Source organism: Equus caballus, chromosome 14 (genome assembly GCF_041296265.1).
Source record: "Equus caballus isolate H_3958 breed thoroughbred chromosome 14, TB-T2T, whole genome shotgun sequence".
NCBI lineage: Eukaryota > Metazoa > Chordata > Mammalia > Perissodactyla > Equidae > Equus > Equus caballus.
This window is the reverse complement of record NC_091697.1, coordinates 101,644,268-102,167,500: the sequence shown is the minus strand read 5'-3', so window position 1 is coordinate 102,167,500 and position 523,233 is coordinate 101,644,268. Positions and strand designations below refer to the sequence as shown.

The 523,233-nt window shown below is 39.3% G+C and overlaps 6 protein-coding genes and 1 long non-coding RNA gene across 12 annotated transcripts in view; 5 read left to right on the top strand and 2 right to left on the bottom strand.

Moving 5' to 3' along the window:
• Positions 1-22,715, bottom strand: part of DMGDH (dimethylglycine dehydrogenase) — a 61,544-nt gene extending 38,829 nt beyond the window's left edge. The window contains exons 1-7 of one of the 2 annotated variants that reach the window (XM_023618113.2): positions 22,480-22,715; positions 21,455-21,629; positions 15,064-15,162; positions 13,625-13,789; positions 12,077-12,281; positions 5,710-5,958; positions 3,263-3,461 (exon numbers count right to left, since the gene is read on the bottom strand). In XM_023618113.2, coding sequence (XP_023473881.2) covers positions 3,263-3,461; positions 5,710-5,958; positions 12,077-12,281; positions 13,625-13,789; positions 15,064-15,162; positions 21,455-21,629; positions 22,480-22,577 — 1,190 coding nt within the window. In that variant the 5' untranslated portion in view covers positions 22,578-22,715. Of the gene's footprint in view, positions 1-3,262; positions 3,462-5,709; positions 5,959-12,076; positions 12,282-13,624; positions 13,790-15,063; positions 15,163-20,777; positions 21,630-22,479 lie in introns of both variants that reach the window. The other variant, XM_070234634.1, reaches the window with a different exon arrangement.
• Positions 22,614-36,583, top strand: BHMT2 (betaine--homocysteine S-methyltransferase 2). Its single transcript, XM_023618114.2, has 8 exons — positions 22,614-22,746; positions 26,106-26,238; positions 28,389-28,480; positions 29,443-29,634; positions 31,214-31,361; positions 31,601-31,783; positions 32,041-32,269; positions 35,585-36,583. The coding sequence occupies exons 1-8, from the start codon at positions 22,714-22,716 to the stop codon at positions 35,664-35,666; spliced, it is 1,092 nt and encodes a 363-aa protein (XP_023473882.2). The 5' UTR covers positions 22,614-22,713; the 3' UTR covers positions 35,667-36,583.
• A 19,965-nt stretch (positions 36,584-56,548) lies between these two features.
• Positions 56,549-75,002, top strand: BHMT (betaine--homocysteine S-methyltransferase). Of its 2 annotated transcripts, none has more exons than XM_001504652.5 (9): positions 56,549-56,721; positions 56,915-57,161; positions 60,858-60,990; positions 66,301-66,419; positions 67,401-67,592; positions 67,970-68,117; positions 70,844-71,026; positions 72,474-72,702; positions 74,302-75,002. In XM_001504652.5, exons 2-9 carry the CDS (start codon positions 57,129-57,131, stop codon positions 74,486-74,488), a joined length of 1,224 nt encoding a protein of 407 aa, XP_001504702.1. In that variant the 5' UTR covers positions 56,549-56,721; positions 56,915-57,128; the 3' UTR covers positions 74,489-75,002. The 2 variants fall into 2 exon arrangements, with proteins under 2 accessions (XP_001504702.1, XP_070090734.1); XM_070234633.1 differs by having other exon boundaries at positions 56,686-56,752.
• Positions 75,003-152,589: 77,587 nt separating this feature from the next.
• On the top strand, positions 152,590-153,356 carry LOC111767906 (uncharacterized). Its single transcript, XR_002799841.2, has 2 exons — positions 152,590-152,876; positions 153,207-153,356. It is a non-coding gene; the product is annotated as an uncharacterized lncRNA (long non-coding RNA).
• Positions 153,357-155,442: 2,086 nt separating this feature from the next.
• On the top strand, positions 155,443-259,701 carry JMY (junction mediating and regulatory protein, p53 cofactor). 2 transcript variants are annotated; one of them, XM_070234630.1, is made up of 12 exons: positions 155,666-156,085; positions 156,238-156,976; positions 195,143-195,316; positions 209,999-210,149; positions 224,989-225,158; positions 235,189-235,354; positions 236,061-236,248; positions 238,651-238,737; positions 246,783-246,878; positions 248,087-248,687; positions 249,768-250,078; positions 254,112-259,701. In XM_070234630.1, exons 2-11 carry the CDS (start codon positions 156,527-156,529, stop codon positions 250,073-250,075), a joined length of 2,391 nt encoding a protein of 796 aa, XP_070090731.1. In that variant the 5' UTR covers positions 155,666-156,085; positions 156,238-156,526; the 3' UTR covers positions 250,076-250,078; positions 254,112-259,701. The 2 variants fall into 2 exon arrangements, with proteins under 2 accessions (XP_023473876.1, XP_070090731.1); XM_023618108.2 differs by having other exon boundaries at positions 155,443-156,976.
• A 20,429-nt stretch (positions 259,702-280,130) lies between these two features.
• Positions 280,131-401,197, bottom strand: HOMER1 (homer scaffold protein 1). Of its 2 annotated transcripts, none has more exons than XM_070234631.1 (9): positions 399,550-401,197; positions 356,140-356,296; positions 351,828-351,959; positions 348,176-348,268; positions 340,064-340,203; positions 306,348-306,504; positions 302,462-302,572; positions 301,737-301,817; positions 280,131-288,394 (listed from the first exon to the last, which is right to left on the bottom strand). In XM_070234631.1, the coding sequence occupies exons 1-9, from the start codon at positions 399,552-399,554 to the stop codon at positions 288,206-288,208; spliced, it is 1,065 nt and encodes a 354-aa protein (XP_070090732.1). In that variant the 5' UTR covers positions 399,555-401,197; the 3' UTR covers positions 280,131-288,205. The 2 variants fall into 2 exon arrangements, with proteins under 2 accessions (XP_070090732.1, XP_023473875.2); XM_023618107.2 differs by having other exon boundaries at positions 340,034-340,203; positions 399,550-400,818.
• Positions 401,198-459,405: 58,208 nt separating this feature from the next.
• TENT2 (terminal nucleotidyltransferase 2) lies at positions 459,406-521,009 on the top strand. 2 transcript variants are annotated; one of them, XM_070234628.1, is made up of 16 exons: positions 459,406-459,722; positions 459,953-460,016; positions 465,615-465,788; positions 465,998-466,087; positions 468,747-468,984; positions 486,423-486,537; positions 486,630-486,721; positions 488,175-488,241; positions 489,998-490,067; positions 493,821-493,897; positions 494,279-494,407; positions 499,087-499,130; positions 506,929-507,065; positions 515,496-515,587; positions 517,661-517,740; positions 519,545-521,009. In XM_070234628.1, the coding sequence occupies exons 3-16, from the start codon at positions 465,652-465,654 to the stop codon at positions 519,617-519,619; spliced, it is 1,443 nt and encodes a 480-aa protein (XP_070090729.1). In that variant the 5' UTR covers positions 459,406-459,722; positions 459,953-460,016; positions 465,615-465,651; the 3' UTR covers positions 519,620-521,009. The 2 variants fall into 2 exon arrangements, with proteins under 2 accessions (XP_070090729.1, XP_070090728.1); XM_070234627.1 differs by having other exon boundaries at positions 488,163-488,241.
• The last annotated feature ends 2,224 nt before the right edge of the window (positions 521,010-523,233 follow it).

Below are 523,233 nucleotides of genomic sequence, written 5' to 3'. Positions count from 1 at the left end.
ACTCTGGTGCTCAGCCAGGTATGGGAGCCACTGGCCTTCAGAACCATGCAATGGATCACTGTTACAAGCCGGGAGGGGCAGCCAATGTGAGCATTCCATCAACTTACATAAGAAGTATTTTAGCAATCTCAACTTTTAGATAACAAGAAGGCCTTTTCGGTCAAAGGGAGTGAGGCACTTTGCCCACCCCCACACCTGTCATCTTCCCCATTCCCCTTCCAATGTCTACAACCTGGGAAAATTACCCAGAGCGATCAGAGCAGAAGTCCGATATCAGCCCTGTGCAAATAGATACAATTTCTAGGTAATAAATAATTGGTGTTCTAAAGAAAGCAGCTTCCTAATTTCCTCAGCAATTAGTAACAGGTGTTCCATTAAAGTATAAATATCATGAGGCCAGGGATACTGTCTGCTTGTTCACAGGTCAGAACATGGCTTACGGTCAATGATTCACAAATCTTTGTTTACTAAGTCAATAATTCTGTGATTAAGTCAATTGCAGAATCAAAAATAAAATCCTTAGAAATAAATTTAGCAAGAGAAGCACAAAACTTATACTCTGAAAATTACAAATCATTGTTGAAAGAAATTTTAAAAGACCTAAATAAATGGAAAGACATCCCATGTTCATGAATTGGAAGACTTAATATTGTTAAGATGGCAATAATCCCCAAGTTGATCTACAGATTCAATGCAATCCCTGTTAAAATCCCAGCTGGCTTCTTTGCAGAAATTGACAAATTGGTCCTAAAATTTACATGAAAATTTAAGGGACCCAGAATAGCAAAAACAATCTTGAAAAAGAACAAAGTTAGAGAATTCACACTCCCCAATTTCAGAACTTAACATAAAGCTATAGTAATCAAGGCAGTGTGGTGCTGGCATAAGGATAGACTAATAGATCAATGGAATAGAATTGTGAGTCCAGAAATAAACCCATAAACACATAGTGAATTGATTTTTGACAAGGATGCTGTGGTATAATAAAAATAAATAAATATTTGGTGTCTGTCCTCAGTTCCTAGCACAGAGCTCCTAAAACTTTTGGAATTTATAGTCTTTTGTATGCTAATGAGATGGCTCAATGGGAGAGGAATGGAGGGGGGCTAGCTAGCTTCAGAATGGGGGCTGGTCACCAGAAGTCCAATCACCAATGGTCAATGATTTAATCAATTGTGCCTATGTAATGAAACCTCCATAAAAACTCCTGAACAACAGGGTTCAAAGAGCTTTTAGGTTGGTGAACCCATTGATATGCTAGGAAGGTAGTGTGCCAGAGAGGGCACAGAAGCTCTGCACCACAACCCTCCGCCACACGTTGGCTTATGCGTCTCTTCCATTTGGCTGTTCTTGAGTTGTATCCTTTATAATAAACCAGGAAACATAAGTAGTGTTTTCCTGAGTTCCATTCTACTGAATTAGCAAATCTCAGGAGGAGGTTGTAGGAACCCCCAAACTTACAGCTGGTCAGTTAGAAGTACAGGTGATCCCTGGAAGTTGCAACTGGTGTCCAAAGTTGGGGCAGTTTGTGGGACTGAGTCCTTAACCAGTGGAGTCTGCACTAACTCTGGGAGTTAGTATCAGAATTGAATTGAATTGAATTGTTGGACACTCAGGTGGTGTCAGAGAATTGGAGAATTGGATGTTGGTATCAGAAGCGGTGCCAGAAAAAAAATCACAGATGTCAACACAATTCAATGAGGAAAGAATAGTCTTCAACAAATGGTGCCGGGACAACCGAATAAAGTTGAACACCTACCTCACACCATATACAAAGATTAATTCACAACTGATCAAAGACCTAAATGTAAGAGTTAAAACTATAAAACTCTTAGAGGAAAACATAGGTGGAAATCTTCATGAACTTGTATTAGGCAATGGTTTCTTATATAGGACACCAAAACTACATAAAAAAAGAAAAAATACACATTCTACACTTCATCAAAATTTAAAACTTTTTTGCTTCAATGGACACCATCAAGAAAGTGAAAAAACCAACAAAATGGGAGGAAAATTTTGCAAATCGTGTATCTGATAAGGATCTTTTATCTAGAAAATATAAAAAACTCCTAAACGTAACAATAAAAAGACAAATAATCCAATTTTTAACATGGACAAAGGATACAAATAGACACTATTCAAAGAAGATATACAAGTGATGTACAAGACAAACACTCCCACGTGCACATGATGACATGTGGACTCTGTAGGTGATTACGTAAGCCCTCAGTTACATTATACCTTCCAGCCCCTTGTCTCCATCTGGTTTTCTCCCTCCAGATGTCCTACAGACCTAAACTCAACACTTCAAACCCAACCTGTCATAAATGGAACTCATTATTTTCCTGGTTCTTTCTCCCCATGGCCCCAGCATCCAACCAGGGGTCAAGTTAGAAAGGTTGCCATCTTTTGCCATTTTTGTCTCTCCCTCAAGACCTAATGCAATCGATCACCAAATCTAAATAATTTTACCTCCTTCTCTCAGTCCCCACTGCTGCTTCCTTAGTTCAGACCCTAGCCTCTCTACTGTTTCGGCAGAAGAACACCCCAACCAGCCTTGCACCTCCAGTCAGACCTCACTGCCTTATTCCCAGCTGTAGCCCAGTGCCTACCACTAGACCTGCCACAGAGCTGGCAATCATTAAACATGAGCTGAATAAATGGCCAAATAAAGTGTGGAACAAAAATAGAATATTAGAAGCTGTGACATGATAGTAAAGTGGGCTTGATATTAATATTCACCAAGTTAATGGCACAAATATTAGAGATGAAACATCAAATGGGTAATGAAATCATAAATAGTAAGCAACCCAAGGAATCACAAAGAAGCAAATCATGTTAGACAAACATAAATTATGGTGAAAACTGCATCAGATATGTTACACATTTGATATTTTGAATTATCTTTGTCACATTGTGTTATGAAAACATCCTTGTAAAATTGCAGCAAATTGACCTGTCTGAACATACAGAGCATGAAAAGAGACACAAATAATGAAATGGCAAGAAATATGCAAAGAGAGTTTCAGGACATCATTGCCCTTCTTTGTGTGACTCATTAAAACCTATACAAGTGATTAAAGCACTATATAGCCTGGGTTGTAAGACTGAAATTTTTCATTCCGCCAATTTCATGGGTCATGAAAGGGAGAACAGTTTCTCCCCCCCCCCCCATTTTCCATTTTTGGTCTGAAAAATGGGACAATACTTATCTAAAATATGTGACTCTTCAACAAATGTTGAATTACATGGAAATACTCACCCAAAGCCTACAGCCACCCAGTAGTTTCTGACCCCCTGATGGGGCCCCACCATAGGCAGAATGTCAGGAGAGTAGGTGATAGGACCATTAACAATAGTGATGATGTCCGCCTTTTTCAAGACTGGAACCAATTCCATAGCAGCTTCAACGTGTTCCGTGATTCGGTCCAGATCAGACTCAAAGAGTTCCTTTCCAAAACCTGAAAAGACACACCCTTCTGGTCAGGACGCCACATCTGCACTGACAAGTACTCTGAAGTGACTTAAACCTCTGAATCAGCATACATTTAAAGATGGCCTTTAAAGATGGACGTTATAAAGGTACTTCCTTTTGTCTTTTTTAAGTTCAAACTTAATATTCACCATCAATAGATGTGTACCCATTATATTAGTGACAGCAGTGCTATCTCTTGAAAGAATAAAATCATGAAAGTTAACCTTTTTAATTAATAGAACATTTAAATTTATGCATATTAACAGTTCCCAATATTTAACCCAATCGCAATTTTAAAAAACAAACAACAATAATTTGGTTTGTCAAGAGAGATCTTTTGTCCTTCAATTAATTGTACCAGTCTGCTTCATCCTCCCAGGCGTGGGCAAATGGCAGTTTACAAAGTCATGTCAGGACATTGGGAATAAATGGAAAACTCCTCTAGGATCTAGGATGATGGATTCCAGACACCTCTTAATTCTCGGCAGAGAAGGAATGGCACAGAGGCATCCTTCCTCAAGACTGCTCCCACACATATCGGAGGGCTAGAATTCTGTGAAAAGATTCGGGGTCTTGCCGTGGAACCAGCCTACATGCCCAGAAACTGATGATTGGATAAAGAAGATGTGGTATATATACACAATGGAATACTACTCAGCCATAAAAAAAGACAAAATTGGCCCATTCACAACAACGTGGATGGACCTCGAGGGTATTATGTTAAGCGAAATAAGCCAGTCAGAGAAAGACGAACTCTATATGACTCCACTCATAGGTGGAAGTTAGTATATTGATAAGGAGATCTGATCGGTGGTTACCAGGGAAAAGGGGGGGTGGGGAGAGGGCACAGAGGGGGAAGTGGTGTACCCACAACATGACTAACAAAAATGTACAACTGAAATCTCACAAGGTTGTAATCTATCATAACATTAATAAAAAAATAAATAAAAAAAAAAAGATTCGGGGTCTTGGAGTACAACCATCTTCTCAGTCCTAAAAGGCACCATGATTGAAGGCAGGGCCACAGATGAGCTTCTAGAAGAATGTCTCTGCCTATACAGGTGATTTTCCCACCCAGCAGCCAGCCAGCTGCTTCTTGTTCCTCCTGTGGCCTGCGCACTGGGTCAGTGGCACGGAAGCCTGCAGATCAGCAGGGTTGGACGAGGACATATGGGCGCCCAAGGCCAGCCAACCATCTGGCTCTCCCTCCAACTGGAATCATTTAAATATTGGCTCAACATTTATTTGGAGGAAAGGCTGCCAGCAAAGGGGAAGAGCAGAGAGGGAGGCTCTGAGGTGGCAGATCAGCCCTCCCTCTGGCATCAGGAGCTGTTTCGCTCAGGCCCAAATGTGCAGAGTCCACTCAGCAGAACTAAAGCCCTCAGCTGGCCGACGCAGCTTCCGTGGAAGGCACTTGAGTGATCATCTGTTGTGACGTGGGCAGAGATGTTCCTTGAGGGGAAGGACGGAGGGATTCCGTCCCTATCCCAAGTAGCTCATCAAAGAATAATTCTGGAAAGTACAATTTCCTACTTTTCTTTATATCCTCTATAATATTTCAGTGTCCCAAGGACATTTCAGCTCCTTTTATAGATTAAAACCTGAGGTACCTCCTTATGTGACCCAATCTTTAATCTGGCTCTGCGGAAATGTTTCATGAAAAACAGAAACAGGTCCTTCTCCCTTACAGAACTTGGAAGAGAAACGATAGTACCTCCTGCTTTAGCAGAGAGGCCTACGCCCTTTCCACATCCATTTATGTAGTGGGGGAGGGCTTCCGTTTGCAGCGCCAACCTACCCTGCCCTGTGATAGACCCTCAGGCTTGCCTTCTTAGCAGGCTGGATATCCTGTCCTGTTTCCAACTGCCAAAGCACAACAGCAGCTCTACCCAAATCTGGAAACCAGACCAAGCAGGTGGGGAGTGAGGAAACGGGGAGGAGGCAGGAGGTTGGTGTGGGCAGGTAAACATTACCTGGAAACTTCCAAAGCGGGGGGAATATGTTTCTTCAGCTTCTCCACCACCAACTGCCTCTTCTCTCTTTTCTCTTACTCCCTGCTGTCATTGTTCAAAGGGACGTGAGAACAGAGCTTCCCTCAAACCCCTTGCCTCCAATGTCCCAGGCTTCTGCTGGTCAGTATTATGGTGCCATCTTATCCTGTAGCCAGCCCCCAGCCACAGGGAGGATAAAATGCCTATATGTGACATGCACGCACTTCCATTTCCTGAACCTACCTGGAGGGACTCCACTGGTGACCCAGGAGTCCTGAACTTTCATTTTCTCCTGACTTTCATATGGACCAAACAAAAGCCCATCCCTTTCCTGTCGGAGGTAAAAAGATCCTTCCAGGTCACGGAGCACAGGGAGTTCTCGTTTCAAAGCTTTCACTTCAGGTATAGTGGATGTGACAAGATATTGATGCTGGACCGGGATGAGAGGATGTTCTAGTCCGATCATCTTACCAACTTCACGGGCCCAAAATCCTTAAATATAAAATCATTTAAAAATGTCACCACATATATAAACACACCACATCTGACACTGATAAAGCAACTTATGTTACAATAAAATATTGAGAAGACTTCAGTACCCATGGCAAAGTCTAAAGAATGTCATAACAACTTTAAATTTTTTGTCATTGCAAAATTGAATGGGGGAAGAGAAGACAAGACAATATTTTACGTCGTCCCAGAGTTTTGAAGATATCTATAATCTAAGGGAACTCCATTCCTGGGAGAGTATTTTGCCCATAAGCAAAGGTGGGCAGGAAAAAACCCAAACAATTTATTTGAAGGAAAAAAGAAATAATTCAAATATGTAAAATATACAAGTGTTGGTAAGAAAGACAATAACAGGCTGGCTCTACTTGCGGAACAGGGATGATCGGGCAGTGGAAGCGGCCCCATGTAGACGTGATTCACGTAGCACAGAACAGCCATCCATTGCGAAGCCCTATGAGTCAGTCCCTCCGTCCCCAGGCCCTCCTCCCCACAAACTGTCAATGTTGAAAATTCCACAAATACGGAATGGTTCTGTTAACTTGAAAATTGAAAATGTATATACTTTTGGAGAGAGAACACATTAAGTTTTCCCTGTTATTTAAAAAGTTTAGCTTGAATATGTTTGTAAGATGCTTTCTTGCGAAGGGCGTGAGGCACCAAGAGTCCAGAGCAGGAGGGAAGAGCTGCCACAGCGAAGGGGAGGGGACCGTAAATAGGTGTGGGGGTTCCCATGACCAGTGCTGTCACTTCACGGTGTGCATGGGCACTGTCTGATTGGTGGGAATGAACGTTATTTTCTCCTTTGCAAAGATGGAACCAGATAACTTGGGTTGAAAGGACCCTTGATTCTCCACCAGGAGACTCTTTGGCCTACAGACGTGGAGTTAAAGTCCAGAGAGGGAAAGAAACGTGCCCAAGGGCACATTGGAGATGCTGGAATCGTCACATCTTATTGGTTTTCTTGCTGCAGAAAGACTTTATTTTAAAAATCTAAGGCTCATTCACTTGTAGAGAGATATATTAGAACCCAAAATGATTAAAATGATTATTTGGCAGGGATGTGGTATGGCCCGCCCCGCTAATGGATTATTCGGGGGGAAGGGATGCTATTTGCTTGCTTGTCTCACAATAATTTTGAGCAATCATTCAAATGATTAGAGAATCTTATTTAAGTTATTTCTTTAGAGGTTGTGTTCTCCAAATTTTTCACCATATCTGTTTCTGCATTTCTCAGAATCTAACAAGGAGTCCAGAAGTCTCTGTCAGAGCTGGACACAGAATCATTAAGTAGTCAGTCCTCAGACCCAGATTGCGTGCGCCTGCGTGCCAAAGTTTATTTCTATTTTAACCATCTACACATCACTCTTGTGTTTGTTGTTTTGTTTTGACCTAAAGGCTAAGTTAGTCACACTAGTACAATAGCCCCAGAAATTGGTGCTCATTTGCAAACCCAAAATCTTACCTGTGGGCACTAGAGCCGTCTGTTGGTCCTTTAATAATTTAGAGAATTTATTCTTTCTGGTAGGAAGATGTGAATTACCAATGTCGGGACTTTGTAGGAAAATATAGAAACACTACTTTTTCTAATTATATGCACTAGAGCAGTCTTAAAATTTAAAAAGCCCAAATATTTAGCCTAGCAATTCAAACCACTGCAGTATCCTCAATATACTTGTTTCAATTAAAAACATAAATTGAAGAAAATAAATTCTGTCCTATTCAAACATATTTATGCATTTCTGAGTCTAATTGTTTTCTTATTAATGCACTTCATCATTAAAATAAAGTGGAAACATATACATAAGGATCATGTAACTAAATTACTCCAAACCCCAAAGCAAGCTCTATACCATTTTACCCTATGGTGGTGGTGTTTGTGGGCATTCTCTTCCTCTAAGTGTCAATCAAGTCAACCTAAAGCTAGCCAGGATTACACTTCAACCCCTGCTAGATCACCCACCCACCAAGTTCAAAGGGAAGAGAGACAAATGTGGAGAAATCATCTACAATCTACCACTGTTAGCTGAAAAACACTGAAGAGAAGAGTCAATAAAAATGATCATTGGAAATGTCTTCCATTTTTTTAAAACAGAAAATGGGGTAATTAATAGAAATGGAGTTAAAATGAAGGATGCAGGTTTGTGGACAAGTTTACTTCTACTAGATGGTTTATACTGTGACAATGATGGTTTACACAGTGACATTCTCTGACCCAGAGTATCAGGCAAAATTAAGCAATTCTTTTTGGCTGAACACTGGGCTTCATGTTGGCATGATCCGATCACATTTCTGATTTACCATATTAGGAAAATTCTCAAGTGAAGTTTACAAAGTTATCTCAGGCTTAATGAGTCAATTGGAAATGAGGTCAAGAGAAACATTCATCACCATGCAAAGAAAAAGCTTGGATCGTGATAAACAGCCCCTGCCCGAGTCCCTGCGGGGCACCTGAGGGGAGGGGAGAAGGAGGGTACAATGAAGCAGCACTGAAAGCACGCCAGCCCCCTGCCCACCAAGAGCCAGGAGGGTCAGGAACACTCCTCTGCTCCGCTGGCTCAAGAATAAGGCTACTATGTTCTCTCTCCTGTAGGAACACCTACACAGGAGCGTTTCTCAAAAGACATTTTGCAGACCATCTGGTACAGACAGTATAGTACCTGGAGTACTTGTTTAAAATACAGCTCCCACCCAGACCACCAGAATGAGAATCTTTTTGAAGTCTGGGAAACTTCCCATGATGACTCTATGCACACTAGCTTGAGAACCAAGCTCTTTAAGAAGTCAATTTACCAGCCGAACAGGTGCTGGATGACTATAGAGCAATTGAAAGGAGTTGGGTAATCTTAAGGCTGGTACCAAGATGCTGTGGTAACCCGATGCTAGTGTTTCCAAGACCGGGGCATAGACTTTCAAGGAAATAATTTATAATAATCATAATAATTATTATTATCATTAAACTTAATTTTTTTAGTGCTTTCTGTGGTATTAGCCCTGTTTTGGGTACTTTATATTATTAGAGCATTTACTGATCATAACAACTTTTTAAAAATTTATTTATTTTTATGGTGAGGAAGATTGGCCCTGAGCTAACATCTGTGCCAATCTTCCTCTATTTTATGCATGGGATGCCACCACAGCATGGCTTGATGAGTGGTGTGTAGGTCCTCACCAGGGATCAGAACCCACAAACTCTAGGCCACTGAAGCAAAGCATGCAAACTTAATCATTATGCCACTGGACAAGCCCCCTTAATAACTTTTTGAGATGGGCACTATTATCTCCATGTTACAAATGAGTAATTTGCCCAGGTAATGAGGTTGGCAATACATGTGTGTCTGGTAGGAGAGCCCCACTGCCCTGCACAACCCCTGAGACACATCAGCAGACTGACAAGTTTCTACTTTCAGACTTTCCTTTTCACGGATATCCGGAAAACTCAGCAGCCTTCTGTTATGGCTCCGCATAAGGAACTCCTAGCAGGTTATGGTACAGCTGAGTAGATAATAGTGGCCTTGACGTCTTTTACATTTTGGTGATATGTCCAAGTCTATATCCTGGTTACTTTAAGTGGATTTCAGAGCTGGTCTGAGGGCCTTGCCTGAATTTGTGAGACGTCGGGTCTCACTGAGTCACCCTGGGAAACATCCCATCAGACACACATTCCCAAAGCATGTTAGCCTGACGCCTTCTGCAGAGGTTGCTTTTATTCATAAAACTGATCTTTGTTAGCTTTAATTCTAGAAGGGGGCATATCCAAAACTTTGCCCCCAGTTACTGAAGCTTATTTTTGGAGGAGCGCCTACACTTTAAATGAGGTTTTTTAGAAAACAGACTTACAAATAATTCACCACACAGCCCTCCACACCTTCCACGGAGTACTAATATGTAATCAGTTAGGTTTTTCTCTAGTAACTTTTGCCCAGTGGAAGAGAAGAGATAGAGGAGGAGAAGAAAGAAAAAGATATGGGCCAGAGATCTGATCTGAGGGAGATAAAGAACTGAGGGCTGAGAGAGCATAGTTCTTCACACAACTTTCAACAAGGAGCTGCCTGCAGCTACCAAGCGCTGAGGGTGGGAAAGGGAGTCCCTCTGGCTGGGGAAAAGGCCTAGGAACAAAGGACGTAGAAGGACATCCTGGAGAGCAGTTTGCCTGGTGCTGGCCTGGGCCAACAAATCCCAGGAATTCCGTTAAATTAGGATTCGTTTTCCCAGGCCAGCACCAGGAAACCTGTTGCCCTGGGCCTCCTGCCCCTGGCCTCCCCGGCCCCATCACCCGGCAAGACTTCACAGCTGCAGAGAATATTTCTCTGGTAACCAATGTCCTGGGTTTAGGTCAGAGCTCCTCGGAAATTATTCTTTCTCTTCAGTGATTCCTTATACCTCACAGTTTGTGGTTTAGGAAAAAAATTATGATAACGGCAATAAATTATGCAAATAAAAGTTTATCCATTTTAGGAAAACGATAGACAAATGTGTTAAATTAAGGTCGTCTATGTTATTTCTCAAAATACCAGTTGGGAGTGTGTGGCTGCCTGAAGCACGGTGTTGAGAAAAATGGCGTTCCTGCAAGCCCCTCTGCAATGAGGGCAGCGGTTGACTGGCAATGTCTGCCCCCAGCACTGGATACGGAAGCCAGAGATGTTTACTTGGTCATCACTATCACTGTGAAAACAGTCAAATGTTTTTACAGGCGGAATTCATGAGATTGGAAAGAAATTTGAAAGATTACAAAGAATCCTTGCTACTTGGAAAAAAAGGCTGAACAATATCATTTCTTTAGACCTAACAAAATTTAGACCAGGGGTACCCCAAGACAGCGAGGGGTGAGGGGAATCAGATGGGGAGGTGGGGGGGCCAGTGAAGTTCAAAAACTAAGCCATGTTTTATGCCTTTGCTTTTATTTTTTAGGAAAGTCATTTTACATTATTTTAAATTTTAAATGATATCAAAGAAGATATGACGTATCTATGCTTTTGAAATGTAAAGCATGGGTGAGAAAGATTCAGAAATACTAATTTAAATTCTTAAATACTGAAGACATGACTTTTTCCGGGACCACTAAACAATATTTTGTTAAAAAATAACATCAATCAGAAGTCACAATTTGGAGGAAAGAATCTTAAGAGTACATGTTTCTGGTATGTCCTTACGGCATGCGATTTAATCTAATAAATAATAAAGATTGTTTTCATTTTATAATTTAAGCAATGCCTCAAAGAACAGACCCCAAGAAAATCAGTTACTGCTTCATGCTTATTTTAGGGTTTAAATTAACCATTACAAACTATAGGTAAAAATTAATTATTAGCCCAGTTTAGACTGCACAAGCATTTTCATTTGCACAAGAATTTATTTTTGTGTGTGTGACAGTTGAAAACAACTTCACAGGCAAATGACCTGTTAGAAAGCGTATTGACCCAAGAATCAAGAGACCCAGGTCCAAGTCCTGGCTCTGGCATAACGATGTCACTTTGCCAAGAACCACGACCTTTCTGGACATTGGTCCACAATCGGAAAATGAGTGGCTCATTGGATTATCTCCAATATCCCTTTTGGCTTCATTACTCTGAGTCTAAATTGTAGCAGAGCAAACTAAAGAAAAGACTATGAAACAGGTTTAATAATGTTCTGAAAGGAAAAGGGCTAAAAGTGTTTTGACTAGAGTCAAGTAATCAGAAATGGATGAGAGAGAACCCAAATGATCAAATCTGCTCTAAAAAGCAAATTGAGAACAAAGAGGATGCTCATGAATTTGAACACTAGAATTTGGTTATTAGAATAAAGAAAGAATGAACATAGGAAGGAAAAAGAAGCATAATTTGGCAAAACATGGTCTGGAGTAGATCATGAGAAGAAACAGCATGGAGAAAAATACCACCTTTCTACAGATAACCAAGGACGGAGTGGAATGTCACACTCAGAGCAGAGTAATGGAGGGAGGACTCTGTAGCTTAGAAACAGATAAAATATCCTCCTTGGGAGCATCACAGTGTTTCACAACATTGTTCATAGTGTATAACATTACTTCATGGCTAAATACCTTATTTCTTTGCCACTTAAGAAAAGCTCACTAATTTAAAAAAAAAGACGTGATGCTTACCTGCAGCATTCACAACTCGATTTGCTCTCATAGATCCCTGTGGTGTTTCAACATCCCATGTTCCATCTGACCTGGGTTTCAGAGAAGTCACCGGTGCAGGATATTTTAAAAGGGCACCATATTTCCTAGCCCCAGCAGCTAGGGCCATGGTTAGAGAGTAAGGATCAATGTGACCATCTCCAGGATTATACAGTCCAGCTAAAACCTAAATCCATCATAAGAGAGTCAGCATTCAAAAGAGTATATACTCAATACAGAGTATAACTGCATCCTACCAGCAGATGTTTAATAAAATTGGCCATTAAAAGCGCATCCCGGCATCAGATTGATCAGTCTGCACTTATTTTTCCTGTATCAAAGCTCAAACTTAGGCAGGACTCACACTGAGAGTTAAGTGGACAGACTATTTGATAGAGGCTTCCAACTGCCTCCAACATCCATTCTCCCCTCCCCTGCAGAGCAATGGAAACCGAATGTTAATTTAGACACATGGCCACTAAGAACAAAGAGTTTCCAGTACTTGGCAGCTATTAGTTCCAGCTGGTAGCTAAAACTATTACTTAGTTCTAGTCAATGAAATTCAAATGAAAGTGTCATGTGGCAGCTTCCATGAATCATTTTAAAAAGATAACTGGCATATGCCCTTTGTCCCTTCATCTTTGTCCCTTCCTCCATCCTGCTGTCTGGAATGCAGACATGATGGTTGGACTCTAGCTGCCATCTTGGAATAAGAATACAAGACTCACACTCTAGAAACAACAGAGCAATGATCTAGAAGGTGACTGGATTTCTGAAGTCTTCCTGGAAATGAGCCACCACCCAAGACCTGGACTGCCTAAATGAAAGAGAAAGAAACTTCTATCTTATTTAAGCGTTATTATTTTGGTTTCTGACATTTGCAGTCAGAAATCTAATACTAACTGATCAATTGTTTATATTTAATTGTTTAATACTGTTAACAAATTCATATGTGAAATATATATCTGGTGTCAGGAAAATGTGTACGTACTTGATTTAGTCATTCAACAACTAATTCTTGAATAGTATCTGCTTTGTGCTAGGGATTGAGGCTAGGTCCTGGGGGGAAGAGAGAAGGATGGGACTCAGATGAGACAAGGAGAGAGCAATAGGAAGGAGTCTAGTTAGGCGTCACCCATTCAACAAAAATCTACTGAGCACCATTCAATAACACAGTCTTTCTATACACATATTTATTGTATAGGTTATTGTTTTCTCTGCAGTTCTCATACAAAGGTTTATGTATGGGAATCCCTAATTCTGGGGGCACAGCAACAGAAAGGTATTGATAATGTTTCCTCATTGGTCATAAGTGGAAAACTAATCAGATTTTTAATCAGCTTTTCATATTTCATTTAGCATACACAAAAGCCCACCTTGTAATTTACCCAAATTCCAGCATTAATCATCTGATTTTGCCATTCGAAATGTGTGCACAAAATTTTTCTATTTTTAATTAACTTTTTAAAATAACTTTTTCTAATCTTAATTCAAGTTAGCACATGGTGGAAATGCCCTTAAGATAAATACCTTACTCGTGTTGAGTAAAGGGAACATCTCTTGAATTTTTTCAGGCTCAATAATATACTGTTCCGTGGCATGCCAGCCCGTCCGAGTCATCTGATATTTAAATTCATCGACCCTTACAGGAGTTGTAGCAATTCTGATACTACCTGGCTGATGGAATCCCACCACCTGTGACAATAATGTCAATAAAAACACATAAACAAATCATTATTTGGCACTCAAACATGGTTCTTCTCCAGCACAACGAAAATGCAGGTGTACAAGAAAAGAGATTTACTATGCAGTGAAAGAGATAACTAAATAACGTATTTGCATCTTATGAAAACACATTCATTCAGCAACTGTCTACTAAGTGTTTCCTCTGTGCCCAGGGATGCTAAGCCCCAGGGATGCTGTTGTGAAAGAGAGGCAAAGCCCCTGCCTGCATGGAGCGCACAGCCTACAGTGAAGGCAGACAGTTAAACGCATCATTACAATAACATGCAATAGTGTTAATGTACAGAGGGAAATAAAATTATGTGAAAAAGAGAAGGACAAAGAATTTGAGGAGGGAATAGGAAGAATCAGAATGCTGCAGTGATGAGACTAAGCGTGAATTGAAATAAACATGCATTTGACATGTATTGAAGGCCTTCAGTTGGCCAAGCCCTCAGGTCAGCCCTGGGTTACAGAGATCCAGCAGGCAGCCTTTGCCCTCAGATTGCTCACAGTACACTTCAGTCTTAGCCTATGGATACTCTTTGCCTGCCACTCTATTTTGAAAGTACTAATAAATATGAGAAGAGATAAAAATAAAAGTGAGGGGCTTTGAGTGAAGTACTTTTCCAAGCCATGTGACAATATGGCACGCACATTATCAGATCCTTTGCAACCCAGTGGCTGAAAGCCTCTGATTTCCTGGTTTCTAGATATAATAACTGACAAAAAAGATATTTTTTTTAAAGATTTTATTTTATTTCCTTTTTCTCCCCAAAGCACCCCCGTACATGGTTGTATATTCCTCATCGTGGGTCCCTCTAGCTGTGGCATGTGGGACGCTGCCCCAGCGTGGCTCGACGAGCAGTGCCATGTCCGTGCCCAGGACTCGAACCAACGAAACACTGGGCCACCTGCAGCGGAGGCGCGAACCCAACCACTCGGCTACGGGGCCAGCCCCCAAAAAAGATATTTTTAAAGTTGCTATTTATTCTTTTTTCGTTTAAAAAATCAAGAAGAGCAGGTGATTACATGGGTGATACACTTCAAGAAATTAAATTGATTATAAAGCAAACTCTGGGGGTTCTTTCCTTAAACTCTCATCAGATTTCTCTACCACATTAAACAGTTCACAAGTGACGGATGTCTCTACACATAGCTGTACACGATGATATCAAAATCCTGGGGAAACCTTACATATTTCTGAGAAACTGACCAAAAGATAATTTCAAATTAAACACATTTACCTGTCCAGTTTCTTCCTCCAGTTTCTCATAAAGTTTGATGCTATAATAATGTATTTTCTTCAAGTTTATTCCAGGATGAAAGTAAGTTGTTAAACCTGCCTTAAAAGTGGGGAGGAGAGAAAATATTAAGAAAAGTTAACATTCTCAAAATATTGCCAGTTTATCTGTTAAGCTCTAATTTACTGCTGGCAGGAAACAGAGAAGCAGCGGCCAGTCCTTTGGGATGAGAACACATCAGCACCAGCCTGAGCATAAGTTATAGGAACCAATTTGAACCATACAAGTAATGAGAGAGCCGGCCAACGAATATACACATCAAGTCCCTAAAAGTTATTAGGGAAAGGGTTGTTTGCAGATTCAGAAATGGGAATATTTAGATGGAAAGTTTAAGAAAATATGCTAGTAATAGCAAGACTATGTAGGTATGGCTTATGTGGACTCAAACCAGCAAATCAGGTGTGTTTCCTTAAGCAGGGGTATGGACTAGCAAAGAGTTTTCCTTGACCCAATCCCCACCATTCCCTTCAGGGGAGCAGCCCTCCATTCCCCTTTCCTAAAACTTCCAAAATTCAGGAATTGGAAAATACCTGGGAATTAGAGCCTGACGAATTGGTGAACAGACTTCTGTGGTAGCTTAACCTGTGTGATGAGCACATAAATTGTACCCCACAAATATCTACTGTGTAAATATTGAATAATTACTCTCAGGAAAAATATCTAAATATTAGCATGCCCAAACCCCTTTTATCAACTCTGAAAGATGCAATGTAGTATCCAGATAAAGAATTCTAGGCAAGTACATGAAGCAGGTTCTCTCAATGAAGCGTCTGAGGACCCATTTTGCAGCTAATTTATCCTGGAAAGCTCATCAGAACACAACATGTTCAAAATAAAATCTGTTTAGGAGGATTTATAAGGTTCTTCTATGGTAGTAGTGGGTATTTGATTCTCCTGAACTCAAACAACTCCATTTAAAGTTCATCAATCATCCTTTATGGACTGGAATCCTCGGATTTCCATCAACTATGTGGTCAAGCGGTTGGACACATACCAGAAAAATCCTGGCCCAGCTTTTAGGTCCTCTCATAGTGCAGCCCCATTACAACAGAACTGCAAGTCAGGCTCCCTAACTTTCAAGCAAACATCCCATTCTTCTTTACATGCTTGGTATCTCGTGTGCATGGGAACTTTTCTAGAGAATCCCTGGCCTTCAGGTATCTGACAGGGAACTCAATTGATCTTCCACATATCTCCTGTCAGATGATATTGATTGAGAGCCACGAGCACTGGCCTAGGCTTCTGTTCACCATTCACTCCACAAGATCCCCTAAGCTTAACCTAGGCTGAACCAGACCACCAGAAAGTTATAAACACACACTGCATCAACCCCTTCCTCCCTACCCCAGAAAGCTGTTTTCATAGAATGAGTTAATGGTCTTTCATCTGAAAGAGTCACATGGTTCATTTTTGTAAAACTGTTATTCAAAACATTTAGCCCAATGTCCTTTGTTTAGGGAAGAAACTCTTCTAGGAATTCCTGGTTAGGGAAAAGCTAGCCTCCCTTCCTGAAAGAGTACACTTATTTCCACAGACCGATTCATACTACCCTAGATTCCTTGCTGCTAGGACAGTCAGAAGTGAGGTACAAAATTATGCTATTTATTTTTTTTGTATCATATGTATTTTTTATCAACTAGTTTTCATCTTTTAATTTGTGTTTAAAAGTTGAGGTCAACCATATCTGTGCTTCTGTTGTACTATCTGGCATGGTATTTATTGTTACAAGCCAGTCTTGTGGTGTGGGATGTAGGAAGGTTACCATGTTTTTCTGCCCTGGGCTTCAGGAGGTATATATTAAATGGGAAGTTTGAAGAAGGAGAAAACACTGTTCCTACCTTTCAAGATTTTATAGTCTGACCAAGGTCATGAAACTTTCATACATGAAACAATGAAATCAAGAGGCTACTATTAAGTGCCAGAGCATATAGAGAAAGACAAGCACTAAGGGAACGGAGAGAAGAGAAGATGCTTGGAGGGTCACAGACATCTTCAAGGAGGATCAGGAAGGGGCTCACCTTTGCTTTGAAGAAAGAAAATGATTATAGTTGGCGGAGAAGATAAAAGAGGGAAGATGAAACAGGACATGAATCATCATTAAGAATTATAACCCTTTGAATAAAATAAGAATTTATGAATCCTTGCTGATATAAATAAATAAATAGGGAGAAGGGAAAGCTCTTCCTTAAAGCAGATTGACAATTAATAAGTATGAAAGGAACGATGGAGTTAGAAAAGTCATCAATTGATGCTGAAGTTAGTGATGCTCTCCCTCTCTCCCCAATAATCATTCTTCCTCTTTCATGAGCCTCTACAGCTTCAAAAAGCCCAGTGACTGACCTCCAGCCATCCTATGTCCCAGTGGCTCCATGCACTCATATCCAATAAAGATGTGTGAGCATATCCACTAAAATACGTGTATTTTTTTATTTTCACGATATATAAATATGCATTAGTATATTAACAGAGATAAAATATACAAAAATGACTTGAAATGAATTAAATACTTTAAATAATTTTTATTTATTGTGTAGAAAAGCTTTTGAATATTAAGCTAATTAATATTTTAGCAAGGGCTATGAGATTAATATACTTTCTTGCTACAATATATATATTGGATTAACCTTGGTAAAACAGCAGTTTGAAGGCCTGACTCTAGGTTTGTCTTATTTTGAGAGCGGTTGGAGTGGCTGTGACAGCTGAAGAAGCTGCCTGTCACTGACACAAAGATCTAGGTGGGAGCAGTGTGGTCTCATGGCTGCACTCTCTGTGTCTTGACACCCTTGCCTCCAGCCCAGTCACCACCTGCGGAAAGGGTTCTGCTGAAATTTGCCTATTAACGTTTCCTGTTCTATTGTCCATCAGTTATTGTTACAAGACAATTGAAAGATACTGCATTTTTATATTTTAAATAAATACGTACAAATCCCACCAAAAATCCTCATTTGGAAAAATTTTAAATGAGTTAAAAAATTTCTCTCTTGCATATATGAGAGTTTTTCTACATACATATCATTTTGGCCAGAAAAATCTAATAATGATACCGACATATCTAAACATCCCTTTTCAAAACGCTCTCTTCCCAACAGGACTATTTTGCAAAAAAACAATTACTTCTCACTTATTCTAAGCATCACCTTTACTTTGAAGAGATAGGTTGCATCTATTTTTTTATTTGTATTTGCCATTTGGAAATGACTTGTAGCCATTTCCACCACTACAAAGGTCACCAAATTTCGGACACTTGTCTTTTTGCAAAGGAAAAACTTTTCACAACTCTTTTAATTATTGTTACGAGATAACCAACAAACTTCCTTGTAGCACAACACTCTCTAGGCCATTCCCTCTCCCTTTCATCACAAGTTATATTATTTAAAGCCCCGGTTCTATAAAGTCAGTCACAACAATGATATCCTCCAACATGTGATCTGCAACATGTCATGATAGACGACTGAAGACAAGGAAAGAACGAGGACTCACCCCTTGGAGAACGCCACCTGCCCCTTACTCAACCCTGGAGTCCTGCCCACTACGTCACCCACATCAAAGGGGAAGGCTATTTATCAAGATTAGGAAAGCTTAATCTCTGTCTCATGTTTTCAGGTAAAAACAAATTAAAAGTTCTAATATTGTCTTCCTACACCTCAAATGGATCATCTTGCATCTTTAGTCCTCAGCCCTCCAAAACATCCACTTTGCACCATCCCCAGGGGCAGCATCCCCTGGGGACCTCATGCTCCCAAACTGCTTCTCACTCCACCCTCTCCCCTATTCCTCCATCCTGCATGACGTGTTCTATTATCAGCAGTAGTGTCGAGTGCTGACAAAGGAGTCTCGTTAAAATACAGCAAAATCTCAAGATTTAGGGATTAGTGACTCCATTTTGAATATTCACTTTGCAAGCAGTGCCTTCCTCCCCAAGCACTTGATTCCCGCCCTCTCCTGACACATTGAACCTTGAGCACGTGTTATACTCCAGTGAGACTGCCTTTGTTTTTGCAGTCTGCTCCTTCAACTGGCTCCCCAACCTTCCACATTCTCACATCTGCTCCAAAAATTTCTCTGTGTTAAAAATTCCTCATATGTGGAATTTCTTCACGTTGCTCCTCAGAGGGAGGCCTCCTTGACTTGCAAAAAGTCCTAGAATCAGCTTCCTAGGGCAACCTTCTTTTCTTTTCCTTTATTCCTAGGAGGCCAAATAACCCAGCTTCTGCCGCCTGAGTCCATCTTGGGCTCCCCCTGCGTGGATCTCATCTAAAAGTTTCATACCTTGTGCATAGAGCAGGAGAATGCCTTTTCCACTCCCTTTGGTATCTTTGCTTAAGGGAAAATTACTGTGCACCTTTAACAAAGAGCTATCATCTTAAGAACTTTGCCCATTTTTCTTAAAAGAACTTGGGTTAAGGGTATGATGCTTTTTTTTTTTTAATTCATGGGATGTCTAAGCAGTAATATTGCAGAGAATCCAGTAATTATTCTAACATGCAGACCACATCAAATCAATCAAACATAAATGAGCAAAAAAGTCGTTAAAATGTTAAAGTGTATACCCTCCTCAACAGCCTGGAAGTGTTGAAAGGATATAAGGCCTCCCTCTCGGGATTGTCCCACTTGCCTAAACTGCCCTCTGCCTCCAGGCTCTGACCTGGACAGCCTCATGGCCCCCTTGCTCCCTCACCTCTGCCCAGTCTCCGCTCATGTGTGACCTCTTTAAAACAGCCCCCTGACTCCTCCTTCCCCCTCATTCTTCATCTCTTTACCCCGCCTGGCTCTTCTTCAGGGCACTGACGACTCTGGCATTGTTTGTGTGTTTTCTGGCATTGTTTGTGTTCGCATTCTGTCAGAATGCAGCTTCATGAGGGCAGGGACATCATTTTGTTCACTGCAATGTGCTCACCTCTTAGAATGGTGCTGGCCGGACACAAAATAGGGCCCTAGTAAGTATTTGCTGACAGTGTGCCTGAGTGTCCACTAAGGAGAAGCTATAGGAGACAGGCAGGCTTTGTTTGACAGGATAATGGGAAACCTGCGTAGAAAATCTAGTTCAGGGAGGGGAGAAGAGCCAGGAGTGTTGGTGGCTTCTCTCACTGCTCTCTCCAGGTAGGAGGAAGCAAGCTGAGAGAGAACTGGTGAAACAAGAGGCAAGTGTGCCTGCAAAGACTCTGAAATTACACCCAGGGAGGACCAGGGACCCTGGCCTCCCTCCCAGGCTGAGGGGTGAGGAGGTTGGAGGGAGAGGAAAGAGGCAAGAGGAGCTGGGCTTGGTGCAACTCTCCTAGGAGCCTCCATCCACCCAATCGGTGTGTGTGGTCTGACTACTTGACCACTGGGACTCTGGAGCCAACTGGGCTTAAGTCTGGGCCACACTCCCCCCCACACTCAGCTGGAGGCAGGCAGCCCTTTTAGCGCTCGACCCTCCGCCCCATACCTTGAGCAGGTTCTGGATGTCCAAAGGCCCCTAACAGCGGGGTTTCCTCTTGTCCCAATAGAGGAAAGCTAATGAAGGAAACGGATGATGAGCCATGGCTAACGATGCCCAACTCTTCCTCCAAGAGAAATGTGTACCGACAGTCATGAAAATTTCCTCTCCCGTCCTTAGCAGACTTCAGGGATAACTGGCTTGGCAGTATGAAAGCAGTGTCAATCACCTCATTTACCTGAGCAGCCTTCCACTGAAGTCCAATCATTGTGCAGCACTGGAACAATTACATATACCATTAAATATGCGAGATTGACTTGGTGGTGTGTTTTATTTTACACAAGATGCAGGCTGTGTCACATGTTCTCAGTTCTCATAGTTAAGTCTTCACGAAGCCAAGCTGTTGTCTCACAGCACAAAATTAAAATCAGAAATAAATAAATGTAAAAGGACCACTAAAAGCAGATGGGAGAGTACAGGCGACGGTCTCGGGCAGCATCAGGATCACCCAGCCACTATCCTTCCAACAGAGCTAACAGACCAAATACTTACCATTTGTTTAACAACTTTACACATATTAACTCAATTTTCATCACAACCCTAGCAGGTAGGTGCTATTAATATTCTCATTTGATACATCAGGAAATGGAAACTTAAGTAACTTGCCAGAAGTCACACAGACAGAAAATGGCAGAGGAAGGATCTGAATCCAGAAGCCATAGGCTCAAGATAAAGACATCATAAATGTTGATCACGGTGAAGAAGTCACTAACCAAGGGGGAATGGCACTTTCCAACACTATTCAAAGGGAACTCAACCTAAAGAGCTCACAGTGTGGAGTTGCGAATGGGAAGGAAACTGATGGTGCTCCTGCACCAGTCAGTGCATCTGACAGTTCTGAGGTGCTTTTCTTACTGCATGCCAGGTGGATCCAGCGGTGAGCTCCAATTTCTCCAGGAGGACCACATCCTTCATCCCTGCTTTGGCCAGGTGATAAGCCAGACTCACACCAACGCAGCCACCTCCAATGATCACTGTTTCCGCTCTGTCTTTCCATCTTGTTTCTGCAGATAAGGGTGGGTTTTCCTCTCTGGAAGACAATTTTTTTTAAAACGGTAGCTTTACTAGGCTATAGCAGTCATAGTTTTTTTTCTGACTAATGTGCTTGTCCTTGTTTCTCTCATACTTAACACGCAGTGCCTGTGGGATGTGCATGAGGCTGATGCAATCATTTGGGGCTTCTAAACCTTGACTTAGGCAACCTGGTCCCAGGAAGAAGGAGGAGGCCTGGGAGTCCCCTTCCATGAATTCTGCTCCATTGTTGATAACTAACATAGCTAAAGAACTGAACAGGTGACTTCTTTTTTCAAAGAATCTAGAGAATAATTTTTCTCAATCTACTTAAAGAACACCACCTGAAAAACCATAATCATCCTCAAGTTTAGTATCTATAAATCTTGGATCATCTCCTCCCTCCAACGTTTTCCAGGCTGAAGAGAGCCAGATGGAGTAACCTGTTCTTCCTCTCACGGTGGAGATGCTTCTCTGATTATAATTATTACACAGCGGTTGAATATATTACTTGCATGGCTGTCTTCCCAGCTGGACCGTGAGCTTCTCCAAGACATATTGTAAAGAGCAACGTGTAAGTCAGGCAAAAAAGAACACACACACACCCCTGTGTTTGCCTACACACAGGCCATCTCTGGATAGATACAGAAGACAGTAGCGACAGGTGCAGGGAAGGGATTGGGGCGGGAAAGACTGCACCGGGAACCCCTTGACACTGGTTCATTTTGTACGGTTGTGCATGGAAAAGAAAACACAGATAATCAAGAAGAAATCCGAGCGCCCATTTCTCGGAGGCCGCAGCGCCCCTCACCCCGAGACCCTCCGGCCCTGGCTCGCAGCCCCGCAGCCACAGGCCGGGCCCCACTCACCCTCGGCTGCAGGCGGAGCGCGGGCGCCCGAGGAGGCCGGGCAGCGGGAGACGGGGCAGCGGGAGGCCCCGCAGCCGCTGCGCGCCGGCGCGGAGCATGGCGAGGCGCAGCCGAGGGCGCAGTCCCCGCGCGGGGCCACCGACGGCGCGGGCCGGGGCACTGGGCCCTCCCCCGGCGAGGGGCGGGCTCCTGGCCGGCGCGCCCCCGGGTCGGCGTCCTCACACCCGCGGCGCGATGGCAGCGGCAGGAGGCCCCGGGGCCAAGAAGGTGAGTGTGCGGGGCGCGCGGGTCCCCAGGCAGCCGGCCCGGCCCTGGGCTCCCCGCGCCGGCGTCCGGATCCCGCCTCAGTCCCGAGGAGCTCTGGGCTTCCGTTTACCCGAGGGCGAGGAGCCGGGAGGACGACACTACCTCGCTGGGAGGATCAGATAATCTTGCGTCCCGTTTGCTGAGCCCTGACTCGGTGCCCAGCACTGCGCGAGGGCTTTACGCAAATTCTCTCCTCTTCACAGTTATCCCCATTTCACAGATGGGGAAACTGAGGCTCAGAGAGTCTGGCGAGTGGCTCAGAGTCACCGATCTAGTCCGGGGGAGCTGGGATTTGAAGTCTAGCCTTCGGACTCAGAGGCTGCGCTCACACTTTGCACCCTCACCGACGCGCACCCACAGCCCTCCGGCTCATCCCGCCCCGCCGCTCGGTTCTCTCGTGTTTTGGGAAGGGCCGCAGTCTGACCCGAAACCAGTCCCCGGCGCGGACACTGCGGGTCCCGCAGCGGAGGGTGGACGGTGCGCGGGGACCCCTCTGCCTCATTCCACTTGGCAGTCCCCGTGACCTGGCTCCTTCTCTGGGCTCCTTTCCCCATTTGGTCGCCAGCAGTCGGCTTCGTCCCCCATTTCTACGCCGGGTGCGTGCGTGGTGGGGAGAAGAAGTGACGAAACAAAATCAGGAAGGGCATGAACTTGGACGTGGGACTCCTCCCGGACCCCTTAGAGCAACCCACCTGCGTCCCAGAATTCAGAAGAGAGGGCTGGGAAGGAAGGGGCGGTAGAGACATGGAAATGAGCACCACCGATTTATCAGTAGTAAAAAGGACCGACCAAGATGGCCACAATAGTGGGATCCCTGAATAAGTTAAGGTTCATCCGCTTAATAAGTTATTAGGAAGCTAAGTATGGGAACAGGCAAAGTGCTTTGGCCATGTTCAGTTAGAAAAGGAGATAGAGTACATCACAGACTGATCCCAACCATATGACAATATTTATATACACGCTGTAAGGGAGGACACAATAATGGTAGTAGTTACATAAGATAGGAAAATGGATTCAAAAACAAGAAAAAATACTTTGGGACATGTTTTTCTGACCATAAAAGTAAAATATAGACGTTGAAGAAAATGAGTGTAATAAAAAGATAAAGAACATTGTGCTGATTTCTTTCTCTAACTTTCTCTAATACTGTGTTCACTGTTACAAGTTCATTTTTTTTAAAAGGCCTTTAAAATTTGCTGCCCCTGTTCAGCTTCTTCACTCTCTCTCCTCTTGCCACACGGAGATCATCGTCCACTAGCCCTGTTACTGTGCACCTGGGAGGGTAAACGTCAGCGGCAAGGAGCCGATCTGCCTCCCTTCTCAGCTACGCTACATTTTAAGAATTCCTTTAATTGCCGCAGACAACACCTCTAATTGCTTCTTGAATCCAGAGAGCAGTCCAGGCGGCAATTCCAGGCAGGTGGGGAGAGACTGTAGGCAGCCTGGATGTCGGGCTGCCTCCTGCCATGCCTGCAGTCATTCTCCCCTCCGTGTGGATAGAGGTGCCCTGAAGCCAGATCTTAAATCTAGAGATCTGATTACTGGGATCTGCAAAAGGGGGGCACAAATGCCTCCTAGAGCTCACTGCCAGATCCTAGGCGGACTCACTGGCAGACCAAAAGGGAGGATGGGATGGAAATATAAAGGTACTGCAAATTAGCTTGCAGCACCCTTTACCTTACACAGTCCTCTGTCGTTCTGGAATGGTCTTTAGATCACCTGGGGTAGCCCTTAATGCAGGTGGTAAGTATAGCAGTGAAGGAGGGGCTAAAACATGCTCTGAATTCAAAGCTTGATAACAGATATGTTGCCAATGGCTGTTTAGAAAATTGGCAAATTTAAAATGTTGGACAAGCATCTAGAGAACAGATGAAAATGTCCCTCGCCAGGAAAATGGAGATGCTGCACCTGTGGTGGCCCGGTACTTAGCCTCCAGTGCAACCCCTTCTTGTGCACCTTCCGGGACTGCGGATACGACTGGTTAGAGGGGGCTGCTGGAGGCTTTCTCCCCCGTTTGTGCATTGCTCTGTGTCCAGCTGTACACAGGGCTGGACTGAACTGGCTTTGTATTTTCAATAAAAGCTTGTATCTTCAACGAATGCAGTCTATCCAAGAGAGACAGGGATTGCCATGGGGTGTGTGCAGTTTTTTATGAGGTCATCAGGGAAGGCCTCTGAAAAGATGACACTTGACCAGAGACCTGAAGGAAGTGAGAGGGTGTGCCATGCAGGGACCCGTGGGAGGCCCGTTTTAGACGACGGGGGACGGAAACCGTAGCCCTTGGGTAACTGCTCTGGATACAACGTTTATTGAAGTTATGGTTGGGCTGAATAGAAAGGTGGTAAAATAGAAAGAGACTTGGAATTTAGAAGATCTGAACCCTGCTTTTTTACCACTTAGCTCTGTGATCTTGGTCAAGTCACTTGGCCTCTCTGAACCTCAGTTTTCTCACTTATAAAATGGGAATAAAATCTCTCTGTCCTGCCTAGCTCACAGAGTTGTTGAGAGTGCCAAATGATAACTTGTACATGAACATGCTGGAAAGTGTAGGGCATAATTATGAAACGTTGTGGCCATTATGTTCAATGGTTTATGCAAAGATGAGGTTTATTTTTCTCTCCTAGCAAGAGGTCTAGCGGTCCATGGCTGCTGCAGCCACTCAAGGATGTCATTAAGACACCAGGCTGCTGTTATCAGTCAGCTTCCCCAACCTTAGCATGTGGCTTTCAATGGCATGGCTGCAGGATGACTGCTAAACCTCCAGGGCTTATGTTGACATTCCAGTCGTGGAAGGAGAAAGAGTGCCAAGATGGAAGGGAATGAGCATCTGTATCAGGAAAGCAAAACTCTTCCAGAAATCTTCAGCAGACTTCCACCTATGTGTCATTGGCCAGCACTGTGTCGCATGGCCACCTCCAGCTGCAAGAGAGCCTGAGAAATTTTTTTGTAAGCTGAGGACGTCTTTTCCCCAAACAAAATCCACTAGCAAAGAAGAAGAGAGAAACTCCTTATTAGTTAGGCAACTAGCAGTGTCTGCCACAAACATGTGGAAAAACCAAAATAACTATCATAGAATCAGCACTTTCTCTCTAATTTGATTCAGATTAAATGTTGTTAAAACAGTCACAGCACTTTGCACAAAACAAGTACCTGGATTGTGCAAGAAACACATGTACTCAATCTTGCTCAAACGCTGTTAGATGCTGACGATTTTGACAGAACTGGAGCTGTAAGAACATAGCCCCCCTTTCCTAAAATTACAAACTGCTTTTAGGAAAAGAAAAGAGGGGTCTTAGGTGGTTGTTCTTTCGTTTCTCCAGGGTATTCTGGAACGTCTGGAGAGTGGGGAGGTTGTGGTTGGAGACGGCAGCTTTCTCATAACTCTGGAGAAGAGGGGCTGCGTGAAAGCTGGACTCTGGACTCCAGAAGCCGTCGCTGAGCACCCGGATGCCGGTTGGTGCCCGCATCCCGCGAGGGTTTGTCTGGGTGATGGTTTGCTTAAATCTGAGAGAAGATAAAAAAAAAAATAATAGCAAGTGTTTTCTTTTTCTTCAAGATTGGCTCTGAGCTAGCATCTGTTACCAATCTTTTTTTTTTTTTCTTCTTTTTCTCCCCAAAGTCCCCCAGTACATACTAGTGTATTCTATTTGTAGGTCTGTCTAGTTCTGCTGTGTGGGACGCCGCCTCAGCATGGCTTGACGAGCGGCGCTAGAGCCGCGCCCAGGATCTGAACCAGCAAAACTGGTGCCACCAAAGCGGAGTGTGCAAACTTAACCACTCGGCTATAGGGCTGGCCCCTAGTGAGTGTTTTCTAAGGACTATCACTTGCCAAAATGTGGTGACAGTGACTGTACATGGGCTGAAGCGAATAGAAGAAAATGGCCTATCTCCCCCTGCCTACACACACACACACACACACACACAGACACTTGCATCTTCATACTCAGGGAGTGCTAAAATATACATCCTAATACTTGTTCCATGAATATTTCCCTTGTGGATATTGAAGAGTTTCCTTAACATAGTAAAACTGTAATTGCTTCAGATTCATCCTTCTGGCTAATTTGCGTATTCTTTTATAACAGTGTGTTTGGTAGGGGGACTAATGGGAACCACCAGCTTAACGGAGCATAGATGATAGACTATGTTCTGTTGCCAGAAGGGGAGGGATGAAGAACTAAACATGGTTTCACCTCATCCTTCTGGCTGAAAAAAAAAGGAGTTGGAGGCAGAAACTGTGATGGGATTGGTTAGTAACATCAAATTGGAACTTTAACTCTGTTTTTACTCTTTCTTGTGTGTGTTCTCCTAAGTTAAAGTGGGAAAGACAGCCAAGAACGAAGTGGATGAAACAGGGTACAAGACATGGATGGAACTTTTGATTCACTCAGATTTTATTCGTGTATGCACAGTGTACCCCAGAAGCCTGGGATCCTGTCTCGGTTTTGCACTGACCGGCAGTGTGACCCTGGACAAGTCGTTTGACTTCTCCGAGGGTCAGTTTCTCCATCTGTCACATGGGGCGTGACCCAGGCGTGTTGTGAGGATGCATGAGTTAACCCACATGAAATGCCCACATTGCAGAAGTCCCCGATGGCTGGTGCTATTGTTGCATCAGACTCCCACAGTTACGTGGTAGGGACAAAGTTCTGTCTCTCTGGTGCTTAGCAGGAAGTTTTCTTCCGGCCTGAGAAGAACTTGTTGTTAATTTGAGAAGACCTTTTGGCTAAACCGGGAAGAAAGTGTTGAAACAGCAAGGCTAAGGGTTGGGGTCGGGGAGAGAGGGGAGAGAAAAGAAGGATTTTCTGATAGGCCAGGGAAGCCCACTGACTGTCTCCCAGCTGCTTGCTGTTGAATCCGTCTGCTGGGGGGTACCACCCCTGTACATTCTGCCCGCGAGGAGAATTTCCTCCTTCTGCTCTGAGGGCTCCCCGTGCTGACTGCATGCAGACCCGGTACATCCTTCACTACACTGGCAAGTGAATAAACCCTCTAGACCAAGAGACCAAAGGACAGTTGGCCAGCCAGGCCTTAATCTCTGCATGTGACTGCACCAGGCCATGAGGCCCGTCAGCGGGATGATATGAGGCAACTCTAAACAGTCCCAATTTGGTGTGGACTCTGCCGTGTCCTGTCCTTGAACGCTAAAGACCTTAATCTGCAATTTTTTTTAAGTACTAGGTTTGAAATTGTGTATGAGGGGCCGGCCCCATGGCCAAGAGGTTAAGTTCACGCACTCCCCTTCGGCAGCCCGGGGTTTGCTGGTTTGGATCCTGGGTGCGAACCTACACACTGCTCATCAAGCCATGCTGTGGCAGCACCCCACATAGAAGATCCAGAATGATTTACAACTAGGATATACACTATGTACTGGGGCTTTGGGGAGAAAATAGAAAAAAAAATAGGAAGGTTGGCAACAGATGTTAGCTCAGGGCCAATCTTCTTCACCAAAAAAAAAAAAAAGCATACCTTCAAAAAACAAAAAAAGAAATTGTGTATGACTGAAAGAGATGTGAGTGAGTGAGCTGCTGCTGCTGCTGAAAATGATAGCTTCTGTGGTTTTTAATTTTTTAATTTCAATTAAAAAAACAACTACTTTGTAGTCCGTCAGCTTCACATGGAATTCTTGAGAGCAGGATCAAATGTCATGCAGACTTTCACCTTTTCTGCGAGTGAGGAAAATATGGAAAGCAAGGTAAGCTGTAATGGCGGTCTGGTGGGGGGTCTTGAGGGTGGGCAAGGATCATCTACAAGAAAAACAACCTCCTGATGGGAAGCTATGCTATTGACCTGATGTGTGACTACACTCTATTACAAACTCCACATAAAATATCTGTTAAGTAGTTAATGATTATGTAAATGTGTATATACTAAATAAATGAGCTTTTTCTGTCTTTTTAGCTAGGGGAGGGGGCGGGGATAGAACGAGGAAAGAACAGGCTGTTGGAAGTGCACAGCCATCCTGTACTATTTTTTCGTAGAGAAAGAACACTTTATAGATGCGTTTTTTACTTTCTCATTTCGCGTTCTTCTTTTCTGACTTGCCCATCTGGAGACAGAGTGGTCCTAGGGAACACAGCACTGGCCTAGGAATGAGAAGAATTGGGTCTGATACCCAACCTTGCAGCCTATTAGCTGTGTGACTTTGTGCAAGACACGTACCTGCATGGACCATTGGTCTTCTCTGCAAAATGGAGACAACTTATGCTTGAGACACATAGGGGTGTTGAGAAAAGTAGTAAAGGTGAAGGATGTGGAAGTATTGTGAGATATTCTGCAAATGTAAAGCATTAATACTCGTGAATATTAATGCCCATTTGTTCATTCAACCAACCAACCTTTACCGAGTACCAGTTATAGTCCGTTCTCTGTGCTGGATACAAAGGGGACACAAAGGCATTGACCCTATTCTGAAGTGGGTCATGGTCAAGTGTGGGGGGCCAACAAATAAACCTTTACTAAAACCCAGTGGTGAGTACAATAATGGAAATAGAAGCTCACAGGTAGTAGGGGAGATGGCACCCAGCTCTGCTGGTCTCCTCAAATTGCAGTTTAAACCAGTGACTTGTACTCATCTTACTTGCTCACTGCTCCCTGTTTTCTCTCATATTTTACCTTTAAAATGCCACCATCTGAACTCTTGCTCTCTAACCCCAGTGGGAAGAGGTAAACGCCGCTGCCTGTGACCTCGCCAGGGAAGTGGCTGGCAAAGGTGATGCTTTGGTAGCAGGGGGAATCTGCCAGACATCAATGTACAAACACCTCAAGGATGAAGCTAGAATTAAAAAACTTTTTCGACAACAATTAGAGGTCTTTGCCAGGAAAAATGTGGACTTCTTGATTGCAGAGGTAAGCGTAGTACCATAGGGAAAGGAATAAACTTACTTTGACAAGTCTAACTGCATAGTTTTTAGCTTTCGCGACAGTGTTGGACTGCCTTATGCCCTTGTTCCTCCACGTAGATGGTCAGAGGTTTATTTGAATGCACTCTAGTCAAGGCCAACATCCTCTCACTTGTACGCAAGGTTCTCTGTGAAGCCAAAGGACAGACCCAGGAGAGACCCGACTGTTGCCTGTGGGTTTCTAAGGTCTGGGTGGGTGCAGACTCTGGGGCCCCCTACAATGTGGGGTGGGAGGAAAGGGACAATGATTCAGGGAGCATCCTTTCCTATGGGAGGGTCAGGCTAGAAGGAGCTGCTTGTCTGGGTTAGAGACTTGAGGGAGCAAAGCCTAGGACACAGGTGGCTGCTCAGGCCCATCCAGGCCCCACCAATATACTCAGTCCTGAGTCGTTCCTTGCTCTCTTCCGTGCATGCCTTGCTCACTCCTGCCACTGTGCTTTCGCTCAAGCTGTAACATGTGAGTGATATTTTGAAGAGTCAGTAAGAATTGGTCGCTGATTGGAAATGAAGGCCCAGAACATTCTCTTCCTTCCACTTTCAAGAATTAAAAAGCCCTCATTCCCCTTTTCCCATCACAATTGCTGCCACCTGGAGTTGAGCCCTCAACCCAAGTCTTTACCCTGAACAAGTACAAGCCTTGCAACTGCCGTTTCCCCAGTCATTCCACTGAACCTGTTGAAAAGCTTGCTCCATCCACCCTCCTGAGACTGAGGGCCACCCGAGCCTGGCTAGCTCACCGGGGGACACTCACCTGCAGAAATGAGCACAGACGCCACCCTATGTGTCCTCCAGATGGACGAGAACACAAGTCTGTTTTTTAAGAACCTCTCTTTTGACTCCGTCGTCATTTCTCACACACTGCTTCTGCAGAATCTAAGTCAAGAAGGAAAGAAACAGGGAGATTTCTGCTGACTTTTCTCTACTTCCTTAAGTTCTGCTTTTAATTGTGGTACTTAAGGGGGTTCCTGGGAAGCACCCCTGCAAACAGCACGGGTTTACCAGACAAGGGTCCTGGCCGCGATCAGCAAAGAAGCTGAGTAGCTCTCCCTTCCACCCTGGGCGTCAGTGTTCTCATCTGGGGAAATAATCATATTTCTTCCTACTTTATGAGCCCTTATGAATACCAACTAGAAGTGGATATAAAGGAACTCTGAAGTATAAAGCATGATAAACTACTCCTTATTTTTCAGAGGTTACCCAGGCCTATAAAAGATGAGGCCAAAATTTATTAGCAAAACTTCTGTTCCTTCAAAATTATGATTTTAAATACTCAATTACTTTTTAACAGCCATAGTCTCACCGAATTGATGATCTCTGAGTGAAAATCTATGTATTATTGTTAAAGGAACTAAAATAGTTACTCAGAATGGTCCTCTGTGGTCAGACGGATAGAGACACATTCCTCAGCAAGTTCTACCACATATTATATATTCAGTTATTTTTATAACTGTTTCACAACATGTGCGTTCTACCACTTAAAATCTGCTTTATATTTGGGCCAATAAGAAAAATGAAATTTCTCTTAGTATTTTGAGCACGCTGAGGAAGCTGTGTGGGCTGTGGAAGTCTTAAAAGAATCTGGCAAACCCGTGGCAGCTACCATGTGCATAGGCCCGGAGGGAGACATGCGTGATGTGCCCCCTGGAGAGTGCGCTGCGAAGCTGGTGAGAGCAGGTGATTGGCACCCATAATGTGATAAGTACTTCCGTTACTTTTTATGAAATTTAGCAACGTTTGCTTAATATCGTGAGAGCAGTTTAGAAATAAAAGAATGAACTGGAATCAGTTTCGTTATTCCTAAAACTAGGGAGGTAGAGGGGGACAGCTAACCTCTAAGGCACCTTCCAACTATTAAAAAATAAAATAAACAAGTAAGTGAATAAAATGTAAGCATTCTTGATTTCTCTGTGTAGGGGCTGCAATCGTCGGCGTGAACTGCCGGTTTGGGCCCAGGACCAGCTTGAAGACGATGACGCTCATGAAGGAGGGCCTGCAGGCGGCCGGGTTGACGGCGCACCTGATGGTGCAGTCCCTGGGGTTCCACACGCCCGACTGCGGCAAAGGAGGGTTTGTGGATCTCCCGGAATATCCCTTTGGTAAGATCCGGCGTGTATCCAAGGTCCTTGTGATTTCTGGTTGTGACAAAATGGAAACGCCTGTCGTGAACAATTATGGTCCAGTCTTCCAATAGGAGACTGCATAAGACAAAAACGTTCAAGGTTAACCAAAACTGAGCTATCCGAAGAACACTTAATCTAAAGTTCATTGTTTTTAAATTTTAAAAAATGCCCATCAGAGCACCTCTCATTTGAAAATGGGGATGGTAACAGAAACGTCGTAATTGCTGTTACAGCACTGGAGCCCAGACTTGCAACGAGATGGGACATTCAAAACTACGCCAGAGAGGCCTACAACCTGGGAGTCAGGTACATTGGTGGGTGCTGTGGATTTGAGCCCTACCACATCAGGGCGATTGCAGAGGAGCTGGCCCCAGAAAGGGGCTTTTGGCCTCCGGCTTCGGACAAACATGGCAGCTGGGGAAGTGGCCTCAATATGCACACCAAACCCTGGATTCGAGCCAGGTAGGAATTTTTAATTCACATGACTGTTTTCCTCTAATCTCAGTTTACTTATTTTTTATAAACACTGTGCGTGGACATGGCAATAAAAACTCAAACAGTAGAAAAGTGTGTAAAATGAAGCATGCAACTTGCCCCTCCTGACACCCGTCCCATTCCCAGAGGGAATTATCTGTTTGCTTTTGTGTTTTGAAGTCTCGTTCCTCCATTTCTTGTTTATCAATTTTAAGCAGGAATTATTGATAATCCTTTATGAAAGCTGACGGATTTAAATCACGTAATCTTCCCCTTTTCCCCCTGTTCTCCTTCTCCCAATTTTATTACATTTTTATTTCTTCTGTTGGTTATTTTTCTAAGTTTGAATTTCACGTGTAACCACTGTTTCTTAATCCATCGATATGAGGCAGTATCTCTTCATTCGACTCTTTAATATAAAAGCTGACTCCCTCTGCTTTTCCTCCCCCATCTGCCTCTCGGCGTCTTTAAGTTATACCATTACTTTTCCATCATCAAGGTTTATAACCATTGTGTTCTGCTCTGTAATTATAATTCGATCTTCCAAGCTTGTCTGTAGGTTTGCTATAAAAATGTAAAGCTAGTAAATAACATTTACAATATTATTTTAATTGTCGTACTAAACAAGCAAGACTCGTGAAGTATAATCGGAATGCAACTTTATTTTTGTCTCCTCTGTCTGTTTAAACCTGCCCAATGGGTGAATCCTTTCCTCTGTCCTTGTTTGAAAATGCTGACATGCCCCAGAACTTCTTTGGGTACTCTTAGGCAATAGAAAGCCCCGTGAACAGTTGACTTAGCAAACACAGTCTTAATTCAGTAGTTAAAAGTGTTCAGTTCCATGTGAAATCAAAACTTAGAACGTTTCCCACTTAAATCTTCTCCTGTTTTCCAGTAGATTCCTTTCATGGTGGGAAGGCCAGCCTGATCCTTTTCTTTCTCTGTCTGATGCTTCCAGCCCTCCCTTCCCTTCTTGCTAACCGTGGTTTCTTACCCCTTCAGATTCAGGGTGAGAGGAGAGAAGATGGAAAAGGGAGTAAAATGTTATTACTTGACAGGCTCCCTAATAGGAAGATGGCACTCTCTAGGCCTGGCAGGTCTTAACAGGGACTGTCATGGTTCTTCAGAGGTTGCCACTGAAAACTTTTGTCCATACTTCTCATGTCACAGGCATTGCATTTTTCTCTGACTGCTGCTTCCACCTCAGATCCTGGCTTTTTCAGCAGATCACTCCAGATATCCCCTATTTGGGGGGTCCCATTGTCCTTCCTGGTGATTCTAAATACCCTCCAGATTTTGAATACCTCCAGGCTGGCGCTCTCTCTCTTATTAGGCTGAAAACTGGCTAGAGGACCTTTCTCCCTTCCTTCATGCAGACAAACTCTGAGAGTGTGCTCTGACCCCAGTTTAACTGCACCCTCTTCACTCACAAGCAAAGTAGCTGGCCCATTGGTCTCTGGGGTCTAGATTTTCCAGTGTACATTCAGCTGAGTTGTCTGACCAGCTCTTGCCCACCTACTTTGAAACTGCAGTGTCGTCCTGCTTTGATACCTGATATCTATCATATCTTGGCGCCTTCGATAAAATTTCCAATGTAATATCCTGGTACCTGGTAAGGATTTTCTAAACATTATTCACTGCAGAACCAAGTGGTAAGCATGGAACTATGGAGAAAGAGAAATAATCCTATTTTTAAAAACTTGAGCTACTTATAGGAGAATGTTCCAAGCAATAAGGTCAAATTGATTCTCTTTTCTTACATTTCATCCTTAGTCCAAACTCATGCCATATTTTAATTTGCCTCATACTTGACTGTGACTTTCTTTGTACAACGTTTGGTTTTCTAGGAATTTCTAATTAATTTCTTTTTACATTGTTGAAAGAAGAACAGGCCTACTCTAAAGTCTCCCAGTATCTACATTATACTGCAGTCATGAGTCGCATAACGGCATTTCCATCAACGAGGGACCACATATACTTTGGTGGTCACATAAGATTAGTACCATGTAGCCTGGGTGTGTGGTGGGCTATCCCATCTAGGTTTGTGTAAGTGCACTCTATGACATTCCCACAATGACGAAATCACCTAATGACACATTTCTCAGAAAGTATGCCTGTCGTTCTGCAACGTGTGACTGTATTTGTTATGATCAATCACTTTATTGTTGAAGACATTTTTCTGGGAGCCTCTTAAATGACTGTTCTGTTTTGAATCATTGCCTCTCTTTCTCTCTCTCTCTCATCTGTCAATACAATGCCATCTCTTTTCCATCTTCTAGAAACCAGTTCCAGCCTCTGCTTTCTCCTCGTCTCTGTTCAGTGCTGTTATCTGTTATGTATTTAACCCATTTTATAGAGAACAGGCTTCATTCTGGAACTGGAACAACTTTCCTAATGTAAATTTATTTAGACTGTGAAAGTAGGCAAGAAATCATTTAGCCAAACATTTCTTCCGAGACATATGGATATTTATCAGAGAAGATGGTTTTTATGGGTGTCATGCTTAGAAAGAAGGTATTAAAAATAAATATAATAATTAAAAGGTAAGGAAAGTATACTTTGGTGGTGATTAAAATGGTTCAAATAAGTGAGAAATGGCTTATTTTAATTATCATTTTTTAGAGATCCTTAAAATGCATCAGCAATTAAAGATAGAACATTGTTTTGTACAACAAAACCAAACATCCCTTCCTCTCTGGGCTCCCAAACACACTGATGTTCACAAAAATTTGTGATTACACAGAAACCTGTAGACAGACACCCCAGATTTCTGACATTTTCATCATCCAAAAATATTGGTTTATTCATTTTCATAGTAAAGTGGAAGAAACTGTAAAAATATATTTAACGCAAAAGTCTGTGACCAGAAACTTTTGTAGTCTCCTTTGTCTATAAACAAGGAACAAACACTTACGAAGTAATTTGTATTCTGTTTATAGTTAGGTTTTTGGTCTCATTCCATCTCCCTTCATATACTTGTCCTTATGTTAAAATATTGAGGATAGCTAGAAATTGCAGAATGAATGTAATTCACAAAAACATGTAAGATTCAAACACGTTGTGTTTTTCTGAAAGGTGGTGTGAAACCCAGTGATTGTCATGGAGGATAGGAATGTGAGAAAGACCCCTGGCATTAATAGATACGGACGTAGTTTTTCTGTCCATATGTTGAAACTCAAGTTCTACTTTAGCCTGATTTTCCACCAAAATTATGTATATTTTAGCAAATATATATATAATGTATTGGACTTATAAGATAGGTGTGTCTTTTAATTAATTGACTATATATTTTTTTAAATGCAGGGCTAGAAGGGAGTATTGGGAGAACCTGCTGCCAGCTTCGGGCAGACCTTTCTGTCCTCCACTGTCAAAGCCAGACGCCTAAGAAGTCGTGAAAGAAAACCCTAGAATAATAGAACAGGAAGAAATCCCCCTCGAGCCCTTCTGGAACTCTTCCTCTCCTTTGTCCTCTGCCCACCCTGAGATCTCCAGCTGCTGGACAGCTACCGTGCTGCTGGCCCTTCAGTTCAGTGAGCACATGGCACAGGGCACAGCCCTCCTGCTGCGGTTGAGCACCGAGAGCGGAGGCTGCGGGAGGAGCAAAGATGATGAGAAAGGCCCCTTGTTCTGGATACTCACTGTCCGGTAATGCTGCAGTACATTCTTTTGAAGTCATTAAGAACAGCAAACTTTGTCTTTTAGGGTGCATCTGAGATTTTAAAACAACCAGCAGTCACTGAGCACCGGGTGACTTAATTCGGGTAACTAACCTATGTGCTTAAGACGGAACAGCGTTCTAAACCAAAAGGAGTCCGCTTTCCTTAAGTGATTTTTGTAATGACTCCAAAGCAATCCCAAAGGAAACGATGCAAAGAATGTTTTGAGCAATGGCAGGATTATTGAAATAAGGGTATAACTTTCCAAAGTGATTACTTCAAAAGTGATTTTACATAAAGGTGTTAGGTCCTAGAATTTTTTAAATGTGTCTTTATAATCACAACTAGATTATAAGCTATTTAAGGACAAGGACCATGCAATGTGCTGCTTATATTTTTCTTTAAAGTATTTAGTATTGTGCTAGGTATAATAATAGATGCTCAATGAAATACTTATTGTTGATTGTTTAAAATAAATAAAAATAGATAAACAGTTTTAGAAGACCATTATCCAGGTCAGAGTTCAAATCTATCTTGGCCTAATAATTTCTTAACCTGTGTTTATGTTATTTGCTAGAGCTGATTTCTCTGTCTTTTCAAAACAATGTATCAATTTGTGACAATTAATAAAATTAAAAGTAATTTACCTTTTATAGTGTTTGAATATTTAAAATTTCAAGGAAATTCTTTGGAATAACAAATATTTATTACTTATGTTCCAGGCTCTTTCTTCTCTCTTAATTTCCTCGAGAGAGAGACACACACACACACATTTGATCCTCACAGGGATTAAAAATGAGATAGTTTTTAACATAGTAGGTTACATATGAGGGAACTGAGGTATGATGAAGCTAAGTCAGTCGCCTGAGGTCACACAATTAGTAAATGGTAGAACTGGGATTTGAACCCACATGGTCTGGCTCTGGAATCCGTGTTCACAACCTCTATACTGCGTGACCTCTATTATGTACACAGCTGCTGCTTCTATCAGAGTCTATCCAGATTTTTCTGTTGCAGGGTTTAAGGTATTTTTATCAACTTTGCTTTATATAAATCAACCCTTCAATCCTGATATGTTTGTTTCTTAATGTAGACAACCTGGAATTCATTAAATGTTGCCACTTTACCCATAATACACAATTCCACACTGCTGGCAATTAGAGTAAATCATTTACCATCATCTCAAGGCCTTAGGGGTCCTGAGAATGATTAATGCAAACCACTAAGTAAATGCCTGAATATGTTTGCCAGCATCTCCAACCAGGGCCATCCAGTCTCTGTTTAGACTTTTCCAATAGTAACTCCCTACCTCTGAAGATCACTTATTCTTTTTTTAAGATACATCTCATTCTTTGAAAGTTATTCTATATATTAACCAGAAATCTTATCAATAACTTTCACCTATTGATCCAAATAGTACACTCCAAGCATCTGTAGAACAAATTTATCATTTCTTCCATATGACAGCTCTTCAGAAATTTAAAGATGGGTGTTATGGCTTCCCTGTACTTTCTCTTCGTCATTTCCTCCAGCTGAAGGCATAGGCTTTTAAGATGTGCTTGGCCATATACTAGCTGTGTGACATTAGACAGTTAATTTTCATCTTAATTTCCTCATCTGTAAAATGAAGCCATAACAGAACCATCCTCACTGGGGCACTCTGAGGATTAAATGAGATAACGAGGTGCTTGGGAATAGTGCCTGGCATATAGGAGGCACTGAGACTTGGTTTTCAATCCCCTCACCCTCACGGTGATGCTCTTCTGGCCACACTCCAGCATCAAATCCTCTGTTGAAGTTTAGTGCCTGGTCCTGGATGCCCCACTCCAGGAGTGGATGCTTGTATAATAACAGCTTGCTTAGTAGATTAAGATTATGTGAAAAGAGCAGTGCATGGCATTGGGCAAAGAGCAAGAGCTAAGAGGCTGCAGTGGAGAGAGAGCTGTCCTTCACTCTGAATCCTTTTCTTGGGTCTGCACGAGCACGAACCGAAACCCCCATCCTGTTTCATACCATACAGTTTAGAAGTGGTGTAACAAACATGAATTACACATGGTAGGTATAAAGAAGTGTTTTTAAATCTAGATCCCTTGGCCCATAAAAACTGAAAATCACTTGAGGTCCACATTAGCTAAGAGCAGCTCTTTTAGACTTTTAGAAAGAGGAAAGGTATTCATCTTTTCAGATTACCAGTTGTGACACCCAAGAAAAAATTAAAATATGTTCTTCAGATTTTGTTAGGCGCAGGAGTGAGATGGATTGAAAGATGTGATAAGGAAAATAACACGGAAAAATGAATCTGAAGACAATACGCAGACTGAGAGCAGGAAGAGAAGATGAGACGGCTTAAAGACTGGCCTGAGCAATGGAGGGCACGTCCACGTAGTGAAGCAGTGCGCAGCCGCTGAAGGTTTTGTGCAAGAAGAGTGTTTAATAGCTTCATCGTATGTGCTGCTTTGCTTTGATGACTTGTGTTCTGAGCACTATTGATAAGACAAAAGTCGCCTTAGATTTGTTAAACACACAGGTTTCACTTTGTGTGTCATAAGTGCAATGCCTGGAATAGAATGTTCATGAGATGGAAGCTGGTAAAACTTTCAGGAGACAAGCAGGTAACCAATAAAGGAAAGTCTTTAAGAGAAAGATTTCCTGCATTGAAAGACTCCAAAATTCACGTAGAGATTGGATCTCATTTTAGATAATAATAAAAACAAATTGGGGGAAAGTATTTCAAATCATGTAGTTGTAACTCCAGTTTAATTAATTGTGTCCCAAAATAAAGTCAGGAAAGTACGCTCAGTACCCCCAATCTTACTTACCTTGGTCTGACAATACTAGAAAATACAGTTAGATAAATGAAAAATTGGAAAAGCAATGATAAAATTATCATTTTATGCAGATGAAATGGTTATGTAGCTGGAAATCCCAAGAAGATATTCTGGAAAGCTATCACAGACAATAGGGGTATTCAGTAAAGTGGCTGGTTCAAATTGTTACACACAAAAGTCGTTGCTTTTCTATAAGCACTCGACAACTATTTTGAAAGTATGATGGAAGAAAAGCTCTATTTTACATTTTCAGCAAAATGATTAAATATCTAGAAATAAAATGAACAAGAAATGCATGAGAGCTGTTGAAGGAAATTTGAAGATGCTATTGTAGGATGCAGAATAAGACAAATCTACACATGTGTTTATAGAGAAAAAGACAATATTTTAAGATGCAAAGTTGCTCTAAATTGATTAATAAATGTAATATAATCCCAATGAAAAATATCATCAGGATCGAGGGAAAATAGACATGCAAACCCTTAAATTTGGGAATATGAGGGAAAAAACTGTAGGGCTTATGGGAAAACTAGAAAGAGGGCTAGTGAGGAAAGTATGACTTCACCAGAGAGAATGAATAGATATATACATGAAGTTAAAGTATGATAAAGGGGCAGTTCAGGTCCGTGAGGAGAAGCTGGATTGTTTAATTGTGATGGACATTTGGTCAATCCTCTAGCAAGAAAAAGTTGGATCTCTTAGGATAAGTTCAAAGTTGATCAAAGTTTTAAACGTAAATCCATAAAAGAAAAGCCATAAAAGAAAAAACTGATAAATTTTACCATATAAAAAATTTTAATACATGCACAAAACCCAAAATACTCTGAACAGAGGTTAGGTAAAACAGCAGTGATGTGTAATGAGGGTTAGTAACCACTATTCCGGCAAAGGAATCTGGATCTGTTTTAGTTCAACCCTCCTCCCACCTGTGCAGATGTTGTGAGGGGAGCTCATGTATGTGCCTGGCATTCAGAATTCCACTATACCCCGTTTTCTTGTGCTTACAGGAGTTGCGAGAGAGACATATACTCAGCTGGGGACCAAGCAAAGTCTTGGGGTGAGCACTAGCATCATCACCCCTGCTTGACAGTCACTAATCCACTGTAGGATGTGATGCTGTGAATCAGTGCTCCAGGAAGCACAGTGCACCTGGTAGAGATGACGTGAGGTGCTGGGTAGCAGGTCTGCAGGCACTGACAGAGAGTTCAGGCAGCTTCTGGGGCACATTACCCCTTAATGTGGTACCTGCCAGGCCCAATTTGATTTTTCCCTTTCCAGGCAGCGGGTCCTCTCCCTTCTTGGGTGACTTCTGGGTCCCCTACATGCACCTCATACTGCCTCCTCCCTCACTTCCCCCAATGCCCACAACCTTTTAAGACTTTCTGAAAAACCCTCTTTTCCTCTTGCTCTGTTGTTGTAGCAGGACTTTAGGCCAAAGCAATGAAAAAATGAGATCCACTTTCCTAAAAGGCACCTTTATTGGAAGTGGGGAAAATATTTGCTTTTTATCTTTCCAGTGCGGAAAAAAGAGAGGGAAAGAATAATAAATTTACAGATTAAAGTAATCTGAATGCTAATATCCTGCCACAAAATTTACATACCTTTGATAAACTAAAGGAGACTTTCCTCACCTATAAATTAGGAAATAGATTTCCTTAATCTATTAAATATAGGAAAAGATAAGCAACACATTTAGAATTAGGTAAATGCATATCAAACCAACGAGATACCTTTTTTCACCTATCATTGACGAAAACCAAAAAATTGATAATACTTTATATGATGAGGGTGTAGGGAAAAGATAGCATCGTACATATTCTTTTTGTAGGGGTGTAAATGAGCACAAGCTGTTTGGAAAGCAATTTGGCTGTAACTACCAAATTTAAAAATTACACACCCTTCAACAAGCAATGTCATTTCTAGAGATGTAACCTACAAGTATTTTCTTTGTTTTTTAAAGCTAAGCAATCCTTTTTTTTTCTTAAAGATTAGCACCTGAGCTAACAACTGTTGCCAATCTTCTTTTTTTTTTCTGCTTTTCCCCCCCCAAATTCCCCCAGTACATAGTTGTATATTTTAGTTGTGGGTCCTTCTAGTCATGTGGGACGCCACCTCAGTGTGGCCTGGCGAGGGATGCCATGTCCATGCCCAGGATCCGAACTGGAGAAACCCTGGGCCGCCAAAGCAGAGCATGCAAACTTAACCACTTGGCCATGGGTCCGGCCCCAAGTATTTTGTTATTTGTGCAAAAGTACATGTCTGGAAGCCAGCAAAATATCCATCAATGAAAGATTAGTTAAGTGAATTATGGAATGTCTACAGGATGATAAACCATGGAGCCACTAAAAAAATAGATCAACATGTACTGAAACAGAAGGACCTCCTACACATGTTGTTAAATGAAAGTATGCTCCCTTTGTGTGTGCATAGAGTATTTCCAGGAGGAATGCCTCCCTCCTTTGAAATGGAGACGAGTGATTGAAAGTTTGGTATGGAAGACTTCCTTTTCTCTGATATCTTTTTTGGCATGTAAATGTATTAATATGCATAGTTATTACTTTTTCAATGAAATAAATTAGTTTTAAATTTTACATCAAGATTTCTGATTGCAAGAGGGAAAATCAGATATTATGATTTTCCCGTGGTGATACACAATGACAAACACTGCATCACCAATGGTACAGACCAGCCAAAAGTGCTTGAGTGGAATCTAATCAAGCCTTTAGATTTCACTTCCAATTTAGAGGAAATACAAGTGACATAGGAACCAGGTACACATTGATACCGACCCTGATATCAGTTTCCCCACATTAAACCCAGCATATATGGGGTTAAAACCAAAACACTCATTTCCTGCTTACTCTCTGGCTTCCTGGCCCCAGAATCCACTACCCTCCATGGAGACAGACACCGTCAAGGACAAGCACCTGGATCATCTCCACCCTGCAAAGAGATACAGGCTGGTGGGAAAGCTGCTGACCAGCAAGGTCACGGGCTCCCTCCTCTCTGCAAGTAGTCTCAAGGCCAAACACAGGCTGGTGGGAAAGCTCCGACCAGCAAGGCCATATGCTCCCCCTCCCCTACCTAAAACCAAATAAAAACCCTTCCTTTTAGTTTTTCGGGGAGTTTGGGATCTCATTGTTAGCTGCCCTCTCTCCTTGCTCAGCGCTGTGCAAAAATAAAATTCCTACTTTCTTCCACCACCCCCGGTGTCAGAGATTGGCTTGCTGTGCAACGGGTGAGCGAACTCACTTCAGGTTCGGTATTAACATCACCACAAGGAAGCAATCAAGAGAATCACATATTCTACAGGACAGCTGGCCTGGTCCATTCCACAGGTCAGCGACTTCAGATTGCTCATCTGTGTATAACAAACTGATGCAATGAATGGTCCTGGATCAGATCCTAGTTTTGACAAACCTGCCAAAAATACCATTAAAAAAAAACCTTTTTGGGTACAAATTGGAAGAATTTGAATATAGACTGGGTATTAAGGAATCAGAATTAATTTTGGATATGTAGGAAAACGTCCTTTCTTTTTAGAGATGTATACAAATTTTCTATATGCATACTAAAATGTTAAATTGCTATTTATAATTTACTTTAAATATTTTAACATATAAAAATGAGGATTTTCTTAAAAAGCAAAATTTCTACAGGTCCTGATTTGGTAGGGGAAAATTGAGAAAAAGGTGATTGTAAAAAGTTAGGAATGATCAGTGAAACTAAGAAAAACTAGTTTGAACCAGCTCTTTCCAGTTCCACAGCGGGTGTTTACTGTACTAGGGAGGTATCAACAGTAGATGGCCCTCTGATAAACTCTGCTGTGCTGTGTGCAGAATCAGCAATGCCGACCAGCAAATAGCTGGCATGGAAACCAGCGAAAGGGATCGAAGAGCCATGCTGAAACTAAAGGGCGAAGTTCAGGTGGAAAAACAATTCTGGCTCTGCAGTGAACACAGCCATGATTTGATACCTTATGCAAAATCATAAGCAAAGTTAAGCAACCCATTTTGGCTGTGTAGTCAGCTGCCTTGAAGACGAGCACATGTTTTGTTTAACCAATAACAAAACTGCTGAGAAGAGTTTCAGCAGGGTGCGATTTTGCCTGACGTCAGAGTCATTTTATTAAAGAATCTTGAGCAAAGTGGATGGGGCATGCTGACCGCGGCATTGCTGGTACTCTGGCAGTCACACTTCATTTCATTCTGTTGGTTGGCCAAAGCAGAAAGGAGAAAAGTGGCAATGAAAGTTGTATTTCTCATGATATGGATCCAGATGAGCTGGCCTCTTCAAAATCGTGAAATTGGAGAAGATCGAACAGGGTTGCCCCAAGGACATCACAGGCCTACGGCATCCCAGCTGTCAGCAAAGCCGGGAAAGTGAGTTTGGGGACTTCTACGTTGGGAAGGCAAGACTCCTAGAATGGGAAATTGTCCCAAAACATAAGAAGGACACTCAAAGATTACGAGGCAGCCAGAGAACCTGACCACATTAACAAACAGAAATAAAATATTCAATTGACTAGAAATACCCCTACGGTGCCATCATATTAGAATCTAATCATATGAATGAGATAAACATGATACTTAATGCATAATTGAGGTTATAAGTTGAGATTTCAAGTTAGAGATAATAATTGAAATGAAAACTACAAAGAGGGGAAAAAATCTATTTAAGTTTTTCAGGAACTTTAATGACCGTGAAGTTTTAAAATAGAGTATTCATATTAACTCTTAGACCCGCTCAATTTATTTCTCCAGATTTTCTTTCAAATTGAATACTAACATAGAAATATAGCATTTTCAAGCCCAAGGAGAAGAACTCTTCTGGTTCAATTCTATTGTTATTGATGAGAGGAAATGGAGGCTCAGGAAAGTTCAGTGACTTACTCAAGGGGTCACTGTTGAAAAGAAGTCACGCTGAAAGGCCAAATAGTTTCATTGTTTTTCCAAGAGTCTTTTTCAGAGCCTCCCACAGTACAGTGGGGGAGCAGCGCGCTTTGATCAAAAGGACCCAAGTCTTGACTCCCTTCAACATCCAGCCAGAAAGCGTACTTCAGCTTGCTGCCTTCTTCCAGAGAGATTTATTCCTGCCCTCTCCCTGGTATGCTGTGTCCCGAAGCCTCAGACATGAAGAACGAGACAAATAAAACCAATTTCCACAGAGGTCATGATGTAGAAACACCGTTCCTTTTTCCCTGCTAAATCAAACCACTGAGCCGGCTCTCCCTACAAATCCTCTGCCTTCGTTGTGGCATCACAGCATTCATTTGATGAATATTCCTTGAGGCCTGCTCTGTGTCAGGCATTACACCAGGGAGTGGCTTGCACCCATTAGCATCAGCGCTTTAGGACAAATGTGGAGAGCAAGGAAGCTTGCTCCATCTAACAAGAGTCTCTTCTTTAAAACATGGTAGAAAAACCCATCAGCTCTCATCACCATAAAATAGCGAGCAGTTGTTGAAGTAAACAGATAGCCTTTGGAAAACACGTTCTGATTCTTAAAGACATTTCGAGGAACAGAACAGAACATTTTAAGGAGGATATGATGGAGAAAATTAATTAAATAAATAAGTTAGCTAATTAATGTAACTGAAGGCACCCAGGTGCTTCTTGTGTCTCTGTAAGCGTCAGCACTGGATGATGGCAGAGGAGAGCTAAGAGCGGAAAGCAGCGAGGGCCCGGGCCATCCAAAGGACCAGGTACAATTCCATTACCTGGTACCCTGCCTTTTCAGCATCAGTTGCTGTAGGACAAACTACCTTTTATGTTGATGTGACCAGACGTTAAGGAGTACGATGAGATAGTGAAAAAAAAAGAGACTGGGTACAGAGCAGGAGACCAGTATTCAAGTCGCAGAGGCCCCAGTTAAGATATTTGTGATATTCACAAGTCACTAAATCACTCCAACCCCCACATCTTAAAAGCAAACAAAGAGTCAAGAAAAAAGGCAAACTACGGAATGGGAGAAAATATCTGTATATCATATATCTGATTAGGGTTAATATTCAGAATATATAAAGAACTCCTACAACTCAACAACAAAAAAACAAAACATAAAATGGGCAAAGGACTTGAATAGACATTTATCCAGAGAAGATATACAAATAGTCAACAAGCATATGAAAAGATGCTCAACATCACTAATCACCAGGGAAACAAATCAAAATCATAATGAGATAACTCACACACATTACAAATAAGTGTCGGTGAGGATGTAGTGAAATTGATACCCTGGTCACTCGATGGGAATGTAAAATGGTATAGGCCCTGCAGAAAACAATATAGTGGTTCCTTACAAAAATAAAAATAGAATTATCATATGATTTCACTTCTTATACCCCAAAAGAATTGAAAGCAGTCTCTCGAACGGATATTTGTACTCCCATATTCATAGCAACATTATTCACATCAGACAAAAAGTAGAGGTAACCCAAGGGTAAGTCAACAGATGGATGGATGAACAAAAGGTGGTATATACGTACAATGGAATATTATTAGCCTTAAAAGGGAAGGAAATTCTGACATATGCTACAATATGAATGAACCTTGAAGACATTATGCTAACGGAAATAAGCCAGTCATAAAAGGACAGGTACTGTATGGATTCCATTTGTACAAGGTACCCACAGTAGTCAAAGTCACGGAGGCAGAAAGTAGAATGGTGGTTTCCAGGAAAGGGAAGAAGGGCAGAATGGGCAGTCAGTGTTTAACAGGTACTGAGTTTCAGTTTGGGAAGTTAAAAAAAGTTCTAGAAATGGATGGTGATGATGGTTACACAATAATGTGAACGCATTTAATGCCACTGAACTGTGCACGTGGAAATGGCTAAAAGTGTTACCAACATAAAAGAAAAAAAAGAGTCAGGAGAATCCAGTAGGCCCCCTGGGTCCCTGGTTCTGCATCCTCAGATTCGACCAACCACGGATTCAAAGGCCTATGAGGGTTGAATCTGTACTGAACGTGTACAGACTTTTTTTTTCATGCCGTTATTCCCTAAGCAATATAGTATAACCACTATTTACATAGCATTTCCATTGTATTAGGTATTATAAGTAATCCAGAGATGACAAAGTATGTGGGAGGATGTGCGTAGGTTACATGCAAATACTGCACCATTTTACATAAGGGACTTGAGCATCCATGGATTTTGGTACCTGCAGACATCCTGGAACCAACCCCCTTGGTTACCAGATACGGAGGCACGACTGTAATATCTGCCTGGACTATCTCACGGAGTTGTTATGCAATCAAATTTGAGGCCTTGTACAAATAAGTCAATAGTAATAAGCACCCAGAACTAGTTCCCCTATTTGATTTTATAAGAAGCTCCAGACCAGAATTTCACACCACAGCAGTGCCCACCGTTTTATCTACTCAATTCATCGTATAACTAGAGCAGAGAGCTCAGGTGCCCCGTGTCCCATTCCCTCCACAGCTCTGACGGCAATTCACCCATGGCTGCAGAGGCCAGTTCCCTGCGGCTCAGACTCACCTGGCACCAACAGCGCCCTCCTCTAGTGCCACCCGAGTCACCCTGCTTGCTGACCCAGGGCCCTCTCCTGTGCAGCTGCAGACCTCTCTCCCCACAGGCAAACAACAGAAAGTGTGAGGGAGTTAACGTCCTCAGGGCAGCCCTGTCCAATGGAGGACAGAGCCGGTGGATTAATGCTCCAGCATCCTGTCCTTCCAAGTAGACAATTCCAGTAGACATTCTGGATAATCCTCACAGGGTCCCACAGCAGAGGCAATGCAACCTCATTGCCTACAGCTAGCACCCTCTCTAGGGCACCACCTGTGGACTTCACCCCTTCCCTGTCTTACTCTATCCACTTCTTCACTCTAGCTTCCTGGAGCCACGTCCCAGATGATCTACCTGTAACCAAACCCAGATCTCTGGAAACCCAGTTAAAGACGTTATGATCCTGAATTTTATATTAATTTCTTTCATATTGTATAGCTTAAATTTTTTCTTTAGACATAAGCAGTTCAGAGTTGTGTTCTCAAGTATGTTTACACTTTTGTAAATGTTTTGAGACTCGAAACACGTTTTCCTACTTTGGAAGGTGATTGGGTTCCCAAGCCAGCACAAAGTTCCTCCTCTGGGGTGAAGTGGGAAAGGGTAGTTAGAGAAGGATTCACCAGGGAAAACTCTGACCTGAATCTGAAAGAATAACCAAGAACGCAAGGACAAGAAGCACACTGCAGGTGGAAGGAACAGCATAGTCTCAGCTTCTCACATCTTTCAGAAGAAATAAGACTGGCTGGGGGAAGCTGTATGGAGGTTTAACTTCTCCAGGGCTTTTTGCTTTCTGTGGCTGAACAAGCTGACCTGCATGGGGCGAAGGTGAGGGGAAGGGATGGCCCCAGAAAGCAGCTATTGGAAGGAGAAAGAGAAGGAAGATGGGGGGCTGGCCCCATGGCCCAGTGGGTAAGTTCATGCGCTCTGATTGGGCAGCCAGGCTTTCACAGATTCAGATCCTGGGCACGGATCTACGCACCGCTTATCAAGCCATGCTGTGACAGCACCCCACACACAAAATAGAGGAGGCTTGGCACAGCTCAGGGACAATCTTCCTCACAAAAGACAAAAAACAAAAAAAAGAGAAGGAAGAGGGGAAATTCCAAGTGATGGCCAGGAGAGGGGTAGAAAACCAGCTCTCATGGTCCCCTAGGGTCACTAGGTGGGCATGGCCATTCTTTTGTAACTCACTTGCTGCCTAGTTTCTTCTGGCTAATTCAACAAGTAATTACTGAGAGCCAGACACTGTGCTATGTTTTCCTCTAAGAATTGTTATTTACTTACATCTAAAAATAGATAATAGACTCAATTCATAATTGTTGCACAACAAATGAAAACTAGTAACAATTACAAAAGTAACCCGTATTTAGAACTTCTATACCCCTGCACTTTATATAAATTGTCTAATTTAGTGAGTAAACCAAACTTCCCCTCTTTTCATCTACAGCCAAAACCTTCCTCAGGTAACTTGCAAAGAGAAGGAAATAAAACCCCAAGCCCAGCCCCGAGGGGCAAGGATGAAGTGATTTCACGCGGTCTGTTGCTACGTCCATGTTTATCCCACATCCCTGCAGAATTGGCTCAGGCTCCCCAGCTTGGAAGTTGGAAACGGAAACCAGCTTTTCTCATCACCTCCTTTGTGGCTACACTGTTCCAGCCTCCATCGACTCACCTGGCTTATTGCTTTTGCTCTCGTCCTCCTATGATCTCATCTCAACCCAACAGGCAGAGGACAGCTTCTAAAATGTGTCAGTTGAATGTGGGCTGGACTTGGTGACTGCCTTCCAAAGAATGGAGAACCGAAAGGGGATATATTAACTTTAGAGTGGAGAGGCCTGGCAGATCCACCTGAACCAAGTGCTCAGGTTAACGTCACCTTCTCAGGTGGATGTCATACGGCCCTGATATGATGTAACGAGATGGCACTTCACTTCTGTAATATTCTTCCCAAAAATCCATCTCTCCACTCTAACCGTAAGGAAAATGTCAGACAAATCTAGACTGAGGAACATGGTACCAAATACCTGATCAGTACTCCTCAAGACTGTCAAGGCCATGAAAAAACAAGGAAATACAGAGAAACTGTCACAGATGAGAAGAGACTAAGGAGACATAAGAAATAAGTGCCATCTGGTAGACTGGATTGGATTCTGGAACAGAAAAAGGACATTAATGGAAAAACTGGCGAAAACTTTTTAAAGTCTGGAGTTTAGTTAATAGGAGTATACCAATGTTGGTTTCCTAGTTTTGAGAGCTGTACCACAGTCATGTCAGAAGGCCACATCAAGGAAGCAAACGGGGTGAGGCCAACAACTTCTAGAAGTCCTCATCGTCAGGTTATAAAGAGCTGTGTGCTCATGCTAGGACCTATATCGGGTGAGAAACTGAATGATGTGTGCTATCTTTGCAACTTTTCTATAAACCTGAAACTATTTCAAATAAAAATGTTATTTTTAAAAGAAAGGAAAAGAAAACACAATGGAGGGAAAACTCTCCATAGCCCCAGCTCATGCGGGATCATTGCCAAATCCTTACAGCTGCCCGTGGCCCTATTTAAAGTTGCAACACTCTTCCTGGAACGACGTGTCCCCCACCCCTGCTTTACATTCCTCCAGACCATTTAATCTTTCCTAACACGTATACAATTTACATATTTACTTTGTGTATTGTCTGTCTTCTCTCCTCACCCCACCACCCCACCCCACCAGAATGTAAAAACATGAGAGCAGGGAATTTTGTCTCTTTTGTTCACTGCGGGGAGCAAGCTGGGGCTCAGCAAGTATTTGCTAAAGGAATAAATGAATGCACAGATCACTCACTCTCTTCCACCTGAAAATCTTTATGACTTGTAACTCTGAAACTCACTTCGATTGTTCCAAGTTCAAAACTAAAATGACCCAGTGGAGAAGCAAATGAATGTCTAACACAAAGTTAACTAGTCTTCCACATTTACCAGACAGATATCTATCTAAATGTACAAAATAACGTGTGTGGAAAGCTATTCATTTCAGCCTTATTGAAGTGGCAAAGCATGGAAATAATATTACTGTCCATTAGCAGGGACAGGCTAAATAAATCCTGGCATATTATACAATGAAATATTATTAAGCCATTCAAAAAAATGAGGCATCTTGGGCCAGCCCCATGGCCTAGTGGTTAAGCTTGGTGCACTCTGCTTCGGCAGCCCGGGCTCAGTTCCCAGGTGTGGACCTACACCACTTGGCAGCAACCATGTTGTGGTGGTGACCCACATACAAAATAGAGGAAGACTGGCACAGATTAAGATCAGATTCAGGGCGAATCTTCTTCAGAAAAGAAAAAAAAAGAGGAAGCTCCTTGTCTGTTAATATGAAATGACTGCAAAGATGTATTATTAAGTTAAAAAACAAGATAGAGACAGTGTCCACGGTGCACTACTACTTGGTTAAATGAGGGGCAAAGAATGTTCATACATATTTGTTGTATGTGCATGAAATATTTCTGAAGGGACACAAAATAACTGGAATGTTGGTTGACTGGAGGAATTGGGTGCCTGAGAGACAGGATACTCTTTCAACTTTTGAATTTTGAACCAAATGAATGTCTTACCTATTTTAATTAATTATTAACTAATTTAAATGACAGTAATTAACTTTAAAAAAAATGGATCTTCCACACATTGTGCAATGCTGATCTAACAGTCAATTTTCTTTTTAAAGGAAATTTTTTTTCTGCTTTATCTCCCCAATCTTGCCCCTGTACATAGTTGCATATCTTAGCTGCAGGTCCTTCTAGTTGTGGGATGTGGGACACCGCCTCAACGTCCTGACGAGCAGTGCCATGTCCGCGCCCAGGATCCGAACCCTGGGCTGCCGCAGCAGAGCCCGCGAACTTAACCACTCAGCCATGGAGCTGGCCCCGGTCTAACAGTCATTTAAAATTAAATTGCAACTGATATCCTGAAATAGAGTTTTAATTTTTCATTTTTATTGCTTATTCTAGATCACGATTTTACAGTTAATCTCATTAACAATTCACGACCTTTTGAATTTTGAGTACCTTATGTATAAGTTAAGTATGGAATTTATTTTTCAAAATGGATTACTTTTATAACAAGGAAGCTATTAGAGTTAACACTGTCTGCCTAAATCATTCCTTACGACCAGTGAAAGGACTGTATCCAAAATCTAGACTGGCTTATTTCAGTTTTTTTACTTTAATTCATTGGAAGAAGCTGTTTTATGTTATTTTTATTTTTGTTTTTAATTTTTTATTTGAGTATAAGATATATACAAAAAAATACATGCATTGTAAATGGGAAGCTTGGTGGACATTCATACACTGAATACATGCATGCACACAGCTCTAAGAAATAGAACATTCGAGGCACCCCTCAAGCCCCCCATTCCTTTCTTGTCACTCCCTCCTCCCCCTAGGGTAATCAATGTTGTGACTTCTAAGAGCATAGCTTAGTTTGCGTGTTTTTGTACGTTATAGAAATGAAATCTTAGTGTTGCCCTTTCGTGTCTGGCTGCTTTGACTCAACACTGTGAGATTCATCCATAGTGTTACATGCAGTCAAATGTCAATCATTCGCATTGTGCACAGCATTCCATTGTGTAAATATGTCACAGTGCATTTATCCATTCTCTTGTTGATGGGCATTTGGGTAGTTTCCAGTTTGGGCCATTTATGAATGGGCTGCTGTGAACATCCTTGTATATGTCTCTTGAGGAACACGTTTCCACCCGCAAGCGGAATTGCTTCAGACAGATATGTGCAACTCTAGAAGATACTGCCAAATAGTTTTTTCCAAACAGTTGCACTAATTTACGCTCCTGCCAGCAGCAAGGGAGTTCCAGTTGCTCCCCAACCTCCCCAACATTTCATATTTTTCCTCTTAGTTATCCTGGGGGACATGTAGCGTATCACTGGCAGCTGGTTTCTGAAAGTACAACTTCTTTCAGAAATTCTATAAGCTGAGTAGATTCTAAATACCAAAAAGTTGAAACTGGGGAAGTGGAAGTTAGAGAGAACCTTATTTTTTTTTTCTGCTTTTTCTCCCCAAATCTCCCTAGTACATAGTCATATATTTTAGTTGTGGGTCCCTCTAGTTGTGGCACAGGGGCTGCCGCCTCAGCATGGCTTGATGAGCGGCACCATGTCCATGCCCAGGATCTGGACCGGCGAAACCCTGGGCCACCGAAGCAGAGCACGCGAACTTAACCAGTCGGCCACAGGGCCGGCCTCAAGAGAGAACCTTATTTTTTATGTATCCCTTTTTTACTCTTTCGGGTTCTTATTATATGCACATATTAACTTGAAAAATATAAATGTTCCTATATTCTTGAGGTTTAGAAGCTGGTGGATGTTGCCAGTTTTGCTGCTTATAAACGTGTTATTACTTTTCTAAGTCACTGAGGGCTGTGCACTGGTAATAATCTTAAAGTACTAAAGTCATATACCAGCCCACCCCCAGGAAATGCTTCACATGGACAAAGGTTTCTACCATCATCAAAAAACTAAAAGCCCTCCATAAACACTCCTCAGATGCAGCTGACTGGGAAAACAGTTATGTGCAGACCAACAGGAAACAGAAATGAGAAAACAGCAAGTTTTTTGTGAGAAAGAAAAAGAGGAGGAGGAATCTTTAGTTCCAGCCTAATAGTGAGTTTCCCATCACATGTACGCTTCTCGATGTAGCGCTCGTGTCTGACGTTCCCTGGCTGGAAACCACACCTCACCCAGCATAACCAGGTGCTCCTCAGCTGCCATTGGTCGGTTCTTTATGTCTCCACCTCCCCCATCTCACACCACACACCCACCAACACGGTGTGTATTTCCCCTGCAGGTAGGTTCCAGACCAGGACACGGGGTTGTCTGTGGGGTATGACTCCCCATATCAGGAGCTACACACCAGAGCTGATGGATCCCATGGACATCATGTGCTGGCCCCATGGGAAAAAGGGGATCTTTAGCCTCTACTCCACCTTTTCCCATTCAAAGAAGCAACAGCTGTCTTGGTTCATCTATCAGCAGCTCACAAAGATAAGGGAAAGCAAGGTTTGATTGGCTATCCCAGAAATTGATGGCTTTTCTTTTCCAATACCCATTTAAAACAACTACAGAGTTTCAGAATGACTGGACAACCCGGGGGTTACACACAACACAACAGTCCCGGCACGTGTGGTGGGCGATGACTTGGAAGGGGGAAGACCGTGTCCTGTTAGTAAACAATTGTATGTCCAGTGAATCTGAACTTCTCCTGACCAGGAGAAGGGACCTCTGTGTTGGGCCAGGTGAGTGGGAGGGGCCATGAGTTGGATAAGGTTATAATGAGTTTGGGAAGTTTTCTTAGAAAAATGGTAGACTGAAAATGAATTATCAAGTAGCTCTAAAGAGCGTGCTCTCCGGTTTCACTCAGGCTGGGATGAATTCCTATGCTCAGCTCTGTTCTTCCTATAGAAGTGATCTTAGGAAAGTTCTCATTTAATCTGTGTGCCTCAGTACTGTCATCCTTGCAATGGGGACGGCAAAGTCCCTACCTCCAGGGTTACTGTGAGGATTACATAATGTCAATGAAGCCCTTAGCAAACTCCACATGCTCTGTTCATAAAGTTAGAGTTATCTGATGTTTTTTAAAGAAAAGAAGCAAAAGGACCCAGGACTGCAGCAGACAGGCTAATTATCCTGTTAGAGAGCATTAAAGGAAAGGCTGAAGGAGGAGAGAAAATTTCAGAGCTGGAAAGAGAACTTGAGATGCAGTTACCATGCTGGGAAACCGGAGGCGTCCAGAATTCACAGGAACATTGGCTAGAGGACTTTCCTGTGGGATCCAGGAGACTGCACAGCTGGCAGATGTGAGAGCTCTGATGGAAGCATTTTTACCTGTGGTGGAAGGAAGCTCAGATGCTGTTTCTCCAGGAACTAGGAGTGAGCAGAAGTTAGAGGCACAAACAGGAGCCAGAGGTACTCTCCAAGCCAGCCTAAGGAAGAGCTTGCTGACACAAGGAGAAGACAAAGAGAGCACCCTGGGAAAAGGCTATTTTATGGTCTGAGTTTATCCCAAACCAACTGCAAAAAAATCTGAAAAGTCACCTAGCTTCAACTTGAATTTTACTTCTGAGGAAACCAAGGCCCTTAAAAGGGGAGTAATTGTGTGATGTGGCTTGATGTGCCTGGGGTGTTGGGATAAATGTGGGGTGTGGCCACTGTAATGGCCAGAGGGGATAAAGGACTACCAGAAAAGATAAACTGAGGATAGGCTGCACAGCCAGAGAAGAGGGTTTAAGATGAAAAGTCCATCTCCGCCATCCCTTTATTATGATCCCGGGCAGTGGCAACAAAAAATAACTGGGATTAGAGACAATGGGAAAATACAAGGAGAGTGAAACCTTCATTCTGGGGGCTATTTGGGAGAACTCAGAGCAAAGTACATCCCACAGGCATCTGATACCCCCAAACATGCCTTCTACGTAAGGCAGAAGGTGACCACTCAAATGCCTGCAGGGTAAGGTGGAGATGTGAACCAGAAGAGTGCAGGATAGCTGGCGGGGGGCAGGGGGTAGACTGGCAAACAGGAAGGCGCCACAGAAGGAGTTCACAGTCAACTTGTAAAAAACACTGGCCTTGCCAAAGGAAACACATGCCACCAGTTTGCAAACACTGTACTACATGGTGTTAAAGCAAAATATTTTCAGTGGTTTAAAGGCTAAATGAAACTATTAGTCTAAAAACATCTAGGAAATGCCAGTTTCGTTTTAAAGATGATCTCAATTGAATAGAAAATGAAAAGTCCTGGTATTTTCCCATCTACATATTGATAAAGAGGATGTTTTAATTCCGTGACACAGTGTCTCTCTCTCCTTTGGAAAAAGGGAGGAGATATCCTTTACCTCCAGCAACAAGCATGGTGTTTGAAACATTGGATGAATGGTAATTAATAAATGTTTGTTGACTGAATAAAGGAGATTATGAGTAGACCAAAGCACTAGCTGGAGGCAGAATGATAACCTCTCTTTTTGAGGGTATAAAACCGAGGCGGGGGGGGGGGGGCAGTCCCATGGCCGAGGGGTTAAGTTAGCACTCTCCGCTTCGGTGGCCCAGGGTTTTGCTGGTTCAGATCTTGGGCACGGACATGGCACCACTTGTGAGGCCATGTTGAGGTGGCATCCCACATGCCACAACTAGAAGGACCCACAACTAAAATATACAACTACGTACTGGGGGGTTTGGGGAGAAGAAGCGGGGAAAAAAAAGAAGATTGGCAACAGTTGTTAGCTCAGGTGCCAATCTTTAAAAAAAAAACAAACTGAGGGGCTGGATCTCCAGCTCTAACCTCCTCTTCCCCTTCAGGGTTTACTTTTAACTCCAAACATCTTCGTAGGAGGCCAAGGCCTTCAGTGTTCTGACCTTCCTCACCTCACTGCTCCAGCAGAGGACAGGGAACACGGGCAGCAGCCCAAGGACAGTTATTACAGAACTCACTCTGCAGGCAGCATCCAAGCGGACTTGGTCCTTTGGGAAGGAGGCAAAGGAACTTCAGTGCTCAAGCTGATAACTCTCCTAATTTCTGAGTTCATGGCTCTTTTTTTTTTTTTTTTTTTTTTTGAGGAAGATTGGCATTGAGCTAACATCTGTGCCAATCTTCCTCTATTTTGTATGTGGGACACCACTACAGCATGGCTTGGTGACCAGTGCTAGGTTGGCACAGGGATCTGAACCTGAGAACCCCTAGCCACCAAAGCAGAGCACGGGAATTTAACCACTACAGCAACAGGTTGGCCCTGACTTCATGGTTCTTGAGTACAAAGTGGGGGCACCTACCTCACAGAGCTGTGAAGAGTCAGTAATATCATGTATGTAGACAGCCTGGCACATAGTAAGCATCCACTGAACTGTGGATACTATTATCTATTATGGAAATAGTTGGAGAATGAATTTTTTTGCATGGACCTAATGTTGAGGGGGATAGGACAACATACTGAGAGGCTGGGGAAAACAAAATTATTTCAACAGCTGCTTATAAAACTATCTTGGAAAAGGTAGAAGCAGATAAGTGTTTAAATAACTAAAACTCCCTACATTTAAACACAAATCCTTCTCTGTACTTGTATACCCCTAGGTATTGTATCGAGCTCTTCTGGAGGAAGAGGTAACAGGTAACAGTGTTTACCTCCAGGCAGGACTTGAACTGGGAGCAGCAGCTGGGAAAGACTTTGTAAAATGTTGCTGCGTCTATATTATCTTTTAGAAATTCACAATTCATTTTTAAATTAAATGCTGCTAGTTTAAGATTTCTCCTAGGCTTGCTAAATTTGGAAGAACTATGAAATTGAGACGGTCTGCTTTCAGCTTTTACTGTCAGAGCCCTGGTACCGCCCCCTACTGCCTGGTACCCATCACTGCAGCTGCTCCCTGCAGCCACAGCGGGGCTGGCTCAGGACCTGTTCAACGTGGGCCACGTTAATACTATAAGCAATGAATGCATAACCGTTGCCTCCTCAGATACCCCATTGCTTCAATGGCCGCAAGGCTAGGTACTGTGAAGGATGACATTACCTCATGCCTCATTCTTGCTGGGCAGGTGAAATAATAGATTATTTCAATTATGATATATGCATCCATCATCCATTTTTTTCCCACTTTAAACTTGACCATTACCAGAAGCAAAAGGACTTTTCTACTTTCCCAGTTGTATCTGAAGTGCCCATCATTTTAGCAATTAAATTTTTATTAACTTATCATTTGCTACGGTAATTTCCTTCTTTGCATATTTGAAATGGAGGCTATCATCTCACATACAAAATTTCCACCCGTACTTTGAGTGAAAGGTTCTGAACTCTGATTCAGACTTTTCAGTTGTTCTCTAGGCTCTTTACCGCCATGTTGTATGTTTTTTAAAGTAATATTTTTATTATTTTAAAATCAATATGTTCTTATTATAAAGATATTTCGAGAAATTCAGTAAAACATAACGAATAAAAGCAAGCCCTAACTCCACCAACAGATAATACTAACATTTTTACTTCCTTCCAGTTCTTCTGATGCCTATACGTTTTTATACAGTTTTCATGCTGAATTTCGAAGTCTGTAAAGTACATTTCCACTGTCATACATAAATGTGAAAAGTTTGTCCTTGTTAAATATTGCAAAGATATTCTTATTAGAAACGGTCGTAGTACTAGAAACTGCCAGGCATGTTTGGATATAAGGGGCGAAGGCACTTTGAACAGACCCTCCAATTCAAGGTTAGTATCCGCGGACGCCCTGTAAATGCCATATTTGCGTTCCCTTACACAACCTCTGGCCGTATATCACACAAAAGATCACTTTAGGCTGAAGTTCTTCCAGGGCACCGCCTCCTCGCTCCATAACCTTGTGTCCCTGGCCTTTGACAAATATTTGGGCATTGAATGGAATTCTTAGGGGCCTGGTCGGGCGACTTAAGTAGGTAATGGTGCATGATCCCAGGCAAGGGAGAGGTAAACCAGGGTCGGGGACCCGCGAGGGGCGTAGCGGGACCGTGCACAAGTAGCTTTGAAACCTGAGCGGGTGGCAACCTCTTTTTTTTTTCTTTTAATTTACTTTTGCTTCTCGGTGTTTTCACTCGCTTGGGAAAACAATCTGGATCTCCTCCTCCACAGGGCAGTTTCCCAAAGTGCGGCCGGCCCCGGTGCAAGGCCGGGGGGCGTGTTCCGCGCCCGGGCCCGGTTGGGCCGCGCCGAGGCCAGGAAACCCACCCCGCGCCGAGCTGCGGGCATAAGAGAGCGGCGGCGCGGGGCAGCTACGGGCTTCGCAGGGGCGACGCTCGCCTAGCCGGTCCGCATCCTCGCCCGGGACCCGCCCGACACCACGAAGATGGCACCCGTCGGGGGCAAAAAGGCCAAGAGGGTGAGTCTTCTGGTGACCCGAGGGCGCTCTCCATCCCGGCGGGCTCTGGGCCCCGCACCCAGCCCCGGGGAGTGCAGGGGGCCCTCGGAGCCCGGCTGTGACCAGAAGGTGCTCCCAGAACTTCTCCCGAAGGACCCCAGGGCGCCTCTGAGCCCCTCACTCCTGCCCCACGTCTAGAGAGCGCCCCAGATCTCTGTGACCCCTGACTCGAGGGCGCCCCCAGAGCTCCGAGAGTCCCAGCGTCTTCGGCGTCCCGCACCCTAACGCCAGAGCGCTCCCCGAGAAGCGTGGCTCCTGGACCCACTGGCGCGACGCCCCCCGCCTCCCCCGCCCCCGGCGGTGAGACTAGGGGTCCCCGCGGCGCGCCCCGGCTCCTCGGTGCCTGTGACCGCGCCGCCGCCCCCTGCGCCCTGCGCCCGCCCGGCCAGGAGGCGCGCGGCGCGGGTCCGACCGTTTCCCGCGGGCTGTCCCTGCGCGCAGCCGCCGCGCCGCAGCCCCACGGCAGGGCGTTGGTTGGGCGATGGTAACTCCTCACCCGCAGTTGGTTTCAGCGATCACAACAAAATGCACCACGCGGGCCTCGAAAAAAAGGGCACAGAGGCCATAAGATATGGAGGAAGGGCTGTTGATAAGGTTTAAAAACAAAAAGCCAGCGGCTTCTGCACGTGATTGACAAGCAGCAGATTACTTCCCTTGTTGGGACTAGTGTTCCAGTCCAGACTCTTGGCCTTAGTCTAGTTTGGGGGATGGATGGATGGATGGGTCGACTGACCGCGGGACTGTGGTCGGGCGGGTGGGATGGGTTGCAGGACCTCCGGCAGATACCAAAATCCGCGGTGTTTAAGTCCCCTAGTCAGCGCTCGGTATCCGCCGGTTCCGCAGCCGCGGATTCAACCGACCACGGAGAGGGTAGTACTATGTTTACGATCCTCGGATCCAGGATGCGGCGGGCCAACTGTATATACTACTTGACCCTTGGGTGCGAAAGCGCCCAGCCCCAGGTCCGGCTGGCAAGGGCCCCGGGGATTGGGAGGGAGGCAGATGGGGCCAGGCCGACTGTACCCCCTTGGCTGTAAGGACCGTGAGGGTAGTTCCACCTCCCATCTTCAGTGCCAGCCATCGCTTTAGGAATGGGCTATGGCCAGTTTCCAAAGGGCTGAGCCACAAATCGAAAAGACCTCCCCACCAAGAAAAAAGCTAATTCAGTTAAATTTTTAAAATACCATGCAGCATTAATAGAGGCATGTCCATAGTGCGAGGAAGATGTGGGGATGGCAGACGATTATAGGCTGTCACCAGTTCAATCAGGTTGAGAATTTTTGCCAATCCATAAGTCTACTAAATGAATGGTCAGCATAGACTGAAAACGATGATTCCTATAGAAATTTAAATTTGGGGGGGGGGGGTTGACCCCATTCGCATAGCCATGGATTCTAACCCACTCCCCAAACTCAAATTCAGAAAATGAAACATTTTAAAGGATTATCTTTAAAGGATGATATAAACTACAGATGGAGTAAGATGGAAAAAAAATGTTTGGTAACCTTGTTTCCATGTGTATGTGAGTGTTAAAACATGGACAATAACATGTCCATACTCTTGAGTTTAAAATTAAAACATATGTTACAAAGCTAACACATCTTCATTGTAAAAGCACTCTGAACCGCGCCTGCTACATTTTGGTGCATATTCTGCTAGTTTGTTGTCTAGGCAAATATGTACTTTTTACAGAAATGGTCTGATATTACACTTACTGTTTTGTAATACTTTTTCACAAAATAATATCTTGAACATTTTTTTCATAGCATGTTTCACTTTTTTTAACAAAAAGCTATTTAGCTTAGGAACAGAAAAGTTTACAATCCAGGTAATTAAAAAATGCACTAGAATCTGAGAGACTTTTTCCAGACGCAGTTGCTCAACGAGTTTATGAACAGTGTGGTAATGGAATCACCACTGGCCACTCCACCACCAACATCAGATTCTTAGCTACACTCTGCATTTAAATGTCTGCGGTACTAGAGTCTGAACACACACACGTTCAAGGAGAGTTGCTAACTGACTGAACAAAATGTCATGAGTTATTTTACCCAAATGAAAGTTAGAAGCAAGTCATCTCTCATTTATTCTACTCTTATTCGTGTTTTTGCTATAACTGCACTGACTAGCAGTGTATATATTTCTCTCGTTAATTGGGTCATAATGATCAAAGTTGTAGTTTTAAGATGTGGCATTTAGACACATTGCAATCATGACAGATATGTGAATTTCAAAATTACATGAGATAATTCTATATTTTTGTAGTTGTTATCTCATGGACTTCCATGCTTGAAAATTTTTCTATCTGGAAGGATATTCAGGAACATATAGCAGAATCCTCCAATTTTACTGCTTTAAAGTGAAAATGTCCATTGTTTCTTCTCTCTGGGCACTAGCTGACCAAATGGCATAGGAGGGGAAGAGGTTTAACACAAGCGAGGCTCTAAGCAGGTGGCGAGGACGTTAGGATGCACAGTCCTATGACCTCCTCTCACAGATGTATGTAACCTTGCTATTATATCAGTGCTTGTTGTATCAACCATTACTGGTAATCAATGGAACCCAGTAGGTAAGTAAGTTCCAAGTTATTCCTTTACACAGTCTTTTCAGGGCTGTACCACCCTGCAACCCCCATTTATAATCAAATCTAGATACCATTCGAGGGTAAAAGAGTCTGGAGGCCCTATACTGCCCACCTGGGAGACTTTGTGTAAATTACTCAGAGATCCCAGGCCTTAATTCTTTCTTTGTAAAATCAGAGAGTGACCTAAATTGAATATAGGGTACCTTTTATTTTTAAATTCTACAATTGTTTTAAATTAAAAAAAAAATGGTTCCACTAGAAAATCACTTTCTAATTCAAAAAGCCCTTTAAAAATACCAAATTCAAAATGTATCTGTTGAACGTTAACACCAGGGTAATTATTGCATAGCACTGTAAATGGAAAAGGTATGGAGATTGGGCTGGAAATTAGTTACAAATACTTTATTTACCTGTCTCTTCCCTGAGTTCTTGTCGTCTCAAACTTGTAGAGTGCAAGCGTGTGTACCCATAACCCCCTGGACAGTGTAACGTAGCTGCTGTGAGGAAGCTGAATTTTAACACCAAAGGTAGAAGACGTTAAGTGCCTTGGCCACCTTTGTGCAAGCGTCTTCCTCCTCCTCTCTTTACCAAGCGTCTTCACCGAGTGAAGTGTCTTCAGTCTTCAAGGGCCTTAATAGCATTATATGCCACTTCAACTTCTTTATCAATTTTAATCTCTTTCGTTTATTGATAGAATAAGAAGCAAGGCTACCCTTCGCCCATTTAAGAGTGTATGCTTAAGTATTCATTTGAGGCTTTACAGTAAACATTTTCACTTAATCCCACTGCAAATCTCTCTTCAAACATAACATCCACCATATTCTTCAAAACCCTTGAATGTTTTCTGAAAGACCCTACCCGTGGCACATGTATTACACATATTTTCATTATATCAGCATTCTGGTTGTTTGCCTTATAGATAGTCATAAATTTATAAAATATACATGTACTTTCTGAGAATTCTAAAGAATCATCCTTCTCAGAGAAGAACATGATAGCAAAAGTGCTACAAACAGAAAATTGCCTTGAAAACTCAAGTAACTCCTTTTCTCCCCCCTTATCTGTAATTGTAGGGCATCCTAGAACGTTTAAACTCGGGAGAGGTTGTCATTGGCGATGGAGGGTTTGTCTTTGCCCTGGAGAAGAGGGGCTATGTTAAGGCAGGTCCCTGGACCCCAGAGGCTGCCGTGGAGCACCCGGAAGCAGGTTGGTGCCTCGCTCTGTTCTAAGTGCTCGTAAAAGAGCTTGTGTTGACCCAAGTCTAGGAGCATGCCATCAAACAGATGCATTCACGCCACGTTTTCCAAATATTTATTATTGCCCGCTGGCAACTGTGCAAGTATATAAGTGCAAATTCACATGTTGGAAAAGCACAATGGCCCTTCTGGTTGCTGTCATCTGTATTTACCACTTGGTCCCTGCCCCTCACTCTAGATGAGTCTAAAACCTGGCTCTCTGCCTTTCTCTCTGCCCCTTCCTCCCTCACCTCTCTAGGTGACTTCAACATCCATACAGGTGATGCATCCAGCACTCTGCCTGTTAGTGCCTTGATCTCCTCCGTGTCTCCAGTTGAACTCCTCCTCCGCCTCCACCTCCACAACCCTTCCCTGGACCTTGCCCTCCCCATGGCTGTCCACCTCCTCAATATCACAAGTACCCTGCTCTCTGATCACCACCTCCTACCTTTTCTGCTCACTGTCTCTCATACTCCCAGTCCTCAACCTCATCAAGACTCTCAGTCCTCCGTCCCTTCCATTTTAGTGCTTATTTTCCATTATCACCCATATGTCCCCCTCCGTTCCTTACCTACTTTAAGTTCATGGTACAGCATCACCACTGTCCTGCAGATAAGCCCCCCTCCATTGCATATTTGCCAACTAGTTAAATTCATTCTATTGTACTAGCCCCACCCGATTTAAATTCACCTATCTACCTATCCAGCACCTGCACCCACACACTTTATTCTCACTTTACTTTTTTGACCGCAGATCTTTCATGGCCGGGTGGGAAGGTGGGATGGAACCTGAGGGAGATAATGCTGTCTTGCAAGGCCTCTGCATCCTCCTCAAGCAAGAGGGAAGCACTCATCTTTAAGAGGGAGGAAGAGGCCACTTCTTCAGGCCCAGAGAGGTCAGCAGCCATCTGGGTTTTCAAGGTTCATGGGTGAATCCACCCATCTGTCTTCCTCCCAAATCTCAGTGTCCCATTTCTTCCTAATAAGGCCCTGACTTTGGCAATTGAAGATTTCCCTGGTTGAGAATTCAACCTCGCTGGAGCTCTGCTCCTGGTATAATTTAGTCCTGGGCCAGATCCTCAGCTTTTTCTGCTCTCTAACTGCAGGAGTTGAGTCTCTCTATATGCTACCCAGGAGAGCCGCAGACTTTCCCCCTTTGCCTTAAAGAGGTGATGAATTACTCTTAGCCTTTCATGGTCTTTCTCCAGTGCATTGGTGGTACCCAACAATAGCCATATGATTCCATACTCTTTATAATCACTACTTCCCCTGAACCTTTCAAACATCTGAGATGCTGCACCTGCTGGTGAGAGGTTTAACAGGTGTGCCCCTAGAGCATGCTAGGAGCTCTGTCACCAGTGGTGGGCTGGGTGCTCATTACCAGCAGTCCAAAAGGAGATCCAGCGCCAAAAGCAATGCTTTCGATTTGTTTCCTAGGACTTGTCCTGGCTCCGCCTGTTGCAGGTCAGATCACTCAGTGGTAAATATAGTATAGTAAATATTTAAAGCAGATGTACAGTGCATGCTCAACAGGCCATGTCAGGCCCTTTGGGAAAAACAGGGTCAGGCCAAGTTAATTTTAAACCAAATGCCTTCCTCATATACTCCAATATATCCTATTGCTTTTCATTTACTTATCACCAGTGGGGTTTGTTAAATATTACAGATTTCCAGCCTCCACTTACAGAGATTTGTGTTCCTTAGGTCTGTGAGGGAGTCCAGGGACCCGCACGCTTATAATTGTCCCCAGGCGATAGCCAGGTGAACCGCACTTTGACCAACATTGCAATAAAAGGCTTTAAGAAACACAAAGGAATAATTCAGATCCAACAGTGGGGATTTCAGTGTATCTCTGGTCTGTTTCTTAAGATCTGCTTGCTAGGTTCAACTCAGAATGAAATATTTCTTAGGCCAGACTGAAAAAAGCTTCAATTTTGTCACTTAAAAAAATGTTATGCATTGAAGGAGCTCAAGAGAAAGTGCTCTGATTGATTTGATTTGCTTTGATTTTATTAATGCAGAAACAGCGCATTTTCTCTCTTGGCCATCTGTGTCTTGAGTATTTTTAGCTCATTTAAGTTTGTTGAGTATCTGCTCCACTTTTTCTTCTGGGTGTTCCATGCTTTTCAAGAATTAATGAGAAAACTCCATGATACTGAGTCATTAGAGTTAATCCTTTCTGGTACCGACTGAAATCCCGTATATTTGACTCTGCCAGTGCCTAGCTGGAATTCTGTCAACTGCAGTGGACTAGAGGATGCATCAGAAAAGACACATCCGTAATGCATCTTCAAGGCCTATCCTCACAGCACAGCTGATGGAGTGAGCCTTGGGGGTGTGGGGAGGGGTGAAGGGTATTTGGAACAGTCATGCTCTGAGAGAAGTGGTCAGTTTTGATGCTCTTTTATGCAAATGAATTTGTGTGTCTGCAGGTGCTTTTCTAATTAGACTGGGTGAGAGCTAGAATTGACGTAGGCCCTCAAGATCCCCTGCGAGCTGGACTGCACCTGGCACACTTTTGTAGGACCCGGGCCTGGGCTTGACTTTTTAGCACTGGAAACGATGAGAAAGGGAAGGTTATGCTACAGGTCCACAATCCCTTATCAAAGCCATTTTGGGGCCGAATGTGGAATCCAGACTCCTAGAGAATTTTAGAAAGTTAATATAACATATATACTATATATGATGTAAGACTCTCATTAAGGTCTGAAGCCCCTCCATCGCATTAATACTTTTTTTGCATCAAAATATGTAACGACCCACATTGAATGGGATACAATTGTAAATATCCTCACATTAGTTCAGGTCACATTTTGCCCCCAAATGATTTTGCTGCAAATATATTATCCCACTAAAGAAATACTGCAAAATTTTATTTGGTCTTTTAGAGTTCACTGTGGAATTCCAAAGCTTTGCATTTCTCAACTAAACTTACAAGGGTAATACCTAACTATGCTCTATGCTTGTATAACTGTACATATATAACTGCACATATATTACATAACTAGGTAACATTTAGCTCTGTGATGCTAAAACAAAACTAATATAATGAAGAGTTTAAGGCCATAAAATGAAAGTAATTAGTACAGGTTGTGTCATTGTCATAGGGGTCAGTCACAATCTGTTATTGGTTAGAGGATGAAGACCCTAGGAGACTCTAGGAGTCCGAGAGAAAAGAGAAAATAGAAGTTGAAACAGAAGATGGAAATTGAAAATGAAATTACCAGTCTCTAATTCTCCTGCTAACTTTATGCCAAAAGCTACGGTTCTTACACCCAGGGGCATCAGCATTGAGTTCGGCAAGGAATCCAGGTTTGCCAGATCAAGGGGGATTTGGGGAGCCTGAGTTTATAATAATTGGCCCCCCCCCCCCGGTGAGTCTAAGCTGGGTCACGCTTTGAGAAACATTGCAGTTTTAAAAAGCATGCTGGACTAATCGAATCAATTAAGAGCAAGGAGCTGAGTCACTGCCCTCTGGAAAAATCTGATAAAAGGGTACAGACCCTCCGCAGTGTAAAATGTACATATGTATGCACAAACAATTTGTACACCATTCCAGGGTTTTTTTTTTTTTTACGTCTTCTCTGGAAATCCACCCCAGGACCACCTGGGTCGACTTCCTGCTTGTGAACCATTTCATCCTGGTGTACAGGAACCTAGTCTGTAGGCCCTTCACCCCTGGTCCAACCACAGCAGCTCAGTGTTTATCTGATCCATATATGGGGACTCTCCATATAAGGTGTGTTTAATCGGTTCTGATGCTAATTAAAACAAGTTTGAAGTCCCCTAATTTAGGCATGCTTTTAAGTTCCCATGAGAACAAAAGTTCTCATGATTTTAAAAACAAAGATTTGGCTTCAAGCTTAGAAACCCATTTTCTGAAATTCAAAAGATTTTTTACCTTGCTTATTTGTCCATTTAAAAACAAAAACCGAGCTTCCAATGTTGTCAGCGCTCTACTAGGCACCTGGGATACACAAGTGCCAGACTCTTCTCCCTGGGGGGCTAAGAACTCCAGTGTCCTAATAATTTCCTAGCCTCTAATGCAGGTGCCCCTAGACCTTTGGATTTTATAGGCCTCTGAAATTTCAATATAAATTTTAGGGGCTGATATAGGATTACTTTGCCCAGTTAATTCTCCTGACACAAACAAACACCATCTGGGTCTCACTATCATTTTATAAAATGAACATTTTTCCACTGTCTTTTTTTGTGTGTGTGAGGAAGATTGGCCCTGAGCTAACATCCATGCCAATCTTCCTCTACTTTGTATATGGGACACCACCACAGCATGGCTTGATGAGCGGTGTGTAGGTCTGCGCCTGGGATCCGAACCTGCCAACCCTGGGCCACCAAAGCAGAATGTATGAACTTAACCATTACACCAGAGGGCCAGCCCCTTTTCTGCTGTCTTAGAATGGCGATTCTCAACAAGGCGGAAAATAGGAATCAGTTGGGGAAGCTTTAAAAAAAATGCCTGTGCCCTGCCCCAAACAAGTTAAATTAGAATAACTGTGGGTTTGACTTTTGCATCCATAATTTTTTAAAAGTTTGTGGGGTATCTAGTGGGCAACCAGGGTTTAGGACCACTATTTTAGAGCAAAGGATAATTCTTTAAATTGAATATGTTTGGCTTTATGGAAAAGAAATCCCACCATATTTCCTCCGGCCAGTGAAAGCTTTGCCACTTGGCATTCATCCGTGGACCTATGCTTGGGAACCTTGTTCCAATTCTTATTCCACTCTGCTGCCAGAATTAGCTTTCAAAAACATAGAGTTAATCACATCACTCCATTGCTTACAAACTTGATGTTCCCCCAGTACCTGTGGTCTGGAGCCTTGACTCCTTGGGATGACATCCTGGGCCACCGGTACTCTGTCTGCCAGTCCACCTTTCCAGCTGCATCTCCCACCACTTCTCCAACATTTCCTATTTGCTGTTCCCCAAAATGCCACACCTGTTCCTGCCTCCTGGTCTTTGCTCAGGCTGTTCCCTCTGTAGGGAATGCCCTTTCCACCTCTCTGCCGGGCAAAAATGCTGACATGATTCTTCCTCTGTGGGACCGCCCTCTTCTCTTTGCCCCCACATGTGTGGTAGAAATAATCTCTTCTTCCTGGCAAGAGACCTCGGATCCACCTCTCATTGGCCCCCAGGATGCACAAATGGCAAGCAACCAGGAATTTATGCAAGTTATTTTCATATTTTATGTGAGAGCCTTTTGAAAACACCATGGGTGAATAAGCTGACAGCAACTTCTACCTCTCCTCGTTCCATCTCCCAGTTCGCCAGCTTCATCGAGAGTTCCTCAGAGCTGGATCGAATGTCATGCAGGCCTTTACCTTTTATGCGAGTGAGGACAAGCTGGAGAACAGGGGAAACTACGTTGCCGAGAAAATATCCGTGAGTAAAATCGCACGCGGAACTTAGAGGAGCGTGGCGGACGCCTGTCAGCACCAAAGCTCTCAGAGAGCAAGATATTAAGCCTCTTCAGAATTCTGTTGTAAATAATACAGGAATGAGACGTGCATGAATAATGCTCGGTTTTTAGCTGGAGTTCCCCATAATTAACAGAAAGACGTTTAATGAAGCAGATCAAAGAAGAGGTGTTGAACAATTAATGATCTTCCCAGTCTCTTGACTAAGTTGCTGAGTGGATATCATTATAAGTTCTTACATCCTTACAGTTTTTTAATGTGGCACGGTGTAGGGGAAAGGCCATAGGCACAAGGAGTCAGCCAGGCTGGAATCTTCCTGACTCACTACAAGCAACTGTTTGATGTTGGACAAACCACTTACCTACTCCCTCAAGGCAGCACTGTCTTCATCTCTAAAATGAAAAGGGAGTTCTAAAATTCCATGAGTCTACGTGACTTACAGTACTGGGTTTTTTTGAGGACAACTGTCAATTTTTAAGGTCTGATTTGAAAAGACCTTGTTATACATTTACCTGTTAATTGAGAAAATACATACTGACAAAAAGTCATGAATTCTATAGTCATTACAATTGAATTTTATGGCTCATCATAAAAGCAAATCATAACCATCATCGTCACCACTATTTGCTAGATATTCTTCTAAGTGCAGCTTGGGCGTTAGAAGGTACCAGATCCTTTTATGTAAAGACCTTACCCTCTCACAGATCTTTGGTGTAATATAGTACCCTAGATACCACCGTCAGATTGGGTTTTATCATCACTGTTATTGGTGCTGATGTTACTGCAAATTGCTCAACTTGGTAAAGCACTGAACGGTTCCATCACCGTCATTTTCCGGAATAAAATCCCTCTTGTGAACGTACAACTGAGATGTGGGTATTTGAATAATAATTTTGTTTCATTTTCACATGAAAATGTAGCTGTGTCATATATTCACCCATTTTAGGGGAAGAAAGTCAACGAAGCAGCTTGCGACATTGCCCGGCAAGTGGCTGATGAGGGAGACGCGTTGGTGGCAGGAGGAGTGAGCCAGACGCCTTCGTACCTTAGCTGCAAGAGCGAGACTGAAGTGAAAAAAGTCTTTGAGCAGCAGCTGGAGGTCTTTCTAAAGAAGAACGTGGACTTCCTGATTGCAGAGGTAAACAACGACGTGAGCAACGATGAGACAAGTACCCTTAGTCCGTTTCCTCTGCCTTTTGCTTTCATGAGGACCATATGAGGTTAGGTGCCAATCGTGACTAGTAATAGTAATGTTTAGCTTTGAAATGTTTTTCTGATTAGGGCTTCTACTAAATTTGATTCTGTTAATCTGATATAGTGTTCTTCAAACCTGTTGACTGCAATTCACAGTAAGAAATCACCATTCTATTCCATCTGAAAAATCCTAATGGGTCATAACTCAGAGTTTGAAAATCACTCATCTAGTGATAATTAAATTATTAAGCAATAGAATAAGTTTTTAAATTATGTGGGGAGAAACAAGATTAAGAGTACCTTAACTTTATCTTATTTCAGTATTTTGAACACGTTGAAGAGGCTGTGTGGGCAGTTGAAGCCTTGAAAGCATCTGGGAAACCAGTGGCAGCGACCATGTGCATCGGCCCGGAGGGCGATTTGCACGGCGTGAGCCCTGGCGAGTGCGCCGTGCGCCTGGTTAAAGCAGGTGATGACGGATTTTGATTGGTTTGCAATTAGCGAGTCTTTTAAAATATCACATAAATCCATGCCCATCTGTGAATCAGTATATACTACTTTGGGTAACAGGAAAACCATTAATTTATTTTCTCAGGAATATTGATAATATCATTGAGTCCCAAAGAGAAAAATGTTAAAAAAAATTTTTTTAAAGATACACACACCAGCCTTTTGAAAGGGGCAACTAGACCTATGCTGGAGGTTTAGCACCTAGAAATGAGAAGAATTTTCCTAAATCATAAGAAGCATTAGGAAAAATTGTGTTCTATTTTAAACTTATCTCAAGTTGAGGTCTTTAAACATTAACAACTTTTAAGTCACTTGCTCTCTTTGCCAAAGTGTTTCATTCTCATAAATTACTGGCATGCTTTGCTTTTTGTAATGGGTATAATAAATCAAAAAAAGTTTGATATGAAATACTGACCACGTAATTTATCTTTTTATATAATTTCCATTCCTATTAATGGGTTCCATTTCAATTAGGGAAAACTCACAGACTGTTTTCAAAGCTGCCATTTTAAACCCAAGGAACAGCTCAGTGTCAGTGGAAGAGTCCGAATCACTCTGTGGAACAGAGAGATTTTGATTGGCTATTTGTTAATTTCTGATTCTTATCCAACTCTTGATATTTCATGAAAGTCACTTCCTACTGGTCATTAACAATGACAATTACTTAGATTTAGTAATGAAATTGGATAATCCTAATTTTTTATTGGAAATATATAAATGGGGGGGCGGGAAGCAAGTTAACTTGTTTTGAAAAGATCAGAGGAGGCCTCATCATCCCCATGGTTAATTGGCAAGGATTCTTGGCCTGCGTCTAATCCTTCCCTCGCTGTTCTGTTCAGAGCAGGTGGCCACCGTGTTTATCACTGTAAACAGTTATAGCCTTTGTAGCACTTCCCATGTATCTCATTCATTCACCTCTTTAGTGTCTGACTCTCCCTCTAGTTTGTAGGATCCAAGAGAGCAGAAACTGTGTCCGCTTGGCTCAGCATTGAGTACCCTGTGCTCAGTGCCTAGCACATAACAGGTCCTTGATAACTATCTGTCTAATAAATCTCATCCATCTCCCAATGTTAGTTCAAATTCTACCTCCACGCACCCTTACATAATCACCCCTACCCCAAGAGATCACTCTCCTCTCAGCAGCTGTAACGCTTTCCATTACACCACTCATTTGGAATATCCTCAGTCGATGTATTCCAGTCTGTGAGAATGTTAATAGCATTCTCTAGTCAAATACTTTTAGAAAATGCTGTGTTAAACCAAGGCAAGCGGGTCTCTTTACTACAGAGTTTTTCAGACCTTTGATATGTTTGTGTGTATTGGTAGTCTCCAAGAAGAAGATATAGTAAATAGCTACCGCCTAACTTAATTGATCCTAGAACCTTATTTTCATGGAGCAAACCTTGGGAAGCCCTGTGCTAAGTTATAAATCCTTGGTGTCAGACTCTGTCCTATGTTTATATTTCTCTATGAGCCCTTAGAAGGACCCTTATACCTAACAGACATCCAATAAATAGCCAACTTATGATTAAGTCATTAGTATAATGAAGTCAAACAAGGAAAGAGAAACTTTGGCAGCAGAACATCCAAAAAAAAAAAAAAAAGGAAAAAGGTAGTCAAATGAAGATGGTAAGCTTTTGAATATACAAGTCTGGAACCCAGTGGAAAGATCAGGGTTAGAGAGAAATTTGAAAGAGTTCTGGACACAAATGTTATTGAAAACCCTGGGACTGAGAAGGAAGCGTAGGTGAAGAAAAGAAGAGAGTTCAGTGAGATCCTGGGACACTACAGGATTGAAGGTTCAGCCTTCAGGAGAGGTCAGCACGTAACACCCAGGGAGGAAGGAGCGACACACAGTGTGGAACATTCTCAGAAGCCAAGGGAAGGGGAGTGTTAGTGGAGGAGGAAATAGTCCACTGGGCTGAATGCTGCTAAGACGTTGAGTGAGGTGAGAACAGAGGAGCAGTACTGATGGAGGGAGTGGCCCACCAGATTGAACACGGCTGAGACAATGAGTAAGATGAGAACGGACGAGTAACTACTGGATTTGACAAGATTGAGGTCATCAGTGCCCTTGACAAAAGCTGATTCAGAGGAATGATGGGAAATGAGCCTGACTGGAAGAAGAATGAAGAGCCAACTGCAGACCCAGCCCAGTGAGAATCACTGAGATGTCTGCCACTGAATACTGGATGCCACGGCTTATGGCATCAGCTCTGCTGCTCATGGAATCTGCATTAGTGTTGTTATTAAATTAGCTTGATGAAAGGGAACATTGATTTTCTCCTCAAATGAATGGTATGGTAACCACAGGTGCAATCTAGCAGCTAGGAGTGTTGAAAAATTATTGTGCTTCCAATATAATGTCAAAGATTGAAAAATTGACTACTAAAATTTGAAGTTAAAAACAAGCCTGATTTTTCTTTTAAAAAAAAAAGATGGACAGCCAAGTGTGCATAAATGACACTTCAGTTATACCAGACTCTTCAAGCACTTTCACAGAAAGCATTTGCTGCCTATTTGTAATCATTCTTGCCCAAAGATAAGACAGGTTTCCAGGGAGCAAGGACCAAACACTGTACTTCAAATTCACCATTGCAAATAAAAGCTCCCTGGTTGAGAGAGGAGTTGGGCCTACGAGTATTATGTGAATACCTAAAGCTAAAATATTCTTCCCACTTGCAGGGGCGTCCATCGTTGGCGTGAACTGCCATTTTGACCCCACAATTAGTTTACAAACAGTGAAGCTCATGAAAGAAGGCTTGGAGGCTGCCCGACTGAAAGCCCACCTGATGAGTCAGCCTTTGGCCTACCACACTCCCGACTGCAACAAACAGGGGTTTATCGATCTGCCAGAATTCCCCTTCGGTAAGACAGACATTTTATAAATCATCTCAATGACAATTTCCAAATCAATGGTCATAGAGCTTTATCAGAGTAAGTAAATGGCTGCCTATCTCCTCTTCTCTCCCCCCCAGCTTCTCTCCCTGCACCCCCAAACTCTTTGATATTAGACAGTAGTAGAAGGAAAAGATGGGACCAGCAAGCAAAAAAGACCTCTGAACTTACATGTAAAATCAAAGGTGACCCAACACCTAGAGAGACGACCAATTAGTCATCTTGTATGTTGGTGAAAAGGATGCCCTTCTGGGTGGGATCCGTGAAGGCTTGGCTCCTGGTTCCAGCTCTGTCGCTGAGTTGTGTGACCTCAGCAGACTGCCTTAGTGCTTCCACATCTCAATTTTCTCATCAGAAAAATATGCAGTTTAGACCAGGTTACCTCCAAGATACTTTTCTCCTGTTGTGAAGGTTGCTCAGATACTCTAGCGTTGGGGGGCAGGGGAAGATACTGGGTTACTGTACAACAAATCTGGATGAAGAGACCAAGCAGATGAAGTGAGGGAATCTGTACAGTCTAGGAAGAGGGATGGAGCATGTTTGGGAAGCGGGGGCGAGTCCACCTGGAAAATCAAGCCAGAGAGGTCAGCACAGCCAGAGCATGGCCAGCCACCTATTCCATTCTAAGGTCCTTATACCATATCCTATGTTCTATAGGGACCCTCAGAGAAGTAAGACATTATAAAACAATCAGCCTAGAAGAACCATGGAAGAAGAGTGGAAAGGAATTTGTGTAATTTATTGCTGTAGAACAAATTATTGCAAAACTTAGTGTTTTTAAACAACAAACATTATATCTCATAGTTGCTGTGGGTCATGAATTCAGGAGCAACTTAGCTAGGTAATTTTTGCTCAGGACCTCTTAAGAGGTTGCAGTCCAGACATTGGCCAGGCTACAGTCATCTGAAGGCCTGATGGGAGCTGGGAAGTCTGCTTGCAAGCTCTTATGGGCTGTCGGGAGTAGTGTCAGCTTCTTGCTGTCTGTTGACTGGAGGCCTCAGTTCCTTGGCTCGTAGGTCTTTCCATCGTGATGTTTGAGTGTTCTCATAGCATGGCTGCTGGCCACCCCCAGGGTGAGTGTTCTGAGAGAGACTGTCATTTATCAACTAGGCTCAGAAGTCAGAGACCATTCCTTCTGCTACATTCTATTGGTCTTGCAGGCTGACCTGATATAGTGTGGGAGGGAGCTACGTGAGGGTGAGACTTCAGGCCAGGGATGTTCGGGAGCCATCTTGAAGGCTGGCTACGACAGCATTTAAAGCTGGATATACAAACACAAAGTAGCTAATAGTTTTTAGAAGTTAAGAATTGAATATTGACAACTTAATTTGTTTATTGACAATTACATATTTTTCATAGCTGTTTATTTTGAATATTTTTTTTAAAAAGAGATGGGGCATAATGCCATTTGTTACAGGACTGGAGCCCAGAGTCACAACGAGATGGGATATTCAAAAATATGCCAGAGAGGCCTACAACCTGGGGGTCAGGTACATTGGCGGGTGCTGTGGATTTGAACCCTACCACATCAGGGCGATTGCAGAGGAGCTGGCCCCAGAAAGGGGCTTTTTGCCACCAGCTTCAGAAAAGCATGGCAGCTGGGGAAGCGGTTTGGACATGCACACCAAACCGTGGATTCGAGCCAGGTAAGAACCTTATAGCATATTTGCCAAACCAAACTCATTTAGATTATGAATATGTCCAAGCGAGATCATTACAAAGAGTGCAGCTAATTTGCTGTGTGATGATAAAGAATCAGTTATCCTCAAATTCTCTCACAGAGATGTTTATAAAATAGCCTTATGGAGTGATTTCTGGAGAAGGCTTTCAGAACATAGAATACAAATAATGTAAGTTGCAATGAAATGTGATTTCACGCTCTAGGAAAGCACCATCCACGTGGGGGACACTAACATTTAATCGGTTAAGATTTAAGTGTAACAAACACTAATTAGGTGCCTGTGCTGAGCACGATTCTTGGAGCCAGGAATTCAGTGGTGAATAAGACAGGACAGGTCTTTGCCCTTAGAGCTTACGTGCCAGGGGGATGAACAGTAAACAGAGTCTGCATCGGGCAACGTGCAGGGCACCAGGACTCTAGAAATGCAAAGCTGTGGTCCTGGCTGAGAGACAGTCTACTGGGGGAAATGGCAGAGAAAGCCACCGTGTTACACTGTGGTAACGGCTTTACGAGAGGCACGGATAAAAAAGTAACAACGAAGAGAAAAGAATGAGTATCTGCCTAACAGAAAGGTGTTTTAGGAGAAGGGGTTTTTTGGCTGGATTTTGAGGGGCTGAGTAGGCTTCCACGAGCTAGAGCAGAGGGTGGAGGGAGCACTTCCTCCAGTAACTGAGCACAGCTGTGTCACACACTGTTTGGACACTGAGGTAGCCAGCTGGAGTGAGCAGTCTAGTCGGCAGAGAGAGACACAGGGAAGTCCCAAGTGGTAGAGAAGTTCAAGGCTGAAGATTGCACAGGTGCTGTGGGGCCTGAGCTGACAGCCCAGGGGCTGAAGGCAGAGGGAGCTAATGAAGGATTCCTAAGAGAGCTGGTGCCCCAGCTGAATCTTGAAGGATGAACTACATTGCCAGACAAGGGAACAGCCTCCAGGAAAGCTCTGAGAGGTGGGAAGAGAACAGGGTATTGGGAAACCAGAAGTCTGAGAATACAGAGGCAGCATTTGATAGAAGACACGCTGGGAACAGGAGGCGGCCTTTGATTTGTGCTCCTGAGCTTGTCCGACCTCATCCCAAAGGCAATGCGGAGCCCCAAGGACCTCAAGCAAGTTAGCGAGATTTAATAGCCTTGAGACGGGGAAACATGAGAGGCACTTCTATAGAACAGAGGCCAGACATGATACGGCCTGAACTAGGAGACAATGGAAACAGAAAGGAGAAGGATCCAGGATCCGCAGAGAGAGAGGTGCAAAAGTAACGCGGGGTTTGGGGAACAGCAGAAAATGTGGGCTCCGCTGGCTGTTGATGAAGAGTGCCCGAATGTGTAGATGGGGAAGTGGGAGAGATTGGATAGAAAACATCCCTATTGTAAATCCTTAGCTTTTCATGTCCATGCATGTATTAAAAGAAGACATTCAAAGTAATTTTAGACCTACGGATTCAGATTAATAAATGTGTGTCAATGGACACACTCTCAGGAGTCCGAAGACGGCTCCATGGAGGTGTTTTAGCTCAATGACAAAGACCGACACTCGGGGAGGAGCCTAATGTGTGTTCTGTTCACCCAGGGCCAGGAAGGAATACTGGGAAAATCTCCGGATAGCCTCCGGCAGGCCATACAACCCTTCACTGTCAAAGCCTGACGCCTGGGGAATGACCAAGGGAACATCCGAGCTGATGCAGCAGAAAGAAGCCACAACTGAGCAGCAGCTCAGAGAGCTTTTCGAAAAACAGAAATTCAAATCTGCACAGTAGCCTTCGTGGAAGCTGTTTTGGGTGACTTCCTTTACGGTTGGGCCACAGCTCCTAGAAATACAGAAAAAGATAGTTAAAAAGCAATGCTTGTGCTAACGCCAGCCTACACATAAAGCTGGTACTAGCTGAACAAAATAGAATTACAAATAGCGCTTGACAATTTTAAAAGTATGTTTTAGAAGTTTACTTAGAAGCAAAATCAGTAAGGAGCGAACCTTAAGTAGGTTTACTGATTACTCACCGTGTGTAAGGTATTAAGGGAATCTCTGCGGCCAAGGAAAAGTAATTGGACATTAATCCGCCTTCAGGAAGTTCGCCTGGTAGTAAGGAGGAGGAGGAGGCGTGAGCTGTCATAAGTGGCTCAGGGCCAGACAGGGACAGATAGAGTGCTACAGGGAAGTGACTTCCAAGCTCTCTTGAACACGACCCTCAGCAAGAAACACAATTTATATAATGACCCAGTAAAACATATAATATACAACCACTGAAATAAAATGTGTGATCGATTCTGGTATTTTCTATTCCATTCCTTTCCGTCCTGTTTCATTAACAAAACATGCTGGCTGAGACCCTTGGAACTGACCTTATGACCCATCGATGAGTTTTGACCCATAGTTTGAAAAACACTGCTATGGGACACTTCGGATATAGGCACTTTGGTATTTCTTCAAGTTTATTCTTAGAAGATCAGTCGTATGGAACATAAAGTCCAGAGTCCTGCTCTCAGAGTTCCAGAGGTGTTCTCTCTCCTCGCTGACCCATTCCTACTGCTAAGAAACACACAGACTCATCTAGGTGTCCTGCTCAAAACTGGATCCACCCAAAGGCCTCCAAAGGGTAAGGCTGAGGAGCAGTGAGCCTGTGTTACTTTGGTAGCTTAAAAATAGTATAATAAAGGAAAAATAGAGTTCTCCAAACTCTATGCAGGTTTCTTAGATTGAGAGCTATGATATTTTCACATAATGTCTACTCTCCTATGAGAGCTCAAGGCTGAAGATGCAAGACCATTAGAATAAACATGGCTAGCCACTCTTACTGTACTAGAAAAGGGTTCATGCTGCTTTCTAAACATCCTTGGATGGGTTTAGCTGTTTTGAAACTAATTTTTTTCAGCTATTAAAAGAGAGGAGCTATTGGTTGTATTTGATTCTTAATTTTGTTCCATAATTAAAGTCCTATGTGAAATCTCTATACTTCAGTTTATTCATCTATTTAAAAAATACTACTACCTTCCTACTTCACGAATATGCTGGAGTTTTAAAAGAGGAAGTAGTAGTATTTAAACGGAAAAGAAATTTCCAGAATCTTCATACTAAAAATTAGTAATCAACCCCTCATCCTCCAACACATAGAAATAGACGAAGCAGCACATCTCTCAGAGGCTGCAGATGGCTGAGGTGAAATAGGAGAGTGAGCTCCACATTGTTTTCTTTTTTTTACAAAGTTGCTATGTACCAGTTTCTCACTCTCAAATCAGGTTCAATATTTAATTCTCGTTCATAGCGATAGAAACTTCCATTCCACTTACTGTCCTATTACTGTGTAAGATGCATGCCCCTTTAATATTCTCTTCAGAACTTTATTGCCACACAAGACATTGTAACCTCTAATCATTCTTCTATCCTTTGATGTAAATATTTCCCTCAAAAGAACATCATTGAAGATAGGCTTGAATGAAACTATGTGTCAACACTGCCGCCTAGTGGCATGTTGCATATTTTGAAAATGTTTTTGGAAATTTCAGCGCCTCCTCCAAGCACATTTATTTTATTTCCAGAAATCTTGTTCATTAAAAAGAAGGCTCGTTTGATACCTAAGAGCTTTTTTCATGTTAAATAGACATTTCTCACTGGTAAACATATTTTTATGGAATTAGAACCAGAGGGCCTTAGAGATCAAGAGTCTAAACTCTCCCTTTTAAGGTTAAGATTCTTAAGGCAGGGTGCCAAGTCAGCAAGGACCTCTCGCTAGTCCAAAGCTGCCAAGAAAGACGACTGTGGCTTGGATTCTTGGTAGAAGGGGAGAGGAACCAGAACAGATGCTTCGCAAAACTGAGGAATTCATTCTCTGGCCAGGAAATAAAGATCCTTGCGTTGCTCAGAGTCAATGTAAACTCACTGAATCAACTATTTGCAGTTTATGGCCTGACCCTTCTTTACACTGTAGCAAAGCACCTTTGGATAAGGGAGCCATGCCAATGCAGACCCACGATAGAGACCCAACTGGACGGGAAGGGATCAAAAGCGTCAGTTCCCAACTTCTCCAGAGGGGGGCAGCAGGTCACCAGCAGGGAATGCCAAAGAAGCTTACTTTGCTTTGAACTTAAGCTCTTTCAGCAGAATAAACCACCATTGAACGGCAGAAATATCTGCAGCCATCTTTTTAGTTTTGGTCAGTTTTTATCTAATTACGTCCAGGACGACTCACTCAGCACAGTAATCCTTACATGTCTCCAACTGGGTCCCCATTCTCCCCGCAGATCCTCATTTTTCCCAGCTTCAGGCACACTGGTTGACTGAAAGCTTTACACAGACTGTTTTCCCAAATAGCCTCCCTGTTAGTCAATAATATCCCGTTGGCCAGTCTGGAACTTTCCATGTGTTACCTGCCAGGAAGACAACCCTAATTAAATAAAGGAGGAAGAAGTCCATTTGAAGAGAGAAAAATAGAGGAGCCCTAGGAATGGCTTCAAGATTGTGTCTGACAGCGTGTTGAACAACAGAGATAACAAGGTCCAATATTTCTAAACATCTTCAGGAACAAACGAGAGGTTAGTGTTTGAACAGAAGATGATGGAAAGGCAGCCAAATACAGAGACTTCTCACGGATGGTGACAGGAAGGGCGGGGTCATTTGGCGAGAATTAGTGGGAGCGTGGTGAGGAAAAGGAATCGCCAGAAAATGCTTCCAGTTTCCAAGCCGCTGGAGGCATTCTGCGGGCCTGGGGCGATGAAAAATTAAGAGAACGGAGAGTGAGAGAGACAGACGACATCGCTGGTGCTGCTGTGAGCTGCAGAAATAAAGCCAGACCACTTGAGCACCGCAAAACAAACAGGTTAATTTATATGCCACTCAGTCAAACCCACGATACTTTTAGCACATGGTTTGACTGACATATTTGTGAAAGTTCCCTATGCAAATTTTTACATGAAGTGAGTTTTCAAAAGAAACATTTAGCTTCCTTTGAAGTAAAATTTATTTCCCCAAATGCCTAAAATATTTTTAGCAGTCATCACTTATATGCAAACTGTTAATGTACCGTTTATAAATTATTCCTATTTGTTCCCTCCAGCAGGTTCAGTGAGCCTCTACGTGGCCCCATTTTGTGGTTATTTGTTCCAATTTACTACATGGCCTTGAGAGGAAAAAGCTGAATATCTTTGAAAATAGTTCAAACTCTTCCCCCAATTCAGCCTGGCCATTCTTCCAATTATTTTGACTTAATGAGATGTTACTGTTCTCTGGAACATTCAATGTCTCAACATATGAACTGGCTCAGTGGAATCCAGCCATTTCCCAAAAACGCTAGTGCAATGCACTAGAAAAAGCAATGAATGCATTTCAACTCAGGAACTTGGGGTGCCAGTCCTCGCTTGGCGCCTACCTCCCTGGGCAACGCTGGATGAGCCACCTCGCTTCTCTGACCTTCAATTTTCTCATCTGTAGGAGGAAAAGTCTCTAACACCTTGCTGGAAAAGCCCCACACTTTCATGTTTCTGTTTTGATGGTATAGAGACACAAGGGCCTCATCATTGTCAACAAACGTCCTGAGTGCCACTCAGTGGTGTGTTTCCAGCAGACTAATTGTTAATTAATTATTCCCCCGGCTAAACAGATGGCAGACTAAAACAACACTGTTATGAGGGCAGGGAAAATGTCATCAGCCTCGACTCGCCCGGCACTGGGAAATGAGACGTCTTTCCTCCCCACGGGTACTGCTTCCTCGGGAGATTTGGGTCTGGGGTTCTTCATATGATGAAGTGTTTCTACTTTCAGCACTCAGAGTTCTTTGTAGGTTTGCATAAGGTATGGAAGTTCTAGAAACCTTCAAGTGGGTAATTCTTGTTTAGAGTTCTTCTTCTCCCTAGGAAGGGAGGGGAGGGTCCTCTCACATTTTATAGTGAGCTGGTGGAGTTTGGGAGCTAGAAGCCTCAGACCTTTTTCCTTCCATAAAGCCATTCTCAGAAGCTTGATGACTCCCAGATTTTTATCTCCAGCCTGGACCGCTCCCAAGAACATGCTCTAGACATCAGCCAGTCCCTGCCCTTGGCCTCAGGCCCTGCGCCCTGTCCCCTGGTTGTCCAGGCAGATGCCCACATCTGGACCTGATCCTGCATGGCTTCTGGTCACCAGAGGTGCCTTCCTCAAGATTTTCTAAGTCCCTCTCTAGTGGCTAGGACTAGTCAGAGCCGGTTGTGCCTTCTGGGAGGGGAGCCCAGCGCATGGACAGGTCACAGTTGACCAAGTGCCCAAGGAGCCCTAGGACTCTTGTTGGCCCCGGTTCCAGGAGGGGCAGCTGGTGACAGGATGGCTCCCAGTGACAGATGTAGCGTTTCTGTCCTGGAATCACATGAGATTGGGCTGCCCCAGCGTAGTGCTGACCCTCTGATTCCGTATGGCTCATGTCAGACACAGGACAAGTTGAGGACTCTGGGCCACCGAAGGTCCCCTGCCAGTCCTTGCCTTGAGCCGTCTACGGGCAACCCACATTGGCCCTCACCCATGGGGGTTCTGACCTCAGTGTTGCCCGCAGTCCACAGCACTCGAGGGCAGCAGGGGTGGCAACAGGTGTCCTCGCCTTGTGTGTCCCTCCCCAGACATCACCACTCCCTACAGCCCATCCCTCCGCAGGCTCTGCCATAGGTGTCAGGCCTCTCTGGGGTAGCCACACCTCGTCCTCTGAGGGTTTTTCAGACATTGCTCCACAATGTCAACAGGCTATTCTCATTAGTGTCCTCCGGCCTCTTATGGATACGGTGCTGTGCTGGTCTCAGGCTGGTTTGAAGTCATGCCAGATGAGAGATGGACATTCCTTAAGGGAAGAGAACTTCTCTTCTAGCATTTCCTGCTGATGGCGTGTGTGGAAGGCAGGAGCACAGTGAACATTCAAAGAAATCACATTCTACGAAGGCATCGTTTATGGCTGAACAACGTGGTTGGACATCCTCTACACTTACACTATGAAATCCCCAACAGTAAATTTATCAGAAAATGAATTATCATTCACATGTTCCCACATACTCTGGATAAGACGTGCACTTGTGGTCATCACCCACAGAACACAGGAGTCTCCTCTGAGAGTCACGGAAGCCAGTGTCTCAGACCGCATATGGACAACGTAGCATCAGGAGTAGCGGGCTAACCAGCATTAAATAAATGGTATTAGAGAGCTGTGGGAACAAGATCTATATCATTTCAATACAAACAGTTTCCAAAGAACCATGGCATGGAGAGTAATAATAGCATTGCTATCTTTTTCTCTCGGTGGAAGATACGAAAGCAGCACATTTGACAATAAGGAGCGAGAGGAGATGCTTCCTGTTCCTCAACAGGGAGAGACGGTAATCTCCACGTGCCGAAGAGCAATTGGCCAAGAAGCAAATGTACAAGGCCCTCTTTCCAACCCTCTGTTCTAAATCACACGGCAGATCACCACACCTCACATGGGCCCATGAATTTTTAAACACATTTTTAATCAAATATGTCTTTTAAAACAAATTGCTTATATAGACATATGTCCCAGAAAAATATTTCCCAGAGCCCTCTACACTCTAGGGACAGCCCAACTTGACTCTGAAGACAAAGTCCTGATCTTCCCTTGCCCACCTAAATTTGCCCTTCCCACAGTAGCTTCCATTTAGAATATGGCGGCTCCAATCTTCCAGTTGCTCAAGCCAAAACCTTGGAATCCTCACTGATTCCTCTCTTTCTCTCACACCCACTTTCAATCCATCAACAAAGCCTGTCAGATCTACCTTCAAAATATACCCAAGGGGGCTGGCTCTGTGGCCAAGTGGTTAAGTTTGCGTGCTCCACTGTGGCGGCCTAGGGTTCGGATCCTGGGCGCGGACATGGCACCGCTCGTCAGGCCACGTTGAGGCAGCGTCCCACATCCCACAACTAGAAGGACCTGTAACTAAGATATATAACTATGTACGGGGGGGGGGGGTTGGGGAGGCAAAGCAGAAAAAAAAAAAGATTGGCAACCGTTGTTAACCCAGGTGCCAGTCTTTAAAAATATATATATATACACCCAAAATTTGACCACTTCTCACTTCCTTCCTACCATTATCTCCATGGACCAAACCACCGTCATCTCTTACCTAGATGATCACACGGTAAGTTAGTCTACCAGCCTCCCTGCTTCCTCTGATCTCCCTCAGATCTTTTCTCCATAGAGTATCCCGCATGATTCTTTTAAAAACTAAGTATGGGCCAGCCTGCTGGTGTAGTGGTTAAGTTCACACACTCTGCTTCAGTGGCCCGGGGTTCACAGATTGGGATCCTGGATGTGGGCATAGCACCATTCATCAAGCCATGCTGTGGTGGCATCCCACATAAAATAGAGGGAGATTGGCATAGATGTTAGCTCAACGACAATCTTCCTCAAGCAAAAAGAGGAAGATTGAGAACAGACGTTGGCTCAGGGCCAATCTTCCTCACCCAAAAAATAAAAATAAAAAAATAAAAACTAAGTAGACCATGTCACTCCTCAATTCAAAACCTTCTACTTGCTTCCTGTCACAGGCACTGAGTTATGCCACCCAGATGCCCCTTCACAGGACAGCCTGCCCAGCTGTGGATTATGTTACCACAGCATCCAGCTCCTTCAAGGTCAAAGCTGCAGAGGACCTCTTTGTTCAAGGTCACACCTTTCCTGGGGCAGCTGCACCTGAGGCCTGAGCAAAGCGAGAGTAGAGAAGCCTGGCATTCTGGCCTGACAAAGGACGACTTTAACAGGCAGTGTTCTCTCCAGAATTCACCACCCGGTTGGCCAAGACATTTCAACCTCTGCGCAGCCCCATCTCCTCCTCCTCTCCTTTCTCAGCCATCAGACCTGCCCTGCAGTCTGAAGGCTCCCCTGCCTCTCTGCCTCCCTCTCCACTTTTACTTCCACAAGGATTTCTGCCCGCCTCAGCCCCCAATCTCATGTTTCTATGTCCTTCTTGGCATCGGACTCCCAGAGGACCCAGAAATGACTGTTTCCCCTCTCCACCCCACGTGAAACAGCCCTGCGGCTCCTTGGCACTCTCTAACCCCATTCCTCTGCTTATTTTTCTCCACAGCAATTGGCACCATTTGCCAGGCATTTTTTGTCATAGAATATTTGTTTTCTCATCATCTCCCCACGAACCAGAACCTCAGCTGCTCCAGAGCAGGGACTTGGCCCTAATCTCTCCATATCCACATGCCTAGAGCAAAGCCCTGGATGTGGTAAGAACTCAGCAAATACTTGATGAATGAAAAGCGAATGCACATTTGGGAGACCCCCGAGAAAGAAGCAAACTTGAGCAGCCACAAAAATACTTCCTTGTCTCCCCTCAGACACATAAAGAAAATTTTAGGAGCCAAATATGTTGTGGTTTGCTTGTTACTTCCAGATTTAAGTCTAGAACCCAGCGTTCAGCTTCCCCTCTTCTTTTTTCCCACATGCACACATTTATGTTTCATAGTTTGATTGAGCATCTCCTATGAGCCAGACACTGGGCTAAGGGCTGGGAGATACAAAGATGAAAATTACCCTGCCCTGCCTTTGGTCCGCCCCTGGACCGGTGAGGGACACAGACAAGTCCTCACGAAAGGACTTAAGTGCTATAATAGATGTCACAGATGGTGCTGTGGAGGCACAGAGAAAAGTGGCTTAACCCAGCTGTAGGAGGGCTAAGGTGTCCTAAGGAAGCCCTGAGGGACATCTCCCTCCTGCTCACCTCTTTCTCTTCTTCAAACTGCCCCTAAGCTCATTCCTGCCTCAGGACATTTGCACTGGCCGTTCCCTCTGCCTGGAATGTGGTACCCTCCAGATTTTCACATGGTGGTACCTTCTTGTCATTTGTGTCTCAGATCAAAGGTCACCCTTTCAGGGAGGCCCTTGTGAATACTAAAGTGCTCCACGCACCCCTATCCTCCCATCCCTTACACCTGGACTAGACACGCTGTCAAATGGCCTTGCTTCAGTCCTCAGAGCACTTCATGTGACCTGTTTATTTACTGTGTACCATTTGTCTCTCACCCTGGGCTCTAAGTCCTCTGAGGACAGGGACCTTGTGTGCTTTGCTCTCTGCTCTAACTCCAGTGCCTATGAGGGGGCCTAGCACACGGAAGGGGCTCAACAAATAGGTAATGAATGATTATGTGGTAAAGTGTATAAAAAGATGATGCTTCTGTAGAGACACAAACAACAACGAGCAAGTGAGGGTGGGGTGAGCGTGGAGCCCGCCACACCAGGGGAAGAGCTTGTGCCAAGAAACGGATTGTACTGCTCTTTGTGTCTCCCCAGGGGTCTCAACATCGGAAATCTGGGTGAGGGGATATGGGGATTCATTATAGCACTCTCTTTGCTTTTGTATACTGGAATTTTTCATAATAAAACAAAATTAAGGAAACAAAAGTCTTGGGGCCAAGTAGGTAATATAAATGTATGAAGCAACTTCATTTTAAGCCCAAAGGTGGGACCTGGGGTAAACTGGGGACAGCAGGCTCTGCACAAAGACATTCAAATTCAATTTCCCCTCAAATTATGCTGTGATCTAAACAAAACAAGCCTGAATTCAGCCAGTTTGTGACTCCTGCGCGGCATAGGCTAAGTCATGGATCCAGAACAATCTATTCATTCAATTCTAAAAAATTTTACACAGAAATCCTCAGCCATCTGGAGACCAAACCTCCACAATATTGAAGAATCAGGCTCTTTTCCAGGACCTCACTTCTGCCACAGCTGTGTTATGGCAACTGCTCATTTCCCTACCATGAGGTAAGAGAAAATTTATGTTGGTCTCTGCTCCCGGTTCCTGGCACAGAGCTCCTGAGATCCTTGTAAATTCCTAAGTGATAAGAGCACTAGGAGCATCGTGTGTTCTGCTGAGATGACTCTGCGTGGGCTCCTGGGTGGGGGCTGCTCACCAGAAAGAACAAGCCATGAAGGGAAGCTTGGGATTTTCAGCCCCCCCGACCCCTTATTCTCCAGAGAGGGGAGAAGGGCTGGAAATGGACTTAGTAATTGATCGTGCCTACGTGAGGAAGCCTCCATAAAACCCCAACGGCACAGGTTCGAGGAGCTTCCAGCTTGGTGAACACATCACCCTGGGAAGGTGGTGCTACCCCACTCCACCAGGACAGAGGCTCCTATACTTGGGACCCTTCCAGACCGCACGCCTCTGTATCTGTTCATCTGGCTGTTCATCTGTATCCCTTACCATGTCCTTTAATAAACTGGGAAAACTAAGGAAGTGTTTCCCTGAGTTCTGTGAGCTGCTCTAGCAAATTTATTGAACCTGTGGAGGGGGTCATGGGAACCTCCAATTTATAGGTGATTGATCAGAGGCACAGGTGACAACCCGGACTTGCGATTGGCATCGGAGGCATCTGAAGCTGGGAGGACAGCCTTGTAGGACTGAGCTCTTAATCTCAACCTGTGGGATCTGACACTCTCTCCAAGTAGATCGTGTTAGGACTGAGTTAAATTGTAGGACACCCAGCTGGTGGCGTAGAGAATTGCTTGGTGTGGGGAACCACCACCCCACCCCCCTGGACACCCGGTGACCAGAGTAAAGGGTTTTGTGTGAGTAGTAAAGCAGACACAGGAAAGAAAGACTCACAGGTGGAAACCTGAGTTTTCCTGTACAGCTACCTTCTCCAAAGCTCCCTGCAGGCGAAGGGGCAGTTCCAGCTCATGTCATCTAAACACGCTCCTTCTTCCTGTCCTCGTTCTTTCAATCTTCTACCCCAGGGCCCTCCGCCAATGTCAGCAAGGACTTCAGCACCTCCTTATAGGCTTTCTTTGCAACCTCAGCCTCCAGTCGGTATCCCAGAAAGTGACAACCATCCACAAAGGTGAGCCAGCCTGAAGTCTGGCCTAACCAACGACTTCACCTCCCACACAGTCCACTTCAGCAGAAGCCACCCTGAAACTCGTTACCACCTTCTCTCCTGCCATCCTGCTCTCTTGGCAGCCTCCCTTCTGAACGCAGCCCTATCACGTCTGGGATCTCCAGCATCTTGACCTTTCAATCCCTTTTCAATCTATCAGCGCCTATCTAATTTCACGCCCTTCCCTTACGTACAACAATGTTTTGCAACCTTAGCTAAATATTAGAATCATCTGGGGAGCCTTTGAGGCTCAGGATGACTAAACTGCCTTAATCAGTGACATCAGAAGCTCTGGGGGATGGACTCAACCATCAATATTTTGAAAGGCTCCCCAGCCAATTCCAATGATCAGCCAAGGTGGAGAGCCACTCGGGGCTCCATAACCTGAGCCTCACAGTTTGTCACTTTAACCACCTTCCCACCAGCACCTCACTTCCTCATTCTCTTCTTCTCTGCCACGTGCTCCCTGAAAAGCCCAGCCTTGGAGCAACCCTACTGCACACTTTCTCCATTCCTACACGGAAGCTGCTGAGCTCTGCTGGAGGAAAATCACCAAACTGTCAGCCGTCTCTGGAGGGCAAGTCCCACTAACGCAGCAGAACTTGAAAAATACCAGGAAGAGTCATTCCTTTGGGACACACTGACTTCTTTAAGCAATAATCTTACCAAATCCATGTCATTGGGAAAAGTTATAAATATATGAATAAGAACTGGTTTGATGGCATAATAGCTAGGACTCGGTCTGCAAGCATCAGAGACTCTTTGACCTATAGTAGGCAGGTGGTGTGGGTTTCTGATTGAGAGCTAGTCCTGCCCCTCATGTTAGCAGAATAATGCACAGATCACAGCAGTGTTAGTGCTGTATTGAAAGAACTTAAGAAATTCTCGGAGCTGGAAAAGGAGGGACCAGCTGCTAACCAGAAACTCCTGTCCTTCCAGGGGCTGGAGAGCCTAGACTGGTTTGCCAGGTTCTGTCGTGAGAGGGTCTAAGAGGAGGACTGTTCCTTTGGCGGGGAAAGACAAGGTTTGATACGAGACTCTGGTCTCTGGACTGGCCTCCTCTCCAAAGCTGAGGGAGGGGAACTCAACAGAACCACTCCAAGCCGGTAGGCGTCTGGGGGGAAGAGAAGCCATACATCTCAGTCCTTGGTTGCATGTCTGGTGAGCACGGTCTTGCTGATCCATCTCAAGCTACCACCGGGGGAATGAGCATTGAGGCCAAAGGTGCGGTGGTGCGATCAGAAGGAGAGGGGCCAGTGAACACCCCTCAAACTCCCACTTCCTCAGAGGCAAAGAGCACAACGCTGCTCACCTCCTCCTACACCCCAGAGTTGGGACCATGGAAGGTGTGCAAGATTGAAGACTGCAGGTTTATCAAGGACCATTGCAGCATGAGGCAAAGAGGCACTGGCCACAGAGGAATATGGCGGGAGGCTTCAGGTTTGGAGTCATCGGATCCCTCAAAAGTTTCCCCCAGGTATTGTTTGGCTTGACTCCCTTAAGAGCCTCACCCATGTCTCCCAGAGTGCAGAAGAGTGCATTGGGAGTGCAGACTACAACTTTGCCTCAGGAGACATCTTTCCCTTTTCCTTCCTCCCTCTTCCCATGCTGGAGGGGTACATCATGGAGGAAGGTGGGCTCTTGTGAGAGAACACTGCATACCCCTCCATCACTCACATGCACAAATACACAAAATCACACGCAAGTCATTGGGGCCATGGGCCACGTGTGTGCTGAGAGGAGAAGGGGAGCTTTAGATCAAACTTGAACTTGAAGTTTTAAAACGAATCAGGATTTGTGGAGAACAAATCTGATTGGCAGTTTGGATTAGATGTTCTCTCCAGGTCCAATCAACTATGGCTGGGGGTGAGTCATCTCATATAATAATGACTAACATGTAGCCACCCTGTGACTGACGGAGTCAGGTTTAAAAGACAGGCAGAGACAGGGCAAGCACAGCACACACCCCAAAGGTCGTCCTCCATGGGCTGCTTCTCTTCCTGATTAGAAACTGGGAGACATGAAAATACCGAGCTGAGAAGCTGAGGGATGCTGCTGGTAGGGAGGAAGGGATGCTAAAAGACACACTCCCCTATCTAAACATAGCCAGTCCGAAACCCAGCCTTTGGCCAGCTTATTCCTGCTTGGTTAAAATTTTCTTCCTGGAACTTCCATATTTTTAACTGCAGGTTTCACAGTTCATTATTTACCTTATTTATATGGCCCCATAGAAATCATCTTTGACTAATATACTATCAGAACAACATATTACTATGTTACAAACTAGAAGAGGAAACAAAACCCACAGGAGCAATAAAATATCTAGAGGAACATCGAGAAGTTTAGAAAAACTAAAAATGATTGCTAAGACACACATAAAAAGAAACATGGAAAAAAAGTACAAATATCTAAGGACACAGGACAAGAAACTGGAATTCTGTCACATCTCATGCCTGGAAAATGAGGGTGATACATACCACCATCATGAAACATGCGTATTATTACAGAAAAGTGTCTCCAGGTGACCGCCTGGAGGTGTTCACCTGTTGGAAGCAGATGACAGTCAAGATGAATCAGGGCTGTGTAAATTAACAGTGGGTACACTGTAGGCAGAAACAGGTTTTAGAAAGAAAGACTGTAGCCCTGGATTTGTAGGCAGGAGTAGGCGTGTGGGGAATGAAAAACAGAGCTAGGAAAGAGAACAAAACAAATTCCTAATTCTTCTCTTCAAGTGCTTGTACAATCAGTAGCTGGGCTTCTATTTTCCAACAGGACAAGAGATGGGGAGTACCAAAATCAGCTAAAGAACTAACCTCACCTAAAGACCAGCTTAAAAATTTTTTTGCGTGTGAAAGGAAGTATAATTAGAAAAAATGATATTTATTTTAAAGAAGACTTTAAAATATATTTCCTCAAGCACACACAGGACTGGATTAATGGAACCAGATAGAGTGCTTAATTAGCATACTCTCCAGTTCCTAGGCTTTATTTAAGTTTCCAATTTTTAATAACCCAATACCCTATTTAATGATTAAGAGAAAGTAATAGGATCCAGGTGAATGTAAAGAATGTCAAAACAACCAAAGCTTAAGCAATGCGAGTACACAGGATGTGGGGCTCCAGCAATGCTGTTTTACGCTAAGGCACACGTTCCCAGACGCCATGTCTTCTCTTACCTCCAACATTCCCACCAAGGCGCTGGAGGTGTCGTCCCTGGAGGAAATAATCAGAGCAGGGAAAGTAGAGGCAGGGAGAAGGGAGCAAACAGAAGAGGATGCTAGGAAAGACCCTGGAGGCCTGGAACGTGTACTATTCACCCCACAGCAGGGAGAACTGCCCCAGTATCAAGCTGGCACAAGAAAAATGCTCTACAATAATATAACCTCAACGGTCCTTTAAACTCTCTTCTCAACAAGACACTACGGCATTGGTTTCCCACTTCCACCTGTGAATTCTCAAAGATGTGACATGTTTTTCCCACTAGATCCATGTATTTCTAGGAAACTTTTGGGTTTCCTGGAACTATATTGTATAATTTTTAAAACCCTACAATAGTTCTTATCCCATAGACTCTGCTAAAAAAAAATTGATGGAAAAATGTTTGAATATACAGAAAGCTGTCTAAAAGTGAGATCTATGACTTCACTGAATAGTAGAAAGGAGAAAGAAATATTTTAAAAGATATTTAGCTTTAGAATGGACTAAATACTGTAAATAAAACTGGACTTTTGAGAATAACCTGTTCTGCCTACAATGTAATTCCTTTGTGATGGAGTAGTGTATTAAAACCTTTATTTTTCCAATTATTTGTTGACAATAGCATTTATCAAGTGTCTACCCCTATGCGCAGACACCATGCCAGCTGCTGGAGTAGAAAGAGGCATAAAAATAATGATAGTAACTACCATTTCCTGAGTGTTTATTACATGGCTATCTCCTTGAGCCCCACAACACTATGAGCTACATACTATTATTTCCATTTTCCAGAAGAGGAAACTGAGCTTGCCTAAAGCCACCTAACCAAAAGGATGGAGCAGGGGTTAAGCCAGAGGTGCCCCAGCGTCTGCTGCTCTTAATCACCACGTGCCTGCCTTCCTGTAGTAGGCTAATTAGTTTAGGATTAATTTCAAAATCTCTAGCAGCCAGTGTATTGTCGGCACATGGTGGACTCAATAAATATTTGCTAAATTGAGACTGAATCACTGAATTTGTATTTTAATTTTAGCTTATTTTGATAAAAGAGCGTGTTACCTACTTTTTCTGCTTGGTGGATGTGACTGTAAATAGTCGTAACCTTGCAATTGCTGGTAGACATCGTGTTGGTCACCCTTGGTCCTCTTACTACAGTTGTTCCATGTGAAGCTCCTAAATGAAGAGATCTCAAGAACAAACTGCAGATTGCAGAAGTTCACGTGGTGTCATTCCAGAGCCAAAGGCTCCTTTCCCTCTACAGATTACTCACGAGTTGATCTTGACTGAAGTTGCTGGAGCTTTACGAGCTAATTTAAATTGAGTGTTTTATTTGTTTATTTTTAAAGAAAAACACCAATTGCTGTAAGAGGGGAGCAGTGGGGAAGGTGCGTGGTGGGGGCACGCCTGGCACCATCCCAGGTCTGCTATGGGCTAGCAGTGTGACCATTACAAAGTACACCTCGGAACCTGATTCTGAAATAGGTTCCGAATGGATGGCCTTCCAACTGGGATGTGACTCCTAGACTTTCCTCTTCGTACACAGAGGTCCCTTAAAGGAAGTCAATTTCAGACCCTCAACTTGATTTGGAAGGACTGTTTCCTACAACTAATCTGCCTGAAGCTCACCTACGTCCAGCTGTCTGTGGGTTCTCCTTCCCACCTCTCCTTTAACAATCACACCCCACCATCGAAATTTTTAAAAAGCACACTTTTCACTCATCCCAAATCTTTCTACACTGCGTTGTGAAACATGAGATTGTCCTGAGATGTAAGAACCTCTGAGGCCCAAACGCAGGGAGATTCCTAATCAAGGGTGTTGAGAAAGTGACTGACTTTAATGATTGATTAATCCGCTTGCAAGGAGGAAGTTCTTAGTTCTTTGCTATCAATATAATTGAGGCAGGGCACGTCAGCTAACAGTGCATTAACAGGAATTCCCGATGATACATCATTATACAATTTCTCATATAAAACTTGGAAGGAGTTCAGACAGCTGAGAGATACTGCTGTAACAAAACAGTCTTCTGAGGGGATGGACTATAATTAGTTTCATGGGTGGTGAACATGATGTAATCTACACAGAATTCAAAATATATTATGATGTACATCTGAAAGCTATATAATGCTACAATCCAATGTTACTGCAACTAAAAAAAAATAATAAATAAAATTGAAAAAAGAATTATAATAAAGCTACAATAATCAAAAACAAAAACCCAGAAAATAGTCTTCTTTCCCATCTGCTTATTTATGTGAGTAAAGTTTCTCGGAGTTTTGATTTATAAAACAAAAGATAGACATAGAATTGATGCTAAACTCTGTCTCATTCTAGCAATAAATAAGATGCAAACGTAGATACATAACCTAATTGAAAAAATAGTTCCATTCATCTAATTGAGAAATGCATTTCTAATAAAATTTCACTTTTCATAATTACAGGTCAAAATCTGTCAAACATTTATGTTCTTGATGATCTGTATATTAATAATGATTATATTAACTCAATCCAGAAGAAATTTTTAATACTTTGAGCCTGTGATCACAAAAAACTTCTAAAATTTAAATTTAAATATATATACATATTTTGTTGTAGAAAAGTTTGAGCGGTCTATCCATAGAAGACTTTCAGGCATAAAAATAAATGACATTGAGAGGAGAAGAAGTGGAATGAGAATACAGATTTAAGGGAGAAAAATAAACACTATAATATTTTCCACTGTTAAAGAAGAGCTCATTGATTTTTTTTCAATTTTTTTGTGCTTGTGTGAGGAAGATTGGCCCTGAACTAACATCGGTTGCCAATCTTCCTCTTTTTGTTTGAGGAAGATGTCACTGATGTAACATTTGTGTCAGTTTTCCTCTATTTTATGTGGATGCTGCCACAGTGTGGCTTGACAGCAGTGTGTAGGTCTGTGCCTGGGATCTGAGCTTGTGAACCCTGTGCTATCTAAGCAGAGTGTGAGAACTTTACCACTACGCCATGGGGCCGGCCTCTCATTAATGTACTTTTAAAAGGGATGAAGAGGGGCCGGCCCCGTGGCCTAGTGGCTAAGTTTGCAAGCTCTGCTTGGCAGCCCAGGGTTCAGATCCTGGGCACGGACATGGCACTGCTCATCAGGCCATGTTGAGGTGGCATCCCACATGCCACAACTAGAAGGACCCACAACAACAACAAAAAAATACAACTATGTACTGGGGGGATTTGGGGAGAAAAAAAAGCAGGGGAAACAAAACGATTGGGAACAGTTGTTAGCTCAGGTGCCAATCTTTAGAAAAAATAAATAAATAAATAAAAGCAATGAAGGCAGGAATCAAATTGATTTGGTATTTTGCTTCCAATTAATACAGTTTACACCAAGTTAGAAATTACATCCTTTGCAAATATTTAAATTTATGATTTAAAGAAATTAATAACTTGAAAATGTATGAGGGTGCCAATTGTTTCATTTTATTTTGTTTTAAAATTAATTTGGGAGCTAATGGAGCATGAAAGTTTGAAAGCTGCTGTGTCAAAGATGTGAGGTCCATACAAACTCTAAAGACTGTGGTGTTACCGTTTCAAAACTTCTAGTCAAAGAAATAAACACACTGTGATATCAGGTAAAAACTGCCACTTTAGAAGATTATCCTATTAGCACAATTAGTGCTCATAACACTGAATGTGAAAATTTAATTTAAATGGCTCTTATGAAAAATCGACATTCATAAGTTCCAGGAACAAATTCTAGAGACTGACATTAAATCCCATTTAGCATTCATTCATCAAATTATTGAGCCCCACTCCTCGGCCAGGCCTGTAAGAGGCTCTGGGGACACAGCCTGCACAAAACAGTCAGGGACCCTCATCCTTGCTGGTTCACACTGCAGTGGGGGAAGGCAGGCTGCAAAGAGGAAAGGGCTTGATTAAGACGCTGTCAGATTATGTTAAGTGCCGAGGAAAATAGAAACCAAGTGAAGTGATAACTAGTAACTGGGGAGTAGAGACAGGGGGGCAATGACTGTGAGGCTAATGAGACTTCAGTTTCAGAGCTCTTCAGGCTCCGTCCGAGACCCCTGAGGGACGGGAGCATGCTGGTGTGGAGGCCCACATGCACACATGCACACACACGTGCACACACTGGCACACCACACACCCCATAAAAAAAACAAAACACTTGAAATGCCCTAAAGTCTTAGAGCTCATATATTTAAAAAAACCTAATAGAAATTTCTCAAATTTTGACAACAATCCTAAAAATTTACTTGACATTACCCATAATGAGTAGTGAAACTTTTCAAAGAAACTTTTGTAAACTGCCAATCATAAAAAGACATATCAATCAATGATACTATGGCGAAGACTGCATTATCTTTTTATTCACTGTATAGAAAATATCACACTATCATTGTCACAGGAAGAGGTGATCAAAGAGTATGTAGCCAAAATTGTAGGGTAAAAAATTATTATCTCAGGCAGTTGATTGATAAAAACATATGTTCTTTTTCTAATGGTTGGGGCATGTGTCAGCTCTTTAATTTTGTCCTTTGTTGTCATTTCTTATTTTAAATAAGTGTTTACTTTTGTATGAATTTTTATATTCATAATTTTGTATTCTTTTCCTCAAATTATATAAGCTTCAGGCCTCATAAAACCTGTCTGGTCCCCCATACTTCAGATGGAAGTTTCTGGAAAGCCCTTCCTGAGTTGCTGACATTGGAGCAGAGACCTGAATGAAGACAGCATTCCTGGAAGAGGTAAAAAGTGACCAGGCTTTGAGGGAAGATGATCCTGGCTTGAGAAGACCAGCGTGGTTGGAGCAGAAAGATGGGCAGCAACCAGCTCCTTCTGGACCTTGGAGGCTGGGGAAGAAGCTTGATTTCATTCTAAGTACAACCCAGTGACCATCTGATTCATATTAAACATAGCAGCATCAATGTAAAAATGTGTAGAATAATTAAAATCGCCTAAACTCCTAACATGGATGTATTGAAATATTTTCCCACCCATAAAAGATAGAAATTATTACCTTCTGTTTGAAGAGCCACTGCCCCTCAAGGGTAAAACAAGAAATATTCAGAATAACATGATTTCTAGGCTAAATTAACACAAAAACACATTGGCAGTGATAAATTTTTTTCACTAAACTATAAACCCAAATCCCCAATTTTTATGAAGTATAAATTCTAAGGCCATGGAGTTAACAATATAATTTTCAAATAAATCTGAGAATACCAAGCCTACAAACTAACCACTGACAAAGAACACACATAGGGATAGCCTACAAAGAGCTTTAACGTCTGTTTTTACTCCCTTTCTTCCTTCTCTCCTCTCTCCCTTACCTGCTACCTTCCCTACTTCCTCCTTCCCACCTTCATTCCTTCCATCCTGCTCTCCTTCCTTCCACAAGTGTTTACGAGTGCCTGCTTTGAGCTAGGCGTGTGTGGAAAGGTAACCAAGACAGACATCGGCTTGTGGCTTAGCGAGGAAAACAGACATCAGGCCAATAACTTATTAATTGCAATTGTAAGGGTTTGCCACAGAAAAAGAAGTTTGGGGTGCCATGGGAGCATCTATCAGGGGGCTATACAAGTCTGAGGAGGTAGCAAAGGTCACTCTGATGAAGTGGCCTCAAGCCGATGCCTCAAGGACCACTAGGAGTTAGGCAGGTGAGGATGAAGGGAAAGTATTCTGGGCAGAGGAACAGCATCTGCAAAGACCTCAAAATGGAATAGAAAATGGTGTTTGAGGAACTGAAAGGAGACCAAGCAGAGAGGAAGGGAGAGGGGCTGAGGATGAGGCAGGGGAGGGAGGGTGGGGTTCCTGTCGTGAAGCACCTTGCTGGCCATAGGAAGGATTTTGGACTTTTAATTCTAAAAGCAAAGGCAAAATGGTAAGGGGTTAAACAAGAAGGTCAATAGGACTTTCTTTGATGCCAGTGACAGAAACCATAGCTCTCTGTGACCTATGGACCCAGTTCTCTGAACCGGAGGCAGCCAATATTACTAGGGTTTTATAAGTCCATTCAGAGATAGCTATGCATATACATGCAAACATGTCATTTGTCTTATCATCACTTAAATAACACATGGTAGCATACTGTACACACTGTCTTTTTTTTAAAAAAAGATTGGCACCTGAGCTAACAACTGTGGCCAATCTTTTTTTTTTTTTTTCTGCTTTATCTCCCCTAATCCCCCCTGGTACATAGTTGTATATCTTAGTTGCAGGTCCTTCTAGTTGTGGCATGTGGGACACAACCTCAGTGTGGCCTGACGAGCGGTGCCATGTCCACGCCCAGGATCCAAACCAGGGACCCCCTGGGCCGCTGCAGTGGAGCACGCGAACTTAACCACTCATCCATGGGGCCGGCCCCTACACACCATCTTGAATGTTGTTTTTTTAACATTATCCCATATCAGTAGATACAGAGCTATCTTATTCTTTTTTTCCCCTGGACTAGACTGTCTACAGTATGCATATGTCATTATTTATTTAACTAGTCCCCCACTGGTGGACGTTTAGGTCAGTGCCAGGCTTTTGCTACTGGGAACAGCACCACAGTACTGTTCTTACATGTATCATTGTCACCTGTGGGAGAACATCTATCAGACAAATTTCTAGATGTGGAATTCCTGGGTCACAGAGTATGTTCATTTGGAATTTTGGTACATGTTGCCAAAATGCCTTCCCTAGAAGTAACACTAGTGTATACCACTAACAAAATGTTGACACTGTGTGCACAATGTATACAAGGACATGACTGAGGAAAAAGTGGCGTCTCAGTAGAGTTTTAATTCATATTTATTTTATTAAAAGGGAGCTGGAGCATCTTTTGATCTGATTAAGAGCTAGTGCTTGTTATGAATTTAAAAGTATCTAATTAGGCTGAGAGCCAAACAAAAGCCTGATACTGGCCCTGATATCTGTTGCCCTACGTTAAACTTAGCACATAAGGGGTTAAAACCAAAGCACTCATCCCCTTTCCCTGCTTACTCCTCCGCTTCCTGGCACCAGAATCCGCCGTCCGCCACAGAGGCAGAAAACCAAGGACAGCCACCTGCAGATTCCCTTATCCCACCATCCTCCTCTCTGCAAACAGCCTCACAAGGCCAAACGAAGCACCAGCCAGCAAGCCCACAGGCTCCTCCTCCCTACAAGCAGCCACATTCCTCACAACCTTCAAAACCCCTGGCCTCCCATCTTTTGGGGAAACAAGACGAATCTGAGGGCTCACTTTCATCTCCCAGCTGATGTCACCTGAAATAAAAACCTTTCCTTGTCATAAGTCTGGCGTTCCAGTTTTTATGTGGCCCCTCTTGTGTGGCAGGTAAAGTACCTATGATTGCAACAAGCCTACCGCTAAAAATGATGTTTATTCATTCAACAAATAGTTTTTGAAAAACAACTCTGCACTAGGCACACTCATATCATAGTGATGTGATGATGAATCCAAGCTGGGTGAGACTCGGTTCTGTCCCAGATAAGCTCAAGTCCAATGAGGGAGATGGATGTGGAAACATGCAGTTAAATACGAAATGCTATTAAAAGAAAAAACAAGAAGGAGCACAGAAATAGGAGAGCGCAGAGAAGAGCAACGAATGCTCATATGCCAGCCACTCACATATCTTTTCTTAGAATACTAAATTTTTAAAAGGCGGGCACTTGGGCTAAGCAGGTAATTAATTCCTTTTAATTTTTTTAAGGTCTACTTGGGTTTCTTTTAAAACTTGGCTCTGTGCATCAGCAAAAATATCCATAATTGTTTTGATAGAACTGGGATTTTTAAAAAGTGTCTGAAGTAAAAATATGTCTGAAATGATGCTAAGATCCCCTTCATGGGAGGGCAGTATGGATAGCACAAAGGGGGCAGGTACCCCTGCACACCATGACTTAATTTTAAATTCTGAGGCCACGATTGGTTTTACATAGAGGCCCCCAGTTCAACCCAACGTCCCCACCCACTGTGCCCCCAGGTTCAATCCAGATGTGTTCTCATGGATGGCTTTTGTCTTCTAGGAACTCTTGGATGAAAACCAACATCCTGTCATTGGTTTCATCCTTAGAAAAAGCACTTTGGCACTTAAATACTCTTAAATGTTTTAAAATCTGTTTCTCCCTCTAGTCTTTGCTTAATAGGTAGTAAATTAGGTACTCAGTGACACAGTGCAAAATAGGGCTGGAGACAAAACAGACCCTCGGCTTCCAAAAGGCACTGCAGAATAGCAAAGGATAAAGACTGCGGGCAGAAAGAGGGGTCACACATGTTTACTCCACCCGATGCTTCTCTAAGTTGCAGATGCAGGAGTTGAGGAGTTGAAGGCACCAGAGCAAGGCAGCACCTGTCAGGACCCAACACTCCAGTGCTCAGGTGACGATTGGCCCTTCAGGGTGCTGGGCTGGGGTCTCGGGTTCACACGGGAAAGGGAAGGCACAGATGGGCGCTGTACACGGCTCTGGCCATCTTGGCCCAACACCTGATCTAGCTGTGGGGTCAGGGCCTCCCCGAGTGTGTTCTTCTCTTGCTTAGGGGCTTTGTGGATCCATCCCTAGCGGACGCAGTATGAGGCCTTCCTGCCAGGATCAACCAAACCTCTAAAAAGCCAGGCATGCTCACCTAAGGACTTCTCCCTCTTTTTCTGTGAACTCTATCTCAACCCTACTTCCATCAGGACACCTTCTTCCCAAGTCATCCTGAAAATTCTAGAAATGTGAAGGTTTCTTATAGACAAGTTTCAGGTAAAACTGTTACTTAGATCAGGATGCATCCTTGTCTGTGGAAGAAGCCCTTTCCCCATACTTTAGGAATGATGGGTTTTGTTTATACTATACTTACAACTTCCCAAGAGATTTCATTCCATGATCTCAATCTTCCCCACAAATGGAGTGAGGTTGGTACTGTCATCCCCATTTTACAGATATGAAACCATTTTTCTTTCCCAGTGAGCCACTGTGTATGGAAAAATAGAAATGTGGAATTAAAGAGTCTCCTGTATCTGCTACTCCATTCATTCATTCATTCATTCAACAAAAATTTACTGACTGCAACTATGTGTCAGGCACTACTCTAGATTCTGAAGCTATAGAAGTGACATTCCTGATCTCAGCTTTCCTTTAAGAGGTTGCTATCTAGGAAAAGGAGATGAATATTAAATCAGTGCAATAAAATGTCAGTCTTGCCAGGGTACAATGGAACCCACAGGAGGGAGGAGTCAATGCTCTGTATGGAGTAGGGAGGGAAAGTTTCGTAGAGGAAAGGATTCCAACTGTTTTGAAAAATGAATAGTGAATGGGGCCGTCCCCATGATGTAGTGGTTAAGTCCAACACACTCCGCTTCAGTGGGCTGGGTTCGCAAGTTTGGATCCTGGGCATGGACCTACACCACTTGTCAAGCCGCTGTGGCAACCCACATAGAAAATAGAGGAAGATTGGCACAGATGTTAGCTCAGGGCTAATCATCAAGCAAAAAAAAGAGGAAGATTGGCAACAAATGTTAGCTCAGAGCAAATCTTCCTCACCAAAAAAACCCCCCAAAACAAAAACAAACAAACAAAACTGAATAGTGAAGATAGAATGGGAGAGAGCATTTCAGGAAAAGAAAACATAGAAGTAAAATAATAAAAACAAATAAGTAAAGTCATAAAAATAAAATATACAAAGCACCTCTGCTATACAAGACTTTGTAAAGGTAAAATAATGATTCATCTATTCATCAGCAAATATTCATCCTGCCCTTAATGTATGCCAGACCCTATACAGGTGCTGAGAATAGAAAGGCAGACAAGGCAAAATTTTCTTCCCTCTAACTTGAAAGAATTAGAAAGACATAAAGGCTATAATTTCATACATCTGATGAAGAGCAAAAACCAGAATACAGAGGTGAATGGTGGTGGTATATCTGAAGAGGTGGCACAAAAACAGAGACCTGCAGGAAGACATGAGGAGAGCTGAGGAAAGAGCATTCCCAGCAGTAGAAGCAGCAAGTGCAAAGGCCCTGAGGCAGAAATTAACTTGGTGAGTCTGAGGAACAGCTAGAGAGCCAATGTGGCTGGCAGGGTAAATGAGGACATAAAGATAAGCAGGTGCAGGTAGAGGTTCATGTACCTAGGTAAGGAGTTTAGCTTTTATTCTAGGTACAATGGAAAGCCACTGGGAGGTTTTAAGCAGGGAATGATATGATCTATTTGGCTTTTTAAAAAATTACTCTGACCAGTTTTGTGAAAAAAGGACTAGAGGGAGAAAGCATGAAGGCCATTATAGCACAATAGGAACCTCATATCAAACTAAGAAACAGATTGAAAATGGAATTATCTTCCTTTTCTACCTTAATCTTCTGCACTGCCCAACTCTTAACCATTACCTCTCTCAGCCAGGGTCCGTCAGAAAAATAGAACCTATGCTAGGGAGTTCAACTGAAGGAATTTAACCTGCGGAAGTGGTTAAAAAGATATCAGAGAAGCTGAGGGAGAAAACAGAGGAAGGTGAGGCCTCCCAGAGATTAGCAATGGCAGGAAGACATTCTCACCCCCGGGGCTGAAGAAACACAGAAGAGATGGTGTTACGGTGCCCAAGAGCCAAGGCCATCAGGTGGGAGCTGGAACCCTGGACCACAGCAGGAGCTCGATGTACAAAGGAGACGCAGCTGCTGCTGCTTTTGCCACAGGAACAGGGAGAGATGGGAGAAACATCTTGGCTTCTCTCTGTCTCCCCCCTCCCACGTGGCTGTGCCCAACAAGACGCCAGTAGGCGAGGGAGCTGGGAACTATAGTTTGCAAGGATCAGCTCTCTGCGATACAGAGCAAGGAAAGGGCAGGGTCTGGGAGAAAATCTGAGCACTAAATGACTGGACACAACCACCCAGTTGACCATCCCAGAGTTCTGGAAACAACCATTCAGTCAACATGACTTGTCAATTCATCCTCGTAACATCTCTCTTCTCTATACCAAAACCACTGCCTCAGTTTAGGCCCTTATCCTGTCTCACCAGGACAACAGGAATGGGTGTATAACTTGTTTCCCTGCCTCCACTGTCTCCCACCCCAAAACTCCCTCCACATGGTGTAGACTTCGGCAATCCCTTTTTTTTGGGGGTGGGGGGGGGAAGATTAGCCCTGAGCTAACTACTGGCAATCCTCCTCTTTTTTCTGCAGAAGGCTGGCCCTGAGCTAACATCCACGCCCATCTTCCTTCACTTTATATGTGGGATGCCTACCACAGCGTGGGTTGCCAAGCGGTGCCATGTCCGCACCCGGGATGCAAACCAAGGCTGCTGAAAAGTGGAATGTGCGCACTTAACCGCTGTGCCACTGGGCCGCCCCTCCATTTTTAAACAGAGTTGGCTGTGTCCCCATCTTTGCCCACAGCTAAAATCCAGTTCCCAGAGGGTAGCCTCAGGGCCTTGCATGGTCTGGCTCCAGCGCGGCTTTCCCCATCTTCCCACAAATACACTGTATTTTAGCCACAAAAGGAGAACTCGAGACTTCGCAAACGTGACATGTTCTCTCATGCTCACATCCCTTGCTCACACTAGTTGGAATTCTCCTTTTGAAATCCTTTTTCCCTCCTGGAATCCTTTAAATCCTAAAAGTCACCTCCTAAATGAAAACTTGTTGAGCAGCCCCAAGTAAAATGAATTATTCCCTGCGCTCCCTTCCAGTAGAAAGCTGTTCACACGCTGATAGAGTTCGCTTACCACATTGATACTGTTGCTGAACAGTACTCTTTATGGTGTATTCTAATTTGTTTCGGAAGTATCCGTGATCTCCTTGATCAGGGGTCCACCACCTGTTTTGTAAAAAAGGTTTATTGGTACATGGCCATGCCCAATTGTTTACTTACTGTCTATGGCTGTTTTCAAACTACGAAGGCAGAGTTGAGTAGTGTGACAGAGACAGTATAGCACCCCCAACCTAAGATATTTACTATCTGGTCCTTTAAAGAAAAAGTTTGCCACCTCCTGTCCTTGATGGTTCCTTAAAGGGATTCCTAGAATTTAGCCCAATGCCCCTGGCACACAGTAGGTACTCTGTAAATGTTAATTGAATTGTCTAGAAAGATACAAGTATATAGTTCAAGAACAAAGAAAAAGCCAGAAATAAAAAGAAAGGCATCAGGGCCGGCCTGGTGGCATAGAGGTTAAGTTCGCACACTCCAGTTTGGCTGGTTTGCATCCCAGGCACAGGCCTACACACTGCCCATCAAGCCATGCTGTAGCAGCATCCCACATACAAAGTAGAGGAAGATTAGCACAGATGTTAGCTCAGGGACAATCTTCCTCACCGAAAAATTTTTAAAAAGAAAGGCATAATTAAGAATGATGACACAAAAGTCAGAGGCAAAGGGAACCTGTCTTCATGTTTGTAAAGGATTTACATTTTTTCCAGCTTTCTTGAGATATAATTGACATATATCATTGTGTAAGTTTAAGGTGTACAATGTGATGATTTCATACACATATATATTGTGAAACGTTTACCACAATAAGTGAGTTAACTCACCCTTCACTTCACATAATTACCATTTTTGTTGTTGTCGTTATGGTGAGAACATTTAAGATCTACTCTCTTAGCAACTTCCAAGAGAAATGCTCATGGATGGTTCTGAAATAAAAAAACACAAAGAAGTGGCTTTCTAACTGCAGGTAAAGAAGTTTGATTTGACCCAAGGAAGAATGTATGGAAAGAGAAAAAACTTGGGAGCCTTTCTGCCTCACTAGAGTAGCGTATCTGGAATTCTGAGGGATTAGGGCGAGCATCGTTTGTTGGAGGCAACTTAAACCAGGTCAGGCCTGTGGCTGAGCTAAAGCACCTTGAGAGTCCCTCTAGCTCACAAGGCTATGATTAAATGAGTTCATTTCTGCGGTACAGCCCTGGGAGTGCCTAGGTACAGGGGCAAGGAGGGGTCAGGCGAGCCAGCACTGACAACGTTAAAGGTCTCATTGTCTTTCTTTTGAATGTTTAGATAAGTAATCTTAAATTTACATTAACAAAATATTTTGCATGAACCTAAAAAGAACTCGGCAGAGGACACTCCAAGTCTTTGTGGTGGTTTTACCCACTGAAGTTAATTATGCCTACATGCAAAATTGACTGGTGAAAGACTTTACTGTTGCGTAACAAACACAGCAAAATGTTAACGTGTTCTATGCGATCTTGTTGAGTGCAGCATATGAACTTGTTAAAATTTAGAAAATAATTCTTGATTACTATTACAATCAAGAATTCAAAGCATCCAACATCAAAAATAGAATCTTGGAGGAAGTCAACTACAGGCAGATCCTTCACAGTGAAGTAAAACTCTATCCACTGAAAAAGAGTTTTAGAACACAATCAATAAGCTGACATTAAAAAAAAACAAAACACCTCTGCTCCATGTATGAGAAACAAGAGGTTCTTCTTCACAGACAAGTAGCGTATGCATAGATTTTTAAAAAACTGTTGTTGCTGTGAATAAATTTTTAAAAATGCTGTCAACAACGAGTCTCATCCATTGCTGGTGGGAATACAAAATGGTACAGCCACTCTGGAAGACAGTTGGGCAGTTTCTTACAAAACTAAGTATTCTCTTACGATATGATCCAGCGATCCCACTCCTTGGTATTTACCCACATTGGTTGAAACTTACGTCCACACAAAAACCTGTACATGACTGTTTACAACAGGTTTATTCATAATTGCCAAAACTTGGAAACAACCAAGATACTCTTCGACAGGAGAATAAATCAGCAAACCATGGTGCATCCAGGCAATGGAATAGTATTGAGCCATAAAAAGAAATGAGCTACCAAGCCATGAAAAGACATGGGGAATCTTAAACGCATATCGCTAAGTCAAAGAAGCCAGTCTGAAAACTCCACATGCTGCATGACTCCAACTATGTGATGTCATAGAAAGGACAAAATACAGAGACAATAAAAAGATCAGTGGTTGCCAGGGGTTATGGGAGAGGGAAGATGAATAGGGGGACACACAGGATTTTTAAGAGCAGTGAAACTGTTCTGCATGATACCGTAATACTGGATACATGTCATTATACATTTGTCAAAACCCGTAGAACGTATAACACCACAAGTGAAGCCACTATACACTTTAGTTAACAATAATGTATCAATATTGGCTCATCAGTTGTAACAAACATACCACACTAACGCAAGATGCTAATAGTAGGGGAAACTGAGAGGAGAGTGGATGAAGGTGATATATGGGAAATCTCTGTATTTTTTCGCTCAGTTTTTCTGTAAACATAAAACTGCACTAAAAAAATAAAGTCTATTAATTTTTTGCGTACTATAAAATAGAAAAATAGGTAAAAGTTAAGAATTAAATTATTCAAATAAAAATGTAAGTGGCTGGTAAACATCAAAAATCTTGGATGTTATTAGCAATATAAATGAGGCAAAAAAGATGACAATGAAACATTATTTTTCCTATTAACTTTCAAAAGGAATTTTAAAGTGCTTTGAGTACAATGAGACCTGTACTTTCAGACACTGTTGGTACAAATGAAAAATCTTGGCAGCCTCTCTGGAAAGTAATTTGGCAAGAACCTCAAACATTTTTATTTCCCTTGACTCAATAGGTCTATTATAGCAATCTATACTTTAAAAGCGTGTGTGTGTGTGTGTGTGTGTGTGTGTGTGTGTGTGTGTGAGATTATATAATCATGAAAAACTGGAACAACAAAGGGAGGATTAAATAAACTGTTGTACACTCACATGATGACACATTATGTAGCCAATAAAAATTGTTTTTGAAGAATGTTTAATATGGAAAAATGTCTAACCCGTAATTTTTAAATGGAAATATCATTATTCATTTTTCTAATATGTTGTTTAAAAATTAAAATAATGCCAATAAATGGATATGCTTCAATAATGTTTTGTAACATGCCTTTCTCACCTAATAATATATGATAGGATTCCTTCTGTGAACGTGTACATACAGATTATCTACTTCTCCCTTTCATCTTTTTAAAACAGTTTTGTAGTGTTCATTGTGTGGAAATACTTTGTACTTCGCAAATCAATCAATATTCTTATTTACAGTCCTCCCCTGAGCGGCTATGACGACAGAAGAGAATAGAATAGTACCATAGAAAACGCTATTTTCAGGGAGCTGTTGGTTGATTTTGTGCATGTCAGTCTGTCCATCTGTATGCATACAAGATTTTCCAGAAGCTTATACACCAAAATGTTAATAATAATAGTGCGTAATTTAAATTTTATTTCTTATACTCTTTTGTATTTTCCCAAATATTCTACAAAAGGAAAAATTTCAATGAGTTTTCTCTACCTGGTTGACTGAAAAAGCTGCAGACATTAAATGCCAGCTTCAGCACCAAGATCGTTCAGGAAGGGGCTCTGCTGGGGTAGCTCCAGCTGGCAGCCGGGCTCCTGTTTTTCCTGGGCTTTACTAAGCTTGGCATCCTCTCAGACTGTCCTTCCACTTGGGGTGTCCCCTCCCCATCCCCATTCTGCTTCTCTAAACCCCCTCCCTCCTTCGAAGCCCACTCAATTCCTACCTCCTCCAGGCAGCCCTCTGGGATTACTCTTGCCTACAAAGCACTTACGTGTATCCTAATTGTTTCCTGGTTTCTTGTCTCTTCATTCCAACCAAACCATAAGCACCCTGAGGAAGAAAACATTAATCTTACCTATTTCTATTCTTCATAGTGCCTAGTACTATAGTGAACATGTAAGAGACACCTAATAAATACCTCTTTGTTCTTAAATGAGATAATAAAGGTGAAAACATCCAGCACAATGCCTAGCACATTTGTGGATAATAAATCTTCGTTGTATCTGAAAGGATAATTTCTTGACTCAAAACTAACAAATCAAGGAAGGACTATTCAATTACTTACTGACAGATAAGGCCCCAGCGAGTACCCTAGGATACAGGGACCCAGGCTGGGGAGTCAGGAAGAGCCACAGCCCTCCTCCTTGTGATGGCCGGGAAAGCTTACATTCTGAAGGAATGCGAACACCTGGACACACGAGGAAACCAACACTTTCAACTCTCTAGAAGCCAGTAGAGAAGTTTTAGATTAATTCAGTCTTCACAGAAAAAACATCTTCAAGCTGCTTTAGATGGAAAGCACATCTTTGATCATTTAATCAGTTTATTGGCCAGCACAGTACTGCATTTAATCTGCTCTATAGGCCTCGGCTTTTCACCTGCCCTTCTCTCCGTAGGCACCATCTGCCTCCCAAGCAGACAGCTAAAAGGGGATTTTTCCTAAAGATGTGAAAAATATCTTTCATGTATTTTTGGCCAACTTTTGAACAAGCTCAGAAGGGTCCGCCTATGTGGCATCACTTTAGGGACATTTCTACCAAATTCATAAGTTTGTCCACCTGCTCTAAAACCTGTTCAAGGTCTTCCTTGATCAGGAATCAGAGCAATTTATTCTGTACTTGCACAAGGCTTAAAAGGCTCATGCCCAGAAAAGAGCAAAGCATTTATTTAAATGCACTCCAAAATATTCTTTTCCCAGCTGATCTCACCTCTACTCGATTTCTTCATTACTATCATACAGAAATGACTCACCAATTTCTATCTCCAGCCCAAACTAACGTCTCCTAGGGCTTCAAACTTGATAATACAACTGGCAACTCACCTTGTCCTCTTGAGGTTCTCTAAGGTGCCCAAACTTAGTGAATTCACCACTCCCCACACTCACCAATCCTGCTAACCTGGTTTCCTTCCATGGACCTCTATCTCAGTGAACTGGTCATCCAGTTGAACAAGCCTGAAACCCGGAAGTCATCCATGACACCTACCTCTCCCTCACCTCCATGCTGAAACCATCCCCCAATCCTGTCAGAATTGTGTTTCCCTCCGTCTTCTCCACCATCTTTAGCCAAGCTTTGTCTCTTTTAACAACGTCCTAATCAGTCTACCTCTCTCCCTTCTAACTCCAGTCAAACGTATTCACTCATTACAGCAAGAGCAGAAATTTTAATCCATATTGTACTCCATGACACTCCACTATCACAAAGCTTTTGCATATACTGTTTTCTTGACTCAACTCACTTTTCCTTCCCTGATAACTCCAATTCCATCACATTTCTGCTCAAGCATCATTTTACAGGAAAGCTTTCCTCGGCTCTTACGAATCCCCGTCTCCTAGTACTTTGTACACCTCCTTCACAGTGCCTTTCAAGTTCTTATCTCACATTTGCTCATGTCATTATATTGTGTCCCTCACTAATCTAACACATAAAGGCATGAATTTGTCTAATGTTTTCTCCCTATTGTAACAAAGCACCTAGCATAATGTCTGGTACACAGTGGCTGCTCAAAAAATATTTACTGGGTAAATAAATGCATAAACTAAAATATAAATAACCAACATCAAATCCTTTCCAAGAATAAATTTTTAGGATAGATATTACCCAGAAGGAGAATAAAGCATTTCCTTGAATGAAAGAACATGTGAAAAATATGTCTGGCACATAGTAGATGCACAATTTTGTAAAAATTCACCTGCTTAAAACTTTCACAGAGCCAGTACCTGCAATCTGTTCCTCTACGTATTTATGGAGAACAGAACCAAAGCAATGCAATTTGCTTCCAGGATGCTAATAATGAAGTGTTTTTGTCAGTCTATTCTGCTTCCTGAATCTTCTTTGCTTTGTATAAATTCACTGTGACTACACAAGACATCTCAGCCCAAATGAAAGAAAGAGTTGCAAGGATTTCCACTGTGTAAGTTGGGCAGGATGCCTGCAGGGGACAAAATTTAGGTCTTCCCATTAAATGAATACTCAGCTGTCTAGTCTTCAGGCTCAGATAAAGAATATCTAATAGAAAGGGAATCATCTTTAAATACGAGCCAGAGAATTCAGGATTCCAAATTTAGATTCCTCAGTGTGTGAGTGAGACACTCAAAGGGATGGAAGATGAAGGGTTTAATCTCCGGGAGTTCAGTTAAGGACACATCCCAATAAGGAAAAGCTGTGGGGCCGATGATTGTTTTAGAAAACAGTGTGAAGAGAATTGTTTGGCAGTCGTTTGCACATGACAGACTCTCAAAGATTCATTTCTTTAAATACGAAGCCCCAAATCACCCCATCTAAAATTATGTTTCCTACCAACAGCGCTTAGTAACCACACATAGGAATGAGCACTGGCTGGAGGCCTCGCCCGCAGACCTGAGAAAATGACATCTGCAAGAATCCTGCTCCAGACCCTCGGGTTCTTGTCCCATGTCTCTGGCATTCATTAGCTCTGTGGCTCTCACGTGGTCTCAGTTCTTCACGAGTAAAATGGGAAGTTGGGAGTTTTCGAGTCTTCAAAGTCTCTTGAAGTTCCAAATCCTTTGATTTGTGCCTGAATCACGGATTAAGTGTCTGACATGGTGGTGGAGTCGCAGGAGAATTTGGCGCAAAAGGTCTGTTCACAGGAGGAATTTATACCCTAGCAAAGTGAGCAGAGGAGAAACCTGTCCTTTCCTGCCAGGGGCATGGGCAGCCTCCAAGTAGGGGCTGACAGGAGGGAGGGTGGGTGGGAGAAAGGGGTCAGCAGGGCGAGGCCGCCAAAGTGGTGAAGAGGCATTTTGCCCCCACACGGCACTGGGCATACTTCCCTTGACCGCTGCTCCCATCTCAGCAGGCAGGCCACTGACCTTACAGGCCTCATCTTCTGCGGCTATAACTCTCAGGACTCAGAAGAATATCAAGACTTCCATGCCATCCATACTTGTCATGTTTACAGAGCAGCCCTCCCTGCGTTTTAAAAAATTGTATTCCCTAAAGTAACCCTCTGACAGGGTTCTCTCACAACAGAAGGGGTTAAAGGCAGAGAAAGACCAGTACAAGAAGGACTTTTTCAAATAGGAGGCGGAAATTCAGGCTGCCTCAATCACTCTGTGCTTCCTTCCCCAGCAGAGAGAAGAGACAGTCCCTTTTTCCTTTCCAAATTTGGCACCTTGTCCCTACGCAAGGCTTCACCCTGGACAGGACCAACGGCAACTTCTAGCTCTAGACGAAAGTTTCGTTTGTTCAACTAACCTACCAGAAGAAGATTCTAAATGCAATCTCCTTGCCTTGTTTTGTAGATAAATATTACTGCCTTGTTCATGATACTTTTTTCAAAATGTTACACAAAATAGAATATGTCAAAGCAATTTTCAAATTTCATATTTAACTATACAGTCTCTAAAATGCAGCAAGATGTCGTCAAAGTATTATTTGCTTAAGAGTAATATTGTAAACTGAGATTGGTACTTGTCTATAAGATACAATTATTATTTCTTGGACAAACTTTTTTGGCAACTCCCTTCTGTTTTATTTGAATCAAAAAATGACTTTCATCTTAAATAGACGTGATTAAAAGAATTTTTTTGTTTTGAAAAGTCCACAATATGAACTCATTCTTTTACTATCCAGTACTACAACTTTACCTTGAGTATTTTTAGCCTAAGCCAATCTTTCAATATTTGCTTTATGTATGTAAATAACACATGTTCGTTTTAGAAATGCTACTTACATTCCAAAAAAGCAGTGACCCTGATTGCCCACTGCTGCCATTTGAATCTTAAGGGTTCTAATTCAAGTTCCTGGGTGACTGGAGACACCGCCCTCATCCTATTGGATTCATTATGAATAACACAAGGATAATGACACTCGTAATTCCTGCCAGACAGCTTGCCACCTTCTTTGAAGTTCCCAAAAGCAAGATGCCCCAAATGTATGCTCATAATTGTTTATTGGTTGGTCAGATTAGAAAGCAAACCTTAGCTTACGCAAAATAAATTGGCGTTTAAAAATTTTTTTTAATTCGAGTTACAGTGTTTCTAAGTTAAATACAAAGTATGAATATTCTTATGGATAAATACATGAGTTGTTTGCATGAAAGTACCATGATAATAGAAGCCAACCTGTAACAACTTTTGTTTTAGGAGAATTATCACTAATGTTGAAAATAGCCGAATCCCACTAAATAAAAAGATATTATTTTCCGGGTCCGGCCCGGTGGCGCAGCGGTTAAGTGCGCACGTTCTGCTTTCATGGCCTGGGGTTTGCCGGCCCGGATCCCGGGTGTGGACATGGCACCACGTGCCAAGCCATGCTGTGGTAGCCATCCCACATATAAAGTAGAGGAAGATGGGCACAGATGTTAGCTCAGGGCCAGTCTTCGTCAGCAAAAAGAGGAGGATTGGCACATGTTAGCTCAGGGCTAATCTTCCTTGGGAAAGAAAAAGATATTATTTTCCTTATAAGGTAAATTGTGTGTTTCAGTGATGCTGATTCAAAAATGATCATTTCAAATCATTTATCTAAGATTTTGCGGAATCTAATGTGTAAAGTCCTATCTGCTCTCTGGCTTTCTCATTCCCCTTTACATTATTGATTAAATCTCCTAATACTGTTTTGAAAGCCTTTGTCCACCTTCCTTCTGACTCCACATTCAATTTTTATATTAGCACATTTGCTGACAATTTGATCCCCAAAACTCTATGCCTATTCTCATCTATCTCCATAGTAACTACACATTCAGCACAACATAAAACATTAGATCAAAGACAAAGACATATAGCCAAGAAGGAATTGTTTTCCAAGTACTGACTCTCCGAGCCAGTCCAGTATACTTGCTATGGACTCCCATCATCAACCTCTTGGTAACAGAATTAACTGTGCTTTTTAAATTACCCTTGTTGGAGACAGGACATGAAGTTGGGATACGAAATTTTGCATTGTCCTGAAGGATTGCTTAAGACGTAATGGTAAAGACAGAAAAATTGCCTAGGCTGAAATCCAAAGGGAAAATAAATCATGAGGTCAGGTGTGGCTTCCCCACGACTTGAGCAAAACTACTATGTTCATCCAGGGAACAATTCGCCTTCCCAGCAGGAAACTCATTGGAACTCCCCTGAGTCACTTACAGACTGTGCTGTTATAGGCGTGACATCAATTCACATCCACAATCATATCTCATAATTCTTCAGTGTAAACACTTAAAGCCCCATATGATGATTTCATGGGCCTGCATGTTGTCTTGATTGTTAAAGGTGTCAGACTCCAAACAATATTCAACCAAGTGACGGTAACCCTGTAGATGCCTGCCCAGGAGGGCTGATCACCTTAGCACAGTGACCTACACGCTTGTATGTCGGTTTCCCCAGCACCCATCATTACAATGTTCAGGTGTTGTAACACATCAAACATTACAACACAAGAGACTGCCAAAGGCTTGCACAAACTACAAAGGCACGCTCTCCTTGGCGAATGATTCAGATAATTACAAGGAAAACAACATCAACAAGGTTCATAAACTGAAACTAATATTAAAGAAAACAAATGAAGCTTTACTGTATGGAAAAAGAACATAAGACTCTGCCTAGAAGCATAGAATCCTATAGTTGGACAGTGCCTTAGAGGTCATCTAGTCCAGCCACTCACCTGATGTAGAAATTTTGTCTACGACATTCTTAACAAGTGGCCATTCAGCCTCTCCTTGTTCATGTCCAGTGCCCAAGGGTGCACTACTGCTATTGAGTCCAAACTTGCCTTGCTGAAACTTCCACTCATTGACCCTGTTTTAGAGTTTTAAAATCAATTCTGCCACTCTCTATACTAGTTCAGTTGTTTTTGTTTAAACACATAATAATAACAATAATAGCAAGCATTTATTGAGTATTTACTATATGCTAGGCATTCAGACTATCTTATTTATTTAGTGATTATGAACATAAACTCTGGAGCCAGACTGTCTGAGTTAGAATTCTGGCTCTGCCATTTACTAGCTATCTGACCTTAGAAAAGTCATTTAACCTCTCTATGCCTCAGTTCCTCAACTATAAAGTAAGAATAAAAATAATAATGCCTATATGATAGGGTTATGAAGATTGAATGCTAGTGTATGAAAGATGTTTAGAACAGTGTCTAGCACATGATAAGGACTGTAAAAATGTTGTTGTGCTACTCATTGTGATTATTTCTATGATAACCTCATTTAACAGATGAGGAGCCTGAGGTTTAGTAAAGAGGTTAGGCAACATAGGTATGGGATTTTCAATTATCATTGTAAAGTCACATCTGGAATCAGCTGACTATCCAATGTATTTGGTATTGCTTGTATATTTGCTATTCCATTTAGTCTTCTACATTAGTCTATTTTTAAATAGCTTCAATTCTGGGAACTCTTTTCAGTGTTTGATTTTTTCTAAGAATTTGGAACCAAGAGCATGCCTTCTCCAAAAGAAGCACTCCTAACATTATATTCTCCCAGGAAACAGAATCATCCAACGTTAACCCAGAGATGGTAAAAGTGTGCTTGGAAAACAATATAACAAAATGTATCAAGAATTCTAAAATTTTTCAAGGCTTTTGATTCAATAACCCTTCTCCTGGAAAGTTATCCTAGGGAAGCAATTCAACAAAACTCGTAAGCTACATACCCCCAAATCTTCCTTACAGCCTCACCAGCTCCATCCCTCAAAATATACAAAGGGTAGAGTTAGGTAAATTATGATAAAGAAACATGAAGGAAAATTACAGAGTTGATTAAATAATCATTATACACGTGAAAACATGGAAAGAAGTTCATGACATAATATGAGATGGGGAAAAAAACCCAAAATTGAGTTATAATGGAATTATCACTATTTAAATATGTATGCATGAGGACAAAATTGGGAGAAAACACCCCAAAAATGGAAATGCTTCTGTTAAAATGGTACAATCACTGGCTCACTTCAAAATAAATTTTTTTAAAAATATTTATACAATAGAATACTATATGGTAGTGAAAATGAACTAAAACTACATGTATCAATATGAATAAATCTTTGCAAAAAAAGTTTCAGAAAGATACTTACGACATAATTCCATTTTGCGAAATTTTTAAAACTTATAAATGCTATACCATGTATGCTTGGGGTTACAAACACACATACATTTAAACGTTTGGATGGGAACAATAAACACCAGATTTAGGCTAGTGATTACCTCTGGGGCCAGGGAGGGAAATGTTACCAGGGAGAGATTACTGCTTAAGCTGGCTGGAGAGTAAACCTGTTATTTAAAAATACTATCTTCTACCAGTGGTTCTCAACCCATCTCAGGAGCTTATTAAAAACACAGACGCCTGGGCCCCATCACTGTAGAGTCAGATTCAGTTGGTTCGGTCATTTGAAAAGCTCCCCAGGCGATTCCAATGCGCATCCTTCTAATGAGCATCTCATCACCCACTCAATGAGAGTTGAGAACTATGTATTTTTTGTATGGCTAAAATATCTAATAATGATTAAAACTCAGCAAAAAGAGGAGGATTGGCAGCAGATGTTAGCTCAGGGCTAATCTTCCTCAAAAACAAAATAATGATTAAAACTGACTTTTAATGTTGATATATTGTGGTGGCAATAAAAATCCAAGATTTTAGAAATATATATCTTAGACTCTGCTTGACTTATAAAATTAGAGAACCCTGCAGCTCTCCAAGCCCAGGTAGCCGTGGGCTCTCTGCTATCCACAGGACAAAGAACCCAGCATGTGCATTATGCAAGAGTGGAAACCAAGCCCAAACAGATCAGGGAAACAGTACTGTTTAAATTGTCGTGCCAGCAACAGCACAACTGAAAATGACACCCCCACAGTATTGTTTTCCCTGCAGAGTGAATTTCACAAGAGCTCCCTTGTGGAGGGCGATTTCTATAACCATGGCTTCCTCCTCCTCTGGGCCTCTCTCTGACTGTGATAAAGGAAAGAAGAGAAAGAAGCCAATCTGTTATGTCTCTGCAAGGCGGGCTTGTCAGATTTCCATGATGCCAGGCCAGCGGGTACAGTGGCAGAATCACCCCTCGGGCCAACAAGGAAGATAACCAACCACCTTCTAAGGCAGTCTGCTGCAAGGATGGTCTTGAAGTCATGAGTGGAGGCAAAGGAAGCTGCAGTGGTCAAGTCCTAGCCCCAGGAGGAAGGAGTCAGATGAGGAAGAAGGAGCCCAGAAGTGTTGATGACAGGTCCACCCCACTCACTCACCAGTTCTTGGACCTCCTCAGCCTCTCTCTTCTCTGTTCCTTTCCTGCAAACTCTGCCATGGACTTCTGTCTCATTCTTCTCCAATTTTCTTTAGAAACCAGAATGGGGAGTGTGAAGAAGAGGATCTCAGGCCAAGATGAAGCAGTAATTTTTGTGGCAGGAAAGAACAATTAAATAAATGAAATGTAGGAATATTGGGGAAAGAGCCAAATTAATAGAATAATCTTTATGGGCTGAATTGTGGTTCCTTAGCAATTTAAAATTAGGTGATCTTTGGGGCCAGCATGGTGGTACAGTGGTTGGGTTTGCATGTTCCACTTCGGCAGCCAGGGGTTCACCAGTTTGGATCCAGGGTATGGACCTACGCACTGCTTGTCAAGCCATGCTGTGGCAGACGTCCCACCTATAAAGTAGAGCAAGATGCACATGGATGTTAGCTCAGGGCCAGCCTTCCTCAGCAAAAAGAAGAGGATTGGCAGCAGATCTTAGTTCAGAGCTAATCTTCCTCAAAAAAAAAAAAAAAATAGGTGCTCTTAAGGAGAAAAGATTTGCTTCCTTTTGGCAGAAAAGCCAGTAACTTACTACAGCACTATTTATTGCACAATCTGTCATCAGTGGAACTGAAGTTCTGACAAGACATTCAATGCTCGAGGTCCTGTTAGTCTGGGATCCTGGCGTACCACACCATGGGAATATTTTTACCAAGGGACTTGAAAATCCCGCTGGATCACAAAAGGTACCATGGGATTAAAAAGAAAGAAGACACACATGGAATGAAAGCAGCATTGCTGAAATTCATTTTTATTAAAGAACCCAAGCTTTTGTTTTGTTTTGGTTTTTTCGCTGAGGAAGAATTGCCCTGAGCTAATATCTGTGCCAATCTTCCTCTATTTTGTGTGTGGGTCACCACCACAGCATGGCTGACAAGTGGTGTAGGTCTGTGCCTGGGAACTGAACCTGGGCCGCCAAAGCAGAGTGTGCTGATCTTAACCACTACGCCACCAGGCAGGCCCCAGAACCCAAGATTTTTAAATGGGGATATTTCAATAAAATATTAGGGCTAACAGAGGCTAAGGAGTCTCAAGTTAAAAACAGTGACTTCATTTTCTTAGAAAAGGAAATTTGTGTCAGTGAATGGTTCTTGTGATCCATTTGTAAGAAGTTCATTGGTAAAGATTCAGAAAAGAGGCCTCTCAGTTTTCTCTAGGCAGGAGGAACAGTGATTAATTCAGAGACATTACAGACAGATGTGCATGTAAACAAATGTGGGCAGAAGCAGGAAAATTAAGGAATGCTGTCACTGCTATTGTGCCTAACATACAATTTTTTAAAATTTATTTCTCCAGAGTTAATCATCCTAGCATCAGAAATGAAAGCCAAGGGATTAAACTCTGTTCCAAGAGCAGTTTTGATAATATTAATTATGTTGGTAAACAAACTCACAAACCATAGAAATAAATCAAGCCCATATTTCAAATTCAATGAAAAAAGGCAGTGTTTGGCAAAAAGGCCCCATTATGGGGAAAGATTATTTCCAAGCTTCCAAGAGAAGTGAAGCCGTGAAGACTAAAGAAGAAAAACTAAAATCTCTAGAAAGGAAAGAGAAAAAAAGCAATTTGCTATTTTAATAAATATTGTGGTCATTTCAAAAGAAAAAAAAATGCTTTAATGACCAATGTGTCCTAGTGATTCCCCGGAACTATGAAGTCACCTGACGAGAATTCGCCCCACACTTAGTTAGTCATGTGCAGTCGTCAAGCGAGGAATGCCAAGACCTTCATATAACCTGGTGCCGTCAGAAGCAAAGACCAGTCAGACAAGTTTCCAGACAGAAATAAAAATAAAAGCAAAAAGAGTAGAGACATGCACTACCTGGAGAAGATAGAGTTTGTCAACAAAGAGAAGACCTCCAATTCTTGATCCCATGTGAATTAAAAACTCATAGTCCAATAAAAACTCAAATTAATTTAAAACTCTACAAATTAATCAAATAAATTAAAAACTCAACACAAACTCTCCATTATCATTTAGGTATCTAAATATACTACTTAATCAGATCATTCTGGAGTATAAACACGACAATAATAGCTTATACATACTAGTGTCTTTCACATCGAGCTGTAAAATGGTTATCTCATTAATCTCACGCCACTGTGAGGAAAATTGAAAAAGTGGTGAGAATCTCATCAGTAAGTATATATCCTCTAGAACATTGTATTCTAAACCGTGGGCCACAAGTCACAGGTCAAAGACCCTGTTCAAGTTGTTTGTCTTCCTGCAAGGGCAAGGAATGCATCGTTTTCATAACCATTGAAATGCATACTTCTCCAGCCTGGGGGTGTTGACAGGTAGAGATAATATATCAATACCCAGTTTATATCGGATTAGTCCATCTCAGGTCCCATTCTGAGATTTCTTCCTGTCCTCTGGTATTGCTTGGAGGTTGTATCCTTGTAGTGGTGTCTACTGAAAGAGCACTAGCTCTGCTACTCTCTTCATTCATTCATTCATTCATTCATTCCTTTTTGCATTCATTGGTGATTTCAAGGGCTAGGATGAGGGGACATTAGTCACACCCCTTTAACCACCATCATTTCCTATAGCAAATGCAATTTCAATTCAAGCTCCCTAATCGCCAATCACCCAGATAATCAACTCTAAACCACATCTATATTAAAATTCTGGAGATACCACTGTATTCCTCTTTCACAAACTTTTTTTTTTCCAGGCACTAGGCTCAGCACTGGGATATGGCTAAGATCAAGCTCTGCCAGGGTCTGTATCCTCAGCATTCTAGAGTGAGGGGAAAGTCTGCTTGGGCTGAAGTGGGAACAGGATGGACTTAGGAAGAGAATTCTGGTTTCTCAAGACTTTTAAACTGGGAAAGACCTAAAAAGGATGCAGGATGCAGACATCCCTTAATATTCTCCATTTAGCAAAGCCAGAGCCTATAACTGCACTGGATACTCATAGTGTGCCTTTCGGAAATAATAGTTAACAGTTATTGAACACGTAAATATATAAATGATTCCTGATTCACATGCATCTGATACTAATTCTGTCCCTAACACAGAGTGGAACACTCTACAAACCAATTGAAACACTTGCAATCAGGTTAACTGTGACTTCACGGAGAGGTGGAATAATTTGCCCAAGACCACACTGCTAGTAGGTGGGGAAGACAGGATTCCAGCCCTGGCCCTAGGCCCAGTTCCTTTAGTCCCCATTCTGCATGAGCTGTTGATGCTACTAGTTTCACTTGTCCTCACATTCTGGAACCCTTTAAGATGTCATAACAATAAGTACTCTGGAGGAGGAGTCTTCTGTGATGTAAGGAAAATAATTTTTGACTGAGAATTCTGCCCATGACCCAGCTCTGCTAATGAGCCCTGTGAACACGGATAAGCGCCTTCACCTCACCACCTCTCAGTCCCTCAGCTCAAAAACAATGACATGGAACTGAATGGTCTCACAAGTCCCTTTCATTTCTAAAATTCAAGCTTTAAGAAAATTGTATTCTAAATTAAGGAGTACATATTTTAAATTAAGGAGTATGCCATAATTTAAATTATAAGTTTTAGTCAATAATGACACATGTGAAAGTGAGTATACCTTAAGGAAAACCCCATGGGATTTTTGTTTGTTTCATAGAGAGCTTTAAAACACTGGCTTTTGATAAAAATCTCAACTTACAAATGATCTCATTTCACTCACCATTTTCAAGAGGATGAGTCCAGCTCTGGCAATGCCTTGGACTCATGAAGCTCCTCTCTGGAGGCTGAGCAGAGATAGGCACTTTCTGCAATGGCATCTGGATACCTCCCTTGACATTGTGACATGTAGGTAGTGGTGTTGGCCAGTGTTGACGGAAAATGGAGAGTAGTGAATGCAGGAAGGTAGGAGTAAGACAGGTGGTAGCAGAGGAGAGGGTGGGACCCACCTGGCAGAGCGACACTTCCGGCTGCCCAAGCTCATTAACAGTGTTGTCTTGGCATAAGAGAAACAAGCTTCATATGTATTAATCTAAGTGGTTCCCGATTTATACACAACTTGTACTAACCCACTCATCCGGCCTTTACATCCCTCTTTCTCCTCCTTCTCTTGCTCCAACTCTTGCCTCCATCTGCTTGAATCCTTGCCTGGACAATAGCTTAGAGTTGGGGTACAAACTCAGGCCACCTGGTTCCAGTGTCAATGTTCCCCACTGCGGCCCTGTGCTGCCTTGTTGTAGAAATCATTCCCTGGTTTGGCTTTCTTCCAGAATCCATCTTCCAGATAAGGAGACCAGGGCCAGCAATGTTCACAGGCTTGCCCATGTCTATATAGCTAGTCAGAGGAATAGCCAAGAAAATCCCAACTCCTAACCTCTGTCTTTTACTGACTCTGATGGGGTTGGGAGCTGGGGACATGAGGGATGTGTCTCGAATTTCCTGTTCTTGCCCCATAGAGAAGCTGTTCCACGTCCTTGCCAGTTTCATTGTCCTTCTCTGGGAGGTTCTGGCTTTCCTGAGATGTGGCACACAAAACATACTCTGGCTGACGATCTGCATCAGCAGGGCCCAGGCAAAGGCCCACTGTCCTTCCTAAGACAGTTTGCCTACTTTTTAAAAGAACCAAGAAACCATTTGTCCTCGAGGATAAGACCAGCTGCCACTGTGAGCAGAACTTGCCCCAACTCTGACAAGATTTTCTTTTTTCGAAATATTTCACACACACTCACACACACACAAACACACACACACACACACACATCCCCCACAGAGTGCAGGCCCTTGAACCAGACTGAGAATGGCCTAGTCTCAGCTCTACGACTTACCACTGGGGGCCTAAGGAACGTTACTTAGCGTTTCTGTGCCTCAGCTTGTTTCTCTGAAAAATGAAGATAATAAGTCTCATAGGATCGTTGTGAGGACCTGTTGTGAGTCATACCTATCAAGCATTTAACGTTTGCTGTTGTTATAGGTAACATTAGCTCTGCAAAATTAACCCACCCTGAGAGATGATTTATAAATGTCTTTCTGAGGAAATTTAAAGTATGTCTCAAGTCCAATCAATGTGTGGCAATTACATGTCCAAGATTATCTAGGAAAGCCCAGCATGAGCTTCAATATTCCAAGATCTGGGCCTCTCCAGCCTTTCTCTCGTTGTACCCTGAAGAGGTGTCCCTTCATTCTTCCAGAGCATTCTGGAGGTGAGTATTAAATGAAAGACACACACATAGAGGGTAGCTTCTAAGGAAAAACAGTAATTCCCAAAAGTAGTATGCCTATAGTAAGATATATTAAGAGAACAAAATAGCCACGTCTACACAAGATGATCAGTACAAAGGCCCAGATCTCCCGTGGAGATGGTGTGGCACGTCACCGTTTAGCCACACTGGCATCTGTTGAGCTAGTTCCAAGCTTCTAAACTTACCTGGCTCCTTGTCCTGTAGACTTTACCAGGCCCAAACTCTGAAATTGCAGCCTTTTTTTCTCATTCCTTAAGCAAGATTAGATTCTACAACAAGACATCCCTCGTCCCCTGTGTTAATTTCTGCAAAGGAATGATTGCAAACACGAATTTGCATAATTCCCTGTGCCATACCAGTCCCTAAGGAGTCAAGGGCCAAGGTGGATGAAAGATTTATTCTCCAAGTTAGGTTAATTTCAACATTTTTGTTTGTCGTTAGAAAATTTTCAGCACGTTTGTTTTAATCAAATAAAACATTTACGTATGTGTACCTTGTTTTTTGTGTTTTGATTGATGTATTAACATATCGCAAAATACGCCAAACAAAATCATGATCAACCTATTGACTCAGAGGTGTGTAACCCTCTCAATGAATTCACACCTATTGGTTTCAAATGCCTCATTTTCCTGATTAGACAGCAAAAATAATTTGAGAAATTATCAAAACCAATCATCACTTGAAACATATAGCATAGGCCTTCTAAAAATGAAACTATACCTATTTACAAGTTGAGAACCACATTCTGGTTAAATCAAATAAGAGCTGCCGTCAAACTTACTACCTTCCATCTTCCTGGGTAGTAATTTAAATTTAAATACATTTTATTTAAATCAATTCCATCCTAAATTATGTACATCAATGTAACCATTATGAAGAGTAGATGGAACACATTTAGATAAATAACACTCAGAGATCAGCAGGATGAATAAAAAGGAAACTATCATCTTGTTCTGATTAGTCAAAGAAAACATCAGGGAATAAGTAATCATTTGGGGAAGTCTGTGAGATGAAAAGTGACTGTGTGACCTTATAAAAGGGATATAACAGGAAGAAAGCCTTCAAACTAATTTTTGTCAAATCAATCCGATCAGATTTTCTAGCCTTTATATTAATTCATTTTACTTGGTGCTAATCACCTTAAATTTTTAAAATGAGTATATATAAGAAGAAACCCAAATATAAATTTCTAAGAAGTTAAATGAATTATTAATTGGCAATATGAAATTTCAGCTTTTTCCACTTCATCAGTCTACGTTTCAAATTCATATCTATCTTATGGTACGTTTCAGGTTTTTTATTCTGAGAAGCCATATCAATAATGAATCCATATGAAATAGTCATATGAAGTTCTAACTCGTAGAAAACATTCAGAGAGAAATTATTTTGGCATAAAGAAGCCGCTCTTCGGAGGCCACAGAAATTCAAATTTCTACTCTGCCACAGTTACGTGACTGAGTATGGATATTTATAAAATTAAATCAGTATAATGTCATTTTTCTTTATCATCAGCAGCAGAATCTTTTTTCATTGAATTTACTTCCATTCTCTTGCCTGCCTGTGACCTTACCATTCTCTGGTGGCAGAGACAGACAGTCTTTTGTTTGTTCTGGGTGTGGTCCCATCATGTTGGGTACAATAGCAGAGCAAAGCAGGATGCACGTGTACGACCAAAACAGAAGAATGTTAGCAATTTTATGGGTTTTGTGCTCAGTGCTGCTTCGTGTTAATTTCCTGTGATTTATGTCTTAATCCTTAATTGCTCCATTTTGCAATCAGCCACCAGCTGTAGATAACACAGGTTGCAGTCACCAGATTACTCAGTCTCACACTCCTGAGGCCATTCTGCACATTTGCCAACAGCATTCAGAACAGAAGCAACCAAAATGTCACAAGAGGCAGAGTGTTTGGTAAAGAAAGTTGGTTTAGAGTTGTGGTTCTCAAAGTGTGATCCCTGGACTAGCGTCAGCATCACCTGGGAATCTGTTAGAAATGCAAGTTCTTGAGCCCTACCCCAGACCTGGGGAATCAGAAACTCTGAAAATGGGACCCACTAACCTAAGTTTTAACAAACCCTCCAGGCAGACCTGATACACACTAAAGTTTGGGAACCATTGCGTTAGAGTGATTCCCCAATTTCATGATGTTTTAAAAATGTATGATAGGGCCAGCCCTGGGGAGCCTAGTGGTTAAGCTTGGCATGCTCTGCTTCAGCGGCCGGGGTTCAATTCCCTGGCGCAGATCTATACCACCGTCTGTCAATGACTAGGCTGTGGTGGTGGTTCACATACAGAAGATGATTTGCAGTGGATGTTAGCTCAGGGTGAATCTTCCTCAACAAAGAAAAAAAAAGTATGATAATGTTGATTTCATCACAAAGCTTCAAAGGACCCAAGATAATGTGATAATGGTATCTTACATTGTCTTGTATAAACTACGAAAAATTAGGGGAAATGAATGCTGATGGACATTTGTGGGGATTCTGAAGAGCATAATATTTTAAAGCACAACCAACTTTGTATTTACAGGCGTGGAGTTTGGGTGCAGAAAGCACATGAATGCCATTTCTAAGATCTACAATCTTCTGAGGCAAGGGCTCGCTGGGAAACAGCTTCCCAGAGTCCCCAGAGATGGGTCTACCATTTCCTGGCAAGAGAAGCTTGAGGACAAGAGCAGGAGCTCAGGCTCTAGGACAATGGGATCACCACTATCATAATAGGGTAGCTCTAACACTGACTCATTCATTCATTTATTCATTCATTTGCCAAATATCTAATAGAAAACCTGAGCTCACTTGTGCCTGATGCAAATCCTAGCCCTCACAGAGTTTACATGATTGTTGAGCCAGGCCGGGAACAGTCGGGACTGACTCACCGAGGCGGCTTAAGTGGGTGCACATACATGTTTAGTGGATGTAGGACAGCCATTGCCCTCCCTACTCCCTCCTTTTCCTTTCTCCTATCCTTACCTAGGATCTCCCAAAAGGATGTAGCTGCCAGCCTCCACCATGGAGTACGGCATACCTAATGTTTACTACTGCATTTAGAGGTTCAACGAATTTATCTAATATTTCACATTCTTGAATGAATTCAAGAGTTAATGAATAAAAAATTTCATTTTTAGATAAACAAATAATGAGTAGTTTTACTCTTTTTTTTATTAGATTTAAGAAAAATTTGTTCATTACCTGGATATAGTGTGTTGTTGTTGGGTTTTTGTCGTTGTTGTTGTATTTTTTTTAATGAACATAGTGTTTCTTATTGAAGTGTTTATGGCGATATAAATTCATAGCCCTACTTTTTCTAAAAATAAATTAAGGCCATACAGCAGCTTCCAATAATAGACACATATGTAACACATTTATTGGGATAGAAATATAATACCAGGGGCCGGCCCCATGGCTGAGTGGTTAAGTTCGCGCACTCCGCTTCAGTAGCCCAAGGTTTTGCCGGTTCGGATCCTGGGCGCGGACATGGCACCACTCATCAGGCCATGTTGAGGCAGCATCGCATGTGCCACAACTAGAAGGATCCACCACTAAAATATGCAACTAAGTGCTGGGGGGCTTTGGGGGGAAAGAGCAATTAAAGAAAAAAAAAAACATTGGCAACGGTTGTTTGCAAAAAAAAAAAAGAAATATAACACTAAAGTCGTAAAAAGGAGGAGGAAGCATATATTCTAGCCTCAAAGGCTGACAGGGTAACTGTGAATGATTATTAATTCTATTTCTGCCAGTGAGAAAAAGAAGAGTAACACAATGTGTTGCTCTTAGAATGGGGAATAAGGAAACCAGTTTTTCAGAAGAGATTTTTTCTCCTAGTACTAAACCCTAAAATAAGATAAACCCAATATTTGATGCCTTTTATAGGAGACATTGTAGGAGATTTTAGTCAATAACTTCAATAGTTTTATAGCAAATCTAGTCTTTACACTCTCTAAAAGATAAATTCAGTAATGGGTATTCTGGAGAGGACTAAGTTAACGTCACATAAACGTGTAGATTTACAGTGATCAAATGTGATAAAAGAACAATGTTAAAAGACACCAAAAGTGATGGATACCATGTCCCTTAAACAAAATTGACTAAACGTCAATTTCCTGTTTAGCTTTTGAAAGGAGTAAAACAATTGACAATTCAAGGTTATTCTCCAACTGGAATATAGAGTGTTAGAACCTTACATTGATGACTATGTTAGAAAACACATAAATCTCTCACATCAAGCAAGTAGATGGCTTGAACGACATTCTCTTAAATAAGTAGAAAACCCTGCCCCAAACTCTCTGCTCTGAGGGAAGGTAGACTGCAGAATAGCTGAGCCAAAGCCGGAATTCTTCCTCAAGCAGCACCTTTGCCTCCATTGTAGTACCTGGCTGAGGTCCCTGAAGAAATACACAGGTCTGCAGCACTGCATGGGACAGACTTCCTGGCAATCACGCTTGGGCAGAGCCTGGTGCACAGAAGCTTGACCTGGAAAATTTTCAGAGCAGGTATCATCAGTTTTGCCACTCAGCCATAGGAAAAGTGTAGTAATGCTCCTGTGGAACATTTGGTTCTGAGCAGCATCACTTCCTGACATGCTTGCCAGAGTGAATTAGCCACAAAACGTACAGCCCGGCACCTGCATAACCTGACCTGCTGGACGCAGCTATTTGAATTCTGGTGAATGACCACAGAAGGCAGCAGTTGAAACCTGAGCCATTCTTTCTGGCGGAAGTTAGATAGCAGGAACAATTGCTTATAGAGCCACGGCCCCCAATAATACATTAAAACTACCATAAGCATATAGAGGCATATCTGTGGCAAAAGGGCTTGCATTCTAGTAATAAAAAAGTGGCCTCCTTGAGAATGTTGTTTGATCTCACAACCTTTTCTTGGTTCCCCTGAGTTTTGCAAGGCCATCGGAAGAAGGGTTTGTAAAGTCTTTAGTAGTTAGGATCTATATTAGGCCTGTGAAGACCAAAAGTAAGGATTGTCCAATGAGTGAAGAGGCTCAAACTGGTTTGCAAGGCAATGAGATTCCCTCCCTTTTTTTCCAGTGGGAGGGGCTACCCTCAAACTCAATTTCCCACTAGAGTGGTGACTCCTAAGGTCTCCAGGTTCTGGGGAGCCATCACCTATGTTCAGGCTGCTTTGTCCCTGAGCCATAAAAGACACTCTCATGCCTACCACACAGAACTAGAGAACTACAGAGGTCATTGTCCTTCTGCTGGTCTACTGTCCCGGGTGGGTTCGGCCACAACCCAGTCTAAACATTCATCTCTGCAAATGCTGACAGACTGGGAAATGGGTGCACCTGCTAATCTGCTCAAGAGGGCTGCATCCTGGCGTTTGCCCCAAGGCCATTGTGAGACAAGGCCCTACAAGCGTGGCTCATATCTGAGTTCTGTCCATAAAGTCGAAAGTTGAATAGATTTCAGAGAATGTTCTAACAGTCATTTTCTCAGCCAAAACACAAAGGCAATCTCCTGCTCCCCCCATGGCAATAGGCCGGAAGCAGATGAGTTTCTATAATTCATCTCGGACACATTCTCCTACAGATTATTATTAATCCCCAGTTTTCCCTATTTCTTCCCTGCCCCTTTTTTGAGGAAAGGGAGTTGGTTGTTTTGTTGTTCCTCTAGAGTGTTTTTATAAAAATTTGTTGTCTGTTGTGTTGTTTTCAATATTTGCTTGATTTGGGTCCATCTATTTTGTCCATTTATTTACGTTAATTTTTGAATAGGCACACAATTCAAAAGGTACAAAACAATAATAAAAAAAAAGTTTCCCTTTTTGTCCTATTCTTCCAAATACCCAGTTCTGATCTCCACGAACAGCTATCATTACCAGTTACATAATGTATATGTCCTTCTTAAGATTTTCTATGCATATATGTTGTTTTTTAAAAACAACAAAAATAGTATATTAATAACATTTTTTTCTGCATCTTAGCTTTTTTTACTCAACAATATGTCTTCACAATCACTTCATATTGGTACAAACAGATCTGCTTCATTCATTTTAAAAGTTATATAGCAGGGCCAGCCCAGTGGCACAGTGGTTAAGTTCGCACGTTCTGCTTCAACAGCCCTGGGTTCGCCGGTTCGGATCCCAGGTGCGGACATGGCACTGCTTGGCAAGCCAAGCTGTGGCAGGTGTCCCACATAGAAAGTAGAGGAAAATGGGCACGGATGTTAGCTCAGGGCCAGGCTTCATCAGCAAAAAAAGAGGAGGATTGACAGCAGATGTTAGCTCAGGGTTAATCTTCCTCAAAAAAAAAAGAAAAGAAAGAAAAAAGTTATATAGCATTTCATCTCATGGTTGGACTGTAGTTCAATCAGTTCCCATTGGTGAACATTTAGGTTGTTTCCTTTGCTATTATAAACCAAGCTAAAATTTACCCAGCATTGAGATTTGCTTCATTGTTCTTGCATCCTCGAGGCTACAGTACAAATCATCTCTAAAGCTGACTACTAGTGGAAGGACATTGTGTATAAAAGTATTGTTTGGGCAATTTTTGAAAAATAAGCAAAAATAAACATTGGACGAAATATCCATTACCATAAAGTGCCAAATAATGCAGTTATAAACTAAAATTGGTCATAATCAAAAAGTCTTTTAATAAATAAACCAAGCTAGAGTTAATATCCTCGTACATCTGTTTTTGCCTACATGTGTGAATATATCTGTAAGACAAACTCCTTGAAGTGGAGTCGCTAGCAAAAGGGTATGCATGTGCTTAATTTTAATAATTATTGTCAGATTTCCTCCCAGAGAGGACTGTAGTCATTTACTGTCCCACTGTCAATGTATTCAGATACTTTGCCTGTTTCCCAAATTATGACCAACCAAGTGCATTATCACAGTTTTTGTCTTTGCTAACTTGATAGGTGAAAAAGTTTTTATCTTTAAAGTTCTAATGAAAATATTACTCCTCCTTTCCTATTTTAATACCCTTTATTTCTTTTCTTGTGTTAGATTAGTTACCACCTCCGGAACAATGTTCAACAATCATGGGGAGTGTGGACAGCCTTGTTTTGTCCCTGACTTTCCCGGGAAGGAGCTTGATGTTTCCCATTATCATGGTTTTACCTCTTGGGTTGGGATACAGGTATTTTACCAGCATATGGAGGTATCCATCTATTTCTATGGCATTAAGAGATTTCTTTTTATTTATATATATTTTACCAAGAATGGAGATTGAGTTTGTTCAGATGCTTTTCAGTATGTAATTACACTCTTTTCAACCCTTCTCACCAACTCAGCAGTGTATCCTGTAATTTCTGTATTCAGTACTTTGCTTGTTCTTGGCCATCCAATGAGCTACTGCCTCCACCCCCATACACACTGTAGTGGATACTGTGGTGCTCCACCCAGATCCCTTCACCCACCCTGCAGGTGCTAATGGCTCACACCTGCATCCCTCCCTGGGAATTTCTCTAGGTCACAGGCACTGTCCAGCCCCAGCCCAAGGTTGTACCCTGGCTGGTTGATACATTGGTACAAAGGGCTGACTCCATGACCTCAATTTGGGGACAACGCTGAAAGGCCATCCCAATTCCAGAGCTCCTCATAGAAAAGGCTGAGGCTCTGGTTGCAATGGCATTGTGAGTCGGCTTCTCCGTGTGTCCAGTCCTGCCTCCTTCACTTCCTTACAGTGTATCTCCTGAGAGTACTCCTTGGTAAACCTTCTGCATGTGACTCTTTGTCTCAGAGTCTGTTTCCAGGGAACCCAATCTAATACACACAGAGGCCTGTGAACCCCCTTGTGATAGATATTTTCCACTTTTCCCTCCAGGTCTCCACTCTTTCCCACCTGGCTTTCTGCCCCGGGAGGCTCACTTCTGTGAATTATATTAACTGGGCTCCTGCCTTCTGGTTTTCTGTTGGATTTAGTTGAGGGAGTGCCACAAAAGAAGATCAAGGGAAGGAGGCAAGTAAGGATGGATGTTTATTCCCTGCCCAACGTGGGCTGAGTCATTTGACCAATTGACAGTCAATGCTGCTGACAAATAGAAATGGCAAGCAATAGGATATTGGAGCATATGAGGAAGCCATTTGGTGTAAACCTAATTAGGCCTGACCTTGTTCTTCCAAAAGGGGCTGACCGGTGGCCGTAGAGCATGCATTGTATATCTGCTTTAGAGATTCCCTATGGCAAGAACAAAGGCGTTTGAGATAAAGGTGCAACTTCCCTCCCCCTCCCAAAGTTGGCATTTCCTTAAGGATTAAGCATCTTTCCTTAGGCTAGGAACTGATTGCTGCACTCACCTGTGATCACCCAGCTAGACACAACAGACTTGCCTCCTGCTACGCCCTCCGAGATAGCAGACCCACTACCTGCTGTGTCCATCAAGTGCTGTGCCTACAGGGTAATCTTGTGACTATTGTGGGAGGGACATTTCAATCATATGTGAAGCATCCTGTTTGGGGGTATATAACCACTCTGTATACCTCACTTCTTTGGTGCCGTTTCTTCCTTCGGGAAGAAAGGCCCCGGGCATGGTCCTCAGATTTCAGCTCAGAATAAACTCATCCAAATTTTCATTTATAGATTGGTTATGGATTATTTTCGTTGACACTGCTCTCAAATCGGCCTGTTCTACATGACTGTCCTTCAACATTCTAGCAACTTCTGCCTCCTTTTGTCCCCTCAAACCGAGAAATGGTGAAAACTCAATGGCTACTATCACTTGTGGTTCTCCTGTACCAGCCACCCCTTTTTAACTAGTCTCCCCTGTAAATAAATCCTCCTCAAATTATCCAGATTTGATTGTACCATCTATTTCCTTTGGGGATGAGGATTAGCATACACCCATTAGGTGTAAGGAGCAAGCTGGATTCCCTCATTGTTTCCTGCCTATACTGGCAAAGTTTTAGCACAGGACAAAGGAAGAGGAGGCAAGGAAATAATAATAATAGTAACTAAGATTTGCTGAGTGTTTACAGTGTGCCAGGCACTATCAAATAAAAAACAAATCCAGACATAGGTAAGGAGAGACTTTATTTGAAAGGATTGTTGCAAGGATGGGAAAGAAGGGACTATTCCAATAGGAGGAGTGGTCTAGCGCAATAGGGAGAACTCTCTGACATTAAGATCTGCAAGTGTCTCAAGGGTTAGACAAAATGGGTCTCTCTATTCTAGAGAAGGGTAGACAGGCTAGAAAGAATCTGAACTGGCAAAGTAGGATGAAAGGGGGAGGTGGCTGATCTGACAGTAGATCAAAGAACGTTTTGCCCTGAGGTCAACCTATTTTCTGGAGGGGCTGTTAAGGAGGGGCTGTGTGCTAACCCAGGCTGACAATGGGTCAAAGTTCAGGGGTCTGGGGGGAAAGGGAGAATCCTAACTAGTCTGGTTAACAGGCATTTTATTCTGATTGATCAATGGGAACAAAACAGTTCGGTTAATTGTTTATGAGACAAAGAATTGGAATTTGGAGGGTCTGTGTTTGACCTTTACCCTAGGTAAACAGGGGAGCACCCTTACATAAGTCCTATGGGTTAAGGATGGTTCTTTGCAGTAAATCATTTTCCAGAACACAGCGGGTGGGGGGATTTCTTTAACCAGTGCTGTTTTCCAGGATCACAGGGCTTGGGGAAACTTCAACACTGTTAGCACTAATCTAAGAGTTTGACACGCATTATCTTATTTAATCCTCTCACATCTCTACTTGCATAGTGGAGTGGTTAAGAGGGTGCCAATAAAACAAACTTGGGCAAGTTATTTAACTTCAGTTTTCTCTCTGTAAAAGGGGATTAAGAGCAGTTCTGACCTCATAGGGCTGTTGTGAATGTTAAATTGATGCAAAGGGCCTACCAACAGCTCTTGGTATACAGGTAGTGAGTGTTCAACAAATGCTGACTAATATTACAATGACTGTTCCCATTTTTCAAATGAAGGGAGGGTAAGTAATTTAGCAAAGTAAGTAAAGATTAAACCCACCCAGATTGCACAGTTTTCTCCTCTCTCTACTGCACTCCACAAACGGGGGAAAAAGAGAAAGTGGAAGAAATGTTAGACAACGCTGAGACAGATTTTCCAGAGTTACTGCCTACAATTCAAGAAAAAAAGGAAGGAACTGAATCACTTCTTAATTTCTCTCTAACCTGAGGGATCTTCGAGGCGATAGCAAAAAAATATTTCTTACCTCCTAGAATTATTGTCTTGCTGCCAAGCAAAGTCTGTGGTCACCCCAGGCTGGTGCTGGGACAGCTGCAAAGGGCCACTCCCTCCCTCCCTCCCAATCTATCAAGCGCTCCAGAGCATCCCCATTCAGTTCTGGGCAGTCCTTCATTTCTAGATGGAACAAGGCTGTAAAATTCCGCAAAACTGCTGTGATTTATTTTCTGCTACACCAATTAGCAAGAGCTCTCTAAACACATTATTGTGGCGGTCATCTTGTTGTTATTACTATGATACTACTAACCTTTAGTAATTTTGTTCCTTCTCTCTGGCTCCACCTTATTTTCTAGGGGGATATAAGACGGTAAAAATATAGAATATCCTTCTCCCTCTTCTTGAATCTGACCAAGTTCTGAAAAATCTAGAGCCTAAAAAGTGCCACTTGGTTGGATATTGATAGCAATAAGGAATTATTGCTACTTTTTAAGGCACGATCAGTGGTATATCTATTTTATTTGATATCTTGAGCTGATCATTTTTAAACCCCTAATTCTTTATACAACAAAGTCATTTTCAGTAATAATCATGAAATCAAATTGATAATAATGGCCCAAAACTTGGACAGTGAATTTTTATTTTATTGAACTTTGTATATATAAAACATGCCAACAAAGAAATAATAAAACAAAGACTACATACAATACAGAAAAAATGCAACAATTAATCCTATTTAATTACATTAATTTTAAGGGAAAAAATTATATCTACTGTCAATGAAAATAATCCATAACCAATCTATAAATGAAAATTTGGGTGAGTTTATTCTGAGCTAAAATCTGAGGACCATGGCCTGGGGCCTTTCTTCCCGAAGGAAGAAACGGCACCAAAGAAGTGAGGTGCACAGAGTGGTTATATACCCCCAAACAGGATGCTTCACATATGATTGAAATGTCCCTCCCACAATAGTCACAAGATTGCCCTGTTGGCACAGCACTTGATGGACACAGCAGGTAGTGGGTCTGCTATCTCGGTGGGTGTAGCAGGAGGCAATTCTGTTGTCTCGAGCTGGGTGGTCACAGGTGAGTGCAGCAATCAGTTCCTAGCCTAAGGAAAGATGTGTAATCCTTAAGGAAATGCCAACATTGGGAGGGGGAGGGAAATTCCACCTTTATCTCAAGGGCCTTTGTTCTTGTCATAGGGAATCTCTAAAGCAGATATACAATGCATGCTCTACGGCCACCCGTCAGCCCCTTTTGGAAAGACAAGGTCAGGCCGAATTAGGTTTACACCAAATGGCTTCCTCATATACTCCAATATATCCTATCGCTTGCCATTTTCCTTTGTCAGTATATATAAAACATGCCAACAAAGAAATAATAAAACAAAGACTACACACAATAAAGAAAAAAATGTAACAATTAATCCTATTTAATTACATTAATTTTAAGGGAAAAAATTATACCTACACATTGGTCTTTCAAAGTAATGAATGATAGCATTAGAGTTCAATTGCAATTGAATAAGAAGAATTCCAACTAAAATAAAGATCTTATTTGAGTTAACTGAGATATTTCAGGGATGAACTAAACCTTGTTAGCCTACTGCTCAGAAGTTCCAGCCTGCTCCAAGTCATGTGTTTCAGTGTTTGCCCCCAACCCCTTCTGAGATTAAGTCTTTGTGAAACCAGGTCTGGCCCATATCTGAATTCTGTCCACAAAACTAAAAGTTGTTTAGATATTAGAAAATGTAAAATTAACAAACAAAAATATATCACCTCTAAGTTCAAACTCTGTTTCTGTTTCGCTGCTTTAAATTTGAAAGCCAAAGAACGACTCCAAGTGGCCACATGGAATAACAGAATTTGAAGTAGTTCAAGTTCTCTTTCTTTATCTTTACAACCCCTATGCCTTTGTTGTGGATTTCAAATCTCCTTTTTAGATGCAGGAATGTTAGCACCATAGGGGTTTCAGACACAAACTGTCTCTCCCTTACCTCCACACGCCTAGTCTAGCCCAACAATTCCAAACCATTAGGAATTTATTTTCAGAATGAATGCTTGTAGTTCAGTCCCAGCAAGTCAAGGGCCAATTGCGTAACTGGGAATTCTCTGACTGCCATTAGAAAACAATGTTTATTTAAAAATAAGTACGAAAAAGTGCTAATTGGAAACATGTATATTATTCAACAGTATCCATCAATTGTTTACAACTAAACAAAAAAAAATTTTTAGGGAGAATTATTTTATCAATGACATTGTTTACAATTGCCAGTGCATGGTTGATTTTTAGGATGGTTTTGAAGCTGGGTACTTGAGGGTTACTGTAAACATTCAATAAACATGATTACCCTTTGACCTTGTTCCCAACACAGACATGGATGAAAAGAAGTTAATCTTGTTAATTTGTTGTTTTCTTGTTTAACATGAGAGGTGACTCAAGAGTCTTAAGGATTTATAAGCTTGTTTTGCAGAAGAAAAAGAATGCCTTCAAGGAAGTTACAACGACCAGATAACCAGCCCCCAGCTGCCATTGATGCCCAGAAGTCTGATTGCCCAAGGGCTTATCTGGAGTGAAAGAAACAGGAACTTCCCTGTTGTTTCTCTGAAACTCCTCCTGCCATGCCCCTTAGCTCTATAAAAAAAGAAAATATATATATATATATTTATATTGTCAATTATGTATGATGTTAGTTTTTTCTCACCAATTTTCTAACATATTTTTTAATCAAATGACAAGAGAAGTTGAAATTCTCAAACATTGTCATTTTCTAATTTTCTGAAATTATCTGGTTAATGTAGAGATAATCTATAGTTTTTGATGCGATGATTGATTATATTAAAACAATATTGTGCTTAAAATTATAACAATGCAATTTTCTTAGTTTGAATAGGATCTCAATTGGCTGAGTGGGGTATTGTCTATAGTTTCAAACCTTAAAAAAGACTTTCTTTATAAATCTATTTTGCCTAAGTAACAATTACTAAAAACTCAGTTCATAAGTGTTCCATTTCATTATACCCTTTCTATATGGTAGTATAAAATTGGTTTGTTATATTGATTTGAAAGTCAATTGAATGTAATTTTTTTGATTTTTTTCTAGTTCTAGTTTTATTTATTTTTTAATTAATAGGTTTTATTTTTTAGATCAGTTTTAGGTTTACAGCAAAAGTAAGCTGAAAGTACAGAGGGTCCCATACACCCCCTCCACTGAACACCCACAGTCTCTCCCACCATCAATATCCTGTACAGTATGGCACATTTGTTACAATCCATGAGCCAACATGAGTAGATCATTATCAAAGTCAGGAGTACACACTAGGTTTCACTCTTGGTGTTGCATATTCTATGCGTTTGACAAATGTATAATGACATTGTTGACGAAAATAATCCATAACCAATCTATAAATGAAAATTTGGATGAGTTTATTCTGAGCTGAAATCTGAGGACCATGGCCTGGGGCCTTTCTTCCCGAAGGAAGAAACGGCACCAAAGAAGTGAGGTATACAGAGTGGTTATATACCCCCAAACAGGATGCTTCACATATGATTGAAATGTCCCTCCCACAATAGTCACAAGATTGCCCTGTTGGCACAGCACTTGATGGACACAGCAGGTAGTGGGTCTGCTATCTCGGAGGGCGTAGCAGGAGGCAAGTCTGTTGTGTCTAGCTGGGTGGTCACAGGTGAGGCAGCAATCAGTTCCTAGCCTAAGGAAAGATGCTTAATCTTTAAGGAAATGCCAACTTTGAGAGGGGGAGGGAAGTTGCACCTTTATCTCAAAGGCCTTTGTTCTTGCCATAGGGAATCTCTAAAGCAGATATACAATGCATGCTCAAAAGCCACGGTCAGCCCCTTTTGGAAAGACAAGGACAGGCCTAAGTAGGTTTACACCAAATGGCTTCCTCATATTCTCCAATATATCCTATTGCTTAACATTTTTATTTGTCAACATGTATTCACCATTTAATATCATGCAAAATTGCTATGAACTTAACTTTCTTTTTAACTAAAATGTTTCCAGGATATTTTTTACAAACAGAGTTAAGTTCTAGAATTTAAGGTATCAGTATTTATACTATTACTAGAATTTCCAATTCCATCAGTAATTGCTATTATCAGTAAATCCTATTAGAACGGACTTCTGTTATATTACTTATTTTTGGTGCAACTATTTCTCTTACTACCATAAACACATCTTTGAAACTTTTCAATCTTGTATACTTAAAAGTCCTCACTAAAATATTATGTGTTTAACCTGCCGTAAAGTGAATAAAACAGTTATATGGTGTCAAAAAACAAATCCAGATTTAGGCAAGGAGAGACTTTGTTCCAAAGGATTAATGCAAGGTGGGAGGAGGGAAGGTGCTGCTGCTATAGGGAGAACTCTCTGACAATAGGATCTGTAGGATCTCAGAGGTTGGGCAAAAAGGGTTTTTCTTACAGGGAGGAGTAAACAAGGAGAAGTGGGATGAAAGGGTGGAGTGGAATGATTGGATAGCAGATCAAGGATATTTTGCCCTGGGGTCAACCTATTTTCAGCAGGGCCCTTAAATGGGGCAAATGCTGTCTCAGACTGAGGGTGGGTGAAAGTTTAGGGGCCTAGAAGAAGAGAGAAATTTAACCTAAGTTGGATTAATGAGCACTTTCTTTCCAATTCCATGGGCACAAGCAGTTCAGCTAGTCTTTTATGAGACAGAGAATGGAAATTTGGAGGGTCTATGTCCCGCCTTATTATAGGTAAATAAGGGGGGCATCCATGAATTTTATCTAAGCCATATGGGAAAGGGTGGTTCTTAGCAATAAGTCGATTTCCAGGACACAGAGAGGGGGAATTTCTTAACTTTAACTTGTTTTCCAGAATCACTGGGTTTAGGTAAAATTAAACATTGTCTGTCCCCCATTTTGTTCAACATGAATCATATCATTTGCGACTGAATGACTCAAAGGGATCAGAAATCTCCTGATTGGTTGAAGCAGTCTAAGAAATTGTATCCTGAAGAGTCTTATTGGTGTCGTTCCTGCAAAATCAGTTGAACCATCTATTAAGAGGTGGTGGCAAAGGTCATTTGTTTTAGGGTCAGGCTTCTTAAAAGAGGGATGCCTGAAATACAAAAGAGAAATATCACTATAAAAGGTCGTATTAAAGTCTAAGATTGGTAGATTAAAATCTTTCAAATAGGCAGCACTGTTTATCGAGTTCCTTGGAGCTAAGATGTAGATGTTCTTGGTGATGCTGTCCAGTCACAGTTACCTCTCACATAAGGGCCTGCATGACTTGAGCATTTGGTCAGACTTCCTTAGTAGCCCAGAGAGTGGCTTGTCCAGAGAGAAATCCAGCTCATGCGCCGACTGCCGCAGGGCTGAGTCCTGTGAAGTACACGCCAAGTTGTGGCGCTTTAATTCTCAATGCTTCCTCAGATCCTGGCGGGAAGGGCTGACTGTAAGACAACCTAAAGTTCTAATAAGGATCTGAGCAGGCAGGTTTTAATTCTCAGCAATGCCAAGCCAGGAAAGAGGCGGAAGAATAGGAATCGTTAGTTTGGAGGGTTGTGGCTAGACACTGAAGAAAAATGGAAGAATTGAAAATTTGGTAAGTATTGGCAATAAATAAGATGGAAGGATCTAGTCCAATTTACAGGTAGGTAACATGTTTTGAATATATTTTTTCATATCCATCAGTTACCTACAATTAATGAAAAGGTATAATGTAGTTCACAGACTAGGACTAGACTCTGATAACCCACAACAGTGTGCTATAGTTTTCTAATGAAACACCAAATTTCTCTCAACAGTTACCCCTGCTCTTTGATCAAAGATAATTCCAAAGAACGACTATTCTTGATGATAAAATACGACCAATCTCACTAGATTTGGCTTGACTATTTACATAGTTATACCAAGAATGGTAATTTATCATAATAGGTCTTTTTAAGTTTGCTTTGCTGGAAGTTTTCATAAGGAATCTCAGATTAGACCTTTTAAAGGTCTCTCAAGGCTAGGAAGCCAAGTCAAGAACTCACCATCAGATTCTATCTATAGTACCTTTAGATTTAGGTGAACTCTTCTCTTTTCAAGGTCCTCAAAATATCATAAGTTTCCTGGGACTGCCAGGATGTGACCTTTCTTACCCCCCATAAGGCTGAGAACTCCGTAAGCCAGGTACCAGGCTCAATTCTCCTATGAGGGCTCTGTAGGCATTAGCTGCACAAAGTTAACCTCAACTCCTATAAGCGTTAGGTCCTATCTGATTCTATGACAATCATCCTCAATACGACATTCCAGTCAAAGCCTTGGATAGATAACCAACATTTCCGATTATGTACTCTTAACAAAGGGTACAAATTCTTACTTAATCTATGCAAATAATTATGTTACCATGAAAATAAGAATACTCAATAAGAATTTCCAAATTCTGGAGAGATGAGGCAAGGGGAAAAAGAAATGTTTCATTTCTGTTTACAAAGGCATAATCTACTAAATGCTTATGAGCTATAGATAGTGTAAGAGAAAAGAGGAAGGGGTTCCTTAATATCCAAAAAACAGAACAGCATCTACAATATTACAAACAAAACCCATAACCATCCTTCCTCAGTTGATTCAGTCTTTTTTTTTTTAAAGATTGGCACCTGAGCTAATATCTGTTGCTAATCTTTTTTTCCCTTCTTCTCCCTAAAGCCCCCCAGTGCATAGTTGTATATTCTAGTTGTGAGTGCCTCTGGCTGTGCTACGTGGGACGCCGCCTCAGGGTGGCCTGATGAGCAGTGCCATGTCTGCACCTGAGATCCAAACCGGCAAAATCCTGGGCCGCTGAAGAAGAGGGGGTGAACTTAACCACCTGGCCACGGGGCCAGCCTCAGTTCATTCAGTCTTATGTAATTAATTCTTTTTTCGTTTTTGAGGAAGATTAGCCCTGAGCTAACTACTGCCAATCCTCCTCTTTTTGCTGAGGAAGACTGGCCCTGAGTTAACATCCATGCCCATCTTCCTCCGCTTTATACGTGGGATGCCTACCACAGCATGGCTTTTGCCAAGCGGTGCCATGTCAGCACCTGGGATCCGAACTGGTGATTTCCGGGGCCACGGAGAAGCAAAATGTGTGAACTTAACTGCTGCACCACTGGGCCAGCCCCTTATGTAATGAATTCTTATTCTGCTCAGTCTTGGGTTAGCAATCTCATGAACTCATCAGCTTCTCCACAGACTTCTAGAAATCCTGACTCAGTCCAGTTGTATGTCTCAAAGTTATTTAAGCAACTCCATCAGAAGGCTGTATCCCAGAGCATCTGGGATAGTCCTTTCCATGGGTCTCTGTGACAGTCCCTTTTTGTAGAAGATGAGTGAGTACTCCTATGAATTTTCTTTCATTTCTCATCTTGACACTTTTCTGTGCTCCAAATAAAAGACGGTTGGCAAGCGCTTTTGGAAAAACTTTGGTTTTCCCTCCTGTCTTTCTCTCCTGTGTGTCTTCTTTACTATTCACTCAGAACACTTCACTTCTAACATTTCTCATCACCAAATGTGCATGGCGGCTTTCCCCACACCAAACAATTCTCTGCGATATCAGCTGGGTGTCCTACAATTTAACTCAACTCTCACACTATAAACCTAGAAATAGTGTCAAATCCCACAAGTTAAGGGCTCAGTCTCACAAGACTGCTCCCGCCCAATTCAGATGCCAATTGCGAATAGTATGTCCCCAGGTTACCCACAACAGCTGTCCCATTTGGCTACAAATCGGAGGTTCCCACAACTCCCTCCTAGGGTTTGATTAATTTGCTAGAGCAGCTCACAGAACTCAGGGAAACACTTCCTTAGTTTTCCCAGTTTATTAAAGGATATGGTAAGGGATACAGATGAACAGCCAGATGAACAGATACAGAGGCGTGCGGTCTGGAAGGGTCCCAAGTATAGGAGCCTCTGTCCTGGTGGAGTGGGGTAGCACCACCTTCCCAGGGTGATGTGTTCACCAAGCTGGAAGCTCCTCGAACCCGTGCTGTTGAGGTTTTATGGAGGCTTCCTCACGTAGGCACGATCAATTACTAAGTCCATTTCCAGCCCTTCTCCCCTCTCTGGAGAATAAGGGGTCGGGGGGGCTGAAAATCCCAAGCTTCCCTTCATGGCTTGTTCTTTCTGGTGAGCAGCCCCCACCCAGGAGCCCACGCAGAGTCATCTCAGCAGAACACACGATGCTCCTAGTGCTCTTATCACTTAGGAATTTACAAGGTCTCAGCAGCTCTGTGCCAGGAACCAGGGGCAGAGACCAATATATATTTTTTCTATTATCTCACAGCAAGCAACTTCAATGTAGCTTCTAAATGAGAAAGGAGGAATCAAGAAGATACAAGCAGGCAAAGTCTTAAAACATACCCTTTCCGCTAATAACTGAGTCCTTGGTGTTATGAGAGACGGGCTTGTTATCATTGGGTGTGTTAAAGGTTTATTCGAACTTCTCTAATATGAGAGATTTGCAAATGAAAGTCAATTGTTTTTCCTTCAAAAAAATTTAATGCTAAAAATTACTAAGCTCCTAAGATTCAATTTTGTGCTATTAATTTGAAAAATGTCTCAAAGTGGGGTTTTTTGACCAACATTTTAAGATTTAAATACAAGGCAAGGCATGAGGAAGAAAAAAAATAACCTATATAAATAAAGAAGCATAGTTTTCAGGAAGTTATGAGCTGTGGTTTATCATTCAGAGATGGTGCTTCAGTACGTATGTCACATCTAACCACAAAGACAGGCCTATGTGAAACCCAAACAAATTGAGTTTAAATCAGTGGGAAACTAAGTGATAAAATCTTGCAACTTTGTTCAGAGTTAAAACAAAGGAAGGGAGACTTTCCTGGCATCATGCCACAAAAACTTGATTCAGCATTTTTACAATTAATCCCCACATCCCTCTTATTTCTATCAACTAGAAAGTCTGCTTCTCAAAAAGAATTTTATTTTTGTTCAAGGCATTTTCCTAAAAGATTTTGGTGCTCAAAAAATGTTAGTGCCTATACGTCAAGGATGTTTTTCCCCCAGTGTCAGAATAGAGGCTGGCTACATATAGAAGCTCTTGGTACGAGGGGCCGGCCTGGTGACATAGTGGTTAATTTTTCACCCTCTGCTTCAGCGGCCTGGGGTTCGCCAGTTGGGATCCCAGACGTGGACCTATGCACCACCTACAAAGCCATTCTGTGGCAGTCATTCCACATATAAAATAGAGGAAGATGGGCGTGGATGTTAGCTCAGGGCCAATCTTCCTCAAAAAGAAAAGAAAAGAAGTTCTTGGTACGAAAAATAACTAATTGATTAATTATCTCAGTTATCCATATGTTGAAAGAATATTTTGTTTTAATCAAGCTGAAATTATATCTCGTAACAGGATTTTTTTTTCCATGTCAGTTCCATAAAAGATATCATGCTCAGTTTGGTATACGACATTTTCAAAACAAGACTAATAAAAAAAAAACTGTATCTAGAGCAGTTCACCAAAGTTAATACTGGAAAATATAATTCTGCAAAACCTTCCCCCCAAAAAGAGTCCCAGGATGAAACAGGATTAGAAAACCCTGAGTACTCTACATTCCTCACAGAGTTTCACAATGCACTTAGCCCATTAAAGGCTCTGAGAAGTCCTAAACTATAGAAACTTGTTTCATTTTGTTTAGCACACTGTTTTCCAAATGTATTTTTTCTTCTTTTGTCATAACAACAACAATTATCCTGCTGAACCAGATTTTGAAAAACACTGCTATGGGAAACACTAATCCAGAGACTGATCAGGATGCTGAGATGCCTGGAACGTGAAGGAACTGGGACGGGGGAAGGACGTGGAGCTGGACTCACACAGACCTGCTTCTAAACCCAGCTCAGCCACGAAGAATTTGCATGACTTTTCTCACCCGTAAAATGGGTATGAAAATACTGATCTCATAATGTTTTTGTAAAAATTAGCAATAGGGTGCACAAAACATCGAGCCCAGTGTCTAGGTCATAGTGGGCAATAAGATGTTAGGCATATCTCTTTATTATTATCGTTAATCATTTCACCAGGATAAAAGAAAGCTGAAAGAAGGAGGAAGCACAATATTTGGAGAGTTTTTCACAGAGAAGAGGGAGTAGGGTATTATAACCCTGTCCAGATGGTAGAAAAAGAATCAATGGACAGAAGTTGTAAGAAAGCATATCTCTGCCCCCAGGAAAAAGGCAAAGAGTGGAAGAGTTGCTTAATAAAACACTGAGCTCCTTCACCAGCCACCTTTAAATGACTGGAAAGTCATATAGTAAGAATGCTATAAATTAGGTTTGTAATGGTGGAAGATCTCTTCCAAACTCCAGATTTGATGAGTCTAATTTCAAAGAGGTATCTTCTCTCTACTCATACCACATTTCAGGGCTCAAAGCCCATAAAAGTGAAGAATTACTGGGTACTGAACTTTTACCTATAAAGCCCCTGCATATCTCCCAAATTGGGGAAGAGAAGGTCATCTATGGACCATGCTTACCAACTACAAACATTTGGTTGAGCCATTCTAATCATTTGTTTCTGGTGTTCAAAAACATTCAGAAGTGCACTTTGAACTATTTAACTCCTTCTCTCCTCCTGGTCCATTCTTTCCTCCCACTCACCTCAGGCCTTTATATTCAAGGATCATTTATTCTAGGTGTCCACCTCTGAACCTTCTCCAACATTCTACTGTACGTCTAGGACAGTTTCATCTTCCCTTAGCTTTGCCACCTAATAACAGATACAACTTCCGATCGCTCATTTCCTCTACTACTTTCAAGTAAAACCACCAAGAAGATAGGGTCACATATTAACATAGAATAAAAATGTTAAGATTCAGTTGAAAAATATGAGGCTGAAAGAGGATATGACTATAATTTTGTGATCATGAATGTCTGAACAAAGCAAACAAGCATTTACCAAATTACACATGATTAAATAAGCTGTGTCTCACTGAACTTGAAGTAGTTCAGTTTAGGTCCAAAAATTTCTCAGGATAGCCATATGCAAAGATGGATGGATGACTGTGCCGGACATCTTCAACTTTTCCCTGCTGTACCCCAGATCCACTCTCCCCCTCTCTCTAGGAGGATGACCTCTATGAACCGCCTCCATGGACTCTCCTGTCCTCTGGCTTCCTGTTGGGTTGGGCCAATGGAGAGCACTGGTAAGAGATAAGAGGAAGGGAGGAGAGTGTGTTCAGGGTATCATTCTCCTCTTCCCTCCATATGGGGGTCACTGGAGGCTGGACACTCCCGCCACCAAAAATCTCAGCTTCTGTAAGGTGGTCCTCTCCACACAGCCCTTTCTGTGTCTCCAGTTCCAAGAACCAATCCCTCCTCTGATAGCTCTGCCACTAGCCTCTGGGTGCTGCACCATGCCTGTGGTTTCCCTACACCCATCTTACACCTTGGTTCCTACTCCCTTCATTAAACTCTCATCACAATTTGAATGTGCAGTCTTTTTCATGTCAGACCCCTAACTAATATGACAACCATCTCTAATGCGGAGTGTCATGAAGAGTTTGGGCTATGGTTCTCAACCAGTTTGAACCTTTTACCAGTGGGACATTGAGTTGAGCTGGAGATATGACAGGGCATAGAAGAGAGTGCAAAAATAAGGGTGAGGCCTAACACACATCTAGCACAAAGGTTGATAAACCCTTGCTGGAATATGGACAAATTTGGCCTCTTGAGTTTATGAGTGAGCACATACACAGCAATAAGTTGTGCTGCTGTTTGAGCAGGCTGAAGGGTGACTAGGGTGTAGTGTGTTTAGCGTGGACGCCTTTATGGACAAGGTCACACTGCAGCAGTGATTGGTTATAACCTTCGCTGGCTTGCTTAGTTTTCATTTGGTCTTTTAACTGCTTCAAACGTACCACCAAAAGTTATAATATTTGAACATTGTCTTCAACTCAAAAACATCAAGAATCCCTAGGCTTAGTGTTTAAGCCTTGGATACTATTTATTGCTTAAAGTCTTGAAAATCAGAATTAAAATGCAAATTCATTTGGAAGAAGTGACACTAGTGGATTAAAGACATAAGGCAGTGGCTCTCAAATTTAAGAGTACACAAAATCACCTCAGAAGCTTGTCAAAAATAGAAATTGCTGGCCTCTGCTCTAGAGGTGTTTTTTTTTTCTTTCAGATATGACCTAGGAATTATATGTGTAAATAAGCTCTCCAGAGAATTCTGATACAGACCACATGCATTAGGTATCTATTGCTGTGTAGGAAATTACCCAAACTTAGCAACTTAAAGCAACACACATTTGTCATCTCACACAGTCTGAGGGTCAAGAATTCTGGAATGACTTAACTGGCTGTTACTGCCTCAGGGTCGCTCACAGCGGAGGCTGCAGTCATCTCAAGGCTCACCTTGTGGTGGTTGTTCTCTCACGCGGTTCTTGGCCACAGGCTTCAGTTCCCCGCCATGTGGGCCTCTCCACAGGACTGCTCACAACCTGACAACATACTTCCCCCAGAATGAGCGACCAGAGATAGAGGGAGAGATAGAGATGAGAGAGAGAGAAAGATGGAACCAAGATGGAACTCTCGGTCTTTAACAACCTAGTTTCGGAAGTGACATACTGTTACTTTTGTCATACTCTATGAGTCACATAGACCAGTCCTCATACAAGGTGAGAGGGGACTAGACAAGAGTGTGAACACCAGGAGGTGGGGATCATTGGTGGCCATCATGGAGGCCGGCTACCACACTACATTTTGAGTAATTCTGACAAAAATGATTAATATCAGCTCATACCAAGAGCTGCTTCTTTCTGCAAATCCAGATGGAGAACAGATGACCCAGTAAGGAAAAGGAGAAGAGGTCCTGACCAACTAGCGCCAGGCTGGCCCCTGAGGACCTAGACTTCAGACCAGCTACCGCAGACCCAGGCTCCAGGATTGGCCCAGCACCAGGCTAGCTGACCAGTATACCCAGGGTATACTGTATACCGTGCTTGATGCTGATGTCCAGCATCTTGTCTCCTACTGGCTTGGGGCGCTTTTTGTCTCATTTTCCTGTCCTGGGTTTCTGGTCTGGAGTCTGACCTTGCTGATCTGGACTTGCTGCCTTGACCTGCAGAACCTCCCTCATTTCTCATTTCCTGCTCTTGCTCCACACTCCCAGAACTGACCTCTGTCCTGCCTGCCATAGGCACCTCCTATGGATACTTGCTCCCAGTCTAGCTAGACGTCCCTGGTCTTACACACTCTGGCCTGGCCTGACACAATCTGTCTAGATGGAGAATACCTATCTCTTCCTTCAGCCTCTCTTTTGGTGCAAAATTGAATACAGTCAGTCTCTACCATTAAATACATTCCCTTTATATAAAAGATTTAAGCATTTTACTGTCTACATACTGTCTGTATATGTAAAAATACTTTCTTTTTTTTTTATTATTCTATTCATTCGTTCATTTGTTTGTTCCTTCACTCAATGATTCCAACCAGTACTATTTGTATATCACATGCCTGGCATATTTCCCCTGCTTGAAATTTCCCATCCTGTGCACACACACTGCTCCTTTCCACCCAGGGTGTAGCGAGACTATTTCCTCTCTCCTTGAATCTGGCCGGCCTGTGACTTGCTCTGACCAGTAGAGTGCGGAAAGTGGCACCCTGCCCATCACAGGCCTGGGCCCTAAGAAACCTGGCAGCTTTGGGTTTTGCTCTCTTGAGGGCCCTGAGCCACTGTGTACAAAAGCCCAACCTCTCTGTTGGAGAAAAAAAGGCAGCGGAGGCACCAGACATGTGAGTCAAGCATCTTGGATCCTCCAGGCCCAGTCAAACTATTCCAGCCAACACCACATGGAGCAAAGTCCCCACCCAGCCCCGCCCACATTGCTGAACTGGAACAAAGAAATGGTTTTTGTTGTTTTAAGCCACTAAGTTTCAGGGTAGTTTGCAATGCAGCAATAGCTAACACACATTAGCAAACATGAAACTCTGAAACAAACAAATGTGAAACTTGTCAAGTAACACGAGAAGTATACCAGACCGAGGAAGAGGAGTCAATGCCTAGACCTCTCCCTAGTCTCAGCACTGAATGGTGTTGATTTGCTCAAAAGGAAGTTAGTGTTTTCAGTAAAGCAGAAGACTCAGAGTCCAGTTTATAGGTAATCAAGGAGAAGTGATTAGCGAAAAAGTAAAACACACAGGTATAGAGCAATCATTCCAGAAATGAGAGTAACACAGTGGTTTTCAACCTTGCCTACATTTTAGAATCACCTGGGACATTTTTCAAAATGCAGATTCCTAGTTTCCACCCTTTAACATCCTGATTTAAATAATTTGGGGTGAGGTCGAGGATAGTCCTCTGAGATGCTGCTGAGGCTCAGAACCACAGGTTGTGAAGAATAAAAGTAAGCCTAAAAAGAAATCCAACACACTAAAAAAAAATAAAAAGTAAGCCCGTTGCTGAAAGGTCCAAGGGCAGCAAATAAAGGTTTTGGAAGATTGGGTTATATTGGAAGTTTCAGGAAAAAGAGCTGGTGAAGAAAGTCGGGCTGCAGATTTGGAGAGAAAGGGAATAAAGAACAGAACAGCAAGGTCAAGAGCGAGAAGTACCAAACACACAGGATGCACGGATTGGGTGGGTTTCTAAAGAACTTCCACATGTTGCCTCAAGTCTCAAGAATGAAACTAGTGCATGCATATAAAATAACCTGAAAGAATGTAAGTCAAATTGGAACATGGAAGCCTTTGGGGCTGGAGGTTTAGGGGGCACTTTCAGTTGCTTGATTCTTCTTCCCCTGGTGAAAGAGTATTACTTTTAACAATTAGACAAATAAAAAAAAAAAAAAAAAGGGGGCCAGCTCCATGGCTGAGTGGTTAAGTTCGCACACTCTGCTTCGGCGGCCTGGGGTCTCGCTGGTTCGGATCCTGGGTGTGGACATGGCACCGCTCATCAGGCCATGCTGAGGTGGCATCCCACACAGCACAACCAGAAGCACATACAACTATGTACTGAGGAACTTGGGAGAGAAGGAAAGAAAAAAAAGGAAGATTGGCAACAGATGTTAGCCCAGGTGCCAATCTTTAAAAAACAAAGAAAGCATCTGAGGGAATTTTTAACTAACTTTTAACAATCATTATATATCTACTAAATTTTAAAAATTATATTAAAATGTGTAAACCCAATATTGTTGGGTTAAGGTAAATCAATATAAGATTGGAATATGAACTTAGAATCACAAAACTATTCATGCCCTTTGGCCTAATTCCACTTGAGGATTATACCCTCAAGGAAATGACCAGAAAGAAAAGAAGTAGTTTGTACAAAGATGGTCATAGAAATGCTATTTATAATAACTGGAGAGCTGGAAAAATCTCAAAAGTTCAACAATAGTGGTCAGGCGAAGTAAACTGTGGTGCAGTATCAAGACGGAAAACTATGGAACAGTGACCAGTGTGTGGACGAGGTGGTACACAGAAATGTTAGCTGCGGTTAAATAAAAAGACAACAACAAAATCCCCGTGTAGGGCTGGCAACTATGCAAAACAGAGACATGTGAACTAAGGAAGATCAGAGAATAGTATGGAGGCATGGAAATAGTTACAGCTTAATATACTTTCTCCAGAAAATCATTTAAAATCTGGATTTTTTCATGGGGAGGAGGAGAGGGTAGAATCTAGGACTTGCCTGCAGCAGAATTAACCGCTGTGCGTAATCCTTTAACTTCCTGTGCCTGAGCACTCCAACGTTCTCCCACGGCAGCAACGCAGTTTAACACCCACAAAAATAAGTGGGCATGGGGCTGGCCCCGTGGCCGAGTGGCTAAGTTCATACGCTCCGCTTCAGCGGCCCAGGGTTTTGTTGGTTTGGATCCTGGGCGCGGACACGGCACCGCTTATCAAGCCACGCTGAGGCGGCGTCCCACATGCCACAACTAGAAGGACCCACAACTAAAAATACACAACTATGTACCGGGGGGCTTTGGGAGAAAAAAGGAAAAATAAAATCTTAAAAAAAATAAATAAGTGGGCACATGAGCATGTAGTTTTTAATCAGTGACATCAAGTCAGTGTTTTGGAAAAAGTGGGTGCAGCAAAGGATATACTAGAAAAATTGGCACTTGCAGATTGATAGAAGACATTCTTTTCCTTTCCTTTCCATGCCAACCAAGCGATGGCATGTACTTATGTGGTTGCTTTCATTATAAACAGAGGGAAAGACCAATCAGAATGGAATATTTAATCTCTTTAAGACTATCAACTATCTCAAACATACCACAAAGCACAGAGAGTAATATAATAAACACCCATGAACTCAACACCCAGATTTAGCCAATGTGAATATCTGGAAATTCTCTTGTCTCTCTCCCCAGTCCCATTCATCTCCCTCTCTCCTCAAAGGAGAAACTATTTGGATCTTACATTTTAAAATATTTCTACCACATAAGTATAAAGCTATAAATAATATAGAATGTCATTTCCTTATTTAAAAATTGAAATGGCATCACACTGTATATACCCCACTGCAACTTTTTTCACCTAACATCACTTTTGAAATATATCCATGTTAATATGTGTAATTAATTTTGTTTTAATGACTGCATGGTATTTTAAAGAAATTATCAATTCTATTATGAAATATTTTTAAAATACAGGAAAAAATAAAGTCATATAATAAACACTCATGTACTTGAGACCAAATTTCATCATATATTAGCACTATGCTATAACACCATATTAATTCAGACATTTTTTAAAGAAACAAAATTGAGGGGCCAGCCCCACAGCCAAGCAGTCAAGTTCGCACGTTCTGCTTCTGCGGCCCAGAGTTTGCCAATTCGGATCCTGGGTGCAGACCTACACACTGCTCATCAAGCCATGCTGTGGCAGCATCCCATATAGAAGAACTAGAATGACCTACAACTAGAATATACAACTATGTACTGGGGCTTTGGGGAGGAAAAAAAAAAGAAGACTGGCAACAGATGTGAGCTCAGGGCTAATCTTCCTCACCGAAAAGCATACAAAACCCCCCCACAAAATTTACAGATGCATTTGTAGCACCCTGCACCCCTTTCTCTGATCCTAGTCCCCACCTTCCCTTCCTAGACACTATGAAGAATTTAGCGGTTGTAATTCCCATGAATATTTTAATACTTTTCCTATATGTTTGTGATCCATAAACAATATGTACTCGTGTTTTGAATGCTCTTAAATTGTATAGATATGACATACATGCTTTTTTCTGTAGGTGCTTTTCCACTTAACATCATGTTTCTGAGATTGAACCATGCTGATAGATGGTAACTAGTTCTTGACAAACATAGTGTTAGTTCATTCATTTTCATTGCTGTACATTTTTTGATCATATGACTATACTACTTGTTCACTGATTACTATGTAATGGAGATTTAGGTTGTTCCCAGTTTTTACTATTATAAACACTACTACTACGAACCTTGTGGCAGAGACATGGCGAGGCATGGTCCAGATCTTCCCCCAGGGAAGGGCTTGTTGCCTCAGCTGCTGAGAGTGCTGTCAGTGTACAACCTTCATTCAGCCTTCAGCCCCTTTAGGGAGTTGCTTCAGCTTCATCCAAGGTCATACCCTTCCAGGGACACCTGCCATCCAATGACTGGGTGAATGCATAAACACCTGGCCCACTGTGAGAGCAACTCAGCTACAGAGCTCCCCATGGAGTCAGGGATGTTGGGCCCCCACTGCAACTTGTGCCTCCCTCTCCCCACAACTGCCTCCTCCTCTTCCTTCCACAGGTCTTGATCCCAAGGGCATATCTTAGTAAACAACCAGTACATTAAACTCTGCCAACATTAACAGATTAAAGAAGAAAAATGTGATTATCTTGATACATGCTACAAACTACTGTGTGTGTGTGTGGGGGGGGGTCACACGGAGGAGCACAGAAGCCCCAGACACATGAGTGAAGTAATTATATTGGACATCCAACCTCATCAAGCCCCAAGTAAGAACCACCCAACTAAGCCCAGTTAAACCACAGAGACATAATAATAAAGTGTTGTTCTAAATCATTAAGTTTTGGGGTGGTTATTACAGAGTAACATACAAGAGGACCACAGGAATAGAAGATAACTTCCTTAATATGATAACGTATAGCTACCAAAAACTATGAAAAGTATCCTAAGGATGATTAATCTTTAGAATCATTCCCATGAACGTCCAGAAGAAGACTGATAAACACCAGAACTGTTTCTAATCAATACTGTTTTGGAGACCTCAGCTAGAAGACCTGTGGTAGGTGGAATAATGCTTCCCCAAAGATGTCCCTGTGCTCGTCTCTGAAACCTGTGAACGTGTGAGGGTACATGGCAAAGGGTAACTAAGGCTGCAGACAGCATAAAGGTTGCTAATCAGTGGACCTAAAAATAAGATTATCCTGGCTGATCCTAGTGGGCCCAACGTAATCACGAGGGTCCTTCAAAGTGGAAGAAGAAGCTAGAAGAGTTAAAGAAATTGATACGACACAATAGAAGCAAGATCTGTCTCTAAGAAGAAATGTGATGTGCTGTGAGAAGAATTCGACCCACTACTGCTGGCTGAGAAGACAGAGGAAGACGGCTACCCACTTATGAATGTGGGTACCTTCTAGAAACTGGAGAAGGCAGGGAAATGGATTTTCCCCTAGAGTGTTCAGAAGGGACACAGTTCTGTGGACACCTTGACTTCAGTCCAGTGAGACTCATTTCAGACTTCTGATCTTCAGAACCATAAGATAATAAATTTGTGTTGTTGTAAGTCATGAAGTTTGTGGTAATCTGTTACAGCAGCCCTAGAAAACGAATACAAACCATATATATAAAATAAGGGATACGTGGATGGGAAAAATGTGTACTTGGGGATGTGTACATTTTTCCCTCTCTCAAAAAACATTTTTTAGAAATGCAGTTACTATTTCACATTCTAGATTTTAACTTATTCAGTTAAACTCATCCCGATTTTCTGCGTCAGGTAAAATGAATACAGGAATGAGTGCTACCGAACAAGGAAGAACCCAAACCCCATTCAGTATTTAACTTAGAATTTACTTCAGAATCTGAAAAATCATTTCAAACAAAATAATGAAGCCACGCCCTGAAGATCTGCCTCAGGAGGTTCTGGAAATCTATTTCTGTTTCTAATTTCTGAAAAACTATTCGTGATGATCCACTCAAACTGAAGCCAATTACTAGAGTGTGAGCACCACATTGTATTCATATTTGTGCCCTCGATGTGTCATGAATCAATGAATGAATAGCACCAAGTTTTTTTTAAAGCACAGATGGTGTTTGTGGAAGCCATGAGAATGTGCCTCCCAGATTGCTGAGCATAACGCTGACGCCAGGGCTGCCGCATTATGAATCACTACACTTCCCACAGGCTGCTCTGGGCCAGTGACTGAGTGGGGCCAGGGAGACAGGCAAGCCCGTGCTGTGAGACACGAAACTGCTCCGACAGGTAACACTGGCTGGAGGACTCCCCAGTGGCCTAGCAAAAACTTTCTTAGACTGCGTGCACTCTAACATGCTTTCCATTGAGACTCCTTTCTTCGCCCTCTCCTTCACAATCTGCCAGCACTTCCTCTTGCTCTGGCTTCCTCCTCATTTTCCCTCATTAGTTTTTCCCCCTAAAATCTCTTGCACATCTAATCCCATCTTGTATCTGCTTCTTGGAGAATCTTAAGTAACAGTGGTTAAGTGTATGAGCTTCCAAGGATTCCCTAGATAGGACATTAAAATGAAAAGAGAAATAATGAAGTGTGTGCTCAAAGATTTAGGATATAAAGATTCTTTAAAAATGGTATTAGATGTATATTTATTAACATCTTCAAGACACATTATTAGGTTAAAAAGATAGTTTTCAAAACAGTATTTATAGTGGATCTTGTTTTTGTAAATAAGCATAGAAAAAGATATAAAAATGGTATCTCCAGGTAGTATTTAAAGTTTTTTGTTTCAGTTTATCTCCAGTTTCAAGTTTATCTACAATAAACACATGTTGCTGTTACAATAACACTTAAGAAAGTTTTTTTAAGTTTTAAAGAAATATTGAAGTCCTTAATTAAGCATGCTACTTAGGCACTGTCAAACACTAGATTTTTATCAGACTAAACTTTGTGTACCTTCTCAGCTCTCCTCACCCACCTTTCTTTCTTTTTTTTTGTTCTTTTTTGGGGGGTTTTTTGGGGAAGATTACCCCCGAGCTAACATCTGCTGCCAATCCTCCTCTTTTTGCTGAGGAAGACTGGCCCTGAGCTAACATCCGTGCCCATCTTCCTCTACTTTATATGTGGGGCGCCTGCCACAGCATGGCTCACCAAGTGGTGCCATGTCTGTACCTGGGATCCAAACCGGTAAACCCTGGGCCACCAAAGCGGAACACGCGAACTTAACCACTGTGCCACTGGGCCGGCCCCTCTGCCTTTCTTTCTGAAGACACTGCCTGTATCCCAGCCCACCTACCACTGCTGCCTTTGCAGAGCTGTGTGGCTTGCTCCTGTCTGTTGGTGGTGGTTGAAATATCAGTGCCAAGTCGCCCTCCGTTTCCAGGCTTGGTTGAAACACCACAGTGCAGGGTCCAGACTGGCTTCCTGAAGGGCTGAATGATGCGGCCTGGAAATGTGAGCTCCCCTTGCGGTGAAACTTGACTTTTGGGAAATGAGACACGGGAAGGACCTGGGCAGACACATTCCCCCTACTTTCCCCATTCCTGTGACTTCACTGAGCACGGTGTTTTCTTGCCTCCCTTCTGGAGAAGCCCCTCTTGCTGAGGGAGAATGTGGGGCCAGTGCAGTCAGGCGTCACTTTGCAGAGCTTCACATCTTTCCCTGCCTTGTTTCTTCCTTTTTCCTCACTCTCACCACTTGAGAGTTGTGAAACAAGGATACTTGGCCATAAGTGATGTAATGTGAAATACTAAAAAGAGTAGTCATGAACATACACTACTCAGATCCCCCTTCAAGAAAGTCCTTGCTACCTAGCTGCAAAGAGTGGGCTGAGCTGACACCCTCAGCCAATAGCACCTTCAGAATTCACCTCAGCTTTTGAGCCTAGGTCAGACACTTGTCAAGGTGGCCCCCCGCCTATGATCGACTGTGACAATGGTAACCAAGATCACATTCTTCTTGGCTGGCTCCTACCTGATGACTGAGCAAAGCCGTGGTACCAGGGCCTTGTCACTTCTACCCAACGTACACCTCCCCCAACAGTCACTGCTTCCAGTTCCCCATCGGGCTGGCAGAGATTCCAGGCTGATGCTCCTCTGCCCATACTGCCTCCTCCCTTTTTCTTTCATAGGTGCTCCTTTCCATAAACCTTTTACTCTCCTCACTCCCTCTCTGTGTCTGCCTCCCAGAGAGCCCTGGTGGCACAGTTGGTACCAGAAATAGTCTGAGAAAGCAGGCAGTAAGATGGGATTGAGCGACTGGATCACTCACCACCTGGCTAGCAACAGGCACCCAATTCTGAGTGATGGGTAGAGCGCAGAGAGCCCCTGGCAAAAGGTCAGAGTCCTGTTTCTAAAATTTTCACTGGTGGTGAGTTAGGACAATGCACCAGTGGAGAGGAATGCTCTGGCTGGTGCAATGATTTAGGGATTTGAAATGTAAGAGGAATGATAAGCATAAGGATAATGGAATTGGAGTGTTGTTATGAAGTTGCATTGTCACCCTACAGACTGATAATGAAAAGCTGTGAGTGAGAACATTATTTATTGACTTGGAGGTCACTCTCTAGAAACAAGAGAATTTAACATCCAAGCTAGGATCCTAGGGGATGTTGAAAACTTGCGGCTAGGATGACTCTTAGAAATCTGGAAAAAACAACAGCCCTCAGACAGCCTGAATTGAAAAGCTTGAATTGCCGTGGTACAGAAGAGGAAGAGAGTAAGACTCGGGGAAGTGGGAATGTCAGAATGGATGTTACATGAGGCCAGAGACACGTGTTTCCCAGGGAGGCCGAAAGGATGCGCCGTTCACCAAGGGCATTAGAAATGTGCTGGAGAGAGGGGCCCCAGCCCCCTGTGAAGTTCAGTGTGGCTCTCCTCTGCAGGCCAGGGCTAAAGGCAGGAGAAGCGGTCAACAGAATCTGACTCACTGATAGCAAAGGTGATGAGAAGGCCCTGGAGCAAGAGGCCAGTGGTAGCATTTTACCAACAGAAGCCGGAGGTCACGGTGTCCACAGTTAAGGGATGTTTAATAGAACACTGCATCCTTAAGGGAAAAATAGCCGAGCAGCCAAAAGGCACTGCTTAATATATACAATCAAAACAGAGCAAGAGTGGATGAGTGGAAGCTTGAGGGAAGTTACCCCAAAAAACTCTCTTGCCCAGTTTCTGGACCTGAACCAGTTTTCAATTTTCAGACCTGGTGCCCGTTGACTGAAGAGATGACTAAATGCCAGTGTGAAGGACCCTGGAAAAATAATGATTTCATCAGTGCTTCTCCAAATGGATCTAAGCCATGTACTTGAGTGACTGTTCACCGGGGAAAAGGGAAATACTCAGACATTTCAAGGACTGTTGAAGACAGGCTCCAAGTTGACATTGATACCCCAAAACCAGAAACTTCATCATGGGCTCTGTGTGAGAGTGGGGGGGGGGGCATACAAAGGCCAAGTGATAAATGGAGTCTTGACCAAAATCTGGGTCTACTGGGTCTGTGAACTCACCTGGTACTCATTTCCCTGGTCACCGAATATATACTTGGGACTGACATGTGGCAGGTGAAGTAACCCACACACTGGGCCTATTGGTGAGAGCCGTCATAGTGGGGAACGTCAAGTGGAAGCCTCTGAAACTGCCTCCTCCAACAAAATAGTGCATCGAAAACAGTACAACCCTGGAGAGGGATGGCCGGGATTAGTGCCACTCTTAAAGAGGCAGGCATGGTGGCCCCAGAACATCTCTGTTCACTTTGCTGGTCTGGTCCTTGCAGAAGCCAGATAGATCCTGCAGACTATTGCTAGCTTAACCAAGAAATCACCTAGCCACAGCTAGGTCGCGGCTGCCTAGCCAGACATAGTTTCTTTGCTAGAGCACATAATATGGTCTCTGGTATGTAATATGCAGCCATTGATTTGGTGAATGTGTACTTTTCTATCCCAGCCAGGAAAGCAGATCAGAAACAGTTTGCTCCAGGGCCATATTAACTCTTCTGCCATCTGTAACATTTTAGCTTGAAGACATCTGGACCATCTGGACATACTGCAGAACATGGTATTGATTCATTACAATGATGACATCGTGCTGATCTGGCAACATGAGTAAGAGTGCTGGCACGCTAGAGACCTTGGTAAGACACATGCACTCCAGAAGGAGGGAGATGAACTCCAGAAAATTCAAGTAATTGGCAACTCAGTAAAGTTTCTCTACAGCCCATGGTCAGGTACATGCCAGGACATTCCCTTCAAAGTAAAGGACAGATTGCTGCATCACGTATCCACTACTAAAATGAAGGAAGCACAATGACTGTTAAGCCACCTTGGGCTTTGGAAGCAACACATTCCACACATAGGAAAACTGCTCCAGCCCATATGGAAGGTGCCAGCTTTGAGTAGGGCTCAGGGGAGAGAATCGCTCTGCAGCAGGTGCTGGCTGCAAGAACAAAAATCTCAGCACATTCTATGATATTTGAGATATCAGTAGTAGAAAAAGATACGGTGTGAAGTTTATGGCAAGGCCCAGTGTAAGAATCACAACCCAGGCTTCTGGGGTGATGGAGCAAGGTCACACCATATGCAGCAGAGGATTAAATATCTTTTGTTAAACAGCTCCTAGCATGCTAATGGGCCCTGATAGAGCTGGAACGCTTGACGTTGGGATACCAAGTGATCCTGACTCTGGAATTGCTCATCGTGAGTTGGGAACAGTCATAAAGTAAGATAGGCCCAGTAGCAATCCATCATAAGATGGAAATGGTACATCTGGGACTGAGCATGAGCAGGAAGAGATCACATTACAAGAAGCATGAGCAGTGGGTCCAGAATCCCATGGCATCCATCATGTCCCATCGTGGCTTCCATTGTGTAGCAGTGTCCCTCCTCAGCTCACAGTGAAGACCATATGGGCCTCCCATCCAACCAGCTGAAGGAAGAAGAAAAACTCCTAGCTTGGTTTACAGATGGGTTGATTTGGTATGTGGGTGAAAACCAAAAGTGGATGTTGTCTGCATTATAGCCTTACTCAAACCAAAAGTGGATGCTGTCTGCATTATAACCTTACTCACGATTGGCTTTGAAAGACAGTAATGAGAACTGTTTGAAAGACAGATCTTCCCAACGGGCAGAGCTTCTGGAGGTGCAGCTGGTCACCCACTTTGTGTGAAACAAGTGGCCAAAAGTCAAAACGTACATGGACTCATGGACAATGGTGAATGGTCATGGGCTGGAAGGAGAAAAATTAGAATACCTGGGACAAAGAGGTCTGGAGAAGAGACATGTAGATGAACATACGAGAGTAGGCACAAGGTGTGAAGATTTTTGTATTGTATATTAATGCCCACCCAAAAGCACCCACATAGCATGGGCATCAAATAACCAAGAGGGCAAAATAACTTGACCAGTTGTCATTCACTGACATGATAGGTAAACAGATGACATGGCCACAGTGGCAGAGATGGAGGCTTTGCATGGATCAAAAAAACACAGACTCCCACTTAGAAAGGCCAATCTAATGATTGCCTGCTTTGAATGTTCAACCTGCCAGCAACGGACAGCAATAATGAGCCCCTAGTATGGATGGCACTACTCCTTAAGGAGATTAACCGGTCACTTGGTAGCAAAAGCTCCTTTCATCCTAGAAGAGCCAAAGATTTTTCTCACAGGAATAGATACTTAATCTGAGTATGGGTTTGCCCTTCTGCCTGCAGTGCCTCAGCTAGCACCACTATCAAGCCACTTACAGAATGCCTGATCTACAGACACGAAACAACTTAGTATCCAGCAAGGGAATCCATTTTAGAGACCCACTGGCCATGTCATAGACTGTGTCATTTAAAAGCTGCTGGCTAAATACAGTTGGTATGGTGTGCTGAAGGTACAGCTGAAGCACCAGCTCAAATGCCACACTCTGCAAGGATGCGAGTACCATCCTTAAGGATGTGGATACATGCTGAATTACAGAACTTTATATGGCACTATGTCTCCAAGAGGGAAAACTCATGGATCCAGGAACCAAGGGAGGGAAGCAGGAGTGGCCTCACTTACCATCACTTTCAGTGACTCACTAGGGGTCCCCACAGCTCTGGATTCTGCAGGGTTAGAGGTCCTGGTCCCCAGAAAGGGTGTGTTTTTGGCAGAGGATGGCAAAAATCCCATTGAACAATAAGCTACAGCTCCACTTGGACACTCCGGGCTCTGTGCGGCCAGGAACCAGGAGGCAAGAAGAGGAACCACTTCTGTCAGGGGTAATTGACCTTGATCAGCAGGAGCAGGCAGAGCTGCTGTTACATGATGGGAGCAGGGAGGAACGTCCATGGAACTCAGTTGACCCACTTGGGTGCCTCTTGGAAGGCTCTTGCCTAATTGTGACAAATGTAGTGATGTAGTAATGGAGCCTAGACACGGGTAAGATTACCAGGAATTCAGGCCCCTCAGGAAGGATGGTTTGGGAAACACCACCATGTGAGCCACTGAGGCCAGCAGAGAGTGAGGGACTTTCGAACAGTTAGTGGAGGAGAGAGACAATGAGTATCAGTTGTGGTTATGAGACCACCTGTAGCCATGGGGGCTATAGTTCATCTCTCTAAATTCCCTCTTTTAAGTTTCCCCTCAGGAAGAGAGGCCCACCAGAACCCCAGAAGAGCTGCTCCACAACTGTGCTATGAAGTGGAGCCACACGGGACACAAGGTAAACTGTGGCAGATGTGGAGATGCGCCAATCAGATCCTCCTTCAAGAAAGGACTCACTCCTCAGCTCCAGGGAGGGTGGTTAGCTGACAGTCCCCAGCTGTTTGCATCTTCAGACAGCTTCAGGTTTTCATCCTATGCTTTTCTCAGAGGGGTCCCCAGTCAACCACTGAGCAAGGCCTAACCATTTCCACTCAGTGGGGGAACTTCTTTAAGGAACAATCTTTGCTCCGGAGCTCCCTGTTGGAGTAGCCTGCCCAATCCTGCTTCTGCCCCTTTTCTTTCACAGGTGTTACCCCCATAAACTTTGGCATTCCTAACTTCTTTTCAGTGTGTGCTTCTGGAAGAATCTAACTGGAACAGATGTGTCCAAGAGGCCCCTGAATTCAAGCTGTTCCCTGCTCCCAATCCTGGGAGGTGTGACCTGACTAATCAGAACTGCTATTTTCTCATATATAAAATTAAAGACATTTCTTTCTTATCTACATTATATGATTATTGTGATGCTAAATGAATATGTGCAGGAAAATGCTATGCAATTTGAAAAGCACTATGTAAACTATTATAGTTTTTATTGAAAGGCTGAAAGAGTTAAAGCATTTCCCGGATTACCTAACCATCCTCAACAGTTAAAAAAAAAATCCAGACAGATGATCATTTTCAAGCCCTTTCAAAGCTAGTATGGTGGATGTGGTTTTTCTGTAGCTTTACTTATCCCCAGGGAGTAATTTATACACTCAAAGATCTTGCTTGACAATCAGATACAGACCTAAATAAAGAATTGTTTGGTACTATGGTAACCTGCCATGGGAATTTCGGTTTCTTTCTTTCCCTTTCTAGGATAACAATTCCTAAGACAGAGGAAATGAGAAACATTGAAACAACTCTTTTGACAAAACACTGTGGCCAGCGCATTGGGGAAAAATACTTCACACCTATATGATCACGAACCAATTTTCTCTAGCACTATTGTGATAAGACAATTTTATATCTGTGGGTAAATATTGCAATTTTAATATACATGTAAATAAAAATATTTCCTATAAACACATTCTTTTATTGTTCATTCTTAGTATTCATACTTATCTATAAAAATATTTCCTATAAACACATTCTTTATTCATACTTATCTATAATGTATTACAAAAACACAGCTAGTGATGATGTCATCACTTTTTATCAGAAAAACTTTTAGCAGTAACTTTTTAGCAGAAAAGATGGGGAATTTTTCTATAACGTGCTATTGTTTGCTTAGCTAGTGATACAGATATGCAATGCGTTTTCTCTTTCTTTCTTCCTGCCTTTCAAAAGGTGTATCTCTGATTTGCATTTGAGAGTTCACACAAGTTCAGCTGCAAGCTTTGAGAATTTGTGGTTCCACATAAAAAACTGTAAACGGGTTTAAAAACCAGTCCTGTTCCCCTTCTGCTCACTCTGCCCAAAGTGCCTTTTTTTTGGTCAAAGCAGATCTATAGGTCTAAAACGTCCAGCTGAGTGACAGGGTTAAAACTTTTACCTATTTATTCAGATGTCAGGACATTACTGAAGTAAATGTAGCTGACGATGCATGGTTAACCCATATGGTTTTGCATATATTTTAGAAATATGGATAAAAGTCAAAGAAGAAATAATTCCCATTGTACTTTACTGCGGATGCAGAATACCTGCAGTATGAACCGGACATTAACAGGACATAGAAGGGCAATAATATAAACTGCATTATGGGATTACTAGGCAATTTTAAGAATGTGTTTCATCATAGTCCAGTATGAATAGCAGAATCCTTCAGATTTACCTGATTTTTTATTTTGTATGTACATTCTGAGAACTCTATTGACTACAACTTCAAAAGGGCTCAAGCCAGTGACCTCAAAATGAGGTTCACAGACAGTACACAATGATGAAACTGAAGCAGCAAAGCGCTGATGAACCGAAATGTAAACATTCATACTATTAGGACATGACGGCATTTTCATTTAATTTTATTTTGGTGTTCTACTGGGTTGTCTTCAGACACCTTCCTTTCATACCTTAGACCGTCTCAAGGGTGTTAGGGGAGAATCCAACAGCCTCGGGGAAATCAATGAACTTGAGCACGGAGTTCGTGTTAACAGAATACTTCTTTCTGAATATGTCAGCCATCCCGACTTCCTCCCGGCGGATGGAGGCAAATTTACATCTGAGGGTACCTTTGATTTACTGGAGTTCGAAAAGGCTCAGTTCCTCCGCCTTTGTTCCTCTTTCCTTGGGTTCCCAGGCCACCTGTCCCACAGGGTACACCTGCCCCTCTCGCCGCCCTCGGAGCTGGCAGCCGGCGATCGCCGAGTGCAGCCCCGGGGAGACGACGGCGGCGCGGAAGGAAGGAAAGAGTCGGGCGCGCGGCCGCTGGAGGGCGGCGGGGTGGGGGTGGGGTTGGGGGAAGCCGAGGGGCGTGGCCGGCGCGCGCGCGCGCGCCGCCGCCGCCGCCGCGGCGTCACCAGCGTGCGGCACGTGCCCGTGTTTACGTCCCTCGTGGAGCCGCCGACGTCAGCAGGCGAATGGCAACATTGTGGCGATGCTGAGGCGCAGAGTTTAGGAGACGCGTCAGTCCGTCTGGCGGGCTCCGGGCGGCAGAGAAGAGGAGCAGAACGAGGGGCGGGGAGGTCGGCCAGGCGAGTGGCGGGGACACACACGCCGCCGGCGCCGCCCGCCGCCCGGCCCGCCGACCCCGCGCCTCCCCTCCAGGGCGCCGCAGACGCAGCCCCGCGGCCTGGCGCGGGGGGCGGCCGGGGCGGCGCGAGGCGCTGCCGCAGCGCGGGCTTGTAAACAGATCCGACCGCACGTGACCATGTGAACTACCTGCTCCGGGGACGCGTATTGTCTCTCCCGCGAGCCGCGCCACAAAGGAGCGCGGCGGCTCCGGGTGCGGAGGGCCGAGCGAGCGAGCGAGGGAGCCGGCCGGCGCGCTAAGATGGCTGAAGGCGCCCGGCGCGGGTGAGCGGGGGGCGCGGCGCAGCAGCCGGTGAGTCCTCGGCGGGCAGGGCCGGCGGCGCCTCCCCCGCGGCCTGCCCCGGAGCCACCATGTCGTTCGCGCTCGAGGAGACGCTCGAGTCGGACTGGGTGGCCGTGCGGCCCCATGTGTTCGACGAGCGCGAGAAGCACAAGTTCGTCTTCATCGTGGCCTGGAACGAGATCGAGGGCAAGTTTGCCATAACGTGCCACAACCGGACGGCCCAGAGGCAGAGGAGCGGCTCCCGGGAGCAGGCGGGGGTGCGAGGGGGCCCCGAACCCGGCGCGCCCGCGTCCGACGGGACCCGCGGGCCGGGCAGCCCGGCGGGCAAGGGCCGGCCCGAGCCCGCTGGCTCTGCGCCTCTGGGCCGGAGCCCCGGGCCCCGGAGGAGCCCGGCCTGGGCGGAGGGCGGCTCTCCGCGGAGCGCGCGCAGCCTTCGGGGGGACCCGCTGCTGCGAAGTCCGGCCGGCAGAGGGGCGGAGAGCCCACTCAGGAGCCCAGTGCGGGCCCGGTCCAGCCCGATCCGGAGGGCATCCGACGGCAGAGATGGAGCCGGGGCCGCCGCTGCCGCAGCCCCGCCGGCGCCCAGGGAGGCCCCGGCGTCCTCCGTGCGGGTGGTGAGCGCCTGCGGGGCGGTCTCCGAGGAGATCGAGGTGCTGGAGATGGTGAGGGAGGACGAGGCGGCCCCGGCGTCTCTGGCGCTCTCGAACGCGGAGCAGCCGCCGCCCGCCGCCGAGCTGGAGTCCCCGGCCGAGGAGTGCAGCTGGGCCGGGCTCTTCTCCTTCCAGGACCTGCGCGCCGTGCACCAGCAGCTGTGCTCCGTGAACTCGCAGCTGGAGCCGTGCCTGCCCTTGTTCCCCGAGGAGCCCTCGGGCATGTGGACCGTGCTGTTCGGGGGCGCCCCAGAGATGAGCGAGCAGGAGATCGACACACTGTGTTACCAGCTCCAGGTCTACCTGGGCCACGGCCTGGACACCTGCGGCTGGAAGATCCTCTCCCAGGTACTCTTCACCGAGACCGACGACCCCGAGGAGTATTACGAAAGCCTTAGCGAGCTGCGGCAGAAGGGCTACGAAGAAGTGCTTCAGCGGGCCAGGAAGCGCATCCAGGAGGTAGGAAGCTGGTCTGGGTTCCAGCCGTCGCCGTTGGTTACGTACCACGAAGGGCCGGAGCCTGGGTCTGGGCTGTGCGCGTTTGGGACGCTTGTTTACCTAGACGGGGGAAAAGGATGAAGATGGGATCCTGACCTGTCTCACCCTTCCCTCCTTTTAGTGGTAGGAAAACCGTGGCTTTCCTTAGTTGGCGCTCTGAAGGACCCCTTGATAAATCAGTAGATTTCCTGCCCCATTTATCAAATAGGTTCTGTGTAATAAGTGCTTTGTTTACTATTCAGTACATGCAGCAAGATTAAAGACGCTCAGCAAAAGGGTGTCCCGTAAATATAAGCTAGATGAGCCATTCTCTTTGCCCCTAAAGCTCTTTCCAGCAGTAAGTGCCCAGATATTAACCCTTCTTTCCTGGTGTCGTGTTCGTTTACTCAAAATAGTTTGTCTTATGGAGCAAAGTTGGTCTTTTTTTTTTTTTAATGTCGTATGTTTTTTAACAACTTAGGCAATTTTTAAATTCATTTTCCTCTGAATGATTGGCCTGTCCAAATGAAAAAGCACCAACTGACAATTGGATGCAAATGTAGGTTTAAAGGTTTTATGCACACTGTAGGAATATCTCAAGTCTTTACAGGTGGCTCATGTTTCACTCCAGTTTTAGGGAGAAGAAAGGTCCTGGGCAGGAATGTTTATTATAGTTTCATACTTTAAGAGTAAAACCCATGCAGAAGCTTTTCAAACTGTCTAATCCTTAAAATAATGGAGGAAAGGTCTGCGTAGATATACATAGGGAGCCCTACAATGTGTAAGATGTATATAATTTGAGGTCGTGCCTACTTAGCTTCTGCTGAAAGAACTTTACTGAAAGAGTATTCTAAGATATACTTAGTTTCTGGTAATGGACATTAACAGATACTTTCTCAAAACAATTTATTGTTTTTAGTTTTAGTACCAACTGAGGTTGGAGTTGGCGTGGGGAAATGGCCCCTTTTATGGTATCTGTATTTCTGACATTGTGTTGTCATCTGTTAGCCTTGCCTATGTTTATATAATACTTGAATCTTCCTATTAAGACTAAGAAGCTGGAGCTTCCTGGTTTCTTTGTAGAATATTTCGTACTTTTCTTTGCTAGGCTTGAGGAGTTAGGAAATAATTATTCCTCACTTATCCCACAGTGCTCTTACAACTTCCTGAATCCAGGTTTTCGCTCCTTTCTGTAAGTTTACTTTATGCTAAACATCACCCATTGGTAATGTGATCTTAGAGTCCCAGAGATCTGTTTTTCTATCTCTTTTTATCATCTCACTTCTGGAGTCTGTTCTGCCTTAAATTCTTTTTGGAAGGAAGTGACGGAAGTCTTAAATGGTCGCATATGTTCTCTTTAGAGTTTTGTTAACCTGTATTTCTTTTAAACTGCAAGGGGAGAGTTTGTGCTTCTTTCTCTTGATGTACAGATATATATTGTAATTTTTTTTTAACTTTCTACTTTTTATCCCTAAATGACATAGCATGTCTGGTATTTATTGATACTCATAAAAAGTAATTTTGTCTGTTTTTTTAAATTCAAATTGGGTCAAAAATGAAGGGTGCCAAAAATATAGTTACAGTTTTCTAGAAAAGAGTTTATTACGTTTACACTTTTTAGAAAGAATATCTTTTCCTAGTTAAGATTATATTACCCATATTTTATTCTCTTTAATAGAAAAATTTAAAGTTTTAAAGAGGATTTTGTGGGGCCGGCCCAGTGGCATAGTGGTTAAGTTTGTGCGCTCCGGTTTGCCAGCCTGGAGTTTGTGAGTTCAGATCTCAGGCACGGACCTACACACCTCTCATCAAGCCACGCTGCAGTGGCATCCACATACACAATAGAGGAAACTGGCACAGATGTTCGCTCAGCAACAATCTTCCTCAAGCAAAAAGAGGAAGATTGCCAACAGATGTTAGCTCAGGGCCAATCTTCCTTACCAAAAAAAAGAGAGGATTTTGTGTTTTGGAGAGCAACTCAAAGTAAATGAAATTTATTATAAATTCGTTGAACATTAAATACGTTGAGTTTTGGTGCTTTATTTAGGTGACTTGAACAGAAAATAGCTTTCAAGGACAACAAATAGTTTCAGTTATAATGCCCACCCTGTTTCTGCTGGAAGGTTATGTTGGAATTATGAGGTTCAGTGGGGCAAGCATGGTGTGATTGATTAGTGATGTCTGCCACTGGAATGGTAATGGGGGTGTATAGCACACCAGCCATGTATTGCTTTGTTCCCCAGCTGCTATCCTAATAGTTTGCAATAACTTTTTTTAGGTAAAATCTTTATAGAAGTTATGTTGTTTTTGTATTATTGATTCTGTTGAGTTTAGTAATTACATCTAATTCAGTGTTTTTTATTCCCAATTCTCAAATTGACTTAACTTGTGGAATTGGCTATAGATTTTCTTTCTTTCTTTTTTTTTTTCCTAAAGATTTTGTTTTTCCTTTTTCTCCTGAAGCCCCCCGTACATAGTTGTGTATTTTTAGTTGTGGGTCCTTCTAGTTGTGGCATGTGGGATGCCGCCTCACCATGGCCTAATGAGTGGTGCCATGTCTGTGCCCAGGATTCAAACCGGCGAAACCAAAGCAGAGCTGGTGAACTTAACCACTCCGCCATGGGGCCGGCCCCCGGCTATAGATTTTCAAGCTAAGTATTATCTGGTAAATCAAACATGTTCTTGGGTATATGTTACTTAGAAAATTTAGTCCTTTGGTCATGTTTTTCCTTCTTTAATTTCTTTGAATCTGTTTTCTGGTCCTTTTTTCTACAGCATTCTTTTCCTATCCACTTAGAGGTTTCAGCTTAAAGATCATACCTGTTTTTGTTCAAAATGATCAGTAAATTGTTGGGTTTTTTTGTTTGTTTGTTTTAAATAGAACAGACTGTATAACCAGGTTGTAAACTTCTCAAGGTCACTGGCTTTGACACTATCTTGGAATTCTCTTCTTGGCACCCCTAGTTCAGGGCCACACATCTGTGAGCACTCTTAATATTAATGGACAAAGGACACCAGAGTTGTTTTTAGTATTGCAAGAGTTTAAAGGATTTGGAAGAAGTGTCCTTTTAATGTAAACTTATGGGTAAATGAAATTTTATAAATTGATAAATGTAAATTCCTCAAGAGACCATGCTATTTAAAAACTAGGAGAAAAGTCTCTTAAAATGGTATATAACTTCCTAAATAGGAGGTCTTTGTCTGGGTTGGTGAGTTCCCTATAAATTGAGGGGAGCTATTGATGAACTTTAATGGGATACTTTAAGTAACGTGCAGAATTTTATATGCCTAGGCATAGTTGTGTTTTTGGAGAGAAAGCCTTACCTACTTTGTAAGCTTAGGGCATACCTCTGTTAGAGTTTAATTTTTGGAATACAGTTATGTTGTAATATGGGGTTATAGAAAGTACTCCTATATCCTTGTCTTGTGAAATACTGAAGAATTAGACCTTAGGTTTTCAGCTAAAAGTTTTTATTAATAATTCACAACTTTGGTCAACTGACTGGAAATAATAGTTTAGGAGGAGCTACCATTTGTACAATGCTAAAGAGAAATTATTTTTAGATGAGATAAGAATTAAAGGTTGTATACTACTTAGGGCCTTAATCTTGAGTACAAACGAAATGTGAAATTTATTACGTGATAGGTTTGTCATGGACTTTTACAAGGATTTACTGTAAGTAGTGCTATTTATACAGCAGGTACTCAATCCCTGAATGAATCAAGTGCCACCAAAGGTCTCTTGGAGAGGTTTCAGTGGTAGGCTTGGTTGTTGATTCGAGCTGAGGATCCTATTAAGGGGTGTGTATGCGTGGATGGCCCATACTGTGGGTTACCTTTGATGACCTGGACTTTGTAAACAATGGTTTCTCTATAAGGATAACTGTTCTTGAAATGATTAATTGTCCTTTAGGTAGTAAAGCTTAGCTATGATGGTAGGCTTGGTTAGGATCTGAAAATCAGTGTTCACTTTGGAATTTATTGTGTTTATAAAACTATGCTCAATTTGAACTTCTTTTCAGTTGATTTGAACTTCTTTCCAGTTGAAACCACTGTTTGAGAGCATGATGTGTTTTTAAAAGTAGCCGTGTAAGGCGTGCAGTAGACAGAGCACACCTAGTGTTTGGAGTCCAAAAGATCTGGGTTCAAATTGGACTCACCACTTCTGTGACCTGCTTAGTTATTTAACCTCTTTAAAACAGGGAAATGGGGAAAATACTTAAAGGATTATCTTCAGATTCAAGTAAGACGGTATGAAAAATAAGTGTCTGGAGGCTTATAAAGGAGGCCTCCAGGATGTGTTTTCTTATTTCATATAATGAAGGATTCTCCAGAGTTTTCAACTCAACACTTCTTTGGGGAATGTAACTAATGTTTACTGGCAATACTTAGATATTGAGCACTTCACATTACCTGTCTCCTTTCATCCTCCCCACAATCTTTTGGGATAAGTGGTGTTTTGTACCTATTTTACTGAAGCAGAAGTTGAGACTTAACGAGGTTACATGGATTTGGCCAGTGTTAAACAGCTAAGGAGTGACCAGAGTCAGATTCAAACCTAGATTTGTCTTAATCCAACTGTGTGCCTTTTCTGCCATGCCCTTTTTCCCTGAAGACGTTAGAAGGGATGACAGGCTCCACTCCTAAGAATGTGGGAGTGTCGATATTTAAACAGTCAGTTCAATGATGACTTTTAAATTAGAATAACTCATTTGTTAACATTTCAGGTTAATTGTGATAGGTATGATGTGTGGCGGAGTCCACATGTTGTGTGTTAGAAGAAACAGGTTGTCTTGGATGCAAGGATGGATTTATGTTAGGCAAGAATGTTCAATCACTGTTTCCCTTTGTATCTTAAAATGACTCAGCTATAAACAGCTCCTGACTTCTGAGGTTATTTAAGAGAAGGAGCAGGGAGCTCTAAGAAGACTGCTTACTGCCCCTCCTCCCAATTATAACTTCCCTAATTTTCTTGGAAAACTGAGATTAGTTATAAAACTCTGGAGCCCTGCTGAAACTCCAGTAGACACATTAGAGAAATGACAGTCTTTCAGGAGCTCTAGGATGCTGGTCCTTCATTGAGCCAGTGAGCCATGACCCATGACTAAGTATGAACAGTGGAAGCAGGCTTGGGAAGGACATAATGTGGTTGCAGTGGAGAGAGCTGTTCTGCCTGGCACTTCTTGACTGCAGTGACTCGAGGCATTGAAAGACAGGATGTTACATGTCAAGGACGTATGGGAGCTCTGTCCTTTTAGGACCTGGGAGATAGGTCAACAGTGCAGCTTGGTGCCTTGTCTAATCATAATATATTCCCATAAAAATAGTGCAGACTGCTATGTTACTGTGTAACACAGTTAATGAATAATGAAGCTAAGTGAATTCAGTGGGGTTTCGTCAAAGTTATGATGAAAGACTTGAAAGCTGGAAGCTGTTAAAATAATGACTTAGATACTAATCGTTTTCTTTAATCCTGTGCCCAAATAAACTTTTAGCCATTTTTCGTATCACTGAAAAAAGAGATAAGTGTAGAATAAAAGGTGAATTTATGCATCTAGGTTAGCATTTCTGTAAAGCAGAAACATGGAGACTGGTGGTGGAATGACAGCCTTTTTTTTTTTTTAAAGGTTGGCACCTGAGCTCACATCTGTTGCCAGTCTTCTTTTCTTCTTCTTCTTCTTCTCCCCAAAGCCCCCCAGTACATAGTTATATATTCTACTTGTAGGTCCTTCTGGCTTTGCTGTGTGGGACACTGCCTCAGCATGGCTTGAGCAGCAGTGCTAGGTCCGTGCCTAGGATTCGAACCAGCAAAACACTGGGCCGCTGGAGCAGAATGCGTGAACTTAACCACTCAGCCATGAGGCTGGCCTCAGGTTGACGGCCTTTTGATAACTAATTTATGTGGTAGTTTCTCTGCTGGCTGTTTAATATCACATGATGCCCAGTCCACCAGACACTGCACAGACATGAAATTGGGTGTGTTTCCTCCTTGCTAAATAAAACAAGGCCAACTTTGACAAACACTTTAGTTACGTGAGTACAAAGGTGTGTGTGTGTGTTGAAGGAGAAGGTGAGTGGGAGGTTAGGTTTGGTTTGAGCTCCCCAGATCTTCACCTGTGACTTGAATCAGTCTCTCTCTCTTCCCCATTGCTACTTTATTTGACCTTACTGACTGTAGAATATTGTTGGAAGTGGGACTTGGAAGTACAAGGTGGCCTTCCAGTGATGGTTAAATATATGTGTGCTTATTTTTTTTGTAATGGGAAGTTTCCCATGGCTCTTTTTACTCTTGAACAGGTCAGAATCAGCTCCCTCTGGATCTGCCCAGTTCCCTCAGTTATTGACAGGGGAGAAATTAAGTTGCAAGGGTAAGAGACATAGACAGTGAAGACTAAGTAATCGTTCTTGGTGCTATTTGATTTTTGTTAGAGGGAGTGAAGTTCATTTGGCTTTTCAGGCTTCCTGTAGGGGACTGTTAATACCAAGTAGCCTTACGGAGGCTGTACAGAGCCTACAGAGTATCTAGCTTACTAAAACTGCACAGGGCAAGGAAGGATTCATTCAGCAAAAAGCTAGAAAATTTCGTGAGTTTTCTTAAATGTGAGGATTGCCTTTTTATGTTTGTCATTGAATTTTAAATTATATATAGTTATGCTTTTCATACATTAGATTCTTTTCAGACTATAGTGAAGGTTTTTTAGAATAGGCTATAAGATAAAAAGTAGGCCTGATGGGCTAGGCATTTTATAGGGGAGAATGGTCTTATGGATAAAAGTGTGAAGTTCCTTTAATGATTTAGGGTTTTATTTGTAACTTTAAGGTTTGAGTGTGATTGCTTGGGGCTTGGTTTCTTCAGCTGATTACTAGTGCATTCAAGTACTGTAGGCACAGGGAGAATACAGTGGTAAACAAGGATGGCCATTTTCTTCCGGAAGAAATTTTAAATAAAACTGGTTCCTGAGGCATCCTGCTGCTGGGAATTAGTCGAGGCAGGGTGCTTTTTAAGAAGCGTCTCACTGCACGTCTTTAAGCCGTGCGTAGTGGAAAGAAAATTGATTGGACATGGCTTGGGAGAGTCGGTGGTTTTGTCCTGATTCTGATTTAGTTGTTTGACGTTAGGCTCTCATTTACCCTCTTTGGACCTTAGTTTCCCGTTTGTAAAGTGAGGGTATGGTGTCCTTTTCAAGCATCCAGGGTAGTTTACAGGCACAGTGTGCCCAGGGTTGGGACCTGAGCCCCTTGTTGCTTGTGTCCAGGTTTCGGCCTCTCTGCAGTGAGGTGACTGTTTGGATCACAGCACTTCTAATGGTGCTGGAGTTTGAAAAAGCCCTAATTCATTGTTGGGTGCGGAGGGCGTTAGGTTAGGGCAGGAGGTAACGCTTCCCCCTGCTTTTTTGTTTCCTCATCTTCAGTTTGTTCGTTATTTGTACATGAAGGGTTTTTTTTGTGCTTTCCCCTATGGTTTTTAGTATTAAAATGACTTTTCCCATCAGTTTTTGATAACTTACTGAAGTTAAACTTACAAAATGAATATTTACTTACTAAAATTATTTTTTTAAGCCTGTCTTCCTCTTCATCTTCCTCCCTAGATGAGTCTCTGTCCTCTTTACTGACACAGGGCTGGCCATGACTAGAGCCGGCTATGTGTGCAGAAGGACGTGAGGCTCCGGTTTTCAGTCATCACAATAACTAGCCTTTACTGAGTGCTTCCTGTGGGTCAGGCACTGTGGAGATCTGTACAGTCATTAGCTGGGTTATGTAGACAGGAGTTAAGAGGTAGGGTTCAAATGAGTTTGAGTCCTGGCTCCTCCATTTGATAGCTTTGTGAATTCGGGCCTACCTAATTCTCTCAGGGCTTAGCTTCCTCATCTGTAAAGTGAGGAGACTAATGCTGCTGCCTCACAGACTGATTTAAAAATAGGTTTTATGTAAAGTACTTAGAACAGTGCCATGTACCCAGTAAACACTTTATAAATGCTAACTTATTAATATTAGTATCCTTATCAACTTAAGAGGTAGAGATTTTGCAGTAAACAGGTTGAAAGAGATTGGATAAATTTGCTTAAGATAATATATCTAGTGTGTAAGAAAACCGAATTCACATCCAAGCCTGAGTGATTCCTGCTTGCTTTCTTTTTTTAAGTATGCTTTTTTTTTTTTTTTTTGGAGGGGAGCATTGGCCCAGAGCTAACATCTGTTGCCAATCTTCTTCTTTTTGCTTGGGGAAGATTGTTACTGAGCTAACATCTTCCCAGTCTTCCTCTATTTTGTATGTGGGATGCTGCCACAGCATGGCTTGATGAATGACATAGGTCCATGCCTGGGATATGAGCCCACAAACCCCAGGCCACTGAAGCAGAGTGTGTGAACTTAACCACTACGCCACTGGGCCAGCCCCACCTTCAAGTCTTTAATCCATTTTGAGTTAATTTTTGTGCATGGTGTAAGATAATGGTCTACCTTCATTCTCCTTTTGTTAATGTGTATCACATTGATTGATTTCTGCATGTCGTCTCTGCACCCGTGGTATAAATCCTACTTCATCATGGTGTATGATCCTTTTAATGTATTACTGTATTCAGCTTGCCAATATTTTGTTGAGGGTTTTTGTGTCTGTGTTCGTCAGTGATATTGGCCTGTTCCTTCTTTGTGTTGTCCTTCTCTGGCTTTGGTATTGGGGTAATGTTGGCCTCACAGAATGAGTTAGGAAGCATTCTGTCTTATTCAACTTTTTGGAATAGTTTGAGAAGGGGTAGTTATTAAATCTTCCACGAATGTTTGGTAGGATTTTCCAGAGAAGCCATCTGGTCCTGGACTTGTTTTTTGGGAGGCTTTTGATTACTGTTTTAATCTCTGTACTTGTGATCGGTCTATTCAGATTCTCTGTTCCTTCTTGATTCACTTTTGGGAGGCTATATGAGTCTAGGGATTTATCCATTTCTTCTAGGTTATCCAATTTGTTGGTGTATAGTTTTTCATAGTATTCTCTTAGAATCCATTGTAATTTCTCCTCTTTCATTTCTAATTCTATTTGAGCCTTCTCTCTTTTTTTCTTAGTCTGGCTAAATAAAGATTTGTCAATTTTATCTTCTCAAAGAACCAGTGCCTAGCTTCATTGATCCTTTCTACTGTTTTTTAAGTCTGTTTCATTTATTTCTGCTCTAATTTTTATTATTTCTCTCCTTCTGCTGACGTTGGACTTTTTTTTTAATTAAAAAAAAAATTTTTTTTGAGGAAGATTAGCCCTGAGCTGACTACTGCCAGTCCTCCTCTTTTTGCTGAGGAAGCCTGGCCCTGAGCTAACATCTGTGCCCATCTTTCTCTACTTTATTTTGCCAAGCGGTGCCATGTCCTCACCCGGGATCTGAACTGGCAAACCCTGGGCTGATTGTTCTTCTTTTTCTCGTTATGTTAGGTGTAGTTTAAGATTGCTTTTTGAGACTTTTTTCTTGTTTGTCGAAGTGGGCCTGTATTGCTATAAATTTCTCTCTTAGTACTGCTTTTGCTGCATCCCGTAGGAGTTGATATGTTGTGTTTTCATTTTCATTTTCTTCTAGGTATTTTTTTATTTCTTCTTTGACTTCTTCAGTGATCCACTGGTTGTTCAGTAGCATGTTGTTTAGTCTTCACATATTTGTGGCTTTCTCAGCTTTTTTCTAGTAGTTTATTTCTAGTTTTATAGCATTGTGGTTGGAAAAGATGCTTGATATGATTTCAGACTTCCTAAATTTATTGAGGCTTGCTTTGTTTCCCAACATATGGTCTATCCTTGAGACTGTTCCATGTGCACTTGAGAAGAATGTGTGTTCTCCTGTTTTTGGATGGAATGTTCTGTGTATATCTCTTAAGCCCATCTGGTCTAGTGTTTCATTTAAGGCCACTGTTTCCTTGTTGACTTTCTGTCTGGATGATCTATCCGTTGATGTTTCATTTAGGGTGTTCAGGTCCTCTACTATTATGTTGCTGTTGGTTTCTCTCTTTAGGTCTGTTAGTAGTTGCTTTATATACTTTGGTGCTTCTGTGTTAGGTGTGTATATATTCATAAATGTTATGTCCTCTTGCTGGAATGTCCCTTTTACCATTCTGTACTGCCTGTCTTTGTCTCTCATTTTTTTATCTTGAAGTCTGCTTTGTCTGATACAAGTACGACAACACCTGCTTTATTTTGCTTGCTGTTTGCTTGGAGTATTTTCTTCCATCCCCTCACTCTGAGACTATGTTTGTCTTTAGAGCTGAGGTATGTTTCCTGGAGGCAGCATATTGTTGGGTCTTGTTTTTTAATCCATCCAGCCACTCTCTGTCTTTTGATTGGAGAATTCAATCCATTTACATTTAGAATGATTATTGATATATGAGGGCTTAATACTGCCATTTTATCTCTTGTTTTCCAGTGGTTCTGTATTTCCATTGTTTTTCTTCCCTTGTATTTCTGACTGCCATTTCAGTTTGGCAGTTTTCTGTGATGGTTTTCTTAGTTTTCTCTTTACTTATGATTTGTGTCTCTGTTTTGATTCTTTGTCTAGTGGTTACCATGAGGTTTGTATAAAAGATCTCATAGATGAGATGGTCCATTTTCTGATAGCTTTTTACCTCCATTAGACTTAGCAGATTCCATCCCTTTTATCTTCCCCTTCTGAGTTATTGTTGTCACAAATTCTTTTCTGTGTTGTGAGATTGTTTTGAAGTGATTATAGTTATTTTTGATGCTTTCCTTCCCTTTGTCTTTTATAATTGTTGACTGACCTTTTCTGATATAGAGCTGCAATTTTCTGATTCTTTCTATTTATCTCCTGCTCAAGGTTTTGTAAACTTTTGCCTTTTTGTTACAGGTAGGACGGCTTCCTTCATCATTTCTTTTAAGGGAGGTCTAGTGGTGATTAACTCTCCCAGCTTTTCTTTATCTTGGAATGCTCTTATTTCTTCATCATATCTGAAAGATAGTTTTGCTGGATAGAATGTTCTTGGCTGAAAGTTTTTGTCTTTCAGTATTTTGAATATATCATTCCATTGTCTCCTAGCCTGTTTCTGCTGAAAGCCTGATTAGGGTTCCTTTGTAGGTTATTTTCTTCTGCCTTGCTGCCCTTAATATTTTTTCTTTGTTATTGACTTTTGACTTTTGCCAGTTTTAATATTATATTCCTTGAAGAAGGTCTTTTTGTATGGATGTAATTAGGAGTTCTCTTGGATTCCTGTACTTGTAAGTCCAATTACTTCCCAAAGCTTGGGAAGTTCTCAGCTATTATTTCTTTGATCAAGCTCTCTGCTCCTTTCTCCTCATCTTCCCCTTCTTCTCCCTCTGGAATACCTATAATCCTTATCTTGCTTGTCCTAATTGAGTTGGATGCTGCTCAGAGGATTTCTTCATTTTTAAAAAAATCTTAGTTCTTTCTCCTCCTCCACTTGAAGCATTTCTGTATTTCAATCGTCTAAATTACTAATTCTGTCCTACATAATGTCAGCTCTGCTTTTTATGGATTCTAGATTATTTTTTATTTCATGAATTGTGTTCTTCATATTGAGAATTTCTGTTTGGTTTGTTTTGAGTTTCACTCTCCTTAGTGAATTATTTCTTCTACTCATTAATTTTACTCCTGAGCTCATTGAACTGTCTTTCTGAGTTTTCTTGTAACCTGTCTCTTTATGATAACTATTTTGAATTCTTTCATTTAGATTGTAAATTTCTGTGAGTTCAAGATTGGTTTCTGGAGACTCTGAAATTGTTCGCTCAGGCCAGGCTGTCCTCACTTCCTCTTACAGTTGCACTGGCTGCTGTGTGAGGATCTGCCACCTGGCTCACTGTCACCAGGGAGGGGAAAGGGTGCACCCACCTAGTTCCACTGCCTCTTGGGGATCCAGTTCACTCACTTTCAGATGAATAGCTCCGTGGATCTCTCAGGTGTTCTTTTGTGCTGTGTGGGGAATCCTCTGCTCATTAATGTCCATTTAGTTCTAACTTAAAGGGGAGAGAGTAAGGGAACAGCTCACTCAACCACGATGCTTAGGTCACCCTCCTTAGGAAGGGTATTTAGGTATTTGCATATGCTGATTTCTTTTACAAGTCAGTTTGAGAATTTCCATTCACATTGGTTGCAAAGGAGTGGAAAATTAATGTGGTTTAAAACAATTGGGCATATCTTTGGTTATTTGTTTATTATTATAAATAACATAATATTTTATTTTCTTATTCTATAGGTCTAATATTGCATTTTGTAAGTATTCTTTTCCTAAGGAAGGTCCAGCACTTTGGTATACAGGGTTACTAGATGGTAAATGTAGATTTTGCTTCATCTTGCTCCCCAATTGTATGTGTAACTATAAGTAAGCTGGCTAGCTGAACTAGTCTCAGAATATTTACTTACTGAAATGTGAAGCCGTTATAGGAAATATGTGCCAAGCTTACTCCAGTCTTTACCAAAGAACAGCGCAGTTATTGCAAATGGTCTTTTCTGGAGATAGTCCTAAACCTGTTTTTAAACTTAATGACTTAGAAGTACAGCAGGGCTGGATGTTCTGCAATACCCTCATGGTCAAGTAGCCATCTTGGAAAGTCCAATGGAAGAATTGGTGGAGGATTGCAGCACATCACTGTTGTGCCACAGGTCAAGGTTTTTGGAGATATAATTTTTCGTAATTGTTCGTAAATTGTTGATTTTTATCGGTTTCCTACGTAATGTATGCATAGGTTGTTTCCCCAGTTAGTGTTTGATATCTATGCATGTTTGTTTGTGTTCCCCTGGGATCATTTTAAAATATTAAGTGAAGTTTTACTCTCTTTCTGACCTGTGGTCAACCCTCACCCCAGATGAGGACTAGACCTGTATTTCCGACTTCCCCTTGCACGTGGATGTCCTGTTGGTCTCCTACTCATTTCATTTATCCAGTTCACATCCTCCTGCTGCCATGCCTCACTTGGGTCTGTGGCTCTACCTGAAGCAGCCACCTTTAATATGGGTCTTTGCTGTTTCTCTGGAACTGCCTCCCTTCCTCTGTTTCCCAGAACTATTCAGTTCTTCCAAATCTGTTGTGTGTTGGTTCTAAGAAGCCATTGCTTATGACACATGATCCATTTTATGACAGGTGTTTTCAATGTGGGAAAAGAAACACTGTGTTCACATTGATTTGTAAATGCATACCAGTTGAGAAATATTAAATGTGAATTTTAGAACTGAAGAACTAAGGAATCACTCTTGTTAGTTACTGCTTTCCCATGTTGCTCCTGCACCCATCTCAGTTTCATCTCTCACTGTTTCATCCCTGGACTGGTTTTAGCTTTCTTCCAATGTCTTCCTTGCAACGTAGGCTTTCTATACCTTGCTCCAAAACTGTTTTACAGCACTACTTTGCACACCTTCATTCCCACCTCTCCAGCCTCACACGAATAACACTAAACTGAACTTCTTCCATTGCTTATTGACAGAGTCCACATTCCTGGCATTCAGAGTCATCCACATTCTGGTTATCCTGCCAGTCTTATCTCTTCTGTTCTCTGCATGAACCTTTCATTATTCTAAGCAAGACTTTTGCCCAATATTCTCTGAACTCACCATACACCTGTCTTTGCTCCATTGTACAGGACTGCAACGGCCCCCCCCCCCCCCCCCCCGCCAAGTCTTCCCTTTTGCTTGTCTAAGTTCAACCCTTCTTTCCAAGGCCAGATCAAGTGCCCCTCCTGTCAGAAATCAGAGAAATTTCTGCAGAAATTCGGAGGTCAGAGAGGCCTTTGTTACCTACAGTTCATATTGTTCAAGTGCTGCCTTGTGTTTTTCTCTTTAAGGACCCCTCTTGCCCTTTAAAATGCATTGTAAGCCCCTAAGAGACAAAGATAAATTTTGTTCATATTGTTTTCTAATACTTCAAATCCCCCAGTGCTTCTGTATATAGTAGGTGCCTAGTAGATGTTCTTTGATCCATTTAAAAGTTGGTTTCTGTAGATGACGTGTTCATGTGGCTAAAATATTGACTAAAGGTATGTGTTTCCCTAGGAGTAGAATGAAATCAGATTTACCACTTCTCTGTGAAGTAAGGAACCTGAAAAAGTCAACTTTTTAAATATCAGAATGGGTCATTACTGTCAGTAACCTTTACACTTTCTAAAATTGGACTTCAGCTTTAACAGTTGTTGACAAATAATCAATGATTAATATAGAAATAACATGAAAATGATTCAGCAGTTTTACAACACAAGAACAGAGTTGGGCAGTGTGTTTTCTGAATGTGGAAAATGTGTGTGTCCTTGGTCCGTCCTTGTCAGTTGAGAAAGCAAACCCAGTACACCTTCGGGGAGTTCCCAGGGCCACAGATCCAGTCTCATTGCTGGGATAGGCCTCTCCCATCTGAGTACCCCAATGCTAGTCCTGAGTCACACCTTTTCACCAGCAAATAATTATTTGCATGTCTTAATAATACCTTAATGATTAAGATATTATTTATAGATTTTATGTTGCTGCTTAAACATCTTCCTAATTAAAAAAAAATGAGGCACTCAGTCTTGAGTTTGACACATTAGAGTAGGGAAGAAAGTTATGAAACTATGCATAGGAGTGTATAGGTTCTAAATTTTATATCTAGAACTGTAAAAATTATGCCAAGATTTTCAAGGATTTTAGCAGTCCTATGATCCTGAAGTCAGAGAGATGACCCTAGAACTCTGACTGGCAAAATACAGGATGGAGACTCCATAATTAAGGGCAGGAAGTGTCTTCTTCCTCTCTCCTCCTCTATTTGTAATTGGTCACTGCGTTAGAAACCAGGTCGAGTAGGACTGGGGAAAGAAGTAGTGGCACAGAGTTGTTTTGCAGTCTTCTCTGTTTCAGTGATTATAGGGAGTCCTGAAAAAATATTTTTTTAAACTATTGTCGCTGACTCCTTTAAGAATCTGATAAAAGTTGTGCATCCTTGCCCCAGAGAAATTTTGCAGTAAACAGTGTTTTGTTTCAAATATCAGATAATTGAGACCTCCTAGTTGAAGAGCCTAGTTCTTGTCAGGATTAGATCGGGGAGGCAAGAAAGATATCCATTAGGGAAGTTAGAAAGAAAGGAAAGGGAGAAGTGTTGTACTTATTAGGCTAATGTACTTAATTAATGCTTTATACAATTCTTCATTTCTTTTAAGTGAATCAATAGAGCAAAATAACTTTCTAAAATTACATGTGAGGTGTGTAAGATATTGAAGCAGAGATAATTCAACTCTATTTTCTGGACCCCTTTTCCCTGCCTCTCCCTCCTCTCCTCTGCATCCTGCTGTGAGCATCTCTATATTGTGTTGATTGTACCTGAGCCCTTCTGTGATCATCCTTTGCGTGCATGTTTGTCATTCAGATCCGTCTATATTCTGATTGAGTTTGTGTCCATCAGTGAATCTTTTCAGATTTAGCAAACCTGCATTTTCCACATTTTAAATTCAAGCCTTCCCTATACATCCCAAACATCCTTAATCCTAAATAATATGACTCTGGTTTCAGTATCTTTCTCCTCTTTTTGTGGGTGCCTTATTTATAACACCTTACACATTTCACAGTTCATAACCTGCAAAAGTCTGCAGCTCAGTTTATTCTTTGGATTTCGTCAGTTTTGGTTAGCAAAATAGAAAATTAAGTTATGTTACTGTAACAGTTTAGTGATTATATTTTTACTAGTTGAATTATTATGAATTATGGGAAGTGGTTTAGACTAAAAAGTCTAATGCTTAGTAAATTGTATCTTTTGAAGTTTTAAAATGCATTTTACTTGGAGATTATTTTCAGATACTTGGATTAAAATAGATTGCCAATTGAAGCTGTAATTGGTTTTAAGATAGTCTACTGTTGGAAAAACATGAAACTTTATAACAAAGAAGACAAATTAATAAATTAGCAGTGTTAGCTGAGATGCTTTGGGCTTCTGTGCAAGAGTATTAAGTTTAGTTGCTGCATAATAGCTTTGTAAAGTGCTGTTCTGTTTGGGGATAAAAGGTATGTGGAACATGATATATAAATATGTTAATATTTGAATAGAATAACTGATTTTCTGTCTTGTCAATTGCACATGTCTGTGCAGAGTGGTATTGTGACTTAATTAATAAGTATATAATGATTTGATGTTTTGTGTTGGCAGAAAATAGTATCCAACTGTTTGGTGCATTACATTTACTTTGTGTCTCTGTAAGAAGAGCTCAAAAGAAGCCTAGTGTCTGAGGATTGTCTTACTATTGAATCGTGGCATTTGATCACTTGTAAGGACTCAGGGGAACTTTATTATTGAGAGTTGTTGCTACCCTTTTGGGTTTATTCCTCATTCTTTTATCAGTTTTGCTATTCCTCAAACTTGGTATAAAATCATTATCTTAAAGAAAGTGTTCCGTTTTCAACTGGAATAAAAGATAAAGAGCTTCTGTGAATGTAGAATTATTGCCTTTAAAACTATAAAAGGATAGTTTATAATTCATTGTAAAGACTATCATTGTTTTGTTGCTGTTACACATTCACTTTTTTCTTTTCAGTTTTCTTGTCCTGTCTTTCTCAATCTGGTTATTATGTTTCTGATGTGCTGCAGCCTGGCAGTGGTAAGCCGTGGAGGAGGCACCTTTGCCACCAGTTAGAACTGATTCTGGGACTTGAGAAGAGTGCTGTGATTAGAATTGATCATTCACAGCAGCTGCTGTTACTTTCAAAATCCTGCTTTTCAATTGTAGCTTAAAATAGATGATTCAACAATGATTTAGCTACTTATGAATAATACATGGACACAGGAAGAGAAGCATGTGTCATTTTCATATTTCTCATACTTCATCTTTTGGAAAAGTTGTATCTGTAGTTTTACATATCATGGCAAAGGGGATCATTTAATTTTCCTTTTTTGATGAATAAGCCGGAATACCTTTGGGGTGGGAAAGTGGAGAAGGAATAGAGTGAGTATAAAACCTTCCTTTAAAAAACTTCCTTTAAAAAACTTGATAGATTGTATCTTCTCCCCTCCCACTGCCATTACCCTGTCTCTGGTTCCTCTTCTCCAAGGCAATCATCCAAAAGAGTTTCTTGTGCATCTTCCAGATTCAGTCACACATGCAAAGATATATAGGCCATATATGCTCCCCACCTTTTTTTTTTTCTTGTGAGGAAGGTTGGCCCTGAGCTAACATCTGTTGCCAATCTTCCTCTTTTTGCTTGAGGAAGATTGGCCCTGAGCTAACATCTGTGCCAGTCCTCCTCTATTTTGTATGTGAGACAGTGCCACAGCATGGCTTGATGAGCAGTGTGTAGGTCCATGCCTGGGATCTGAACCTGTGAACCCTAGACCACCTAAGTGGAGTGTGCAAACCCAACCACTACACCACTGGGCTGGCCCCACTCCCCACCTTTATAGCAACTCAAATGGTAGCATACTATAAACTCTGTTACATATCTTCAGTTTTTTTCTCTTAACAGGCTGTATTTCTTTTAATGTTAAATAATATTCCATCGGATGGATTTGTTTTAATGTAGGTTTTTTTTCCTGATCTTTACTGTTGCTGTTAAAATAGCATATCTTTTCCCACATGTGCAAGTGTATGTATAGGATAAATTTCTGTGAAAAGAATTGGTGGGTCAAAGAGAATATGCATTTTGATTAAATTGCTTTCTATAGAGAAAGTGCCAGTTTACACTCCTTCAAACAAAACATTCCCCCCTTTTGTTTCTGTATCCTTTTCAACAGAAGACTGTTTTGAAAGCCTTTTTTGATCTTATCCATGAAAAGTTTTAGTTTGTAATTTACTTTTCAGTTCTCTAATGAGTGAGTCTTCATTTTCTCAGGAGTCATTTCTGTGAACCCATTTCATTCTTTACCTATTTTTTTATTGTGTTGTTTGACTACAGAAATTGCGTGTTGTGATTTTTCCTTTGTCCTTTGTTTCGTGATTTTATTTTTTATGTCTGTGTAGCCAGTTTAAAATTTTTGCAGCAGGGTTTATTAGTCTCTTGATAGTTTCTGGATTTTGGGTCGTGCTTTAAAGTCTCCCATGAAGAGAATATTTAAAGAAAAAAACAAAAACAAACCTTAACTCTTCTGACTTTTATAAAGTTGTTTGTATTTAAATTGTTCACTCAGTTGGGATTTATTTTGGTGTAAGGAATGAGATAGGGATCCAACTTATTTTTTTTCCTGATGAGGTGACATTTACCACAGTTTTTCAGTGATTCACACTTAGCGTGTAGTAAATTTTCATGTGTCTGAACTCCTTACTACTTCATTGTGCTTGATCCTGATATCAAATGTTTATAATACCTGGTAAGGCCGTTGCTCCTCTCCACATTTACTGTTCTTTATAAAATTTTTTTTTGTTATTTTATCCTTGTATTTTTCCATGTGAGTTTTAAAATTGGCCTTTTGTTATGCCGTAAAACTGTCAAGAGGCAATTACCACATGAAATTTATAACTTAATGATATTTTTATTATTAGTCTTCCATTTATTTACATCACCTTTTGGTACCTTTTAACATTTTATTCACATGGCTCTTAATAGATTTAAGTTTATTCCTATGTATTTTTCTCTTTTGGTGGTTCTTGTAAATGGAATCCCTGCTGGTTGTTTGCGTTTACCATAAAAGGGCTATTGGTTTCTGTGTATAAATTCTAACAGCTTATTGAGTTCTATTTCTGTTGCACTTTTTCTGTTTATTCTAAATTGGATTCTAAATTGCCAGTTTTTAAATTAATAGGCAGAATTCTGTCAGAAGACCCAGAATATCTTTATGATTTCTTCATTGTTTCTTTGTAGGCATAAAAGGCCAAATTATAATTTAAAAAAAAAGGAAGGTAAGCATGTCATCAGAATGAAGAGAGTTAATTTGATGATTTTAATGGCCATTGCCTTTAAACATCCAGTTTCATTGACTGGCGCATATATATACTGGAGGTAAGATGCTGGTCAGTGTTGGAGATGAGACCAGGCTGATGTCGTTCTAGACCTGTCCTTTAAAGATGATCATTCTGTGATTGGCTTTAGTAATAACAGTGGTTTTTTCTTAGAATAGCAAAAAATGCTGGATAACTGAACTGTGAGAAATGAGAATTTTGACTCAATTTTACTTTAAATAGTGCTGATTCATCTGATATAAAATAATAGTAAATGTAGTGAGAGGAGAAAATGGTTTTAGATCCAAGAAAAAAAGTTATGTACCAGAATTCTACAGATTTGGAAATTGAATACATAACTTCTATAACTTTACATAGACTTAACCTCACATTATAGTTAATATGAGTACATCAAGGTACTTAGTAAAAGCAATGCTTCTCAAACTTTGAAGTGTATACTCATCACATGGCAATCTTATTAAAATTCAGATTTGGGTTCTGTGGGTCTGGAACGGGCCCTGAGGTAAACAGGGTGCATTGACCACATACATCATTCTTTTTCCTACTCATAGATGGTTTCACTGCTTATTAGAATGCACGGCATTTACAGACTCATGTGATGCGTGCTCCCTAGTGTGCACCCCCTACTTCAGGGAGCATGATAACACACTGCCACTCCCTTCTCCTACCCAGATTTCTCATCTGCGATGCTTTAATTCATATGATTTCTCAGGTATAAATTGCTGTCCTTCAACAGTCCAGCACCTCTCATCCTTCAAGACCCAGTTCAAATCCTAGTTTTAGAACACCTTTTTCAACTGCTTTAGCCCACTCTGATTTGTCTTTTCTCTGAACTTTTACTGTCTTTTACAATCAATATTTTACTTTTATGTGTATTGGTTTGTTTCTCTAGTAAGATTGTAGACTTCTTAAAGATAAAGTCTGTGTTGGACATTTTGCAGCCTCTATATGACCTGTCCACTTGGATATCTAAAAAGCAATTTGGTGCAGAGTCTCTGAATCTGTAATCTTTGCCTCTGAAAACCTGTTTGTATTACTGTGTTCTTTGCCTCAGTGAATGCCAGAAACCTAGTGGTCATCCATAATTCCTTCTGCCCTAAAACCCAATCTTTCATCAAGTCCTGTTGATTTTATCTCCAAAGCATTTCTTGAATCTGTGCTTCTCTCCTCCAATCTAAGCTACCACCAGCTTTGATGGAGTGACCCAGGAGCCTGTGAAGTGATCTCTCTGCGTCCGCTCTGGTCCCCCATCCAAACTGTTCTCTCAGCCATAGTGTAAATCAGGGCCATTGTGGTCTGTTAGTGTCTCCCATTGTGTTCCCTCTCTCTAGTTTGTTAACCTTATTTTATCATCTTTGTGGACATACCTGTCTGTCTTTCTGACCCAATCTTTTCTTCCCACTTTGCCTAGTTTATGCATTTTATCCTTCAGAGCACAAGTCAAACAAGATTCTTTTACTTGGGAAAGTATTCCCTGATGTTTCCCTGTAACCAGAGAGGGCTTTGACTGAAAAACAAAACAGAAAACCTTTAATGATGTCGCTTTGCTTTCTCCATAAAGCAGATCCCACTTGGCCTGGTCTCTGTCCATGTCTGTAAATCATTTATGTATTATCAGTTGCTAAAGTCACTGATGTTTGAATTGATTCTTTTTGCTTTAGTCAACTTCTATTAAAACAAAACCAACAAACAAAACCAAAAACCACTAGTTAATAAAGCAGAAGAGATTGATCTGATCGCCTTACAAAGCAGTAGGGCTTAGTGGGAATGAACATGAGCGTTAATTGTTTATTATGGATTTATTTTCTAATCACTTTTTTGTTTTACTTTAAAAATAATTTAAGCACACATACAATGAAATACAAAATTATGATTTTAAATAAGTTTGTGTCATTTAAAAATTAATAGACTTTGTTTTATGTTGGTTTTAGGTTTACAGAACAGTGGAGCAGAAAATACAGAGTTCCCATTTACCCCCCTCTCCTGCCACAGTCTCCCCTCTTATTAACATCTTGTATTGAAGTGGTACATTTGGTACAATTGGTGAACCAATATTAAAACATTATCACTAAAGTCCATAGTTTACATTAGGGTTCATTCTTTGTGTTGTACAAAGTTTTGACAAATGGATAATGTCTGCATGCACCAGTACAGTATCATACAGAACAATTTCACTGCTCTCAAAATCTTGTATGCCACCCATTCATTGGAGAGTGCCACCTCTCTCCAACCCCTGCTAACCAGTGATTTTTTTTTTTACTGCCTCCATATTTAGCCTTTTTTAGAATGTCATATAGTTGGAATCATACAGTAGGTAGCCTTTTCATATTGTCTTATCACTTAGCAATATGCAACTAAGGTTCCTTCATACCATTTTTGTGGTTTGATAGCTCATTTCTTTTTTATTGCTGAATATTCCTTGTATGGATGTACCACAGTTTGTTTATCCATTTATCTATTGGAGGACAGTTTTGGCATTTATGATTAAAGCTCCGATAATATTTGTGTGCAGGTTTTTGTTTGAACATAGGTTTCAGCTCATTTGAGTAAATATTAAGGAGCATGATTGCTGAATTATATAGTAAAGGTATATTTAGTTTTGTAATAAAAATATATATGCTAACACTAATCAAAAGAAAGCTGAAGTAGCTATATTAATTCCAGACAAAGCAGACTTTGGAGCAAGGAAAATTATCCAGGATAAAGAGGAGCATTACACAGTAATAAAAGGGTTAATTCTCTAAGAAGACCTAGTAATCCTTGATGTGTACGTATGTGCCTAACAATGCAGTGTTCGAGTACATTCCCTCCAGCATGAAAAGGAGTTCCGGTTCCACATCCTTGCCATCATTTGGTTTTATCAGGTGTGTAGTGTTATCTCCTTATCGTTTTAAAATGCAGTTCCCAAATAACAATAGGATTTTGAGCATCTCATATACTTACTTGCCATCTGTATATCTTCTTTGGTGAGATCTGTTCAGATCTTTTGCCTATTTTTAAATTGGGTTGTTTTCTTAGTGAGTTTTAGGAGTTGTTTCTATATTTTGCATGACCATCTTTTATCAGAAATGTGTTTTGCAAGTGTTTTCTCCCAGTCTGTAGTTTGTCTTTTCATTCTCTTGAAAGTGTCTTTTACAGAGTAGAAGTTATTAATTTTAATGAAGTCCCACTTATCAATGTTTTCTTTCATGCATTGTGCTTTTGGTGTTTTGTCTAAAAAGTCATCATCAAACTCTAGGTCACTTAGATTTTCTCCTACACTTTTTTCCTAGGAGTTTTATAGTTTTGCGTTTTACATTTAGGTCTGTGATCCATGTTCAGTTAATTTTTGTGAAAAGTGTAAGGTCTGTCTAGATTTCATTTTTTTTGCCTGTAGATGTCCAGTTGTTTCTGCACCATTTGTTGAAGACTATCTTTTCTCCAGTGAATTGCCTTTGCTCTTTCGTCAGAAGATTACTTGAATGCATTTGTGTGTGTTTATTTTTGGACTCTGTTCCATTGATCTGTTTGTTCTTTTATCAATATCACACTGTCTTGATTACTGTAGCTTTATAGTAACTAGTAAAGTTGGATAGTGTCAGTCCTCTGACCTTGTTCTTTAATATTGTGTTGGCTCTTCTGGATCTTTGCCTCTCCCTAATCAATTTGTCGATATCCACAAAATAACTTGCTGAGATCTTGGATTGGCATTGCATTGAGTCTGTAGATCAAGTTGGGAAGAACTGACATCTTGACAATATTGAGTCTTCCAGTCCACATATATGGAATATCTCTGCATTTATTTAGATGTTCTTTGATTTCTTTCATCAGAGTTGTGTACTTTTCCTCATATAGGTCTTGTACCTATATTAGATTTATACCTAAGTATTTCGTTTTTTGTGTTCTAGTGTAAATGGTATTTGGAGGGTTTTTTGGTCTATTCTTGTGGATTTTATATGTAGACAATGTATCATCTGTTAACAAAGACAGTTTTATTTCTTCCTTCCCAATCTGCATATCCTTGTTCCTTTTCTTGTCTTATTATTGCATTAGCTAGGACTTCCAGTATGGTGTTAAATAGGAATGGGGACATCCTTGCCTTGTTCCTCATCTTAGCAGGAAAGCATCTAGTTAGCTCTAGGTTATTTGTTGATGTTCTTTATCAAGTTAAGGAAGTTCCCCTATAGTCCTAGTTTGCTGGCAGTTTTTTTGTGAATAAGTTTGCTGAAGATATTTTTTTTTTTTAAAGATTGACACCTGAGCTAACTCTGTTGCTAATCTTTTTTTTTCTCTTCTCCCCAAAGCCCCACAGTACATAGTTGTATATTCTAGTTGTAGGTCCTTCTAGTTGTGCTATGTGGGACGCTGCCTCACCATGGCCTAACGAGTGGTGCCATGTCCACAGCCAGGATCTGAAATGTTGAAACCCCAGGTTGCTGAACTTAACCACTCTGCCACTGGGCCAGCCCTGCTGAAAGTTTTTATTGTGAATTTATCAATGAATGAGAGTTGGGTTTTGTCAAATGCTTTTCCTGCATCTGTTGATATGATCATATGATATTTCTTCTTTGCCTGCTGATGTGATGGATTACATTAATTGATTTTTTTTTTTAAAGATTTTATTTTTTCCTTTTTCTCCCCAAAGCCCCCCGGTACATAGTTGTGTATTCTTCGTTGTGGGTTCTTCTAGTTGTGGTATGTGGGATGCTGCCTCAGCGTGGTCTGACGAGCAGTGCCATGTCCGCGCCCAGGATTCGAACCAATGAAACACTGGGCCGCCTGCAGCGGAGTGCGCGAACTTAACCACTCGGCCACGGGGCCAGCCCCACATTAATTGATTTTTTTGAGTGTTGAGTCCGTCTTGCATACCTGGAATAAATAACATTTTGTCGTGATAAATAATTCTTTTTATACACTTTTGGATGTAATTTACTAATATTTTGTTGAAGATGACAGATGTTGATCTGTAGTTTTCCTTTCTTGTAATTTCTTTGGTTTTGGTGTTAGTCTAATACTGGCCTCATGGAATGAGTTAAGAAGTATTCCCTCTGTTTCTCTTTTCTTGAAGAGATTGTAGAGAATTGGTATAGTTTCTTCCTTAAATATTTGGCAGAATTCACCAGTGAACCCATCTGGGCCTGATGCTTTCTATTTGGGAATGTTACTAATTATCGATTCAATTTCTTGAATAGATAGATATAGGCCTGTTCAGATTATCTGTGTGCTCTTGTGTGAGTTTTGTTAGATTGTATCTTTTAAGGAATTGGTCCGTTTCACTGAGGTTGTCAAATTTGTGGGCATAGAATTATTCATAATATTCTTTTATTATCCTTTTAATATCTGTAGGATCAGAGTGATGTCCCTTTTTTCATTTCTCATCTTAGTAATGTGTCTTTTCTCTCTTTTTCTTTGTTAACCTAACTAGAGGTTTATCAATTTTATTGATCTTTTCAAAGAACCAGACTTTTGGTTTCATAGATTTTCCCCTATTGATTTCCTTTTTTCTCTTGCACTGGTTTATGCTCTAATTTTTCTTTTTCTTCTGTATTCTTTGGATTTAATTTTCTCCTCTTCTTCTAGTTTCCTAAGGTGAAAATTTAGCTGATTGATTTTAGGCTTTTCTTTTTTAACATATTCATTTAATGCTGTAAATTTCCCTTTAAGCACTGCTTTTGCTGCATCCCCGAGTTTTTAAGTTATTTTTCATTTTCATTTAGTTGAAAATATATATATGTATTTTTTTAAAGATTTTGTCTTTTCCTTTTTCTTCCCAAAGCCCCCTGGTACATAGTTGTATATTCTTCGTTGTGGGTCCTCCTAGTTGTGGCATGTGGGATGCTGCCTCAGCGTGGTCTGCTGAGCACTGCCATGTCCGCACCGAGGATTCGAACCAACGAAACACTGGGCCGCCTGCAGCGGAGCACGCGAACTTAACCACTTGGCCACAGGGCCAGCCCCGAAAATATTTTTAAATTTCTCTTGAAACTTTTTCTTTGACGCATGTATTATTTAAAAGTGTGTTGTTTAATCTCCAAGTGTTTTGGGGATTTCCAGCAGTCTTTTTGTTATTGATATCTAGTTTAATTTCATTGCAGTTTGAGAGCATACTTTGTATGATTTCTATTCTTTTAATTTTGTTATGCTGTGTTTTAGGCCCAGAATGTAGTCTCTTTTGGTAAATGGTCCATGTGAGCTCAAGAAGACTATGTATTCTGCTGTTGTTGAAGGAAGTTGTTGATAGATGTCAGTTATATCCAGTTAATTGATGGTGCTGTTGAATTCTAACTGATTTCCTGCCTGTTGGATCTGTCCATTACTGAGAGAGAGATCTTGAAGTCTCCAGATAAAATAGTGGATTCATCTTTTTCTCCTTGCAGTTCTATCAGTTTTTGCCTCAGGTATTTTGATCCTCTCTTGTTAGGCTCATGTACATTAAGAACTATTATGTCTTCTTGGAGAATTAACTTGTTTATTATTACGTAATACTCCTCTTTATTCTGATAGTTTTGCTTGTCCAAAGTCCACTTTGTCTGAAATTGGTATAGCTACTCCAGCTTTTTTTTTCAATTTTTATTGAGGTATAATATTAGTTTCGCGGGTAAAACATAATGATTTGATATTTGTATACACTGAACTCCAGCTTTCTTTTGATTAGTGGTAGCATGGTGTAGTTTTCTCCATCCTTTTACTTTTAATCTATCTGTGTCTTTATTTTTAAAGTGAGTTTCTTCTAGACAACATGTAGTTGGATCTTATCTTTATGTCCACCTTGACAGTCTGTTTCAATTAGTATATTTCAACCATGGACGTTTAAAGCGATTATTAATACAGTTGGATTAATATCTACCATATTTGTTACTATTTTCTATTCATCTCCCTGTTTTTGTCTTTTTTTTTGTCTTCCAGTCTTTTTCTGCCCTTTGGTTTTAATTGAGCATTCTATATTATTCTGTTTTTCTCAGTGTATCAATGACACTTTTAAAACGTTTTTAGTGGTTGCCCTTGAGTTTGCAGTATACCTTTGCAACTAATCCAAGCTGCCTTTCAAATAGTGCTGTACCACATCACATGTACTGTACGTACTTATAACAGAGTATTCCTAATTCTTCCCTTCTTTCCCTTTTAACATTGCTGTCATTCATTTCACTTATCCATAACCTATAACCTGTAACTGTGAATACATTATACTATTTTGAACAAACTATTATCTGTTAGATCAGTTAAGAATAATAAAATGTTATTTTACCTTTATTTATTTTTCTCTAACATTCTTTTTTCTTTATCTAAATCCAAGTTCCTGACTTATATAATTTCCCTTCTTTCTGACAATTTATTTTAAAATTTATTGCAAGACAGGTCTCTTGGCAACAAATTCCCTTGATTTATGTTTGCCTGAGGAAGTCTTTATTTCTCCTTTATTTTGAAGGCATTCTTGCTGGATACAGAATTCTGGGTTGGTGGGGTTTTTTCTTTTGGACTCTTTATTTCACTCTGCTCTCCCTGCTTGCATGGTTTCTGAAGAGAGGTTCAATGTAATTCTCATCCTTGCTCTTCTATAGGTAATTGTCTTGTACTTCTTAGTTATTCTGCTTTTTTAAATTCTTTTTCTTTTTGCATATTAGTTTTGGAAGTTTCTATTGACATTTCTTTAAGCTCGTTGATTTTCTTTCTTTGGTTATGTCCGGTCTAATGATAAGTCTGTCAAAGGCATTTTTCATTTTTGTTACAATGTTTTTGATTTCTAACATTTCTTTTTGCTTTCTTAGTATTTCCAACTCTGCTTATGTTACCCATCTGTTCTTGCGTGTTGTCTACTATTTCTGTTACATCCTTTAGCATATGAACCATAGTTGTTTTAAATTCCCGGTCTGACAATTCCCATATCCCTGCTGTATCTGAGTGTGGTTCTGGTGCTTGCTCTCTTTGTTCAAACTGTGTTTTTGATATGCCCTGTAAGTTTTTTTTGAAAGCTGGACATGATGTACTAGGTAAAAGGAGCTGAGGCAAATATGCCTTTAGCATGGGGTTATGCTTATCTGGCTAGAAGTTAGTCTGTGCATTACTCTAGTAGCTGTAGGTGCCAGAGGGCTAAAATTTCCTCTAGTGTCTTTGTTTTTGTCTCCCTGGTTGTTTTGGGTTTCCCTAGGTACTTAAACAAGGTCTAAGACGTGCAGTTTTTTCAGTTGTATTTCCCTGTTATACAGGAGCCCTGCTGATGCAGTGGTAAGGTATTAGGGGAGAAGAATTGCTGATCATAGACCTATGATTAGGTTTCAGTCTTTTAGTGTGCCTTTGCCCTTGGGCTGTCACCATCACAGGTGCTTCTCAGTCCCTTCCCTTGGGCAAGACAGGAAAGCTAAAGAGGTCTGGAGTTGGGCATTTCTCTTCCCCTAGGTTAGTTAGGTTCTGGTGAAGTAGGTTAGGCTTTGGTAAAATAGTTTCTCTTGAGGGAAGGCCTTGTTAATAAGACAGAATGCTCCATGCATATTTCAAAATGGCTACTTTATCCCTTTTTCTGCCAGAAGCATGAGGAAGTTTTTCTCCAGTTGTCACTGTGAAAATCTGGTAGAGCTCATGGAAGTAAAACTCAAAAAATTGTCAGGGCCCTCCTAGAGTCTTGACTGTCAGACCTGTGCACACTGAGACTCAAGGATTCATCACTCACAGTTGAAGTTTTCCTACCCCAGTGTTGTTTCCCAGAGAGGTTTCTGTTCTTGGGCTTCTTCACCAGTAGGTTGTGATTCTCTGTATCTGACCAATTATGGGGGAAGTGGTTTGCCCTGTGACTTCAGTTCTCTGATGGATCTAAGAAGAGTTGTTGGTTTTCAGGTTGTTTAACTTTGTTCTTGTGTGGATGAGAGTGATGACTTCCAAGCTCCTTACATGCTGGACTGGAAACTATCCTATGAATTTTGACAGGTTGTATTTTTATAATTAATCAGTTCAAAATATTTTCTTTTATCTCTCGTGATTTGTTTTTTGACGTGAGTTGTGTTGTTTTGAGTGTATGTGTGAGGAGAACTGCCCCTGAGCTAACGTCTGTTACCAGTTTTCCTCTTTTTGCTTGAGGAAGATTGTTGCTGAGCTAACATCTGTGCCAGCCTTCCTCTGTTTTTGTATGTGGGGTGCCGCAACAGCATGGCTTGATGAGTGGTGCATAGGTCTGCGCCTTGGATCTGAACCCATGAACCCCAGGCCACCAAAGTGGAGCATGCAAACTTAACCACTATGCTACTGGCCTGCCCCGGACATGTGGGTTTTTTATAAGCAGGTGGTTTAACTTTTAAATGTGTGAGGATTTTTCAGCTATTTTAATTCCATTGTGGTCAGAAAATGTACTCTGTGTTCCAATCCTTTTAAATTTTTGAAGCTTGTTTTATGGCCTAGCTTATGGTCTGTCTTGGAACAGCGTGTCATATACACTTGTATTTTGCAATTGTTGATTGCAGTTTTTCGTAAATGTCACTTAGATTAAGATGGTTGCTGTGATTCAGATTTTTGTTTTTGCTCAACTTTTTCTAGTTCTATCAATTGCTGAGAGGAGTGTTAAATCTCCAACTCTGTGAGTTTGTTTCCTTCTTTCTTTGATTTTGTTCATTTTGCTTCATGTACTTTGAAGCTCTGTTAGGTGTACACACATTTATGATTGTTGTCTTCCCAATGAATTGACCCTTTTGTCATTTTGGAATATTCTGCATCATCTCTGATAATACGCTATACCTTGAAATCTACTTTATTTGAAATTAATATAGTCACTCCAGCCTTCGTATGCTTTACTGTTGCCTTCAACCTGTCTTTATATGTAAAATTCATCTCTTGTAGGTCTTGCTTTTTGTCCATTCTGACACTCTTTACCTTTAGAGTGTTTATTCAATTTACATTTTATGTAATTCTTGTCAAGGTTGGATTTAGGACGGTTTTCTGTTTGTATCCTCTGGTCTTTATTTTTCTCTTCCTCCTTTCTTGCCTTCCTTCGAATTTTCTTAATCTTTTTTTATAATTCAACTTACTCTGTTGAGTTTATAGCTATACTTCCTTCCTTGCATTATTATTCTTTTAGTGGTTGCTATAGAGATTGTACTATACTTAAGGCTAATTTTGTATCACGTTAGGTTAAACCTCAGAACCTATGTGAGTCCATATAGGTCCATTTCTGCCCTTGTCCTTTATGTTATAAGGTGTCATATATATTGTAGTCACATGTGTTATTAACCTCACAGTCTAGTATTATAATTTTTGCTTTAAACACTCATCTGTATTTTATAGAAATTGAGGAGGAAAATAGTCTTTTATGTTTCCTCATTTATCATTTCCAATATTCTTTATTCTTTTCTGAAAATGCATGTTTCCATCTGTGTTATTTTTCCCCTCAACCTGAACAACCTTTTTTAAACATTTTTTATAGTGTCAGTCTATTGGTGAGGAGTTCTCTTAGTTTTCTTTTATCTGGAAATATGTTTATTCGTCTTTGTTCTTGAAAGGTATTTTCTTGGGAATGGAATTCTGGGTTGACTGGTGTGTTTGTTTTCTTTTCAGCATTTTAAAGATGTCACATCACTGTCTTCTTTTCTCTCTTGTTTCTGATTTGAAGTCAGTATTCATATGTATTCTTGTTCTTTATGTGATGTGTTATTTTTCTCTGGCTGCTGGGTTACTTTGCATTTATCTGCTTGGGATTCTGAGAGCTTCTTGAATATGTAAATTGATATCTTTCACCAAACTTGGGGAGTTTTTTGGCTATTATTTCATGAAATATTTTTTCTGCTTCATTTTTGTCTCTTCTTCCGGGACTCCAGTTAAATGTATCAAGGCCTTTTATTATTTTACCATGGGTTCCTGAGGGTTTGTTCTTTTTTTTTCCCTCTCTCTCTTTTGGATTGGATAGTTTCTCTTAATCTATCTTCAAGTTCACTGACTCTTTTTGTCTTTACTACTATAGTCTGGAATCATCCAGCAATTTTTTTCTTTTTTTGGTGAGGAAAATTGGCCCTGAACTAACATCTGTTGCCAGTCTTCCTCTTTTTGCTTGAGGAAGATGGTCCCTGAGCCAACATCTGTGTCAGTCCTTCTCTACCTTGTATATGGGATGCCGCCACAGCATGGCTGGATGAGCAGTGTGTAGGTCCCCACCTGGCATCTGAACCTGCAAACCCTGGGCCACCAAAGCAGAGCACATGAACTTAACCACTCTTGGCCCCCCAGCAAATTTTTTTTCAGATATATTTTTCAGCTCTAGAATGTCCTTTTAAAAAAGTTTTTTTTCTCTTGAGATTTTCTATATGTTTATTCTTTATGAGCATATTTCCTTTGTGTCCATTAGCATCATTATAACTGCTTTAAAATTTTTGCTAAGTCCAGATCTGTTTCATCTTGCAGCTGGTCTCCATTGATTCCCTTTTGGGTATTGAGTTTTGTTTTCCTATTACTTTATAGATCTGCTAAATTTGGATTGTATTCTGGATGTTATAAATGAAACCTTGTAGAGCCTCTGGATTGTCTTATATTCCTTGAGAGAGAGTGTTGATATTTACAGTTTTGTTTTAGCAAACAGTTCGTTTGATTGATTCAGACTGCAAATTCTGCCTCCCTTGCAGAGGGCAGCAGCTAAAATACTAAGTTTTTATCCTTAGCTGCACTGCTTTGAGCCTGTCCTGTGCATACCATAGTTCTAGTGACCAGCCAGAGATTAGAATTTATCTAAGAATTTGGGATTTCTTCCTTTGGCTTTCCCCTTTTCAGCATTTTCCCCTTACTTTCTAGTTGCTGTGATTGTTCCAAACTCTGTTCTCTGATTCTTCAAGCTGCCAAGACTGTGGATTTCTGTCTGTGTTGCAGCCACACTCCTCTCTTGCTTTGGCAGCCGCTGGGGCCGGCCCTCTGGCCAAAAGCCATGAATTAGAAACTCCCTGAGGGCCTTCCCTTCTTCAAGTGTTGATGCCCCCTCCAGTTTTTACCCTCTTTTGGTACTACATTGCCTTCTGGTAGTTGTTTTGTAATATTTTGTCCAAAGTTTATAGTTATTATCAGTGGGAGAGTTGGTGTAATTAAGGAACTACTCAGCTGATACCAGAAGTGGAAATTCTCCATGTTAACCATGAAAGTTGGAATTACACTAGCCTTAAAACAATAGAATGATAAGTAATATTTCTATGGTACATCTTTGTTATAAAGGCACGTTAGTGTAGATTATCTGATTTATTATGATTGCTAACGATACAATAGGCAGAATAGTAAATGCCTGGGTGCTCCTGTGCTTTGTGCCAAAATCCTGGGCAGGAAGTGAACTTGAAGTCTAAATTCAGCATAATAATGTAATAACGCAATATGATAAGTAAAGCAAGAAGTTGGAGAGGAAGATAGTAGTGGAAACTTTAGGTATGAGAAAGAATAGCAACATTCTGTGCCTTTTGGGAGATGAGAATGTCACCAGGTAAATGGACACCAAGAATAAGTATATAAAATATTGTCTTGCTAAATGGTTCTTTCAAAGATTCTCTAAATTTCAGCTAAGCTTCCTTGGATAGCCTTTTCTCTCTTCCTATTCTAAACTAGGTTGTAGTTTACCATGATCTCCCAACCTCTTATTCTTTCTCATAGGACCCATTGTTTTATTGTCTTACTTTTATTCTTTACTTTTTAAAACTTTTAAAATCATCTTCATAATATTTATCATAGCTTGTAGTTTTTAAAAACTTACTTAGTTTCTGTTTATTTATCACACTGTACGATCCGTTAGGACAGAGACCATGTTTTTGTGTGCCTAGGTCCTAGCCCAGTGTCTAACATGTGTTAGATGCTCAATCCATATTTGTTGAGGAATGAATGAATGAGTATATGTACACATAGATGCATATATACGTGAGCACCAAGGAATGCAAAGTAAGAGAGTTATCAACGTTTATTACAAGTCAGTCTTAAACTCTTCGGTAGAGTTGACTTTTGTTTTTTCAGCTAGATTTTGAAGGAAGTGATAGGTCTGAGTTGAAAGTTATTGAGGGAATGCTCCAAATTGGGAGGAAGAAAGCAGTGGCAAGATTTGGGGAAATTAGTAAAATAATAGTGGCGAGAATTGATAACTACTTTGTAGGTTAGGAGTGAAAAATGTATATTTTTTTTATTGAGTTATTGATAGGTTACAATCTTGTGAAATTTCAATTGTACATTAATGTTTGTCAGTCATGTTGTAGGTGCACCACTTCACCCTTTGTGCCCACCCCCCACCCCACCTTTCCCCTGGTATCCACTAAACTGTTCTTGGTCCATAGTTTTAAATTCCTCATATGAGTGGAGTCATACACAGATTATCTTTCTCTTGCTGGCTTATTTCACTTAACATAATTCTCTCAAGGTCCATCCATGTTATTGCAAATGGAATGATTTTGTTCTGTTTTGCAGCTGAGTAGTATTCCATTGTATATATGTACCACATCTTCTTTATCCATTCGTCTGTTGATGGGCACTTAGGTTGCTTCCACGTCTTGGCTATTGTAAACAGTGCTGCAATAAACATTGGGGTGCACAGGACTTTTGGGATTGCTGACTTCAGGCTCTTTGGATAAATACCCAGTAGTGGGATGGCTGGATCGTATGGTAGTTCTATTTTTAGTTTTTTGAGGAATCTCCATACTGTTTTCCATAGTGGCTGCACCAGTTTGCATTCCCACCAGCAGTGTATGAGGGTTCCTTTTTCTCCACAACCTCTCCAACATTTGTTGCTATTAGTTTTAGATATTTTTGTCATTCTAACGGGTGTAAGGTGATATCTTAGTGTAGTTTTGATTTGCATTTCCCTGATGATCAGCGATGATGAGCATCTTTTCATGTGCCTATTGGCCATCAGTATATCTTCTTTGGAGAAATGTCTGTTCATGTCTCCAGCCCATTTTTTGATTGGGTTGTTTGATGTTTTGTGGTTGAGTTGCGAGAGTTCTTTATATCTTAAGGCTATTAAACCTTTGTCAGATATATGACTTGCAAATATTTTTTCCCAGTTAGTGGGTTGTTTTTTTGTTTCAATCCTGTTTTCATTTGCCTTGAAGAAGCTCTTTAATCTGTGAAGTCCCATTTGTTTATTCTTTCTGTTGTTTCCCTTCTCTGAGAAGGCATGGTGTCCGAAAAGATCCTTTTAATACTGATGTCAAAGAGTGTACTGCCTACGTTTTCTTCCAGAAGCCTTATAGTTTCAGGTCTCACCTTTAGGTCTTTGATCCATTTTGAGTTTATTTTGGTGAATGGTGAAAAAGAATGGTCAATTTTCATTCTTTTACATGTGGCTTTCCAGTTTTCCCAGCACCATTTGTTGAAAAGACTTTCTTTTCTCCATTGTATGCCCTCAGCTCCTTTGTCAAAGATAAGCTGTCCATAGATGTGTGGTTTTATTTCTGGGCTTTCAATTCTGTTCCATTGATCTGTGCATCTGTTTTTGTACCAGTACCATGCTGTTTTGATTACTGTAGCTTTGTAGTATGTTTTGAAGTCTGGGATTGTGATGCCTCCCGTTTTGTTCTTTTTTCTCAGGATTGCTTTAGCAATTCGGGGTCTTTTGTTGCCCCATATGAATTTTAGGATTCTTTGTTCTAATTCTGTAAAGAATGTCATTGGGATTCTGATTGGGATGGCGTTGAATCTGTAGATTGCTTTAGGTAGAATGGACATTTTAACTATGTTTATTCTTCCAATCCACGTACATGGAATGTCTTTCCATCTCCTTATGTTGTCATCCAATTCTCTCAGAAAGGCCTTGTAATTTTCATTATATAGGTCCTTCACTTCCTTAGTTAAATTTACCCCAAGGTATTTTATTCTTTTTGTTGCGATTGTGAATGGTATTGTATTCTTGAGTTCTTTTTCTGTTGGTTCATTGCTGGAGTATAGAAATGCTACTGATTTATGCAAGTTGATTTTATACCCTGCAACTTTGCTGTAGTTGTTGATTACTTCTAACAGTTTTCCAATGGATTCTTTGGGGTTTTCTATATATAAGATCATGTTGTCTGCAAACAGCGAGAGTTTCACTTCTTCCCTCCCTATTTGGATTCCTTTTATTCCTTTTTCTTGCCTGATTGCTCTGGCCAGGACCTCCAGTACTATGTTAAATAAGAGTGGTGATAGAGGGCATCCGTGTCTTGTTCCTGTTTTCAGGGGGATGGGGTTCAGTTTTTGCCCATTGAGTATGATGTTGGCTATGGGTTTGTCGTATATGGTCTTTATTATGTTGAGGTAGTTTCCTTCTATGCCCATTTTGTTCAGAGTTTTTATCATAAATGGCTGTTGGATCTTGTCAAATGCCTTCTCTGCATCTATTGAGATGATCATGTGGTTTTTATTCCTCAGTTTGTTGATGTGGTGTATCACGTTGATTGATTTGCGGATGTTGAACCATCCCTGTGTCCCTGGTATGAATCCCACCTGATCCTGATGTATGATTCTTTTGATGAATTGCTGAATTCTGGTTGCCAAAATTTTGTTTAGAATTTTTGCATCTATGTTCATCAGTGATATTGGCCTGTAGTTCTCTTTTTTCGTGGTGTCCTTGTCAGGTTTTGGTATCAGCGTGATGTTGGCCTCATAGAATGTGTTAGGAAGTGTTCCATCTTCCCTAATTTTTTGGAATAGCTTGAAAAGGATAGGTATTAAATCCTCTCTGAAAGTTTGGTAGAATTCCCCAGGAAAGCCATCTGGTCCTGGGGTTTTATTCTTTGGGATGTTTTTGATTGCTGTTTCAATCTCTTTCCCTGTGATTGGTCTGTTCAAATTGTCTGCCTCTTCTTGAGTGAGCTTTGGGAGATTGTAGGAGTCCAGGAATTTATCCATTTCCTCTAGGTTATCCATTCTGTTGGCATATAGTTTTTTGTAGTATTCTCTTATAATCTGTTGTATTTCTGCAGAGTCTGTTGTTATTTCTCCTCGCTCATTTCTGATTTTGTTTATTTGAGCTTTCTCCCTTTTTTTCTTTGTAAGTCTGGCTAGTGGTTTGTCAATTTTATTTATCTTCTCAAAAATCCAGCTCTTTGTCTCATTGATCCTTTCTACTGCCTTTTTCGTTTCAATAGTATTTATTTCTGCTCTGATTTTTATTATTTCTCTCCTTCTGCTGACTTTGGGCTTCATTTGTTCTTTTTTCTCTAGTTCAGTTAGGTGTACTTTAAGGTTGCTTATTTGGGATTTTTCTTGTTTGTTAAGATGTGCCTGTATTGCAATGAATTTTCCTCTTAATACAGCTTTTGCTGTATCCCATATGAGTTGCTATGGCATGGTATCATTTTCATTTGTTTCCAGGTATTTTTTTATTTCTTCTTTAATTTCTTCAGTGATCCATTGCTTGTTCAGTAGTGTGTTGTTTAGTCTCCACATCTTTGTGCCTTTCTCTGCTTTTTTCTTGTAATTAATTTCTAGCCTTATAGCACTATGATCTGAGAAGATGCTTGTTATTATTTCAATTTTTTTAAATTTGTAGAGGCTTGCCTTGTTTCCCAACATATGGTCTATCCTAGAGAATGTTCCATGTGCACTTGAGAAGAATGTGTATTCAGCTCCTTCAGGGTGGAGTGATCTATATATGTCTATTAAGTCCAATTGTTTTAGTTTTTCATTCAGCTCCACTATTTCCTTGTTGATTTTCTGTCTGGATGATCTGTCCATTGATGTGAGTGGGGTGTTGAGGTCCCCTACTATTATTGTGTTGTTTTTAACATCTTCCTTTAGGTCTGTTAATAGTTGCTTTATGAATCTTGGTGCTCCTGTGTTGGGTGCATAGATATTTATAAGCGTTATTTCTTCTTGATGAAGTGTCCCTTTGATCATTATACATTGTCCCTCTGTGTCTCTCTTTACCTGTCTTATTTTGAAATCCACTTGGTCTGATATGAGAATTGCAACACCTGCCTTTTTTTCCTTGCTATTTGCTTGAAGTATTGTCCTCCATCCCTTCACCCTGAGTCTGTGTTTGTCCTTGGGGCTGAGGTGTGTTTCCTGGAGGCAACAAATTGTTGGATCTTGTTCTTTAATCCATTTTGCCACTCTGTGTCTTTTTATTGGAGAGTTCAATCCGTTCACATTGAGAGTGATTATTGATGCATGTGGACTTAATGCTGTTAATCTGTCGCTCATTATCTTGTTTTCCTGTTTTTCTTTTCCTGTGTGCTTTATCCTACCCATTTAATACTGCAATTTCTTATGCTGGGTTTCTTAGATTTTTCCTTATTTATGACTTGTGACTCTGTTCTGTACTTTATTTTAGTGTCTACCTTGAAGTTTGTATTTAGAATCTCGTGTATAATATAGTCTATTCTCTGGTGGTCTCTTACCTACTTGACCAATACTGATTTAGACCCTTTGCTCTTCCCCTCCTAAATAATTATTTTCATTTTTTATTCCAACTCATCTTATTCATTTGTAGTTAGAGTGCTAAGATCGTCCTTGTTTTGGTAGTTTCCTTATTTTTACCCTAATGCTATAATTGAATATTTGCTATCCTGTTGTGGTTCTATCGTTTGGTCTCCCTAGTCTATGGATTGTGTCCCCTTTCTCCCTTTTTTCTTTTTTCAAGTATGAGAGCCTTCTTGAGGATTTCTTGTATGGAGGGCTTTTAGTTACAAATTCCCTTAACTTTTGTTTGTCTGGAAAAGATTTAATTTCTCCCTCATATCTGAAGGAAATTCTTGCTGGATAGAGTCTTCTTGGCTGAAGGTTTTTATCCTTTAAAGCTTTGAATATATCGCTCCATTCTCTCCTAGCTTGTAGGGTTTCTGTAGAGAAATCCGCTGACAGTCTGATAGGGGCTCCTTTATAGGTTATTCTCTTTTTTTTCCTTACTTCCCTGAGTATTCTCTCCTTATCATTCCTATTTGCCAACTTTACTACTATGTGCCTTGGGGTAGCTCTTTTTACATTGAGAAATCTAGGAGATCTAAAACCCTCCTCTACACACATTTCTCTGTTAATCCCTAGATTTGGGAAGTTCTCTTCAATAATTTCGTTAAGCACACTTTCTGCTCCATTTTCCTTTTCCATATTCTCGGGAATTCCTATGATCCTTATGTTCTTACTCCTCATTGAATCCATTATCTCTCGGAGATTTTCCTCATTTTTTTTAATTCTTAGTTCTCTTTCTTCCTCTGTCTGGTGCCATTCAGCCTGTCTGTCCTCGATTATGCTGATTTGCTCCTCTATGTTGTGTCCACGGGCATTCAGGGAATCCGTATTCTGTTTTATCTGGTGCATTGTGTTTTTCATCTCAAGTAATTCTGTTTGATTCTTCTTTATGATTTCAATCTCTTTTGTGAAGTAACTCCAGAACTCGGCTTTCTCTCTACCTCATTGAGTTTTTTGCTTATAGCTGCTCTGAATTCATTATCACTTAGTTTACCTAATTCCAAGTCCTCAGGACTTAATTCTGTGTTTTTATTGTTTTCCTAATGGTCTGGGGCTTTTATAAATTGCTGGATGGTAGAGGAGCGGTTTTTTCTCATGGTGGTAGAATTCAGTTGCAGTTACAGCCTGTCGCCACTAGATGGGGGTCGAGAGCAGTGTGTTAGCTCTCCGCTTGGGGCAAGATGGCTGCGCCCACTGGCTTTGCTGGCGGGGAGGGGCTGTTACACGCGCCGGTCTGGGTCAGATCAGTTCTGTTCTCTGGTCTCCCAAGGCCCTTGATTTATGGGGTCCTAACGGACGGAAGCTTTCCCCCCATCAGCGGGTCTCCACTGAATCAGCGGCAGGAGTCCTGGATGATCCCCCGGTTGCGCAGCCCCTCCCCCGCTCCTTCCCGACCCACGCCGCAGCGATCGCAGACTCTGGGGGAGGGAGCGATGTTCTCTCCTACCGTTCCAGCACCTCCGAAGGTGTAAGCAAGGTTTATGATCTCCGCCTTCTTGGAATTGTAGGTCTCTAACGAGCTGGCACTATTTTTGTTCTCTGAAATTCAGTTCTTCCAATCTTTTGTTGTATTTTGGAGGGGAGAGAATCCCGGGTCAGCTCACCCCGCCATTTTGCTCCGCCCCCCTCGAAAAATATTTTTTTATAAATAGAGAGAAAGCTACCAGATGGTAGAAAAATTTTTTTAACGAGTTAAGGCTAGGCAGAGAGTATGCAGTCCCAGAAAAATCCAGAGAACAGGAATAAAACGGTAAAAGCCGCTTGAAAAGGGTGATTCAGGCAGTGGTCTTGAGTAGTAAGACACCTGAGGCATGGAGATGAGTGATGAAAACCAGTCAGTGCTCTTTGTTCCCTCGTGCTTCTGGGTTTCATGGTTCCAAGGTCCTGAGATGATAGGGAGTTAAAATCAAGTATTTATAGGTTATTATCAGATTTCTTTGTAGTGAAACTTTCTTGTTCTACAGCTCTTGGATAAGCACAAGAATACAGAGAGCATGGTGGAGCTTCTGGACTTGTATCAGATGGAAGATGAAGCCTACAGCAGCCTTGCAGAAGCCACAACTGAACTCTATCAGTATTTACTACAGCCATTCCGAGACATGAGGGAACTTGCCATGCTACGACGACAGCAGATCAAGGTTTGTATATATTTTTAAACCTAAATAGTAGACTGCCTGTTCCATAGTTCTCAGCCTGACTGGCCATGCCTCTTAATTACTAGAGGAGCTCTTTAAAGATGCAGATATCTGGTCTGTGACTCCCCAAAGATTCTAGTTTAGTAGGTTTGGGTTACATACAGCCTGAGCACGTCATTTTAAAGCATCTCAAAAGGCGATTCTGCTGAGTAGCCAGGATTGAGAACGGCCTAGAAAGTAAAGTTGTAAATACAGTGAGATCCCCATTTTCCCATTTTTCCTATACTTCTCCTCTCCCTCTACTCTTGTCTGCCTTTTAGTGTTTGGAGTACTGTGTAATCCTAGGTTTCTTTACCAGAAGCTTTGGGAACATTTGTTTTGGGAAGACCTTGTTTTGAAGGTTCTGAAGATTTAATGGTGGAGATTTAAAATTCATGACATTTAATTTTCATGTATATAAAGTAGGTATTACATTTTTTGAGGCAAGTGTTTAAGGGTTTGGTTTTATGGCTGACCTCAAATCAATGTTACTATGTTTAATTCACATGGAAATGTTGCTGCACTAGGACATTAAAATTGTGTTTTTGTGTAATGGGTTAAATTAGAACAACGTTATGTAAGAAATGTGTATTTGAGAAAAATTAGCAGTTATTCTGAGAACTTTATGCTTGGGGACAAGGATGAGTAGTATATTTGAAAAATTATAAGAAGGTAAAGCATGTCTGTGTGTCTTTTTTCCCTTTGCTAATGAATCAGGAGATAGAACAGCACAGACTTAGTAACAAAATTGACGTACACTTCTTTATTAATACTTTTGAAAAATAATGGGTTGTCAGTCAATTTTATCATAAACTTGACATTTTTGTTAAAATGGTAATTTGTAACTAAGAATTTTTAAATGCTAGAATTTCTTCCAAATTTAAAAAAATGAGCTGTAGATGTTTGTCTGTTGAGAACTCGATTGGAAGGCCCGGAATGAACTGAATGACGTGGAGGCCCCACCGACTTCTAGACCAGGCTGCAGTGTTTAGCAGGCATAATCTGTACAGCTCAGTATTGACTGTTGTAATCTATATGCAGTTTTACTTTATACCACGGTTTGTATTGAATATTAACATTAGCAAATTGATTGAACCTGCTTGTCAGACTGTAGTGTCTACTAGCATCATTTCTTCCTCCGTTTTTCCTGGGAGGTAGGGTATAGGTGAGGAGGAACAGACGATATATTTTTAAAACTTAAAACTTTTTTAAAGGTAAAAATGGCATTTTACTACATTTTTCTGTGACATTGCCCTTCAAATGCCCCATCAGCTATAACTATTCTTTTTTCTTTTCTCTTGTCAACTTTTAAATTAGAAGTGTTTGTTAGTAAACACCTAGATTCATTTTGCGAGCTTATACAGTATAGTGTGTCAGACAAGTGGGTTAAATGGTGCTGTTACAGAAAATAGCTCATTAAATCCTTACATTTAATTGGTGCTCTTATTATCCCTACTTCATATGAGCAAACTAATACTGGGATGATTTTTGTAACTTGTTCACAGTTGATAAGGGGTGGAGCTGATACAGTATTCAAATTCAGGTCTCTGATCCTAAAGAATTTTTTTTTAACTGCATTACTGGTTAGTGGTTACTTTTAAGTTAGAAAATTCATACTCAGTAAAAAATCAATTATAATCAATTTGATAAAGTATTTCTTACACGTAGTAGTAAAAACGTGTTACTTATTTTATGTGGTATTACTGTGTGAATGTCTGCCATAGAAATATTTTAGTTTTTGTGAAGATAATTTACAGCCAGCTGACTCATAATTGGAGCATTTGTTTCTGTGTTTTAAAATCCATTTGTGTTATCATCAGGCTAGCTTAATTAATAAAAATATTTCTCTGGCACAAACTTTCAAATTAATCTTTGAATCTTAATTTACTAAGATCTATTTAGTAGCTTTTGTATTATCAAGGTACAGAATGGGTGCCTAAAATAGAGTAAGATTTCACCTTGACAGCAGTGCCATTGGTGTGATGTGTGTTGTATGCACTGAGCTAATCAGTCATCAATTAAAAAAAAAGTAAGGTAGGGAAAGCAATTGTGTATTTATATCTATTGTAGTATCTTTAATATTCAGACTTACTCTAGTGGTATATTATTTTCTTAAGTGCCACTAAGAAGGAAATGCCTTGAATTGATGGTATTATAAATGCTTGTTCTAAGTATCACCCTACAGCGATTTTTATTACTCCAAATTGTTAGTGCTGCCAGATCCCAGAAATGACTGCCCCGTGAGGAGCCTAATACACACTGGCAGGAGTCATTACCATTTCTGGGAGGACTTATTCCATTCTGAGATTTTTCTTTTAAGGATGTTCTTTTTGTTGCTTATTTCCTATCTATGTCTTTCTGGGAAATGAACAACCTTTGGCCCCTAAAATTTCAACCTGAACCTTTGACAAGATATCAGAGGATAAAGCTAAAGCTGTGTTATAGAGAAGTTTATAGCTTTAAGTGCTTCTTAGAGAAGAAAGGTCTAAAATCAATTATCCAAGCTTCCACCTTAAGCAGCTAGAAAAAAGGAGAGCAAGTTAAACCCAAAGTTAAACAAACAAACAAAAAAAGGAGTGGGAATCCATGAAAAGGAAATAAACAATAGATAAAAAATTAGTGAAACCAAAATCTGGTTATTTGGAAGAAAATCTCCATATATTTTTATAGACCTAGCTAAATTGAGTTTTAAAAAAAGAGAGCCACGTATCAATATTAGGAAAGTGCAAATATTGCTACAGATTCTACAGATATTAAACAGGGAATATGAATAAATTTGTGCCAATAAAATTCTACAACTTAAACAAAATGAATGTATTTCTTAGAAAAATACAAATTATCAAATGTATTTAAGGAGAAAAAGAAAAATTTTGGTAGCCCTATATTAACAAAGTTGAATTCATAATTTGAAACCTTCCCACAAAGAAAACTCCAGGTCCCGATGACATCTTTGGAGGGTTTATCAAACATTTAAGGAAGAAATAATACCAGTCCTACACAAACTCTTTCAGAAAACAAAGGAGGGAATATTTCCCAACTCATTTTTGCAGCCAGCATTATCCTGATACCAAAATCAGATTACATTACTGAAAAAAGAAAACTATAGGCAGACATCCCTCATGAACTTAAATGTGATAATCCTTAACATAGTATTAAAAAGTAAGATCCAGTAATCCATAAAAAGGATGATATACTGTGATTAGAGTTTATCTCAGAAATGCAAAGTTGATTTAACATTCAAAAATAAATCAACATAATTCAGCGTATTATCAGAATAAAGGGAAAAAAACCCAATATATTATTTCTACAGATGCAGAAAAGTATTTGACAAAGTTCATGACCTATTCATGATAAAAACTCAACAAACTAGGAAGGGAGGAGAACTTCCTCCACCTGATAAATGGCATGTATGAAAAGCCTATCTAACATCATACATGATGGTGGATGACTGAATTCTTTCCCCTAAGATTGGGAACAAGGCAAGATTGTCTATTCTCACCACTTTTTTTTTTTCCTTTCTTTTCTTTTCTTTTTTTTTTTTGTGAGGAAGATTAGCCCTGAGCTAACTGCTGCCAATCTTCCTCTTTTTGCTGAGGAAGACTGGCCCTGGGCTAACATTTGTGCCCATCTTCCTCTACTTTATATGTGGGATGCCTGCCACAGCATGGCATGCCAAGTATTCTCACCACTTTATTCAGTATTTTTTTGGAGTTCATAGTTAGTAATTCAGGACAGAAATTTAAAAAGCATATAAATTGGAAAGGAGAAAGTAAAACTTTGTTTATTTCTGTAGATCACGTTATCATGTATATAGAAAATCCTAAGAAATCTAAAGAAAAGCTACTGGAAATAATATGTAAGTTTAGCTACAAGGTCAATATTAAAAATTCACTTGCATTTTCTGTCGTCTAGAAATGAAACAAAATTAAAGTTTTTTAAAATATCATTTATATTAGCATCTCTGAACATGAAATGTTTAGGGATAGATCTTAACTAAAATATATAAAAGTCCTGTATATTGAAAATTACACATCTTTGCTGAGAGAGATTAAGTATACCTCAATAAACAGAGAACCGGACCACGGTGATACATTGGGAGACTCAATAATGTTTAGATATCAGTTCTCACTTAATCTATAGATTCAAATGAAAATTCCTGTAAGGTTTTTTTTTTTTTTTTAAGAAACTGACAAGCTGACTATAAAATTTATATGGAAGGGCAAAGGACCTAGAACAGCTTTAACAATTTTGAAAAAGACAAAATTCGGAGGACTTACCTTACCTGATTTCACAATGTACTGAAAAAAGCTAGAGCAATCCAGACAATGTGGTATTGGCATAGGATAATCACGGAAATCGACAGAGCACCATAGAATCCAGAAATAGACCCATGGTTATGTGGTCAGCTCGTTTTTCCACAGAGGTGGCAAGGCGCTTCACTGGGGAAAAGAATAATCTTTTCAACAAATGGTGCTAGAACAACTACATACCCACATAGAAGAAATGAACTTCAGTTTTTATCTCATACCATACACAAAAACTATCTTGAAATCTATCTTAGACCTAAACATAAAAGCTCATACTATACAACTTATGTAAGAAAACAGAGGAGAAGGTTTTCACCATCTTTGAGAGGGAAGGGCAAAGTTTTTTTAGATAGGATGCAGAAAACTTGAGCCATAAACTAAAAATTGATAAATTCGACTTCACTAAAATTAGACACTTTTCTCTTTGTTAAGAAAATGAGAAAGCAAGCTACAGACTGAGAGAAAATACTTGTAATATATCTGAAAAAGGAGCTTTACAGCTCAATAAGACAAAAACCAAAATATAAAAAAATGGGCTAAATATTTAAAGACACTTAAATGGCTAATAAGTATGTGGGAACATGCTCAACATTGTCATCAGGGAAGTTCAAGTTAAAATTGTAGTGAGATACTACTGCACATCCATGAGAATGAGTATAATTAAAGTGTCTGTTCCCAAGAGCTGGTGAGGATGTAGAATGACTGGAATTCTCGTACATTGCCAGCAGAATTTTAAAGTGGTACAACCACTCTGGAAAACAGTTTGGTAGTTCCTTCAAAAGTTGAACATGTACGTACTTTTACAATTCAACTATTCAACTCCTAGTTATTTATACAAGAGAAACAAAACTGTCTTTTCACAAAAAAGACCTACACACTAATGGTCATGCCACCTTTATTCACAGTAACCCCAAAGTGGAACAACACAAATAACATCAAGAGGTGAATGGATAAACAAAATGTAGTATTTCCATATAATAAAATAATACTTGGCAATGCAAAGAAATTAACTACTGATAGACACAACAACATGGATAGATCTCAAAGTCATGCTAAGTCGAAGAAGCCAGGTACGAAAGAGTGTAGATACTGTGTGAAGGGATGGATGGCAGAGGGGCACAGGGAATCTTTGGAGGTGATAGAAATATGCATCTTGGTTGTAGTAGTTGTTTCTTGGATAGATACAGCTATCACAGCTTATCAAATTGAGCACTTTAAATGGATTCACTTAATTGTACGTAAATTAAACCCTAATAAAATAGCTTACAAAAACTTATGCTTGGGGCTGGCCCTGTGGCCGAGTGGTTAAGTTCGCACACTCCGCTTGGGTTTCGCCAGTTTGGATCCTGGGTGTGGACATGACACCACATATCAGGCCATGTTGGGGTGGTATCCCACATGTCACAACTAGCAGGACTCAGAACTAAAAATATACAACTATGTACCGGGGGCGCTTTGGGGAGAAAAAGGAAAAATAAAATCTTTAAAAAAAAAAAAGAATTATGCTGAGCAAAAACACCAGACACAGAGTATAAACTGTATGATTCCATTTACGTGAAATTCTAGAAATGATTGCTCTGATCTAGTCTGACAGAAAGCTAAACAGTTGTTGCCTGGGGTGGGGCAGGGGAGACTGAGAGGGAGGTAGCATTTATAACAGAATCCTTTGGGGTGATTGATGGGCTCTAAATCTTATTATAGTGGTTGTTACATGGGTATATAAATTTGTCAAAATTTACGCTTAAAATGGGTATGTGTTGTATGTAAATTATAATTAAAGATGATTTTTTTTTTAAAAGAAAAATAAATGAGTAGTAGTGCAAGTTTATGTAGAAGCACACAAAATGGGGTTATCAACACTGCCTGAAGATAAAAGGAAAAAGAGATTATCGGGAGCCTGACTGTTGAAGAATGAATAAGAATTCAGCAGGAAGTGAGTATGTCTGTCTGTCTTGGAGATTGGAATTGAGAATCTTCCAGATAGAGATACATATAAAAATAGGAATGGTATAGCGAACAGGCACAGTACTTGGTGCTTTTAATCATGATAAATTACTGAAACAAATTACTGACTCATCACACCCACCCAGCACCATTGGTGGATGCCAGTCACTGGCATGGTTGGAATTGAAACGTGTGTCTGTTAGAGTGCAAAGCCTACTGTTGTGGTTACACCACAGGGTATGAATTATTTGATATGCCTTGGGTCTCAGGATTTGTAGGTGATGAGAGGAAGGGTGGTGAGGAGCTAGAATGCTATCGCATCCTATGGAGTTGGACTTTTATTCTTTAGTCTCTTCAAAAAAGAACTTAATTTCCAGTAGTTTCATTAACCTAGATATGAAGTATGATAGGAAAGAAGTTAACTTGGCACCCCAAATGTATAATGTATTTATATATTTAATATTTTATCACATTAATACCTAATAAACTTACTCTGTGACATTCTATTTATTTATTTATGCATGCATGCTGAGGAAGACTCACCCTGAGCTAACATCTGTGCCAGTCTTCCTCCGTTTTGTATGTGGGTCACCACCACAGTATGACCACCAATGAGTGGTATAGGTCTGTGCCCAAGAACCGAACTGCCGAAGCAGAGCATGCCAAAGTTAATCACTAGGGGAGGGGACCAGCCCCACCACATGATGTTTTATATTAAATATATTTTAAATAGTCTTCATTTTATATTTAGAAAAATAGAAATTGACGAAGATTTTTCACTAACCCTCTGTCTTATCTATAAGCATTAAGCGACTCCTCCCTACCCAACATTATTTTAGGCTGGAAATCTTTCTGAGATGTACACCAGCACTCAGACTCTAAGTCTAATATGTTGGTTCTCAAAAATGTGACCAGATGAACCTGGAACCTTGCTAGAAACAGATTCTTAGGCTTCACCTCCACTCTCCTCTCCTGAAACTCTAGGGATGGGGCTCAGCAATCGGTTTTAACAAGCCTTCCAGGTGAATATGCTGCACACTAAAGATTGAGAACCACAAGTCTGATAAATCTTGAAACAGCTAAAGGATGGAGCACACTGAAACTCTGAGTTACAGTCTCCAGGCTTCAGTTTTCTCATCCATAAAATGAGATTTAAACTAGATGACCCTCTAGATTTTTTTTTTTTTTTTTAAAGATGGGCACCTGAGCTAACAACTGTTGCCAATCTTTTTCTTTTCTTTTTTTGTTTTTCCTCCCTAAGTCCCCCCAATACATAGTTGTAGTTGTATATTTTTTAGTTGTTGGTCGCTCTAGTTGTGGCATATGGGACACTGCCTCAGCGTGACCTGAAGAGGGGTGCCATGTTCTCACCCAGCAAAACCCCAGGCCGCTGAAGCGGAGCGTGCAAACTTAACCACTCAGCCACAGGGCCAGCCCCGGTCCTCTAGATTTTTAAAGCCATGTCTTAATGAGTCAGGGTCAGTTAGTGAGTTGTCCTACTGATCATCTTCCTGGATCAATTATAAGAACTTCAAACATACTGTCCAACATACCTTTAATTTTTACTGAAAGTAAATAAGCTAGAAAATAGAAGAAGGCACCCTCAACTCTTCCCTTGCCTTTGTAGCCAGTCACCTCATTTTGCCAATTATCTCTTAGTTAAATCTTGAATGTGCTCTTCTTCTTCCACTTCCCCCTGCCCCCACCAGGACCAAGCAAATCTGTAGTTGTCTTTGTGTGAAATAGAAAAAGACACCTACCCCTACTCCCTACCCCAGTAGACAAGTTAGAGAACGGCCTCTTTCTGGGCAGATGCGGCAGTACACATGGCTTGGCAAAGCTCAGGCTGGATATCAGTCTCCACTCTGCTCCCTTGGTTGAGTGCTTTTGTGCAGAGTGAGTTTTTACATCATTGGACCGTTATATGCTATAGCATGCACACTGAACTATATAGTGCCACCACTATCCATTAAGGTACTTTTCTCTTATCTGAGCTACTTTTTCTTTGGTTTCCTTGCCTTTGGTTTTCCTCACCTTTTCATTTCATCACACTCTTTCCTGAGAGTGTTACTTTTATTATTTGCTTTGAATATAAAAATATGTGAATAGATGGTGCTGAATCTAATCATGTTACTATGTTAACCAAGAGTCACCTTCAAGTGACTCCTGGGCCTGGAAAATTTGCAGTAAGGGTACTGCTACCTCAGTGTATTCACGAATTTATCTTGGCGTTTGTTTCACCTAAAAATCTGAGTTGTCTTTTTTTCTTTTTCACTATCCCAACAATAGACAGGAATAACACTTAAGTTCCTCACATAAAACTCAAATATCCAAGCAAGTGATGTACTTTATAATAAGAATTTCGTGCCAAGAATTTGTATTTATAAACTAGTCTCCCTATCCTAGCTACCTAAACTGACACATACTTTTTTCCATGTTAAAAACAGGCACTGTTTTCTTTCTAGCTCTGAAATTGAAAACAGAAGTGTCATTGTTTTAGCACATGATCCAGCTGACCAGTGCTGTACATCTTCAAATTTGCCAAGTTAGGAAAAGAACTTAGGATCCTAGCTTAATGTCTTAGGTACAAGACACTATAAACACATTTTTAAACAGTTGGCTGTAGCATTAGCTGCTGAGTTTCACAAGTCAGTTAAAAAAAAAACATTAAAAAAGCATAGAGAGCATGTTTATGTTCTGTATATTTGAATATATATGTACAATGAAAGTAAAGATAATGCAACATGAAAGTACAAGTTATCTTCAAATAATTACCAGCAGTTTTTTTACTTTTTACTTTTTCTTTTCAAAAAGCCATAATACAAGTTTTTCTCACTTCTGTACATTGTTTAGCCATGCAAGTGAGAAAGATTTCTATCTTAGTGTTCTGACTTGAGATTTTTGAATCTTGAACACTACTTGTTCTGTTTATTAAATTTCTGTTTCATTGTTAGGGTCTGTTTGGAAAATCAAACCAGTTACTTCAACAGAGGGAATTTAGTATAAAGAATTGTTAATTAGGAATAGAGTTGTTAACTAGATAGTTAAGGCAGGAAGGAAGCTCTAAAATATCAGAATTAACAATTGCAACAACAGTCACCACTCCTAGGATTGAGAATACAAACAGATGGTGATTATTAAAAGCGTAGTGTAGAGGAGGGCCCTTGGGAGTTGCCCTCTGAGGAAGACAGCATTGCTCGTCTTGTGCTGCCGGGTCTGAGCTCAGTGGAGAGGCCCAGATCTCTGGGGTGGGGCACCAGCAGGCTGCTGCTGGTTGGTCTGGGGGGCGGCGCGCAGGCAGTCTAGTTCTACAGAGGTGGAAAACTGCGAAATGGATTCTCTTAACCGCTTCAGGAAGGAATTGCAGATGCTGGGGTGAAGAAGCGAGCCTGGGATGACGCTGATAAGAGCAGCAAACAGGAAAATCAAGTGATGCAGATAGGAAGAAGCAAATCCCGTCTCCCTCCTCCAGCTCTGAGATCGCCTCCAACCCTTACTACTGGCAAAGCCTAATGTGGTTTGCAGAGCCCGAACCCTAGCATCGCAAGGCAGAAAGCTGAACCTAGAGCCGATAGACTAGAATTTACGTACATCTTCAAACTATTAAAGTTAGGGAAAACAACGTAGTAACCTAGCTTGTGGTCTTCAGGACAATAAACATCCAAGTTCTTTAAAGGGGCCGAAGTTTAATCATGTCATTGAAAAGGACTTTTATCATAGTATGCTGAGTAAGGGTTTAAAATTTGGGCTGCAGTGTTGAGTTTATTAAATTTCTATTGCATACTAGTGAATGCTAATCTGAGGCTTTTTGATGCACGTGTTTTAAAATCAGAGGTAATCACGACAAAAGAAAGCACAAACCATGATGGTTTTGTTATAATAGTAAACAAGGCTTCCAGAACCCTTAAATCTAAGCCAAAGTCTAAATATGCCACGTACTGCTAGGAATCCCACAGTGGTTTCCTGTTGCCTATCAAATTAAGTGTAAACTGCTCAGCCTGACGTTTAAAGGCCTCCTTGTGATGGTCACAGCCTACTTTTCTAATTTTGTCTTCCGTTACCTTTATCTGTTTTACCTAACCTCCAGCCATGCTGGACTGCTCTCTGTTACCACGCACTGAACTTACCTGCGTCTAGGCTTTTGCTCACGTTAATTGTTACCTCTGTTATGCCTTTTGGATGGTTCTCTTTCCCGTATACTTCATATGTACCTGTCAAAATCCCACCCCTCCTTCAACGCCCCCCTCACTTATGAACCTCACTAAAGTCTGTCCTGATCTAAGCAGCCAAGTGTGTTCTCTCCCCGCAAACCTTTCCTTTTCCTTAAAAGTCTTAAATACCTTTATTCCTTTTACCTGGAGACACTCCCACCATCTTTAATACCTGGCTAGAATTCTACTTGTTCTTTAAGAATCCACTTACTCATCATTTCCATTAGAAAGTCTGCCCAGCCTTTGCACCCCAACCTCCATAGCTGGTGCTCCCCATAGTATCTTAGGTGTAGTGTGCCATGACATTTTCCATACTGTGTTGTAATTCTTTGTCTGGGTGTCTTTGTCTTTGCTAGGCTGAATATCTTGCTGTCCCTAGTGTCTAGTGCAATACTGGCCCTGAGCAGATGTAAAACAGCATCGTTTTGGGTGAATAATTGTGTTAAAAGATTTGTCAAAGGTTTCACAGTTACTAAGTAGAGCCAGGTCTCCTAATTTCAAGACAGATTTCTGCATCACAGATATCTCTCCCCACCCCACCCCCCAATTAGACTGTAAGTTTCTTGGGAGAAGAATATGTGTCTTACTCATATGTGTATCCCCTGAAGCACCTAGTACAGCGGTCTGTTTATTGAAATTATATAATTGAAGTGATTTCCAAATACTAGCCATGGGAAAGTCTAAAAGGAGAAATAAAGTCAACCATATCTAGTAGCATCATGTAAGTGTGACTCCTGTGGTCTGAGACTAGAAATATAGTAATCATCTTCTGAGAATTAAAAAAAAAAATTCCCGTCCAGATGAGCAGGGAATCCTATATCAAGAATCCAAGCTGCTGCTACTGGCTTAATTGTCTTTGCTTGGCATTGTGTTTATAGTCCCAGAAATGGAGCTCTCACAATTCTGTTTTCTAACTATTAAGGAAGACATTTAGGTTCTCATCATATCTCCACTTCCCCTCTCTCCCCCACACTGGAAAAAAGAGGTAACTCTCATAGTTTTGCCTCTTGCTGGGCCTTGTATGTGAAAACATGAGCTCATTGTTTGCTTGACTAGAAACAGGAAACCTCTGCGATAATGTGTCTTCAGCCTGTCTAGTTGGTATGGCTTTTGAACCCAAGAAGAGATGAAAGCACTTTTTCTTGTTCGTGACTATAAAGCAATATATTTACAGTAAAGAAGATTTGGAAGGTGCAGATTTTAAACAGGAAGAAAAAAATCACCCATAATCCACCACCAGAAGATGCTATTAATAATAATACGTTTTATGTTTTGTCTTTTTTCTGGACATTCTTCCTTTATGTAATTGAAATTGTATCTATGATTTTGATGTGTCTTCACTTAATATTATAGCATAATCATTGCCCTTGGTTATTAAAAACTTCATAAGCATTATTTTTAGCACAGAATTGTTATTTTATGGGTATATCATACATAACTATTAGGTATCTGGGATCCATTTTTTTCCTTTGTTTCAAATAACATTTCAGTGTACATCTTTGGTTATCATTATTTGAAGATATTTTCTTGAGTACCCTCAAAGAGTATGATGTCATAAAATACCTCCCAGAAAAGATTTTAATCCACTTATAATTCCACTAGTGGTGTATGAGTGTTTGCCTATTTCATCGTGACTACACTAACCCTTGTTAAGTCTCATTTTTAATATTTACTTAATGACTCTTTCTAAATGGCTTGTTATCCTACCATCTAAAAGCGGCTATTTTCTGTCTTCTCTCCTTCCTTGTCCTAAGCCAGTCTATTCTTATCTAGGTTCTTTCTTCACAGGGGAAAACAGAGATCATCAAAAGAGAGTTCGCCTTATCCTACCTCTGCCAAATCCAAAACCTCCCTTTCTTTGTGCCCGTGGAGGAATTGTCCCTCCATTTACCAAGAGCACATCCCTACACCAGGACTCTGCACCCTGTCCCTTCCCATTTTCTTCTCAAGGACTTCCCTACTCTGATTAGCCCCATCTCTTTCCTGCATCTTTAGATTCTCCCTCTGCTGGATACTTCTTACCACCACTCAGCCTGCTCCACCATCTCCTATTAAAATAAAACAAAAATCAAAAGGCCTCCTCTTAAGCCTTATCGTTTTTCAGCGCCACCCTTTGTTCTCTGTTCACTCAATCAAATTTCTCAAGAGTATTTATTTATACATGTGTCTACATTTCTCTCCTCTCATTAAAAACATGTCTGGAAGTGAATTTTTTATTCGTTCAATCATTCAGGAAATATTTTGGATTGCCTAGTTCATGCCAAGCAGTGTGCTCATGAAAAGCAAAAAACCTATGCATTCTCTGCCCTCATGGAACTTTTGGAGGGGGAAGCAGTCAGTATTTTTAAGTTCACAAAATACTATCAAGTATGATTGTGGTAAGTGCTAGGAAGGAAAAGTATATGTATTGCACTGAAGAGCTTGTAATGGGGAGTCAGGGAAGACTTCCAGGAACCAGTAATTGAGCTGAGATCTGAAGATGTGATGGGAGTTAATAGCAAAGGGAGTTGGCCTGTCCTCCAGAACTGCTGTTGCTAAGTTCAGTGATCCTCATGCTGTTAGGTCCATGGATACTAGTTGTCATCCTATATGACCCCTAGGGAGTGTTTAAACGACAGAGTTGATTTCTCCTCCTTTGAATCTTGTTCCTTATGTGATTCCGTGCTTTTCTGGTACTCCCCCCACCGCACCCCCCATTTGATTTCTGTAGGTTCTTCACCCACTTCAAAGGGTTGGAATTCCTTAGGATTCAGTCATGAGCTTTTTCTCATGACTTCCTTAGATGATCTCATTCACTCTCATGGCTTTAAATGCCTTTGTGTGTGTCAAGGATAGCCAGATTTATATCTCTGGGCACGACCTTTGCAAAGTCAAGCTTACCATATGCAAAATGAAATCCTTGGTCTTCTCCCCTTTAAAATCAGCTCTTCTTCATTGTTTACTTTTTGAGGAAATGGCAATTCCACGTACATATTTTTTCCTGATAACCTGAGTCACTCTCTCTGACTTGACCCCTCTCTCTGCCTTGCCATTGTCCCCCTTAACACTGCTAATAAATTGCTCACTGTGTGCTGAACACTATACTAAGTGCTCTTTCATATATTTTTCCCTCTATCTGGAAGACTCTTCATTTGATTAAGGAGCAGTATATTGTTGCTTCAAGACTAAAACCAAACGTTTCCTTCCTCTGAGTGTTAAATTTCCAGGTGATTAAAATTTTATTTTAGTTTTAGACTGTGCTTTTAAGTTGTATTTATTATACCATTTAGAGAATATGGTCTGTATTATTTCTACTTTTAAAGTTTATTACAAATTTTTTAGTGGGTTATAATACTTGATCAGTTTTTTAAAAGTGTGCCATGTGTGGCTTAACATTTTTCGCTATAGTGTTTTTTTCCATCATCCTAATATGGTGTTACTAACTTCTCGTTTAATTTTTAGCGGTCTTGTATATGGTAAAGAAGGCTGGAGTGTGCAAAGGATCCATTGCTGTTCTTGCTGGATTGGACCTTTCTTACGTGTTAAACATACCTGTGTGGTGCTTTTATATTTTATATTACTAGTGTCACTTCTGTGAATTTTATTTTAGTGTTCACGTGGTATACCCCTGTCCATCGTTTGATTTTCAACTTTCCTTTGTCCTTTTATTTTAGTTGTGACTCTTGTAAATAATACATAGCTGATTTTTCTCTGTTGTTTTTATCCAAAGTCCTTCAGTAAGTAGCTGAACTGATTTTTATATATTTTCAGTCTTAAAATCTGAATTTTCAATTATTGCATTTATTTGTCAGTTAGTAAATAAATATTTTATTGGCACAAATAATTCTTAACCTGAAAATATAATTATCATAAAGGAGGAAATAAATTTCTTCTTACTTCAGTACCTAAAAATAATGTCTTAACATTTTGCTCTGTGTCCTTTGTATATATATGAATGGAGGAGAGAAGGATGAAAAAGAAGGTAGAGGAGGAGGAAAGGGGAACAAATTTCTGTGTCAGCTATCTTCAATGTTATTGTTCATTTACTTGTTTTGTAAATTAATTGCTTCTACTATAGAGCAGGGAAAACAAATATTTGTTTTAGCCCCAGGCACAATGCATGATACGTAAACAGTCAGTAAATATTTAAGGAATGAATAAAAGAAAGAAACGAACTTCTTAATTTTTCTTTCTCTTCTCTCAAGATTTCCATGGAGAATGACTATCTGGGTCCCCGAAGAATTGAAAGTCTACAAAAAGAAGATGCTGACTGGCAGCGGAAAGCTCACATGGCTGTGCTCTCAATTCAAGATCTAACTGTCAAATATTTTGAAATAACAGCTAAAGCTCAAAAAGGTGAGTTTCCCAGTAAAATTGTCCTTGTTAGGTATTTTTGAAAATGAGCGCTTTAAGTATTTTATGTTTGCAGTAGTTATATAGAAAAGCATATAAAGACCACTTACATCCCAGCAGTTAAAGAAGATCACTACTAACAAATTAAAGTATATCCTTTAAGTCTTTTTCTAGGCATATATGTTTACATATACCCCATACTTAAAAAAAATAATAGTAATGGGATATTGGTATAGCAAAGTTCAATTCTGACACTAACAGTTCACAGTTGCAGACCCCACAGCTTAAAGACACAGTCACCAATAAGGCTGCCCTCACTTTAGACACTGCTTGCAAATTTGGGGGAGTCCCCAGGCATCTGCACTTCTAACCAACTGGCTACAAATTTAGGAGTTCCCACAGCCCTTTTAGGTTCGATAATTCGCACAGTGACTAGCAAAACCCAGGAAAGCATATACTTAGGATTACAGTTTATAAAGGATACAAATCAGGACAAGCCGAATGAAGAGACACATAGGGCAAGGTCAGTGAAGGTCCATTCCTTCCAGCTCCCTTCCATAGGTGGCCACAGAAATCCTTCCATGGCTCCTTGATAGGCAGTTTAAAAATCACTGCTATTCATTATTTTATTTTAATAACGTGTCCATCTACGTGGCATTTATATAGTTTAGCATTCAGGCTATTCTTTCAGCAAATCCATGGTTCCTTAAAAATTTCACTTGAAGCGCTTTATTCCTTCAGAATGCCAGTGCTGAATGAGAATGCCTTCCTTGATTCCTTAGCATCATTTGGCATTGTCATTAAAAAAATAAAACTGACAATTTGATAGGTGAAGAACAGTATCATGTTTTTAAATTTTGCATTTCTTTGGTTATTACTGAGTGTTGAACTTTTTTGTTTTCATGTAATAATTAGTATTTTCATACCCTTCTTTTTTTCCAGTTAATATCTTTTGCCTGTTTTTCCATGGTGGTGGTTTTTTCTGGTGTCCCTAAGAGCTTTGTATATTATATTCATTGATATTTAAATTATTGTTATATATTAATTCTTTGACATCTGTTGCAAATATCTATTCCAAAATTTCCTTTTAACTTCTTTTAATTACACAAATTTTATTTGTAAAAACCATCAGCTTTTAAGAATGATTTTTCTTTAAATCTTTATGTTAACTTAGCTTGTTGCATTTTCTAAAGTAAGTTTCTGTATTCCTCCAAATGGTTAAACCCTACTCTACCTGGACTTCTTTCTGAACTGTTTTCTAATGATATGCTTCTTCTGTCCTTGTGCTGTAATTATTGTAGCTTTATAATAAAATTTATTACCCAGTTTATCAAGTAACCCCTCATCATTACTTTTCAAATTTTTCTTGATTATGCTCAATTATTCCTTCCAAAGATAGTATTGTAATCTTTGTTTTAAAAGTTGAAATTATTTCTTTTCAAACTAATGTAATTCTGATCAGAACTGCAATGTCTTAGACTTTGACAAGAAGATTTTAATATTCATGTAGAAGAGTAAATTCTTGGTTTATTTCTATGTTGATAAGGTAATTTGAGAAAAATATTTGTGTGGTTGGTATATCCTGCCATGTGTTTGTCTCTGTTTTCTTCAGGGAAGCTTTGTAGCATTTTTGTTTTTTATCTAGGTTCTACACATTTCTTGTTTAGTTCACTTCTGGATGTGTTTTTTTGTTAGTTTGTATTTGAGGAAGGTTAGCCCTGAGCTAACTACTGCCAATCCTCCTCTTTTTGCGAAGGAAGGCTGGCCCTGAGCTAACATCTGTGCCCGTCTTCCTCTACTTTATATGTGGGATGCCTACCACAGCATGGTGTGCCAAGCAGTGCTATGTCTGTACCTGGGATCTGAACCGGCGAACCCTGGGCCACTGAAGCGGAACATGCGCACTTAACTGCTGCACCACTGGGCTGGCCCCTAGACTTTTTTTTTTTTTCCTTTGAGGAAGACTAGCCCTGAGCTAACATCTACTAATCCTCCTCATTTTGCTGAGGAACACTGGCCCTGAGCAACATTCGTGCCCATCTTCCTCTATTATTTATGTGGGACACCTGCTACAGCATGGCTTGCCAAGTGGTGCCATGTCTGCACCTGGGATTCGAACCGGCAAACCCCAGGGTGCTGAAGCTGAATGTGCACACTTAACTCCTGCGCCACCGGGCCAGCCCCCACTTCTGGGTATTTTATGTTTTATTTTTGTTAATATGGTTGTGAAAGGGACGTTATTCCTTTTAATAGGTTTTGAGCTTTATTTTTTAATCTTCAAGTCATCTTAGGGATTTCTGTTTGTTGAAGAGTAAAGTAAATGTGGTTTGTATCTGAGATTTAATAAAATACTTCAGATAGGTGCAATATGGTTAATACAGTATTTGGATACAAGTGCTTTCTTTCATTCTTTTAAGATATATTTTAGTCAACCATACGTTTTGTTTTAATGTTAATGTGAGTGATTTTGTGCATAGACGCTGGAAAACGTGTCTCACCCATGATGCTTATCGTTACTTTTTAAACTCCTTTTATAGTTTCAGCCATCAACGTTAACGTGTGCCAACTTTCCTGTTCCTGAAATATGCATTTCTGGCTAAGCAGGTGTCAGTATTAGCTTAGAAAGTTTTAAGTAAACCATACTATTTGCCTCCCCATCCTCATTTTTGTTAGAAAGATAGTATAACGCCATTAAAGAATTTTGAAAATCACGTGTACTCTGTTACTCTGCCACCATTCTTCATCTCCTATTCTTTCATGTACATATCAAATGCAAAAGTATTTTTCATTTAAAAATACATTATATTAAGACGGGATATTTCTACAGAGCTTGCTGACATTAAAAGAATAAGAAGGGAATACTGCAAACAACTCTCTGCATGCAAATTCAGCAACCTAGGCAAAATGGAACAATTCATTGAGAAACACAAGCTACCATGACTCACACAAGATGAAATAAATAACCTGAGTATCCCTATAACCATTAAAGAAATTGGATTTGTAGTTTAAAATGTTCCAAAAAAGAATTCTCCAGGCCCAAATGGTTTCACTGGCAAATTTTACCAAACATTCAAATAGTAATACCAGCTCTACACAATCTCTTCCAGAAAACAGAAGAGGAAGGACTTCCAATTTATATTAAATGAGACCAGCAATACCCTAAGTCCAAAACTGTACGAAGACAGCACAAAAAACCAAAACTACGGACCAGTATCCCACATACATAGATACAAAAATCCTAAGCGAAATATTAGCAAATTTTACAATATTTTTAAAATGCTTTAAAAAATTAGCAACCATGACCAAGGCAGGGTTTATCCTGGTTCAGTATTTGAACACCAATCAATATAATTCACCATATTAAAAGTCTGGAACAGTGTTTTTGAACTGGGGTCGATTGTGCCACACAAAAGGACATTTAGCAATGTCTGGAGACATTTTTGGTTGTTGCAACTAAAGAGCATGTTACTAGCATCTAGCAGATAGAGACCAGGATTATGTTAAACATCCTATGTTGCATGTGGCAGCCCACCCTGCATCAAAGAATTTTATGGCCCATAATGTGAAAAATGCTGAGATTGAGTCAGCATCATGGCAGAGTGAGCTCTTCCCTTAGACTCTTCTCACCTAAGATACGATGAAGAGGATCTTCATATACCAACAGAGGGCTTTCACACAACACAAAAGACGTCTGAGAGACCCACACAGCCAGTGGTGTTGGATCCCCCAGAAGAAGTGGAAGAAGGTAAGGGAATCTCCTCTCCCTCCCCTAATGGCAGCAACCCAGGGCGCAGGACTGCATGCAGCTCTGAGTGGCGGGGGGGAGGGGTGGCCCTCTGCAGGAACACCTTCACTCTCCAAGTTTCCTCAAGCCTGTGGGAAAGCCCCATACAGAGGTGACTAAGGTATTGTGGGCCTGTCTTCATCAAGCCAGCACCACAGGAGAGCAGACAGCAAGAGCAGAGTAAGAATGCCCCTGGCATCTTGCAGGCAAAAGGAAGCACCCCTCCCCCTGCCCGGTGCTCCATCTCAGCTTGTTGGCCAGAACACTCATGCATACCACAGAAAAGCAGCAGCTATGAGCAAGAGAGCTGGGGGTCACATGGGCTCAGAATACACAGGTCTTGACAACCACCCAGTGGTGGCAGGTGGAATCTGCAACCAGATACTGTCACTATGTGGAGGCACAAATCCACACCATGAAACAGATTGAAAAAATATATATTAGTACTCCAGGACAGAAGGAAAATGACAAGCACCCTGAAATTTATAATCCAAATGACAGAGAATTCAAAATAGCTATCATAAAAAAACTCAACAAGTTACAAGAAAATTCAGATAGTTCAATGAAATTAGGAAATGCTTCACAAAAGAGATTGAAACTGTAAAGAAAAACCAATAAGAAATGTTGGAGATGAAAAGCACAGTGGATGAGATGAAACTCTGGACTCCATGAATAACAGAGCTGATATTATGAAGGGGAGGATTAGCAGTCTAGAGGACAGAAATATCAAAATTCTTTAGATGGAGCAGGAGAGAGAACTAAAACCGAAAAGAAATGAAGAAATTCTCTGAGAAATGTCTGACTCAATTAGGAAATGCGACATAAGGATTATAGGTATTCTAGAGGAAGAAGAGAAAGAATGGAGTGGAAAACATGTTCAAGAAAATAATAGCTGAGAATTTCCAAACCTGGTTTAGGAGCTGGAAATACCACTGAAAGAAGCCAATAGAACTCCTAATTATATCAAAAGATCTTCTCCAAAGCATATAATAGTAAAGCTGGGAAAAGTCAATGACAAGGAAAAAATATTAAAGACAGCAAGATGAGAAAATAGAAAGGAACCCCTATCAGGCTTTCAGCAGATTCCTCCGCAGAAACCTTACAAGTTAGGAGAGAATGGAATGATATATTCAAAATTCTGAAAGACAAAACTTTCAGCCAAGAATACTCTGTCCAGCAAAAATATCCTTCAGATATGATGGAGAAATAAACAGAAAATAAATAAAAGCTAAGGGGGTTCATTGGCACAAGACCCCCCCCCCATTACAAGAAATACTCAAGAAGGTCCTCATGCATGAGAGGGAAAAAAAAAAAACATTTACAAAGCCTCAAGCAAGCACATGAATAAGTAGACAAAATCAGAAAGTTGCAGCTATCAAAACAGCTTAGCAAACAATTAAAAAAGGAAGGGAAACATAAAAAAATAAATATAGCCTTGTCATTTAAACCACAAAATCACAACACAAGATGGAATAAGTTGTGACAATAATGTAGAAGGGGAAAAGGAGAAGGGATGGTATCGGCTTAGTTTCAGGAAATAAGAGTCTATCAGAAGATGGACTATCTCATCTGCGAGGTGTTTTCATACAAACTTCATGGTAACCACTAAACAATCAGAAGAGAGACACCAATCACAAATAAAGAGAAAGCTAAGAAAAACAACATAGAGAACCTACAAACTGAATTGTGGTCTGAAATACACAGGACGAGAAACAAGGGAAATGCAGAAGAACTGGAAAACAAGTGATAAAATGGGAGCATTAAGCCTTCACATAGCTGTAATCACTCCTTATGTAAATGGATTGAATTCTCCAATCAAAAGACACAGAGTGGCTGGATGGATTTAAAAAAAACAAGAGCCAACAATATACTGCCTCCTGGAAACAAATCTCAGTTCCAAAGACAAACGCGGGCTCACAGTGACGGGATGAAAGATGATACTCCAAGCTAATGGCAAACAGAAGAAAGCAGGTGTTGCCATACTTATAACAGACAAAGTAGGCTTCAAGATAAGATGAGTAACGAGAGACAAAGAGGGGCAGTATATAAATGATAGAGGGACACTCCACCAAGAAGACAAAACACTTATATATGCACCCAACAGAGGAGCACCAAATTACATAAAGCAACTGCTAACAAACCTAAAAAGAGATATTAACAACCATACAATAATAGGGGATCTTAACACCTCACTTAAATCAACGGATAGATCATCCAGACAGAAAGTCAACAAGGAAATAGTGGATTTAAACAAAAAACTAGACCAGGTGAACTTAATAGATATGTATAGAACACTGCATCCAAAAACAGTAGAATACACATTCTTCTCAAGTGCACATGGAGCATTCTCAAGGTAGACCATATGTTGGGAAACAAGGCAAGCCTCAATAAACTTAGGAAGTTTGAAATCACATCAAGCTTCTTTTCCAAACATGAAACTATGAAACTAAAAATCAACTACAAGAAAGAAGGTGGGAAAGTGACAAAGATGTGGACACTAAACAGCATGCTACTAAACAGCCAATGGATCATTGAAGAAATTAAAGGAGAAATCAAAAAATATCTGGAGACAAATGAAAATGAAAATACACCACACCAACTCATATCAGATGCAGAAAAGCGGTTCTCAGAGGGAAATTCATAGCAATACAGGCCCACCTTAACAAACACAAAAAATCTCAAATAAGCAATCTTAAACTACACCTAACAGAATTAGAAAGAGAAGAACAAACCCCAAAGGATGGAAATAATAAAAATCAGAGCAGAAATAAATGAAATTGAAACAAAAAAAAAACCAGAAAGGATCATTGAATCAAAGAGCTGGTTCTTTGAGAAGATAAACAAAATTGACAAACTCTTAGCCAGACTCACTATGAAAAAAGAGAGAAGGCTCAAATACATAAAATCAGAAATGAAAGAGGAAAAATTGCAACAGATACCACAGAAATATAAAAGATTATGAGAGAATACTATGAAAAACTATATGCCAACAAATTGGACAATCTAGAAGGCATGGATGAATTGTTAGATTCATACAACCTCCCAAAACCAAATCAAGAAGAAATAGGTAATCTGAAGAGACCAATTGTAAGTAAAGAGATTGAAACAGCAATCAAAAACCTCCCAAAATATAAAAGTACAGGACCAGAAGGCTTCTCTGGAGAATTCTACCAAACATTCAAAGAAGATTTATTACCTATCTTTCTCACACTATTCAAAAAATTGAGGAAGATGGAACACTTAATAACACATTCTACAAGGCCAACATCGCCCTGATACCAAAGCCAGACAAGGACAACACAAAGAAGGAAAGTTACAGGCCATTATTGCTGATGAACCTAGATGCAAAACTCCTCAACAAAATATTGGCAAACTGAATACAGCAATACATTAAAAAGATCATGCACCATGATCAAGTGGGATTTATACCAGGGATGCAGGGATGATTGAGCATTGGCAAATCAATCAATGTGATACACCACATTAACAAAGGAGGAATAAAAACCATGGTTTCCTCTCAGTAGTTGCAGAGAAAGCATCTGACAAGATCTAACATCCATTTATGATTAAAAAAAACTCTCAATAAATGGGTACAGAAGGAAAGTACTTCAACATAATAAAGGCCATGTATGACAAACCCACAGCCAACATCATGCTGAATGGGGTAAAACTGAAAGCCATCCCTCTGAGAACAAGAACAAGACAAGGGTGCCCACTCTTGTTAATCCTATTCAACATGGTACTGGATGTTTTGCCCAGAGCAGTTAGGCAAGAAAAAGAAATAAAAGGAATTCAAGTAGACATTGAAGAAGTGAAACTTTCACTGTTCTCAGACAACATGATTTTATTCAAAGAAAACCCTAAAGAATCCATCAGAAAACTGTTAGAAATGATCAGCAACTACAGCAAAGTTGCAGGGTATAAAATCAACCTAGAAAAATCTGTTGCATTTTTGTACTCTAATAATGAACTAACAGAAAAAGAACTCAAGAATACAATCCCAACAAAAAGAATAAAATAGCTAGGAATAAATTTAACTAAGGAGGTGAAAGACCTATACAATGAAAACTATAAGACATTATTGAACAAAATCGATAATGACATAAAGAAATGGAAAGATATTCCATGCACATGGATTGGAAGAATAAATATAGTTAAAATGTCCATACTATGTAAAGTAATCTGTAGATTTAGTGCAATCCCAATCAGTATCCCAATGACATTCTTCATGCAAATAGAATAAAGAATCCTAAAACTCATATGGGGCAACAAAACACCCCAAATAGCTAAAGCAATCCTGAGAAAAAAGAACAAAGCTGGAGACATCACAATCCCTGACTTCAAAATAGACTACAAATCTATAGTAATCAAAACAGCATGTTACTGGTACAAAAACAGGCATGCAGATCAAGGGAAGAGAATTGAAAGCCCAGAAGTAAAACCACACATCTGTGGTCAGCTACTCTTTGACAGATGAGCTAAGAACATACAATGGAGAAAGGAAAGTCTCTTCAGTAAGTGGTGTTGGGAAAACTGGACTGTCACATGCAAAAGAATGAAAGTAGACCATTATTTTTTGCCATACACAAAAATTAACTTAAAGTGGATCAAAGACTTGAAGATAAGACCTGAAACCATAAAACTCCTAAAAGAAAATATAGGCAGGACACTCTTTGACATTGGTCTTCAAAGGCCCTTTTCGAATACCATGGCTACTTGGACAAGGGAAACAAAAGGAAAAAAGTAAACAAGTGGGACTTCATCAGACTAAAGAGCTTCTGTAAGGCAAAGGAAACCAGAATAAAAACAAAAAGACAACCCATCAACCGGGAGAAAAAGTTTTAAAATCGTATTTCCAACAATGGTTAATCTCCAAAATATGTGAAGAACTCACACAACTCAACAACAAAAAACCAAAAACCCAATAAAAAATAGGCAAAGAATATGAACAGACGTTTTTCCAAGAAAGATATACAAATCACCAATAGGCACATGAAAAGATGTTCATCATCACTAATCATCAGGGAAATGTACATGGAGACTACACTTAGGTATCACCTTACCCCCATTAGAATGGCTGTAATCACCAGGACAAAAAATAAGAAATGTTGGAGAGGATGTGGAAAAAAGGGAACCCTCCTACACTGCTGGTGGGCTTGCAGACTGGTGCAGTCACTATGGAAAACAGTATGGAGATTCCTCAAAAAATTAAAAATTGAAAAAATACCCAGCTATCCCAGTACTGGGTATTTCTTCAAAGAACTTGAAATCAACACTCCAAAGTAGCATATGCACCCCCACGTTCACTGCAGCATTATTCACAATAGCTAAGAAGTGGAAGCAACCCAAGTGTCCATCGACTGATCATTGGATAAAGAAGATGTGGTCTATGTATACAATGGAATGCTACTCAGCTATGAAAAAGGGACAAAATCATACCATTCTCAACAACATGGATGTACCTTGAGGGTATTAGGTTAAGTGAAATAAGCCAGAGAAAGACAAACACCACTTGATTTCACTTATGTGGAAGGAAGGAAGAGGGTTAGGGAGTGGACACAAGGAGTGAAGGAGCACACGTATATGGTGACTCACAAAAGTACTCTCCAACTGAAATTTGACAGTGTTATCAACTGTTGCGACTTCAATTAAAAAAATGCTGAAGTTGAGAAACCCTAGTTTTGTTTTTTATAAAAAGCATGATCAATCATATCAATAGATGCTGAAAAGCATTCGACAAAATACAACATCTATGTGTGATGAAGATACTCAACAAACTAGGTATAGAAGGAAACTTCCTTAACCTAATAAAGGAATCCACAGAAACCCTACAGCCAACATCATATTTAATGGTGAAAAGCTGAATGCTTCCTCCCTTAAAGTAGGTAAAAAGTCAAGGATGTCCACTCTCACCACTCCTATTCAAGAGAATGTAATAAATCTTAGCCAGATCTCTTAGGGAAGAGAAAGAAATAAAGGCTTATAGTTTGGAAAGGAAGAAATAAAATTCTCCCTTTTCGTGAATGACAATATTGTTACTATAGACATTGGTATGGAATCTACTTTTTTAAAACTCTTGGAACTAATAAATGACTGTCTCAAAGTCACAGGAAATAAGCTCAACACAAAAGTGAATCATATTTATCTGTACAAGTAATGAACAATTGGAAATTGAAATTTAAAAAATAATACCAGTAGGCCTGGCCACATGGGCGAGTGTTTAAAGTTCTGTACACTCCACTTCAGCAGCCTGGGGTCACAAGTTCAGATCGTGGACGTGAACCTGCTCCACTCACTAGCCACGCTGTGGAGGTGTCCCACCTAACAAAAAAATAGAGGAGGATTGGCACAGATATTAGCTCTGGGCTAATCTTCCTCAAGTGAAAAAAGAGGAGGATTGGCAGTGGATGTTAACTCAAAGCAAGTCTTCCTCAAAAGAAAAAAAAATCATTTATGTTAACTTTTCCCAAAATGAAACACTTAGGTATAAATCTAACAAAACATAGACAGGATTGGTATGCTGACAGTTACAAAACACTCGTAAAAGTCATCACAGACGTAAGTAAATGGATAGACACATTCTGTTCATGGATTAGAATACTTAACATAGTAAGGATGTTAGTTCTTCCCAAAGTGATCTATATATTTAACACAATCCTTATCAAAATACCAGCAGGATTGTTTTGTAGATATTAACAGGCTGGTTCTAATTTATGTGGAAGGGCAAAGGAACTACAATAGCCAAACAGTTTTCAAAAAAACCCAAAACAACATTGGAAGACTCACACTACCTAATTTTACAAATTGCTGTAGACTTACAGTGTCATGGTATTGTGGAAGGGATAGACACGTAAATCAGTGCGAGAGAACAGAATACAGACATAAACTCCCAAAGCATGGCTATTTAATCTTTGATAAAGCAGATCAATGGAAAACAATAAATAGTATTGAAACAATTGGTCATCCATATGCAGAAAAATGAACCTTGATCTAAATCTCACACTTTAAACAAAAGTGAACTCAAAATGGATCTAAATGTAAAACTATAAGACTTCCAGAAGAAAACATGAGAAAAATCTTTCTAAGTTGGAGTTAGAGAGTTCTTAGCAATGACACCACAAATACGAGATAAACTGTAAAAGAGAAAAATCTGTAAAAGATAACTGTAAACGATAAAATGTAAAAGATAAAAATGATAAAGAGTATGAACTGTAAAAGAAAAAATTGATACAATGAATTTTATTAAAGTTAAAAACTTTTCCAGGCACTCTCAAGAAAATGAAAAGATGAGAGTATTTGAGAGAAATATTTGCAAATAACATTTGTGACAAAGGACTTATATCCAGAATATATCAAGGACTCTTAAAACTCAACAGTAAGAAAACGAACAATCCAATTAATAAGTGGGGCAAGGACTTGGGCAGTTTTCCAGAGGATAAAGAAGGCAAATAAGCACTTGAACAGATGTTCAACGTCATTAGTCATTAGGATAATGCAAATGAAAACCAATGCAATGAGGTACCAATGCATGCCTATTAGAATGGCTAAAATAAAAAATACAGACAATACCAAGTGCAGACAAGGGTACAGAGTAACAGGAATTCTTCCTGCCTTGCTGGTGGGAATGCAAAATTGTATAGTCTCTCTGGAAAAGAATTTTGCAATTTCTCATAAAGATATACTTACCATATGATCTAGCAATCCCCCTCCTGAGTATTGGCCCTAGAGCAGTATGACAGTTTTTAAAATAAAAATTAAAAAATAATGCATTATATTAATGTTTCTTTGAACGTTTAAAGATCTTTCCCTACTGTGAACTATTTTTATGATAACTGTGTACTTAAACTTGGTTTAGTCTGCTTTCTAGATGCACTCTTCTCTAATGTTTAAAAAAAGTCTTTGCATTATGATTAAAAAAAATAACCATTATAGAAAAGTTAGAATATTAGAGGAAAAACAAATCTAACTCTGTAATCCTGCCAACCTTTTGCAGCTACTTTGTATATCTGTCAGTTCTTTTTCTCCACACATGATTTATTACATAAATGCAATGAATCTGTATTTATTTTCGTGCATAGTTCATAGTTTGTTGGTTCTGATTCTATACAGTTTTGATTACTGCTCTTATTTTATACTTTGCTTCTCTGATTTCAGGCAAAACATTTTTCTTTGTGATGAGCATCATTCTAGGGTTCCAAGTGCTTCATCAAAGTCATTTTAGACTTCTTTGTATCTCACTTCTGGTGACTTTATTTATCCTAGCAGGTAGCCTTTGAGCCTAAATACAGAGAGAGAAGTATTTAGTTTGCTTGACCTTTTAATTTGCCTTTTCTAAGCATGTTTCTCTCCTCCCCTGTAAGAGAAACAGAGCAAAGATCTCTGTATGGATTTATGCTGCTGAAAGTAATAGCCCTACTTTATGTTTCCAATCAGAAGGTAACTTTCTACTTTCTCTTTTTAGAGGAGGAATAAAACAGACCCCTTTATTTCTTTCCTTGCATAACCTTCATTTCTTTCCAGGTGTAACCTAATTTTCATGTATTACTGCTTAGCTTTTAAAAACATCTTAAATGGGCCTGTTTCAGACAAGGATACGTATGTTAGTACATTTAAGTTTTTTTGTAGATTTAACATGATTCCTTGTAAACACCAGGACTCTGTTGCCTTCAGAGGTTTTTAACATATAATGATCATCATAGAATATTATTACAGGGTTATTTTCCCAGTAAGGTAAATGGTCAGCTTAGCAAGAATCTTTATTCTTACCAGCAGAGGAAGAGAAGACTCTGATTTAGAGGTTTTCTGTTCTAGGAGTATTCCAAGCATTCTACGTTCATAAATAATTTTCTTCATTACCTTCATATTCCTAGACTGTTGGAAAGTAATTCCAAGTGAAATGAACAGCAGTTAGATGTAAGAAAACGTTCTGTCCAAAGATGTTGGAAGACAAAGTATTGGCTAGCTCTCATAGTAGATTACAACCTGAGCCTGATTTAGGACAGGGATCTGCTCCCTAGACGTGGTCCTGAAGTGGGGAGCAAGAGAAAAGGCTCCCAGCTGTGAGGCTGCAGAATGTTCGACTGTGTGCTGGGATTACAAGCTCAGGTAGAAATGGTAGAGGTAATAGACTAGGGGGTGAGCAACTTGGGTGTTAGATTTAACTCTCCTACCATAGGTGTGTAACCTTGCTTTTAAGTTACCAAAACCCTTCGATTTTGTGTATCTACATAGAAGGTATTGACAATGCATACCTTACCTATTCCATAGGATTCTGGGCAGATAAGTAGAGATAACATATGGAAAAAGTGCTTTGAAAATAATATATCATATGAATATGAGTGACTGTGGTGGTGTATGCATGAGAGAGAAAAGAAATGAAACAGAACAGACCATCTATCCGATTACTTTTGCCATGTGAAGTGGGAGAGACATTTGAGGACCTATCATTTTCTAAATTCCCTCAAAAGCCTTCCGACTAGGTACTGTATTTCTTTACTTTTTTATTTGAGGGAATTGAGCCCAAGAACAGTTTAAGTTTCTTGCCAAAAGTTACACATCAGCTATGGGTGGAATTGGGAATTTGACTCCAAATCCCCTGCTGTTTTTTTCCTACAGTGTGCTACTATATTGATCTTATGGCTGCATAAATGTTATAACACAGTTTGGAAAGATTGACAGAAATTAAAAATGGTGGAATCATTTCACATTCAACCAACATGAGTAGATTTCATTTGTTAGAAACCCTAAAATTGAGGTTCAGAGCAAGATTATGAATTGAAAATATTACCTCCTATATGTTAGCGTTTAAAAGCCACAGAAAAACACAGAGAAACCAAAAGAACTGATATATTTAGAGGAGATTCTAAGTTAGCAAATTCTTCATCTGTTATAATAGGAACTCAACAGATCATTTTTTTAAAGACTAAATTAAGAAATAGCGATTTTCTTGTATGGAAGTAACCACCAGAAGCGATTAAAAGCTGGTTGCATTTGGGCATTGGGACTAAGGGTAGGGGAGAGCTGAGCATGAGAAACTGCTCTTTTTTTTGTTATAAGCCTGTCTGTGGTTTTAATTTTTAAGTGTGTACATGTGTCATTGCAAAAATTATTAAGATTTTATAAAATTCTGAGGCAAAGTTTACTGAGATATACTTCTTTGCCAAAGAAGGACATAGTTAGGACATAGTAGCAGCACAAAATTATCAGTTAGCTCTGAACATATAAAAGAAACTACTAGGGAAGGGGTCCTGACTGAAAGATTACATTGGTACTAATCAGATTGCCTGCCTCTTTATGATAATTAAAACATCTCTCTGAGCTGTTGAAGTGTTGGGGCCTAAGGATGGTTGGGTTAGTTGTATAAGGACTCTTGATGAACCACTGACTTACTGCTGTCGGTGACAAAGTTCTTTAACTGGAAGATAGTAGCTGTTTGATTGCCAAGAAATACCTTTTGAACTAGGCCTCTATTGTGGCAAACTAGAAAGTTCTTCCTCCCTTTCTTGTGTGTGTTGTGGGGTGGGGTTGAGTGTCTTTCTTGGGACTTGGTTGGACCACTCTAACTCACCTGGACATTAACATCTGGGATTTATTTCTCCCTACATCAAATTATTATAGTACTTTTGGAGGACTCAGAATGGTAAAATTTAGCACATGGATTTAATTAATTTTAAGTAATCTTGAATAGTTATGGCTCTCATTTCAACTAACATACCCAGGAAAAAGTATAGACACTCACAGAATAAAGTTTTTATAGAAACTTTGAAATTTAGTAACCCTGGACGTGTGAAAGAGTATTTTAAAAAGTTTTAAAATTAATCTGACCACTCAATTTTATCTTCAGAAAGTTATTTCTGAGGATGATTATTTAAAATTCTTATTGAAGACAGTAGAGAGAATCGAAGATATTGTTGAATTATATTTTAGAGCTATAATTTATCATGGGGTAGGATTTGTGTGTTTATGTTTGAGTGTGTGGTCAATGAAAACTAAGACTTTCAAATGCTTTAGTATCAAGTTTTATGTCTTAATGTCTCTTTAAAAAATTATTATTAATAGCTGTGTACGATCGAATGCGAGCTGATCAGAAGAAATTTGGTAAAGCATCATGGGCAGCAGCTGCTGAACGTATGGAGAAGCTCCAGTATGCAGTTTCTAAGGAGACTCTGCAGATGATGAGAGCTAAGGAGATCTGCCTGGAGCAGAGAAAACATGCACTGAAAGAAGAGGTAATAAAACCATCAGAAAAATGCATAAAATTTAAAATGCTTAAATATATACGTTGCTCATTTGCTGATAGTTTTTCTAAGTATTAGATGAAGCAAACATTAGGGTCTGGGAGTACGATACTTTTGAAAATAAGGAAAGTATGTAGTTTTAATAGTGAGTGAAGATTAAAGCTAGTGTTAGGGATGAACTCAGGAGGGTGTTCGAGATGGCGTATAGTAAGACTTGATGGTTTAGGCACAACTCTTCAGTTTGTCTTTTGTACCCAGAGTTAAACCCAAAATACTTCAAAGATGAAGTGTTTGAATTATTAAGTTAATTTTGGATTGTTTCCCATTGATTTCATTTATTCATTTTCTGTCTTACTTGAGATAATTAATAATTAATTGTATCATACATTATTTTATTAAGTCATTTTTGGAAAAAAATGAAATCACATTCTTTTTTGCCTATATGCCATACATAAAATATTTCTAAAACCAAACTCCTTTATTTCTCCATAGCAGGTGTTCCTCAGATCGCCCCTTTCTGTTAAGGCCCCTGCTTCTTCAGCATACTCCAGGCCCAAACTTTAGGGTCACCTTTAACTCTTCCCTTTCCTTTGCCTTCTTTTTCTACCTTTTGGAATTCTGCGCAACTCAGATGTCCCTCGTCAGTTATTCGCTCAACAAACATTAAGTGTTTTTGCCAGGAATTACAATGGGTGATGGGAATAAAGACATGTTTAATACCCCTTGGCTTCCTACTTCCTCCCCCTACTTTTCAAAGCCATTTTTTTATATTTTTAAGATTGACACCTGAGCTAACAGCTGTTGTCAATCCTTTTTTCTTTTAATTGCTGTTTCTCCTCAAATCCCCCCAGTACATAGTTGTTTATTTTAGTTGTGGGTCCTTCTAGTTGTGACCTGTGGGACGCCGCCTCAGCATGGCCTGATGGGTGGTGCCATGTCCACACCCAGGATCCGAACTGGTGAAACCCTGGGCCACCGCAGCAGAGCCTGTGAACTTAACCACTCAGCCACGGGGCCAGCCCCTCAAAGCTATATTTTTAAAGCATGAATAAAATGCAGTCGTGGTATTTAGAGTTCTTAGAGTATGGTGGGGCAAGACATGTGCAGTGTGAAAATGAGCTGTGAGGTAGGCAGGTATCACTGTATACAAAGTGGATCACTGGTGGAGTGCTCAGCTTTGACCAGAGGGTCATAGGTGCAGACAGCTGCATGTTCCAGGAGTCCCAGTGGGGACAGGAAGGGTCAGTCAGCCCAGTTATCTGGAGAAGGAGTAGTGAGAAATGAAGTTGGAAAAGTAAGTGAAATTTGGGGTTGGCCCTCCATGCCCTGCCAAGGAGTTTGAATCTTACCCCAAAACAGTATGGAGCCACTGTAAGATTTTAATCCAGGAGTACCACGATCAAATTTGTTCTTATGAAGTGTTACTCTGGCCAGTTTATAGCGGATTGGTTGGAGGGCCATTCTTAAAACCTTAGCCCATTTCCTTACATGGAAACTCTGCTTTTCAGACAGGTTTGTTGCTGACAACAGAAAGCAAAGCTTTTCTCACAAATGAGGGTAAATATCAGGAATTTGGACCCTTAGCTCAGTAATGAAAGAAGTTTAGGTTAAAGGCAACAGAATTGGGAAAAGTTAAACCTATGTTATGTTTTGGCAACCTGAAATTGCTGCTTTCAAAACTGCTCAGGTTGATGCAGGACTTTCCTGGGCAGTTGAGCACTGAGTAAAGGCAGGTTGGTGACGGTCAGATGCAGATGGCACGTGCCTGTGCCCCTGAGTGTACGTGGGCAGTGCCTGTGTTCACAGAGCACCACAGTCTTGGACAGACTGGTAAAGGAGGCAAGAAAAGTGGGGGTTTCGTTGGGCAGAGCAGAATGAGCTGGCTGAGGCAACTGAAGTTATGTTGTTTAAAAAGGGCAATTACGCTTCAGAAGGATTAGGTAAGAAGAAAATCGTTTAATTGATCCTTAGATTTGTTGTACTTTGTAGCCCAAAGTGTTTTTTTAAATCACATCATTGAGACATAATTCACAAACTATGTAAGTCACCCATTTGAAGTGTGCAATTCAGTCGTTTTTTTGGTGTGTGTATTAACAGAATCATGCAACCATCACCACAGTCTACTTTAGAGTGTTTTCATCCCCCCAAAATAAACCCATGCCCATTAGCAGTCATCCCCCATCTCCCCTCAGCCTCCCCAGCCCTAGGAAACCACTATTCTACTTTCTAGCTTCATAAATTTGCTATTCTGGACATTGCATATAAATGGAATCATAAAAGCTGTAAGTGTTTTTACTGTTGTTTTCACGTAGCATGATGTTTTCAAGGTTCACCCACGTTGTGGCGTGCATCAGTGCTTAATTTAGATTTTTTTGCTGAGTGGGCCTCCATTGTGTGGTTATATCACGTTTTATGCATGCATCAGTTGATGAACATTTGGGTTCCTTCTGCTTTGGGAGCTATTATGAATGATGCTGCTGTGAACATTCAGGTGCAGGTTCTTATGTGGACATTGATTTCCATTTGTCTTGGTGTATATTTAGGAGCGAAGCTGCTGTTTAACCTTTTGAGGAGGTGCCAGACTGTTTCCAAAGCAGCTGTACTTGTTTACATTTCCACTACAGTGTATGAGGGTTAGAATTTCTCCACATCTCTCTCTACATTATCACTAATACTTTTTATTATTTGTGTTTTTTAATTATAGCTGTCTTGGTGTGTGTGAAGTGGTATCTCACTGTGGTTTTGATTTGCGTTTCCCTGATGGCATGTGATGTTGAATATCTTTGTGTTGTGTGTTTGTTGCCCACAAAGGTATCTTCTTTGGAGAAATGTCTATTCAGATCTTTTGCCCTTTTTTTTTCTCTTTTTTTTGAGGAAGATTAGCACTGAGCTAACTACTACCAGTCCTCCTCTTTCTTGCTGAGGAAGCCTGGCCCTGAGCTAACATCCGTGCCCATCTTCCTCTACTTTATATGTGAGACGCCTACCACAGCTTGGTGTGCCAAGCGGTGCCATGTCCGCACTGGGGATCCGAACCAGCGAACCCAGGGTCACCAAGAAGTGGAATGTGCGAATTTAAGCACTGCGCCACCAGGCCGGCCCTCTTTTGCCCATTTTTAAATTGGCTTATTTTGTTTATTACTGAGTTGAAAGAATTCTTTACATATTCTACGTAGAAGTCTTTTATCAAATATATGACTTGCAAATATTTGCTCCCATTCTGTGGTTTTCCCATATTGGTTTTTAAAATGTTGACTATATATTTGTGAAAGTAATATATTTTAGTCTCTAGAGGAGAAAATGTCGTCTCCATTTTTATTAATGCAGCTTTATATAAAATTCATTGCTTTATGAAACTCTTTTTGGCTTAGGAGATATAGCAAGATAGTCCTCATTGACATTTTAAAAGCGTATATGCTTATCTACTCTTGTTGAAAAAATAGTATATGAGGTAACCTGTAATGTATCATGGCTGTGATTTAGAAAGAAATCTTTTTGTTAATGGATTTTAAGTTGTGACTTTGTTTTTCTCTTACATTTTCTTATTTGCCACTATTGTTAAAGGTAAAATTGCAACTTGTCTTGTCCTGGAACTTCTTCACACTTTATATTCAAAATCTCTTTCCAAGGATTTCAGCCCCCTCTTGCATTCCCCTGAGGCATTTCTACTGCATTCTCCTTTTCTAGTTAGCTTTCTCCTTCATGGTACTAGCTGTCTGGAATTTTCTTAAGTTCCAGAACTTTTAAAACTTAAACTCCTAGCATTTCGTTGCCTGAGAAGTAGAGTAGTACTCTGCCTTCATCACATTCACTAGCTTTGTTGTTCTAACCAGGCTGACATTGAGTTGTAGTGACGACATAGGTGCCTAAAAGTGCTGCTGAGGGTGACTTCTGACTACTTGCTGTTCCAAGAAGACTGTTCGTACTGGAATTGATCTAGGGTGGTAGAGGAAGGGCGGGGCTGAGATGGCCCGAGAGTCTGAGATGATTGTCTGTGGGGTCATTTTCCCTGGGGCCATTCCATTACTTTAATAGTTGGTTTTTTAATGTTCTGGATTGTGTTTGAATTCTTCAAAGGATTTGGTAAAACTGTCAGTTAGTCATTCTTGCCAGGTTTATGCTTGTTGTGTGTATATAATACATGTATTGTGCTTTACATATATATGTCTGTGAAGATGTACTGCACCAGTTTTATTAGCATAAATTCAAGCTGACCGCATTACTCATGAGAAACGGCAAATGTGAGTGATTAAGTCCGTCCCGAACAAACGCTGTGCCGGTGGAGGCTGTCTAACCCAGTGCTACCCTGTGATTTAAGTTAGGAGGAGACTTTTGTTCTTTACAAAAATGGCAGTGTGCTGTGTCTCCTTACGTTATTTTAAAAACAAAAAACTTCTTTCTGATGCGACAAAACAAAACACTTTCAAAATTAAAATTAGAAATTAAATTGAAAATATTTAGTAATATTTGCCAGGAGTATGATGCTGAACTTGAAATAAAATTTCTAAATGCTGAAATGTTAAATATCTCTGAGGCAAGCAAAATTCTATTTGAGTTTTAAATTTTCCTTACACTTAGGAGTAAGTACCATTCCTTTTAATCGATCTCCTTTTTATTTATTTCTGAGTCTTGACTGTAGTCATTCTTGTCCTTTCTAGGTCACAGACTCCTGCCGATTCAGAATTTGAAAGCTAGGAACACTGACCTCAGGGAAATACATGTATACACACAGCTTTGCCACAAGTTCAGTAGGTTCCCAAATCATCTGTACCTGAGCCTCTGATTCCAGATTGTCCTCTGGTGTTCAGATTTTCCCATCAGAAACTCCTGAAATATCAGTGTATTTTTGGCCTAATACTTTTGAAAGAATCCAGGGTGAGTTTAATTAGTTGTAGCTGCTTTAAATTACCCTTTAAATAGTATACTCCCCCTCAAGTCCAGACTCAAAAATAACAGCGCCATCTGACCACACACGTACACCTTTGCTTTCAGATCTGCATTCTTCACAGATCACATCAGATATATTTTAAGCCGTTGGACAAGATTAAAAAACACATAATCACGCAGGGTTAGGAGTAGGATGTGTTAGAGGTGTTATTAAAATAAAATTTATCAATGAAATAAGGGGATTCTCTTTGTAGTTATTAACTGAAATAGGAGATACTAAAATTAAGATGCCGTCATGAAACAGATCATAGAAAGTACACATCTCTCAATAAACTTGTAGACTGTTAGCTTCTGTAACTACGTTCTCTGGCTAACAGGAGTTAACCTGAAAACTCTGGATTCCACTCCTTGTGGTTGAAGGTTCTAACAATACATCAATGTGCTTTCTTGTCTTGGCAGAGGATTTTAACCGTTCTCCATCCGTTCCTTTTTAAAACTTTGTGATTCCTTGAGGTCATCTCTGTGAACGTAAAAACTGCTAGAATATTGAGCTGAATATATACCACTCCTGAAGCTAGTTCCTTATATTTCATAATTTTGTCTTTCTCCTAAAAGCATAAGCTAGATTATGATTAATTAAGGTTATATTCCCCTATGTCAGTTTTATTTAAGTCATCAAGTATTTATTGAGCATGTGCAGTATACCATAGCGGATAGAAGTTTAGGATCTAGATAGAACTTCCTGCAATGATGGAAATGTTCTATTTCTGCCCTTTCCAATAGGGTACCTGCTAGACACATGTGTATCAAACTCTTGAAATGTGGCTGATGTGACAGAGGAACAGAATTTTTTTATTTTATTTCAATTTAAATAGCCACATGTGTCTTGTGGCTACTATTTCAGATAGAACAACTCTGTAGATCCCGATTCTGCAAACTAACTGCTTATGTAACCGTGGGTGAATTACTTAACCTCTCTGTAAAATATGATATAACTTCTAGGAGGGTTATGATTCCATGAGTTAATGTATATAAAGCATTTAGCACAGTGCCTGGCATAGAGTAAGAAACCAATAAATATTAGATATTACTCTGATCTATGTTAGGTTATTATGCCAGTATCATGGAAGGGAATACAAAGATGAGAAAAATATAATTCCCATGCTTAAGACATTTACTGGCATTTCATATAGGCCTTGTCAAAAAGTTTCAACAGCAAGGAGCTTGCATGTGGACACAATCTGAACAGAGGTGGAGAAGCTGGGGTGCTTCTTCAGGCAGGAAGGCTAGTTTTTTGTTTTTAATTTATTTATCTGTAAGTCTATTCTATATCTGCACACTAGAAATGTTAAAGTCTCTAAGTTCAAAAAGCTAGGTTCCACTCTAAAAGTTTTAATTTATATTACTTAATTATGAAATTCTATTTTAGCTATCTAAATTACATTTTGGTCATGGTTACAAAAAAAAGATAATAGAAATGCTTTAAATATTTCAGGTCCTGTCCATAGTGCTTTAGGTATACTATCTCAATTAATTCTCAACTATAACCCTTTATGCTGTAAGCCCTTAAGCCATTATCTGAACCCCGGAGGCCAGGTATGTTTCAGAATTCTAAACTTTTCAGATTTTAGAAAGGTAATTTATAGCATATAACTTCCAGACGTGTGTTACTATTCCAATAATGAAACAGATGGATATTTACATTAAATGGAATAGATACTCATATCAATTCAGATTATGTTTTCCTACAAATGGATTATGTGATTAGGTTTTGATATCAAAGAAATTGTGGATATTTTTAGTTTTCCAAGATTTCTGAAATGTGAAATTCCAGATAATTCCGTCAGCTTGTATGTATTATCCATATTTATGCAGCTGTTATTGGTGGGACCTGTATTTATATTCAGGTTTGTCTGGTTCTAAGTCTTATGTTTTTTCCATCTTTTTCACATAAAAGGGGTAGTATTGATTGAGAGTTTGCCTTTACTGTTGTTTCTCTCAGGCTGTGTATGGTTTTTATGCCTACTTTTTGAACCCTCACTCACTTCTTGTTTACTGCGTACTTGATCTCAGACAGAGGTGGGTGCTCAGTGAGTATTTGTTGAATGAATGACTGAACCCACAGATTCTCTGAAAGCTCTGTTGTCACAGCCCCTCACCTGTCATGAGGTTTTCTGTTTCTAGCACAGTGGGGTAAAAGGCAGGACAGAGGTGTCATTAGTGTGTATAAATTGCTTTATATCTGGTTTCATGATATGGTTGTCAAAATAGGTACACGTGAAACCTGTGTCATTATTGTGCATGGTGGAGTGCTCATCTGTGGGGTCAGTAGTATATGGTGTACTTATGCGGGTATATGGACATCCGCTGGTACTTCATTTCCTTGCTACAGTTATTGTAAAAACATTTTTCTTCGTTTCTTTTGCATATTTATTAGAATGATGCTCCCTACTTTTGTCTAGTGAAAAGGCCATTCTCCTAGGAATTGGGAGAATTGGGTGTGGCTCCAGCATTGCTGGTGTATTACCTGGGTTACATTGAGAAGTCACAGTTTGCTTTGGGGTCTTGATATCCTGATAGTAGCAGTTTGTTTAGAAGGATGAAAGTGAAGCTGAACAAAATTTCAAGGTAGCAAAGTTTTTGTTGGCACTTGATTGTCTACTTTTTTTTTTTGCTGAGGAAAATTGTCCCTGAGCTAACATCTGTTGCCAATAAATTGTCCCTGAGCTAACATCTGTGCCAAACTTCCTCTATTTTGTATATGGGATGCCGCCACCACCTGGCTTGATGAGCAGTGTATAGGTCTGTGCCTGGGACTTGAACCCACAAACCCAGGCCACTGAAGTGGAGTGTGTGAACTTAACCACTGCATCACTGGGCTGGCCCCCATTGTCTACTTTTTTGAGCACTTAACCTACATTTTAGACTTCCTTCCTGCCCAGGGAAGCACTGCCCCCACGTATAACAAAGACACCCAGCTGTGGCACCCACCTTCTCTGCACTGCTCCTTTGTCTAGAATCAGTGCTCCTTCCACTCTGGATTTCTGTTCCCTTAGTTCTGTGGCTGTCAGCTGAGTCAGGTACCGGGAACAAACCAGTCTGGAAACTTCAGATGTTATAGGGCAGGGATTTGGAGCAGCATAGCCTCATACCTCTCCATGCCTTTCACTGAGGATTTTGCTGCCCTATTGAAGTTTAGATAAACCTCAGAGCACCATTTTCGCGTCCCTGATTTCTCTGACTTGTCTCATTCCTTTCTCTTTAGCTTATCCGATAAAAGTCCTCTCTGCTCTGGTCCTGCCATCCTTTTCCTTTGCCTGAGGCCTCCCACTGCCCTGTTGCTTGTTGTCTCAGAGGTTGGGATTTCACAGATCCCTCATCTGCACCTCTGTCTCTGATGGGGTTTTGTCCTTTTGAGCCCAGCCACGGCAAATCAACCTCTGGACTCCCTGGCTCTGAATAGAACTCACTGACCCAGAAGATTGGGGGTGAGGTCACTTCTTGTAAGAAAAATACCCCCTTGCTTTCTCAGTTTGATATTTGCTATTTGCTGTATTCTGGATCACTCTGCGTCTCAAGTGTTTTTAAAGTACATGGGCCCAGGGCAGGGATCAGAGTACTGCTCTGCTTGCAGTTGGAGTGGCTGACAGTGTGAAGGTGTGTCATCAGGGGCCTGTCCACTTCCTTCCTTAGCCAAAGGAGTGGATAGGAGAGACAGACATGGAGAGTGCTAGCGGAAGCCTTAGCTCAGTGTCCTGAACGTGGCAGGTAATGGTCACTTTCTGCTGAAGAGAACTGGAGGCGGTGAAGACAGAACTGACAGCCTGGGCCTGAAGGGTGTCCCTGGAATGATCTTAGAGGAAGGTTTTTAGACTCTTGCACACTGAGGTTTTAACTTAACTGATTATAATTCCCCACTTAGAGCCTTCTTAAAGCCTTCTAACATTATATATTTTAACTGTTAGTGTGCTGTGCTCACAGAGAGTGTGGGTGCAGATGGCAGAGGTAGATGCATCCTGAGGCTGTGGTCTCCAGAGTTGGACAAGAGCCCCAAGACAGTGTGTGAAGGGATGTTTGTAATTTAAAGTGAGGCTGGGAGTCTCAGGAAAGAAATCCCTCCACGGTTCCTATTTTGTGACCTAGGACAAAAACAGCAGAATTTCATTTTGTCAGCATTCCCCTCCATGAGCCACTGTAATTAAACACCTTGGGGTTTGTTCTGTATTTATTGTTTGTTACCCATGAAATATTTCCTAATGCATCAGGATCATTGGTTACAACTTAGATAACTTAGTAAACATTTACTTATAAAATTTTTATAACGTTTATTAAATAGCACTGCGTTTAATTCAATGGTTTTTTTTTTAATGTCTGCCATTATACATTTAGACCGCAGCCTAACTGTTGCTTTGCAGTTCAAAATATTTGCATCAAACCTCATGCAGGACCACCCACCACTTCATGAGACATGGCCAGAAATTTCTGAATCCCACCTTAGGTTCAGTGTCAGACCCTGGATTTACTTAAAGATGCTATTGCATTTACTTAAAGGTACTAATAGTGATCGTTATCAGTAGATTGCAAGAATTTCCATGAAGAGGAGTTCTGTCTTGCTGCTCCACTCACACTCACTCACCTTGCTCTCTAGTCCACAGATCTAGAAGCTACCAGGCTGTGACCATGGAGCAAAACACAGCCCCAGATGTGTGGAGTTGACCAAACTTTTACCCTTGTGTTGTAACCCACCCAGTATGGCCTAATCGTAGTCATACATCTTATATGAAAAGGATAAATGCATAACTTAGCATGCACTTTTGAGAGTGAAAAGGGACGCTATTAATATTTATGTCAGGACAATTAGAATAATAGATTATCATCCTAAATATGAATAAACTGTAATGTAAATAAACTTTAAAAACTTTATTTTTACCATGTTTGCCTAGTTATTTCCAAAGCCATATGTTTTGATTATTACTGCTTTTATCTTTTTTAAAATCATCATTTCTTGCCTACAAGTATCTTAGAACAGTTGCTTCATGGATTATCCTGTCTGATTAGTGTTCTTTTCTAATCACAACTTGATTTTTTTTCTTGTCCCCACCAACTGATGTTCTTATTTTTATTTTCGTTGCAGATGCAGAGTTTGCAGGGTGGTACAGAAGCCATAGCCAGATTGGATCAGTTAGAAGCTGATTATTATGATCTGCAACTTCAGTTGTATGAAGTACAGTTTGAAATCTTGAAGTGTGAAGAGTTACTGTTGACAGCACAACTGGAAAGCATCAAAAGACTTATATCGGGTACGTTTAACCACATAAACCCACAACAGATTAAATACGTAGGAAAAATGGACAAGGACATGGTCAGCTATGTTTCTTCTGTTGAGATTAAATAAAGTCTTAATGTAAAACCTTTTTAAGAAGTTCCTAAATGGGGCTGGCCCCATGGCCGAGTGGTTAAGTTCGCACGCTCCGCTGCAGGCGGCCCAGTGTTTCGTTGCTTCGAATCCTGGGAGCGGACATGGCACTGCTCATCAACCACGCTGAGGCAGCATGCCACATGCCGCAACTAGAAGGACTCACAACGAAGAATATACAACTATATACCGGGGGGCTATGGAGAGAAAAAGGAAAAAAAAAATCTCTAAAAGAAAAAAAGAAGTTCCTAAAGTCGAACAAGTGGTTTAGTAGACTCCGCAGTGCCAGTATGTGTTATCATACTCACTTGGTAAAAGTTATTTCAGCCAGAATCTGTATTCTCAAAAATGTTGAATTTGGAGGATGAGGAGGATGATATTTAGCATTTATTGAGCACTTAACTGTGTGCTAGACACTGCTAAGTACTGTGCACACATTCACCTTATAAGGCGTATTTCCTAATAATCACTATTTTACAAAGAAACTCAAGAGGTAATGGCTTTGCCCAAGGTTACAGAGCCCATGAGTGGGTTAGAACCTCATTCTGTCTGGCTTCACAGCCCATGCCCTTGTTGCTCTTCTGTGACAGAGAAGAGAGACGAAGTGGTGTACTATGACACGTACGAAAGCATGGAGGCCATGCTGGAGAAGGAGGAGACGGCCACGTCTGTGCACTTACAGAGGGAAGAGCTCCAGAAACTCCAGCAGAAGGCGCGCCAGCTGGAAGCAAGACGTGGACGGGTTTCGGCCAAGAAAGCCTACCTCAGAAATAAAAAGGTATAATAGGTTAAGTATTTATTGAATATGTAGCCTTAGTTTTAAATCTTGTTTTTATTAATTAATCCTTGACCATATCTAATAATTTTAATCCGGTTTGTCACTAATACCTGCATATCTTTTAAAACTAAGTGAGAAGTACCCCTTCTCAGTCCTCAGGCCATTATATTAAACATGTGTAGTTCTCCAAGAATTGCCCTCTTAAACACATTACAATAGCCAGATGTGCTTTTCACCTCAGCCACCCTGAAGGTGACTGCTAAAAGGCATGACTACAGAATCCCATGTGATGCAGCTCCTGCTCCTTGTTATTTAAGGAGGCCAGTGGTGTTCTGCAGTTAAGTCCGAGCGCTGACCTCAGTCTTGAAGGAATTATATATACACACATAGAGGCTCATATCAATTTAACACACAGTCTTCACTCTTCATTCGTATTTTAGTCTAAGTCAGAGCTAGGGAAGCTCACCCCTAGGGAATCTGCCCATTGACCCCAGCAGCCTCAGATCTGCTGCAACCCATCACCTCACACGGAGTCAGGAGCTCTAAATGGTTTTGCCCTCCCCCCTCCCTGCCCCCAGCCACTCAAGCCCACCAACTGAGGTGGCCGAATTGTAGACCGAAGGAGGAGGCTAGAAAGAGAAAACTAGAAACACTAAGTCCTAAAAAGAAAGAGAATGTGACACAACCATACCATACAAAAGATCAAAATATGCCTCTTGATGTAGCATCGTCTTGTCTTCCTTGTTGTCTCCATGTCAGCGTGCCTGGGTTCAGTGCCCGGGTTCACTGGCTGCTTGGCTTATCTGGCACCCACAATAGGATTTCATCCCCAGGGTGGTTCTGATTGTAAGTGAGTCAGCCCTGCCTCTCCTCTTCAAAGACAAGGATGGTCTCTGCCTGTGCCCTGAGGACCTGAAGTCTCTGCTTCATGATTAAACTTTTCAAGAAGAATAGTAGAAAGAACATTGTTCTTTATGTATTTTATCTTCTTTAATTCTCCCAATAGCCAAATGAGATAATTTTTTGCCTGAAATCTGGAAAGCTCCGAAAACCGATAGCGTTCTCATACTTGATTTGGTGGCAAACCCAGACCCGAACTGATATGAAGTAGTTACTTATTTCTTTGTCCCACTTACTTTGTTCATTTATTTCACTGAAAAAATATTAGTATTACTATTTGTGGGGTGCTGCTTCAGAGCCTGTTGGAGTTACTGGGTAATATATGATATATGCAGCATGTCATCTTTCTAAAATCTGAACAAAATTTTAATTTCAAAACACATCTGACCTCTGTTCTTGTTAAGGGATCGTGGGCCTGTGTCCTCATAACCAAGGGAACCAGGGCTTCCGGTGGTTAAATCAGTCACCCAAGGAAGTGTGGCCAGTGTGGGGCAGAGGGAGGGCTCTGTCCCAAGTCTCTGTGGCTCAGTGCTGAGTCAGTATATCACTATATCACGTTGCTGTGTATTACTACCCTTGTTTTCCCCTGGAGACGGCCTGGGACAGGTTCATTTCATGATGGATACTTGTTAGGCAATAGAGTCAACCCAGTGTGGGTGAAGAATATGATAGAAACAATTGCTTTAAAATATAGTTTACTGGCTTAAAAGGTCATTCATTGTGTGACTTTCTCTAGTTAGAAGAGTGATCTTCTGGTGTAGCTTTGAGAGTGTTGGCAATGAATGTTAACCCTTTTATCTGGAGGACTTCTCCCAAAGGACCCAGGGAAAATGAAGACAGCGTGGTACCACTAAAACCGTGCCAGAGATAGTGCATTATTTTGTGAAGAAGCATGTATCTCCTATTTTAGTAATATGTTTTTATTTTCATGTGAGTAGAATAAGCACACCTATATTTTCTTTATAATTCTGATTTTCTAATCTTTAAGGTCTCTTTTAACTCTGAGGTCTCTGACCAGAAGATTCAGATTTTATGAAAATGTTTAAACCAGTCCAGTCAAAATTATATTCTTTAACGCATCAGAGACAGCTTAAGAATACAGACTTTAAGCCAAAAATTGTGTATCCTGTTTTTCCCAGACTAGTTTAAAGTGTACAATATGACTTAGAATCTTCTGGCCACAGACTTCAGAGCTGAAAGAGACCTTTGAGATTATTTCAGGACGCCTCCTTCCACGCTACGTTGGCCCATCCGTCTCCCTCCATAAAAAGAGAAATGGGAGTTCTAGAGAAGTTAATAGTTCAATAGAAGAGTCTTTTTAAGACCCCGGTTATTTGGCTTATGCTGCTTCAATACTCCAGACAAAAAGCCAGAGGTAGCATTGGTATTTTGCTATGTGGGTATATTATGAAGTTTAAAATTTAACTTATCAAGTAAACCCTGGTGTGGTGTTTTGTCTTTCAGATTTCACTTATATTAAAACATATTTTATGTATTTATAGGAAATTTGTATTGCAAAACACAATGAAAAATTCCAACAGCGTCTTCGGAGTGAAGATGAATATAGAAGCCATCACACAATACAACTAGTAAGTTTGGACTCTCGGAGAATTAGAACAAAACTTCAGTTTTTACGTGTCTCAAAGTGAATGAGAACTACAGAGAATACAAAAGTGTTATAACTAATGTTAGCCTTGGTTCACTATATATACTTTATTATTTAGAGCTGTTTTGGGCAAAATTAAGTCGAAAATAGACACAGTTCCCATATACCTCCACACATGCACAGCTTCCCCTACCAACCAAATGCCACGTAAGAATGGAACATTTGTTACAATCAGCGAACCAACGGTGACACATCATCATCGTCCAAGGTCCATAGTTTACATGAGAGTTCGTTCTTGGTACTGTATGGTCTGTTGGTTTTGACAAATGTGTTATGACATGAATCCACCGTTATAGGACCATACAGATTATTTTCGCTGCCCTAACAGTCCCCTGTGCTCCACCTCTTCATCCTTCTCTCTCCCCAAACTCCTGGTAACCACTGATCTTTTTACTGTCTCCAGTTTTGCCTTTTCCACAATGTTTAATTGGAACTATACAGTATGTAGCCTTTTCAGATTGGCTTATTTAACTTAGTAATATGCATTTAAGGTTCCTCCATGTCTTTTCAGGGCTTGATAGCTCATTTCTTTTTGGTGCTGAATAATACTCCATTGTCTGGATGTAGCACAGTTTATTTACCCATTCACTCACTGAAGGATATCTTGATTACTTCCTTCCAAGTTTTGGCAATTATGAATAAAGCTGCTATAAACATCTGTGCAAGTTTTTTTGTGGACATAAGTTTTCAACTCCTTTGGTTAAATACCAGGGAGTGCAATTGATCGTATGGAAAGAGTATGTTTAGTTTTGTAAGAAACTGCCAAACGGCTGTACCATTTTTGCATTCCCACCAGCAATGATGACCTTTCCTGTTGCTCCACATCCTCACCAGCATTTGGTGTTGTCAGTATTTTGGGTTTTGGTGATTCTGATAGGTGTGTTTTGGTATCTCATGGTTGTTTTAGTTAGCACTTCCCTAATGGCATATGATGTTGAGCATCTTTTCATAATGCTTATTTTCCATCTGTATATCTTGTTTAGTGAGGTGTCTATTCAGATCTTTTGCTCATTTTTTAATTGAGTTGTTTGTTTTCTTACTGTGGAGTTTGACGAATTCTTTTATTCTGGATAACACTCCTCTATCAGATACTGTGTCTGCAGCAAATATTTCCTCCTCGTCTGTGGCTTGTCTTTTCATTCTCTTGACAGTCTCTCTCACAGAGCAGAAGTTTTTAATTTTAATGAAGTCCACCTTATCAGTTCTTTCTTTCATAGGTTATACCTTGGTATTGTATCTAAAACGTTATCACCAAGCCTGGAGTCATCTGGATTTTCTCCTATGTTATATTCTAGGAGCTTTATAGTTTTGCATTTTACGTTTAAGCCTATGGTCCATTTTAAGTTAGTATTTGTGAAGGGTGTAAAGTTTGTGGCTAAACTTCTTCCCTTTTTTTTCCTGCATGTGGATGTCTCATTGTTCCAGCACTATCCTTTCTCCATCGACTTGCCTTTGCTCCATTGTTAAAGACCAGTTGATTGTATTTGTGTGGGTCTGTTCTGGGGCTCTCTGTTCTGTTCCATGGATCTAGGTCTTTTGCCTCTCCAAAGAAACTTTAGAATCAGCCTGATGAGAACCGCAAAATAAGAGGCTGGGATTTTGATTTAGATTGCGTTGAATCTAGAGATCAGCTTGGGAATAATTGACACCTTAACAATATTGAGGCTGCCTATCCGTGAACAAGGAATCTCTCTCCATTTGTTTAGTTCTTCTTTGATTTTCTTTCATAAGTTTTGTAGTTTGCCTTATATAGATCTTGTACATATTTTATTAGATTTATACCTAAATCTGTCTGTCTTTTTTCTTTTCTTTTTGGTGGTAATGTAAATAGTTTTTCATTTCAAACTCCAGTTGTTCATTGCTAGCCTGTTAGAAAGCACTTGACTTACACGTCAACCTTGTATCGTGCAGCCTTTCTCTAATCACTTATCAGTTCCAGGAGGGTTTTTTTGTCGGTTCTTTTATCTACTTCTTTGGTCAGATTTTCTCCATAGACAATCATGTCATCTGTAAATAAAGACAATTTTATTTCTTCTGTCCCAATCTGTATATCTTTTATTTGCTTTTCTTGCTGCATTAGATAGGACTTCCAGTAGGATGTTTAAAAGGAGTGGTGAGAGGGGACATCTTTGTCTTTTCCTGATCTTAACAGGAAAGCTTCCAGTTTCTCACTGTGTAAGTATGATGTTAGCTATAGGGTTTTTTGTAGATGTTCTTTATCAAGTTGAGGAAGTACCCCTCTATTTATAGTTTGCTGAGATCATTAGTTCACTTTTTTAAAAATCACATTACAAACCTTCCACTCCTGGTATTGCTGCACCCCATCGTTCCTGCAGTATATTATTCTGACAGTAGTCTTTTCAGGCACATATGTCTTAGATTAGTCAACATCAATAATTTATATTTCATTAAATAGGAGAAATGCTGGCGTGACCATAACACTATGCTTATTTAAAATTTTTCTTTCTTTAGTGTCACACTAAAGGCCAAAGGGCTTAAATTTGTCTCTCTTATCCCTTAAGCTCATTTTGGCGTGTTAGCTAAAGCTGCCTCTTACTCTTGATTTTAAATACAGAAAAGTAGCCAAACTACCCATAAACTCTAAGATTCATCTTTCTTTGTCCAGAAGCTAGAAATAGCAAAATTAATTATCACAGTTTTATTTTTCATTCCTATTTTCATGGGTCAGAAACTGCTTTGTAAGGAAGGTTCAGCAATGGACCAGCGTAATGGTTAGGTGAGTCAGAATGCCCTCTACCGTCACCATCAGCACCTGTGCTGTCAGCTTGTTACTGAGATTCTACACTTGGAATTTGTTTCTTATTACATGAAGATTTGAGCTTCATGAAACCCAGTACTTTGGTGGATGGAGTAACTAATTAACTTTTAGAATGATTATCAAGTCCTTTCTCAATGAACTTTACAGGACAAAGAGTAGTAAAAATGAGGAAATTGAAAATGAAATAGAGGGAATCTCAAAGATAAATATCATCTACCTTACAATTTTGCCCAATGCCAGCTTTGGGTGAAATACCTCATTGTAGGAGAATGACTCTCTTAACCATCTAGTCATCTTTAACATGCATAGCTAGAGGAACGTGAAAGTTGGCTTACATCAAAAGAAATCATTGTTTTTCAAAACCAGTTTTAAACCACCTTTATCAAAATCTTGGGTGGTGGATTATTTAAAATGTTGATCCCTAGATTTTAACCTTATTGTTTGAAAAATTCTTCTGGAAATCCTTGCAAATTAAATATGTAAATAAGAGGAATTAATTTTAATATTTGCTAGTAAACTCTCTAAAACAGAATAGTTAAAGAAATGAAAATTACTTATTACTTCTTTTTTTTTGTTGGCTCAGAGACAAATTAGGTAAGAGAAGGAAATAGCGGTCAGGAAACAAGTCAGTTTTCCCCATTAAAACATACATTCTTGTTTTATGTAACCACATTCATAACTTATGGATTTCACTTCAGGAAAGAACACATGGAATACTTTTAAACTGTAGTTTATGGAAACTCGTCCGAGCTTTTTAGATTATTTTGTTCACAGTGGCTCCTTTTAATTCTGCCTACTTCCTCCATGCTCTAATATGTGCCCTGCCAAATCATTGTCTAGTCTCATTTTCTTAAAACAATACTTTGTTATGAAAACCTTTTATCGCTTTTATTGAAGCATAATATACATATAGAAAAGTGTCCAGCTCGCAAGTGTATAACTTGAAGAATTTTCACAAGTTGAACGTACCTATGTACCAGCACCCAGATTGATAAGCAGAATGTTAACAGAAACCCAAAGTCCCTTCTGTTACCATCCAGTAAGTACTCCTCCGGCCAAAATAAAAGGTAAATTGTGTTCATTTTACAGACTCATTAAATAACTTTCCCAAAGTCATCCAGTTAGTAAAGGGGCACCTTGTATTCAACCCAGGCCTATCTGTTACTTGCTATGCTTTTAAACATAACTCTGATGCTATGCTCTAGAAGGGCTTTATTTCCCCATATAGCTCATCAGTTCATGCCTCAGGAATCTGAACCTTTCTCCTTCTCTCTTCCTCTAGGATCTTTTAAATTATAGTAAGATTTGACTTTGTATATACCAGCCAACAGCCCAGCAAGATGATTAATCAGTTAATTTATCTCTGAAGTCCATATCTGACTATTTATAGATTATGTTTAGAGATGCACATTCGCAGTTTGAAAACTCAAACTAAGTACCTCTTAGATAACTAATGTTTCTCCCCCAAGTACTAGGAACTGTATCTGTTGGATAGTGTACTTTCTCTAAGTATAGAAAAGTGTCTTCACCTCTGGAGTCAGTGCTCCTCTACAGGCCTTAGAAAGACTCTGTCTGCAGGTGGCTGTGGCATGTATCTGGGCGTGAGAAGGTGCAAGCTCACTCCCAATTCCAAGTGGCCACCAGATGTACATGAGATCTTTTTCTGTTTCTTCCTTTTGCTGACTCAGCTGGAAGAGTTGCACATTCTAGCTATATGAAATAGAAGTACGCACGGAGTAGGGGCGAGGAGGTGGGGTAAGTTCTTGCCTCACTGTGTCCTTGAGCTGTTCTGGGCTTTCCTTTCTAAAGGAGAGAGTCCACGTGGGATCTTTCTGCCTACTTTTACTATAGAGCTCCGGTCATATCTTCTCTTTATTTTCCCATCTGGAAACCTGTAGGAGTATATAGCAAGTCTTCTGGCATCTGGCACTATTGCTGAGAGATGCCTGACTTTGAGTCTACTAATAAATGGTCTTTGAGAACTCTTAAGACTTTCCCAGTGAGAGCTCTCTAGGCACAGGCAAAAGGTCTTTCTGACCTTCTGCAGGAGGAAGAGATGGAAGAATGTTCATCTTAACTTAGCCAGTAACTCCTTACCTCCCTGCCTCCCATAAATCTAAGGGGCTAATTTACATGCAAAGGATCCAGCCCCCCTCACGAAGAGAGAAGAAGTGTAACTGATCTCTGTTGTGTGTGGTGGTCAGCAGGTTGGATGTGAGGCCCTCTTCAGTGCATTCCCTAATCAGTAGCTGCAGATCCGTGCGGTCCTCCAACAGTGCGGTTATCAAAACCACTACTTCTACTCTTTGTCCTCCTGACAAGAATTCCACGTTAGTCCTCCACACTCTTCTCAGCATAATTTCCTGTAGGGTCTGGTTGCATAATTTCTCAAGAAACCTATTACATATGGGTTAAGCTTGATGTTCAGCAGATAGTGTCTGCTGTTAATGAAACTTCCTTCTTGCTGCAAATCTAAGTTAAGATGTGCCTTACTACTTTAGATTGTTTTTCCTCCCCATTCCCCAACCCCAGACCTCTTTCGTTTTGTATTCCTAATCTGGATTAACAGTTCCACCATCCACCCAGGGTTGGCTAGGTTAGAGAACGTGAATTCTCATTCTTACCACCTCCACCAGGGTCCGTTTCTTCCTTGGTGCTTGCCAGCACCACGCCTCATGTCTGTCTACCAGGCCTGCTCCTCCTCACCGCCACTTCGACTGCATCCCTGCCTTTTCCTAGGGCTCAATGTGGTGCCTGGTTTGCACATATTTAATAAATGTGTGTTGAAAGAATGGAATTTTTTAAGCAGCCTTTTTCCTGCCATGTCAGTGTCTTAGATGGTATCTTAACATGTTATATGACTTTTTTTACTCTGTGATCTTAAAAAGTTTTCTTGCTTTTTACATAGTACTTTCTAATTTTGTCCTGTTATCTAAGCAAGGTGATTCTTTCCTGAATAATTGAGTATCTTGATGTCTGTGTATAAATTTTGATGACTTACCAGATTTTAAAAAAATCCTAAACACTTTTCTTCATTGCTACTTTAAAAATCCTTCTATTGTGAGCAGTTTTAGTTAGTGTCTTACAAAAATGTTTCTCAACCATTCTTAGACATTAAAAAGAAACCCTTACTGCCCTTATTGTGTTTACAAAAAGACAGACATGATGATTATAAAAGATTAAAACAACACAGGAAAAAGTTACAAAGAAAAAATCAATGCCAAAATAAATTTTACTTTTAACAGGATAACTTGAGTGAATTTGAAAGAACTACTGAAATTTAGATAAATTTCTTGAGCACAACAAGATTCAGAAAAACATTGAGTGTTGTGATCATAGTTTTAAAAATTATTTCAACTTTAGACTCGTGCTATGAAAATGAAGAAATTATTGCCCTTATGCTTTCTCCCAACTCCATTTCCCTCCAACTCCCAATGTTATGAACCTTCACAATGTCAAAATAATTATATAAGTTTCATATTCTTTATTTCACATAGTCAGAATTCAGTTATTTCATATGGTCCTAATTCCTAGAGTTAAGTTTAGTTGTATATTAAAGTGGATTCATTGTTTAGTGCCAGTCCTCTTATCACAACTTGTCTGTTCCTGAGTTTATTTTGATTCATCTTGGAGTTATTAGATTTCATTAAGGTACTATTTCAGGAAAGTTTCATGGTTGCCATATTTTCTGAGTTCTGACATGTTTTGGGAATGCTTGTCTGTTTCCTTTATTTGTAAAGGATAGTTGGCTGGGTCATGTTGTCATATTTCCTCTCCATCAGAATTCTGGAGACATTGCTGCAATGTCGTGTAGCATTTGATGTTGCAGTGGAGAGGCTTGGAGTCACCCCTGCCTCCTCTCGCCTCCCTGGGAGACTTGATGTTTCTGTCTGAATACCCATAAAGAGTCTTTCTTTATTGTAAAGTCTAGTAACTTTACCAGCTGATCATTGTGCATCAGGGTTTCCTGAAACTTGATGTGCACTTGCAGTCTGAGGATCCAGGTTGTCCTTTAGATTTTGATGTAATCATCCAAGGCAAATATAGCAGTAACTCACATTGGAAATTATGTTGCCCAGGGAACAGCTGGTGACAGAGAGAGGTAATAGAATCTAAGAGAACAGTGGAGCATTGAATTTGAAAAGGACAGCAGACAATAGAAGAGAGCAGGTTAATAACACACTGGAGACCTGTCATCTCCATGTGAAATTATCTGGTCTTGTGGGAGGTATCTCCAGTTTTTTAAAACAAAGCAGGAAAATGAAGCCATACCCCAATTACCTATTTAGCAAGTCTTTTCATTTATTTATTGTTTGTTCTGCCAAATGAGGTTTAATTAGACAGCTTTTAGATGATTCAACAACATGGGAATTTTTTTTTTTTATTTTTAAAGATTGGCACCTGAGCTACCAACTGTTGCCAATCTTTTTTTTTTTTTTCTTTTTCTTCTTCCCAAAGCTCCCCAGTACATAGTTGTATATTCTAGTTGTGAGTGCCTCTGGTTGTGCTATGTGGGACGCCGCCTCAGCGTGGCTTGATGAGTGGTGCCATGTCTGTGCCCAGAATCTGAACCAGCGAAACCCTGGGCCGCTGAAGCGGAGCACGCAAACTTAACCACACAGCCACGAGGCCGGCCCCGGGAAAAATTTTAAATTTCTGTGCAGATAACTGCCAACTATAAGGTGTGATGTTAAACCAAATGATTTCATGTATAATGCTGGAAGTACTTTCTTTTTCTTGAATTCCTGGTTATATTGGTTGAAATAATGTATAATATCTAAATTACTGACCAAGCGGTTGCTGATTTTATTTTTAAGGTCAACTATTTGAGTTAGCAGAATACAGCACCTACAGGTATTTCCTACTAAAATTGTTTAAGCCAGAACCCCAAAAATGAAACATTTTTTTAGTTCAGGGGAGATTTTATTTTACTTTATAAGCATCTTTAATTGGAAGTAAATGAAGAAAAGTGAAATAGCATTATTTTTGTCCACGTATCATTGTGAATTTTAAAATGATTTCTTTTAAAAACTGCTAGTATTTTGTGCTGTAAACTATTTTATTTAATGCATCAATCCTTCTTCGGAGTCATCCAGTTTACATATTGGAAGGACTCTTGTTTTATTTTTCCTATTAATGTTAAAAATAAATGGGACACATCATAATGGAATTACTATTTTTTTTACCAGAAGAGAGAAAGATTACATGATGAAGAAGAAAGAAAAAGTGCCTGGGTTAGCCAAGAAAGACAGAGAACACTGGATAGACTTCGAACTTTCAAACAGGTAATAAAAGTGTGGTCAATTTATTGATTTTCACTGCTTTTTAAACAGAGCTACATCCACACTGCTCTTGTAAGATTTCTTTGAGAAAAACTTGCCTTTCCGTTTGTTATTTAGAAAATAATTATAATCATGGCAATCCTTTTAAATTTTTTTATTAATGTTTTGATTGCATGGCTCCTTTTCCTCTGGTTGTTTCCAGAATTAATATTCTTGTGACCCTTGGCCTACCACTTCAGTGGTATAAGAGGAATGGTCAGGGCCTCTGGGAAGCCTGGATTCCTCTTGAGTTTTATAAAATTAGTTCATAACTGACTATCCCTTTCAAGCATCAACTTGTTATTAATTCCACATACATCAGCATGGTAATAATCTAGGGAGATGACCAGTGGCAAAATTAGAAGGTGGATCAATGTACATGAGAAATGCTTCAGCTGTCCTCTTGCCAGGCTAACCCATGACACTGGACACTGATAACACAGCAGCTAAACATTTCCTTGAGTCTGTGCTTAAGTTGAATGGTTCTAGTTGTTCAATTGCACAAGGAGCCTTACTTCCACTGTCTGTGCTGAGCGGTCACCTAATAGAGGAAGGAAGCCTTTGATCAAGTCCTCTTAGTATTATAGTGGGGGGGGGCCTTAACACGAGGATCAGCCTTGTCTCAAGTAAATGTTGTCTACTGAGCGTGTTGATGCTAGGTTTTACTGTAGTAAAAGATACAGAACAAGAGTTCTGTGTATCAGTACTCCAGAACGTTGAATTCCCTTTTCTTCTAACATAAAATGCATATATTGTTTTCAGAACTTTTTTAAATGTCAAGCAGCCTTTTTAAAAAGAACATTGTTTGACATCATTTAGTTTTTGTATTTTACATTGCTATTATTATCTTCCCATCTAAATTAGTAATTTTATTCATTAAAGATCTTTTTTAAATCATGTAATTTTAAACAGTGATTTCTTAAGTGGATAAGAGGGGACAGAGTGGATACAGGGTATAATTATAAGCAAATAATAGAGTTTGGTGATAAATTGGAAAGGTATTATGCTTTGGTATTCTGGTTTTCTCTATATAACTTTATTAAAGAATTTTCCCTGAAAATCACAAAAGCTCCAAAACAACATCTTGCATTTGAGGGAGAAAATAAATAACCATTTGTTCATAAGCTGTTTTAATATAATTTAACCAGTTATAGTAACTTCTGATTTTTTAGAGGTACCCTGGCCAAGTTATACTTAAATCAACCAGATTGCGCCTGGCTCATGCGAGAAGCAGCAGCACAGCCAGTCCTGGGCCCTGCGAGGACCAGTGCGACTCTCTGCCAGGAGCGCTGCCGGTAGAAGAGAAGAGGGAAGAGGCGGAGGAACGAGGCGCCAAGCTTGGGCCATCGCAGACAACAGAGCCCCAAAGCCTCCCACAGCTTGAAGATACTTCGTTAGCACAACTTGAAGCCACTTCATTACCTCTCAGTGGTCTTACCTCTGAACTGCCTCCTACTGGATCTCTTCCACTTTTGAATAACATTGATCTTGAACCAGGTTCTGCTACCATAGATCCACTCCCACCACCTCTCCCTCCAACACCGCCTCCCCCACCGCCACCTCCTCCCCCTCCCCCACCGCCACCACCTCTGCCAGTTGCTAAGGACAACACCCTAGAGACACTGGAGAAAGGTCTGCCTAGAATGGAGGGAAATGAGAAGAGGATCCCGAAGTCTGCAAGTGCCCCCTCAGCACACCTCTTTGACAGCAGCCAGCTGGTCAGTGCCAGGAAGAAGCTCAAAAAGACTGCGGAAGGTTTGCAGAGGAGGAGAGGTAAGTTACAGAGATATTTTCCTGTTCGTCTGTTGAATAAACTGAGGCATAATCAGAGGACTTTTTATTTCATAGGACCTTACAAAGCTTAAAACATTATTTTATTTTTGGACATTATATGATAGCAAACATGTTTTCAAGGTTGCAGCGGGGCAGAATTCTTACCAACCCACGTCAAGAAATGTGTATCATCTTGAGCTCTTAGACATGTTTTTAAAAACATTTAAGTGATACTGGATCTGTTTGGTAATACATAGTAGGTGGCTCCTTTTGTAATGGAAAGAAAACCTGATTTTAAACTTGGGAAATACAAGAAAGGTATTCACATCAGAAAGGTAAGCCATCTGGTCAGGCCTGTCACACTAGGATGACATCAGTAGGACCGTGGAAAATCTGGTCACATTTTCGAGGACCTTGATATTCCCTTTGTATAAAGAAGCAAAAAAGAAGGAGTAATATGTATAGTTTATTAATGTCAGATATGCCTTCATACAGCTATTTTTGAAAAGGATAGAATAATCCTGTCCCTTAAGGAACTTTAGCTTCCATAGGGAAAACATTCTGTAAAACAATTTGCATGTTACCTTTTAATCCAAGACACCATCCTGTAAAGTATTTCCTACTATAACCTGAGTAGAGTTTCATATGTGAAACAAGAAGATGAAAAATATGGCACAATCACTACAATGAACCACAATCTAACTTTTTAAAATTAAGAGTGTAACCCAATGTCTATCTGAATTTAGGTTGGCTGGCGCGTTTTGGGAATCCTCTGGGAGTCTCACGCATGGTTTTACTGAAGACTCCCTCCTAGCCCGCCGAGTGCTCACCTCTCTCACATGCAAATGAGAGAAATGCTAATAATAGCTGACATGGAATTTGAGTCTTGGGATTTTTTTTTTTTAAACAAGCATAGTGAAGCTCTCCTGTCCTCTGTCAACCTTCTGTTTACACTTCATGGTCCATTTTGTAGATGGTGTTTTCAGTGTCCTGGGCTATTACTGTCCTAAAGTCTACAGGTCTACACTTTGACTCGAAGTGCCATCCTAACTGTAATTGTTCTCTCTCGTTTTTCTAAAGTGAGCTCCCCCATGGATGAGGTGCTAGCTTCCTTGAAGCGTGGTAGTTTTCATCTGAAAAAGGTTGAACAGCGAACTCTGCCTCCTTTTCCTGATGAAGATGACAGTAATAATATCTTGGCACAAATAAGGAAAGGGGTGAAATTGAAGAAGGTACAGAAGGAAGTTTTAAGAGAATCCTTCACGCTCCTGCCCGACACAGACCCTCTAACACGGAGCATCCATGAAGCTCTCAGAAGAATCAAAGAAGCATCCCCTGAGTCAGAGGATGAAGAGGAGGCTGTGCCTTGCACGGACTGGGAAAACTAACAAGTATGGCTTCCTTTTTTTGATAGCATTCAGCGATACAGTTTTATAGTGGATGATGAAGTCTGTTCTATTTTGAGTCTGAGGCTTATTATTTATTATACAGCTCAGTTATAGCATGGATCATAAATTTGTAAACTTCAGGTTTTACTTGTGTAGTTTCAAGGAGCTTAACAGAAAAGCACTTTCCAAAGATACTGCTATGTAAATGCTGTGTTTTTTATATCCTGCTCATTAAAAATTTCTGCAGTACAACTATATCCCAAGTACAGAGGACAGTCTTACTCTAGTAAAGGGACGGTCTTATTCTACTTTTTAAAAAAGGAAAGGCTTTTTCTATTTTGGTTACAAACTGTTAAAATGCATATTGAATTTTGATGTCTCATTAGCTGCCCGCAAAGGAAGTTTTTAAGATCAGTCTAAAAAAATTGTTGTATTGTTTGATTATTTAGCTTTCTAAGCCTTTAAAACTAAGGTTTATCATTTTAAGGCTTATCATAGTTACTGCATGGTCTAGATAAAATTGCAGCTGACATAATAAATATATAAAAATTGTGTACATATCTTACTGAGTACCCCTGTGGCTATTGGTTACACATTTGGCATTTTCCTAAGGTAACAGAGAGTTGTACTCCACTACATTTTAATAAGCTAATGGTAGAGTAATGTGGCACAAATTATGCTAAATATATAGAATCAGTAAAGATAACACATTCTATAGATTAAATAGGATACAGGATTGGTAATGATCATAACTGAAATGTTACAATTTGTGCAAAATATATTCTATTAGTTATTATGTTTTTTTGATGGAATATGTTTCTGGGGGCTTCCGAACATTCACCAAAAATGGGAAGACTCTAGTCCTGGAGGAAGTAGGTAAAGGCATAATAAACTTATTCACTAGCACAGTAATTCTTAAACATGCCTATCGTAAGAATTACTGGGGGAGCTGATTAAAAATGAAGATTCCTGGCCGTCGCTCCCGAGGAGCTGACTGAATAGACGTGATGCATGCACGGGCGCACGTCTGGATTTGGGAGACTTAATACAAAAAAATGCAAGTTACGTCGTTAATTTTTTATATTGATTATATGTCGAAAGATGCTATTTTGGATATATCAAATAAAATATTTCTAAAAGCAGTTTTACCTTTTCCTTCTGGGCTTGGTCCATCAGGAAAGTGTTCCTGTACTACACTCCCAACCCCACCCCGCCATCAGTGTCTGCACCCGTCAGTGGCTTAACAAAAAGAGTGAAAAATCGCATTCCTCTTGATCCGTGGTTGTGTGTTACCTTTAATGTGCTTCAGCCAACAGTCGACAGCACCAGTGTCCTGCCATGGGTCTTGGGCTTTTGGTATCCTTTTTTCCTGTTACTTAGAGAGACACTAATTATCAGTTACTTTGTATGACCTAGTGTTTTTGGATTCTAAAATAATTTTAAACCATTTGTGCTTGTACATAGTACACTATGCTTTGTAGAGGAATGTAAAGATATTAGTATGTCTACTCAGTGTGTGAATGCGTCTAGAGACTCAGGTGTGTCTGATTGGGAATCTTTTCCACACTGAGTCGTCTCCCACTTTACAGTGCTTGCTGCCTATTTTCTTGTGTCCTTTTGCTTGTGGCTTCTCAGTGAGCTGCTGAGCTGCTAAGCCTATGCCTAAAACTACCATCTTAGTACTGATTGGTTAATCCCACAGCTGGGCCTTCACTTCATTGGGTGTTTAGTCCTTTTGTTATCCCTGCTTGCAATGGCCCAGCCAGGGTACATGACCCATCCCTGCTTGTCTTCTCCCATCCCACCAGATCCTGCCCAACACATGATATTGCAACAGCATTTTGTATATTGAAGTGGCTGGATGTTATTTATAGCTTTTGGCCGCTCGTTTAGCCATCTATCAGATGTTAAGAATATGGTCTATGATGAATACCACTTTGAAAATTGCCTAAAACTTCTCTTTTTTGGGGTGATCGTTTATGGCTGGTGTATGTAGTATAATGTGGAGAGAAATGGTGAAATACTCCCAGAAAATTTATGAGCTTGGAATGTTGCAAAGTCGCTTTTAAAAGACTGAATGTACCCTACACCGGAAGCAGACCACAGACTGTACTTAGACGCCGCTTAACGACGGGGCTACGCTCTGAGAAATGTGTTGTTAGGGGATTTTGTTGTTGTGTGAACATCATAGAGTGCACTTACACAAACCTAGATGCTGCAGCCTACTACACACCTGGGCTCTAGGGTACTAGTCTTACGGACCCACTGTCATATGTGGGGTCTGTCGTTGACCAAAAGGCGTTATGAAGCACATGGCTGTAGTTGTGTTCCCCACCCACTGAGCAGGCAGTGAGAAGGAGCTGTGTGTTGCTGCTTTATGTGTGGTCTTGGGAAATCATTTTTAAAGGCTCTGAACTTTTAGATACTTCTCTATGATTGGCTGAAAAGGCTATATTTGTACTGCCTATTATTAATCGGTTTCTTTCTTAGAGATTTTAAATCATTAATGTAATCCCAAAGTTTTGTTTTTTGAAGAACTAATTTCTCAAAACGTCATGAAATTAGAAGTGAAGGTTGTTGTTCTGCCTAATCTTCCTCTAAAAACTCTTCTCAGAGATAGTCATAGGTAATAATATCCTTGAAGGGGATTTCTAAACATAAGGAAATACAAGTAATTATATATCTTTTTCTTGAGTTTCTAATTTATTTCCTCTGGGGTCCTTCTTAAACTTGGAAGTAACTATAATGACGCCATACACTAGAGATACATTGTGAGTCACAGGTGTAATTGTAAAAGTTCCAAAAGTCACACTAAAAACGGTTAAAAGGAACAGGTGAAATTGATTTTAGTAATACTTTATTTTACGTGATATATCCAAAATAGAGTCTTTCAACATATCAGTATAAAAAATTCACAATGTGTAGTTTATGTATTTTTTTGGTACTGAATCTTTAAAATCCAGTGGGTGTTTTACACTTACTAGTAGCACATCTCAATTTGTACGCTAAGTATTCAGTGGTTAAAGTGAAATGTCCTACTAAAACAATAAAATTGTATTTAATGGACAGATTTTTATATTGCTTCATTTAATTTAAATCAAATGAAAAATTCAGTTTCTCAGCCACACTAGCCACGCTTCAAGTGCTCAGTAGCCACATGTATTAGGTAATGCAGAACTGTAATGAAATAAGTCGGTACTTTATTCATGTGTGTGTCAGCTTTTGTCTGGCAGATTGGTTTTTATATATATGCTCCTGTGCCCTGAGTAAGCTCTTAGATCTCAAACACAGCTATTTTCAATTTTAAAAAGTCCTGGTAAAGTGTTCGTTTAAAGACTAGTACTAATCCTGACCTCTAAATGTCACTGTAACAAACACTGACTCTAGTGAATTTTAGAGATACTCTTTAATAGTACTTAGCATACTGGGAGTTTATGAGGCAAATATTTTAGTTTGTATTTTCCTTTTTAGTATATAGTTTTGACATACATGTTAGAGCAAAAAAGAATGAAAGTCAAAGTGAATCTAATATACAACTTTTTAAACAGTGTTCAAAATCCATATTCAGATTATTTTGTTTTCATTTTTATTGCTTTAAGAGTAGAAGCAGGGGCTGGCCCCGTGGCCAAGTGGTTAAGTTCGCGCCCTCTGCTGCAGGTGGCCAGTGTTTCGTTGGTTCGAATCCTGGGCGCGGACATGGCACCACTCATCAAAGCACGCTGAGGCAGCGTCCCACATGCCACAACTAGAAGGACCCACAGCAAAGAATATACAACTGTGTACCGGGGGGCTTTGGGGAGAAAAAGGGAAAAAATAAAATCTTTAAAAAAAAAAACTTTAAAGAAAAAAAAGAGTAGAAGCATATCCTTTTTTAAAAAACATGTCTGCTGTACACCATCTGTATAATGGCCACTTAGAAGAAAAAAACCATCAGTGTTGACCTGGATCTTGCAGAGGGGGTGAGGAAGCATACCTACACACTATCTTTAATAGGTCACCTTTTTCTAATACACTGTATTGTTTTGTTTGTAAACAGGTGACCCAACAGAAAGAAAAAGATACCTACAGTTGAAGATTGGTTTTTATTCTTTCGGAAAACAAAATTTTAAGCACTTTGTTCCTCAGTTGGATTTCATTAGATCCCAAGTGTATGGGATCAGTGGTGTGAAAAAAGGAAGCACAATTGGCAAGTGATCGCTTTTCCAGTCATTCCAATAGACCGTGAGTTTTAGATGTGCAATGTTCCTGACAGCAGTGAAGAAAAGGCCTTCCGGAGATTCCTGGCTTTTGAAGCACCTTCCCCTCCTGTCCACGCATTTACATCCTTGTAGTGGCCAGTAGAGCTCGGGGTTGCTGTGAGTTGGAAGAACACTGGGTTGACAGATCTACTGTGAGCTGTATCGGGACTGCTTTGAAACCCATCTTTCAGTGCACTGAATAAGTCATCTGCTTAAATACAGAGCTGCTTCCATATCAGCTTCTATAAAGTAGTGCGACACTCCGAAAAAGAAGTTTATCATGATAGCTATAGGACAGGAATTGAAAGAAAATCAGATGGAAAGGCTCTGAAAATTTCCACATTACTCATCTCCAAAGGAATTTTCATAAAGATGTTTGACAACATCTGAAAAGATACATAACCATGGAGATACACCTATTACTGTGTTTACCACAACACAATACATTTAACATGGCGTATTTTTAGAAGACCACACACTCTTAACACTTTGTAAGGTTTCGAAGTACAAATTTCCATGCTTAGCTCTTCATAATTGTGAATTTATAATAGTTTGAATTTTATGTGCAGCTTTGTTTATGAGAAGCAATACTTTGTAATTTGATAATATTTCAAATTATCTTTAGTCTTTTTGTTTGAACTATTGCTTGATTACTGTAACTTGACATGACTTTCCTATTGAGAATCAAAATCAGGATTCAGTAATAGGGATGCAGATCTTAAGTCTTTTTAACATGCACCATTTTAAGTTTTATTTTTATGCTCCACAGTGAAAAAAGTGTGCCGTGTGCAGTTGTGTGGCACTTAACGACAGGTATGCGTTCTGAGAAATGTGTCATTAGGCAATTTCCTCATTGTGTGAACATCATAGAGTGTGCAGCCTACTCCCACCTAGGCTGTGTGGCGCTAAACTTAGGGGACCACTGTCCTGTGCGCGGCCTGTCGTCGACCGAAGCCTTGTTATGCGGCGCACGGCTGCATGCAGAATGCAGACAGGCAGAAAAGCCTGCTTGCCTGGCGTTTCACTATCTCCACATGCTGTGAGTGGGATTTTGGGAGAGAGCCTTTGTTATTGTCACTAAGTTTTTCAACGTGTGTGTAGCTCTAGGTGCTGATTTTGCTGTAATGGAGTCCTGAAGGATGCCTTTATATGAATGGAGACATCATGAATTCTCAGCAGGACTGTTGTAGGCTTGAATGAAGGTAGATATGTGGAACTCAGTTTACAGTGTGCTGTCTTGTGTAATTCTGCTTGAGACAGATGCTGGCCTTTATGAGAAAGGAGTTAAGGACTGAAGCACCAAAAAGAACTTTCTTTCTTATGAGGCGGTTCTCTGGCCTGGACCCAGAAGCAGTCCCAGAGTAAAAGCCCTCCAAAGTATATGAATCGGTGTTCCTGGAGAAAAAAAGAAATGGTCGCACCTTTATCACTTTAAAATGTTATTTCCTTTAAAATAATTATGGGGAAAGTTTTTTGGCAATAGGTTATATAAAACAAAATCTTTCTGCTTAAATGTTGGTAATATGTTTATAGATGAGACTAGGAGCTTTTGCACACCATTTTCACGATACCTTGGTTGTATTCTAGCATTATTCCCACATCTTGTCTGGGAAGATTAGAAATCTTCACCCCATGATGGGGGTGGGGGGGTAGATTTTTTTTCCCTGTACACCTTCAGTAAAGCATTGAAGTATGCCTTTTAACCCAAAGAATGATTGGTTTGATTGTTAATACGTCTGAAAAAAGTTTTTTTAGCAAAAATCATGTATTAGTTTTATGCCTTTGGATGCTTGTTCATTACATAAGTTGTTTTTGGTTTTTGTTTTCACTTACTGACATTTAGAAAAATACTGGAGGATCTAGTGTTAAATTAACAACAAAGGCATGGGGACTTTCCTGTGTTGAGGGAATTACTACCCATTTAATCTTACAGCTGGGATTCCATGTTAAAGACAGGCTCACTTATACAAGGGTCCTGTGGTCTGTCTTCCTGAGAGCCCTAGAGACCCTTGTAGGGCGCACTCACGGCTCTCAGCACGTCCCTTTGTAGCGCTCCGTGGCGGTTATCCCACACTTGAGAGTGAGTAGGTGAAAGGAAAGCCTCGTTGGCAGCCACTGTGCTCATTCTCTGGCAAATAACATTCTCCAGCACACCCGTTCTCTTCCTCAAGATTCAGGTTCCTGCTTCCACAAAATTACACTTTATTTAGCTGCAGGTCATCAGCTGCGCAGTTCTCACAAATAATATTAAAATTTCAAATAACTATGGTCCACTTGTCCGTCAAGATGAGATTACCAATTGAATCCTCTTGTTAATTTTAAAGCAGTTTCAGAACCAAAAATTATATGTAAACATGGCTAATTTTTTTTTTTCTTGTCCCTAAGAAAATGAGCATCTTTGGTCTTAGTATTTGGCCTTAGTATTAAATTTGTATATATTTACTTATCATGGTACTTCCAGATGATCATGTTTCCAGTTCCAGTCTTGCCTGTACTATTTATATGGTTTAAAATATTTGACAGTTTTATTTCTGTTATTGTATCATTTCTGTGTTAAGATCCACAAACAGCTGCTTGCTGATGTTGAGTCAATTCAGAGGTGAATTGACCAGTCTAGTCTCAACAGCAATATATTGAAAATCGGGAAACAAGTAGATGATGACTTGGGGATGTTTTGAGGTTAATGTTACTGCTCACTTGAATGTCAATTTTCAGTATTTCCCCTACTAATGCGACCAACATTATGTATATATAACCAGTGTGGCCTGTTTAGAAAAGGTGTGGTTAGTGACGTACACTCCCCATGGCACTGGAGGGTGCAGTGAGGAAAGGCCTGGCTCGAGGATTTCCACAGATGAGCACTCACCTTGCTTACTCGGTGGATATTTTATCAGCTTATGGAGTTGGTGAGCAGCATAAAAACAATCATTCCTTAATTCTTCATTGTGGAACTGGCACATTTCTATAAAATGCATTTCTAAACAGGCTCCAAGGCACAGCTGTAACAGTCGATCAGCTGTAGTATTTCCACAGTGGGAATGTGGGGATTTTCTCATGACATGAAACCGTAGAAAATTCTCAGCACTGTCATGTACTCTGTATAATGAGGGGAAAATCCTTGTTTCTACAAAGCTGCAGGGTGTAGCAATACATGGTAACATATGGCCTGACCACTTGATGTCATAAAATGTGTTCACCTGTAAAGCATACTTTGGCCATAGCAGATACTAAAGAATTAAAACTCTTACTATATCAGTGGAGCAAAAATTAATGGGCAGCATCCTCTCTGTTTGGAATGGGACCAGTATACAATTTAATTTTATACATTGCCTTAGACTCCAGTTTTTAACTACATTCATTGAGTATGTGTATGAATTTAAGTCACTGCTTTTAGCCTAGGTGCAGTTTTTTTCTTTCACTAAATACAAGGGGTTTTTTTGCCCTATAATTTAATTGTTATGCACTCAACATCAGATACCAACCTGTAAAGTACTAATGGGTCCTTAAAGGCCTTATCAGGGAGTTGAAATTTCATATATATTACCGGGTTATTTGTAAAGAATCTTTTTGAACAGCTGTAAAACATTTAAAAACCATGGCAGATGCATTGTTAACATGCAGCCATTTGATAGTGAAAGCAGAAAACTTAACAAGTTTTATCTAATTCCTGCACTGAATTTAAATGATAATATAAAGTTAAACGTGCATTTTAAACAGACTTTATTCCCATTTATTGCTTAGCATGGAAGAGCTGTGCTTAGTGCTAGAGGATTGACGGACAAGATTTATCTCAGATGGCAGAGAGGTAAGCCAGTTGAAGCACCTTACTTTTGGAGCACGTTGCGTTTCTTCCGGCTCCTGAGCCTTCAGTAGCTATCCCTGAACTCTCCCGCAGAGCGCTCTGTAGTTAAAGCACATGAGGAAGAGCCTCTGCTCAGTTAAGCTTTGTAAAATGAAGCAATGGTATTTTTTATCCTGTAAATATAGTCTAATTTAAAAGTTTTTCCTACAAAATGAGTTTATATTGCTGCCTAAACTATCATATATGTAAACAGAGGTTTTTTAAAGGTGAGAGGGAGTCTGGATTGCGTGTGTGTGTGTGTGTGTGTGTGTGTGTGAAATGTTTGCCCATTATTTCGAAGACGTGTTCATTCTAAAATTTTCTGTTCTGCCCATGGTAAATGTACAGCTTGGTATTTTGAGGAATTTAGTTGATTGAATTCCAAATTTATAAATGTTTCTCCCCTTCTGCAAACATGATAATTATGCCGCTGTAAGGTGCATGTACAGAAAATACCTCTGAGGTTGACATATTAAATATTTTATTAATGTTATTTCACACTGAATCTCAAAGCAGCTATTTGTTTTGAGGGTTAGGGGGAAGTTTGTTTCTTTTCAAGTCAGGTATAACTAAGTGTGGCGCAATTTGGGGAGTTAAGGACGGAAAGGAAAGACCCTGGAAAGGGATCTTGAGGTGTATACAAAAGGTATGGGTGTTGGTTTAGAGTTCAATTTTAACAAGGGAAGTTTTGGTTTTTGTTTTTTTTTTTAACTTGCATGTTCTATGGTTAACTATCAAAGAGTGTAACAAGTTATTCTAGCTTTTCCAAGTACTAATTATGTTGGTTTTAAGAAGTCTCCATAATCACAAGATGGCTTTTTCCCTTCATTTGTGAACCAAGAGGGGTAGACAATACAGCCCATAGGTGGCTTCTGACTTCTTCAACTTGGACAGAATCCCCACTGTCTCATTGAATTTCTCATTGTACTGTATGTCTTGCCAAGTGTGAGACCGTAATATATAGTTTATGAAAAATCGAAGGCTACAGATCATTTTGCATGAATAATAAAGCCCATTAGGGCTAATGAAACTGACATGTTTTTTAGCCTTTCTGGTTAAATGAAACTTTTAATGGCAAACTGACTCACCATTTACCAGCTTTGTGCAATGTTATAATGGTAGAAGCAGACACTAACTGGCACACTGCTTGGCTGGTGAGGATGGCTTTACCACCGAGACGTCAGTTGGACAGTGTGCACAGTGTATTGTAAATGCCAACTCTTGCAAATTTACAATACTTAATATGCTCAGTTAACATTCTAAAGTATTAAAAGTGCAAAGAAAAAACTAGGCAGGCATTTATAGCAATACTCTGAAATCTCCAATTGTTTTGACGGTTGCCTTTTGCCCTTTAGTGCAGCTTTTCTGCATTGTAATTTGTCTTGCTTTGTATTTCATGTTTTACACTCATGACTTCAGAGTTAAGTACTTGTTCACCAAGTGTTGCAATCACCTTTCTCTTCTTGTACATGCAATGTAACAACATACAGTTTTGGTGCTTAACGATATTCCTTTTTTTCTTTAATAAAAGATATTTATTGAGTTAACTTAATTTCGTTTGTTTACACTAGCATTGGTGGTAATACTGTCACTTCATTTCAGACAGAAGGAGCATGGCAAGTTGTGCATTTGTTATAACATGTTGAGCAGGATTCAGAAACTATCTACCCCTTTGCTTCTGTCTCTTCCCGACCACTGTTTGTACTGAGACATTTTAATGGCAACTTTACTTGTGCTAGTAACAGCCTTATTTGTGTCTGCGTAACTGCCCACATAGTTTGGAAATGATGACCTCCAAAATTGGAAGGTCTTTAAATGCCTGTCATTTAGCAGTCAGTTTGTGATCATCTGAATTGGGGGAGATGATTGGCTTTCCACCAAAACACAGGACTACCTTAACAAGAGCCCGGCAGATGCCCTCACCTGATGCTGACTCGATGCCACCCCTGCACACAGAGACACGCGTGCTCTAAGGGACTTGTGTCCCAGATGCTGCCCAGTCCTGAGTAAGGGCTCCAGTTTGCATCTCTACCCCGCTTAGTACATCATAGTTCATCAGAAGAATCTAGTACCTAGTTCAGCCTCGTGAAAATCACGGTGCAGCTGGCTTGCAGTGGGCTTAGTGGATGACCTCTTTATTGGGTTAGCCATCTTCACTAACACAGGTGAACACCTCTCCTGGAAATCTACACCTACCTAGAATTCCTTAGTCCTTTGCGACTCTGTCGTTCATCCTGACCTTGCTGAGGTCTATAAGCTGGTTGAAAACCTCATGAAACCTTTGCTACAGGAAGCTGTTTGGGAAAGGTTTAAAATTCTTTGGTGCAAAAATACCAACATTCCATCACATTCTGACAGGTACTAATTGATAACGAAGTTTAACCATATCTCCCAAGCACTCTGTCCCTCTGCCAAGTTAGTACATGGATACCGGTATCTTTCCAGAGACCCCACAGCTTTGTTGCTCACCGGAAACTTTGTTCTTCACTGTTGACGTTTTCTCCAGACCTCTCCACTAATAAACTTGCCCGTTCACAAGATCCTCTTGCTCACCAGTTGTGTGCTCTCATCTTTGAACTTGGCTATTTGCAGACTGCTTAACCTCTAACAGACTGATGACCCATTAATTCTCCTGTGGAGTTCATATGGGTCCATCCTCTAATCACAGGCGCCTCCTCCTGCTTTCTCTCACTCCTGCCGCCTCCTCTGCGCTTGGCTGTTGCTGTGAATGACTCCATATACTCAAGCCATTATGCATCTTCCTGATTTCAAGTTCCTCCCTGTCAATAATTTTGATGGCCAAGCCATTCAGTAGAGTTTTGGACTTCCTGCCTCCACGCTGGTTAAGGAAAGCATGCACCAGCGCTACAAGGCTTTCTGTGGGCAGCCTTTGGTCTTCTTTCCAAACCTGGAGCCCCAGTATCTCCATTTTACATGCTCATCTCATGCCTTTCCACCTGCACGTGTGTCTTTCTAAAACGCCTCTCTTCCTTATCTCAACACCATCTGAATTCCCTCTGTTGAGTGTTGAGTTGGAAAGCCTGTGGGCAATGTGTGGTCTGACCCTCTCTGTGTATCAACATTCTTAATCAGAACATTGAAAGTAGAGGAATAAGAAAGTTACAATGTGAAAGGGAGAATTACAGAATTGGATTTTAATCTTCACAGTTCTACAAACATTACCAATCACTTAAAGCATGAGAAAAGGGGTTAGACAGGAAATTATCCAAGGTGACGACTCCTACATGGCCGAGAGCTTTGCTTTAAAACCCCTCCGTTTTATCCCACAGCATCTTCAACTTTACCCTATAAGGGCCGACTAGCGCTCAGCTTCCAGTTGAGACTGTCTTGAGCTCTTCATTCCAGGTTAAAACTAGACTTGAGTCTCCTGTGTTGAGATGTGCTAGAGAAACTGCTGGTCAATAAAAGTGTTCAGGGGCTGGCCCCGTGGCGCAGCGGTTAAGTTCGCACATTCTGCTTCGGCGGCCCAGGGTTCGCCGGTTTGGATCCCGGGTGTGGACATGGCACTGCTTGGCAAGACATGCTGTGGTAGGCATCCCACATAAAATAGAGGAAGATGGGCACGGATGATAGCTCAGGGCCAGTCTTCCTCAGCAAAAACAGGAGGATTGGCAGCAGATGTTAGCTCAGGGCTAATCTTGCTCAAAAAAAAAGTTCAGGAAGGATAAAAATGAAAGTATCGAAGGCATCAAGATGTGACTTCAAGTAAAGTCAGTTACAGAAAAAAGGCTATTAAGTTCAAATCTCTTCAGAGGCAACTTATCCTAAGATATGAATGAGTTATAGCAAATTCCGGTGCAGTGCTTTGGGCTCAACATAGGCTAATATGCAGTGTAGACTAGGAACCCTGTTCCCCACGACGCACTTGCTGCGAGGAGAGCCATAGGGACATGTATTTCTAGATATGCCTGGACAGGTAACTTGTCCCCTTCAGTGATGTCTCACAGCTGCAGGTGCTGGGCCTCCTCGCCTCAGCAGTGTGCTTTTCACATGCCTCTAGAGCTGGAACGCCCAGCGACGGCAGCCAGTGTGGGTTCTTTCAGCCTTCAGTAAGTGTCCTGCTATATCTCCCTGGTCACCTGGAGCCCTTTTTCCTTGAAGTAATATTAAATAAGGCTTTTATCAAATCATTGCAACTCCTGAGTATGAAAGCTTTTTTTGAGAAAAGCCATAAGCAATTAAACCTACTGGCCAATTTCTATCAGAATAATTTACTACCAAGAACAATTAAAAAGTTATTTACCCCCGAGGGCATTGAACTCCATCAACAAGTTTTGTGTGATCAAGGATGATGAGAGACTGGCAAACTGCAAGAAACCGGATGTTGTATGTGACCATTTTTCAATGGAAAGAAAATGAAGTCTACCAGGAGTCAATCATACAGTTACTCCTAAAACTTGGTATGAAAGATTTAAAGTAAGAAACCGTACTCTGAATTCCTTCATTTTACAGATATTCTACAGTGTGTAAATATCTATATTTAAGCTAGAAGAATAAATTAACACCATTAAGTGACTTGGGAGAAGAGTACAAAGAGGGGAAGAAAGTTGCCGTCTGTAGCCATCATGGGCATATCGTGATATAATCTTATTCAGAATTACATTATGCAAAAGCCACACTACGGTTCTGTGGTGGAAACAGTCCAGTTGGCAACAACATCCCATAAATGTTTTGGGCCAAAATGATCTTTTTCATGCTTAAAGAAAGAGTCTTAAACCTCTGGGATTTTCTTTGATTAAATGTTCCAGTGTTCCCGTAGTTCAAATCTCCTTTTAAAAATTATTTGGGGGCCAGCCCCAGTGGCCTAGCAGTTAAGTTCAGTGCACTCTGCTTCAGAAGCCCTGGTTTGATTCCCAGGTGGGGACCTACACCGCTCTGTTAGCAGCCATGCTTTGCTGGTGACCCACATACTAAAAATAGAGGAAGATTGGCACAGATGTTAGTTCAGGGCAAATCTTCCTCAGCAAAAAACAAAAACAAACCCTTGGTTTTCTCTACAGGCCACTTTGTGACCCACCTCTTTTAAGAAATAGATGAGGGCTGACCCCATGGTTAAGTTCGCGTGCTCCACTTCAGTGGCCCAGGTCTCACTGGTTTGGATCTGGGGCATAGACATGGCACCACTCATCAGGCCATGCTGAGGCAGCATCCCACATCACACAACCAGAAGGACCTACAGCTGGAATATACAACTATGTACTGGGGGCTTTGGGGAGAAGAATTAAAAAAGAAAGATTTGGAATGGTCATTAGCTCAGGTGCCAATCTTTTTTAAAAAAAAATATGATAGCCTATCTGGGCAAGTATATGAGTCAATTTCACAATTTTTGAAAGAGAATCTTAACTCTATTGCCTGTTCTGTCAGCACTTCCAACAACCATCAGAAATTGCAACATAAATAGACTGTGACCCAGCACTTGCTGAAACGTCTTCTGATGTCAATGATGAATCTCTCTCATGTTATCTAAGATTGGGTAGAAGGCAGCAGCCAGACGTATTATCTCACCAACTCCAGCAATACTGTCACTGCATTATTTATAAGCATGATGGTTTATACTTTGGCTTTGGTGGATGGTTGAGATGAAGAAATATCCATTTCTAAATATTTCTAGACTTTCTTCATAACTCTCCTCTCTCTTCCTAGTTAGTCTCACTCTTTCCCAAGGTTCTAAATGACATCTGTCATTGTGATTCCCAATTTGATTTTTCTCTGGTCTGTGTCTCTTCTTAGAGCACTAGATCTGTACGTATTCAGCTCCTAGTGATCTCCTCGTTTGGATACCTCATACGTATCTCAAATATAACATGTCCAAAATGGGTCGCTTGACACCCCCCCCCCCCCCCCGAGCAAAACCTGAACTCAACCCTCCCTAGTTTTACCCAGCTTTTGCGATTTATCCAGTTCTGTAATTCAGAACCTGGAAGTTACCTTTGCTGCCCTTTTCACCTTCACCGTCCTCATCCAGTTCTCCAACAAGTCCTGCCAAACCCACTCGAATTCACATCTGGCACGTCCACTGCTTTCTCTGTCCCTTACCACCCTCTGGTCTGGAGCATCTTCGGCTCTCGCCTAGACTGCCGCACTTGCTTCCTAGCTGATCTTCCCACTGCCACTCTTGTTGCCTACAGCTTATTCTCCACCCACAGTTAAAGTGGTGAGATCATCTCCCCTCCATAAAACCCTCCAGTTGCTTTCCATTGTGCTTAGAATAAGATCTCAAATCTCCATCCCCCGGACTACAGGGCTGGATGTGATTTGGTCTTTCCTATCAGTTCCATGGCCTGCTGAGCTCTAGCCACAGGTGTAATCTTTTTCTGACCTTAGGACCTGTGCACAAACTGGCCTCTTCCTAGAGCTGTTATCCTCCCTCCCATTTTTTGGAAATGACCAACTTCTTTGTGTCCCCACAAAATCTGTATGTTGCGATCCTAATCCTCAGAATGTGTCCTTATTTTGAGATAGGGTCTTTACACAGATAGTGAAGTTAAGGTAAGGTCATAAGGGTGGGCCCTGATCTAATATGACTGGTATCTTTAAAGGGGGGGGGGATTTGAATATAGGCATACATAGAGGGAAGATGATGTGAAGAGACGGAAGTAGAGAATGGCCGTCTACAAGTCAAGGAGAGAGGCCTGGACAGGGCCTTCCCTCCCTGCCAGCACCGTGATTTTGGACTCCGGCATCCAAAACTATGCGACAATAAATTTCTCTCTTTGAGCTGCCCTGTCTGTGGTCCTTTGTTACGGCAGTCCCAGGAAACTCCTACGTCATCCTTAAGGTTTCCACCAAGATGTGTCCTCATGGAGGACTTCCCACTCTTCCTTGAGTTGGTCCCCGTTATCCTCTATCAGCCCCTTGTGTGGCAAAGTCATGCTAACCAGGTAATCCATCAAACTTCCCTACCTTTGCTAGCACCCTTGCAGTTAGAAGAGCCATATAACTAGTTCTATCCAATGAATTAGAAGCAGTAATGTGTGTCACTTTCAGCCTGGAGCAGTCAACAGTCCAGGAAAAATTGCTCCAGTCTCTCTCTTCTCTAGTGGCAAAGGGAGAAGTCTTCTGCACTACCGGAGTGTGGAGCCTCCTCTGAGATCATGAAGAAGACAAGGATGCCCGCTATCACCACTCCTTTCACCATTGTGTCAGAGGTACTAACATTGCAGTTAGGCAAGAAAAAGAATAGGTAAAGGATTGCAAAGAAAGAGAAAGTAACATTTTTGGGCAGATACTATGGTTATGTGTGTAGAAAATCCAAAAATATCTATAGATAAATACTAGAATTCAAAGGGTTAGTAAGAATGGCTTGATAAAATTCAATATTGGAATGTCAACAGAATTCCTATATACAGGCATACCTTGTTTTATTGTGTTTTGCAGATACTGCATTTTTTACAAGACCCTCCACCAGCAAAAAGATTATGATTCACTGAAGGTTCAGATGATGGCTGGCATTTTTTAGCAATGAAGTGTTTTTTAATTGAGGTATGTACGTTGTTTCCTTAGACATGATGCTGTTGCACATTTAATAGACTACAGTGTAGTGTAAACACAACTTTCATATGCACTAAGAAACCAAAAACCTCACGGGATTCGCCTTATTGCAATATTTGCTTCATTGTGGTCTGGAACCGAGCTCACAGTATCTCAAGGTATGACTGTACTAGTATCAAACAGTTAAAAAAATCAAATTTATAAAAGTTGTCATCATTTAAAAACACTGACAAATCAATGAAAAGACAGACAATGCAGTAGAAAAATGAACATGAGACTTGAATCGGCAATTCATAAAAGAAATTCAAATGGCCAGTGTGCATACAAAAATAGTCAAACCTCATTAGTAACAAGAAGAATGTAACTAAAACCAAAATGAGATAGCATAATCCTCAAGAATGGCTAAAATTTAAAAGATGGAAAATTTTGAGTGTTGTCAAGGATTTAGAAAACAACTTTCATATACTCCTGGTGGGTAGTATGAATAGTACAACTATTTTGGAAAACTGCTAGGCATTATCTACAAAAGTTGGACGTATGCGTACCCTGTGACCCAGCTGAAATATGTATATACTTGAATCAAGAGGCATGCAAAAATGCTTATAGCAGCATTCTTCATAATAGCCAACAACCAAAATAACCCAAATGTCCATCCACTGATGAAGGGACAAACTGTGGTATGTTCCTAAAATGTGCTATAGTCATACAGTGTAGTACTCTAGAACAAGAAAAATGAGTACAGCTACACACAACAATTGGGATGAATCTCAGTGACATAAAGTTGAGCAAAAGAAGCCAAAAAGTATATCTAATATATGATTCCAGTCGTATAAAGGTAAACAGGCAAAGCAAAACTAGAGTCATATGTCACTTAACAATGGCAATACATTCTGAGAAATGTGTTAGGCGATTTTGTCATGTGTGAACATCATAGAGTGTACTTAGACAAACCTAGATGGTGTAGCCTAATACACACATAGGCCATGTGGTGCCAATCTCATGGGACCTCTGTCGTATATGAGGTCCATCGTGGACTGAAACATTATTCATTATAACATTATATAGTGTTTAGGATATTATTTAGGTAATAAATCTGGAAAAAAATAAAAGCAAAGAGATGATTGCCGTAAAAATCATGATCGTGGCCGCGTTTGAGAGAGAGGAGAGCTTTACGACTAGAAGGACCGTGTGCAGAGCTGCGGGGCTGGCCAGGTTTCCTGACCGGGTGGTATGGTAGGTGGGGCCTCACTTTACAGTAATTCAGTAAGCTGTACATTGATATTTTTGTATTTTTCTGAGTAAGTATTACATTTCACAATAAAGTTTTTAAAAAGCCTTAAGGTAGAGTTGTTTCATTAGAATTCTAGAAAGTGTTTCTAGAAATCAGTTGCCAAAAACCTTTTGCTCTGCAAAATAACTTGCATGTTTGCTCTACAAAACAGTGAGAACCATATAATCTAACATGTTTCACTTGTTTTCATTAGCTGGCCGGAAATCAGAGTCAAATTTAGTGCTGTCCTGGAAGAACCGGCTCAGCTGAGACTTCTGCACTTCACAGTCTCTGCTCCTTTTAATTGGCTGTGTGCGTGTGTGCGTGTGTGTGTGTGTGTGTATGTGTGTACTCTCCTCTAGGTCTTTTAAGATTGTAAGTTTTCTTTGGGGAAGTAGATGGGAAAATCTTTAAAAATTTCATCAAATAAAAAGAAGAAGATGTTGCAACATAGCATGGCATAGTGATTAAGACCGGGGACTCTGGAGACACCTACTAACTGTGTGGATTTGGACAAATTATTTCTCTGCTTCAGTTTGTTCACCTGTAAAGTGGGGACAATGGTGACGGTCTGCTTCGTACGGCTGGGTTTCAGATTAAATGAGCGCATGGAAGAGGCCTGGCTATCAGTCTCCTTAAGGTAGCAAAATTCTTCACAAAGAACCACAAAGATCTGAGTCATTTAGAAGAACATCTGAGACTAGAATAGAGGCTCCTGGACAATCTGAAAAGGCAGCAATAATCGCACACATTTCCTTCTTTAATAGGACATAATTTCATTCACATCTCACAAAATGAATATTATGCAATAGGCAACATTTTAAATTGACAAAACTTTACCTGCATGTTTACTCTTTGTAGAAAGAATTGGGTGCAGCTGAAAAGTGCAGAATTTCTCTTTTCTGGCTGACTTTCTGTGGAAATGAATCCTAAAGAATCAAAATATAATCCAAAAATGTAAAGAATGCCAACGAACTTTCCATTAAATATAGTGGCTGGAAATGTTATCACTACTCCCTCCTAAAGCCCTAATGTGGCCGTGAAGGAAGAAAGGGCAGAAGAGGAGAAAACTATGGACGGGAAATGTTCTGCGTTTGGAAGATGCCTGGGAGGCCGGTGACTTCCCCGAGTGGAGGGAGCTGAGCTGAGAGTCTGCAGTGAGCTGCTGAGAAGCTGGCCAAGTCCTGAGGGGCCTGGCGCTCGCTAGGAGGCACCGTGTTCTTTGGAAGGTGGTAACAAGGTAGAAGGGTGAAAAGGAGGAGGAGAGTGGAGGTCCTCAAACAGGACGAACAGACCCCTCAACTCCCAGGCCCGCCTGCCCCCGGCCAGACACTAGAGGTTCATTCTCTGCATAAAATGAGCCAGAGAAGATCTGGACTCCAGTAGCAGGTACAAGACGGGGACAGAGGTAACGCTGAACACGGGAGCGTTAGGGCACAATCCTCAGCTGGGCCCCTAACCCTCAGAGCAGCCTGCAAGTTCTCTCTCTGGAGAAGCCAAACGGCCCCAGAGAAAAGGCCAGCACGTGTTGATGTTTGCGGGTGGGAGGGGTGGAGACTGACCCAATGACAAAGCTGGCCTCCCACCCACTCAGCCTGACCCATTAACCCCAAAGGCCAGTCAGCCAGCCCCACCCTCCCTGCCCAGGGCTCTCAGGTCTCCCTGCAGAATGTGAAGGCTGCTTAGAATCACAGGGACATTTTCAGAAAGTCCATACAACGGGCAAGGCCAAAGCAAACTAAAGAAAGCAGCTCTTAGAAAACGAGAGACTAGGAGAGCAAAAATTAAAATTACTTTCATCAGAAAAATAAGGCAAAATACTGCATCTGTGAAACAAGAATGTGTTGCAATAAAAAGGAATTTCCATGAGCAAGGAACAATACCTAGAGAGGAAAACTCTGGGAGCTGACACCACAAATTCAATACAAGGTTTAAAAGACAGAGGCAGGGAACTCTCAGAGCTCGTCAACAGCTAAGGAGGTGAACAAGAGACCAGATCATCAGAGGATTAATTCAGTTAACCCAATATTTGATTGATGCCCGGAAGAAGAGAGAAGAAAAGGGGAGAAAATCATTAAAGAAACACCACAGAAACTTACTCTTTTCTCTGCCACAGTCTGTGTTGAGTTTTCTGTCAGGTGCCATCGAAGGATTCTCAGACGGTCCCCAGAGGAGAGTTCCAGGATGACGAGGCCTCAGAAATGCTCCCTGGAATGGGCAACATGAGGTCACCGGCTCCCTTGGGGAGGGCACTTTTGGTGGAGGCGTGGGGCAGACCCAGAGTGAAGAGGTCTGGAGGGCGAATGGAAAGTTAGGAAGTGGAGAGAATTCGTGAATGCACGGTTCTTTCAGAAGTTTTTCAGTGAAAAAGAGAGACATCAACAGATAGCTCTAAGGATTAAGGGCAGACATTTTTTTAAAGGTGAGAGACACTAGAGCATGTTTGTGTGCCGATAAAAAACATAGTAAGTAAAAAGTAAAAGTGACTTGAAATAGCAATTGTATTCCTGTCTCTCAGGTAAACAAAAGACTATGTTTATAATTAATAAGAAGAAAATGAATTATCCAGTTCAGTCGCCCCAAAGACCTTTGACCTCAATGATGGGAATGATTTAAATTCAAAGGATTAGAGGTGGCAGGAAGGATATGATTTTTTCTGGTACCCAGCTGAGTTCTCCATCACTACACAGTACACCTGAAAATAGCCATAGATCAATTCTGGTCATCGGTGAATCTTGGAGAAAAAGTTTCAGTTCTTCCCCCACAGTGTTTTCAGTGATTTTTTGTGTCACTAGTACTCTGATTTGGTGAGTCCACATTTAAGGTCAGTACTTGTATTATCCGCTTGCTCAACAAGTTATCTAATCGTTTAACAGGATTTACTACACAGCGACCGCGTGCCCTTGTGGATACACAGGTGTCTGCAGTGCGAGCGGGCGGACGTAGGCTGCGAAGAAGACCGAGGCTCCGCCCTGAGTGCTCGGTGGGGGAAGCGTTAGACGCCGGCGTGGGACCCACCCTCGGTGCCCGCCGTGTCCGACAACTAAAGGCGTTTGCTGCAGCCACGACACAGCATGACCATCAGGACAAGACAAAGCGGCACAGAACACAAGACCACTGGAAGGGTGGGGCCTCACCGCTGTCGACGCCTCCGGGAAGCGCTGTCGTTGGTCACCTCGGAGCCCCTCCTGGAAGGAGACAGCTCGGGGGCTGCTGCTTCGGCTGACGGCGATTCTCTCCAACACCCTAAGCCTTCTTCCCGAAGTCTCCGTCCTAGTCATTCTGGCAAACTCTGCAGCTGATATTCTGGGGCAACTGCGTGAAAAGCAAAACATGGCGCCAGCACAGCAGACCCTCCAAAGGGCCGAGACCACTGCTCAGTCACACAACTGCCATCTTTGTCTCCCCAAACCAGTGCCAGCATCGCGGGCGCCTTCCTGACACCAGGGGGAAAGAACGTCCTGACTCCAGAGGGGCCACCTCCGCCCGGGGCCACCCCGCCCCTGCCCAGGCTCCGAAGGGCCAGAGTCGAGTGGAGGAGGTTGGGGACGCTGCTGAGACGTGGGCCTGCCAAAGCGTAGTTTGAAAGTTAGAGCCGTGTTGGACGGAGTGTGAGCAGAGCGTCCAGAAAGGCCTAATTTACTCCCTGGCAGCAGCTGCTTTGTTGGAGGAGTCTGATTCCACTTCAATGAAGAATGCGCTGGGATGAATGTATAAAATATCTGTTGTTTCAATAGCCATCAAGGGAAAATATACGAGGAGTGAAAGGAACAGTAATGACCAAGAAGCATTTCCCAGTCACGGAGAACGTTCCTACCCAAGAAATAATTTTATCCTATTTTTGCAAATGCAAATAAGAATGGAAATTTAACATGGTCATTTCCACCACGGAACAGGCTTTGGTAATTGCTGCCAAGTTCTATAATAATCATAAATGCCTCTCATTCATCCCCATGCTGAGGTTTGATCCTTATGTCTCCTCACAGGAGGTCAGCGCTGAGGACTTGCTGCCTTTCTCTCAGCCAGAATCCAGCCACTTTACAGCTTTCATTTAGACAAAGTGCAGCAGGCTGAGCTTGGCTTCGGGACCTGGCTTTGACAGCTGGAGACGTTAGGCTGCACTTTTTTAGCGAGTCGTGAGTGAGCATAATAAAGTGGAGAGACTCCAGAAGGGCACTGATTTTTAGTCCTGCTCTGGCTGTGTGAGCTTAGGCCAGTCACTGACCTTCTCTGGGCCCCAGTTTCCTCCTTTGGGGAGTTGGACAGGAGAATCCCTGAGGTTTCTCCCAGATCTCACATCCTATGATTCTACAAGTGGTGCCAGCTGAGGCAGGCTGCTCCAGACGGCCTGAAAAGGAAGGATGCGCCAACAGTGTCTTCCTTTCCGAATAGAACATTCAAGAAGTGGCCTGGCACCTCCCGAGGAGCGCATACCCCCTCAGGCAGAGAGGAGGGGCCCCTGGTGCTGAGGAGCCTGACACGCTGAGAGGACAGCAGGCTGCCTGCCACCGTGCCCTGGCCGAGCCGGCTGGCTCTCAGGAGTCCAGCCAGCCTGTCCCCTGCCTAGTCCCCAAGGAGGTTCTCTGATCTGGGTTTGCCCAAACGTGGAAGATCAGTTCTTCTTCTACAAATTCACATGTGCTGCCCAGAAACCAAGGCACTTTTCAGAAGGTTCACGATGACTCTCTCTGGTTCATCAACCCTTTTTTGATATCGCGGCCTCACAACACTGCCGCCCATTATGTCTTGTCTTCAAGCCTCCGATTTAACAGTCAAGAGCTTACGAAGTTTTCCCCAGTAACTTCGAGAAGTAATTTACATGTAAGCCGTATCCCTTTACCGAGTGGTGACAGCTGCACACGCCTGTGAAACTCCCACCACAATCCAGACACAGAGCATTTCCGTCACCCCCAAAAGGTCCCTGGTACCCCTGCAGGCAAGGGCCGACCTGCTCTTTGTTCCTCCACCAGACTCGTTTCATTCTCTAGAAGTTCACACAAACGGAACCACACGGCCTGGACTCGCGTCTGGCTGCTTTCACGCGGCATAATGAGATTCATTCACGTTGTTGGCGTGTCAGTCGCGTGTTCCTTTGTTCTGCTAAATAGTAATCCATTGTATGGATGGAATGTACTCTGTTCATTCATCTGTTAATGAGCATTTGAGTTATTTCCAGTTCGGGGCTATTGGGAATCCAGATTCACGTGCAAGTCTTTGTGTGGACAGGTTTTTATTTCTCTTGTGTAAACAGCTAGGAGTAAATGGCGGGATCAGATGGTAGGTATATGTTGAAAGAAAGTTAACAGCATTTTGAGACAACCATAACTGATTGCCGGGCACACCTCTGCCCTCGGATGACAGAAACCTTAGAGTTTCTTTAGAGGCATTGAGTCTTAACCCCCTCCTTCTCTTGATGTATTGAATATTCTAGAGACAGAAGAAGAGATTGGAACGAGTTATAGACCATTTCCCTCCTTTGCAGAGGAGGAATTGGGGCCTGCGGAGATGAAGGGACCTGCCGAAAACAGGGCTGCTGGGCATGTTCAAGATACTGGCAGGTCACACATGTGTGTACACTGCATGGCAAACGCGAGTGTGTGGAGTCCACGGAAGGAAACGTCAGGCAGAGCCGCCCCGCGCTGGGATCTGGCTCACGCTGTTAGTCTCGTGGCCTGTCACAGTTAGAAATGACCCAGTCATCCCTTATACTGGATGACATGCCTTCTCCACCTAGAACCTGATGGGGAAAAAATGTTTTTTAGCACGAGCTGACAAAGCCCCAGAAGCCCCTGGGACTTAGCAGACGTGTGCAGAGACCTCCACTTCTCGTGCGGGGAGCAAGTCAGCTCCTCTGCGGGCACACTTCACACCCAGCCAAAGGCGAAACCACCAGTAATGAACTTTGCTTGAATTCATTCACGAGGAGTCCAGTGTGGAAATATTTTGTTCCCTTTTTCATTCCCGTTCGCTATAAAAGTGGAATAAAATCATCCATTGGGGCCGGCCTGGTGGCGTAGTGGTTAAGTTCGTGCACTCCACTTCCGCAGCCTGGGGTTCACAGGTTTGGATCCTGGGCGCGGACATAGCACCGCTCCTCAGGCCGTGCTGTGACAGCGTCCCACATAAAGTAGAGGAAAATGGGCACGGATGTTAGCCAGTGACAGTCTTCCTCAAGCAAAAAGAGGAAGATTGGCAACAGTTGTTAGTTCAGGGCCACTCTTCCTCACACACACACACAGAAAGGAATAAAATCCATTGACCACATCTCTTTCTTAATCCAAAACATAGGCCTAACGAAAATCTAATTTAAAAAGATCAGTTCATGTTTGCTCTCTATTGTCAACATTCGTGTGATCCTGGGAGGGATATTTGTGAAATCATCTTTAGCACTAACAGCAAATCTTATTTCGGAGGGCATGCCACTGGATGCATTACATTGTAAGGGTTGCACTCAGGTAGATCAGAAAATGCTCATTTAAAGGAAGAAACAGGTCACTTGAAAGCATTTGACCATCACCCAACAACAAATAAAATTACTTTCATTCCTCTCAGAAAAAAACAACTTTGAGAAGAGAATTTATGATATGAAAAGACTATATTGGTCAAGTCTTTCTTGGTATGACTCTTTTTCTTGACACACAAAGTGAAAAGATTGGAATGAAATTCAAAAATTCTTTGAACCAAATAATAAAGAGGAAGAAATAACCGCTTACAGAAAAGTGTTACCTTTATCACATTTCCAAATTTGTCAGTTTTCTCAAAAGCAGAGCAGGCTCTGCGGAGATAGCCAAGCCCCGTCCAGCAGTGCAGCTGGTATTATAGCCTGAAGATTAAGTTGAATGTCAAAAGCAGTTCTGTGGTTTTCACGCTGCACCAAGCTGCAGCTTTTTAAGGAGCCCGTCCGTATTCTGGCTCTGAAGATACCCTGCCAGCCCCCAGTCCACAACAAAAACGGTCTCAGCATTCAGACAAGGTGGAACCAGAATCTTCACTCTGAAATCCGGGATCCCAACGAGGCCGAAGTGGAAGGGGTTCTTTACTAGAGAATGTATAGGGCAAGGCTAAGAAGGCTCCCTCGGTGGAGGAATGGGGTGTCTCACCTTTATTACTACCGACCCCCTCTTATGTGATCCCGACTCCAGCAACCCTGGACTCTTTCCAGAGGGCAGGGAGACAGGAGTGCAGCGCTCCGTAGCAGGAGTACCAAGTGCTATCCGCATTACTGCCAGCATTTTTAGCTTCCAGAACCCTGGGGTCTGATTTTCCAAAAACCTGTCCCTGAGGTTCCTCTGAGTCCACATGAATTAGCGCCCCCGGCACAGCAGGAAATTGTATCTAGAGCGTAGTTCAATCATTGCTGCCACTTTCTTGCCTGGATTTCTCTCCTGATGCATGAAGTAGGCATATCAGAATAGAGGCTTCGGGCGGGAGGTACGAGGACTCCATGGACTCTTAGCTCTGTCTTCTCGCCCCCAAAGTTACAGCACAGTCTTGGGATCAGATAACAAACCAGGCAACAGGAAGGACTGGATGAATCATGGTCAACAATTCAGGAATCTTCCCAAGGACTCTGCCCTAGCAACTCCAGCCACAGCCACCTAGCTCCAAGCTTGTTACAGTCTCTTCAGTAAGCAGTCAACTCCGTTTTTCTTGTTATCTTTCTCTCCTTCTCTCAATGCTGAGGTTGGCATAGAAAAATATGCCTCTTACAGAAAAATAGGAATTAAGCCCGTCTGAGTGCAAACTGGATTCCATCCTTTGCTGTGTAGCGTTGGGTGACCAATGGTTTCCCGGAGTCTCTGGGTGTTTATCTGTGAAGGAGAGCCCCTACCTCTCAGGCTGTTATTGGGACCAAATGACACAGCATGCAGAGTGTCTGACACACGCCATGTGGTAATGAAAGTTCCTATTCCCCTCTTTTGTGGCTATTGCTCTTTCAAATAGAATGAAACCGATAGGGAAAGCAATTACAACTAGAATTACAGGTTTGAGACATCTTGGTTTGATGAGCAAATCATTAGCCAAAAGGAGAGTTCGGACCTTTTCTCTTTGTTGGGACCCAAGCTAATATTTAGCGGGTAGTGGCGAGGGCCCAAGCTGCGTGCAGCTCTGCGATGAGCGTTGTTCAAAGGAGAGTTTCATCGTACTTTCAGTTCGGGCGGCTCAGGGCCATCTAAGCTGGGAGAATTAAAGCAACGGCAACTGGTAACTGCAGCGCAACCTGGCACAGGTGGCTTAACGGGTAAGTTAGTAGGCAGCCGAGAGAGAGAACAATCGTATGGTCTGTTCTCCACTCTCTGAAGGAGGCTGCACCCTACCCCGGGGGCAATCTTTGGCAGGGCTCCTGGGCAAATACTCAGTCTTTACCTTAGAAGAAGCCTGTATCCTCCTGCCTGGTGACAGTAAAAGTAGATCCTGGCACCTAAAACAGATCTGAGTCCAAAATGATGAAAGCAAGCACACCCACAGTTGGGAACCCAGCACAGTGCAGGGGAAGGTACGTTATTGATTTTTGTTGAGTTCTTGCTCATGGTAATTCAACTGTCAAAGCAAGAAGCCTGTTACGGGATTTGACGTAGGATTAGAGGAGGGAAGAGTTTATACTGACGACTTACAAGATCAGTGGCCACAGTTCTAAGCAACATGGTCGTGATGGATCAGCAGAGCTAACAGACTAAAGAGGAAAACTTCCTGATCTCACCGCCCTGGGGTCACCTTGTGTCCTTAAACGCTCTATTTCATCAATCAAGTGTGTAATTTTTGTTATTGTCATTGATACACAGATTGACTATTGGGAAAAAACTTCTCTAAATTATTTATCAGAATGAACTTTGTAACTAATAAACGAAGACAGCAGGTACTACCATAGACCAATGGTCAACCTTAGAGATACAGTTTAAAAATCTGCAAAATTATGACAACATATCCTTTACTTTTTAATTAGCTACTCTGTTTCTTGCAAAAGTCAAAAAATATGTGAATGGGTTATTATGGAAATATACCATCAGACCAGTATAACATGATCAGAAAGTAGGAGCAGAAACAAATAAGGGCAAAGAGGAAGGAAAAAACTAGAATTACAAGAACTCCTCTCTGAGGAACAAGCTCTTAAGCCCCAAACCTGGTATTAGCTCCCTGGCATCCAGGGTGATGAGGGGATGATGGATTTAAGCAGTTCTCATCACCTAGAAATAAGCAGCATAGACCCAAAAGAACAAATTTGTGTAGTCTTAATCTCTGGAAATAATTTGCGATGGAGATCTTTCCTTAAAAGGAGAATTGGGTAACAGTGGAAAAAAGTCCTGATAGCACCTTGACCTTACACGCACAAGTGTCCCCTGTGTACATGAACCAGGGTCTCCTCTGCAGGGACACCATGGAGGGAAGTGAGGCTGCACCACATTAGCATAAAATTAGGCCCTGTAGTCAGGATCCCGCCTCCCGAGGCAACCAGGATGTGGCCTCAAGTTTGGACATGAGACAGGCATTTTCCTGGTCAATAAGAAGAGATGTGACGAAGAATTTTAGTTTGTAACCCTGAACTATCCTGGAAGCTGGATCCTACTGATTTACTGTGAAATTAAATGATAGTTATCAATATGATTATCTGGTGTCACCTGGTACTCTTCTCAAGGTCATTTTGGACCTTTCTTCACAGGCTCTTTTCTGTCTCCATGTTCTCTGCTCGCCCGTTTAAATGTCAGGACTTCCCTGGGCTCCGTCCTCTCCTCTCCACCCCCTATTTGATTTCATCTACTCACGGCCTCACCAACAGCCTGCACCTACTTCTGTAACTTCCAAATTCATTTCTCCAGCCTACACTTCTCTCCCAACTTTCAGATTCATAAGACTTCTGGAGAAGCACCTCAAACTCAACATGTCCAAAACAGAACTATCTTTCCCTAAACCAAATCTGGAACCCTAGAAGTCCACCAGACAGTTGCCAAGTCCTGAAAAGTCTGTTGGTGGTGGGTACATTTTCACAGGTCACAATGAGGGTGTGCAAAGAATATAATTTTGTTCTTCTCAATTTTGTTCTAAAATACATTCTGCCTAGCAGCAGAAACATTGTTTTGGTCAACTCAAGATAAACTCAGCCAACTAGGCTTCCTCCCACCACCTCCTCCCTGGGGTTACAGCTAAGTTCTGTGCAATGTCAGTACTTGGAGGGCGGGGGGAGTGGTGGGCTCTGTTGATGCTGGCATTTGCTTGGACAGCTGGGTTCCCTCTGGCCTCGCTTACTGGCGCCTTTCTGCACCAACATCCACGGAGATGTCCATCTGGTCTTTGGTCTCAGATCCATGCAGGTGACCCTCTGTCCCCATTCATTGGCTCCTTTGTCAATTACTTCTACAGCTGCTGGAGAGGGTGTGGCAGGGAAACTTTCCAGATGCTTCCCTATGCCCTATGCCACTCTGGGGACCCAAGAAACTTGTTGGGGACTATCTTAGCTGAGACACGCCATGTTGCCATTTCTTCTCAGTGGCTGCTGCATTGTCCGGGTTCAGTGGAATTCTTCTGTAGGCAAACCTGGAAACTGAGGCATGGGTGTCCCCTGCTATTCGATCCTCCATTCTGTCCAGAGGTCCACTTATTTATCCCCCAAATCTGACCTAAGGCTGGTGTGTTGGGGGAGGGGAGCAGAGCTCAGGGCCTCTTCTTAGAGATACTGCCACCCTCTTGCATCTTATTTCCCTTCAATTCCTCTTCTTTCTCAAATGAGGGTGTAATTTTTTTGTTTTTTTTAATTTCATTTGAGGGGAGAAATTCACAAGTAGAGAATTTACTCCCTTGTCAATTACTGCAGTAACAACCCAATCCCAAAGGCCATGGCACAGAACGCTTTCGCTGTTGTTTGAATTGGGGGCGGGGGAAGGGAAAGGAGCAATAAATGCTAGGAAAGCAGCAGAAATTAAAAATTTCAAAATAACACCCATCACCTACCTCTTGAACATCTCTCATATTTAGTTCTGCTGCTTTTGCATCATTACCAATGTTTAGGTTCTTTTGGGTCTCTTACCTGGATTCCTACAATTAAAAAAAGGTCATCCTGAATCTGGTCCTGCAGAACCTTTCTTTAATCCATATTTCCCCTTAGCTTTACTGAGCTATAAACACCGCGTAAGCTTAAGGTGTGCAATGTGTCGACTCGATATACTTATATATTGCAAAATGATTACCACAACAAGGTTAGTTAACCCCGCTATCACCTCACACAGCCTTGAATTCATTCTTGATACCACGGCCAGAATGATTTACTTTCTCTAAAATGTAAATCCAATCATGTTACTTCCCTCCTTAAGGTTTCAGCGGCTTTCCACTGCCTTTGGGACGTCAGAACTGCCAAGGACACGAGACAAGCTTCCCATCTGGAACCTGCCTCGTTTGCTCTGGTGCCCCAAGCTGTCACTGATGGGTCCACCAGGGTGTCAGACTGCATCTGAGTGGATGGCTCTTTGTTCTTGTGATGTACCCTCTCTCCCAGGCTCTCTGCCCATCACCTGAGTCTTCAAAGAGGATATCTATTCACCCTTTACATCTCAGCTCAAATGCCACTGCTCTGGCTCCCTTTATAACATTAATGTCTTACTGCACCTCTTGGTTAAAACACAGGCTTTCTTCACTAGACGATAAGCTTCTTGAGGGTGGGGACTGTGTCTGAGCATCTTTGCATTCCCAGTCCACAAAATGTTTGATTGAATGAACAGCCAACTGGCAGGGGATGCTACCAGAAGCAGAGCCATCAAAAAGGTGCCAAGACCTCCTGGCATACGAGGGAGACACTGTCTGGAAACGCCACAGTTCCAGCATCTCTCTATTCCTCCTTTCCTCTTTAACCCTGTCCCCTTCTTCCCCACTTTGAAGCCTATAAAGCACAGTGCTTTGGTTTTTAAACTGTCCTTCATACCCCTGGCAGTCCCCCAGTTATCTCCACTTGGTGGCACTGTGCAACAGCTGGTGGACCAAGTCACTAAACAGAGGCTGAAGTTTACATTGGGCGTCTTCTCTTTTCTAAAGCAGTAAGGCATGTTCAGTCATTCAGCACATTTATTGAGCAACTACCACATCCATGGCATGTTGCTAGGTGTTGCTTGTAGTATAATTTAGAAAGGTTTTCATCAAGATCAGTTAAAACTTTTTTTTTTTGAGTATCAGTTTTTGGGAAAATTTATTCATCCAGAGTTCATTCCGACTGGGGATATGAGAGGCACTATGGGACATTTGGTAACTGGGCAGTAATCAATCCTGAATACCCCTAAAACTTAGCAAAGGAGCCTCAAGGTCAGGACGACGCGGCCAGAGCAAAACAGGAAAGAGAAAATATGGAAATTCTTAAATAAACCATGATAAATCCATAAAATGGAATACTCTGAAGGATTAAAAAGGATGAGGTAAGTCTCTATGTACTGACTTGGACAGAACTTCCAAAAAGATTAAGTAAACGGCAAACTGTAGAGTAAGACATACCATGTGATAAAATTTATGTACTCCCTTCCCCCTACAACAACAAGGTATTTCCATCAGCACATGTATGTTGCATGTAAATGCGTATAAAAATCCTGAAAGGACATAAATAGATTACAGCAGTAATTTCTAGGGATGGAACTGACAGGTCAAGAGTGACTTTCGCTTTATCTGCACTATTAAAAACATTTGCAAAAAGAAAGCACATATGAACCACTGCATCATCAAAATAAAGGGTTTTTTCCCCTAAAAAAAGGAGAGAAGCAAGGAGATACAGATTCAAAAACATAATATCATTGTGAAATGGAAAACGAACGATTTTTCTCGTTGATAGGTTGTTAAATATTGCGAATTGATAAACTTTTGTACCTGCCTTCTCAACAAAGGTCTGCAGTTCCTAGTTCAGGCCCGATGGAGCGGGAGGGCACAGGGTTAGCAGGCAGAGCCCCTGCATCCTAGTCCTCGCTCTGCCTCTTACTTGGCCAGCCACTTAATCTTGCTGAATCTCAGCCTCTCTAAAATCTATAAAATGGGGATAACAATAATACTTAGGTCATGACATTGTTGTGAAAATTTGTTGTGAACTGTGATATGCGCCACAGACTGTGAAGTTCTATTTTATACTATTATGTGGAACACAGGATTTTAATGCACAGAATGTGCTCTAACATCAATTCTCTGCTAAAGGAGACCGAGATTAATCATTAAATAGAAAAATAGGAACAAAAGTGGTTTAAAAGGTAGAGTTTATTTGACAATTCACAAGTGATTTGCAAATTTTATGGATTATTTGGAGCCAACTTTGAGAACCAGTAGCTCCTCTTTTCTTTCTGGAATGTCTAACATGCTCTAATTTGTTGCCCAAGTAGCGCAAGTCATGTCTACTCAAGGAATTCAAGCTAATTTTTAACTTAAACTAGAAATAAAAATCAAATACCATACAGCAGTCTAAAACCAAATACAGAGTATTTTGTTATTGTTGTTGTCATCCTTTGAGATAATTTATACCAGAGATAATTTGTATACAGTTATCTGTTTATGAATCAATATGAAAAAAAGAGTAAGGATCATTTAAGATAACAGAAATGTTAACTCTGAACTTTCTACAGCAATGCAAACACAAAATCACCTGGTCCTAGTGGTGAATTCAGTTCAAAATAACACAGTTAAAAAGACATATGTAGTATACTTAAACCTCTAGAACTTGGCTTGGAGAGTCAGGTGAGCCACAGAAAGATTAATAAGCCAAGTTCTATAACTTCTTTTTGGGTGTAGCTTCCCCCCCTCGCAACCGTTTAGAAATGACAGCTACATGGAAGTCCAATATGTTAACAGAAGGAACAGCATGTAACGTAATTTAAGTAACAAGTCAATAAGAAAAGTGATTTTCATAAATATTTGAGACTGGGTTTACAGAAGACAGAGGTTTTCTTAGGTGACCCCATCTCTGTATTTTGTTTCAGTTGCACAGTACTGAGAAAGCTCTGATTCAGCCTAAGAAATGGTAGCCGCTCTTTCAGAGCTCACCTTGAAATACCAAGATGCTCTTTCATGTACCACGGATGGCCTTATTCTGGCCTCTGCACAAAAACAGTTAACCTAGTACTCGTGTTTGCTGGATTTCAACATTTTAATATGTTAAAAACAGCATATTTGAGTTTGTTGGTTTTTAATTTTTGAAGTTAAAATATTTCTAAAATCAAATATTAAGGAAGGATCTCAAGGCAGTTTGAATATCACTGCCTCAAGACATGAGTGGATTGATTTATTTTGGAGTGAAATTTGGCTTTCTGAACCTCCACTCTACGCTTCCATGAGTCCCCACTCCTTGTCCACTCATCCCTCTTGGCCATCCCTTCTGTCTCTTTCATAAGCTCTTGTCCCGCACCTGGCCCAAAGTGACATTTCCCTTTGACATTCTCTTCATTTCTCATGCCCTCAACCACCATTACATAAGCTAACATCTCCCAAATATCTCCAGCTCATATTTTTCTCCTGAGCTCCATTTAGACTCACATCTCCAGTTGGATAGTCTATAGGCATCTTAAACTCAAAATGGAACTAACTCATCATTCTCACCTTTGCCTTTGCTTTGTCTTACCTCCTTGACTCCACCCAAACTAAGCCCCTCCCCCTCTTGAATTCATTATCTCAGTAAATGGGATTGTTCACCCTGTTGTCCAACTCAAGAGACTTAGGAGTCATCTGGCTTTCTTCTCTTTTCCTCGCCATCTTCATTAGCAAAGAAGTCCTACTGATTCTACCCCCTAAATATTCCCTGAATCCATTCCATCTTCTCCTTTCCCATTGCCACTGCCATAAAGCAGACTCTCAACAGGGATTGTGATTTGCATAACTACCTAGACTTGTAAAACAGTTTTTTTTTTTTATCACATCACTTCTTTACAAAAAATCCTTCAGTATCTCTGCATTACCTTCAAAATAAAAACCCCAATCTTTCATATGACTTAGAGTCCTTCCTCATCTACCGCTTGCCTACTTCTCCGTCACCATCTTTTGCCATATCCTTCCCTACAGCCTATGTTTCAGTGTGCTAACCCGTTCTAAGTTTCTAAACGTCTCAATTCTTTCATCCCTCTGAGCTCTAGCACATGACATACTCTCTACAATTCTCTTTCAGTCCTTATTCAACTAGCTGGCTCCCACTCCTCCATCAAGAATCAGTTGAGTGTCGTCTCTTTTGGGAAAGACTTCTTGACTCTTCTTCCCTTGGGGCTCCCCTGCGCTAGTACTCTCCATTACCGTTGCACCTTTGCACTATAAAGTAACTGTCCGTGTCTTGTACTAAATTGTGAGCTTCTCCCTCCAGTCTCTATTTCAGATGGGGCCTGGGACATAGCAGGTGCTCAATAAATGTTTTAACTAAGAGAGTAAAAGGCATGATTTAGAGGCCAATGGATCACTTACAGGTCTATTAACAAAACAATAACCCCATGACTGTGATTTTCCAGTGAGATGGCACCTTGCTCTATGAATCTTTTAAATTAATCCAATTCAAACTCAATCCTTTGGTGGTTCCCCAAAAGGATAACATAGAATTATATAAGATCTAGCAATTCCACTTCCAGGAATATACCCAAAGAAATGAAAGCAGGGACTCAAACAAATACTTATACAGGAATGTTGACTGCAGAATTATTCACAAGAGCCAAAAGGTGGAAATGACCCAAGTGTCCATCAACAGATGAACGGATAAGCCAAATGTGGTATATCCACACAATGGAACATTATTCAGCATTGAAACGGAATGAAATTCCAATATATGCCACAACATGGATAAACCTTGAAAACATGCTAATTGAAATAAGCCAGACACAAAAAGATAAATATTGTATGATTCCACTTATATGAGGGGTATCACTCATCTAAAGATCCAAGGGCCATGAGTTACTTCTAGGGCTGATCTAATGGCTAGATAGCCTGCAGAGGCCTTAACTTCTGTGGAACCATAATTGACCACAAAGTCTCCCAGTACTGACTGCAAAACCTGCATCCTACTGAACTACTATATAATGTTGGAGAATGAGTTTTACAGGTTTACAACTTGTTTCATTAGGAAACTTAAGAGATGAATTACCTTCCCAAGGCCTTTATAAATAGTTTGCTACTTAAATTTTATAAACTGAAATTCTGCATATAAAATATAACTTCCTTGGATTATCTGAAGGCTGTAAATTTTTTTTAAAAATTTAAGACTAAAACATATCGCATAAATATGACACCTGCAAACAAAGTATGATTTATAACTGAACAATAACAAGCATGTAAACACCAAACGAGGCTGAAGAGGTTGTTCAAGAAGAGCGAGTATAAAGTATTTAGTTAAGTGCCCTAATGAGATATTCGAGAGGCAAGGCAGACAAGCTGGAGGGAAAACTGTACCAGAAACACAAGCAAGATCTCCCCCTTCTGACTGTGGTACCAGCTGACCAGACCGATCACTGGGCACACAGCGAGTGCAAACATCCGAGCCGCCTTCCTTCCTCCCCCCCGCCCTCTTCCAGAGGACACCCCTGCAAGGCCTCTACACGTAGAAATGAAATGTCAAACAGTACAGGGCCTGTCATACAGCAGATACTCAACAAACACCCCTTTCTGTTCCGTTTCATACTGAAATGGTCAGGACAGCATTCACTTCAAGTCTATCTGCTTTCTAGCCATGTTTTCTGAAATAGTCATTCTACCTAAGGTATCACAATCAAATAAGTCATATATGCAAGTCACACAGATATGACTTATTATACATACGCATATATAGTAACATAGTTGAAAAACACAGATAACAAAATCAGGAATGTTGATAGAAAAAAATACCCACAAAAGACATTTTTCTACACAGAAATGGGCTTAATTTTCCATTTATTAGGCACCCATTATCACCTTAATTTGGTGTTATCAGGAGAAAGCAAAGTAATATTTCTGGCCCTGGGTAGATTTGATGTTAAAATAATTGACAAAAGTAGGTCAGAATCCCACAGAATGGTGAGTTCTGAATATTAGGTGTCTCATATTAGGTTATAAATCCCGACAAGACAAATGACAGGATCTTTTGAAAGCCTTTGGAATTCATTAGGGCAATTCCAACATGTTTAGTTAAAAGCAGCAGCAAGGTAGGAAGTAGCACTTATGTGTCTCTGGCTGTCCTGATGTACTTTTAGATAAAAACTGAAGTCACTGTGCTCCTGCTTTTTGCTGGCTCTTTCCACAAAAAATATCCTCTCCCACCGGATGTGCTCCTGCTGTCCTCTGGAATGTGTCCTTTAATCTAAAGGAGAGAAGCGTCCTCAAAGAGCCCAGAGGATTGACTAGATCTAACTTCTCTCCCTGGGTCACCTGTTTTTCATAAAAATGACCTACAATGTTTCCTTTCTATCTAGTGTACCAGCAGAAATCACTAGGCAGTGTAGTGCTGATTGAGTCTTTGAGTGTTTTGTTTTGGATAAAACTGTTAGCTATTCTACTAGGTAATATATAAACAAAAAATGAAAAACATTCATTTCTTTAATGCAATAACTATGCTTCTATTTGTGTGACATCTATATATCAGCTTCCCATAGAGAAAAACTGTCATAAAAATTTGAGGTCCAATTTAACATGAATATTAGGAAAAAATACACTTTCACAATTTCGAGTAAGGTGAATGATACATTTTTTCCATTCTAAAACGATCCTTTTCTAGTAATTTTAAAAATATTCTCTCACATAAAAATTATCTCCTCAACAAATACTTATTATAGGACAGTATCCTACTTGAGAAATTTCTAAAAATATGTCATTCTCAACTACTTCTTACCTGAAAGTTTTCTTTTTTAAGATTTTATATAAATTAATTTACTTCATGAATGATAAAGGAACAATGCTATTAAATATCCAGAAGACAAAAATTCAATAAAGACTATTTCATGACTTCAAGCACAGAATTTCATGATTTTCAAGTTATTTGATAGCAAATAAACAAAAGGATTTCTTCCAAAAAAACACTGCCACAAAAAAACTTTCCCTCTGGCCCGCCTCCCATTCCAGAACTGACAGAGAATCAGGTCTGCAAGGAGAGAGCTTGGAAGACTGTAGCACATACATTAAAAAATAAATTTAATTTTAACATGGCAAGGAAAAGAGTTTTAAAAGGTGATAGTGGTTTTAATTTTGAGTGTCTTTTAGTTCTACTTGAAAAAAAAATGTAACTTTTTCCTCTACTTCCCAACGGTTCAATGACAGCAAAACATTAAATCTATGATGGTGCTGGAGTTCTTCTATAGGGCCAAGTGGGGATGCAACTTCATGAACTTTTTTTAATCTGCAGAAAGAAAGGGGGAGAAGAAGAGAGAAAGAGAGAAAGAGAGAGAGAGAAGAAGAGAGGAGAAACAAAAACTAATTTTCCAGGCAGGGAAATATTTATAAAACCTTTTATGTCAAAGTTAGGATTTCACAACATAACACACTAATGCAAAATCCAGTAGCACCTGTAAGATTTAAGTAAATGCTGCCATCACTTAATGCTTTTAAATATCTGTAAAAGACTGAGGGAAAAAGATAAAGTACATTCTCCAGAGAACAACAAATGTATTTCAAAATAAAAACTGTATTTGTTTTTCTTTTTTTTTCAGTTGCTTTTTGTACAAGAATTCATAGTTATCATAGAATAACTTATACACAATGGGATCAATCTCTGCTTTCCTTTTTTGTGTCACTTCAAGTCCACATGTTCAGGCTATAGTTCCCCGTGTGATTTTCTGATAAATATATTACCACAGTTTGATCTAAATATAGATACATTATATAATACCTGTCTCTGGGAAAAATCAAATTTTATTATGCAAACTTTTATTTATATAATACAGAAATGGAGAAAACTACAGTAGGCACATGACCTAATTATGACTTGTAGATGACGACTTGAGATACTCTCCTACTGTAAATGAATGTTTAAAATAGTCAGTAAGAAGATTTTATTTATATGTGCACTTGTGTCCACCTTCTCCCATATACTGTACACGTCTAATGACAATCTGGGAATTTAAAGGTGCAGCCCTCAAGAAATTGTTAAATCACTAAAAAAAGAAAAATCTAGGCTCTATTGCACAAGGAAAAAACTCACAAAATTTCCAATTTTAAATTTCATAGCAGTAGCAAAATATTAAAAATAATTTTCTGTATATACATATGGGTATATGTATATATTGAATTACACACATGTCTCACATATCAATACAATTCAAGTGGAGACATTTTGGTGAGTTATTTTCCCATTAAATGACAACTATGTCAAAATTTAAAAATATCTTATCACATCATTAAAATAATTCACTTACCATTTCAACAGTTTATACTTTTTTTTTTTATTTTTAACTCTTCAAAACTAAATTCCCTGATCCCTAGTGTTAAATCCCTATTTAAATTAAAATCTGGTGCTCTCTGTCACTCAGAAACTGATGGATAAAAGCACATCTACCTAATTTCATCAATCCAATAAATTGTAGTACCTGATCTATCAGAGAGACCTCTCAGCTCTGAGCCTGTGTACCTAAATTATCTTCCCTGTAAGAAACAGGGGAGGAAGATATCCTAAACTAGATGGAGGTAACTCATATGATGTTATAGCACACATAATACACGATAATAAAGGGTCTGATATAAACTTTTCAGAGACACCTGAAAACTCACTTTAGAAACTAACTTTAGAAACAAACCATTTATTTTTCACTCTAATATAAATTAATATGTATGTATTTACATACATACACATACATTTATAAAACAACTGTTTAGTGTTGAGTAGCTGTTTGTGAGTGAAAAAATGGTTACAAATTGATTAATTACCTTAATTCTGTATTGAACAATTCAATCTTTTTGGGGTACAAACAGAGTCAGTGCATTTGCAGACTTCCTCGAGTCAGACACTCAAGCAAACACTTTGAGAAAGAACACTCCCTCAGCATCACAGGCATCGCACAGCAAGAATATATGGACTCTGATGCAGTTCCTACTCCATATGCAGACTAGACAGCACTTGGCTTACTTTTAAAATAGCTTCTTAAAAGAAATATATAAAGAAATGCATGTTTGCCGAAAGTCCTTTAAAATTACATCAAAACAACATTAAAACCTGTTTACTGAGAAGAGCCTATTGAATTGAATTCCTGTTTTGAAATGCCTAGTTAACAGTTCAGAATATTGCCTTGTGAGGTTTGACTAGAGATGTGGCTGACGTGAAGACCCAGACAGAGTACACAGCTCCAATCCCAATAGTCCTCTGATCGGCTGTTTGATGGAAATGGGTCCCCTTTAAAATAGCTATACACCTTAAAATGATCTATAATAGACAGTTCCCCAATAACCATTATTATTTGTAAATTGAAATGCATTGATCATTCAGAAAAGATTTCTTGCAAAATATATAAATAAATGTAACTGCATATTCTGTAAATAGACTTAACATTGCTAGACCAGACCGTCAGTGACGGCTGCTATATTTCAGTACTGTGTGTCAAATTTATTAGAAATTTAAAAAGAAAAATTTCTGAGGGACTCAGCTGCCTTCGTTAGTTGGCTTTAAAATGTGTAATAAAATGGGAGACAACATCTTCTCATAAATACATGGAATCAACATGGAAAAGTAAACTCCACAGCGGACAAGGTTAGAGACCATCAGAGTGTACCAGCGTGGTCAGCAGAGTGAAATCTCTTCCAGTGTAAAGAAGGGAAGAACTCTATACACCCAATCATAGCAAGTATGTTTCAATGAAAGATGCAGCTCTCTCACTCCTGGCAAGAATTAACTGGTAATGGCACTGCTTCTCGGCAGTGCAAAAATATCCTGAGAAATTATTCAGATTACAACAAAAGACAGGGCTTTCATCACTAAGTTTTTGCACAAAACACAGCTTTAGATATCGTAAATAAATTAATTTAAAAAGCAGATAACCTTCACTGTGTTGAACACAAAAAGGGGATGTGACCCAGACATTGTTAATTCTCCCATTGGCTAATATCGGAAAAAAAGATTGCATTAAGTGTCTATTTATAACTTTCTAGTTAACTATGGCCAATAATATACATGGAGGTAATTTGTAGTTCAAGTTTTTCATCTCTTTTTTCCCCAACTAGCTACAAGCTGAATTCTAAAATTTACACTGAAATATACAATTCCAATTTTCAAAAGATCCTCTTCCTGGAGGAGTGATATTCAAATTTTTTGTGCAATCTTGATGCAGAGCCCAAACAGTCCTATGAAGAGAGACAGTGTATTTTTTTAATCAATTGGCACTGAAATTTCACTTTCCTTAGCTGCATTCTAGTAGCTTGGCCAAGTTATCTCGTAATTCTGTTAGTTCAAATATTTTTCCATCAAGAATTTCTAGGAGTGTCTTCAGGTTATTGCGAAAAGCTTCTTGTTCATTCTGACTTTTCTCCAGACGTTGCTCTAAGTCAGACAGTTGTCCCTCCAGGTCTTTGTTCCGAATTTCTACTTCCTTTAGAAACAAAAGTGTGATACACAGATACGTCAGTTCATGACTTAGAAAACAATATTACTTTCGTTATTACTAACATTGTAGCAGTTAATATAGTTTGACAAAGAGGACGAGCTTCTGAATCTCAAGTGAACAAAACTGAAGGAGATGTCAGATTTCAACCTCTGAGAAATCCATGTGGTTTCACTGAGTGGGTTGTTCATGAATCCATCATTCACCCCACAAAAACTCCCTGACTGCTTACTTGCCGCCAGGCAACCCTCCAGGCCTTCAAATCAAATACTGAGATGCAAGTGAAGGCTTGTTTTGCAGATGATTGACATCTCATTTCTATTTCTGCCCACGTAATTTCTCTAACGCACAACTGTGTGCAATCTCAGGCGAAAGCAGGCAGAGAAACAGAGACAAATTAATTTTTTTCTCCTAAGTGACAATTCTGGAGAAAGACTGAGAGAAGAAAACGACCCTCCAAAATGAGGTTTTAGGAGCCTCTGAGTATGTTAATTATTCTTTGTTTTGCCTCAATATCAAGTGAATGCACATGGTAGAGACTATGGCTCAACTACCAAAACCTGCAGTGAAGAGAGTTAACCAGTGTACATACAATAGGACCACAAAGCTAACACTTCCAATATGCTGCCAATCAAGGCAAGAGAACAGTGACAAAAGGGAAAGAAAAGTTCATCATGACAAAAATTTTAAAAAAATTTTTAAATAGAATAAATTCTGGCATACTTAAAAGTTATTTAGAAGTTTTTATTGCTTGAAAAATGTTTCTAAGTATGACAAATACAATAAGTGATTCTAAAAAATAAAATGATATAATATGAGCTCAAGATTTAATTCTGGTTAAAAAATCAAATTGAGAGTAAAGGCAGAAAACAAACTATTACACTTTAAACAAACTATTCAGGAAAACAACTAATCGAAAGTTACATATTCTTCCTGGAAAGCTCACTTTTACATCTAAGAGGAATTAAGTGACTGACACGAATCCCATTCACATCTGTAAATTATGAGAGACAATGAAAACATCTTGGTGTTAGGACCACAATATGCATCAGCCTCAGAAAATATGTTTCAAATGTTAGTATATCATTTAAATATAAATCTCTAAAAAAATTCTATCGTCTAAAGAATAGTGGAAACAAATATTTAAAAAATTTTTGGAAGACAATCTGATAAATATTAAATGAAAATAACAACATGAAGCGGCACACTGCAACTGGGCAAAAATCCGTATGCATGAGGACAAACACTGGGAATTAAGGTACAAACAGGAAACAGGAAATAGTTCAAGTTGTTTGGATTATGGGCATTTGTCCCCTAAAAATGTGTCTTATAATACGTGTAAAAATTCAGCTTTTGAGAAAAATAATTGGAAAATTAGCTTGAGTACATATTAGAAAGTAACAATTGATTTAGGATTCTGAACATCAAGAAATGTTCGCATGCCTTGACAGAAATAACTAAGAGCAAGGTTTAAGCAAGGATGTCACAGATGACTTGCAACAGCTGGGAAAATAAAGGAATAAAGCAGCTACAATGATTTATAAATGAAGAATTTAAGAAATCCCAGTCTTATCTTAAAGTGTTTATTGTTAGATGTTCACGGGTATGTTTCTAATTTCTTTACCAGGTATGTTTCTATTCTTTTTACTTTGAATAATCTACAAGGTGAAGATAAGTAAACTGAGAGCAGAATCTGAAACCAGTAAATGTTTATAAATTCAGAAGCCAAGTTCATGGCGGCTCTAAACTCTGAGGGAGAAAGCAGACCCTGAGGTCAAATGTAAAAATTCCACTCATATTGCCCAGCATGCTCTCTTGCCTGTGAAACAATAAGCTTAAGAGTAGACTGTCTTCAACTATAAAAAGAAACCAAATGTCATTCACTAGGAAACACCCACTTTGCCAGGCACCACCCAGTTTGCCCTCTAAGTCTTCCTTAAAAATGAAAGGTTTCCTTGTTCTCCTTTCCAAGCAATGAAACACCCTAACATTTCAATGGAAGCAAGCAAAACACCAAATTCTCTCAGCTATTAAAATTGCTTTGTTCTCTCTAGAAGGAGTCTTGTACTCTAAGCCATTTCTGACTGGAGGCATTTTACTAGGCAGATAACAAAGAGGATCCAATACAATGCTGACGGTGTTGGTCTATTTTCAGGCAGAGAATATGATCCTAGTACAAGAATAGATAACCCAGTGTACAGGGGCCAACAGGAGGCAACCGGAGCCCTGGTTGGTGGCACTTTCCAGTTAACCACCTTCTGTCCATATTTTCCAGCCTCTTTCTTGCCTTTTATCCTCCTTCCTAACTCACTCTCCTGTTTATTATCATTTTTGTCCTACTGCTTTCCTCTCTCCCTTACTGATATGGAAGCAGGTGCCAGGGGTACCTAGAGGCCTGGGGCAGCCCTGGTAAAGCAGTGGAAGCCAGAATTTGCTAAAACAAGTGCTCTAAAATGCAATAACCAAAAGTATAAATTCCTGGTGGACAGAAGGTCATGCTCTACATTTGTTAGCTGTGGAGCCTGCAACACTAGAGTGATGAAAAAGAACTTAAACAATTATTACCATCACCAATGGGACCAGATCAGGTTCATTTTCTATAAATTTAAATCTGCATCACTTAATCTAAATAAAAGCTACAGAAAGATTGTCTTTTTTGACATCTGATTTTCATCTTAAGTTCTTACAAGTAAGATATATTATTGCCCTATTAGAGCATTAACCTTCAGATATAACAGGATATATAAATCATCAAAACAAGTTTTAATAATTCAACAGAAAAATGGGTAAAAGACACAAATTTTGAAGAAGAGTTATTCAACAATTATTTACTGAATATCTTTTAGGTACCAGGCATTGAGGATACGACAGTAAATAAACAAAGATGGTCCCTGTTTTAATGGAGCATGCCTGGTAGAAGGAAGACACTGGCAACAAAGAAGGAAACAGAACAGATAACCTGGGTGGCTGAGGAAATGGTAACCATGTACAAAGGAATCTCCCAACCATCCTCCCAAACTCTATAAGCCAGTAATAAGAACAAATGCAACCACCCAAATTCCATGACTTCAATGTAATTAGAAGAAAGAGAGGAATACAAACTTCAAATTTCCTATAATTAGGTAACGTAAGCATCAATTTCCAGCAGAGGTATTTCTCAAGCTCTCATTCTAATCCTTTGCAGAGGGCAGGCAGGCTGTGGGGGCAACACACAGAAGAGGGAAGAAGAGAACGAAGGCCTAAGACTGAACTCTAATAACCCTGAGAAAGAGAAAGCACCAAAACACTGGAGGGAAAAACCATCCTAGTAGACCGGAGCAGACTCCAAGAAAGGAACTCAAGTGTCCACGAGACACAAGGAGGCAGCCTTGGCAGGGCAACACTGACGAGAAGGGTAAAGCGAAGAGAAAGGAACCTGTTGGAAGAGTGTGGTAAAGGGGAAAAGAAGCAACACAGGGAAACTTAAAATCTCCCAAGACAAAAGAAAATTGAAATCTCGATGGGCACACCACCTCTCCCCAAAAGAGGGTATTTTTGAACTAAGAATTGGTAAACCACCCAAAACTGCCACTTTATCCACTAAATACAAAGGTGCAAGCAATCTTCACCTAAGTGTTGTAAGATGAAAATAGGGGGGCCGGCCCTGTGGCCGAATGGTTAAGTTTGCGCGCTCCGCTTCAGCAGCCCAGGGTTTCACTGGCTCGCATCCAGGGTGTGGACATGGCACTGCTCATCAGGCCGGCAACGTCCCACATGCCACAACTAGAGGGACCCACAGCATAGAATATGCAACTATGTACTGGGGGAATTTGGGGAGAAAAAGCAGAAAAAAAAAAAAAGATTGGCAACAGTTGTTAGCTCAGGTGCCAATCTTTAAAAAAAAAAAAAAAAAAAAGAAAATAGAAAATGGTACTCCAAACACTTCAGTGGATGAAAATAAAAATCTCCCCCGAAAAACCAACTATGAAGCACAAGAAAACTCTATCAGAACCCTCCACTCTGAATTAAATATTCTCAAATAAGCATTCAAAAAAGAGCTTGAATCAGATATTCAAGCACGAAAAACTTTGACTATTTTCCCTTCTTTCTTTATCTCACTTTCACTCCCTTGGATTTTTAAAATAATTGACCACAAAGTAATTTTTATTCAAATCTATTTTTCCTTGGGCATCTTACAATGCAGTCTTCATTTCTGATATGAGTTTGCTTTTTTCTTCTGTTTCTATGGTTTAATCAACTCTCCTGTTTTTCAGGTTTTTTGCCCATTTCTTTTTATTATTGAATATGTATAGTTCAAAGTCAAAAGATATCTTAAAACCTATCAAACCAGATAATGAAAGTTTAAACATGAAGACAGATGACTAGCAGCATTCTAAAATGGTCTAGGTTCAAAGGCAACCATTATGACAAAGGCAACTTAACAAAGTTAAGACCATCTTAAATATCAAAAGATATAATAAAAAGAGCAATGAACACATCACATAGAGAAAGAGAAAAATCAAATTAATATACCACACAAATTACAACATAAAATAATAACAAGTTGAGACCAAACATAAAAATCATATCAATAAACATGAATGAGTTACCTAGTAAAAAAAAAAAAAAAATTCAGTTTGGCTCACAAAGCACTACCCAACTAAATGTACATGATACACAAAAAACACTCACAAAAACTGATCATACAGTAGATCACAAAAAGTTAGCAGTAAGTTAAGTATAAATATTACAAAAGGGGGCCGGCCCTGTGGCCAAGTGGTTAAGTTCACGTGTTCCGCTTTGGTGGCCCAGGGTCTGGCCGGTTTGGATCCTAGGCACGGACACGGCACTGCTCATTAGGCCATGCTGAGGCGGTGTCCCACATGCCACAACGAGAAGGACCCACAACTAAAAATATGCAACTATGTACTAGGGGCTTTGTGTAGAAAAAGGAAAAGTAAAATCTTTAAAAAAAAATTACAAAAACATTCTGTGATCACAATGCAATAAGACTAGGAACTGATAACAGAATCATAAAGTAAAAAGGTCCTTCTACCCAGAAATTCATTTAGAAAGACCAAAAACAATGAGATGAGCTCAAAATAATGAAAGGTGTGATACTGGTAGAAAAAGTCGCAAAGGAAGGCAGGTTTTAATGCTAAAAGCCACAACTCACGATGAAGATATAACAATTATGTTTATGTTCCAAGAAACACAGCAGCCACTTTTATAGTAGAAACTACAGGAGATGTAAGGAGACACAGATAAAAATACACTGATGAGAGACTTTAATATGCCACTCTCATATAGGACAGATCAAGTGGAACCAAAAAAGGTAAGGATACAGAAGAACTAAATCACAAAATCAATAAAGAGCATTCACAAAAACAGACAATATATTAGGTCACGCAAAAAACCCTGCAGTAAATTACGTAATGTAGAAATTACACAAACCCTTTTGTTTATAAAGCAATAAAACTAGAAATTAATAACTAAATCAAAAAAATAAAGAGGCTCTTCCACTAGGAAATTAAAACACCTCCTTTTAAACATCTCTTGCATGAAAAGGAAATAAAACCAAAATTACAGAATTTCAAGAAATAATGATAATGAAAACACTAAATATCAGAATCTATGGGTACACTTAAAGCAATGATCAGAGAAAAGTCTACAGCTTTAAACACATATAAATAAAAGAGAAAGAATAAAAATAAGGGAATTAAATTCCCCTCTAAAAGTGCTAGAAAAAGAACAAAAAAGCCAAAACAAACTGCAAGGCAGGAATAATAAAGATAAAAGTAGAAATTCATAAGTTAAGGATAAAAAAACAGTGATACCGATCAATAAATCACAGTCTTGGGGGTTTCTTTTGCTGAGGAAGACTGGCCCTGAGCTAACATCTGTGCCAATCTTCCTCTATTTTGTATGTGGGACACCACCTCAGCATGGCTTGATGAGTGGTGTGTAGGTCTGTACCAGGGATCCAAACCTGTGAACCCTGGGCCACCAAAGCAGAGCACATGAACTTAACCACTTCGCCACCAGGCCAGCACCCAAAATCTTGTTTTTTAAAAACAACAAAATAGACATATTATTGCTTAACTTTACTTAATCAGGAAAGAAAAGGATAAAGAACAAGCATATAAAATAAGAGATTATAAGAGTTCCCATTGAATATTTGAAAACCTAGATGGCAAGCTTAAACAGACCACCATCTGCAGAAGAAACAGAGAGTAATCAAAGAATTACTCCACAAAAAACCACCAGGTCCAGATGGTTTCAAGGAGGAATTCCATTAAACCTTCAAAGACCAGATAGTTCCAATATGACATTAATTATTCCACAGCACAGAAAATGATGAAAATCTTCCAAATTATTTTATGAAGCAAGTATAACCTTGATATTTAAATCTTATAAATATAGTCCCCTCCCAGAAAAGATGAAAATTAGAGACATCACAAATGAATATCATGTAAAAATTGTAAATAATAGGGAATAAAAATCTAACACATTATTAAGAAAATAATACACCATAGCTAAATGAGATTTATTCCAGAAGCAAAGGTAGTTCAGGGTTAGAAAACCCATTAATACAACAAACCATATTCATAGATTCAGGGAGAAAAAATTATGATTATCTCCACAGATACTAAAAAAGCCATTAACAAAATTCAACACTGATTCTCAGTACACTGAAGAAAACAGGAATGAAGAAGACTCTCATAACATGATAAAATACATATATTTTAGTGTTAAAGCCCGAATTTCCCTTGACGGAAAAATACTAGAGGTATTTTCCCTAAGATCACAAACACAATAATTCCATCATCTCCACTATCGTTTAACACTGTATTGGTGTTTTTAACAGATAATTTGACAAGAAAAATCAACAGAAGCATAAGGAATTGGGAAAAAAAGAAGTAAAATTACCTCTGTTTGCAGATTATGTTAGTATACCTGCAAAAATCTTAAAGAATCAATGGAATAAATGACAAAACTAGCTCAAACAATAAAATAATTTAGTAAGGTAGCAGTATACAAAACTGGCACACAGTGAGGCCAGCCGGGTGGTGCAGTGGTTAAGCTCATGTGCTCCGCTTTGGTGGCACAGGGTACTGCTCATCAAGCCATGCTGTGGCAGCATCCCACAAATAAAACAGAGGAAGACTGGCACAGATGTTAGCTCAGGGACAATCTTCCTCAAGCAAAAAGAGGAAGACTGGCAACAGATGTTGGCTCAGGGTCAATCTTCCTCTCACACACACACACACACAAATTAGCATACAGAATTCAACAGCTTTCATATATACAAACAATAATCAATTAAAAGACACAATGGTAGAGAAAAACCTACTTGTAATAGCAAAAAAACAGATAACGTATTTGGAAATAAACATGAAACAAGTGAAATCCACATGATGAAAACCCTAAAGCACTTCTGAAAAACACAGAAGCAGATGTGGACAAATCAGAAGACATCCCTTGTTCTTGGATAGACAGAAACCTCATGAAGATATCACTTCTCCTAAAGTTACGTTATAAAGTGTAAGCAAACCCAATACATTTTTTTCTACAGAGATAAATTTTTAGTTGACACTAAAATTGGTACTAAAGTTAATACTAAAGTTCATATGGAAAAATAAACATGGAAGAATACATAGAAAACAATGAAAAAGAAAAACGAGGAGTGATTGGCCCTCCCAGACATTAAGATGTACTGTAAAGCCTCTGCAATTAAAGCAGGGTGGTACTGGTGCATGGATGATAGAGTGACTAGTGGAACAGAACAGGAAGTCCAGAAATAGACCCAAATACATATGGAAATTGAGTATCTCAAATCTCTGGGAAAAAGGATAAACTTTTAAATTAATGGTAATGAGATAACTAGATAGGCATTTGGAAAAAGATAAAATTAGATCCTATCTCACACCACACACAAAAGAATAAACCCCAAATGAATCAGAGATCTAAAAGCAAAAAATGAAACCGTCTAAGTACTAGAGGGAAATATGGATGGATTCCTATATAATCTGAGTCTGGAAAAGAATTATCTAATTACAATTCACAAGCCAGAAGCAATGAAAGAAAAGAATGATGAATTTGACTACTACATAAAACAACAACAACATCTTAAGCAAAGTCAAAAAACAATGACAAACTGGGAGAAAATATTTGTAACACATAATCACAGATATACAAAGAACTCTTGAAAATTTTTGGAAAAAGGACCAAAAGCCCTATAGAAAAAAGAGTAAAAGACATGAACATACAATCCACACGTGTACAAAAAGATAAAGAAATAGCCTTTAGCTTATGAAAGATGTTTAATTTCACTCATAATATGAAATACACCAATTAAAATTATCATTTCTCATTTATCACATTGCCAAAAGTGAAAAAGTATGAGAATACGTTTTGTTGGCAAGGCTGTGGAGAAACAGGCACTCACTTACACTGCTGGTACAAGGGAGAATTGGCACAATCCATTATGGAGTGGAATCTGACAATATTTAACAAAACTACATGTGTTTACCTTCTCACTTAGAAATCTCAATTCTAAGAATTTACCCTGAAGATACACCTCCAACAATAACAAAATATCTATGCACAAGATTACTCATTGCAGTACTGTTGCAGAATGCAGGAAACAACCTAAATACGCATATATAGGAATGTGGTTGAATAATCTATCACACACACAAATGAAGTACTATGCAGCTATGAAAAATGAACAAGATCTCTGTGAACCAACAGAGTGATTTCTAGGATATATCTTAAGTGAAAAAAGCAAAGTGCAGAAGAGTAATGTAGAGTATGTCACCATCTGTGTAACAAAATAAAGAGGAGAGGGAATAAAAAAAATAGATATATCTATTCATTTGCATAAAAAGAAACACAGAAAGGATAAACTAGAAACTAAAGAGATTGGTTACCTACAGGGGTCAGACAGGAATGGAATGGGAAGGATGGGGCTGAAAGTGCGGTAGACTGGATGGAACGGGATGATACTTCTCTGAAAATGTCTTTCTGAATAGTTCTAACTTTTGGAACCATGCTAATGTTTCCTATACTTAGTAAATACATACATACATAAAATAAATTTGTATGGGAAAGAAGAAACTAAAACGGAATCCAATATGACACAAATTAACATAATTGCATTTCAAATGAATAACCTAACCAATTGAAGAGGAGAGTGGAAGAACTAACCCAACTAACTTTTGAACATAGGCTGAGGACAAAAGGAATTACACTGATCTCTAGTTAGTAGGTTTTTTGTTTTGTTTTGTTTTGTTTTGTTGCAGTGGTATGAATTAGCAATTCAGAAACTACTTTCTGTGCTTTCTTGGACTGAGCAAGTCAGTAATATACTGTGGATAATGGGAATCAGGCTTCTTAACATTGTGGAAAGCAGTTACAAACATGAAAATGGGCATGGCTAGAATGAACTCCACAGTACTGGAATGCAATGGGAGGTATAAGTATGAATTCAGTTAAAAAAATATATGTTTATATAGCTATTAAAATGAACATAATGTGGTATGTGTGTACTTCTAGCTCTGTTTATTAAGAGGGCCTGGAAACAATGACATCTCAATAGCAACAAGTACATCTAGTGCCCAGATCTTGGTTTCTAAATACCAAACTCTGCTAAAAGAAATTTCTCCTTGGAGAAATAGAGAACGCCAAGGCTGGAGCTGAGAAAATACAAGATGAGCCTGGAACACGTAGTTGTGCTAAAACATAAAGAAGTTCTTTAAAGAATCATGGGGTCACATCCAAAGGACACAGAGGCTGGACTGAAGGGGTTTCCACTGGCCAAATCTGGGACAAAGCGAACATCAAAATAAATGCACATGACAACTAAATGTAACATGTGACCCTGGAATGAATCCTAGACCAGAAAAACAATTCTTTAATTTTGTTATAAAGGAGATTATTAGGACAATTATGGGAATTTGAATAGTCTTTAGATAGATAATTTCTTGATTTTGATGTTTATGTTAGAGAATGTCTGTATTCTTAGAAAATACACATTGAAGTATTCAGAGGTAAAGAGATATATCTTTAACTTATTCTCACACCTTTCAGGGAAAACATATGTATGTATACAGAGAGAGTTCAAGAACGATAACACAAAACAAATATGGCAAAAATGTTAACATTTGGGGGATTGTGGCTGAAAGGTATATGAAAAATCTTTGCATTATTTTTGCAACTTTTCTGTAAATCAAATTACTTCAAAATAAATAGTTTAAAAATAAAATAAACATGGGGCTGGCCCCGTGGCCGAGTGGTTAAGTTCGCGCGCTCCGCTGCAGGCGGCCCAGTGTTTCGTTAGTTCGAATCCTGGGCGTGGACATGGCACTGCTCATCAGACCACGCTGAGGCAGCGTCCCACATGCCACAACTAGAATAACCCACAACGAAGAATACACAACTATGTACCGGGGGCTTTGGGGAGAAAAAGGAAAAAATAAAATCTTTAAAAAAAATAAAATAAAATAAAATAAAATAAACATGAAAAAGATCATTTCATATAGGACAGTAAGTACTAGAGGAAAATAAAACATGGTAATATTACAAAGAGTACAAGGAGTAGGGGTTGGAGACCAGCAGAGCAGTGCTTAAATTGGGAAGTCAGAGAAGTTAACATGTGAGCCAAGACCTAAATTACAAGTAGAACCAGCCCATTTGAAGATCTGGGGGCTTAGAACTCCGGCAAGGATATTCCATGTGTTCTAAGGTGAAAACAGGCTTGGTGCCTTCAAGATACACACACAATACATGACCATAAACATATCAAAAACTATTCAGTCCTACCTGTAATCAAAAAATAAAAATAATAAAAACAGTGAGCAACCCCTTTGTTCCCCATCAGACAGCAAAGAGATGGAGGGAGACCAATATCCAGTGGGTATCCTGCCTATCCAGATACCAATTGCTCAGCATAAGAAATCTTAAAACATGGACACCAAGTAATTCTCTTTTGAAAGTTCATCTTAAAGAAATAATCAGAAAGGCAAAGATTTACGTAAAAAGATTCATTACGACATTATTTATTACAGCTAACACAGGAAACAACATAAGTGGCTATCCCTGTAGGAATGGGGGGAGAAGACTTTGGTACATCTACCTAGGAGAATGCTATGCAGCCGTATGACACATGTCAAGTTAGGAAAGCAAGATAAAGAAATGGTATCTATACATCTCATGTAAAGAAAAGTTATCCAAATGAACATTGGGGGAAGGAAATGCCAATTGCCTTGCCTTCGGATGATGGGATTATGGTTCATTTTTTTAACTTGCTAAATTATATTTTTCTAAATTTCTTACAATGAGTATATGGGAAAAAAACACCTTGGAAATTAGAAAAATTATATCATACTATTCTTAATTTACCCATAACTATGAATTTTCTATCCATGTTCATACCTACAACCCAATTCAATGCAGTGCAATAACAGAAGTTCCTCTACCATTCAAGGGATTTAATGATCTCAATTTTCTAGACTGAACTCATGAATGGAGGTTCAGGCTGTCAGGACTTATGATAAACAGATGTTTAGGTGGCAGGGACCAGGCTACAGAGGAGAAACTTTCTTCCAATTGGAAAAAAACAGAAGTTATTTCTCTGGCTTGGCCTTTTAGAATTCATCTTTAGGTTTTCTCAAAGATTCCTTGTCCTTTTCCAGGTAAGTTGTTTTGATAAGTATTTTTGATATTCAGTGAAAGAACAGGTAAGAATGGATAGTCACAACTCCAAGTGCGGGCTGTAAAACTCAATTACTGCTGAATCAATGATGAAACACATTTAGAAGCTTAATATGAATAAATCATCTCTTGGTTTCTCTGGGACAATGTAAATGTATATACAACAAAAAATTTTTTTAAAGAATTGTTAGGGATGGCTTGGACGCAGTGTGGTAATGCAGAAAGAACAAAGACTTTGGAATGGAAACAAATCCAGGCTTTCACTACTTTCTAGCTAAGCGCCTTGATTAAACTTGTTAACACCTCTGAACTGCTGCCTTCTCTTTGAAATGGGGATAACACACCTGTTACTGTGTGAATCAGAACTAAGCTATGTAAGTGCTTAGCATATGCCTGAATCATAGCAAGACTCAAAAAATGCAGCGAAACCAAATAAACAAAAGACAAAACTAGAGTGAATTTCCCTCACCTCTTCCAGCCCTGATTTCATGCTTCATATTTTAGTTCTACAGCAGGGTTTCTCAACCTTGGCACGACTGACATTTTGGGTTGGACAATTCACTATTTAGCAGCATCTCTGGCTTCGACCTACTAGATATCAGTAGCACAGTCCTAGTTGTGAAAATCAAAAATGTCTCTGAACATTGTTAAATGTCCCCTGGGGCACAAACCTGCCCTCAGTTGAGAACCACTATTTTACGCAGATGATTAAAATGTAGAAACAACATCTAATAGGGCAAACCAAAATAAGTGACCTCATTTTTCCCAAGCTACTGAAAGCGAGCGATGGAAGAGCACGTTTCATTTCATATAAAGAAAGTTTTCTTTATGAAGGATCTCTATTGTCATAGAATTTGACTGTCTCCATTTAAATACAGGTTGGATAAGCGAACCTATCCAAGCCTCAGTTTCCTCTTATGACTGTTACATGGATTAAATGCATCCAATCCTGGGCTTTCAGGTCCCACTTATCACCCCTGACCCCAAATTCTTCATTCTACACGTACACTGTTTCTCCTCCTGACCCTCAAGTGGTCCTCACCCTTCTTGAGGCAGCTAGCCATGGGGCTGTAAGAAAAGCGCCTGAGCTGGCGGGAGGAAACTTGGGTATCAAATTTTGAAAAGTCATCCCTAACTATGGTGACTACCACTGACACAGGATATTCGCAGGTAGACTAGAATCAGGAAGTATACTATGCATCAAAATGTGAGTAAAATTAGACTGAAGAAATAAAAAGAGCACTAACTTGATTTCATTCATTTCATGAATTACTGCTGTAATCCATACTTTAGTTCAGGGTTAAAAAAAAAAAAGAGAATTCCTAAACTGAATAAAATCCATTTGAGAAATTTTCTTTAAATTCAAGGTATTTTTTTATGTTAAACAGTAGAAATTTCTAAAATAATTTACCAAGGACAATTTTAAAATGATCACCTATGATGATCATAAGCTACCTAGATGAAGTTATCAAGTAATTTTCGAAAAATCAAAGATCAGGCATGAATCAGAAGTCCCGGAAAAGAAAAATGATCAAGAACCTACAAAGCGGAGTTTCAGAAACAAAGCCATTACCATGTGAAAGAATGCCTGATATGTCTCAACGCAGAAATGAACACAAATGGTCCCACAGCTCACCTGCAGTTTCTGAGTCAGGGAGTCCCGCTGCTCCTGCAGCTCTCTGGCATTATCAATTTCTCGTTTTAATCTTTCTATTTCCTAGAAAAAGTAGAAAAAAAGTAGATTAATCTTTTAACAACATTTAAACTACATCAAGGAAAGAGAAAGCCTCATTTTTCCCTGAAATTATTGTCCCTGTCGTTTGAAAACAATAAAAGCTTTAGAAAACATCCCTTTATACTGACTTTTAGAGAGGTGACTTCATCTTTACACATATGTTGTCTAGTACAGAATGATCTTAAGAAACAAGCAACAAGTCTAACTTGGTGGCTTTGATATAGCACTGCTTAGAAACAACAATCTGAACATTTTAAGGTTGCTTCACGCTTTGTGGATATAATTCTTTCCTGGTATATTAAATCTTTTGACTGGAAACCAGAGAAAGCAACAGCTTGTAAAATTCATTTAACTTCTAATGGTTTTCTGTCGATTGTGTTAATGCAACTCTCATCCAGAAGGCAACAACAGGCGGTGTAACAGTCTGATGGCCTCACCATAATTCATAACAACAGAAACAAAGATGGGAAATATGAACCAGATTAATATCACTCAAGAAAAATTTCATCCTAAAAAACCCCCACCACCTCACTTTATTCCACAAAGTGCCTTTAACTCTGACACAGACTCTAACACTTTATACACGTTAGTAACTAGAGTGAAGACGAGTGAGTAGTAGCAAATACCTCCTCCTTCACTTTCAGCGTCTCTTCCAGTTCCTGTATCGTCTGATTTAATTCTGACTTATGGGTGTGCACTGCATTTGCTTGGCTACTAACACATTCAAGCTCGGTCACCTAAAATTAAATGAGAACACAAATTATTTGACCATTTCAAAGGACTTCTTGCTGAAGATATAATAAGCCCCTGATAGGTGAATAATGAACTTTGAATCCGTATATGAAAATTAATTTTGAGAAATATTAAGACACTCAGGGTAGAATGAATAGATTCTTTAAAGATATGAATTTATGACAAAGAAAAAAGACAACAGGAAATAATTATTTACGTGGCTTGGTCATGAAAAGTTTATTAAAACTTAAATTAAGTGGTTAATGACAATCGAGAATCCTGTAATGAAAGTCTTCTTTAAAAATTTCTTCTGAAAACATATTCAAAATCAGATATAGCCATCTGCCCTCCATCTGTAGCCTTCAAATTACATATGAGTTCTGAAAACTGGCCTTGCAGAAGCGAGTAGTTTTTCAAATACATTTCCAAAATGTAAGAGAATCTGGAAGAAAAGATATACTTAAAACACAACTTAAATCATTACATACTAGAATGACTTCACACAGTTGGGTCTGTTATGGCAAAAGATAACAGTTCTTGAGTCAATAACAATTTACTGAGGGCCCAAAGAGCAAAACAACTTTTAATAAGCACTTGATATTTTTTGAGAAAACAAAGAAGCACATTGTCCCTAAAGTCATATCATCCCCAAAGAGTCAAACAGAAGTCAACACAAACACACACACATACCCTACCACAGCTCTTTGCACACATCAGGACGGCATACGTTTTAGTTGACTCAAATACAGTAAATTCTAGACTATTAAAGAAACAGAGCAAATCCCTCTCCCTCACGTTTTTCAAATATCTAAATACCCTCCACCTTCTGTCACTCCACCTCTCCTATCACTTTCTTCCTTTCTATTCATGTACTACCAGCCTTGTGCAGACCCCTATCATCCAGGCCTAAACAAAGAGCAATGGCCTGCCTGGCCAGAGGACTTAATTAGAACCTTTGTCTATTTTTATCTCTTTTGCAACTGCTAACATTCATCTCTCATTGTGTGATGGCTCCATTCAAAGCTTTCAATTGCTCCTCTTTTCTACAATCAAATCGAAACCCTCAGTTCCTCCATATACTAGCCCCAAACTATTTAAGCATCCTCATTGCCCAAGACACTCACTGTGTACTTCCAACTAAAAGCACACAAGTTTCCTTGTCCTAAGAACAAACCACGTTCACATCCATCTTGTTGACTTAACCTGATCGTCCTCTCTTACCTCTGAAAACCATTCAGACTTTACCAAACCCTCAACTCTCAGCTCAGCACATACTTTCTCCAGAAAGCCATTCCTATTTACTCAAGCCCTCCAGACTCCCCTACCCTCTGTCCACAAAACTGGACATCTCTTCCAAAACCTTGGGAATTATTTCCCTATTATTTAACATATATTAGTTTTCTTTGTCCAATTAGATAATAAATTACTTATGAGGAGTTCCACTTCTGATAATGATGGAGCAGTTTTTACTGGATTAACATTCCCACAGATAACAATTCAAATCATGGGCAAAATGTATAAAACAACTGTTTGAAGGCCCTGGGGAGTGAACAAATTGGGCAAAAGACAAAGAATGCAGTCACACTGGGTGAGACACATTTAAACGTCTCGTTGCCTGAAGGCACTCTGAGTCTGTCTGAACTGCTGACCAGACCTCAAGCAAAAACCTGTGGTCTCATGTCCCTGAGAAGCCTGAGAATTTGGGGATTCTTCAGAACAGCTGAAACAGCTAGAAATTGAGGGAACTGTATGAAAGAAAGCCTTCAAATAAGCATACAGACTTCCCTCAAATCTCAGGCTGAACCCTGAAGTGAACACGCGTGGGTAAGAAGCCAAGGAGTCCGGGCGGGTGGGAAAAAGCTGGAAGGCTGAAAGGGCTAAGTTGTGGTAGTGCTCACCACAGAAAAGACAGTTTGAAGTTTGAGCCCCACCAAATCTGAATGCCTGGTAAACACCCTAAGCTTCCCACTGAAACCCCAGAAGGGTTATGGCTTAGAAATAAAGATTTCCCAGGACTAAGGGATTCACCATAGGATTAAGGGCAAAATAAAAATAAACCAACTAGTAAAGCATAAGTCCATGCCTCCACAAACTCTAAGTAATCTACAAGCAGTTTAACTGCTTGCTGAAAGAAAAATCAACACTATTCAGAGGAAGATAACAGAATCTATGGGCTCCATCATCTCATCTATAATGTCCATATACAGCTGAAAATGAGTAGAGGTGAACAAATAGGAAAAACGCAACCTACAGTAAAGACAAAAATCTCTCTAGACAACCATACAGAAAAGCTGGGAGAATTTGTTGCTAGTATGCAACTAAATACTAAAGAAAGTTATTCATGCTGAAGAGAAACGACATATGATGAAAATTCAAATCTACAGGAAGGGAAGAAGAGCACTGGAAATTATAAACATGTGAGTAAATAAAAAGATTCATTTCTTAAATTCTTTAAAATTCAATGGACTATTTAAAGAAAAAATTCCTTGAGGGCAGAGATTACACAAAAAGGAGATATGATAGCTCCTCAACGAATATTTACTGGCTTATGAGTTAATTATCATAAGGTTATTTTTTGTAGTAAAAAACACATAATGTAAAATTTATCATCGTAACTGTTTTGAGTGTACAGTTCAGCAGCGTTAAGCATATTCACGCTGCTGTGAAACAGATCTCCAGAACTTCTTCATCTCACAAAATGGAAACTACACTCATTTAACAACAAATTCCCTCTTCCCCCTTATAAGTTAACTTTTATACTTAGGATAGAATAATATTTACTCAGGGTTCTTGCTTTCCCTCCTGTCTCTATTCCATTTCTACCTTACTTCCCCTGTCACTCTGCTCCTATTACACTCCAGTTGTGCTCTGGTCCTGAGCCCTTTGTCTATGCAGTCACTTCTATGGTATTCCTTTTTTTTTTTTTTTTTAAGATTTTATTTTTTTTCCTTTTTCTCCCCAAAGCCCCCCAGTACATAGTTGTATATTCTTCGTTGTGGGTCCTTCTAGTTGTGGCATGTGGGACGCCGCCTCAGCGTGGTTTGATGAGCAGTGCCATATCCGCGCCCTGGATTCGAACCAACAAAGCACTGGGCGGCCTGCAGCTGAGTGCGCGAACTTAACCACTCGGCCATGGGGCCAGCCCCAAGAGAAAAAATTTTTAATATTTACCCATATTCTTATATGGTATTCCTTTTTAAAAGGGAAATTAGTGGCATCTGCTTCCTGCTGGGTGAATGCACATGCTCTGAATAAAAAAAATTCTTTATAAGTAATTGTTTGGGCTTCTGATATTAGGATTTCTGATTTTTCTTTTTCTGCTCCTTATTTCTATTATCAACTTTTATAAAAAATCTATATTGTTCAAATTGTTCTTTCTTTAGAAAACAATAGAATAAAATAATAAAAGCATTATCATGAACTCAGTGCAATGACATGTCAATTCAGTGTCTCAATTTCCACAGGAATTTACAGTTTATATTATTATTGCTATATAGATGAGAATACTGAGCAGAAAGAGGGGAATTAGTTACAAAGGTCATACAGCTAATAAGCGGCAGAATAGGAATTTGAAATCAGGTCTTTCGACTCCAAAAGCTGTGTATTCTTCATTCTCACTAAACTGTGGAAAATACTTAACCAATAAAGCCACATACACTACAACCCCTATAAATGTTCTGACAACCAACAAAAATCTCCAGATGTGTCTGTGCTGCAGTTTCCTCTGATGAAGGCGATCCGTTAGCCACAAATCCCTATGGACAGCAGCACTGAACTTACCCGCTTGTGCAGACGTTCTGCTTCCTCTTGATATGCAGCGAGTTGCTGCTTCCATTGTTTCACGTTGGCAGTGGACTCCAACAGGGCTGCAGTGAGCTTGGCATTATTTCCTTTGAGGGTGGCCAGTTCAGCCTCCCAGTGTTTGCTGATTGCTGAACTAAAATGAAAGAAAAGAAAATTCTATCCATTACCCTGAATATTGTTACTTTAAAAGGACAGCAGTACTCAGTTCTATTATTTGTTTTATAGTCCATGAATGTTTCAAAGACAACACAAAAAGAATAAAAGCACTAATATTTCATTGAAATGTTCCTAGTGAAGAAAACCTAGCAAGTGTAGAAATATAAAAAGTACCAAAGTAGTAGGCTTAATGTGGAATAGTTCCCTTCATTATGACAGATACAGGAACCTACAGAAGAGTTTCTATCCATTCTCTTTTGAGGAATAAATATTATATTCTGAAAAATATCTATAAACAAAACCTAAAAATGTACTATATTTTTAAAAGCATCAAAGCCTGAAGTACAATTTCATTCCTTCATATGAAACATATGCGGGCACTTCAATGTCAATAACAACATGTAATATAGTATGTCTTTTGAAATTATTTCATCTTATTCAGAATTTTAAAATGCCCAAAATACACAAATTTGCTGCAATAAATTGATTTCAGGTCATATGACAGCCTACATCTAGAAACTGGTTATAATGACTTAATTTCTGATAGAATTCCAGTATCACTTAAGAACAAAACTAAAGCAATCTCTTTTTCCTCACTTAATGTTCTAGTCTATAAGTTGCCCAGAGTTAAGTATCTCAACCAAGACAACTTGCTATTACAAGGACAATTCTATTAGTTAGGAAGACCCCTCTCTTGAAAATTCCTTTTGTTACTTCCCAATGAAGAAAAAATTGCCTCATTTAAAGTCTCATTAGTGAACAGTTTACTCCTATTAGTGAAATTCTACTAACTTCATCCCATTAACTAACTTGTGATGAAATAGCCTTCTTTAGTCAGTATTTTAATTTTAATAAGCCATTTGCATCACAGAGCAAATACTTTGATGGAAGGACATTTTATGGTAATTTTAATATATATTACATAAAAGAAAGTCTAGTTTCTATCATCAAGATTTCTAAAGCTCATCACCAGTAGTAAGACACATCAGCATCATAAGATCATTTCTGTGGTATTCTTGCCAAAAATGCATGACCCTCATTCCAATTATGAGAAAACATTATGTAACCCAAACTCAGGAACATTTTACAACATAATTGATTGGTACTCTTCACAAGTGTCAAAAAAGACAAGACTGAGAAACAGAACGGAGGAGACTAAAAAGAAATAATTAAATGAAATATGGGATCCTAGGTAGGTTCCTAGAACAGAAAAGGGACATTGGTGAAAACTAAGATCTGTAGCTTAGTAGTATTGTAAGAATGTTAATTTCCTGGTTTTGATAATTATACTATGGATATGTAAGATGTTAACATCAAGGGAAGCTGGGTGAGAGGTATACAAGGATTCTCTGTACAGTTTTTGTAATTTTTCTATAAATTTAAAATTATAAATTTCTCTATAAATTTAGTTTAAAATGAAAAGTTAAAAAATTTTCTAAAGTTTACCGAGAATATTTCACTAAAACATGAAAGGACAGAATCAAACAGTAAGTTTAAGCTATTAACTTAACACCGCATTTCCATCTTTAAAAAAAAGCTCCTTCTATTTCTTTTGTGGATGGTTTTCCAGATGCAGATTTTCTGAGCAAAGCAGGCACCAATTCACTTGCTCTAAGAGAATTAGATTTTGTTTTCAAACCACCCACCGATTTTTCTGATACAGAGATGAGTTTTACTTAAACGGGCCCTTCAATCTGACAACAAAAATCCTACAAAGAAATTTAAACACTTTACACAAGCAAATATCAAACTCTTTAAAAATTAAAAAGAAAAAATGATTTTGAATATTTACAAAATTGATTTGTTGAAAGTTTCATAATTATAAAGTAAGATTACCAAATGCCTTTAGAGCAGGAAAAAGAACAAAAATGAGGGTGTTTTATATTTTATTTCTCTAGGTTTTATTTTATAATCTATATAGGTAGCAAAGTCTATTAAAACATTGAGAACTCAGCCTACACCACAATTATTTCAATAATTATTTGTGTGATCTTGGACTAGTTTTTCAACCACTCTGATCCTTAGTTCTTCATATGTCAAATGGAGATTAGTCAGGATTTGCACTGTCCAAATGTCAGCCACTAGCTGCATGTGGCCATTTAAATTTAAATTGCTCAGAATTAAATAAAGTTGAAAACTCAGCTTCTCAGTTCCATTAGGCACATTTCATGTACTCAGTAGCCACACGTGGCTAGGGCCTACCATACCGGACGGCAAAGATATAGAACTTTCCATCGTCACAGAACGTTCTATTGGATAGTGCTGTCCTAGGTGATCTCTACATTTCTGACTGGTTTTTTAAATTCTGTGTTATGGGCTGAATTGTGTGCCGCCCCAGCCCCACCTCCCCCCACTCTGCTCTGCCCATTAATACACTGAAGTCCTAACTCCCAGTACCTCAGAATATGACTATATCTGGAGAAGTCAGGTTGAATGGGGTCATTAGGGTGGGCCCTAATCCAATATAACTGGTGTCCTTATACGAAGATGAGATTAGGACACAGACATACACAGGGAAGATCATGTGAAGATACAAAAGTATCTGGAAATGATCAAAATGAAGATAATTATAAAAGATGCAAGGCAATTCAAAGGAGAAAGAATAGTCTCTTAAACAAATGATGCTGAAACAACTGTATAACCACACACACACAAAAAAGAATCTTGACTCATATCTCCTATCTTATACAAAAATTAATTCAATAAATAACACTTCCAGAAGAAGCCACAGGAGAAAATCTTGTGACCTTTGGTTAGGTAAATATTTCTCAGATACAACACCAAAAGCATGATCCATTAAAAAAACTGATAAAAGGGATTTCATAAAAACTAAAAACTTCTCTTTGAAAGACACTATTAAAAAAATGAAAAGAGATTCTGGAATGCAAGGATGGGTCAACATACAAAAATCAATGTAATACACACTACTTTAACAGAATGAAAGAAAAAAACACATAATCATCTCAAATGATGTAGAAAAAGCATCTGACAAAATTCAACATCTGCTTTCATGACAAAAAAAATACACTAGAAACAGAAGGAAACTGCCCCGACATAATAAAGGCCATATATGCAAAGCACACGGCCAACATCAGACTCAATGGTGAAAGACTGAAGACTTTTCCTCTAAGATCAGAAGCAAGACAAGGATGCTGGCTTTTGCCACTTCAAATTCAACATAGTACTGGAAGTCTTAGCCAGAGTAATTAGGCAAGAAAAAGAAATAAAAGGTGTCCAAATTGGAAAGGAAGAAGTAAAATTATCTGTTTGCAAATGACATGATCTTATATGTAGAAAACTGTAAAGATTCCACAAAAAAAGCTGTTAGAACTAACAAATGAGTTTGGCAAAGTTGTAGGATACAAAAATCAGCACACAAAACTCAGTTGTGATTCTATACACATCGAACAACCCAAAAGGAACTTAAGAAAACAATTCCATTTAAAATAGCACCAAAAATAATCAACTACTTAGGAATAAAGTTAACCAAGGAGGTGAAAGACTTGTACACTGAAAACTATAAAATGTTGCTCAATGAAATTAAAGATAACACAAATGAATGGAAAGAAATACCATGTACATGGACTGAAAGACTTAATATTGTGAAGGTGTCAATACAACCCAAAGTGATCTATAGATTCAATGTAATCCCTACCACCATTCCAAAGGTGTTTTTTTTGAGAAATGGAAAAATCCATCCTAAAATTCATATGGTGTCTCGAGAGACTCCAAACAGACAAAACAATCTTGAAAAAGAACGAGGTTGGAGGTCTCACATTTCCTAATTTCAAAACTTATCACAAAGCTATAGTAATCAAAACAGTGTGGTACCTTAAGCCTGCATAAAGACAGCCTTAAAGGTCAATGGAATAGAGTCCAGAAATAAACTCTCACATATACAGTTAAATGATTTTCATATATATGATCACCATGACCATTCAATAGGGAAAAGACAGTCTTTTCAACCAATGGTGCTGGGAAAATTGGGTATCCACATACAAAAGAAGGAAGTCGGGCCTGTGTCTCACACCATATACAAAAATTAAGTAAAAATGGATCAAAGACCTAAAGAGAAGAGCTAGAACTATAAAACTTATAAGAAGAAAACACACTAGAAAAGCTTTATGACATTAGACTTGCAGTGATATCTTAAATACAACACAAAAAGCACAAGCAATAAAAGAAAAAATAGATAAATTTGGACTAAAGCAAAATTTAAAAATGCTGTGCATCAAAAGACACAATCAAAAGAGTGAAAAGGCAACCCACAGAATGGGAGAATATATTTACAAATCATATATCTGATAAGGGGTTAATATGCAGAATATATAAAGAACTCCTGCAACTCAACAACAACAAAAACCAAACAATCTGTTTAAACATGGGCAAAGGACTTGAACAGACATTTCTCCAAAGGAGACATACAAATGGGCAACAAGCACTTGAAAAGGTGCTCAACCTCACTCATCATTAGGGAAACGCAAATCAAATTCACAATGAGATACCATTTCACACCCATTAGGATAGCTACCACCAAAAAACCAAAAATATCAAATGTTGGTGAGGATGTGGAGAAATTAGAACCCTTGTGCGTTGTTGGTGGGAATGTAACATGGTGCAGCTGCTGTGGAAAACAGAATGACAGTTTCCAAAAAAATTAAGAATGGAATTACCATATGGTCTAGTAATTCTACTTCTCAGTAATATATCTAAAAGATGTTTGTACAACAACGTTCATAGCAGTAATATTCTCAATAGTTCAAAAGGTAGAAGCAACTCAAGTATCCACTGATGAATGGATAAACAAAATGTGGTACATACATACAATGGAATATTATTGAGCCTTAAAATGGAAAGAAATTCTGGCACATGCTACAACATGGATGAACCCTGAGGACATTATGCTAAGTGAAATAACCTCATCACGAAAAGACAAATATTATACGATTCTACTTAAGTAAGCTACCTAGAGTAGTCAAATTTATAGAGACAAAAAGTAGAAGGGTGGTTGCCAGGTGCTGGGGGAAGAGACGAACAGTTTCTGTTGAATGGGTATGGAATTTAGTTCTGCAACAGGAATAGAGTTCTACAGATTGGTTCCACACAGTGTGAACAGACTTAACACTACTGAACTGTGCACCGAAAAGTAGTTAAGATGATGTATATTTTGCCACAATTTTTTTAAAAAGGGAAAAAAAGGCTACATACTGTATGATTGCATTTATATGACATTAGTAAAAAGGCAAAACTATAGGGACAGAAAACAGATCGCTAGTTGCCAGGGGCTGGGGGCAGGGAGAGAGGCTGCTATAAAAGAGCAGGAGAGAATTTGGGGGGTGACAGAACTCTTCTTTACCTTGATTGTGTTGGTGGCTACACAACTGCACAAATTTGTCAAAACTCATAGAACTGTACAGTAGAAAGGGTGAATTTTACTGTATATGAATTATACGTAAGTTAAAAAAATAGGGGGCTGGCCCCATGGCCAAGTGGTTTAGTTCACACACTCCGCTTTGACGGCCCGGGGTTTTGCCAGTTTGGATCCTGGGCATGGACATGGCACCGCTCATTAGGCCATGCTGGGGTGGCATCCCACATAGCACAACCAGAAGGACTCACAATTAGAAGATACAACTATATACCGGGGGGCTTTGGGTAGAAGAAAGAAAAGAAAAAAAGACTGGCAACAGATGTTAGCTCAGGACCAATCTTTAAAAAAAAAAAATTATCACACCACCAAAAAAAAAAAAAAAAGGCTTTCTAAGCACTTTTAGATACTCTTCCTGTGACTGCAGGATTACAAATAATAAGAGCTGGAAAGTAAGGCCTTCTTTGACTGGGAAGAATGGTCTCTAAGCTGCTCCATTCATGTTTGCATTTGTTGGCAGGGAAGAGGCTGGGTGGGTAGGAAACAGGATGGCTGTGACACATAATAAGAGTTAAAAATCAAAAGGAAGGAGGTAAGGGCCTCTGGGGATGGTGATAGGAAACAGATAGGAGAGGTAGGATTATAGAGGCAGGGATACACAAAAGAAAGGAATGGGTCATAGACAAGGCGTATTTAAAATTGCTTTTGGACAGGACAAAATTGAAATGCCGCCTCTGGAATAAGATAGAAAAAGATGAATGTACAAAGTCTTGATATACTATAACTTGTTTACTTCACATCCATGAACATGCCCTGAGCCTCTAATATATTAGGTAGTGAGATCTGGCCACAGATAAGCCGTCCAATGGATTCCCATTAAGCTTTTTCTTCTTTACTCCGCAGAGCCCCAAAGTACTGCAGACTGCACTTAAACAGGAAAATAAATGTTGAAGAAAACTGTCATATCAAATACCTTTATGCATATTGCAAAGAGTATGATAAACCATAACAATTTGAAACTTAGTCTTGAAAGTACTACAGGAGAGCAGTTTGACGCCGTTTCTGTGTTTCTGCATTTTCTTATTCTTGATTCCAAGGTAAATAAATACATGTTTTTAAGGTCATTTTGCAATATCAACCAAAATTTTATCTTTGTTGGTAAATTTGAACCTTGCCTCCTCTACTTCATGAGCTGCTTCCTCAGTAATCCTTTCCAGAGCACAGTGTGAAATACAACTTAGGAAATAAAATGATTTTGGTTTTTGTAAATCTGCCCTGTTTTCTCTTTATTGCTTCCTCATATATCCTTTCACCATCTAGTACATTAGAACACCCTGCACAATTCCAGCTTACAATGAATTCCAAAGAGTATGCTGAAGGAAGTTCTGCACATGAGGCATCTGTTATCTCAGATGTGTTTACCCCTTATATATAATTTTAAATACTTTGCACACTTTTGCAATTTTGAAAAAATAGTGTTCCTTTCTCTAAGCTACAACTGTAAGATATCACATGCCTTCCCCATCAGACTGATTTTTAGCAGTAATTAATACCTTGGGATTAATTCTAATACCAAAATTTTAAGTTAGCATCTTACATTCCAGAAATACTTCTTAAAAAATGGTTGGGGTTCTCTGGCTGCTAATTTGGTCCTTTCTTACAGGCACAGTTTTGACAGTTTCACATTAAATAAACTGTTCACAAAGAAACCACTAAATTGTTTAGCTGGAGACACCAGTGAGTCAGAAGAGATATTGAAATACCACTATGATCTCATGTCTAAATGCTGGAATAAGGGGAAAATAACTCTATTCTTGTGACTGTTTGGTAAGGTTTCCCTTCAAAAAGGACCAGCTGGTTTCCTGTTGGCTTCAGATCTAGAAGTCTGATGAGGGAGTACAAAACACTCCAAAAACATCATTTGTAAGGTTCCTTGAACTGGCATTTTACAGTTTTTCTTTATCTAAAGTCAGAGTTCTGGAAGAAAGCAGTAAACTTCATGAAATTAGTTATGTAAAATCTAGAAGAAAAAGTACTATCTAACAAATAAACTATATAACGAAATCAGAGTTTAATGCATGAGCAACGCACTTAACCTGTGGGGTGATACTATATGCAAATGGTCAGTTGCAGAATTTAAGAAAGCTGCCTGGCTCCCATGCCTCCAGGGCCAGGCTCCGCCCCCAGAGTCTCTAGAATGGTAGTCCCTTGCATCTACTTCCTAAGCACGTTAATTATGCAGAACTGTGAAAAATATCCAGATAAGCTTTTAAAAGAGGATTTAAAAATAGGTTGCAATAGGCTTACTTCTTGACACTATTCTCAATATTGGTGGGGAGGTCACTCCCTAACTATGAAAGGAAGAGAGCTGACTTGAGTGCCCCACAATACTGCTTTGTCTCAGGATCTGCCTGTCGCTTTCTCTCCTCACTCACCCTCCACGCTTGTGACCACAGAAGCAACCAACATGGACTTCAACCTACTTGTGTGCCAGATTCTGGGCGAGCTGCTCTCACCTCAGCCTGTTGACCCTAACCTAGTTCCACTTAGAAACTAATGCTTTCTTGAACGGTTTAGGACACCAATTTGTCTTTCTTAATTCAATTTAAGTTACCCTTTTAAAAGAAAGAAATGCTTCTTAAATGAAAACGGAGTAACTGCATTGTTTATAAACAGTATTTATTATCAAAAGGACTTCGATGAGTAGGAATTTTAGGTCCTGCCAGGCAAACGATCTCATACAAAGGGTTTTTCCACTGGAGATAGCTGAAAGCCTTGATTTGCCTAAACGCGTAATGAAGTGTCTCTCAAAGTTTACTGTAATTTTAGCAACTCATTAACTTCCTTATCCTGTGTCCTTTTATCAAGTGTTCCATTGTTCTCTTCCTTATCCTCCTGTTGGCCCCTGCTTCTACATGCCGCTGCCTCTGACCCTTGCTTTCAATGTATGCCTTGATAATCCCCCAAGCCTGACTTTCCAGCTCAGATTCCTTCCCTGCCTCACAATCCATCATCTCTGCACGCAGCCTGGGGTGTCTGGGTTAACATACAACACAGAAACTGATGGCTACTGGTAAACAGATGAAGATATGTTTGCTGATAAACTTGCAAAGACAGCTCCTGTAGTGAACTGGAAATCACTTGGTCATACTCTGGGAAACATGGTGTTTAGAACTGAAATGGAATTTAAGTATTAAAGCTTTTAATAAACAGTGGCTTGGAAGAAAATCTGAGATGAGCCAAGTAGTTTTTAAAGAAACACTGTATCACCAATGTTATTGATAGACTCAAAAGATGATATTGGGTTGAAAAATGTGGATATAAATGATAGAGTGAAAAAGTAAATCAGAAGAGCTGGACTCTGAATATGATGAAATTATAGGGACAATTTAACCCATTTATTTCACATATATTACATATGGACAAAAGTGTTCCACAGAAATATTAACGTCTATGTCTAAGTCTGAAAGAGCTGATATAGTCAGTTTAATTGACAATGCTCTTTCTCGGTAATATATAAAATAATGGTGTGTCTAGTCATCAAAGGCATCTGAAATCAAAAGCATCATCAAAGGCAGGGAAGGAATCTGAGCTGGAAAGTAAGGCTTGGGGGATTATCAAGGCATACACTGAAAGCAAGGGCGGAGGCAGCGGCATGTAGAGCAGGTGCCAATAGGAGGACAAGGAACAGAACAACGGAAAATCACAAAATATACAATATTACTTAGCTCTGGTAAAGAAAATAAATACCACTGACTTTTCTGAGGAAGTTATAAAAATTAATCTGAAACAAATTACTTCAAAATGTATAATGTGTGCCTTTATCAGACTTTAATTAGAAACTTCTGAGTTGTGAAGAATTTTGTTAATTGTATACTTTTTGTTGATTGTCTATTAAGCAAGAACCATTGTGAAACAGTGATTAAAAGCATAGGCTCAGGTACACCTAAAACTAATACAATGCTATATGTCAATTATAACTCAATAGAAAACACAGGCTTAGGACTCTGCTGACTTGGTTCAAATCGCGGCTCCAGCCATTTGCTAGTTATGCGACGTTGGGTATGTCACCTAACCTCAGTAGGTCTCAGTTTCCTCAACTGTAAAATTAGGATTACTACCAACTATCCTCATTGGGTGACTCGAAGAATGAGTCCATATAAAAGTACCCTTGAAGAAAGCACAGAAGAGACACTCAAATGTTAGTACCTTCCATATATGCACAAGCAATAAAGAATCTTGAAGGAATCTTCAAGGAGCTATGAGAAAGCTAAAAAGACTTAACATTAAATATTTTAGAGAGATATTTTTGGTTAATGATGTAAATAACTTAAAGAGATGTAATTTAAATCAAACCCACACCAGGTGTGCACTCAATGATTTCTGTCGTCATCCTTAGGTACTATAGATGCATTATTTATAGTAAGTTTAAACCTTTGGTGTAGACCTCAGAATAAACTTAGCAAGCTAATGAAGGAGTGAGAAAATAAGTAAACAGAAATGGTTCTCATAAAGAAGTAAGGTTGATTTCTGATTGTGAAAGGAGAGAAGGGAAGGCGAAATCTGAATCTGATCTATGTTATGTTTACCTCCCGAAAACATCCTGTACTTCAGGGCAGAGTTTCCACTTGATTTTAGAGGGCACAAAAAGCCTAGTTCTGCCTCCATTTTTATTCACTAAAATGGAGGGACCCATAAACTCACTAAAAAGAGGCCCTTAGAAATCCCCTGGCTCCCATGTCTGTCATTCTGGCAATAAGAGAAGCCTATGTACATGCTAGAGCAGCTCTCACTGGAGATGGCTCCAGTAACATCCGCTAACATCGCGCACTGCCTGCCTGGCACACACCTTCTGTGGTCTCAGCCACGTGCCTCCAGGTAGCTGTAGCTAAGGAATGGATACAAGGTGAAGGGGCCACAGGCGGTCCTGATTCCACTTCTGCTTTCTACTTTGACTGTAAGTCCCTACCCACGATGATCTAAAACCTCTAAAGAGATACCCTGTGAAAATTTAAAGCAGCCTATTCTCTTTAAGGTAGGAAGTGTGGTTCCAGCTTCTTGCTCAAAGATATTTATTTGTGAAAGTCTCAAACTACTTTACAGGCATTTTAAATACTTTAACGTAAATCATACTTTCCCTACATCAGTGAACTTGGAGGGTTGGGTGCTGGATGTAACTGAAGGGAGTAAAACCTCTTCAGTGTCCCTACTGCTAGTTGATAAGTGAGAAAAGAATTCACTCAGTGATACTGTGAATTATGCATCTACCACCTTCATATGAGTCAATATTTGTGTTGGTTTCCCTTTTATAAAAACCGATCAGTGACTAAAAACTTTCTTTGGAAATTTATTCAGAGCACGATGTTAGATTATCCTATCAGAGAAATGTCTTCCGGGAAACAGCCTTACATACTAAGTGAAGAATTATGTTTCCCTCGTCTCTTATGAACACACATCTATGTTTTAAAAAATAGTGGGATCAATTAATTTTAAGCCCGTCCTTTTATGTATAGGGTAATAGTATTATAATCATTATACTTTATTCAAGAGAGAAATGAGTATTTTTATGTGTGCATTCATAATTTGATTTAGTTTTGGAAGCTAAGATGCCTGTTTACTTGCAAAGTAGGTCATTTAAGGAAAATCCATCTTAAAAATTGTTTAGCACATTATTTAGTATTGTTGGAGAAAACATTATAAATAAAATCATAGTAACCACTCTCAGTACTGGCAGAATGGAAAAGATGCTATTAAAAGAGAGTCTACCAAGCTAAAGTTGGGTGGAAATACATGGATAATTTTACAGCAAAACCTTTGTTTTCTATTTCTTGTCATGAAAACTTTTCTCTTAGAAATCAGTTCTAATCAATAATTTAATTGACCACGATTTTCTACTCAGAGAATTTTTGGATTTTAGTTTAAATTTGTTTTTTGTTTTGTTTTTTGCTGAGGAAGATTCCCCCCTGAGCTAATATCTGTTGACAATCTTCCTCTATTTTGAATGTGGGTCACTGCCACAACATGACCACTGACAAGTGGTATAGGTCCGTGCCCAGGAACCAAACTCAGGCCACTGAAGTGGAGGATGCCAAACTCAACCACTAGGGCACAGGGCCAGCCCCTAAAATTGTTTTTTTTAATTTTACAATTTTTTATATTGTTTTTTGTGAGGAAGATTAGCCCTGAGCTAACATCTGCCGCCAATCTTCCTCTACTTTACATGGGATGCCGGCACAGCATGGCCTGACAAGCAGTGCTAGGTCCCTGCCAGGGATCTGAACCCATGAACCCCGGGCGGCCAAAGTGGAGTGCACGAACTTAACCACTATGCACCAGGCCGGCCCCTAAATTTGTTTTTAAAGAAAGCCAGCGTCAAAAGACTTAACTTCAAATTACTTAAATATTCAAGTAATAGCATGAACAAAATTTTACTTGTAACTCTTATTGTCTGTTGGTTGAGGCAGACCATCACTACTAATGTCATTTATTTAATGCATATATGAGCTATGGAAATAATACGTGAAAGTGAGGGCCCTGATCAAAAGTATCATGCAAAAGAACTTTAAGCAGGGGGAGATGGTAATAAGAGAATATAGCTCAGAATTAATAATAGCTTAGTCCAATACAGATTGATTGACTACTATCAAGAGAGGTCTTTTGGTTTTCCCTCTAAAGCCTGCTTGATCAGCCTGGATGGAGGTAAAAGTCTGGTATAGCTCCGAGAGCCTACTTTACCAGGCAAGGAGATGAAGGCTGGCTGTACGCCAGCTCCAGATTAGCGCAGCCAGTCACGTGTTAGCTGCAGCAAGAGGATACAACTGAAATCTGTCAGGATATTCGATTTGTGTTGTTTTTCTAGTAATACTGACAGATTTGAGCATATCTATCCCATAAACTTAAGTTTCCCCTGATCCAACACCCTCTTTTGTAATCTGTGACTTTGAAAGAGTTTTGCTCTGTGTGAAGCTATTCTATACGATATCAAGACCATTGACTTGAGCTTCATTTATACCAAACTTATGCAACTGAATTTACTAACCCAGGTTATTAAGTCCAAATGCTGTAATGGATGGGGACTTTCTGTCCTCTATATAACACTAACAGAGCTAGGACTTGAATTAAGACTACTGCCCTAAGGTTTTCCAACTAAACTACACGTGCTCTTCCTCTGCTCTATTACTTTATGGATAAAACTGACTATTTACAGTCACACGTAAGTGTGCTGAGAATGCTAAGCAGAGATCACTGAAAAATAGATGACTACATTTCAACTAACTTAGAATATGGATTAATAAAGGTCAGTGATAATCAAATTATGCTAATCAGAAATGAAAATGTGGAAGTTGGGATCAAATCCTTGGATAGTCTGGTAAAGTATGAATTAAACTAATCTAAGTTATTGTTCCAAAGGCCTTTGATATCACAGCAAAGTTTGCAAAACGCAATTCAAAATGGAGAAATGGTTACAAATTTGGATATATAAATAAAGTAGGATTTCTGTATTTCTTTTCAAGTATATGAAAGTAACAGACATGCATGTCACTAAATATTCAAAGTTGAAAGACTATATTAAGAAGATGAATGACCTCATGTTTTGTTTATATTGACATGAGAAGTAAATAATTCTATAACATATAAACGTGAATATCTGTAGAACTACTTCATTCCTTCCTATTAACATTTGCTAGGCTGTTTTCTACAAATGAATGTAGACTCTACTAAAACTAGGCTCTTAGTACTAAATATGCTTCGAGAGGTTTACTTGGTTAATAACAGCTTTTAGAAAACCCAAGCTTGGGAGAAGCTGTTACCATACACATCATGTTCACCCATATTAGTGAGCTTCTCATGAAAATGTCTTATTTTATGAGCTGTGATGACTGGTGATTTTTTTCCTCACCTTTCAACCAGTTAAACTGTATATCTATGATTATTACTGATTTACAGAAAATGCATTGAAGACTTAGGATGCGATGTTCACTGCAGCATTATTCACCATAGCCAACACATAGAAACAACCTAAGTGTCTGTCAAAGGATGAATGGATAAAGATGTGGCATATATACATGATGAAATATTATTCAGCCATGAGAAAGAAGGACATCTTGCCATTTGTGATGAAATGGATGGACCTTGAGGGCATTATGCTAAGTGAAATAATTCAGACAGAGAAAGACAAAAAGTCTACGATATGACTTATATGTGGAATCTAAAAAAGCCTAACGCATAGAAATAGAGACTAGAATGGTGGTTACCAGGGGCTGGGGGTGGGAGAAAGGGGATTGAGATGTTGGTCAAAGAGTACAAACTTCCAGCCATTCAATGAATAAATTCTGGGGATATAATGTATAGCACAACAATTATAATTAACAATACTGTATTAAATACTTGAAAGTTGTTAAGAGAGTAGATCTTAAATGTTCTCACCACAAAACAGAAATGGTAATTATGTGACATGACACAGGTGTTAATGCTATGGTGGTAATCATTTTGCAACACAGAAGTGCATCAAATCAACACACTGTACACCTTAAACTTATACTATGTTATATGTCAATTAAATCTCAATAGAACTGGAAAAAAATAATAAAGACCTTGGAGAAACTCTACGTAAGTAGATATGGAAAGCTAGCTTCCATGCTGAGTTTTTTCAAGAATTATATTAAAATGACATGACTTGTAGCAACTAACTTCATATGCAACTTAAAAATGTTAATCTTTTGAGAGTATAGTTAAATTGCTCTTTCAGATGCATTTTGTAAAAGTGAATAAAGAAATTCAAGAAGCAAGAACAACTTAAGTTTAGATTCCACTTATTGATATCACTTAACACTACATTCACAGAAGATCTTAACAGACAGTGCTAAACGATATTGTAGATTTATTACACAGTCAGAAGTACCTCTTCATTAAAATTTTTAGCAATTGAGAACCATATGACAAATTCTATAAATTTGGGTATTTACATATTTTGGTTCTTGGGTTCTATTTGGAGAAGAAAGATAAAATAATCAAAGAAGTATGAGTTCATTTTTTATCAATGCATTAAGATTTGCATTTCTAATTTATTTAGTCATGTGATGCTAGCATTTTAATGCTTATTGGATAACTAAACAAGCTACCAGTGTGTGTAATTTCTGAACTTAATTCAAGCAATCAGTGATAGATCAACAATTATTGCCTTTTCTGTGTCTAATATTTTGGGGGATATGGATGTATATGACATTTTTCTCATCCTCAAAGAAAATTCTAGCCTAACCGTAGGAAAAACTCTAATATACAAGGGACAATTAACCAGTCTGATTAACTGATTCAACAAATATTTATTGCACACCTACTATGTGTCAAGCACTCCACCAGACAATGTGAATTCAAGAACGAATAAGCATGGCTATTGTTCTCAACAGGCTTACAAGCTGGTGGACTAGAAATATCTTTTTATCTCTTCCTAGTCCCTTGCTCTCTAAGCTACATAGGGAATAGTCCTCTCATTTCTTCCATTCCAGCCATTCTCTATAGATTCTTTACATTGTCACTACCATGACCTCACATGAGGGCACTAAACACCTAAGTGCTTCAAGGCCAAAGCACATGGCCCTCCCTCTGCTCCTTCCTCTCTCTCCTAGGCAGACTTCTATTCTCTGGAAGAACAAGTGACGTGTGCTCCTCACAGAGCTCCCCTCTTCGGATCCAGCAATACCACCACCTCCCCTCTCCCTCTCACTGTGATTTCTTCTTTCATGATACTTCTTGTATCAGTAATTATACAGTTACTTAAGTAATTATTTTTCTTACTTCTCCACTTAAGTTTAAACATTATGAGAACAGGGACTTTTTTCTTGTTCTTGATGTATCCACACTGCCTGGCACTCAAATATGTCAAAAAAGGGTAAAGGGAAGTATGAGATCAGAGAGTGCTAAGGAGCCATGGAGATAGCTGGGCTCTCTGGGACTTCCAAAGCACCCCATGGTTCACTCCAGCTCTGCAACATCATAGATCACTACCATACTGCTTCTACATTCTACCGCCTCCCAGAGCTCCTTGACGGCAATCTTACTCACTTGGTCCTGGCACAGAGACATGCTCAATAAATGATTTTGAACAAATCAGTATTAAAATAGACCTATACATGGATAACCGCCAGAAACAGCTGGTCATGCTTAGTCTGACCACTGACTGCTTTTGTGTGTGGCTCACAGTGATTTTACAAATATAACTTGCTAGTTAAATGATTTCTAATCCATGTGATTATATATGTATACACACATATATAAAAACAGTCCACACACAAAAAAAAAGATCACTGTGCCTTGCACATGCTCCCAGCCTCTGGACATGTTTTTAGAATCACTGGTTTACAGTAGAGCTACTTCTAACCTCTTTACCTTCAAATAAAATTTAGAATCTACTTTTAAACTATTCAGGGCCTAGACCATATTTTGCAAAACACTTTTGATGCTATTTGCAAGTTTCAACTTGCTGCTCCCAAGAAATGAATTTTTGTTATGAAGTCCCCTTTAGATGCTAAGTTGCCATACCTTTACATACAAATCTGAGAACCCTTAGACAAATGTTCCAAGTGTTTGCTTGTGCCATCATGGTTTTGGAAATATAAAGGTTAGCTCTAAGAAGAATTAAAACCATTAGCCAGCTACTGGGTAAACACATGGATTGTATTCTTAACTATATTACTAGGTCAATAGACTAGAAAGCAAAGAAAATATATAATGTATGAGGTTACTGTGTCCTATACTCATACAAATTACCCAAATCTAAGATTCTCTTTCTTTGCTGGCAGCTATGTAATCAAGAATACTATGACTATACACACACACACAGAAGCATACGCACTAAAGACTGTTAAGATATTTGTCAAAGTAAGTAACTATGAAACGAACATGACCATGTTGACTTTAAATACAGAACACATTCTCAAATGAATTAAATGCCTACAGACCTACCACTTATTGGTGAATTTCAACAACACAGTCAAAGATTCATAATCTATTTTTGTGCCAAATAATGAAGGAATTTTGTCAATTATCATCTTTTTTAAGTTTGGTCTCCACGTGGAGACTTAAATTTTCTTCAAGATAGATTAGGGAAAGAGCGGGACGGAGAAGCAAAGGATTAGAGGCAAGTTCTAATTCTGGTATCTACAGATTTTAGAAAAATTCCCTAACCTCCTTACATCTCAGATTTTTTTACCCAAAAAATGGGGAAATTGTTTTTGTTCTGCTTCTCCTGAGACAATTGTAAAACAAAATGAGTTGAGATAAAACTATAAAAAAATTAAAAATGATAAAAACAGAGGTTTAAATATAAACCCATCTAGGCCCTTTAATGAACAAACTTCCATATACACCACACAATCAAATCTTTAGAAGGACCAAGGATGGTGTGCATAGCCCAGCATTGAGAGTTCTGAACTGAAATAAACTGACTATTACAAGATGACTTCTTCAGGAAGAAAAATAAAGGAAGGAGAACAAAGGTGATCTTCTTCTCAACTGGTATCACTGAACTTCAGCGAATTAAAAGCAAGGAGTATTCTTCCCTGGCCTTTTGGGGTATAAAGCTCTCTTTCTATAAATTAGTCTAGAACTTGTATTAGACTGTGAGGTGTGACTCACAGGTGAGACATCAAACAACACTATCTGAAGCGCTAAATGCCTACCCTATTATTTCCAGGTACAGCAAACTACTACTTATTAAATTCTGACATCTTACTTTCCCAAAGGATAGCATCACAGGCTTCACCAGTTTCCACTGGTTGATACCATGTTTCAAAGTGAGCCACTACACACAGCAAGTTTCTTTGTCTGCTGTTTATGATTTAATACTGCTAAAATCCAGTCCCAAGTATAGAAGATTTAAATATCCTTATGGGTTTCAATCTATAAGTCCAGTTGTTAGATAGGATTATAGTTCAGAAATTTATCCCATTGTCATAATCCATTCCAGGACATAGGATGTTTTGCTCTTGCCTGTGCTGGTGCTCTCATTTTAAATGAATCTATTGTTGAAAAGTAATAGCTGATGGATTACTTATTTTGAATCCATAGTGCCACCTGAAAGGAATTTGAATAATTTTAATTACAAGTGCACATAATGCAAAACCACAAGACACGATACTTCTTCCTAACGTTCTATTTAAAGATAGAGATGGCTAATTGACTTATGTAATAGGTTCTTTTATGCAGCACAGTAACATTATCAACATTTTTAATGATGATAAACTCAGTACTAAATCTCACGCCCAGCCACATGAGACCACAACAGGACATCTTATTCATTTCCTGGACTAAAGGTAGGCTCACTTGAAGCTAATCAAGAGAAAGGGCCTCAGAAATCATTACTCACCCCTCTCTTACTCAGTAGATGAGGAAGCCAGCTCATAGAGATGAAGTAATTTGCCTAAATGAATACTACAGGTGTCACAGCCAGAATAACCCAAGTTCATCCCTTTATTTTTGAGAGGGATATGATGGTAAGAATGTATTTTATTTTTAGAGACCAACAAAATGATCACAAAACCATTATATTATTCACATTTCCTCTCAGGAAATTATTCTCTCCAGAATCAAATCAGGCTCAGGATGCATTCTATAAACTGTTCTCATAATAAAATGGGCACTGAGACAAGACAGTTCTTCTAAGTTTTCAAGATCAGAAAAGCAATACTGTCAAGGTAATGACTAATACCGTTATATTTCATTATTTCTGAAGCACACGTTCACAAACTGTAATACTTTCTTTCTATGATAGATTGGCTGGAAGAGCACACATATTATATTAGATGCTATCATATTTTGGGGGAACAAGAAAGTACTCTTTCTCTAAATTTTTTAATCAAAAATAACTTCTCAGTAGTAGATCCCATTTTTGGTGTTTGAAAAAGAAAACAGTAGGGGATGGAAACCAGGTTGAGAATTATTTTTAAAGGAGTTTTATTTTTATTAATGCTTATATGTAAGATTTTATCAATAATTTAATAATTATCCTCAAACTAGCTCACTGTTTACATAGTTTTTCTCATTATTATGAGGTTAGAATATCCAAAATACTATTCTTGCTGCAGGAATCAAACATATCAGCATTAAACTGGATAAAGAATGATACCCTATGGATCAATTTATATCATTCATATCAATAGTAGATATGAATGTATGCATAAAATGCTTAAATGAGGGCAAATTATGAAACTCTTAAAAGAAGGAGCAATAACAGGGACAAACTGAGCCAAAGAAAGGCCTCTTCTACGGTTCCCACCCCTGCACAAGGTAAATGGTTAACAAGCTAAACAACACAAGCAAGTGAATTGTGTGGTGTATATGGCAGGAGGGAGCAGGAGGACCTCTGGGGAAGGGAAGTGTGCAAGGCTCATGTAAAACCAATAAATTTCTTAAAAAGTGAAGCATACACAAACACAACATTCTGATTAAGTGCCATCTTGATCCCAACACACTTAACCGAGGACTATATCCATTCCCTTTTTTAGAGCATATAGAATAAGTTATAAAACAAACATTTAAATAATATGGTAATTCAGAAAAGAGTTTCTAAATTATTTGTTTATGAATACCAGATCATAAACTTGAATCCCTAAATTCACTTTGAATTGATTTATCTTTTGATACTACGACACAGTGAGAACAAAGCAGTGGAAAGCAGACATTTGATAGCAATTTTAAAGCCTCACTCTGGGAGCCATCATCTGACAATTCATGCGCTATATCTAAGCCTTCACTTGCAAAAATTGGGTTGGCTGATTTATGTGAAATAGAAAATGCTATACAATTACTTCCTGGAATGTTATGAAAATGAAATTGTACAAATGAAACCAAATTCTGCAGGCTATCAAGACTTTTCTATGCATGAATTTTAACTCACACTTAAACATTTTCCTTTATGCAAATTTTCTTTCTGATTCTTTTTGCTGTAATATGAAATTAAGTGCTTATCAAATTTCTATTCCTACGGTAATCCTATTTTTAATGAAACTATCACTGAGATTTCACCTCTACCTAATAACACAGAGTTTTATTCAGTTTTTATCAAAGTCTAAATTCTGGGCATCTCGATATGCTTGAACCTTGTTTCAAGATTTTCATTTTTTTCTTTAAATTCTACCTATTTCATTGTATTTTTCATTTTCTATCCATTAGAATTTGATGAGATGGGTTACCTTTTCACTCTCTAAGAAGTATGAATAATTAAAATCTCAACTAAATGAAAAGGGAAACCAGACACTTTTACTTTAGTTTTTCTTTAATTATAATTGTATAAAAGCTCTTGGTTGAAAAGAAATCAATGTAACATTTCATGCAATTAAATTATTTATACAAGGATGCTCATTGATAAATCAAATACAACTTCATTATCTTCCACTTTAATACACCTAATATCCATTCATAACTATAGGAAAGCACTTGTAAATTCTAAAATAAACAAAAGCTTATGACTATAGAACCTATCAACAAAGAGACAGTCAAGAGTTATTAATTCTAACTCTTCTTAGGAACATTTAAAATTTGCCTCACAACATCCCTGTGAGGTGGGGAGTTAAGTGATCTCATGTGACAACAAAAGAAATGGACCAAGATATGACTACCAGATTACATGGAGGAAAAGGGCTTCGTTTAGTCTTAAAAGAAACGGCATCTATGAACCAGCTCTACTTTGAAGTCCAGGAAAATTAGGTTGCTTATTTTTCACCCTTTTTATCAGGAATAATAGCTATTTGATTCTCAAGAAACAGAAAATTTTTCTTCATCAAGAACTTTTAAGTCTTCTGAAAATTAAGTGGAGAAAGTATAATAGCATTTTGCCAAAGGAACAAAACACCGGACGGCAAGTCAAGCCATTGTTTTCTTCCTCTCATGGAGATGTCTGAAATGCTATCTAGGCACACACAGAAATTCAAACAGGTGAGGACCTTCTTTAAAGGTACTACTTCTCTTGACTCTTCAAACTTAAAACTGTGATGACTGGGTCTTTTTAAACTGTCATGTTTTTCCATGTTAGTTACTCCCTCTCACTCAGGGGCTATTTGCATCTTTTCATTTAAGATAAACTGCAGCTCCTCTTCTTGCGTGAGAAATGGTGACTCCGCTAGGTCCCCAAACTAAAAGTGGTCACAGAAGTCATATACCAAGGAAAACTGGCCGTCTCGCAGAAGGAAAAACATCCAACTTGGAGAACTGATCTTTTCTGACTTTCAAAAAAACTGTCCGGTAGGTATCAGGATGTATGAAAGCAAGGAGTCCAGCTTTTCCACAAAAAGAAAAAACTGTCCGAGTAGAATTGCTTTTTAAAGTGAGACGTGGAAGAAAGGGAAGGGAGTTTATTTAGGTATGTGATTTTCCTTCTTCAATACTTCTGCCCAAGATACTGCACTCTCTCCAAAAACACCCAAAATGTGACAATATGTGTAGTTCTAGTTTGAGGCTTGACACCTGGTAGGTCCTGTGGGTTGTGAGACCTCTTAGATAAAGCACATCTCCCTTCTTCGCTATGGAAGCTAAGACTTTCTGACCATCTGTAATAATGACAGAACAGCTTAGCTACCCCTTTTAAAAGAAGCTGAAAAGGCATGACTACTATACAATAGCAGCATTCCTGGACTCAGAGAGCACCCAATAATGTGGTTCTTCACATAATTTAACAAATTTCTAATATCCATTCTCTATATATCTAGAGAAAAAATGCCTATTGCCAGAGAGGCCTTAGGCGGCCTCTTTAATAGTAACCTAGCTTGTGAGTAAAGCATATCCTAGAAGGATCCAATTACAAAAAACCATTAAGCCAAAGGATTGAATATACTTCCTAAAGACACTTTTATTAACATGCTTATCCATTAACCTCATGTTATAGACTCCAAAGCAGCTATGAAGGAAATCTCTCTTTATAACTATGTCTAAGGTTTCATATTAAGTATCACAGAGAACTTTCATGGCTGAAAATTAAAAATTAAAAAGAAAAAAAAAGCTTTGGTGCCCCAGGTAAATGAGACTAAAAAAATCTGGCTTAATTTAGCTAGCAACTTAGTTTTCTACTTTGTATGCAGAGGCAGCCTTTAAAATGTCCTACAACATGATTGTAACAGACTTATATTGCTTAAAGGCTAACGTACAAGTGCTGAAAACTCTTCTAGACTATACACATCCCAAACACAACCACTCTGTGATAAACTAGGTAGAACCCTGTTGACATAAAACAAGTATTGATCACATAATTGATCATTTAAGATAATCATCAGCTAACATTTCTATAATGTTATAAGTAAAAACACATGATGAGTCTTTTCTAGAGTAGTAATTACACTACAAATCAGTTACGTGAAATGAGTAACTTTTTTTTTTAAAGATTGGCACCTGAGCTAACATCTGTTGCTAACTTCTCTTTCTTTCTTTTCTTCTTCTCCCCAAGGCCCCCCAGTACATAGTTGTATATTCTAGTTGTCAGTGCCTCTGGTTGTGCTATGTGGAAGGCCACCTCAGCGTGGCTTGAATAACTTTTAATATGTATATATTTATTCATATTTACTAAGAACATCCTTTATAGTCAATGAAATAATGGTACAATTAATCCAGTATCATTCTTTAAAGAATATTTACATGCTTTCTCTTTTTAAAAAGGGCATATTTTTATTATTTTCCTTTAATTAAAAAAACACTGATAAAAAAGTTAACTGCATCACTTACAAAATCAGATAAAGAAGTAAATGTACCCCCATTCCCACAGTCTATTAAAAGCTGCTTCACATATTTTGGACAAATAAAAAGTTAGAAAACTGAAAGGTTCCACATTTTTAGAATGGAAAACTGAGGCCTAGTGGTGAGCTTGTAAAAAATAGTTACAGTTTTATAAGAAGAATTCTTCCTCTCAGTTGAGTTCTTTTTTCCTTTAAAATAAATATCAATTACCTTTTAAGAAGTAAACATAAGGAAAGCATATTGCTATATTTGTCAGAGCACAGATTCCTAAAACTACCAATTAAAGGGAGGAACTAAGTAACCAATCAGAATAAATATTAATGGAAAAAACACTAAAAAACTAGGACTATAGGGGAACTTTTTCAACCTGATAAAGAGCATCCACAAAAACCCACAGCTAATATCATACTTAATAGTGAAAGACTGAAAGCTTTCCTTACTAAGATCAGGAACAAGATAATGATGTCCACGCTTGTCACTTCTATCCAGCATTGTACTGGACATTCTAAACAGGGCAATCAGTCAAGAAAATGAAACAAAAGGCATCCAGATTGGAACGGAAGAAGTAAAATTATCTCCATTTGCAGATGACATAATTTTGCATATAGAAAATCCTAAGGAAGCTACTAAAAAATTATTAAAACTGATAAATGAATTTAGCAAGTTTACAAGATCTAAGATCGCTATGCAAAAATCAATTGTATTTCTATATACTAGCAATAAACAATAAGAAAACAATTCCATTAATAACAGCATCAAAAACAATGAAATACTTGGAAATAAATTCAACAAAAGAACTATAAAACATACTCTGAAAACTAAACAACACTGTTGAAAGAAATTAAGGAAGAGCTAAATAAATGGGAAAACATCCCACGTTCCTGGATTGATATATCTAACGTTGTTAAATGGCCGTCCAAATTGTTCTACAGATTCAATGTAATCCCTATCAGAATCCCCAATGGCTTCTTTGCAGAAATTTACAAGCTGAGCCTAAAATTGTGGAAATTCTAGGGACTCAGAACAGTTGAAACATCCTTGAAAAGGAAGAACAAAGTTGGAGGACTCACATCCCCAATTTCAAAACTTACTATAAAGCTGTGATAATAAAGGCAGTGTGGTACTGGCATAAGGAAAGACAGATCAGTGGGATAGAATTAAGAGCTCAGAAATAAACCCTCACCGTTACAGCCAACTGGTTTTTGACAAGGATGCCCATAGGAAAAGAACAGTCTTTTCAACAAATGGTGCTAGGACAGCTGGATATCCACATGCAAAAGAATGAAGTCGGGCCTCTATCTCACATTATATACAAAAATTAACTCAAAATGGATCAGACCTAAATGTTAGACCTAAAACTATCAAACTCTCAAAAGATTAAATTGGACTTAATTAAAATTAAAAACTTTTGTGTTGCAAAGGACACCATCAAGGTGAAAAGGCAACTCAGAATTGGAGAAAATATCTGCCAATCATTTATCTGATAAGGGGTTTATATCCAGAATATACATGCATGTATTCTTAATGATAGGGATATGATTTGAGAAATGCATTGTTAGGCAATTCTGTAGATCTGTGAACATCAGAGTGTACTTACACAAACTTAGATGGTACAGCCTACTACACACCTGGGCTATATGGTGCTAATCTTATGGGATCATTGGTGTACATGCGGTTTGTCATTGACTGAAACATTGTTATGCGGTGCATGACTGTATAAAGAATTACAACACAACAGCAAAGAGAGAAACAATCCAATTAAGAATGGGCAAAGGATCTGAGTAGCCAATTCTTCAAAGAAGATATACAGGTGGCCAAGAAACATAGGAAAAGATGCTCAACATCATTAGCCATCAGAGAAATTTAAATCAAAATCTCAATGAGATACCACTTCACACCAACTAGGATGGCTATAATCAAAAAGACAGATAATAACAAGTGTTGATGATGATGTTATACACTGCTGGTAGAAATGTAAAACAGTGCAGCTGCTTTGCAAAAACAGTTTGGCAGTTCCTCCAAAAGTTAAACACAGAGTTACCATATGACTCTGCAATTCCACTCCTAGGTACATACCTAGAGAACTGAAAACGTATGTCCACACAAAAACTCATACACAAATGTTCATAGCAGCATTATTCATAATAGCAGTGGAGCTTTCAAAAACTGGAAACAACCCAAATATCTATCAACTGACGAGTGCATTAATAAAATGTGGTATATCCATACAACGGAATATTACTTGGTCATAAAATGAAATGAACTATTGATACATTGTATGGCATGGATGAACCTTGAAAACACATGCTAAGTGAAAGAATCCAGTCACAAAAGGCCACATATTGTATGGTTCCATTTATATGTAATGTCCAGAACAGGCAAATCTACAGAGATAGAAAGATTAGTGGTTGCCTAGGATTGGAGAAGGCAGGCAGTGTGCGAAGGGAAAGGGAATTGACTGCTAATGAGGACAGGGTTTTTGGGGAGGTGATGAAAATATTCTAAAACTGATTGTGGCGATGGTTGTACAACTATGTGAACACACTAAAAACCACTGAATTGCACACTTTAAATAGGTGAATTGTTTAGTACATGAATTATATCTCAACAAAGCTGTTATTAAAAATATTAATGGGAATATTAATAGCTAAGTGGATCTTGTTAGAATCAAAAAGGTAAACTAATTATTCTTCCTATTGGTATCTTTGTTAGCCCTGCCTAGTACATGGTATGTTTTTGACGCTAATGATCAAGTTGCACCAACTTATTTACCCCTTTCTGTCATCTCAGTAACAACAAAAGCATATACATTTATTGGCTCAAAAATTTATTCATTATCTATTACATATCTAAATGGCTAGAAACTATATGGGATACCAAGCAATTCAAGTCAACCAGGCTTAGCCCAGAAGCTAAGAATCTAGGAGGGGAGTTTAGCAAGTAATGATAAATATGTGTTGAACAATGATACAAATTGATACGATAAGTATCTGAAACATGATACAGAAAACAAACTCTCGAGTTTAGCTGGAGAGCTGCCTTAACCAGGATGGACTCCAATCATCACCACCTCTGGAGACCTCTCTGATCTAATCGAGCCATTAGCAAGCAGTAATGCTGAATACCTCTTCTCTGGACATGCTTCCACTTCTGTAAAACGAAGTGCCTGGACTATGTAACAGCAAAAGTTCCTTCTATCTCCAAAACCCTAATATCAATGTTTACACTTCAATTTAGGCCAGAGTCATCAAAATTAACTGTTTTGTCTACACTGGCTATATGGCCAAGCTAAACTGTCAGTGGAAAATAACAAACTTATAGGAAACAAATAAAAGTAAAATGTACATTCATTTCAACTGTTTAGTCCTTTTACAGACTCTACAAGGAAGGTGGTCACTGAAGCTGGAGTATTTTCAATACACTTCAGTGAATTAATTGTCAGCTCATTTCCACATGAAGTGTGAGGCTAATGTGTCATCCCAGGAACAAAGAGCTGGCCCCAATCTTTACTTCTGCCAATTGTACACAGCAGAATTCTCAATTTAAAAAAATCTATAGTCTTTAAATTCATTTCTTTGAGTCAATAATAAGCACTTGGGCTGACCTTCAAAAGAGATGAAATTTTCAAAAATACATTTTGCTTATATTGGTTTTAAAAATAGAAAATATAGGGGGCTGGCCCCGTGGCCGAGTGGTTAAGTTTGTGCACTCTGCTTTGGCGGTCCAGGGTTTCGTCGGTTTGGATCTGGGAGCGGACATGGCACTGCTCATCAAGCCACGCTGAGGCAGCATCCCACATGCCACAACTAGAAGGACCCACAATTAAAAATACACAACTATGTACCGGGGGGCTTTGGGGAGAAAAAGGAAAAATAAAATCCTAAAACAAATAAAAAATAATAAAAAATATAAATTATTGTCTAATTTCACAGAAAATACATCATTGAATCACTCTGCACTGTTATTTAAGTAAGGGATAAATTATTCTATTACAACGAAAATGCACATTTTAGCATCTTTTACATTATTTAGGTGCTTAAGAACATTGTATTTTGGGTTTAAAAAAAAATTCTTTTTAAAGATTGGCACCTGAGCTAACAACTGTTGTCAATCTTCTTTTTTTTCTTCTTCTGCTTTTTCTCCCCAAATTCCCCCAGTACATAGCTGTATATTTTAGTTGTGGGTCCTTCTAGTTGTGGCATGTGGGACGCTGCCTCAGTGTGGCCTGACTAGTGGTGCCATATCCACGCCCAGGATGCGAACCAGTGAAACCCTGGGCCACCAAAGCAGAGTGCGCGAACTTAACCACTCAGCAACAGGGCCGTCCCCCCATTGTTCACTAAATACTATCTTTAAAATTTCTTCATGCAAACCAGGAAATTTTGAAGAAAATTAGAATAGATCAGTTAAACTCAAGTTTGACAAGAGTGACTGGTTTTCAATGAATATAACAAGTTTTATATTTTAGCTTTAAGGTCTCACGAACCTGTAGGTGTAACTTTAGCTAACTGAAGCAGCACACCAAGGGCACTCAGCGCATGAACTCTATTTCTGTGAGGGAAACTGGTTCACTCATATGTTTCTGAAAGTCCATCATGGCAAGCACCAGGGATATAAATAAATAAAACACAGTCCCTGCCCCAGGAGAGACTGAGAAGTTAATGTTAACCTCTATACATCAGTTTGGAGGCAACAGGGACTTAACAGAAGACAGAGAATTCAGTCTGAGGCATGAGAGAAAGCTCACTGGAGGAGAGGATGCCGGAGATTACAGGATATGGAGGGGCTGACTAGTTGGTGGTCAAGTGAGACGCAGAGGTGGGATGGGAGGAAGTAGGGAGTGAGTGAGTGAGTGTATGTGTACACAGCCACAAAGAGAAGGGAAAACACTCCAAAAACAGGACAGCAAAGACTTGCAGATGAGCAATAGCATGGTTGCTTGGTTGTATGTGGAGGACTAAAAGCATTTGGAGTAACTTATAGGAGCACAAGGTGACGAGGTTGGGGAGGGCTCATATGATGACCATGGATTGGTCTACATACATGCCACCGAAATATTTTAAGGAGGAAAGTGACGTGGTCAGATTTTTGTGTTTGAGAGAACTAATAACACCTATCATAATAATATGTCACCAAAGAGGAAATATTCAGGATTCTAAATCTGCAAATCATATCCTCCCAAATACTCGAAGAGTTCATAAGGGTATTACAACAACAGATATCATTAGCTGGGAATTCGCTTAAAATCCTTACGTTAGGCTAAACCATATGTTAATCACAAAGATTCCTTTTGAAAGTCTGGACTAGAAACCAGATGGGTCATCTAGTCCCCATATCTCTGTTTGGCCTTATTTTTTAAAAACTTTACTACCTTCAGATGAACCTTGCACACTCCACTTTACCACAGACCTCACAATTCCTTACTGTCACCTAAACCGCAAATTCCACACATTTATGTGGTTTGCTTGACCTCTGCCTACATTTCCACCTTGATCTTGTCCCTTACCACTCTAAGAAGAGGATAAAAAGCCAAATCCAAAGGAAGAACATTTTTCCCTAAGTCCAACAGCAGAACTGTCCATATCACACATCTCTCTTCCAAAGGAATCCCCACTACGGTCTGATAAGAACAGAAATGGAGGGAAAAAAGGAATTTTTAAAAGCCCTCTAGAGGGAAGAGATCATAATTAATCTAGGGTGGATCTGTTCCATTGTGAACGCCCACACTTCTAACTCCAGCTTGAAAATAGAAGCTAACAATCACTAGGGAGGGACTGGTGAACATTCTTTCCCATTAATCACAAAGGTAAGGCAGAGGGGGAGAAGAATCTACTAATCCCTGCTGGAGGCAGGTTAGCAATGTCTTTATCTCATGAATAGTATGTTTCTTCTGCAAATAACCTACATTAAGTGATAATACCTGAAAAAATGCTTCAGCAAATTTTTACACGTTCTTGAAAATCTTTTAGAATACATTAGAGGGAAATAAAGGTTAGTTCTTTAAAAATTCAAGATAGGAAATTTAAGCGTAGTTATTTAGAAATCTAATAAACACTACTAGTCACTAAACTGTATTTTTTATTGCATCTTATTCAAAAATATGTAAGTTGCTTCTCACTTGCCAGAGAATGCAGAACTGTAAATATTATCAAATTACTGTAGCACTTCTCATAAAATGCTATCTGTTCACAATTACGGTATCAGAAATTCTGATATCTCTAAATTGTTGTGTTATAATCTCTCACAAACTGTCTTGGCCCTCAAATTAATTTTTAAAACCTAATCTAATTTCTGAGGATCAACAGTGGAAGAATGATAATATTTAAGTCAATTTTAACTGTAACAATAAAGGGAATCCTACAACTTGAACTTTTCATCTGCAGTTATATCAATGATAAAGCGCTTCCTGTGAGAACAAGTCCCAGCGTTATACACACAGTTTTATCCAAACAACAGTTATCCACAGAAATTATTTCTATTTTGGTTCATAATTATAATCTCACAAGTTTTGCTTACCATCTATAAAAAAGGGAGACAGATGGCACAGCTGTGGACAGTGTAGTATGCAGAGCTCTTAAGAGTCATTCACTTTTTTCCTGTTTGTATCATCTTTGAAGTACAAACTGTATTTGATTCAAGATAAAACTTTTCGTTTTTTGCATTTTAACATGTAAGTAAAACGGTGTATGAAATTACCAATGAAATTTAATTTTTGAGATTGTACAAAAATCTCTACTCAGTTTTAAAGTAGTAGCTTTCTGAAACTCTGCTAATGAAGAAGTTAATCTACAAAATACAAATGGAATGAAGCCACCTAGATTTCATAAATTTTGGTAAAATTGTAGTTACAGTGATTTAAAGCAAAATCAGTATACTAAAGAGTAACATTTCTGCATACATCCTTTAATGAAGATCTGTTGGAAACACATGAAGTGGCAGAAACATCGCTTTAACAGTACAGAAGATACATGCAGTACCCCCAAAATGCATAAATTCTAGCAGCACCATGAGAATACATTACCTAACATTAGAAGAATTTAAATATAATCAGTGCTCAAAAGAGCCTATATTCCGTTAAGATAATCAAACTATTAAAATTTATTGGTATAAAAATAGCTTCATGAACTACTAATGTATATATATGTCCTGAACTCTCAAAAATATGATAACAGCAGTTATTTATCAATATATTTACTGTTATCTAAGGATCATAAATTTACAATGAACACAAGATTTAGTTTTCAGTATTATATTTCAGTCTTACATTCTTACAGCACCAGAGTACTATAAAATTAACTATTTCCAATAGAATTTTAATAGTTTTAAATCTTAAAAAAAATCCTAGAATTTATTAAGAAATAACAAGTAAATCCCAGAATTCCATATAGCTGATGCTATGAAGCAAACAATTCCTCCTTGGAATGACAGGACAAAACCTTCCCCCATATGTATAAGCTAGTGTATTAGTACATAGCTACTTTACTCAGCGTATAGCTAATCTAACACTATGGGCTCAAAGGATAACCTGAACACTTCAGTGGGTCAGAGTGTACACCTGCTCAGTCCCAAAAGGATATTATCATTTAGCTTAAAAAATAATTTTTTAAGATAAAATAGCAATTTTAATAAAATTTAATAAATTTCCCCAAAGAAATTAGTAAACATTTCCTCCCTATTTTACACATGCCTAAACTTTTAAAAGCATTTAAATAAATACACTAAAAAAGTATCAATTTATTGAAACTATTCAATGAGAATGTTTTTGCGTAGTTTATGTCAAGGACATAAAACGGTACTATAGCCCTTGATTAAGGAGTATTGAGCAGCCCATATATTTTAAAATTTAGTTCAGCAGTATTAATTAAAAGTCAAAGAAAAGAGTAAGTAATTCAAGTTAACTCTATAATGCCACTGAATTAAATATAAAAAGTTGTACTAGTTTAGTAGACAGGTTTTAAAAAGTTCAAAAGTAATTTTAAAAAACTATTTGTGGATGACATTTTGATGCCTGGGATTTGCTTTAAAAATTATACAAAAGTGGAAGAGTGGGTAAAAATGAAACAAGATTGGCCACTTTTCATAACTGTTGAAGCTGGTCACATGTTCATGGGAGTTCATTAGAGTATTCCCTTCCCATATATATCTGGAAATTTGTAGAAGTTTAGAGACTAACAAAAAAATCTTGCTTCTCTTTAAAGTTAAGTAATACTTTTTAAAAATAAACAAAACTTAGAGTAAAGAACAAACACACATTACTAAAATTTTCGGGACCAAATGAAAATCAGGGCCTTCTTTTGGTATGTTGATTAATGAATTCATGAGATTTAGGCATAAAATGTGAATTTTAAGAAGAGCACAAATTGGCTTGCTAAGTAGCTATTACTACAATCAACTCTTAATTAACTTGACTGACTAGGTCACTGTTCTGTATCCTTCCATCTTTTTTTTTTTAAACACATACACATTCTAGTGATTTTTGCTCCTTATTTAGCAGTAAAATGGTATCAACCAGAATAGAGAAATTTGGCAAAATATTTTTTTGCTATTTATTCTTTTCTGTTGAAATAAGTACTAAGGAAGAAAGACAAAATAATAGTCTAAATAAGCCTTTAAAAACAGATTTTAGCTGTCTTCCTTTGCCATGAAAAAATAATAGCACATCAAGTTTAAATACTTGTGAGTTCCAGACTTAAATAAAGATTATTTTAACACTCTCTCTGTTTCTAACGCATGAGACACTGATCTTATTTCTACATAGGTCTCCTAGGATAGGAACAGTCATTAACTTCCTAACACGATAACATGCTCGTGTTGGGGATTTGACTAAAATGCATTGTTATCTAAATGGCAGAACATACTAGGGTCAAAAGAGCTGAGTTCTAGTTCCCAAGTTGTTAGGAATGAATCGCATATGTGACCTAGGACAACTCACCTAACCTCTGGGATTTAGTATCCCCATGTGCCAAAGGCATATGCTTTCAAACTCTGCCATTTTACACCATAATATGGATACACACACATAAATACAGATATTACTGAAAAGAACTTTCTACTCTTAATGTGAGTTTTGCTTTCATGTTTCCTATTTGGTTTTATTACATTTCATTTTTCAGAATGACATGAATAACCTAAGCTGATTTCAAACTACTACAGTTTGGCAAATTCTGGATTACACCATCTTTGAGGTCTCTTCTAACCCTGATATTTTTGGATTCTAACATTAGCTGTAAAATACTTAATCTTCTATCTTAGGTAGAAGTCGATTTCAGTTGTTACCAGGTGAATAGTGATTAATATTGATTAACGTAAAATCAAAACAAGTTCAGAGAATAAGTCTCCTGAAACCCCGTAGCTCTGGTATTTTTAAAATAAGAATGCTATACAACTATGTAATGCATTTAACATAATTAAAACCTTAAATTGATCTATTCAGTTTTATTTTCAGAACTCAAATATCTCTATGGCTAACCTATAGATTTAGATTACATTTTATATTTAGATTTTGACCAGTAGTCAAAGAAGCAATACCTTCAAACCAAAGTAAGTAACTCCTATTAGACTCCCAAGAACTGAAAAAAATCAAGGGAGATGACCAATCCCAGTTAGTAACTCTAGATACTAAGGTTTAGCAAAACAATAAACATTCAGAAAATTTTAGATGCATAAAGTAAACTAGAAATAGCTTCTACAAATGTTAAATAAAAAAGTTCTTCTTTCTTTTTTTTTCTTTTTTAAAGATTGGCACCTGAGCTAACAACTGTTGCCAATTTATTTATTTATTTTTCTTCTTCTTCTCCCCAAAGCCCCCCAATACACAGCTGTATATTCTAGTTGTGAGTGCCTCTGGTTCTGCTATGTGAGACGCCACCTCAGCATGGCCTGACGAGGGGTGCCATGTCTGTGGCCAGGATTTGAACCAATGAAACCCTGGGCTGCTGAAGCGGAACGTGCAAACTTAACCACTCGGCCACGGGGCTGGTCCCCAAAAGTTCTCATTTCTAAATGCTGCAGTATTCAACGACACAGCTCACTTCAGCGTTAACCAAAGAAATCAAGTTTATGATTATGTTTGGTGCAGTTAAGACTATCAAATGGATATGTTAAATATAATTTAATAGGAAGGAATTTTTTTCTTCCCTCAACATGAATAACATTTTTAAAAACTGCATAGTAACCACATTGCTCTTTAATTGTAATTGTATAGCTGAGAAACGTGTATGTTTTACAAATCAATGTGAACATATAGTCTTCAGATCAGAGGAACTAAAATTTTCACGTGCCAGTCATTTTTATAACTATAGAAACGAGAATATGCTTGTACAGCAATAGTTAAAGCCTGATCTCCATGATAATTCCAAATACGTCTACTACTTTACACAAAATTATTAGCACTTTTAGGAACAAATTAGAACAGCCTCACAGGCAAATAGTTTTCCCTCATGCATGCCTAATAAACCTCAACTAACTTCTTCTTCCTCAGCCTCACCATCAGGTCCCTCAGAATCAGTCTCTAGTATGTTTAATCCTGTGCCCCTAACATCCAACCAACACAATCAAAATTAAAATTCTCATGAAAAAGAGCTTACAATATCTCACTTCACAATTCTTCTGAATATACTGAAGAATCTGATTTTTTAAAAAATTGGTGCCAAAAAGAGAAGCACAAACAAAAACTGTTTTCTTGATTTTAATTAAAACCACCTAGTCAAAAGTTTCCAAAGAAGGCTAAAACTTAAGATAGCGACTGATAGGTATTTGCTTACATTTGCAATACTGCAATTTCATAGACCTCTTTACATCCTAAAAATATCACAGCCAATAATTAATGCAACTGGTTGGAACACATTTAAGGATAAATTATATCTTTTTAAGCTATCAAATTCTTTTAAAATTCAGAAGCATGTGAAGATTTATCTCCTGTTAGCTGGTATGCAAAAATAAATCTGACAATAACATTAATAGGTTCTTGCTACGAGTTACCCCAATAACGTGTTTCCTTCTGTGAAATCTTAAGGTGAGATCACCTCTAAGAGTATGGGAAAGCTCAATTTCAGAACAGGAAATCTATTTTTTTAAAAAAATTTATAACCCTCAAGAACATACATGAAAATGGAAACCAGGTTAGCAAAGGGGGACTTTTAGGGCCTGTGTTAAAAAATAAATAGAAGAGATTTACAATAATATATTGTTTCACTAAAAAATGATTTGTCCTTTAATTAGCTCAATAGCCCTTTTTCTACAGATAAAGGAAATGTTCACTCCTGTCCATCTAGGCAACTATCAACTATAAATTACTAAAATTTTTCTGAGGTTAACAGAAACAGTTACAAAAAAAGTCTGACCTAGAATTTTCACTCAGAGTTGTAACATTACAAGATTTATCTGAAAGCAAATAAGTTTCCACATTTAGACATCTTACTTAATCATGATGGTTGAATTGAATCTGTACCTATGTGAAAATGGCAACGCATTCTGAGTTGGTTCAGCCCTTGGCTCTGAGTTCTGTGTCACATCAGGTGTTCTTTCATCATCCGTCCCATTGATACTTTCTGGTGTTAAAGGTGACTGAAGATCCCCACCTGCTGATTCCTAAGAAACAAAGTGGGGTGGAGATAAAAAAAAAAAAAAGTGTTATACTCCTGTTAAAACACACAAGATCACCTTAAAGTTAAAACTGACTCTGATGTATGTTGACTTTTGAACTATGGTTATATTCCAACTGAAATTTGAGTCAAAGACTTAAAAAATGAAGTTTGAAGGAGAAAATTTTTTAAAGCAAAGCAACTCATAAGAAAACTAACTGAAACAATACAATTTAGAAATGTAAACATAGGGGCCGGCCCCGTGGCATAGCAGTTAAGTTCATGCGCTCCACTTTGGCAGCCCAGGGGTTTGCCAGTTCACATCCTGGGCACAGACCTACATACTGCTCATCAAGCCATGCTAAGGTGGGGTCCCACAGAGAAGAACTAGAAGGACCTACAACTAGGATATATAACTATGTCTGGGGCTTTGGGGAGAGGAGAAAAACAAAAAAGAGAGGAAGATTGGCAACAGATGTTAGCTCAGGGCCAATATTCCTAAAAAAAAAAAAAAAAAGAAAAGAAAAAGAAATGTAAACATAACACAATTTAGAAACGTAGTTTCAAAGAGCTGAAAAACTTTTGGGTTTAGATAAGCAATTAATTCGTTAGAATAAAAGATATTCAAAGAATCACTTGAGAAGAAAAAGATGGCATAAAAATGCAAGATGTGATTCTGTTTGGGAGGCTGGGAGGGCAAAGGGGAGAATGAAATCTTCAACAAGTCTTAATTTTTTTAATCTGCTCTATTTTTCACTTCCTGGAGTTATTTGCAAAGCAGCCAGAAATACCTCCATAACATATTATACATAATGACGTTAGTATATTTCAGCTTTTCTCACCTGCTACTCATAATAAAATTATTTTTCTTCACAAAATTTCTGGTCTTACTTCTATCAAGGTAAATTTAATTTATCCCTCTGGAAAATAAATGAAACTGAAAATGAAGCCCAACCTGACACTTATTCTTGCGACTGCCATCATCAAATTATCTAAATTTGCTATAGAAACCAGAATGAGGAGTCATTCGATAAACCTGTTAGCCAGGGAGATCCAGCACCAGCCTGCTACAGAGCAGCTTGGGGGACTCCTTGTGATCTCTGGGCAACAGAACTTCACAACTGAAGTATTAGGCTATGTGAGGGAAGAAAATGAAAACATCAGTGTCCAACATGGGAGTGGTTAGGTATGGTCATTATTTGTCAACTTAAAGGAATACATGGGGGCCAGCCCCACAGCCTTGTGGTTAAAAGCTCCACGTGCTCTGCTTTGATGGCCCGTGGTTTGTGGGTTTGGCTCCCAGGTACAGACCTGCTCCACTCATTGGCCATGCTGTGGAGGCATCGCACACACAAAATAGACAAAGACTGGCTCAAGGCTAATCTTCCTCAAGTGGAAAAAAAAAAAGTGGAAGACTGGCAACAGATGTTAGCTCAGAATCTTCCTCACCAAAAAAAAAAAAAGAATACAAGATTTCCTCAAATAGAAAACAAGATGAATATGTGTAATACAGGAAAATGCTTATAGTTAGGGAAAAAGAGTACATAAGGAGATATGTAGATTATGATAATTTATATAATTTACATAAAAAATACTGCACATAAAGAAATGTGGAAAATAACATAGTGAGACTAACTTTCTTTTTGGGGCTTCTGGTTTTACATAGCTGCATGTATTTTATTTGACATTTAAATATTTTAACTAATAGACTATAATGCTATAAATTATACAAGCTATCAAAGATCAAAAGGCTACTTTCTGGATGGCACATTATCACTTAACTATTTTTCAATTATTAATGGAACCTGTATGTGACCTTTAACTTCATTCTTTTAAAATCTTTCTCCTAAATCCTCTTTGTTTCTATTAACTGACAGTCAATGCATGAATACAGTTATAGTATAATGTGACAACATAAGATTGTTTTAGGGGCTGGCCCGGTGGCACAGTGGTTAAGTTTGTGCACTGCACTTTGGTGGCCCAGGGTTTGCAGGTTTGGATCCCAGGTGTGGACATCGCATGGCTCATCAAGCCACACTGTGGCAGCATCCCACATAAAACAGAAGAAGATAGGTGCAGATGTTAGCTCAGCAACAATCTTCCTCACAAAAGAAAAAGAAAAAAACCCAGTTTTACAACAAAGTCAAATCCTACTAAGTGAATAATGGGAACAGTATTCAAAGTGACTACTTCTAGGTCAACTATGGGCCTTATCAATTAGCCAGAAAAAGTTTAAGCAGCCAGTAAGAAACCAGGAAGTTATCATCTGTGGTTCCAATAAATCAGCACTATTATTCTCCAAGAAAGATCAAAATAAACTAAAATAATCACGGTTGACTGTCCAATCAGCTAAACAGTAAGCTGGCCACGACCCGATCCAGTGGAAATGATAACAGAAACAAATTACCCTGTTAACCTGAAAGGGCATACATTTTGTGTTATTTTCTAAACATTCAACTTTAGCTATTCCTAAAAAGAAAAACCACCTCATATAAAACCAATAATTTATATCTTTAAATCAAACATTAAAACAAAAAGCATGGAGGTATATCTAACAGACTACAAACTTTTGAACAAGAAGGACAATTTCTCTTTAGAAAAAGATTCCTAAGCTAATATGGCTAGCCATTTCTATAGTAAATGCTTAAGGAAAAAAAATCAAGTAGTACCTTCTTTGATACGTGTGTGTGTATATGTGTCTGTAGATATGTATAACAATATTGATAAGAAAAGTGAAAAACAAAATATAAATAAAAATTGAGATTTCATGAACTTCCATCACGTTTACATCATTATTCTTAGAAAATAAAACCACTCACATCTCACTTCCTTTCTGGGAAACTCGCCCCACACCAAAAAATAATTTTAAAAGGAAAAATGACAGTCAAATTGAAAAAAAAATTTTTTTGCATATTAAAATCTGAGAATGTATCAAGGAAGCCAAAACTAACATGTGACAATATTATAAAAAAGGAGCCTGAGCACAGATGTAGGATTCAGGAAGTGCTTCTTAAGAATTCTCTCTCTCTACTCATTTATGAAGTGGCAAGAAAGCAAAAAAAAAAACCAGAAATATTCTGAATCATATGAAAAAGAAATGACCTTGGCCCTCGCTCCAGGCCGGGCCTTCAGGGTGCGAGCACCAACCCACTCTCAGGTGTACGTGATACAGAAGGAGGGTGGGATGTCAAGGGTTAGCTCTACTTAAAGGAAAAAAACCCAGGAAATTGCAGACAAGTAATTATTGGTATGACTTATGTAAGAAAGATAACATGGAATTCCAATCAAAAGATTCAAATTCAAAGAAAAGGCATCAGCTTTAAATCAAAATATTGGTGAATAAATGAAACATAGTATCATTGAATTTTAATTTATAAATTGAAAAGAATCTTTTTTCAAAAAATTCTTTACATTACCTGACTTTTTGGATTAACTCTTCAGCTACTAGTTTTGCCTCCAACAATAAGGGGGCTTGCGCTGTACAACCTCCTATCCTCCCAACCTATCCCTCTCTCCTTCTACCTGCTCTTCAACTTCATCAATATTTACAATCTCTGGGCCCTCTGCTACTATGCTATTTTGTCAGGCTCAACCTGGCTTTATTTCTCTCCATGCTCAGCCTACACCAGAAAGCCAATCACCTTAATTATATTCTCTCTAGCATCATCCCAATCTGGGGGCTTCCTGACCTTCCACAAACCCCATCTTACCAATTTCCAATTGTGTATCAACCAAACCATCATTCTCTATTCTTACGTGCCCAAGCTACCAAGTACTATGGGAGAAAATATCATTAAATATGCTGATTAGTGTCATGAAAATAATGTTGGGCTCTGACTTCAATTATGTTCTTGAAGTACCCAGTAATCTTTATTTTACTTACCCCCATCTGACTCTTTTTTTCTTTGCCTAGCAGCTGCTCCAGACCTCTGTTCAAGCCCTCTCTCTCCGGTTGTCCTTCCTCCAGTGAACACCTAACTCTTCCTTCACAGAGAAAATTGAAATAAACTGGCATACACTTCCTCAATCTCTCTATCTGTATCTGAATCCATTTTTATCCTTTCCTCCTGTCTCAGATGAATAAGTGGCTAATTTGTTTCCATCTTCCCCCCTCATAATATCACCTTCTGTACAATGCTCCCCTTCTAGTCTTCTCTTTCCTTCACTGACTCCTTCCTTACATTTAGAAACATGTTCAAGTCACCCACACACATACATTCTAGAAAAGAAAAATTCTTAGCTCCACATCCTCCTGAGATTATCATGCTAACTCTTTTTCTCCTCACACAGGAGAAACAAATATTGTTACCTTATTCTCACTACCAAACATTTTGGTCTCAAGGCAGCCTAAAGTCAAAAACTCTTCACATTGCCCTTCCTTCACCAAGAATCCACCTATAATTACCAGTGAACTCTGGTTTGTTAGGTTCAAAGTCCTCTTAACACCCATCCCTTTGGAACTCTGTCTCTGACACGGCCAAATCATTGTCTCCAACTTGAAATGCTCTTCTCTTCTGAGCTAACCTTCTCTGCTCGTTCATTTCCTACCTCCTCTCATTGTCTTCCCCATATCTCCCTCAAATTTCTCAAGCGACAATCTTTAAGTGCAAATTTTTGACCCTTGTCTCTCCTCTCTTTCCATTCTATTTTCCTTCTGGATGATATCTTTCTCACCTACAGCTTTAACAACTACTCATTTGTTGATGGCTCTTGAGGCTTAGCTCCAATTCCAAATTCCTAAGTACCCACAGGACACGTCCACCTGGATGTACCATTAGGATACAAATTCAATATCTGAAGTGGAAATCCTCTTCTGAAGTCCGTGCTACAAGCCAAGAACAGAAGTTTCAAAAACATCTAACTCCTCCTTTACTACCCTCTCTCACCCTCACTATTCCCTCACTTTCTGCATTTCCTCCAAGTTCAGTCCATTTCACCATTGTTATGTCTATTCCCTTCTCTCTATTCTCGTGGCCGTGGCCGAGATTCAAAGGCAGGCTCCAGACCTACATCATAAGCATTAGCATATGACATTGTCATAATGTCACGTTAATAATGACATTACCATTATCATACTTACTCCTCCAACAGTCCTATGAGGTAAGTAATATAATGCTCCTGTGACAGATGTATAGACAGATTTGGGTTAAGCAATTTTCCCAAGATCACACAGTAACAGAAAAAGGACTTATGTCTAAGTTTGTCTGACTTGAAAACCCATACTCTTTTTTTTATATATCTCTCCATTTATTTAGGGCTTCTTTAATTTCTCTCAACAAAGTTCTGTAGTTTTCAATATACAGGTATTGCAGATATTTTTCTAAACTTATTCCTAATTTTTTTAAAAAAATTTTATTCAGGTCATAACAGTTTATAACATTGTGAAATTTCAGTTGTACATTATTATTTGTCCGTCACCATATAAATGTGCCCCTTTACCCCTTATGCCCACCCCCAACCCCCTTCTCCTCTGGTAACCACTAATCTGTTTTCTTTGTCCATGTATTTGCTTATCTTCCACAGGAGTGAAATCACGTGGTGAAAAGCCCATACTCTTAACAGTTTGTAATACCTCCTCAGCTAAAAACAAAAGCTATGACCAACAGAGTGTCTGCTATTATCGATTATCCCATTTAACCTCCTGATCCTCTTTGCTGACTTCCTGAGTAATATTCTATTCTTCAGGCAGAGCGTTAATTTACCAGAATGGGTTAAACCAGTGAGAATCAAGCTCTGCTCTCTAGCTGCGTGGCATCGGAGTGGTTACAGGAGTCATGCATTTCAAGCTAAATCAGAAATATTAAAGATATCTGTAAGGCACTGCCACAAAAACGGGAAAGGGAGGAAAGAGAAATGAAGGGAAATATTTTTTTTGGTACTATTTCTCTGGCTGCTGTACATTAAATTAATAGTCACACTTTAAATGTTCTGAAAAGATAAATTAAGGTCAGTATATTCTGACTCTCAAATACTGATGAAGTTAAGACATTTCTTTATTATAACCTTACATTTCACAGCATTTTCCAACTAAAAACATCTTGGATATATTCCTTTGATGAAAGTAAAGACTTAAAGACATTCCCTTCACCAAAGAGGAGCATGTATTTCAGCAGCATTGTAATAGTTCATGGCCAATTAAACAAAAACAAGTTACAATTAGAGAAAAAGCAACTAAGTATAATGGCAAAGTGTAACCCATTACAGTTTTATTGGAGTCCTCTGAGTATTCGCTTACTGAATATGCTGTAGCATACTCTTGTAACACTAGAATCATTCACCTGAGGAATTGGAACTCCTAACATGTACTGGTACGAAATTATAAATAGGCTTTTATGCTTAAGAGTAGCACTACACTATGATAGCACTTATGGAAGACAGATTCAAGGAAAGTTTCAAAATGATTACGTTATTCCAGGTCACTGCAAGCGACACAGGAGGTGGAATGGAGTGTTGGCTTCAATCCAGAGCACACCTTTAGTCTATGGGGAAAAACGTACTTTAAGCATAACTAACAGAGCTCTCCTTTCCTGTAAAACAAAATAAAACATAACTCTTTCTAAAGGTAGGGTTTACCAAATAGAGTTGGGTGCCAGGGGTAGAGAGGAAGGTAAAGAGCAAAAAATTTTCTAAAATGTTCCAATCATTTGGCTAGTCACTAAATTCAAGGCAATTCCTACTTATTTCCTCAAAAAAGTTTTATGCAAATCTGCTACTATTGACACTATTCCAGAGAAACCTTTGTAACATTTGATCTCTCCTTTTCATAAAAGCTCCTGATTACACTTCGAAAACAATTACTATAGAGAAGAACCCAGCACAAAGCTGAACCCCATTCTTAAGATGACAATTGAAATAAATTTCAGAAGAGCCTGTTATTGAAAAGCTGAAAATAATTGGCATTCTACATGAATCATAATACATACATTAAAACCTCTGTAAAAGTACTGAAATGTAACTATTTAATGAACTTTACTTGGAGATATAATTAATTTCCAACTGAAGAAAGATTATGATGGACAAATAGGTATTTACTCATTTGTTAAAGGAAAAATTGACATTTGCATAAAACCTATAACCTTTGGGTCTCAGTGCTGAGCATAAAGTAAGATGTCCCAACTGTCAGATTTAAGCACACTTTAAAATCAAGGAGAACAAACCGTATTGTTAATTTTTTTTTATTTTCTATATATTATGATGTTCTGACATCTTAAAAAGCCTTTCTGGCTAGTCAATTCTTAGAGGTGGCAAGGGCTAAGGTGGGAGTATGCCTCTGATATGACACTAACCAATCGAGAGCGAGATCTCCTCTATCTGGCCTGAGCGTGGAGACCATATTCCTCTGCCTTAATCATCCCAGGGCCAGGTACCAGGCAACTAGAGACCACCTCTATAGTTTAGAGCCCACCAAAATTGTTCAAACTAGCCAGTCCTAAGCTGTTTACCCCGCTCTGCCATTCCCAAGGAAACCCCCATACTGGCTCTAGCCTCAGCTTTCCCTATGCTCCTGCCTTCTGGCCCGACCACCCCGAGGTTTCCCCCCGTGCCCCCCAGAGGTGTGCCGTGCCTCTTGGTTTTGGGCCCTATGAGTATAATAAGCTTGTGCTTTCCTGAGCCTTTTCTGTGTCTCTTCTTGTGGCTGTACCCGACTGACCATCACAGACCACAGACCACAGACCACAGCAGTAGGCCAATCTATGCTCTTTGTGCATGGTCATTTTTCAGTTGCACGCAGAGTAAAGAATCTGAGTTTTAATTACTAAACTGGTATTTTTTTCTCCTGAGATTCTTATAGACACTGGCATACAGAAAAAAAAAAAAACCTTTCTCCACTAGTACAGATTAACTGAAGGGCGTGTTTCTATGTCCACTTTGGAAATTACCTTAATTTTGCCATTATTTTCCCAAATTTAACTCTGGCATTAAGGATACCATCTAACATGAACAAGGGTCATAAATAAAAATAGAAATTAAATACCCACCTGTGAAGGGGTACTGGTAAGTTCCATCTTTTCTTGTGATTTCTCTTTTGCGAGTCGAGCAGCTTCCTTAAATTCCTGAAACTTTTCTGCAAACTGAATGTATAAAGACTATATGCGTTAACCAAATAAAAACAGATCTCAATGACCACTTTTACCTTAGTTTTCTTTCATTTTCTGGATAAATGACTCTTACAAAAGCAACCTAGACCTCAAATCAATTACAAGTGTAATATGAAAATCACGGAAAAAGAAACCTAATACCAAACATTTGTCTGTACGCTGTAAAGCACTCTGACAAGTCTCATTCAAAAACATCATGAAATAACTAAGTTAGAATTTGGTGTCTGCTGGCTTACCTATGTCCCTCCTTGGTTGTTCAGATATACTTTACTAAGACCAAGGTGGGGGGTACAAGTTGGGAGAGGAATCAGTAAAGAAGGGCATACTATGTTTATCACAGAGAAAACGGAATCTCTTAAGTATCCACTCCTAAACATCTTAGTATTTGGGGTGTGTTTTTAACTTTTACTAGGGTATAAACTCTTGTATTATGTACGGCATTTTATTTTCAACAATGCAAATAGTAACATTTACTATATCACTAACTGACATTACTAAAAAACTTCATTTCCAAAGATTTCTAAACAGCTAATGTACAGCAGCAGAAAGAAATATAACTACAAAAAGGTCTTTAAGATTGGTAACAATTAAAAAAAAGCATTGTACATGAAATGCTAATTCTTAGGAACCCATAGGAATCTAAAACATCGTGGCCACAAACAGTGTCTATCTATGTTTTGGAAGTGGAAGCTAGTCTACTACTATTCTCAGAGAGAATAAGTTAAGAGTTACAAAATAATCAAATTTAAAACCTCTTTGCAACTTAAAAACACCTGTTAGAGTTGAAAATAAAACTCTGAAATTACAGTTCCTTCCTCAAGCCCCATAAGCCTGATTTCATTTGCATCCTGGGGAAGAAATCTTTGGAAGGAAAGGCTCATGATATCCTGACCTGCCTTGGGAGATGCAGGAGGGTCAAAACCAAAGTTGTCACTATTACAACTTTCCTTCTTACCTTAAACATTGCCACCCCCACCTACAACTTGTAGATCAAGGAATCTGTATTAGTACACTTCTCTAATTGAACAGAGTATCTCTTTGCTGTAAAAAAAAAAACCTGAATACAAAGCTAAAAAGGTCTCACTCACATGGGTGGAAATGAAATAAAAACAAAACCATAATTAATTTATCCTTATGTAATTTGAAGTAGTACACAAAGTTTTTCTAACACTAATTTAGCATTCCAAAGTAGTTAATGTTTAAAATCCTTCTCAACTTCATAAAGACCTACACTACTGCTAATTTTTATAGGATTATGTTTCCATGATAACAAAATACAACTTAGTAAGCACTCTAACAATCCAGGCATAGTCGGAATTTTCCTCATACATCAACCTTGGGAGACCACACATTTCTTCTAATGCTGCTATTATCCCTTATTTTGAGAGACCCTTGTCTAGAATTTTCTTCAGAGCCTTCACCAAATCCTTATGAAGCTTTGGTTCACTTATGGTTTTTAATGATAAAACAAGTCAGAATATTTACATGCTTGCTTCATTTATGTAAAAGATTATAAACTCCTCTAGGTCGTCTACAGTCTAAAAAACGCCAACATTAATCTTCAAGGTAGCTTGGAAAATAAATCATGATTTTGTCATCTTTGAACCAAAACATTCTGAAGAGACTGATCGTAAGCTCTTGGATCCAAGTCTAGTGAATAAATACACTACAGGTGGCTCCAAGAGCTAACAGGTTGTTTCCTAATGATCTATCCACTCTCAAAACACTGGGGTTCACTACCAGTAAGGTTGGTCAAAAGCATATGCTAACTTTAGAGAAAAAAATCAAGTTCTTGAAATATAAAAGCCATTCCCAGAAAAAAGATCAAATGAGAGGAGACAGTATGATGGGGAGAATTTAAGAAACTGTTCCTTTACCACATTAGCCAGCTTCCAAGTAATCTGAAAGACGTAGCAAAAAACTTAATTTACAGTCAAAATTACTTAACTCAAAAATAATTTCATGCAAATTTCGTTGAGAAATAATCCACAATTTAGTTCCTGTGTTGTCAAGAAATTTAGTAAGTGTAATATAATTAGTTTTAATTTTTCTTTCCTATAGGCTTTAATAGACAATTCCAAAAAGGTTCCAAGTAATGGCAAAAGTATTAGAATCAACGTGTTATTTCCTAAGGGGATTGTTTAAGGAGGGTCAATGCTCAAGCGGGGGCCTGTGTCTCTGTTAAGTTGAAACACTCTGAAATTAAAACTCATACCTTTACCACAGTTCAAGAAATGTATTTAGGAACTAAGGTGGGTTTAAGAGAAACCAAACCAAATAATACTCATCTTAATAATTCTACAGAGAATGACTTATAACCATCAAAGCAGAAGTTCAAATAGTCTTAAAATTGAGCTTTAAACTCTAATTTATATTAAAAACATAACAAAAACACTTGAAAACAACAGTATTATGGAATGATTGCAACTCAGACAAAAGGAAACGAAGATTATTTCAACTAGTGAACTATCTACTTATAATTTTGTCAATAAATATACACAAAAGTATAAGATATTTTAAGAGAACTCATTTTTAAGAATCTGAATGATTTCTATAATAAACAGCTTATGGTTTAACACAAATAGGAACAGTATGCATCTACAAGATCCTAACTACCCTGCACTCAAACAATTTCAACTCTCAAGCCATCAGATCCTGTGTATACCAAATCACAGGTAAGGTGTTTCAAACGTAGGGTTATCCTCTTTAACGAATGCTTCAAACACAGAAGCTTTAAGCATAAATCTTTGGGTCTGGTGAGTGCAAAATTTAAAGAGGAAAAGTGAGTAATCCTCATCGCCTTGATCATCTTGTTATCCTGAGAATCTTTCCTTATCCTTAGGTACCCGTTCTGCATGACAGCCACAGAACTCAAGGTGCTGCTGGTGTGAACAATGCAGTGCTTTTGCTTATGGGCAGGATAACGGTTTTATCTCCACTATCTAGCCTGGTGATGCTCTGTATTTCACTGACCTTTCTGGCCACAGTAATTCACTAGGTCAGTATCTTCCAAGATTTCCTCATAGTATCTATAGATCTCAATCTACTGCATCAGAGAGCTCAAGAGTAACTCTAACCAAGATAAAGCACCACCTTCCCTAAACACAGTAATTTATATGTGCCTGCTATCATGTCAAAAAGCTGAAATCTTCATCACTATTAGCTTGAGTGTTCAAACTCAAAAGAGCTTGGTGTCCATCTATCTCGCAGACCATCTCCAACTAAAGGTCCTAATCCCTGAGCGAAGTCCATTCTGAAGCGATACTCTCCACCTGTAATTTCCTATCATACAGGCAGTTAACCACACAAAATCTTCTCAATCGATGGTGACTGTTTTTAATGTGTACAATAAATTTTCCAATTGACAGTGGAATCTAATGATCTCTCACTTCTTGCTCTAAAGTCACTGCAGCTGTTCTGAGAATATTAAACAAATATCTCCTATATTTCACACTCTCCAGTTGCTATTATGTATTTAAGACATCTGACTTGAAGATGAAGATTTCCACTCAGATCTCAGGATTTAACTTACTTTCGAAAGATGATGCTCAGAGGAGAATCCCAGGCCATAAACAGTGTTTGCCCGACTATCAGCCCACTGGCCAAACTTCTGAGATGTTTTAGTAAATGTCATGTTTGGGGTGATGGTGCTATTAATTATTGCCTAAAATATAAAACAAGTACAAATAACAAGCCAAAAATCAGCAAACAGGCATTTAAACACAGGACTACTTAGTTACATAAAAACTTAGGATTCCTAATGAGTCACAATGTTAAATATATAAAGATAATTACAGAAATAGTTTTTAACATTATAGGTGACAGTGTGGAAATATGGTAACTAATAGAACTATAAATATTATGGCACTCTATCAAAAATTTCAACACCTTACAATCAACGTAAGTTTTTTTATGATGCAAAAAAATTTCAAGAGGTTTTTAAGCACGGTCAGTTTCTTCCCTTTGAACATTTAGGATCAATATTTATGAATTTTGGATGATACTCACTGGAAGTACGTACGTTTTAATAGTTGTTTATTTAAAAGTAAGGTCTCACCCTCCAAAGAATCTTTCAAAAATGAATATCAATAGAACAGATTTTCTATTTGTACACTAATTTTCCAAAATCCATAATCAAGAATTTTCTTAAAGCTGACTTACCTGAAATATATTATGATACAGAAAACACTTTCAATCATTTAGTACTTTTCCTTTACTCAAAGGGAAATCAAACTCCTAAATATATTCTTTAATTCTTTTCTCATAAAGTACGTAAATTCATGATATTGAGACTCAATATCATTTCTATTTAACAGTTTCTTAGAAAACTAGCATTTTAGTATGTTATTAAATATTAATTTTGGTGATCAATAGGATAAATTTCAATTATTCTAACATATTAAGTTCATTCTCTCTGCTGGTACTGTAAAAGTGTAGAGTCAGTTTTAGTTAAGTAATCTAACGCACTCCAAAACTGAGATTACAAAGTGATTACAACAATAATAAAAATAAATGTTATCAAATCCATAAGCAGCTATCTGGTGAACTATTAAATATAGCATGAAAATTAAGCATTTTGAGAACAAAGGTAAATCTGATTACCACGTGAACAGTCTAAATGTAAATACTTATGAGCTAACCAGGTGGTGATGAAATTATAATAATGAACGAATGACATTGGTCCTACTAAAGAAAACAGTAAAAGAGAGAGTGGTTGCTTGCTTACTCGTGACACAGACAGCAGATGTGTTATCTGTTGTGATATGAGAGCTCTTATCCTCTACTAAGCATTTTTACCTCTGACAAAATTTACATACTCATATATCTCCTTACCCTTCAGTTTAAAAGCTGCTTTTCCCAGTACGTCATTTTAGATCCTGTAAAATGAGGCTAACAACTAACTGCTCTAACCTGCAGGGTTGTCATCAAATGAAAGACTAAATGGAAAATAATATATTAAGAAATAGTAAAGAATCATTTACTTATTCAACTTTTTCTATTGAGTACCTATTAAATGCCAAACACAATTCTAGAAACTTGAGATACAACAATAAGAGGCAATGTAATTGTGGATTACATTTTAGAGCAAAAAGAGTCAGCCAATGAACAAATAAATAAACAGCTGACCAATGTAAGTGCTGTGAAAACCACGAGGCCAGGATGTGACGGAGCCTGAAAGGCTAGAAGGCGAGGACCAGCAGGCACTCCTTTAGATCAGGTCGTCCTTGACTGTCCCTGAGGAGGGTACATCTGAGCTAGAATCTGAGTGTTTTCAAGGAGAGCAGGGCATTTTACATGTGATCCTAATTACTCTCAAAAAGTGAAGCAGCAATGGGTTACAGGCATCTAAAAAAACTGACCCAGGTGCTGTTGCTCACTGACCTTCCATTTTAGTTATTTCAAATTAACTTCTGCTTTAAGTTTAAGAGTTCCATTTTAATCCCCATTCTGAATCTTCTTTGCCTCTGTATTATCTGCTTTGAGATTCTTTAATCACTGAAGAAAAACTTTAAAATGACAGTTGATCCTACACTTAAAAAAAATTACTTATTAGAATTTTTTGAATAGAATGCTATTATGAATTTATTTAAAAGAAAAATTTTAGTTCTTTAGAACAAATATGTCTCCCAATCCTGGGATTCTTGTCCTTTCAAGGAAAAGAGGTAGAAATGCTGTGTCATTACAGATCATATATACAGCGCCCTGATCCTGGCACCTAGCCATGCTGATATCGCCGCAGCAGGACTAGAAAACCTTCAAGCAAACTTTATGCACACAGTAAAGGCAATAAGTGAGAACAAATGGACATTTTCTGGTCAGGGGCACCCAAGGCCTTTCCAGCTCATCATATAGTGCAGAAACAGAAGGGGGGTGGGGAGGAGAAAAACACAGATTTAGCCACATCAAATAATCCACTACTCCTTACCAAAAACCAACTACTCCTGCAGGGAGCTGCAGTAGTTAACAGCATCAGTTTAGAAAAGTAACTAGCAAATGGAAAATGTAATAGAAAATATAACTCTGTTACAGAGGGTAGACTTTGTTAAAAGAAACAAACAAAAATTTTTTCACAAGAGTTATTTAAGAAAGCCTAATAATTACAAGCTGCAAAGTATGCTCAAAAATGGAAATGCCAGAAGCAATAATTCATATTGCTTCAGAAGGAAGAACACACGAGGATTACATAATCACACGGGACATGGGACTTCTTCAGCTGAACTTCACTTTTATACACCATTTAATTCTCCTGTCTAATAAAATTACATCTCATCTGTGGTTTGGGCCAAGAGAGAAGTACAGATTATAGAGAAATGAAGGTTCGAGTCAGGGGAAAGAAATAAACCAACTAGAGTCTGAGATTATAATAATTAATATCTGCTAATTTCACTAAAGATACAAAATATGACAAAAATTATTCTTCATTAAATAAATTCATAGAAATTAACTACTACTATTTCCCAAGTCCTTTAAATCCTCCAAGTGAAAATGAAAAGAGGCTCATTTATTCAAATGAACACATTAGTCACTTACGTGAAAGTCAAAGTGCACACAGCCCCTGGGTGCTATCATCCAGTTAAGGAGGTAAGGAATTAGCATACAGACAGAACAGACTGAAGGCTGAGCATTAAATTAAATTACCTTTTATTCTCCCAAAACCACTAGACACTACATAATTAATAGCCTAATAATAATAACAATAGCAGTAAGTGTTTGTATGGTGATTACTATCAAGTGCTTTTGTCTAAATTAATTAATCTTCAAATCGATTCCATGTTGTAATGACGTAGTAGGTATTTTTATTAGTTCCTTTTTACAGATGAGAAAACTGAGGCACGAGGACATTAAATATCTTGCTCTAGGTCACATGGCTGGAAGGAGCAGGGCAAAAATCAAGCCTCACGGTCCAGCTCTAGCGTCTGTGCTTGAACCCCTACACTGAACTGCTCAATTTCTGGGAGCGGAAAGGCCTCACGGCATCAAGAAAGCTTGAAGGAGAAGAGAAAGCTTGAAGGAGAAGAGTGGAGCCTTCATCTTTCTACACACTTCATATCCACAAGCCAATGTTTGGTATTTCTTTATCCAGGTGTGTTATTCAAAATTCAGTGATTAAAAAAATGGCATTTCCCCTCTTTGAAGGCTATACTATCCATCAGGTACTGATCTAGATGCTGTGCAGATATTAACTCCTTTAATTCTTACAACTACCAGTCCTCAGGTGAGAATAATGAGGTTCAGAGAAGTAATTTGCCAAAGTCCAAAACTTAGTAGATGGTAGAGCCGAGATGTGAACCCAGGCACTTCATGCTCTTAAACTTGACACTATCTACCTCTCCTAAGAAATAAAAACTTAGGTCTTATCCATATGCTTTTCTTCAGAATAAGGAATGTCAGATTAATACTGACTTGGCAGACTTCAAACGATTTAGGGATTTTGAACTCCCTACTAGTCTATACAAGTGATCTGAAAAGAATTCTAGTCCCTCACTAGGCCGTATGCTCCAAAAGAGCAGAAACGGTGTCCGTTCTGTTTACCACTGTATTCCTAGCACCTGGCGTAGCGCCTGACATATAACATATATGCAATGAATATTTATTAAATAAACTGACCTTAAATTTGCAGCATATTTTGGTACGTAACTCCATATAAATAAAGTGGTTAATCCAAGTAATTTAGTGAACAAAAAATGCTGCTATCCTAAGAATGATCAGTTTTGTTTTTTAAAAGTTAAATTTTAAAAACTCAAACAAATATTTTAATGAAGATAAAAATCTGCTGAATAAAACTGAAATGCTATACTGTTTAAAGCAAAACAACAAGATTATTTGAAGTGAATGTAACCTACCTTTGAGCCATCTAAACTGATTATCCTGTACACATTTCTTGTGCTGTCATAGAAATAAGACACAGTAACTGCATGCTTGCTGGTGGGCACCCAGTTCTTCTTTGTGTTGGGGTCGATCTGGAAGACATGAGCTCGAGTGCTGAAGATGGGCTGTTCCCTGAAGGGGAGAAAATAAAATGACTGACTGAAAGCAGCCAATTTTATTCCACCAGACAACAGAACAAGAAAACTGTGAGGATGCTTCCACTTAACTAACAACTCCCATATCCCTGAAAATCAGAGAAACTTTCTTTTAAATTGGAATATTCTAAGCATCCAATCAGAAGCTTCTTTAAAACAATTACAGTCAATCCTCATTATTCAGAGTCTGTATTTGTGAATTTGCCTACTCAATAAAATGTATTTGTAATCCCCAAACTAATACTTGAGGTACTTTCTCGGTCTTTTGCAGTGGAAAAAAGCGAGTCACCTGACATGAATGTTTCCATCTGAGGTGGAACAAGGCAACAATCTGTCTTCTTGTTTCAGCTCTCATACTATAAACAAGTGTCCTTTTTGCAATCTATTTAGCACCACATATTTCACATTTTTGTGCTTTCTGTCAGTGCTTTCACTGTTTAAAATGGCCCCCAAGCATAGTGCTGCAAGTGCTGTCTGTTCCCAAACCCAGGAAGGCTGTGATGTGCCTTATGGAGGAAATATACGTTATATAAGCTTTGTTCAGGCACGAGGTACAGTGCTGCTGGCTGGGAGTTCAATGGTAATGAATCAACAATATATATTAAGTAAGGTGTCTTTAAACAGAAACACACATAAAACAAGGTTATGTATTGATCAGTTGATGAAAAAGTTGTCACCAGAGGCTCACAGGAACCTAACCCTGTATTTCCCCTCTGAGAGCAATGGTTCCATATTCACTAATTTAGTGTTCGTGGAGCCTTCATAGAACATAACTACTGTGAATAATGAGAATCGACTATACTCCGTTAAAATACAAGTATCTTATATTTGACCCTCCCTAGGTTAAAAGTTTTCACCCACTTAAAACTACGTTATTCTGGTAACAGGTAAATAATTTACTGGGAAAGTTTGCCTTCAATATAATCTTTACTATATTGAAAAGTATATGGAAAACAAAGTAGCTCATCACCACAGTATCTTTTACTTAGATCAAGTAGGGCCTTAAAGATACACAACAGAGCTTATAAAAATTACAATTTCAAGAACCAAAACTATTCAAAAACATATATTCAAAATATCATTACAGATTTTTTTTTCAGTCTGAAAAAAACAGGCATGAGACAATGTGTATGTAATAGAAGCACCTTTCTTTCCTAAAGCAGCTTATGACCTTAAAAATAATTTTGACCGGTATTATGAAGCGTTAAAATTAAATAAACTTTAATTTTTTAAAAAAATTTATCTATTTAATTTTGAGGGAGATTAGCCCTGAGCTAACATCTGCTGCCAATCCTCCTCTTTTTGCTGAGGAAGACTGGCCCTGAGCTAACATCCGTGCCCATCTTCCTCCACTTTTATGTAGGATGCCTGCCACAGCATGACTTGACAAGCAGTGCATAGGTCCGCACCCAGGATTGGAACCAGCAAACCCCGGGCCTCTGAAGCAGAATGTATGAACTTAACCACTGTGCCCCTGGGGCAAGCCCCTAAATTTTTTAATTTTAAAGAAGTTACTTTTTAAAAAAATTTTAAATTTAAAGAAAGGAAACGACAGAATGGAAAAGAGAGAAAAGAGAAAACAGGCAAGGCAAATCTTGGTCTTTGGCAAAATGGCTCTTCGGGTTAATAATAATGGGCTGGGTGTCACATGTGTCTTCCACGATCTACTTCAGCCCTTCGAGAGCTGGTGTGAAACAGAGGGACCTTCTCTGTAGGTAATCTGGCTCTTCCGAGTTTTATTTCTGGAACCTCCATAACAGTTTTTCTTATTAAAGAATCTCTTCTGAAAGGAAATGATACATTTTAATGCCACTCCCCAAAAGGTGAGGCAGAACATCATCACTTCTGGCTTAACTGCCATTATATATGGATTCATTCCATAAATAATTATTAACGATGTGGCAAGGCATCGTACCAGGATGGAGAACTCTTCTGAATCAGCAGTAGGTCTTACCATCATTCCCTCTTTCCCCATCCTCAATAGTTGATTTTCAGGTGTTACATTTGAGTTATCCAAAAGCCCTGTAACCTCTACTTTTCTTTTTTCATCTTTTAATTACGGTTCTAGATATAAGTGTACTTGGTCAGACTGACTGTGACTAGTTCTAATTCACAGGGAAATCCATTCACACAAAATCCTATTTATTAAGGCATGTAAGGAAGGGAAGTGGGACACTCTGGTCTTCACTGACTTGATAATGTTTCTTCATTTCAAAGGGTACATTTCTACATAGTGTAGGTTGGTAATTATAGGAATGTGTTCTAATAAATGCATTCTCAAAAAAACTAACATAGTTAAGACAATGATATTGCTTTTGCAAGCCTTATATGACCAATCATCAAATCTTTATGCAATGGAAATGCAATATTTTGCTTCCAGTAAATACTTTCCACATCATATTAATTCACACAATTTAATTAATCTGCACAATTAACCCACACAATTTAATTCCCTTCTAAATAAAAATATTTAGGGTAAACTAGCTATTTTACAAGCAAATAATATTTGATATCAACCAAATACACTGCTTTCTTTGATTCTCCTTTGAATAGCTCACAGCTGATTTCTTAAAGAAAGTTATAGTTCAAGATTTCTGTGGTCAAAAGCTACCCATCACAGTCTGGATGATAAAGAGCAGGAGACAAATTCACTGCTGATACAGGGAAGAGAATTCCTAGAAGTAATGAGGATGTTACTACATCTATCAGGGCACACAAATAAATGATTCAAACTTTTATCGAACATCTACTACATGCCATAAACAGAGAGAGAAATGGTCCCTGCCCTTGAAAAGCTCAATTTGGTGAAGGAAGACAGAAATTTTAAAAAATAAAATGCTTTTTACCATGATAGAGTCTCTAAAATAAGTGACGAGGGCTACCAGGGAGAAATTGATGCCTATGGAGAGTCTGAAACAAAGTATGCACAGTGGGAAAAGGGCAGAGTATACTGGCTTGTGCAGCGAACATGAGTGCCTTTGAAAATGAAGCCAGAGATAAAGAGAGAAGCCAGTTCATGAAGGTCCCTTATGGAAGCTACCGAGAAATGTAAATAGGGAACAGCGTTGCACTTTAGAATGAGAAATTTAGCAGCACCAAAGGGGGTGAGTCGGAGGGAAAACAACATTGGACATAAGGAGGCTAGTCAGAACCTTATGAAAGAATCTCAAGTACTAAAAAATCAAGAGGATAGGAGGTTAGGGAGTGGGATAAAGACATGAATAGCAATTAAAGGTAAATTTAGAAATAGAATCAATAAGATTAAGTAACAGATTGGATGTAGAGCAGTGGTTCTCAAACAAGGGAGATTTGTCCCCCAGGGGACATTTCACACTGTCTGGAGACATTTTTGGTGTCACAACTGAGGGAGAGTGCTATCAGCATCCAGTGGGTAGAAGCCAGGGATGTCGCTAAACATGTACAATGCACAGGACAGTCCCCTACAACAAAGAATTATCCAGCCAATAACGTCAATAGTGCCAAGGCTGACAAACCCTGACATAGGAGATGGAGGAGGAATCTGAGTCTCCTGGGTTTCTGGTTTGTGTGACTGAAAAGAAGACAGAGCCATTAGCCAGGACAGGAAACAGAAGTCAAGTCTGGGATTAGGGGATGAACAGGGAGAAGCTGAGTTCAGTTTTGACCGAGTTCAGACGCCTACAAGGGTTTGCATGTAAAACTGTCAGGAGAAGAACTGAAAAATATTAGTCTCGGTGCTCAGCAGAGAAAACCAGGCTGGAGTGAAAAGTTTTGGGGATCATCAAGAGATCTTATCACTAGTCTGTTTAAGACACATTTCAACACTAAGCATGTGGATAAATTCATTTTGGAGAAAAGCTGTAGAAGAAGCAATAGAGACGCTATACTGAAATCTTAAAGCTCTTACGTCTTAAAAGGACCTGTAAAGCATTTGAAACTGATTGCTCCGAGTGTTAAAGTTAATGCTTTTCAAATAAACTGGATAGTACTCATAAATAAAGGTTAGATACACTGCCTTTACAACAATTCACACAAATTCTGACTGCATCAAATACCAGGATTTCCCAAAGTATGTTCTGTGGAACAACAGTCCTAGAAATGAGTGTTCCACGTTTAAATAAGTTCTGCAAACACTATGTTATGTTCCATTCTGAAATATTTGTAATGTACATCACTATACTAAAAGTTCTGAGAAGTCCTGCAGTTAAACCCATTTAACCCTACATAAACCAGCATGCAGCAAAATTATTTGACCCCAGAATTCTTTTTCATGTAACACATTAACATCTCATAGGACTTACACTTATATCTACAACACGAGAATCAAAAGACAAATTTTGAGGTAATGTATCTCACCAAAAGCTGACCTGGATATTCTACCACTTTTATTGACATTAATTGCCATTAGAAAGTATATATAAAAGACAAAATACAAAATTGAGACCTTATTTGGTAATGACTAGAGTATTATTTCTTAAATAGATATTCGTTAACAATACTCAAAGTAACTCTTGTAAAAAATTAAACATTAATCTACAAATCAACTTTAAAAGCAAATAAATTTTGGCATGAAATGCTTTAAACTAGCTTAGAGACATAAAACTAAACGCACAGATACACATACATACACACATTTTAATCTTAGAAAATCATCAACTTTGTAATTTCTTACATCAATAATCAGGACAATGACAATGACCTTAGTGATATAAGAGAAGCTCACTGGAGTATTTTCCAGTTGGTTCATAAAATAATTCTAGGAAGCCAGTATAAGAATAATTCTGAAGTTCTTCATCTTGGGCTAAAACTCTATGAAAGTACTACATACAGTGATGGACTCTAAGACTTAATATGAATGTGGAAAATGGAAGAATGTAAGTATAAGACAATCCCGAGAAAAATCTAAGATCAAAATTTTGTTTTAAAAATAAGGTTTATATGGGGCTGGCCCCGTGGCCGAGTGGTTAAGTTCGCGCACTCTACTGCAGGCGGCCCAGTGTTTCGTTGGTTCGAATCCTGGGCGCGGGCATGGCACTGCTCATCAAGCCACGCTGGGGCAGCGTCCCACATGCCACAACTAGAAGGACCCACAATGAAGAACGTACAACTATGTACCAGGGGGCTTTGGGGAGAAAAAAGGAAAAAAATAAAATCTTTAAAAAAAAAAGTCAATGATAATGCTTTTTTAAAAATTACTACTGAAGTCTATATTTTTGCAAACATTATGTGAATACTCAATACATTTTTGTTCCAATGAAGTGCAAAGGTATGGGTCCAATAAATCTAACCAAGCTCAAGGGAAAGAAGAGAAATTATACACGTCCTAGTCTTCTTTCAATGCCGAGCTTACAAACACCCTTTTCAGAAATAGAAGTACAATTAGATACTGCAGCAAAGGGGATATAAAGAAGGCTATGGTTTCAAATAATTCCCTGACTTTCTACTTAATTTCTCAAAAGAAAGTAGCCTGGCACAAGTGTAAGAACCAAGGTAGATGATACTTTCCACTGAGAGTCTGACACTGTTAACAGAAATCAGTGGCTGATTATCCACCAACTATTCCTCTTTGCTCCTTCCTAACACACCTCAGGTATTGCTCTGGCACTCTACCCTCCTCCACACGACTGGGAGCTTCACTAAGACAACTGTGGCAATCCCATGCTCCTTGCCAAAAGTCAGTTTAGGAATGGACCTCTGAAGCAATTCTGGTCAATGAGATAACCAGGGAAAATTTGCTGGAAGCTTCTGGGTATACTCACAAAGGTAGACACACATAAGAGGAGATGTTCTCTTAAATAATGTATTTGCAGTGACACCAGGATCTGAAGAAGTCATCTTAGTAGTGAGGGCAGCTAACCTGAGAACAAAGCCAACATTGTTTGCTAAGAATAGCAGATGAAAAGACAGAATCTGGTTCCTTGATTATGTCATTCAATCAATGACTCAGCCTCCAGGCTTCTTACGTGAGAAAACAAGTTTCCTAATTGTTCCAGGCAGTCGTCATTTTAAAAATTACACAAATGATAAGTGAAAGAGATTTACATATAAAAAAAACTCTGCAGTAACAGGTCTCCCAATAAAATGTGATTGCTGGTCTTCCAGAACTCCTGGCTGGCTAGCTACACACTGGTCATTCATCAACTTTATAATGCAATCCCCCAGTATACACAATTAGATTTTTGGGGCCTCATTTAAAATTGTAGAGGTAATCAATAGAAAAATTTATAAGACTAACTGCACTGAGACGGGTGGGAGGAAGAAACGTGGAAATGGCAAAACTTCACTATCAACTGACTTTCTGCTCTGAAGATTTAATATCAAAGCTTTTAATCAAGAAATAGCATAATAATAGCATATTATGAGATATGGAGGCAACCATGAAGAGGAACAAAAATTGGAATTTTTAAAATCAGTTGCCTCTGGGGACGGGGCTAGATGAAGGAAGAGATGAAACAGGGTACTAGTACTTGTCTTTATAACATTTTAAGTACTATTTAATTTTTTAACCTTGTACAGTACTAAAAGATTTTTCTAAATGGCATGGTGGAGAAAACCACACTTATATCACAATTAACACTGAGAAAAGGATGCTTTAGGGGCCACTTCTGAAGATGGCCAAAGTACCACAGCATAAGCACAAGTTTTAATAGCTTGGAATTCAACTGACTTAACAGTCCGTGGTACGAAAGTGTTCCTATATTCACACAGAGGAATAAAGGGAAAGTAGGAGAGGAGCAGAAACCCAAATACCCCTAACTGCAGGACAAGAAGCGCTGAAGGTCTGTCCACTTCCCGATGAAAACATCCTCCTGCATTAGAAGTAAATACACAGCAAGTAAGACAAACACATGCTACCTTCAGCTTAGTTTTTAGAGTTTGAAGTGGCAAGAGAAGCTGGACAATCCTTGTTAAGGCCAAAAGGTCACAGGCAAGGATAAGACAAGGAGTGGATAGACACTAATGACCATTCAACTTCAGATAGAATGCCTGAAGAATTCAGTTTCAACGCCATCGAGGTGGCACAGCATGTCTTCAGAAAAGCTGGAGTTCAAGCACTGGAATTTCCTCTAAAGCACTGTCCTGTACAGTTAATAACACAAATTGTAATTCCACTGGAGTATCAGGGCACCGGTTTAACTCCACCCTGCTCCCCGGCCATGCATACGCTTGTAAGAAAAATTTTATTGACTGTAAGAGCTGGTTTGATGCTGCTCAAAGAGTATGACTGTATATTACCAACTATGTATTCCTAATACCACGTCATGTGTGTAACAGCTGATTGCCTATACACTTAGAACGTTCTTTTTTTAAAAGACATGCTTAAGTTAAGGAAAGTAGATGACTCTACTAATGGCTCTCCAACACAGAGTCGTACTGTAAGACTTCCCTCTGGTGATGAACCAAAAACACAGCAGGCTTTTTAAAACTTCCAAGTTACTGTACAGCAAATACAAAATTGTAAAGTGACATTGCTACAAAGAGGTATACAGACTTAAAATATGACATCAACAACTACGAAACGTCTTTTCTGGTAGGATTTTTTTAAACTGTGTGATCTGAATCCCTTGGACTTTTAATTGGTTAACTGTACATTCAATTGAAGGATGTTTTTGGAAAATCATTGTCGGAGCCAGCCCGTGGCCAAGTGGTCAAGTTCGTGCGCTCTGCTTTGGCGGCCCAGGGTTTTGCCGGTTCGGATCCTGGGCACAGACCTAGCACCGCTCATCAAGCCATGCTGAGGTAGTGTCCCACAAAGCTGAGCCAGAAGGACCTACAACTAGAATACACAACTATGTACTGGGGGGCTTTGGGGAGAAGAAGAAGGAAAAAAAAAAGATTGGCAACAGATGTTAGCTCAGGCGCCAATCTTTAAAAAAAAAAAAAGAAAATCATTGTCTGCCTCATAGTAATAGAGCATCAGAAATACTTTGATAACATCAAGTATTTTATTTAATTTGCATATCTGAATAAAATATAATCAAATAAAATTTTCTATTCAGAATTTAAGATTATTAAATTATAAAACTATCCTTACACAATAACAACACTGTTTTATATTCCTTATATATCATCCTTCACTTTAAGAGTAGTTTTTATCCATCTCAGTCTTTTCATTAGGCCACAGCACTAGTTATTAAAAGAGATTACAATACTTATTTACCTCAGGCACTTTAATCAGTAGCTATTTTTAAAGAACAAAAGATATGCCAAAATTTATAGTAAAGAGCAAGCAAACGGACTCAGTGTATATATTAGAGCAACTTCTTCAATGCCCAAAGAACCCGGCTTCCTATTTATTAAATAACTGCCAAGTGACATCATCTCTGCCTCTTCTCCCCATTTAACATCTTACCCATTTCGGATAAAACACTGGGTGTTTTAAAATATATCCAGAGGTATGTCTGTTAACTCAATTACATTTAAAATTAGTATCGTATTTTCAACTATATTAGACATTAAACATTCTTCTCTTCCCATATGATTTCCACTAAATAAAGCCAAATTCTGAGAACTGGCAATATACACTATGGAAATCTAAGGAAAATAGCCGCTTGTTAATGAGAATTTAATTTTTGTTAATATAGGTGGTGCTTTGTTAAAAATCTAAAATAAGTAATTTTCTAGTAGACATCCAGTTCCTAAAAACTTTTAAAATAAATTAAATGTTAAAAGATTATTTAAGTTCTAATATCAATAATACTTCAAGGAACAATAATATCCTTAGGTACTCTTTTCCTTCTCACCTGGTACAAACTAATCAAGTGGATACTCAATCCATGTAGCATCTGAACAAGTAAATATTTTTAAAAATAAATCAAGGATTGAAGAGAAAATTCTGAAGGTACTCTGGCAAAATGTTAACATTTGCTACATCTGAATAGTGGTTGCATGGATGTTATATTATGCCTCACATTATTCCGAATATTTTAAGCTTCTCAAAATAGACAATAAAATCCCACATCATTTCTCTAGAATTCTTATAGACACTGTGAAATTTGAATAATCAGCTACATTTTATTTTATACATATGTAATCATGTATTTTAACTGCTGTGCACAAGTCCTTGCTATAACTAGAACTGCAAAATCCGATACGGTTGCTGCTAGGTCATGACTACTGAGCATCTGAAATAAGGCCAGAGCAACTGAGAAAGTGAATTAGTTCAAATGTTATTCGATACTCAAGTCAGTTATTGAAATACTTTTAAGCATGTATGGAACAACCTGGGTATGTGAGTCTACTATTTCAACTGTAAATTTTATGAAGTTTAAATTCAGATCAAGTATTTCCAATAAAAATTTTAGCATCCAAACTGAGGTATGCTCTAAGTATAAAATATATAATGGATTCCAAAGACTTAGTATGAAAAGAGAATATAAAATATCTCAATAATTTTTATATTAATCACATGTTAAAAAGATAAGGTTTTAGATATATTATGTCAAACTATATTAAAATTGATTTCACCTTTTTAATACTTTAAAAGTAAAATTACATACGTTGTTCACATTGTATTTCACATGGAAATTATTCTTCATAGCACACATAGCAATTTATACTCTTAATAGTCTTATATATTTCCCTTCCAATACTTGGTAATGTCCAAGAAACATCTTTAATTTGTGCCAACTTGATGGGCATGAAATAGCATTTCATTGTTGCTTTAATTTGCATATCCCTGATTACTAGTGAAGTTGAGAAGCTCTTGACGTATTTCTGAGCCATTTGAGCCCAACAGATTTCTACACTTATTCCTGAGCTTGCTTAAAATCTTATTTTGGCTCCAGAGAGTGAAAAGACTAGAATCCAAAATTCAGCACTCAAACCATACGCATGGGAACATCTCATATACACAATTCTAATCACATGTTTAAACTTAACTAAGGTCAACACACAAGTAGCGAAAGGTAGAGCTGCTTATTTTTCTAAATCTGACGACATTTAATTCTTAAAAATCAATATAGTAAAGATATAGCATATATATTCTGTTCTTTTTCAAGGTAAATTACGGTTCTTTGGTATAAAATTTAGTTATTTTTATAAATTTTTATTTTTATAAATTGTTTCTGACATTCCTCAAAATTTTTCCTTTGCAGAGGGGTGAGTGAAAGAGTGGCAAATGCTTATTAGTCAAACTTTTAACTTAGAGTTGCTTAAAATTTCCCTGACTTAGCATCAAAAAGCAATTTAAATAGAACAGTTAATGTTAAACTAGAGGTCAAAAGTAACAGACTTCTACTGTCAAACAGGTTAAACTCCTGGGTGTTTTTCAACTAGTAACCACCACCACTCCATTCCGACTCTGTTTCTCTATCCAATTTTCATTTCAACATCCCTCGGGCTTGGAAAAGATTCTCCCTTTCATCTGATCAAATTTCTTCTAGTCATAACTAATAATTACATCTGGCTAACTCCTTTCTGAGTGGTCCTCAAGTAGTTTAGCTATAAATCTACCAATGAATAGCACCTGGTATTTTATGCATAGTAGCCACACTCTCAGTTTCTCAGGATTATCTAGCTTTCATATTATCTTATTCTTTCTATTCAAAAAGGGCTGTATTAAACATAACTAAATGTGATTCATGTCTTCCATTTTTGTCAACTTTTCAGGTAACAAAAATTGTAAACAAAACTCTTTGTCAGATGCTGTGTCCCAACTTGGAGTTTTGCAAATACAATCTCTGGAATGTTGTGGTGAGTTTGTTCAAATGTATCAGATCTACTTCACAACACTTTCACAACAGCGCTGTTAATAATTCAGTCCTTATGGTATCATAGAAGCCCAAACAAATACATTTTCTGACTGTGAGTACCTGTGAAGGTATTTAACATTTCTCACTAACCAAAAATTTGATACAGGAATACAATAAGCTAGGTTTGGGGCATTTTCCTTACTCAGCTTTTCTGCGAGTTGAATCTCAGCAGAGGCAGAGGGAGACTGGCCTCTGAGGCACCTAGACGAGGGGGTCACTGCAGATACAAGAGCACCCAACAAGACAGCACTCCACAGCTCAGCAGTGCTTCTCAAACACTGGGTCCCAACCCAGAGGGTCATGGTCAATTTAACGGCGAACAAAGGGCATTTTAAAAAATGAATGAAAATGTAAAATATCAGAGTGCAACACACTTGGTAAGGGTATATGTATTGTTCCATGAAACTTTTGGCTACATACTTAAAAATGCTTGTCACAAGGTAAGGTACACTTTTTACTTGGATCGTGGTCAAAAAGTTTAAAAACCTGGGCATACAAAATGCTTTTATTCAACGTTTATGAAAACCCCGTGAAGCAGGCATACCACACCCACTTCACAGTACAAAAACACAGGTCCTAAGTGACTTACCCAAAGTCACAAAGCTAGCAAATGATATAAGCATATTTTAAAAAATGCAAATGGAATGGAATTCCACCTCACTAGAAATCAAAGAACTGCAAATTAAAACCATGAGTTATCATTTTTTCACCTGTCAAAATAAGAAACTTGTTTTTTTAATGAAAAAATTCAATGTTTTGAGAAACATTACATTTTCAGAAGCAGCTGATGGGAGTACAAATTAGTAAAGTCTTTCTAGAAAACACTTTAACAGACATATCAAAAGTCTTTACATTTTTGTGCATATCCTCTGACGTAGCAACTCTATTCTAGGAACTTACTTAAGGAAATAATTACGGATATACACAGAGATTTAGCTACAGGGATGTATCACCACACTGTTTATGACAACCAAAGGTTCTAAATTAAAATGTCCAATAATGTAAGATCAAATAAATTATGGTACATCCATATAGTGGAATCCTATGTAGCCATTAAAAAACAAAGATGTAGAATATTCAGTGACATAAGACGTCCAATATAGTAAATGAAAAAAGTTTCTAAAACAGTGAATACAGTATAATTTTTTTTGTTTAAAAAAATGTATCTATGTGCATAGAAAAAAATACATGGTGGATATACTTATATTCAGCCCTTGTTCTGCCGCCCCTTCTCTCAACACAGAAACCCGAGTGATCCTTCTAAATACTCAACCTAGCATTAAAATATTCCAGGACAAAAAGCGGGGGAAAGGTCAAGACAAAGGAAGTAAGGCTAGCATAGATGGCACTGAGGTGGGTGGGCTGATGGTGGTACAAAAGAGTATTTTTTTTTTTCTGTCTGAAAAATTTCATAATACAGAGTTTTCAAGTAATAAAACCTAAATCAGGTAGGTCATTCCTCGAAACCCTCCAATGGCTTCCCATCTCATTCATAGTAAAAACTCAAGTCCTTAAAATGGTCTAAAGGTTTTCTACTGGTGTTTCTTGGCCCTGGCTGCATTAGACACAGCCAGCCTCCACCCCTAGAACCAGTGATCTGGCTGGGCAGCCCAGCGTACAGGGCGACTGTCACGTGCAGCCAGGAGGAAGAACCAGTACAGGATGCGCCACTCACCCTCTCCACCCACACTGGCCCTCCTGAGGTTTCTCAAACATGCCAGGCACCCCCCACCTCAGGGCCTTCGCCTGAGGTGCTTCCCCCTCAGATCTGTCTAGCGTCTTCCTTTGCCTCCCCCACTAGTCTGCTCAAATGTTACCTTCTCAGTGAGGCAGTTTCTGGTTATTCTCTATAAAAACTGTAGCCCCTTCCTCTCCTCTCCCAGGACTCCCTAATCCTCTCTTACACTTCCCCATGGCGCTTATCTCCATTTGACATACAATGTATTTTCTCATTTACTGTCCCTCTCCCCCGGCTAAAGTGTTACCCCCTTAAGGGCAAGGATTTTGTCTTTTTTAATCATTGCTGTGTCCCCAGCAACTCAAATACCTGGCACATACTAGGAACTTGGAAAATACTTAATAAATTAATGAATGATAATGTACCAAGATATTTAGAGTGGGACTACAAGTGACTTATTTTTTCTTATCTCAATTTTTTAATATGTGAACATGTATTATATTTATAATAAGAAAAAATGTTTAAGTAAACAATTTTAATGCAATGTATTTGCTTGCTTTGAAAAACACAGCTAGTGGGGGGCTGGCCCGGTGACGTAGTGGTTAAGTTCATTGTGCTCCACTCCACAGTGCAGGGTTTACAGGTTCGGATCCCGGGAATTGACCTACACTACTCCTCAAACCATGCTGTGGCAACATCCCACATACAAAACATAGAAGAAGATAGGCACAGATGTCGGCTCAGGGCCACTCTTCCTCAAGCAAAAAGAGGCAGACTGGCAACCGGTGTTAGCTCAGCGCCAATCTTCCTCACCAAAACAAAAAAAGAAAAAAACACACACAGCTAGTAGAATGTTATCTTGGTGATATCACAAATAAATCCATATGTAAACATTCATTGAGCTGTAGATTTGTGCACTTTACTAAATATATGTCTTATTTTTTAAAAAAAGTGAATGACAGTTTAAAACATTACAGCTCTAATGATAATGGATTCATCTAAACTATGGAGAAGAATGCAAAGTTTATATGAATTTATAAGATAAGCCATGACACTTTAAAAAAAATTGACGCCTTCCTATTCCCAGTATCCTAAGTGCATTCACTCTTTTCTACCATTAAGATACTTTGGCAGAAATATCAAAAGTATTTAAGGAAACTGTTAACTATTCTAAATTCTCTAAGACTAAAGCTCCCCCCCCATATTAGTGATATAGTCAGAAAACAAATTTCCGTTATCTCAATTTCCTAGAAGAAAGCCTTCAGTGAATTAAGATTTAAAGTTCTCCCTTGAATCTTTTAACGGATTGATAAAAGAAACTCCCATTGGATCCCTATATTACTCAGTATCTCATATGACAGTGCTAGGAAAACACTTGTCTTCTGCTGTTACACCCAAACAAGACTACAGCGCAACACACTTCTTGCTCATTTGCCAAGAAACTCAGCCATGTCTGTCTTCCACTCAGCTAACAATCTCATCTCAGGTGTCTGGTGTATCTGTGCGCTCCTTTTTTTCAACACTATATTTTTAACTATTCTGTTTTACCTTGTTCCTGATTTTACAAATTACTGCAAATTCTCTGTAGAAACTGAAAAATTACAGATCCAATATAATAAAAACTGAAGAGCTTAAACACTAGTTGAATTTTAAAAAGTAATAATGACAGAACAAAGGTGAAAGCTGGAATGATGTGATATGTCAACAGTTTCCCTTTTATAAATTGAGCACACAAATTAACAACTTCCATCATTTGTGCCAAAGGAGGAAAACCATAGACCGAATCATTCAAACTGAGAAATTCAAACACGCCACTCTTAAGGCTGAAAACAAAAGCCTAAACTTGTAAAATGGATATGCAGTAAATTCTTTGGTTATAATTAACATTTTTGAGAGCTTACCACATGGTCAGACACTGTCCTAAGCACTATGCCCGTGTTATTTAATCCTCTCACCCTCTGTGGGGCAGTTACTCTTATCTCTCTTTGGAAGATGAGTAAGCTGAGGCATAGAGAAGGTAAATAATTTGATCAAGATGACACACAGCAGAACCAGCACACAAGCAGTCTGGCTCTAGACCACACCTTTATCCTATACTGACTCCCTGGATAGGAAAAGAACTCTTTCGTCACGTAAACCTGAGTTCACTGCTATAACCAAACTCTTGTCTGGCCCTTGCCTGGAACTTTGTCAACAGAGTGTGACAGTCCAGCTACACAACTATGGTTACTATACCTGTTAGGCACTGATAAGGGTACTTCGATGCTTTCATGGGATGTGCGTATGTGCACTGGTATCACGCACCTTACCAGTATTTTGAAAATAATTGGGACGACAACACTTCTTTGGAATAATAGTGTGGTTAGGAGGCATCCAAAAACTTATTTTTAGTCATGCCAATTATCACAGTACTAGAGCTTTCCTTCTGCAAGAGAAGATAGCTGTCTGTGTTTTGATATAATGATTCCACTTCCATAACAGAACACAATAACAATAGTGTGAGTCTGTGTGAGGTGAAAGCATTGGTCTTTGAGACTAGAAGTTGATTATTAATTGCAAAGTACCTCACGTCTGCTTCACACATTGGCTAGATTTCATCACACATGGCATTTCTGAGAAGAATTACATGATACATAGGCAAATGCATATTTTGATAAAAACAGGAGCTTTACATGTATGAAAATACTTTCTATTTTCTCTCTGCTGTTTCTGCTATCTTAAACTGGTTTCTTTCTGGCAGAAACATCTAAGAATTTATTTTTTTCAGCATTTTATTTAACACTTCACCTCTGATAAAGGAGTTTTTCCAGGAAAATGTTTCCCTTCAGTTTTAAAAATGTAATTCTCTAACTAGTTCTCCTGTGGGGAAGTTGCGTTTACTTTCTGTAAAAGCCTTCTGAACCATTACAGGATTCCTACACACACGCACACAGTCAGAAAGGGTAGATTCCATAAAAACAAGTTTTATAAAATGGGGTGTATGAACTATTTTAGAAAGTACTTATTAACTCTTTGAAAACGCTTTTAAGACAGTCTTTTTCTTGTGAGTCATCACAACTAAATATTTCTGTGGACATAGTGACATGGACATAATTAGGAGGAAAACATACTTCACCAGGTGAAACTGTAAACAGTCATGGAAAAGGGGAGATCAACAGAAGACTTGAGGAAACTGACAGACTCCTTAATGTAGGACTGCATAAAAAACATTCTAACACTTGTTATTCTCTTTAAATGACTGTGGAAGGCTCAATAATGTCTCCTCAAATATCTACATGCTAATACCTAGAACCTGTGAATGTTATCTTTTTTGGCAAAAGGGCTTTTGCAGATGTGATTAAGTTAAGCCTCTTGAGATGGAGAGATTCTCCTGGATTATCTGGGTGGCCCCTAAACGTAATCACAAGTGTTCTAATAAGAGGGTGGCAGAGATTTAACTGCAGAAGAAGGTGATGTGATGAAGGGAGAAAAGGGATGGAGAGAGACTGGAAGATGCTATCCTGCCAGCTTTGGAGATGAAGAAAGAGGCCATGAACCATGAATGCAAGGAATGCAGCTCTTGAAGCTGGTAAAGGCAAGGAAACCACTCTCCTCTAGGGCCTCCTGAGGGAGTGCGGCCTTGCTGGCACCTTGATTTCACCCCAGTGAAACTGCTTTTGGACTGACGGCATCTAGAACTGCAAAAGAATAAATGCATGTTGTTTCAAGTCAAGCTTTGTGGTAATCTGTTACAGTAGACCTAGGACACTAATACAATAATAGATGATACAAATCTTCATCCAGTTAAAATCCATTAATCTTCCACCATTTATAGAATTAGTTTATTCTAACCTCTATTAAAAATAAGTTTCTAATCATATGTCTCAAATAATATGTTTACTTAATAGGAACAGAATTAATGAAAAACAGCATAAAATCTTAACAGAAGCTTTGAATTTTTCAAAGCAATTTTAGGCAATTTGTTTGCCAACTGAGTATCTTCAACTGCAGTGTAATTTGATAAAAAATTAAAGCTCAAGAATAACAAATTATTGCCATGGGAAAAGTTACAGCATTGTTTAAGAATAACAAAAGTAGCTGTGTAGTGATTTTGTTTTTCTACATATTTCACTTTCAAACCAACACGTGATCCAGAAACAGCACTGTTACCAAAATGATCAGCTAAAGGGTAGGGGAAAAGATGGAAGAAGAAACTAACATTTTGTTGAATTCCTAGTGCACGTAAATACACCAAATGATACCATATATAGAAGTGCATATCATTTTCTTCTACCTAAAACTTCCCTTTAATCTTGTCTCACAGTGCAAGTCCACTGATGACGAATTCTTTCAGCTTTTTGTGTGTCTGAGAAAATAATTTTCCACAGGCATATATATATAAATAACTTCCACAGGCATATATATATTCTCATTTCCATCTCAAAACAACTCTAGGAGATTAAAGAAGTTAGGTTAAAAGAAAAAAAGACTTGTTGGAGGATGGGGGAGTTTAAATACTTGGCCAGAGGTCAGAGTTAGTGCCAGTTATTTCTGGGGTTTGAACCCAAGATTAACTCCAAAACCAAATAGTGAATGACTTCTCACTATTCCTGAAGACGAGAACGCTATCTGGTAATGAAACCAGACTTACGTTTCTTTTTTCTTTACTTCTGAATAACTGAGTGACCAATTCAAAATCTCCTAAGTTATAAATTTTTGTTACTGTCATGCTAACAAAATACATTCTATTTCCTCACTCTCTCTGAGACAAGCATCATAACTATACAAGTTATTGCCTCCATATAAATATTAGAAAATATCCTACTTCTTTCATTAGGTCCTGTACAAGAATATTTAAAAGAATACAAATATATTCAGCACTCAATAAACTAAAATTCTAAGTAGCATTCAGAGAAGTAAAATACAACCCAAAATGAGCAGAAAAATCAATCAACAGAAACAGATCCAGAAATGACATAAATGATAGAACTAGCACACAAGGACAGTAAGATAGTTATTATAACTATAGCCCGCAGGTTCAAGAAGGCAGAGGAAAGCCTAGGCATGTTAAGGAGAAACTTGAAGAAATATAAAAGCCCCAAATGAATATCCTAGAGATGAAAAATATACTGGATGAAATGAACAGCAAACTAGACACTGCATAAGGAAAGAAAACTAGTTAAAGATACAGAAATAGAAACTACCCAAAATGAAGCACAGAGAAAAAAACCCTGAAAAAAACAAACAGAGTATCAATGTGATTATTAGGGAACAACTTCAAGTAGCCTAATAGATATGTAAGTGACATCCTCAAAGATGAGAGAGAGGAAATCATAGTTGAAACACTTGCAAATTTAACGATATCATAAAGCCACAGACCTAAAAAGCTCAACAAATCCAAAGCACAAAGAAACATGAAGAAAACTATACCCAGGGACAACATAATTAAATTCCAATGACAAGGAGAAAATCCTAAACACAGTGTCAGGATTGCAGGGCACATTACATACAGAGGAACAGAGATAAGAAAAACAGCAGACTTACCAGAAACAACACAAGCCAGAAGACAGTGAAACAACATCTTGAAAGTATAGAAAGGGAAAAAACTCATCAAAAATTCTCTACTCAGGGCCAGCTTAGCAGTGTAGTGGTTAAGTTTGCATGTTCCGCTTCAGCAGCCCAGGGTTCACAGGTTTGGATCCTGGGCATGGACTTACACATCACTAATCAAGCCACACTGTGGAGGCATCCCACATACAAAATAGAGGAAGATTGGCACAGATATTAGCTCAGAAACAATCTTCCTCAAGCAAAAAGAGGAAGATTGGCAACAGATGTTAGCTCAGGGCCAATCTTCCTCACCAAAAAAATGTAAAAAAAAAAAAATTCTCTATCCAGCAAAAATATCTTCCAAAAATGAAAGTGAATTTAGGGTGATGAAAATGTCTTGGAACTAGATAGTGGTGATTTTACATAATATTGTGAATGTACTAAAAGCTAAACACTTTACAATGATCAATGGTCACTCTCATGTTATATGAGTTTTACCTCAAAAAAAAAATCTTTAAAAATGAGCAAAATTGGGGCCAGCCCAGTGGCACAGCAGTTAAGTGCGCACTTTTCACTTCCACGGCGTGGGGCTTGCTACTTCGGATCCCAGGTGCGGACATGGCGCCGCTTGGCATGCCATGCTGTGGTAGGCATTCCATGTATAAAGTGGAGAAGGATGGGCACGGGTGTTAGCTCAGGGCAATCTTCCTCAGAAAAAAGAGGAGGATTGGCAGCAGTCAGCTCAGGGCTAATCTTCCTCAAAAAAAAGAAAAAACAGTAAAATTATTTTCTCAGACACACAAAAAGCTGAAAGAATTCATCATCAGTGGACCTGTACTATGAGACAACATTAAAGGGAAGTTTTAGGTAGGAGAAAATGATACTGTACGGATACCATACCATATGTACCTACTCAAAGGAATGAAGAGCAACAAAAATGGTAAATATACCATTTTTTTCTTATCTTAAAAACCTCTTTCAAAAATAACTGTTTAAGTAAAAAAATCATAGTGTCTTATGGGGTTTATAATATTAGTAGGGATAAAATGTATAACAATAGCAGAAAGGTGGGGGATAATAATATATTGCTCTAAGGTTCTTATTATATGTTAAGTGGTGTAATATAACCTGAAGATAGACCGTGATAAGTTAAAGATAGATGCTATAAACACTCAAGAATCATTTAAAAAAAAATTCGAGGTATGTACAGTAAGCCAACAAAGTAAATAAAATTAATTGTAAAAAATACTTAAATAAGTATGCCAAAATAAGGCAAACGAGGGAGAAGGGAGGGGAACAAAGAACAGATGGGACGAACAGAAAACAAGTAAGATGGTAGACTTAAACCCAATCATATCAACAATCACATTAAAATGCATACGGTCTAAACGCCCCAACTAAACGGCAGAGATTGTCAGATTGGATATAAAGCAACACAACTACATGATGCTTACAAGAAAATCATTTACAATATGAAGACACACGTAGGTCAAAAGTAAGAGGAGGGACAAGACAGACCTTGCAAACACTAACCATAAGGTCTGCTTCCAATCCCAGCCTGCAAGCTCCATGATGGCAGGGGCTACGTGCATGGTGTTCACCCTGTGTCTCCAACACCCAGCAAGGTGGCAGGCAGTATTTATTAAGTATGAAAGGCCTTTAGAACTGTGGAAACTTCTACCCCACATTACTATTCCCAGCCTGCAATATCTGAGGTATCAACAGTTATTCCTGTTGTTATCTGTACCCCACTTCCAAAAGCCTGTTTCTTTCCCTATCCAGTTTCCTGGGGGCTGAGAAACCTGATAAACAGTCTCGTTAGATCTGTGCCAAAAGTAAAAGAACACTGGTTCTGAGTGAGGGTCTGGTGAGCTCTTCTTGAGTCAAGTACATCCATTTGACTACTCCCTGAGAGTTCTGAATATTTCTTAGGCTATCACCCTTCTTTGTCAGATCAGCTAGAAGTCTCTTGCCATGAACTGAATACTAGAGGAACAGGGGAAGAGAAAAATGGATTTGTGGGTTTGGAGTTTTAAAAGTATACAGAGAATAAGTAGGAATTCAGCTATTCGAACTGCTCACTCCTCCACTTCCTCTCCCCCACAGAATTTACACATACATGTTTCTCCTCTATACCCCTTCCTCACCCTAAGCTAAGCAGTAGGACATGAAACATGAGGAGTTAAAGGACTGGCTCGTGGTGTTTCTACATCTCTGTACAAAGCTAGGAAACACTTTCCCTAGTGAAATTGTGATATATGGTGTTTAGATTTGTAAGTTACAAATAACACATTTTAACAGGTTCTATGGAAGGTACTGGGTATATCACAGGCTCTAGTCCTCATGGACTTAAAGGGACAAATGCAAACTGTGATCAGTGTCACCAAGGAAAATAAAGAGCTGTAAGAAAGAGAGTGTACAGTGGGAATGGAGGAAGAGGGACCTAATTTAGATTGGTTAGCTAAAGAGTGGGAATTGGAGCGATAAGATTGTTTCAGGCTCAGACAATAGCATGTGTGTGGCAAAATGTGTCTTCCAAAGATGGCTGCAACAATATCTCCTGTCCTGCTTCTAGAACCTTGTCATCCCCCTGTCAGGAGATGGAGTCTATGTTCATTCCCTTTACACTTGAATGGACCTCTGTGATTGCTTGGACCAAAATAATGAACAAAAATGACACCATATGACTTTTCAGTCTAGGTTGTCATAGGCCATTCAGTTTCAGCCTGGTTCTCTTAGGGCACTTACTCAGAACCTGGCCACTGTGCTGTGAGGAAAGACAAGCAGCCAATGGAGAGGAACCAAGGCCCCCAGCCCTGGCTGAGTTCTCAGTCAAGAGCCAATACTATCTTGCCAACCATGTGAATGAACCATTTAAAAGTAGATCTTGCAGCCCCCAGTTAAGCGTCCCCACCCAATGCCTTATAGAGCAGAGATGATCCATCCCCACCAAGCCCTGTCCAAGCAGCAAATATATGAGCTGAATAAGTGATTACTGTCACTTTAAGATGCTAAATTTTGGGTGGTTTGCTAGATAGCAAGAGATTATCAGAACAACGTGCAAAGATCTTGAGGCTGGCAAGAGCTTGGCAGTTCTACAAACTGAAAAGCACAGTGTGGCTGGAGCACAGAGATAAAAAAATAACACCAGCAGCAACCGACAGCCAATATTTGGTATTTGTATGTTATACAGGCATTGTTCTAAGTGATTTATATGTATTATCTAACTATAATAATCCTGCTGGTAGATAATCTTAAAACACAATTTATATATGGTGAAACTGAGGCACAGAACAGTTAAATGACTTGCCCAAGAGCACACACTCAGGCAGTCTGGTGCAAGAGCCTATGCTATGAATGCCATACTGCTCCTCAAAGGACACAATGGCATAAAATGAGGTTTAGAAAGGGAGATCAAGTCCAGGTTACACAAATCCTTTCAGATCATGGTAGGAAGTTTAGATGTTCGTTTATAGGTAACAGGATATGACTGAAGTTTGAAGCAGGGTAGTACGTGATCCAATTTATATTTAAAAGATCATTCTGGCTACGTGTGAAGAATAGATCAGAAGAAAGGCAATGAAGTTTGACAGCAAGGTAATCCCCAAGAATAAAATTAGAAAGAACTAAAATATAATGGTTTCAATGAAAGAATATACTTTATAAAGGATGGATCAAGTCAATAACACTGAGCCCCGTGATGGACTTTAACATACAAAAAGAGAAATGCCAAGACATTGTTATGTGCCTTCTGGTGTAATGCATCATGCAGAAAGCATACTACACCACTAACACATTCTTGGGGGAAAAAATTTCAAACCTGAATCTGATCAAGCCTAGATCTAGCTACAAGTTTACCAGACATAGGAGAACACAGAAACATGTTAAATGACACCATGAGGATGCAGCCTGCCAAATCCAAAATGTGGAAAATTCTAGAGGACAAATTTGCTAAACAGCAAGAAAGCGTTAGGGGCAGCTGTTGTAGATTAAGACTCAAGAAACGTTTCAACCAAATGCAATGCGTGGACCATGTTTGGAAGCTGATTTGAACAATCCAATTATAAAAAAAGACATCGATCAGGCATTTAGGGAGCTCTCATCATTGATTAAATGTTAATCAATTATTACGGGTTTTTTTGTTGTTGGTATGATAATGGTATTGAAGATTTTTTTTTATTAAGATTATGATAGTTTACGACATTGTGAAATTTCAGTTGTACATAATTGTCAGTCATGTTGTGGGTACACCACTTCACCCTTTGTGCCCTTCCCCCAGGCCCCCCTTTCCCCTGGTAACCACTGATCAGTTCTCCTTGTCTATATGTTAACTTCCACCTATGAGTGGAGTCATACAGAGTTCGTCTTTCTCTGTCTGGCTTATTTCGCTTAACATAATACCCTCAAGGTCCATCCATGTTGTTGCGAATGGGACGATTTTGTCCTTTTTTATGGCTGAGTAGTATTCCATTGTGTATATATACCATATCTTCTTTATCCAATCATCAGTTGCTGGGCACTTAGGTTGGTTCCATGTCTTGGCTATTGTAAACAATGCTGCGATGAACATAGGGGTGCATGGGACTCTTGGAATTGCTGATTTCAGGTTTTTAGGATAGATACCCAGTAGTGGGATGGCTGGGTCATAAGGTATTTCTATTTTTAACTTTTTGAGAAATCTCCATACTGTTTTCCATAGTGGCTGCACCTGAAGATTATTTTTTTAAAAAAAGAGTCCTTATTTCTTAGCAATACATATTCAGTTTTTAGAGGTAAATTATATGATGTCTAGAATTTGAATTAAAATAATCTGGAGAGGGACAGGCAATATAGATGAAACAAAATGTGCTCTATGTTAATAATTGTCGAAGCTAAGTGATGGATGCATAGGGGTGAATTATACAATTCTCCTTAGGTTTTTGTATGCTTAAAACTTTTCATAATACAAAGTTTACATTTAAAAAAATTAGGAGTCTGTCTAAGCTCCCCAAATCCAACCAAGGCAAGGCTGCAAACTCAGGCAGGAATGACAGTATAGAGACTAAGTATAAAAGCTCAAGAGTTTTGCTTTCTCTTTCAAGAACATGCAACACGAAAGCAGATAACTATGTAAGTTAGAAGAGGAGATTTACGAGAGGTGGTTAGGCAGTGCCTCTAGCATTCTCTGGGGAGGGGGCCCTGACCTATAGGAGTGGCAGGTGGAGACTGATGCATGAGACTATCATAGCATCAGACATCCAATCAACTACCCTTCCTCATTGAGCAACCTTTTGATTGCAACCTGGCTTCCACTGTGGCGTTTTCTTCTACGGGTGAGAATGTATTTTCAATGACTTATGAATAAATTGCCATTCCAGTTTATATATCAGTGTCTTTTGAGTTTTCGTAGGGTAAATCAGTCCATAGACCCCAAATCAAACATCCTAAATAAATAATTACTAAACTAAAAAGCCTAGACTTTACAATCTGATGATCACACCAAAGTATTGTCAACTTTTCACTGTGGATCTTTCTCTGTTACTGCACATCCTTCACACAGTAATAGAGCTACCTACTATTACTAAAATATGCACATATTACAAATGTAATAATAGTTACCATTCATTGAGTGGCTATAAGTACATCAGGCACTAGACCATTTGTACATATTTTACCTAAATCTTAAAACTGGATGGGGCACATATCATTTCCATTTTACAGATGAGGAAAATGACGCAAAGTGACCTATTCAAGATCACACAGCCAAGTTGAGGATGGAGCCAGAATTCAAATCTAGATCTGAGGTTAAGCCAAAGAGCCTCTTAAATTGTTGTAGACCAAATAGATTCTTGTGGGTTTGCATGGTTACCAAGCCCAAAATACAATCTCTGTGAGTACATATTTAATAATTTGAGTACCTAATGAATGTCAGGCATTCTGTTAAGAGCCGTGGGGAATATACAAAGAGGAACAATACACACATCTTATTCTCAAAGAGGTTTCATCTAGAAAAAAATTGTTTTAATAGAAGATAATTATGTAAGAGTGGAAAGTGAAAAATTCCACAGGAGAGATAATATAAAGTGCTATGAGGATTCAGAAAAGGGACAGCTTTCAAAATTTCAAAATACAAGAAAAATATATACCCATCCAAAAACCCATTTTTAGGTTGGCTTGTACTAAGTGGTGGTTATTTCTCTTTCTAGACAGAAAGAACACAAGGCCAAGCAATCGAGGGCTAGGCTCCACCACCAGCTGGCACCGGGATTTGGGGCAAAGCCCTCAGTGGCCCTCCCTTAAAAATAACACAGGCACTGATTTACAAGAGGTCAATTCTGTACCCGAAAACAGAGGGAAATAAAACATCAATTTAAAAAAAAAGAAGGAGAATATATTATCTCCAAGTTTCTTTCTTCCATCTACATGAAAAATCTACTTGTAAAAGTTAATATACCACCATAATTTTTAACTCATGTTCAAGTTAGACCAAACATTCAAAATTACTAAAAACAGCCCCTTTGGGGTCAACACTAGCATTTCTACTGCATAAATGTAACATTTTTAGGTGGACTGAAATTTCACTCTGCTGCTTAAGATCCCCCAGGGACTCCCATGACCTATAGAGACTGGCCCACAGAGGGGACCTATGAAGCCCCCAGTAGTAACTGGCTAGGCAAGTAGTCTAGACACATGTCTACACTCAGCCTCTGAGTATAATCTCATATAATGTAATAATGTATAATGTAATCTCATGAGGACCGGGATTTTTGTCTATTACATCACTGCTGTATTCCCAGCACCTGGAAGAGAACTGGACACACAGTGGGTGCTCAGTTAACATCTGTGAAATAAATTAATAGAAAAGGTGGTTCCTGCCCTCATGACACTTACAGCCTAAACTAATGCTGTCATAAGAATTTAGAAACAAATTTTTAGGTAATAAATATGAGTATGTATTATTTTTGTTGGTTTCTTATTTAACTTTTCATATATTAAATCCCAATCTGAGTAATTTAAAAATATCTGACTTTGAAGATTCCCATAATTGGTGAACATGTTAAATAAATAAGACCAAATCAGATATTTAAATATTTTTCCGTAGACTTAAGATGATCAATAAGATGGCTTAACTACACAAAGGCTTTCATAAAAACAGTATCATTTAAGTGTATTCATAAAATTTATTACAGTAGAATTAGTGATTATTCCTATCATATATAATATTTAAACCTCGACTTTCTTACTGAGAAGTAATATTTTCATGGTTCCATCAAGGCCCCCCAAAATCAGAATAATATTTCAAGAGAATCACTGAAATTAGAACATTAAACAGGTAAGTCCTTTGGACATAAAATATGGGCGGGGGGTTAACAGGTATTTGATTAGAGGGGAACAGATAAAATCCACAAATTTATTTTTGGCCTTCAGTAGTACCAAAGCTTAAATTTTTTTTCATATTCTTTATTTAGAAGTTAAAAAAACAAAATTCTGTTGAGTACCAGACATATAACTGCATAAAAATCATAATAATAGCTGTGACTTATTGAGCAGTTATATGTGTCATAAACACTGTTTTAACAACCTTGTTTGTATTTTATTCTTTAATCTTTACAGTTCTATTCCCATTTTACAGATGAGGAAACTGTGACACACAAAACTTAACCTTGCCAAGATCACAGAGCTAAGAGGATCAATACTTTAAATGCAGCCACCAGCTGGCTCAAAAGATCTCACTTGACTGCTAATCCACTCTGCCTGTGCTGTACTATCCATGCTCTGCTATACCACAGCTATGGTTTCTGTGGCCTAAATCCACCTCCCAAGGTTAAAAAAAACTTCCAAAAAATGGTACAAGTCCTATCAATTTAGAGTTTGATGATGAAATTACATTTTATAGAACAAAGGATAAAGTAAAATTACTTCACTTTGAATCCTTTTTCTCTTACCTGATGCTTGCTACTATAAAAAATAAAAATACTGCTTAATTAACTAGTTAATTATTCCTTCATATTCCTTCAGCACGGGGCCAGCCCCATGGCCAACTGGTTATTAGGTTCACGCACTCTGCTCCGGCAGCCCAGGGTTTTGCCGTTTCAGATCCTGGGCATGGATATGGCACCACTTGTCAGGCCACGCTGAGGTGGCATGTAGGCATGCCACAACTAGAAGGAACCACAACTAAAATATATACAACTATGTACTGGGGGGTTTTGGGGAGAAAAAGCAGAAAAAAAAAAAAGATTTGCAACAGTTGTTAGCTCAGGTGCCAATCTTAAAAAAAAAGATCAGAATTTGCAAAGAGGTACACGTACTTTGAGTGACTAGAGAGAAAACAAAAGCCCACCCTTTCACAAAGACTAAAAATACTTACATTTATCAAGAGGAAGAAAGATAGGATAAGTTCAAGTTGCAAAACTGGCTGCAAAATAGTAATATACTGAGTTCTTGGTAGGAATCAGAGCAATCTTCAAGTGCTTACCCCAATCAATTAACTTCTGTGACTTTCCCGGGTAGGAAAGAAGAGAAAACTTACTAAAGAACCCCTCTACACCCTGGCTCCCCATGAGTGCATGTGTGTCATGTGGGGTGTGTATACAGGGCACCAGTGGGAGATGAGAAGGTAAGATTAAATGGAGTTTCAGACCGCAGAAGAACTCCGTGACTTTCCACAGGACTAGGTTTCAGGATGTTTTCCACAGGCAAAAAAAAACATCAAAATTAAGAAATCGGTGGTATTCTGGGAAACTTAATACTTACTAGGTTGGTTTCCCAAGATAACAGAACGTTCTCTATAGAAGGAAAAGGGCAATTGAAGGGAAAAAAGTGGCACATTAAGATAACACTGAATAAAACACTGCAAAAATTGGACGTACCTCTTTCGTGCTTCATGTTTAGCAGAATGGAGACCATGAAAACCGTTCTGACACACAGTCCTCTGCTCTTCAGGTACAACAGCAACCTAGACTTAGACCACCTCAACAATAAGGCATCACAACTTGTGGCTTAACCTTAGCTGGGCTCCTCATTGCTCACGGTCGCTCACTCTCTCCTTCTTCACTTCTCCCAAAGCTCTGACCAACCTTCTCACTACACTCTCAGCAGACGGCCTTGCCTTTGATCATTTTCTAGAACATACACCCATGAAGGCAGGGGTCTTCGTTCACAGATGTATCTCATTCACTCAGAGCAGTGCCTGACACGTACCAGGTACTTGATAAATATTTGTTAAATGAAATAATGAATGGACTGAGGAAACAGAGTCTCCCAGCTAAGGAACTCTTTCCCAGTCTCCTGCCCTTTAACCTACAAACTCAATCTAGTCATTTCCTTCCTAATATTCTTCTCTCCAGTCTATGTGGAAAACAAGCCTCCTACTTAAGGTTAACTACTCCAACTGTCCTCCAGATCGCATTCTCCCCCATCTCTTTTCCTCAGTAATTATCCTTCTCCACTGTAATTTTTTAAATTCTCCTAGCTATGTACTCCTTTCCCAGGGCCTAAAAAAGAATGCTTAATCCCATTTTGAAGCAAAACCAAATGAGCTTCCTGAACTCTAGAGCTTGCTGAAGCTACACTCTATTTCAAAGAAGCTTGATCTTAAAGGAGATGCCTACACTTCTCGTCTCTGCTTCCTCAAGCTTCATTAGCACCATCACCCATGGCAATTTGGCTTCCATCCCAGGCTGCTCAAACTTCTCAAGGAAGGTCATTAAAGGACCACCACCTACCCAATTTAATAGATATTTTTGCCTCATTTGATGTTTCTGCTACATTTGATCCAGGGTACTCAACTCTTGAAACTCCCTTCCTTGTCTCATTGACACTGTTCTCACACTGTTTTAGCCTGACAGCTCTCTCAGCTCTTTTGCCTGCCCCTTAAATGACTATTCCTCCCAGAGGCCTGATCTGCTCTTTTCTATAAATACCCTGAATGAGCTCATCCACATTCATAGTTTCAACCAACACTTACATATTCCAATGATGCCCAAAACTCTATCCTCAGCCCAGTTCTCTTTTCCTGAATACCACGCCTAGACATACAGGACCACAAATCCATCAGCTTTTCCTCAATTTGTCATCTCACCTCACTGCTAACTTGCTTCTCTTCTCTGGTTCCCTATCTCAACTAATGGTGACCAAGCCAATCTCCTTACCCTCTCCATCTATACAGCTGTCAACGGCTATAGATACTACTACTTAAATCTCTTTAAATCCAGTCCCTGTTCTACTTTATCTTAATCCAAGCCATTATTCCTGACTAAACTGCTGCAATTCAACTATTACACAATTAAATTTGAGTGTCTCCAAAACCCCCACCCATTTCTCACATACATCCCTCCCTCAAGTCCAAAACGTCCTCCATATTGCAGCCTGAGTAGTTAACTGAAAACACAAGCATGGTAATAACTCCACCAGATTAAAATTGTTCTTTGCTCACCATTACTTAATGCAATGGCCTCTAAAGTGAGGTACCGGAAAAAGTTAGTTTTCTCCTCTTTCATTTCTATTTTTATATAGGTTTTACACTATATATGTATATACACACAAATAGGACATGTGATTTATAAATATACACATATGAAGGAATATCCTCAAAATCTTTCATTGATATGGGTATCACATCAAAAATATGTGGAGACCATTAATCTAGAGGAAAAGTACAGTCCTCTAACAAGACACACAGCCATCATCTGGTCCTGGACTAACTTTCTAGTCAAATCTACTTTTATGCTGAGTTATGACAAACTACCTTAACTTTCTAACTAGCGTATGTCACCTTTGAAGCTTTACCTATGCTACCCCTCTGCCCGAAATCTCCTCTCCAACAACCCCTTCACACATTTTCCCTCTCCACACTCCCCCACCCCCCATCAATTCTTGCTTGTTTTTAAGGCTCCAAACAAACATAACTGGCTCTGTGAAGCTCTCTCTGACCTTTCCAGGTGGAGGTGGGCACTTCCTTCTCTGTGCTCTCCAACACAACGTGCATCTCTATTACAGCATTCAAACCACAGTAATGTAATTTCTCGTTTACATGGCTGTTTACTCATCTTTGTATCGCCAGTGCCTAGCATGACTCATGATACAAATTAAGTGCTTAATGTTTGTTACAAGTGCTCAAGAGGCACAGTGTTAGGGGATAAGCTAGCAACACCGTAGTTACCCGACACAGTTAAGAGACTCAGTGCTCTGGTCTGCTGAGGTTAGGGCTGATGATCAATTTTAACTTTTTAATTTTAAGATGTGCTTACATCATGCATTGAGTTTTCAGGTGTTCATAACAGGGAGAGATTTTTAGAAAGCTAACACTTTGTCATCTACCAAATTCTAATCAATTAACCGTCAACAGTGTCAACACATTGTAAAAGATGCCTTATATAAATTCAAAAGCTAAGGCTCAGTGATTCTGGCCAAACATGGCAAATTAATTGCACATATTTGTCTTCCTTTTCTGAATTTCCACTAAAATGAAGTGAAGGAAAAAAGAAGGTATAAACCCATAACACCAAAGAACAGAAGTGACACCAGTGCATAAGTACTTTTAATTCAGTTTTGAAAGACGTAGTTTTGAAAGAATGAATAGCAGCTGACTTGACAAAGCCAAGGAAACTATAAAGTGCCTGCAAAGAGGGAACTAATAAGTGAACAACTTGCTGGCTAGAATTTAGAGGCAGAGACTGCAGAAGAAGATGTGAGGTGTGGGGGTGACACTGGGGAGCTGATTAAAAGTTTAAATAACAGGGCAATGAGAGTCTCCTTCCCCTCCCACCTGACGTAGTCAAGCAACCACCTTTCCCAACAGCAGAAGACAAGGGGGTACGGGGAGTCCTAAAATAAGAGCATTAAGAGAAAGGCTGCAAACTGAACCACGCCCCCTCAAAAATCCTCCCCTTCATGGTACTCAGATTACAGCAGGTAATACGCACACAGTTATATAATGGGAGAATACACTTACTTGCTCTCAGAATGCCAAGAGGTACGTACACTGGGAGATCATTCTCTAGAGAAAGTGAAGTCTCAGAGAAAAGACCTACAATCTGAGAGAAGAGATCTCTACTTACTGACACCTGGGGACCACCCAAGAAAAAGGCCAGTTCACTACCTAAATGTTTACCATGAAGCCCATGGGGGACAGGCCTCATTGAGTCACAGCAAGCTTCTAGCCAGCTTATTAGTGCCTCACTCTTACACATGGCTGAGGATCACCAGATATTCCAGGAAAGCTTCCAACATGAAAGAAGAAACTAAACAAACAAAGAAGGAACACAAAAGAAAGAATAAAACTTCAAAACACTATAAATGTCCTCGAATAAATAAGACTGAGAAACAGGACCTGGAAATTTAAAAATATGTGGAAATTAAAAATCCAATAGAAGTGTTAGAAGATGAAGTCAAGGAAACTTCCTTAGAAGGCAAAATAAAAAGAAAAAAATGGTACATAAGACAAAAAGGAAGCTATGAGTTGACCAAAAAAATCCAACTAATAGTTCATAAAGAGAGAAAATGTATAAGAATATTTTTTAAAAATAGAAGAAAATCTCCCAAACTTTGGACAGTTAACAGACTGAAAGGGCCCACCAGTGACCAAAAGAACAAATGGTAAAAACATAAAAAACACATAACAAAAAACCCCACACCATATCATCACGAAATTTCTGAACAGCAGAGAAGAAAAAAAAGAAAACCCCAAAACTTTCCAAAGTGAGGGGAAAAGTCATACATGAAGGAGCAAGAATCGGAAACAAGCAGGCTTCAAGAGGAACACTGGAAAGGAGCAGACAACAGATCAATGCCTTCACCATAATGAGAGGAAATTACTTCCTGTCTAGAGATCCAGACTCAAGGAAAGAGGAGGAGGGAGACATTTTCACATATATTATGTCTCAAAAAAGTTATCTCCTACCTAGCCATTTTCAGGTAACTACAGGAAAATGAGCTTCAGTAAAACAAAGGGACAAGCCAAGAAAGGAAACATAGTGTCCAGGAAACACAACGCCAAAGATGTATTTATCTAAGGGAGGGTCTAGCATGGGACCTACGTATGCGGCTAGAGGGTGACCAGTCCATATTGCAGCAGGAGAGCAGAGGGCTGCAGACTTTCTAAAGCTGAAAAAAAATGGACAGATATTTTGATATTTGAGCATTTGGAAAATATCCAGAGATATGTGATATGGTGTAGTAGGCAGAATTCTAAGAGGGGTCCAAGACTACTGTCCCCTGGTGGACACTTTCTGCATAAAACTCTCCCTTGAGGGTGGGTAGAAGGGTTGAAGAGGATAGGCTACGACGCAGGTGATTAGGTCACTGATGAGCTGACTTTCAGTTAATCAAAAGGGAGGTTATCCCGGGTAGCCCTGATTTATCAGATGAGGCCTTTAAAAGAAGATGAAGCACCAAGAAGGGGCTCCTCCTGCTGGCCTTGAAGACACAGCCTTTTTGAGTTCCACAGCTGCAAGGCAATGAATTCACGCAACAACTGCACAACTTTGAAGATGACGCTGATCCACAGATGAGTCTCTAGTCCCGGCTGCCACCTCAACTGCTTGTGAGACCCTGGGCAGAAGACCCAATTAAGGTGTCCAGACTCCTTACTCAGAAACTGTGACATAAATGGGTGCTGTTTCGAGCTACTAAAATTGTGGTAATTTGTCACATCACAACAGAAAACTAATACTATGGCATGGGGACAAATATCCTTAAGGATATGTAAGCAGAATAAACAACTTAGAAGGAAATCATACTTCCTCCAAAAGCATAAAACTTCAGGAGTCAAAGCAACATCAGGCAGTTTTAAAAATAATACATTTAGAAATGCCAGACAGCAGAAGTAACTCTGAATAAGAAATGGGCATAACTGGTAAGTACTGCCGAAAGTAATCAGGTTTAAAAAGATAGAGATCAGTTTCAAGTTGTCCTGGTTCGTTTAGCTTATAAAAAATAAATGAGAGGCTCAATCGGGGTTTTCCTCTCAGTTCAAAACTATGATTTTTGCAAATTATAAGCAGAGAAAGAAAAGCTTCAAGAATCAATGAAGCTTTAAATGGACAAAAGTCTCTCACATGTGTAAGCTTTATTTATCATATGCAATGCCTCAAAGTAAGGTCCTTGGACCGGCAGCATCAGCATCACCTGGGAATTTGGTACAACAGCAAATTCGTGGGCCCCACTCCCAGAACCACTGAATCAAAAATTCGGGGTGAAGCCCAGCAATCTGTGTTTTTAACAAGCATTCTAGGTGACGTGATGCAGGTTCAAAATTGAGAACCACTAATATAAGGTTAAGCGCTGCCACTACCGTGCTATGCTTGGTCTCCTTCTTTACAGTTTAAGCACTTCCAAATTCACTGTATCTAACCCAGATTAGAGTAACATAGTCACTAGCACATTGTAGGAGCTCAAAAAATGTTTGTTAAATAAGGAATTAGACTTCAGAAGTGTTTCTTCTGCGAGAGGGTTTTTAGAACACATCGGATGTGAATGCCTTTAGGGAGAACATGTTCTCTTCACTTTCCCAGTCCCCCCCCCCCGAGTCCTTACTGACTTCTTCCTCTATACATTTACACATTTTTCTGCCCAGCCAATGATAGCATTAGAGTTTGGGGATTCTGGGAAAAAGAATTCAGAAATAACCATTTTAAATCTGGATACAATATGGCCCACCCTTCTCTTATAAATTCTAGGGAATTAAGTAACTTACAGCTATCTTATGATGATTCAGAAATTGTGCAATATGCTACAACTCATCCTTCCACTTGTGGGTCTCTTGGTCTAGCATTAAGACCTAGGAAAAGTGTTTCAAGAGAACATCTCAAGTTTCTTTTTCTGGTCTGAAGTCTTCAGAGAAGTAGACTCCATCTACTTAAATGTGCCCAATAACTACAAGGGCAGTTAACAAGGCTTTGACTGATGGAATTTACAATTTAATATCAACTTTGGAAACTCTATACCAAACACATGTAATAACATCAAATCACGAGAAAGACTTCAGTGCATTCAAAATATAATGCACTCAGCAGAGATTTAATTACACTAAAATTAGAATGCAGTTTATTTCAGCACCATCTAAAAGGAAAACGAGATACATTTAATGAATTCACCACTAAGATACCAAGCTTGCACTAAATTAGAACTTGTTTTTAAAACTATGAGGGGTTAGAGACCCCTCTCTAAGTGAGTCTCTCTACATGTGAGCATCCATTTAGGATCCCCTGAACTAATTCCCCAAGGAGCTGGAGGATCTAGACCTAGCACATGCTCTGCCATTTCACAGCTGCATAACCTCCCATAAGTCACATTTTCCCTTTGAGTCTGTCTCCTTACCCATAAAAAGTGGGGTAGGTAAGAACCCTCTGATAACTGACAGCAGAACCACTCCTTACAGTTAAACAAGAAACCATTTTTCCTATCAGAGTAACTACTTCTTTAGCCAATTTTGAAAAGAAACATGAAATAAAATTTGAGATACGCAAACTAAAACTGATACAAACACGTAAGTATCTATATGTAGGAACAGTGACTGATCCTGATAACTTTGTACTGTAGCTGTTAGCATTTTTTAAATACCCCTTCCCCTTAAAACCCAAGAGAATTCTAAAACTTAATATATTCATCATAGAGAAACTAAAAGATTCAGAAAGACTCAAAAAATAAAATTTCACAATTATACCTCCCAGATATAAACATAGTATAGCACCTTAAAAAATTTCCTCCTCATCTCTTTATGCATATACAGAATTTACTTTTTATAGGTGAGGTCACAGAGAATATACAATTTTGCATCCTAGTTTCTAATTGACCCCTGCACCATCTTTGAAAACATTCCTCAGGCTAGCTTCCTACCATATAGACACCCTGTAGTTTACCCATAGATCATATACTAATTACCCAGCGTATAGTATGCCACCAAATAAAACTCGGTAGAAATACAGTCATTGATGTCTTATTATTTCCCCCATACTAACATAGGCAGAATATCAATTTAGCATTAATAAAATACTAAAAGAAAACAGACAATTAAAATTCTACATATTAACAGTTGAGTAAGTAAAAAGGCAGCCTGCAAGATCTAAAAGTATTTTTTTTAAATCAACAGAATCTCAAGAAAGATGAGTTCAAGGGTGCCTTGGGAGTCTTCCCATTCAGCTGACCATCTACAGATCCCTGGCAAAATGAGTGAACAAGAGTAGGTGGAATCCTCATTTGGTAAACATCTTGGGAGCTGGCAGGGTGATTAAGCAAGCACATGAATTTTAACATGAAAAGCCATGTGACGGAGATTCATAACTACAGAGTAGGACAGAAAATGGCAGTTTTAAAACAGAATAAGCAAAAAGGAAGCACTGAAAGCTAAAGGGATAGGCCTAGATCTGATACTGTAGTAGGTTCACAACGATGGTCCTGTGTAACTGCAACAGACAGACTTCCCTGCCAGGAAGGAGGACCAACTGACAGAAATGTTCTGATATGAGTCCTCTGAGCTCCTTGATAGTCTAATCCACCCCAGATAATTTTTTGGAGACCGTTATAGGAGCCTAATGGGGGAAGCTGAAAGTAACTAGGGCAGAATATCCCAACTCACAAAATAGCCTTATTCAGAATAACTCTTTTATTTTTTTTTAAAGATTGGCACCTGAGCTCACATCTGTTGCCAGTCTTCCTTTTCTTCTTCTCCTTCTCCCCAAAGCCTCCCAGTACACAGTTGTATATTCTAGTTGTAGGTGCTTCTGGTTCTGCTATGTGGGACGCCACCTCAGCATGGCCTGATGAGCAGTGCTAGGTCTGCGCCCAGGATCCGAACCAGCAAAACCCTGGGCCACCGAAGCAGAGCTCACGAACTCAATCACTTGGCCACGGGGTGGCCCCAGAACAACCCTCTTAAATTTCTTAGTTATAAATACTTAAACGAAACAGAAAGAAGACAATGACTACTTAAGTAAGATTGACGCATGCTTAAACGTAAAGTGAAAGGATCCAACAATTTTCCCAGAAAAATTATCAGAAAAGTACTTGGTATATCCAACTGTGTACCCAATTGCCAGGAGTCAGGATTTTCTATATACCAACAGTGGGGTCTAATACCCCAGATCCTTTCAACTTACACTGCACACGTGTGCTATACTATGAACCAGGGGGTGGGAAACCCATAGAGAGACGCAGCAGAGCTGTGGCTCAGCACACTTCATTACGGATCTCCTACTGAAGACAGGGACAAATTAGGAGCAAGCCCTCCTATGAGGGGAGTCAGGAACACTCTCCTCTACAGCCCTCTGGACTCTGAGGCATGTGAACACGTTGATCCAGATGTACCAAAGGACAGGACATAATAAACATGACTTAAAATGACCTCATAAAGTAAGGAAGGCTGCTTTGGTATCTGTAGTCCCTTAGCACAATTTTTTGTGTTTAATTTCTCTCTCTTCTTTGGTAATTTTACAAAAGCTCTCAATTCTTACCACTGCTCTGCCTTGAGGAACTGGTGCCAACCCTTTTCAAAGATAACATAGAAACACTTCATGGTTAGAATATTAAAAGGAAATGTCCATAAAGCAAAGCCATTTTTCTTAAAGCTAATATTAGGTGTTAAGGGATTACGGTGATTTTTCAAAAGCTGGAGAAAGTGCAAAGACAAATTGTACCAGGCAGAGAAAATATTGACTAGATTGTTTATTTTTTGAATTTTATAAATAATTTTCTGATACAAGAAAGAAAAGAATGACTTTTTGCCTTCCTTCAGTAGCCTACCTTAAAAGAGAAAAGAGAGTTGCATGCAAATAAAATTCAATTCTTAACTAAGTCAAATATTAGTTTTATATATGTAAAATTCTTTTAGCTACACAAGAGCCATACCGGATTCACAATCCATTTTTGGGAAAAAAACCTCATGAAAAATAAAAGTTTGGGGGTTTTTTTCCTTTGCAAGGTCACTAAAAAAATGCCCCTATGAAATTAATTCTAAATTATACTTACCAGAGAAAAGAGCAGATTTTTTAAAACTTTTAAAGCAAGATGAGAATAAAATACAAGTGGAGGGAAAAGGCAAAGCATAAGAAAGGTAACGTATACATGTCAATAATTTCAACCTCTTCCCTCAAAAATGTTGCTTAAAATAAGCAGCACTAATTCTTATCAGTTTCATCTTTTTTTCTCAGATATTTGATTAGGGAGCACAGAAATGACCAATGTGTTAGATTTATGATGGATGGGGAAGAGAGCATCAAACCACAATTAGCAGAAGTTCATTGATAAATCTGTCTCTTTTAACATAAAGTGATAATGGATATCCCAACTCTATAGTATACAGAGAGGTATGCTGTAAAAATTAAGGTTTTTTTTGCCTAAAATTAAAATTCTAACTATACGATTTTATTCACATGTTGAAGATCATTGAATTATTGGCTTTCAAAAAGTTTTACCTACTCTTGCAATGCCAAGTAAGATCTGAAAATTCTATCTCAATTCTTGTAGATGGGCTAAAAATCTACATTAATACTGCTTATCACATGGAGATTCTTTTGAAATGAATATACTTAATGAGCCTGACACTTTTATAATACCTCAAAAGCACTCAATTTTTCAAAACTTAAGAGAGAAGTCTTTCTGATCTCTAGGAAAATCTCACTTATTCCACAAACATAATGAATCTCATAAACTACAGGGTCACTTTTCTGTAGGATAAGCCTCTGGTTATAAAGCACTACAAATGTGGAACACAAACAAGGAACTGCACATTCATTCAACTTAGCAGATCCTAACTAATTGAGAAATAAAGCTATTTAAAAGGTCTTATATTCAGTCACTTAATTACATCAGAAAATATTAAATATTTGGAACACATTTTCCCTACTCTTCTGTCCAGTGAGTTGGATTAATCCTAAATAACAAAACAACCCAGTAACCAAAAACAACTATTTCAACTAAACACCAGAGGCCCGAAAAGAATAAAAATCACATGGCAATAAGGAGGTGAGACTTTGTGAGTTTTAACCACCTTCTCATCTGGGACATTCAACCGCTTAAAGCTAAACTGAGCAGCCAGCCTGGTGGTGTAGTGGTTAGGTTTGTGTGCTCTGCTTCGGGAGCCCCAGGTTCCCAGGTCTGGATCCTGAGTGTGGACCTGGCACAGCTCATCAAGCCATGCTGTGGCGGCTTCCCACATAAAATAGAGGAAGAGTGGCACAGATGTTAGCTCAGCGACAATCTTCCTCACACACACACACAAAGCGAAACTGAGTTTACAAACTCTGTATAAAGACAGTTTCTTTGGCCGAATCCTTAACTGCCATGAACACCATTTCAGGTAATTACCCTAAACCAACTTTCATGATTCTCTAATCCCCAAAAACAAAAGTCACACTCCTCAGATTTATATTGTGACTTCATTTCAAAATTATTATTAATAAATTACTGTACTGAATCAAAATTAAGAGATTCCCCTAAACATACCCTTTAAATATTGATATTTTCAAAAGGATTTTGTTGTGTGTATGCTTGTTTGTTCATGATAGATCTGCAAGTTTGTTGTGAAAGTTTAGTAATTCTATTCTAGAGCCAGGATATCAAAATAAAGAAAATGAAATTACAAGTGAAAGAAATAAAATAGTATCAATAAGGATTTTTTTAAAAGGATTAATGTCTATATAATGTGATCAATCAAAATGACATATGTTGGCTTCAAGAATTACATAATCACCTTTTAACATGCTACTCACAATCACTATTTCATTCTTATAAAAAACCTCAGGCCAGAGCCAAAAACATCATATACCACGTCCATTCTGTTTCCCAAATGATCCCAGCTCTAATATTAGCTCTTCCCCAAAGTTAATTTACATAGATACTTAAAGTAACCAACCTTGAGTAGTTTACACAGTCTTACTCAGAGTTCTGCCCAAATACCCAAGTACCATAATCTTGATTCTCCCCCCTCATTCAACCTGTGTCCTGCTGAATACATAACTATTCAAAAAAGGTTTCATTTTCATTTTTAAAACTCTAGAATAGGATCTAGTTTTTTAAAAAGACATTATAAAATATCTTATTTATAAATTTAAATAATATTCTTGCATCTTGGCATGATAACACAACTTGCTATCCCATATAGAGATCGTGTTACCTGTCACTTGAAAGTGGATGGCCTACCCATCCATCACCACCAAATCTGGAAAAGAAAATTTCTCTTCCTCCTTCAGTCTTTTTGGGTTGGGGGGAGGCAGCAGGCCTCAGATGAGCATCGCCAATCCCAACGTGGAAGCAAAGAGAAGCTGGGAGATAGGGAGCAAACTGCAGGAGCAAAGTTAGGAAGACAGCAGGTTTGGGGCTGGGAGAGGCTTGAATTTTTTCCACCACCTTTGTGTGGGTAAATACAGGGTAGCCAGGGGAAAAGCCCTGAGAGACCACGGCTGTTCTCCCTGCCTATGTCGCCAAGACAACGGAAAAGGGGATGAGTCACAAGGATAAAAGGAAAGAAGAGCGAAAAGGAACCAGTTGAAAGTCCTCACTAAATGGAACAAGAGGGTGTAGACTGAGAGAAGAGGACATTTGGAAAGAGCAAGGGTGATCTTGCCCATGTATAATAGGTTACCTCGAAAAGCCCTAAAAACAAAAAATGAGGTCTTTCAAATTTTAGTAAGAGTAGGGTGGGCTCAATTATTCCATTAACATATTCAAAAATAAACCTATTCTCATGATAGTTCTCATCACAAGAAAAAAAATTTGTAACCATGTGAGGTGATGGATGTTAACCAGACTTATTGTGGTGACCATTTCCCAACATACCTGTGTCGAATATGTTGTACACCTTAAACTAACACAATGTTGTATGTCAATTACATTTCAATAAAACTGGGGCAAAAATCTATTCTCAAAATATGCAAACCCTTATGGTTAATATCTTCCTAATATGTTAATAGATACAGAATAACAATTCTACGTTAGTTACAGGTGAAATAACTCTTAAGCTTACAAGGCAAGCCTTACTGGCAACTCCAAGTACCTTTAATCACCTGCTTGGGGGAATTTCAAAGTGTTCTCACTCTTACTTTCCATGCAGTTTGTAGGCCAGCTAGAAAGTCCTTTTTAAACTTCCAAATTGACTATTTCATGGCCCATCCGAGTAGTGACTCAGCTAGGAACATACCATTTCCTACATTTTTACCTCTGCACATGAAACGCCCTAATCCTGAAAAAGTCCCACTCAGACAACCACACATAACTCATCGCCAACCCTCCCCACTCCATACATTTGGAATTTTCCAGGGCCTGCCCAGCCATCCACTTCCTCTCCCTAGCCAGGCTTCACTGCTCTGGCTTGGTGTTTCCACAGGATACAACATACAAAACGAAATTTTAAATGGCTTTTAAAACCGTTTTCTTACCCTGTTTCCCTGACCTGTGATGTAATTACTCTGTTTAAAACCCTTCAGCAATTCCCACAGCCAAGAGCAGTGTTTCTCAAATTACCAGTTGCTACTATTCGGTTGTTAAATCAATTTATTGGATCACAAACGTCATTCTTTCTTAAAAATAGAACAGAACAGAATAGAAAAGACCAGAGTGGATCACACAAAGGGTACTATTTTGTGATATTTTATCATTTATATGCACGTGCACTAGGTTGTGAGGAAAAAAATGTGTACCTTACCATAATGGGTCACTGCCCCAAAAAAGCTTGAAATACACCAGCTTTTCTTTGGTCCACAAGGCCCTCCAATCTGGCCCCTGTATAAGGCCCTAGGTCCCTCTCTTGCTACACCCCTTAGAGCCAAGTCTGTCATGCCAAACTTTTTTGCAGTTCCTTGTCTTAGTGCTGTCAATCACACTGTTCCCTGGGTCTTGAATGCTTGCTCATTTGTCTACAAGGCCCACCTGTACTCATCTTTCATTATTTAATACCTATTAGCTCCTCCACAAGAGCATTTTCATCCTTCTCTCAGCAGCTAACGCTACACACACACACCACACACCCACACACACAGACTTTGTAGCCCTACAGTGCAGGCCTTAGACATTTCACTGTACTTTTTAATTTTAGGCTTACTGTCTTACCAACTCCTAAACTATCAACTCCCTGAGGGAAGGAGCCCATCTTACTAGTCTCTGTATCAGGAGCACTAAGCTGCTGTACTTGCCACATGAACAGGGATTCAAAAATGGTAAAATGAATAAAGAAAGAAAATTAAGGACTTGCATCTAACTTCTCTGATGTTGGAAATGATTATCGGTTGCTTTTGCCAAAACACCCATTCATATCACAGTGCTGGATCAAGATTTCCGCCTTTCTGCTACAGCCCCCAGTAACCCGAGGCAGAAAGAGGTGTCAGCTTTCTCTCTCAGCAAAGAAGAGACTCAGTATAGGTTGCAATGCAGCAGCTGCCACTTCCACGCTTCAGGAAGTTATCTGGGGAAAGGCAGAGAAGAGGGTTTCCAGAGGTCCCCACAGGCAGGTGAGATAAATCAGAGACAGTATTATCAGACCTCATTGGCAGGGAGAATGACATTTTATAACTAACTTTTAATGAGGGGGAAGGATTCTCTATTCCCTTATTGATGGCACTACGTTGCCAATACGAGCTAAACAAAACAAAGGGTAGATGAAACAACCCATGGAATGAACTTGCTTTCTGTTGCCTACTCTAGTGGTTCTGAAATAGCTACTGACTCACTGCTCTCATTATGAGACACAGCTTGGAGGACTGGGGATCATACCTAACCAGGGCTCCTCACCAGGGCTTTGAAGCTTTTCACCAACTTTATCTTACATACATGAATGCTCTGATTTTTAGGGGGTCTGAAACACCTATTTCACAAACCAATACTTCAGCTGCCTTCACTGAATTAAAAACAGTTCAGGCAGCATCCAAGATCCTCTGACAGACTCTGCCAACTGTCAGTTTCAGCTGTTCTTTTCCGTTTCCATAATACTTCGTAAACTACCATTACAGGAGCCATAGATTTGTTTTCTGCCTAATCACTCATTTTCTTTAAAAACAATTCCTTTTGCTTAAAAGTTCTCCCTAGACTTGCAATTACATCCATAATTAAGGCAAAGCTAAGTTCGTATTATAACCTAACAGTCAGAAACATATTGATGAAATGTGAAACTCTTCACCTACAATATTAAATTTCAGATACTCATCAGAGGATGGTAATTTAGGATTGTCCGGGTAAAACTGGGTGCAGGAGGCTTTGCTTATTCTGCAAACACTTATTAGGTATAAATACCCACCCAGGGTGGAAACTTCCACAAATGCCTTCTCTTTATGCTCCTCTCTTCCACTTCCACCTATCCACCCTCTCTTGACAACTCAGATGAAGCAAGTCACTATCAATGAGAAAGTCATAGCCCCAAATAGAGACTTTCAGAAAAATGTCACAAACACTCCTTTTCCTCTCCAGTCCACATTTACCACTTTATTAAGGGCAAATAAATTAGTTTATGAACAAATTTCATTATCCTGAAGTATCTAAAATGTGTGCTATGTGTTGGGGGCTTATTTTCTTATTTTGAATACCAGTTCCCTTGATATTAACTTCATCCCAAGCTTCCCTTGGTAAAATGATTGGCATTCATGCAGCTTAAAGGTTGTGGAAAACCAATCTTCTTCCATGATGCTACCATTCCACTGACTAGAGAGAATGCAGCCTTCAACACAAAAAACTGCCACCTGATTTTTGTGTGCTCTGACATGTTTTAAAGAGAAGAGCTGCAGATTCTTAAGGGAAGCCATATTTCAAAGATTATGAATAGTAGTATTTTTCAGTATCCTCTCATTAAAATTGGTGCAATTCATACAAAACATTTTTCAAATGCCGTTATTTTCCAGCCTACATGCTTAAAAACTGCTTAGAGAAAAAAATCTCTGCATCTGAAAGATTTACCTCAAGAAACCAACTAGTAATCATTAAAATAGAAAGAAGGAGGAGTAAAAGAATTCCTTTACAGATTGGAAAATTTTGTTAAACTCACCTAAGTCCTTCATTTTACAGATAAGAAAACAGAGTCCATAGAGGTTAAGTAATTGCTGCTACTAATGGCAGCGCTAGAAATAGAATGAGGTATTTTAATTGCTCTCAGCAGCACCCCAAATTATGCATATTATATATATTCTCATCACTTGTCACTTAAGTTTAAAAACAATTACTGTTCTTTCTCATTAATTCCTGATGAAGGGCTCCCACAATATATCTTCTACATTTTCAACTTGTTTAACTTAATAAACTTCAAATTCTAACTCCAACAGAAAAGGTAGTACTATCTAAGAACCCTCCTCTGAAAGTTTGAAGAAAGTAAGTTTAGGTGTGCACACCCCTAAACAGTCACAGTGAATTTCACAGCCTATCCTTTCAATTCCTGTCCCTTTAGATGTGTTTGTTCAACCACAAAAAAAGAGAAAATTCTAGAAGTTCCTCTCCACAAAAAGCATCGACAATCGGTCAATGAAATGACCAGATCATTACTCCATTAATATATTACGCGTTTCTGGTTTAAATTAGGAATATTACGCGTTTCTGGTTTAAATTAGGCAGACTCACTAGCACGTGTTCAAGTTGCTCTGTGAAGAGTTAATAAAAGGTTGGACAAAAGCACTCCTGGCTAACTTTAGATCTGAAAGAAGGTGTAGATCTGACATTGCTAACACAAACTGAAGACTCGAACTTCAAAGCAAAAAGCAGAAAAAGCGAGCAAGTCCCTTCAACAAAAAGCTGCTTCCTATTCAAGCTCTGATCTCCTACCCGGCGCACCAGCAGTGTGCAGACCACACCAGCAAGACGTTCAGATTTTCGTCTTAATGCTCCAATAAATCAGTTCTACACGTTTTAGCTTTGGCTATTCAAGGACAAAACAGAGGGCACAGTAAGGGCAACAGTTTACACTGGATCATTTTCAAGGGCTGTAGTCTAACCACTCCCTACAATTGTTCCTCTGTGCAACTGATTCTTCTCCAAGAACTGAGAGAAGGCAGGACTTCTCTGAAAGATATCAACAACAAAACCTAAGACTCATGATTTTGATTACGACCTGATGCGGCAGTTTAACCAGTAAAGTGGAGCATGTGTTGTCTTCTTACATGTTACTAATAGAACTATATTCTGCTTACAAACAATACACCTAAGTTCCTTTATTACGACCTCCGGTGCCACTCTACAAAAACAACTTGTTAAAATGTTAACACACCTACATTTTTCAAGTACGACCAGCTTAGCATGGTGGCAAATTTGTTTGAAAACACAAAACGCAGACAATCGCCACCACCGCTCAGTAACACACACACATGAACAGATTCGAAGCTGGGTTAAACACAAAATCCTTACCCCATTTTGCCCAGTGGAAACTTGCTCTGAAGTTTCTGCTCTTATGCTACGGAATAACTTCCAAAGGAATTTCTCCGTCTGCTGTTTCGCAGTTGCTTTTCCACCCCCCGAGATCCTTTTCTGGAGGTATTTCAGTGATGCTGACAATTCAATTAGTTCCCTTAGGTGAGACGATTTCTCCCTCGTAAATAGCAAATCGTTCAAACAGAGGTGGCATTTGCTTATTAGAGTTAAAATGCCGCGCGGAGGAGACAGCGGTCAACTCTATTCCACAAAATGAGTCTACGAGTCGGAAAGCGCAGAATCCAGCTTCACTGAGTCCCGGACAAAAGGAGTTCGGTGGTCCTTTCGCTCATGTCCTCCTCGACACTCAGGGAGAGCCAGGTAACTCGGCCTTTCCGGTGCTACTAAGGCTGCGGGTTCAAATTTCTCTACCACCCCGGGGCTCTGGGGGTGGAGCGTGCAACCCAATGCGACGTGCACTTGAGAGAGCCCTACGAGAAAATGAAAATCCTACAAGCAGAACTGCCACTGCTGTCCTGCGCTCCCATTAGAAAAAGCTAGGTAGAAAAATCTCCTCGAAGCGCACCCCCGGCAGCTCGCGACGTGCACGGCGCTCCACATTGGACTCTGTCTGGGAACCGTCTCCCCTCCTAGGACTCGGAGCAGGGAGGCGGGGGGGAGGCGGGAGAGCAGGCTGGGCAGGACCGGTTCCTTCTCCCGACGAGCACAGACGGAGCCATTTCCAGGCAGGCAGCAGGCTGGGGGCGCCGCGCCGCCGGGGAGCGGGGAGCGGGGGGCGGGGGGCAGGCGCCCGCTCCCTCCCTCAGCCCCTGCCCGGCCCCCGCCGCCCAGCACAATGGAGCCCGGCTCGCGCGCGGCCCTTCATTCGCCGCGGCCCGCTTCCCTCGTCTCTCCGGAGCGCCGCAGGTCCGAGGCTCCCGTCCGCCGGGAATGAATGAATCAGAGCCGAGCCCGCGCGGCCCCGGCCCCCGGCTCCGGGGCGGGCCGAGCCGCGGCGGAGGACCGGGCGGAAGCGTCGACGGGCGCCCGCCCGAGCCGAGGCGGCGGCTACCCTCGCGTCGAAGGCAGGGGAGCGGGGCTCCAAGCCGGGGAGCCCCCCCGCTCCGCGCCGCCGCCACGCGCCGCCTCAGTCCCCAGGCCCCGCCGCCTCCTCACACCTCCCTCACCGCCCGCCTCCGCGGGTCTCCGGCTCCCGCTCGGCAGAGCAGCGCCGACCCGCGCGGCCTGGAGCCCGCCGCTGCGTCCGCCTCCGCCGGCCGCTTCCCGGTCAGCGCCGCCCGCGGGAGCCGAGCGCCGCTGCCGGGCGGCTGCGGGGGGAGGGGCGCGGAGAGCGCGGCCGCGGGCCGGCCCGCCCCCTGCTCGCGGGAGGGGGCGCCGGGGACGGGGGCGGGGCCCCTGCGGGCGGCGGGGAGGCTGGTGGTCAGTGGCCGAGGCGGCCCTCAAGGGGAGTGAGTCCGGCCGGCAGGTCTATCCGTCCGTCCGTCCTTTCTTCCTTCTTTCCCCCCTCCCCTAGCGGCCGGCGGCGGGCGGCGCGCGCGCTCTGCTCCTCCGCTGGCTCCTAGCCCCGCTCCCGGCCGCCACTGCCTCCTCCGCGCCCCACACCAGGTGCTCGCGCTGTGTCTCCATCCTCCCGGCAGGAGGACCTTTAAATAGCAACGTCAGCGCGCTTCTCTCCGCACACACGTCACCCGCCGCTCACGTCACCGGGGTGCGGGGGATGATGTCACGCGGCCGGAAGTACTGCTAAATTAGGGAAGGAGCAGGGGGAGGAGGACTCCGCGAGCTCCTCTGTGCCCACCTGCTCTCGCTTCTGCTTAAAGGCCAGAGCACAGGAGACAGCCCGAGAGGAGCTCGGCGAAGGAAGCGGCGGGAGGAGGAGATTTTCCTTGCAACAAATGTGCCAAATACAAATGAATCATTCATAGCAACAGTGCTGAAGTGTCAAGCGGGTGATATCCAATCTCCCACTCCCACCTCTGTTGCAGCAGCATCCCCGGGCTTCTCAAGTCCCAGCTAGCACGGAAATGTGGGAGGAGAGCCTGCTCACTAGTGGTGGATAGGTTTCCAACAAGACTTGGGAAAAATCAACTTAATTTTTGAAAGACTTATTAAATGCCATTCTGGACACAGTAAACTTTAAGCGCCCTCCCCCCCCTTAGTGGTTACCTAAATCAGGAAAGAAGAAAGAGCGGAGACATGAACAAATGTTATGATGTTGTAAAGGATAGCAGTTGACTGGGGAGGGGCAGGGGGGCATCAAATGATCTAAAGGTTTTCACTTGCAAAACAGCAATGCTTTGGCATAGGATAATAAGTCAATCTTAACTTAGAAAGTTCAGTCATCATTATACGCATAGCAGATGTCAGTGTATATCCTCTCAGTTCCGGTTTATCAAGAATTTGAGCTCCAGTCTATGGAAATTAAAAATAAGAAAGACTACAAAATCCTTTCTTTAATATTAACACAAGCACGTTTAGATTATTTTTGTCTTCCCTAGTTTTGACCATATACTATATAATTACAGTATCTCTGAAGTGCATTGTTTTTCATTTCTCGTGTGGCAAGGGAGAGTAGCCTTTTATAGATTTACTAGCTATGTGTGTGTTTGTAATAAATCATATTATGAATGCTTTTCAAGTTGCAAATTACTACAAAGTTTTAAAATGTCCTCATTATTTTAATAGGTTATTATTAGGTAGACTCAAATAATGAACTTTGATTTGATTTAATTTAACAATCATGACCCAGAAGTAGAATTACTACATAATGCCAAAGGCTATTGCTATTTCAGAGTTAGTCTATAAATTCAGTGACCAGGTTTCCCAAACCAAAATCCAGATACATCATTTGACAAGAGACAAATATTTGAAATGTGAAGTGACCTGGAAAATCTAGGACATACATTACCAACCTATAAAATGATGGTTAGGAGGGCTATAAATGGATATCAATGCAGTTTAAATAAAAGAAGCTGAACTTTACAGAATTTATACCATGTGTGGTTTTTTTTTTTTTTTTTAAAAAGTGTTTTTAATGTTAAACTACTCACATGAGTCCCAATTAAGGAACTTCGGTTTTGCAGCTTTCTGCATTTACATTTTCTTGATCAAGTTACGAGCCCAAGACTAAAGGACACTAGCCAAAAGAGACCGATTTGCAACTAAATCAGGCTTTCTGGTTATCTTCACATTATAAAATCATGATCTTGCTTATAATTTGAAGTATTGAAAGTCGTTTTTTTAAACTTATAACAAAGTTTAATCAAAAGCAACCCCCTGCTTGCCAATTTGTCTAATATGTTGTCATATTAATAGAAACTTGTACTAATTTATATTTCAGATAAATGGAACTTCTTACTTATGTATAAAATATTAAAACAATAAAACTCTCATTTTTCAAGGAATGTCATCGTTGGCCCTTGCAAATTAAAATACAAATTAAGTTATTTCTCTATTAAAATTTCTCTACAAACTATTTCCTATCTGAACTAAATCACTTTTCTCTCTTTCCTGCTCTTTCCGTCCATGTTAATTAAAGCTTTTGCTTTAGCATTTTCAAACACTCCATTCTACCCTTTCATCATGATTTCCTCTGGTTTACGATCTTATACCCCCTCCCCTTTACCAGGCTGTCAAAACAGCATGTCAGCTGACTCCCTGCTTTTAGCACAGTGATCGTTCATTAGAGTTTCTGCTTTTCAAAGCCATATGATCTCTGCTTAACTGCTCTTTTGTCAACTGAAAGTTGAGAGCAACTTTTTTTCTATGTAATTCTGATGGTAGTTTATGGTATAAGTACTCAAAGTTTATGTGATTATTTAACTTCAGCCTCTGCTCTTAATCTAATCTACCAATTGGTCAATATTTCTTTCTAGCTTGTGTGAGAATAGTATATCAGGGAATACATATGTCCATGTACCCAAAGGAATAAATAAAATATTTTATGTATCATGGAATATCTACTCAGAAAAAAAATAATAAAGTAAGTGCCTTTTCTCCTCTCTTGAAACAATTCCAATACAATTTTGAGAGGAGTCAGAGAACCATTCTATGACTTTCCATCTAAAAGTAAATATCTTTTCTCCTAAAACTGAGCTGATGTAACCCAAATGCAAGCCATGAATTTCCAACCCTGATTGCTTTGTATGTTTTTTAAAGTAGTGAGCTTCCTAGAAAGTAATATATTTTCTTTTACCGGAAGAGCCAGCAAGTACTTTAGTAGAGTTTCAAATTTTTAACAGTTCCTATTTCCCACTACACTCTTAAAATTTGTGGAGAGGTTTATGAATATCCTCTGATTTTAGAATCTGTGGGCGAAGGCATCTGTTTTAGTTACAGAGTTTACTTCCATGCCCTTAATAGGAGATGGCAATGTTCAATGGGGTGTTCATAGATTGGTCATGAGGTATGTCTTTTTCAATGAAAAGGCATCTAGGAGATAGAAAAACTTTGCAGGAAACAGGGTTAAAGCCAGATTTGATTTTTAATTGTTTAACAGTAGATAATAGCAACTCCTTTCCAAATTCCTTCTTTTTAATTACCAAAATGCCACTATTGCCTCAAAGTCATACGTAGAAATAATAAATTTTAAAAATCTCTGCATACATAGAAAGCTCAAGATTCCTAGTTTACGCCACATAGTTCCAAAGAAACTAAATAACCATCAAAGACTAAAAGTGATGATAAGAAAAGAATGAAGGATTTGTAGGGAAACAATTTATCCAGTTGATTCTCCAAAGTCACCCTACTCCCTCCACAGCCTAGCAGACACTGAGTGCCAGTAAAATGTGTTTGGCTTGTTTACAACCATCTTTTATTGTTACCAATAATGTTCTGAACGGAAACAGGGTAGTTAATAGTTTCAAGGATGAGAGTAGAAGTATTTGGCGCCTCCAAGACAATGGCTTGAGGACAGTTTTACTCTTGAGTGTCTGCACTATTTTATCAGAGGGTTTGGGAGTGGCGGAAGGAAGGAAGTTAGGGAATTATCCTCAGGAAAGGTATGATTGGGCCAGCAGTTAAGTGTGCACGTTCCACTTCTCAGTGGCCCGGGGTTTGCCGGTTCAGATCCCAATTGTGGATGTGGCACCGCTTGGCAAGCCACACTGTGGTAGGCGTCCCACATGTAAAGTAGAGGAAGATGGGCATGGATGTTAGCTCTGGGCCAGTCTTCCTCAGCAAAAAAAAAAAAAAAAAAAAGGGGGGGCGGGAGGGTTGGCAGCAAGTGTTAGCTCAGGGCTGATCTTCCTCAAAAAAAAAAAAAAAGGAAAGGTATGATATAGAACACATGGGAAATAATCTCATAGAACTATCCCTTGCTCTGATTTTTACTGTAGATTCATTATATGTTTTCTAAATATCGCTAAAGAGATACAAATATAGTCCCAGACTTGTGAAAGAACATACCAAAAAATTTTCAGTTGGTGCTGTGAGAAAATCATTGTACAACTATATATGTAAATTTTTAAGATATTCCGAAGAGACAGGGACATGGAGCCTTTGAAAAAATTATCTGGCTTAACTTCAGATTGTTCATTCGTTTATTTGGTTGTTTTATTGCTTGGTTGATTGTTCTAGGAGTTACTGAGAGCAGGCTGGAAAAATATGCAGATCCGCAGAGAGCGCCAGTAAAGAATGTGGAGTAAAGCTTGTGCTATACCTGTGCAGTTACTTAGAATGGAATGCTGTGCAAGCTGATTGCCATGGTAACCAATAATCTTTTTCCTGAATGGGGGAACAGGACAACCATGAGGAAAATGTTTTAAATGAACTACCTTGTTTTGTGGTTCTTTTGGTGCCAGCTAGGAGAAAAATAACACCCAAGATACATATTTAGGACAGCCATGCTTATGAAAGGAAGTTGCCTTCTTTTCAAAGAGACAAGGCTGAGGCAAAAATTTGGGGCTATTTCAAAGAGAGATAGGGGGTTTAAGATGGCAATTGGAAACTCTTTGAAGTAGAACATCATTGGTAAAAACTCTGGCCTGGCTAAAGCAGGCGGAATCGATACCTAGAAATTGTGTTCAAGGTTTTCCCAAGCATAAGAGGTCAGACATAAATGAAGATTCTTACCCTTTGGGAGTTTCAGCCAGGGTATTTCTCAAGTTATTTGTGAGCCTTTTTATTTCTTTAAATCTGGTTCTAAGTGGTAATTTCTTTAAAAATTACAGTGAAAGTGATAACTATATCTTTAGTCGATATCTATTCTATTATTTTAATAATGAATTATATTTGACCATATCCATGATAAATGTGTATATAAATATAGATAGAAAGACCTGTATAATATGCCTGCATTCACTGGGTCATCTGCTAGAATAAAATCCAAACGCATGTCTTGCCTTAAGAGGCACTCACTGCATGATCGCCCCTGCCCCCCTTCCTTACCTTGGTTACCACACTCCCCTTCCCCATTGCTAATGTGTGAGTTTATGTCAACTGCAAGGAACGGAAACCCCACCTATTGGTGACTTAAGATATAAGGTTATTTTTTGTTGCTTATTTCCTTAATAAGAAATCTGAGGCAGGTGGTCCTACAGTCGGTTAGGAAGGTGCGAGGTGTCATTAGGGTGCAGGTTCTTTCCAGTCTTTCACTTTGCTATTTTCATGTGTTGTCTTTCAAGCCTGGCTTGTCTCATGGTTGTTAGAAGACTATTGCATTTCCAGGCATCACATTCTCACAAAGAAGGTCCAAAGCAGAAAGGGAGGGAAAGAGACCGAGGAATTTTCTCCTTTATGCCTGTTTCTTACCAGGGAGAAAAATCAACAAGAGGCCCCCGGAAAATTCCCTCTTGTGTCTCATTGTCCAGAACTGGGTTCCTGCCCATCCCTACATCAGTCACTGACAGTTTGGAATAGGGTTTTCATGATTCACTCAAAAAAGGGCGGTTCATCCCTTGAGTCTGCATATTGTGTCTGAACGAGATTAGAGCTCTCTCAGCAAGGAAGAAGAGGTACTGCCTATTGAGCAAGCACACCACATATTTGCCACACAGCCCAAAGCCACTCTGGTATTCCTGCTGCTCTTCAAATACGACAAGATTGTTCCAAATGCAGGGCCTTTGCCACCTGGTCACATATGCCTGAGATCTTCACACACCTCATCATTCAGTTCTATCCTCAAATTGCATCTCTTGAGAGAGAACTCCTGGACATTCCTTATAAAATATCTGGATATTCATGGCCACTTACCCTCCACTTAATTTGCTTTATTTTCTTCACAGCGTATTTAACAATATCCAAAATAATGTTATATGTGTGTTAATTTGCTTATAGATTAAAAGCCCCATGAAGAGGAACTCTGTCTGTCTTGCTCACTTTCCCATCTACGATAGCAAGATTGTGTCTAACATATAGTGGGTACTCAATAAATATTTATCGAATGAATGAATTGTTGGACTTTCAGTTATCCTTAGGTAGAAGTTACTTGATTAGTCAGTATTCTTGAGCAGTTAGCTGGAATGAACCACGGAATCTGCTCTAACTAGGACAAAGGTATTTAGTAGAATGAATACATAACTCAGAGACTCACTGGGAGGGCTGGGGAGTCTCTCCAGGCTGAGCTCCCAGGAACAAGAACCGGCAGGAAGCAGACAGAACATTCAAATTAGATACTTCCAGGAGTGCTTAATAATGACACTCCTCTTTACAAAGGTGGGGCACGGTATAGGAAAACCATAAGACAGAGGGCAGTCTCTGGCTTGGCAGGTCAGGCTACCTCTATGCCTGAAAGGACAAGAGGAGGGAGCAGTGGCTGGAAACTGGAGACAGAGAAGATTGTGTGGAGAAGAGCTGTGCCCTTTGCTTAAGGGTCACAGCCAGCCCGCAGAGACCCCACAAGGAAGGAGCCTGGGAAATAAATACCTCAACCTCACTCTCCTCCTTACCCCACCCTCCATCTCGTCCTGGTGTTCCTCCTAAACCTGACATACAGGAAGCTAGATGGCACAGGATCCCAGCGATGTAGTCCATACAGATTGTCTTCCTGGGGCAAAGAGCAGGGAAAAGAAGGGTGCAGCGGTGATCCAGAGGGGCAAACAGAAAATCAAATCATATCCCAAATCATATTCCATTTATCAGCCACTAGATTAGCAATTATTTTAAAGGTTGGCATATGGAAAAACAAAGAAACACATACAAAGATTTTTTTGTACTCCCGTAAAATAAACAAGGAAAGGGAACAACCTGTATGTCCATCAATAGAGGACCAGTTATTGAATGACGGTATAACCATATAATAAAATACTATGCAGCTATTAAAAAGAATGAGAAAGGTCCATAGTGCTGATATGGAAGGATGCCTAATTTAGAAAAAAAATCTGGATGAATACTGTAAACTAAACTGTGGTTACCTTTAAGGAGTGGGATTGTAAATTTGAGAGTTAGAGAGGGTGATTTTTTTTTAACTTTCTCCTTCTACCATTTGTACTGTTTGAATTTTTTTTGTTGTTGTTGTTAAAGATTTTTTATTTTTTCCTTTTTCTCCCCAAAGCCCCCCGGTACATAGTTGTATATTCTTCGTTTTGGGTCCTTCTAGTTGTGGCATGTGGGACGCTGCCTCAGCGTGGTTTGATGAGCAGTGCCATGTCCGCGCCCAGGATTCGAACTAACAAAACACTGGGCCTCCTGCAGCGGAGCACGCGAACTTAACCACTCGGCTACGGGGCCAGCCCCTGTTTGAATTTTTTTTACCACAAATATTTACTATTTTCATAATACAAAACCAAACCAAATTATTTTAAAATATTATTTAAAACACATGAATACATTTAAAATTCAATTGCAGGACAGAATAAGACATTAATATACATTTCATTTTCCTATCTCCTTCATATCTTTTTTTAAAGAAGATTGTGTAAGTTTAAAAATACATTTATAAAAAGAGAAGAAATTGAAGTAAGGTATTTTATTGGAAATAGTAATTCCATTGTACTCTCCACTGATGCAACCACATCTGGATATTCTATTTTAAGAAAGACGCTGACGGGATAACAAGATAACCAAATTGGTGAGAACCAAGACAAGGCCATGTGAGGTGTGAGTGAAGATATATGTTAATTTTGCTAAAGACAAAACCAAGAGGAGACATGATAGCTGACTTCATAGCATGTCTATCACAAAGAATGAGTAATAGCTATGTGAATATGTGCTCAGTGAGGTAATAAAGGATCAATGGTAAAAAAAAAATTTTAAAGATAAGTTTTAACTCAATATGAGAAGGAATGCAAAAACAATCAGATCTATATCAATACAATTGGTTGCCCTGACGATCATTGGCCTAGTCTTCCTCGCTATATCTACTGAAGCAGAAACTAGCTGTATGACCAACTGTCAGCATGATGTAGAAAAGACGCTGTATCAGGTAAGAGTTTGGATATAAGACACCTAAAGTCATTTTTTATTCAAAGATTTTATGGCTGCTCAAGTCTGAGCTCACATCAAAGTAGTCCTACACCATTAGCTTCTCCACATTGTCTTCTTCAGAGAAAACATCCTCTCCTCTCATGTCAGTTATTGCCACCACACAAACTTACTTTCTCCTCTCTCTTCCATACTCCAGTCTCACATCTAGCTACTGAATAGCTCCATCTGTGTGTTCTTATAAATCAAATTGGCTAAAACAAATTATATACCTTAATCCCCCATAATTGCCCCTTAAAGCTCAAGCAAGGCTAACACATTTGGCTGTTTAAAAAAAACAACAAGCTTTTTAAAAATTCAGACAGCTTATTACTTACATAGATAGCAAAAGTAAGAACAGCAAAGGTGCCCGATCCCCATGTGCCTTGTTCGACAAGACAACACAGAAACAAAAGGACCTGGATGACAACGCAACATGAGTGGTGGGATGCCCTGTTGCTGACAAGCAGACTCCATGCTGCAGCTAAGTAGTTTTACAGCTGCAGTTGTACGCTAAGTTGTATTGTAAAGAAAGTGGCTGGCCTTTGTTCCTGGTTCCTGGGAGTTAACCTCTAAATCCTTGAAATTTCCCCAGAGAAAAGAGTGTCAGTTATTCACGGTGGGCGCTTTGGATCATGCCTGAGTTTATGCTGATAAAACAACTCAAGATGGGGGCCGGCCATGTCAGAAAGACCAACCAGGTGATTAGAGGGTTGGGGTTTTGAGTCAGATGATATCAGTCCAACCTCTGCAGAGGAGAGAGGGACTAGAGATTGAGTTCAATCATTTGGCCAATGATTCAATCAATCGTGCCTACATAAAGAAACCCCAATAAAAACTCTGAACACAGAGGCTCAGGGGATCTTCCCTGGTTGGTAACCACACATTGATGTGTGGGAGGGTCACACATGGTGAGGACATGGAAGCTTCACATTTGGGAGCTTCCTAGAACTTGCCCTATGTGTCTCTTCAGCTGGCTGATCCTGATTTGTAACATTTATAATAAAACTATAATCATAAGTCTAGTGCTTTCCTGAGTCCTGTGAGTTGTTCTAGTGAATTATCAAACTTTAGAGGATAGTGGGAACTCCTGAATTTGTAGCTGGTTGGTCAGAAGTGTGGGTGGCCTGGCAAACCCTGAGCTGGAGGCCTAGTGCATTCTTGTGAAGTGAGTGCATTCTTGTGGGGAACTGTGCCCTTAACCTGTAAAACTTGACCTAACTCCAGTTACTTAGCATCATGATTGCATTGCAGAGGAGAAGGCAGAAAACCTCATACGTCCTCAGCACCTAGGAGATGATGATGAGACACTGTCTCATGGTACCCTCCTGGAGAGATATGGAGACAAGTGAGAAATGGCCTTGAAGTAGTTCCTCCCATGGTCTCATGTTCCAACAGAGTACAGGACATTCTGCCAAAACTTAGATTAGCTGCAGATAAGCTTTGCATCAAAAAGGGTCTGGAAAATTGTTTACCAGAATGATGATAGTTGTTGTCCCTGAGTCATGAAATCAGAGGACTTTCAGCTTTCTTCTTGATGCCTTTCTTCTTTATAGAGGCAATTTAGAGAGGGTTAAGTGTGGGCTCTGGGGACGTCCTGCCTGAGTTTGGATCTCAATTCCATCGTTTAGTAGCTACATGTCCTTGACAGTGATCCACTAACCTGTCTGCCAAGTCCAAGGTCTCAGCCAGCTCCAGATTCTCGTAGATGTGCATTCGCACATCTCCCCTCCTTCACCTTCTTCATCTTCAAGAACATCACGTGGAACTATTATTTTCTTTCCTGAAATGAAGATATAACATGTCCATGGCAGGGCCCTAATTCATCATCTTCATTTTCCCATTAAAACAAACAGTGAACAAATAAAACCACGCTAGTTTGGCATGACTGTTTTCTGGGTAAACCAAGACTTCAAGCAAATTACTTAGCCTCTTGATGCCTATGTACTCTCATTCGTAAAATGAAAACAATAAATAATAGTCCCTACTTCATGGAGCTTTTGTGAGGATTACATGAGTTAATATAAACAAAACCCTTAGAACAGTGCCCGGCACATAGAAAGCACTCAACATATGTTACTATTTTTAGTACTGATGTGTGTTATTTTATTTGCATACGGTGACCACATATCTTTGTAAACAGAAAAAATAAAATTAAAACATGGAGAAATTCAAACTTTTATTATGTATAAATCACATTAACTTATTTTTTTCAGTTCTCAACTGGACAAATTGGCCAAATTTTTCCTTATAATCCTCACTTCTCATAGTTACCATATAGAGAAATGGGATAACTTTAGAGAACGTATTTGAAAACTTCAGTGAATACCTTAGATGAATACATACATATATTAAATAGGTATATATAAAAAATGTATATCGGGGGCCAGCCTGGTGGCGCAGCAGTCAAGTTCACATGTTCCACTTCGGTGGCCTGGGATCTGCTGGTTCGGATCCCAGGTGCAGACTTACTCACTGCTTATTAAGCCATGCTGTGGCAGGTGTCCCACCTATAAAATAGAGGAAGATGGGCACAGGTGTCAGCTCAGGGCCAATCTTTCTCAAAAAAAAAAAAAAAAAGTGTACATATATAATTCTAAACTACTACTTGAAATTCTTCATTCACCCTCCAAAATAAGCCACAATTAATATTTTGATCTCAGATATATTTAAAGGCAGCACAGTAGAAGGTTCATCATGTTTTATCTGTGGATAATGGAATTATGGATACTTTTTTCTTTATACCTTTATTCATATTCTAAATTCTTTCAAGTCATCATATATTACCTCTTGTAATTAGAAGAAAAAGTTATACTTAAAAATAAAATTTTTTTATGGGCATGGCGGGTGAAGGGGAGCACTTATGTGGTGACAGACGAAATAATGTACAACTGAAATTTCACAATGATGTAAACTATTATGAACTCAATTAAAAAAATAAAAGATAAAAAGATAAAATTTTTTTATCAGAATCTTTTTTGTACTGTACAAAGAAGAAAGTAGAAACAGAAAACATTTGAGACTCCAGTGACATGAAGGATTGCTTTTGAAACATTCTGAAATTATATTTTTATTGGTTTTAACAAGATTTACAACCTACTCAAAAATGCAATAGAGTGGGCACCAAAAAACAAATTTGTTTGAAAGCACTAGAATCAGCACATGAATAGTCATGACATTCAGCAACATGCTCCTGTTGAAAAATAGCTTTTATAATCTATAATGGTGAATGTTCTAATAACAGGGTAAGCTGTATGTAGAATAAAATGAAAAGATTTTTAAAGTGGAGATTAAAGGTGATCAAAGATTAAAATGAGAAAGTATTTTCATGAAACTTTTTGTTACGTTAATGCAAATTACAATCAAATCCAAACATGAGCTTTAAGAATATCAGTAAGTTCTTGCCTATACGGGGATATTAAGAATATGGGCTTTGGACTCAGACAGACTTTGAGTTTGAGTTCTCTTGGCCCAGCCAGGTGGCACTGAATAAGTTGTTTAATATCTCCGAACCTTAGTTTCCCAGTCTCTAAAATGTGAATAATAACAGTACCTGGAGGGCTTGCTGTAATAATTAATTGAAGAATAAAATACTGGTACATTGCAAATGCTTAGAAAATGCGTTTATACATGAAAGGCAACTGTCAGTTTTTTGTTTCTTTTACTGACGTGAAAATTAATTGTGTTCCTCCTACTCCTTTTATAATCGGCTATTTAAGAGGAGCTATATAAATGGGAAAGAAACATTAGATTATGTAAGAATTAGAGAAACTAACTTCAAAGTTGTTTCTAAAATGCGTTCTTTTCCTTTAAAGCATCCAAAACCTTTGAGAGTTTTACACAGAGGCATACCAAACCAACTCTGTGATCTTATCAAGTGTAAAAGGAAAGCAAAAACTGAGACCCCAGCATACAAATGCAAAATCTTTTCTACTTCATGCCCAGTGATCCCTGAATCCTTCTGAACTACTGCATCTTAGTCTCTTCCATCTATGAACTGGAGTGCAGAGTGTCATTGACTTGGATTTATCACGGAGGTGCTAGGGTGAACTCCTGGCCCTGTAGGAATGCCTTTCCTCGCATAAAGGCTCACGTCACCCTTCAAAGGTCTTTGGAGATCTCAGTCATGGTTGGCCTCAAACCTTGCCCATGAGTTGACTGAGCCCTTCAGAGTACATTAGGGTACCCAACTACAATTTTTAGCTATACTTCCGCCAAACATTTGTCCTTCAGGGGAAAGCCTCTTTTCATGGTTCTTCTGCCCTTCTCACTCCTACAGGAAGACTTCTCTGGAATGACAGAACCTCTCACAGTCTGGACCCAGAGAGAATGTGGGCCATCTCTATCCTTCACCCAGAACCCACTTTAGAGTGAACACTGAGGCTTCAGCTACATGGAACCTTCCTCTTGTCCATGGCACTTCTTTAACCAACAGCATGTCTCTGTGACCCCCTCATCTACAAAGGGGGTCAACACTTCTGAGCATTAAATTTAGAAGAATAAGAGGGGCTACCTTGCTGCCTACCTACCCAAACTCTCAGATTCTCCTGTCATTTCCTTCATTGCTATTATTGGCATTTTCTACTTGGAAGAATTCTGTATCATCTATGAACCCGATATTCTGTCTTCCAGATTACTCACACAAATTTTAAATATGTTTGTCTCAGCACAGAGGGATATCTGAAACCCTGCTGTTTAGGCATCTCCAAATTAAGACGTGCTTATTGATGCATGTACTCCATTTCTTCATTTTAAGCCAGCTCCCTATCCTTATTTTTCTTTAAAAAGTAGTGGCAATCCAATGATGACCCAATCAAAATTTATTGTTAAATAGTAGGAAATGTCTTTGCGTATAGCCATTTTTTAGGAAGTCTTGTGTTTATAAATTTCATCCACTAGTGTTTCCTTTGGCACAATATTCTTCATTTCTCTAAAGACCTCCTGATATTTCTACATGAAGTTCCCTTAGAAATTATTGTGCCTTTTCCCCAGTAGGTTGTTGATACATTTTTCAATGGTCCTTCCCTTTAATTACAGATTCGACTAGTTTAGCCAGTATAGTATGATACTTACTATCTGTAAGTTTCCACAGCTATGCCTGCAATTCTTCATTTAGATAGAATTCGGAGAGGCAATCCATCAGTCCCCTGGAAAGTTTTCCGTAACAGGGTACACAACTTTGCCAGCAGTTGCACAATTTCACCCTTGATGTTCTTTAAAAACTTGGGTGGATCAAGTTCTGTTGATTCATCTCTTTCTGGGTTAACTAGGTCCTGGGCACTTCTCACTATTTATTCATAAGAATAGTACCACCTTCTATCTGTATAGAGCTTTATGCTCTTCAAGTATTTCAAATTTTTAATCAAAAGATATTTTTTTCTATAAACCTAAAACTACTCTAAAAATAAAGTCTATTATTTAAAAAAATAGAACTGAAAGTGGGACTTTTAGAAATGCTTCCTAGATGGAGGAAAAAAAATAAAACCAATTCATTTACTCTGTTCAGAGTGGTGCATTCCTTTCTACCCTGATTAAGAAGTTTATTTTATTTTTCTCTAACTCTTCTGATCTATTTATAGGTTCTTTTCTTGGTTTAGAGTTCCCTGCATAAAGCTTCTCAAATTCTTTTTGACTATCATCTATAACTAAATTATCAGTTGATTTTCAAAGAAAACCAGGAAATTTTTATAACTACCATATAATAGCTTTTATTTATTGGGTGTCCACTCATGCCAAGCATTGTGCTAAACGTTTTATGTATATTTTTCAGTCAACCCATAACAACTCTAGTGGGGTGGGTATTCTGTCTTTGCCCCAGCTTTACAGAGGAGGGAATGAAAACTTAGCAAGAATTTGTCGTTTGTCTGAGGTCCAGCTGGATTTGAACCCAGAGCTGCCTAATTCCAAACCTTTGCCCTTAACCCCTATGCTCTTTTGCCATTTAACTGGAGCTAAGTCAAGCATTTCCAGAATCCTGGTGACTAGATTAGGGTATTGACTATCTGCATTCCAAGCTGGCTTTACCACGACCAGCTATTTGATCAAGGGCAGGCGACTCAACCTGTGGGAGCCTGTTTCTTTATCTGTTAAATGCAACAGTAGATTGCAAGACCTTTAAAATCTTCCAGTTCTGCGATTCTATCTACGTAAATATTTGCTAACCCTTATGTAGTCATGGATAGGTACCAGACAAAAGCAAAAAGTGTTACAACATGCCTCTCTTTTAAATTTAAAGAGAACAGTTTGATATTATTCATAGCAATTCCTCCATACAGGAGGAACATGTTGTTCTATTATTTTACTTTACAGCTAAAAAAACTGAGGCACTCATTAAGCAGGACAGCCTCACTTTTGAGTGTGATGTCAGTTTCGTCTGTAAAAGAGTTTTATTCATTGCCATGGGTGATGGATATACATGTTCATTTTTTGACTTGATACTGCAATAATTGAAAGTTTGAATGCAACAGACCATTTATTCTCTTTACCCAGATTGTATTTAGAGTATCTAGTGAAGAAAATGAACAGTCTCAGGGCCTAAATTTGACTAAGTCAGAATTAGTTTTTCCCAGATAATTTTTGAGTTTCTAGGTTTCTCGTATTTTATACGTAATAGTTCAGCCTTTTTCTTGTTTCCATTTATAATGGAGACCTTCTAGGCTGGTTATTTTGCATGCGTCTCCCCCTAGTCCTGCCCAAGTCCTCTCCACCCTTCTCTGCCCTGCTCCATGCCTCAGAAGACTGAAATTTTCTGACTGCATCTCCATGACTCCTTGTGAGCTGGAACTCATAGGAGATCTGAAGATGGAAAGTGGGGTCTGTCCCTGTCCCTCCTTTGGCACTCCAGTTCTCCAGTAGCTGCATCACTCCCCAACTACATTTTCTGCCAGGTCAGTCTTCTTCCCCAAATCCAGCTTTCACTGGCTTCTGCTAACTCTGTTTCCTTTCTTTGTTTCTTCAGCCCAGGGGAAAAATGGCTCTCCTTCTGTAGCTGGTCACTGGGTACCTCACCGTGCTTTGTCTCTCTTCTTCACCTTGCCTATATATCTTTGAATAGTCTTTTCATTAAAGTTTCTTCATTTGAACCACCTAGGGTGAATTTTGTTTCTTTCCTAGAACACCAACTGATTCACCATCTTTTACCTAAAACGTATTGAATTGGAATTTAAGTACCTTGTTCTAAAGATGACATTGACGTCAATCAATGAATATATATTGAGCATCTTGATATGCTCAGGATTGTATTAAGTGCTATGAGAGGTGCAAGAGTCATTTTTCCATGATTCTTGCCCTTGAGAAGTTTATAATCTAGTTAGAAAGTCCATGACTGATATATTAAACAAGTAACATGTGATATAGAACTCTAAATCTCAAATTAGGTAGTTTATAGGACGAGGCAGGTGACATGAGATAAAATTATCGTAGGAAATGCTTACCCTCCAGATATGCCACATTTCCTGTATTTTTTTATTTCCGGAATTGGAGGCATTTTTATTTAATGGACATAAAGTAGGTTATTCTGAACTAAAAAGTATTAGTGAAATATTAACCAGCCATGAATACTCATGCTTGAAATATCCTAAGTGAAATGTGTCCAAAGTTACCTGCTGTATAAACATCATGAGGGCCAAGAGGTCATTCTGGTGTATGTAAGGGGAATTTGTTAGTCAAACAGAGAGAATGGTAAGGCATTTTCCAACCATCATTCTGAGAACTATCCACCATTCCCATACACTACGAGAATAAGAAACTGATTACCTGCTACTGACTCTTAGCTTCAGTGGAAAACTTCTGATAGGCCCAGAGATATATGCTGAACCCCAACCTTGCTCAGAAGGTCCCAGGGATGGGAGAATGGGAAGGGCATACCCTATGCTCTGGTGCCTAATATGACTACTGAAATCCAATAAACAGGTTACTGTTTTAAGAGCTTGGATGTTAAGAGTACGAATTTGATATTTCAACCACAGTTTGCGAAAAGAAAGACAATATGCAGAGAGGTGTCAAGTTTCTCTGCCTGTGTACAGACATCAGTAGGGTTCTCTATCAAAGCATGAAAGGCTTTATGCAGGACTTGGGGGCTTGCTTTCAAATTTGATTGGGATTCAGATAGGCGAGAGAAGAGGACAGTGAAACTATAGGCATAAAGGTAGAAATGAGCTGGGTATTACACACAGGACAATGAAGAAAACTGCTTGACTTCATGGCCAAGTACACTTTGAACAGTACAAGGTAATACTGGACAGATGGGATAGGAGCAGATCAGCTCCCTGTGATTGTGCTGATGAAAGAGAACAGAGTGCCAGAATTTCAACGTATCATCAGCAATGTGATTTCTCTTTAAGTAATGTAATTCACATTTAAGTATTGAGATAGCCACTCTGTAAAATTACAATTGGTTAAAATTTACTATCATGTTCAACAAGCGGGGACAGAATCTCATAAGATTTTGGATCTGGAAACTGATTTTGAGGTGCTGTGAGCATTACAGTAGATGTAGGAAGGGAGCAAGTTCAGAAGCGCATTCTCAGCTAAATTGAGGATGGAGATAGATTTACTAATGAGGCAACATAAGTTTGCAGCTATGGCAACAATAGTGTCATTCAAGATAGCTTCCTTTCCCAAAGCAGGAAGCAACATAATAATTTCCTCTCCCTGCACAGGAGCCTGCTTCCTACCTGGAGTGTGGGAAATGAGAGAAGCTTCACCATTCATTTCCAGCCCCACCATGATGCGCACTGGGTAAAGGAAGGGTCATAGGAACACAGAACTAATAATGGGTGGGGACAGGAAGTTCCAAGGTCCTGTTTGTGCTGCATTCTGTGGCTTTTCTCTTCTGCCTTTAACCTCTGTCTTCCCGATTCCAAATGAGGAAAAGTGGCACTGAAACTCACCCACCGCTAACAAGTGCTGCAGAAATGTCTTTTAAACACTCAGTTTTGGAGTAGCGATTATTGGAGCACTTAGCTAATAAACGCCTGGTGAATCTGAACTCCGGATATCGCAGAATTAAATAACAATGCCTGAAAACTAGATAGTAAATTAGCAACACCAGTTGTTGAAGTGACATATGAGTGTTTTTTTCACATTAAAGTACCAGCATGATATAACACTCCAATTATGACTGCGGCCTTGACTCGAGTTAGCAGAACAAAGGACTTATACTCTGTACAACTATTTCAGGCAGTAAAGCTTTCCAAGTCAGCACCAATTTTCCCTGTAAACCTGTCCTGCGTACATCACACTGATGTGACATCAGATGAGAGAATTATGTGAAGGTGTTTTGTAAACTGAAGAGCTATATAATGGTCAAGGAATCATTATCATTCAATGAATCATAAAAGATTGTGTTGGAAGGCCACTTGTAGGTCAATATTTTCAAATTCTAGAAAAATGCACTTATTCTTAAGAAGTAAAGGTGTTGAATCAAATTTTTCAAATATTATCTATTACAAGTTTGGTATGCTGGTAACAATAATCTGAAGTGCTAGCAAGAATGAAATACATTAAAACAGTATTATTCCATTACTTCTTTTGAATGCTTTAAACTACTGTGTTCCAAGTGTATACAGATAGTTTTACAAGGATTTTCACTGCTACGTTGGTATGGCAAAACAAAACAAAACGAAAAAAACAAAACCAACCTAGAAGCAACTCATGTGTCTGCCATTATGGATCTACTTAAGTAAAGTATGGTACATTTACATCATGGAATGCTAGAGAGCCAGAGAAAAGGATGAAGTAGACTTTATAAGTAGTAACATGGAAACATATCCAAGAGACATCAAATGATAAACACAATGTGCAAAATAGCATGTATTATATAATAGTACATTTCTAAGAACTATGTAATTGTCAAGGAAGCCTTGAAAAAGAGACTCTCTATTTAGTAATATCTATTAGCAAACCGGAAAGCATTCTTGAGGAATATCTGCTATTTCTCTATTAACAATGCTCTCCATTCACAAGAGTTTAACTTTCTACAATAATTTTGTAATGTTTGAATTTTTAAATATTGAGCTTATATTGCTTTCATGAACATAAAAAGTCAAGGCTTTTACGAATGAATAAAAGACCTGTGTTTTAAAAAACCTAAACACATTAATGAGAAGACGTGCTGACTTTCAATCACCTATTGAAAGAAATATTGAAAGTTTGAATTGCTAAAGCTATATAGAATTTAATTCAACTTGCTGAGGCTGATGTGGAATTGTGGGACTTGAAACAAAGCCTCACAATATTGATCCCACTGCCCTAAGGCACCAGGCAATAAGTTTAAAATAAGGTTCAGAGTCACCATGGGGCTAAAACAACTCTTCCTGCTAACATAAGCTGAGACAAAGATGAGTGTTATCCTCTTGTAAGAATTTTAGCTTTTGTTTGTGACCAATAAACCAAAGGTCCACGTGTTTGTTGAATGCACTCTAAGGCCCAGAGAGAAATCAACTAAAGTAGCTTGAACACAGGTTGAACAAGGTCGACTTGGACTTGCACAAGAGGAAGTGCTGGTTATGACAGGTTAGCTCTGCTATCTGCCGTCAGGAGCAAAACACAAAGAGTGTGGACTGTTTGGGAAGGGAGATAGATAAAAGATTTGGCCATTTCAGAGATGAATGGTTACTTTTCCTTTACTGACTTTCCCTCATTTGTCCATCTCGTGCCTGTTAAAATACCTAGTTAATGGCTGAATCTAGAGAAAACTATGATGTTATTAAAATTATAATGCTACAGACTATTTTGCAATATGCAAAAACAAATCTTATGCAGACACATAAAATAATAAAATCTTAGTTTGTGAGGATGGTGAGGTTGTAGGTGATTTGAAAAGTATCCCATTATTATTATTTTAAAACTGGGCGAGCCACTCATTTAAAGACAAAACATATTTTAAAAAAACAAGATGATTTCACAAAAATTACGTCTTCCTTTTATGTCTTAGAGGATGCACCTGAAGGAAAAAATCATTCAATACTATATATGCAAAAATAATTTGGTTCTAGATTGACTCAGAAATCTTCAAAATGACTTGTAAATGTACCATGAGGAAGGAAATGCTTCTTTTGGTATCCTGTGACTGTGTAATTGTTTCAGCTTGTTCAACAGACTCTCATTATAGGCAAACATTCACATTACAAAAAGCTTTTTGGAATTTGGAAGTTAGTTTCTGTAAGTTCCCTCTGTCTCCTGTGGCATGATCTGATGACAATACAGAGTAAACATGGATGAATTAAATAATATTCGCTTCTGTAGAAATAAAGATTAAAATAAGAAAAGAAAGCTCATATCCTCTATTAAATATTTATCACAAGTTTCTCAAAGCCCCTTAGGAAATTTGAGGTCCAGGATCCATAATGCTCATAATAAAAATATTGCAAACACCAATATGTTTATAACTTGAACATATGAAACCATATTTAATCATTTTAGAATGGTATAAATAAACTCTAGACTTTCATTCAAAAGTATTTTAAGTGAAAAGAACTCTTAAACTTAAGAAACCAGTCAGAAAGTAGCATAAGCTTGTTTTGCTTTAATGCAAGCTAAATAAATATTATATTTAATAGCAGAAAATACATAAATCTGAGGTTTTAAAAAACTGACAATACTGACTTTTAGGTGAGTTATAACATGTTCGAGCTTTATTGGTTTTCAACTAGTTTTAGTCAAAGATTATGCAACATAATTACTTTGCTTTTATACTTGTAAAAAACAGGTGGAAATTTAAGCTGTTGCATAAATGTATTTGCTTCTCTGTGTAACTGAGCTGCAGCATTGTGCTCTTTGTGTCTTCAGCTAAAATCTGGTGTTTGTATATTTGCAAACATTTTTATACCATGCACAATGACATTCTCCTTATAGAATCATGAGAAATGATAGCACGTAGAAAACAAAATTAAAAAGCCAGGATACATTTTTTATTTATAATCCTTAAGATACAATAGTGAAATAGTAAGAAAAAAAATCAAATCACAACGATTTCATATCACTCTTAAAAACTTCTATCTAGAAAGATTACCTATCATTTTTCTCATTCTTTAGCCACAAAATAAAATGTATTATAATTCTATAATGATTTTTGCAAGGAACTAATAATAACTTAAAAGTTCTGAAAAGATGGAAATTGCCATAATATCAAAATCAATTATGGTAAATCATTTTGATTAAACAAAATAGACTTTTCAGTCTACATATTTGCAATTCTTTAAAAAGAATTGGTCAAAAATAAAAAAACACCTCTTAACTTGTACACAGGTGGAACAGGGAAATAAAGGCAGAGACTCTGGTGCCAGACTGCTTAGGTTTCATCTCAAGCTCTGCTTCTTACTTGCTGTGTAACCTTGGGCAAGTTACTCAACCTCACTGTTCTTGTTTCCTTGTCTGTAAAATGGTGATGATAATAGTAGTAGTACGTGCTTCATAGAGTTGTTGTCAAGATTAAATGAGTTAATAAAAGTAAAACATTCAGAATTGTGGCACCCAGTAAGTGCTACATGAATGTTAGATGTTTTCATTATAGTACATTTCTTTAAATACTCTAAATTACAAAGTAAATGGTAGCTTCCCAGTTCAATTGTAGCTGGTGGTTTGTTCAAAACCAACCTCCTGTTTTATCTAAGGGGCTGAGTTTTCCTTGAGAAATGTTCCTGGCAGGACCCTCCAGGGCTGTCACCTGGGTCTCTGGCCAATGATTCCAAATATGCTGAATTGACTTCATTCTGCAGGAAATGTGGTGAATCAGTCAGCTGGGAGGGGACCCACCTCTTGACTCCTGGCTGAAAAAATGCTGAAGAATTGTTCTATAAAGTCACTTGGTTGTGGAGGGCAAGTTTTCCAACACAGGATGTAAATTTGAAGCCACTTAAACTCTCAGATCATTTTCTCCGAATCTTCCATCCTTCCTTCCGAAAGAAGGAAGATAAACGAAACCATTCTAAAGTCAGTGAGCAATGCACGAGCTTATCAAATTGAAATACCGCCACAAAGAAGAGAACTCGATTTTAGAATTCTGAAGAACCTACCTATCAAGTAACGAAAGCAAAACGCCTACCAGGATTCCTTGGAGGCCTGCTTACCATCACGTCCAGCTGGCCAGTCGCTGATCTTGAGGCATTAATAACAGAGGATTTGGTGGCACAGTCAGATTTCCTGTGAACCGCTTTTGAGCTGCACTGATTCACACGTGCACAGTTTAGTGCAGAGTATGAGTATTTCCATCAATGTGGTGCCCCTGTGTGAGCGGAGTGGTGCGGGTGGAGCACCCTGCCGGTTCCTCTCCTGCTCCTCGAATCCTATTTTCAGGAGAAGAACAACAGTTAAGAATTATTTAGAACCTAATCTGTGATAGTCACTGTGCTGAACACTTTTCCTATATTGCCTCATTGGATCTGCAGTCCCATGTGGTGAGCACTATTATCATGCACATCTTACAGAGGAGGAAACGCAGGGATAGCCGAGGCCATGTAACCTTTCAAAGGAGGATCTGGGGCTCTCGCCAAGGTTGGGCTGAGCCCAAAGCCCATCCTTTTGCCCTGGACTGCAACTTCCCCAGTCCCCGGAAGGACAGAAACGTTTCTCTGTTGTAAGGGAGGGGCAGGATGTGAATGGGTTTGAAAGTGAATACAATTGGTCGCAGGCAAAGTTTAAAAAAATGCACCTGTCTTTGGTGACTGCCAGCTTCCATTTCTGTACCTTTCTCTTTCGTTGTTAGGTTTCTTCTGTGATTTGGAGTGCAAGTTTAATAAAGCCATTGATTCTACTATGAAATTTGCTATTTCAGAATAAAATCTGATTATCTAATCGTGGTCACAGTTCCCTGTCCCCTAGGTTCCCCGGTGTGTTATGCCGGCTCCATTTCTCTCACCGCCCTGGGCTCCTGTCACCGTTACAAACCCTGCTGCTGGTTAGCAGGGAGAGGAGACCAACCACTCTGCTCCCCGACGGACCCTAACACAAATCCTTTCTTTGCTCTGTCACTGCTCAGCAGTGGCCTTCTCAGATCGTCTCCAAAGTCTCTTGAGAACGTGACATCGGTGGTCTGAAAGGTTCTGTGCCAAATGCGTCAGGCTTTAGACTTGGTCCTGATGATTAAAATATAGATTTGAATGAATGAACTTGTCTGAAATTCTGGCCTCTAAAAGCATTTTTTTAAGTTGTGGTGACAGCCAACATGGTACTGAATTCATATTTACTCACAGCTTCTTAGGCACCGAATTCTTGGGCAAAGTGACTGCGGTGTCTTCTGGCAAAACGACATGTTTGATTGTTGTATAAGAGGAGAGCTTAAAGACCACCCAATCCAGTGATTTTACCCCGTGAGGAAATGGAAATCCCCAGAAGTTCAGGAATATCCCAATTCACACAACTTATTGATGCTTGTGAGTAATTAGAAACCAGGTCTTCTTATCGTATTGCTGCTAGTGAATAAGCAAAAGGCCAAAGGCAGTGTGATGTGTTGGGAGGCATCCTCAGCTAGGAACAAAGGAGCTGGCTCAGCACTGATTCTTCCACTTTCTGACTTCAGGTTATACCCTTAACCTCTCTGGGCCAATTTCTTCAACTCTAAGTTGTAAGTGTAAAATACCTATACGATTCCAAAGACTCAGTACTACAAAAAGAATGTAAAATATCTCACTACATGACAATTTTTGTATTAATTACATGTTGAGATGGTAACATTTTGGATACATTGGGTTAAATAAAATATTACTCAAGTTACTTTTATCTATTTCTTTTCCTTTTTTCTTTTTAATGTGGCTACTGGCAAATTTAAAATTATCTACATAGTTTGCATTATTTTTCTACCAGACGCACTACAATGGGCCTCTCAGGTTTCTTTTAGGTCAAGGGTCAGCAAACTTTTTTCTGCAAAAGGCCAGATAGTAAATACTTTAGGCTTTGGGGACCATATGGTCTCTGTTCCAATTACTCGTCTGTCCTTGCAGCACGAAGGCAACCACAGACAACACATATGAGAGTGCCTCTGTTTCAATAAAACTTTACACATGCATACAAATGGGTGTATTTATACAATACATACAAATGGATGTGGCTGATGGCAATAAAACTCTAGTTACAAAAGCAGGCAATGGGCCAGATGTGGTCCACAAGCTAGCTGTAGCTTGCCATCCACATTCTATGGGTCCATTCATTCTTTTTTCCACTCAACATTTACTGAGAAGCTATTATCTATTTTAAAATACATAAAATAAAGACTTAGCCTCTGCCTTGAGTCTCGAGGGGGAGCTGGGAGCATAAACACATAAGCCATCATGACACGGTGTGAACAACACTGTAATTGAGGGGGTTAGAGAAGGCTTCTTAGGGGAGCAAGAAGGGAGTTGGGGGCCTGAAGAATGAGCAAGAAAGTTTCCAGATTAAAAAAAAAGGTATACGTGGGGAAATGTGATCACACACGCAAGGGGATATGTGTGTATGTGGGGGTGGGGGGAGCACTGTGGTAGTGGTAGAGGGAAGTGAGGACTGAACAAAGACAGGGGCCCGATGATGAAATGCCTTATATGCCACATGATAGCACACTTGGATGCTACGATAGTATACATCCTTGGGGATTCTGAGGCCCAAAGCCTGCCCGCCCCCAGGGCCGGCCTGCATGCAGCCCCAGCGTGGAGGGCAGCCAGGCTGGCGTGGTGTGGAGAGGCCCCAGAGAACCACAGAAGCAGCTGCAGAAGTGATGAGCCGGCAACCTCCAGGTAACCAGAGCTGGGTGTTCTGCATGAGAGGGCTGAAAACCTAGCCCAACGCTGGCCGCTGACAGGGCCAAACAACCTTAGCAGGTACTGCGGGCAGGCCTCAGGCAGAAGCGGACAAGAAGTAAAGGAAAAGGAGGAAAGTAGTTGAAAGAAAAAGAGAGTGAAGTGAAAGCTGAGGTCTCTATAGAGGTCAGAAATCGCTAGTTATCTTAGGAGACCCACAGAGGTGCCAAGTAGGAGGCTGCTCGGGGCTGAGAGGCTAAGCTCAGAGGTTCTTGGCCCAGGCTGAGCCAACTGAAATTGTGTAACTGAAATTTAAAAAAATACTGATGCCTGGGCCCCACCCCCAGAGATTCTGATTTAACTGGAATCAGAGTCCCAGGCGTCTGTAATTTTAGAAGATGATTCCAGTGCACAGCCAGGGTTAAGAAGCCCTGGTTTGGCTGACGGGAAGCTGAACGACTACCCTGTGGCTGGTAGGCAGATGCTCGAGAGAAGCTCGGCAAAGCAAAACAGAGAACCTAAACCCATTTTATTATGTGGGAAAACAATGAAAATTGCATGCTACACTAATACACGAATATTAACAGTAGGTTAGTACTGTTATTGGATGTATACGAAATGCAACAGCGTGCAAGATTTGTCTGTGTTAGTCTGAAATAACTACCATTAGATGGCTTTGCCAGAGGCTTTGGGTCCCAGGTATTTTAGAGCACTCTCTTCTTGTGAGATCGTCGACTGTTAGGGACATGTCTTCTGATGCCCGAGATTGCCAGTGTGGACAGATTTTTTGGGACCCCTCTCTGAGGTCTAACAGGAGAATCCAGCAAGCAAACTGCATAGGTTTGAAGTCAGTACCATAAAAACCCATGCTGTCCTGGGACACAGCCGGGCAGGCCATCTTCACCCTGCGTCAAAAGGACCTTGCAGCCCCACACCTCAAGACTGAAGACGCCAACTGGAGAAACCAGCAGCAGGAAAAGACAAAGGGTACCCAGCTTCTACACCCACAGCTGCATTTCTTGGAGATTAAGGAAATAATGTCCCTAGTCCTTAACTCCCTCCACATGTAAATAACAGCATCTCTGAATTTGTTTTAATTAATTAATTAGTTAATTAGTTAATTAATTTTAATGAGGAAGATTGGCCCTGAGCTAACACACCTGTTGCCAATCTTCTTCTTTTTGCTTGAGGAAGATTGTCACTGAGGTAACATGTGTGCCAGTCTTCCTCCATTTTGTATATGGGACACTGCCACAGCATGGCTTGATGAGCCGTATGTAGGTCCACACCCAGGAGCCAAAACAGTGAACCCCATGACACCTAAGTGGAGTACATGAACTTAACCATTACGCCACTGGGCTGACCCTAATGAACTTGTTTGATGTATAACCAAGGAATTCTTGTTTATGTTACCTTTAATGTAGAATATAGAGGAAAATTGGGTCTACCCTACCCCTTTTTTGACAGACGTGAAATCTAGTTGTAAGTTTTCCCCTCTTCCTCACATGTACCCTGTTTTGTGAAAGAGATGTAAGTAGCACTTAAACCCACACGCCTCGGAGAAGGTCCTCAGAATGCTCTGTCGGACTGTTTCCCAGGATTTGAATTCCTCACCTTGATTATCAAATAGACTCCTTTAATTAACCTTTACCCAGACTCTTTATTTCAGTAGACACCACTCATTTCAGAAAGCAAAATGTTGCTATAAAGTGATCAATTGAAGCAGCTGCAGATAACCCACAAACCATAAGCTCTGGTTTAGGATTTTTTTTTCTGTTTTCTGGCAGAAGACAGAGTGACACAAAAATACTTCATTGAGGGTGTATAAGTTCAAAAGCAATTAGAAATAGTGTTTCATCTTTTTATAGTGGGAGGATTATAAATTATCATTGCTTTGCTTTTTAAGTCAAGGATAGAAAATATGAAACTGCTTTCAAAAGACTCAGGCTACCTGACCACCTTATTTAATACTGCAGTCCCTACTCCCTGTCTGCCTGCCTTCCTTCATTCTTTTCCCACTGTATTTTCCCTTTTGCTCTACAACAAAATTGTTGGTTACTTTGTTTATTGTCTCCCTACTCCCACTGCAATGTAAATTCCATGAGGGCAAGGATTGTTGTCTGTTTTATTCAGCTGTATTCCCAGTACCTAGCCCTAATAGGGGCTCAATAAATGTTTGTTGAAAAAAAAGAATGAATTGTTTAAAAACTCTTGTTATATTAACACGTTGCAAAAATGTTTGAGAACAAGAGAGGGATATCTGCTATCACTTTAGGAGTGAGTTTCTTTAAGAAGCAAATTTAAAAAAAGATGGAATTCTACTATAGCTGTTTGAAATGAGTCAATAATACATAGACGGCAAGTGTCGGTGTAAAATCAATTATGAGCCTGGGAGAAAGCAGATGAAGTTAGTCAACAGATGTAGAATTCCCTGTTGACTGAAAGAGGATCATCTTAGGATTTTCATTCATGTCTGGGTCATGCTGAAACATTGTCTTCCCCCTCCCCCTCTTTTGCAATGAGGCCGAAAAGATGAGGTCAGAAATAGGGAGAGTTAGAGAAAAGAGCTGAGCGCTTTCTTTCTGTAAGTTGTAAGCAAACAGTTATAGACCCACTTAGGGTTTACAAGTAGAGTGGAAACTGCCCATAAGAATTTCTTTATGAAAAATTGCTCTAAAGTCCCATAGTTCTGGAGCCAGGGCATCTAAGAGAAGATTTATGGCAAATTGAATCTGCACGGGCCGAAGTAACCTGGTTAGTTTCAGCAGAGGACTATTGAATAGGGTACTTACCATAGTTATGTTAAAGGCTAATGGGCAAGATCTTGACCGTAGAAGGATGTTAGATTGTCTTGCATTGCTATACATTGTAACCACTTTCTAATAAAAAACATCCATCCATCATCATTATAAATTTTGCATAATGCGTTATACATTTTAGTGACTGTTTTAAGTGAAAAGGAACCACTTAGTGGCAGTTATTCACTCTTGTATGAAACCCTCCAATCTGGGCCATAGTTGAGTCATTACCTCTCAACTGTTGACAGCTAACTACATCTTAGACCTGCTACCAAAGGGTAATCCAGTCCTAGGGTACTCATCTGCAATCCCAGCCCGACAAAGTGGCCGCACCAGTAATGAAACATTGACTCCAGTTCTATATTTTGGTTAGTCAAGAGACACAAACGCTCAGGGCTGTGGGAAGAGGACGGAGAACAAGATGGAGAGGCAGGAGAGAGAGAAAGAGGAACAGCGAGGGAATAGAGAGGGAGATATCTAGGGACAGAAGAATGATCTTCCGCAGCCCAGGTTCATTGGTTTGGATCCTGGGTGCGGACTTGCACACAGCTCATCAGGCCATGCTGTAGTGGCATCCCACATAGAAGAGCTAGAATGACCTACAACTAGGATACACAACTATGTACTGAGGCTTTGGGGAGAAAAGAAGAAAAAAAAGAGGAAGACTGGCAACAGATGTTAGCTCAGGGCCAATCTTCCTCACCAAAAAAACCAAAAAACCCTACTACAAACCCTAGATTTTCTTTAAGGCGAAATCTTTCCAAATTGCTTTCAAGATTACACATACTTAGAAGATCGAAGAATACGTTCAAATATCTTGGTGGCCTTGAAAGGACCGAAGAAGATAAGATCAAAAGCATGTTTTTTTAAACCCTATATGAGATATATAGGAAGCGAAGGAGAGTAAAGTAAGGAATATGAGTAACAAAGAGAAGACTCAAGCTAAAATTGCACTGAAGTTCCTCCATGGCAGCCCACACCTCCTTCTGGGGAATCAGCCCTGCTCACTTGTGCTGACCAGATGGCCGCATTTTGTACCACATGACCCTGCCTTTCCTCCCCTAAGCACAGGGGATGGTACTGAAAGGCGGTGTCTGGTCTAGAGTTTGCTGGTTCAGTGACTTGTCCGTAGCTAATAAACAGTAAGCTCCGTGACAGCAGACATTTTGATCTGTCTCTTCTAATGCTTTTACCCCAGCATCTAGAAAAGTGTTTGGCATATATTAGGTGTTCCATGAGTATTTGATGAATGAGTGTGGCTTTGGCCCAAGTAGATGAGCGGTGTTAATGAGAGTCCTCTCTTGTGGATGTGAAATTTGAGAAAAGAGAGGAAGTAGTGGGGGCAAAGGGTGAAAGGATGTCAGGGACTTGAATTGTAGCCAAAATTCATGGGCAAGTTATCAGGAAATTGAAAACAGATGGAGCTGGGAGAGAGCATAGAGCACATATATAGAAAGATGCCAAGACCTGACAAGAGACCAAGACTCTGCTCTGTACCAACCTCATTTCCCATGAAGCTTCCTGTGCGTGGATCCCCACAGTATCACCTCAGTGAATTAAAAGAGCCCCCAGTCCCACCCCTTCCCTTGAGGTAGCTTGAGCAATTCTCTGTTCCTTCTCATTACAAAAGCCGTAACTTAAGCAATAATGTTGTATTTGATACAGTAATGATGTCCCAAGATAAGATTGTTATAACTACTTACATGATACTACAAGAAGGATGCTCAGCTGGTATACAGAAACAATTAAAACTTGTCAAAATAGAAAAATAAGATTTAGACAATGAAATCAGTCCAGGAGCTAAGAAAACCAGAAAGTATTCATCCAAGCAACAAAAACCGTAAAGTGTTTAGTAGATACAGGCATTGTGCTAGCCCCTGGAGACAGCAACATGAAGAGACACAGACAGCCCTGTTTGGGAATCCACAGTCTGAAAGAGACACAGCAAGTACAAGGAAGTGGCAAGGGGGCATGTGAAAAGGAGACATTTTGAACTAATATGTGAAGAGGAAGTCAAATTTTGCCAGCAATAAATGGGAAGATTCTGCAGAAAAATTGTACTAGAGTTGCTAAGTGGGAGGAGGAGGACATTTTAGACAGACGGAATAAATGTGGAAATGCATGGAGGCAGGAAAAAACACAGTCATGGAATTAGGAGTCTGTGAAGTGCAAGAAAGGACCAGCAGAAGGTGAAGCTGAATAGACAGCAAGGATTTGATGCTGAAGAAATTGAGTTTTTATTCTATAGACAATTAGGAGCCACAAAGAACACCAAGCGCTAGAAAGACGTGATTACATTTGCACACGAGAAATTTCACCTTAAGGGTGGAACGTTTTGGTTGGAGCCAGAACACAGTCAGAGGTGGGGTTTGGGGGTGGTGGTGAATGGACATGGTTCTTGTGGAATCCAGGGCAGAAGAGGTGGAAATATAGAGGAAGAGCTGGATATGAGAGTTTTGGGGTAAAATCATCAAGACTTGATAAACTGATAAAGACAAGATTGATAGTTTGCATAGAAAAAGAGAATAAAGATGAGAAAAACAATCATTAACATTTGCAAATAACTTTGCAGTCTCTAAAGAGAATTTACACGCTCTTAATCATCGAACAGCTCTGTGAGAGAGCTACTGCTGTTATGAAAACTCCCATTTTATAGAAAAGAATGAGGCTCAGAGAGCTGAAGAGGCTTGCCCAAGGTCGGTTGTACTTTGAGAGGCAGAGCCAGAGCTAAAATGGGGTTTCTCTGACTTGAAGCCCATTCTTCCCCCTCAGTCGGGCTGTTCTCTATGAAAATCGGGTGAACAGATAAGAGAGCACAGAAAAAGACTCCTCAAGGCAGCTCTACTGTTGAAAAGGCAGCAGCAAGAACAAAAAAAGACGAAAGAGTTAAACTTCTGTCAAAGTATTTTTAGACAATTAAATTTATTTTTCATTTGTTCATTAAAATGCTGAAAGAATGAAAACCTTCAGGACTCTGAACTTGATTCCTTCCTTTTATATATTGATTTCATTTTTAAATTCAAAGGCAACAGTCTTCATTTTTCTTATTTCCCTCTCTTTGAAGAAAAATGACATTTTATAGTTTTGTGAACAAGGTTATTTTTCTTGTTGCGATTTTATACTCTATTTCAAAAATGGTATGTAATGCATTTCCGAGTGCCCTTGTAGGTAGTTTCTGAGGATCCTGACCTGAGTCTTTACATAATGCTGCTCTTCTAAGGAACATGATATTCTTTACCAACATTCAACTCACTCATCTTTTTGATGTCCCTGTCATTTCAACAGGCATCTGGAATTTTATTCCCTTCTTGCAAACAGAGAAACTCAGTCTTAAAGTGGTTAGGTCTGTTCCTGAGAGTTTTACGAAATAGACACCGCCATTCTCTTTTACTTTCAATCCACTAGACAACTCAGGCTGAAAAAAAATGTGGTGTTGGGTTTTTTCAGATTCAAATTTACACTCATTTAACCTGTATTGAATGCCTACGATGGGCTGGGTACTATGTAAGTCATTTTGTTCAATCCTCAGGAATTTTCCAGTCTTCTACCTACTTTGGTAATGATCAACGGCATTAATTTAGTAGAAAGGAAAAGCATTAACTGATTTTTTTCTCCCTTCTTTGGGGAAGGAAACAGAACCTATTTTATTCTTACTTTGTATTTAAAGTGAGTTGCATTTACAGACAATAAATGCAAAAATTCTAAGTGTGTAGCTCAAGGACATGACTGTTGAAACCAAACATTAAGTCTTGTCAATGAGAAAAATAACTTTCTATTTAAGTATGTATTTAAAAAAATTTAGTAACTCACAAAAAGCTTCCCTTAATTTTCATGTCTTTTAATTGTAATAACCTCAAATATGTTGTGCATGGGGGCGGTTTTGAAGGACAATAGCCACCATTTTAAGCTGGTTTCTCTAGTTGCAAGGCCAGAGGAAACCACTAGGGGGCGAGCAAAGATGTCATTTCCGAAAGTATTTTGAAATCACTGAATAGGAATTTTAAGAGTTGGGAGCGACCCAAAGGTCAGTGAATTCAAACTTCATATTCTATAGACGTAAAAACTGAGACTCAGTGGGATTACCTGATTTTCCCAAGATCGCACAGCTAATAGATGTAGCTTAGAACTCAAGCTTCTTGCTCCTGTCCAGCCCATATTCGTGATGGTAGTCAGACTTCAGTTCTTCTTTCTATATCACTTGTCAAACATTAACCATCACTTGGTAGACGACTTCGTTGGATTTTCCATCCTCTCAGCTCTTGTCTCCTATCTGGAAAAACCTGGAAACTTGTGTTAGGTTTCTTTGAATTTCTTCTCGCGAGATTGATGATATTAAGTAATGTTTTGAAGCCAGAACTAGGGATCAAAGCACGAGCTTTCCCTGTTGTATCATTATTCAGCAAGGAAATCATCACCGTCATATCATCATCAACACCAAATATATGTTCTAGCAATACTGTGGGCTGGCATTGCTTTGATTTCTTAATCTATTTTGATGAATACTAAACCTCTCCACTTCCAGGTTTATATTCTAGAGAAACTTGTGCACGTGTACACCAGGACACGTGAATCAAAATGTTCACAGCAGCATTGTTCATAAAGAGATGAAAAATGGAGAACAGCCCGAATATCCGCCAGTAGTAAAATGGATAACTGCATTGTGGTCTACTCAGACAGTGGAATCCAACAGAGAACCAAACTGAACGAATTACAGCCTGTGGAACAATGGATGATAAATCTCAAAAATGCGTTGAACAAAAAGTAAATCACTCAAGTGTACATAAGTATGGTTCCATTTACATAAATTGCAAAAGCAGGCAAATTAAACAATACATCGCTTAGGGACACACATATATGATTAAGCAATTAATAGAAGTAAGGAATGATCAACAAAGTTCCAACACACGGTCACCTATGGGAGGATGGGGAGGGACATCATCAAGGAGAGGAACAAAGGAACCTTCTGAGGTACTGGCAACGTTCTAGTTCGTAAGATGGATGGCAGGTACGCAGCTCTTCTTCTATTCTCCTTCTTTAAACAATACATAGATATGTACGCGCTTGTGGAGGTGTGACACATTTCACAATAAGAAAGTTTAAATAATGAAAGCTAATATTTTCTGAATTAACTTGGAAATTCTATATTGTAGTTACAAAGATACGCCTTAAAAACTCTTTCATTTAGAATTAAAGCTTGGTTTTAACTTATGTCTCAGAACATATTGAGAATTAAACACAGTACAAAATAGTGCAGTAAGGACCATGTTTTAAGAAATACACTTACGCTAAGGATGGGTAGGCTAATATGGCCAGGTCTGATGTTGTTGCATATACAGTATAGCTATATTTACATTGGGCCAACACATTTGAAAAACTAAACATCCTCTGTTCATGGATGTTTCAGAAAATATAGCATCATATCTGGTGAGCCTTACATTGAAAACCAAATCAATGTGGTAATTTTTTCCTTTTGTTTTAGGCATGATTTTATAAAAGCTGAAGTTGTCAACAAGATCAGCAGATATAATCTAGTATTCATTTAGTACATCTTCAGCCATATGGGTGGCTGAAATTTGTTTTTGCTGAAGTTAATGTGGCCTTAAAATAAACAACTGGATGTGTGCGTATTTTAGAAACTTTATAAAGAAAGTATTCCCTGTTACCATGTGTGTATTTTTTGTTGTAGATTATTGCATTATATGAATATCTAGTTATACTGTTAAACTCTGCAAAAGCAAAGTCCAGACCTCTTGGCTGAAGGGTGGAGCAATTGTTTGTGTCAATTCCTATGGGAAGAGGTAGGACCTTAGACAGCAAATAGGAACTGAGAGGGCAGGCTCCAAGTCTGGGGTAATAGGCGAGGGGGCTGCATCTCTCTTCCTCTTGATCCAGACTTTGAATATTCTAGACGTCTAGTCAGGGCTCCACGGCCCATGTGATAATGTGTACAAAGTGGGACGGGCCCCATCTCCCCAAGTCTTCCTCAAGATACTCTACTTTCAATGATTGTAAAATTATCATAATATACTGAATATGTAGCAAGGCACTTAGCTGCCGTTTGACAGAAAATTATTTTAATAAATATGGAAATCTATGATATTTGCAATAAGAATGGCGCTTTCTAAGATATATCTTTGTACAGTGCCCAACCTGCATAACTGTATGTTAGTTCTGTGTCTGGGATTGTACAGTGATGTGGTGGGTAATTGTCTATGGTGTTTACCATGATGAGGAACATTGGAAGCTAGAAGGATTCCAAGCAAAATTTCTTTTCCTAAGGCCTCGTGTGGAGTAGGGAGATATCTGTGAGAAAGAAGATTCTATTTTGGATAACTTTATTTTGATTAATTCTTTTTTTAAACTGTCCCCTAAATTTTAGTCAATTCTTTTTTCACAGTCCAGTCTGGTTTCAGTGTGTTCAAAAAGGAGCAACTCCTTCTCAGCCACCCAGGATGTTGGCAAGATGATTCACTGGGAGAGGAACCTTAGATCGGAGGGTAGGGGTCCAGCGGCACTTTCTCACCAGGAAGTTCTCCACAGCTCCAGTCTTGAAATTTCCAGATTTTATTTCCTTGCAGATGCTCCCTGGAATTTTCTGTTGTGAGGAACCAAGGATCCATGAGTTTTGAAAAGGCAAATATAGGAGCAGCTTTCAGATACTTCAGATTTTAATACTACTAATAATAGCTAACACTTATTAAGCACAAATTATGAGCTGTGCTAAAATGTCTTACTGCTTAAATATTTTAATCCTTGCAAGTATCATATGCAGTGGGTCTACCAACATAGGAAATTGAGGCTTAGAGAGTTTAAGTAACTTTTCCCAAAATATATAGGAAGTATCTGGCAGAGGCTGAATCGAATATAAATCTGTCTGTCTGATTTTAGAGCCAAGTTTCCCATTATACAATCTAGAGCAGACCTTAAAGACCTAATACTTTCATACACGGACTGAGGCGTGAGACAGATTTACATGAGGCCAGTGGAACTTCAGCTTCAGGGCCCTTCACTTGCACGGTCCAGAAGGACCCTGGCCATGTGCTCACAGGGTCTCATGATCTTGTAAAATACAAAGGCATAATTTTTGTATTCATTCTCTTAACATAGGGTCCCAAATTGTGCAAGTTTATGGCCTCACAAAACCTGATCAATTCTTGGCTGCCGCAGTCCTGTGGGAATAAGCAGTCTGTCAGGTGGGACCATCCTAACTGATCCAGTTGTTACTAGTTCAAGGTTTTTGCAGAGTAATCCTGGTCAATCAGAACTTATGTGCACACCATATAAAACACTTGTAGCACGAGGATCTGTGTAACCCACCAGGATATGACCCCTTGAAGGTGGACAGCATGGTTTTTTAACCTGTTTCCCCAGCATTGAACACATTAAGCTCTTAATAAATATCAGTTGAATGAATGAACACAAGATTCATAAAGAACAAAAACCCGTTTCCTTCCCACAGTACTGATGACTAAAAATCCACATATAGAGAGTTAGATTTTATTTAGAGCAGTAGGATTTTGGAGCTGCTTTCATTCTAGTCAGATCAATGGGTTCAGATTTGAACTTAAGGGGATCTGTTCCTGAGGGCAGGGCTCGGGGTGGGGAGGGGAGAAGGGGAGTTTCTTGGGGAACCCTGGGTCATACCTGGACCTGAAGACATTGAAGAGATTGGGTTGACTATAGGCCCTTTTAGGCAGTCTGGTTACTCCACCACGGATTCAGGGTTTCACATCAGTCTGGAGCTTAACTAAGTTCTCCATGGAGTCTTACACTTGCCTCCCGTCAGGGGGGAGATTGGGCTGGGGTGTTTTGTGTAGTGTTTTGTGCACTTCACATCCACATCTCATGGCAGATGAGGAGGGCTCCAGAGAACCACCTGGAGAGGCTGGCATGTGATTGGGAGGAATCAGGAATTAATACCTGTCCCACATCTGAAAACATCTAAGTGGGAAGAGGCTTGGTGAAGGGAACTGTGGTGGCAGGGTGAATAGAGTTGGTATGATAGTTAATTTTATGTGTCAACTTGACTGGGCCACAGGATGCCCAGACATTTGGTCAAACATTATTCTGGGTGTGTGTGAGGGTGTCTCTGGATGAGATTAACATTTGAATTAGGCCCTCCCTAATGTGAGTGGGCCCCATCCAGTCAGTTGAAGGCCTGGAAAGAACAAAAAGGCTGAGGCTCTCATGAGTAAGGGGGAATTTCTCCTGCCCGACTAACTTGGACCTGGAACTGTAGTTTTTTCCTTCCTTCGGACTCCGAATTGAAACATCTATTCTTCCTGAGTCTTGAACCCACCGGCCTTCAGGCTAGAACTACGCCATCAGCTCTCCTCAGTCTCCACTTTGTTGGCTGCAAATCTGGGGACTTGTCAGCCTCCATAATCATGTGATCCAATTCCTTATAATAAATCTCTTTATATGTCTACATCCGTATCTATATCTACACCTACATCTATGTTTATATCTCTATCTCTGTATCCTATTGGTTCTGTTTCTCTGGAGCACCCTGATTAATACAGTTGGAAATAAGGGTCTGAGGGGGCAAACATACAGGTTTCCTCCGGGCTGCATGTGGATTACATAAAAAGAGCTAGATTTTGCCTTAATATATAAAGAACTCTTGCAACTCAACCACAAAACATCAAACAACCCAATCAAAAAATGGGCTGGAGACATGAACAGACATTTCTCCAAAGAAGATATACGGATGGCCAATAGGCACATGAAAAGATGCTCATCATCGCTGATCATCAGGGAAATGCAAATCAAAACTACACTAAGATATCACCTTACACCCGTTAGAATGACAAAAATATCTAAAACTAATAGCAACAAATGTTGGAGAGGTTGCGGAGAAAAAGGAACCCTCATACACTGCTGGTGGGAATGCAACCTGGTGCAGCCACTATGGAAAACAGTATGGAGATTCCTCAAAAATCTAAAAATAGAACTACCATACGATCCAGCCATCCCACTACTGGGTATTTATCCAAAGAGCCTGAAGTCAGCAATCCCAAAAGTCCTGTGCACCCCAATGTTTATTGCAGCACTGTTTACAATAGCCAAGACGTGGAAGCAGCCTAAGTGCCCATCAGCAGACGAATGGATAAAGAAGATGTGGTACATATATACAATGGAATACTACTCAGCTGCAAAACAGAACAAAATCATTCCATTTGCAATAACATGGATGGACCTTGAGAGAATTATGTTAAGTGAAATAAGCCAGCGAGAGAAAGATAATCTGTGTATGACTCCACTCATATGAGGAATTTAAAACTATGGACCAGGAACAGTTTAGTGGATACCAGGGGAAAGGTGGGGTGGGGGGTGGGCACAAAGGGTGAAGTGGTGCACCTACAACATGACTGACAAACATTAATGTACAATTGAAATTTCACAAGATTGTAACCTATCAATAACTCAATAAAAAAAAATTTATTGAAAAAAAATAAAGAGCTGGATTTTGGTCATCTTCCAAAGGACTCAATCAAAATAGTCTTTCTAAAAGGTGGTGGTGGGCCATCTAAATCTTCAAGCTGAGATGCGGTGGTTGGAGTAGGAAGTGGTGGAGAAAGTAGGAGTCAGCCTGAGATAATTTTCTATGAAAGGAAACAGGAGGTGGGAGGTCCTCAGCGGCGGGACCTCAAAGGCCATTGCACCAGCCAGAGGGCAGTGTCTTTATCCTCTAATCCACCTCCTTCATTGATCAGACGTAGAATAGCCACAAAGAGCTGCTATAAAGTGTAGCAGGAGGTGGTTTGAGGAAGAAAGAGTACTCCCCCACTTACCCCTCATGCCACAAACCCACCTTGGCCTTTCCATTTCGGGCTTGTAAGCTCGATTCAGGCCTGAGGACGGAGAGAGGAGGGATGGGGGCATGAAGAGAAACTTTGAATCAAGCGAGAGCATAATGTTTTAATATTAGATATATTGAGCTTTTTAATACCCCAACATGACCAGAAAAGCTAGGATCTCTGCCTAAGATTTCATCCAAGGATAAAGAAGAATAATTTGACAGAGGAGGTTTGAAAGCACAGTGGAGAAAAAGAGTAAAGTTGCTTTTTTTTTTTTTGTCCCTGACTGAGTCCAGATCATTCAATTAATCAGTTACATGCAGTTAGCCAAAAAAGAAATTTTTGGTGTGCCAATTTGTAAACCTTCCCTATGACTGCCATTGCTATTTTACTCCTAAAAGTATAGTGGAGAGCTGAGTTCCTTTGAGATTTAAACCCCAGGGTTTTCCGCTCTCTTCCTCTTTTTCTTTTCTCCAATGACTCTGCAATAGGCCAGCGAACTCATTTCCTGAATCAATTGGGTGATTCAAAGCTTCTCATCTCTAAAGTTTAGGTTTAAAATCCTTAAAGCAGAATTTGAATACTGTAGCTTTGTATGTATCATTGTAATAATATATGCGTCAAAACGACAGACAACAAGACTTAATGAGCCTACAAGGTATGTGATTAATTCGGGGTGGTAGGAGTCTGTTGAAGAGGAGGGGGTGGTTCCTGGCAGGAATCTAAATGCTGTTTATCAAGGAAAGATACCTCCTCATGAGATGCAGATCATGAAAGTTGTAGGGCTATAGTTTCCAAACACTGCCCATATTTCAGGGAAACAATACCCTTACCCTTAAGTATTCATAATAATCCGTCAGTGTTTAGCAACTCACTGCCTTTTTGCCAGTCAGCAAAGTTCTCTGCTAAAATGTTGTCAGATCATCAGCCCACAAGCTATAAACCACCTACCCGCTAGCTCTGTTCTTCAGCACTAATTTTCTTTTAATGCTTGTTTGTTTGTCCGGGAGGTGGGGCAACGGGGAACTATTTTGATGATTTATAGCATCTGCTTTGATCTCCAAGATTTGGTTTGTTTAAATATGGAGTCTGGTATTCAGAAAGCATTTGAAAAGTTTTGCAAATAAATAAATATCTTTTTCTTGAAATTGAACCAAAAGAATGATTTATCTCCTTGGTTCCTTCTCATTTGCCTGAAAGTGGAGAATCAGAAAGCATCAGAATGGAGGGCATCCATTGCGCCAGCCTTGATTTAAACACTCAGAGTATAAAATCTCCCAGATTAGTAATCTCATTTTGGTTTTCCAAAGCACCCTCTGCATTCTCAGGACCTAACGAATGGGCAGAATTTTAGACCACCAGTCTCATGTTGAATTTTCCGCATGCTGCTACTTTCAGATTTCCACTACCTAAGGTCTCTGTCCTTTAAAGGAAAGCTGTCGTCTGCTACCATTCTTACCTTCCAAATCTCAGGAAAACTTCCCTCTGCAATTTCTCACGTGCTGATAAAATACTAATGTCCTCTGGTTACAGGTTCTTTCTTTCAAAATGGAAACACAAGAACCTCCGTATCATCAGCAATGATTGAGAACCTCACAAAGAGCTCAGTAGGCAACTTGCCCCTGCATATTAGAAGCTGAAAGCCTGGCTGAAATATAGGCTTTATCTCTTTGGATCACATACTGTACTGCAACATCATTATCCCTTGTTGCAATTCTAGCCCAGGAATTAAAAGACGCCTTTCTTTCTGTTCGCTTTCTCTTCAGCTTAGCCAAGTGGTCAGTAAATTTTTGGCCTAAAAGAACAAGGAAGCTGTTGATGGTCTTGAGGTAGGCAGAGAGAAAACTAAAAAAACAGAAGGTGATGGAATTAAGTGAAAGGAAGGGAAAGAAGAGCAAGCCAAGAGGAAGAGACGAACAAGAAAGAGAAGAGAGAAATAGAGATGGGCATTTACGTGGAAGATGGCACATTAAGATTATCACAGACTCCAGAAAGGACTCGTGACCTCGTACTAGCTAATAAAACGCTTACGTATCGTACAGCCTTTTGCATTTTCTTGTAATGTGGAAATCACCAGAACATTTCATTTTGCTTGGTGTATTTGATATTTTTGGCCTCTGCCATTTTATTTTTGAAAGGGGAGGTGATACATCCTCTGGGTTTTGAAGAGAGTTGCATTAAATAGGATAAAGTAAATAAAGCATTTAGCCTAATGCCTGGCTTATCCTAACTGCTCTATGAAATGTCAGATTCCCTTCCCTTTGAAACAATAGGGAAAAGTTTTCTCATGAGAGGAAAAGAGCATGAGGAAGACACAGAAACAACAACAACAGGATGAAATCTATAAATAATTACATAACTTCCTTTATCTGTGGATTCTCAGCTCTTCCTCCCCGACTTCTTTTACCAGGGCTGTCAGCTAACAATAACATTAGCTGATCCGAGCTTTTCCTCTGCTGCTTCCTTTGCTAGAAGAGGTGGTCTTGCTTTGCTTTGCTTTGGGGGAGGGGAGAGTTGTTTTCACAGAACCATTTTATGCTGTGCTAAGGAGACTGGACTTTACTCCCCAGGCTGAGGAGCCAAAGGCATTTTTCAAGCTGGGGAGGGATGTGACAGGCTTTTCATTTTGAAATATCTATCTGGTGTAGGAGTAGAGAGTAAAAGAGGCTGTAGGCTGGAAACCATTTATTTACTCAACAGCTATGCAGTGAATGCCTATTCTGTCTTAGGTGCTGGGGAGACAAGGTCCCTGACCTCTTGTGGCTGACTGAAAAGTAGGGGAGTCAGACCCACAAATAAGTGTGTGTATATATATATATATAAATATATATATACATACTTTGGTAAATGCTATGAAGGGAAAAGATAGACACTATGGATGAAAGGAAGTGCTTCTCTGAGGCAGTGATGTTTGCATCTGAGGATACTTAAGAGTCAGTCAGACAGAGAGGAACAGGACTCATGGGAAGACCTTATTCGGGAACGGGAGACTTGAGCCTACTTATGTGCTGAAGGGATGGATGAGGCTCTGGGAGGAAGTTAAAGAGAGAGGCAAAGGAGAGGATCATTTATGAAGCAAGAGCCCTCAGAGGTTGGGAGGGGAGAGAGCCCAGTGCTGGGGAGGAAGAATTAGCCTTGGGCAGGAAGAAGCTTTCCACTTGCTCTGGGATTGGATGGAAGGAGAGGGATAGAAGCAGATATTGGTAAGTTTATAGATGAGGAATAGGATATAGTAGTGTTTTCCTGTGATGGGCTCTTGTGGGCTCATGTTCTCTGTGCAGAAGGAGAAGTGGTTGCTGAGTATCACAGACAGCCTGTAGAGTAGAGGGCTTGGGGGAAGTGGTAAACGGATTAGAGTGGCTTCCTTGAAAAACCAGAGGGAGCCATGGCAGATGGGTTTCACTCTGTTCCAGAGGCCCCTGTGATTCCTGAGGGACATCCCGTAGTGCTCCCTTTTTCCCTTTCATTATTACATTTTCCAAGGGACTCAGTGATGACACACAGCAGCCAAGAGGACAAGCAGAGGAGAATTCTCCCATTACACCTGTGCCTCCCAGACGAAAGAAATAATACATTTATGCAGGCCCACTTTCATCCACCCCTTAAATGAGATCCGATAATGAGATTGGCAAAAATGAAAACTCTGACAATATTGAGTGTGGGTGTCAGTGTGGGCAAAAGGGAATTCTTACATGCTGCTGGGGGGAGCATAAATTAGTACAACTACTCTGAAGAGCAAGTTTGCAATGTCTTGGAAAGTTTAAACTACCATACACCGTGTGTGCTATAACGGCTAGGTAGAGACCTAGAAGATTGTTTTTCAAACTGCAGATGGAGACGCAGTAGTGGATCCAGAAATCAACTTAGTGGCTCTCAGCTAGCAATTTAAAAGAACATAGATTAAAAATAGGCAAGATCAGAGATCATTATTCATAGGAAGGGTAAGTACAGTTTCTCAGGAAACTTTGGTTTTGGTTACATATATATGACTGGTCGCCATGAGACCTAGGCTGGTCACAATAAGAAATTGCTCATTTTGGGGTGGGCTCAAAATCTGTGAGAAACACTGCTCTAGGGGGACTCTTGCACGTATGCACAAGGAAACATGAATATAGCTATTTCTCGTAGCATTGATTGCAGTTGTGACTTATAATTCAGGAAACAATCTCCATAAATAGATGAATTGAAAACGGTCTATTTAGACAATGCAATATTGAACTAGGTCTAAATATATAAGCATACATAAATCTCAAAAACAACGTTGAGTGAAAAAAGCAAGTTGTGAATATGTAAGTGTGATACCATTTATGAAAAACTTAAAAACCCGCAAAACAATGCTACACATTGTTTTCATTATACTTACATGTACATAAGAGAATAAAAAGGACTGGAAAGATATGCCATCCAATCTCAGAGTTTTTGCCTCTGGAGAGCAGGAAAGAGATTGGGACTGGGCATGGGAACAAAGAAGATTTCATTTCTAATGGTTTTTTAATTGAAAATGTTCTTGAGAAAAACGTGATACGATAATAATTGCTACTTGGGGTAGTGAGTACACAGTCTTCGTTACATTTTTCTTTGTATCCATTGTGGTTCATCCTTTCTCTGATATTCCTCCCCTCAAGAGATGGAGTCTAATTTCCCTCCCCTTGAGGTTGGGCTGGATGTGGTGACTTGCTTCTTCCAAATAGAATGTGGCAGAAGTGATGGAAGGTCACCTCTAAGATTAGGAGAGTGGCTAGGACAGAAGACTTCAGCTCCATCGTGAGTCCTCTCTCTCTCTCTCTTTGATTTCTCGCCCTGGGGGATCAGCTGCCAAGTTACACGAGCAGCCTTAGGGAGAGGCCCATGTGATGAGGAGCTGCAATTTCCTATCAACAGTCGTCTGAGTGAGCTCGGAAGAAGATTCTCAGCCCCTTCAGGTGGCAGCAGCCCTGGCCAACAACCTGCTCTCTCTCATGAGAGACCCTGACCCAGAGTCACGCAGCTGAGCCACTCAGACCCTCAGAAGTTATGTGAGATAAGAAATGTCTATCATTTAAAGCTGTTGAATTTTGGGGTAATTTGTTATGTAGCAGTAGATAACTAACATAAGTTCCTCTCTGTATTCAAATTTTTTCTCAAAAAAGAAAAAAGTACTTCTCACTAAGTTTATGTCAATAAAGCTTCAAAATAAAGCAAAGTGGGAAGAAACCATTAGGAAAGACATTTCCTCCAAATATCAGCACCAAGCAAAGAGCTCAAGTGTTTGAAAACATCAGAGAGTCACAGAATGAAGGTCAAGAGCATGAACTCTGACAACCCCAGCTCAAAGGCCTGCCTCTGCCCTCCCCAGCTTTGTGACCTTGGGCAAGTCACCTAACCTCTCTCCCCTCAGTTTCCTCATCTGCAAAATGGTAATAATAATACTATCCCTGCCTCAGACGTTTGCTGTGAAGATGAAATGAATCAATAAGTGCAAGGCAACTACAACAGTGCCTGACATACAGCAAGCACTATGTATGTGTAACTGTTATAATATTTATTACTGTTTGAAGGAAAGGGACCTTAAAGGTGATCTAATTCAATCTCTTCATTTTGCAGGTGAGGAAAACAGAGTTTCTTGGTTCAAGGGCTCAGAGCTATTTCTTCCTTGAAATGTAATTTCCATGGGAATTCTCTTTTTCCTCCCTTTGTATCAATTGCACATACTGAATGTCTCAATTTGCAAGGATTTCTGCTGGGCTTCTTTGCATATAGTACCTCATATAATTCTTAAAATACTGTAGATGTCTTTGTTATCTCCATTTTGCAAAAAAAACCAAACCAAAACCAAAACCAAAACCAAAACCAAAACCCAACCAAACTCTGAGAGCTTATCACTTGCTCACAGGCCAGTGGGTGGTAAAGCCAGAATCTGAGCTCAGGTCATTGATAACAAGATTAGTGGCACAACTCCTTTCCTAACTGGTTAAAAGTATTTTAAAATAGACTGTTTTGATTATAAAGGCCTTGTAGATTCTCATAAGATCTTACGACCTTATAGGATTTTAGAGCAGATGTCTTCTTTGTGTTCCTTTTTGGAGGTCATTATGGGTCACTTTCATGTTTTTCTAAGGATAATCAAGTCTCAGATCCTGAATTCATCCTTCCAGAGAACAAGACTTATTTCCACAGAACGCAGTGATTGGTCTATTTGATTTCAACAATGTTCTTCTCCTTGGTTCCCTATTCTATATTGAGAAGAGGAACATTTCAGCTGACTACTAAAAATTGGCAGGTCAGCTAATGAGATTTAGCAGATTACAAAGAGGCACAGGAAATACTCCTATTCTGCTAAAACTAAACTGAAACCTAATGTTAATCACCCATGATGCTTTGGTTCTGCCATTTGACTTTCACAACAACCCTGTGAAACATACTGAGTTTTCCCTTCTCTCACAGATGAAACAGAATCTCAGGGAGTGAAAGTGACTCACTCAGAGCAACACAGATTAGAAGTATCAAAGTCAAGCCTAGAATTCAGGCCTTTCTGAGTGTCCTTTTCAAAATATCACTATATCTTTCCCCAATAATTCCATATCTGGGTCTGAAGCCCACAAAAATACTCCTCAAATGTGCAAGAATATATGCACGAAGGTGTTCATTATAGCATTATTCAGGCAAACTACTGAATATTCAGCTATAGAAGGGTATTTTAAAAATTATGACATACCCGTACTATGGGAGGGGCAACGCTAAGCAACCATCTAACACAATGAGGTACACAGAGACACGGTGGCATGAAGAACACACAAAAAATTTGTTTCATTAAAAAAAGCAAGTTTCAGAACAATATGTGATTCCATTTTTATGAAAGGAAAAAACCTTACAAATGACTATGTCTGTGCATATAAAAAAGTCTCGGGGGGCAGCCCAGTGGTGCAGCGGGTAAGTTTGCACGTTCCTCTTCAGTGGCCTGCGGTTCGCTGGTTTCGATCCTGGGTGCAGACATGGCACTGCTTGGCAAGCCATGCTGTGGTAGGAGTCTCACATATAAAGTAGAGGAAGATGGGCATGGATGTTAGCTCAGGGCCAGTCTTCCTCAGCAAAAAGAGGAGGATTGGCAGCAGAAGTTAGCTCAGGGCTAACCTTCCTCAAAAAAAAAAAAAAAAAAAAAGTCTCGGGAAACACAAAACTGTTAACTGATAATCCTTGGGTAGAGACAGTTGAGAGTAGGGGAGAAAAAAGGCACATGAACTCCAACTTACATTGTTTACATTTTTATAATGGTTACACGTTATTTTATACTTAAATGTTTTAAGTTGATTTATTAACAATTTTTTAAAAAGTTATTTAGCCTCTCAAATATTTACTGAATTCTTGTCATGTGTGTGCTCAGCACTCTGCTGGGGGTTAAAGAACTTACACGGAAGTTCTCCCGAGGAAGTCAGCATCTGGCTGGACAGAAAAAGGGGAACTTAGGAAATGATGTAGACAGTTTATACTTAACTGCGGGGGAAATGATGGATTAGAGTACCAGACAGGTACCGGTAAGGAAGAGCCACACAGATGTCATTCTCTGAGGGCTGGAGGTTTTGTACAGGGAAGTTGCCTCAGGTCCCAAATTTCCCTACATTGGGACCTAGTGCAACTTTGAGCATCACTAAAAATCATAAATTCTATGACTTGGGCTACTTAAACCGGAGTAATCTGTCCTTTCTTTATTCATCTATCATTTATAATTCTCCAAGAGAGAATTTGATTGGCTAGTCTGCTGTCACTTGGTATCAACAGAAACTGGGCTACTGGACAGAAATCGGGTAAAGCCACTTCAGAGGTACCTGAGGCATGTCTCCTATGCCCAACCCAGAGAAGGTCATTTCTGGCTCGAGCGCCAGTTCTCTGTCCAAGCCAAGCCGAGCTGTTACGGCTGGGATATACGGATTCGGTTTACTGACAAAGCATGCTCTTTGAGCGACAGAGCTTGTGTTTAAGAGAACTCATTGGGGCCGCTTTTCTTCACGGCAAATAGTGTGGACTCCTCCCGCAGTCTATTTAGCACAATGGGTAAAGGAGAGAATAGCAGAGGTAAGGGAAGAACATCTTTAAGTAGAGCCGGGTTTGAAGAAAGTTAAGGAGAAGTTTGCATCTATTAGCCAGCTCTCTAGGGCATGGCTGCTCTGTACAGTTGCACAGGTTGTACATGCATAAAAGCATCCGCTGGGGCCTGGCCCCGTGGCCGGCTAGTCAAGTTCACGCACTCTGCTTTGGCGGCCCAGGATTTCGCTGGTTCAGATTCTGGGCATGGACATGGCACTGCTCATCAGGCCATGCTGAGGCGCCATCCCACATGCCACAACTAGAAGGATTCACAACTAAAATATACAACTAGGTACTGAGGGGATTTGGGGAGAAAAAGAAGGAAACAAAGAAAGAAGAAGAAGATTGGCAACAGTTGTTAGCTCAGGTGCCAATCTTTAAAAAAAATAACATAAAAGCATCTGCTGAGGGAGTGAGGGCTGAAATTCAGGCTGAGCTCTGCTCACCAAACATCGTGTAGTGCCTGCTAGGTGCCGCCTCAGCCTGTGATTGGGTTCCGTGGGAGGGCTGTGCCTTTTTCCAACTAGCCTAAAGGCAACTTGTGAAGTAGCAATGGCCTTATTCTTGGGATCATACCAGCTTATAAACTAGCAAACTGCAGAATCAGAACTGAGGGCCACACTGGAGGATACGGAGGGAAGAGACTTCAGAGGAAAACTCAAGTAAATGTTTCAAACTTGAGCCTGGTACAGAGTAGATATCGAATAAATATTTGTTAAATGAATAAATAGTGCTGGAGATAGAGTAGTGAGAAAGACACACAAAATCTTTGAGGTCATGTAATGAATTAAAATAAGATACAAAACAATATGTACTATATGACATACATCATTTATATAAAGGGCATAATAAAATTGAGATGTGAAAACTCTATTACCCAGCAATTCCACCCTTAGGTATGTACCCTAGAGAAATTTGCTTAATTTGTAAACCAGAAGGCTTGTATAAGACTATTAACAGCTCATGCTTTTAATAGCAAAAACAGAAAATGTAAACAAATTGAACAAAACAAAACCCCCTAAACTGGAAATAACCCAAGCGTCCACTAACAGGAGAATGGATACAATGTAGTATAGTCATACAATGGAATTCCGCACAATTGTGAAAATTAATTATCTATAACTATACACTAATTTGTGAATGATAGATACCAAGCCTGGAGCTACGGCAGCCATCTTGACATCTTGAGGGAGAGTCTTTACATCACTGAATCACTGAACCAATACTAGCAGCTGCCTGGCAAATAAACTCCAATTAGCTTAGGTTATCGATAGTCAGATTTTCTTGGTATTTGTATGTGTACATATGCCTTCTATGTAATAGTTAACTGAGAGGAAGTTTCAAAAATTATTAAGGAAGGTAAATCAGGGTGGGTTTTCAGTTTGTGTTATTGAAAATTTTTACATAAAGAGAATGTTCATGTATTATTTGGGTGATTTAAATTTGAGGAAATTTAAGTGCAAGAAAGCCAAGAAATAGAGTGATCTACAATAGATCACATGGATCAGCTTCTCAATCTTTCTCAACCAAACTTTCATAATATTTACTTAACTTGCTTTCCACCAGTTTTTCCCAAAGAACCCATTCTTTTGTTTACTGAGGATAAAGGTTGAGCTCCTTAATGTGACCCACAATGCTCTGCTTTCTCTGATTCCCAGCTTTCACAAACCATTCTCTCCCACCCTAGCAAAGCTCCTGTTATACTGGTTTTATTTTAGTTCCCCAAATGTCCCAGTTTCCCAGCTTTTGGGCCTTCAATATGCTGTTTCCATTTCTGAAATGCTCTCTTTCTTTTTCTTCTCCTCCCTGGACACGACTCGTGTCTCCAGCTACCATGCATTCTTTCCTCATCTTCCCTGCCCTCTCAGTACTCCCCTCCCGCACTCTTTCCCTTTCTCAAACCAGGCAAGAAGAAAGTCTTTTAGCAAAATAATGTACCCAAGCCAAATAATGTACTATGAGAGGAGAACAATATTTGCATGAAAAAAGTCTTGTTTTTGAAATGTGTGTCTGTGTTTGTTTTGTAGGTCCTTCACTCTAAAGACTCTGACAGGCCTAAGTAATTAAACTGAAGGATTGTGGGTTCTCACAATTGTCTTTCTAGGATTGTGCTCAGACAGGAAGCTCCACGGACTTGATCATATAGGGCACTGGCTGGATGGAGAGGATCCTGGGGATAGAGCACAGGGGAAGAAAAGGAAAGAGAGAAGCAGATGAGAGCGAAGACGGACGCTGGCACCCATCTGATGCTGTCTCTGTATGGAGATAATCTCGTGGAAAAAGTCCAGAAATGTTTTGCACCATCCTCTGGACACTGTGCCCATGACTGGTTAGTTGGAGGACTGTTCTTTCTGGGGATAGATTTTATACGATAACTCTTCCAGACATTCTGGGAGCAAGTGCAGGGTCTTGGGGTCAGACTTTTTGACGGCCTGATGTCCTGAAGAAGTCAGGGGAAGGCGCAATACTGGAACTCAGAGACAGGGAGGGCTGTGTGAAAAAGGCTATCTGAGACCTCCAGTCATGGACATAGCCAGCCTACAATGACACCACAGGGAGAAGCCTGGCGAACAAATAACCCAACCTCTCTTTTCTCCATCCCTCTGATCTTCTCCTGAGGCTCTGTGTTTGGCCAAAGTCAACGAGAAGCCCAAGGGTAAGGGAGCCAGGTGATAGAGTCTATATAGGTCAGACTTTCAGGTGGAAGGCCGTGTGGAATGGATATGCAGGGCATAAGGAAAATATACAGCACCATGCTGGTAGGTCTGTCCAGTCTCTTCCTCTGGGGAAGCTATACCAGAAGTTGAATTATAACCACAAGGTTGCTCAGGGAGTATGGAATCACAGTAAGGAAAATGAGTTGGCTAATATCATTAAATCTGACATTCTAATAAATACATTCCGGAGATAGGGATCTTGCTGAGGTACTGGAAGTTTGAGTTGACATGTCAAGATAATTACTACTTCTTAGTCAGGACCCCTTCTATCCTCTTTCCCTTAGTTCCATCCATCCGCTTCCCCAAAACACCAAGTTGTTGCCTGGGGGATCAAGCTCACATGACTGCCATGCTGCAATCCCTGAAAGAAGCTGGCCTCTCAAGTTCAGAGAGGAATTTTAATACCAAGATATATGCCTCTGTTATGCATTTAGAATTTGGAGCTACCTGCTGAATTCTGTGACTGCTAAAACTAAAATCTAAAAATTCAATTCAGTGACTATTTTTTATAGACCTAGTTTATTATTACTAATGCTGAAGTTCAACTTAGAGTCCTCACCTTATGGGAGCAACCAAGATGGTCAGGTGCATATTGCAGGGTGTGTCAGAGGATGCTCCTTACTCAGTCGTCCCATGCGTATTCTCAACCTCACCTGAAAACAAAGGTTCTGGTAACTTTGGAGGCAGGTGTGTTGGGAGAGAAGGAGTCCTGGCTCTTGTAGTGGTTAAGGCTAGACATGGTAGTAAAGATGAAACGGACAGGGATCTGAATTGAAGTTTATGCATTGTTAATAAATACTAAGAATTTGATCCTCACAACAAAGAGATAGATGCAATTATGACATCCCCGTGTGCAAGGAAACCGAGATGCAGAGATGTTAAAGTAACTTGGCCGAGGATCTCATGTGACTGGAAAGATGTAGCTAATATGGAGACAAAATACATAGGCAAATAGACTTTTTGGTTTTGAAGGATGCCAAGACTTTGAAGTTATTTTTCATTTTATTTTGTTCATATTTCTATTTTCTGTAAACCAGAAGCCCCACCCCAAATCCTTATTCTTAGATTTCTGGCAGCTTGGACATCTGTCTAGATGACTGGAATTTCAGTCATTGTTTTTTTCAAAGTACTTACTTGTAGGTGGCAGTGTTGCTTTCAAACCCTACTTGGCCTTTTTTTCCTGGGGAATATTAGAAAAAGCCATCTGGTTAACATTACCCTGAAAAATTCTTCTCTGAGTGGAGCTTCTTAAGAAGAAATTGTAAGAGAAGAGGGTGTGGCATAAATCCGGGCAGAATAGAAATAGAAAAATTTAGAAACTGAAGTATCACTTTCTGATACTTACAAGAATTACCCTTCTGCACAATAAATTCACTTTCCTTCCAGCCCTTTTCTTTACTTTTCCTTTTGAGGAAAGTCTCTTTTGAATGAAATCCTGTTTCTCGGTAACACTTTTCTAGCTCTTGCTGCTGTTTAATCTTGTTCACATACTGCTCTTTTGGTTTTGAACTTTGGGCTCCTTTTCTTTTGTTTTTATTTTTTTTTTTTGAGGAAGATTATCTCTGAGCTAACATCTGCTGCCAATCCTCCTCTTTTTGTTGAGGAAGACTGGCCCTGAGCTAACATCCGTGCCCATTTTCCTCCACTTTATACGTGGACAGCTACCACAGCATGGCTTGCCAAGCGGTGCCATGTCCCCCCCCACCCCGGGATCCGAACTGGTGAATCCCGGGCCCCCCAAGCGGAACATGCGAACTTAACCGCTGGGCCACCGGCCCAGCCCCGTGGGCTCCTTTTCTAACTAGCTGTCTTTTCCATTCAGGTTTTCATTACAACCACCCTCCACCTCCTAAATAGTGACATTCTTGTTGTAACTATTTGCCTAGAAGAGAATCTGGCAAATAATGAATGCTCAGTAAATATTTGTTGATTGGCTGAATGATTGATTAAATGAATGAACGCATGAATTAGTGAGTGAAAATCTTGTTAGGAAGGAGAGAAAGAAGATCAAGGAGAGCAGATGTGAAATAAATCCTTACTGATGAACTTTGAAAAGAAGTGTTGTGGTATTGATTTTAATCTTTTACATTTTCCTAGAATTTGTTATAACCTTTACATAATCTTGAAAAGTCTACATGTCTATATAATTTCAGGACTCAGCTTAGAAAAATCAAATGCTATTCTAAAAATGACTATTGGGTCAATGAAAAAAATTAGTTTCTTTATCTAATCGACTGATTTAATTGCAGTTGTTACTCTATCCAGCGACTTGGAACCTGCCACTAAGAAAGATTTTTAGATCCTTGTCGCTGAGTAAATTGCTTTTCCATTCACAGAATTTATCTTTTACTTTGAATCTCCTAGGATATTATCTTACATTGTATGATTTTTTAGTTTTCAAAGTAATAAAAGTTAAAGACTGCGATATTAATCTGGGCCATATTGAATCATGCCTGTTAAACATTCACAATGACAAAAATTGAGATATTGATTGGACTTTATTTTAATTCTTATTTTTGTCTTCACAAAATTAAACTTTTAAAAGGCAACTTTCACGCTTACAGACTTTAATTATATTGTATCCTGTGAATTTTAATTTTTTATTTCCTTCATACATTTCTATAGTTTCCAAAATTTCTCCAATAGGCCTTCACTACTTTTATAATCATAGAAAGCGATAAATTCCATTACCCCCTCTCCTCACCAAAACAGCCATTTATCACTCTGAGCAAATTGGTACTCAATTTTATTATAGTAATTTCTGAAGGCACGAGAACCAATGGCAGTAATTTCAACATGAAATTTCTAAGGGCTCTATCCAGGTGAATGAATAGCGAATGACATTCACAGTGTATTTGTGTAGAATTTGCAATTGCCTTCTTTGTGCTGTCAATTCTCAGGCACTATCTTAGTTGAAATTATATGCTGATATACTCAAAATGATTTAGCAATACTACTTTTTTCCTTTTCTATCTTACTACGTGCATTGTTTTCCTACATGTAAAATGAGGAGCAGGGTTAATTATTCTAGTTCTAATACTCTATAGTCATTCGTTCAGATTGTTCTACAATGAATTCATTAGAGAGAGAATTATGGAGTAGTGTATTTCGAATTCCCAAGAATACTATTAACTCAATAGCCAGTATATGTTCTCAGATTGCTTACAGATGAATGCATGAAAGTACCCATGACATGTAAAGGATCACGCTGGATAGTGAGAAGTTGCTAAGGCTGACGGGTTTTAACACTATAATAATCATCTAATTCTATCTTATACCTCTGGTTTCAGTCATTCCTTCCTAATTTGAAAAACCTCTGTGTATCTCCATGTGGCATTACTTAAAGAACAGGAACTTCCCAGAATTTCTTTCAACCTTCTGTTTCTCTAATTATACAACCGTGTTTACAGCATAGACTCCATTAATGCAGTCTTACCCAGTTACCTCAGGACTTTCATACATATCACCAGGGTAATCAGGATGTCTGTGCTCTGGGTTTTTGAAGAGACAGTTGCTTTTGGATGGATTATGAATTTAAAAAAAATTATATTAGAGACATTTCCTTTCAAAGCCTATTATCAACTCCTCTGAAGGAGCCAGTATAAGCGGGTAGTTAAGCAATTAAAAACAACAGGCTTGGAAACAAACAAACCTAAGTTTGTATCCTAGTTGTACTTTTCAACTACTTCCTGACCTTGGGCAAGTTACTTTACAGCTCTGATCCTCAGTTTTGTCATTTGTAAAATAGGGATAATAATAGAACTCCTTTTGTAAAGTTGTTTATGAGGAATTATCACATGCCGTACAGAAAGCACTCTGCATTCCATTCAGTCAGGCGATATTTACTGAGCACCGACCCTGTGCCAGGCACTGTGCCAAGCTCCTGTCTAACTCAAGACTGTTCTTTTTCTTTCCGCATACTTTCATCTGACGTCTACTACTTTAGGTCTCAGCTTAAATGGCACTTTCTCAGGGAAAGCTTCCGTATCAGTTCAGGTCCTCCAAGAAGTGAATGCCAAGATAGGATTAGACATGCAAAAGATTGATTAGAGGAGATCTCTGTGGAAGATAAAGGGGAGGAAGCAAGAGTAAGCAGGAAAGCTTCAGACTCCAGTGCAAGTCTGACATCTACTGAAGGAGAGGAAGAAGGAAGGAGAACTGAGTACAAAGAGACGGTAGCACTCTTCTGAGGAAGTTCTGGCTAGGCCAATGGGGAATTCCAAGCTGGAATTGCCCTTCAGAGGAGTCTTGTGTCCTGTAGGAATGGGTTGCCATTAGTATCTCTGCTGTGCTCAGTCATTGGCTGGTCACAGCTCTGGAGAGGCATGGCCTCAGCTACAAACGTGGTGGTAGATCCGGAGGGGCAGCAGCGGGGGTTGTCAGTCAACTGTGCTCCTCACGCGGGAGATCTGAGTAGTTCACATCCATGGCCATCACACCCTCCATAATAGGTTAGATCCCCTGGTTATTTGCTCTTATAGAAACACGCATTTTCCTTTTCTCAGTTACCACCATTAAAATAAAGTTGTTGTTTTCTAAATTTGTAAAGGTTATTCTCTCTGAACCGTAAGCTACATGAGGGTAGGGACTGGGTCAGTCTTGTTTACCACTGCATCCCCAAGATGTACCAGATGATATGGCATATAATAGGTACAAAATGCAATAGTAGTCATTATTTTTATCCACTCTCTCTATTCTATTCCACAAATTACCACATCCAAACCAAACTACTGCAGTCTCACACTGCAGTATAAATTGCAGATTTCAGCTTCCTATTATTTTCTCTGGAGCATGTTTATTTCATTTTATTTGTCTTAGGGAGAGGGTGCATCTTTATTTTTAATATATATCAAAGCTTAATCAAAAGTGGTGAAGCTTTAAAGATGGATTTTTGAATATCCTTAAGTACATTTATGCACAAGGAAAGCAGAGATCCCAGCATCTTTTTGTAAAATTCTTCCATTTCTTCAGTGGGTAGATTCTGAAGAGTCTCTCTTCTGGGCCAAGACTGCCGTGTAGGCTGGTGAATGTCAGCTTCTCTCTAAATAACCTGTTTCCCTGCCACCATCTACTTTCCAGAAAGCAAAATTTTCATCAGATACAGCAGAGAGTGTTAGGGACATGAGAATGGGGATGTAAGTTGATAAAGCAAGGATGAAGGAACCTAGAAGTTGTAGATGACTCCACATCACAGAAGAGCTCAAGATGCCAATCACATGCCAGATATAAAATTAACAATCACAGAAACCACATCATCAAAAGCTCCCAAGTCCGTTACTGCTGCCCTTCTTCCATGACTCTGCCCCAAAGCTGGGCGTTGAGTGTGGGAGGGGCCTACACTACTAGGGGAGGAGGCAGAGAGTGCTGGAGTCAGGCTGTCCAGATTTAGTTTGTCTTTGTCGTTATTTGTGGGACATTGAGCAAGTTGCTTGACCTCACTGAGACTCAGTTTTCTCACCTGTTCAGTGAGGATAATGAAAGTAGCACTCTATAGTTAACCTCCCAATAAATCTCTCTATTCTTAATTCTTGCTAGGACTTCTGAAATACCCTGCTCCAGCCATTTTCAAAATGTGATCAATAGACACTTTCAGGAGTCATGAGGTCAAAAGTTTTCCCATAATAACACTAAAAAATGTGTTTACCTTTTTCATTGTTCTAACATTTGCTTTTATGGTTCAAAAGCAAATCACTGCACACCACTTCATACCTACTAAGGTGGCTACAATCAAAGATAGTAACAAGCACTGGCCAGTATGTGGGGAGACTGGAACCCTTATACACTGCTGATGGGAATGTAAATGGTGCAACCAATTTGGAAAAGAGTTGGCGGTTCCTTAAGAAATTAAACACAGAATTACTATTTGACCTAGCAACTTCCTCCTACGTACATACCTAAGATAATTGAAGACATATACTTAAATAGAAACTTACACATGAATGTTCATAGCAGCATTATTCATAATAGCTAAAAAAGTGGAAGAAGCCCATATGTCCTTAACCTTATGAATGGATAAACAAAATGTGGTCTATCCATACAACGGAATATTGGGCCGGATAATACTTTTGTAGGAGTTGTCCTGTGCATTGCTAGGATGTTTGGCAGCATCCCTGGCTTCTACTCCTTAGATACAGGTAGCAACCTCCTCCTCTCTCAAGTTGTGACAACCCAGAATGTCTCCAGATGTTGCTAAATGTCCTCTGGAGGTCAAATTGCCTCCCGTTGAATACCACTGGCACAAATCAACAGTCCTTGCATTCTTCACTGCCATTCTCTTGCAGTTAAAAAAAAAATTACAATTTTACTTCAGAATGTTTTTAATGAAGCAGTAAAAATTATTGATTCAATTAATTATTCACTCTTGAATTCACATCTTTTAAAATATTCTGTATGAGAAAATACAAGTAAGGCACTTTTGCTGCATACCAAGGAACTATAATTGTCTCCAGGAAAAGCACTTGTGGGATTGTTTGAGTTGCAAGCTGAACTAGCTGATTTTATCATAGAACATGATTTTTATTAAAACATCTATTGACAGAAAAACTGGTTATTTAGACTTGGGTATCTGGCAAATATTTTCTCAAAAGTAAATGAAGTGAAACTATCAGTTCAGGGAAAACAACTGATAGTGTTTGTCATTAACGTAATTCAGTTTTCAAGAAAAAAGTACGAATTTTTAAAAAAGTTACATCATCATAATGACCTTAACAGCTTCCAAATACTTAAAGATTCTTCTGATGAGATTGGAAGTGATATTAACAAATGAGATTTTTTGACAGTGTGGGATGACACAGATCAACACTTGGAAGATCTGTGTAACTCAGTGAACCAATATTGCCAGGTGACCACTGTAGGATGTTAAAATCATATATAGTTTAAAAGATTCATTCAAAGTACAACAAAGACCAATAGATTTTTCTCTTCTTTTTTAAATTTAACAGCTTTTTCCAGGTATAATTGACACATAAGCTGCACACGTTTTTACACATGAGAACACACATGAAACTATTACAACAATCAAGATAATGGACATGAATGTCACTCCCAGAAGTTTCCTTATACTCCTCTGCAACCTCTCCCTTCTGCCCCTCTCACCCTCCACCTCCACTCTCCCATTTTCTGGGCTACCAATGACTTCCTTTTTCTCACTAAAGATTAGATTGCATTTTCTGGAATTTTATATAAATGGGATCATATAGTATGTACTATACTTTGGTCTGATTTCTTTCACTGATCATAATTATGTTGAGAGTCATGCATGTCGCATGTATATCAACAGTTAATTTCTTTTTATTCTGAGTAGTATTCCATTGTATGGACATATCGTGAATCGTTTATCCATTTACCTGTTGATGGACGTTCATGTTGTTTCCAGTTTTTGCCTATTACAAACACAGTTGCTACCAACATTTGTGTACAAGTCTTTGTGTGAACACATGCTTTCATTTCGTTTGGATAAATACCTAGGAGTAGAAAGCCTGGGTCACAGGTCAATATGTGTTGAACTTTTTAAGAAACTGCCAAAGCATTTTCCAAAGAGGATGTACTATTTTACATTCCCAATAGTGGTGTATGAGCGTTCCAGTCACTCCACATTCTCACCAACACTTGGTATGGATAGTCTTTTTATTTCACCATTAAATAGGCAGGTAGTGGTATTTCATTGTGGTTTTAATTTGTATTTCCCTAATAACTCACAGTGTTGGGTATCTTTCTGCGTGCTTATTTGCCATTTGTATGGTTTCTTTGGTGAAGTGCCTATTTAAACTTTATGCCCATTTGTTTATTGGGTTACTTATTTTCTTATTATTGAGATATGAGAGTTTTTAAAAATATACATTCTGGACACAAGTTCTTTATCAGATAGGTGATTTGCAAATAGCTTTTTCAGTTTTGGGCTAGTCTTTTCATTTCTTAACAGTGTCTATTGAAAAGATGTACTTAATTTTGAAGAAGTTCTATTTATCATTTTTTTCTTTCAAGGATAGTGCTTTAGGTATCATATCCAAGAAATCTTGCCTAGCCTAAGGTCACAAATATTTTTTCCTGCTTTCTTCCAGAAGTTTTGTTTTATATTTAGATCTATGATCCATTTTGTGTTTTTACATATAGTATGAGATTTTATTGATTTATTTTTGCCTAAGAACACCCAAATGTTCCAGAAGTATTAGCTGAAAAGTCTTTCTTTTCTCCACTGAATTGCCTTTGTCCTTTGCTGAAGATCAACTGACCATAGAGACATAGGGGATTTTTTCTGAACTCTTTTCAGTTTCACCTATCTGTTTCTTTCTCTTTATACCAATTCTATATTATCTGGGTTAATGTAGCTTTATAATGAATATTAATATCAGGTAGTGTAGCATATGTTCTCCAACTTTTTTCTTCTGTTTCAAAGTTTTTTTGGTTATTCTAGAAGCTTTGCATATCTATACAAATTTTACAATCATTTTGTCAATTACTAAAGAAAGCCTGCTGGGATTTTGATTGGGACTGTGTTGAATCTATAGATCAATTTGGGGGAGAATTGACATTTTTACAGTATTGAGTCTTCTGATCCTTGAACATGGTATATCTTTCTGTATCTTCTTAAATTTCTTTCAGCATATGTTTTCAGTGTACAACTTGTATGGCTTTTATAAAACTTATCTCTAATTATTTCATGTTTTTGATGTTATCTTAAATGGTATTTTTAAATCCAATTTCAGATTGTTCATTATTTGTATAATACAAATACAATTGACTTTTGTATATTGATTTTTATATCCTGTAGTCTTACTGATCTCATTATTTCCAGTAGCTTTCTGTAGATTCTGTAGGATTTTCACCATAGATCATGTCATCTGCAAATAAAGCCAGTTTTACTTCTTCCTTTCCAATTTGGATGCATTTTTATTTCTTTTTCTTGCCCTACTGCACCGGCTAGACCCCCCAGTACAATGTTGAAGAATTTATGAGTGCAGAAATCCTTGCCTTGTTCCTGATCTTAGAGTGAAATCATTCTGTTCTTTACCATTAAGTATGTTGCTTTTTATAGATACTTTCTATTAAGCTGAGTAATTTTCCTTGTATTCCTAGGGATGGATACTGGATTTTGTCCAAAGCTTTTGCTGCATCTATTGAAACAATCATACAGGTTTTTTTCCTTAGTCTTAGTTAATATGGTAAATTACATTGTTTGATTTTCCAATGTTAATTCAACCTAGCATTCCTGGGACAAGCCCCCATTTGGTCACAATGTATTATCTATTTTACATATTGTGGAAGAAAAATAGAATTTTGTTAAGAATTTTTACATCTATGTTTTTAAGTATATTGGTGTGTAGTTTTCTTTTCTTGTAACATCTTGGGTTTGGGTATTAGAGTAATGCTGGCCTTACAGAATGAGCTAGGAAGTATTTCCTCTTCAATTTTCTGGAGGACTTTTGTAGAATTGGAATTACTTTTTCCTTAAAAATTCACCAGATTAACACTATATAAAAGAAAGCTGGAGTGTGGCTGTACTACCATCAGACAAAGTACACTTTAGAGCAAAGAATATTACCAGGAAAAAAGAGAGTCATTTATAAAGCGAATCACTTCATAATGATAAAATAATTTTCACAATCAATTTCATTAAGGATAAATTCATCTAAATAACAGAACAATTCTAAATGTTTACGCAACTAATAGCAGAGCTTCCAAATACATGAAGCAAACAGTAATAGAACAGCAAGGAGAACTAGAAAAATCCATAATTACAGACAGAGATTTCAACACTCCTCTGTTAATAATTAATAGAATGAGTAGACAGGAAATCAGTATGCTCTAAATCCTCCAGGATTTACAAGATTCGAACCATAATATCAATCAACTTGATGTGACTGACACTTGTGGAACATTTCACCCAACAACTGCAGAATACACATTTATTTTAAATGCACACTGAACACTTGCCAAGACAGATCATACTCTGGGCCACAGAACAAGTCTCAAATTTAAAATGATTCAAATTATACAAAGTATGCTATCTGATCATAATGGAATTAAATTAGAAATCAATAATAGAAAGATCTCTGGAAAATCCCTCAATATTTGGAGACTACATGGCATATTTACAAATAACCCATGGATCAAAGAGAAAAATCTTTAGGGAAATTAGAAAGTATTTTGAAATGAAGGAAAATGAAAAACAGTAAATCAAAATGTGTGAGATGCAGCCAAAGCAGTACTTTGAGAGACACATCCCACCAAATGCCTATATTACAAAAGAAGAACGATCTTAAATGAATGACCTCGGTTTCCAAGAAAACCAGAAAATCATTTTTAAAAAACTTAAAAAATTAAAACAAAAGCAGAAAAAAGGCAATAAATCTAAGAGCACAAATCAATGAATTAGAAAACAAAAGCAGGAGTAAATCTATGACAGCAAAGCTGGCTTTGAGATTTGAGATCAGTAAAGTTGATAAGCCTCTCCCCAGATTGATCAGGAAAAAAGATGAGATAAATTACCAATTTCAAGAATGAGAGGGTGAGATTCTATAGATATTAAAAGGACAATAAAGGAGTATTGTTAACAGATTTACATCAATAAAGTCAACAACTTAGATCTTTCCACGACTAATAAAGTTCGCTCAAGGGGCCGATAGAGCGGCTTAGGGGTTAAGGTTCCTGAGCTCTGCCTCCGTGGACCAGGGTCGGCTGATTGGGATGGGGGCGGGGGGCGGACCTACACGCCGCTCACCAAGCCACGCTGTCGGGACATGCCACATAGAAAATAGAGGAAGACTGGCACAGATGTCAGCTCCGGGTCAATCTTCCTCACCAAAAAATCCCCAACAAACAAAAAAAAGTTCGCTCCAGAAGAAACACTAAATATTTGTTGAATTAGGGAATGTTAGCTATTATTATGGGCAGGGTGCTGAGTCTGGGCCTTAGAGATAAAACAGGCATTTTTATCCTCGGGCAGCTCTCAAGTCACTGGAGAAGAAAAACATCAAGGAAAGCTTAATACTGATCGGCGCAGAAGAGTGAGGAAAAACTGGGTCTGGAACAGCTTCTCTGAGCAGTCACCTGGCGGAGACACAAGGGACGAGAAAAAATGTTGATGAGAACAAGAGCTGCAGCGCATGAGCTTGAGCCGGGGCCCAGAGCAGCCCTCCGCGGCCGGCCGTCTGCCGACTGCCCAGGTCCCCTCGTCTCGGGCAGGCCCAGACCTTCCCCGCGGCTCGCGCTCACCGCGGCTGACCGCACACCTCCACTCAGCCGCGAGCGCAGCACTCGTGCGCCTGCGCATTGGAGCACAGAGCTCGTAGGCGAGGGCGAGGCGGCTGCCGGAAGTGTGACCTCCTGCTCCCTGCTCGCTGTTCCCATCCGGGGTCACGTCGGTCTTCCGGGTGTTTCTGACAGGGCTTTCGACGCCGCTCTTTCGGCGACTTTTTGGTCTTCCGCTTCTTGCCACTGCCCCCAACCTCCCACCTCCGTGCTGCCCCTGCCTGTTGTCGTGTCGCTCCGCCCGGGCCGCCGAGCCCGGAGTTCAGATCGCGGGCCGGAGCCGGAGCCGGGCCTAGCCATTCCGCGGGCCACCACCTCCTCTGGCTCGGGCGAAAGCCGCGCCGTCGCCGGCCCGGCCTGGGAGCTCCCGGGCGGCAGTGCCGGCGGCCCCGCTTAGCCCTGCCCGAGGACACCGTGAGTTAGGGGGCTTCGGAGAGGGACGCCGCCCTGGGGGCCCAGGCCGGGGGCGGGGCCTGGGGAACTTTCTCTGAAACTCTGCTGTTTTGCTTTGCGTGGGAGGCTCGGGCCGTTTCTCCGCGATCCCGGGCTGCGGGGCGGACCCGGCTGCTGCACTTTCTGAAGAATCTCAGGACCGCTTACTCTTTCCACGCCTTTCTCCTCCTCGCGCCCCGTCCTCCGTCTAGGACCGAGAAGGAAGATAGGCTCGGGACCCCTGCATGGTGTTTCAAAGGGTGGTGAAGAACTAAGGTAAATATCTGGATTAATAATTTAACGTTTCAGGCTCTTAGTTAAACGGGCATGGCATTGCCTCGCTCTCCGTTTCACAGGGAAGTGCGCGGGGTGGGACTCCGGCGGCTCGTCCCACACCCTCCGATCCCGGTCGGCCTTCGTGGGTAGGCTCTGCGCCTCTTTCTGGGCCAGAACACGGGGGGTTCGTGTGTCTCACGACTTGTGGACGGTCCAGGTGCCCTGTCTTGTTCTCTCTCGCTCGCTCTTTGTTTAAAATAGCGGTTCTTTGGGTTGCGTGTACCAACAGGGCGAACAAAACAAGAGACAAAGAGAAACTGTACAACTCAAGCTCAGTTGGCAACTTGTTTTCAGATGCGTGGTGTATGATTTTGTGAGGAAAGGGATCATAGCTGAACGCTGTGTGTTTGTGTTACGGTAACATACTGTTTCTGTAAATACCATCAGAGTGTGTGGTTTATAACCACAAGGCTTTTAACATGTACTGATTATAAGCAGCCAAGAGGTTCTTGATGCGTGCTGATGGCCAATAACAGTAACGTCACTTTGTCGGGGTGATACCCCGATTATGCCTGATCTGGAAATGTTGTGTAACAGGCTCCATGTGAAACAGTCCGTTTATCGGTCATTTTGGAAATGTTCGTTTCGAGCCATGTGACTCGATTGTTTAACACTTGGATGGAATCTAGTTCTTAGTAAAAAGGAATGTGCTTTTCAAAACCTGCCCGTGGTTTTGGCGGTGAGTGAGCAGGGTTTAGGAACTGGACTTTGTGCGTTGCGGAGAAGAGAAGTGAGTTTAGGAGATCAAAGGCGTTTGGACAAAGTGGCCGGATATCTTGATTTGGCCACTGCACTTCTGGCGTTTATGCTGGCTAGATTCTGCTTTCCAGGGAATCCTGATGAAGGAATGATGTACCTTTGAGTGTTCTCTCATTCGCTGGAGGAGAGATTGGTTTAGGACGGAAATTTCACGCTGTAGGTTACAGGACCCAATACCGTATCACTAGGAATTACTTTATAAACCGCTCGTTACAGCCTTGTCTCGTGTTCGTTGTTTACAGATAAACCTGAATTTCCCGTTGGGTCAACCTTCGTCAAGAGCATCCCTTAAGAGTCTCTCCTTAAGGCAAGAACTAGTGCACCAGTTTTGAAACAGTTCAACATTTACCTAGATTATTCTATTTTATAGTTAGGTACAGATGGAGACACTAGTAACTTTCAAGCTAAGAAAAATAGGGTAGCACCAATACCTCGATTTTATTTATTTATCATAAAATTTCATATACCTGTTACCACAGTTGATGTGGAGTAATGTTCTATTTAGATCGTTCTCTACTTAGTGAAGAAAACTTTCATTCAGAATATAAAGAAAAAGGTTTAAAATTTTTTGGAGGGCCCATTAATTTTAGTATGGTAATAGTTTTGCTGGATTTTATACTCTAAACTCTATATTGTTTTAAAAATGTGGGGCCAGCCCCGTGGCCTAGTGGTTAAGTTCAAGCGCTCTGCTTCTGTGGCCCAGAGTTTGACGGGTTCGGATCCTGGGCGTGGACATGACACCGCTTGTCAGGCTATGCTGAGGTGATGTCCCACATGCCACAGCTAGAAGGACCCACAACTAAAAATACACAGCTATGTACCGGGGGGCTTTGGGGAGAAAAAGGAAAAAATATCTTTAAAATTAAAAATGTTCCCTTATATTGTTTATGGTAGATTATTATTTTGGTGTCATTTTTATCTTCATCAAAATCAATGTTGAAATGTGTTAGAAAAAATATTAGAAAGCAGAATTGAAATACATGGGCTTTTGGTTTGCTTCTTTTCCTCTAGATGGTTCTGCAGGATACCTCTGCTGAGGAGCATTGAATGCCGCTGGTTAAATTCCCTAGGAATGATCCTCTCCACTTCCAGGGCTAGCATGGTTAAGAGCCAGACTCGAGGGCCAGGATTCATGCTGAGGAGAACCTAATGGATATTGTGTTTTGGAGGGACTCAAAGATTCGATGCTCATCTGGAAATTTAGGATAGGCTGACCTAGATGTCTGCCCTAGAGTAAACTTTAGGCTACGGAATCATTCTAAGCGTTTAAGCCCTGGATAATTTGGTCATTAGCTTTGTAGAGTACTTCTGGGCCACAAGATATCTTTTAACTTATTCTTATTTTGGATCTGACTGTGTGATGAGATAGAAATAAAGTGAGGTATGGGTTATGGTGTCATTTTGGGTCTTCGAGTCTGGATGCTTGTGTTTAGGACTTTATTTGGTTCCAGAAGAAAAATACAAGCATGGTATTTATAAACAAAGTGTCTAGAATTTTAACTAGGAACTGATTTAAATAAATCTTAGAATATTTTAAGTATAGTTTTTCTGAACACAAATTCCTTCCCTTGTTTGATTAGATCTGTAGTATCTGTATTCGAACAAAATGAAATATCAAGCAAAATTTGTTATAATGAATTGTATTTAATGTCATTTTCTCACGAATCCTATGAAATAGGAGTTGTATTTTGTGGGGATTTGGGTCAATGAAGCAGTGTAAGGAAGACCAAGAAAGAGTGTGAACCCGGGCAAAGGGTAGAACAAGGCATTAGTTGCCAGTCTTGAAACTGGCATTCTGTGATTATTGAGTGTATTTTTAATAAAGGATTCTCTGGAATCCTGCTTTGTGCAAGATGTTTTCCATTTCCTCTGGGCAGTGCAAATCAGGGAGTACAGTTTAGCAGATATGATAGGATTGATTTTTAAAAAAATGTCCTACAATAAGAGAGAAAGCCTGCTGAAGAAAGTTGACAAACTCCTGTTTTCTGGAGGTAACACCTTGTCTCTGGTCCAAATTAGAGAGTCGGGCGCTTGGGATGAGATCTGATGGTGGCCTGGGACTCTTGTCCACAGTCTGTTATGAACCTTGGACTGGTGAATCTTGGCTATCTGTGTCCAGACTAGGGAATTTTAATCTTAAAGAACTGAAAAAGTAAGGAACAAAGTTTGTATGAGTGATTTGTTTCTTTCCAGATCTTCCTCTTTTTCTCTCCTGTTGTCTCCTGCTCCAGTTTTTCCAGCCATCTGGTCTCAGTCCCTAGGCAGCTACCATTTCTTTTAACTGCTTATGTGTTGTTTTCCTCTGTTGTTCTAAAAACAAAACAAAACAAAACTTTTATAGCTCATTTTTTGGATTGCCGTCTACTGAAGATGTGGATTTAGCACCCTTATGTACCCTCTCTCATCATAAATTGTGATGTATATAAACGTGTGAATATTTATAACATATAGGAATATATTTACTCTTTAAGTAAATATGTGGTAAATGATATATAATAAATATATTACAATTTCTGTTTAAATCTGTATTTTCAATGTTTTTGTTATTGTGAGGACCAAGTAGATAAGTGAATATTATTTTCTTTTTTATATGAACTTTTGAGTGTGTTTTTTTTCTGTACTTTAGTAATTTCTTTTGTTTTTAACTTGCTGCTTTTCTGTTCCTATAATTATTTCTGCTCTGTTAGCAGAATTCCTCTCTATGATCAAATATTTTAGGTAATCTACCAGTTAATTTTTTTCCTTCTTGGATATCTTCATGAAGCCTTCTATCCTCTGGCTCTAATTTAAGCTGTTAGCTTTCCTTCACTGCTATCCTGGGGAATTTATTTTGTTTCTGTCCTGTGTTGAGTCTCCCTTTTCCTAGATCCCAGGTTTTCCTTTTCTTTTTTGATAGCTTACGTGACTAAAAATGTTTTTATTCTCCCTTGCAGTGATAGTCTAGCTGGGTATAGAATTATAACCTGAGAACATTTCCTTCAGAGACTTCAAGGCAGTGTCTTCATTATCTTGTGATTTCCACTGTTGCTATTGAGAAGTTCAAAGCCATTTGTTTATAACATTTTCCTCCTCTGTAATATTTTACAAGCTTCTTTTTCCTCATGTTCTGAAATTTCACCATAATGTGCCTTGATATTTTTTTTTGTTTTTTAACTGTGCTTTGTACTCGTTGGGTTCTTTACATCTAAGGATTGGTGTTCTTCAGTCCTGGAATTGTCTTGTTTTGTTTATTTAGTAATTATCTTCTCTGTATTTTCTCTGTTCTTCCTGAAATTTCTGTTATGTTGGGTGTTGGACCACATAACTTGATTCTGGTATATTCCCTCTCCTATTGTCCTGCCTGCCTTCTGCTCTCACCAGTTTTAACTTTTTGTTCTAAAAGATTTCCTCAGTTTTACCTTTTAACTTATACTTTCAATTTTTTAATTTCCAAGAGCCATTTTGCTTTCCACCGCCCCCCCCCCCCAACTTTTTCTTCCCCAAATCCCCCAGTATGTAGTTGTATATTTTAGTTGTGGGTCGCTCTCATTGTGGCAGTGTGGGATGCTGCCTCAATGTGGCCTGATGAGCAGTGACATGTCTGCGCCCAGGATCTGAACCAGCAAAACCCTGGGCTGTTGAAGCAGAGTGTGTGAACTCAACCACTGGGCCATGGGGCCAGCCTCCTTTTCTGCTTTTTAAACAGCAAATTCTTGTTTTATGTATGCAGTGTCTTTCATTAATTATGGAGATTTTCTTTTGAGTTTTTATTTGTCCTTGGCATTGTTTTTGTTTACTTCTAGATTTTTTTCCTTCTGGTGATCCATGGATGTCCATTTTAAGTGAGAGGTGCTAGGAATCTAGTTGGAAACTCTGTGTGCCTTGGCGGGCAATTCAGTACTAGGCCCCACTGTAGGTTACTAGCAGGCTTAACTTTTCCTTGGTGGAAAACTGTTACCATGTTAGAGGTTCTCTGGTTACTGTGTTATATGGTTTCTTTCTCAGTTGTTCCATAGATCAGTTTTCTAATTGCCTGCTTTGGGAAAGTGGGCTGGGAATCCTATTTTCACTTTGTAGACTTTGTTTAATACTTGTTTTCAGTTTGTTACCTTATCCTACTTTTTGTAAGTTTTCAGCCTTTTGGGAATTATTCATTGCAAAGAATAAATAGCTAGTCTCCTGCCTGGTTCTGATTGCTTTGTATATAGGTTTTCCCCATTCCTGTGGAACAAGCCCTCTTTTATTGGAAGTCCTTTATATAAGTTATTTAGACTTTGAGGGGAATCTCAGAATTTTATGAATAGTTATTAGGCAATACAAATTCCTTCCCTTATTTGATCAGATCTCTAAGATCTAAGTCCTAGGAATCAGATTGTCATATGATGGCTTATACTTTTGAATAAATTAGATTGGAAATAAATGTAAGAATCTGTAGGATTTCATTATATGTCTGTCTTGGGTGGTTGCTTTTTTATTATCAGAGTATGTGGTGGTAACTTGATTTCTAAAGGATTTAGAGATTATAGGGTAAACTTATTAGGAAAAGTTTATCAGAAAATTAGAAACTTGCATATATCTTACTTTCATTTGAATAATAATATGGTTAATCTAGATTTAAAATTCATTATTAGTAAGTTTTTTTGTTACCAATAATGTGACTTAAGGGATCTATTTAAACTTTTAAAAATAACTGCAGATGAAGTTTATAACTTGGTAACATTGTTTTAAATAGTAGATACTGGTTACCAAGGAGATCAGTATCTTTAAGCTGTAATAATTTGTCTTTTAAAACTATTCTAGGTAGAAGAATACATGTTCACTTTTAGTGAACAAGAGCATGTTCCCAAACTCAATTTTGGGTCGCCCGCCTTTCACGCCAAACCATCAACAACAACAAAACTTCTTCGCCCTGTCACCAACTCTTTATTCACACCAGCAGCTTATAGATGCCCAGTTCAACTTTCAGAACGCAGAGTAAGTATGGTGATATTTTGGCCCATATCTTTTGTAAGTTTAATTTTCTACTTGACACAAACCCTTTTTATATGAAATATTCGAAGTTAGGGAAAATGTCATCATGTCTTGTTTTCTTTTGATCAGTAAAATATTTAGTTTTTCTGCAACTGGTTTTTTGTTTTTAAGTGAAAAAAATATTAATACTGTTCTTTTTTTGTTTTTGGTAGCTTGTCTAGAGCTGTGACATTACAGCAGCTGACGTATGGAAATGTCAGTCCAATACAGACCTCAACTTCCCCATTATTTCGAGGAAGGAAGTAAGTACTTCTTACTTATTTTAAAAGAAAATTTTGCATATCTGAGAACTGTTTCACAGCTTATCTTGTATTAAAATTATGTGGACACTGTGCCCTAAATTTTGTTTTCTGGGACTGGTGTGCTCAGTCCTGTCACAGAATTTTAAAACGTCTATGTAGTTAAAAGATTTTAAGGGATAGTTTTGTTGATTTATTCCTGCCATTATAAGTTTTAGATGGGATGAAGCTCTTTTTCTTCAGATAACTACGTTTTTGTTTGTTTGTTTTCGGTTTAAACATATGAATTTTGAGGGGATGCAATTCAGCCCCTAACACCTTTCTAGTACAGTTACTATTTATCTAAATCTTATACAGGTAAGCTTCCATGGTAAATGTTATTATAGTGGAAATTTCTACATGACATAAAGCTTTCTAGAGAGAATTCAGGAGCTAATTAATTTTAACCAATTTGATTAAAAGAAATCGATGTATCAAAAAGTAATTATAATAGAACTTTGGAGGTGTTTATTAAAATAAGATTTGGCGATATTTACAAGATATTGCTATTTAAAGCCTATATGAACATTCCATAACTTTTATGTCCAATTAAAAATAACACTAGCTAAGAATTGTCGATCACTCACTATGTAGTAGGCATTGTTCTGTAGACTTTACAAATAATGATTTGATTAAGTTTCACAACACTTTATGAGGTAGGTACTATGAGGATAAAGCTAAAGGATACAAGGGTAAGTAGCCAGCCAGTCAGGTAGAAGTGGCATAGCTGGGATTTGAACCCAGGTGATCTGTCTCTGTATCCCAAGCTTAGAAGCACTGTGAGTTGTTTTTCAAAGTTGTCATTGTGGAAAGCCATATAATGATGCTAAAAGTATTGACTTTATTCAGATTTTTTTTTTTGGAAGTTGCCTTGATAGCTCATTTGTGAATCACGAGTGAAAATAAATTCCATTAGTTCATAGTTACGCATATTTTTAAAACAAAAATTGGCATTCTCAATAGAAGATATTCAGCATATAAAGCTCAAAATTACTTTTATGTTTAAAAAACATTAAATGGGGCCATCCTGGTGGTGCAGCAGTTGAGTTTGCACGTTCCACTTTGGTGGCCCGGGGTTCATTAGTTCAGATCCCAGGTGAGGACTTATACACTGCTTGTCAAGCCATGCTGTGGCAGGCGTCCCACATATAAAATAGAGGAAGATGGGCATGGATGTTAGCTCAGGGCCAGTCTTCCTCAGCAAAAAGAGGAGGATTGGCGGCAGATGTTAGTTCAGGACTAATCTTCCTCAAAAAAAATTAAATATGCTCTTATGTTTTTAGCAGTATACACTTTTACCTGTGAGTAGGAGTTCCAGTTATTTTGTGCGTCTGTCAAGGAGAGAGGAATTGGCATAATCCCAAAAGTGTATTGTAATAAAAACCTTCAGGTGGCTATGTCCCATAGAATTTTAAAGCTTAAAAGGAATTAGACCATTTCTGATTGCGTAAAGAATTACATACATGAACAACTTTTTTATATTAATGAAATAAATTTTTTCCAACAAATAATTACTTTTAATTATTTTCCCTTTGCATTTTTATTTTGAAAATTTTTAAGCCTTCAGAAAAATTTAAATAGTACAATGAACACTTATCTGCCATTTACTAGATTCTTCAAAGTTTTGCTTCATTTGTTTTTTTTCTGCCTCTTTCTCTTCCTACCCCTATGTTTTTTTTCTGAACCATATGAAAGAAAGTTGTTGACATCATTTCACTTCACCCCAAAGCACATCAGTACATTCCTCCTAAGAATAAGGGTATTCTCCTGTATAGCCAAATTACATTGGGTGGACTCAAAGAGCCCAAGAAATTTAACATTAATACAATACTATTATCTGAAATGCAGTTTATTTTCAAATTTTCTTAGTTGTCCAATGTCTTTATAGCTTTTTCAAAAAGTAAAATATCTCTTTTTATTTTCTTAAAAAGTGGCACCTGAGCTAACATATGTTGCCAATCTTCTTTTTTTCTTCTTCTTTTTCCCCCGGAAGCCCCCCAGTACGTAGTTGTATATTCTAGTTGTAGGTCCTTTTGGCTCTGCTATGTGGGATGCCGCCTCAGCATGGCCTGATGAGCAGTGCCATGTCTGTGCCCAGGATCCAAATGGGGGAAAACCTGGGCCGCTGAAGTGGAGAGTGCGAACTTAACCACTCGGCCATGGGGCCGGCCCCATAAATATATCTTAATTTGGTTTTTCCTACTGATGAGCCAGAACATGGGTGGACTCAAAGAGCCTTTTTTAATTTATAGCACCCAGTTCACTTAATCTTATCCTCCTTGTGTTAGAGTTTGGATCCTTTACTGTTAGTGGTTCTATAAGTAGGAAGTTTTCACTGCTGAGATGAAACATTGGGGTGGTTCAAATGCAGGAGACTAACTCTGATGTGTATATGTAGTTTGGGGTTTTTTATGTGCATTATTACTTCTCATTTTTCCTAACGTGTTTTTCTAAGGCATCTCTTGTGCTGAAAATAAATATTTTAAGATTCATATAGAGCTAGTAACGTGGCCTTGCTGGAAGAGTCAATATTGTCATCTGTTATGTATATATTTTTAATGGTTTTCTATTTGTTATCAGAAAGTTATGTCTTTAATCACTAAGGTATATTGCTTGTTTTCAGGAGATTAAGCGATGAGAAAAACCTTCCTCTTGATGGTAAACGGCAGCGTTTTCATTCACCCCACCAAGAGCCAACTATAGTTAACCACATAGTGCCTTTATCAGGTGAAAGAAGATACTCAATGCCACCATTGTTTCATACACACTATGTGCCAGATATAGTCAGATGTGTTCCACCCTTTCGAGAAATACCATTTTTAGAACCTAGAGAAATCACACTGCCTGAGGCCAAAGATAAGGTAATAATAATGTAGATTTTAGTTTTACCTTTTGGGAAGTTAATATAAATAATGTATTAAAAACATCAGAAATATCTAATGTCTTGGATTAAGTAGAACATGTCTTTTTTGCACTGTTTAAAGTAGTATTCAACACAATTTTTTGTCTAAATTTGATTTTTTGATTATTGTTAAATGTTCTTTTATGGAAATGCAACTTTCAGATCAGGAAATCAGATTTTCTCTGATTCATAAAAACCTGAGATTAGAGCCCAAAATATTTGATTTCTTAATTTAGAACTCTCTTACTTATTACAGAAAAACAAGTTTTCACGTGGGTATTCTAATGAAGTGTTAAAAAGCATTTTCTTTTGGGATATTTGTGTTTTATGAGGTTTTTGAATGTCAGAAATAGAGAATCCAGGAGTCACTGAGGAAGAAATACAAAGTGATATGATCAAGAAAGATTTATCAAAAACATTTCAAATAAATGAAATGAAGCTATTTAAATTATAGTCCTTGGAAAATGACAGTATCAGCGTTGGAGACAGTAGTTATTTAACACTAATATTAGAAGCATATCTCCTCCTCCTCCCCCATATTTAGTGAAACCAAAAAAAAAAATTCTAGGTAATATAGAAGAGTTTATGATGTAAAGTATCTGCATTCTTTTGGATTGTCTATGGCCTAAATTTGCTGTTTTGCATTTTCAAATCTCCTCTACTCTTGAGAAATATGACATTTGTAAGCTAAGGAGAAGGAGCCTGAAGAGAGTGTAATGACGTTGTTTTACTCCTCTGAGTTCCTAGAGCTGAAAGATAGAAAGTGTGCTGAAAATGCTGGGTCATAAAGGAACACTTGCCTCGTTCCTTAGTTGTGCTGCTTTTTATTCCTCTATCATTCTTTTTTTCTGTAGTTGAGTTAGAATTGCGTCATAAAATTCACTCTTCTGAAGTGTATGATGAAGTGATTTTTAGTATATTTGCAAAGTTGTGCAACCATCATCACTATCTAATTCTGGTACATCTTCATCACTCCTGAAAGAAACCTTGTACCCCATAGTAATCACTTCCCCGGACCACTCTCCCATCCCCCTACCCCTGCCCCACCTCTGGCAACCACTAATTGATTTTTTATCTCTATGGGTTTGCCTGTTCTGGACATTTCATATAAATGGAATCATATGATACGTGGTCTTGCTTCTTTCACTTAGCATGTTTTCAAGGTTCGTCCATGTCATATCATGTATTAGTTCCTTATTCCTTTTTATAGCTGAATAATACTCCATTGTGTAGATGTACTGTATTTTGTTTATGCATTCCTCAGTTGATGGACTTTTGGGCTGTTTCCGCTTTTTGGCTATTTTGAATAATGCTGCTATGAAAACCTGTGTAAAAATTTTTGTGTAGACAAGTTTTTATTTCTCATGGGTATATATACTTATGAGTAAAATTACTGGGTTATGTGGTAACTCTGTCTGTAACTTTTTGAGGAACTGCCAGAATGTTTTCTAAAGTGGCTGCACCATTTTATGTTTCCACCAGCAGTATATGAGTGTTCTAATTTCTCCACATCCTTGCCAACACTTGTTGTCTGTCTTTTTTTTTATAGCTATCCTAGTGAGTGTGAAGTGGAGTTTTTGATTTGCATTTCCCTAATGACTAATGATGTTGATCATGTTTTCATTTGTATCTTGGCTATTTGTGTATCTTCCTTGGAGAACTGTTTATTCAGTTAATTTGCCCGTTTAAAATTTTTTAAAGAAATTCTTGAGTTGTGAGAGTTGTTTATATATTCTGGATACTAAATGCTTATCAGATATATGATTTGCAAACATATTCTTCAGTTCTTTGGTTTGTCTGTTTACTTTCTTGGTGGCGTCCTTTGAAGCACAAGAGCTTTCCATTTTGGTGAAGTCCGGTTTATCTGCTTGTCTTTGCTTGCCTAAGCTGTTGGTGTCATATCTAAGAAACCATTGCCTAATCCAAGGTCACAAAGGTTCATGCCTGTGTGTTATTCTAAGAGTTTTATAATTTTAACTCTTAGATTTAGGTCTTTGACCCATTTTGAGTTAATTTTTATATATGACATGAAGTAGAGGTCTAACTTTATTCTTTTACTGTTAGTCCAGTTGTCCCAGCACTATTTATTAAAAAGATTCTGTCTTTTCTTACTGTGAAGTAGGAAAAGCAGTTAGACAAAACCAGTGAGAGGGAGAAAAAAGCAAAGTAAAATGGGAAAAGATTAACTTGGGATGTTTTGCTACCATCCTTCCCCTCCCTACTTGTTCGTTCTCCTTTCTTTGTTTTCCAATTTCAGAGAAAGTCTTGTAATGCTATAATGGGAAAGCCTGTGGTCTAAATCAAATCAGACCAATTCTTTGAATGAATATATAAGAACCTTTTACTATATGTGGGTTTTCAAAATATGTGTTTAGGTGGGCCATTTTTCTGTGGAATTTATGATGTATAAGTATGGAAGCTCTCTATTTTTGCATGTACTTATATGTTTGTAATAGTTACTAACTAGTAGAACTAACTAAATAACTACTAGTTCTGCATGTGGACTGGGTATATGTTGAGTCTCACTCAGTAAATTTAATAACATAATTCACATTAGTCAGTATATATCATCTAGTAAAGTATAGTTCCATAGCAATAACTTTTTCTTTGCTTAGTAACATAGAAAGAGATACTCTTAAATTTTGTGTTTTTGGAATAAGCAGTTATCTCAGAGGAATAAAGATGTATTTTGTTGTTAAACCAGTTTCTTTGAGTGCTCCTCTCAACCTGCCTAGTTGTGGGAGAAGGAAAGCAAGCACTTAGTTCTGCATTCATTCTGTAAGTGAACACTTTTTAAGAAAACTAACATTTATTGATGTCTCTTCTCTTCTAGGCATTCTCCATATGCTATGTCATTTAGTCTTTTCAACAACCCCATGACATGGATATTATCCTAATTTTACTGAGGCTCAGAAAGCTAAATAACTTGCTCAAGGTCACAGCTAGTAAGTGACACAACCAAGATTTGACCCTTGTCTCTAATAATACAAAGAGGAGGAACTTAAGATGCTTAAAATTAAGAGTAGCAAGATGATGTTTTTAGAACTGCCTGTAATACCGGGTAATCTGTGACAGTAATAGTTAATGTTTATTGAGTGTCTTTCTTTGCCAGCAGTGTGCTCATTGGTTTGTATGGTTGACCTCTGCTACAGCGCAAAGTCAATGGGATGTTCAGTGTGAAAAGTGGAGCAGTGGTTTGGGGCCTTGAATGCACCGTAGAAGGCCACTGAAGGTTTTTGAGTGGAGGAATAGCACAGTCAGATTTGCATTTACAGTATAGTGAAGTTTGGTTTGGAATAAGGAGGGCTGGGAAGGTGGATGATTACCTTGAAGGGTATTAAATTCATTTAGATGAGAGGTGCTGAAGCTTTCAGTTATGGCAGATGGTAGTGGAAAAGATATAAGAGACCGTGCATAAGGCAAATTGATAAAATGTGTGGAGTGATTGAATATAGGGGAGAGAGGGAGGGAGAGAGACATCAATAACTCCAATGATTTGATTCTGGCCTACTAATAGAGATAAGGAAGCTAGATTTTCAGTGTAAGCTAATTGAGGAACTAGTCAAGAGCTATTTGGAACACTGGGAAAATCTGCGATAACATCTGTGCTCTTGAAAAACCTCATGTTCTGCAAATTGCACACTCAGAATATAGGGCTATGGGAAAATAGGGCTGGAGCAGACTTCTCGAAACCTAAAGAATTTTGTAACTAGAACACTACTGACAATAATAACTGATACCTTGGGAAATAACTTGGACAGACCGCAGGACTGGATGCTGCTTCAGGGGATATTAAAAATATACAAAATAGAGTTGAGATGCTAGCTTGTGGTGGGCACTGAGATAAGGCACGTAAAAGTGGAGCTCTGAATCAGTGAGGCTGCTGTAAAGGTAGACACAGAAGGAAATACACCAGCAGAGAGCTGTGTGAGGCTGGGAGTATGCTTTATTGGGTAGGAACCCTGGATGCAGATGCTTATTTTTAAATTGTCTTAGATCTGTAAGGACTCCCGGCTGTGCAGCAGCTGAGCTGAGGGCTTTTTTCCTTTCTCCTGAAGCTTATAATTCCACAATTTCAGCTCCATGTACAAATCAACCCAACTAACATGTTAAATTGATATCATTTTCCTATTTACCAGTTGTCTTTAAGCTAATTGGTATTGTAGAAAAACATATTGTAGACGAACTGGCAGTATATATTTCAGGGCCAGAGATGAATCCTGAAGTCACCTGCAATAATAGTGACAGTTGAAACTCCTAGAGTAGATTAGATTCTATATTTATTTAGTATTCAATAAATATTTGTGAGTACTAGCCGTGTGCTACAATGTTGTGCTAAGTATACACGGTCTCTTCATCATGCGCATACAGTGTAGAGAGAGGGAGAACCATTAGAAAATCATGCAAATCACAGTTTTTTAAAGATATTTATAAGTGCTATGAAGAAAAATTACTGTGCTGAGAGAATGTATTTGAGGTCTCAAGGATGGTCTAGAGAAGGTAATGTTTGAGCTGAGAGCTGAAGGATGAGTAGAAGTTTACTCGTGCCAGTGGTGGGAGTAAAGAGAATGCGTTAGAGGGAAAGAAGAGCATATTTGAAGGTCTTAAGGTAGAAAGGAGCATGGAGTATGCAAAGGACTGGAAGGAGCCCAGAGTAGCTAGAATTTGGTTGATTAGAGGGAGAATGGCTGAAGTGTGGTAGGAGGAGTAGAGACGGGGCAGAGCATGTGAGGACGTGTATGTCATTTTGGTCTTCAGCTAAGAACAGTGGTAAGCTATTCTGGGTTTTTTTAAGGCAGAGGAGAAAGATGAATTAAAATTATTTTGATTTCATTGTATGAAGTTGAACAAGTTGATCAAGCCCAAGTGTGGATGTAGTGAAATTATTATAGTATTCTAGGTGAAAGATAATGGTGCCTTGAATTAGGAAATGCTGGTAGTTAAGATGAACAGAAATTGATGGATGGAAGCTATATTTGGGAAGTGGAATTGTTAGAATTTGATGATGGATTAGATTAGGTCATCTAAACTTCTGTACTATTGACATTTTGGACCAGCTTTCTTTGGTCTGGGGGGACTGCACATCCTAGGATGTCAAGCTACATTCATCGCTTCAACTCACTAGGTGCCACTAATTCCCAGTTATGACAACCAAAAATGTCTGTACACATTGCCTAATGTCCTCCTCGGGGCCAGAATGGCCCCTGGATGAGAACCATCAGAAGATAGTGAGGAATACTCCCAAGTTTCTGGCTTGTACAGGTGGATGCATGGTAGTATCATTCACTGAGACAGAACAAAATGGAAGAGGAGAAAGACTTATGTGTGTGTGTATTTAATAGGAGTTGGAGGGTGAGCAGGATGAGTTCTCTGGATGTGTTGCCTTTAATGTGCATTTGAAACATCAATTAGATATTTAGAGATGATAGTTTAATATATATAGATCTGGAATTCAGAGGAAAAGTATTGACCAGAAATATACATTTGGTAATCATCAGCATATAGGTGTTAATTGAAGCCAAGGATATGGATCTGATTGTTCAGGGAGAGAAGAACGCCTGGATCCAGGACAGATTGGTTGAGGAAAGAAGGGGAAAACAGAAGTGGGAACTGAGTGTACACAACTGTTTTGGGAAGTTTGGCTGTGAAGGGGAGGAGCTAAAGGTGGGAAGCTGGAACAAAGTTTTTTTTTTTAAGGTAGGAGAAACTTTAGCCACATATAAATGTTAATGGGAAAGATTTAATAGAGAGGAGATTGACTATTCTTGAAAGAAAAGAACAGTCATGAATAAGGTTCCCTAGAAGGTGGAAAGAGCATGGGTCCTGCATATAGGCAAGTGGCTTAAGGTAAGAGAAAAGCTTTTTGGAACTAGAGGATAGGTGTAGATAGAACGAAATTTGTAGGTACGGTATGGAGAAGTTAATGGCTTTCCCATGGTTGAGTGGCTTCTTCTTGTTTTCTCTCTGAATTACTATGCAAGATCATCTATTGAGAGTGAAGAGGATTAAGTAGGATGTCCAAAGTTTGAGAATAGTGGAGAAGGTTTGAAATAGCATTTACCGTGTGCAGGAAATCAAGCTGACCAGAGAAATGGGTGGAGAAGGTTTGAAACAGTATTTGCTGGGTAGTTTAGAGGGCTCACTTAAAACTGGTAATAATGAATTTATTATTAGTAATAATAAGTCAGTCAGCTGACTCAGTCAGCTCTAGGGAGAGATTTTGTTCAAAGAAGTTTTAATTATTTTGAAAATTCTTATTCTGTGTTTTGGAAACTAAAGAATTAGATTTTTAAAAATGAGTACCCTGTGAGTTTAATTCTTTTTCTCTATTTTAAAATCTTTTGTCTGTTTTTCAAGTTGCTATTCGAACAAACAGAACTCATTAAGTAAAAACATCTGAGTTACTTTTGTGAATTTTAACTTTTATTTCACTCTAGCTTTTAGGTGAATATATGGTTGCCTGGACAAAAAAGAGGCTGTAGAGGAATAGAGCTAACCGAACTCCTGAATTCCATCTATTTTAAGTTTATTTGGAAATTCTGGTTAGTTTGAAGATATGTGAATTGAAGCAATTGATTTTGAATTTTAAGTTGAGATGAAGTTAGGCTGAGATTTTCTTGGTACTGATTGTAAAATAAAAAGATGATTGTCAATGAATTATTCAAGATTTCTTGTGTAATGTTTCATTTTGGAAAGGAGCAAATTTTATGGAGCCTCTTGGCACCCTTGGAGGAATAGTTTAGGGACAGATATCTTACAGATCTCTCAGAGGCTCTATCTTAAAAAAACTGTTTTTTTAATTTCATTATTCTACTTTATTTAAAATAAAGAGCAAATTGAAAAAGGGGATAAAATATTTGTAAAGCATTAGCTCACTGAATTTCAAGTGGTTAAAATATATGTATGCCCACATCTCCTACGAAGTCTTTTTTTCTAGCCTTATTGAGATATGAGTGACAAATAAAAATTGTATATATTTAAGATATACAACATGGTGTTTTGATATATGTATTCATTGTGAAACGATTACCATAATCAAGCTAAATAACATATCTATCACCTCATATAGTTACCATATTTTTTTGGGATGAGAACACTTGAGATCTACTGTCTTAGCAAGTTTCAAGTATACATTATTATTAACTGTAGTTACCATACTGTTCATTAGGTCTCCAGACCTTATTCATCTTATAGCCAAGTTGTACCCTTTGAGCAACATCTCCCCATTCGCCCCTGCCCCCCAGCCCATGAAAACCACCATTCTACTGTCTGCTACTATGAATTTGACTTTTTTATAGATTCCACATGTAAGTGAGATCATGCTGTATTTCTCTTTGTGTGTTTAGTTTATTTCATTTAGCATCATGTCTTTTGGGTTCATCCATGTTGCAAATGGCCGAATATCCTTTCTTTTTATGGCCAAATAATATTCCATTATATATATATATATATATATATATATATGTATATACACACCACGTTTTCTTTATCCATTCATCCTTTGATGGACATTTAAGTTGTTTTCGTGTCTTGGCTACCGTGAATGATGCTGCAGTGAACATGGGAGTGCAGATATCTCTTTGAGATAGTAATTTTATTTCCTTCAGATATATACCCAGAAGTGGGATTGCTGGATCATATGGTAGTTCTGTTTTTAATTTTTTGAGGAAACTCTGTACTGTTTTCCAGTATGGTTGTACCAGTTCACTTTCCCACAACAGTGTCTAAGCATTCCCTTTTCTCTACATCCTTGCCAACACTTATCTTTTGACTTTTTGATAATAGCCTTTTAACAAGTGTGAGGTGATATATGTGTGTGTGTGTGTATATCTATCTATCTATATATATATATTTAATAATGATGCTTTTTTAAAATTTTTATTGAGGTCATAATAGTTTATAACATTGTGAAAGTTCACTTGTAAATTATTTGTCAGTCACCATATATATTTACCCCTTTACCTCTTATGCCCACCCCACCCCCAACCTCCTTCCCCTCTGGTAACCACTAAATTGTTCTCTTTGTCCATGTGTTGGTTTATCTTCCACATGTAAGTGAAATCATAGTGTTTGTCTTTTTCTGTCTGGCTTATTTTGCTTAACATAATACCCTCAGGGTCCATCCATGTTGTTGCGAATGGGATGATTCTGTCTTTTTTATGGCTGAGTAGTATTCCATTGTGTGTGTATATATATACACACACACACACCACATCTTCTTTATCCAATCATCAGTCAGTGGGCGCTTGGGTTGCTTCCATGTCTTGGCTATTGTGAATGATAGTGCAATGAACATAGGGATGCACAAGTCTCTTTGATTGTTGATTTCAAGTTCTTGGATAAATACTCAGTACTGGGATAGCTGGGTCATATGGTATTTCTATTTTTAATATTTTGAGAAATATCCATACTGAATTCAGGAAATGTGATGCCTCCAGCTTTGTTCTTGTTCAAGATTGCTGTGCTTTTCTGGGTCATTTATGATTCCATATGAATTTTAGGATTGCTTTTTCCATTTCTGTGAAAAATGCCATTGGAATTTTGATACAGATTACATTGAATCGGTAGATCGCTTTTTGTACTATGGACACTTTAGCAGTTTTAATTCTTCCAGTGCATGAACACAGGATGTCTTTCCATTTATTTGTTGTCTTCAATTTCTTTCATCAATGTTTTATAATTTTCAATGTACAGATCCTTCACCCTCCTTGGCTAAATTTATTCCTGGGGCTCTATCTTTATAATGTATGTGTCTGTCAAGAGTGTGAAAGCCATGGAGATGTAAATTTATGTAGAAAATCTAGACCAGGGCTCAGCAGAAGAGATCCGCAGGTGAAAGTTTGTTTAGTTTGTTTGTTTCTATTCTCTTTTTTTTTTAAAGATTGGTACCTGAGCTAACAGCTTGCCAATCTTTTTTTTATTTTTTATTTTATTTTGCTTTTTCTCCCCAAGTCCCCCCCCCCCCCCCCAGTAGATAGTTGTATACTTTTAGTTGTGGGTCCCTCTAGTTCTGGCATTTGGGATGCCACCTCAACATGGCCTGATGAGCAGTGCCATGTCTGCACCCAGGATCCAAACCGGCGAAACCCTGGGCTGCTGAAGCAGAGTGCGCGAACTTAACCACTCAGCCATGGGGCTGGCCCCTCTATTCTCCTTTTATTAGGCGGTTGTTTCTTGGCCACGTTCAGGTAATAGTATGTGCCTAAAAGCAATGAACTCAGGGAAAGGAATCAGTAATTCAAACTGCCTAATCAGCATGCCAGTTTATAAATTCAGAAGTTTCTACATTGTGTCCACACACAAAAACGTAGTAATTTAACATGCTAATAAGGAGTTGGTTGTTTTCAGCATGACATTTTCCTGGTTCTGTTTTATTTTAGTTAATTTGAAGAGAAAAGGAATTCAGCATCAAAAATGAATTTCAACTTTTATTATACTAATACTCAGTAATTAGTACCAGCTTTTTCTATAGTTAAACATGTGTAACAAAGATTATGGCAAGGGGACAACCTAAGGAATTGCCAGTTTTTGTTGAAATGTTTACGAACTAGTGATCTGCTTTCTGTACCATATTTAATTTTATTTCTCCTATCTCGAAAGCTCAGTGCTAATTTGTGTTTGTAGATAGCGCGTATATTTAGCCAAAAACCATGATTGTTTTTCATATACTGTAGTATATGATCAGATCTTGGTGTTTCCAGCTGAAAGGTTTTTTCACCTTCTTTTGCATGGGGACCCAGATAACAGGGACAGATGGAGAAACTGCTGAGAATACTGTGTAAAAATTTAGCCTTATTTATTGACACATTTGAAAACTTTCCTGAATCCAAACCCATATTTTACTTGTACTTAATGGCTTGTATTGACCTCACACAATGATAACTTTATTAGTAATTTGATTTGAGCCTACTTTGAGGATAGGTAGTCATATTTTTTAGGAAAAATGAATATTTATATTTGGAAGAATTATTAATTTTAGTATTTTGATATGTAGTATTTAGTATATGTAGGTAAATCTTACTTTTTTTCTTTTACCTAACTATATATAGGTAAATTTTGAGCAGGTACAACTTTTATTTACAGTGAGAAATGGATATCTTTTACAGTTAACTTTAAAGTAATAAATCTTGGCAGGCAGCCTAATCTCTAAATTGTAGAGATTTAAATAACTTTAAGAAGAATCTATTTTGTGGATACTTTGTTGGAATCGTTTTTTTTTTAAAAACTAATAGTAGGGAAAAATTTGCTTCTGAATGAAACAGAAACAATTAAAGAAAGTTTCTAAAGTGCCATTATCGGTAATCAGCATGGTGTTACATATGTTATCTAAATATTTGGTGCCTGATATTCAGCCAAGGAGATTTCATAGCATACATCCCTTTTTTCTTTTTTTTTCAGGATTATAAGAACATTGAGGCCTATCCTGAAATATTTCTCTAGATATGAGTAATAGAGGTCTTGTTTCAGTGTAAATGTGCATTTCTTTTGAGTTTTTGTCTCGTCTGGACTCCATATCCTTTATGTCTGTCTGTTTTAGGATATAGTAACATAATTTCATAATGTGGATCCTTAAATAACTGGCTAGACAGTGAGGAAAATTCTTTTGTGTAAAAATCTATTAGATCTCCATTATAATAGTCCTCGAGAGAGAAGAAATGTTTCCCTGAATGTAAAAAAGGGAGAAGAGCAAGTTTATGGAATTTTGTATTTTCCACATAATCATAAATTTTTTTTTACATGTTAATGTTTCTACATGAGCATGGTCATTCAGATGATGAAAGGGCTTTATAAATATGATAAAATTTCATTTGAGCATTGTTGTAAAGAAATTTATCTTTTTGTTACTTAACAGATGTTGAGTACCTACTATGACTTCTAGGACTGGGTTGATCTGCCTGAGTCTCTAGATCGAGGGGCTGGCAAAACTTTTCTATAAAGGGCCAAATAGTAAATATTTTAGACGTGGGCTACATGGGGCCTTTCTCACATATTCTTTTCTTTCTCTCTCTTTTTTTTTTTTGAGGAAGATTAGCCCTGAGCTAACATCTGCTGCCAATCCTCCTCTTTGCTGAGGAAGACTGGCCCTGAGCTAACATCCATGCCCATCTTCTGTATGTGGGCTGCCTTACCACAGCATGGCTTGCCAAATGGTGCCATGTGCGCACCCGGGATCCGAACCTGGCGAACCCTGGGCCGCCAAAGCGGAACATCTGCACTTAACTGCTGCACCACTGGGCCGGCTCCTGTTTTCTCTCTTTTTTAAACAATGCTTTAAAAATGTAAAAATCGTTTAGCTTGCTGGCCCTACAAAACAAGCTAGAGGCATTATTTAGCCTATAGGCTGTAGTTTGCCAACCCTGCTGTAGGTGAATAAAACTGAATCATTCAAGTGTCATTTAAAATTTTATATTAGCCACTTTTACTGGAAACCTTTTTCAAATCTTTTATAAACTTGGAAGCTTTTTTTTTTAGCTTTTTACTATGGGAAATATCAAATAAATACAAAAATAGAATATAGTATCATAAATCTTCATGAAGCTTTAACAAATTACCAACATATGGCCAATCTTATTTCATTTATACCTTCCTCCCTTCTTAGTTTGAAGCAAATTTTATGTATTGTATGAGTTCATTCATAAGTATTTCAGTCTTCTGTTTTGTTATCTATCCCTTTGTTAATGCCATACTATCTTGAGTACTATAGCTATATAATAAGTAAGGGTAGAAGTCAGGCAGTTCTGACTTTTTTCTTCTTTGTCTTGGCTATTCTTGGTCTTTTGCCTTTCCAAATAAAATTTAAAATTATTTTCTCAATTTCTAGAAACAAGCATGGTGGCTTTTTATTTTTAACAATTTTTTACAAATTTTGATTATATTTACTCCATAGATCAATTTCAGGAGACTTGACAACAGTAGTCTTTTGATCCATGAACATGATCTGTATCACTCCATTTATTCAGGTCTTTAATTTCTCTCATCAGTACTTAGTAATTTTCAGTGTATAGGTCTTGTATACCTTTTGGGAAATATAATTCTAAATATTTCATATTCTTTTGCTGCTGTTGATAATTTCTTATTTTATTTTTCAAGTTCTTTTTACTTTTTTATTGCAGTAACATTGGTTTATAACATTATATAAATTTCAAGTGTACATCATATTTCGGTTTCTGTGTAGATTACATCATGTTCACCACCCAAAGACTAATTACAATCCATCACTGCACACATGTGCCTAAACACCCCTTTTGCCCTCCTCTCTTCTCCCTTCCCCTCCGGTAACCACCAATCCAATCTCTGTCTCTATGTGATTGTTTATTGTTGTTTATATCTTCTACTTATGAATAAGATCATACAGTATTTGGCCTTCTCCCTCTGAGTTATTTTGCTTAGCATAAATACCCTCGGGGTCCTTCCGTTTTTGTCACAAATGGCTGGATTTCATTGTTTGTTATGGCTGAGTAGTATTCCATTGCGTGTGTGTACCACATCTTCTTTATCCATTTGTCCCTTGATGGGCACCTAGGTTGCTTCCGAGTCTTGGCTATTGTGAATAATGCTGCAGTGAACATAGGGGTGCATGTATTGTTACACATTCGTGTTTTTATGTTCTTTGGATAAATACTGATCAGTGGAATGGCTGGATGGTGTGGTAGTTCTATTCTTAATTTTTTGAAGAATCTCCATACTGTTTTCCATAATGGCTGCACCAGTTTGCACTCCCACCAGCAGTGTATGAGGGTTCTTTTCTCTCCACAGCCCCTCCCACACTTGTTGTTTCCTGTCTTGTTAATTATAGCCATTCTGACAGGTGTGAGGTGATGTCTCATTGTAGTTTTGATTTGCATTTCCCTGATAATTAATGATGTTGAACATCCTTTCATGTGCCTGTTGGCCACCTGTATATCTTTGGAGAAATGTCTCTTCAGATCTTTTGCCCATTTTTTGAGTTCTTAGTTTTTTTGTTATTGAGATGTATGAGTGCCTTATATATTTTGGATCTTGACACCTTATCAAATATATGGTTTGCAAATATCTTCTCCCAATTGTTAGGGTGTCTTTCCGTTTTGTTGATGGTTTCCTTTGCTTTGCTTTTTAGTTTGTTGTAGTCCCATTTGTTTATTTTTTCTGTTGTTTCCCTTGCCTGGTCAGACATGGTACTTGAAAATATGCTGTTAAGACCGATGTCGAAGAGTGTACTGCTTAAGTTTTCTTCTAGAAGTTTCATGGTTTCAGGTCTGATACATTCAAGTCTTTAATCCATTTTGAGTTAATTTTTATGCATGGTGTAAGACAATGGTCTACTTTCATTCTTTTGCGTCTGGCTATCCAGTTTTCCCAACACCATTTATTGAAGACACTTTCCTTTTTCCATTATATGTTCTTGGCTCCCTTGTCGAAAATTAGCTGTCCATAGATGTGTGGGTTTATTTCTGGGCTCTCGATTCTGTTCCATTGATCTGTGTGTCTGTTTTTGTGCCAGTACGATGCTGTTTTGGTTACTACAGCATTATAATATATTTTGAAATCAGGGAGTGTGATATACCTCCAACTTTGTTCTTTTTTCTCAGGATTCCTTTGGCTATTCGGGGTCCTTTGTTGTTCCATATAAATTTTAGGATTCTTCATTCCATTTCTGTCAAAAATGTCATTGGAACTTGGATAGAGATTGCATGGAATCTATAGGTTGCTTTAGGAAGTATGGGCATTTTAACTGTTAATTTCCAGTTTATAGATCTTTCACCGCTTTGGTTAGATTTATTCCTAAATATTTTATTCTTTTTGTTGCAATTATAAATGGGATTGTATTCTTCTTAATTTCTCTTTCTGCTACTTCATTGTTAGAGTATGGAAACACAACTAATTTTTGTGTATTGATTTTTTATCTTGCAACTTGACCATGTTCATTTATTATTTCTGAAAGTTTTTTGGTGGATTCTTTAGGATTTTTTGTCTGTAAAATCAGATCATCTGCAAATAGTGACAGTTTCACTTCTTCCTTTCCAATTTGGATCCCTTTTATTTCTTTTTCTTGCCTAACTGCTCTGGCCAGGATTTCCAATACTATGTTAAATAAGAGTGGTGAAAGTGGGCATCCTTGTCTGGTTCCTGTTTTTAGAGTGATAGCTTTCAGTTTTTTTCCATTGAGAATGATATTAGCTGTGGAACATGGTATATCACTTCATTTATTTAGGTCTTTAATTTCTTTCATCAGTATTTAGTAATTTTCAGTGTACAGGTCTTATATGCCTTTTGGGAAATATATTTCTAAATATTTCATGTTTTTTTGCTGTTATTGATACATTTTTAGAATGTAAATTTCCAATTGTTTTTTGCTAGTACTAGTATATATACTTTCTAGTCAATTATCTTTTTAGAAAAGTAAAACATAAGAGAAGCAGCCTTGGTTTGATATATTATGTTTGAATTTTCATTAGTTTTGTGGGCATGTCTTTCTCATTTTTTTAATAAAAACTTTGTATGGGAATTGACTAGAATTGTTTTTAGGCGTTATTTCTTCAAATATTTTCTTCTGTCCTTCTCCCATTCTCACCTCTCTTCCTGAGATTCCAGTTCTTTTCTGTTATTTGTGCTTAAGAGAGATGGCTTTTCCTATGCTACTTTTACATGAGGAGAGTTAGGCAGGTTGGCTTTCCTAGGTTTGTGGCTCTAGGAATCCTCTTCTGTTATGTGGTATTCAGCAGTATACTTTCTGAGACTTTTTCTCTTCTCTTCCCTTCTTTTATCTAGACCAGGGTTTTTCACCCTCTGCAATATTGGCATTTTGGGTCAGATAATCTTTGCTGTCAGAGATTGTCCTGTGCATTGTAGGATGTTTAGTGGCATCCTGGCCTCTACCTGCTAGATGCCAGTGATCACCATGTGGTGTCCCCCTTCCCTTCAATTATGACAACCAGAAATGTTTCCAGATATTGTCAAATGTCCCCTGGGAATTAGAATCATTCTAGTTCTAGACCTTGTTTCTTTTACCCCTAGTGACTCTGTATTGCTTAGTTTGGATTCTCCTCCTGGCGGTTTCTGCTTGATGTGTTGCTTTGTCTTAGAAGGGAGCCTCACTTAGTTTTGAAATTTCTGATCTTTCTATGATCCTGTTATGTTTACCTGTGAGTTGTGGCCTGTGAAACTCGCTTCCAATTTTGGTTGCTATCCTGCACTAAATTAGATGCCTCAATTTGAAGAAAGGGATGGCCAGGTAGTACTTAAGGGCAATTTGATTTCTGGCTGTTCTGGCTTCAGGGCTGTCCAAAATCCCTTTCCTCTTCTTCCTTTTTCTTTTGGTGAGGAAGATTGACCCTGAGCTAACACCTGTTGCCAATCTTCCTCATTTTGCTTGAGGAAGATTATTCCTTAGCAGACATCTGTGCCGGTCTTCCTTTATTTTTTGTATATAGGACACTGCCACAGCATGGCTTGATGAGCAGTTTGTAGGTCTGTGCCCGGGATCTGAAGTGGTGAACCCCGGGCCACTGAAGCAGAGTGTTTGAACTTAACCACTAGCTACCTGGCTGGCTCCTCCTCTTCTTTCTTAATGTTGCTGATACCATCTGGGTCTTGCTGCTGTTGGTGTTTGGTCCCAACTATTCATATTTTGGTGTTCATGATTGATACATAGTCAATTAATTGTGTTGTATTTGTTGGCTGTGTTTGTTTTGTTTTGGTTTGATCTATTTGTTTTGTTCTCCTCACTATTCTTTTTGCATGGGTGGTTTATTTGGGGATATTAAAAAATTATGTCTCATTCGTTGCCAAGTTGCCTGGACTGCCTCTGCCTTCTTAAAATGAGTTCTAAACATGATAAAAGAAAATGTTTTAAATGCTGGGTGAGACTTGCGCTTGGTCTTGGACTCCGGGGAAGGCCTAGAGAGCGAGAGGTTGAAAATGCAAGAGAGCCCGGAAAACTCTAGAGGTATTTGTGTCCTGGAGACCACCAGAAGGCTTGGATACAGAAGTGTTGGTGAGGGGTCAGCTTTGAACAGAGGAGGAGGACAGTTTGTCTGACAGGAGAGGTGAAGAGATGAGATTTCATTCAGATATGTTAGTTTGCAAGTTTGCACTTAGCAAGCTGACTTGTCACATCTGGTATCCTCAATTTTCTTGGTAAACTTTAATGTGAAGTTATCTGCTAAATAAAGTGAGGTAAGTGTAGGGGGCTTGAAGAAAATAGTAAAGATTTTGGAATGGTGATGGTGTAAAATGGGAGCCATATCTCACCAGAGACGTGAAAGGGCCAACCTTAGGCTAGTCCTGTAACTACAAATTTGAAAGATGCCAATTTTGTGGTTTTTAATTTTTTTCAGTTTCATTTCTTAGAAACTCAGATATAAGAGCAGAGAAGGTGATTGTTCATATGGACTTAAGACTAGGATTTTGCAGGACAGGTGTTAGAGCATGACAAGGGAATAATGTTGTTGTGGAGCATGGACTGGATACGAAAGGAAATCACGCTGTTCAGGTACTGATGGGTCAGGAGAAAAGGGGAGATTCAAGGGAATTCGGGTCTGTGTGGTTCTAGAGCAGGTATGAGGGGAGTAAGAAAGTAAGAATTGGACAGATTGAAGCCAAGATAGTATATTGAAATTTAAAATTTCACAGCTAGAGAAGTTGTATTTTATTGTAAAGACCACATTATGCTATGAGAGTGTAACACTGATGAAAAATATTGGAGTAAGAAGTAGTTTAGAAATGGTGGGAATATGTTGTGATATGTAGCCCATTATAGGTAAGGAAATCACCTACGAGGATAGCAAGAGTTAGGTTGGAGGGGAAAGTGTGAACCAGATAGGTAGATAAACAGGGAGATCCATCTGTAGATGGCAACGAGAAGACAGGGTTCAGAGCAGTGTTGTAAGAATGGGGAAGAGGGTGGTTTGCATGAGCATGGAAGACCAGGGACTTTTCTTTCAAAGTCTGTTATATGTCTTATGAATATCAGGGATTGGGCAAACTTCTTTAAAGGGACAGATAGTAAATATTTTAGACTTTGCCACTCACATATGGTTCTTGTTGCATGTTTTTATTTGTTCATCTTTATAACCCTCTAAAAATGTAAAACCATTCTTAGGTCGTGTACCATCCCAAACCAGGCTGCTACGGAAGGTTGTAGTTTGCTGCCCCGTGGATTATACTCATTATGAATGATCTGTGACTGTACTTTTCTGTGACTTGTCAGTGGTACTTTGCTTTGTCAAATTAGTAACTGTTTCAGATACTAAGTGACTTGTTACTTAAGTAAGAGTAGTTTTGTGTTGGAAGGTGTTAAGGAGATAATATATATTTATTTTTTAAATACCGTCGGTAGTATTGTTTTACACTTCTCAGTATGGTAATTACTTTTACTTTTCTAAACAAAATTTTTACTTTTTTTGCGGTGAATTCAAGTTGAGTCAGCAGATATTGGAGCTATTTGAAGCATGTCAGCAGCAAGTAAGCGATTTAAAGAAGAAAGAACTCTGTCGAACACAGCTGCAGAGAGAAATTCAGCTGTTATTTCCACGTACGGTTCCCTATTTTGCATGCCCTTTTTTGTATATGCATTCTGATTTAAAATTTTAAATAATACCTTATAATTCTCTTCTATTTCTTTAGAAAGCAGACTTTTTTTGGTGGGATCCTCTTTGAATGGATTTGGTACCCGGAGCAGTGATGGTGATTTATGTCTAGTTATTAAAGAGGAACCAGTAAGTAATGAAACATTATTCCAACTGTGTTTCTTGTGTTAAGTCATTTAAGAAATTTCATATAAAAGTCATTGAAGAAAATAACTTTTTTTGTTTTAATTACTTCTTTGGATTCTCTGTTTATAATAATTCAAGGAAGGCTAGGAAATGCTTCTTTTTCTTTTAAGGCATGTGCCCAGTAAACATAATAGGAATTTTAGCATTCATTTCTAAGTTGTTAAAGTGAGATGGCTTCACTGTCTTTTTCAAGAGCTGTGCCTCTATTTTGAAACATTATTGGGATGGGTATGTTACCAGGATGCAGTAAAGAAGGAGAGCATGTGTCAGTATTATCTTCTTGATATATTTCCTTTCCATTTGAATTCTCCATGATTGTATTTTCAATGTTTTATCTTATTTCCCCTTGAAAAGGCTATGGGGTTTGGAGTTCTTATTTTGGGAATACAAAGAGATTTCACTGAAATTTAAAATAAGACTATTGTGATTTAATAAATTTTTCTGATATTTTGGCTTTGTTTCTTCTCTTTATTTTTACTTAGCAACCAAATTTTCTTCTTTAGTATTATGTTTATTTGAATTTCCTGTTAACTGATACTCTTGTGTATCCTTAATACCACAGTAATTGGTGTTCATTAAGCTGACCTGAAGCAGCCTCTTTAATATGCCGAGGTCTCTTCTGAATTACCAAAGATTAATTTCAGTATAATTTAATGTGGCTTATTATATTCCACCTCTTTATAAATATAAAAAATATATTGAATAGTAATATATATTTTTACTGTTTCTATTATCCCACTAACAAAATTGGCTTCCAGTTACTGCAAATCAGAAAGAGATTTATTCTGGGAAAGAAACTCTGATATTTCCTAGGCTTTGAAATCATATAAAGGAACAGTAAAGAAACCCTTCAGAAATAATAAACATAGCGGAAAATATTAGAGTTTTAATTAAAACTTCCTCATGCAAGTAGACTACACTTGGGCACAGGCCACTAATCCTCCAGTCTTCTCCACATGTTTGAATCAGCTTGTCACAATCATGCTCACACTGAGACACCACAGATGTGACCCTTATCCCTGAGCAGCTCGCAGTCTAGAGAGGGAAATACATGATGTTGCAGAAAGTTAAAATTCTGTTTATTTTTCTTGGAAAGGATTACTTTTTGTAGATTAGTACTAAAGGAAAAAAATGACGTATATGGCTGCTTCGCTATTTCTTTTAATGTTGCGCTTTAAGTTTAAGATCAGGAATTGATTTAGAAATGTTGATGTGAAGACAGCAGAAAGGTTGACTTTTTCTATAATGTAATTTAGTGAATAGTGAGAAATAACTCCAAAGAAAAGTATACTTTGTATGTTTTCTCTTTGTTGAGATACATTAAGAAAATAAAACACTAAGTTTAGAAAGATAATGAAAAAACACTTTATTTTTAACTTTTCAGTGTTTTTTTCAGGTAAATCAGAAGACTGAAGCACGACATATACTCACCTTAGTCCATAAACACTTCTGTACTAGACTTTGTAAGTTTGATATGCCTCAAGTTCCTATGTCATCTGACATAAGTATTTATTTATAGTGTCTCTCACTTTATTTTCTGGTAAGAATTGTTTATTTTCTGGTCAGGATATGTATAATGTGGATCCTTTTTTTCCAAATGAATTCCTTTTACCTTTTGACTAAAAAGAAGAGTAACATTTATTCGGCAATTCTTTATTGAGTTTACTGAATGCAGTGGGGAATTCAAAGATATCATAAGCTTCAGTTCTTTTTCTCAAAAGGTTATATACTGTTAGGGAAGCTAATGCATGAGGATAAATAGCTGTAATGCAAAGTATCTGTGAAAACCCGAAAGAGTGATACAGATAAAGTCTTTTAAGTATTCATGGGAGGGAGAGAGAATTTCGTCTGTTTTCAAATTATATGCAATTTATGACATCAAATTTTAAAAATATCACTAAACATGAAGCCCAAGGGAATTATTCCAACAGAAAGCAAAATTGTTGACTTGGACCATATTATTGTAAGATTTTGTGTAAGCTCACTAAGCAGATTTTCATCCACATTTTAAACCGTCTCAAATAATTTATTTTAAACTTCCAGAGAATATTGTGGACAGTTGAAGCCACACTATGTGATGTTGGAAAGACATTTGTCCATTTGTTTAACAGATATTCCTTATGTGTCAGGCTTTGAGCTGGAAAATACAAAGTCAAGTAACAAGTTATTGCCCTTGAACAGTTTATATCTGTTGTAGGAGAGAAATAAATCAAGTGATTTATTTCGGTGGACTTAAGTTTTCACATCTGTAAAATACAGGAATAATTCATATCTTAAGTGGATTTTTAATAGCTATTAGAATCATAAAATATTAAAAATGGAAGGGACCTTAGAGATCGTCTAATTCAAATGAAAGGTTTTTTTTTTCCCTTTGGTTGTTGTTTTTAATAGTTAAGGAGACCGGTGATCAATCGGTTTAATAATTTCCCTGAGGAGTATAGTTTGTTCTTTGGTGTCAGAACCTGTGGTCAGAACTCGAAACTTTCAACTCCTAATCTTATTTCTCGCTAAACCTCACTGAATTCTTGCCTATAAATTCTCTTTGAAGCCTGGTGTATTTATTATTTTGCTCATAAAAAGCATTATAACAAAATTTTTAGTTTTTAAATCTGGTCTTACGGTTTTCTTTAGTTAAGACTTAAGAAATTGCTCATTTGGGAGAAATTTGCAGTTTCTTTTTTCTACATTGCTGTATTTTCCTAGTTTTCTAAGTTTTCTACAATGAACATTATTACTTTCAAGTCAGAAAAACATTTTTTTTTGAAGTTTGATGGAGTAAAAAATATGTGTATGTGTTCTTCCTCTCAGAAATCATGCTTATTTGAACGTGTCGCTGCCCCTTGTATCATGTTGCAAGCGTTTCCACATTTAAGACTGTTTGTAAATATGATTTATATGGCTGTTATAATATCTTGCCATGTGTTGTGCCAGAATTTAGCTATCCCCCTGTTGCTATCCTAGATATTTTTCATAACGCTCTGATGAACTTCTTGATAAATGTTATTAGATATTAGACCACATTTCTGAAAATAACTTTAATAGCCCCCTAATCCAGTCTTAGAAGAATTCAGTAATGTCCTTTCTGTGCTTTCTTTCTCAAAGACTGTGTTTTCTTTAATTGTTTTAGCTTAGTAAAATGCTTTTTTTTAAAAATGTGCATTGGAATACTATGAATTTGAGAAACACTTACAGATATTCTCATTATCTTTTACCCTTCAGCTGGCTACATTGAGAGACCTCAGCTGATTCGAGCAAAAGTGCCAATTGTGAAGTTCAGGGATAAAGTCAGGTAAGTAATTATTGAATTCCCTTTTTTCAGTTGCTTTAGATCATTTTTAGATATTCTTTTGATGTAGATAATTAAGAAATGTATGTTATAGCATAATAGCTTATTGTCATCAGTTTTGAGAAATCACTTGATTTGGTCTTTGAAATGGTTTTTTAAAATAGTCTGCTCGCTTCTTCATGCTTAACTGTACTTAGTTATTCTGCTTGACATTTTGAAAATTTGAGACTATCCAATTTAAGGAATATATGCATATTTATATTTCAGATTTTTAAATGATCTCTTTCCTTTTGGAAATGTAATGCACTCTTAAGAACATATCTTAATTGATGAAATTTGATGTATATTTGTATCAAGGGAATTGTTGTAATTATGTCTATCTGTATATTCTACCAGCCTGAGTTCTGAATTTCTTATGAGCATTGGAATTAGAATCTTTTATATAGTATCTGAATATAAAATGTAAATAGTTAGGTGTTAACTTTCATTGGTTAAAAAAGAGTTGTTTTCTAAAAAATAGATAGTATTGTGATAAATCAGGTTTTTCTAGCCTAGTTTTATAAAAGTAATACTGAAATTGTTTATATAAATGTAAGTGTAAATATATACACAGTTGATCCTCATTATTCATGGATTCTGTGTTTACGAATTCTCCTACTTGATAAAATTTATTTTGTAACCTCAAAGCCCCCCAAATTGATACTTGCAGCACTTTCATGGTCACTCCTACACAGGGCAGAGTGGGGAAAATTTTGAGTTACCTGATGCGCTTATTCCCAGCTGAGGTTAAAAAATGTGACACTCCACCTTCCTGTTTCAGCTCTCATACTGTAAACAGTTGTCCTTTTCATGATCTAGTTAATGCCATGTTTTTACATTTTTGTGCTTTTTGTGGGTGAGTTTGCTGTTTAAAATAGCCCCTAATCATAGTGCTGAGATACTGCCTAGTGTTTGTGTGTACAGAGCTGTGATGTGTGTTATGAAGAAAATACCTGTGTTAGATATCCTTCGTTCAGGCATGAGTGTTCTTGGCCATGACTTCACCATTGTGGATCAACAATATATTAAATAAGGTGTCTTGAAACAGACACACACAAAGCAAAGTTACATACTGATCAGTTGATGAAAATGTTGTGTCTGGGGCCAGACCCAGAGCCCAAGTGGTTAAATTGGGCATGCTCTGCTTTGGCAGCCTGGGTTTGGTTCCCAGGTGTGGATCTACACCACTTGTCTGTCACTGACCATGCTGTGGTGATGGCTCACATACAAAAAGAGGAAGATCGGCAGTGGATGTTAGCTCAGGGCGAATCTTCCTAAGCAAGAGGAAAAGAAAAAGGAAGAAAATATTGTGTCTGGAGACCCATGGAAACCTAACCCTTTGTTGCCCCTAGGAGCAATGGTTTAGTATTCACAAATTCAGCATTTGCAGCAGGTTTATAGAACATGACTACTATGAATATCAGAATTGACTGACTATATATATGTTTTAAACAAATCTCTAGATATATGCCTGGCTCAGACCTTCCCCTCCATTCATTCCAACATCCATCCCATCTATAAATATTTACTGAGTTTTTATCAAGTAAATAACAGAAATTTCTAAAGCATAAAGATATAGGGAGATAAAACATAAACTAAACATAAAACGATTAGCTAATTATAATTGTTTTTAAAAATATATGATTGTAGTTATATAAACAATTTAATCTTTTTCCATTTAGGATTATTATACAATTTTTTTTCATTGTTAAGTATTCTTTAAAATACCATTTTATAATTCTTCTCTATACAAACCATTAAAAACTCCTAATACCGAGAGATAACTGATGTTAATGTTTTGATGTAAACTTATCAGTCTCCTTTCTGTGAATATGAATGCATAAGAATTTTTAAAATTAAAATTGAGATCATACTTTTTTACTTAACCATATATTGTGAATACTTATATCATTGAATATTTTCTGGCTTCATTTTTAATGGCTTGACAGTATTTCATTGAGTGAGTATATAGTCATTAACTTACCCATTCCTCTATTAGAATAAGCATTTTGTGCATAAAATTTTTTCCATATTAAGGATTACTTTAGTATTTCTGGAAGTAGAATTTGAAGCAAGTACTGTGGATATCTTTAAAGCTCTGAATTCATATTTTTGGAAACATTTTTAATTGCGGACTAGTTTTCATCCAAGTGTTTTTTCTGTTCTGTTGAGTTATATAGAGGAAGTGCAAACTGGTTTCCGCAATAAGACTTGCACAAACAAAATTAAAGATTATAACTCCAGGGGGCCAGCCCTGTGGCCGAGTGGTTAAATTTGCACACTCCGCTTTGGTGGCCTGGGGTTTGCTGGTTTGAATCCTGGGTGTGGACCTACACACTGCTCATTAAGCCATGCTGTGGCAGAATCCCACATTGAAGAGCTAGAATGACTTACAACTAGGATATGCAACTATGTACTGGGGGTTTGAGGAGATAAAAAGAAAAAAAAGAGGAAGATTGGCAACAGATGTTAGCTCAGGGCCAATCTTCCTCACCAAAAAGCATACATTAAAAAAAAAAAGAAAGAATATAACTCCATTGTTACCATAAGTTTCTCAAAGCCAAAGTCATATGATATCTGAAGTGTTAATGCCACTATCTTTTTTTTTTTTTAGATATTGGCACCTGAGCTAACAACTGTTGCCAATCTTCTTTTTTTTTTCTTCTTCTCCCCAAAGCCCCCCAGTAGGTAGTTTTATATTCTAGTTGTTAGTGCCTCTGGTTGTGCTATGTGGGACACCGCCTCAGCATGGCCTGATGAGCGGTGCCATGTCCATGCCCAGGGTTTGAATGGGCGAAACCTTGGGCCGCCAAAGCGCAGTGTGCAAACTTAATCACTTGGCCACGGGGCTGGCCCCTGCCACTGTCCATTTTTATCAATGTGAATGGATAATTGGAAGATTATAGAATTTCTTTCCCCAAAACAAGAAAATCTGAATGGTAAATTTCAAATTTTATAAGTAAAAGCTGTAGAAAGGAAATTTGTTGTTTTTATTTTAGGCAGTCTTTTCATAGAAAAACTCATTGTTCAGAAGTTGGACCTGATAGTATTTGGGTCCATTACTTATACATTAAGTAATCTTTCCTTTTATTTTGAGTTTAGCCATTCTTTATAGATCCGATTATTATTGTCCTATTTTCTAAATTGTGAATTGCATGGTATCTTTGCTTTCAAAGAACTATCGGTTATGTGTTTGGTGTAGTTCTTCCCAGATATCAGTGGCTATATTTGGCATGATATTATAATTTTCCAACCTTTTGGGAGGGAATATAATACATAGACAGCTTTTGTTTTTTCACCTGTGCTTTATTTGGCTTTTTATTCCTACTGTTTTAAAGCAAATGATGCTATAATTCCACATTAGGTGAGAATATATAACTTAGTGGGTTAACTTGCCCAGAAATGTTTTTGGTCACATTATTTTATCTGGAAAGGATTGCAGAATTTTAAAATTTCTTTTGGTCAGGATAAGTGGAGCCTTAGCAGTACATTACAGATCTTTAACAGTAATCCTATTTTATATTTCTAATACACACTATATCATATTAAAATGGTATACTGAGTATATATTCATTCTTACTTCTTTAGCGCCTCATTTGAAAGTCCTTGGCCTTTAGGCCATACTATTTTTGCATCATTGGATGGATGGATATTAATTTAGTTATGGGGAAATTGTTTAATTTGTACTTGAGTTAAAAATTTGTTTTTTTTTAATAGTTGTGTGGAGTTTGACTTGAATGTAAACAATATTGTTGGAATAAGAAACACATTCCTTCTGAGAGCTTATGCATACCGTAAGTTTTTTGTTTGTTTCTAAATAATTATCAGCTTCTCTGTTTATCTTTTATTCTTTTTAAAGATGTTTGTAGTAAATAGTGACATCTCTTTTCTTGTGTTTATGTATAATGTCCATTTTATTATATGCGTACTATGTTGCTGCACTAGCATCATATACTATCAGAGTTGTAGGTCAATAAAATGAATTTTAATAATATATAATTTTTAGAAGGCAACTAAAGTACATTTTAGAAGTAAGGCACATTTATGGTGAACACAGTATTTAATACACAGGGAAGCAATGTTCTTTTTGTTGGCGTGGAATTGGGAAATGATGTGAACTTTCAAAGAAACTGTAATATCTTCTTACCATTTTTAAGTTTTAATTTTACTTTCAGTTGAAAATCGAGTTCGTCCGTTAGTACTGGTGATTAAGAAGTGGGCGAGTCACCATGAGATAAATGATGCCAGTCGTGGTACTTTAAGCAGCTATAGTCTTGTATTGATGGTTTTGCACTATTTACAAAGTAAGTATTACAGGTTTTCCCCAATGTTTTAAATGGAAATGCAGTTAAACTTCATTATGGTGTCTTCCCTGTTGACCCTACCTTCAAGTAGCATTGTTTTAAAAAGTTCTTTGTAAGGCCCATAAAACCATATTTCCTATTTTTTTGCTTTGAACAAATGTTTTAGAAATGTTATTCCCTGAAAAACATTATAAAGAAGTTTCACTGTTTTATTCTTTTGACAGTTTTCTATATTCACTTTTGTATTCAAAGAACTTTTACCACTGTATTGTGGACCATTATCTTGAGGCGCATGAATGTTCAGAAGGCCTATAAAAATAAACTCAAGCACCATCCATCGTGTTTTATGTTTTTCACTTGAGACAGGAATTAAATGATTTTCTTGTTGGTCAAAGAAGCTTTTATTCCCTGTGAGCTGACGTGGAGATTGGGTGGAAGTCTTGAGGTTAATGTAATGGAAGACCATTTTCCAGGATGTCTAGGTCTGATCTGTTCTGGGTTAATGATATTTCCACAGTTTAGAAAGCAGTGTTGTAATATTTGTATTCGTACCCTTTGAGTTTATGATTCCATTTCTAAGAATTTATCCTAAGGTAATTATCAGGGATGCGTATATGGATTTATATATATGGCTGTTTTTCATGGAGTTTATTGAAATAATAAAAGATTAGAAATAATCTTAAGTTTTTAAGAATGGGAGAATAATTAAACTAATTATAATATGTCCTACTGTGAAATTTACACAGCCACTAAAAATCACGTTTTCAGGATATTTATGATTTAAGAAAATATTCATGATATTGTCATATATAACGTGATACCAGTTTTATTTAAAAAATGATAATTATGGGGCTGGCCTGGTGGTGCAGCGGTTAAGTTCGCATGTTCTGCTTCTCGGTGGGCCAGGGTTTGCTGGTTCGGATCCTGGGTGGGAACATGACACCGCTTAGCACACCATGCTGTGGTGGGCATCCCACATACAAAGTGGAGGAAGATGGGCATGGATGTTGACTCGGGGCTGGTCTTCCTCAGTAAAGGGAGGAGGATTGGCAGTAGTTAGCTCAGGGCTAATCTTCCTGAAAAAAAAAAAAGTTCCTAGCACCTAAAATGATCAATAAATGGTACTTAACTGTTAAAAAAAAAAAGATAATTATATTTGAGTTTGTATGTGTGTTAATTTGTATACAAATATTGAAGAGGTGTGTGCCAAAAATTTATCAGGGGTTATTTATGTACACCAGGATTTGTTTTCTTTATATATTACTGTGCTTGTAGATGTTTTATAATATATGTTAAATGAGAGTATATTATTATTTGAACTATAGAATCAGATAAATTTTTTTGAGTTAGTGAAAGAGACATATAATTAAATGGGCCAAAGTTTTATGACTCGGTCATCAGAAAGGTTAGATAATCTTCCTCTTTGTTGTTAAAAAATTTCAAGCTAATTTTAATACATGTATTTTTATTGCTGACTAGTCTTGGATATACACTAGTTTGATGATTGATTTGCCTTTCTCAAAACATTTGAAACATATGATGTTGACTGTTTTAAATACTACTTTCTATCTCTCTAATCATTTTTTGTCCAGTTTTTTAGTTCAGTCTGAAACATGTTACTTTTGATGCTTTTTTAGTGAACTCTGTCCCCTTGTGGATTACAGTTCACTTTTATTAAAAATTGAATAGATTGAAATATTTCTTATAAAATATAAAGAATAATATGACAGGTACTCATGTACCACCACCTACTGTGTATTCATTCCTTTGTTTCAGTTGTGATTTAAAAATTAGATTTGACTAAAGCGTTTACCATACCTGAGCATCCATAGTATGTGCCCTACCCCCTGTTCTTATGGTTTATGTTAGAAATTTTAATTTGATTGTCTTCTTTAGAAAATGTACTTTAATCCCAGATGCCCCGAAGTGGTTTTGCAAGCAGGTTGAAAATTCAAGCATTAGTATTTTACCAGTGTAGTGAACTTATGTTAAAATTATTTTAGATTTTGTTAAACATATTTTTTTCTTGACAAAGTGGTCTCATTTACTGATGTTGGTTTGTAATTAATGGTACTATCATCAACCATTTCTAGGCCTTTGTTAAAGGATGTCAGCTTTAACAAACACCAGACCTAATGTAACCCTATACTTTGGCAAATTTAAGCTACTCCTGCTTAGAATAAATTAGAGAGATTGAAATAAGTAGTTGCTTTTTCTGTTATGCAAGTGTCTGCAAGATGTATTGAGCAGTTCCAGTTCTGCCATAGTGAGCTAGTGTTTTGTGATTTATTCCACCTCTCTGGCCTTAATATTCTTATCTGTGGCAGGAATAGTTGGATCAGAGGACTTTTAAGTTTTGTTTAACTTCATAAATGACTTAATATCTTTTCTGCCATGAACAGAGAAAGGAAACAGGTTCTCTGTAGAAAGATTGAAAAGATTAACTAAAGCATTTTTTAGAATGAACTTCAACAGTCAATAATAGATGACATATGCTTGAAAAGGTGACTGGTGAAAGCAAGGGGAAAAAGGCATTGAGAAGAGATTTTAATGGCAATCTAAGATTGAGTTAATAATACAGGCAAAAGTATAAATTGGTTAGAATTAATAATATGAATGAATATTCGTGGATGGTTTGCTGTGTTACCAGGTACAGAACTATCTTAGGCATTTTTAAATTTTTTTTGTATTTTCAGAATTAGTGGTTGCTTAGTGTTGTTGAAGATCTGCTCTTTTAGAAGAGTGAAGTCCGCAGGTTTGAAGTCCAATAGAACACAGCCGGAGTCTCCCAGAGTGTGTTTGAGGTCCAATAGAACACAGCCGGAGTCTCCCAGAGTGTGTTTTGCTTTGGAGTAACATAAGCATTTGAAAACTACTGAACGCTTTGAGGTTACTATCAGGAGAGTGTTAGTGAATAACTGCCGCAGTACACTGAGTGCTTCTGTAATGACCGGTATTTTTAAATCTTTAAGGTTGTCAGACAAGGGATTTACTGAATGATATCCCTGCCCCCAAAAGCTGAGTTCTAAAGGCTTCTTGTCTGTTGAAAGGCCCTAACTCAGTGGTTAGTATTTGTTTTTCTCTTCTAGCGTTCTAGTTATGATTCAAGAGTGAGAGGTTTTTTTTTCCCTAATTCTGTATAACCCTTTCTTCATCTTTTTTTAAATTGAGATTTTATTTTACTAGGAGTATTTAGTGGCAAAGAAATTCAGGTTTTTACATGAGTAAACTAATTTCTAGTAAGATTTTCTAATTTGGCTTTTCTATTGTAACAAAAATTACTAGAAAGCCATTTTAAAATGTTATACAAATACAGAGACTTTTAGAATTAAAGTGGCTGGGGCTTGAGTTTGTTTGTAGGGGCTTCTAGGATTTTGAACTTTTGAATACCTCTGGAGAAAAAAATATGTATCCTTACTTCCTAAGAGTGATTTTGGTAAGTAGTGAGTGAGGCTTTTCCCCTAATAGTCAGATACTGTGAACATTCTAGACTACCATGAAATTTCATTTTATTCAAATTTTCCACTTGGGAATAAAGCATGATACAGAAGGGAGATTTAAATACTATATGGTAGAAATTTATACATTTATAGTCATAATTGGAGACCATGTAAATTGGTCATAATGTTTGATTATACGTACATTAATGTATTCCAGAAGTCATTTTTTAAAAGTTTGTGCTAAATAGCAAATTAAAAGTGAATTAAAGTTTGTTACTGAGTTTATTTAGTTATATGCATTATTTCTAATTCTTAAATACATAGTTTATCATACGGTACTGTATTTGGTCTTTAATCTTAAAGAAATCTTGAAAATGCATTATTTGTATCTTATCATACTCAAGACATCATATTTTAATTATTTCTTATATAGTGAATATTAGACACTTTGCCTTTCATGCCTTTCCATTTACATTGTAGTTATGTGAAATTACTATTAATGCATTTACTGAGGTTGGATTTGGATAAAACTATTAAAGGGTGAAGAGTGACAATTAAAAAATATAGTAGCATATGAAGATAGTGATTTCTTTATATGAAATTTTATTTATTTTATAGTTTACTGGTGTAAATTTTCTAATTCAGATTTCTAATTTTGCTGAGGCTTTCCTTTGTAAAATTAATTAATTAAGTTGAAGGTTTTTTCAGGGTTTTTTCTAGTAGATCAATTTCCTAAGACAATCTATTTTGGTGTTATTGTTTATTAGAAGAAATTAAATAATAAAAGGACAGTTATGATAAACTGTTGTTCTTTCATGATGTAGTATCATTGGCCTGTATTTAAAAAAAAATTTTTTTTGATAGTAACATCCATCTTAACAATGTCCATTCAGTATCTGTAGAACAGTTCTTGTCTTGCTTATTTTGTGTGTGTCTGATGTTGGACCAAATGATGTGTGTCCGTTTATTGATGCCCTATTATTCTAAAACCATGTAATGAACATTGGTTTATATAGATATATATGTAGATATATATATAGCTTATTAGCAAATCTTAAATTGTCAACTTAGATATATTTTGAATTTAAATCTTTAGGGATCAGAATTAATTTCACAAAATATATGAAAACTGTTGAGCAGAAACCCTTATAGTCTCATACCTGGAGTGTAGCTGACAAATTATTGCTTTGTAAAATGAATTATGTGAATCACAGAAGCTTTAAACTTTTTTTTTTATAGCCCTACCTGAACCCATCCTTCCATCCATCCAAAAAATTTACCCAGTAAGTGTTTCTTATAAATTATTATAATACATATTATGGCAAGTATATGTGGAACTATTATATGCAATATTAATGTGAATATAAAAATAGTAATAGTTACCTTCTAAGTATTTGATAACATTTTCTATATAGGCTGAGGCATTGGCCGCTAGAAGAATAAAAATGTTTCATATACTTTTCAGAAGACTGGTGTTTTATTTGGTTATTGGCAGACAATTTGGTCTTTTATGGTAATGGTGGAATTTTATGCATGATGCTCATAATTGTTAGTAATCTTAATTAAATATACTCAGTTGGTCAAGGCCCATTTGGACTCATTCCACTTTTTTTCATGCTATTTGTAAATATAGTTTTACAGCATTTCTTTAGTTAGTAACTCAGAAGTTTTTCAGCCCAATGTATGTATACTTTGAAAGCTGGGAAAAAAATTAAGAAGTTGAACAAATTGGATAATCATTTTATCTTTCCTTTGATTTTACCAAGTAATAAACCAAACCAGGTAATGTTAGTATACTATCCTTGTGTACATAATATTAAGAATCCTGCTAAAGTTAATTGGAAACATTCAAGAAATGAAGTGTGCCTACTAGAAAAAGTTTAGTATGTATTCACTTTGAGTTTAGAGAAACCTAGGTAATGTACATATTCGCACTTATATGAATACTTTTGTTTCTTTTCCAGTTTTTTGTGTTCTTTTTTCCAGAATTCTCTGTTTCCTTGTTTTATAGTTTTACCATTTCTGTTTTTCTCTGTAGTCATCTTTGTTTCTGGTTTTATTTGGAAATAATATTTAAGCTACTTGTTTAGAATATTGTTTGATCAACCTGCTGAAACCACCTAATTTTTACTGGTTAGTTTCATAAACTTATAAGGGGAGCTATTTTCTAAACTTAGTAAGTGGCCATATTACAAAGGAAAACATGCTATCTAGCTTGAGTGATCAACTTTCAAAGAACTTATTTGTTTTAAATGTGTCACACAAAATATAATATACTTGGCATGGAACCTAAATTAAATGCCATTTAATCTTTGATAATTGAGAAGAACTGATATTCTTGCTTTTGAACATCACTTAGTATTATAATGCACACATGCCAAGTGCTGGATGATAAAGGGTTCATTGTCAGAGTTTTGCTGAGTGGGGACCTCCTAGTTTGTGGTGGGTAATCTACTAGAAGACGCCGTTTACAAGAACTGTTTGAAATCTGGATATCTTACCTTCCTGCTTTTAAAAATTAATTATTGCTATTACAAGGAACTATTATAATGAGTTTCCAGTATAGCTAGGGATCAGTATTTATGCTTTCTTGAACATTATGAAAAATGAAAGCATCAGAAAGTATAGAAATAAAAGTAACTCGAACTTTTGGGCCTTATTCTTGAATGATTTCTTCTCTCCATAAAGTATTGATTCTTTAGCTCATACTGAAAGGTCAAAGATAATCTCTGGGTGTTTACTATTTCGTTTTGTTGTCCCAACTTTATTTTTCTTTAAGACCTAGGTTTCAGTGTAGAAAGAGCTGCATATATTTTTCAGCATACAAAGGATCTAATATTTAAACTTATCCTTCAAAGAATCTATTATTGTTTATTGAATAGATGCCTCTACAGAACTCTCGCTTAAAACCCTGTGCTATTTGAAACTCTTTTTGCTAATATAAAATATTGATGAAATTTCAGTTGAATGCACTATGCTTGAGGACGGGGTATTGCTTTTATGATAAGATACGCAGGTTCTTATTAGTATGTTCTAGTTTGAAGAGCCTTATTTTTAATTCTTGGTTTCATTTTTCTAATTATCTGGCTTTCCCACGTGACAGAGTCCTGACTTCTCTTCACATACACTACATCTGACCCTATTCTCTCCACCTCTCTTTTGCTAATAATCTTATTTCTATGCTTGTAACAGAAAAATAGATTTAATACTAGCCCCACCCCAAGGCTGTAAAAAATATGAATAGCAAGACCTCCTAGATTTGAGAATGTCTTAATTTACTTTCAAGTCTGTTTACATTGTCGTAAATATTTCAAGCACATTATCTTTACTGTAAGATTGATGTTTACATGGATAAGGACTTACTAGTTCCTCTTAACAGGGTTTTTTGTTTTATCTGAAACCTGTAAGCTGATCAGTAGAGTGCTTTTTCAGTGGTCCATCTGATGGGACAAGCAGTCGGCTTGTTTTTTATTACTAGTGACTGTCATTTAGTATATACGTCATGTCAGCACACTGTAAATTTTATGCACAATATCTTTAATCCTAAGCAAACTTGTAAGTTGTTACCCTTGTTTCACAGGTGAAGAAACTAAGTCTTAGAAAGGTACATGTTACATGATTGATCCAAGCCTGTATGGTCACAAATTATAGATCCAGAAACTGGTATTTTTTCATTATACTGTGCTGCCTGAGGAATTGCAAAATGTTAGTAGTATGCACTAACATATCATTTCACCTAATTCTGTTATTACGTTTGATTTGTATATATCTGACTGTATGTCTGATTGTTCCTATACCTTTCTTAAGAAAGGCAGATATGACAGAATTTTGCCTTATGTAGATAAGTTTGAGAATGGCTTCAAACTGCACAGTAATAACAAAAAAACTTTGTTCTTTACAAGGGAACAGCGTTCTTTTAAATTTTGTTTTTTATATATATATTATATATTAACATATATTATACATATAATACATATAATAATATAGTTAAAATAGAATAAAAAGATAAGATAATTTTGGACTGGAATAAAATTTCAATAGATTTTGCTTTTTTTAGTCTTTTTCATATCTTCTCAAAACTTAGAAAATATTTTAAAAATTGGTATAGTATTTAAATTCAGTTATGATATTAAATTATGAAAGACAAGGATGAAAGACTGTGAGCGTATCTTTATCTTCAAAAGCTACATCATAGTATAGGAATATTGATTATTGCTGCTTAATTCTTACTGACTTAAAAAAACAAATGATAGAGGGCATGGTATTTACTATTAAGTTAAAGAAGTGAAGTTGAGAAAGTTTAAATATATAAACTCAGATTAAGCTTATGAAGAGATCTTTATTTTAATGCCAGCATATTATTATGAGATTTGCCTGGAATTATGCCAGGTAGATTTATCAAGACAACTTATATTTGTTTGCTTCCCTAATGGTATCTTCATATTCCAGGAAACCGTTTATGTTAACAGAATAGAGATGTAAGAAAATAGCCCACTTTTTTATAGTTATGAAATAAAGAATTCTGAGAATGTAGAGTTTGTGCAGTTGTACATTGAAAATACGTTAAATTTTACATATATATGTGTATATACACACATTCGTATAGCAACTTTTTTCTGTTTTAAAATGCAAACAATATGATGAAAGATTTAATTAGTTTTGTAAAACAGGCTCTAAATGAATACTTTTGAAAAGAAAAATTTGAAAGTTTTGGTGAAGGTTAATTTTAATTTTGTTTTCTTTTTTCTTTTTCTCCCCAAATCCCTCCAGTACATGGTTGTGTATTTTAGTTGTGGGTCCTTCCAGTCGTGACATGTGGGACGCTGCCTGAGCATGGCCCGACAAGCGGTGCCATGTCTGTGCCCTGGATCAGAACCAGCAAAACCTGGGCCACAGCAGCAGAGTGCATGAACTTAACCACTCGGCCACAGGGCCAGCCCCTAATTTTAATTTTAATTTAATTTTTTTTTTTGAGGAAGATTAGCCTTGAGCTAACATCTGTGCCTGTATTCCTCTATTTTATATGTGGGACGCCTGCCACAGCATAGCTTGATAAGTGGTGGTGCATAGGTCTGCACCTGGGATCTGAACTGGCGAACCCCAGACCGCTGAAGCAGGGTCCCCAAACTTAACCACTACACCATTGGGCCAGCCCCAAGATTTATTTTTTTTAAGTGACAAAAGCCATTGTTTTAAAGTTGACATTACTTAAATTTTAAAAATCCTAAGCAAGTTAATTTTGAAACAATACATTAAAAGTTTCAGAAAGCGGGCCGGCCCTGTGGCCAAGTTCGCACGCTCTGCTTCAGCAGCCCAGGGTTTCGCAGGTTCAGATCCTGGGCGTGGACGTGGCATCGCTCATCAGGCCATGCTGAGGTGGTGTTCCACATGCCACAACTAGAAGAACCCACAACTAAAATATACAACTATGTACTGGGGGAATTTGGGGAGAAAAAGCAAAAAAAAAAAAGTTTCAAAAGGTAACCATACTGCATTATTGTATAAATGTGCAGTTATAATAATGATGCCTGGCATATACTAAGTAATTATTACTGCTCTGCTTTACGTACATTATGTCATTTAATCCTTATAACAACCCTTAGAGTACTATTATTTTTCTTATATTATGGGTGAAGAAACTGAGCCTTTGGAAAGCTAGGTAACTTGGTTAAACTCATATAGCTGATAGAAGAGCAAAGTTTCAAACCTAGGTCCGACTCCAAAACTCATGCTCGTAACTGCTTCATTATAGTACTTCTGCTTTGTGTTAAATACTTAAAATGATTTCAAAACGTTAAAAATCTCACTCAAGTCAGATGTAATTTAAAGGAAATTTAATGATTAGTCTTCAGCATGCATCACTAGGTTAGTGGTAATCTGGATACAGTTAAGAAAGCTTGGTAGAACTTCAGTATATCATTTAGTTCTTTCTCTATTCAGGCAGAACTTGACTGAAGTACTCCATATCAGTTATCTTTTTCTTTGAGACCTTCCTCAACATTTATTTCTAGGGTCTAATAATTCATATTAGAAAATTATGCAACTTAAATTTCTTTGTTTGCCTGGAGATGGAAAACAGTCATCTTTCATTTAAACCATACATCGTTTTGGAGAAACGAGTACCAAGTTACCAAGTAAAAGTTTAGCCAATGTAATTTATTCCAGAAAGTGCTTAATTGTCCAAATTTCAAATTTTGAAGGTAAACTAGGATATTATGGCACAGCCTCAGAAAAATGATGGACTCTGACAAAAGATGTTTTTGCTGTTTTTGGTAGGCAGTTGTATGGGCAAAAACAGTGAGACTTTTCAGATGTTTCTCAAGGGATTGCCTATTAAATTTTTCTTAACCTGGCATTCATTGAGGAGAAATGGAAGATATATAAACACCAGCATTTAAATTCAAGTGGAAAGTGTTTTCAGGAAAAGTCATTACACATTTGGTTATTAGAAGCCCAAAATAATATATAACCTTAAAGAGTAATAAAGATGTCTTTCCTACATGAAAAAAAATCAGACCGCGAAAAGTATCGGTAATCCAAAAAAAAAAAGCTCTTTAAGAAATAGATGTTACATTGTACCAGTTAAATTGTTTTTCCAGGGATTTAGGTTGTAATTTTAAGGCTGCTTTTTTTCCTTTGGTTTTTGGATTGCTCTTTATGTGCTTTCTAATATGTTAGCTTAAGTTCTGCCCACCCCCGTCCTATCTGAAGTAGCGTATGTTATTCTTAAATATGTAAATGCAATGGGGGAGCTCCCTTTTAAAAAAAATTCTTTGATGAAATCTTTCTCAAAGCAGAGAATCTTTCTGTAATGCGTTTGGTTACCAAAAATGAGGATTTTTTAGGGTCAAATGGAATTCCCACTTACTTGTAGCTTCTTTTGGAGTCTTTTTTTTTTTAAGTTTTGAGTTTCCTTCAGTTCTCCCTCAGTATGTATAACATGGCCCTTTTTGTATACAACCATGAAAAAGAACAGTGGACTAAGAGAAGACTGGCCAAATTGTTGATGTCATTTAGCATTTTAGTAGAGTAGGTCTCACAGCTCTTCAGTTATAATGTAACAATTGCTGACCTTTTTCTTTAAATTATTGAACAAAATAAAATTTTAAAGGAGGTTCAAACAGTTTTAAATTTCAGGTAAGAAAATGACTCTTCTATTTCAGCATCAGTGTAAATTGAATGCTTATTGTGCTAGGTGCTAGAAATAAAAATTAGTAAGAAGCTTTCAGAGCAGAAGCTATTAAACAATGACCCACTTTTTTTCCTTGTCATTTGATCTTTTTGTTTAATTTCCCAGAAAATAATATTTATATTTTACAATTTTAAATAATGTTGTCTAAATCCAGTTTTACACTTAACAAGTTAGACAAAAGGTGGCAGAGATGGTATACCTGCTATTCCTTTTGCTTTTACTCTTAGTATAAATTGAGCCTTCTCTGCTATTCCCCCTAGTCTTAAAGACAATTAGGATTCCTACCTGCATCTTTTAATGTAATATTAAATCTGTTAGAAGTATAAGGGGAAGTCCCAAGTTTAGGAGTGTCAGCTTTATGAATTGTGTGGGTGGAGCAGAATTTTTCTTCTGAGAGAAAGATGATAATTTTTTGGTAGTTATAAATTATTGATAGAATTATAGGTAATGGGCAGGGGAGGGGATTTTTTTACTCCTTTGTTTTTGCTGATGACTTTTGAAGACTACTGTTAAATAGATGCACTACCCTATTTCTCTGTATTGCAACTTAGTTATTTGGGGAGCCTCCATTTTTTTTTAATGTTGGAGTTATTTAGACATTGCTAACTGAATTGATATCTATAAACCCAAAGTTGATCTGTTAGATAGTTGGGAACCTTAAGTGTAGTTGTCATTCTGCTGCTTAACCAATTGCTGTTTTTTTTTAACCTGTTTCTACTCTGATGACAAAGGGAAATATAGAAAATCCTTCTAGGGGCCGGCCCGGTGGTGCAGCGGTTAGGTGCACACGTTCCGCTTCTCTGCGGCCCGGGGTTCGCCGGTTCAGATCCTGGGTGCGGACATGGCTCCTCTTGGCACACCATGCTGTGGCAGGCGTCCCACATATAAAGCAGAGGAAGATGGTCACGGATGTTAGCTCAGGGCCAGCCTTCCTCAGCAAAAAAGAGGAGGGCTGGCAGTAGTTAGCTTAGGGCTAATCTCCTCAAAAAAAAAAGAAAAAAGAAAATTCTTCTTGAGGACACTATGCACATTACCTTAGAAAGATTATTTTCTAACATAAGAATATGGATTGCTTGAGAATCTCTATAGTTCATTTAGGATGTTTTAGAGCCAGAACTTACTGCCAATAGAGGAAAGATCAGATGTGAAAATGAATGACATACCATAGGCAAAAATAGTAAATATCCATTAGTAGTTTTCCTAATAAGTGTGTTGTTTGGGTCTGGATTGCAAGCAAATGGTACCTTTCTTTATGAATAGTGTGGTAAAAGTTTGCTGAATATTGCTTGCTGGTATGATTCCTATCTTCCTACTTTTCCTGGCCCTCTTTGTCTTTTCAAGTTTAATTCATGTCGAATGTCTGTCTTCTCATCCCTCTAAGATACAAAATACAAAAACGAAATTAAACAATTAAAAAAATCTTAAAATCAGTATATGTACTATTCATATATTAAAGTTACTTTTATGGCCTTTGACAGAAATTTTAAGTGGCAGTTAGAAAAAACTCTTACCTTGTGCTTGATATAGCTTGCATAAAGTATAGCTGCTCCTTGTAGATATAATTAAGAAAGAGATACATTTATAAAGCTGTGTATTATTGGATGGAATCTTGGTATGTACAGTAAGGTTTTATTTATGAATTAGAAAATCTTTTGCTACCATAGGGATCATTTGGTTAACTGAGTGATATACCTCAGCCAAGGATTAAAATATCTTAGTTTTTCCAGACACTGATGAAATCTTTAGTGGGAGAAAATCTTTAAATATCTAAATCACCAACATAAAGAAAATTTCTTCTTGCTTCTTCAGAAAGCCTTAGGTCAGGATTAATAAAGTTTTTAGTGTATGTTTTAAGTGGGTTTACATTTTCCCCTCTTTCTTTTTGACAGGAATCTTTCAGTCCTGCTATACAGTTGCACCTTGTACATCAAGCACCATGTAATGTTCCTCCTTACCTCTCAAAGAATGAATCAAGTCTTGGGGACCTCTTACTGGGCTTTCTTAAATATTACGCTACAGAATTTGAGTAAGTGAAACTTCAAATTGTGTTTATTCATTCACATATAAGTGAATGCTACAAATTTGGTCATAAGCTGTATTTATGAATTTCAATGTTGTAAACTTGTCCAGAAGTGTGTAGTTTATAAAAATTAATATCTAATGATTATTATAAACTAAAAGATTGCATATTCCTAGCTAGTAAAAAAATTATAGTTCAGTAAGCTAAATTTTAGTTGATTTCAGTAGTGATCTCATTTTATGTTTAGTAGGGCCTAAACAAATGTTTGTGTTGGTCCTACGTAGGTGCTGTATTGTTTGGAATGTCTGTTTTTTAAGAACTTAAAATTTATAGTGAAAAAACACAGCTAAGGCAAACTTGGGAAAAGATCTGCTTAATACTTGATATCTGAATAAATAGTCGTGTTAGTATGATATACAAATCAAGAAGTACACCTTTTCCTTTTTTTTTTTGAGGGTGATGTGTAAACATGAAACCTTAAAGTGTGTAATCAGACTGGACATAACTGAAAGTTCTTATGGAAGTTCTTAGTCCACATAGAGTCGGATTATGGGTTGTTCATAGCTTTTCTGATTAATTTAGAAAAACTTGAAGTAGAGGGAGAACTTAGGAGTTGTACAAAGTTAGAGGAGAAGGGTACAGTGACCATAGGGTACCACTTTGAAGAGGTTTGGAGAGAGGAATAATGAGAGTATAGTAATACACTGCAATTACTAGGTGGGAAAAACTATTCTAAACATATTATGTGTCTTATCTCATTCGGTTTACATCATAACCATATGAGATGGTGTTAGATTATGCCCATTTTGCCAGTGAGGCATGTAAAGAGATAAACTTGCCCCAAGAACCCACAGCCAGTAAGGGGAGTATTTCAGATAGTTTTGACTGCAAAATTCACACTTTTGCCTATGATACTTTACTGCAATGTTGGTATTGTCTTATCTGCTATGGTATGATAGCTCCAAGAAACCTGATTCTTATAAGATGATTTGAAACACAGGGCATGAAAGAACAAACGTTGTTTAAATTCCTCAAAGTAAAGCTTATACCAGACTGTTTGTGCCTGTGTTCTTTACAGTTGTATCTCCAGTACCTAGCCCAGTGCTGGATAGTGGGTATTTGAAACATGCTTCTTATAAATAAACAATTTTGAAGCAGAGAGTAAGATTATAGACATAATTCAAAGATCCATAAGATGACTTAAAGATTACTGAATTAGGTTAGGAAAAGTGCTGGAGGAAGGTAGGTTAGTGAGAGTGAAGAAATCATAATCCAGGTTGAAAATGGCCAGGACCTGAATGTAGGTCTGGGCAACAAGGATAAAAAGGAAGGAACTTTCATTTATATAAAGATGAAGAAAGATTTAAGACTATATGAGACATGGGACGTAAGACACAGTGAAGGTTATTCTACAGTTAAGATTTTTAAGATGTTGCAAGAACAATAGTTACTGTTTAGTGAGGATTTACCTAGTATCTTACAGTATGCTGAGTGATTCCTGCATATTATCATATTTCATCCTCACAGTAAACCCCAGTCAAGCTGAGAGAATTTGTGTACTTGAAATTTGCCCATGGCAGTACAGCTAGAGAGTGAGAGAACTGGGATTCAAATTCAGATCTGACTCCAAAACCACATTCTTAATTGTTACACTGTATTGGCATCGTCTCTTGTGTCATATGAATTAGGCATTGGGGGAAGTTTATAGATAGGGAAAAGGATTCATAGAAGAAAGATATATTTCTGCCATGTATAGTTTAGGATTAGAGCATCTACATGCAAATAGCTTGAAAATTACTTGCTTTGTTGAACTGAGACAAGATGATAGATATGCAGGTTTGTGTGTTAGGTTAGTATTAACAGAAACCAGCTTGCTGTGCCAAATGATACTGGCTAGGATGCTGATGCTTGGAAAGAGGTTTTGAACTTTTGGATGCCTGTGTTAGCACTATGATACATGATTTAGGAGACATCTTTGCCTGTTCTTTCATCATAGAGTGCATTCGTCAAGTGCATTGTTGTTTCTTACCAGATATTTTCAGAAATGTGACTGTCACGAGCACAGCCAAGAATGTAGTCATGGTAATGGACTAGGTGCCGTGCAGAAGAATTCTGGCAGCTGTTAGAAATGTTTGTAAGGATTTCTTCTGAACTTTGAGATATTCAATTAAAAAATTCTCTTTACTTGAAGACAGAATTAAGGGCCTGTTAAGGGATGCTTGAGTATACAGTATAAGTGTTGCAGGAATTTTATATGACTATTTAAAAATTACTAAGAGTTTCTTCCCTACTTCACTCACAGCTTTCTCCTAAATCTTGCTGCTAAAAAATTCTTCAAATGAACCTAAGCTTCTAGAATTGTACCTGGGTATGGGGAACTGACAAAATAGGGGGAAAAAAAAGATCAGGTGGCTCAAGGAATCTAGAAAAAAATATAGTCAGAATGTAATAATTTTGTATTTTAGCAAAACAAAAGAAAAATTTAAGTTGTAAATATCGTACAGACTCATGGATACTGGGAAGATTCTAAGAACCCTAAAAGGTACATATTTTATAATCCTCTTTATTCCCTGGATGCCTAATCACATGTAATTACTGCTAGTCTAGCTGCTGAATTAAAAATACATATCTGCATATTTAAACACATACATTTTTTAAAAAAGGACATTACAAATTATTACCTGTATTGCATTTTAATATCTAGCATGATGAGGGAAAGTCCCACTGAAAAGGTGACCTTTGAATAAAGACCTGATGGAGAGGAAGGTGTGAGCTTCGTGTCTGTCTGGGAGAAGAGCTTTCCAAACAGAAGGCAAAGCATGTGCAAAGACCCTGTGGTGGGGTTTTCTAACATGTTCAAGTAACAGAAAGGAGGCCAGTGTGACTGGAAGAGAATAGAAGGAAATGATGTCAGAGAATTAAGGAAGTCCACATCATGTAGGGGCTCATAGTTAATTTTGATGACTTTGGCTTTTCCTCTGGGTGATATGGGAAATCACTGGAGGGGTTTCAGAAGGGAAATGGTGTAATCTGATTTAGTTTATAACAGGAAAGAATAGACTGGCTGCTGGGTAAGGATAGAATGAAGGGAGCCAAGGGCAGAAGCAGAGAGACTACTTAGAGGTTATTGTAATAATCTAAGAGAAATGTGGCCTGGAGAATGGTGGTTGTAGTGGAAGTGGATGAGAAGTGGTCAGGTTCTGCTTATATTTTGATTTGTAGCAGATTAGATGGGGTGTAAGAGAAGGAGAAGAGTCAAGAATGACTTCTAAGTTTTTGGCCTGAGCAATTGAAAGGATGGAGTTGCCATTAGGTGTGATGGAGAAGACAAGGGAGGAACATTATTGATTTTGAACATCTTAAGATTGAGATACAAAATATTTAAGTGAGGATATTGAATAGAGAGTTGGATATGCAAATCTAGAGTTCGGGAGAGAGGTCATGATTAGAGCTATGTATTTGGGAGTTGTCAGCAGATAGATGGTATTTAAAGCTATGAAACTGTTTGAGAACACCAAGGGAATATAGATAGAAAAGAGAAAAGGCCCAAAGACTAAAACCCTTAGATGCTCCAGTGTTAAGAGACTTATGGGAGGATATGGGAATATGTTAAATGACACAATGAAAGAGACAAATTCGGAATGTAGGAATGTAGGTATTCTGTGAAACAACTGGCTTAGTCTCTTAAAAAGTCAGTATCATTTAAAAAAAAAAACATGGAAGGAACTTTTCCAGGTTAAAGAGAGGAAACAATCAAATACAATGCATGAACCTTGATTATAATCTGATCAGGGTGGAGGAATTATAAAAGGCGTTTGAATTACTGTTAATTTCTAGATACTGTTGGTGTTATAAAAGAGAATGGCCTTATTCTTAGTAGACATATACCAAAGGATAAAGGAATAAAATTTCATTATGTCTCCAGCTTAACAAATGGTTCAATTCAAAACATACACATACACACACACACACACACAAGCAAATGTGGGCAGTGTTAATAACTGGTGAACTGTTTTTGAGTTTTATGCTTTTCAGTTTTTCTCTTTGAAAAATTTCATAATACAAAGATGAAATAAAAATGGGATTAGAGATTAGAAGGAACAAATATATAGTCTAAAAAGGAAGAATCATTGAGATAGGAGGAAGGCCAATAGAATGTGGTGTCTTGGAATCCAAGGGAAAAAATGTTTCAAGGAGGAGAGAGTGATTTATCTGTGTCACATTTTTTGATAGATCCAAGTACACAATGAAAACGAAAAGCTGACCATTGGAGCATGGGTCTACGTGGATGCTACTAGACCCTTAACAGGAGCAGTTTCTGTGGAAGAATAGGGATAAAAAGCATGACTGGTGTGGACTCAAGAAGAACGGGAGGGGAAGAATTAGATACAGTTAGTGTAGTATATGCAAACTCTAGGAGTTTACATGCTTGTAAAGGGGAGCAGAAAAAATAGGGTAGAAATTGGAGGATTAAGTGGGGTTGAGTTTTTTATTTTCTTTTTAGAAAGAAGAAACAAACCATCTTGATGGCAAAATTGGTGATACCAGAAAAAGACATAGTAAATTGTTGAACAGTATACTTGTTTGGGTCAAGAAGGGTTGGAATCTAGAGCACAAGTGGAAGAGGAGCACTGGTAATTCATTAATAATAATGAGAAAAAGCAGACTATGTGGATACAGAAAGTGAAGGTGAATCAGTGTGGTGGGAGCTAATGGAAATTATCTTTTGATTGGTTTAGGTTTTTTTTTTTTAGTGAAAAGAAGCATAGACGTCAGCTGGGAATGATTGTGAGGGAGGAGATTTGAGAAGTGAGGAGAAAGTATGAATTGTCATGTTAGGAGAATAGAGGAATGAATTAATTTTGGAAATATGATGGGTGGGTAGTTAGCATTTAGGATCCTTTCGAGCTAAGTCATCATGAATTTAAAGGTCAGCGTGGTTGCATGTTTTTCTCCACCCATCTGTAGCTACAAGGGAAGGGATTGGAGTAAACAAAGATTTAATTATGGTTGTGTTTCATCCAAGTAAGTTCAGTGCAGCAAGAGGGGATAAGAGAAGTGAGGGGATATACAAGGAAGTGATTTTAATAATTGACCATGGACAGAATGTATTAAATTCAGTCTTGAAAATGTGAGCACAGGGATGCATGTAGAACATCCAGGTGGCAGTTCTTTTTTTTTTTTGAGGAAGATTAGCCCTGAGCTAACTACTGCCAGTCCTCCTCTTTTTTTGCTGAGGAAGCCTGGCCCTGAGCTAATATCCTGCCCATCTTCCTCTACTTTATATGTGGGACGCCTACCACAGCATGGCGTGCCAAGCGGTGCCATGTCTACACCCTGGGCCGCCGAGAAGCAGAATGTGCGAACTTAACCGCTGCGCCACCGGGCCGGACCCCAGGTGGCAGTTCTAATAGTTAGTTGTAAATATTGGCCTGCGGCTTAGGTAGAAAGGTCACAGCTGGAGAAAATGATATGGGAAAGAAACATCTGAGGATTGAGGCCTGAGATGGGTGCTCTAGCATTAGAAGAAGATTGAAAGGGGCAAGGCCCTGGTGGACATCGGCAGTTAAGGATCAGGCAGAAGAAGAGCCAGTCAAAACAAAACAAAACTCTTAGGATTAGAGTACAGTTTTCTCTCTCTAAAGAAGTTTGAAATCCCTGACAAAGTTTTCTTTTTGTTTTCTTCCCAGCTCTTAATAATAAAACAAAACTATATACAATAATCTGTTCACTTAATTTGACCCATCTTAATATACAGCTGTATGGTATCAGACCCATAATTTTGCCTTTGTTACACTTAAATTTTTCTTTGTAATATTGCTGAAGACCGCATTTCCAATTTAATCAATCATCTCAAGATACTTTGTCCCAAAAAGAGTGGCCAGAAGAGAGTTAATAGATGAGTCCATTATCATTACTGAAGAAAAGAAGCAAGCATCTTACTAATATAGAGGTAGTAATCTCAGTTTTATATTCAAAAGATTCATGTCTTATCAAATCTATTTTAGATTATATTAGGCCCCATGTCTGTTCTTCTGTTCTTTTCTGAAACATCCCTCTTTTATAGATTATCTTATTTTACACTTTAATTATTGAGTGACTACAACAGATTTTGACATGGCAAGCAAATTATGGTAGAGAAATATAGTATAATAAAAGGCTTAGTGTAGCTCCTATCTGTTGTAAAGAATGAAATATTTCTATTACCATTTGAATTCTACATTTAAATTCACCTCTAAGAGTAAAGATAGTATACAAGTTATATATCATGTTTTACGATTTGAAGTATTTAATAATTTAGAAGTATTTGAAAATTCTTTGAAAATGCAATAGGTTGTCAGTCTAAATGATAGTGATTAAAAATATTCTCTTTTTTCCTCTGAAGTACTTCAAATGATATAGTTATTTAAATAACTGTATTATTTGGGTTGATTGTAGGTTGGAGCTTAAATGATATCTGGTTAGGGATGATAAAGTCAATATAAGTGTGCCACATATATTTCTGTAACCCAGTTTAGAACCAAGTACTGGCATGTAATATAAATTCGGGACTGGATTTAATAGAGAGAGAGTGGTGAGGAGAGTTTCTTTGGTTGAAGGAAGTAAAAGTTGTAATTTAACAGCAGGGTATAGTATTTTAATATCCTAAACTCATCTGAAAGAAGAAATCAGTCTATCCCCTTTTGACATCATGTTTCCGATTTTAATTCTACTGCAGATTCAGCTGTCCTATAAATTGATGTTAGAAACAAGTAGTCTCAGGAAAAAAGTTCATTTTATTAGTAAAATTTGTCTTCAGTGGTATGAAGTGAAGTAGCGCAAAGTGTAATTGTATTGTAATCTTGTTTGGGTCGGGCGTCTGGTTCTATAACTCTCTCCTTTACATCGTTATTGTAAAGAAGGTGTTGGAAACACACTTGCATCAATAGAGCAGTGTACTGCTTTTCTATTGGAGTCCACACTAACGGAGCTGCTGTGCATGAAGGTTCTAAAACATCTCACTGTAACCAATACTGTTTCTCTTTAACAACTCACTCGTTTTTAAAAAGCAGAAATTCTGATGTATATTTTTAAATAACTTAAAACTGTTTTTGCAAAGTGTTTCTAAACTGTACTCTTGAGGAGAAAAAATAGAAAATCATACTTTAGGGATCCTTTCGCTTATCAAACTCCACAAGATGCAGTATTTTCTTGCATGTTTAACCTAGAAATTAATTTTCCAGAAACAAATGCCATACTTGACCACGATTACATTCTTATGGGTTCTCTATGTGATAAATACAGGAAGAGGAGGATGAATGTTGGAATTGGAAGGTCCCAAACCATGGTCTTTCCGTTCTTACTGAAATGGTGAAGAAAGCTGATAAATACGGCTCAATAAAAGATATCAGCTATTCCCCAAACTCGTTTTTCCCTTGCATACAAGCTGAGTGGTCATATGTTTTAGAATGTTCCTTGAAAAAAAGAAAATTGTACTTTACAAAACAATTATAATTGTGAAGAAATTTTTAAAAAGCAGAATGTAAGGTTACTACATACTAAAGACTGGATAATTTACTTTCAGTCATGCTGATGGCATTGTTTTACTTTAATAAAACTTCACTGTTAACAGCTACGTCTAATATACAACGATAACACTATGTTTTCATAGAGTATTTTGTTTTCTTAAAATAGCAGCCGATACCTTTATTGGAATATTTCAAATTTTTTTTCCCAAATCATACAAACAGAGATGTACTTGAACAAGAATTATTTTGTGATAACCAGAAAACAACACCAAAAGGTTACCTCTCTCTTAACAAATAAAAAATTGTTGGGCCAGCCTTGGTCTCTTGGTGGTTAACTTTGGCATGCTCTGCTTCAGCAGCCTGGGTTCAGTTCCCAGGCATTGCCTATACCACTCTGTTAGCAGCTATGCTGTGCTGGTGGCCCATGTAACTAAAAAATAGAGAAAGATTAGCATGGATGTTAGCTCAGGGTAAATCTTCTTCAACAATAACAAAAAAACCCCCAAAAAACACTTCCTCGGGTATTGACAATGAACATGGTTTTTATGTTTTTTGCTTACTTACGCGTTCTTATTTTTCATATTACTTCATTTACTCCTTAAATATGTATTGAATGCCTAGTGTCTACTAAGCAACTAGTTGAACAACGAAAAAAATATGTAAATAACTCAGCATCTTGAAGCTTTCATTCTGCTTGTGGGAGACACACAATATACAATAACATAATAAATAGGCAAATTGCTAGAATATAAGTGCTATGGAGAAAAAAGAAGTAGAGAAGAGGAAATGGGGATTGTGGTGCTGAGAGTTGAGGCAAGTTTCAGTATTCTATGAGAAAATCAGAGTAGGCCTTACTACTGATATGGTAAAAAAAATAAAAGGAAAATTAAGAAAAGAGTTAACATGATTGATGTTTTTCTTCTTATAGCTGGAACAGTCAAATGATTTCAGTTCGTGAAGCCAAAGCCGTTCCCAGGCCTGATGGTATTGAATGGAGAAATAAATATATCTGTGTAGAAGGTAGCTTTCCCACAGCTCCTCTCTATTTACCATCCTGTTATCATGGTACTGAGAGAATTACTTGAACAATTTCAGCTTATATTTCAGTTAAAAGTAATACGTTTGTGTTCTGAAGTGGTTTACGAGTCTTTTCGTTATAAAATTTTAATTTAATTTTTAAAAATAATTTTAAATTCTTTAGTTGTAAGAAATAATCAACAAGAATTTAGGTGTTTAATCTTTCCAGGTTTAAGATTTGAGCCTGTTTGTGCATCCCTAATGCTTATAGTTGATTGAGACTTAATTTCATTATCTACAGGTGGAAGAAAATATCTTCTTATGATGATTCTTATTGAAATAAAATGAGTTCCTTTATACTTAAAATATTGATACTTAATACAAGCTAGATTTTTATGAATAGAAATTGATTTTAATTTAAGTATTAAGTGCTCTGAAGATATTCTATTCTCTAAAATTAATTTGCATGTAATTGAATCTTTCTTTGAGTCAGTGGGAAACTGACTTCAAGAGGCAAAATTGTTCTCACAGATGCCAAGTTGATGACTTTTGTAAATCTTGAGGTAAAAAAGAATAAAGGTTTGAGATTCAGCATTTGTAGGAAAACATCAAATTTAGAATATTTTAATCTTGGATTAACGTGTTAAGAGTTTGTGAATATGAAATAAATCTCCTGCTTTTGTGTTTGGTTTGCTGAATTGCACAGTGGGTGTATATTATTTTAGTTACCTGTGTTCTTTTGAATATTGAACACTGTTGTAAAGTGCAATGCGTGATGTGATCCGATAGTTTGGCGTATGGCATTGTTCTATTTAAAAAACCCAGCACTGTAACAGTAAACTCCTTTTTAAAATAGCCTTTCTAAGCAATAAAAAAAAAATAAAAGGAGTTTTTAAGATTATGGGCCTGCTTGGATTATATGACAAATCTAAAGCTAACCTCTGCATTCGATTTCCTATTCTTTCACACTTTTTCCAGATCTTTCCCCTCAGTTACGTTTCCTCTTTCTAGTAACTTCATTCTTTCTCTCTAGTTCCTCCCTTTCAGCTTTAAGGCCTACGTAAGTCTTCTCGTCCTTGAAGGATACTCTTGACTTGATCCTACCAGCTTTTCTAAATACTTTCTTTTTTCTCTTTTTCAATACCAAAATTCTTAAACTCTAGTCATTTTTATCTACTGCTGGCATTATTTCAGGTACCCCATCTCACTCCTAAGGCCTTTAATTATCCTCCCTTTCTCACTGTTATCTTTGGGTTCCTTGTCCTTTTGTATAGAGACAGTTTCCTTGTCTCTTATGTGTGGACTCTTCTCTCTTATCTTATGGGTGATGATGAGTGTGCTGGGGGTGAAGACATGGAAGGTAATGTTGGAGACACACATAAAAACTCTTCCTTTGTTTTCTTCCTGTCTTCTCTTCTTGCTATACTGCTTTTCTTTCTTCTTTCACTGCCAGATTTCTCATTCAAGTTACTGTTCCCACTGTATCTTTTTCTAAATCATCCATTCACATCATAATCTCTGCAGTGTCTTCCATCCTCACCAGTATTAAATTTCTACTTTCAAAGGTATTGACCTTTCTCCTGCTGGACAAATCAGTGGTCTTTTAAATTAAATTTAAATTTAAAATGACCTTCCTGTGATCTTTGACATTGACCACTTCTCTTGGATATAGTGCTTTATTCTTTTTGATAACTCTTTCTTCTTAAACTTATTTTTATTCCCCTAAGGGTAGGTTCTTGATCCTCTGTAATTCTTCAGAAGTCTTATCCACTTTTATGCCTTAGACTTAATATACATATGCTGATGACTTCATTTTTAGTCATCCTCTCACTTGAATTTTATCTACCTTATTAGACATTTCATAGCTATATAAAAGCTATTTTTGTTGCTATATAAAACTTTATAAATCTATTAGATTCATAAATCTAATAAGATGTTAGACTGCACCATATGCAATTGCTGTTTTGTAGGTCAAAAACTGTCAAATATTGGCAGTTTCATGTAGTTTAACCAAATTAAAAAACTGAAGTTTTCATTTTAATTCTTTCTTGTTTATATGTGCATTTAACATTGCAGAACCTTTTGATGGAACAAATACAGCCAGAGCTGTACATGAAAAGCAGAAGTTTGACATGATCAAGGATCAATTTTTAAAGGTAAACAATGCATCAGATTAACTCTAAAACAGCAGTGGACTAGCGTGCTTTGAAAATGAAAACATACATCTGCAGTAGGACAGAATGACCCTGATTCCTAGGTTGTGAAGCCATTAATGTGGCACAGCAGGGAACGCATTAGTGGAGTTCAGGTTTACTTTTCCTTCAGAGAGCTCTGGCTCTGTTTCCATTCACGTGACTTTCCCTTTTGTGGAAATAAGCATTTCCATCATGAGCTTACAAGCTCTCAAAATGAGTGAGTAAAATCTAGTGGACTCCTTTCCCTCCTTAAACTATCGGGGAACTTATTGTAGCCTTAGAAGAAAGCTGATATCCCGTCCATGATTTTTCTTCTGCATACCCCACTGTAACAAGGAAGTTGAGCACCATTTTATCTTTGTTTATATTTTGAGAAGTTAAAAAAAAATGGGTGTGTTTGTGCGCACACACACACATTTTATATATAAACTATAAATTGAAGTTTATTCCTTAGCTATTTAGTCCACTGTGTGAATTTATTCATCAGTGATTTTGCCAGGTGTGGTGCCCGTCTTCAAGGAGTTCTCAGTACAGTGTAGAAACACATTGAAGGGAAGTATCTACTATGAAGTATATAGGAGAGAATGCTTCAGAGAAGAAAAAGATCAGTGAACTGTGGAGATCATTTTAGAGGCATAGTTTTTCATTATCTAGACATACAAGTGAACTTTATTTTGATGATAATTAAAAATGCAAGTGTGTTATATTATGAGCTGTCCTTCGGATTAGAGCCTCTCAGTTTGTCAGCCAGCATAGAAAATTTAAAATTAATGGAATTCCGCGGGACAAAACAAAACAGATTCTTGTCTATCAGATTATATTGAGAACTCAAAACTAGCACTGCCGCGATGCTGCTCTTACTGATGGGTGAGCTTTCGTTTACAGTTAGTCAGCTTAAAAACAATAGTTTGAGTCAGTTGCACAGCTGGAGTGAGAACAAACTACAGAGATCTGCAGTCACCCGGTAATGAGCAAGAGAGTTTTAGCTTGTGAATAAGAATTTCAGGGGCTGGTCCCTTGGCTGAGTGGTTAAGTTCTCATGCTCCGCTTCAGCAGCCCAGGGTTTCACAGTTCGCATCCTGGGCGCGGACCTAGCACCGCTCATCAAGCCATGCTGAGGTGGCATCCCACGTAGCAGAGCCAGAAGGACCTACAACTATGTACTGGGGGGCTTTGGGGAGAAGAAAGAAAAGATGATTGGCAACAGATATTAGCTCAGGTGCCAGTCTTTAAAAGAAGGAATTTCAGTTCCTTTTTTTCCTTCAAATTCTATTTATTGTTTTTCTCTAGAGGCATATATAAATTGCTTTTGTATAGATTCTTCTTCTTAAATACTATTTTTAATTGAAAAAGCTTACTAGAGGCAAAATAGTCAATCAAATAATTGAAGTAATTTTCCCTTACCCTCTGAAACCCAAGGTTTTGTCTTAACTGCCTTGCTATTTTAGATGAAATTGTTTAAATCTGTGACTAAATGTTAATATTGTCAGTTGTATCTTTTTGTTCCACCTGTGTGCCTATTTCTTTGTTAATGTATTGGAACCACACTGGTAGGGAGCTTTTAAATAACATTTTCTTTTCTGATGACAGAAACAGTACTTGTACTATATTAAAAACTTGGACGATAAAAACACAAAGAAGAAAAAAATCACCCCAAATTTTACCACCTAGAGAGAACTACTATGAACATTCTAGTAACTGTCCTTTCAGTCTTTTGTTCCACGTATATTTTAGATTTTAAGAATGATTTTTCTTTCTTTCCTAGTCATGGCACAGATTGAAAAACAAAAGAGATTTGAACAGTATACTACCTTTAAGAGCTGCTATCCTGAAAAGATAACTGGCCTCTATTTCTCAATAAATTCTTCTGAGAAATAAAGAACAATAGTAACATCATAATGCATTTTGTTTACCTCCATCCTGGTTTCTTTTTAATTGTTCTTCTTGTTTTCATGTTTTATTTTTAAGAGGACATACTTATATAAAGATTGCATATTTTATTACGACATTTCCTAATAAAAACCTTTGATTTAAAGATGTATTTTTGAAAATGTTTACATTGATGACTAGTAATATTATGGCATGAATTTTCAGGAGATCAGATAAAATATTTTTGGGGGAATTATCTGAACAAATAAAAGGTTTTTGATATAAACTTCAATTAATTGTACCACGTGCTAATACTGAGGAGCTGTGTGGCATTTTGGACAGGGTCCGACTCAGACATACTTACAGCATAACCTATAGTCGATGGTTTGTTGCCTCTCTGTTCTAGTAAGGTGAAGAGTCAAGTCAGTTATTCAGTTACTTGAAGCAAAATGACATCTTTTATTTCAATGAAATCACTGCAGAGAGGCGTGAAATACTGGACAATTGCCTTCAGTCTTCACGTGACTCACCGGGATAGACGGAGGCTTTGGGTGTGTCTCTGTGAGCATGTCATTAGTACCTCACATGCTTTTGATGTATTTTTGAGATTGCTTTAATTTTTTTGTTGAAACGACAGTACATTTTGCACTGTAGTAATATGAGCACTGACTGTGTTGTTCGGCAGTTAGTGAATTGTCTTAAAGGATCAGTTCAGTGTAGACATTTTGAAAAGATTAAGTCTCCTGTGCTTTATGATAACTTAGTGCAATGTACACTCTGGCTTTACTTCCCATTCTCCTGCTCTTACTCTCCCTGTGACATGAAACAGAAACTGAAAGATCAACGTTGAGATTATATCCTATTGATAGTATCAGACTTTTTTCTGTGTACAATTATAGGATTGTAATCTAAACTGGAACTTTTAGGCAGTAAGCCACTATAAAATGTTTTAGGTAAGACATAACGAAATTATTATAAATAAAGTGTTAATGTTTGTAACGATATCTTTTTAGTATCTCCTTCCCACGTGAAGAAGTAGTGGTGGCTGCTAAAAGAGCTACAGTGTTTATTAAGGTTGTTTTGGTTTATGTAAATATTTGTAAATTCATCAACTCCTGTACATTTAAATATGAAAAGTAATCTTGAAAACAGTTTTAACTTTTTTCAAAATGACTGTGTACAACTTCTTTTAGACCTGCTGTAGCACAGTTTGTACCTCTCATGTATTTTGTTTTTTTGCAGACCAATTCAAATGCTAAGACTTGCTTTTCTTTGACTTGTAAAAGGTGCATATTGTCATTTTCTTCTTTAAGTTTAAATTTTTGTATGATGTCAAATGGAATAAAGTTTGTATCTGGAAATTGTCAGTGTGGTGGTGTTTTTTTTTTTTTTGTAAGCCTTTACTTTTGAGATGAAATTGAGGTTGTAATTATCATCCAGAACTGAACTGAATCCAATTAATTGTGCTTGATTATTTAGATTAGACAGAGAATCTTGGAATCAAGTTCATTCTTGGTTCACCCAACTAACCACATAAACAGCCTGTTTTTCTGGCGTAGTTAGGAATGAAGCTTTTCACAGAGGTGAATTTTTTAGATTACTGATGTTTAACACTTTAAAGCAATTAAGCTTTATGTATTCTTTTTCTTGGAAATTTTCCTAAAATGTGTGATACCCTGTGCAGCTCTTCTTTATCAGAAGGTATTGAGAATAATTAATATTCTAGTGATGACTCTAGGTAATCATTATGAATAACAGTCATAGTACTCTCTAGTAACACTGTGCAGCTCTCAGGGATGGGTAAGTGTGTAAGGCGTTCTGCCTCTACAGTATTACATTTCCTAATGAAGCCCCCAAATTTACCGTGGTGTGGACTCCTTCACTACCACTGTTTCCTTAGCTTTCGACGATCCCGCCCATCTTACTGCTGCTGCTTTTCAGCTGTGTGCCGTAACAAATCGATCAAGAAGTTAAACTTCTCCATCCTAAACCGATAGACTGAAGCCTAAGATTATGTGCCTCGTGACAGCCAAATATGTCAGATACGTGGGCTGTTATATATGAGAGCACTTTCTAGACGGTTCAGTTATTTTCAATATGAATTACTTATTTAATCATGAGGTGAATAATACATTCCTTTATTTTCTTTCTGTATTGATCTGACCATTTCTATATATTTGCATGTGTTGTTCCTCAAGAAGGTAGTGTTAGAAACTTAACGTGTAATCTGTACTGCAATTCTAAATTTTGGATTGGTTTGAACTAGGATCTTTGCAAATAAATCTTGTTGACTTCAGTTAGTGTGACCAAGCAATTTTGAGTTAAATGGAAGGAATATACAATGGCTGCCTGTAGGTTTGATGAGTATTTACCAGATTCCCACAGCTGCGATTGAATTCTTTCTGTCCGAGGTGAGCAGTCATTTGGGATGACTAATGGAAAAGCCTAGCTCATGTTCAGAGAATGGCTGTTGCTGATGTTAACCCTGGTTCAGGGAACCCTGCAAGGCTGGACTCTGCTGTCTTTCCTTCTCATGCGCACTAACTGTTGCTTCTACACTGTGTCCAAGCTATCTGCAGTGCTTTGCCCACAGACCTAATGCATGCACGTAAGCTATTGTAACTGGTGAATACTACCTTAGAGTCATCGTACTTAACAACTCTGTAAATAGAATTTGCTGTAATTAAAAAAAGAAAAAATGTGGGGGCCGGCCCTGTGGCCGAGTGGTTAAGTTGTCTCGCTCTGCTTCGGCGGCCCAGGATTTCCCAGTTCGAATCCTGGCTGCGGACATGACACCGCTCATCAGGCTACGCTGAGGCTGCATCCCACATGCCACAACTAGAAGGACCCACAACTAAAAATACACAACTATGTACTGGGGTGCTTTGGGAGAAAAAGGAAAAATAAAATCTTAAAAAAAAAAATGTGGCTGTTCTAGCCATAAAATCATATTCATGAAAAGAATGTCTTTATGTATTGTAAAGATTCCTCTACCTGTTTGCATACTCAGCAGGTTTGGTCCCGTTCTCTTCAGGGAACATTCATTAAGCACCTACTATGTGCTAAGTACTTCGCTAGTTTCTGGGTTGTAAGAGATGGGGATGGTGGGACAAGGATGAGTAACAACCTTACAAAGTGTAATGAGGGAAGGAGACACAGAAATAATTTGAATATAGGATAATGTGGGAACCTGGAAGAGCGGTATTGCACTTAACCTGGAGATTTCAGAGAAAGGTGTGGTCTTGAATGATGAGTAACCAGGTAAATAAAGGGGGAAAAACCTTTCAGGCAGAGGGAACTGCGTGAATAAATGCACAGTGGTGTGACTTGATGGATGTTGGGTACTCCTGATGTCTAAAGGAGAGCCCAGGTGTACATTATTAAATATCAGTCTACTGACCGCATCATGTACACCTGAAATGTCCACAATGTTATAAGCCAATATGATCAATAAAATAATTTAAAAATAAAGAAGAGACTAGACAGGTAAGACGTGGGCTGTTGTGCAGGGTTTATCTTCCCAAGGAGCTTGGGCTCTAGTGTTCGAGCAGGGGGAAGCCATTGAGGGGTTTTAAGCATAGGCAA

What these genes read in the sequence shown, in the direction of transcription:
- BHMT2 (XM_023618114.2), top strand. Translation starts at nt 22,714, where the DNA reads ATGGCAGCGGCAGGAGGCCCCGGGGCCAAGAAG. An exon ending in AGGAAAATATGGAAAGCAAG is followed by an intron (nt 28,481 to 29,442) that starts GTAAGCTGTAAT and finishes CTCTAACCCCAG; the next exon opens with TGGGAAGAGGTAAACGCCGC. An exon ending in TGGACTTCTTGATTGCAGAG is followed by an intron (nt 29,635 to 31,213) that starts GTAAGCGTAGTA and finishes AATTTCTCTTAG; the next exon opens with TATTTTGAGCACGCTGAGGA.
- BHMT (XM_001504652.5), top strand. Translation starts at nt 57,129, where the DNA reads ATGGCACCCGTCGGGGGCAAAAAGGCCAAGAGG. An exon ending in GGGGCAAAAAGGCCAAGAGG is followed by an intron (nt 57,162 to 60,857) that starts GTGAGTCTTCTG and finishes CTGTAATTGTAG; the next exon opens with GGCATCCTAGAACGTTTAAA. An exon ending in CGTGCGCCTGGTTAAAGCAG is followed by an intron (nt 68,118 to 70,843) that starts GTGATGACGGAT and finishes TCCCACTTGCAG; the next exon opens with GGGCGTCCATCGTTGGCGTG.
- JMY (XM_023618108.2), top strand. Translation starts at nt 155,936, where the DNA reads ATGTCGTTCGCGCTCGAGGAGACGCTCGAGTCGGACTGGGTGGCCGTG. An exon ending in CCTACCTCAGAAATAAAAAG is followed by an intron (nt 236,249 to 238,650) that starts GTATAATAGGTT and finishes ATGTATTTATAG; the next exon opens with GAAATTTGTATTGCAAAACA. An exon ending in GCCATCACACAATACAACTA is followed by an intron (nt 238,738 to 246,782) that starts GTAAGTTTGGAC and finishes TTTTTTTACCAG; the next exon opens with AAGAGAGAAAGATTACATGA.
- HOMER1 (XM_023618107.2), bottom strand. An exon ending in CAGAACGTCTGCACAAGCGG is followed by an intron (nt 302,573 to 306,347) that starts GTAAGTTCAGTG and finishes ATTTAATTTTAG; the next exon opens with GTGACCGAGCTTGAATGTGT. An exon ending in CCCTGACTCAGAAACTGCAG is followed by an intron (nt 288,395 to 301,736) that starts GTGAGCTGTGGG and finishes TTGTTTCTAAAG; the next exon opens with GAAGTAGAAATTCGGAACAA.
- TENT2 (XM_070234627.1), top strand. Translation starts at nt 465,652, where the DNA reads ATGTTCCCAAACTCAATTTTGGGTCGCCCGCCTTTCACGCCAAACCAT. An exon ending in CCATTATTTCGAGGAAGGAA is followed by an intron (nt 466,088 to 468,746) that starts GTAAGTACTTCT and finishes GCTTGTTTTCAG; the next exon opens with GAGATTAAGCGATGAGAAAA. An exon ending in TATTACGCTACAGAATTTGA is followed by an intron (nt 507,066 to 515,495) that starts GTAAGTGAAACT and finishes TTCTTCTTATAG; the next exon opens with CTGGAACAGTCAAATGATTT.